The sequence below is a fragment of the Phyllobates terribilis genome, unplaced genomic scaffold, assembly GCF_046119375.1.
Source record: "Phyllobates terribilis strain yellow unplaced genomic scaffold, ASM4611937v1 Scaffold_12__6_contigs__length_324123572, whole genome shotgun sequence".
NCBI classification, from domain to species: domain Eukaryota; kingdom Metazoa; phylum Chordata; class Amphibia; order Anura; family Dendrobatidae; genus Phyllobates; species Phyllobates terribilis.
Window position 1 is genome coordinate 280,618,771 of NW_027362772.1, and position 410,973 is coordinate 281,029,743.

At 45.3% G+C, this 410,973-nt stretch overlaps 1 protein-coding gene across 2 annotated transcripts; it reads left to right on the forward strand.

Moving 5' to 3' along the window:
* The first annotated feature begins 73,165 nt into the window (after nucleotides 1-73,165).
* DSCAML1 (DS cell adhesion molecule like 1) lies at nucleotides 73,166-313,102 on the forward strand. Of its 2 annotated transcripts, none has more exons than XM_073657068.1 (33): nucleotides 73,166-73,318; nucleotides 119,528-119,845; nucleotides 131,260-131,406; nucleotides 230,770-230,916; nucleotides 231,010-231,288; nucleotides 235,008-235,283; nucleotides 236,391-236,687; nucleotides 245,204-245,476; nucleotides 251,136-251,414; nucleotides 272,931-273,050; nucleotides 273,350-273,526; nucleotides 285,875-286,074; nucleotides 286,180-286,276; nucleotides 286,373-286,501; nucleotides 288,583-288,750; nucleotides 290,092-290,162; nucleotides 290,327-290,567; nucleotides 291,973-292,119; nucleotides 293,841-293,996; nucleotides 294,130-294,269; nucleotides 295,838-295,991; nucleotides 296,083-296,200; nucleotides 297,599-297,762; nucleotides 297,874-297,972; nucleotides 299,752-299,940; nucleotides 300,029-300,316; nucleotides 302,052-302,207; nucleotides 303,224-303,254; nucleotides 303,538-303,656; nucleotides 304,855-305,010; nucleotides 306,986-307,180; nucleotides 311,912-312,220; nucleotides 312,415-313,102. In XM_073657068.1, the coding sequence occupies exons 1-33, from the start codon at nucleotides 73,276-73,278 to the stop codon at nucleotides 312,861-312,863; spliced, it is 6,132 nt and encodes a 2,043-aa protein (XP_073513169.1). In that variant the 5' UTR covers nucleotides 73,166-73,275; the 3' UTR covers nucleotides 312,864-313,102. The 2 variants fall into 2 exon arrangements, with proteins under 2 accessions (XP_073513169.1, XP_073513170.1); XM_073657069.1 differs by having other exon boundaries at nucleotides 304,858-305,010.
* The last annotated feature ends 97,871 nt before the right edge of the window (nucleotides 313,103-410,973 follow it).

Genomic DNA, 410,973 nt, shown 5'->3' on the forward strand with positions numbered 1-410,973 from the left:
AGGGGATTAGGTTTGGCAGGACTGTATGAATAGTGGGTATATCTTTCGTCTTACATATTTAGTCTTCTTTATTATATTCCCCAATATATTCTTCCGTTCGCAGTAGGGGTGCATTCAGATGACCGTACAAATCAGACCACAATGCATGGAGTGGCCATCGGGTCTCCCGACACGAGCGTTTCGGCTTTATAGAAATATATGAAGCTATCACGCTCGTGTCGGGAGACCTGCCAGCCAGTCCGTACTTTGCAGTCCGATTTATACGGTCGTCTGGATGCACCCTATTAGGCAGCCATATATCAGAATTTTCCCCAGGTTTTCCTCCCTTTCCTGTCTCCTTCTGTTGCCTTGTTCACACACTGCATTTTTTGCCGTGTTTTTTTCCCTTGTGTTTTTCAAGAGTAAAAAACTATGCAGTTTACAATATCAGCAAATTGAATGAGATTTCTGAAATCTCCTGCAAATGCTTATTTCTGCCTTGTCGATTTGAAACATCAAAGCGTTTTTTTTAAAATCTGCAGCGTGTCAATTATTTCAATGTATTTCACACAAGTAAAAATGCATCAAAAGTGCAAATAAAAACGCATTAAAAACGCATTAAAAAGCAAGTGTATTATGCAGCATTTTTCCTGCCAACACTCTGAAATCTGCTGCAAATACTCCATGTTTGCACATAGCCGTAGGCCAGGGTCACACCACCGATTTTCTCTCGTTGGAGAAAATCGGGCCGATTATGCTAATCACACTCTGATCAGACTCTCATAAGAGTTTGATCAGAGTGATCCGATTTTCTCAGATGTGAAGAATTTAAGAAAAAATTCTCCATCTTCTCCATTCTGTCCGTTCGTGAAAATTAAACCGCACTCATATGCCACAGAGTGTGATCCGAGTGTGATCCGACTTGGATGCAACTCGAGCATACCGCATATTTTACCTTTGAGCGACTCAATCCAAGGAAAAAATCAGGCATGTGCATGGCCCCATAGAATAACGTGGAGACGAGTGTGAAAAGACGACTAGCACTTGTCCGATTCTTACAGTCATCTGCATGAACCCTTAGGCTATGATCACACTTTGCGTTTTTGCTGCTTTTTTTTTCCGCAGGCAAAACCTGCTCTCTTGGCAAAAACTCATCAAAACCTGCTTTTTTCACATTGCTTCTTTACTGCCAAGAGAGCAGGTTTTGCCTGCGGAAAAAAGCAGCAAAAACGGCCCAAAAAACACTGCAAAAACTCATCAAAAAAGTTTAGTGCATACAAAAAGAACCTGATTCAACCTCCTCAGGTTTTGGCACCAAAAACGCAGCGAAACCTGATGCCTGCTTTTTTTGCTTGCGTTTTTGCTGTGTTTTTGCACTACCCATTGCTTTCTACTGGTGAAAAACGCTGTAAAAACGCAGAAAAAACTCTGAAAGAAGTGACATGCTGCATTTTGCAAAAATGACAAAACAGGAAAATAAACCAAGCTGTGTGCATGAGATTTCTGAAATCTCAAAGACTTCGCTGGTACTATAAAAAGCAGCTGCAGATTTGCATAAAAAAGCAGCAAAAAAAAACGCAGCATGTGAACATAGCCTTACACAGTTATTTGCTGTCAGAGCAAGGAAAGGAGAAGACAAGGAAGCAGAGGTTGATACATTGTTTATTGTTATATTAATACCTTTTGTTCTGTTTGTTTTATAAACTTTACATTCTATTTGTAAATAAAACTAATGGAGAGGAGCTGACTTTTGTACAGTCACACAACTCTTTGGTGACTTCTAATCGCCCCTATGCAATGTAGTGATCTCCTAGGGGGTCTAGGGAGTGGGAGTGTAGACCATTAAGCTGGTATAAGGAATAAGCTGGTATAAGGAAACTTATGCTAGATTCACATGTTCTGTATTTGGTGCAGATTTTATGCACGGATTTGTGAACTGAAATCTGCGCTTGTTTTTTGTACTTATTTATGCATTTTTTAACTTCATTTTTTTTTCATTATAGAAACGTTATACAAACTGCAACAAAACAATAGCAGACTAGTGACGTAACCTTCTGATTTACGGTTCCCAGTGAAAAGAATGAGTAAAATTTTTTATTTTTTTTTTAAAAAGGCAATTTTCAGCAAAAAAAAGAAATGCAGCAAGTAATTGAGATTAAGTTAAATCTCAATCGCATTGCTGGTACTGTACAATTCTGCAAATCCGTGCATAAAATCAGTACAAAATGTGAACCCAGCCTTAAAGGTCAGCCCGACAATGCTACCTTACGCCTCATTCAGACTTCCATGTAACACGTCCTCTGTACAAACTGTGATGCACAGACTGGCCGCGGGTCTCCTAACCTCAATTTAATGATTTCATAGAAATACAGTACATGAGGCTGTCAAGTCAGGAGACCCGTGGACAGTCCGTGCTTCGCAGGCGTCTCAATGAAACTTTAGAATAAGATAAAGAAATCTTACAACAAAACTGAGGCTATTTAGCCAAATACTAGTGTTCTTCAAAATTAAAAGACTCCCATCTGTATAGTCAGTTTTTTGAGGTATGCAGAGTTTTTGGGGAGTTTCTCTTTTCCTGAAGCAGTTTTGAACAGTTTTGGAAGAGGTTTTTTTTCTGAAGCTTTCCTTTGCAGCCTTTAGATTTGAGATTGCCTAGTTTGGTGTGAGTTCTATTAGGATCCGCTTCAAAGAAGTGATATGCACTTTTTTTTTCCACTAGAGGTTTTTCAAAACTTCTTTCAGAAAAAAATTAAAAAAAATAAAAAGAAAACCTCCACAAATGAAACACAAAGTGGATTTCCCATTGAGATGAGTAGGAAGGGTTTTCCAAATGCTTTTGAAGCAATTTTTCAAGAGGATTTTGGAGCCGATCAGAAGCTCCATGTGAACATACAAACTTTGGGGTTCTTGAACCTTGTAAGTACAGAAGCTCCATGTGAGCATAACTTTTGGGTTCTTGACACTCGTAAATACAGCTTGATCCTCGTAACTATAAACTTTGGGGTTCTTAACCTTCGTAAGTACAGTTTGACCCTCGTAAGTACAAACTTTGAAGTTCTTGACCCTCGAAAGTACAAACTTTGGGGTTCTTGACCATCGTAAATACAGAAGCTCCATGTGAACGTAACTTTTGGGTTCTTGACCCTGGTAAGTACAGTTTGACCCTCGTAAGTACAAACTTTGGTGTTCTTGACCCTCGGAAGTACAAACTTTGGGGCTCTTGCCCCTCATAAGTACAGTTTAACCCTCGTAAGTACAAACTTTGGGGTTCTTGACCCTCGTATGTACAGAAGCTCCATATGAACATGACTTTGGGGTTCTTGAACCTCATAAGTACAAACTTTGGGGATCTTGACTTCGTAAGTACAGTTTGACCTTCATAAGTACAAACTTTGGGGTTCTTGACCCTCGTAAGTCCAGTTTAACCATCGTAAGTACATACTTTGGGGTTCTTGACCCTCATAAGTACATACTTTGGGGTTCTTGACCCTCGTAAGTACAGTTTAACCATCGTAAGTACATACTTTGGGGTTCTTGACCCTCGTAAGTACATATTTTGGGGTTCTTGACCCTCGTAAGTACAGTTTAACCATCGTAAGTACATACTTTGGGGTTCTTGATCCTTGTAAGTACAGAAGCTCCATGTGAACACAACTTTGGGGTTCTTGAAATACAGTTTGATCCTCGTAAGTACAAACCTTGAGGTTCTTAAGCTTTGTAAGTACAAGGGCACGTCTGTGTGCATTAACTTTTAGGTAAAGTTTACATGTGGCATTTTCAAAGCAGCATAAAAAAAACAAAACTATATAAAACAAAAGAGTTTTTGTATCAATGATATCTATGCAAATTGCCTCTTCATCGAGGAAGAAGACTAGAACTCTACAGTGCCACCTGTTGGAATTTTGCAAAGTTGTTTCTTTGCAGAAGAACTAGGAAATATCTATTGACTGCTCTGCATATTCAAGTGCATCTTATTGCAATGATTATAATGAAGCACAAAATCCTAAATCCAGCTCTGCTCCATTTTACCCCAGGAAGCCTGGATGTCTGGAGGTTGTGGTGGTTTATAGGTCACCAGGGTTTTTCCGCTTAGTTAGCCTATAACCGGTCTGTAATGCACTAATTAACCCATGGCCTGACCTGCGCCCCTCTGTATGATCCTCCTGTCTCTGGATGTAAATGGCAAACGCTGAACAAACAGAAATAAAGCACAGCTGCGACCAAACATAAAGGATAAGGACACAATGTGTCACGTTTATATATTATGAAGGCAATGATCTGCAGCAGATGGCAGAGCCTGTACTTAGCGGATGGTAAACAGGCATTATCTCTGCGGTCAGTGCATTAGTTCCCTCTCGGACCGGCACCGAGACACCATAGCAGCAGATGATGGTGCCGCGCTCTTTTCTCCTTTGTAATTATCATCACGCTTATTTTTCTCTTTATTTTCAGATCTGGCAGGAGATACGTCAGAAAGATTCTTCTACGGTAAGTAGTTCTGAGGGTCAATAGTGACTGTATACAGGAGACCCGATAGTGACCGTATACAGGAGACCGGATAGTGACCGTATACAGGAGACCAGATAGTAACCATATACAGGAGACCGGATAGTGACCGCATACAGGAGACCCGATAGTGGCCGTACACAGGAGACCGGATAGTGACCGCATACAGGAGACGGGATAGTGACCGTATACAGGAGACCCGATAGTGACCGTATACAGGAGACCGGATAGTGACCGTATACAGGAGACCGGATAGTGACCGTATACAGGAGACCAGATAGTGACCATATACAGGAGACCCGATAGTGACCGTATACAGGAGACCCAATAGTGACCGTACACAGGAGACCGGATAGTGACCGTATACAGGAGACCCGATAGTGACCGTATACAGGAGACCCGATAGTGACCGTATACAGGAGACCGGATAGTGTCCGTATACAGGACACCAGATAGTGATGGTATGCAGTAGACCCGATAGTGACCATACACAGGAGACCGGATAGTGACCGTATACAGGAGACCCGATAGTGACCGTACACAGGAGACCCGATAGTGACCGTACACAGGAGACCGGATAGTGACCGTACACAAGAGACCCGATAGTGACCGTATACAGAAGACCCGATAGTGACCGTACACAGGAGTCCGGATAGTGACCGTACACAGGAGACCCGATAGTGACCGTATACAGAAGACCCGATAGTGACCGTACACAGGAGTCCGGATAGTGACCGTACACAGGAGACCCGATAGTGACCATATACAGAACACCCGATAGTGACCGTATACAGGAGACCGGATAGTGACCGTATACAGGAGACCGGATAGTGACCGTATACAGGAGACCCGATAGTGACCATATACAGGAGACCCGATAGTGACCGTATGCAGGAGACCCGATAGTGACCGTACACAAGAGACCCGATAGTGACCGTACACAGGAGACCCGATAGTGACTATACACAGGAGACCCAATAGTGACCGTGCACAGGAGACCCGAGGGTGACCATACACAGGAGACCCGATAGTGACTATACACAGGAGACCCGATAGTGACCGTATACTAGAGACCGGATAGTGACCGCATACAGGAGACTGGATAGTGAACGTAAACAGGAGACCGGATAGTGACCGTATAAAGGAGACCCGATAGTGACCGTACACAGGAGACTGGATAGTGACCATATACAGGAGACCCGATAGTGACCATATACAGGAGACTGGATAGTGACCGCATACAGGAGACCGGATAGTGACCGTATACAGGAGACCGGATTGTGACCGTATACAGGAGACCCAATAGTGACCGTACACAGGAGACCGGATAGTGACCATATACAGGAGACCCGATAGTGACCGTACACAGGAGACCCGGTAGTGAACGTATACAGAAGACCCGATAGTGACCGTATACAGGAGACCGGATAGTGACCGTATACAGGAGACCCGATAGTGACCGTACACAGGAGACCCGATAGTGACCGTACACAGGAGATCCAATAGTGACCGTACACAGGAGACCCGATAGTGACCGTACACAGGAGACCGGATAGTGACCGCATACGGGAGACCGGATAGTGACCGTATACAGAAGACCCGATAGTGACCGTATACAGGAGACCCGATAGTGACTGTCCACAGGAGACCCTATAGTGACCGTATACAGGAGACCCTATAGTGACCGTATACAGGAGACCGGATAGTCACCGTATGCAGGAGACCCTATAGTGACCGTATACAGGAGACCGGATAGTCACCGTATGCAGGAGACCCGATAGTGACCATACACAGGAGACCGGATAGTGACCGTATACAGGAGACCCGATAGTGACCGTATACAGGAGACCCAATAGTGACCGTACACAGGAGACCGGATAGTGACCGTATACAGGAGACCCGATAGTGACCGTATACAGGAGACCCGATAGTGACCGTATACAGGAGACCGGATAGTGTCCGTATACAGGACACCAGATAGTGATGGTATGCAGTAGACCCGATAGTGACCATACACAGGAGACCGGATAGTGACCGTATACAGGAGACCCGATAGTGACCGTACACAGGAGACCCGATAGTGACCGTACACAGGAGACCGGATAGTGACCGTACACAAGAGACCCGATAGTGACCGTATACAGAAGACCCGATAGTGACCGTACACAGGAGTCCGGATAGTGACCGTACACAGGAGACCCGATAGTGACCGTATACAGAAGACCCGATAGTGACCGTACACAGGAGTCCGGATAGTGACCGTACACAGGAGACCCGATAGTGACCATATACAGAACACCCGATAGTGACCGTATACAGGAGACCGGATAGTGACCGTATACAGGAGACCGGATAGTGACCGTATACAGGAGACCCGATAGTGACCATATACAGGAGACCCGATAGTGACCGTATGCAGGAGACCCGATAGTGACCGTACACAAGAGACCCGATAGTGACCGTACACAGGAGACCCGATAGTGACTATACACAGGAGACCCAATAGTGACCGTGCACAGGAGACCCGAGGGTGACCATACACAGGAGACCCGATAGTGACTATACACAGGAGACCCGATAGTGACCGTATACTAGAGACCGGATAGTGACCGCATACAGGAGACTGGATAGTGAACGTAAACAGGAGACCGGATAGTGACCGTATAAAGGAGACCCGATAGTGACCGTACACAGGAGACTGGATAGTGACCATATACAGGAGACCCGATAGTGACCATATACAGGAGACTGGATAGTGACCGCATACAGGAGACCGGATAGTGACCGTATACAGGAGACCGGATTGTGACCGTATACAGGAGACCCAATAGTGACCGTACACAGGAGACCGGATAGTGACCATATACAGGAGACCCGATAGTGACCGTACACAGGAGACCCGGTAGTGAACGTTTACAGAATACCCGATAGTGACCGTATACAGGAGACCGGATAGTGACCGTATACAGGAGACCCGATAGTGACCGTACACAGGAGACCCGATAGTGACCGTACACAGGAGATCCAATAGTGACCGTACACAGGAGACCCGATAGTGACCGTACACAGGAGACCGGATAGTGACCGCATACGGGAGACCGGATAGTGACCGTATACAGAAGACCCGATAGTGACCGTATACAGGAGACCCGATAGTGACTGTCCACAGGAGACCCTATAGTGACCGTATACAGGAGACCCTATAGTGACCGTATACAGGAGACCGGATAGTCACCGTATGCAGGAGACCCTATAGTGACCGTATACAGGAGACCGGATAGTCACCGTATGCAGGAGACCCGATAGTGACCATACACAGGAGACCGGATAGTGACCGTATACAGGAGACCCGATAGTGACCGTACACAGGAGACCCGATAGTGACCGTATACAGGAGACCCGATAGTGACCGTATACAGGAGACCGGATGGTGACCGTATACAGGAGACCGGATAGTGACCATATACAGGAGACCCGATAGTGACCGTACACAAGAGACCCGATAGTGACCGTACACAGGAGACCCGATAGTGACTATACACAGGACACCCAATAGTGACCGCATACAGGAGACCGGATAGTGACCGTATACAGGAGACCAGATAGTGAACATATACAGGAAACCAGATAGTGACCGTATACAGGAGACCGGATAGTGACCGTATACAGGAGATCAGATAGTGACCGTATACAGGAGACCAGATAGTGACCGTATACAGGAGACCTGATAGTGACCGCATACAGGAGACCGGATAGTGACCGTATACAGGAGACCAGATAGTGAACATATACAGGAGACCAGATAGTGACCGTATACAGGAGACCGGATAGTGACCGTATACAGGAGATCAGATAGTGACCGTATACAGGAGACCAGATAGTGACCGTATACAGGAGACCCGATAGTGACCGTATACAGAAGACCCGATAATGACCGTATACAGAAGACCCGATAATGACCGTATACAGGAGACCCGATAGTGACCGTATACAGGAGACCCGATAGTGACCGTATACAGGAGACCCGATAGTGACCGTATACAGGAGACCCGATAGTGACCGTATACAGGAGAGCCGATAGTGACCGTATACTGGAGACCCGATAGTGACCGTATACTGGAGACCCGATAGTGACCGTATACAGGAGACCGGATAGTGACCGTATACAGGAGACCGGATAGTGACCAGTTTCTGGACCTGTTCACACCTGTTACTTGTGTTTCTTGCACTTTTACTCTTGTAAACTTTGGTTATTTTCTACCCAACATAAAGCTTTTTGGGCTTTTTCTTCTTTCCGCAGATTATGAGTATGTCCGGCGCGGGGGTCTCATCTTTGCCGCCATAGCGTTTGTGGTGGGGCTGCTGGTCATCTTCAGTGAGTGTCTGTCTGTATAATATATTACATCCTCCATAATCAGAGAACAATCCCCGGAATCTGATGTTACGATTCAGAAGAAGGATTGATATAATTGTCTCCACGTCGCTCATCGCACCGATGATGTCACTGGTCTCATCTCCATTATTTCTCCACTGTTGAACTTAATTTTGAGTCTTGAGCTGCGGTCTCAGGTCCCAGCCGATACTTCTCTCATTTCCTTTACCTACGTGTGACTTCATCCCTGTGTGAAGGGGACTGACACATTTTTTGTAGAGAAATCTAGAATAGAAGCCATATACATATACAGTGACATGTAAAAGTTTGTGCCCCCTGGTCAAAATTACTGTTATTGAGAACAGTTGAGTAGAAGAATGAAAGTAGACGATGAAATGTTCTTTAAAAGGTCTAAAGTTACAGATGACACATTTCCTTTATTTTCATCTTTTACATTTAATATAGGCAGATGCAAAACTTTGGGTGCCCTGTATGGTTAGTACCTGGTAGCACCCCCTTTTGAAAGTATCACAGGTAGTAAACACTTTTCGTAGTCAGACAAGAGTCTTTCAATTCTTGTTTGAGGGATTTTCATCCATCTACCTTGGAAACTTCTTCCTATTCTGTGAGATTCCTGGGTTATTCTTCATGCACTGCTCTTTTGAGGTCTAGCCACAGATTTTCAATGATGTTCAGATCAGGGGACTGTGAGGGCCATTGTAAAACCTTCAGCTTGCGCCTTTTGAGGTTGTCTATTGTGGATTTTGACATGTGTTTAGGGTCAGTATCCATTTTTAGAATCATCCTCTTTCCGTCTTCAGCTTTTTTACAGATGGTGTTATGTTTGCATCAAGAATTTGTTGAAATTTCATTGAATCCATTCTTCCCTCTACCAGTGAAATAGTCCTCGTGTGATTGACTGCAACACAACCCCAAAGCATGATTGACCCACCCCCGTGCTTAATGGTTGGTGAGATGTTCTTTTCCTGAAGTTCTGAGTCTCCACACATACCTTTGACCATTGTGGCCACAGAGTTCTATTTTACCCTCATCGGTCCACAGGACTTGTTTCCAAAGTGCACCAGGCTTGTTTAGCTGTTCTTCTGCACTTCTGACACTGAATTTTATGGTGAAGATGCAGGAGAGGTTTTCTTCTGATGACTCTTCCATGAAGGCCATGCTTGTGCAGGTGTCTCTGAACAGTAGGACAATGTACCACAACTCCAGAGTCTGCTGAATCTTTCTGAAGGTCTTTTGCAGTCAAGCATGGGTTCTGATTTGACCAGGGGTGTCCAAACTTTTACATGTCACTGTAAGACTGGAAGTGCATTGGGGGCGTGTCATCACTGCTTCTTCCATGTGCAGTAACACGCCCCAGTTCACTTTTAGTCTGATTTGCATATGGCTTCTATGTTAGATTCCTCATGTCTGGCTCATCGAATAAGCTGCAAAATAGGTATGATTTTTATCGTGGGGCATTTTATTAACTACTTCCATATGTAAAAATGTCCTGGTTTCCTTTAACAAAAAGCACAGGTAACCTAGTTGAATATCTGTTGTATATATGAGCATATAAACACATCTACACTTTTCCAATTTCAACTTTTTGTCTCTTGTAGGTGGCAGATTCCGCTGTGGAAGGAAAAAGCAGCTTGGGTAGGCGTAAACGTCCCCTCTATTATTTGGCATATTGCAGTGTACAAATATGACCAGCAGGTGGCAGCCTTTTCACATCATTTTCCCTTTTGCTCCCAGTAGAGCCATGACTGATGATTTGTGATTATAAGGACTGTATAGGACATCCATTCTCAAGAGAAGGTAAGTGAGCACTTTACAAGCCAGGAATAATAATAATAATAATTGTATTTATATAGCGCCAACATATTCTGCAGCACTTTACAATTAAAGTGTAAATGTAAGAAGAATTCCTTTGCTGTTGCTCATTACTCTTGTAGCCGTTTAAGCCTTGTAATAACTTTTATCAAAGTTTTTAAAAGTTATACAGTCAGTTGGCACAATGAGAAGCTCCGCACAGCCCCTTTAAAGAGAATCGGTCACTTGCCAGAAATATATATATTTTTGGGGTGTAAATGCCGCTGTTCTCCTGAATCCGGTGATGTATTTCTTTTGTTCCTGCGCCTCTCTGTTCCTGAGATATGACCCCTTTCTATAAAACTAGTCTTCTTGGTCAAGTGGGCGTGGTACTCATTTTTTTTCTTGGAGATAACACCCACTTGACTAACAAGACATATTTAGATACAGGGAAGAAGGGTCCATATCTCAGGAACGGAGAGGCGCAGGAACAAAAGAAAAACTGCACCGGATTCAGGAGAACAGCGCCGGATTCAGGAGAACAGCGGCATTTACATCAGGTAACAAATTACATATTTCCGTTAAGTGACAGGTTCTCTTTAAATCATATTAAAAGCTGGAAATATGGATTAAACATTAACTCATCTATGTATTATCTCTCATAGGGAGCCAGATCTGAACCAAGAACACCACCCAACTGTACAGACGTCTTCTGAACTGTACTGCCCCCACCCATTGCGGTGATATCATAGGATACATATGTAAAATGTACTCAAATATAAGAAGACTCATTCCACTTCAAAACTAAACAAAAGATTTCAATATTCATCTTGATGTGTACCTGAGGGGTTAAAGAAAAGATGATTTAAAGGGGTTCGATGAGATTAGAAAAACATGTATGCTTTTTTTTTTTTTTCTCCAGAAACAGCGCCTCTCTAGTTTATGGATATGTCCGGTACTGCAGTCAAAGTGAGCTACAATACCGTGTAGATAAATCTTGTATTATATCTAGACAGGAAGCCGCCATGTTTTTCAAATCTCATACAATCCCTTTAAGGACTTGTCTGATAGGGACATAGACAAGATAGGGAGAGCAGTATATGCACACCGGGGTGATACTTACAATGCCCCCAAAACAGACATAAATAAGAAATGACTGGTGACAATAAATTTGATGAACAACAGGTGATTTTTGCAATTTTTCGAGGGAATGCTTTAATAATTGAATGTAACCCCTTCAGTATTATTCTATCATCACATTATAGTATTTCCTTCTTTTATCTCCGCACATGGCAGCTCCCATCTATATGGATGTACGTCCCCAAAAGAGCGGCATCACAATGTAAAATATACATTATATATGTTATGGTGTACAGCACAGCCTTCATTCCTCCTGCTTCTATGGATGGATCCAACTCCACGCAGAATTATCCTTAATTTATGTTGTGTTTATTGTATTATTAAAGTTGTATACATTGTTCCTCCGCTGCACGCGCCCCATTGATGGGAGCTAGAATATGCCCTTTGTTATGGACACTTGCTGATCATTTATCATTTATGTATCACTTGTGTTATATATTGATTGGGTTTTATATAATATTATTATATTCTGCAACACTGCACAGATCTCAATCACTCGACAATCTGATTTACTTATCTTACATGTGGCAATACACAGAGCATAGCCAACAGATATCATCCCATAAAAACGCACACGGGGTAAGTGGTCGCTCAGGGGATATCTGCTGAACCTTGTAACCACTAGGAACCTTAAGATTAAAGGCTATGTTCACATTTGCAGAAAATTTGGCATCCTAAATGCAAAGTTATGTAACTTTCCAAATAGTTTTAATTAAAACTTTACTACCATCAAAATCCAAAATCCAAATCCATCAAAGGTCCTGCTCCTGGTTCTGACCTTTGATTCCTTACCATTCTCTTTCTTCCTTCTATTAGTATTAGAGATAGCAGCAAGGAGGGGGTTGTACACATATCTACAGTGGAAAGAGAGGTAAGTATCTAGAGTCTCAGGGAGGGCAGAGTAAACAAGCTGTAGATAAGGAAGAAAACATGTGAAGAGGAAGTGAGTTCAGGATAGAAGCTGTGCTGATAAATGAGCTAATGATATCCAGCAGCGACCTGAGCTCATGTCCAGCCTATATTACTGGGAAAAACACTCCCACAACAGAAAAATCTGAAAATTAGATCAGGCTACAAACTGGGGGTAGGAGAGTAAATGAAGACTGGAGAGTGAAACTTAGTGTAACTAAACATAACCACTATATTTCTTCTTTAGAAATAAATATTTCTTCTTTAGAAGTTACACGTAAACTACCAGTAATACTGATTTACCATTTTTGTGAGAGGTTTCATCTGGTGTAAATGCCGCTGTTCTCCTGAATCCGGCGCCGTTTTTCTTTTCTTCCTGCGCCTCTCCATCCCTGAGATATGGCCTCCTCTTCCTTGTGTATAAATGTAGTCATTTTAGCCAAGAAAGTGTGGTTTTTAAGAAAACTGAGCTGAGCATCACGCCCACTTGGCTAAAAAAAGGCTAACTTTCTATACAGTGAAGAGGAGGCCATATCTCTGGAACGGAGAGGCGCAGGAAGAAAAGAAAAACATCGCCGGATTCAGGAGAACAGTGGTGTTCACACCAGGTAAAAAAAAGACATATTTCTGATAAGTGACAAGTCCTGTTCAAACTCTTGTAATGTTTTCCAATCCTGGTAGACAGGACGGAATTAGCAACACAATAATCACAGATTTCTTTGAATATTACATGGGTTTTGGATCTAATACAGTGGAGCTCATGGTGATGTGCACAGGATCTATTCCACACATCGCTCTGAGCTGGGTTTAACATTTAGTGAATGCAGCTGTATCAGCAATGAATACAAGGTTCACTGAACCCTGCAAGAAATAAATCAGCTGCTCGTGTTTACAGTGAACGCTCAGCGGAAATAACATGGCCGTGTATGAACATAGGTCAATGCAAATATGCCTGACATGAAGGAGGTCGCCGCCGTGTGTACAGGCCCTTCAATGGGAAGTCACGATAGCAGAGTTTGGAACCTGTATGGACCCAGAAAAAAAGATTAATGACCGCTGCCCAGATAGGACAGGAAAAATATGGTGAATGACAAGTGGAGGGAGTAAATAAGGAAAATGTAATGAAAGTCATAGTCAGGCTGGAGGACATTGTGCGTTATATAAGACCCCACTAAGTGGAAACAAGTAATGGAGAATTACCTGATAAAATGACTTACAATGATGAACAAGCCATAGACTGGATCAGGGCTGGATTATAAGGATGCATGCATTACTTATTCCACTGCCTTTAAGAACTCTGGAAATCCCTTTTAAAAGGTCACTGTCATTTCTAGAAACTTAGCTTCATGCAATGACCAAAGTGCAAAGTACTTTATTTATCCAAAATGAGAGGTGGTCTTTTAGTTTAGGGCAGACAACCCATTGGACAATGCAAGAACAATGCATGCTGGTAAATAGGGGTAAGCAAGTTGCAGCACATATAGTGCTGGTAGAATGCTGATAGTTTATGGACACATTAGACTTGGGGAATGAAGACAACTAGATCATACTTTTAGCCACACAAGTATCGCACTGTAACAAAGGAAAGACACCACCAATTTTTTCCACAAGCTGGAGTAATCCTCAACAAATCACCAAGATGATCTAAGGCATTGTTGGTATTGCAAAGCTGTCCTAGATGAGTAGAGAAGACTTGCTTTCTATTGATATTTGCAGCAGTACTAATTGGAATATGGTAATATGGCAGCATTAATAATCACTGTCTCTGGTGACAAAGGATCGTATTAGACTCAGCAGAGCAAAGAATATTTATGTTGGTATACAGAGACTGCGATGTGGACATTATTAACCACCCCCTGCCACATTGCTGTCAATGCCATCCTCAGGTCTCTGACTGTAAATGCCATCATCAGGACTCTGACTGTCAGTGCCATCATCAGGACTCTGACTGTCAATGCCATCATTAGGACTCTGACTGTCAATGCCATCATCAGGACTCTGACTGTCAATGCCATCATCAGGACTCTGACTGTCAATGCCATCATCAGGACTCTGACTGTAAATGCCATCATCAGGACTCTGACTGTCAGTGCCATCATCAGGACTCTGACTGTCAATGCCATCATTAGGACTCTGACTGTCAATGCCATCATCAGGACTCTGACTGTCAATGCCATCATTAGGACTCTGGCTGTCAATGCCATCATCAGGACTCTGGCTGTCAATGCCATCATCGGGATTCTGACTGTCAATGCCATCATCAGGACTCTGGCTGTCAATGCCATCTTCAGGACTCTGACTGTCAATGCCATCATCTAGGCTCTGACTGTCAATGCCATCATCAGGACTCTGACTGTCAATGCCATCATCAGGACTCTGACTGTCAATGCCATCTTCAGGACTCTGACTGTCAATGCCATCATCAGGACTCTGACTGTCAATGCCATCATCAGGACTCCAAAAGAGAGTTTCACCGAGACCTTCTCCTTGGTAAATGGTCAGATATGTAAAAATAGGAGGAAGCCTTCAACGGTTCATTTTGAAGCATTAACGTTCCCATATACCTCCAATATTAGGCAAATATTGGTTAAATGCTCTCTGTGCTGACAGCTATTCCTCCTTCCACCTCCATACACAGCCTGACAGGTATTCATCCTGGCTTCCCCATGCACATGCACGTTCAGTTCAGTTGACAACTATTCCTTCAGATTTCCTCATATACATGCGCGCTTGTTTGGGCCAACAACCATTCATCCTGATTCAGCAATACACATTCACGCTCGATTCAGCAGATTATTCAGCAGCTATTACACATGTACGCTTGGTTAGGTCAACATTTATTCCTTTTAACTCCCTCGATAAACATGTGCACTCCGTTCAGATGAAGAGTGGTTCCTCCCGAACCCCCCAATGCACAGACTGGCCGGGGGTCTCCCAACCCAAGCATGACAGCTTTATAGAAATACAGTGCATTGTGAAAGTATTTGGCCCCTTGAACTTTTCTACCTTTTGCCACATTTCTGGCTTCAAACATAAAGATATAAAATTCTAATTTTTTTGGGAAGAATCAACAACAAGTGGGACACAATCGTGAAGTGGAACGAAATTTATTGGATATTTTAAACTTTTTTACCAATTTAAAAACTGAAAAGTGGGGCGTGCAGTATTATTCAGCCCCTTTTCTTTCAGTGCAGAAGTTCAGTGAGGATCTCCGAATGATCCAATGTTGTCCTAAATGACTGGTAATGAGAAATAGAATCCACCTGTGTGTAATCAAGTCTCTGTATAAATGCACCTGCTCTGTGATAGTCTCAGGGTTCTGTTTCAAGTGCAGAGAGCATCATGAAGACCAAGGAACACACCAGGCAGGTCCGAGATACTGTTGTGGCGAAGTTTAAAGCCGGATTTGGATACAAAAAGATTTCCCAAGTTTTAAATATCTCAAGGAGCACTGTGCAAGCGATCATATTGAAATGGAAGGAGTATCAGACCACTGCAAATCTACCAAGACCCGGCCTTCCCTCTAAACTTTCATCTCGAACAAGGAGAAGACTGATCAGAGATGCAGCCAAAAGGCCCATGATCACTCTGGATGATCTGCAGAGATCTACAGCTGAGGAGAGAGAGTCTGTCCATAGGACAACAATCAGTCGTACACTGCACAAATCTGGCCTTTATGGAAGAGTGGCAAGAAGGAAGCCATTTCTCAAAGATATCCACAAAAAGTCTTGTTTGAAGTTTGCCACAAGCCACCTGGGAGACACACCAAACATGTGGAATAAGGTGCTGTGGTCAGATGAAACCAAAATCAAACTTTTTGGCCACAGTGCAGAACGATATGTTTGGCGTAAAAGCAACACAGCTCATCACTGTTATGATCTGCAACATGCACTAAGGAAAGATAGGGGAAACTTGTCCCTACAGTAAGACTAAGCTGAATCCCTACGATGTAGCGGGCTGTCTGTTCCTAGTGAACAGACCCGCCTTCGTCCTCGGCTAGTTTGAACGAAGACCTATAGCATTAAGGGAGGGGTCCCTAAAAGAACTAAGGACTGGGACAAAAAATGGGACACCTCCTAAACAGAGAAGTTGTTGCAGAACACAAAAAGACAAACTGACAAAAGGTACTAGCGGTCTCAGAAGGACCAAGCGAACTGACAGAGAAAGGCACAGAAGCACCATACTAGAGAAACAGTCAAACACTGAAGTCCAGCACAGCCAGAAGGGCGGAGCTGGAATATAAAGGCAGATGGTCACGTGACCGTAAAACACAAGATGGAAAAAACAAACAGGAGGGTTCTAACAGTACCCCCTCTTTTATGAGGATCCTCCAGATCCTCCAGGCCCAGGCCTATCTGGAAACCTCCTGTGGAAAGCTTTAACAAGCCTAGGAGCAGAGACATCATCCGTCCTTACCCAGGAGTTGTCTTCGGGACCGAAACCCTTCCAGGAGACAAGATACTGTAATTTCCCTCTATGCCATCTAGAATTCAAGATACGTGAAATTTCATATTCGCCGTCTTCCACCACAGGAGGAACTGTGACAGTGGCATCCCTATCAGATACATCAGCCTTTTCCAACAAGGAAACATGAAACACAGGATTAATCTTAGAGGAAGTAGGGACATCCAACCTAACAGCAGATGGGTTAACAACCTGAAGCACTTTAAATGGACCCACAAACTTAGGACCCAATTTTTTAGAGGGAATCCTCAACCGCAGGTTCTTTGAGGACAACCAAACCATGTCACCCACAGTAAACAAAACCTCCTTACGTTTCCTGTTAAAATACTTCTTGGACTTCTTGTTAGCCTCTTGAAGGTTGCAACGTACATTAGTCCAAACTCTCTCCAAATCACCAGAAAAATTCTCCTCCTCCGGCACCGCCGACCCCAATTTGGAGAACGAACCAAAAGGAGGATGTCTCCCAGTACAACAAAAAAAAGGAGAACACCCAGCAGAGGAGGATGTATGATTGTTAAGAGCAAATTCTACGAGAGGTAGAAACTCAGACCACACCTCTTGATTGTCCGCCACAAAACAACGCAAAAACTGTTCAACATCCAGGTTCTTTCTTTCTGTCTGTCCATTAGACTCAGGATGATAACCAGACGAAAATGACAAATGGACTCCCAACCTGTCACAAAAAGCACGCCAAAAGCGAGCCACAAACTGAGGTCCTCTATCAGAAACAATATCCGTGGGAACGCCATGGAGCTTGACAATCTCCTTAACAAACGCCTTAGCGAGTGTCTTGGCGCAGGGCAAATTAATGAATGGAACCAAATGACACATCTTACTAAAACGGTCCACGACCACCCAGATGACAGTAAAACCCTCGGACACAGGAAGATCAGTAATAAAATCCATTGTGAGATGCGTCCAAGGTGCACTAGGAACCTCCAGAGGGCAAAGCAACCCCGCAGCAGGAGTATGTGAAGCCTTTGACCTAGCGCACACAGTACATTGACGCACCCACTTGATGACTTCCTTCTGCCATCCAGGTCACCAAAAATTGCGACTGATAAGTCTCTTAGTCTCCGAAATTCCTGGATGACCTGCCAACCGAGACTCATGACACTCCACAAACAAATCTCTGCTAAAGGCTCTAGGCACGAACAACCTCCCATGGGGAGTGTTAGATGGAGCATCATCTTGAGCTTTCAGAATCCCATTCTCCAAAACGGAGTCCAATGCCGCCACCACAACTCCTTTCTGTAAAATGCTCTCCTCCTCCTCAGCACCAACCGTAGGAGAGACGCTGCAAGATAAAGCATCGGTTTAACATTCTTAGTACCAGGGATATAGGTAACAGAAAAATGAAACCGAGAAAAAAAAGTGCCCACCTAGCTTGACGGGCATTCAAGCGCTTGGCAGCATCCAGATAGATCAAATTCTTATGATCTGTGAAAACCTGAATAGGAAATCTAGCGCCTTACAAAAAATGCCGCCAATGTTCAAACGCGAGTTTAATAGCCAGCAACTCCCGATTTCCAACGTCATAATTCAGTTCGGTTTGCGAAAAAATTTTTGAAAAGAAGGCGCAAGGATGTACTCCATCCCTGTTCTCCTGAGACAAAACTGCTCCAACCCCCACCGATGAAGCATCGACCTCGACCAAAAAAGGCTTGGTCTCATCATGCTGCATAAGGATAGGGGCAGAACTGAACCTCTCTTTGAGATACTCAAACACTTCAATGGCCTCAGTAGTCCACTGGGCCGTATTCGCACCTTTCCTGGTGATATCGTTTAGAGGATTAACAATTACAGAAAAATTCTTAATGAATTTCCTGTAATAATTGGCAAAACCCCAAAATCTCTGTATAGATTTCAAACCAATAGGCCTAGGCCATTCCTGCACAGCCTGAACCTTCACAGGGTCCATCTCAAAGACCTCGCTGGAGACAATGTAGCCCAAAAAACTAATTTTCTGCACAGCGAACTCACATTTCTCCAGCTTAGCAAAGAGTGAATTATCACTCAATAACTGCAAAACTTCACGTACACTCTGCCAATGGGACTCCAGATCTGGTGAATAAATCAAAATGTCATCCAAATACACAACCATATTCTTACCAATCAAAGGTCTCAGGATGTCATTAATAAGGTTCTGAAAAAATGCAGGTGCATTGGTAAGACCGAAAGGCATCACCAGATTCTCAAAATGACCTACCGGAGTGTTAAAAGCAGTTTTCCATTCATCACCCTCCTTCACACGTAACAAATTGTATGCCCCCCCGGAGATCAATCTTAGAGAACCACTTGGCCCCCACTAACTGGTTAAACAAGTCAGGAATTAATGGTAATGGGTAGGAATTGCGTACGGTAATCTTATTAATTTCACGAAAATCCAGACATGGACGTAAACCGCCGTCCTTTTTTTTAACAAAGAAAAATCCAACTGCCACAGGCGACTTAGAAGGTCTAATGTGACCGGCGGCCAAGCTAGTCTCTATGTACACCTCCAAGGCCTTTCTTTCAGGGATAGCTAGATGAAACAAGCGACTCTTGGGAAGAGTTGCTCCCGTAACAAACTCAATGGCGCAATCATAATCCCTATGAGGAGGTAAAACTTGCGACTCCTCCTCCGAAAAAAACCTACAAAAATCTTGAATAGGTACAGGTAATTCCCCTTTTTCCACAGCCGCAATGCGACCATTACAACATTTATCATAGCACTTCGGACTCCAAGACTTAATCACATTAGTAGACCAGTCCAGTAAAGGATTGTGCAGTTTTAACCAAGGCAATCCTAGAATGACCGGAGAGGGTAAATTATCTAATACAACCAAGTCCAAAATTTCTTGGTGAACTCCATTGATAGTGAGGGGAAATACAGCAACCTTGTGAGTAATACATTTCAAGGGAGTGTTATCAATTGCAATCACAGAAATAGGTGATGACAAAGGTTTGGATTTCAATTTAAGTTTTTCCAAAAACCCTTTATCAATCACATTAAGTGTTGAGCCACAATCCACAAATACCTGAAATTCAATCAAATTTTCCTGCAAAGTAGTACTCCCTGAAAGAGATACTCCTGCAGAGCGTAAACAAGCTATACGGGCGTAACTGATCTTTTTTTTTTCTTTACTTAAACGACGCTCACAATACTTAATCAAATGGTCAGCTTTACCACAATAAAGACACAATCCATTGCCGAACCTCCGGTCTCTTTCCTGAGAGCGGAGTGACATCGCCCCAACCTCCATCGGTTCTCCGCTGTCTGAGCAGATTTCTGGGGACTAGGAACTGACATTACCGGAGTCTTTACCTCATTCAGCCTGCACCTCAGCCTCCTGTCCACACGAACAGTTAATTGCATGGTACCCTGCAGAGTCTCAGGTGCAGGGAATGCAATTAGCAGATCCTTAACCCTTTCACTCAGACCAGCAAGAAACAAACATTTCAGCGCAGGATTATTCCATTTAACTTCTCAGGCCCATCTCCTGAAGTGTGTGCAATAATTTTCAACATCACCTGACCCCTGATTCAAACGCCTGAGTTCTGCCTCAGCAGATGAGATTTGATCAGGATCGTCATATAATAGCCCCATAGCAGAAAACAATTCTTCAACAGACCTTAAGCATGGATCATTAGGTTGGAGAGAAAAGGCCCACCCCTGTGGTTCATTGCGCAAAAGTGACATAACAAAATCAATGCGCTGTGATTCATTCCCAGAGGACCTTGGTCTCAAACGAAAATATAACAAACAAGCATTTTTAAAGGAAAAAAAATCTTGCTATCTACCATAAAAAACATCAGGCAGTCCTACCTTGGGTTCGACAAAATGTGCTCCAGAACAGCTACTCACGTGTTGCTGAAGCTCGGCCACCTCCTGAGACAATCCCTGCAGGCGTTGAGCCAAATCCTGGATGGAAACCATACTGATCCCCGAATTTCTTTCCTTTTATGTTTTTGGGCTGGACTTACTGTTATGATCTGCAACATGAATTAAGGAAAGATAGGGGAAAGCTGTCCCTACAGTAAGACTAAGCTGAATCCCTACGATGTAGCAGGCTGCCTGTTTCTAATGAACAGACCCGCCTTAGTCCTCGGCTAGTCTGAACGAAGACCTATAGCATTAAGGGAGGGGTCCCTAAAAGAACTAAGGACTGGGACAAAAAATGGGACACCTCCTAAACAGAGAAGTTGTTGCAGAACACAAAAAGACAAACTGACAAAAGGTAGTAGAGGTCCCAGAAGGACCAAGCGAACTGACAGAGAAAGGCACCGAAGCACCAGGCTAGAGAAACAGTCAAACACTGAAGTACAGCACAGCCTTAAGGGCGGAGCTGGTATATAAAGGCAGATGGTCACGTGACCGCAAAACACAAGATGGAAAAAACAAACAGGAGTGTTCTAACAATCACCCTCAAAACACCATCCCCACTGTCAAACATGGTGGTGGCAGCATCATGGTTTGGGCCTGGTTTTCTTCAGCAGGGACACGGAAGATGGTTAAAATTAATGGGAAGATGGACGGAGCCAATTACAGGACCATTCTGGAAGAAAACCTGTTGGAGTCTGCAAAAGACCTGAGACTGGGATGGAGATTTATCTTCCAACAAGACAATGATCCCAAACATAAAGCAAAATCTACAATGGAATGGTTCAAAAATAAACGTATCCAGGTGTTAGAATGGCCAAGTCAAAGTCCAGACCTGAATCCAATCGAGAATCTGTGGAAAGAGCTGAAAACTGCTGTTCACAAACGCCCTCCATCCAACCTCAATGTGCTGAGCTGTTTTGCAAGGAAGAATGGGCAAGAATTTCAGCCTCTTGATGTGCAAAACTAATAGAGACATACCCCAAGTGACTTGCAGCTGTAATCGCAGCAAAAGGTGGCGCTACAAAGTATTAACTCAAGGGGGCCGAATAATATTACACGACCCACTTTTCAGTTTTTAACTTGTTAAAAAAGTTTAAAATATCCAATAAATTTCGTTCCACTTCACGATTGTGTCCCACTTGTTGTTGATTCTTCCCAAAAAAATTTGAATTTTATATCTTTATGTTTGAAGCCAGAAATGTGGCAAAAGGTAGAAAAGATCAAGAGGGCCAAATGCTTTCACAATGCACTGTGTATGAAGCTGTCACAATCAGACTGGGAAAATCGCGGCCAGTCCATGCATTGCGTTCCGATCTCGGACCAATTTGTACGTAAATGAATGCGCTCATTTACATACTCATGTGGTTCTACTAAGAATTATTCCTCCTGACTCCCCCATACAAGTGCACGCGCAGTCTGACCACCTGTTATTCTTCCTAACTCCTCCATACACGTGCACAAAGTCGGACTGGGGTGTCTGGGGCCCACAGGGGGAATTGACTCTAGGTGCCCACCCTACAACTACATGCAAATACCTGTTAGCCGTTATCACGTGAGGCCATGGCCCCACTATCGGTATTTGGTCAGTATTCGGTCAGTATTTTTTCTCAGGAGTGGGAGACAAAATCAGGTGAGGAACAATCAGAGAAAAGGTATAATAGAAACAAGTCACCAATTCTGAATTTATCACCCACTCCTGGTTTTGGCTCCCACTCCTGAGAAAAAATACTGATAGTGGAGCTGTGGCCTTATAGTGGAGTGTCGACTGTAGACACAGGCGGCTCCTGCACATCTACTGTGCACACACCATAACTGATGTACAATTACAGTATGTTACAATACAGGGGTTCTTTGATGAAAACAAGTTATCACCGATCCACAGATTAGATAGGTGATAGATAAGTGATAACTTATTGATATCTGACCATTGGAAACTGCACCGATCGGAAGAATGGGCAACTTTTAGCCCTGACAGGACACTTTTATCCCCATTTTAAAATGCAGCGGCAGATGGGATGTCTGACCCCAGCTCCATTCATTCTCTTTGGGGGCTTCCAGAAAAAAACAAGAGCAGCGCTCGCAGCCAATGAGGGAGTGAATGGATCAGTGGTCAAGTCGCACGTGCTGCTCCAGTCTAATTGGGATAAAAGCTCCACATTTTGCCAATTGGGTCCCAGCAGTCAGACCCCCACCAATCAATAACTTATCCTTAGGCCATGATCACACGTTCAGTATTTGATCAGTATATTACATCAGTATTTGTAAGCCAAATCCAGAAGAGGAACAATCGGAGGAAAAGTATAATAGAAACACGTCACCACTTCTCTATTTATTACCCACTCCTGGCTTTGGCTTATAAATACTGATTGTGTGATCCTGACCAAATGCTATGTGAATGTGGCCTTAGGATAGGCGATGACTTGTTTTCACCGGAGAACCTCTCTAAGTGTATATTTGCTATTGTGTAATAGAAACAGGACAGCGAGGGGTTAAACGTCAAAGTAATTAATCTCTATTGTAAATAAAGAATCTTCCCCTTATTGATATCAGACAGAACAAGTGACCTCCGTACATAGCACAATCCACTATACCAAGACCAATACCACCACATACAAGGGAGAAATACCGTCACACTATGACCAGACCACATATTACCACCACATAGTGACCGAATAATACCACATACAAGGGACAAATACCAACACACCAGTGCCCAACCGCATATTACCATCACATAGTAACCGAATAATACCACATACAAGGGACAAATACCACCACACCATGGCCAGACCACATATTACCATCACATAGTAACCGAATCATACCATATACAAGGAACAAATACCACCACATTATGGCCAGACCACATATTACCATCACATAGTAACCGAATAATACCACACACAAGGGACAAATACCACCACACCATGGCCAGACAACATATTACCATCACATAGTAACCGAATAATACCACATACAAGGGACAAATACCACCACACCATGGCCAGATCACATATTACCATCACATAGTAACCGAATAATACCACATACAAGGGACAAATACCACCACACCATGGCCAGACACATATTACCATCACATAGTAACCGAATAATACCACCTACAAGGGACAAATACCGCCACATCGTGACCACTTCACATATTTAACATTACATAGTCTCCGAATAATAATAATACAATAAGGATCATGAATAAAACCCACAATACTAATAACACAAATATTACCACTGGTGGCATTATACACAGGAGCTCTGTATATAGTGTCAGTGTACAGGTAATACAGTGATCACCAGTGACATTATGTACAGGAGCTCTGTATATAGTGTCAGTGTACAGCTCATACAGTGAACACCAGTGACATTATACACAGGAGCTCTGTATATAGTGTCAGTGTACAGGTAATACAGTGATCACCTGTGACATTATACACAGGAGCTATGTATATAGTGTCAGTATACAGATAATACAGCAATCACCAGTGACATTACACTATGTACATATGGTCAGTGCTGATCCCTGTACACTAGACATCATATACAGAGTTCCTGTGTATAATGTCACTGGTGATCATTGTATTACCTGTACACTGACAGTATATACAGAGCTCCTGTGTATAATGTCACTGGTGATCCCTGTATTACCTGTACACTATATAGAGAGCTCCTGTGTATAATATCACTGGTGATCACTGTATTACCTCTACACTGATACTATATACAGAGCTCCAGTGTATAATGTCACCGGTGATCACTGTACATTGACATTATATACAGAGCTCCTATGTATAATTTTACTGGTGATCACTGTATTACCTGTACACTATACACTATATACAGAGCTCCTATGTATAATGTCACTGGTGATCACTGCATTACCTGTACATTATATACAGAGCTCCTGTGTATAATGTCACCGGTGATCACTGTATTACCTATACACACACACTGACACTATATACAGAGCTCCTGTGTATAATGTCACTGGTGATCACTGAATTACCTGTACATTGACACTATATACAGAGCTCCTGTGTATAATATCACTGGTGATCACTGTATTACCTGTACACTGACACTATATACAGAGCTCCTGTGTATAATGTCACTGGTGATCCCTGTATTACCTGTACACTGACACTATATACAGAGCTCCTGTGTATAATGTCACCGATGATCACTGTATTACCTGTACACTGACACTATAAACAGAGCTCCTGTGTATAATGTCACTGGTGATCACTGTATTGCCTGTACACTATACACTATATACAGAGCTCCTGTGTATAATGTCACTGATAATCTCTACATTATCTGTACACTGACACTATATACAGAGTTCCTGTGTATAATGTCACTGGTGATCACTGTATTACCTGTACACTGACACTATATACAGAGCTCCTGCGTATAATGTCACTGGTGATCACTGTATTACCTGTACACTGACACTATACACAGAACTCCTGCGTATAATGTCACTGGTGATCACTGTATTACCTGTACAATGACACTATATACAGAGCTCCTGTGTATAATGTCACTGGTGATCACTGTATTATCTCTACACTGACACTATACACAGAACTCCTGCGTATAATGTCACTGGTGATCACTGTATTACCAATACACACACACTGACACTATATACAGAGCTCCAGTGTATAATGTCACCGGAGATCACTGTATTACCTGTACACTATACACTATATACAGAGCTCCTGTGTATAATGTCACCGGTGATCACTGTATTACCTGTACACTATACACTATATACAGAGCTCCTGTGTATAATGTCACTGTTGATCACTGTATTACCTGTGCACTGACACTATATACAGAGCTCCTGTGTATAATGTCACTGGTGATCACTGTATTACCTATACACACACACTGACACTATATACAGAGCTCCTGTGTATAATGTCACCGGTGATCACTGTACACTGACATTATATACAGAGCTCCTATGTATAATGTCACCGGTGATCACTGTATTACCTGTACACTATACACTATATACAGAGCTCCTGTGTATAATGTCACCGGTGATCACTGCATTACCTGTACACTATATACAGAGCTCCTGTGTATAATGTCACTGGTGATCCCTGTATTACCTGTACACTATATACAGAGCTCCTGTGTATAATGTCACCGGTGATCACTGTATTACCTGTACACTGACACTATATACAGAGCTCCTGTGTATAATGTCACTGGTGATCACTGTATTACCTGTGCACTGACACTATATACATAGCTCCTGTGTATAATGTCACCGGTGATCACTGTACACTGACATTATATACAGAGCTCCTATGTATAATGTCACCGGTGATCACTGTATTACCTGTACACTATACACTATATACAGAGCTCCTGTGTATAATGTCACCGGTGATCACTGTATGACCTCTACACTGACACTATATACAGAGCTCCTGTGTATAATGTCACCGGTGATCACTGTATTACCTGTACACTATACACTATATGCAGAGCTCCTGTGCATAATGTCACTGGTGATCACTGTATTACCTGTATATTATACAGTATATACAGAGCTCCTGTGCATAATGTCACTGGTGATCACTGTATTACCTGTATACTATACAGTATATACAGAGCTCCTGTGTATAATGTCACTGGTGATCACTGTATTACCTGTACACTGACACTATACACAGAGCTTCTGTGTATAATGTCACCTGTTATCACTGTACACTGACATTATATACAGAGCTCCTGTGTATAATGTCACCGGTGATCACTGTATTACCAGTACACTGATACTATATACAGAGCTCCTGTGTATAATGTCACTGGTGATCACTGTATTACCTCTACACTGACACTATACACAGAGCTCCTGTGTATAATGTCACTGGTGATCCCTGTATTACCTGTACACTGACACTATACACAGAGCTCCTGTGTATAATGTCACTGGTGATCACTGTATTACCTCTACACTGACACTATATAAAGAGCTCCTGTGTATAATGTCACTGGTGATCCCTGTATTACCTGTACACTGACACGATATACAGAGCTCCTGTGTATAATGTCACTGGTGATCACTGTATTACCTGTACTCTGACACTATACACAGAGCTCCTGTGTATAATGTCACCGGTGATCACTGTACACTGACATTATATACAGAGCTCCTGTGTATAATGTCACCGGTGATCACTGTATTACCAGTACACTGGCACTATATACAGAGCTCCTGTGTATAATGTCACTGGTGATCACTGTATTACCTGTACACTGACACTATATACAGAGCTCCTGTGTATAATGTCACTGGTGATGACTGTATAACCTGTGCACTGACACTATATACAGAGCTCCTGTGTATAATGTCACTGGTGATCTCTGTATTACCTGTACACTGACACTATATACAGAGGTCCTGTGTATAATTTCACTGGTAATCCCTGTATTACCTGTACACTGACACTATATACAAAGCTCCTGTGTATAATGTCACTGGTGATCCCTGTATTACCTGTACACTATACACTATATACAGAGCTCCTGTGTATAATGTCACTGGTGATCCCTGTATTACCTGTATGCTGACACTATATACAGAGCTCCTGTGTATAATGTCACTGGTGATCACTATATTACCTGTACACTGACACTATATACAGAGCTCCTGTGTATAATGTCACTGGTGATCACTGTATTACCTCTACACTGACACTATATACAGAGCTCCTGTGTATAATGTCACTGGTGATCACTGTATTACCTCTACACTGACACTATATACAGAGCTCCTGTGTATAATGTCACTGGTGATCACTGTATTACCTCTACACTGACACTATATACAGAGCTCCTGTGTATAATGTCACTGGTGATCACTGTATTACCTCTACACTGACACTATATACAGAGCTCCTGTGTATAATGTCACTGGTGATCACTGTATTACCTGTACACTGACACTATATACAGAGCTCCTGTGTATAATGTCACTGGTGATCACTGTATTACCTGTACACTGTACACTATATACAGAGCTCCTGTGTATAATGTCACTGGTGATCCCTGTATTACCTGTACACTGACACTATATACAGAGCTCCTGTGTATAATGTCACTGGTGATCACTGTATTACCTGTACACTGAAACTATATACAGAGCCCTTGAGTATAATGTCACTGGTGATCCCTGTATTACCTGTACACTATACACTATATACAGAGCTCCTGTGTATAATGTCACTGGTGATCCCTGTATTACCTGTACACTGACACTATATACAGAGCTCCTGTGTATAATGTCACTGGTGATCCCTGTATTACCTGTACACTGACACTATATATAGAACTCCTGTGTATAATGTCACTGGTGATCAATGTATTACCTGTACACTGACACTATATACAGAGCCCTTGAGTATAATGTCACTGGTGATCCCTGTATTACCTGTACACTATACACTATATACAGAGCTCCTGTGTATAATGTCACTGGTGATCCCTGTTTTACCTGTATACTTATACTATACACTATATAGTATATACAGAGCTCTTGTGTATAATGTCACTGGTGATCCCTGTTTTACCTGTATACTTATACTATACACTATATAGTATATACAGAGCTCTTGTGTATAATGTCACTGGTGATCACTGTTTTACCTGTATACCGTACAATGTCATTGGTTGTCACAAAAATTAATTCTAAAAAATACTGATTGAATACTGACCAAATACTGATAGTGGGGCTGTGGCCTTTTGAAAACGAAAAGATCAGACTTTGAAATTCAACACTCCTGATGCTTCCTAGTAGATTCGGAGCACAGTGGATCATGCTTTCTTAAAAAAACCCTCATTACAGAAAATGCTTTTTTAGGCTACGGCCCCACTATCAGTATTTGATCAGTATTTGGTCAGTATTTTTTTCAGGAGTGGGAGCCAAAACCAGGTGAGGAGCAATCAGAGAAAAGGTATAATAGAAGCAAGTCACCAATTCTGCATTTATCACTCACTGCTGGTTTTGGCTCCCACTCCTGAGAAAAAATACTGACTGAAAACTGACCAAATACTGATAGTGGGGCCGTGGCCTTATTATGTTTTCTGAAGGTTCAACTCGGCCATGAATCTTGTGGATCTTGTGACAGCATCCTAGGCACATCTGAAGCTGTTGTGTTCGGCTCAGGAGACCCACAGCCGTTCGTGCACCGTGGCCCAGAGTCGAACCATGGAGCACGGATGTGTGAATTGGGGCTTAGGAACAATCTTATAGGGAGGTAAAGTTTAGAGGAGACATTTGGTGCTATGGGCCCTGTGCTGCACCCTGCATGGTGGAATAGTTCCACTAATCTGTTAAAAAGGTCTCATCTTGATTGTTCTGCTAAGTTGTTATTATACATAATTGGGAGCCTCACAATTTAATCCATCTGGCTTTTTTTGTGCAGTTGTACTATTTTGTTCCGAGGCCACCTGGTGTTCTGGGAGTCACACCTGCCAGTAGCCATCTGGCTGTATCTCCGAGTACCGGACTGATGGTTCAATGAAAAGTTACAGAAGAACGTTGTATAATTCAGTCTGTATATGTGTTCACCTGGTGAGGTGGATCCTAGAAGCCCTGGGTCCGGATGAGCACTAATCCAGTACGGACAAAGGGCGCTGGTGCAGCAGACTATCTAGTTGGAACTATGGTTGCATAAGTGGCAGAGCTGAAAAAATGGGAAGTGGAACAATGGCAGCGGAGCTGGAACAGCAATGTAGCAGAATTGACTCAGAGATGAGGAACAGGTGTAGCAGAGCTGAGTTTGCAACTCAGACTCGATGCATCAGATCTGGCACAGGTTGATTCAGCAATGTGGAACTGATATAGCAGAGGTGAATTTACAACTGAGGCAGCAAATATTTACCCCGGAGTTTGATGCACAAAAACACAAAAAAGCAGAGCTGTACATCAGAGCTTGATGTAGCAGTGCTGAAAGCACGGAATAGCAGAGTTATACAGCAGAGCTTGATGTAGCAGTCCTGGAACCACAAAAAGCAGACTTTTTCAGTTTTAAAGTAGCAGCGCTGGAATCGTAAAATAGCAGAGTTAACCAGCGGAGCATGATGTAGCAGTGCTGAAACCATGAGACAGTAGAGTTATACAGCAAAGTAGCAAATTTGAGGCAAAAAAAACTCCAGACACCTGCAGTGGCAGAACACTAACTACATCCTCCTGCCTGCGCCGGGCTATTCGGCTCTGGAGTGTAACATCACAGGATCGCATCAGGTTGCCGCGGCATCCCAACGCAAAAGCAAATTCTTTTATTAACTTTCCCACTTTTAGAATTTTTTTTTTTAAATCCCAGATAAACACTTTATCAGGGGTTTTAAATGGTCTTTTAGATCGAGAAGCTCGTTTTGCAGCAGTCCCTTTTTTTCTTCCCTTTTTAGGAGGGCTAATTTGCATATTTTTTTCCCATGGATCATTGCCTTTGAGTCTTTTCAATGAGAATCGATATTTTCCCATGTCTCGTCTTTAAAAATATCATTAAGATTTTTTTTTACTTTTTTTGGGTTTTTTTACATATAAATCCCTTTTTCTTAGCATTGCACATCGCGGAGCTGCGTAACACACCGGCACTGCCAGACTTAAGCACAAATCTCCTCTAATGCTGTTTTACAAGTAGATGCTGATGGAATCGGCACGTAAAAGACGCAGGCACCTGATAAATCTGGATAGCACTTTACAGAACACCGACTAGCACTCAGCACCGGAGACAAGATGGAAAATGGCACATATTACAATGTAGTACAGCGCTACATAGTCTCCAGCAGCAAGACTGACAGAAGAACAACTCAGTGACATCCCCACAGGGACCTCCCAAAAGATCAGTGTCAGGGGTTGGGGTAGTACCGAGCATCCGCCACTAGAGGGAGACAAAGAATAGAATTCGCAGGCTAATGTGGCGAGCGCGGTGCTATAAAAATGCGATTACGCTTCCTAACATCTGTCCTGGAGAATGAAAAATATCATTTATCAGAGAAAAATCCAGAAGTTGCAGTAGATTACTCAGTAGTCCCAACAACCATTTTTCCCAAAGCGTTTTGGAAGCAAATGCCATCGAGATCGATGTTTTTTTTTTCATGCAAATCAGTTACGCCGCGAGCTTACGAGCGAGCGGTTTGTAGTCAGTTGCTAAGTAGCAACCAGGAGGATTTTACAAAATAGTCCAAGGAACCTCCCAAGAAAAAAAAGAGACTTTCCCTTTAAAAAAAAAAAAACTCTCAAGAATTTTTTTTGTAAATATAATGCATATTAATCATCAATATTCTCACTGATTAATTTATTCAATCTCAATCCTCTTCATTATAGTAAGTTGGGTCATGTAGTCTGATACATGTGCTAATGTGTAGACAGGAAGGCAGTCTTTGAAGACTTTGCCATTCACTTCAATGGGATCTGTGCTGTAGTACCAGGAGCGGCCACTACAAAGTTTACGGCGCTGTGAAGACTAATTCTGCACACTTTGTACACTGCTCAAAAAAAAATAAAGGGAACACTCACATAACACATCCTAGATCTGAAGGAATGAAATATTCTCATTGAATACTTTGTTCTGTACAAAGTTGAATGTGCTGACAACAAAATCACACAAAAATCATGAATGGAAATCAAATTTATTAACCAATGGAGTCCTGGATTTGGAGCCACCCCCAAAATTAAAGTGGAAAAACACACTACAGGCTGATCCAACTTTGATGTAATGTCCTTAAAACAAGTCAAAATGAGGCTCAGTATTGTGTGTGGCCCCCACGTGCCTGTATGACCTCCCTACACCGCCTGGGCATGCTACTGATGAGGTTGCGGATGGTCTCCTGTGGGATCTCCTCCCAGACCTGGACTAAAGCATCGGCCAACTCCTGGACAGTCTGTGGTGCAACATGACGTTGGTGGATGGAGCGAGACATGATGTCCCAGATGTGCTCAATCGGATTCAGGTCTGGGGAACGGGCGGGCCAGTCCATAGCTTCAATGCCTTCATCTTGCAGGAACTGCTGACACACTCCAGCCACATGAGGTCTGGCATTGTCCTGCATTAGGAGGAACCCAGGGTCAACCGCACCAGCATATGGTTTCACAAGGGGTCTGAGGATCTCATCTCGGTACCTAATGGCAGTCAGGCTACCTCTGGCGAGCACATGGAGGGCTGTGCGGCCCTCCAAAGAAATGCCACTCTACACCATTACTGAGCCACTGTCAAACCGGTCATGCTGAAGGATGTTGCAGGCAGCAGATCGCTCTCCACGGCATCTACAGACTCTGTCACGTCTGTCACATGTGCTCAGTGTGAACCTGCTTTCATCTGTGAAGAGCACAGGGCGCCAGTGGCGACTTTGCCAATCCTGGTGTTCTGTGGCAAATGCCAAGTGTCCTGCACGGTGTTGGGCTGTGAGCACAACCCCCATCTGTGGACGTCGGGCCCTCATACCACCCTCATGGAGTCGGTTTCTAACCATTTGTGCAGACACATGCACATTTGTGGCCTGCTGGAGGTCATTTTGCAGGGCTCTAGCAGTGCTCCTCCTGCTCCTCCTTGCATAGAGGTGGAGGTAAAGGTCCTGCTGCTGGGTTGTTGCTCTCCTATGGCTCCCTCCACTTCTCCTGGTATGTGCTCCATGCTCTGGACACTACGCTGACAGACACAGCTACCCTTCTTGCCACAGCTCGCACTGATGTGCCATCCTGGATGAACTGCACTACCTGAGCAACTTCTGTGGGTTGTACTGTAGACACCGCCTCATGCTACTGTACCTCTAGGGGTGAGAGCAAAGGCAAAATGAAAAAGTGACCAAAACAACAGCCAAAAAGGATGAGAACAGAGAAATGGTCTGTGGTCACCACCTGCAGAACCGCTCCTTTATAGGGGGTATCTTCCTAATTGCTGATCATTTCTACCAGTTGTCTGTTCCAGTTGCACAACAGCAGGAGAAATTGATTCACAATCAGTGTTACTTCATAACTGGACAGGTAGATTTCACAGAAGTGTTATTGACTTGGAATTACATTGTGTTGTTTAAGTGTTCGCTTTATTTTTTTGAGCAGTGTACATACAGTCGCATCGGAACTGCAAATAGCTGATCAGTGGTGGTGTCGGGTGTCGGACCCCACCAATCTGATAATGATGACTTATCCGAAAGATAAGCCATCAATGTATAAATTCTGGACAACCCCTTTAAACTGATTATTTCCATAGCACACACTCAGAGTTGGATTAAAAGTAGCAAGGGCCCCGGGCAGTTTAGAAGGAGCGGGCCCCCCCACACACACACACACACACACCTGATGTATCATGTGACATGTCACATGATCCCCCTTTGATAGATCATGTGATAGTTCATGTGAAATTAATTCTGCACAATATTAATATATTAATTATAATTATTTTTTTACATTAATTGTATGACTTAATATTGAGCACAATTAAGTATGCTGACATCCCCCTATATACAGTATGAGCACCCACATAATTCTCCTATACACAGCTGGAAGCCGCACAGCGCCATCGCCACGCAGCCAGAGGCCGCATGGCGCCATCTCCACGCAGCCAGAGGCCACACGGCACTAACTCCACGCAGCTGGAGGCCGCACGGCACCCCCAGATGCAGCAGGAGGCCGCACGGTGCCCCCCAGATGCAGCAGGAGGCCGCAAGGCACCCCCAGATGCAACAGGAGGCCGCACGGCGCCCCCCAGATGCAGCAGGAGGCTGCAGCACCATCTCCATGCAGCCGGAGGCTGCACGGTGCACGCCAGATGCAGCAGGAGGCCGTACGGAGCCCCCCAGCTACAGCAGGAAGCGTCACGCATATACACACACACAAATATATACAAAGACATATACATACACGCATAAACACATCTGAAACACAAAAATACATATAAACAGATATCACACAATGATATCTGCCTGCACATCCACACACACACAGACAGACACACTGTGCCACACACACCACTCACCATCACCCGGCTCGGCTCCCATCGTCCAGCTCCTCTCCGGTGGTAAGTAGCAGTGCAGGGCGCACTGCCTGACATCACGCTAGCAGACACTGCAGCGCACAGGGCCGTGACTCTTAGCTGTGATGCGGCCCGGCCAGCACACAAGCAAGTTTACAGGTGCAGTGCTGGCCCAGCTGAAAAAGAAGCAGGGGCCCTGAGCAGCTACTGGGGAAGCGGATCGGGGGCCCTCCACCTGCTGGGATATGTGCACCGCATTGGCGCTGCACACATTATTATGAGGGCAATCTGACCATGGGCCGCCCCAGAACCATGGGCCCCGGGCAGTAGCCCAGATTGCCCTCATTATAATCCGCCTATGCACACACTTAGGCTGCATGCCCACTACGCGTTTTTCAAGCGTTTTTGCTGTGGAATTTCTGCAGCGAAAACGCTTAAAAAACGCTTGGTAATACGTGCCCCATGGTCCCGAATGATAATCCGCTGCAGATTATCATTGCGGAAAAATACGCAGCATGTCCATTAATTTTACGGACACGCAGCGTAATTGCCGCCATTGACTTGCATTGAAACGCTTAATATCCGCATCACTGCATGTGCACACGCGGATATGAAGCGATTGAATGTACGGATGGTACCCAAGCCTGGAGAAGAGGAGACTCTCCTCCAGACCCGGATACCATAGTACCTGTAAAAGAAAGAATTTAAAATAAAAAATAAAGATTATACTTACCTTCCGATGTCCCCCGGTCTCCTCAGCAATGCGTGCGGTGTGTTGGGAGGCCCGCGGTGGTGTGAGGACCTGACATGACGTCATTGAGTCATGTGACAGGTCACGTGACCGCTGACATCGGCGGTCGCGTGACCTGTCACATGACTCAATGACGTCATCGCAGGTCCTTCACACCACCGCAAGATCGGACGCATCGGAGAAGGAGACCGGGGGCCATCGGAAGGTAAGTATAATCTTTATTTTTTATTTTTCTCCATTCTTATTCTTTTTTTTTTAACTATTACTTGGTCACACTATATATGCCGGTTGGATGGATTTATATAGTGTGACCAAGTTGTCAAGCACTTTCCAAGTGATGCTAAAATCGCTTGGAAAAGCGCTTGATAACCCGCATGCAGAAATGCAAGTGAAGAACGCTTCACATCCGCTTCTACCTGGCGGGAAAAACGCATGTAAAATCCGCATGCGTTTTTCCTGCCAGGGAGAAGCGGAAAAAATATGCAGCATTTCTGCATCGTGGGCACTTATGGGTGGATTATTAAAGAGACATAAAGGTGAAATGCTCTATAATGGGCTATGGGAGATTAAGGGGTCTGCATAATTTTTGCACATGGACCCTCGACTGTGAATGTTCATCTCATGAAAATGACAGCGACATGAGAAAGTGGTATTTGTAAGTGAGCATGGCGGATCAGGTAAGACCTGATGAAAGTGATAGACTTCTGCGCAAGTGCAGAATCGGACAGTGTAAAAGGGGAACTTGGTTTTGCATTAAGTGACTCTTTAATAAATTATCACGGACAGGTGCACTCATTATCTGTGAATGTACACAGAACACATATAACAAAAAAATCTGTAAAGAAAAAAACATTGTAAGGCAGTAAAATTTCAGACACAAAGGCGACTTCATTATAGGGAGATGGAAGAGGCAGGTCATTATCCAAAGATCTCCATAACAAGTAATGAGTCAGTCTGAGAGATGTAAGAAAGTAAAAAAAAAAAACAACCAGGTACATAAAAATGGAATTTTCACCATACTGATAACAAAAAGTGAAATAAAAATTTTTGTAAAAAAATAGATTTCAGTATGTAAAAGTTGCAATTCAGAAAACTGCTATATAAATCTGGTATCAACGTGTGTTGAACTGAAAAATAAAGTTTTACTTATAGAGCAAAATATACATTTATAAAAAAATATTCCTATATTGCTGCTTTTTTCTGTGTCTGAAAAATCTGTATAAATGTGGCCGAGAAATGTTATGCATCTCAAAATGGTACAAAAGTGGTCAAGTATCATTTTGTGCATGCTTAAAATGATGGAACAGAGGCCAGGGTCCGTCAGGGGTTCTGTGTGAATCCTGGGTTTTGGGGAATTACATGGAAACCATGATGTAAGAGCTCAGCGTACAGCATGGGATAAACGTGAACCGAGCCTTAAAAGTGGTAAAAAGTTAAGTTCCCCAAAATGGTATAAAAAAAATCCTTCAACTCATCCAACAAGGAAACAAGTCCCCATTTAAGTTTGTCATCTATCAACAGAAAACTTGTCACGGGTTTACCGCGACAGAGAGGGGCCAGAAGACCGCAGTGTCTGATTTCACGTACTCCTGCACTGATTAGAAGCACTTCAACATCATATTAAACAGTGCAAGTTTCTGCTAGCAGTGCAGGGGTTAATATATTCAGTTGAGAGCTCCTAGAGCTTTCCTGCTTTGATGCTCTCAGCTGTTCAGTGTTGGCTACTCCCCTCTGCTATATATACGACTCTGGCAATCATGGATCGCCAGTGGTAGTTTCATACTGCCTGGTTCTGGAGTTAGAGGTGTTGGATGTTTGAGGAGGCGTTTTGTAGTGTTGTTCTTGTGGCACCCCAGGGGTCCGGTTGCCATAGTGGCATTGCCTCCCTCACAAGGGTTGATGCCATGCCTGGAAGCAAGCAGGGGTCCCCTAATCAGGTTTACCAGCATACAACACTTTCCTGGCTCCAGACCAGAAAGGGGAGCTCCTCCCCTTAGCAACTGGAATCTGGAGGCAGGGATAGTGAGAGTGAGTTGTGAGGAGTTGAAGCCAGGACAGTGATGAGGAAGGACCTGGGGAAGGGAGCTGTGTACAAGCTCACCCCAGAGGAGAGAAGCACAGAAAAACCGGACACCGGAGTCCGAGGTTGTGGGGCACTGAAGGCCCAGCAGCAGAATCCGGAGGGCAGGAGACTGCAGGTCTCCAGGCCCCATCAGACACCCGGAGGCTCAGCAGCACATAGGGCCCAGCACCGCCACGTGGGAGCGACACCCCAGGAAGGCCCGAGCTGCCTGCCATACGGGTGAGGAACAGATGTTTTACTCAGGGACGAGGGCCGCAGCACAGCTACAAGCAGCAGGGCCAAAGAGGTAGTGCAAAGGGAAGGCCTACAACTCCACCTGGCGAGGTGGATCCCCAACTTGTTCCAGGCCGCCCGGACCTCTACTACCAGCTAATACCCGTGCCCTGGTCTGCTTAACAAACCGCAAGTAAAGATAAGAGGAAACCGCCATTATCTGTGGACTGGTCATTATCTGAGCCATCACCTGCATTATACCGCACCAACAACATCTACCTCCACAATTCTTCATATACTGCCCTGGAAATTAGCTCTGCCTGTGGAGAGCTGAACCAACTCTGCTGCGTCACCATCAGCTCCAGAGGATCTGCACTGCAGCGGCGGCCCCATATAGCTGCATACCACAGGTGGCGTCACGAACATTATTTCTATAAAAACTTTATTCCCTTTTTACCTTTTCCTTTAATTGACCGCCCTGGGTCACAGACCAGGTCATTGCCACCGTGACATCCCCCAGCATCGACCGGCCCGGCTACTGAGTACCCCACGGCCCAGGGGGCGTGTCATTCTGAAGACCGTTACTTGGTGATTTGCCTGTGTACACATCCTCACCTGTTTGGTTTTTCCTTCCTTTACTTCCCAGTGTTCCTCTTTGTTGTCTGTGAGTGCATATCTGTATGATTGGTATTTTCATTTATCCCTGTACGTCTTCCTTTGTTAGTCTGGTTCATGTATTCTTATACACTACAACTCCCCACTTGCCTGGGTGGGATAGGGGACAGATAAGGGATGATTCAGGAGCTAAGCAAGGCACGTGGCCTCGGCGTCTTCACCATCAGAAGTAATCTGGGGAGCAGGCATAGCTAGGGCGCCCCTAGCTTTAGGGATAGGGAAGGAGTCCCTAGCCCCGGGATATCCTGCAACAGAGCCGTGACAAAACTATGGTGCTTCCATTATACTCGTAGCACAAAGGCTCTGGAAAATGGACATGCTCCCTCTATAAACAACAAAATCTGTGCTCCGAAATCTAAATGTCCAAATGGCTCCTCCCTTCTGAGCCCCAGATTGCACCTAGAACACAGTTAGAGTCCGCATGCTTGGCATCACTCTAGTGGGAGCACGACACATTACCGGGTCTGTGTCTTTAAAAACACAAACTGGGCACATTGTACGGGCACTAGTTTTTGCTCCACAATGTCCACTACGTGCTTGTTTCTGGAAAACACCTGCGGGGCCAAAACAGTCGCTCCATCCATAGTTGAACTCATCAAAATGGAATCACTTTTGGGGTTTCGCTGCTGTTCTGACACTTCAGGGGTTCTAAAAATGGCAGTTACAAGCAACTCCATAAAAGTCTGAGCTGCAGTATTAGCTCTTATTATAATCTCATCAAACTTTTTGCTAGCTCATTTTTTATATGTTCTTATATCACATTTAGCACAAACAATGTTGGACTTTTTTTTTCTTTTGCTCCCAAGTTTCAGAAGTCTAATTCCTTTAAGATTAGGCTTTAATGTGTAAAACATTTCTTCACCTCACACTTAGTGCTGGTTAATGCTCTTATAACCTTATGTCTCCAAAGTGTCCTGACCTCAGAGAACATACAACCTCTAAATCCACTGACCATCTGCATCTCCAGTACTGTCGTCCTTGTTCACTCACTGGAGGGCACTTTGCTCCTAACCCCATTAATTAGTGACGCAGAAAGTGTGGTTATGTTCTTGTATGCAGATTTCACAGTCATTGAAAGGCAATTACAATATATATTTCCATACCAAACTCCCCCTCCGTGTCTGTATGGAGCTTGTTCACTGGGCGCAGTCATGGGGAACAGAAAAGGGTGAACCCCAAACTGTTCCCACAAAGCTGGAAGCTACAATTGTCCACAATGTCTTGTGCTAAGCTATAAGATTTCCCTTCACTGGAGCTGAGGGTCCGAGGCCGCCCCCTGATAACAGCCCATAGAATTATCCTCCTCCATCATCTGTACAGCGCACAATGCAGTCAGGAGGTAACGTCCTCCTGGAATCACCAAACCCAGACTCCTCCATCAGACGCAGATAGAGAAGTGCGATCCGTCACTGTGTAACAGGGCGGGTGGTGGAACCACTGTGACTAGGGACCTCACCAAGTTCGACCTCAGATGCACGGTGGCTTGACGATACCGTGATCCGAGGAAAGATGAGGGAGGAGTACCGGGTGCTACTCTTGGACTGACCTCAGGTGGATGGCAGCTGACCCCCAAGGGACAGGAAGCAGGTACCGCCAGGGATGGTAGAGTTGGCAAGCACAGACAAGCACGGCTAATGGACAGGCAGGCTGGCATGGCTGATAAATAAGCAGGCAGGCATGACTGACAGACAGGCAGAAGGGCACGGCTGATGGACAAGAAGACGGGCATGACTGATAGACAGGCAGGCGGGCACAGCTGATAGAGAGGCAGGTATATAGGAATACACGCACTGGGACCTGAGAACTAACAAGAGTGTTATGAAAAAACTTACAGTGTTGCTCAGGCACCTCCATGTTGGAGGAGGTGCCTTAAATAGTAAGTGTCCTCCAGCAATTGGCTGGGGACACTTTAGGATGGCATTAGCAGCCACTTTAAGAGGCAGGGAGCATGTGCGTGCCGTGTGTGTACCCTGGTCAGCATCAGTGCCAGAAGAGGAAAGAGGAGCAGGACATTCCATTCAGGGGCCATGGGTGTAAGAGCCGGCGTCTCTGCCGGAGGAGCGGAGAGAAGGCAGAGGCACTGGCGTTACTACTGCACAGAACATGTCTCCTCCAGAGTCCAGTGGTGGCGGCTTTACACCACTCCATCCGACGTTCGGCATTGTGCTTGGTGATGTACGGCTGCATGCAGCTGCTCAGCCATAAGCTCCCGGCAGGGACCCAGTGTATGTGCTGATGTTATACCAGAGGAGGTCAGGACTCTGCAGTTATGGGGTCAGCAGAGCCTTCTGTTCTTCAGCACTCGGCCCCCCACTCTGGATCGTTATGGGGTCTCCACTTCGTGGCTGAGTTGCTGCGATTCCTTCCACTTCTCAATAATATCACTCACAGGTGATGGGGGAAGATTTAGAAGGAAGAAATGTTATGGACGGACTTGTTACCTATTATAGGACTGCGCTGGTATCAGTGATCAGGCAGGGTGGGGGGTCAGAGGCGATGCATCGGGGGGGGGGGGGGGCAAGGGGCCAGATGTTATACACCGAGGGCAATGTTGGATCCGAAGGAAGAGCTGTCTGGTATAGAAGCGTTCTAGCATTGTAACACATATGCACCGTATGACATATTCATGAAGAGACCATAAGGATGGCACCGTAATAGGGTTGTCAGGTTTAGAAAATTCAATTTCAAATATATATTGAGTTAATAGAAAGAATCCCAAGTTTATGATGATTGTTCTGCTGAGAAAGCAGTTCTAAAGACTGTCTTACCATGGAGCCCCGGTACGTCCAAGCTTTACGCCAATAGCTTACTGATTCAATAAGAACTGTGCAATTCTATTTTTCCCCTGTGGTGGCGCTGCAGGAAAATAAGACTTGTTGCAGGGATTTCTGGAAACCTTCAGATTGGCTTTTGGACTATGACTTTAACTATCCCAATGACAGCCGTTATTTCCAACTGAATAGTTTATAGAGGGTGTCTTTCTACAATGTGTTACTTGAATAGACCTATAATGGCCGATAAATCCGTATTGTCATGAATTATACTTCTCTGTCCTTCTCCGGCTTTGTGACCTCGTTATGTTTCACTATTTCCTAGAGGTCTAGACAAACTACTCATAGATTCCCTGGTTGGAATAGGAAAAATCTTTACTAATGTCTTTAAAAGAAATATTCCTCGGAAGGAGGACAGAAATGCACAAACCACCATTAGCCGTAGTTTCCTTTGATAACGGATAGCTATATGGCTTTGCAATAATCAGGGTGGTTGACGGCTTGATTGGTCACTATCATTATACATAAACTATGCAATGGCATACCTTATTTTTGGGAGTACATAGGCCTGTTGGATAACCTTCAGTCATGGGAACCTACAGACATGGGAACCTATGAACATGGGAACCTTCAGTCATGGGAACCTACGGGCATGGGAACCTACAGACATGGAAACCTACAGACGGGAACCTACACATATGGGAACCTACAGACATGGGAACCTACAGACATGGAAACATACAGACATGGGAACCTACAGACATGGGAACCTACAGACATGGGAGCCTATGAACATGGGAACCTATGAACATGGTAACCTTCAGTCATGGGAACCTTCAGTCATGGGAATCTACAGACATGGGAGCCTACAGACATGGGAGGCTACAGACATGGGAGCCTACAGACATGGAAACCTACAGACATGGAAACCTACAGACATGGAAACCTACAGACATAGAAACCTACAGACATGGCAACCTCTAGTCATGGGAACCTACGGGCATGGGAACCTACAGACATGGAAACCTACAGACATGGGAACCTACAGACATGGGAACCTATGAACATGGGAACCTACGAAACATGGGAACCTACAGACATGGGAACCTACAAACATGGGAACCTTCAGTCATGGGAACCTACAGACATAGAAACCTACAGACATGGGAACCTAAGGACATAGAAACCTACGAACAAGGGAATCTAACAGCATGAGAACCTACACATATGGGAATCGAACAGCATGGAAACATACAGACATAGGAACCTACGGACATGGGAACTTACAGACATAAGAATCTAACGGCATGGGAACCTACAGACATGGGAAACTAACAGCATGGAAACCTACAGTCATGGGAACCTACAGACATAGGACCCTATGGACATGGGAACCTAAGGACATAGGAACCTACAGACATGTGAACGTAAGGATAGGGGAACCTACAAACACAGGAACGTGCAGACATGGGAATCTAACGGCATGGAAACCTACATACATGGGAACCTACAGTCATGGGAACCTAGAGGCAAGGGAACCTACAGGCATAGGACCCTATGGACATGAGAACCTAAGGACATGAGAACATACAGACATGGGAACCTAAGGACAGGGGAACCTACAGACATGGGAACATACAGACATGGGAACCTACAGACATGGGAATCTAACGGCATGGGAACCTACAGACATGCTAACCTACAGTCATGGGAACCTAGAGGCAAGGGTACTTACAGGCATAGGACCCTATGGACATGAGAACCTAAGGACATAGGAGCCTACAGACATGGAAATCTAAGGACAGGGGAACCTACAGACATAGGAATCTAACGGTATGGGAACCTAAAGATAAGGGAACCTACAGGCATAGAACATACAGACATGGGAACCAACGAACATGGGAACCTACAGACATGGGAACCTTCTGTCATGGGAATCTACAGACATGGGAGCCTACAGACAAGGGAGCCTACAGACATGGGAGCCTACAGACATGGAAACCTACAGACATGGAAACCTCTAGTCATGGGAACCTACGGGCATGGGAACCTACAGACATGGAAACCTACAGACATGGGAACCTACATACATGGGAACCTACGAACATGGGAACCTACAGACATGGGAACCTACAAACATGGGAACCTTCAGTCATGGGAACCTACAGACATGGAAACCTACATGCATGGAAACCTACAGACATGGGAACCTACAGACATTGGAACCTACAGACATGGGAACCTAAGGACGTAGAAACCTATGAACATAGAAACCTACAGATGTGGGAACCTAAGGACATAGAAACATACAGACATGGGAACCTAAGGACATAGAAACCTACGGACATGGAAATCTAACAGCATGAGAACCTACACATATGGGAATCGAACGGCATGGAAACATACAGACCTAGGAACCTACGGACAGGGGAACTTACAGATATGAGAATCTAACAGCATGGAAACCTACAGTCATGGCAACCTATAGACATAGGACCCTATGGACATGGGAACCTACAGACATGGGAACCTAAGGATAGGGGAACCTACGAACATGGGAACGTACAGACATGGGAATCTAACGGCATGGGAACCTACAGACAGGCTAACCTACAGTCATGGGAACCTAGAGGCAAGGGAACTTACAGGCATAGGACCCTATGGACATGAGAACCTAAGGACATAGGAGCCTACAGACATAGAAACCTAAGGACAGGGGAACCTACAGACATAGGAATCTAACGGCATGGGAACCTACAGACATAGGAATCTAACGGCATGGGAACCTACAGACATAGGAATCTAACGGCATGGGAACCTACAGACATGCTCAGCATTGGGATACCTTAGACATAAAGTCATGGAATCGAGGAAATATCCAGCATCTTCTCCATTCTTTAAAGCCACCACATTTTATTCCTATTTATTCCATCAAATTAAAAAGATGTAAGTAAAAACTTCCACAATGTTTGTTTATAAACTTTTTGGTTTAAAGAATCTGCTTTCTGGGAGGCTGTGGAGAGATTTACCAACGCTTCTAGACGTCTGAGAAGTCTCTCCTTTTTCTGATAGCTTCCAGAACGTTTTGGGAGAGGTGGAAAGTATACACTTGTGAGGATTAATGGTGGAGGCTCCAAGGTGGAAGAGCCACTCATCAACTGCCTCTTCTACCCCTCCTATAATCTGATCTTGACTCCAGGACTGAGACCTATGACAAACTACATCCCAGATCTGCTATCATGTGAAGTGTGTTTTTCATTAGATGTAATGGGATACCCATCTTAGCAAGTTAACCCCTATCAAAATAACTTGCCACTTGCTTGGGGCCCCACCGATCCCAAGAATGGGGCTCTGAAATGCTCCGTTTAAATAATGTGGTGGCCGTGTCATTCATTCTCTATGGGACTGCCGGGGAGGACAGCTGCCATCTTCTTTCGTCAGTCCCTTTTGCCTCGCTCTAAGATGCCCAAACAGAATGAGAATGGTGACCACGCCCGCTTGACCTCTGCTCCATTCACTGTCTATAGGACTACCGGAAATAGATGTGTACAAGCTTGGAAGTCCTATAGTCAATGGATGGATCGGTGGTACGCAGTCTAACAAGGCTTTTCAGAGCGCCATTCTCGGGATCAGTTTCAGACTCATCTCCAGTAGATAGAGAAACCTTGCAAACATGGGAACATCCATTTAACATTCACCAAATAGGAAGTGATTAAAACTCAGGTCAGCATTAAGAGATAAAGGTCTGACATGTTTCTAGAATCAGTGCCAGTCTTGTTTCAACTGCAATTCCACACATAGCCTATGGACAAGAGTGGCGCTGTTTCTGCAATCACACCTTTCTTTCTAACTTCACAACCCATCACTTCTGTCCATACCTTCCCTGCTACACTTTCCCTTCCACCGTGGGAACCAGCTGAACCAAGTATGTACAGAGTTGTCTGTTTCCGGATGGAGCCTTCGTAACCACAATATTGACTTTTGCTTGAGTAAAGCTGCAGCATTAGTGAGAGGGTCAGAGGTCTCTGCTGCGTCGGCCACAATATTTTATTTGCATTTTCTTTCTAAATCTAAAAATAATGAAGTCTGTGAACCGCCTGTATGATTCCTCCCGTGCTGTCCGAGTCCTCTGCTTTGCATTAGAAACTTCCTCCAGAAGAGGTAACGTGGAACTTCTAGGACACTATGCAAAATTTGCAAAACAGCCTTCGACTACTACTGACATTCTCCAGGGACTAGGTGTGACTGCAACCTCTACACCCCTTTTAGTTACAGTCCTGCCCCCTAAGAGCAAATTTTGGGACTGCGGCTTGCACTGTGTGAATGTCTAAGCAGCTCCCCATGGGCTTCCGAGAACCGCAGAAAAACAGAAAGCTTTACAATGAAGTGGCGGTCCAGGTTAGGGACTTCAATGTTGCCGGATGTCCCACCAAGTCTGCCGGCACACAACGGGTCCTACTGTGCCGTTATGGATCTCTCAGAGTCTACTCTCTACAAATGATGACCGTATCTTGAGTAATTGCACCAGAAGACACATTTAGCAGTAAAACACTGTCCTTACTTCAGAGCTGAAGCTAATATCAAGCTCTTTCTTCTGCGAATTGTCAGCCTTAAAACCATGTTTCACTGTGACCAGGATACAGAGCAACGTATCTCCATGTGGAGAGCACCAAATCTGCGTAGGCAGTCTTATAAAGATGGCAATGCCCCCAAGATATGCAAATTCATCTTTTTGCAGAAGGAAGAAAACTTTTTCTCCAGTGACACCTATTGGATGTAGCCACCCTCCAATTTGACCCTACAGCGAGCTTTTCCCATACAGCTTAGGGTATTCAGCCAAATAAAAGACCTCCATCTATAGTCAGCTGTTTCTGGGTTCTTCCTCCCAGAGCAGATTACTGGTTGGCTGGGTGAGAGCCCTTTCTTTTTCCTTTTGGGAGAGGGTAAATTTGCATACCAGTACACCGGCAGTGTTTGGAGTTGTCGCCGGATAAAGCAGCCTGCTGGCCATTTCCAGCACAAGAGGCAAACAGGCATATATAGTAAGAAGAGGGCAGCCACACTAAAATATCAAGTAGGGGACACATCATTACAGACAAATAGAAAAGGGAAACCCTACAAGTCGCATAAGGGAAAAAAATTAGAGTGACCCTCTTGATAAAGTTACTCCTACAGTCCAAAAAAGTCTATGTAAAAAAAAAACCAGACTATTAAAAAATTGGATCATCTTTCTAACACTATTGTCGGCTCCCCTGCAGGGTTCACCTTCCCCTCCATGCAGGGACGTCGGCACACTAACCGCCCCGGCCGTGCGGCGTTGTCTCCGGCGTGCTCCCTGTCTCCCAGCTGTGTGCGCTCCGCTCTTACCGACAGCACGCCTAGTACTCGCGTGTTCTCCCCTGCTCTTAAAGGAGTAGCATGTGCACATAGTTAAATGCCCCCAATCGAAAGGCTAGAAGGCATTTAGTGTTAGAGTGCAGCTGCAAGATGACTTTGAGTCCCAGCCAAAAACTGGGAGGCATCTTGTTTAAAAGGCGCCTTCCCCAATAGGGAGGGGTCAAGCAACTATGAATCATTAGGTAGTGTAGTAGTCTACTAATGAGTTGTGAGGTCTTGCTGTGGCCAGTGCCCTGAACCTGTAGTCCCTGGTCCTGGTGTAGCCAGTCCTAAACCCGTAGTCTCTGGTCCTAGTGCGGCCAGTCCTGAACCTGTAGTCCTTGGTCCTTGTGCGGCCAGTCTTGAACCCAAAATCCCTGGTCCTAGTGCGGTCAATGCCTGAACCTCATCCCCTGGTCCTTGTGCGGCCACTCCTGAACCCGAATTCCCTGAGTCGGTATCCAAGACCTGTGTGTCTGAACGTGTGTCTATCCGAGTACCCCGCATATCCGGACTGCTACAACCAGTCTCCGAATCAGCCCTGTCTGAGACTCCATGACAGTAACCATTCTGCAGAGTATCCAGAACTTAGTAGTCTGCACAGAGCCACAGTCCTACATACCTGACCCCTGGGGTCAGTGTGGCGCCCCTGAGGGTTAAGTCGCCACAGAGGTACTGCATCTCATCCAGAAGTGTGGTATCCCACTCTCAGGTAAGGATAGAGTGCTGCCCGGGACCCTAACACCTGCATCCAACACATCCACTTCAGTAGGGCAGGGCGAGATTGCTCCTAAGGGAGAGCACAGTCCCTGGCTGGAGTGGCGGGGAACCTAGTGAGGGGGAACCATGTAGTGGGTGTGGGTAGAGGACGTATATCAGGGGAGCACATGAAAGAAGCTGTATAAAAAGGGGAGCCATCTTTGAAAGACAAGCCAGTCAGAGGAGGAGAAGTGAAAGGAGCAGAGGCTCTGCAGGAGCTCTGCTCTGGAGGCGTGCCTAGTGAGAGGCCCAGGAGAAGGAGAGAAGAGAGCAGAGGAGCAGGAGAAAGGCTCCAGGAACAGAAGGGATCCCAGGGGTACGGGAAGTGCTGGAGGCCACCCGTACGCCCGAATCTGCCAGGCGGTGGAGGGATCGAGCCGCAGAGGGGACCGGCCCCTAAACTAGTGGAGAACTACAAGGAACCGGAGGCTGCTGTACTTGTAAGGTGCAGTGGCCGCAACCGCAATTATATTGCCGAGAAGGTGGCCACAGAGGGTCCAGGGGACTGCAGGTCGCCCAACAAGACCCGAGGCTACCGGATTGGGACACTGATTGCGAGGCGCAGGGCAGGAGGGCAAGAGCCAGCTCAGGAAGAAGACTGAGGAAGGCACATAGAAAGGGGTCCTGTCAGGCACTCTAGAACCACCTGAGTGATTGCTGAACCCCTGCCTGGTGAACGCAGCGCGATGTGGGAGGCTGTAGTCCGGAACCTGTAACCTGAGGAACTTAATAACTGTGAGTAAACTCGGAAGACTGCACCCCAATGTCTCTGTGATTATTATCTGCGCCATCACCACAGCACTACAACGCCCAGCATCACCTATAACATCTACAACATCTAAACTGCCCTGGAGCTAAGCTCTACCTGTGGAGAGCCACACCAGCTTTGCTGCATTAACATCAGCTCCAGAGGACTGCTCCGCAGCGGCGGCTCCCTTTAGCCGCATACCACAGGTGGCGTCACAAACTTTATGTATATAAACTATAATCCCCTGTAAATAATCCCCTTTTGATTGACCGCCCTGGTTCACGGACCAGGTCACCGCCACTGTGACATCTCCCCTAACGACGACCAGCCCGGCACGAGTACCCCACGGCCCAGGGGACGCGTCATCTTTGGAGTCACGAACAGGATATGAACCCACCCGTTATCACCGGGTATTGTGCGCCTAGACACTGTGTTCTATACTGAATGTGGCGCCCGCCCCAGAAGAATGGGCGCCATTATGTGCGTTATCAAGGACAACAAAGAATCTCCCATCATGGGCCGGTTTCCAGAATGGCGCCAAAAGCAGGGCCCGCCCCAAGCAGCAGTGGCCATGTATATAGATGTGTCCATCAAAGTGGGGGGACCGCCCATAGGAGTGACCGACAGCAAGCTGCAATGGAACCACCCCCGGAAGGGGAGAGGAGGAGGAGAGTAACAGTGGAGACAGTGTGTGGTCTCCAGCCGAACAACCAGACCGCACCCGGAAGCCGACATGGACGGAGGTCAGGACCGAGATCCCGCCCATGGCCTGCAGCAGCCAGAGACACCCCTCACCCTGGAGGGGGTGATCTCTAAACTGTCCCTGGAGGATACAGAGTTCTTCCAGGCGGAGGTGCACGAGCTGAGCCGCAAAGTGGAAGAGGCCCAGCAGGCAGCGGTCGCAAGATGGAAGAAGGAGTCGCTAGAGAAGATCGCTGCTCGGCAGCAGAGAGCGTTATGTGACACCAGCAGCGTTCCAGCCCCGGCGGAGTCTGATGAGCGCCAGGAGGCAACGTGCAGCACAGGAGCGGCCGCGGGAGCAGGTAAGAGGATTCTCCCTGTCCCGGGCGCTGAAAGCGCTGACCTGCTCCTGGGCCTCCTGCAGAATTCTCCGTTCCCGGGCACTTTCGCCCTAGAGCAGCTCCTGGGCCCGGAACCTGAAACTCCGGGCGCCCATGCCGCGGACCTGCTGCTCGGCCCCCTTCCAGAGCCACATGCCCCTGCAACCGAGTGGGTATACGGACGTACCACCTATGACTGGTCCGAAAAAAGTCGAGGACCAGCAGGGACCCCCTCTACTACCTGCACCAACGCCCCCGGTTGCCTGCCAAAAAGGAGAAGAATATCGGTGGGACAACCGGGAGGGGAACCTCATGGGGTTCCCGCAGGAGACCCAGGCCCAAGCCCTCAGTAGAGAGGAATACTGCCGGCAAGAACTCCTGAAGCTAGAAAGGGAGCGGCACACCCGGCGGGTGCGCTGGGAGCAAATGGAGACCCAGAATATGGCAGCCAAAGCTCAAGCCCGCAAGGCAGAATCGGTCGCGCCCAGTCCCCTTGTGGAGGGGCTTATAGTCAAGTTTGACCTGGAAGCCGGATGGGGCTTCATAAGAGATCCACAAATAGCCCGGGATGTATTTGTGAACCGGCGGGATGTTGAGTCCCTTCTTGACCAAGAACATCCCGACAGGAACCTCTACCCCGGTGATCGTGTCACTTACACCCGACACAAAGGGGAGCGCGGGTGGTATGCCCTCCAGGTGTACAGAGTGGTCGAGGAGGAGGAGGACCTGCCCCCGCAGTCTAGGGCTGATGACCCGGCTGGGTCAGCCTGCAAAAATTAGGTGTTTCCCCGGTGGGGACACCACTACTAAAGCATAGTAGATGGAACTGAACTGTATATAAGTTACCCGGAGGGTTATAGAGATAATCATTTTGTGTGTTTGAAGAGTATTTGCTTATTTGTTTAGTGTACCCGGTAAAGGTGCAAGGACATTTAGCCTGTGCTCGATGAGCAGCTAAAAACTTTCCATTGTAAATAGTTGCACTTCTTAAAGGGCCCCTTATTGGTTTTATGTAACAACGAATGACCTCAGAACAGAAACCTGTTTGGCGTGGCCGAAGACGTGGTCCAAAACCTGGATCACCTATGCCCTGCAGCCACGCCCAGGGCCTACGTTGAGGGTTTTCGGACGGGTCCCTCAAGCTCATGTTTGCTAGTTTGCACCTTGATAACGAAAATGGACACCCGGTTGCAGATCGTACTGTAACCTGTTGGAAAATGTTTTACGTATATGTTTTTCGTATATGTGAAGAAAAATGTTATTTAAAAATTCTTAGAATGTTGTGATAAAAACGTAGCCAGTAACATTCAAGAAAAAGTGCCTCCCATAAAGGGAAGAAAAGTTGTGTTTATGATCTTATATGTGAATGCATTCTAAAAATTTGCATGTCTGTAATATACCCTGTTTTTACTCTGTTCCAGCCCGCGGACGTGCTGTGTTTTACCAAGGGGGTACGTGGCGCCCCTGAGGGTTCAGTCGCCACAGAGGTACTGCATCTCATCCAGAGGTGTGGTATCCCACTCTCAGGTAAGGATAGAGTGCTGCCCGGGACCCTAACACCTGCATCCAACACATCCACTTCAGTAGGGCAGGGCGAGATTGCTCCTAAGAGAGAGCACAGTTCCTGGTCCCTGGCTGGAGTGGAGGGGAACCAAGTGAGGGGGAACCATGTAGTGGGTGTGGGTGGAGGACGTATATCAGGGGAGCACATGAAAGAAGCTGTATAAAAAAGGGAGCCATCTTTGAAAGACAAGCCAGTCAGAGGAGGAGAAGTGAAAGGAGCATAGGCTCTGCAGGAGCTCTGCTGCGGAGGCGGGCCTAGTGAGAGGCCCAGGAGAAGGAGAGAAGAGAGGAGAGGGAGCAGGAGAAAGGCTCCAGGAGCAGAAGGGATCCCAGGGGTACGGGAAGTGCTGGAGGAGACCCGTACGCCTGAATCTGCCAGGCGATGGAGGGATCGAGCCTCAGAGGGTACTGACGTGCTCCCTGGGCCGTGGGGTACTCGGCAGCCGGGCCTCTGGTTGCCGGGGGATATCACGGTGGCTGGCCCGGTCCGTGACCCAGGGCGGTCAGTAAAAAGGGGGAGCTTTATAGGGGATTTGGGAAAGTGTTCGTGGCACCACCTGTGGAATGCGGCTGGAGGGAGCCGCCGCTGCAGAGCAGTCCTCTGGAGCTGGTGTTACGGCAGCAGGGATGGTGTGGCTCTCCACAGGTAGAGCTAGCTCCAGGGCAGCGTAGGGAGTAATGGATGGTGCTGCAGGGGAGAGATGGCAGGACGGTCCCGGAGGAAAGACGGACACCCACACGCGGGTAAGCTTCAGTACCTTTACTGGTGATGCTGCAGGCATGGTCCAGGGTACTCCAGGCAAAGGGCGTACTTTTGGACTCTCCCCAGTGAGCGGGTATAGGGCCTCCTGATCCGTTGCTTTATTCTCTAAGCTTCTGACCTGCCTGGAGCTAGGCCTACCTTGGTTACTGTCTCTCTTTGCACCTGCTGACCTGGTGGTAGGGCCTTCTCTTTGGAGATCACTCTCCCTGGACGCTGGGACCTCCGTGACTCCTAGCCCTGGTACTGTAATCAGCGTTTGGTGACCTGGGGCTTGTAGTCCTCCAGGGGTTCACGTGGTTCCTACTGGGTATAAAGGGTCCCTGTAGGCGCGGACCCGGTGTCCGGTATATATATCGGGGTGAGCCTGGTATGCTCCTCTGCCCCCTTGCTACTTCTTCCTTCTCCTCTCGCCTTCGGCCCACTCAAGGCCCTCACTAGGCCTTCACACATGCTGTAGGCCTTGGCTCTCCTAAGCACTGCAGCCAGCTTGCTGCCTCTTCGCTGCTCTCTGAGCGTCAGCACGCTCTCTGCTCAACTCTGAGCTCTGTCCCTCTCTGTGTCTGAGAGACTAACTAACTGAGCTGCCTGTCTCCACCCTCCCTATATATATCCCTAACGGGCTCCCTCTGCTGGTCTGAGGTGGTAGGGTGGAGGTGTGTGAATATGTGAGGGCCTCTTGTGGAGAAGTCCATCCATGCACCCTTCTGGGTTCTGTGGCACTAATGCGCAGCAGGGCGCCACATTCCCCCCTAGTAAAACTCAGTACTCCTGAAATTAAGCATTTTTTTCAAAACAGGTTAAACAATAACATTAACATTTCTTCCCTTTATGGGAGGCACTTTTCTTGAGTGTTACAGGTAACATTATAATACAATAATTACAACTATAAATAACATTAAAGATACAGCAAGTTGCGGAACTTGGTGTCCATTTCACCGATGAAGGAACATGAGGGACCCGCCTGAAAACCCTCAATGTAGGCCCTGGGCGTGGCTACAGGGAATAGGTGATCCAGGTGCTGGACCACGTCTTCGGCCACGCCAAACGGGTTTTTGTTCCGTGGTCACTTAAGGGGCACTCCAGGGAGTGCAACTATGTACATGACAGTTTTTGGGCTGCTCACAGTCCTCAGCCACCGAGTCCTTTATATATACCCTGACGGGTAATTAAATAAACACATATAGTTAATTTCAGTTTATACAATAAACAATATGCAATACCCTACTGGGTAACTATTTATACTACAGGTATTTTTAACCTACTCCTTATACCTGACAGGGGTCTGGCCTTTTGTGCTACGCAATGACCTACGTAGTACTGGAATGCGTGTCGTGTGGATTCTTGCGCTATTTTCCGCTCTATGTGTTAGTGGACTGCAAGACTGCCTTGACCTCTCTACGGGACTGGCAAGTACACTGGTTACTGGGCCTACTGGCTCTGCTTCTACCGGTGATCCTTCTTCTGGGGATTCTTCCTGAGCAGGCTCTTCTGGGGCACTTACAGGTCTTACTTGCAGTGGAGAGTCTTCTGGCTGTTGGTAGAAGTGTAGCACAGGTATTATTACCGCTCCATCCAGTTGAGGCCAATCTGCCGGGAAATCTCCTAAGACAGTATGGAGTACTTCTTCTTTAGGCTCCTCCGGTACGGTGAGAGGCACTTCCTCCTGGGGCTTCAGCGGACTTGGGCACAACTTCAGATGGTCTCTTGATACCGTTGCAGTTGTTCTTCCTCCGTCTTTGCTAATTAGACAGGTTTTCCTATTGTCGAATCTGGAATTCAACACAGTGCAAGGTTCCCTTTCCCACTGGTCGTCAAGCTTGTGGCTTCTTCTCTTTCGTTTCAGCACAACTTCTCCAGGTGTCAAGGGTTCGGCTGGTGCACTCTTGTTGTACTGTGCTTCCTGCTTATCTCTCACCCTATTTAGACTGTCTTCGACACAGGCCTGTACTCTCTTGTACTGCTCCTGTTGGGTTACATCCCAATCTTCAGTGGACATATCTGCTTCTGGCTCTACCACTCCAAGCTCCAGGTCCATGGGCAACTTTCCGGGTCTTGCTCTCATGAGGTACGCTGGAGTACAATTGGTGGAACTCACAGGTATGTGATTGTACAGATCTACCAGGTCAGGTAGTTTGTCTGGCCACTGGTTTCTTTCTTCTAGAGGTAAGGTCTTCAACAGGTCGATGACTATGTTATTTATCTTTTCACATAACCCATTGGTTTGGGGGTGGTATGGTGTAGTCCGGATCTTCTTACACCCGTACGAGATGGCAAAACTCTTTGAACAGCTCGGCTTCAAAGGCAGGGCCCTGATCCGTCAGCACCTTATCTGGGTATCCATGGGGCCTGCAGAAGTAGGCTTGGAATGTCCTTGCTGTAGTTTCTGCCGTCAGATCCTTGACGGGGGCAACCACCAGGAACCAGGAGTAGTAATCCACCATGGTCAGGGCATACGAGTAGCCTGACCTGCTGGGTGACAGCTTGACGTGGTCCAGGGCGACGATCTCCAGGGGCTGGGTTGTCTTGATGGACTGCAGGGGTGCCTTCTGGCTGCTGTAGTCTTTTCTTCTGAGACAGCAGGGTCCACAATCCCGGCACCACCTCTCTATGGAGCTCCGCATTCCAACCCTATAAAACCGACTCTTCAGAAGGGTTTCCAGCTTCTTCCAGCCAAAGTGCCCTGCTTGATCGTGGTAGGCCTCCAACACCATCTGGATGTCCGTCCTGGGCACTACGATCTGCCATACCATCTCATGGGTCTTTGGGTTGACATACCTTCGGCACAGCTTCTCTCTATAGATGAACCGTCGGCTTCTCTCATTCCACAGTTGCTTGGCTTGTGGAGACGCGTCCTTCTCCAGGGAGGAACCTTCCTGGGCTATCAGTTCTTTGATACGGCTGACAACCGGGTCGCTGTCCTGGGTCTCCTTCCAACTGTGGTGAGGCAAAGGGTTTAGTGTCTTACCACGATACCTCCTGAAGGTGCACTGTTCGTGGACCATCCCATTTCTGTGGAAGGCAGGTAGCTCAATCTCTTCCAGGTCATCCACTTCTTCTTCAGTGTCCGACTGGTGAGGCATTCTGGATAGGGCATCAGCGTTGGCGTTCTTGTGGCCTGCCCGGTACTTTATGGTGAACTGATAGTTTGACAGCCGGGCCATCCACCGTTGTTCCATGGCTCCCAACTTGGCTGTCTCTAGATTTGTCAAGGGGTTGTTGTCAGTGTAAGCCGTGAACTTACTGGAGGCCAAGTAGTGCTTGAATCGTTCAGTGATGGCCCAGACCAAGGCCAGGAGCTCCAACTTGAAGGAGATATAATTTTCTGGATTCCTCTCGGTCGGGCGAAGCTTCCTGCTGGCATAGGCAATCACTTTCTCTTTGCCATACTGCTTCTGACTCAACACAGCTCCTAGTCCCTCGTTGCAGGCATCAGTGTACAGCAGGAAAGGTTGGCTGTAGTCAGGGTAGGCCAGGATTTCTTCGCTGGTCAGGATCTCTTTCTTCACTGCAAAGGACTCAGCCTGCTCCTTACCCCATTGGAAGGGGGGGTTCTTGCCTCTGTTGGACTGTCCTACCAGGAGATCTTGCAAAAGTGCTGCCTTCTTGGTGTAGTCCTTCACAAATCTCCGGTAATACCCGACCAGTCCCAGGAACTGACGTACCTCCTTGAGATTCTTCGGTTCCGGACATTTCTGGATGGCAGTGACCTTCTCCGGATCTGGTGCTACTCCTTCTGGACTGATGATGTGCCCCAGATACTGGACCTTCCGTTTGAGCAGGTGGCATTGGAAGGCTTCAATTTCATCCCATACCGGGACAACGATTCAAATACCTCCGCCAGGTGCTTCAAATGGTCCTCATACGTCTTGGAGTACACTATCACGTCATCCAGGTATAGCAGCACGGTCTTGAAGTTACGGTGTCCCAAACAGCACTCCATCAATCTCTGGAATGTTCCAGGGGCGTTGCAGAGTCCTAACGGCTTACTGTTGAACTCGCAGAGTCCCATCGGGGTAGTGAAGGCCGTCTTCTCCCAGTCCTCTTCAGCAACCGCTACTTGTCAGTACCCACTAGTGAAGTCAAGGGTAGAGAAGTAATTTGCAGACTTTAATGCAGCCAGGGATTCCTCTATACGGGGCAAAGGGTATGCATCTCTATGTGTTATGCGATGTACCTGTCTGTAATCTACACACATCCTCATGCTTCCATCCTTTTTCCTGACCAGGACTAGGAGAGCTGCCCAGCGGCTACAGCTATCTCTTACTACCCCTGCCTTCTTCATGTCATGCAACATTTCCTTCGTTTTCTGGTAGTGTGCTGGTGGGATTGGCCTGTAACGTTCTTTGATGGATGGATGGTCACCTGTGGGTATATGGTGTTGTACCCCTTTAATCCTCCCAAAATCAAGTGGGTGTTTGCTGAATACCTGCTCGTATTCCTGGACCACCCTGTATACACTTTGTTTTTGATGGACAGGAGTGGCGTCAGTCCCAACATGGAGCTGTTGACACTAATCCCCCACCTGGGTTTCTGAGTCATTACCCTCCACTGTGTCTGATGAGGTTAAGGACTCTACTGTGTGTATGGCCTCATCATTCACAGTGTACAACTTGGCAACCGTGGCGTATCTTGGTAACTTAACTTCATCCTCCCCACAATTTAGGAGACGTACGAGTACCCTCCCATTGCGTACATCAACCACCCCCCTGGCAGTTAAGAGTGTAGGTCTGTGCTCTGAGCTAATGGGCTCCACTACCGCCTCGTAGTTCTGTCCCTTGAGACCTATTGCTGCCCTACACCAAATCAGCATTTCACTCATCGGGGGAATCACAATGGGTATCGGGTCTGTCACCCGTACATTACCAATTTCACCACCTGTTAGCTTTACCTGTTGTTGGTATATAAGGGCTCGGATCTCTTTCTGGAGCACCCTCCTCTGCCCTGGCTTGGCAGTGTCAGCCATCTGTTGGAGCAAGAATAACACTTCTCCAAAACAGATACCAACAACATTAGTACCAAGTATCATGTACAAGTCTGTATCATCAGGATTAGTCTCTACTACAATTAGTCCCTGGTCCTTCAGTTCCACTCTTCCCACCTTTACTGCCACATCCTTAACCCCGACTAGGTTAAGAGGAAGGCCATTGGAGGCATACACGGAAAGGTTTGGGGCCGGCGGGTGAAGTTCATCTATGGACCAGAACCTTTTGTAGAGGACATCTGGCATGATGGTTACCTGAGATCCAGTGTCCAGCAGGGCAGGGTCTTCCTCCCACGAACCGATGGTACCAGTTTGATGGGCCTGCTTGATTTACTCCTGCGTGTCGGCCCTCGGCCCCAGGGTTTGCTCATTTAAGGGACAGTTCCACGCTGTGTGGCCTGCCTTCTGGCAGCGATAGCAGATGAACTCTCCTGGAGGGCGACGTTGGTCGTTGGTCCTCCCACGGGGTGGCGTTGTCCTCCTACAGGGTGGCGTTGTCCTCCTTCTTCTTCTCATCCAGGGGACATCCTCAGGGCTGTCGGCGAGTAGTATCTTTCCTTCCGGCTCGGGCTCCTCCTGTAGCTGCAGAGTAATCAGGACAGTGGCCAGGGTTTTACTTAACTGGCGCACTTCAGAGCGTAGGCTGTCCAGCTCGCTAGGAGGCAGTGGGTGCTGCGGGCACTGGGGTGGCCCCACCCTGGTAACGCTGGATAGCAGTATCTGATGTTTCCAGGGGTTGCAGACCCTTTATAGCCATGTCCTTAAGGGTGGCGAAGGTGGCATCTGGATGATCTAAGGCCCACCACCGTACAGTTCTGCTCTCCTCCTAGGACCTCAACCCCCGGATGAACTGTTCCGTCAGCATTTTATTATCATTCTGTATGATGGCTGGACTAACCTGTTTCCTGTACGCGCCAGGCGTAGTCCCGGACACTGTCCTCAGGTTTCTGGACACAGTGGTAGAACCTCATCCGGAGATCTGTCTCAGTGCGGTTTTCAAACATGGTTTGCAGTCTCTTAAAGATGATGGATACTGATTCCTTGTCTGCGGCTGGCCAGGTTTCAACTTCCCGCTCTGCGGCACCAGTCAATTGTCCCAACACGACAGCGGCTCTCTGCTTACCAGTCATAGAATACATGTCTAGCACACCGCATATTTTTCTCTTGAATCCGGACAGGGTGTCTGGTTTGCCATTATACTGGGGAAGCCATTTTGCTCCAGGGATATACGGCAGGGCCATGGGTATCAACGTAGTCACGACCCCTGCTGGTGGAACGGCCGCTCCGGCCTGTGCAGCGCCGGGCGCAGGCTGGGCATCTCGAGCGTTAACCGGTGTTCCGGCGGCTTGCTGGTCGTCGACCATTGTTGTGCCCCCCTAGTGAACTGGAGCCTACCTTCTTCACTTTCTTTTTCAGGTAGGCCGCAGCTCCGCGGGCGACGGTCTTCTTCCAGGACCTGACGCTTCCTGGTTTGACGTCAGGGGCGGGGCGTGTCCTCGGCTTTGCGCGCTTCCAGCGGTTACGCCTCTCCGATTCCCGCGGTTACACCCCTCTTCTTCCCACGCGGTGACAGGAAGATGGCGGACAATGGCGGGAAATCTCGGGAATGGCGGGAAAACTTCATCACAGTGAGTAATACAGTCTTTTAAGGCGTACAGTACCCGGTGGCAACGGGCACGGAATCCTGTTCATGACGCCAAAGCTGACGCACCCCCAGGGCCGTGGGGTACTCGGCAGCCGGGCCTCTGGTTGCCGGGGGATATCACAGTGGCTGGCCGGTCAGTAAAAAGGGGGAGCTTTATAGGGGATTTGGTTAAGTGTTCGTGACGCCACCTGTGGATTGCAGCTAGAGGGAGCCGCCACTGCGGAGCAGTCCTCTGGAGCTGGTGTTACGGCAGCAGGGATGGTGTGGCTCTCCACAGGTAGAGCTAGCTCCAGGGCAGCATGGGGAGTAATGGATAGTGGTGCAGGGGAGAGACGGCAGGACGGTTCCGGAGGAAGACGGACACTCACACGGGGGTAAGCTTCAGTACCTTTACTGGTGATGCTGCAGGCACAGTCCAGGGTACTCCAGGCGAAGGGCACACTTTTGGACTCTCCCCAGTGAGCGGGTATAGGGCCTCCTGATCCGTTGCTTTATTCTCTAAGCTTCTGACCTGCCTGGAGCTAGGCCTAGCTTGGTTACTGCCTCTCTTTGCACCTGCTGACCTGGTGGTAGGGCCTTCTCTTTGGAGATCACTCTCCCTGGACGCTGGGACCTCCGTGACTCCTAGCCCTGGTACTGTAATCAGCGTTTGGTGAACCTGGGGCTTGTAGTCCTCCAGGGGTTCTGGTGGTTCCTACTGGGTATAAAGGGTCCCTGTAGGCGCGGACCCGGTGTCCGGTATATATATCGGGGTGAGCCTGGTATGCTCCTCTGCCCCTTTGCTACTTCTTCCTTCTCCTCTCGCCTTCGGTCCACTGAAGGCCCTCACTAGGCCTTCACACGTGCTGTAGGCCTTGGCTCGCCTAAGCACTGCAGCCAGCTTGCTGCCTCTTCGCTGCTCTCTGAGCGTCAGCACGCTCTCTGCTCAACTCTGAGCTCTGTCCCTCTCTGTGTCTGAGAGACTAACTAACTGAGCTGTCTGGCTCCACCCTCCCTATATATATCCCTAACGGGCTCCCTCTGCTGTTCTGAGGTGGTGGGGTGGAGGTGTGTGAATGTGTGAGGGCCTCTTGTGGAGAAGTCCATCCATGCACCCTTCTGGATTCTGTGGCACCAATGCGCAGCAGGGCGCCACAGTACCGGCCCCTAAACTAGTGGAGAACTACAAGGTTCAGCTAGGAACCGGAGGCTGCTGTACTTGTAAGGTGCAGTGGCCGCAACCGCAATTATATTGCCGAGAAGGTGGCCACAGAGGGTCCTGTCAGGCACTCTTGAACTACCTGAGGGATTGCTGAACCCCTGTCTGTTGAACGCAGCACGACGTGGGAGGTTGTAGTACGGAACCTGTAACCTGAGGAACTTAAGATGGTGAGTAAACTCGGAAGACTGCACCCCACTTTCTCTGTGATTATTATCTGCGACATCACCACAGCACTACAACGCCCAGCTTCACCTATAACATCTACAACATCTACACTTCCCTGGAGCTAAGCTCTACCTGTGGAGAGCCACACCAGCTTTGCTGCACTAACATCTGCTCCAGAGGACCTGCTCCGCAGCGGCGGCTACCTTTAGCCGCATACCACAGGTGGCGTCACGAACTTTATGTATATAAACTATAATCTGCTGTAAATAATCCCCTTTTGATTGACCGCCCTGGGTCACGGACCGGGTCACCGACACTGTGACATCTCCCCTAACAACGACCGACGCGGCACCGAGTACCCCACGGCCCAGGAGGCGCGTTATCAGTAGCTGCAGTACCGAAGACTGCCTAGGAGTGTTAACCGGCGGCTACCTGCAGCCGAGCCTGACTCCACCATCAGAAGCTTCAGAACACCTCGTAGCTGCTTAGCAATGCCCCTCCTAGTCAAGCCCTGCTTCGTGGCACGGTGGGTCCGTGAAACCACGCGTGCCACCGGCGTGCGTAACATTCTTTATATGTACGACTAAGTCACTGAAGGAAGTACATTACGACCTAAGCTCTAGACCTCAGAGATTCCTAGCCCCTAAAATGCCCTTGTGCACACAGGATTTTAGCCACAACAACTCATTGTCCTTCTCCTTTTTATTTCCCAGCTATAAATCTCCAAAACTTCCCCTTAGCAGATTACGTAAGATGGACCTTGTCAGTATGGAAGCTCTATGAAAGGAAGTTATAAACCATAGGAGCAGCATGAATAAGTTATTATAGACCAGACGGCTCATAAAGTTACCTTGTCAATAACTGATATCATAATTTACTGAATATAACTCTTTGTTAGGGCTCACCTGGTGAAGTGGGTGCTCTAAGCCGCAGGTCAGGGTGAAACGGACTGAAGGCAATAACACTGCGGGCAGGACTTTTCCAGATAACACGTGGAAAAGTGAAGGCCAGGGTCACAGGGGGTAAGCTGGATGTTAGGCAGGCAAGTGGTGCAGAACACTCCAGAAGACACAAACACAAGAACTAAAGAAGCATAGCCAGTCGAGGTATTGCAGCAACGTAATGTGCTTACAGCAGGTGAAACGTTAACCAGCAAAGATGAAGAGGTAAACTTATTTATAGAGAAGATATACTCTGATGTAGGAGAGTTTGGAGTGTGAACAAGTCCAAACAATCTTTCGTTATGCTTACAGCAGACAAAGGGTAATCAGCAGGTCCAAGCCAGAAAGTAGATGCAGGTTGTAAAAACTACAGGAGCTTGCAGAGATGATTGCAGCTGAGAAAACCAGATGGTGGCAAACTCCAAATCACAGGGTAGCTGAACACAATGCTTACTCAATACTCAGACACAAATGGAGTGTATAAGTCGGCCTTGAAAGGCTTTGAGTGATTATGTCACTGGAATTTTGTTGTGTCTGGTATTGCAACACCATTCTAATAAAATGTAGCGGAGCTGCAATGCCAGACACAATGTGTTTTTCTAATCCTGGACAATTTCTTTCAGAAGTTGTTCACACTTACACTGTCAATTTTTTATGTATTTTTTACCTATTTTACGCAGAAGTTTTAGAAACAAATAATGTGATATTTGCATTGTAGAAAAATATGCACCAGACAGCATGTATGGAGATTTTTATATCTTCCCTTTCTCTTTACAAATTGTCCCATTTGATCCCACTTCTTAACCCTCTCAAGACCAGGCAATTTAACCCCCATTTCTGACCAGGTCCATTTTCATTAGTTTTTTTTTACATGCGGCACTGTCAAAAATTTTCATTAACGGATATTCAAATAATTTTTGCATCTTTTTTTCATGATACATGGGGCTTATTGTTTTTTTTTGTTATTTTTAGAATCTCCTTTTTTATTTTTTTTGCTGTTATCAGTGGGAAAATAGAGGAAATACGTGTCTGTTTTTCACAAATTGTTTATGACCACAATTTGTTCCCTTTTCCATAATATTTATTTTTATATATCGGATACTTTTTTTCGATGGTAGTAACAGCGATTTGGATTGGCAGCAGCTTTTTTTGCTTTTCTTTATTTTTTTCCATGCTGTTTATTTATTTATTTATACATTTATTTATTTTTCATTTATTTCCCACAGTGTGCCTTCCCATAAGGTCATCAAAGACATTTGGGGGGAATTTAAGCATTTAAGTACTTTTTTTTACCTCCTTTCTCCTGTAACTGAGGCTGGTACATAAGCCCCAGTTACAGGAGAAGTCGAGCCACCTGGCTGCATAGCAGAGCTGACTGTCTTTTCTGATCTGCCCATGAAGGGGGGAATTATTTCTATGTGGTGCAGTAAGATGAGCATCGTCACAGCAGGTCCAGTAATATCGAAAAATATGGCAGCAATGGCCTCAGCATTGGGGAGTAGCAGCAGGATGGAGAGTTTGTGTATGCTAGGAATAGTTGGTGATGCTGATAGAAATGTGAGAAGTGAAATGTGTCGGTGTTACAAACTCTGCAGCTAAAACAAGTCATCATGGTGGTCTGGGCCAGAAGAAGTGACTGTTATGATCTGCAACATGAACTAAGGAAAGATAGGGGAAAGCTATCCCTACAGTAAGACTAAGCTGAATCCCTACGATGTAGCGGGATGCCTGTTCCTAGTGAACAGACCCGCGTTAGTCCTCGGCTAGTCTGAACGAAGACCTATAGCATAAAGGGAGGGGTACCTAAAAGAACTAAGGACTGGGACAAAAAATGGGACACCTCCTAAACAGAGAAGTAGTTGCAGAACACAAAAAGACAAACTGACAATAAAGGTACTAGAGGTCCCAGAAGGACCAAGCGAACTGACAGAGAAAGGCACAGAAGCACCTGGCTAGAGAAACAGACAAACACTGGAGTCCAGCACAGCCAAAAGGGCGGAGCTGGAATATAAAGGCAGATGGTCACGTGACCGCAAAACACAAGATGGAAAAAAACAAACAGGAGGGTTCTAACAGTGACGGCAAAGACTGGAAAGTGAATGACTCTGAGTTGCACCTTAGAGAGTAAGCAACAGCCAGTTTGCAAAGGCAAATGATGACTCGATGATCACTTTTCCAAGTACCAGGACATCTACGAAGAATATGTTATGTGCAAGGGAAGAAAAATAATAGTAGGAGGCTGATAGAAGGTTCCCTGTATTTACCAAGTATATACCATCCTGCCCATTTGAGCCCCAAATACAGAGTGGGCCACAAAAAAAAAACAGAAGTCGGTTTGGCACTGTATGGTTGACCTGCAGACATCCCCCAGCTGAGATCACTTTCATGTTGATCTCCGGGGGCTTCTCATAATCCTCTCCTGGACGTCTACATCAACGAGTGTCTGAACAGTTGTATGACTATGGACAACGGAGTCAGTTTTTTTTACTGTAAATTCTGAAGAATGAGGCCTAAAAAGCGTCATCCAAACCACAAAAGGAAAATGGACAGTTTTTTTGCATAACTGACTCCTTATTTCTGATAATTTATGGTCCTCTCCTACTTTACATAGCAGTACCATAAATTGAATGGCTTTCCATGGCGGCGCTGACGGTACATTTCTGCAGTGTTTTTGGATAAGCCTCCAGCGAAGCAGCCAGAAATATAAAATAAAAGTGTTGCTGGAACAAATTTACAATATGATTTAGAGTATTTGATGTACTATTCTTTTTTAATAAAATGTTTAACCGTAGTGATAAGTAAAATTTATGAACTTGTTCTGTGCGTTTGATCATCTCTCCTCTCTATAGAATAAGTCATTTCATTCAATTATTTCAGCAGAAGCTTAATGTTATTAACCCTGGAAATGCAGATGATCCAAAAACTGCTGAACCAGGCCCAATACTATTAAATTAGGGAACTGCATTCACAGCAATTCCCTTTTATATATGGAAAGCTCAAACGACTTCCTTTTATAGGGTAGAGAAGCAATGGGGGAGATACTGTAAGAACAGATTTTGGGGATAGTACAGAAAAAAGACAGACTTAAAAACAGACAGAAAGGAGTGTCGTCGTTTTTAAACACAGTGTAAAAGGAAACACTGTCCTTGTTGCCCCTAGCAACCAATTACAGCTCAGCTTTCATATTTTTAAAATGTAACTGTCATTTCAGAGCTTACAGTAGAATGTCTGTGTGTTCCTGTAGCTCCTCCCCTTCCATAGAAAGTTATGACTTGTGACTGTAATTTCAGAAGAACTTGCAGTAGAATGTCTGCATGTTCTTCTAGCTCCTCCCCCTGCATAGAATGTTATGACTTGTAACTGTTATTTCAGAAAAACTTGCAGTAGAATGTCTGCGTGTTCCTCTAGCTCCTCCCCCTGCATAGAATGTTATGACTTGTAACTGTTATTTCAGAAAAACTTGCAGTAGAATGTCTGCATGTTCCTCTAGCTCCTCCCCCTGCATAGAATGTTATGACTTGTAACTGTTATTTCAGAAAAACTTGCAGTAGAATGTCTGCGTGTTCCTCTAGCTCCTCCCCCTGCATAGAATGCTATGACTTATAAATGTAATTTCAGGAGAACTTGCATAGAATGTCTGCATCTTCCTCTAGCTCCTCCCCTTTCTTAGAATGTTATGACTTGTTATGAGTTGTAACTGCCATCTCCTATCTCAGTAATCTAAATAATCTGTCTTCACTGAATACAGATTTTACCCATGAATTCAGAGTGAAAGGAGGAGAAAGAAGTGGATTTCTACAATAAGATATATTACAAAATTCTTTTTTTTTCATGTGTACTATTTATTTATGGAATAAAACTTGAACTTGACCAATAGAATGATGGAAACAATCCAAAAACTATATACAAAGACCAGCAACACCTCCTTAACGCCTACATTCACAGGCCAGGGTCTACCTATAAGCTCTTCGTCTCCTAACATCCTCCACTAGCCTTATATCACTATTGCTGGTCAACGTCAATAATGTCACCCTAGCACCCGACCCCTCTGTCCTCTTTGTGACACTCTTTCTGGAACCATTACTCAGGTTGTCACTAGATGGAAGATACACAGGACAGGGCATACAGTCACCTCATTCAGGGGCCAGCTTACTCTCCTCAGAGGGTCGTCTCTGTGGTACCAGGTGAGGAGCATCGCTTTCCCACCTATTAGGTCTCTTCTCTGTCACAGCTCCTGACTCACTGGGGGTTATTCCTGGGGTCTGACAACTCTTCCTTTGGACACTCGTAGGAAACTTTGGTTTACATTTCTTCCTAGCTTTTCTTACAGGGCAACTCTGCCTTACCTTTTTCAGAGAACCCATTGCAAACCCCAAGCACAGGCATGCACACAATTTAGCGCAGGTGATGTAAACCCCTAAATGGCATTGACCCTGGCACCTATATCTCTCTTTATTGGTTGACCATCATGTTAGCCACATGTCCGCTCTCACGAGTTACGTATCAGCATGTCTTCCTACTAATTGTTGCTCTTGTCAAGTGTGGCCTCCAATGCTCAGCACCTTCCATGGGGTGTACTTGCCTTGGTCCCTTTTTGGTGCTATTTCGGGGTGCACCTGTCCTCCTGGTCATCTTTGTCATCTTCATGTCACGAAAGGTGCAGGAAAGACCAAATGAAACACAAAGGGAAGGGGGAAAAAGGAGGCCCAGACTCTAGGGAAAGGAGGTAGTGGAGACCTCCTAGGCTGACCTTATACCACCCTGTCTCCCCTAACGTCCCTATTTTGGTTCCGCACCAATCGCCGCACTGGAACCTCGCCCTGTCTTTCCCTGGCATTTGGCCCGGGCTAGGGAAGGGAGGGGATGAGCGCTAGTCGACCCCCACTGACAATTAAATACAACAGGGGGGAATAAACAAGGGAAGATAGCTTAGCTTAAGTTGACTTTAGAGAGATGAACACACGTCCTCTTGGCACCAGAGAAGAAGTAGTAATGCACTAGCTCCAAGCCTTCACAAGGGGTCATGTGAGTATCGCCGGCACCTCCCTCTGGCAAACAGCATGTATTTATACACCCAGGCCAGGATGTTAATTAGCCAGAGGAAAATAGCCGCTAGGTCCTAGAGAGACAGCTTCTAAGAAGGTCTCTGTAATGCCAAATGAAGAGATCTCCTGCAACCAACTGCCGGGCGACTGTCTGTCACTTCTGATACACCCGAAACACTTCATCCATTTTGCAGCGCTCCAATCATGGACTCTAGGGAAGAGAATAATCATGATTGAGCTCTGGCCACAAATCTACAAAATAGCCTCAGAGGTCACGAGAGACCAATGGCAGCCATTCAACTGACTGTCCATCCATGTAATACATGGGTCCACCAGAACGGCTCACCACTCTGGATTCAGAGCTAAGGACCCCTGTCCATATTACATTTTAGGACATTTGGACAGGGATTGTCGTAGTGAAACAAACTCCTTTAACAATTGCCTCTCGTTCTTATATGTGAAAATTTGCAATGTGCAAGTCCAGTAATTACCATGAACTGCACATTAATGTATTTTTCTCACGGTATAATCAGAAAATACGACGGCTCAAGTCACAAGCAAAACCACAATGGAAATGTGATAAAAATGTCACATGGAAGCACATGATAATTAGTCTAGAAAGTGCAGTGAATTCCGTAAAACCCAACGTAGATGGCGACATAAGATCTAATCAACCCACAAACACATCTGGACTCCATGGCTTGTGATTAGGGGTCCTTGATCATGTGCGGACATGTCCATCAGCCCCCCGGGGCTCTTCCTTTAAGATAGCGCTCTCTAATTAATTGCAAAATTTTCACCTCCTCGTTTCTAATTTGCATGATCTGCACTGAATGATGTGGGGATGTTTGGTGTAATCCTCAATAGAAGGGGTTTATGTGATGTATCCTAGTACAGTAACATTCCTATAATCCAGCATTTATTGGATTGATGAATGGCAGATTATCAGATGTGGCTGCATTATGCTCACCACGCATTCCTCTTTTACATTGACTGATTTCTACCCATGCCAAGCTCCTGTTGACAATATAACAAGTCGATTGCTGCTGATTTTAGACCCTTTGAGTTATTTCACGAGGATTTTAAGGCGGAAATCTGGATCAAAGATTGTTTGAAGTGGTTATTGATGTGGATTTTGGAGCAGATCTGCTTCAAAATCCTCGTTAATAGACTCTATGTGAATATACCCTCAAGGTGTGTGCAGACAAAGTTTACTAAGCAGTTTTTTTTTTGGAGTGAGTCTTATCCAAAAGATGCCTGGAAAAAAATCACTCAAAAAGTTCATCGTTCATTTCTATTTTAAAACTACTTTGCTCTCCACATGTTCAGTCTTTTGAGCGTTTTTTCTTCCGCTTCAGGTTCTGGAAAACGTGTGGTGGGAAGAAAGGAAGAGAAGGTAATTTGTTTGAAACATGTTCTGATGAAAAATGTTCCAAAATAGGAACAAGTCCAATCAGAAGGCTGCAAGAAACAAAGCTCTTATGAAATAAAAACTCTTCAAAACCAATTCAGGAAAAGTTTTAGTAAATGAAAAACTCCTCAAAGAAGAAAGTGATGTCCACTAGAAAACTCGTGTTTTTTGACTGCTTTAAAAAAACTCTGTGTGCACATACCCTTAACCTGGCCCCATACAGTTTCATACTGTTCATAGCACACACCCTGTTTACAAGATGAGATATGCAGGTGAGGATGATGTTTTGGCCTCATAGATGATCTAATTAGCCGAGGAACGAGAGTTTTACATGTTGACATGTTCACAGGGTAAGGATTGTTCTTACAAATGCTCGTCCCATGTAAAGGGGCGAACATTGGACGGCTTCTTATCTCAAGAGAACGCAAATCAGATCTTACAATTTATCTTGCCCAATCCTTCTTTCACTAATATCATAAATCAAGGGAAAGCCAGAAGACCCCCAAAGACAATGGATGGTCAACCAGTCCCACCGAAATCAGCAGGGTTCAGCCAACATTTATGGAATGTTTATGGACTCCATTTCGTTGAACGCCAGTGGGCCACAATGCAAAATTTCCACCAGGGCCCCCAACTGTCTCAGGTCTTTAACAGTATGGGCCATAGGGAGTTTTTGGGCTCTCTTAGGCTCAAGTGTGTGGTTGCAAACCATTGTAGTTATGTCTCTGTCGACTGGTCATTTGCCGATAGATATTCCTTCAAGTCAGGGTTGGACTGGCCCACCAGAGAACCGGGCAACCCTCCAGTGGGCCCTGGCTTCTCCTTCAGGAGAGTTCATAGTGCAAACCTTGCAGCTGCTATGGGGCTCTTGAGTGGGGGAGAAAGGTGGGCCCTCAGAATCAAATCCTCTGGTGGGCCCAATGTTCTTCAGTCTGACACTGCTTCAAGTCCACCCTATACACAGGTTCTGAATGGGGGCATAGGGACATAACCCACTTCCAGACCCTTTCAGTGACAACCAGAAGAAAAGAATTGGCATGTTAAAATCCAACATCTCGATTTTCTATCCACCAACATCTGCCAAGGGGGAAAGTCAAGACACACATCAGTGGGTCAGCGGGTCCCGCCAAACTGGCAGATTCGACCAACATTTCTTCTCATTTGAGTGGTCACCTTTAGAAAAGATCCAGTTGAATATTTAGAATTACGAGATGGTTGTTGTAGGAGTAATGATTATTGATTGGGAATGACATGCATCTGTCATCGTTATAAGACAGCTCCTATGAGACGCTCCATCTTAATCACAGCAGCAAGTGCTCATGGTTGCACTCACGGCGCTTTAAGGGTTTATTCACATGTTCCAGTTCCTTACAATTTTTGTTATCATATTTTAAAAAATCACATAAAAACTGCTGCAGGTGCCGTGGGTTTGGTCCTATTGGACGCTAGATACCTCCACTTTCATATGGGAAAATCAGGAGTTTTTAATCCAGCCCAAAAAAGTGTTGACATGCTCCATCGGTCACCGTAGTACAGAACTGTTCTCTACTAGTACAACTACTTTTATGGAGTCAAAGAGGATACTTAGTGCTGCTGTATATCCCCCATCACATGGATCTGCCATGTGCAGGAGGAGTCATTTTTCAAGGGTTTTCTTGCTGCGTTTTTATAGACAATTTCCACATTTCATTTCCCAGACGATCATTGCGTGGCTTATAAGTCTCCTTACACTGGGATGCCAAAAATACATAAACTATATAAACGTTTTTCTCCATTAATTTCCATGAGAGGCATATCGAAACATAAAGCAGTACTTCCCTATACGTCTAAAGTGTGTACTTTTTTAATTATGCTAATTGCTCTTTCACGTACACCGACCAGGCATGTAACATTGTTGATAAGTCCCCATATAGTCCCCATACAGTTTGCAGATTGTCTGCAGAGATGTGCTGCCAACAATTAATTTTTAGGCTACGTAAAAGATACGATTAGCCAACGAACAAGCGATTCCCTGTTGGTTGGCTGACTGCTGCCATTTCCCCGTTGGTCGGCTGACCGCTGCCAATTCCCTGTTGGTCGGCTGGTCGGTTGGCTGACCGCTGCCAATTCCCTGTTGGTTGGCTGGTCGGTTGGCTGACCGCTGCCAATTCCCTGTTGGTCGGCTGGTCGGTTGGCTGACCGCTGCCAATTCCCTGTTGGTCGGCTGGTCGGTTGGCTGACCGCTGACAATTCCCTGTTGGTCGGCTGGTCGGTTGGCTGACCGCTGACAATTCCCTGTTGGTCGGCTGGTCAGTTGGTCGGTTGGCTGACTGCTGCCAATTCCCCATTGGTCGGTTGACCGCTGCCATGTTTATAAGGGCTGATGATCAGAAATGATTACTAGTCCATGTAAAAGGACCTTACAGATGTCCCTCTGACATGTCCAGTAGCAGGTCCAGGCATGTCCATGTCACGTCCTGCCCTGAATCTGAGGATAATTATTCCCATTTTGTCACTTACACTTAAAAGCATAAGTCCTGGGCTGACGACTGCTGTTTTTACTAACAATAAACATTTATTGGTTGTTCTCAGCTAAAATGCTATTATGTTTTGGCAATTGTCTTCAAGTGTGAAAGTTCCATCTTCACCTGGTATGAGGATATTCCCTTCCATACAGAATCATTGTCTTTAATGCTTCAGCACAAGACATTGTGGACAATTGTAGTATCAGGTTTGTGGGAACAGTTTGGGATTCGCCCTTTTCTGTTCCCCATGACTGCGCCCAGTGCACAACATCCATACAGACATGGAGGGGAGAACATGAGCCCATAACTAGACCATAGAATATGAGCCCGGCCTCCCCCCAACATCAGGGTCTGACCTCACAATGTTCTTCTGGATGAAGGGGCAAAAATTCCGACACAACCTCCACAATTTTGCTTACAGGAATAAACAGAAAACTTTTGGCCTCGAGAGGAGAAATAAAGAGTCCAGGTAATTGCTATATAAACCCCAGGTATTTGATTACCTGCAGCAAGTTTTATAGCTCAGTCCCAATGTGTAATAGACTGAGGTATCATAGCAAACGTTTATGGTGTACCATACAAAGTGAGCGTGTGGTTTACACAACGAGCCGCGTATTTACTGTATACATGGGAAGGAATGTGGGGGTAGAAGTGTGTGAAGGTCTCACCCAAACTAATACCTTGTATAAGAAAGATCAGGACATGTAGCTTACACATAGGACATGTAGAGCAGAAATCAGCTTTAGGGCTCGTGCACATGGCTGTACTTTCAGTTCGAGGGCGATCCGACAAAACATCGGACCAATGTTATTCTATGGGGCAGTGCACGTGGACTGAGCCAGTCCGAGGAAAAAAATCACAGCATGCACGAGTTTGATATACTTGGACATGGAAGTCAATGAGTCCACGGAGGAAAAAATCAGACTGCACTCGGATGATATCTGAGTGCAGTCTGATTTCAGTGCACTGACACCACAATGGAGAAGATGGAGAATTTTTTTTTTTTTCATCTTCTTATCCGAGAGAATCGGAGCTCACTATGATCACACACAGGTCAGAGTGTGATTAGCATAATCCACCGATGGCATAGAGCAATCTGTGACCGCACAACCTGTGTCTTGGCCAAAGTCGCTGTGTAGCCCCAGCCTTACAGCCAAACACTTCCACATCTTATAGATGGATCCCATATGACTATCCATCCCCACGGTATAAAACATATACAGTACCTGACAGGTATGAAGGATGCAGATCTCTTTGTGAGGTTCGGATAAAGGGCGCTCCGATAAATCTGGTGCCACTTATCTCATAGACAAAAAAAAATTGCACTTGACAAAACTAAATCTGATTGATCTCTCTTAGGCTATGTTCACACATCATGTTTTTTTCAGCGTTTTTTGATGCAAATTTTCAGCTGCCTTTTGCAGTATCAGCAATGTCTACGAGAAACCAGAATTCTCTGTTCACACATCATGGTATTTTTTTGTTCAGAATTTTGTGCCTTGCAGTTTTTTTTGGAAAATAGAGCATGTCACTTCTTTCAGGGTTTTTTTCTGTGTTTTTTTCCATCCATAGGAAGTAATGGGTGGTGAAAAAACGCATCAAAATTTGTATCGGCGTTTTTTATGCCAAAATAGAATGGGGGTTCTTTTTTTTTTCACAGAACTTTATGTACATGCATAAAAAGAGACGGAAGGACAGTGAAAAAAAAACGCTGAAAAAACGCATCGAAAAAGCACCAAAACTGCAAGAAAAATCCTGAACAAAATGCTCTTGAAGATCAGGTTTTGCTGCAGAAAATTGACGCCAAAAAACCATGATGTGTGAACATAGCCTTAGGCTCCGCTCAGATTAATGCATTTTTGGTCCGTTCTATTTTTCACACAAACCTCAGGTCTGTGCAAAAATAAATAATAAATTGGCAGCCTTCACTATTCTGGTCCAACTTATAGATGTATGTAAATAGCAAGCGGCTCTTATGATGGTTCGCAATGCAAACCGCACATTTTTAGATTGGTTGAATAAATTCAGCAGCAACTGGATAAAAAAAATAATGCAGATTTCTAATTGGAAGTATCCCCCCCTTATCTAGTTAACCCTTCTGCAACTGTACAGGTATACATATGGTATTTTTTCCCCCTAAATAGTCCTATATATAGAGTGAAGCTGGGAGCAGGAGGGAACATTGCATATAAAAACCACACACTAGCTCCATACCGTATGGCGCCTCCGCACTTATGCACGGCTGTATTAATAAAACTATAAGGAATGTCAACTGTTTTCTGAGGAATGACAGCTGTTTTTTTTTTTTTAAGGAACGGTCGTACAGAAGAAGTGCCCGAGGAGACATCAAAAGGCAGCTGCTTTTTAATGCATTTCCCAAAACCCACAAACTCGATCCCATTGCATTTTACTGTATTTAATAATAAACCAACGCTAGAATATAATGATGGCGCTCATTCACATTAAGTTCCAATTAGTGTATACTAAAATAATAGCCATCTCTGAACTTTAAGGCTGGATTCACACAGCATTTTCTAGTGTTTTTTTTTGTGTGTGTGTTTTTGGGCAGCATGCGTTTTCTATTTTTCACGTACACAAAAAACGGATCTTTGCTCTTTGGTGTTTTGGATCAGAGTATCATCATTAGGGGATGTGCACATAAAGTTTTTACGAAGTGGTCAAAAATGACAAGTTTTCTAGAGGAAGCCACTAGTTTTTCAAGTACCTTACGGTATGGGTACACAGTCTATTTCAAGCGGCCCCACTCACTAAATAATCACTAAAAAGAATGAACACTTGCACTGCAACATAAAAACACCTTGCTACTCATATGTTCAGTCTTTTGAGCATTTCAGGTTTCCAAAGCTACTAAAATAAGTGACCCGACCATTCCTCAGGTGTTAGGTTATTCCACACAAGTTTAAAATAAAAACAGCTGCCAAAGACGTCGCAAAAAGCGACCAAAAAGACTTCAAAAAAGACCTTTCAGGACAAGACACCGGCGTCTTCTTCCTGAAAAATAGCGTTTACATTACATTATGTCAGCTGCACAATCCCTTCTAGAGAGTTTATTTCCTGGAGCATTTTTTGCAGCCTGGACAGTACTTAGTTTGGAGCATCTTTCATAGGGAGAAACTTTCCAAAAGTGACATCCACTTTCTCTTCTCCCCCCAGGTGTTTTTCGAAACCTGATGTGAAAGAAAAACACTGAAGAGACTGAATATATGACCAGCAAGTTATTTTATAATAGAAAAGAATAGGAAAAGTCTTTCAAGTGTTTTTTTTTTTCTGACGTTTTTCAGAAAGGACCCACTCCAAAACACTTCTCAAAATACTCCAAGTACACATACAATAAGGCCTCAATCAGATATCTGATTTTTTTGGGGGATACATGAAAATCGGACCGATTATTCTGATCAGAGTGTGGTATGAATGACATCTGATTTTCTTGTACGTGGAGAAATTTTTAAAAAAATCTCCACCTTCTCCATTCTGACAGTTCATGAAAATCGAACCGTACTCAGATGTCATCCGAGTGCAGTTTGATTTTTTCACACACCCATTGACTTGCATTGACAATTTTGATCCGACACTTGGCGTGACAGAAAGTTGCACACGCACATCTCCAATCGACTTGGGGAGTGGGAGAACAAAATTGCAGTCAGGTGCAACTTTTTTGCAATCAGAAGTCATTAAATTGGACACATCTGGCAACTAATTGCTTCTTTTTTCTTTTTTGCCCTACGGAAGTGTCTGCTTCATGGCTAGCACCAAAGTCCCTGGTCAGCCTTTTGCCACCATGTCATAAGGAAGGGTCCAGTGCTGAAGATTATATCACATACTGGTGGTTATACGACATTAACATGTTTTCTGTTTTTACTATGTATTTAGTTATTTCATACATATATAAAATGTCACTCCAATATAAGAAACACTCCTCAGTGTCAGATAATTCCTCCCCAGGCTCCATGTTCAGAGGTATGGGGGAATCTGTGTGTGTGGCTCATAGCCACTGCTTCACTTTCCATGTGCAGCGCTATGGGGGAATCTGTGTGTGGCTCATAGCCACTGCTCCACTTTCCATGTGCAGGGGTATGGGGGGGGGGGAATCTGTGTGTGGCTCATAGCCACTGCTCCACTTTCCATGTGCAGGGGTATGGGGGGGGGGGAATCTGTGTGTGGCTCATAGCCACTGCTCCACTTTCCATGTGCAGGGGTATGGGGGGCTTCTGTGTGTGGTTTGCTGATCCTGAATTCACCAACTTTCTCTGCCCAGTGGTCCCTGCTCTTGTAACCTGTGAGAGCTTCCAAACAAGTCAGACTGTGTCTGCAGCAGGTGTACTGGATGGAGGATGAGGCTTTTTTTGCATTCTGCCCAGATCTTCATTATGGTGTGTTTTGCATGCCTTTTATTATCAGACTGGAAGTGTCACTCCTCCCCACCCTAGTGATGACAGGAGACAGAGGAGGAGCTGCTGCTGCACGGGAGCAGTGCGGGCTGTGAGCACTGAGCTCGCATCTGATGAGGGATTCACACCCGGCATTTCCCCTCTCTGGATGGAATGTTGCTGGTAACTCTCTTCCTGCTGTGTTCAGTGCAGACAGGTGAGTGCAGGACACTTGGCGGCCACTGACCACTTCCTACAGTTGGAGCAGAGTTTATTTGATGCTTTGCACCTGGGATGCGATGTGTTTGCAAGTTCGCCCCTTAGTTGTGCCATTGGTGTGTGCAGTAATGGCATTAATAAGGGATCTGGGTAGTGCATGCCCTGGCTCAGCTGCCATATGCCCGCTCTGATTGTTTCTCTATTTATTTATCTTACTTTCCTTCTGTTTACTTATCACATACATTGTATCCTGTCGGTCGGTGAATGGAAGTTCACAATGCAGCCAGGGCTGATACTTTACATAAGCTTCCTGGGAAGATTTCTGCATGTATATATTTTTTTCTGCTTTCATATGTATATTTGTGGCTTGTATGTGCATTATGTAGACATGTTTGCACTCTGTGTGTTTATGGCACCAAGACATATGTCTGCTGTTGATGATTTTGGAGGAAGGGAGGGGGAAGTTGATTGTCACAAATGCATAAGCAGGAGGAGCAATTCCAAATTATATTCCATTGGAGGTGAGCGTCCTCAATGTAATACTTTGTGGTTGGTCTTGGAGGCTGTGTATAGAGTTAGATAATAAAGGGTTAATCATTATTTTTATTGTATTTTTTTTTTTTACCCCTTGCTCTCAACACTCCATCCACTTTAAACAGCACTGTGACCAATACTGGAAGTACCATGTTGGTTATTATGGTCATTATTGGCATTATTATTATTATTGGCATTATTAGGCTGAGTTCACACTTTATGAACCTCTGAATTGTAAAGCGCTGCGGAATAAGTTGGCGCTATATAAATAAAGATTATTATTTGCTATTTTTGCAAAAAAAAAAAAAAAAAAAAGCAATGTGTAGCCTAAGTTATACCATTAGTTATTACCAGAATATATGGCTCCTGCCAAATACTGATACATAGTGTTACATTGTATCTATGAATTGTCTGCATCTGGTCTACTTGTTTCTAGTAGATACTTTTGTTGCTCTGGTGTTTTAGCAAGACCCCTTGAGGGACTATATGTTCCAGGACTTGCACTGAGCAGGCAAAGTTGTGCATTTCATGTCCACATTAAGAGTCAATAATGCATTTGATAGTGCAGCGCGCAGGATGTGCATCTTTATTATGCTGCAGAGCAATTAGATGGGAAAGTGATTGTGCTCTGCCTCCTGCACACACAATCTGGCTGCCCCAGTCATCCTGTACCACCATTGCCTGTTGCAGAGTGGAGCCAGAGACCCTACAATGTAGCAGTTGCCTCTATAGCCTAATTTACTCCAGTGCATGCACTTGTAAAGAGAATGCATTTCTTTCTGACATGTCTTGCAGAGCTGCGGTTGCATTGCATGCAGATTTCTTTGCCTCTATGTATCACTGGGCTTGCAGAACACTATTCATTGTTCTAAATTGCTGACTGTGGCTCACATGATACTGATGGATATTTGTTCCTCTAAATTGTGGCTGATGACTCCAGGGTTTATTTCTGATATTTGCAAGCAGGTGGTCAGTGAGTAAAGTTTGCAGAGCATTGTACAGCTGGCCATAGACGTAGCAATTATATAACCTGTAAGATTTTTCCTTTTGCAAGTTGCATAACCAAATGTCCCCAGCCTGTATGTTAACATGGAGGATAAATTGTGTAATATGTATCACCATTACACCCTAATGGCAAATCAATATTAAAACAGATGTGATAAATAATCCAAGGATTTGCATTGCATCCGATTGATCATATTGCGTGAAAATTGTGCAGTGATTTTGGAAGTGATCCTGGATTTCATATTTCCCATTGAATATGATTTTGCTGATTTCGTTGATCTTCAGCATGAAGCAGACCTGACCTAATGAGGCTGATCCTCATCTTCTAGGATTCCCCTCTTTTCTTGTGGCTTTTATTCATACTCCGTCCTCTGCACCTGAGTTTACATGTCGTCGATTACCTGCCAGTTCTCAACGCCCTTTGTTTGCCTTCTTTTAACAAAAGGGACACACGTTTGTTTCTGTTGCCAGGAGTGAGGCGAAAACACAGGATGTCATAAAACAGAAGGGATACTGTGTGTCTGACCTGGGACAAGTCTGGACCTGTAGGAAAACTCGAGGAAATTGCTGGGACCGTTCACCTAAAGGGTTAAAGTCTCTTTCCTAATTGCCCTTTTAAGGGCTAATTCTCTAGGGAGCCCCCTAGTGCCCTGTCCCCAGTACTGGTGGAGTCACCCAAATTCTTCAGATATAAACTAATACTTTGCCAATTCTAAAATGCAATGGTGTCCGTGCCATTTCTGTAGAAACAGCAGCGTCGTCGCCGACTATACGGTGCAGGCTCAGAATATAATGCAGCCACCTACTAAACTGGAGCTGGATGCACCGCTGACTTCCATTGCAGATTATACGCTTTGCTCTCTAGCTAAATCCACCATTCTTGGGTTGGATGCAAAGGGCCCAGCAACCAATGTGACTGTAAAGCTATATGGGATCTATATGTACCAAAAATGTGCCAGTACATTATGTGGCAGAGGAGCTCATGGACTCCCCTGTTACTAAATCATCGGCTCGGTGTCCTACAAAGAATATTAATGTCCAAAAATTCTACTGCAATTCCATATGTTGATAAAATGCCAAGCCATGTCTCCCTCATGCCACCGCCATGCCCGTGTATTGCACCAGAGTCACTGATCCTTCATGAGTTTGGCCTTCTGCGTTGTAACGACGATCTCTTCTCCTCTTCCATCACCGCTGGAAAACTATTCAGCAGGGCAGTCATGTCCTTAATGGTTTTCCTAGAAAGTGCTTGATTCGTTTTGTACCTCTGACAAGGAGCTATGAAAACTTCCAGGGTTTCTTAAGAAAAAAAAAAATCCACCTTTATTTTTCTCCTTCTAGTCCCTTATATTAAGCAATCTAACGCCAGCACGGCACGGAATAAACCTAAATCCTGGCGCAGACTTTAGTAAATACATATATATGGCCGTCTATAGACACAGGGCTTATTACATGGCAATGCATTGGTACAGCGCTCTGGAATATGTCTGTGACATTGAGACAGGATAATGTTTTCCTCTTGGGTTTCTCTGGTTGTGCATGTCTGATTGCGGTGCTAGCAGGCAATTATCATTGGTGGAGCTGCGTTATCTATGGAGTATTTTTTTTTTATATTGTTGTAACAAGTTTTTGTGTCTCCATAGTAAATATGTTTTGTATCTTTTCTCAGTCTGATGGATTTCTCTTCACACCAGTTATTCTACATAAGCTCGTCCGAGAATAATGAGCTGTCAGTAATATCTGCAGTGCACATAATGGCAGCCGGGCCACTCTGCTTGTTTATTCTTGTATGTAGAACGATCTCGCTCCATTTACATACACAAATACATACAAGGCCCTGGACCTATATACACATGTATACATACATAAAGAAACGTACATACATCAGCATACATGGATCACACATGCATATTCAGTTATTTGCATACATATATACATTTTCATACATGTACATACACTTATATGCATAATCATATATATTAAATATACATATACCATATAAATATATACACACCATATATGCACGAACATACACAGACTGATATATTCAAACACACACGTATGTGTGTAATGTGTACACAAACACACATTAAATATACACGCAAATACATGTAATCTATACAAGTCTCTCTCTCTCTCTCTCTCTCTCTCTCTCTATATTATGCAAACATATACATCAATGCACACGTGTATATATATTTACACATACACGCATTTATATACACACAAATACATATAACACGCAAATCCATACCTATGCATGCAAACATGTACATAGATGCACACACGTGTATATGTATGCATGTAGTTGTGTATATGCAAAATTTACTGATACACGTGTATGTGTGTAATATATATCTTACGCATACACATATGCAAACATATAGATGCATACATTCACATGTATAAATATATGCACACATACTGATACACGCAAGCGTGTGTGTATATATATATATATATATATATATATATATATATATATATATCACACACGTCTCATAAACATGCGCACTTGTGTATGTAAGTGTGTGTATATAAATACATACACATATGCTCATATATATCATACATACACACATACCGATACACGTGTGGGTATATATAGTTAGATCTCATAAAGCTCATGTATGTATATATTATGCACATTCCTAATTAATCGTACACTACTTTTGTGTGTTCCAGTTGTCGTCTTTGTGCATCTTTTGTCTTCCATCCACTACTTGGATTAATAGATTTTATTGCCTACTTGAATATTTGCCTTTGAGCCATTTTCTGCATTTCCTCGTCATTGATCTTCCTTCTCTCTGGATTCGGATTTGTTGGGTCAGTGGACTTGTGATTTTAGGTGTTTCCGTATGGAGCTGCCATACATATGTATGTTACCTTTCTGTCTCTTTGTGGTTGGCTTTCATCAAGCTGCTTGTTTGTTTCGTTCTGCTTGGGGTAATTTTCTGCTCTTGGTCGCTCCCTCCTTCCTCTTACTGTAACTTGTGCCCTCTGGGATGGACCCTGAGCTCCCCATTAATCAGTAGGTCAGACCTCTAGGGCTCTAGGAGACTCTTTATCTGTCCAGACTAACATCCCACTGCCAGGGAATACCATTCATTGTCTCCTAATTAGCTCAATTAACCCTATTCTTTGCCCTTCCATATGCTGAAGATATAGGGAAAAAAATAGGGTCAGTTTTGGAATAAAGTCTCTTTCTGCCCCTTTCAGTAGGAAACATTGCAAGCAGGCTGTGTGCTGTGCTAATTATTCCTCTACCTACAGCTCATTAACTCTTCCAAGGCTGCAAGATGTCTATGGGAAAGGGGGGAGGCAGCCATTTGTCTTGATTTGCCTTGCGATGCATTTTATCATAAGAAGCCATCGCGGATTTGAGATGCTCGTGCCTGATCACATCCAGATGTAGCGGAGCGTGGACAAATTCGCCAGATATTCTCTGCTCTTTAGAATAGAAAGAGAGCCACATTTTAGGTGGGACGAAGGGGGGATGTAACCTCCCTTCTGTCTCCCACTCCTCGTTATTAAAAGATGCAGAATTACATTTTCAATTCCCAGCACTTCATTCCTCCATATAGGGCACTGTTAAACCCACAGTGAAAATCCCTCACGCCCGTCGTCTCCCCTTTTGTGTTTCTCATCTTTTTTTTTTTTTCCCATGTTCATTTTTTATTTTCGACTTGCAAATGAGAAGCTCGTCTACCGAGCCATTAAGCAGATTTGCTAGCCGAAGCGGGAAAAAATGTTCTCAAGTGCAATGAAGCACTTTGTCCTGTGCTGCTTTGGATAAAGGGGTACCCAAAATCCACCCCTCTTTACGAGATTTACCCCCCTCCCCTCCCACTGATAAGAATATTTCCATCGCCCTTCGCCAATTTCGGGCCCCATTCCTCCTTTCTACTTTTATCATGGCTCTCGGAAAATCGTAATAAGGCGCAGGAGGCGGGAGAGGGTTAAGCCCGGCGGAGACTCGGCTATGCCACGCAGGGGTCGCTTTTTTTGCACTTCATTTGTTTATGTTAATGTTTGCGACAGAAATAAGATGCGGGAAGGTGGGGGGATGGATGCCGGAGGGTGGGAGTTGGGGTGTATCATCTGACTGAACTGTAAGGTTTATCTCGTGCTTGTGCAGAGAGATTTTTCAGAATCTTTTACTTTATGGCAACAGAATTCTAGAAAAAACAAGATTTTTTTTTTTTTTTTTTTATAATTTATTTGGATCTGAATTTAGAAATTATATTTGTGTCTTCGGCGTAAGGAAAGATTGTGAGAAGTGGATGAGGGATGGGATTTTTTTGGAGATTGGTGTAGGGTGATCTTGGAAAAAGGAGATGGACAATATAGGAAGGTGATCGGTGGTCATTTATAGACCCTTTTACACTGGCCGATGCCAACTGTATGGGGACTGTTGCCCATTCGTCCCCATACAGTTACGTTATTGTTGGCAGCACTTCTCCTCGTGTAAGCGGTCATTTTTTTAGGCCACCATGAAAGATGGGAACAAAAACAACCAAGCGTTGGATCGGCTGACGTGACCATGGGAAGTGATGATCGCGAATATCCAGGTGTCGGCCAAACTTCTTTTTGGATGGAGCGCGTCACATCTGTAGATAAGTGTAAAGTGTTCCTGCCAAATAGATGAACGATTCGAGAAGTACTTGACTGCAGAATCTGGGGACGACCACTACACAATGTATGGACCGCTGCAGTCACTGATCGGTGGAGGTCCAGAGTGTCTGATCTGTAAAAATCTGATATTCATAACCCATCCTACGAGTAGGTCATCAATATCACAGTCCTGGACAACCCCTTTGAAGCCTCCCATATGTATTAATTTAAACCTTTACATTTTTTTCTGGACGCCAATCCTTCTGTTATTCCAGATTATAAACTGATATTAGTTGTGCCGGGCAACGGCTTACTCTCCTCTCCCCATACAGAACACATGCTCGCTTGGCCGAGCCTGCATACGTAGAGATGACTATCGGACGAACAAGCATTGATGTGAACAGCCAGCTTTAGGGTCCTCATACCCTACAGTCATCCGGAACTGCAGCCATATAAATTGGTCCAAGTATGGTCCACAATTGACGGCGTGGCTGATGGCTCCCCTGATCCGAGCGTGACAGCTGCATAGAAACATGTGAAGCTGTCACGCTGGAGTTGGGAGAGCCGCCGGCCAGTCCGAGCTCCGTCCGATTTATATGGCTCTCTGACTGCGCCCAAACGGTGGGATCAGCTGACAGTCTAATGTGCATTGTGTCCTCCTGACAGATGATGTTTGTGGAGAGAAGGAACAAGCAGAATTTTAAAGCCATATCCTTTCAGCGTTCAGGCGATAGGCCTCTGCCACAGCTGCTTGGCAGCAGCTTTCTCTGTTCTTCCTTTTGGCAGCATATGAATGCTCCGCCAAGCCAAATGTTCCTATGTATGGGGTTTGGTTGGGGAAACTCATTCGTATGTATATGGCCAGGTTTAAGCTTCACCTGTAAAAATCAAGATCAGATCCTTAACGTTCTCTTCACATCTGTGGCCACCCTTAAGGTTCTACATACATTGGGTTGGGTGTTTGCTTGTGACCCTTTCTTAAGCCCCGTACTTGACGTAAGGTTGGATAGAAGTCTATTTGGATCGCTGAGCAAAACTTTGCACTCAGGGCGCAGTCATACAGCCTATAGCACAGTGCACGGACTGGCCGGCGGCTCTACTGACTCCAGCGTGACCGCTTCATATATTTCTATGCAGCTGTCACGCTTGGGTCTGGAGTGCCGCCGGCCAGTCTCGAGCATTGCGATGCGATTGTCTCTTATATGGTCGTCTGACTGCGACCTGATTCATCAAGCCGTTTTTCTGGCTTGAAATTTTGCAAAATGTTTGCACAACTCTTATTTGCTCAAAAGTTTTATGACTTTTCGCAGTTTTACACCAAACTTGTACAACTGTCAACTTCTTTGAAAGTCGTCAGAGCTTAACCGGGTGAAGCTTAGTCGCCCATGTACATCTTACTCCATCACACCGTTCATAAAGAAAGGTGTACAAAACACCTAGTTCAGACATCTTTAGGATCGGCGTTTACTGGCCAAAACGGTATTTTATTTTTTAGCTGATTCCATGAACGGGCGTTGATCCTTGTGGCTCATGACTTGTCTCTAGAGTCAGCCATACAGGCAATCTCTAAGTGCCTTCTGCCGTGTGACCTTAAAGGGAATCTGTCAGCAGGTTTTACTATGGAATCTGAGAACAGCATAATATAGGGACAGAGAGCTTGATTCCAGTGTTGTCACTTACTGGGCTGCTTGCTGCAGTTTGGATAGAATCCCTAGAATGCTGAGCACTGTATAACCCTGCCCCCACCACTGATTGGCAGCTTGCTCACAGTGTACACAGGCATCTGCCAACCAGTGGTAGGGGCGGGGTTATACAGATTATCTGGACTGCCTAGCATGACACCTAATCCTGCAGTGATAATCTCCTGCTGATAAAACACTGATTGTATTGAAACTAGAGCAAGCTGCTGAGCAAGTGACACCTCGCTGGAATCAGGTTCTCTGCCCCTAGATTATACCGCTCTTCTCAGATTAAATAACAAAAACCTACTGACCAATTCCCTTTAAAGGTTTGTCCAGTATTAGAAAACGTGGCTGCTTTCTTCCAAAAATATCGCCACACTTGTATACAGGTTGTATGTGGTATTGCACCTTAGACCTATTGGGCTACAATACAAGACCTAATCCATGAACAAATTTTGGGGGAAAAAACTACTTTAATGTCTATTGCAGTTTTCTCTAAATCAGTGTTCCCCAACTCCAGTCCTCAAGACCCTCCAACAGGTCATGCTTTTAGGATTTCCTTAGTATTACACAGGTGATGGAATTATTGCCTGTGCAGGTGATGGAATTATCACCTGGGCAATACTAAGGAAATCCTGAAAACATGACCTGCTGGTGGGCCTGGAGGACTGGAGTTGGGGAACCCTGCTCTAAATGATACAAGAGGGCCCCTGTTAAAGGGATGTTACCACCTCATCAATGATCATAAAGGTCATAAAGTGCCATTCTCATTTTTTGTTCTCTTATGTGGTATATTGCTAGGATATGACAGCACTTTGATTGGCAGGGGTATGACCTAGAGGACATAGTAAAAATAAAGGGGCTGCAGCACTTCAGACTTTTCCTCACCTGCAGCGCTCCCGGCACCTGCTATGTAGGGGAGCTGCATTCAGGGAAATGTGGCCAGCTGCAGTTCCTTCCAGAGCTGGGTTGTAATACTATGGGGGAGCTGTCTGATGCACTGAGAGAAAGGGGTCTGGCTTAGCTATTGAAATAAGCTGGTCAGGCAGCAGGCAGGCCCCTACGCACAGAGTAAAGCCACGGCCCCACTATCAGTATTTGGTCAGTATTCGGTCAGTATTTTTTCTCAGGAGTGGGAGCCAAAATCAGGTGAGGAACAGAGAAAAGGTATAATAGAAACAAATGCACCAATTCTGTATTTATTACCCACTCCTGGTGTGGCTCCCACTTCTGAGAAAAAATACTGACCGAATACTGATAGTGGGGCCGTGGCCTAAAGGTCAGGATCACACGATCAGTATTTGTAAGCCAAAGCCAGGAGTGGGTGATAAATACAGAAGTAGTGACTTGTTTCCAATATACTTTTCCTCTGATTGTTCCTCACCTGGATTTGGCTTACTGATGTAAAATACTGACCAAATACTGATCGTGGATCCAAGGTCAGGTTCTCAGACCAAAAAGCCGGGACTGGGACCAGCTCTCATATCTTGCGATTAGTCATCTTTTTCTAATTCCATTTTATTAGTAGGTTTAAAATAAGTACATACAACTTATCAGAATATATCATACTTCCCCCTATTTAACATCATCCAGTTTTCTCCCAATTTTCCAAAAGTAATGAGAAAAGAACAAAAAGTTTGTGCAACTGTGGCGTGCACTTAAATTTATGATTTTTATACCAAAATACTGCTGCAAAACCTTTAATAAATCTCCCAACCCACCTCTATTGATGGAATTTATTGGTTATAGTAGTTGCAGAAAGTCTTCAATTACGCCATACACCTGGTGGTCCTTGCCAACTCTTCCCCCGGAGATGACTTTCAGGGGAAAGAAGGATCCGCCATGGTGAATTACATCGCCCACTCCTTTTTATCGCTTGCTGTATTCGGCTTTCTCCGGTACTTCTATAGAGAATGAATGAAGCATTAGTAGACCTATTTGGCCACTGCTTCATTCAGATGAGACCTTGTCCTGGTCTTGGAATCCAAATGGTTTGACCACAAATGATCAGCAAGTTATTGCCCAACCTGCTTCTAAAAGTGGCAGTAACCCTTTATCTATTCCATACTTTGGAAACCTTACCACAGTATCCAGTCTGAGAACCGCTTCTGCCACGAGATCTGGAAAGGTTTGTGCCGGGCTGACGAGATCCCATCATGTAGGACACATAGCGAACGCTCCATATGCATAGAGTTTAGCTTTAATTACTGTACAATGTATCTATAGAAGGGCTATAGAGATGCCTTCATTATTTTTTGTAACAATGCTCCAACCCTGGATATAACCATATTGAACAACAGCCATTGTTACCACTGTCGTTCCGGATCTCTGCTTCAGTGTTCACAACTTTCACTGTACCTCCGGCTATACAATTCATATTTTGTATAGAAATGAAAGATGAAGAATAGAAAGGAAACAGAAAGGATGAGTCTACCTACACGGTGTATAACAGAACTCCTGGCTGTGTTAACCAGAAATATCTTTATACAGAGGTAGAAGACAGATACAATGTAGCCGTCCGGCATTTACAACACAATGGCGACAGAGACAAAACCACTGAAATTAGTCACATTCCACATATCTGTTATACAATGTAATTGTTCATATACTCTCCAGTATGTACAGATATACTGCAGCATAGAGAAGATGAAGGCGGCAGAGGGTTTGGGGATTTTATAAGGTAGAAGGATGGAATTATTTCCATTTTTATTTGTACTATGCATATTCTGTTCCTGAAGCTATACTCTTTTTTTTATACACATACAAATATATGTAAGAAACAGATTGAAGAAAGTTTGACTACAGAGTTTGATTGTAGTCTCTTACTATGGTGATACGTTATAGACAAAGAACAATAGGAAATGTTACATTTATTTTAGATGCATTGGTGCAAAGTTAATATGGCCTTTAAAGACGACCTGTCACTTGCTTAATTCAGTTAATTACCACGTGAAAAATCCCCGAGCTCCCCTGATTCTGCCACTCTTTTCCGTTTTGCGCTGCGTCGCTCCATTGCTGAGATATTCACATTTGTTTCTTCTTGGGGCACAATATGTGAAATTTCTGTTTCCAGTCCAACTTGGCGTTTCTTCAGTCTTCTCTCAGGGCATGTGCTTTCACCCCTCCCTTCCAATCACAATTTAGCAGCTAATGTAGCAGTCTCAGACGCTGTTAAGCTGTGATTAGCAGCATCTGGGAGGGAGAGGTAAAAGCGCATGGCCTAAGAAAAGACTCTGAAGAAACACCCAGTTGGCATGGAAGCAGAGATTTCACATAGTGTGCTTGTGAAGAAACAAATGTGAATATCTCTACAATGGAGCAACGCAGCGCAAAACTGAAAAAAACGCTAGAATCAGTGGAGTTTGGGGATTTTACATTGGCCAATAATCGGCAAACAAGTGTTTATTGGCCCATGGTAAGAGTGTCAGCATAAGGTACTCTGATTCTTTTGGATGAGGAGATGATGAAAAAACATTTCTCCATCTTCTCCATTCTGTCACCGCACAGAAATTGGAGTGAACGGAGATGTCATCTGAATATCAGATCAAACTTGGAGATCTGCACGGGCCCATCGAATGACATTGGACTGAGTGCAATCTGATGTTTTGTCGGGTCGCACTTGGACCGAAAATACGCTCGTCTGCACCTGCCCTAAACGTGTTCCTCACCAGCCAACGAATGAGCAATACGCTCTTGTTCACGTGGGCCAGTATATCATCATTGTGGGCAGCATATAACCCCATGTGATTGTGCACTGTGCATGCTGTACAGGGGTGGATTAAGAGTAGCACAATATTATAATAATTTTTTTTAGGCTGTGTGACCACTATGCGTTTTTTAAGCGTTTACGCGTGGTAGAAGGTCTGCTATGTTCCCCATTTGATAATCCGCATGTGCTGTGCACATGCTGCGGAAATTTCCGCTGCGGATTATCATTGCGGAAAAATCCGCAGCATTAGCAATTATTTTGCGGAAGCGCAACGTTTTCGCCGCCATTGACTTGCATTGGAACGCATGGAATCCGCATCACTGCATCTGTACATGCGGATTACATGCTTTTCAATGTGCGGCTTGTACCCGGTTTTGGAGAAGAGGAGACTCTCCTCCAGACCCGGGTACCACAGTACCTGTAAAAAAAGAATAAAATAAAGAAATAAATATTATACTTGCCTTCTGATGGCCCCCGGTGTCTTTATCCGATGTGTCCTGGCTTGCCGGCAGCTCGTGATGGTCTGAAAAGGACCTGCCGTGACGTCATTTAGTCATGTGACTGGTCACGCGACCGCTGACGTTGGCAGGCCATCAGAAAGTAAGTATATATTTATTTTTTACCATTCTTTTACAGTCACACTATATAAATCCATGCTGGTTGCATGGATTTATATAGTGTGACCAAGTTGTCAAGCACTTTCCAAGTGATAAAATCGCTTGGAAAGAGCTTGTCAATCCGCTTGTCCCTGGCAGGAAAAACGCATGTACAATCCGCATGTACAATCCGCATGCGTTTTTTCTGCCAGGGAGATTCAGAAACGCTCAAAAAAAAATCCGGAGCATTTCTGCATCGTGGGCACATAGCCTTACATTAATTGTATGACTCAATATTGAGCACACGGCGCCGTCTATACACAGCGGGAGGCCGCACGGCGCCGTCTATACACAGCGGGAGGCCGCACGGCGCCGTCTATACACAGCAGGAGGCCGCACGGCGCCGTCTATACTCAGCAGGAGGCCGCACGCAGTCACACCCACAAACATATAAATACATGCATAAACACATTTGAAACACAAAAATACATATAAACAGACATCACACAATGATATCTGCCCACACACACACACACACACACACACACACACACACACACACTCTCGCCATCCCCTGGCTCGGCTCCAGTCCTCCTGCTCTTCTCCGGTGCAGCACTTCAGGCCGGGCGCGCACAGCGTGACGTCACAGCTAGGAGACACGGCCGAAGAAGTAGTAGCGGCCGTGCGCCGCTGCTGTGGGAGCGGTCCGGGCCCCCCCCGCCACTGTCTGCTGGTATGTGCCGCGGCGCCGCACATATGAGGGCAATCTGGCCATAGACACCCCGGAGCCCTGGGCGGTAGCCCAGATTGCCCTCATTACAATCTGCCTATGATGCTGTATAGGGACATTAATGACTGACCTCATACAGTTTGTGCCGGCCAATCTGAATGCACTATTAAAGGAGAGCTGATCTTCTATTTAGTTGATCGATGTAAAATTATAGTCAAAACTCGCCCAGTGTAAATAGGGCTCTAACTGCCCATAGACAATGAGTTGATCATGTGCCTTACACGTAGCTTTTAAAATAAAGCACACCTTTAAGCGGGCGACACACGTCACATCGTTGTCCGCCAAATACTTGTTCAGCCAGCATTCATCCCTCCACGCCCATATGGCTAGGTTGTTCACAGTGGGCATGTGTTTTGAATTTGAGAGGCGTAAGCCTCTGGAGGCAGTATATTTCTCTAGAGAACAAAAGGATTGGGCATATTGAAGTCAATCAGCCCGATCCTTCCCTCCCCCCACCACCATCTGCCCTCAGGGTGAGTAGGGACATCTCTGGTTGGCCGAACCTCCCAGTCTACTTCTCAGTACTTGGTCACTAATGTCACAATGAGAACCATATCGTATATGCCACAGCCGAAGCAAATATGGTGAGGATTGGTCAACCGTGACCAACAAAATTGTTCTTCTGGATGGCATGCTGTCATTGATTTTTGTTGAATTCGAACTTATTAGAAGGGCTACCTTTGTTTGGAAATCCCTCCTTATTAGAAGATCTTACCCTTGGGATTCTGGAATCTGTAGAAGGACTTAGAATCTTGTGTTTAATTCCCCTCCAGCGCCTCTACAGGGGAAATAAAGTATTGCACAGTTCTATCCATGTATTGCACAGACATGGCGAAATGTTTGTTGAAGCCGGTCTTCACTCATGACTCTAAATGGGTGACCACCCCCCCCCCATCACTCCCACATGCACATCTTCATTAAAGTGGTTGTCTACCGATGTTCTTTTTTTTCCAGAATCAGCCCAGAATGCTTAAAAGTAAAATTGTGAAATATATCCACCTTACAGATTTATCGTCGCTCAACAGTCTCCACCCAATCTCAGTGCTTCCTCTTCTGGTCATATAGGCATGTAATGGCTTTAGCCAAGCACTATCCTCAGTAGGTCCCAGTGAGATCGCCTGCAGTGGTCACACACTTGTCTGGCCAGGAGGACCACTGAGACTGGGAGGAGATCACTGGGCAATACTAGAAGAGTAGCAGGCAGGGATCAGTATGTACTTTATATTTTATTTTTACGTTCTTTTTTTTTTTTTTTACTATCAATGTCTTTAACTCAGATTTTCCAAAGAGATTTGGACATGGGATTTGTAAACCAGACAACCCCTTTAAAGATGACTTGTCATAAATATGTAATTCCATCCCTGGTGTAAATGCCGCTGTTCTCCTGAATCCGGCGCTGTATTTCTTTTGTTCCTGCTCCTCTCCATTCCTTAGATATGGCCCCTTCTTACCTCTTCATCTATATATATATTTTTTTTTTTGCAACTGGGCGTGGTCCTCAAGACAACTCCCAAGTTATTGAGGACCACACCCACTTGTCTAACCAGACTAGATTTTTATGCAGGGAAAAAGGAACCATATCTCTGGAGCGGAGAGGCGCAGGAACAAAAGAAAAACATTGCCGGATTCAGGAGAACAGCGGCATTTGTAACAGATTAAAAAATTACATATTTATGGCAAGTGACATGGTCATCTTGATGTGAAGTATTCAACTTGATCTTCTTAAAATAAACATGGTCAATAGAGGTAATGACTAGTAATGAGCGACCCTGCTCGCCACTGCTCGGTACTCACCAGAGCATCACGGTGCTCGACATGCTCGGCACTCAGCGATTATTTCTGGGTTGCTTGGGTGGGAGGGATTGCTTGCCACAAACTGTAAGGCTGTAGCCATGTTGGTTGTGGCATTACAGTGATTGGCTGGCTGCACAGCGTCATCAGGTCTATATAACATGCTCGTCACAGTCTAACCCAGAAACTGGCAGAGTAGGGAGAGGTGCTGCTGCGTCAGGGAGAGATTTGCTTGTTTAGAGTTAGTATAGGCATTCCACAATGTGTATGTATGTATATCAATCTGAACTATCAGTCCTTCTGAGGAATAATCCAGCTCCATACATTCAGTGGTGAAGGTGACAGCAGGAGGCAGGCAGGGTTTGTGCCAGTATATACAGCACATGAGGGTCCATTGCATGTTCTGTCTGCTCCTGCTGTTACAGATATCCATAGACATTGCCCCAGATATCAGGGGCCAGGGCTAATTTTTTTTTTTTTAAATCTTAATGCTGATTATTTGCTTAAAAAGCAATCCAGAGTACAACATTTTACTGCTCCATTTGCTTGTTAGCACTGCAGAATACAGCCAGATATTTTCCATCATCACACGTGATCCCATATTACAGCGCTAAAAATCCAGAAATTTGTAGTGATCGTGGAAAATATTGTCCTCCATTTAGAGTTTGTAGCAGCGTGTTAGTGAAGCTATTCACACGTGGTCATTGTGAAGAATAGTAAACTACAAGCCTGCATGCAGAGGCCGTGGGCAAGCTGAAATTGAGCCACAACAAACACCCACATCATGTTGCTCGACCTTCCTGTCCCAATTGCTAGGGGACTGCAGCACACCACTATTGAACCCAGAGCAGTGTCAAAACGTTGATGGTTGGATAGCAGATAATGCTTCCAGTCACTTTGCCGCCACCTCCACCACCCTGTCTTCCACTTGGTCAAGTCTCAGTAGCCGTGAGTTTGGACTGCATATTCCTCACCCTGATCCTCCTTCCTCCCACCATGCTGAGTGCTCGGAGACAACTGATCCCACACTTGGACACTCCGAAGAGCTGTTCACTTCTCCATTTATAGATTCGGGCCTCCCGCCCGGCCAGCTTCAAGCAGGGCAAGAAGAGAATGAGTGGAGCGATGCCCAAATATTTGAGCTGCCACGGTCACACGAAGGCGACGGTGGGAAAGGGCAATTACTGTTGCAAGAGGTGGATGATGATGAGACACAATTGCCAGTCAGGAGGAGGACCAGGGAGCAGAAGTGGAAGACTAGGTGGTGGATGATACAGTAACTGACCCAACCTGGCAGGGAAACATGCAGAGTGAGGACAGCAGCATACAGGGAGATGGAGGCATAACATCACAACAGGCAGGAACAAGCAGTGTGATGGCCATAGACTCAAGGCGGGCAACCTCTCCCCGGAACACCACCATGGCTGAAGTTATCAGTACAACTGTTAGGTCTTCCCGAGTCTGATTATTTTTTAAAGACTCTGCAGATAACCCCAAAAAAGGCCATTTGCACCATCTGCCAGGTCAGCATCAGCAGGGGTATCAAAAATAGCAGCCTGACCACCACCAACATGATCAGGCACATGACAGCAAAGCAACCGACAAGGTGGGCCGAACGCCAGGGTCCAGAAACAGTGTCTGCGGGTGACACCACTGCTTGTTCCGCTGTTGTGCAAGCACGCCAATCCCCTGTGCATGGCACATGCGAAAATGTCTCCCGCCTTCACCTGTTGCACACTGTCAACTAGCACCATCAGCAAGCATGTCCATGTCCTTGTCCCAGCACAGTGTTCAGTTGTCCCTACCCCAGTCCTTGGAACGCAAGCGCAAATATGCAGCCAACGCCCCACAGGCCATACTACTAAACTCACACATTTCGCGAACGCTTGCGCTTGAAATGTTGCCTTTTATTCTCGTGGAGACAGAAGCTTTCAACAACCTGCTGGAGCCGGTCGTCCCTCGGTACTCGGTCCCCAGCCGCCACTATTTCTCCCAGTGTGCCATCCCTGCATTACACAAGCACGTGTCCCAGAACATTAGCCGTGCCCTCAACAATGCAGTTACTGGGAAGGTCCACCTAACCACGGACATGTGGACAAGTGCTTGTGGGAAGGGACGGTACATCTCGCTGACTGTACACTGAGTTAATATAGTGGAAGCCCGGGACACAGTTGGACCTTGGGACGGAACACGTCCACCTGACGCCGAGGATTGTGGGCCCTGGGTCACTCAGGGTTGCCCCCACTTTCTACAGCTCCTGAACCTCCTCCTCCTCATCCACCTCCATGTCCGAAATGACCACATCAGTCACAAGCTGGAAACACTGCTGCACTGCCTCTGCCAAGAGGCAACAGGCTGTGCTGAAGCTAATATGCTTAAGTGATAAACCGCACACCGCTGAAGAGTGGTGCACTTCTCTGAAAGAGCAGGCAGATCTGTGGCTGACACCGCTGAACCTATAGCCAGCGTGGTCGTGTGTGACAATGGGCAGAACATGGTGGTGGCTCTGAAGCGAGGTGAGCTCACACACGTACCATGCCTGGCCCATGTGCTTAACTTCGTGGTTCAGCTGTTTCTCAAAACCTACCCGGATCTGCTTGTCAAAGTACACCGCGTGTGTGCCCATTTTAGCAAGTCTGCTACAGCTTCCACTGCCCTTGCCGTGTTTCAGCAGCATCTGCAGCTTCCAGCTCACCGACTGGTGTGCGATATCCCCACACTTTGGAACGCAACGTTGCAGATGTTGGGAAGGATTTGTGAGCACTAGAGGGCAGTTACTGACTACAAGCATCAACACGTCCGTCTATATTCAGGTCAGCCTCCACACAGAAGACCTTAGGAGTGGGCATGGATGTCAGACATCTGTGGCATCCTCCAAAACTTTGAGGACTCCACCAAGATGGTGAGCGGTGATGGTGCCATAATTAGCGTCACCATCCCGCTTCTCTGTCTTCTAAAACGCTTACTGCTCACAATCAAAGAGGATGCATTGCAGGCGGAGATGATGAGATGGAGCAAGGAACAATACAAGGTGATTTCATACATCCCAGCCTCATCTCATCCCAACGTGGATTGGGTGACAATGAGGAAGAAGAGTAGGAGGAGGAAGAACAGGAGCTAGTTTCCTGCACTATAGACGGTACTACCTGCACAGCTGTCATACCGTCTGTTCAGTGTGTATGGCCAGAGGACAGAGATGAGGAGGAGAGCATGGTCAGTCATCCTCTTGTTGAGGACACGGAAGTCTTGCCTGTTCGCAGTCTGGCATGCATGGCTGAGTTTGTTACGCTGCCTTTCCCGTGACCCTTGCGTTCTCCAAATTTTGGGTCATTACTGGTTGGTGACACTTCTAGACCCACGCTAAAGGAAAACTTTCTATCTCTTATTACCACGGCGGACAGGTCTGCTAAAATGGGGCAGTGCCAGAAGACCCTTGTTGCGGAATTGTTAAAAATATTCCCATCTGAAACCGCTGGCGGCAGAGGTCGCTGTTCGTTGGACAACCAAGGAGTACAGGCGAGAGAGACACAAATCCAGTCCAGCAGGGGAACACTGTCAAAGTTCTGGGACAGTTTTCTCAGACCCTTCCATCGCACAGGCCCTGATGCGCAGGGTAGTCTCACAAGGAGGGAAAAGTTTGGGAAGATGCTGAAGGAGTACCTTACCAACCGTACCAATTTGATTCCTCTGTGCCTTATAATTATTGAGTATCCAAGCTGGACATGTGGCATGAACTGGCTCTCTATGCCTTGGAGGTCCTGGCCTGCCCTGCAGCTAGTGTTTTGTCAGAGCGGGTTGTTATTGCCGCTGGGGGAATTATAACTGAGAAGCGCATCCACCTGTCAACTGATCATGCTGACAGGCTGACTCTTATAAAAATGAACAAAGGCTGGATTGTGCCAGACTTCTCAACACCACCTAATGATAGCAGTGTAACATGAACTCAAATCCAGTGTCTTTTTTTTTTGGGAGGTCCATTCCCATGCACCTCTTCACACCCAGACATTAAACAAAATCAGGAAGCATATATCTATTTGCTCTTGTCCTCGTTCTCCTCATCCTCCACCGCCATATCTACCATATCACCACATCTACGTCTCTTGTAAGGGGCATTGGAGTTCCTCCAAACTTTTGGCAGCCGTTGCATTCACTGCATAGGCAATAACAATATGGGAGACCCACTTCCTAATAATGGGAAAAAATGTTCATAAGGCCCTCCTCTACGTCTCTCTTCCAAACGGCATTGGAGTGTGTCCAAATTTTTGGCAGCCGTTGCAGTCACTGCATACTCAAGAACAGTATGGGAGACCCGCTCCTTTATAATGGGAACATTTTGTTATGGAGGCCCTCCTCTATGTGTCTTAAAATTGGTATTGGGGTATTTCCAAAATTTAGGCAGCCATTGTACTCACTGCATACGCAATAACTATATAGCAGAACCTCTCCTTTCTAATGGGAACATGTCATTACTGAGGGCCACCTCTGTGTCTTTAAATTGGTATTGGGGTTTTTCCCAAATTTAGGCAGCCATTGTACTCACTGCATGGGCATTACCACTATAGAAGACCCACTCCTTTATAATGGGAACAACAAAGCATAGCCGGCTGATGGGTCTCTAACAATTGTGAGGGCCGACTGCTGGCCCTTTAAGAATAGTAAAGGCTGCCTGATGGCTCTATAAAAGTAGGCTTTGTGACTTTCAGAGTCCCTCCTTCATAAATGAAACACAATGTGTCTGATGATGTGTCACACACCACATGGCCAGATGAGGTAGTAAAATGTTAAAATGACATTTCCTGGTGAATGCATTTGTCTTGGTTGAAAGCAATGCAAAAGTGCAAAAACGCATCAAAAATGCTACGTGTGAACATAGCCCGAGGTGTGGAGGAACATTTTTGTTTTTGGTTATTTATTTTGTCTTATATACAAGTCATTACCCTGGAAAGGATGTTACTTAACATTTTTCCCAGGAAAATCCATTTTGGTTTTGTTTTTGTATGTTTTATTGTGAGTCCGTAAAAGTGGCGTAATACTCTGACAACGTTGAGAGAAGTGACCTGGGAGTCAGAAATGCTTCCAGGGGTCTTCCCCATGCTGTTCCCATGTCATTTTAGCACTGTTCCCATCGATTTCGGTCATTTTTAGGCCCTCTGCAGACCGCAGGGTGGGGGTGGGGGGCTGCCGGAAATGCTCGGGTTTTCCATAGACTTACATTGGGCTCATTACTCAGACCGAGCTCTGAAGTATTCCAATTTTCTTGACCCGAGCAACGAGTACCCGAGCATTTTAGTGCTCGCTCATCACTAGTAATGACCCTTATAACACAGTACCTGACTAAAATTACGATTTTATCTGTTTGGATCTAATTGTCTTCCTTTTTGACAACTTATTGAAAATAAAAAGCTCCAAAATATTTGTGTGTATGTCTATGGTATAATACATGCAGGAATGGCTATCTTTTAGTATGCGCCTTGTGACTCTCCCGACGTTTATCCGAGCTGCTCAATATACATTAACAGCCTATGGGCTAAATTTAATCAGAACCGTAAATTGGAATTCACACTCTTTAATTTTTGTCTTTTCTCACTTCCCACCGTCAGGCTCACTGTTCATTTACATCATTGTGCTCCTTAAAGAACAGCTCACGTCTTGTATTTTTCACCGAGCAGTAGATGCATTGGTCATTTATTTTTAGATTTTAATGATGTCCAATTCTTTAATAGGAATGCCGCAACATACAGTACAGACCAAAAGTTTGGACACACCTTCTCATTTAAAGATTTTTCTGTATTTTCATGACTATGAAAATTGTACATTCACACTGAAGGCATCAAAACTATGAATTAACACATGTGGAATTATATACTTAACAAAAAAGTGTGAAACAACTGAAAATGTCTTATATTCTAGGTTCTTCAAAGTAGCCACCTTTTGCTTTGATGACTGATTTGCACACTCTTGGCATTCTCTTGATGAGCTTCAAGAGGTAGTCACCGGAAATGGTCTTCCAACAATCTTGAAGGAGTTCCCAGAGATGCTTAGCACTTGTTGGCCCTTTTGCCTTCACTCTGCGGTCCAGCTCACCCCAAACCATCTCGATTGGGTTTAGGTCTGGTGACTGTGGAGGCCAGATCATCTGGCGTAGCACCCCATCACTCTCCTTCTTGGTCAAATAGCCCTTACACAGCCTGGAGGTGTGTTTGGGATCATTGTCCTGTTGAAAAATAAATGATGGTCCAACTAAACGCAAACTGGATGGAATAGCATGCCGCTGCAAGATGTTGTGGTAGCCATGCTGGTTCAGTATGCCTTCAGTTTAGAATAAATCCCCAACAGTGTCACCAGCAAAGCACCCCCACACCATCACACCTCCTCCTCCATGCTTCACGGTGGGAACCAGGCATGTAGAGTCCATCCGTTCACCTTTTCTGCGTCACACAAAGACACGGTGGTTGGAACCAAAGATCTCAAATTTGGACTCGTCAGACCAAAGCACAGATTTCCACTGGTCTAATGTCCATTCCTTGTGTTCTTTAGCCCAAACAAGTCTCTTCTGCTTGTTGCCTGTCCTTAGCAGTGGTTTCCTAGCAGCTATTTTACCATGAAGGCCTGCTGCACAAAGTCTCCTCTTAACAGTTGTTGTAAAGATGTGTCTGCTGCTACAACTCTGTGTGGCATTGACCAGGTCTCTAATCTGAGCTGCTGTTAACCTGCGATTTCTGAGGCTGGTGTCTTGGATAAACTTATCCTCAGAAGCAGAGGTGACTCTTGGTCTTCCTTTCCTGTGGCGGTCCTCATGTGAGCCAGTTTCTTTGTAGCGCTTGATGGTTTTTGCAACTACACTTGGGGACACTTTCAAAGTTTTCCCAGTTTATCGCACTGACTGACCTTCATTTCTTAAAGTAATGATGGCCACTCGTTTTTCTTTACTTAGCTGCTTTTTTCGTGCCATAATACAAATTCTAATAGTCTATTCAGTAGGACTATCAGCTGTGTATCCACCAGACTTCTGCACAACACAACTGATGGTCCCAACCCCATTTCTAAGGCAAGAAATCCCACTTATTAAACCTGACAGGGCACACCTGTGAAGTGAAAACCATTTCCGGTGACTAGAAGCTCATCAAGAGAATGCCAAGAGTGTGCAAAGCAGTCATCAAAGCAAAAGGTGGCTACTTTGAAGAACCTAGAATATAAGACATATTTTCAGTTGTTTCACACTTTTTTAAGTATATAATTCCACATGTGTTAATTCATAGTTTTGATGCCTTCAGTGTGAATGTACAATTTTCATAGTCATGAAAATACAGAAAAATCTTTAAATGAGAAGGTGTGTCCAAACTTTTGGTCTGTACTGTATACGGCAGATTACAGGCTTCTTTTATGTCCTATAACTTAATAAGCAAATACCGTATAGGAAGCCACATTTACCAATTCAACCAGTGTTACTGTTCCTTTTGGACAAATACTCCACCCTATTATTTTCCAAAAAATGGCATTCATCACCAAAGATGAATCATGTAGGTTGCCATTGTGCCACCAGTTCTGCCCCATCCCATCGAGTCATGGACTCCACAAGACCTCAGAAGGTTTCCTGTAATATCCAGCACCAAGACTTTAGCAACAGATCCTGTGCGTTGCTCGGTGCGGTCTCCATGGATCGGACTTGTTGTCCCAGCACGTTCCACAAATGATCAATCAGATTGCAGTCTGGGAATTTGGAGACACGTCATCATCTTGAACCCTGTTAACTTCCATAAATGATTCCTGGCCGTTTGACCATTATCCTGAGAAAAGAGACGCCGCCATTAGCGAATACAAGATTGGCACAAAAATGGGCCTTGGGCATCTAAGGTTTTTGCATCACTCTCGCTTTGCACGATAGCCTCTATGGTTTGTACGCCATTATCTATAATATGCTCTTAAAGGCCCCCTAAATAATGTTGGCTGAACCTGCCGATATTGACTGGTTCCCCCAACGGTCTAGTGTCTATGGTGTCACTGGCCGATTGATAGTTGAGGGAGATGGCGATCGCACTTCTGTCCAATTTCGGACTGCTGATCACATTGTTCTCCCAGAGATTAACCGCTGGAAGATATGTCAGTCGGTGGCTTTCTCATGGAGAACATAGAAGCAGTCAGTTGAGCAAGCGCTCCTGTGTATGGGAGTCTTGACTGGGATGGCCATAGGTCAAATGATCGGCCAAAGCATTGTTTGGTCAACAGCCATATAATATGTATGGCCAGGCTTAGAATGGCTCCAATGTAGGGCGCCTCCTTTTCCCGTTACAAAAATGTAAGTAACCAAAGTTATGTTTTTCATTTTTACACCTTACTGTTCCCTACTTAATACAGAAGGCTTCCATGGAATTTAGGGTACATCCACACAGGACCTCTATTTTGTGGATTTCCACTGTAGTAGCAATCTTTGATAATTTGGTCATATGAATGCTATTGTTAGGAACTGACCTGGGTTGGAGTAGTGGTATTACAACAACTAGGGCAGCACCAGCAGGTAGCGTACTTGGGAAAAGCCAGGAATCGGTACACAGGAAAAGCAGTATAGCCTTGTATGAAGCAGCAGGTGAAGGGAGAGCTTGACTAGAGGCTGGGACTCCATTATCACGCAAGGAAGGAGGTTCCAAGCCAGGTTTAAATATGGTGTTCAATCAGGAACTACACAGTTACTAGAATCGAGGTTAGCCATTATCTGTACAGCGAGTTGAATAGCTCAGAGGGAAGAGCTACTGCCTGGTGCACAAGAGCTACTTGGTTCGAGTCCTGACAGCTATAGATTCCCTTCCATGGAATATAGGAAATATAGGGTACGTCCACTGATTTATTGTGGATTTTCCGCCCCGGATTGGGAGGCATCCAATCTGCAGCATTGACATTTTTATCAACCTTATTAAAATCGTGCAGTTTACTCTTCAGAAATGTTGCAGATTTACGACTATAGAATATAAGTTCGTCAATATGTGGTTGATACACAATGGAGTTTCCGCTGCAGGTTTGCAGTTCCGCAGCATATTACTGTATTAACATTGTGGTTGAAATGTTCCCAAATCTCATGCACAAACTTCAAAATAAAAAAAAATTCACACCAAACCGCATGGATTTCACTGCAAATTGTTCTGTAGATTTCCAAACTGACCAGCGCTTTGGATTTGCAAAATTGGGAAAGTCTGCAACACAGAAAGAAAACTTTGTAAAATGTCGTTCACATTGCTACTTCTATAATCCGCAGCAAATTTTTTACTTTGTGCACAAACGCCCCTAAATCTTATTGTATTGTAGAATGCAAAATTCTTCTAAGGTGAGTTGATTTGCAAAATGTGTGCGCGGCGTCCTACATCTACAGGCCTATTGTTGAGCGCACTTTGGAGTACATCCTATAGCTGGAAGGCTTGTGCAGCGAAGGTGTTAATGTATGGCACAGTGCAGAGACAAAGCCTCAGCGTCAGTCAGCGCCTGTGAGAGGGGTAATTACTGTCAGCCTGGTAATGAGAGAGGAGGGGGTCAGATTGTAACCTTCCCCCATCTCTATTACCGGTTTCACTTCCTTCAGCCTCTTGTTTCCTCAACAACGTCCTATCAGCTGTAATAACTGCAACATAGGAGGTTAGTCCTGGAAGTAGGCGAGTCGGAGCAATGAATGCAAGTCAGATTCTGGAAGTATGTGACATGCATAAGAATCCCATTAAAGACAATGAGACTTAACCCTCACCTTTGGTCGGAAATGGCTGAAAAAAGATAACAATAGATTGCATGACCAAGTCGTGATCACATGTCTACAAGACAGAACAGTGCTCCGTCCAATGTACGTGTTGGTTGGGGAGTCCATGTACGGCCTGCAATGTTTATGCCATGGGCTCAGCCGGCGTCTCTCTGACCACCCAAACCGTTAAAACCACCTGCCTAAGATCGGAAAGATCGCCATTTTGCCACCAGCTCTGACCAACTGAGGTCCACAAGGAACCGCACCAAACTCCACAATAAGAATCAAAGCTTTTCTGTACTGTTAAAAAGCATTAAAAACTCTGCTTCATAGCTTCCCCAAAATAGTATCAAACAAAATCTCTTAGGGTATGTGCACACGATCCAGAGCCGCTGCGTGTTATGCAGCGTCAAACCCGCAGCGGCCAGAGGTTACAGCATAGTGGATGGATTTCTGTTGCGGGTCCGCATGTGGGCTTTCCCCATAGACCTAACCTTTGTGATGAAATTCCGCAGGTGGAAAAAAAATATGGCGCCGCTCATTTGCATATTGAGCGGAAGCCGCCGGTGGCTATTCCGGAGCGTCTGGCCCGCAGGATGGTAGGCATCGTGCACGCATACCCAGATTCTCCCTGTAGAATAAAAATACATACGTTGTACACAGCAGGTTGTCTGCCTTGTGGGGCGTGCCCAGTATACGTTGAGTCTTGTGTGGTGTCCCCGGTACGTGATGGGTCTTGAGGAGTATTCCCAATATATATATATATTGGGTCTTGTGGGGTGTTCCCAGTATACAAAAGATCTTGTGTTGTTTCCCCAATACATGTCGGGTCTTGTATAGTGTTGGCAATACACAATATGTCTTGTGGGGTGTTTCTGGTATACGGTGGGTCTTGTGGGGTGCTTCCGGTATACAGAGGGTCCCGTGGAGCGTTCCCAGTACACAACAGGACTCATGGGGTATTCCCAGTATATGCTGAGTCTTGTGTAATGTTGCAGGTAGACTAAGAGTGTGGGGTGTTGCTGGCATACAGCAGGTTCCCGATACACAGCGGGTTATGTGGGGGGTGGGGATCCGGTATACAGTGGTAAGTATCTACTAAAAGTGGTTTAATGAAAGCCAATCAGTGAACTGGTTGGGTGTCTGAGGCTCATATGTGACCACCTTGTATTCCATAATGGCAGCGCTTCTTTTTGCAGGATAATGCTTGGTCAGGAAATAGTTGGGGAATATGACAGACTTCAAGGTGATGACTTGTCTCTAAATTCCCAGATCTCAATCAGATCAATCATCTGTGGGATGTGCTGGAAAGACCATTCTGATCCATGGAGACCACACCGAGCAATGCCAAAGTCTTTATGCCAAATAATACAGGAGACCTTTTGAGGTCTGCAGAAAACAAAAACTACAGTATTTTTGCACTGTGTGAACACGGCCTTACAGACACAAAAAAGCCAGATGTTGTATACTGAAGCTACATAAAGGTGAGAAAGTTCTGGCGGCTCCAACTGTGAATGAAGAGCAAAAAATAATCCACAACTAGAGATGAGCAGGACGCACAGATGACATTGCTCTGCCCTGGGTGATCAAAAGCTGCCGGGGACGCTGGAAGGTTAGAGATTCACGACCTCTCATCCAGCCGCCAGGTAGCACGGACCTGGACGCTGGACCAGAGACCCTGGAATCCATCCACTCATCTCTAGTCCCAACTGTCCCGGATACAGCGGACAGTCCTGAATTTGGGTCTACGCCCTGCAGTCTCGGGCGTCTGCTGAATGCCCCTCATTACCAGCCCCTTTGACAACTCCTCCTGGTGTGGGAGAAAGAAATAGAAATAGTAAATGGGCGTGGATTGGGGTGTGGCCAAAAGTTGCTGCGTCTTTCTGGTCTTGAAAAGTTGGGAGGTATGCGTATACCGGGCACGCCCCACAAGGCCCGCCGTATACCGGGCACGCCCCACAAGGCCCGCCGTATACCGGGCACGCCCCACAAGGCCCGCCGTATACCGGGCACGCCCCACAAGGCCCGCCGTATACCGGGCACGCCCCACAAGACCCGCCGTATACCGGGCACGCCCCACAAGGCCCGCCGTATACCGGGCACGCCCCACAAGGCCCGCCGTATACCGGGCACGCCCCACAAGGCCCTCCGTATACCGGGCACGCCCCACAAGGCCCGCTGTATACCGGGCACGCCCCACAAGGCCCGCCGTATACTGGGCCCGCCGTATACCGGGCACGCCCCACAAAGGCCCGCCGTATACCGGGCATGCCCCACAAGGCCTGCCGCATGCCGGCAACATACCACAAGACCCATCAGATACCGGGAACCCCCAAGAGACACCCTGTATATAGAACATGCGATGAGAACTTTTCATATACCAGGAACACCTCACGTCCCATATACCAGGAGACTTTCTATTTTGGAGATGCTTTTAGCCGGTCGGCTAGCCATCACAATGTGCCCTTGTTACATATCCCTGATTTCTCCGACCCCTGGCAGTCGCTATACTCACGACATACTGTTTTCACTGCTCCCTGGTTTTAATGTAATGGGTGCATTTCACGAATGTATTTATATTATCGGGAACATTTTCCTATTTTTTGTAGTATGATCTATCGTCTGTCCATCCATGGGGTCTCCGCTCGCTGTGAGGACGGCTGATCTCCCTGGTCCCGTTCTGCTAGCAGGTGGCCGCATCCACAGATGTCTCCTGTGATTTAGGAATATTACAGTCTTAGTTTGATGTTTTTCTTTTTAATCTGCATGATTGGGACCCGATTTTATATGAAAAGGCGGCATTAGGATAGTGCTGTCCCTGTTATATTTCAAAGCAGATTATGTGGTTTTAAGGTCATGTTTCCCCCACACCCCCTGTCCATATCTCACCCCCCCCACCCACTCCCATTATTAAAAATCCACCCCCCTCTATGGCTGGAACAATCCTCTGTTATAATCCCCAGGATTTCTCTTCATATCTGTCCCTATTTCAATTTGCAAGGCTGAGATAGAAGTGTGCCAGCCGCCTAGCGAACCCTTTCGTTCACCTTTTTGCCCTCCTTTATTATCATCTTTGCTTTTCTTTTGTGCATTTCTTAGCCAAGATAGCTCAGCCTTCTGCGGATCACCGGACCCTTTAAGATGGGTTATTAAATTATCCAAATGTGTAATGCAAATCGTAGGACCCAACTTCTCTTTTCTCAAAGATCAAAAGTTAATAAATAACTTTTTGGATATTCGGGTTTTCTGAAAACATCTGAGTAGCCAAGAGCTGCCCTCAGGTGTCTCCACCAGTCCCCTACAGAGTGAATGGAGCAGTAGAGCGCATGTGCGACCTGGGGACTCGGGACCTCCGATCTAATGATCATGGGGGTCTCAGCAGTCACATTGTCACAGGAAATTACAGTATGTCAAGTTTTGGTTTTGGGAGGACCCCTTCATAGGTGATCTTTTCAACATATGGTCACCCACAAAGGCATCCTGGACATGGGGGACTGTGTATACGTCACATTCATAGGGTAGATGTGTGTTAAAATGGCAGGGTCTCTCCACTGAAGGGCATTTTTATGCTGTTACTTTTAGTTACTATTGACAATTTAGTCTTTAAGACTCTAAAATCTCTCCTGATTCAGCGCAGCATATGTTCTCCCTAAACTGCCTGCCGGTGTCCTCACCTGCCCGTGTGTCTGGGTCGGCGCTGACCTGTCTGTCTGACACTACTTAGACAGGACTCCCCTGTCATTAAGGGGTTTCAATCTGTTGTTAATCCCTTTTGAGAGCACTTAAAAATCACATGGACTCCCATGTCTGGTAGATGCCTTATTAGACCTGTATTGTCCACACCCATCAGCATATGTTACATTACAAGCCCTATCTGCAGGATTTTCTTTTTTTTTTAAATCATATTTCACAATCCTCTTTCTCACTAAATTTTAAATCCATATTGTATAGGAACATGACTGTCATGTGCCCAGTGGTCATGGTCGATCAGTGGATAGTCTCCCCGGACAGATGCCTGCTCAACCAACTGATTCCGACGGTTGCCTGCTCAGCCCACCAATGCCCGGACGGCTGCCTGCCTGACCAACCGTTGCCTGACTTGCTAGGCCAATTGGTGTATGTCTGCCCGGTGGCCGACCGGTGCCCCCCGCGGACGCCTGCCCGGCCTACCGGTGCCCCCCGCGGACGCCTGCCCGGTCGATGGCTGCACCGACGGTCGCCTGCCCCACCGACGGATTTTGAGAGCTGTGGTCATCTCAGCTCTCGTGGAACCAGAGTGAATGGAGCGATGTTCATGCACATGCAATACGTCTCTTTTAGCCCCATAGAAGTAGATGGAGCGGTGGTGACTCATTTACACTACAGCTTCCGCAGATCCAAAGAAGTGAACTGTGCAGTGGTCACATGTGCACTACCCTTCACCCAGGACCTCCACTTTCCAGATTGGTGGTCTAATTCCCTCCCAGCAATCATTTATCGCATGGGAGCACAGCTGTAGAATCAGACAGTGCTCCTATATACACCCAGGATAAAAACAATATAAAACTATTCTGAATTGCGATGATGTATTGTATAACATTGCATACATGAGCAAAACAGACTCCAGACCCTAGGAAAATGTCAGAATTATTTCCTCACTACTTTGTAGCAGTCATTAAAATAATAGTAAGAATGTGTCAGACAGATTGTGAGCCGTGTGACCAGCACTGTTTGCTGATGCAATAGCTCAGTATCTCTCATGTATCAGGTCTGACATATGTTATTTACTATGTTTACACAGAGAAACCATATGAAAAATGTACACATGCGGAATACAACCTTTTACAACAAAAACATACTTTTCTCCATATAGTGTGTATATAGGTGTACGTGCCCCCTCCACATTCACCAACAGGAGCTCTTCCGTCCTACATCCATAGACATCAATATGGAGTCGCTCCTCTGCAGATATAACGGCTGCCGCTCTTCTGGGAACTATTTGTACAAGATTTCAGAGGAGTCTGGGGGAATTTTTGCTCCTTTATCCAGAAGAACATTTGTGGGGTCAGACCCTGATGTTGGGAGGGGTGGGGGGGGGGGCGGGCTCACAATCTCCATTATAGGATGCGGCTGAGGTCCGGGCTCTGCGCGGCCGCATGCTCCCCCCCCCCCATGTTCCCCTGTGTCCACAGTCATGGGGAACAGAAAAGGGCGAACTCCAAACTGTTTACAGGACCGCACTGGTTCAGTGAGCTCTGCACCACCAGCTGTTGTCACCTGATTTAGGGCAATTGGAGGATTTTCAATATCACAAGGACGTATATGGCTGGCAGTCAGTGTTTGCACGTTTCTATCCCATGAAAAAAAATTACAAAAGGCCAAGTGTATATTTGAATAAAACACAGTAATTAATAAATATTTTAAAAAACATAATAAAGACACACATTAAAAATGTGAGACAAAATACACCTAAGGCACAAAGTGCGTGTACCCGGATGAACATACAGTATAGGTATGTGCTAAATAGTCAATTTGCAAAATATCAATAGCAATCACTACTACATATAGCTAGTCTACCTGTTGTCAAAAGGAATAGACATAACAAAAGATATCGCATATTGCCATCCATATATTAAGTATAGAGCAAACATAGGCAATAAATAAAGGCTAAGTAGACATAAGTAAAAGTGTAGCACCCATTACCTGAGTTATTGTTTCCGGGGACCCTTCACACACGATGCGCGTTCGCATTGGAATGATTCGTGGACGAAGCATTTCAATGCAAAACGCGCGTCGGGTGTGGTGGGTCCCCGGAAACAATAACTAAGGTAATGTGTGCTACACAAATTGGCTAGTTAGCACATACCTGTACTGTACTTTCATCCGGGTACACCCACCTTGTGCCTTATGTGTATTTTGTCTCACATTTTTAGATGTCTTTATTATGTTTTTTTTAAATATTTACTAATAAAATATTGTGTTTTATTCAAATATACCTGGCCTTTTTGTAAAGTTTTTGTGCTGGAGGTACTTATGCTGTTTATACTTCATGGCCTTATACTGTGGATAGCTTTTGGTGTCTTTTTCTATCCCATAAGCTGAAGGCAGATAGTTTGGAGCAGAAGCCACTAAGAGCGCAAACATTTAGCACAAAGAGGGATTCCGGATCACGGACAAGTTTTAATTTTTTGTTCGGAGGCGCACAATATGAGTAAAAATTTAATGGGGCTGTCTGGACCTGGTATAAAACTAGGGAGGGAGTGTAATTTGCTGATTTTTGTCTCTTTCTTGCTTCTCACAGTTGAGACCATTAAGAGAAGTGAAAGAGAAAGTGATGACCGCCAGGAGTGTGAAATGGCAGAATCCTAAATCAGACCGAGATCGAAACGCAGTTCTCGGACTGGCTGGTGGCTCTCCTGACTTGAACATGACAGCTTCATGTATTTCTATGCAACTGTTGGGAGAGCCGCCAGCCAGTCAGTGCTCTGTGTTTCGATCTCGGTCTGATTTATACGGCTGTCTGATTGCGCCCTAACAGTGAATATATTACACTCTATTGGGCTGGGCGTAAACTGACCGTGACACATGTCACACGATCAAAGTTTGCTAGTTGTCACTGCTACATCGCAACACAAAACGAGCTAATGGGGTTGCAACAAGCAAGTCGCAAAGTGCCCGACATGTTGAACTTCTTGTGACTTCTTTGACGCTGTCACAATGCGACCCCCCCATGTTCACTTACATTGCGCTGTGATGTAGCAGCGACCCCTAGCGAACTTTGTGCAACTTGTTTGCGACTTGCTGTAGCGCGTCTATTAAAGAGCTCTGATTTTGCGGTAAATGAAACAGCCAGGTTGCAGACGAGTCGCATGGAAGTCACCTGTCGCATGCTGCTTGCATTGAAGTCTATGGCAAGTGACCAGCCAAAGAATATCCAACACTTTTGGAAACACATGCGACACGTTAGGAAATCGTTCCATCCACTGTTGCAATGTTGCACTGTGATTTCAGTCTCTCGTGACACGTAGCCTTACATTCATGGTTCGCCACAATCTGAATTTTTCTGTTTTGATTTAATTGATTGTAGTAAAATGTTTCCTGAATTTATCTTTTTTTTTTTTTTTTTTTTTTAAGGCTGAAAAAGTAAAAAAATTACAAAATAATTATTCCCTCTTAGCCTCTCGCCTCTCCGGCCGTTACAGCTTCCTCCGTCCAGCTGCGGTCTTCTTCTGTTCAGTCTCCACTCTCCAGCGCCTCCGGCACTGACTAGGTATACGGGGCACATTCAGTTCACATCAAATACATTTGTATCTCCTGAATTTGAATTTCAGCAGATTCGCTAATCTTTACACGCACCTTGGCAGCTCGTAAACTGAGAGAACCAAATGGGTTTTCATAGAGTAGGAAAACAAGCCTGATTATTTACAAAAATCGGTGCCACTCCTTTTTATAGGGTTGTGACTGGAATTGCAAGTGAGCTTCATGGAAGTGAATGGGGCTGAGCTGAAATTCCACATATAATCTGTGGTCAGGTGTGGGGCTGTTTTTGGAAGTAAGCAGCCAGTTGCAATTGCTTGTCGCAGTATAAATCAGCCAGAAATCCAGGAAAAGCAAAGTGAACCGTCCTCTGGCAAGTTCAGCATGCAGCTGTTATTTTCACAAGCCTTAAAGGAAACCTCTGTCTGTTCATGTTACCTGAGTCGTGGGCAACATGAATAAGATACTGGTTGCACGATTTCAGCTGGGTTTATTTGTCTGGGTAGATTCACACGCCCAATGTCTCCACATTTGAGAAAAACGTTCCGATTATCCTTATCAGCCTTTATCAGAGTATCATTAGTTTTTCCTCAGGCGTGGAGAGGAAAAAAAGTTTCTCCACTTTCTCCATTATGCCAGTCCATGAAAATCTGACTGCTCTCTGATGTTATCTGAGTGCGGTCTGATTTTTTCATGGACCCATAGACTTGCATGGAGCGGTGCCGGGAGAGACCTGTCGGTCCCCTGGAGCGGTGGCGGGAGAGACCTGTCGGTCCCCTGGAGCGGTGGCGGGAGAGACCTGTCGGTCCCCTGGAGCGGTGGCGGGAGAGACCTGTCGGTCCCCTGGAGCGGTGGCGGGAGAGACCTGTCGGTCCCCTGGAGCGGTGGCGGGAGAGAGCTGTCGGTCCCCTGGAGCGGTGGCGGGAGAGAGCTGTCGGTCCCCTGGAGCGGTGGCGGGAGAGAGCTGTCGGTCCCCTGGAGCGGTGGGGGGAGAGACCTGTCGGTCCCCTGGAGCGGTGCCGGGAGAGGCCTATCGGTCACCTGGAGTGGTGCAGGGAGAAGCCGGCCAAGGGCGGCATCGGACTAGACTCCTCCCTGGCTATGATCCCCAGCTGGATCCTCAAAGTCTATTTTCTCTGAAACTCCAATTGAGTGGCCAATCTCTGCTTCATTCTGCTCGTGATTTGGGCAGCATGAACAGATTGACAGGTTCCCTTGAAGATTTCTCCACTATGAAGTAAAAGCAATTTTAATCTGCATAATATTAAGTTAGAACGGTTACACCCCAGCAGTATACAAAGTTACAACATGGCTCATTACTAGCAAACGTCACTTCCTAATCCACGATTACACGAGAGCTGACGGATGTAGCAGCGAAGCATCGCACCTCATCACTTCTGTATATTAGACATGAGAAAAGCCGTCCATGAAAGAGGAAATGTTCAATATTTGTAAACAGAGGTGAAAACAGATACTTCTATCTGTAAATAATGTGCATGGATCCAGCCTGCTGCATTACAACAGCCGGACCTTTTGTTTTGCGCAGAAATAAACTGCTGCCCCCCTAGATGGGGCACACAGGAGCACTCAGCCAGGTCTAGCGTTCCTGTGTATGGGGGAATCGGGGAAGAGAACTTTCGGCCATCAGCTATCTAATGTGTATGGGGCCTTTAAATGGGATGTCTGGTGTGGATGAGCTCAGTATTATAGAGGAGGCCAGCCGATGGTACGCTCCTTACGGATTCCTAGTGGTGCCGCAACAGGGGAAATAAGTCCTTATTCAATGATCATTGAACTGGGGTCAATGTATTTACGCGCCGGGTACACCAGATGGAGAGGTGCTCTCCTACATGGGGGTCACGAATATGGAACTCCCCTAATTTTCTAACGGTCGGACATATCGTTGGTGCAACCAGGGGCCCAAAAGGTAAAGGGGCCCATGTCCACTGTCTAACAATGTATTTTAAACAGGTTTTCTGAGCCAGAATGAAGGATCGGGCATGTTGAGTTTCACTGCCTGATCCTTTTATACCCATGAGAAATAATCTAATTTTCAAAGCTATCTCTTCATATTGAAAAATCATGCAGATTCAGACAAACTGAGCGTTCATGTATATGAAGGCGGGGGGGGGGGGACAGGAGAGCAAAATGTCAAACTAAGTGATAGTATAGTTTTTAACAACTGTGCTAAATTACATGGGGTCTTACACGTAAGCCCTCATTCATACGTCCAATTTTCACATGTGAGTGCCATCACTGATAACACTCTTACCTCTCACAGTCTATAGGACCATTCACATATGAGATTTTTTTTCCTCGGACCGAGCGATCCACAGAAAAAAATCTAAGACCTGTCCGATAATGATCCGAGGGTCAGCTCAAAATCTGCACTCGGATGACATCTGAGTGCGGTCCAATTTTCACAGACTGGCAAAATGGAGAAGGTGGAGAATTTCATTTTTATTCATTTACGAGAAAATCTGATGACACTTGTACCGCACACTGATCAGAATAATCGTTTCGATATTTTCTCGTACATGAAAAAATTAGATGTCTGAATGAGACCCGAAAGAGAAGGACTGACTAAAAAAGAAAAAAAAAAAGGTATCCTCTGCTGATTGTGGCTCATGTCATCACACAGCCCTTTCTGGGACATGAGCTGTTGCCTCTTTGACACCTCTTCACATCTCTACCAAAAGGCCAAGATGACCCTCAAGCCAGTTCATGTGTAGTTTACATCATATATATGAATGAAAATTGCAGCTGACAGTATAAATGACTATCACAGTAATGCACATATAAAATAACTACACAGCTTCCATCACCCTGGTGCACTCAGTATATGGGAAGACTGCTCAGCGGCACGGCACTGCACAATATACACAAGGGCTGCTGCATTCATTACCACAGACGACCACTCTGTAGTCAGTGACCTGTAAGTATCCGAAGATCACTTATCAGCACATTGCAGATCGCTGCTCTGTGACACATGTCTCTTATGCTCTGCTACATAGTATGCTAGCAGTGCACTGTGCACTACAGGAAGGCACTGTACTAGAGGAGAACACTGTGCTACACTACAGGAGGGCACTGCGCTACACTACAGGAAGGCACTGTACTAGAGGAGAACACTGTGCTACACTACAGGAGGGCACTGCGCTACACTACAGGAAGGCACTGTACTAGAGGAGAACACTGTGCTACACTACAGGAGGGCACTGCGCTACACTACAGGAGGGCACTGGGCTACACTACAGGAGAGCACTGCGCTATACTACAGGAGAGTACTGCGCTACACTACAGGAGGGCACTGGGCTACACTACAGGAGAGCACTGTGTTATACTACAGGAGGGCACTGGGCTACACTACAGGAGAGCACTGCACTATACTACAGGAGGGCACTGGGCTACACTACAGGAGGGCACTGTGCTACACTACAGGAGGGCACTGTGCTACACTACAGGAGGGCACTGGGCTACACTACAGGAGAGCACTGTGTTATACTACAGGAGGGCACTGTGCTACACTACAGGAGAGTACTGTGCTACACTACAGGAGGGCACTGGGCTACACTACAGGAGGGCACTGGGCTACACTACAGGAGGGCACTGGGCTACACTACAGGAGGGCACTGGGCTACACTACAGGAGAGCACTGTGTTATACTACAGGAGAGCACTGTGTTATACTACAGGAGGGCACTGGGCTAGACTGCAGGAGAGCACTGTGTTATACTACAGGAGGGCACTGTGTTACACTACAGCAGGGCACTGCGCTACACTACAGGAGGGCACTGTACTACAGGAAGGCACTGTGGTACAGGAAGGCACAGGCCTACGCTACATCAGGGCACTGCGCTACACTACAGGAAGGCACTGTGCTACAGGAAGGCACTGTGCTACACTACAGGAGGGCACTGCGCTACAGGAGGGCACTGTACTACACTACAGGAGGGCACTGTGCTACACTACAGGAGGGCACTGTGCTACACTACAGGAGGGCACTGTACTACAGGAAGGCACTGTGCTACAGGAAGGCACTGGCCTACGCTACATCAGGGCACTGCGCTACACTACAGGAAGGCACTGTGCTACACTACAGGAGGGCACTGCGCTACAGGAGGGCACTGTACTACACTACAGGAGGGCACTGTGCTACACTACAGGAGGGCACTGCGCTACACTACAGGAGGGCACTGTACTACAGGAAGGCACTGGGCTACACTACAGGAGGGCACTGTGCTACACTACAGGAGGGCACTGCACTACGCTACAGGAGGGCACTGCACTACGCTACAGGAGGGCAGTGTGCTACGCTACAGGAGGGCACTGTGCTACACTACAGCAGGGCACTGTGCTACACTACAGCAGGGCACTGGGCTACACTACAACAGAGCACTGGGCTACACTACAGCAAGGCACTGTGCTACACTACAGCAGGGCACTGTTCTACAGGAGGGCACTGTAGTACAGCAGGGCACTGTGCTACACTACAGCAGGGCACTGGGCTACACTACAGCAGGGCACTGCGCTACACTACACGAGGGCACTACTACAAGAGGGCACCGCACTGTACTACAGGAGGGCACCGCACTGTACTACAGGAGGGCACTACTACAGGAGGGCACTGCGCTACACTACAGGAGAGCACTGCACTGTACTACAGGAGGGCACTGTACTACAAGAGGGCACTGCACTACACGAGGGCACTACTACAAGAGGGCACTGCGCTATACTACAGGAGGGCGCTGCACTGTACTACAGGAGGGCTCTGCGCTGCACTACAGGAGGGCACTGCACTGTACTACAGGAGGGCACTACTACAGGAGGGCACTGCGCTACACTACAGGAGGGCACTGTACTACAGGAGGGCACTAGTACAGGAGGGCAATGCACTACACTGCAGAAGGGCACTACAAGAGGGCACTGCACTGTACTACAGGAGGGCACTGTGCTACACTATAGGAGGGCACTGCACTGTACTACAGGAGGGCACTGCACTGTACTACAGGAGGGCACTACTACAGGATGGCACTGCGCTGCACTACAGGAGGGCACTGCACTGCACTGTACTACATGAGGGCACTACTACAGGAGGGCACTGCGCTACACTACAGGAGGGCACTGCACTGTACTACAGGAGGTCACTGCACTGTACTACAAGAGGGCACTACTACAGGAGGGCACTGAGCTACACTACAGGAGGGCACTGCACTGTACTACAGGAGGGCACTGTACTACAAGAGGGCACTGCACTACACTACACGAGGGCACTACTACAAGAGGGCACTGCGCTATACTACAGGAGGGCGCTGCACTGTACTACAGGAGGGCACTGCACTACAGGAGGGCTCTGAGCTGCACTACATGAGGGCACTGCACTGTACTACAGGAGGGCACTACTACAGGAGGGCACTGCGCTACACTACAGGAGGGCACTGCACTGTACTACAGGAGGGCACTAGTACAGGAGGGCAATGCACTACACTGCAGGAGGGCACTACAAGAGGGCACTGCACTGTACTACAGGAGGGCACTGCGCTACACTATAGGAGGGCACTGCACTGTACTACAGGAGGGCACTGCGCTACACTATAGGAGGGCACTGCACTGTACTACGGGAGGGCACTACTACAGGAGGGCACTGCACTGTACTACAGGAGGGCACTACTACAGGATGGCACTGCTCTGCACTACAGGAGGGCACTGCACTGCACTGTACTACAGGAGGGCACTACTACAGGAGGGCACTGCGCTACACTACAGAAGGTCACTGCACTGTACTACAGGAGGGCACTAGTACAGGAGGGCACTGCACTACACTGCAGGAGGGCACTACAAGAGGGCACTGCGCTACACTATAGGAGGGCACTGTACTACAGGACACTGCTCTACACTACGGGGAGGCACTGTTCTACACTGCTGGAGGGCACTGTGCTACGCGGGAGGGTACTGTGCTACAGTAGGCAACACTTCACAGAATTACTGTGTTTATTAATGGCAGTGATGTCCGATCATAGAAAGTATTGCTTTACAGCAGTATCATGCAATATCATACTGATACTGCCCTGCATGCTGCAGTAAACGTATCAATTATTGACCTGTTTGTGCAAGAAATTATACTGAACCTTCTGTATGTAAATTCACATAATTAATGCAGATTGCATTTAATGGTATGCAAATAGCACACATGAATATGCAGCATAAATTAAGAGTCAGCAGACCTGGAGGGAACAGTTTGTTTCCTTAGTCATTAAGCATAGGACAAGTTCACCAGGACAGTGAAGGACTAGCATATCCAGTAGATGAGTTTTCCAGATATATATCCACTAGAGATGGGTGAATAAAATTGCAGGACCCCAGACCACCAGATGTGAACTGCCCCCTACTTGTTGGCATCCCCAGCGCCTCCTCTGATTTGTAATCCCAGCGAGCGGTAATCCTATACATCATGCCAGGCCTACTAATCAGAAGAGGCATTGGGATGCCGGCCGGTAGTAGTCGGTTCACATGGCTCCCATGCGGCTGCCACAGACTACTGACGCCCTAGCCAAAAACATTTGGTGGTCAGTTCAAAGACGACTCAATCAACGTGTTCTCCTAGTAACTCTCTTTAATCCCTTTTTACATTTTGTTCCCATTTTCTCCACAATTGACCAATCTTCCATTTTTCTTTTGACTTCCGGACTCCAAAGTTCTTGATGTTACAAGATAAAGTGTGTGTTTGCCCCATTCAGAAAAACATAAAATTAATTTTACCATGACTTTACATCATTCAACAAACTCTCATTACGGATCGATAATGACTTTTTCCTCCGCCCCACTGGCACAATATTTGGTGAAGCTGAAGGCAATATATTCCCATGAGTTTATAGTACCCAAGAACTGGGAGACCGGGCGAATAATCTGTAATAATTAACCCTTCTTATCTTATTACACCTGACAGATGTTCAGAGCAAACACAACGTAGACCAAGGGTGTGTAGACATAAACGCAAAACATGTCCGACAACTTCCTTCTTGGTCCCGATGAGTAAAGGTTGCGCATTTCGAGTCTACACATTGCAGATGTCCTCCTTTTATGACAATATTTTGGTGCATCTTGTAGATTGATTGCTCATTAGGTCAAGCCATTAGCCTTGGACCTTCACCAAGCAACAAAACATAGGGTGAAGGGTTAAGAGCACTATTGTTATGCTAAATGGCATAGTTACCAATATTGCTGGTGGCAATTTAGAGACGTATTAGCCCCAACGGAGGTTCTACCACCCATTTGTGGTTGGGATTTATGTAACCCCCAAACCCTTCTTGGTCCAGGACATCTCTGAATTTGCCAGGACTGTTTCCAAAATATTAATACAGTCCTGGCAAATCCGGAACTGCTGGCAAGTAGTATGTATTGGTCGGACCCCATGAATCCTACATGAATACTAAGGATCAGTGGAGGATATGCCATATGTTACCTGTGCATCTGCTCAATGGCCCAGAAGGTGAATGAGGGCCATTGTCTGCTTAAAAATAGTTTTTTTTTTTCATTTTTATTAGATTGCACCCTCACAATTACTGGTGGATTGTTAGAGAGACACAAGTTGGTACTCCATGATGAACCATTGAAGAGCATGGGTCTCGTATACTATTTTGCACAGGGGTCCTATTGAATCCATGTCCACTTCTACTAAGGATAAAGCTTGGAAAAACCCATTACTACAAGGTTGATCTCTGCCAGCAAGCACCTCAGATATCCAAGTCGCTGGCTGATAAAACTAGGGCAGCTCAGATGTCTGTGATCCGCAGTATTCAATGTCCCGGTCTGTTTGCTGATTCTAGGACGGTAACTTCATGCCGTGCAGGTACGGTGTCTACTGTGTCGGTGATCTCAACAGTTCTTCCTCTAATTACAAAGAAGCAATATACTAATTAAAGGCACAATTAATAATAAAATAATACCGCCCATGCAGCAATAGTACTTATGGCACAAACTTTACATTGACCTTTCTGATGTTTGCAAATAGGCTTCCTTCAAGCGAGCGTCCCAGCGCGGCGCCCTGACATCCTTGTGCTTGACTGAATCCTTAATCTGAAATTCTCCCGCCACATGAATATTTAGTCCAGGGCTCCGAAGTTCAAGACCGTTTCTATATTTACACCAAAAATATATTTTATCAGCAGTATGTGATTTCTGTATAACCGGAGCGATGTACTGGATCCCTCCAGGGAGCTCAGGGCGAACAAACTTAAAGTGGAACTAAACTTTGAAAAGTTTTTCTTTTTTCTTTTGCATATGTTCAAGATGTTCTGTAGATTGGTATGAATCCAGGTACTGAGACCCCCACCGATTGCACAGAGGTGCTCAACTCCTGCATGAGCCTGGGTGGAGTGATGTATGGACCCATAGATTTCTCAGGAGCCCGTACAATGGGGACATTTTTGGGATCTCAGGACCCAGTTTACATGATGTGTAGGGGGAGGCAACATATAGAAGTTTATGCAGAGGGAAGAGAGAAACCGGGAATGGGATAAAAAAAAAAAAAAAGAAAAAGGAAGCTACTGAGAGAGAGAGATTCTGTTGCTTTTTTCCAGGAATTGTTTTATCTCATCTTCGTGCTGGATTCACAGGTACATTGCTCAGTACTGCTGTTTTATGTCCTCCATGCTGCTACTTTTGATCATGTACTACATATGGAGAGGGAATGGAGAAATAGGAAAGGAGGTGAAAAAGAAGGAAGCTACCGAGAGAGAGAGAAAGATGCTGCTGTTTTCTAGGAAGCGTTATTTCATCTCAGTGCTGGATTCACAGCTACATTGCTAAGTACTGCTGTATTATGTTCTCCATGCTGCTGCTCTTGATCATGTGCTACGAATGGAGAGAGAAGGGAGAAATAGGAAAGGGGATAAAAAAAAGAAGGAAGCTACAGAGAGAGAGAAATAAGCTGCTGTTTTCTAGAAAGCGTTATCTCATCTCCGTGCTGGATTCACAGCTTCTTTGCTCAGTATAGCTGTATAATGTTTTACATGCTGCTGCTACTTCTGATCATGTGCTACATATGGAGAGGAAAGGGAGAAATAAGAAAGGGGGTAGAAAAGAAGGAAGCTACTAAGAAAGAGGGTTCTTTAATCTCATTGCTAGATTCACAGCTACACTGCTCAGTACTGCTGTATAATGTTTTCCATGCTGCTGCTTTTTCTGATCATGTGCTATATAGAGACAGGAGAGCAGGAATCTCTCATGGCTCTGAGTGCTGCGTTTGGGAAAAGTAGCAGGTAGACTTCACCTACTAGATAAGAGAGAACTGAAAATTAGAGCCTGCCGACAGGAATAGTCTGCACAGTATACTAGAAAAATTAATACAAAAAAAAAAAAATCAGCTTCGACACAAAACTTAGCTGCAGTTCATTGAATATACATCTACAGCTGCTTAAGGGACATAACAATAGGCTCGCTTTAATTTTGCATTGTTGTCCCGAGTTCTACAATTATTCAGTTGCCGTAGAAACCTGATGTCCAGGGTCTTACGAGCCCCGCATACACAAAAAATAATTTGTATGGTTTCATATTACAGCATCTTAAAATAAGTTTTCTCAATAATGGCTCATTAACCAGGACACTTTCCCTATGTTGTACATGCACGGGTGAGCACAAACGCCCACGTACGGAGACGCATGTGGCCAGTGATCCAGAGATCCCTTCTTTGTCTTATCCTTACAGAATACAAGAAAACCTCACACAAGGTGCAAAAGTGCGCGTGGCCTCCACACTTACATCCAATTAAAGTCAGTTCCACCGAGTCAGCGGCAAGTAGCCCCTTGAGCACATTAATGGAGGAAGCAGAGCATTTTATTTCTTACCTAGTTAATTTATATATTGGTTCATGGAAGGTGAATATTATATCAATCTTCAGCTCTTCAGCTTATGTGGACAGACTGACATTGTAACATTCTGTTTTCCACATATTGTGTGAATTATGTATCTCATAGTGCTCTGGTCTATGAAATTGGATAGTTGAGTGTACTTAAAGGGTTATTCCACCGCTTACCGCTGGGACTTCTTCCAAGCGTGAGAAAAGGGTTATGAACTGTCCGGTTGGAATTGAACAATGGCCACACATACAGTGCCTACAAGTAGTATTCAACCCCCTGCAGATTTAGCTGGTTGACACATGCGGAATTAACTTGGCATTGTGACATTTGTACTGTAGATCAGCCTGGAAGTGGGAAATGCACTGCAGCAAATTTTGTTTTTGTTTTTGTTTTGTTTTTTAAAACGTAAAAAGTTAATTCAGAGTGTCATTTATTATTCAACCCCTCAAACCACAAGAATTCTGTTTGGTCCCCCTAAAGTATTAAGAAGTAGTTCAGGCACCAAGAATAATGAGCTTCACATGTGTGGATTAAAGATCTCTTTTGCCAGCCTTTTCTGACTATTTAAGACCCTCCCCAAACTTGTGAACAGCACTCAGACATGGTCAACATGGGAAAGACAAAGGAGCATTCCAAGGCCATCAGAGACAAGATCGTGGAGGGTCACAAGGCTGGCAAGGGGTACAAAACCCTTTCCAAGGAGTTGGGCCTACCTGTCTCCACTGTTGGGAGCATCATCCGTAAGTGGAAGGCTTATGGAACTACTGTTAGCCTTCCACGGCCAGGACAGCCTTTGAAAGTGTCCTCCCATGCCGAGGCCAGGCTTGTCCGAAGAGTCAAGGCTAACCCAAGGACAACAAGGAAGGAGCTCCGGGAAGATCTCATGGCAGTGGGGACATTGGTTTCAGTCAATACCATAAGTAACGTACTCCACCGCAATGGTCTCCGTTCCAGACGAGCCCGTAAGGTACCTTTACTTTCAAAGCGTCATGTCAAGGCTCGTCTACAGTTTGCTCATGATCACTTGGAGGACTCTGAGACAGACTGGTTCAAGGTTCTATGGTCTGATGAGACCAAGATCGAGATCTTTGGTGCCAACCACACACGTGACGTTTGGAGACTGGATGGCACTGCATACGACCCCAAGAATACCATCCCTACAGTCAAGCATGGTGGTGGCAGCATCATGCTGTGGGGCTGTTTCTTTGCCAAGGGGCCTGGCCATCTGGTCCGCATCCATGGGAAGATGGATAGCACGACCTACCTGGAGATTTTGGCCAAGAACCTCCGCTCCTCCATCAAGGGTCTTAAGATGGGTCGTAATTTCATCTTCCAACAAGACAACGACCCAAAGCACACAGCCAAGAAAACCAAGGCCTGGTTCAAGAGGGAAAAAGTCAAGGTGTTGGAGTGGCCTAGTCAGTCTCCTGACCTTAACCCAATTGAAAACTAGTGGAAGGAGCTCAAGAATAAAGTCCACATGAGACACCCAAAGAACCTAGATAACTTGGAGAAGATCTGCATGGAGGAGTGGGCCAAGATAACTCCACAGACCTGTGCCGGCCTGATCAGGTCTTATAAAAGACGATTATTAGCTGTAATTGCAAACAAGGGTTATTCCACAAAATATTAAACATAGGGGTTGTATAATAATTGACCCACACTTTTATGTTTAAAATTTAATAAAATTCAACTGAGCAACATAACTTTTTGGTTTGTAAGATTTATGCTTCTGTTCATAAAACCTACTCTCGTTTGCAGTTTGAAGGCTCTAACTTATTTGCATCTTATCAAACCAGCTAAATCTGCAGGGGGTTGAATACTACTTGTAGGCACTGTAAGTGTTTCTGCTCCTTTCATTCTCTAAAGAGCTGCTGGACTGACAAAGTACAGTGCTCAGCAACCTCCAGCAGTCCAATAGTTAATAGCAGGGCTGTGGAGTCGGTGTCCATTTTGGTGGAGTTGGAATAAAATGGATCGACTCCAACTCCTAAAATATATAATAAATTGGGTACAGTAATTCAATGCAGTTTGTGGGGAATATTTTTTTCATAAGAATGTGTGAAAGCTATGAAATGTCCTATAAATGTCTGATCTAAGGGTTTAGACTTTTAGCTGAGATGAATCTGTGCTACAGTAAATTTATCACTTAAACATGAGCCGGAGTCGGTCTCGTGGAAATTGAGGAGTCGGAGGTTTGGCTTACTGACTCCACAGCCCTGGTTAATAGATGGAGCAGGGACATACACATGCACGGCCAACGCCTATTTTAACAAGGTCCCAGTGGTTAAACCCTCATCTCATCATCAAGTTATCACTTCTTCTATGGAAAGATGATAACTCACACTTAGGCTGCGTGCCCACGTTGCGGATTACAAGCTTTTTTGCTGCGGATTTTCCGCAGCGGAAACGCTTGTAAAACGCTTGGTAATCCGCATCCCATTGTCCCCAATGAGAATCCGCAAGTTCTATGCCCATGCTGCGGATTTTTCCGCAGCGTTTATGCTGCGTTCAAAAATCTGCAGCATGTCCATTAATTTTGCGTTTCCGCATGCGGAATTGCCTTGTGCAATGCATTAAAAACGCAAGGCAATTCCGCATGTGGAAAACGCGCAATAAACGCGTGCGGAATTCCGCATGCGTTTTTCCGGGAGAGGACATGCGGAAATGAAGCAGAAATTTTCTGCTTCATTTCCGCAACGTGGGCACATAGCCTTAATGTTGGCTAGAACACTGTAACTCAAATTAAAATCCATGTATAACCAAAGCAGCACTTAGTGTGTGTGTGTGTGTGTATATATATATATATATATATATATATATATATATATATATATATATATATATATATATATATATATATATATATATATATATATATATATATATACAGTACTGATACTGCTGATGGAAATACTGTAACTTTTGCCTGTTTTTTAACAACTGATGGTGGTGAGGATATAGCAGTAGATAATAGTCCGCTAAACTTGCTGATTTTGATGGGATCTGTCACCCATCTGATGTCCTGTAGAATAAGGACCATGACAATCGTTCAGTTTTCTGCAAGTTCTTTCATTCACTTCTATGGGACTGTTAATCAAGTGAAACTTAAAGACTAATTTATTTTTTCTAATTATTGATCAACCTTTGCAAAGTTATTCATTTTTATAATATACTTCATTGCCTTATTTGGCTTCCTTCTCTCCCAAACTCCCTGCTGAAAGTGCTGTTTTATCTGCCTAGTTCATGCGCTAATAGAAGCTTCTTGGAACAGCGGGACTGTGAAGAGCACTATTCAAAAACACTTTCCTGTTGGATGTTCCACTCATTGATCTCCCTCACTGTCAAAAAAGTTTTTTCTAATTTGTATCGTCTCCCTTTCAGTTTTATCCCATAGCTTCTCGTGTTTCCATGTGCAAATGAGAATAAGGATGATCCCTCTACAGTGTGACATCCCTTCAGATATTTGTAGACAGCTATTAAGTCTCCTCTCAGTCTTCTCTTTTGTAAGCTAAACATTCCCAGATCCTCTAACCGTTCCTCGTAGGACATAGTTTGCAGTCCACTCACCATCCTGGTAGCTCTTCTCTGAATTTGCTCCACTTTTTCGATGTTTTTTTTATAGAACTGGACAGAGTATTCCAGATGAAGTCTGACCAAGGAGGAGTAGAAGGAGATAGTTACTTCACGTGGTCTAGACACTGTGCTTCTCTTAATACATCCCAGAACTTATATAAATTGACAGCTGTATTACTAGTTGAGCGTATGCACAGCCTGCCATTGTCCAGTCGAGTCGTGTCGTGAAGAATATCACCCAGATGTTACATTTATTAAACATTTCTAAGAGCAATAATGGAGGAACATCACAACACAGAGTTCTGAGAAAAAAAAGCTCCAGACTTATTTCATGAGAAGTGATAGTAATTGCTAAATCGGACCTTTATCCTTGCAATAAATGAGTCTCGTGCACCACTCTGATGTCTGTGAACACTTGGTGCAACCCTCCACAAGGTTGTATCAGTACAGAGAAATCCAGGAAGTAGGACACCAGACGTTCTCCATTTGGCATCTTTATTAGTACAGAAAAATCACAACTTTTCGGCCGTACAGGGTCTTTATCCAGTCATGCAGATCTCTTTTTTTATGGCTTGATAAAGGCCCTGAACTGCCGAAGCATTGTAATATTTCTGTACTAATAAAGTTGCCAAAAGGAGGATGTTTGGTGCCTTGTTTCCTGGATTTCTCTGCTAAATCGGACATGTCGGTAAAGGTGACAGATCCTTTAGAGTTCAGCCATTATCACGGTCAATATTATTGTATGTTCAGCCCTTGTATTTAGTTGTTATATGGCTTTTTATAGGGTAACCCTTCTGATATATCATAAGTTTAGATTGGTGGGGGTCCAAGTAATGGAACATCCCCTGATCGCTAAAACAAAGTGGCAGAACACCCAACTGAGCTCGACTTTTCTGTTTTGCTCTCTGAGGGAGCCCAAGCTCTTCCTCTTTGTTTTAGTGATCATGGGGTTCTCCGACACCCCCCAATCAAATCTTATCAAATGTTAGAAGTTTTTTAAAATGACAGGTACCCTCTAGTGCAATTATTGCTATGTTCAATACATCTAATGGCCATAAAAGAACCTTATTTCTGACTGCTCTTCTTCTTTCTCTCTGCAGCTTGCTCTGAGGATGCCAGCACCAGTTTATACTTTGTGAACACTTCTTTGCTGCAGATCACATTCTCCAGCACAGTGGGGGTGTTCATCCCCTGCCCTGCAGCTGGATCTCCCAGCGCCACCCTCCGATGGTACCTGGGGACAGGAGATGACATTTATGACGTGCCTCACATTAGGCACGTCCACGCCAATGGCACACTCCAGCTCTACCCCTTTTCACAGTCCGCTTTTAATAGCTTTATACATGACAATGACTATTTCTGTACAGCAGAGAACTCCGCTGGAAAAATCCGGAGTCCAAACATCCGTGTCAAAGCTGGTAAGTGGCAATGATATTTGTGGAGGTGGAAAAAGTTATAGATATGTGCAAAGTTTTAACATATGTGGATTTCAAAGGGACATTTCATGTCCAGGAGGATCATTGGATCCGACGACTGAGACCTCACAACTTTGTGTACAGACCTCCTGAAATGCCCAATCAGAATGGAATAGAGGCCGCACATTCACACCATCCCTCCATTTATTATCTATGGAACTGTCGGAAGAAAGGGAGTCCCATAAGAAATGAACCAAGTGCTCGACTCCCCCAAGACTAAATAGGAACCTCTAGACCTCCTCCTGAGTCTAGACGGGAGACCACGCTTAACTGAGCATTTCTGTTCTCTCATTTTAGCAATCCGTGAATATTTTGGCACCTGGACTATGAACGATCTGAACTTCTGACATGCCAAAAGTCTTTTCCTCACACTATAAGGGCTCATTCACACCTTAATTTTTCTCGTATGAGTTCTGTCTGTTTTTTTTTCACAGATATAAGTCATAACTGTTAGACCTCATTCAGACAGTCACGCACAGTGTGGGAAAGATTAAGTGCAACACGAAGGGATGAGGGGAAGGAAGCCCAGACACTAGGGAAAGGGGAAGTGGACACCCCTAGGCTGATCTAATAACACCCTGCCTACCCTACCGTCCCTATATTGATTCCACACCAATCGCCGAGCAGGAAACCTAAGCCCTGTATATCCCTAGAACTAGGCCGTTGATAGGGAGGGGGGATGAGTACTGGTCAGTTCCCACTATAAACTAAAGGCAACAAGGTAGACAAACCAAGGGGGAAAACTTAGCTTGAGCAGACACCAGAGAGATAACACCAAACGTCCCCCAAGGGCACCAGAGAGGAAGCTAGCCGACTGCTATGGCTCCAAGCCTTCACAAGGGAAAATGTGAATATCACCGGCGACTCTCTGAAGCAGACAGAGTTTATAAACACCCAGACCAGGGTATGTCAATCAGAGCAGGAGGGAGGTTGCCACTGGGTCCAAAAATGAGAAGGATTAAGAAGACGGCTGCTATGCCAAACGCAGTGACATTCTGCAGCCAGATTCAGAGCGACTGTCTGTTACATCTGACACACCTGTGACACAGACATCTAATTTTCACGAGTGCCATCTGTGTTTTTTTACGGATAGCACTTGTACCGAGAGGTCCACGGAAAATCAAGGAAACCTGACCGATTTGGATCCGAGGCTCAGATCAAAATCGGCAATGCAAGTCGGGTGGGTTCATGAAAAAATCAGACTGCACTCGGATGCCATCTTTTTGCTGTTCGTTTTTCATGGACTGATCAAAATGAGACGCTTGAGAAACCTCAATCAGTTTTTTTGTTTTTTTTCATCCGAGAAAAACGGCTGAAACTCTGATGATAAAAGCTGATGCACTGACCAAACACTGATGACAACATAATGAAAACCGCTGATGAATCTCGGACTGTTTAAGTTCCAATGAGAAAAAATTACTGATATCTGAATGAGCCCTTAGGAGCATCTGTCTCTAAAATACTTACAGTATATTTTGTGTTTTTAATTTCTGAATTATATAAATTCTGAAATATGTTAGGTGGTCGTCTTCATTATACCACTAACACCGCAACACTCCTGAATTTCATTCTAAATACATTTGCATTCAAAATTATTCAACATCAATTGCAAATTTTATTTGTTACCAGAGCTTGGAAACTTTCTGCTGTTTGCAATAAACCAATAAAACAAGAAGAACGTAAATCGCTCAACACAAATAATATAACAAGGGATCTTACCCATTGACCTCCAGGTGACTAATATTCTTGGGTCGTTCAGAGAGCGGTCCAGAAAGTGTCGAGAAGAGATCATTGCGGTGCAGAAACAATGAAAAGGACACGAAAAGATACAAAGTCATTGAATGTTCCTAGAGATACAGTTGGATACATAGTTGGCAAGTTTATGAGTTTTTCTAGTAAACCTAATCTGCAATTGGGGTTGAATAATTTTGATTGCAACTATAAATTTCTCAGTGTTGATGCTCTTGAATATTCATCGGGGGTCCCATCCTTATACATCCCCTTTGGCATACATGGCCGTTCACGCCTAGTAACAATGAATAGGATTGGTAAAATCCCTCACAGGAATTTCCGTCTTTATGTTCATCCAACCCTTAGTAAAATTTCCAAAAAACCACCAGAATATATTGCACTATATATCACATGTGACAAGGGCCCTTTAAATGAAAAAACAAAATTGTGCTTGGAAACATAATTTATTGCATGACATATTAACAAATATTTGCATTAATTCTTATCTAACCTTTTAGTAATTAAATGTGTTCAGTAATACAGTTATATCCCAATGTTAATTACATTTCAATGTTTCATTAGTATTAATGTGCCCTGTGAAATTCTACTGCTGTACACGTTACACCTTGTATATTATTATATATGTTCTGTGGTGTGCGAAGATGAATTGTCATTCCTGGGATCGAAGGAGTTGTCTCAAATTCTTAAATGTTGAAGATTTGCAAAGTGCTTCTTTTTAAATATTCTTTCCATTCTCAAGAAAGGAGGGATTTTTTTTTATTCAATAGTGTACAGCTCATTGCCTAGGTTACCGGCCACCACTGCAGTCTCAAAGTGGCCAGATACCTAGTAAGGAGCGTGCGACGATTGCAGGCTGGATGCTTTTTGCTGGTGATACTCTGAAGCTCTGTGCAACCAATCTCAGTCTCCCCTCTCTTCCCCCATGCTGCAGAGGCAATCTTGTCTCTACTTGCAGAGCTTGGTTAAAAAAAAACCCTCCTCCTCCCATCAAAGTTGTTATCTTCTTAATATATTGCAGTCATCATATAATATAGCACTCTGCACTTGCAATTGCTCATTTTGCCCTTCTACCCAGTTAATTCTCTTTTCCATTAGGTCTATGACATCACGTGATTAAAAACAGACTAGCTGAATCCTTCTAAGCTCCATGTAGAAACTGGAGGTCCATTTTCCCTCCACGAATCACCATTAGAACTACAATTCTACATCACTGCGAAGTCCCTGGAAGGGGGGAGATGCGGAGCAGCTGGGTCAGGATTTGAAGAGGGAAATGATAAATTCAGGGACAAGAGACTTCCTGTTTCTACATAGAGCCGAGAAAAGAGAATAATTAACTGGGTAGAAAGACCAAATGAGTAATTGTAAGTACACAGTGCTATATAATATTAAGAGGATAAAAACTTTCATGGGTGGGCAGCAGTGGGACCATCCCACTGCTGCCAGAATCATTTATTGTGGGCTGTGGCTCATTGCTAGAGCACCAGCCTGCGATCACTGAGCTGTGAGTTTGGGTCTCGGGAGAAGATGTGAATATTTAATTTAATTTTCAGACATCTGTCTGAGACAGTTTAGTGAATCCTGCACTGAGCAGGGGGTTGGACCAGATGACCCTGGAGGTCCCTTCCAACTCTAACATTCTAGGATCTAGGATCTATGACCCAGCAGCTGATCCAAACTGTGACGCTTCAATGGCGAGTGGTGCGCGCCCAAAGAAAAAATGAGATCAACCCTTTAAGGATGCATTCGTGAGAACATATTTTTGGGAGCAGATTTCGAGTCTGTATTTTTAGTGCCAAAAACTGTACCACTGTAGCTGCAGTGTCCCCATTACATAAGGCATCCCTCTACAGCACAAGGCTCTCTCTGGAATGAGTGGTGGGTGGTCAAGCATGCACATTGATGCTTTTTCCAAGGTCTACGGGGCTAATGGAAGTTGCTGCTTGCTGCACTTGGCCATATCTGGCAGCAGTAAGTGGTGGTTGACAACTAAGCTCTTCAGCTTGACCTCCCACCCTAATAGGAACATAACATGGGTCTTCATAGGGCTGTGACTTCAGTTCAGCTTCCGAATGTTGCATCCACAATACAGGATCATTGGATCGGATGTCCAATGTGGGAATTGGTGCTCAATCATGATTATTAAAGGGGAATGAAAATGGATGACTTTCACCAGTGCTTCCCAAGAGCGGAAAAGTCAACAATTGTCAAGATGACTCTTCTGCTCCTTGAGAAGACATAGATAAAATCCAACATTTTTCACTCCCATTCAGGCCTCCGGGGAGAAAAAAAAACAGGCTGCGACCCACCCAAAAACAAACTACTTCAAGACCAGTGCCAGAGTTGTGCCCTAAGCACTACCCCAATAGATGAGTGTATCGTAACCTACCTAACACTCTACCATTGCAGTTTCCCTGCGGTCTCCAGAATATTGATGGTTATGCAGGAGCATAGCACAGGATATATGGCTGCATAATATCACACAATAAATTATAACCCTTCCTTATGAATAGATTCCAGTTATCGCACTATAATCAGGACCATGGAGAGCTCCAGCCCCAAAAAAAAAAAAATCCAGGCTCTTTCCCCGGCTACGGAACAAGGAAACAAAGCGCTGAACATGTGTATACAGTCTATAATATTGCGCTTGGTGACTGTGGAGATACATTCCCCATTGTTTCCAGAAATTGAAACTGCAATCTTTGAATTGATCATAAGGAGATTGAGCACACGATCGAGCTGGTTATTCTTTTCAAGGTCTTTAGTGCTGCTCGCCAGTAATTGTTTTTCAATAAGCTTGCAGCCAGAAGAATGGATCTATTATTGCTTGAATGGCAGGTCATATTTTCAATATTGGAGTTTGCAGAGCGAGGTGTATTGATCATGTGATAAGTTTTATGTGTATTTGTATTATGGAAAGAGGGAAAGCAAAGCTCGGAAATTGGAGGAAATAGTGCAATATCCAAATACACATATAACAAATGGATTGAGTTATAAATGAGGGTATATCTTTAGATGTTTACAAACATTAAGACAGAATAACATTACTGGAGGTCCATGATCTGGAATCTTTATGATCAGTAGCCTTAGAGGGCTACATTACTTTTCAGAGTACCATGCCAAATTTCTTAGGTGCTGATATATATTATATTTACAGTGTGAAAAAGTATTTGCCCCCTTTTCCCGATTTCTTCTTCTTTTGCATGTTTGTCACTTAAATGTTTTAGATCACAAAACAAATGGAAATATTAGACAAAGTTAACACAAGTAAACACAAAATGCAGTTTTTAAATGAAGGCCTTTAGTATTGAGGGAAAAATAAATCCAAACCTACAGGGCCCTGTGTGAAAAAGTGATTGCTCCTCCTTTAAAACATAAATGAACTGTGGTTTATCACATCGTTGGTAAGCTGAGTTCAATTTTCCTAGCCAAACACAGGCCTGATTACTGTCACACCTGTTCTCAATCAAAAAATCACTGATATAAGACCTGCCTGACATAGTGAAGTAGACCAAACGATCCTCAAAAGCTAGACATCATGCAGTGATCCAAAGGAATTCAGGAACAAATCCAAAACAAAGTAATTGAGATCTATCAATCTGGAAAAGGTTATAAAGCAATTTCTAAAGCTTTGGGAATCCAGCGAACCACAGTGAGAGCCATTATACACAAATGGTGAAAACATGGAACAGTGTTAACCTTCCCAGGAGTGGCCGGCCGACCAAAATTACCCTAAGAGCCCAGCGAAGATTCATCTAAGAGGTCACAAAAGACCCGACAACAACATACAAAGAACTGCAGGCCTCACTTGCCTCAGTTAAGGTCAGTGTTCATGACTCCACCATAAGAAAGAGACTGGGCAAAAATGGAATGCATGCAGTTCCAAGACGAAGAACACTGCTGAGCAAAAAGAACATAAAGGCTCATCTCATTTTGCCAGAAAACATCTAGATAATCGCCAAGACTTTTGGGAGAATTCTCTGTGGACTGACGGGACAAAAGTTGAACTTTTTAGAAGGTGTATATGCCATTGCATCTGGTGTAGAAGTAACACAGTATTTCAGAAAAGGAATATCATACAAACAGTAAAATATGGTGGTGGTAGTGTGATGGTCTGGGGCTGTTTTGCTGATTCAGGACCTGGAATACTTGCTGTGGTAAATGGAACCATGAATTATTATTATTATTATTATTTATTATTATAGCGCCATTTATTCCATGGCGCTTTACATGTGATAGGGATATACATAGCAAAAACATTTACATAGTCTTAACAAAACGAGTCAGCTACTGGTACAGGAGGAGCGAGGACCCTGCCCGCGAGGGCTCACATTCTACAAGGGATGGGTGGGGATACAGTAGGTGGGGGTAGAGGAGGTCATGCAGTAATGTGGTGGAGCGGTGGTTACTGCAGGTTGTAGGCTTGTCAGAAGAGGTAGGTCTTCAGGTTTCTTTTGAAGGCTTCCATGGTAGGCGCGAGTCTGATGTGTTGGGGTACAGAGTTCCAGAGCAGGGGGGATGCACTGGAGAAATCTTGTATGCGATTGTGGGAAGAGGAGATAAGAGGGGGGTAGAGAAGGAGATCTTGTGAGGATCGGAGGTTGCGTGCAGGTAAGTACCGGGAGACTAGGTCAGAGATATAAGGAGGAGACAGTTTGTGGATGGCTTTGTATGCCATGGTTAGGGTTTTGAACTGGAGTCTCTGGGCAATGGGGAGCCAGTGAAGGGATTGACAGAGGGGGGAGGCTGGGGAATAGCAGGGGGACAGGTGGATTAGTCGAGCAGCAGAGTTTAGCATAGATTGGAGGGGCGCAAGAGTGCTGGAAGGGAGGCCACAGAGCAGGAGGTTGCAGTAGTCGAGGCGGGAGATGATGAGGGCATGTACTAGTGTTTTTGCAGAGTCTTTGCTGAGGAATGCACGGATCCGGGAGATATTTTTGAGTTGGAGTCGGCAGGAAGTGGAAAGGGCTTGGATATGTGGTTTGAAGGAGAGATCAGAGTCCAACTTTACCCCAAGGCAGCGAGCTTGTGGGACTGGGGAGAGTGAACAGCCATTGACGTTGATGGATAGGTCAGATGGGAGATATGAATGAGAGGGTGGAAAGATGATGAACTCTGTTTTATCCATGTTGAGTTTTAGAAATCTGGCAGAGAAGAAGGATGAGATGGCGGACAGACATTGTGGGATTTTGGTTAGTAGGGAGGAGATATCGGGTCCAGAGAGGTAGATCTGTGTGTCATCAGCATAGAGGTGATACTGAAAGCCATGAGACTCTATGAGCTGTCCCAGGCCAAAGGTGTAGATGGAGAAGAGCAGAGGTCCTAGAACTGAACCTTGGGGGACACCGACAGATAGGGGGCGAGATGAGGAGGTGGTGCGTGAGTGGGAGACGCTAAATGTCCTGTCTGTTAAGTATGAGGAGATCCAAGATAGGGCCAAGTACATGATGCCAAGAGATGAGAGAATCTGTAGTAAGAGGGAATGGTCCACTGTGTCGAAGGCAGATGACAGGTCCAGAAGGAGGAGGATGGAGTAGTGTCGCTTGGATTTGGCGTTTAGTAGGTCATTGGTGACTTTGGTCAGGGCAGTTTCAGTCGAGTGATGCAGTCGGAAGCCAGATTGCAGGCAGTCGAAGAGGGAACAGGAGGAGAGGTGGGAGGACAGTTCAAGGTGGACATGTTGTTCTAGTAGTTTTGAGGCAAAGGGGAGAAGTGATATGGGGCTGTAGCTAGTCAGAGAGGATGGGTCAAGGGAGGGCTTTTTGAGGATGGGTGTGATTGCAGCGTGTTTGAAACATGAGGGGAAGACACCGGTTGTTAGTGACAGGTTGAAGAGGTGGGTTAGGGTTGGGATGAAGACTGTGGTAAGGTTAGGGATGAGGTGGGATGGGATTGGGTCAAGTTTGCAGGTGGTGAGGTGTGATTTGGAGAGTAAAGAGGAGACTTGACCTTCTGTAATGGTGGAAAAGTGGGGTTTGGAGGAGGAGGGTTGAGTAGATATGAGGAGGGGTTGTGCGGACTTTAGGCAAAAGCTTTGTCTGATGGTGTCAATCTACTGCTTGAAGAATGAGGCAAAGTCTTCGGCTGAGATGAGAGAAGAGGGAGGAGGTGCTGGGGGATGAAGGAGAGAATTGAAAGTGTTAAATAGCTGTTTAGGGTTGTGAGACAGAGAGGATATGCGAGATGAGAAGTAGGTTTGTTTTGCTGTAGTGAGTGCGGACTTGAAAATAGTGAGGGATTGTTTGAATGCGATGAAGTGCTCGATGGAGTGAGACCTTTTCCATCTCCGCTCCGCAACCCTGGAGGCCCGTCGCAGTTCTTTAGTAAGTTTGGTGTGCCAGGGTTGCCTGTTGATTGTGCGAGATTTGGTATGTGTGAGAGGGGCGATCGAGTAGAGAGCTGCAGCTATTGTGGTGTTATATGAAGCGGCAGCAGCATCTGCATTGTGTAAGGAATTTATATCTGTAAGAGGGAGGAGGGATTCAGAGAGTGAGTGTAGGTCAAGGTGTTTGAGGTTTCTGCGAGTGTGTGTAAGTTTGTGGAGTGAGGATTGTGCAACTGGAGAGGAGAGGGTAGAGAATGTGAGGAGGTTATGGTCAGAGAGAGGGAGGGGTGAGTTAGAGAGGTTAGATAGGGAACAGAGGCGGGTGAAGATGAGGTCCAGTGTGTGGCCATCTTTATGAGTAGCTGCCGAAGACGGGATAGGAGCTTAGAGACAGATGATTGGGAAGTGTCAATGGGGATGTTGAAGTCACCCATTATGATAGTGGGGATGTCAGTGGAAAGGAAGTGAAGCAGCCAGGTGGTGAAGTGGTCTAAGAAAATGGTGGCTAGCCCTGGGGGTCAGTAAATAATGGCCAGTTAGAGGTCAGAGGGGGAATAGATGCGCACACAGTGCACCTCAAAAGAGGGGAGTGTAACAGAGGGTGGCAGTGATATTTGGGTGAAAGCGCAGGTATCTGAAAGGAGAAAACCTACGCCTCCACCATGTTTGCCCTTGGGGCGGGGGGTGTGGGAAAGGTGGAATCCACCATATGAGAGTGCAGCTGGGGAGGCTGTGTCAGAGGGGATGAGCCATGTTTCGGTGATGGCAAGGAAGGAAAGTTTGTTAGTAATGAAAAGGACGTGGATGTAGGAAAGTTTGTTGCAGACGGAGCGAGCGTTTCATAGAGCTCCTGTTAGAGCAACTGAGGAAGTGGGGATTAGTTGGATGGGTATGAGGTTAGAAGGGTTGCGACTGTTTGTGGAAGGTCGTGGATAGGAGGTAGAAGTAACTGTGGGAATATGGCGAGGAGGACCAGGATTTGGAGAGATATCTCCAGCAGTGAGGAGGAGCAGAGAAAGTGTTAGCAGGTGGGAGCAAGAGAGAGCATGAGGTGGCTGTCTGTATTTGGAATTCAGGATTGATTGTTGAGGAATAATTCGGAGGAGGAGGTGAGATGAATGGGGAGGATGGAGGGAGAGATGAAGAGTTTCTTACTAGGTGTAGGGATTTGAGGGGTTACTAGAAAGTGGAGGACAATAGAGGAAAAAGTGAGAGCTAACAGAAACATAGTTAAAAGAGAGTAAGTGGTCAAAGTGTTGGTTACCTGACTCCTGCCCTGACTAACTGCCTCTGAAATAACTGCCACTTATCTCCGAAGCCACTTTGCACAAGAAGACTCGAAGAAGATGCTTTCTATCAAAAAATCCTGAAGGAGAATGTCCGGCCATCTGTTCGGGACCTCAAGATGAAGCGCACTTGGATTATGCAGCAGGATAATGATCCAAAACACACCAGCAAGTCCACCTGTGATTGGCTTAAGAAAAACAAAATTAAGACTTTGGAGTGGCCTAGTTAAAGTCCTGACCTTTATCCAATTGAGATGCTGCGGCCTGACCTTAAAAAGGTGGTTCATGCTCGGAAACCCTCCAATGTGGCTGAATTACAAATATTTTGCAAAGATGAGTGGCTAAAATTCCTCCAGAGCTTTGTAAAAGACTCATTGGCAGTTATCGCAAACTCTTAATTGCAGTTGTGGCTGCTAAGGGCCCAACCAGTTATGAGGTTCAGGGGGCAATCACTTTTTCACACAGGGCACTGTAGGTTTGGATTTTTTTTTCCCTTAATAATAAAGACCTTCATTTAAAAACTCAATTTTGTGTTTACTTGTGTTATCTTTGTCTGACACTTAAATGAGAATAAGAATTAGAAAAGAATAAGACATCAGGCAAACACTTTTTCACAACACTGTAGATATGTATAGATATATATATATATATATATATATCTACCTTTTACCTTGCCGGTTTTTACTTTTTTTTAGATTGGACAACTTTCTAAATTGTTTTCAGTTTCCTTCCACTTTGCTGCTGCAGTGTCTGTATAACCACTTTATATAGCTGGCATTCAGGACTTTGCATTGTGAGGAATAACACTCTTTTTGGCATCCATGTCTATAGACACAGAGGAAAGGACATTCTTCGTGATCTGAAGAAGGAATCTTCAGTACAGGAATGAAGCTGTGCAGATGAGAGCTGAGGAAGTCAACAACTTCCTGGACAATACAGGCTTTAGACCCATCATGTATTACTGAGAGTAACACATCCACATGATGTCCACAATTACAAAAAGTTTGCAAACTGCAAAATTACAGCAGGAGTGGAGTTTACTGTCTTAATAATAGTGCAATGTTCAATTAGCCACTTAAATATGTAAAAATAAAGTTTTCTATGTCCAGGGTTCACATTGCCTTTAGTCCAATGAAAGGAGTATTCTCATTTCATATAGTGATGGCATACCACTATAATTGGGGAACGTCTGACCTCTGGGACCATGCTTTTCTAAGAACTGAGTTGTGGCAGTGCTGATTCACTGCTGTGGCCCCTTTACAAATTTTTCATGCACAGCAGTACTGCCAGTCACCCAGCTGAGTAGAAAATTGCTGCCAGCCTCATTCATTTAAAGGGAACCTGCCAGGAGATTCATGCTGTCCCAACCCTGTGATTCATAAATCAGACACTGGCTGCATTATTTCAGGTATATATGTTTTATTCTGAAACGCTACAACGCTCAGTCCATTAAAGGGGTTGTCAGGCCTAAGGCTACAAGTCTGCAGTCACTCTGTGATTGCAGACTTGTGAATCCTCACAGGATTCTCTGGTGGCGGCGTTGGGAGCAGCGAGTGTGTGATTTGCATACATGCGGTCACTTGCCAACTAGACGTGCACCACCTCACTCAATGAAATGCAAGTTGGGTTGGAATGTGTCTAGCATTTGAAACTAGCTGCAATGTTTCAGGGCAGCATGAAACATCCTATAGATTCTCTTTAAATGGAGCGGTCCTGTAATTGGCCTGCTCACTGGGTGGCGGCGGCTCTGTTGTTTATAGATTAGGCATGGAGAGTTCTTCATTCTCTGCATGACGGGAGGGAGACTCTGACATGGACTCCCACTAATCATGAAGTGATGGCATAGCCTGCCAATTTGTCATCACTTTGGGATGGAAATACCCCTTCGATCCTACTATATATAGGTCTGCGTAGACCGTGAAGTCACATAATTGCCCAATCTATTTAAAAAGCTCCACCTACAGTTCAAATCAAGTGACAAAATGCCTGTACCTTAGTTTTCAGGGAGCCGTACACAGTCCGTGTGGAGGACCAGAGCGCCATGCGTGGAAGTGCGGCTGTATTCAAGTGCCTCACTCAACCCTCCGTGCAGGAGTATGTCAGTGTTGTGTCCTGGGAGAAGGATACTGTATCCCTCATATCAGGTATGTCGATCACTTGTGTGCAATATAAAAGCCTACTGTAATTATTTGCTTGGACTTAATGGTTCCTTCCAACTCCTACCAAGGAGGGTCAAGCCAGAAAAAGTTTAAAAAAAAATAAAAAAAATTGTCCAGAATATAATTTTTTGCATGCTACCAAAACTGCAGTAGAAGTCACATTAAGTATTATGTGTGATTTCTGTTGAAATGTAATGCAGAATTTTCAGTCAAGTGTAAGGTATTTTTGACTTTTGCTGCGTGGACACATTGAGTTGCTCGATGAGCGTGACCATAACATAACTTCAGATGACTTTGGTCATGCAGCTCTAGCTCCGGTGCATGAATTGTAATTGCCAATTCTTATTCAAAATGTTCAATATTTTATGTTGAATATATCTTGGATTCAATTGCTGCTCATTTGCCAATATGTGAAATTATTGTCATTTATTTGCTGCATTGATGCCTGTTTAAAAAAAAAAATGGGGGGAAAAATTTGTTGTGGAATGTGATTATATTATTATTATTATTATTTATTATTATTATCATTATTTCATAAACTGCTTATTGTCTGGATTTTCATGTACAACAGTGATGCCAAGTAGACCCTTTCTCTGTTAACTTTGGGTATGAAAAAATGTCTTTGAGAGAGGTCGGAGAATCGCCAGACCGGCTTATGCTCATAGGAAGGTGACTGTAGTGCAAATAATCACATTTTGACCTTGAAATGGATGAACTCTGGTACCATTGGACACTTTATGGCAGCAAAGAAAGGAAACTGAGGTTTCAGTTCTTTGACGTAGTTGCACCTTTACAAAACTTTTTGACCTGTGAGAAGTTTTCATCATTGGTGTCCTGGGGTTGAGACCTTCATCAATCTCTAAAATAAAGGGGCAGAGAAGCTCAGCCAAGCGCTGCTCTTCTCCAAGACTATAGGCTTTCTATTGGGTACTGACTTCAGCCTCAGAGGAGAGTGGAGCTCGGCTAAGAATGTCAACAATCAGTGGGGTGACAATGATCGGATCCCTACAATTATTGGAACAAAAGACGGAAGTACTAAGCCAAGCACTGGTCTACTCCAAGACTGAAGACAAACGCCCCCCATATACATTAGAGTTATGATGGTTGAACCTCAACAGGTTTGGCTGACTGTCTTATGTGTATGGGGGTCACAAACAACTGATTGTCAGCAAAGATGTCTATCGGGCGTGTCCAACTTCGGACTGCCGATCAATTTGTTCTCCACGACATGTCTGTCAACATCTCAACGTCTCTCTTGGCCGAACTAGCACCAAGGTGACTGCCAGCTGGACAAATGGCCAAGCCATCGTTCAGCCAACAATCATCTAATATGTATGGTGGCATTTAACTGATAGATTCTTTGAGGAAAGCTGCTCTTCTCTAAATTCTTGTACCTCTTTGTCTTGGCAATCGGGGCGGGGGGGGGGGGGGTCCTGGCAGTCAAATCTCCAAAAATCAAAGCTTCTGAAATGTCTCTTTGACATAAGTCTGTGAAAGTTGAAAGTACAGTTACTTTTTATTGGGTCCCACTGATTAGTTTTAGAATAATGGTGTGAGGAATCATGTGCAGTATTTTTGCTGACCACGAGGACCACTATATGGCCATAGTTTACCTATCCTCTAATACTTTTACCATCTTAAGATCATTCTATCGGCATGAAAATGGGATGTGCGTACTATAATGGCTGCACAGTTACCAAGACTGGGAGATTAATGGTGATGTTACATAAATGCCAGAAAAAAATTAGGTAGACCCAATGCGCAATGGGATTAAATATAGAGGTCTAGTTTCCTAAGGTGAGTCCTACTTGATGGAGTTGGCCTGCACCACCAAGAATCCATGTGGTTCTAATAGATGGGACTTTACGATGGAGCTCTATAGTTTTCTTGTTTTTACATGATGGTAGCTGATTCCCTTGACATTAAATATAGGGAGATCTATTACACCTGTGTGAATGCAGCTTTAGCCAGTGAGATAAAAAACTGTTGCATAATTGCATTTGCCATAATCCCTTTTTTTAATAGATATACAACAAATTACTGGAGAACACTCCACTGTGCAAATTAAATTCATTTTATTTGACCCAGATTGAAAAAATAAAGTAGCAATTGACTTTTCAATTATGCTCGAGGATCATAAAAATGGAAATATATCGTTCCATCGCTCCGGCCTGCCACTGATGGGACGTGACATCCTCATTGCTGTTGGATAATTGTAGACCCAGCTTTCTATACTTTTTATAGCTACCTGGTTTATGTTCCTTGATATCCATCGATAATCCACTTGTCTGAACAATACTGTTCCATCTTAATCAATGATTATATGCAAAGAGTAAACTGTAGCAGAACACTGTAAGATTATTTCAGACCACCACACACATTAGATTAATGTCAGTCGAACCCTCCAATTTCGGTGGGACCAGCTGACCATCTAATTGGGGCCTCATGACTCTCTTCCTGCAGATGATGTTGGGTGGAAAGAAGAATCATGTTGGATTTACCACCCGATCTTGGCAGAGTCCTACCATGTGCTTCCCATTGGAAATACATGCATACTTGGCTGAATTGAATACGCAAACGTCGGTTGCATCATGGCCACATTAGTAGATTCAATGTCTCAATGGGACATTTTGATCTTTGTCGCCGTGTAGCCTAAAGGATCCTTTACACATTAAGTCCTCCAAATTCGTTTATGGGGTCCTCCAGACACAAAATGGCTGTTCACACCAAGCAACCTTGGCATGGACAAACAGGTTTTGTAGTTTTTAACCCGCTTTCGGCTCTATCTGGAGCCATGGCGACTTGATAGATGAACGATCTGTAGGAAGATCAGTCTTGTGCAAGCCTAGATTGGTCCACCAGGGTCTTGAAAGTATCAAGCCATCGGGTTTCTGGTCTTCCTCTTCACCTTGTTCCTGCTATTCTTCCGACCATGACATACTTTTCCATTGATTTGCTCTCTTTGTATAATGTGTCCGAAGTAGGCAAGTCGTAGCTTGGTGATCCTCGCTTCGAGTGACATGTCTCGCTTGATTTGTTCCAAAATTGATTTGTTGGTTCTTCTTGCCATCCATGGTATTGATAATGTCCTTCTCCAGCACCACATTTCGAACATGTCAGTTCTTCTTCTGTCTTGTTTCTTTATCGTCCTGGTTTCGCATCCGTATTACCACAGAAAATACCAAATTATATATACGTCTTCGTTGCCAGTGAAATGTTCCTCGATGTGAAGACCTTGTCCAGTGACTTCACTGTTGATTTGCCCATAGCTATTCTCCTATTGACTTCCAGTGTTGTCACCTCATCTTGAGTGATCATTGATCCGAGTAGGTCGAAGTCCTTTACTATTTCCAGTTCGACGCTGTCCATCTCAAATGTGTCCTGGTCATACTTGGCAGTAATCAATATCTTTTGTCTTCTTCGTTTTGAGTAGCAGTGCCATGTTCGAGCTTTCCATCTTGACACTCCGTAAGAAGTCCTACAGTGAACTTTTCCACCTACTTGTTTTGCATCTTTTTTCCACTCTCCTCTTTCTTGATTGACAGCTGTACAGGAGCCCGAGGAGGGCAGAGATGGCTTGGAAGGTGTACTGACCTGTTTGGTGAAACATTTTAGGTGCAGGTACCTTTTAAACCTTCACTGTCTTAATTATAGGCAGCTGTCCTGGTATCATTTGAGCCACTTACTCCTTTCACCATGATACTGTATGTACGGTAAAGGTTACATGTATTAATGCCATGTACATTTTTCTACAAAGTCGTTTCATTATTCCTAACCTTACCTCTCATGGCACCAGACTCCTCTTTAGTACAGCGTGGAGTTAATTTGATGTTTCTTCCATTTGCTTATGCTTGTGCATCTTGAAATAGATCATTATCTTTGTAAGTTTTCCATGAACCTTCGACTTAAGATGCACCATTGGTCAGCAGAAACCCATCGAGTCATTACTCAACTGCTGCTAGTTGTTAACGAATTAAGCAAACGTACTGCAGGACCCTGAGTAATCCCATAGATCCATCAGACGCCCAGATGGGACACCTTCCCTATTCGATATACAGGTGCACAGCTAATTATAAGGCTATTACAGACAAATACTATTACTGGTAATGCTAACGATAAGGCTATAATTAGTGCCGAACCTGCGCAGGTGCACAAACGCGTCTCTGAGACGGGGGGGAAGAATGCCGTCCGGTTTTGGTGTATAGCAATATATGTATTGTGACCCTCGAGAGAACTAAGGATATAACACCTGTGACCATTTCGCCTTTACTATGCTAATGATTTGTACTCATTATTGTAGCAAAAGGGTCTATCACTGGATAGAAAAGAAGTAACTAAAGTAATATTGTTTTATAGTCCTTGTATACTCATTATACAGCGATTAATGACTACCTATACCTTAAAAAAAACCTGCTTTTGGTGCACATACTGATATATGTCCAGGAACTGTCCCAATTCTCATTCTTTGTAACTTGACAACCTCTTATTTTACTTGGGCATTTCCCCTTTATCAGCATTCTGCCAGCACGGTAGGTGTTGGAACTTCCTTTCCTCTCAATTCCCAGTATGCATTGCTTTTGTCATTGTCCAATTGCTTCCTTGCCCAGAACTGAAAGCTTGTTTGTTTCTGGTGCCGGAATACGGACAGGAGAGCAGGAGCAGACAGAGGCAAAGACCCGCACCTTTGTGCCGTAGCGAGGCAAAGACTTGCCCCTTTGTGCCATAGCAAGGCAAAGACCCGCCTGCCGCAGCGAGGCGGAGACCCGCCCCCGCCTGCCGCTGCGAGGCAGAGACCCGCCCCCGCCTGCCGCTGCGAGGCAGAGACCCGCCCCCGCCTGCCGCTGCGAGGCAGAGACCCGCCCCCGCCTGCCGCTGCGAGGCAGAGACCCGCCCCCGCCTGCCGCTGCGAGGCAGAGACCCGCCCCCGCCTGCCGCTGCGAGGCAGAGACCCGCCCCCGCCTGCCGCTGCGAGGCAGAGACCCGCCCCCGCCTGCCGCAGCGAGGCAGAGACCCGCCCCCGCCTGCCGCAGCGAGGCAGAGACCCGCCGCCGCCTGCCGCAGCGAGGCAGAGACCCGCCCCCGCCTGCCGCAGCGAGGCAGAGACCCGCCCCCGCCTGCCGCAGCGAGGCAGAGACCCGCCCCCGCCTGCCGCAGCGAGGCAGAGACCCGCCCCCGCCTGCCGCAGCGAGGCAGAGACCCGCCCCCGCCTGCCGCAGCGAGGCAGAGACCCGCCCCCGCCTGCCGCAGCGAGGCAGAGACCCGCCCCCGCCTGCCGCAGCGAGGCAGAGACCCGCCCCCGCCTGCCGCAGCGAGGCAGAGACCCGCCCCCGCCTGCCGCAGCGAGGCAGAGACCCGCCTGCCGCAGCGAGGCAGAGACCCGCCTGCCGCAGCGAGGCAGAGACCCGCCCGCCGCAGCGAGGCAGAGACCCGCCCGCCCCAGCGAGGCAGAGACCCGCCCCAGCGAGGCAGAGACCCGCTCCACGCCTGCCTCATGCTGCATCATATGGCAGCATGTATAGTGACTATGGCTTTACCATGAAGCCTAAGTGTACATCCACATGAGTTGAGCTTGTTTCCAGTATCACAGCAAATTTGACCCAGGGTTCGCTGAGAAATTTGATCAGAAAATCTGCACCAAATCTTTTTGATTTTAGCGTTGATTTATTGTCTTGGCCTCCAGTATTGATCTTGGCCTCCAGTATTGATCTTGGCCTCCAGTGTTGACGGCATGAAAGTTTACTTGGCCTCATTTATCAACACTGTCTTTGTTGTCCATAGCAACCAATCAGAGCTCAGCTTTCATTTTTTAAACAGTTCTGGTAAAATGAAAGCTGCTCTGTGATTGGTTCCTATGGGCAACCAGGTCGATTTTTCCTTTCACACAGTTTTTCATAAATCTTAGGAAACAGAAAGGAAACAAAATGGGTTATTTCCAGTGTTTTGGGGTAAGATAGGGTTCGTATATTTATGTCCGGATATTATTGACCTCAGGATTATAATCCGGCTATGGATATGATTAATATACGTGGTTAATATTTTACCACTTTGTCTCCATAATAGCGCTGATAAATTTTATATGCTGACCCTTTGTAACCCCGTTGTTTATAGGATGTTGAATTAGGGTTTGGGGTATATTGGGGCTGATTTGGGGATGGGGGGGGGAGGATATGAAGCGCTCCGCGATCTTCCCTGTGAGGCCTGGCGTGATTCTTATCTCGTTACTATGGTAACGGGAAGAGAAGGTGCGAGATGTTTTCATTTTCTGTGTTAATTCAGATATTCAGATGAAGTTGTGAGCCGTGCATAGAAAGGAGAGAGAGAGAGGGGAGACGAGAACAGGGGAGGAGGGAACAAAGGAAGGAACGGGGGGCTCGGGGACCGAGGGCTGTGACTGATGGAGGGATGTGAGAGAATATTAGAAGTAGGGAAGAAATCAGGAAAAAGAAGCAGTTAGAGGAAAATGGAGATCAGATAAAGAGGAAATGGGAAACTAGTGCTGGCGAAGCCATGTTCTATCCATGTCAAATTGATTAGAAGGTCCATGTGGCTAATAACATGACCTGGGTGGCACATTAGACGTTCAGACTTCTATTCTAGGTGCCCAAAAGCCGAGCGATCAATCTATTCCTTATGCCCCCCCATACACATGCATCCGATGTTACCCAACTCCCAATGGACTTGCATGCTCAGTGTTATGATTGTGTAGCAACTCACTCAGGAAAATGGGTAACACACTAAAAACTGCAACTGACCCTGCCGGTTCCTGTACAGACTAGAGATACTGACCCCGTAGTCCCTAATGGTTCCTGCGCGACCTGAGATAGCCCTAACCACAGACTAGACGAAGGCCAGAGCAGGGTGCAAATCACCTACAGAAGGGAAAGTGTGCTGAAATAGAAAGATCCCAGAGTGAGTAAAACAAACCATGAAATACAAAAAAAAGGATTAAGTATGTACTGTTAGAGAATATGCCACCTATTTCCTAAAAAGAAACAGAAGATAGGTGCAGGGTAAGAAACATACAGCAGAGAGATAAACCCTAGCTGGTGTTTCACTGACTGGCTTAAACTACAGTACGGCTGGATATCCAAATGAGACTATCACCAGCAGGAAATACCAGCAAGGGAAAGTCTATGAAGCCGCACCCGAAAGGTGATAATGCAGACAAATGAGTAAATGAAAACACCTGTTACCCTAAAAAATACTGAAGTAATGAAAACAGAAACTAAAAAAAAGGTGTATCTGCTGTAGCACAGCAAACAGAGAAGTCAACCACAAAGCACAGGCTAAGGGGTTCGAACCCAGACACACGACACTCAGTTTGGGCATATGCTCACAATTGGGAGACAATTCCCAGAAAAACAAGAGGATGGAGCATTAAAATCAACCTGTCCAATCATTTTTGTATCCTTATTACGCCTTAACTAGCTTGTTTAGCTGAGTGTATATGGCCACTTTAAAGGTGTTATTCACATTCACGGGCAAATTCTTTTTTCCTTAAATGAATGCATTTTGGACTAAAAATCGTTTTTGCAATTGGACTTCGGTACATATGTTGCACCGTTCGTCTTTTAACAGGCTCTTTGTTTCCCTGTATATTTTACTTTGGTCCTCGGTCATTAATCAGAATAAGCTTGCCGTCGGATCCTCAGTTAACTCATTCTGCAGCCAGCAATACATAGTGCAACATACAAAAGCCAAATGGTGCAACATTTTTAATGCAAAAGTGCACTTGCAAAAGTGATTATTTGTTAGCTCCAAATGCATGCATTTAAATAAAAAAAAAAAAGATTGAACCTAAAGGTAGAAAGCCCCCTTAAAGAGTTATTCCCAGCTTGGCAACTTGTCACCTATCCACCAGATAAGTCACAACTTTCTGATCACTGAGAGTCCGGCAATCTTGAGAATGGAGCCCTAAATGACCCCGTTTGAATTGGGTAATTGCCAGACTACGTTCATTGTCGGTTGGATTGATAGAGACAGCCAAGTACAGCGGTCGGCAGTCCTAAAGACAATGAAATGAGCAGTGGTGTGCATCTGCGGTCATCCATTGATTCTAATAGGGAATTTCAGAGCCCCATTCTCTGGAGAGGTGGGAGTCCCAGTAGCCGGACCTCAGTATCTATCAATAGGTGATAAGTAACTTGTTAACCTTGTATTGGGACATCTACAGGAAATGTCACTTGCAGCAAAAAAAAATTGTTGCAAATTCATTGGGGGAATTGCAGAAAAAGATACATGCCGATTTTGTTGTAAATTTGCAGCAAATTTCACCTTATGATGCACTGCACATTTGCAGTAAAAATCTGCAGCATAAATTGACATACAGAGGAAGTTACATTTGTTGCTAAAATCTCATCCACTTTGCTGCTACTGTAACATGCTGCAGTTTTATTTGCCACCACAGCTATGCTTCTCACTATGATGAATATTTCAGTACGGATGCCAGTTTTTTCCTCGTCTTTTCTTTATTATGTAAATGATTTGGCCTCATTATTGGTTGGGAATTGATGGCACACGAGCTGCGTACATGAGATCAGCAGTAGCAGCTGTCAACTATACCAAGTATCTGAGCTGCCTATCTGTATACCTTCTGTCAGTGATACATATACATACATGTGCCCATACCTCCGTTATCACAGGCTGGCATGTTACAGTAGAATAGGGCATGTCGCTTTGTCTCAGGATTTGGGGGCTCTTCCACATCGGGAGGTGATAGGTGGTGATATAGCGTCTGTTAGCCCCATGCCAGGTCTCGTGTACACCTAGCGGGTATCATGCACCTGTCTTTAATAATTAGGATCTGCCAATACTTTGCAAGCAGCCGTCAGTTCTCTCATCTGGAGCTCTTTTAACCACTCAATGTGGAACTGGACCCCCAGCGATCAGTAAGTTTTCATCTACATGTAATGACTTTCAAACTTAATATAAACTGTTTAAAGGGATCTGTCACTAAGATTTCAGTCTCCATACAATTTATATGAGCATGTGCATGTAGCTCTTTAAAAAATAAGCCCAGCAATAGCTTTACTCAGACAGTCTGTTCCTCCGTTACTGAGAAATCAGCGTTTGAATTGATATGGAATTGGCTATGGTAGCTCTGAAGCCTCGTGTCACTCCAGCTCTATTCCCCGTCCAGAGGCACCTCCTCCTCCTTGATGTTTTATGACACTCAGCCCTGTCAACATTTTGGAAATTATTCTTGTGTTCAGTAAGATATTGATTAAAATCTTACTTTTCAAAGGAGATGTACTCATTTAAGCTGATCACTGTATATATACTTTGTGTAAGAAATATATATGCATGTGTGTTTGTGTCCATGTACATAGATATATTTATAGCGTGTGTGTATATTTAGAATCTTATATACTATAGATAGATAGAGGGCTATGCATTCGCGCGCACATATATTTTATATATTTTGTAAGGATACAGCCGAAGAAGTCCTGGATGGGAGGTATGTGTCACCAAGGTGTCTAGCCTCAGTGATGTATGGCCAGGAGAATCGGGCTCCATGGATAGTGCTGAGAGTTTTTTCAATGGGTCCGGGTTCTGAGAACTACTAGAAGAGCAGGGTGGGACTGGTCGTTTCCATACCTCCAGTTCCAGGCCTTGGGATGGCCTATTTAAGGCAGTTCAGCTGCATCATTCAGGGTCTGTGAGTGAAGGTGTAAAGACCTATGATCCTATGCAGATTTGTGTGTGGAGACCTTTTGTAAACAGATGAAGCTCGTACATCCATGGGACTGTTTATTTTATGTGATACCGGTTTGCTGGAAAATGGCTATTTCTTTTTGCTTTGGGTGAAGATTTATGTACTGCAATAAATTCACCTCTTTTGAACCAAACAACTTTGTGCCTGTGCCTACCTCAAACCGCTGCCAGAGTAGGTGAACCCCTTACAAAATATACATATATAGTGTGCATATATATGCGCCAATCACATTGATAAAAGTTAGTCTCTCCACACTCTGTAATAAATCTATGACCCTTGCGGCTGTGAGGCTGGAGATCTTATGTCTTCTGTCTGGAAAACTAAATACCTTTTCTACTCCCTGTCAGACATAGTGAATGTTTGTGTATGCCTCCTTGTCAGCATTACTAAGAATCTGTGTACTCCTTCTGTCAGAAATATTGAGTATCTGTATACACATGCAGTCAGTAATACTATGCATTTTATTCCCAGCATGTATCTTTGATACTACGGGGCTGAATTGCTCTGAAATGAGACTGTTTACCTGCAGCTTTACACGAGTTTCTCCATTTTAGTCCACTTTATTATTGCTAAATGAAATGCATCTCTCTCATCTGTTCGGTTTATACACATTTTATGTGCCCTGAGTAGCAGCAGTATTGTCCGTGTGTATGCTGAAGTATGAGCAATGCCTTGGGTTGCAAAAGCTGCAACTAGGCAGCGCCACCACACCGATCTGCCCTATAAGTCACGCCATTGTCGTAATTTGTACTGTGTATGAATGGGTAGTATATTTAGCACTTGATATGTATGGCGCTGTCATTGGTGCTGTATAAGGTAGTAGGATTTTCCTGTTTCTGGTTGTCAGTGGTACTGTGAGCGTTTGGGACCACATGGCCAATGATACTGCTCCAGTCCCATTCACTGGGAAAGGTGGACATTACTTAGTCAACCAATTAAAAAGTTTTTGCAGGACTACCTATTACTCGTCTATCGACTCTATCCTAAAGGCCAACCACATTACAACCACATTACATGACTGTCGGTCAAATTCTCTGATTTCGGCAGCACATTCGGACTAGCAAATGTATATGGTAGTGTGGAGAATTGCCCAGGTGGCAGATGTTTGGAAGGAAGAAGGCCAGGTTGGGCTTGGTCTATGGGCATTATCAACAATCCACAGTGTAATCTCTGGGGGGTCTTACTGCTAGGATCCCACTGAGCACAGAAACAGGAGTCCTTTGTTTGAATGGAGCGGCGGTTACTGCTAGGATCCCACAAAATAGAAAAACAGGGGTCCCATGTTAGAATAGAGTGGCGGTCACTGTTAGGATCCCACCAAAATCAAGAACAGGGGTCCTGTGTTTGAATCAAGTGGCGGTCACTGCTAGGGTCTCACCAAAATCAAGAACAGGGGTCCTGTGTTTGAATGGAGTGGCGGTCACTTCTAGGGTCCCACCAAAATCAAGAACAGGGGTCCTGTGTTTGAATCAAGTGGCAGTCACTGTTAGGATCCCACCAAAATCAAGAACAGGGGTCCTGTGTTTGAATGGAGCGGCACAGTGTCGATTCCTTCAAAGTACTGACGGAGCTAGCTGACACTTCTATGGAGCACGGAATCCGAATCCTCACAAACAGTAGGATCCCTAGTGATCATACATTACATAACTTTTGGCTGAACTTTCAGATTTTGACAGGACCTACAGACTATCTAAAGTCTATGGTAGTGCCCCAAATTGCCCAGGTGCCATATGTTGGGTAGAAGATGGGGGGCAAGTTGAGGTTGGACTATAGACATGATTTACCACCTATCCAGTGGGGGTCCTATTGCTGGAATGCAACCAAACACCAGAAAAGGGGTTCTGTGCAGGGTTGTACATAGAAATCATGGGGCCCCATAGCAGAAGTTCTAATTCCTCCCCCACCCAGCAAGAAAAAAAATGGTTGGCCAGGTCACAGAAGAGCATATCACAACTTTGCAGCCTTTACAAAGTAATTTTCCTCCTACAGGAGCCCTAAATTCCCCTTGTATTGCCCCCAAAAGTATGATGCTAACAAAAGTGCCTCACAAATGCTGTATGATACTCCCACAGTGAATTCCTCCACAGTATCCTGCACATGCACAGTATGATAGCCCATTGTACCCCACCTCAACTCCCCCGGCAAAGAATGATGACCCCCAAGCCAACTCACTATGATTCCCCAACTGAGACCCCCACACAGCCCTCCATGCAGTATAATGGCCCCCACACTGTACAGTGACCTGCACTATCTCTCCAAACAGTATAATGGCTCCCACACAACCCTGCACACTGTACGATGGACTCCACAAAAACCTTCACACTGTTGAATTGCTTGTATACAGTATAATGGCCCCCAAATAGCCCTCCAAATATTAAAATGGCACCCACATAGCCTTCCATATAGTATAATGGGCCTCACATACCCTCCATATAGTATAATGCACTCCCTATAGTCCTCCATATAGTATAATGCACTCCTCAGTCCTCCATATAGTATAATGCACCCCATAACCCTCCATATAATATAATGTACCCCTATAGTCATCCATATAGTATAATGCACCCCCCATATTCCTCCATATAGTATAATGCACCTTATAGTCCTCCATATAATGTCCTACCTATAGTTCTCCATATAGTATAATGCACTCCCCATAGTCTTCCATATTGTATAATGCACCCTATAGTCCTCCATGTAGTATAATGCACCCAATAATCTTCCATATTGTATAATGAACCCCCATAGTACTCCATACAGTATAATGCACCCCCATAGTCCTTCTGCAGTATACTGCACTTCCCATAGTCCTCCATACAGTTTTCTGGCCACCACAATGTATTCACTGATTAAAAAAAAAAAATACAATACTCCCCTCTCCTCATTGTTCCCCATTGCTCCGGTCTCTGCAGTGAGCGTTCTGAAGAACACATCTCAGCGCAGCAGGCGCCATGTAGTGACGTGATCACGCCAGCTGCGCTGAGACGTCAGACACACAGGAATCATGATGGGGGAGAAGTGTCATCTGCCACTCCACTCCCTCATCCATCATTGATTTTGACTGTATCGGCATCACATGATGACTGACCCCATAGCATCTGCTTGGCCTGCCGCCATTGGTGGTACACCACCGGTTCCGTGCCCCCTGTTTTGAAGGGAGAGGTACTGTGCAAAAGTGACCACCACTCCATTCAAATTCTATAGAACTGACAGAGATAGATGAGACTTCAACTGGTGCAGATGTGCGCCTGTCTCACCACTGCTCCATGCAAACTGGGAATATGGGACCCCCCATTCTTGTTTACGTTGGAGTAACATTATAATGAACCCCAGTGATCATATATGTGTCGCCTTTCTTATGTCCGTTGGCCAAGCCCTTTAAGGAAATTAACCTCCGCTAGAGTTGTCTGACAGCAACTTCTCTGACCCTATTGTATGTCCATATTTGTGGTTATGTCTGGGGCTGCCGCTCAAGTGAAAAGCCACGGGGGGATGGGGTCAGATCCCAACCGATCATGAATGTATAGCGCTCCTCGACAAGTCATTGGCATTTTTTGGTTGCACTACAAATATTGTACAGATACACCTATTGCTTATTAATGAATGGTCGTCTATTGCCAGAATTGGATATTTATAAAATATTATGTATCTGGTAATGGTAGGACTGGTTATAAATACACCTTCAGTGAATAGAGTTTCTCACTATGTAGCAATCCCTGTATAATTAGCTGTGCCGTGCAGCACAATCACGCTGCTGTATTTCTCTGCTGTCTTTTCATGCAGACTTCCTTAGCGATGCCACTAATGAGAATCTGTCACTATTTCTTCTCTGTTATTTTATTATATGTTCTCATCGGACTATTTATGTGCAATTGAGCCATTTTTTTAACCGTTAACTACAGTATGTATAGATGAGTCCAAGGGGTTTCCCTATGTCTGTAATTGGGTCCAGCGGTCGGAGTTCTCACCAGTCATGTAGTGGGAGGGGGGAAAAACAATAAAGAATTCAGAATTTCTCCAGTTCTTATTGAAATTTATTTCTCTCCCATTAATCTTGCAGATTTTCTTCTATGTTTCTGGATACGACCTGTCAGACCGAACTATAGTCATGAAAACTAATATTGCTTAACTATAATGGAGGCCGTTTGGTTTCAATTAAGGTGTCCATCATTTGGCGGATACCCTAATGACAACTAAACAGACGCCATTATAGATATAGTTATGTCTGAAGGTTTTTGCAAATACAGCTTGGAACAAAGCTGATGGTGGTTCTGGTGCTGTATTCCTGTTTTGATCGTGGTTCTAGTGATGAATTTTTATTCGGATAGCAGTTCTGGTGACGAATTCATGTAGTGATGGTTGTTTTAGGGCTGTATTCATGTACTACTGATGGTTCTGATGATGTATTCATGTACTACTGATGGTCCTGGTGATGTATTCATGTAGTCATGGTTGTTTGCTGATGTATTCATCACCAAAGCCATCATCAGTATATGAATACGAAACCAAACTCCTCATCAGTACATAAATAGAACACCAGAGCCATCAATAGTACATAAATACAGAACCATCATCAGAAAATAAATAGGTCAGTAGAACTACCATCAGTACATGAATACAGCACCTACCACTGAAACTCAGGATACGGCTGTGTTTGTACTACAGAGAAGGGCAAATTGATTTTAAAAGAATTTAGATTGCCACACATTTCTCAAAATCGTAATCGAGCAAATTCTGCATTTTTTTGGAATTTTGTTCATTCAATGTGGCTGGATTCTAAGGGCCGGGAAGAGGTTAAACAAAATAAAAGCAATAAAATATACTTGCCTCTCTTTAGCCCTCATGTCATTTATCCCGCCAAGGATCTACCCTCCTTGTCCTCCATTGGTTCCTCTTCATGTGAATGAGAGTTCAGATATCTCATTTATTTTGCAGGTACAGCAAAATGCTGCATTTTTTTCTGCAAAAACGCAACGTGTGAACATACCCAAAGGCCAAGTGAATTTCACGGTCCATATACGGACTGCAATGCCTGGACTCGTGGCGCGTCTCCTGACCCGAACCTACAGCCTAATATGTATCAATGAGACTGTAATTTCTCGGCAGGAGACCCGCTGCCAGTCCAGGCATTGTAGTCCGTATACGGACCGTGAAATACACTCCTAAAGAGGAGAAAACGGAGGACCAGGCACATGAGCTTCGATGGTACGACAAATGAAGGAAGGGTGAGTTTTTCAATCCCTTCAATTTGCACTGAATTTATTTGGAGGGAATCTCGTCGCTGAAATTTTAGAAGATCCACTTGCCTCTAGTCTTAGTGCAAGAGCAAAAAAATGATAGCAGCGTTGTCGGAATCTGATGAAATCAAGCTTTGCAATCACATGCAAATTAACTTGCAAGTGCATTGGGGGCTTGTCGGTGCACTTGGAAAACATGCGCGCACACACACCCCCAATGCACTTCCAGACTAATTTGCATGTAGCTCCAAAGTTTAATTTTGCAGCACCGACACATTAGATTACTACAAGACCGGAATCATTTTTATACTAGGACTTAGACAGTTGTACTACTAGTTTCAGTAGCAATATCAACATGTCTGGTTCCCTTTAAGTGTTAAATATCCATGAGGCCAGACTGAGACCTAGATGAAGAACTGCCAGTTCATTCCTGTCCCCTCCAAATGTCTTGAAGGCTTCTTCCTGCAGCTTGTTAGGGCAAATAAATGAATCATTGAGAGGCAGAGAGAGAGAGCCGCTGTGTCACACCGGATGATTTCCGTACACTGACACAAATCTCTGTGTCATTATCACTGCCAACGCAAACAATGGCCAGTGTCCGCCGATCAATCGGGAGCATTTAGTCTTTTGACCGGTGGAAATCAATGTTCCTGCAGCAGCTAATGCTCATAAATAAGGAGAAGCCAACAGCGCACCCATTATGAAAATTAAAAATGGAAATTTAGCGCTCGACTGCTACTTATCAGCTCATTTCTAGATGATGTTCCAATTTGTAGACCAAGAAATAGCATCAAGCGTTGGGCGGACTCAGCAGGAAAATTGGTCCGGCATGCAATATATGAATACGACCCAAATGAAAGATACCCTATATTAGCCTATGTCATAGAGAGAGGCTGCAACCAGGGACCCCCCTGACCTCTGTAATATCCTGCAATGGGGTATAAGGACTCCAAAAATTGCAAATATATAGGAAAATTTGCACCAAACTGTGCTGATTTTTGCCACACATTTAAAGGAAACCCTATTTTTATCTCTCCTGGAGACCCCATGGCAAAACCTTTTTTGTCCCTTATTATACACGTGACCTCCAGTAATGACATGTCACATGTGACCGAGACCGGCGGGGCACCAGGAGAGCATTGTCACAAGAGTGCAAGTGGAGGTGAGTGAGTTTTGTTTTTGTTTTTTTTTCTTATTTTAAACCTCTCTAGATTTGAAAGTTGTTGTTTTTTTTTGCAGATTTTGACCCATTGAACTTAATCTGAAAATTTTGCCGAGCATTTAATAACTGCACACAGCTTCCAAACTTATTTTTGCTGCTACTGTATTCCACTGCTGACTTTCATGCACAAATTTGGACAGAAAATCTGCAGCATTTCCATCCCATGAGCGCAGAATAAAAATTATTTTCTCAATACAGTTTTATTATACATGTTTGTCTTATTGACTTCTACAACCTCTATGGATCATAGTACATATCAGACTGTAGAATGAGCTACCGGTGAATCCATTAGTAAAAAGGGTCTGTATTTGTTATCTCTCTTCTCCTATAGAGAGAAGGATTACAGAACTCACTGATGGAGTCATTGGTAACTCATTCAGTAGTCTATGTACTGTGATGCATAGAGGCTGTAGAAGCCAAATTTACTATTAAACCCTATAGCAAAAATGTTTTTTTTTTTTTTTGCCAAAAATATCCTTTATAAATGTTTGTTTTACAATGTTTATTAAATTGGGGGCTATAATAATGGAATATGTCATCCTTGTCTGAAGATAAAAGGAATTTTTTTTTATTATATTTTCTCAAGGCCAAAGCTGATTATTTCAGTGTCTTTTGTAGATGTGTTTATTTAGTTTGCTCGTAATGCACTTGTATAATGTACAGTACAGACCAAAAGTTTGGACACACCTTCTCATTTAAAGAATTTTCTGTATTTTCTTGACTATGAAAATTGTACATTCACACTGAAGGCATCAAAACTATGAATTAACACATGTGGAATTATATACTTAACAAAAAAAGTGTGAAACAACTGAAATATGTCTTATATTCTAGGTTCTTCAAAGTAGCCACCTTTTGCTTTGATGACTGCTTTGCACACTCTTGGCATTCTCTTGATGAGCTTCAAGAGGTAGTCACCAGAAATGGTTTTCACTTCACAGGTGTGCCCTGTCAGGTTTAATAAGTGGGATTTCTTGCCTTATAAATGGGGTTGGGACCATCAGTTGTGTTGTGCAGAAGTCAGGTAGATACACAGCTGATAGTCCTACTGAATAGACTGTTAGAATTTGTATTATGGCAAGAAAAAAGCAGCTAAGTAAAGAAAAACGAGTGGCCATCATTACTTTAAGAAATGAAGGTCAGTCAGTCCGAAAAATTTTGAAAACTTTGAAAGTGTCCCCAAGTGCAGTTGCAAAAACCATCAAGGGCTACAAAGAAACTGGCTCACATGAGGACCGCCCCAGGAAAGGAAGACCAAGAGTCACCTCAGCTTCTGAGGATAAGTTATCCGAGTCACCAGCCTCAGAAATCGCAGGTTAACAGCAGCTCAGATTAGAGACTAGGTCAATGCCACACAGAGTTCTACCAGTAGACACATCTCTTCAACAACTGTTAAGAGGAGACTTTGTGCAGCAGGCCTTCATGGTAAAATAGCTGCTAGGAAACCACTGCTAAGGACAGGCAACAAGCAGAAGAGACTTGTTTGGGCTAAAGAACACAAGGAATGGACATTAGACCAGTGGAAATCTGTGCTTTGGTCTGATGAGTCCAAATTTGAGATCTTTGGTTCCAACCACCGTGTCTTTGTGCGACGCAGAAAAGGTGAACGGGTGGACTCTACATGCCTGGTTCCCACCGTGAAGCATGGAGGAGGAGGTGTGATGGTGTGGGGGTGCTTTGCTGGTGACACTGTTGGGGATTTATTCAAAATTGAAAACATACTGAACCAGCATAGCTACCACAGCATCTTGCAGCAGCATGCTATTACATCCGGTTTGCGTTTAGTTGAAATATCATTTATTTTTCAACAGGACAATGACCCCAAACACACCTCCAGGCTGTGTAAGGGCTATTTGACCAAGAAGGAGAGTGATGGGGTGCTACGCCAGATGACCTGGCCTCCACAGTCACCAGACCTGTACTCAATCGAGATGGTTTGGGGTGAGCTGGACCGCAGAGTGAAGGCAAAAGGGCCAACAAGTGCTAAGCATCTCTGGTAACTCCTTCAAGATTGTTGGAAGACCATTTCCGGTGACTACCTCTTGATACTCATCAAGAGAATGCCAAGAGTGCGCAAAGCAGTCATCAAAGCAAAAGGTGGCTCCTTTGAAGAACCTAGAATATAAGACATATTTTCAGTTGTTTCACACTTTTTTGTTAAGTATATAATTCCACATGTGTTAATTCATAGTTTTGATGCCTTCAGTGTGAATGTACAATTTTCATAGTCAAGAAAATACAGAAATTCTTTAAATGAGGAGGTGTGTCCAAACTTTTGGTCTGTACTGTATATAGAGGCTTTTGTTCAATGGAATAAACCACTTGTAAAGCTTAGTGTGTATCCGAATGCACAAAAGATATTAGATGTAAAAGTATAAACTGAACTCTGCTTAATGGATAAATGTCTAAAAATCTTCTAGTCCTCATTAAGCCGACGGCCTGAAGGTTGTTTTGCATCAAGACACGACAAGGTGTCACCAGAGTGTTGCTTCATACTGGTCTAAGGTGGGCTGGCTGAGTAAGTGTAAGGGTGTGACAGGGGCTGTCGTGTACCTTCCCCTGAAGACAGCAATTGTAGTGTGAATACCATACTATAATACACTGCGGTTGTATTGTATTTTTATGGTATAATGTAAAATGCATAGAGTGTTATAGGTACTGATGCTGCTGTGTGGGTGCTGTATTGGTAACACTTAAGGTAACCTGGTACACTTAGTTCAGGGGTAGGGAAAGTATAGAACATAGTTTTAGTATTTAGTTAGTGATATATATGAGTATTAGGGCAGATAGGCAGTGCTTGGTCTTATTAGTGTACATCATAGGAACACAATAGAAAACGGTTAAATGTTTGGGACCGGATCAGCATGGGAGGGGGGAAGCAAAAATTACTTCCTGTTTTAGTCAGACAGTGTTAGTATGTGAGGTTCGTGTCAAGTTCAGGCTAAAGAATCATGTGGCGCACATAGCGTTCTGACAGCATGAGGCTGTACCGAATTTCTTTTGGACATTACTGTAACGTCTGGGGCCTACGGCCCGAACTAGTCACTGGGAAGTGTGCCTTATTTCCTTCCACACACAGGAAGCCAGACGGGGAAACGCGTGAGGGAATCCTAGTGGATCTCAGGAGTGCTGTGGGGCCGGACAGGAAATCCCTGGAGCTGACAGGAGGATCAAGCGTAGGGATTGAAAGTGAGTGCATTGCATTGTACACAGCACAACATTGATGGACTGGGACTCTGTATATTTGTGGGGTGCCAGGGTGTGGAAAAGCAGCAGCTTGCCCGTGCCTACCGCCCTGGGCATCTTACATGTGATCACAGCTGACTGCAGAATGCTCCGAAGACCAAGAGCTATTCCTAATGAATTGCCGGGCATATGCATGCTCATTTCGGCAAAACATGCATGTGTTCACAATAAAGGGAGGAGAGTAAGCCGCTGCCTGCATGTCAGGATCAGGTGTTGAAATTCAACATGTCCAGTCCTTCTTTATGTCCAGAGAGAGTCGGGAAACCACCATATGCAACAAAAGGTTGTCCGGTCCCACCAAAATTAGCAGGCTCTGCCAAAATGTTTCCAGTGTAAATAGCGGCCTGTTCGGGGGAAGTGTTGGTGCTTTAAAAAGCATCTTGACATTGACTCAATTGGCTGTAATGGTCATTTACTAAATCTTCCGAATAAAAGCAAATGTAATTATTTGTTTTGGACGCATCGGATATTCGGGTTCGTTCCGGCCACTGAAGAATAGTTTGCATCTACCACCCAGAACAATGTGCAAGTAAGGTAAGCAGGGTCCAAATTCTCCTTTAGGTTGTGATCGCATATTCTCTCTTCTGGGCATATAAAAGGTAACTAAACTTTTCCAATAAATTTTTATAGTGTTCTAGCCCCTTGTTCAGTAGTTTTGATCGGCGGGGTTGTGGGTCCTGAGACCTCATTTGATCACTCAAAGGAAAAGGCTGAAATGTTCAGCTTGTCCACGGAAAGTGAGCAGAGACTGATAGACTTTATATAGAGCCAATACACCGTGCTCCTGGCACTGAAGATAAGTTGAGTGTTTCTTCCTTTTTCCTTTAATTGATCGGAAGAGGTATGAGGACTCGGACATCTCCCCTGCCAAACACGACCACCAATCAGCTTTTGCAACTATTAGCACAAAATTCCGCATGTTCCACTAAAATGTCGCTGGGAGGGGGGTTGACTTGATGGATGAACATTCTGTAGGAATATCAATCTTGTACAAGCCTAGATAGGTCCACTAGGGTCTTCTCCGCCGTTATCTTGATAGTATCAAGCCATCGGGTTGCTGGTCTTCCTCTTCGCCTTGTTCCTTCTATTCTTCTGACCATGATGTCCTTCTCCAATAATCGTTCTCTTCGTATGATGTGTCTTCCAAAGTAGGGAAGTCGTAGCTTGGTGATCCTTGCTTTGAGTGACATGTCTGGCTTGATTTGTTCCAAGATTGATTTGTTTGTTCTTCTTGCCATCCATGGTATTGATAACATCCTTTTCCAGCACCACATTTCGAAGGCGACAATTCTTCTCGTTTCTTTATCATCCAGGTTTTGCATTCGTATATTACCACAGAAAAGACCGGACTATGTACGAGGTGTGACTTCGTCACTAGTGAAATGTTCCTCGATTTTGAAGTCCTTTTCACAAAAATCTTGCAACTTTTTAAAAAGTCACAATTGATGAATCAGGAGAAATCTGGAAACATCAAATCCCGCGCACAATGATGGAAAAACAAAACAAAACACTAGTCTAAAAACTAGACTAATCGGCCCTAAAACTTTTTAAAAAGTTTATTTAACAATCTGACAGTTCCTCAACAGCAATAAGTTGCAAATTGTCTCTGGTCAGCTCTTAAATTAAAATTTTGTTTAGCTGACAGGTACCTCGTTTTTTAAGGACAGAGCCATGTTAATGAAGCTTGTACAGGTGATTATTTAAAAAAATTATTTTGTCTTAACCCTCCGAAAAAATAACTTTATTTTTGTCTAATGCCTGTTGTCAAGTGCAATCCACATCTAGAAGCAGAAACTCCCAGACGGATTACAGAAGATGGTGCAAGTCTTTGTCTCACCTGGAAAACCACCTAAGGTGTAAAGACATGTATGTATTTTCTTGGCGAGTTTATCTTCTCATGTTTCCTGAATTATCCCTTTATTTTTCAGCTAATGCACATTGTACGTGCTTGAGAAAATGGGAACAGATCGGGGTACGAGGAACACATTCTTCTGCAAATCAACTTGACTGACAGCCTCGAAAAGACACTTTGTACAGACACAACTGTTCAGAGTGGGTTTTTCTATAAGAATTACCATATATAAGCACCGATGATAACATAGCAACGGCTGCGCTCAAATGTAAATTTCTTTAATATTCTACTTGTCCTTGATCGTTCCCACATGAAGTTCTTATTTCCTGACATTGTGGGTTGAAATAAGGCATGAAAGTGGAATTATTAAAATCTGAGCTACACCCCAAGACTGGTTACATGGAGGTGTTAAGAACGGGAAAAATTCTGATTGCAGAACCGTTGACTAAAACTTTTAGGATTCATATTTTTCTGAAGTTTTGTTTTATTTTTAAAAACAGATCTAAGGTGCACGTAAACTAGATTGAGGTTTTAAGATTTGCAGCTATTTTTTTTTCTTTATATAATTACCAACCCCAAAATTTGGACTGTTAAGCCAGGAACATCACAGCATTTCCCCAAAATGGACATGGAAATGGGCGTGGTGCTCCTAAGCTTCATTTGTTGTCCAGACTGTCCTGGCAAAATTGGGACGGTTGACGAGTATTTATTAGCGCCATCATATCACAGCAGGTATCATCATCTCTGTCCCCATTGGGGCTAACAATCTACATTCCCTATCAGTATGTCTTTGGTGTGTGGGAGGAAACCGGAGAACCCGGAGGAAACTCAAGCAAACACGGGGAGAACATACAAACTCCTGGCAGATGCTGTCCTTGGTGGGATTTGACCCCGGGACCCCAGCGTGGCAAAGCAACAGTGCTAACCACTGAGCCACCGTGTTGCGCTCCTACTTGAATCCATATTAAAAGAGAAATTAAACATATCTTATTTAGAAACAAGATATCCTAGCAAGATAATGTAGTCTAATGGACCGGTAGGAATGAACGCTTCTCGTGCAAGAAAAGTTGCCTACAGGCCTAGAAGGAGACCATGGCGCAAACGGAATAAATAATAAAAATTGAGAGTCCTCACTGGTTTTTCTTGTGCAAACTGTAGATACTGTGAGCGACAGGGGAAGAGTTGGGCCTCGGAGGATGTAGATAAACTTAAGGACCCACCTAGGCCAATGTTTCCCACCTAGAATGAGACCCAAGGAGGTACATCCAATGGGATAGGAACGGCATCTGCAAGAGGGAGAATGCAGAAAAGACACGTGGTACAACATCCGGCACAGTTGTTATTTTTTTTTCACCTCCATATTACCTTGCAGCTGCTTTTGGAAAATTGAGAAAGCTGGTAAATTTTGTGCCATTTTCTTCCAAAAAAAAAAAAATAAATCTTTCGAAACAAGCGCAGCATTTATGCATGTGTCTCATGTCTGTGAGGCCATGTTACCATATAGCATGAATGCAGAATATCCGTTATGTTTAACAGTTCAAGCAAAGTGGATGTGGTTTTCTGAAAACTCCTGCTCACTGTGTGCTTTAAGGCAGGGTTCCCCAACTCCAGTCCTCAAGGCCCACCAACAGGTCATGTTTTCAGGATTTCCTTAGTATTACACAGGTGATAATTGCATCACCTGCACAGACAATAATTCCATCACCTGTGCAATACTAAGGAAATCCTGAAAACATGACCTGTTGGTGGGCCTTGAGGACTGGAGTTGGGGAACCCTGCTTTAAGGCACATGTAAACTGTGTATTTTTTTTGGTGCACTTTTTCCTCTACGGGGAGCCTGAAAAAAAATGCATGCAGAATCCCAGCATTTCTGGGGAAAAAAAAGAATTTAAAGGTTGCATCAAAAAAGAGGAAAATGCATTAAAAAAAAAAACGATCGCAATCGGAGCAGACGGATTTTGCGTATTTGGGTGCAGAAAAAACGCAGAGGGAAAAAAAGCTAGGATTTTGCAAATGGGAATGTAGCCTGAGAGCGTGCCTGGAATAAGACATGTTCCCCTTTATCACATTACATTGGCTAATATCCGATATTCTGATTAATTTCTGTTACATCTGAATTATTCAGTAGATTTTAGCTTGGTCCTTTCATCGTCGCTGTAGAGAATGGCTGACTCGGTGGTGATCATGAACATTTTGATGTAACGCGATCATTGCCGGCGTCGTCTGTCAGCTCGGAATAAAGCGCGTCGATCTCAGCCGTCTCGGTAGTGCGGGTGTTAACACGAGATTTCCAGGGTCCATGTAGTATTCAATGAAGCATCAGGGAACATTCTCCATGTGGGATGAGTGACGGCTCTGGCGCTCTGTCTTTCTCCCCCTTCGTGCATCATCTATTCCAGCTCCAGCCTTTATTATCATATCATCCTCATACAAAGTACTCTGAGAATACACAAATCCCCTCATTACAAGAAAGTAAACTCTAACCTTTACTCTTCCCTTAAGAAAATAAGAGAACGCGCCTGCATTGTTCAGCGAGCGCCCTGATCAGGTGTTTAAGAGCCATAGGGTTGCAATCAAATGGAACCAGCGAGAATCTTGATTTCTGGGACAGAAATCCCTGCTGATTTAGTAGCAGTCGGTGTTTTTTTTTTTTTTGTACTAAAAGTGGTTCCAGAGCCCCCGGAGCAAGGAACAGCGCGTTTACATCTAATCTGCAATAAATAATTCAGGTTGAAACCAAGCGAGGTGTTGGAAATCAGCATCTCTCCTCCTCTCTGCCTCAGCATTTACTAATCACCGCACATAGCGGATTGTGCACCCCCAAATATCCAGCTGGAATTATATGGACTTCTGAGTCACTAAATCAGGCACAGTAGATGGCAAAAAAAGACATAAATGGGATTTTATTTCTGGTCAGCAAACCAGGTTAATGCAGAACAAGACTGATTGCACGAAAGCAAAATGTTGCAGAAATGAGGTTTTCTGGCTTGACGCCTCTCCGACATGACGCCCTGAGTCTCTACATAGGATTGGACCCTGATCGGCCTCGTCGTTGATTCACTGTTGCTGGATCCTGTAATTTCTATGAACATGGATTAATTACATGACTTTATATAGTCTCTTACTGGCTCCAACTCAAAGATATTTCTCCATCTGTTCCTTCTTGAACCTTAGGTAAAAAAAATGCTAATACTTGTAGTTGTCATCTCCCGCCTAAACAGCAGCAACGTCCTCCTCTGTGGTCACCACTCTAAACTCTGCTGGCCTGATAAACCACCTCTCCCCTCATTACTCGTATGCTGATTCCTTCACTGGCTATACAATGCTGTCCATAACCTGTCCCATCGGTATGTTTCTGACCTGATACCTCCCGACACGTAATCACCAGTCTATAACCTGTCCCCCCATACATCTCTGCCCTAATCTCCTGATACCTCCCCACACGTAATCTCCAGTCCATAACCTGTCCCCCCATACATCTCTGCCCTAATCTCCCAATACCTCCATACACGTAATCTCCAGTCTATAACCTGTCCCCCCATACATCTCTGTTCTAATCTCTTAATACCTCCCCACACGTAATATCCAGTTCATAACCTGTCCCCTCTATACATATCTGTCCTAATCTCTTAATACCTCCCCACACGTAATCTCCAGTCTATAACCTGTCCCCCCATACATCTCTGATCTAATCTCCTGATACCTCCCCACACGTAATCTCCAGTCCATAACCTGTCCGCTCCATACATCTCTGAATTAATCTCCTGATACTTCCCCACATAATCTCCAGCCCATAACCTGTCCTCTCCATACATCTCTGAAGTAATCTTCTGATACTTCCATACATAATCTCCAGTCCATAACCTGTCCCCTCTATACATCTGTTCTAATCTCTTAATACCTCCCCACATGTAATCTCCGGCCCATAACCTGTCCCCTCCATACATCTCTGCCCTAATCTGCTGATACCTCCCCACATGTAATCTTCTGCTATCTCTCTATCTCTTTTATTGGCCTTCACATTCACCAGAGTTGATTCCAATTGAGAACCTCTGGGTCATTATGTATCAGTGCATCTAATGCCGCCAAGCAGTGCCACAGATTGTCCAGGAGCCACTGACTGATATCCTGATCCAGGTCTGGGAGGAGATCCTGTAAGGGAATGTGCAGACGAGAATTCCAGCCTGCGGCCCCGATGCTGCGGAGGAGCTGCGCACGGATATGTAAATGAGCTCTGCCTTTTTTTTTTCTTTTTTTTTTAACCTATGGACTTTCCCCATAGAGATTAGGTCCATGAGGAAAGTCCGCATGCGGACCCGCAGGAGAAATTGACATGCTGTTGTCCGGAAAAACATGCCGCATGTCAGTTTCTGTGGGTTCACAGAGACGCATAGTGGACATGGGATTTGTACAAATCCCATCCACTATGCTGTAACAGCTGGCCGCTGCTGGTTTGACGCTGCATAAGTCCGCAGCGTCAAATCTGCAGTGGCTGCGGATCGTCTGCACACACCCTTAGGAGATGGACATACTGCCCACATTCCCCCTTGAAGAAACAAGCTTAATGTTATGTGGTGTAATGTAAAATGTGATATAAAGGTGTTAGTAATATTGATAGTGTGTGTAGTTTGATAGTAGGGATAGTGAGAGTTAATGTTTGGGACTAGTCCAGAGTGGGAGGGTATGAATTGAAGGGAAAATGACAATTTCCTATCATCAAGTCAGATGGTGCCTGGAGTGCATAGAAAGAGAAGCTAAGGTCCATTGTGAGCAGTGCAAATTCTGGGTTGTCCCTAAAGTGAGAAGAGACTGAAAGGAAGAGATAACGAGACCAAGTGATCTACCAGAGAGACTGCCTAGCAGTACGGCCCTGAGTTTATAACTCCAAGAGGTAATGGGCCTAGACAGGACTGCATGGAAAATCCTTCAATTTGTAAAGGAAATGTTCATAAGACTGCGTACCTGCTATCTCTTGTATATATTCCCTACCAAATTACTATTCAGTAAAAAGTTTATTTTTAAATGGTGATCTCCTTCATTGAGCTGTGAAACACCTAGTCCTGGTAAACCAGCAACATTGGTTAGATGTGGCCTGCATGGGCTAGGCGCCCTCACAGCTCAAGTCCACACACCCAACCAGGACCCCCATTTTCATATAGTGTGCTGGGGCGTTATAGACGAATACCTCGCCCACAGCTACCGCCCAGCACCACGTTACAATTCTGCAGGACGTAGCTGCCTCATGAGGAGCATGACCGGATATTGTCAAGAATGCACACAGGCATGCAGGGGCCATCCACACTAATGATCACATTATGGGTTTTTATGATGAAATTTATGCCTGTGATTTCAACTTTTTATTTCTGGAATCCAGCTTTCAATTGGACGCGATTTTGGTTTCCATTGGCCGTTGATGCATCAGTTTTGTTCTCAACGAATTACACAATTTATATCTGTACAATGTACAGCTAAAATCTTCATACATGGAGCTCTAACGTGTGATTTATATATATATATATATATGTAATGATATATATATAATGCGATAAATAATTTTTGTTCTTTACAGACGACATGATGCCCATTTCTGCCATTTCCTCTCGTCCTCTTCCTTCACCGTCCTCTACCTCGCCTTCCTCCTTCGCCGTCCTCTACCTCGCCTTCCTCCCTCTCCCCTTCTCCCAGTATATCCTGGTAGTTGGGATGATGAATGATGTGGAAGGCCTCTGTGTGCCGGAGATAAAACTCAGGCTGTTTGTTTTCAGAGAGCAAAATAAACGTTCCTGGTTGAAGGGGAAGAGCGGAGACTCATCTGTAACTTATAGCCTTATTAATGACGGCTGCTCAGACAGTAAAATTGCCAGCCTAGGAATAGACTGATAGGTTAATATCACTAGTATAAATTTCCCAGACTCTTGTGTTCTGTCTTTGGAGTAAATGGTGAAATCTGTAAACGCGCGGAGAATCGCTGCTGCCCTTTAAGGCTTGCAATTCAGTGCGGGCGACAAAGTAACAGAAATCCAGGAGAGGCGATAACAAATTATCAGTCGTCTTCGAAACAATAGATAACATGTAGCAAAATATTTCTCTGCTTTTCCAGAAGACTCGTGGCATGCAGAGCGGCAGAGATAGAAGGGGCTCGGGGAATGGTGGTCTCTGGCTGGCTGCCAGCTTCCAGAGCTTGGCACACACTAATCAGGCTCTCAGGCACGTACTCTGCACACATCCTGCCAATCAGCAGCCCCCCTCCATGCTCAGCTGTGTAAGCGTGCCAGATGGCAGGGCTGGGCACTGACAGGGGGGGCCGATGGCAGGTATGCCCGCCTGTGTCACCGTGACAACCAGCATGGCACTGCCAGGGAGGGAGGATGCAAAAAAAAGAGGGAATAGCAGGTTATAATGGAAACATATCAGAAATAACCGAATAATATTAAATCATGCATGACGATAACGAGGGATTTTATCTCCTATTGTTCCAGTCCGTCCTCCCCGCACATTTCTGATTCTTTAAATCTGCTATTTACAACCCCTCTCACTTTATTGCACCCCCCCCCCCCATATAAAGACATGGAGGCATGGATGTCCCCTGGCACAATGCGGGATTTTGACAATCTGCATAAATCATAATCTGCCTGTAATGTGATTTATGCAGGAGAGATACAGATAGAGAACGATGGGTGTGGAAGCAGATAGAGAGGAGATAATGGTGGAAGCGGCAGAGGAATGGGGGCGGCACGGGGACGACACACCACCTGTTAGGGGCAAACCTGTGTGTTCCTGGGTTACAGTCTGGCGTGCAAATATTAACCATTAAATCCCTGATTAAGCGATGGTAAATTTGAGTGTTCATATAAATCGAATAGTTTCCCAGTTAGAGGGGAGCAATGCTTCGTGCCACGAGGGGTCTCCAACAAGCCACTTTGCCTTGGCCATGGTATATAGATACAGGACTGGAGCAGTAAACTCAACCTGTGCCTCAGATGGGGAAAAAAGGGCTAGCGACAGCTCTGACTTTCCAAATGTTGCAAAATGACAACTCCTAGCATGGAACAAAAGCTGGGAGTTGTAGTTTTGCAAGAGATGGAGAGCTATTTTGTATTGACAGGTACTGCGCATACGGCCAATCCAGGTGCCATGAACCACATTGGGAGATTACCCGTCCAAAATGCACAGCGAATATAGAACACCAAAATCCAAACTAAATTGTACAGATTCCGCTGCGGAGTTTGCTCCACCCTTCGAAAAAATCTGCAGCACCGGGTGATTTACTCTGCAGACTTTCTTTACGGCACGTAAATGAAATTTTGCAAAACCGGACCGACTCCATTTCATTCCATTGGATCCCTCAGGAATTTTTTGGATCTACTTTTATGCAGATCAGTCATTATTTTCCTTTACGAACAGAAGCCATGAAGCTAAATGATCCCTGATTGCAAGTGCCTCCCGGGGCACACTGATCTCGCCCTATAGCTAAATTCCCTTTTAATTGGCGGCTTTTTGGTGCCCCCCTTGTACCCACACCCAAGGAACCCATTTGTTTCTTCCTAGCTACACCGCTACCTTCTCCTGCTGACGGAAATGCAATTAATTAGTGTGCCATCTTATTTAAAACGATGCAAAAGATTGTCATACTAGCGGGCACCCATTTCCATCTTGCACCTTCCGCGCCTCGTTTTTCCTCTTTTTGCCTCATTTACCATCCTTCCGCTTCTGTTCTCTCCATCCTTTGCACTATTTTTATTTTCCTTCGTCCCCTCCCACTCGTCTTGCTTCAGACCCCTCTGTCTCGTTCCCCATTTCTGCGATCCCCCTGCACCGCCCTCCTGTGCACGCTCAGACAGGGGGAAGGATCTTTCTCTGGTTTGCTCTATTAATATTCACGCCGCGTTGTGGGTAAATAATTAATATAATTTGTTGCTAGAACAGCTGGCCCTGATGGGGAGAAACTTCACCCCCCGCTCTCCCCATCTCTCTAGATCCCTGACGCTCGCAGACGATACGATTCAGCAGACGGGTGTAGATCACTCGCTGCCGGTACTTTGTGCCACGTACGGTAGAAATGTGTCACCGCTATATACTGTATCAATGAGATAAACACAATGTGACAAGCTCATGACCAGCAGGATCTATACCTCTCATAGGGAGCTCACCTGTACGGCTGAAATATCAGCAATGGGCAGCGTCTGTCTGGGTGTCACTGGATAATAGAGAAATCTGTGTTCCGAAATAGACCGGAGAATAATGGAGCATGCGAGAGAAAACACTAATAATGCGGGTTAGTTAGGGATGTCTACATTTCATGTGGTTTAGAGGAGGGCATTGCTTGTCCTGGATTCTATGGGAATCTACACCGAAAGGAACATATTAATCATACCAGGCTGAGATGTAGGCAACGTGACTTTTATCAGAGTTCAAAGAGTTCTCCTGTTTACATTTCCCATTTATTGAGGCCACGTAGATTAGGATACTGCAATAATGTAATGCTGAGTAATACCGCCTGCACTAGAGTCTCTGTATAGGAGAGCTGTATTAATAAGGTTCTCCGGGAGTGCAAGAGAGGTATTGCTACAACCCCTTACAAGATGATGTATCCTTTGGCTGTTTAAAGCTAATAAACTAACTGGTTTAATTGCTTTATATTCCCCTTGTTGTAAAACAATGTGACCATTGGCCCTTTAAAAAAACAACAACTGGCCCTTTTAAAAAAGTAGTCTTGGCACTGGCCCTTTAAGAAAAACAGTGTGGGCACTGGCCCTATAAGAAAAGTTGTATGGGCACTGGCCATTTTAAGAAAAGTAGTATAGGCACTGGCCCTTTTAAGAAAAGTATTGTGGGGACTGACCCTTTTAAGAAAAGTAGCATGGACACTGGCCCATTTAAGAAAAGTAGTATGGGCACTGGCCCTTTTTAAGAAAAGTAGTGTGGGCACTGGTCCCTTTAAGAAAAGTAGCATGGGCACTGGCCAATTTAAGAAAAGTAGTATGGGCACTGGGCCCTTTAAGAAAATTAGTGTGGGCACTGGCCTTTTTACGAAAAGGTGAACACATATTTAATAAGGATCCATTTGGGATCCAAAAGAGCCGATTCTCTTTGGTAAGATGAAGCCAAGTTATCTAGATCACCAAAAAGAGCCGGACTGGACCACCCATTACGACCCTAAATAAATACAGAAGCACAGACAAGACCACCTAAAAATACACGTGCTTCTCACTAAATTAGAATATCATCAAAAAGGTACTTTATTTCAGTTCTTCAATACAAAAAGTGAAACTCATATATTATATAGAGTCATTACACACAGAGTGATCTATTTCAAGTCTTTATTTCTGTTATGCACTTGTATATACAGGCACCCTTAATGAGCAGATCCCTAAATAAAATCAGACCCCTTAAACAAATACTAACCCAACCGCAGGCCCCTAAACAGCTACAGATCCCAGACTAGACCCCCGAAATAAACAGAGCCACCTGGGCCTCGCTGCTAACAACATCCTGACTGCGAACCCAGAGTCAGAACATTGTCAGTGATGGTGCTCGGGGTGCAGAGGACTGTAGGACGCAGATGAGTATATGGTCAGGGCAAGGGGCACATGGGGGTCTTGCTGACACATTTGGGTGTCTGGGAGCTCTTCCCTCTTCCATCGACTTCCTGGACTTTCCTTGCAAATTGAGAAGTAAAACTACTGAGACTTCACTTCCATCAACAAAATATTGAATGAAGAATGAGTATTCTGTGAATGAAGAGAGCGAGTGGCTGCCACCTGGCACTCAGCACATGGTGAGATCACCGCTGCTGACAGTCACGGCTGCTGGCAGTCGTCTTGATGAGTGGACTGACCCTCCCCTGCTGTCCTGTGTGACTACAATCAGCCCAGCCTGACATGAAGAATTGGGAGCAATGGCCAAATAGACTGGACAATTGCCTAATATATGATGCGGGGTGACTTCTGAGGCCGATCCTCTCCATATACTTGTGGACCTTTTTCTTACTCTACCCCATTTTCTTCCTCTCTTGTTCTTTCCTCAGACCTTACTACAGTTTCCCTCTCTCTCTCTCCCATTCTCTCTACCCTCTCTCACTCCCTCTTGATCTCCTGCCCTCCTTTTGTCTCTCTTCCAATCCCTCTATATCTCTCTCCCAGTTCTGTTTTGTCTTTCACTTTCTTCCTCTCTACTTCCCCATCCTAGTCTCTCTTTTTTTTTTTTCTTTCTTCATCTCTCTCCATGATTACCTCCTCTTACACTTACACTCCTCTTACCTCCTCATTTCTTTCTCTGACTCCATTCCACTCTTTGACCTCTCCAACACTTCTTTTCCTCTCCATTTTTATTATTTTCCCTCTTCTTTCTATCACTTCCTATTCTTTGTTGCTTTGTTTTTCTCTTTTTCATACGCTTTGCCCGCTCTTTCACCTTTTTTTCTCCTCGCTTTTCTTTCTTTCTTTCTTTCTTTTTCTTTCTTTCTTTCTCGCTCCTTTCTTTTCTCTTCTTTCTCTTTTCTCTTCCTCCTCTTTCTGTTTTCTATCTCCTTTCTTTCTCGCCCTCTTTCTCGCCCTCTTTCTCGCCCTCTCTCTCACCCTCCCAACCTCTTTTTCTCTGGCTTTCTCACTTTCTTTCCTTCTCTCTCTCCTTTTTCTTTCTCTCTCTCCTTTCTCTTTATCCTCTTTCTCTCCTTTCCCTTTCCTTTCATTCTCTTATTTCTCTCTCTTCCTCTTCTTTCTGTTCTTTCTCTCCCTCTTTCTTTCCTTTCTCTCACTCTTTATCTTTCCTTTCTCTCTTATGTCTCTCTCTCTCCCTTTCTCTTTTTCTCTGTCTTTCTCTCTCTTTCTCCCTCTCTTCCCTCTTTCTCTCTCTCTCTCTTCATTCTCTCCTTTCTCTTCTCTCTTCATTCTCTCCTTTCTCCTTTCTTTCCCCCCTCTCTTTCTCTATTTCTTTCTCTTCTTTTTTTTCTCTTTCTCTGTCTCTTCTTTCTTTCGCCTTTCTCTTCCCTCTTTCTTTTTCTCTTACTCTTTCCTTTCTTTTCCTTTCTCCCCTTTTCTTTCTCTCTCCTTTCTGTTCCCACTCTATTTCTTTCTTTCTCTTTTTTTCTCTCTTATTCCTTCACTCCCTTCCTCCAGTCTATAGGCAGCCAATTAACCTGTCTGTATATCTTTAGACAATGTGCGGAAGCTCATACCCTCGGAGGAACTCCAGACAAACATAAGGGGATCATAGAGACTCCATGCAGATGGCGGCTTGATCCTAGTCTGCCTCATGCCAACATCTGTGCCCGTGTGGTGCAGGGAGGGCATCTCACGCTTTACATTCTTTCTAAGTCTAGAAACTTGCTGAATATGGGATATTATTCAGGTAATTGGGGAGTTTTCAGTTACTCTTATGTTTTAGAGACGGTCTGGATATTCTTCCCCTAGTGTCTCTGTCTGTTAACAGTAGTATTATTGCCAGGCTGCTCAGACAGGCCGTGTCCCATAGGGCAGCCTTGGCATCTTTTCATTGTGTCATGCCCTGGTACATAATTACAAGTGCTGACTTGTACTGAGCGGCACTGGCCACATTTGTTCACTTTTTGCTGCATTTGTCAAGAAATGTAAAATGATTTAGAATTTCCTAGATTCACATTTGTAACCATTTATTGGTAAGAAGAGTTTTCTTCATCATCTGGGACAATTTTATCTCAATTTTATCACATTTTAGGTTGTTTTTTTATTGCACTTTCCACTTGCCTTGTTGCAGCAGACCACCACTTTCCAGTACTTAGTACTTTCTGCAGACATCAGTGCTTAAATTTTATGGTCATACAGCATACCAACACCCATACCTTACAGTGCTCAGCTGTGCCTTACTGTGGCTAAGATTTGCCTAACTAACCTTGTTAATTACCGTAATACAGTATTTATATAATACCAACATACACTGACCATAATACCAAGATACTGCCATATAGAGGCTTATTCAATGCTACCACATTCCGTAGAGCTCACAGAATATTGACATATAGTGCCACAAATTGATATGTATTATCCAAAAAAAAAATCCTAATGAGCTCATATAATACTGCCATATAGTTCCCACATAGTACTGCCATATAGTTCCCACATAGTACTGCCATATAGTTCTCAAATTATACTGCCATATTGTTCCTACATAATACTGCCATGTAGCTCCCACATATTACTGCCATATAGTTCCCACATAGTACTGCCATGTAGTTCTCACATAATACTGCCATATAGAGCCCACAAAGTACTGTCATATGTGGCCCACATAGTGCCCACATAATACTGACATATAGTTCTCACATAATTATGTCATAGTGTCCACATTATATTGCCATATAACTCCCACATAATACTGCCATAGAGTGCCCACATAATACTGCCATATAGTTCTTGCATAATACTGCCATATAGAGCCCACATAGTACTGTCATATAGTGCCCACATAATACTGCCATATAGAGCCCACATAGTACTGTCGTATAGTACCCACATAATGCTGCCATATAGTGCCCACATAGTACTGCCATATAGTGCCCACATAATACTGCCATATAGTGCCCACATAATACTGCCATATAGAGCCTACATAGTACTCTCATATAGAGCCACATAGTGTTCACATAGTACTGTCATATAGGGCCCACATAATATTGGCATATAGTTCCCGCATAATATTACCATATGGAACCCACATAGTACTGTCATATAGAGCCTGCATAATATTGCCATATAGTTCCCACATAATATTGCCTTATTATGCCAAATAGTGCATGCGTAATATTTCCATGTAGTTCCCACACAGTACTTTGTAGTGATGAACTATATGGCAGTGTTGAGTGACCTATTAATTCTCTAGTTTCCAAATAAAACTCTTGTAAATAGCTCACATAATACTGCCCACACAGAGGTAGATAAAATACTGCCATATACTGTTTAGCTAACATAATAGTATCTCAGAGTACCCTAATATGTAGTATCCAAACAAAACCTACATAATACTGCCATATAATGATATACTCCCCTTATAATACTGCCATACAGTTCCCACATATAGTGCTATATATTGCAGTTTCCAAATAATATCACCATCCATCTTAGCAATGTCCGGTGCTATTATTTGGGAGCTACATTATATAGCACTGTTGTGGGAAGTGTATGGCAATATTACATGGGGAGTATATCCTATATGGCAGTATTATGTGGGCTTTAAGAGTTTTTTTTTTCATACTGCATATTGTTAGTAATATCTGTAATAGCGGCCTAATAATACTGAGTGTTTCTGGCTTACTTTTGTGACCTGAAATCCCCAGGCAATTGCCCATTTTTCCACCCCCTAAATCTAGCACTGCATCATATGTTGATCTGATATGTTGTGATACATTGTATTTACTATGTCCTGAAAATTGTAGCATTTCTTGTGTTTTTTGCATGGTTTCCATTTTTCATATGTAAAACCCAATGACTGGCTCCGTTGTGCCCCATATCTATGATGTCATCATGGTGACATCATCCCTTGTTTTCTACGTTGGTGCTGACCTGGCCCGTAGACCTGATCCTGCTTTATCGGACCGTCCCGGGCTCTTTATAGAGTGCTGCTTACTGACTGTGCCCTTTAATGGTGTAAGTGACTAAGAGTGACTGTGCCCAGGGGGGTGGTTACATCGGCTAATTATTCCTCCACCTCTAATATCTGTGAATAACGAGATCCCCTATCCTCCGCCTGTTAATTACATTTTGTGCTTCCGTAAAACCTTTATTATATAGTTAGCAAACCTACAATAATTATTATTAATACATAAGGGGATCCAGGTCCCAGCGACATCGTTATAGCGGGAGGCTGTGTCTGCGGAGCGTGAGTGATGGTGTGAACATCGGGATAAGGGGGCAGAATATACAGATATACTTATATAGCGGTGCTGGATCCTCATTTAAAGGAACACTAGACATAGAAATAAAAAAGGGGGCACAAAATGGCAAAATAATCCAATTAAATCCAATCTGGGGCAAAGGCTTGATTCTGTGTAACCAACTTGCTTACAGACCACATAACCCCCATCCCTTTTTATTTCCCACCATTTCCATACAAAAAAAAGTCCACAGTGTGTCTCTGAGATTTAAAAATTTCTGCTTAGCTGCTACTGTATGATGCTGAAAATCTGCTAGGTGTGCATACAACCCTAGGCAATATATTTAGACTTCTAGCTAGGTTTTGGCATGACAATTCCCTCCTCATGTGTAATCTTTTCCTTCAGTAAACTTTTATAAGGCCACGGCCCCACTATCAGTATTCGGTCAGTATTTTTTTCTCAGGAGTGTAAGCCAAAACCAGGAGTGGGTGATAAATACAGAATTGGTGACTTGTTTCTATTATACCTTTTCTCTGATTGTTCCTCACCTGGTTTTGGCTCCCACTCCTGAGAAAAAATACGGACCGAATATTGACAGTGGGGCTGAGTTATTCTCATCTTCTAAAATGAGTTAAATTGCAAAGTGCTTGAAAGAAGCTTGCAGGAAGCCCCTCGGAAGCTTGCAGGCGGCCCCTCAGAAGCTTGCAGACGGCCCCTCGGAAGCTTGCAGGCGGCCCCTCGGAAGCTTGCAGGCGGCCCCTCGGAAGCTAGCAGGCGGCCCCTCGGAAGCTTGCAGGTTGTAGATGGTACCTCAGAAGCCTGCAGGCAGCTGCAAATAAGCTTAGAAGTAGCTGCTCTGGCGTTTGCAGGAAGCTCCTCGGAAGCTTGCAGTGCTAAGAAGCTTGCAAGCAACTGCTTGGAAGCTTGCTAGTGGTTCCTCGGAAGCTTGCAGTGCTAAGAAGCTTGCTAGTGGTTCCTCGGAAGCTTACAGTCGGCTCCTCGGAAGCTTGCAGTGCTAAGAAGCTTGCTAGTGGCTCCTCTGAAGCTTGCAGTCGTCTCCTCGGAAGCTTGCAGTCGTCTCCTCGGAAGCTTGCAGTCGGCTCCTCGGAAGCTTGCAGTGCTAAGAAGCTTGCAAGCAACTCCTCGGAAGCTTGCCAGTGGCTCGTCGGAAGCTTGCCAGTGGCTCGTCGGAAGCTTGCCAGTGGCTCGTCGGAAGCTTGCCAGTGGCTCCTCGGAAGCTTGCTAGTGGCTCCTCGGAAGCTTGCAGACGGCTGCTCGGAAGCTTGCAGGCTGGTCCAAACTGTCAGTCATCAGGGCACACAGCCCCACAGTAGGCTGGGAGGCTAGGGAGCACTGCGCTCCTGAGGAGAGCACATGAATGAGACAACCGGTTTTTAAACTATAAATTGGTTCTAGAAAACACCCAAAAGTGAAGAAGTAAAAAAAAAACAAAAATTTTTTCCATAAACCTCCTGGTAAGAAAGACTCCAATAATCGTCTAATTTTGCTTCTCAGTGACCATTTTCTTGCACATTAACGCCAAATTCCTTGAATCCTGTATCTACGAGGGGTGAGGATTGGATTACGGGATTGTCGCTCGGCTGCGGTTTGCAGTAACATTTCAGGCTATATTTGGGGGGAGGTAAAATACCTTCCATATAACACATTGTGTGGCGGTGTGCAGAAAGCTCATGGCTCCATCTTTCTACACAATGTAGGCAGCGGCGGCGGCGGCGGCATGGAAGGATGTGTGTGATTTCTGTATAAATCACTGCCTGGGCTCTGCTGCGGCTGCGGACGCTGTGTGTTTAGTCTGTATGTGTGGCGGGTTCATTGCGTGTGCAATGCCCAGGGCTGCAGCCTCTCACATCAGCTGAGTGCTCTGCATGGATCTGACAGGGAACATGTGGGTTCTGGGGGGGAGTCCTCAGGCTGCATCCTTCATGGATCATGGGAATCACTCCACCCCCTGCTTTCTACTATCTCACTACTTATGTGTCTGACTTTCTTCGTACCCCAGTCCTCTCCCCCAACCTTCTCTGCTGCTCTTTTTTTAATTGTACCTTGCCAAAAGCGACTCCGAAGCACTGACCATCTGTAAAATTTTGCACTAGGTAGCGTTACTACATTTTCTGTGTTTATTTTTGTCACTTTGTATCATAACAGAAGATTCTGATTATTTGCATTTGTTCATTGCAGCTTTAGCTGATTACTATGATACAGAACAACTGCTCGATATATAATGAGCCATGTCTGGTGCAACCATGTTGCATGGCCATGAGGCACAAAGTTCAACTTTTGAGAGGTTGCCCTGCCCAAAATTTGGGGCTCAATTAGTAAGTTATTCGGTTTATTAATAATATTTGCTTGCATCCGAATGGTACCAAGATCTTCAGCTACAAGCTCTGGTCCCTGGTCTCGACAGGTTCTCCTCCGGTCTGTGTCCGACACAGTACAGTATTTCCTGTACTAGTGCTGTGCATGAAGGGGGCTGGCTAACTATTCATTTCAATGCCTAAAACAGCTCCATTCTCTGTTTTATACATCGACAGGGCATCTTGTCTGGGACCGTGACCGTGTTGGCGTGATGCCAGTCACTGCTCATGGACAAGCCGTGAGGCTGGGCAGTCAAGAGGTCCGGGGTCAGATACTAAGAGGGCTCATCATAAACAAAGGGATAAGGCAAAGGCATAGTCAGGATTTCAGGAAGGCAGTTGATAAAGATAAAGGGGCTAGGCAAACGGATGGTCAAAGGCAAGGTCCAAGATCCGGCAACAAAGATCAAATACAGGAACACAGAGAAAGGAGCAAGCGCACATCATTTGAGTAAAGCTACAACTGACACTAATGGAGGCAGAGAGCCAGCTAAATAGCCAGGTAATCACTCGAAAAACAGGCACTTGGAGGAAGCCACTGCACGTCCCAGCCCTGTTTGAACGGCTGAACTATCACTCAACACACTGACAGCTCAGCACTCCCCCGCCTCCGATTGGACGGCTGAGCTGTCCATCACCATACTGACAGTTCAGCACTCCCCTGTCCTAGATTGGATGGCTGAACGGTCACTCACTGCTTTTAGACAATCCTATAGGCGGAATCGTGCCAGTTAGCACGTAATCACAGCTCTCTGTGAAGGAGGCTGGCTGACTACTCATGTAGTAGCAAAGCCAGCCCCCTTCTCCGGTACAGTCATTGTATAGACAGAGGAGGGGGGTGGCTTAGCCATTGAAATGAGCAGATAGCCAGCCTCCTTTACACACCACTTTGGTCATGTGAGAACACAGGAAACTTTCTCTCCTTTGTTCCACAAACCAGACGTTGAGTTGGGACCCGAGACCCATGCTTGTGACAGAAGACCGGAGCACCTTTTAGGCACAAAGAATATTAGTAAATTGCGTAACTTGCTAAGTTAAAGTAATTTCACTAAACTAGCTGGACAACCCCTTAAAGGAAATTTCCACCCAACACATAACATCGATAATTTTATTAGCCCTTTTCTTTCTTTTTTTTTTTTTTTTTTTAATGCAAAAGTGACAAATGCAAGTGTCAAATGTAAAATGACCATTTTACCTTCAGTTCCTGAAAGGGCCACATATATGGAACACCAATAATGGCGGCAGTTCTTGTACTGAGCGGAAAACTGATGAAACCGTTACTGTACGGTTGGCGTCTATATTATTTAGATGACGTTGTTGCCATATTGTGCACCTTGATTTCATAGGCTCCAATGGAACGCAACGTTCAAGCAATGGCTCCTTGTATCAGGATGTGCCAGAAGAAGCCATCTGGCCTCAAACCATAGAACAAAAGTTTTTCATCTTATGATGAACTTTAAGGAAAGGTTGATTTACACAGAGGCAGAAACATTTTGTAGTTAAGATCCAGAATACCATTCTCTCTCTGTATCAGATCTTGGATTTTTCGGTTTATTTCACCCCATTTCAGATGTTCCCCCACCATTTGCTGATTGAGGAGGGAGGTCCGCCCTGCTGAGAACAATTGACCAACAGTTTATACTCATTCTCTGTACGGCGCTCCTGAAGGGAAAACACAGCAAAACAGTCCGTCAATAGCGGATCAATAGAGCGCTGCGCACAGACTGTAGATGAACATCTAGAGCCCGAGCGCTGCTGATACTGTACAGCTCGGTGATGATGGATGCAATCAGCTCTGTGCCCTCTGCTGTTACATGACTCGTCTGTCTACAGTTTTATATTAAGGAGGATTTCTGAGACTAAAGTTTCTTTTAAAGCCACTTTATATCCTATTGTTATTCATATTATGGATCCGCTGTTCACACTGCGAGTCTCGTGACGCTCGATTCATCTTGCAGCATCACGCCTCGTGACTTGCACATCATGCCTTCTACAAATATATGTGACATCACATACATGGACAGGTTGGGGCACAGGACCTCACGGCACATGCACATCAAACATTGCGCATGCTCGGTGAGAAAGAGCGCTTAAGACTACCGTTGTACGTACCTCCAGACTATGAAGGACAGAAAAGAGGGACACCTACTTAGCCACGCTGCTAACCCCACCAAGTCCTTTGTGTGCCCCCACACAGAAATAGTGCCCCTAGCGAACCCACTTATTGTTCTCAATCAGTTAAATACCCCTTTTATGGCCCCCACCACAGTGTGACACCCCCATAATGCCCCTTTGCACATTATGATGTCCCAAGAGTGCTCCCTCACAGTATAATTCCCACATCCTTACATACTGATGCCCCCCATAATGCACCTCCCATTCAATAAGGTGCCCCCATAGTATATCCCCCACACAATCAATATGATGCCCTTCACACCTCAAATAGACCTTATGAAGCCCCCACATTGCCCCCTCACAGTATGATGCTTCACACAATATTATGCCCCCACAGTGCCCCACACAATATTATGCCCCCACAGTGCCCCCTAACAGTATGATTCTCCACTATACACCTTATGATTCCCCATTCAATGCACCTCCCATGCAATAAGGTGCCCCTATAGTATATCGCCCACACAATATGATGCCCTTCGCACCTCCAATAAACCTTATGAAGACCCCACAGTTACCCCTTATGTAATGATGAGCCCCCTCACAGTATGATGACCCCTCAGAGTATAATGCCCAACAGTGTCCCACACAATATGATGCCCTCACAGTGCCCCCCTGACAGTATGATTCACCCACTGTACACATTATGATGTCCCACACAATGCACCTCTCAAGCAATATTATGCCTTCACACAATATGATACCACCACATTGTCCTCCATATTTCCAATACACATTGTGAAGCCCCCACATAATGATGCCCTTCCAGTGGCAAACAAGTATATTAAGATGCCCCACAACACCTCACACACAGTATGATGCCCTGACAGTTTTCACACACACAGTATGATGCCCCGACAGTCTTCACACACACAGTATGATGCCCCGACTGTCCTCACACACACACGGTATGATGCCCCGACTGTCCTCACACACACACGGTATGATGCCCCGACAGTCCTCACATACACAGTATGATGCGCCGACAGTTCTCACACACACACGGTATGATGACCCGACAGCCCTCACACACACACGGTATGATGCCCCGACAGTCCTCACACACACACGGTATGATGCCCCAACAGTCCTCACACACACACGGTATGATGCCCCGACAGTCCTCACACACACGGTATGATGCCCCGACAGTCCTCACACACACGGTATGATGCCCCGACAGTCCTCACACACACGGTATGATGCCCCGACAGTCCTCACACACACACACGGTATGATGCCCCGACAGTCCTCACACACACACACGGTATGATGCCCCGACAGTCCTCACACACACACACGGTATGATGCCCCGACAGTCCTCACACACACACGGTATGATGCCCCGACAGTCCTCACACACACACGGTATGATGCCCCAACAGTCCTCACACACACACACGGTATGATGCCCCGACAGTCCTCACACACACACGGTATGATGCCCCGACAGTCCTCACACACACGGTATGATGTCCCGACAGTCCTCACACACACACGGTATGATGCCCCGACAGTCCTCACACACACACGGTATGATGCCCCGACAGTCCTCACACACACACACGGTATGATGCCCCGACAGTCCTCACACACACACACACGGTATGATGCCCCGACAGTCCTCACACACACACGGTATGATGCCCCGACAGTCCTCACACACACACACAACGGTATGATGCCCCGACAGTCCTCACACACACACGGTATGATGCCCCGACAGTCCTCACACACACACGGTATGATGCCCCGACAGTCCTCACACACACACGGTATGATGCCCCGACAGTCCTCACACACACGGTATGACGCCCCGACAGTCCTCACACACACGGTATGGCGCCCCGACAGTCCTCACACACACGGTCTGACGCCCCGACAGTCCTCACACACACGGTCTGACGCCCCGACAGTCCTCACACACACGGTCTGATGCTCCCACAGTCCTCACACACACGGTCTGATGCTCCCACAGTCCTCACACACACGGTATGACGCCCCGACAGTCCTCACACACACGGTATGACGCCCCGACAGTCCTCACACACACGGTATGACGCCCCGACAGTCCTCACACACACGGTATGACGCCCCGACAGTCCTCACACACACGGTATGACGCCCCGACAGTCCTCACACACACGGTATGACGCCCCGACAGTCCTCATACACACGGTATGACTCACCGACAGTCCTCACACACACAGTATGATGCTCCCACAGTTTTCCCTTCCTTCCCCAAGTTTGGTGTTTTTCCCACTCCACCCCAGTGGCAAAAAAGAAAAAACCTTGCCTAGCCCTGCTCCTGTGATGAGTGTAGCAGATCTCTACTCTGGGCAATGTGTGGCCCACTGCAGCAGGAGTGATGTAGTGATGTCCTCTTGAATCCTGTGCCGATAATCAGACATCAGATCATTATATGAACTGTATGTGCTGCCGACCTCCCGGGACAGCTGCCCAAATCTGATACTGTCCTGCTGGATCCAGGACTATTATGTTGCATGATGTCACATATGATAACATGTGGATCTTAGCAGTGAATACCATGTGCATGATGTATGGCGTGTGATCAGGCATATCACCAGAAGAGGAGACAGATCTATGAGTATATGGTTCGTAAGGTATTTGACAATAATACACAACATTAGTCTAGAGAGGGCTGTTATTCCGTTGGTATGCTGAGCGTCCCATTGGCGACAGACAGTCATCTGGCCATAGACATTAGATATTTATCTGCAGACCAGTTGAGTTTGGTGGGATTTGATGAGAATCTGTAAGCTAGAAGGTTTCCATACTCCTTCGCTCTTGCCCAAACACTCATTTGGACCATAGATATTACTCCGCACCCCCATACACATGCACTCTCAGTTTGGCTAAGCGTGCATATTAGAGATAAGCACAACTCTGGTACTTTGTGGCAGCCGGACCAGAACAATGAGAATTTCTTCTGCCGACACTTGTATGCTGGGCTCCTCTCTTAGGTCCCCACGTCTTACATTATCAGGTCACATGAAGCCTATTGACTAATCCATGCATGACCTTGCTTTGCTGGGGTCCAGAAATTGCAAGAAGCGTCCAACATTCAAGTGCCGGAATAGGAAATTCTCACAGTTTTTGAAGGTGGGCGCCAGACCAGGATTGTGCAAATTTTTTTGCCTTCAATAGATAGAGGATAACTTGTAATGACAAACGTTGACCATTGTGCTTCTCTCCTTCCATGTAAGAAATCTAGTCCGGCACTTTTCAGTTTCCTTGCCATGAATGATTAATTCCCATTACCATATTAATGAATGCTAATGTTAATTATTAATAATATTGCACTAACTTGATAATAATTGTGGCCTAGTAAATGCGCTTAAAAAAAATATATATATATATATTGCATTGAGAAGATAAGTATCTGGAGAGTTTATAACCAGGAGACTGTATGGTGTCGGTAGGGATGGGCCGGTAGACCGCCCTCCTTGATGCCATGCGCTGACGAGACCTTCGCGGGTATCAAGAGAGCGTCGTTCTCCTACATTACCAACGTAATCAACGTGCATGGGGATAGAAGAAAGCACTCCAGTGTAGAAGTACCAACTTGTTTCATATTCTCAAGTGCGCCGCTCCACTTTAGCCCCAGTCCGGGTGCCGCTTCCAATTACCATTATTATCATTTATTAAAAACTTGACCGCGTATTCAAGAAAAGCCGTACAGAAAACGTACATTAAAACCCTGTTCTTAGCGTCTCGTTAACCCTGAACTGCCACGTGTCCTAATCCTAAGCGGACGCAGGAGTAGAGTGATACAATTATATAGTACACCATTTTATTACCCAGGATTTGAATTATTCCATTTTAGCTCCGCGTTATATATCTCCACAGGATTCAGCGAACCAACCAATTTCTGCAAAAAAAAAGGTCTGTAAAGTCCGCTCGGTGTTACCTGCCTCCATTGTTTGCCCGTAGTCTCACGGCACCCGACTCCGAGCTGTGATTTTCACAGTAAGTGTTTGTGCTTCTGGAGACACAAATGATATATCCTTCACTAATGTTTAGGGAGGGACGCTCTGTGGAATAATGGAAAGAGTAGCGGCCACTTAGTGAGGTCATGGAAGAAAGTCAGACCTTGTTCTTTTGTATCCGCTCCATTCATGACGGAGCTGGGAAAGAAGCTGAATTAAGGAGCTTTGATAAAGTAATGAATGTAGATACGGTCACATCTAAAGGAATATAATCCGGTACGACTGGCACTTTCGCGGGGAAACTTTGTTGTCATTGGACATCTTGCAGGTGCACAGATGACCCGCCAAGTATTCTCATTTCTTGCAGGAAACTTGATTTTTTTTCCTACTATGAAGACAAAAAACCCAATCGGATATTTTATTATCATCCGGCACAAAAACGGACCATCTCCGAGGGACTTACTGTCACGCAAGGTGAGAGAAGGAACAAGTGTACAACAACAGGAAGAGGGGGAAGGGAGCCCAACAACTAGGGAAAGGGGGAGTGGAGACCCCTAGTCAGATCTAATATCACCCTGCCTTCCCTATCGTCCCTATATAGGTTCTGCACCTATTGCCGAGCAGGAAACCTAATTCCTGAATGTCCCTAGAGCTTGGCCCTAGGTAGGGAGGGGACAGGGTGAACACTAGTCAGCCCCACTGCAAACTAAAGATGACAAGGTAAACAAACAAAGGGGATACACTTAGCTTGAGAAGACTCCAGAGAGATAACGCCAACTGTTCTCCAAGGGAAGTTCAAGAAGAAACTAACCGACTACTAGCACTCCAGACATTTACAGAGGAACATAGAACTATCACCGGCAACTCTCTGGAGACACTGAGAGTCTTTAACTACCAAGCAAGGATGTGTCAATTAGCAGCAGAAGGTGGAGGTCGCTGCTGGGTCCTAAAGGAAGAAGGATATCACTACACTACAGAGATGAGAAGATCAAGAAGGCGTCTGCAATGCCAAGCGCAGTGACCTTCTACAGGCGGATCCAGAGTGACTGTCTGTCACACTTGATGCACCGATGACACTTACCTGCAGCGTAAAATCTCCAGATTTCATTGATTGGTTGCACATTTCACATCCGCCATTGCAAAAGGTGAAACCCACAGCATACGTTGACATTACAGGTTTCCAAAGCCTCTGCAAGACTCATTTTCCACTTTGGATTTTCTCTGCAGAGCGTAGAGGAGTTGTAAAATCTCATCCACAGTCTATACTGATGATTTACTGACTGGAAAATCTGCTGTCGATATGACTTGTGAGCATGTACTTTTTGTAAAGTGACCGAGGGCGGTAGCCGTGGACGAGCTGCTGCACCATGACGCCCTGGCACTTTACAGGAAAATTGTGTCCCAGTCCCAATGTGGTGTCAGGTGTGGGGTGCATCACACTCAGTTGTAGGCCGCCAGCCTCCGCTGTCTCAAGGCCTCCATCTTCCGGAGCCGCCGCACGTAACTCGGTTCATTTCAACGCACAGATGTTTACTGAACAGTTAAAGTTCATCACATTGTAACACGCAGTACCCAAGCACAATATTTCTTATTTCCTTAACACAGCACATTTTCAGTATTCCTATCAGTTCCTCCTGGACTATCCCCACGTTTACTGACTCTTGTCAGCCCCAGGGATTTCCCGCCAGTTTCGCAGTACACCCGGGATCCGTTACCTTCCCTTCACATGGTTCCACGTCCATCATCCTCTGTACGCCAGAGGATAAGGCACTCTTTGTAGTACCTGTATCGAGCCTTAAGCTCCGGACGTTTCAAGAATGTCCGCAAGGGATTCCAGTAAGGCCTCCCACTGCCCCGAACGATAGATTCTTGCTTTCCCTTTCAGCCCACTGCAACTTGAGCTTGACATTGGTTAACAAGCTTTCCTATCTGACTGGAAGCTGTCCCTTTTTCGCTTGACCCTATCACTATGGGCAAGTCCCAAACTTTAACTATGTCTGTCCCTACGTTTGTAGCTGACAGATATACTTCACAAACGTTATACATCACATTTACATACCTTACCAATGTCTATCTTACCCTATGGTCACTGCGTTATGGACTAAAACCTAACCTGTGTCTTACTCTATACTTTATACATTGCCATATCACAGTGTATATCACAATACACACTAAAAACGGCAGGACATAATTCACACTTCACGACACAATATATGTATACAAACGCACAATATCATTTACATAACGCGACTGTACAGACCACCGCTCTTACACCTTATAAAGCTCATCATTAGAACCGAGCATTACTTGTGGTCCCACCACCTAGGTTAGGACAGGGTTGAATTGTCCCACCAGAGCTCCCTTGCATCCACCATTGGGCTTGGGTTCGGAAAAAATAATGGGCTCAAAGGTCTTGCATTCGAAAGTGACTTTGGACTCAATCCATGGCCACTCGGGTCTATTTCTTATGAGATGATTCAGAAATAACCAAGTAGATGTTCCCCTCGCATCACTTCTGGTCCTGAGTGCATCGGAGCAGCAGGGGATTCTAGTTGTAGGTATTGCCTTCTATTTCTATAGGCACCTTTTAGCCTTTGTAAATGTGGCGCCCCTGAGGGTTCGGTCACCACAGGGGTACTGCATCTCTTTAATGAGGTGTGGTATCTCTCCTTCGAGGTAAGGATGGTGCAGCTGTCAGGACCCCACCTCTGCATTCATCACTACATCTCTCCCACCTGTTGGGGGGCTTATATGCACCAGAGTGCTGCCCCAGCCGGGATAAGTGGAGATGGGGGAACCAAAGATGGGGGAACCTAGTAGTGGGTGAGGGTGGAGGACACAGTTAGAGGTTACACCACAAAATTCATATTTAATAGTCAGCCATCTTAAGTTCAAGGTCTTTTGATTGTGATCTTCATCGCTGAACGTGGCTTTCTGTGTGAACCTGCAGTTGATGGGGACACGGTCCTCGTACTCTGGCCTTGAGTCGAGGAGCGGGCAAGAGTTAACGGCTGTCTCTACCCTGTCAAGGTCCTTACTTAAGAAGGCCTGGAGGGGGAGCGGAGGAGTAGAGCTCCGCAGGCAAAAGGATCCCGGAGAATACGGACGGAGCGGCATACGCCACCTGTCCTCACTATTCTGGCCTAGTCAGAGGGACTCCTGCTGCAAAAGGGGAACCGGCCCCCGATACCTGACTTTTTTACTTCACGTCCTAGTCAGGAAAGCCCGGAAAGCTCAGTGGATCCCACCGGGTAACGGACTTAGCGGAGTCGCCACCCGTACCCTTGTTCTGTGCATAGACCAGAGGGAGACCCGGCCTTACCACACGTAGTACACCCGGACAGGAGAGGACTTAGTTCGAAGTCTAGGAACACTCTGGTACGGGGTCCTGACCAAAGCACCTGAACTACCCGGAGGTTGTCGGACCCCCCAGTCCTGGTGGCCGCAGAGCGCCGTGAGGAGCAGGGAGAAGCCTTGCAGCTGCATGCTCTATCGTGAGTAAAACCTGGAAGACTACCCCTATGGCCTCCGGTCCTTTATTCCCGCGCCGCACGGCACTGCACCAGAATTCACTACTACTCCCTCCATGCGCGTCTCTGCCCTGAGGCCCTGCTCCGCCTGTGGGGAGTAGCACCATCCAAAGCTGCCACTACATCCCGCCTCAGAGGACTGCCGCAGCGCTGGTGGCCATCACCAGACACCACAGGTGGCGTAGTCTTTCACACCACTCGAAGCACTGTCACCGTCCCTCCTAGCCCTTAACTTTTTATGTGACAACCGTGGGCACGGACCGGGCCTAGGCCGCGACTACATCCACCTTGCACAGTGGCCCGGCTCCGAGTACCCCAACTCTCAGGGTGGGCTAGCGAGCGGGGAAGGAGAGAGGCGTCCCCTAGTCCAACCAACTCGGACGTATTATTATCATGTCATCTCTCTCTCCTCCACCCGGGCGTCACATAAACTTTTTAGAAGGAGCATAAAGATAAGGATAAGCCATGAGTATTAAAGTCCTGGAAAACCCCTTTAAATTCTACCAATGGACCAATACAAAACCGGAAATTGGTAAAAGCTTACTTCTGAAAAACAAATAAAAGATCCCCGAATGGAAATGTGACCATGACCTAAATCTACTTTGGATCAGACACCGCGACATTAATAACCACGACCGGTTCCATAAAGTCGGCACTTTACAAATAACGCGGCTCTGAAGGGGAGAACATTGGATGTCGCTGAATTATAGACCGTGCCATAAATATGGAGTCAGAAGAAACAAGTCTCACATCACGTCCTTACAGAAAATAGCCAACTCATCCCGCTGCTCCGGGTTCTCCTTTGTTTCCTAGGATAATGGGGGGATCCAGAATCAGACAGTGGTTTATAGAATTCTTTTTTTTTTTTTTTTTTTTCTGAATATTCCAAATTCTACAGCATTAAGAAATGATGGCTCATATTTATTAATCATTTTAAAAAGCCCCCAAAAAGTGAAAAATTGCAGAAAAGTCTCAAAAAGAGCAACTGAGCACATGTTTCACCCATCAATTAAGGAAGTTTTCTGATTTTTGGAAACCCTCTTTTCCTGCCTGCAGTTTGCTTTTAAAAACAAACTTTACTCCCCTTCCCCGGGTCCAGCGATGAGTTTCCACCACTACTCCCAGTGTCTGTTATCGTCTTCAGCGCTGATGTCACGTTGACAGCACTGCAGCCAATCAGGGAGCTCAGCTGCTCTGCGCAAGTTGACATCATGAGCTACTTGATTGGCTGCAGCGCTGTAGGCGTGACATTGGTGCTGTAGACAATAACAGACAGGGGGGCAGCAGCGGAGACTCATCGCTGGACCTGGGGAGGGGGATTAAATCCTTTTGTTCTTTTTTTTAAGTAAACTGTAGATTCGGATGGGTGCTTTCCAAAACTGATAAATCCCTTTAAGTATACTAGTAGAAAATGTTGGTACCTAGCAGGAGCACATTTCATTTTCTGATTTTAGAATAAGGCTTTTTTTATGCAGCGTATTTTTGGGAAAAAAATGCAAATAAAATAAATTACTTAATAGGTACAGAAAATCTGCAATATCACAAGTGGGAATGTAGCCTAAGGGGCTTGCTCCTTTTTAATAAATTTGTTGCAATTTTTACTTTTTTTATTTTTTAAGTGTAACTTATGAATACAAGCATCTGTTCATTCTAGGCTTAGGAGTCCAGTGGGCGGTCCTAATCATTGACTGACTGTGGTCATACATTGAGTCGCTGCACACCAAATCCTGGGGAAGATCTGATGGCCCCTGCACCATATCCACAGCAGAAATACACGTCGGACTTGATGCTGATGTGTGAACAGTCCCTGACACTTTTAGGACTTAGTAATTGCAGTTGAGAATTTTTTTTTTTTTTCATTGTTTGATTTTTGCTTTTGTCGATTCCTCCAATTGTTTTTCATAGCCGCTATATAGAGTGCGGATACAATCCACTGAAAATCGCTGTGTGCTGCACAAGGACACATGAAATCCATTTTGTGTTCGCTGCTAAATACTAAATCTGTCTCAAAAGATTTAGATGAATACCAAATCCTAATGCAGCCATACAATGAGAATGAATAAATGAAAGATTAGTAGTCACGGTATTTTCGCTAATGGTTTAGAAATCGTGGCAGATAACCGTATAGCATCCATAATGGTCATACTAATGGCTGCAGTGTGAACACCCGTACTTGGCTCATACAACTCAGTTTCTTGACCCAGCGTGGACCTCAAACCTTATTATCCAACCTTCATTCAGTTCTTAAGAGATGTCGGAAACTGTCATTCACTTTTCTGGGGAAAAATAATTTGTATAAGATTGGAAACAGCGCCACTCCTGCCTACAGGCTGTCTCTGGTATTGCAGCGTGAGAAGATTTAGATAGGGCAATACCGTAAGGAACAAGATGAAGGTGATGGTAGTGCTCGCCCATAAGGGTTGTGTAAGGAAACAACACCTGTAGATGCCTGATGTTCCATAACAGCAGCCACTTGGCTGGAGGAGAGTATCGTCCTGATAACAGATAACAAAGCGGAGATTATAACGATGTGTGGGCTACGCTCACAAAAAAGGATGAGATCCAGTTTTTATACACTAACGCGTTTCGGTGTAAAAAGAAAAACACTTGGTTCGGCACCGAAACACGTCGGTGTGAATGAAAGAATCTTGTTTATACTTTCCTTAAGCGCAGCCCGCACATCATCACATCATGATGATCTCCACTTTGCCAAACTGGTATTGCAGCTCATTTCTAGGCATTGTCCCATCTCTAACATCGATGGTATATCCATAGGCTATGCCATAAATGATGATGGGTTCCCGGACATAGGACCCACGTGTATCTAAAAACCAGGACTCCATCACATTCTCTATCAATACCAAGGTGTTGCGCCTGCGCAGGTTTCTTCATTCGTGTCGATGGGCGTTTGCCTTTTTTCGGAACTTCCATATAAGTCAATTTTTCTGCCTTTCCTTAAAGAGGACCGGTGCCGTGAAACGCTGCAGTTGGATTTGATGACGTCCTTTTGGTTTGCAGACATTTCCTCTCTTTATTGCCTATATGTCCCTTACAGGTGGAGAATCCAGATGTTAGACGTACCCTTGAGAGTAAAAAAAATAAATGTTTCACCGAAACTGAGCAGGAAAAAACTAAAAAGGATAAAAAAATGTATCAAAACGACAACACGTTTCGCCTGTGAGCAGCCTTCCTCAGGTGTCTGGAGAACAATGGATACAGTAAGCTTATACGACCCTTGCGGCATCTTATTCAGCTCCAACTACAGGCATTCTGTATCCCTACTAATTAGCAAAGTCTCTTCGCGCAGACGCATTGGAGTCGCAGTAATGATGAGGAGTCAATCACACCAAGTCTGAGCCTTTCCACCAGCCATTATGTCACTGATGACAATGCATACACTGAGAGAAACATGAGCAGTAGAATGGAAGGGCATCACAGAAAGCCAAGAAAACGAGGGATGGCATGATGTGACCCATGGCGCTATTGTAAAAAAAAATAGGAGTCCAGGGAGAGGTTCTAATTAGTGACTGACAGCCTTCCCTGCATCAGTGTGCATCTGGAAAAGTGATCCCTGTCCATCAATAATCCCTGACAAGCAATAAGATTGCAAATTCCTGTTAATCGCTAATCCCTGTTGATCATTGCTTAGGACCGCCCACCGGACTCCAAACCCCAGAAGTAGCAGAAAGTTCCATGCATAAAAGACAAGTTATACATGTATAGAACACGCTGCTGGCAGATCAGACTGCTTGTATCAAATGACAGGTTCCCTTTAAAAAGCCCCCTGCATCCAATTTTCTCTAGGATTGTCCTGTTTGTAGCTTTTTATACCAAAAATTGAAGTTTTTTGAGAGTTTACTGTGATTTTGATAGATGTGTTACCAGTAGTGGTGCAGAAGAGAATCAGTGTCACAAATGTCTCCACTTTACTGTGATCAGTGACAATGTCGTCCGGCTCAATAGTGCTGAGGTTATGACCAATTTGATAGAATTTGGTCGCTTTATTTTTCAGTAGGAGCGATCGGCTCAGGCTTTAGTCAATGATCCGTCAACCTGGAAAAATGAAGGTGCAATTGTAATTTGCTAATATTGGGAGTGCGGAGAAACTTCCTATCAGTAATATGGAATAGCTTGTTCCCGCAGTCATGATGAATGGGGGGTTTTCTGAATCAGCACGCTTTGCACTCTTACCTAATCAGAATTCCTTGGATGAAGTGTGTAATTCCATTATTACATCAGAGTTGCAGTAAAATGTGATTACAGTATATAAATCATAAGCCACGATGGACAGACGATAGACAGAAAAATGATGCATGCTTCTCTGCGCCGGCACGTGATTTATTACAGATTATTTACAAATTGCAAGCATGCAAAAAAAATAACCGCTCACGTCTAGTTGTCCATCAAGCTGTAGAAATCTGCTGACTAAGATGGTGGAGAGTGATCATTAGATTGTCATATACAGCGAGCCTTGTAACTTGACCAGCACTCCCTCCGTGGTCTGCAGAAGTGCCCAGAGCACCTTTCTATTAGACCTCAAATACAAGGTTTTCCTGGACTATTTATAGGGGGTATGTGCTACCCTAATTTAAGGGCTGTATAAAGTATGGGCAGGAACATTGATTCTTGTGCTGGGTCACTTACTGAGCTTCTTGCTATAGTTTTGATAAAATCACTATTTTATCTGCTGCAGCTCTGCTAGTCCTCTCAGTAATGAGCTCCTCCTATGTAGTCCTCAACATTCATGAGCTTTGGCTATCCCCACCCCTTCCATAGACTGGTAGCTTTATGCCTATGCACAGCGAACACAGAAAGCTGTCAATTATTTATGTGGGTGTGGTAATACAAAGCTCAGTTTCGAGAAGACTTGCAGAGCTGCAGCAGATAAAACAGTGATTTGAAGCTTAGTAAGTGATACATCACCAGAATCAAGGTCTCTCTCACTATTTTTGCTGCTGCAGATTGCGAAGCGTAAACCTGGAATTAGAATCTTTTAAAATGAAAAAATAAACCTTTGGGTAAAACTGATGCTATGTCTAGTGCAGTGCTCGAGGTGGATGGGACATGACATAGGGATTTAAGTCTAGATTCCACCGTTTTTTTTCTTGTACAAAACTTTGTTCTAACAGAATGAAAACTTTTCTCTCAAGTATCTTTTATAGGAGTCCGTGAATAGTGAACGAAGTAGTGGTTGCGCATGCCCACTACCACTCCATTCGCACAAGGAATTTTGGGACCCCCATTTTCCTGGTCATTGACTTCCTGATATAAGTAAAATCCCCGAGCTCCTCTGATTCTGCCGCTCTTTTCCTTTTTTGCTCTGCATTGCTCCATTGCAGAGAAATTCACAATTGTATCTCCCAGAGCACAGTATGTGAAATCTCTACTTGAAGTCCAACTGGGCATTTGTTCAGTCTTTTCACTCTTCTCTCCCAGATGCTGCCAATCACAGCTCAGCAGGTGATCTAGCTGACCTGAGAGAAGACTCTGAAGAAATGCCCAGTTGGAGTACGAGCAGAGATTTCACATACTGCGCTCCAGAAGAAATTAATGTGAATATCTCCACAATGGAGTGACGCAGCATAAAATAAAAAAAAGCGGCAGAATCGGGGGAGTTCTGGGATTTTTATAAAGTATTTGACTCAATTTTTATTTTGCTTGATATTGATGACAGATTTTTGGCTCCTTCAATGATCCTATCTGTGGGAGCGCCAGGAGTTTGACCTCCACCAATCTAATATTGATATGCTCCTGGAAAACACCTATAATTTAATTGTTAGAATGTGCTAAAATTTACCCAATTGACATTGTGGTGTCGATAGTTTTGCATTGTACGCTATTGCTCCCATCAAAACTGATCAAAATTGTAACAAATGTGCACATAGACATACACATACATGAGATGTAAGTTGGTCAAACTCAGCCAACCTGCCTATCCAATGTGGGTAGAAGTAAAATATGAAAGAAGGATTGGGCATGTTGCAGTTCAACATGCCCAATCTTTGGTTTTCTAGGAAGAAAAACCAATGTCAGGGATGTCTAAGAGCAGCATACTCCATTCTGAAAACACATGTATGCTCAACCAAGTTGTGTGTGCATGTGTACTGGGTCGGGGGGAATAACTGTCTGGCCAAATGAGCCAACATGGCATGACCACCATTAGTGATGATACATTTTGTGGCTTTGTAAGAATATGTTTCTTATAGACTTCCTTCCATCCCGTCTTCCAGTATCTTGGCTTTGTCCCATCTCCTCCCTCCAGGCACGTCCTGTCTTGATCTCCCCCTCTCCCTGGTGCTCCGCCGTGTCTCCCTGTAATGTAATCATCAGTCAGGGTAGTGAACCCTATCTCACACTCTTCTCTCCCCACCATGAAGAGCAGAGTTAACCAGAGGTAGATCTGCACATCCATCCTCATTACCTCCAGCTTTCTGCTTCTGTGTCCCCTTTCTTTCTCTCTCCTTCCTTCCTTCCTTCCTTCCTTCCTTCCAATCATTAGGATTTTAGTCATTTTCTTGCGGACTCCAAACTGACAACTTGTCATCTTGCCGTTGACCTCCTTTACTGTAATTTTAGGCACTTATTGCATTTTTTTCTGTGCAGTTCTGTTCCCCTTTGTGCAGGCACATTGGGGGGTTCACAGTGACGCCCCGGTGCTCTGTCAAGCTATCTTTTTTTATTGCAATCTCCATCCACAATCTTACATTTTGCACTGCTGATTTCCCCCCCATTGCTCTGCACGCACTGCTGTCCCATTCATCGCTTTCCATTTTCCCTTTTTTTTTAGTGTAACTTTTTATTTTCTATTTTTCATTTAGTATTTGGAAGGCTGAACATGATTCCTATAATAGAAAATAAAGTCTGTGATCGAAAACTTTAAGAGGCCATTAGGGAGTATTTGCTGACACAGCGGATATTGTATTGGTTTTCTAAGATAGGGGCTGAGCGCCAGGAATGACCCCCCGCCACACTCTGTGTGATTTCCTCCATGCCACATCGCTGCACACAGACCCCTCTCCCCTCCATAATTCGCCTTGGCTCATTCAGGTACACTGAGGACAGGTTCAGAGATTGTAAATCTGTAATGAGCTTATCTGGCGCGCCCCCTCTCTGGACCACCTGCTCTCGTAGGGGCTGCAGATGCCGTTACGTAGTGTGCAGAAGGTCACTGATATTGGGTTCTGGCTAGTCTTTTCCTTTAAAAAATGGTGCATGTTATGTGTTTATGATGACATCAGTCCACAGCCAACCCAGCGGTTCTGCTCTGTTGTTCCCCCCCCCCCAATCTGGCTACAGTGGGCTTTGAAAGTCCGTGATCGGTGGCAACATTCACAAGACTAGTTGTGGATGTCATCACTAAACAAGACCGGCGCTACATCGATGACCTTCCCCTCTATCCACGTAACCTCTGCAGTGATTATTCCCCTCTAAGCCAAATTTTTGAAGAGGCCAGCAAACTCCATTAATGTGCCAATGTCAGAATTCGAAAGGCTGTTCTCCTCCTCAATCTTGAGGAGCGCGCTGTTCCCCAGCCTCCAGGCTTCCTGCTTTGCAGGTGGCGGTATGCTCCTGATTGATCTACCGTTTGGATCAGCAGCATGGATGTCCCGCTGGTCCGAACTGTGTGCTCTTTGATGCGATTTACCTCTGCTGCATTGAAGGAGCACAGTGACACCAAAGCTACCTGGATCCTGAGATCTGGCCATCTTCAAAGCAGCGCTAACAAAGTTGAGCTCTTGACTAGGAGACCAGCCACCACTGATAGACTGCAAAAGTGGCCGGTGACCTTGAAAAGTGAGCAGTGATCTTGAGAATGGAGACATTTTTAATAACACGTAAATAGCAAAGTTGTTTGTTTTTGCCAACATTTTTGCAATTGTATTTATGATGATGAGTCAATCTCCCTAAAAGCTATAGACATGATGTTCTTCCAATGGTTGGGCAACCTCACGCTTTCCCCATGCCATTCCTGTCATCAACAAGAATAAGAAAAGAAGGGGCCACTGAGAGAGGAAACAGAGGCAGTGGCAACATAAGGTGGCACCAGCCATGGTGACTATACATCAGAAGTAGGTTGAAGGTCCTCCATGATCAAAGATGATGTTAAAGATTAGTTAAAAGTGCCATTGGTCCCACTCTGAGTACTTTTTTCACCAGAGTGTTTGATAACATTGTATAACTGAGCTTTTGCCCACTTGACCGGACCCCGAATACTTGTGTGGTTAGAAATGCAAAGTTTTGTTACTTCTAGGTCTGGGGATCCTTTAGGGATAGACCACCAGTGATCAGGATTACAAGTCCTATTGTCATAAAAGCTCTCATCTTTTCCTTTCTTTTTTCTATATAGCGCCTATATATTCCGCAGCACTTTACAATCCAGACAATTTACAGACATTACCATCACTGTCCCCATTGGGGCTCACAATCTACATTCCCTATCAGGATGTCTCTGGAGTGTGGGAGGAAACCGTAAAATTCGGAGGAAACCCACACAAACATGAGGAGAACATACAAACTCCTTGCAGATGTCTTCCTTGCTGGGATTTGAACCCAGGACCCCAGGACCACTGAGCCACCGTGCTGCCGTCTCATGTTAAGTTTGCATTATACAGACTGTGCAACCCCCAAAGAGTTAAACCACAAACCTCCATTTAGTTTATTACCTTGAGAAAGAGGCCGAAACAGGTTGGTGTGAATAAAAAACCTTACTTGTACTCTCTGCATCTCATTTCTTCCATGATAATCTCCGCTTTGCCAAACTGCTATTTGGGCGTTACTCTCCTCCAGCCACAGAGTTACAGCTATGGCACATCAGGCTTCTACAAGTGTTGTTTCCTTACACAACCCCTACAGGATTTGTTTCCTTACACAACCCCCACAGATGAGCTCTACCATCACCCCCACCTCCCATTTGATTACTTATGGCACTGACCTATATTGTCCCATCCAAGTGTTCCCAAGCCACTAACATTAGCTCTGCTACAGATTATATATATATATATATATATATATATATATGTGTATATATATATGTATGTATGTATTAAGGCAAGAGAGAATAAATGTCAGACGGATCTGGGGTTATAGGTGTCTGCAAAGACGATGAGTGTCATACATCTGACTCTTCTTCATGCTGTCGGGCCATGTCTCGTCATGCCGTAGAGGGTGATGGTGCTGTCAGGCACAGGGATGTCTCATGTCTGTCTCAATGACCCATCACATGTGTGACATGAATCTAAACGAACATGAGCTCACACAATAAATCATGTTCATGGTAGGCGGCAGCGCTGTGGTACATGGACACTACGACCTTACAACCTGCACTTCCGCAGATTTTTTTTCAACCTGCTCTTACATTTTTACACCATTCACTCACGTATTGTGACTATTTTGCTCACTTCATTACATTATTACACATTTTTCCCACAGCTAAAAGGATTAATTCTTCATAAACGTCGCTTTTTTGTATGCATGGACCCATACAGTGGTGCAAGGACTGAACTAAGGGTCTGAAATATGGACCCATTTGTAGCCTTTATGTCAGCTCTAATACAGTGGGTACAGAAAGTATTTAGACCCCTTTAAATTTTTCACTCTTTGTTTCATTGCAGCCATTTGGTAAATTCTAAAAAGTTCATATTTTTTTCTCATTAAAGTACACTCTGCACCCCATCTTGACTGAAAAAAACAATGTAGAATTTTTTGCAAATTTATTAAAAAAGAAAAACTGAAATATCACCTCGTCATAAGTATTCAGACCCTTTGCTCAGACACTCATATTTAAGTCACATACTGTCCATTTCCTTGTGATCCTCCTTGAGGTGATTCTACTCCTTCATTGGAGTCCAGCTGTGTTTAATTAAACTGATAGGACTTGATTTGGAAAGGCACACACCTGTCTATATAAGATCTCACATCTCACAGTGCATGTTAGACCAAATGAGAATCATGAGCTCAAAGGAACTGCCCAAGGAGCTAAGAGACAGAATTGTGGCAAGGCACAGATCTGGCCCAGGTTACAAAAGAATTTCTGCATTACTCAAGGTTCCTAAGAGCACAGTGGCCTCCATAATCCTTAAATGGAAAAAGTTTGGGACCACCAGAAGTCTTCTTGGACCTGGCCGTCCAGCCAAACTGAGCAATCGTGGGAGAAGAGCCTTGGTGAGAGAGGTAAAGAAGAACCCCAAGATCACTGTGGCTGAGCTCCAGAGATGCAGTAGGGAGATGGAAGAAAGTTCCACAAAGTCACTGCAGCTCTCCACCAGTCGGGCCTTTATGGCAGAGTGGCTCGACGGAAGCCTCTCCTCAGTGCAAGACATATGAAAGCCTGCATAGAGTTTGCTCAAAAACACATGAATAACTCCCAGACTATGAGAAATAAGATTCTCTGGGCTGATGAGACGAAGATAGAACTTTTTGGTGATAATTCTAAGCGGTATGTGTGGAGAAAACCAGGCACTGCTCATCACCTGCCCAATACAATCCCAACAGTTAAACATGGTGGTGGTGGCATCATGGTATGGGGGTGTTTTTCAGCTGCAGTGACAGGACGATTGTTTGCAATTGAAGGAAACATGAATGCGGCCAAGTACCGAGATATCCTGGATGAAAACCTCTTCCAGAGTGCTCTGGACCTCAGACTTGGCCGAAGGTTCACCTTCCAACAAGACAACGACCCTAAGCACACAGCTAAAATAACAATGGAGTGGTTTCAGAACAACTGTGACCATTCTTGACTGGCCCAGCCAGAGCCTGACCTAAACCCAATTGAGCATCTTTGGAGAGACCTGAAAATGGCTGTCCACCAACGTTCACCATCCAACCTGACGGAAGAATGGCAGAGGATCTGCAAGGAAGAATGGCAGAGGATCCCCAAATCCAGGTGTGACAAACTTGTGTCATTCCCAAGAAGACTCATGGCTATACTAGCTCAAAAGGGGGCTTCTACTCAATACTGAGCAAAGGGTCTGAATAATTATGACCATATGATATTTCAGTTTTTCTTTTTTAATAAATTAGCAAAAATTTCTACATTTCTGTTTTTTTTTCAGTCAACATGGAGTGCAGAGTGTACTTTAATGAGAAAAAAATGAACTTTTCAGAATTTACCAAATGGCTGCAATGAAACAAAGAGTGAAAAATGTAAAGGGGTCTGAATACTTTCCGTACCCACTGTAAGATGTCTCCATAGTTCTCCACGCTCAGTACTCGGGATATTATATCCCATGATTCCCGGAACAATCCCCGTATTATGCATTTATATATCCCTTCATCCTCTAAGTACATATCCAGAAATTTCCATGCAGCATAATCCTCTTCTCGCCCCAAAGGTGGGGGGATGTAGAGGGAATTCATGCCAAGCAATGGTGGGGGCTTCACTAAAACGGATTACTAAAGAGAGTGTCGGAGACCTGTGCATTTTCATGTTAAAGTGTCTCTTTTTGGGTCTTGAAGAAGAACAAAAATGTATATGCTAAGAGCTCACGTCACTCTTGTTGTGGCTGCAATTATTTAATGGATCCCCGGCTATATTGGTTGTCAGTTGTCACCGAATTCCGCTTTCAACAATTGACATTAATTCTTTACTTTCTACAGATTTGGACCATATTGGACGGCTCTACATCTCCTCCCTCATCTTAGTTTACCACCCGAGTTGTCATTTATGTTCAGCTAATCCAAGACTAATATCTTCCATTATCCAAATCTCGCACTCCCATCTCCTGGACTTCTCCAGTGCTGCACCAGTTCTCTGGAATACATTACCCTGGGCAATTGGAATAAATGTCAACCTCCACAGTTTTAAGCATGCCCCCAAAAATGTATCTTTTTAGGCAAACCTATGACTTTACCTGATCTGACACCTTTCTTTTTACTCCCACTTCTAGATTATTCCTTAAACGTGATCTCTTCCCCTAATGATATCGCCCACACTCCTAATACCGCAATGCTTTTCACATCTGGGCATACACAAACACTGGGTATTCACCGGTTCATTCAGTTGTATGTGTATCATTATATACAGTGCCTTGTGAAAGTATTTGGCCCCCTTGAACTTTTCTACCTTTTGCCACATTTCTGGCTTCAAACATAAAGATATAAAATTCTATTTTTTTGGGGAAGAATCAACAACAAGTGGGACACAATCGTGAAGTGGAACGAAATTTATTGGATAAACTTTTTTAAGAAATTAAAAACTGAAAAGTGGGGCGTGCAATGTTATTTGGCCCCCTTGAGTTAATACTTTGTAGCGCCACCTTTTGCTGCGATTACAGCTGCAAGTCTCTTGGGGTATGTCTATCAGTTTTGCACATCGAGAGGCTGAAATTCTTGCCCATTCTTCCTTGCAAAACAGCTCGAGCTCATTGAGGTTGGATGGAGGGCGTTTGTGAACAGCAGTTTTCAGCTATTTCCACAGATTCTCGATTGGATTCAGGTCTGGACTTTGACTTGGCCATTCTAACACCTGGATACGTTTATTTTTGAACCATTCCATTGTAGATTTTGCTTTATGTTTGGGATCATTGTCTTGTTGGAAGATAAATTTCCGTCTCAGTCTCAGGTCTTTTGCAGACTCCAACAGGTTTTCTTCCAGAATGGTCCTGTATTTGGCTCTGTCCATCTTCCCATTAATTTTAACCATCTTCCCTGTCCCTGCTGAAGAAAAGCAGGCCCAAACCATGATGCTGCCACCACCATGTTTGACAGTGGGGATGGTGTTTTGAGGGTGATGAGCTGTGTTGCCTTTACGCCAAACATATCGTTTTGCATTGTGGCCAAAAAGTTTGATTTTGGTTTTATCTGACCAGAGCACCTTATTCCACATGTTTGGTGTGTCTCCCAGGTGGCTTGTGGCAAACTTCAAATTAGACTTTTTATGGATATCTTTGAGAAATGGCTTCCTTCTTGCCACTCTTCCATAAAGGCCAGATTTGTGCAGTGTACGACTGATTGTTGTCCTATGGACAGACTCTCTCTCCTCAGCTGTAGATCTCTGCAGATCATCCAGAGTGATCATGGGCCTTTTGGCTGCATCTCTGATCAGTCTTCTCCTTGTTCGAGATGAAAGTTTAGAGGGACGGCCGGGTCTTGGTAGATTTGCAGTGGTCTGATTCTCCTTCCATTTCAATATGATCGCTTGCACAGTGCTCCTTGAGATGTTTAAAACTTGGGAAATCTTTTTGTATCCAAATCCAGCTTTAAACTTCGCCACAACAGTATCTCAGACCTGCCTGGTGTGTTCCTTGGTGTTCATTATGCTCTCTGCACTTGAAACAGAACCCTGAGACTATCACACAGCAGGTGCATTTATACAGAGTAGACAGATATAAATGTGAAGTTTAAAAATAAAACAAGTAGTCCTCCAATCCAATAAAACAAAAATTGAGACAGCACTACAAGAAGTAAAAGTGAAAAAAAGAGGATTTATTTACCAAAAAAAATGTCAGCGCTTTTGTTATATGTACATGATACACGCAGATAGATTAGATTAGATAGGGTATTATGTATATGGCCAGTTCCATTAAAGCAAACAAGCGCTTTCTACCTTTTGTGTCACCCTTATAAACCAATAGATTGTAAGCTCTTCTGATCAGGGCCCTCGTTCCACTAGTTACCATGTAACGTTGAAGTGCTGCAGAACTTCTTGGCATTGTAGAATAAAGATTAGGAATAATATAACAATGATTTATCCGCACGGTAAACCTATGGTGGTATTCTCATCTATTTCGCTCACTTCCCATCCAGGTGAAACAGAATGTAATTATAAAATCATGGAATCTGACAGATTTAGGGTGACTATACAAGGACAGTCGTCTCACCAAGGATGTTGGGCAGAGAGACATCTGCTTGTCTCTGAGCCCCTCGGGGACCTGGCACACGCACTGTTAACAATTTCTTGTCCTTTTCTGTAAAAAAAACAAACAAACATTGTGTGGTCAGAAAAAAGAGCAATTCAGTATTTCAGAAGCCCCCTCTCTCTAGAGCCCTTAGGGAAGCCCTAAACAAAGTTGATGGCTGCATTGGCCCATAGAAGTGTTCAGGATTGTCATGCATGGACAGCCATGGTTGGCAGTGGGCTGCTGATACATTTGTTGATACATTTCCTTTTTTATTTACAAAATATGAATACATTGAATCCTTCTATGAAATGAGCTTGCAGAAATGACTTGTACATAATTCTGCAGGTTTATCTGCCTGGATAGTGTCAGGCACTGGTCAGGAGCCGCTCTCCGTCCTGCTTGGCAGCCCTTGTCCTGTGCATCTGTGTCTGAACAGATGGCATCCTCTGAACATGGGCATCAGAGTGATAGAGAGGGATTGGGAGGGGGCGACTACAGAAAGAGATCGCTGTAGGGATATAGAGGTGCATAGGGGGGGGGACATTGAGAAAGTGTAATATACACTCCCTGTATTTGCTGCAGAGGGAGGTCCCTGTAGATAAATGTTTATCTGGATGGATAATAAAGTGGGTGACCGAGTCCTCTCGCTGCATAATTCAGCTCTTGGTGACAGGTGGTCCATACCTGTCACAGCGATACTCTGGTTACACCGTGTCATTGATCCTCTTGACGCACAAGTCTTCTATCATTTATGTGAAACCTGAAGCTCATTTTACAGACTTTGCTCAGCCAAGTCATGTGGCACTGCACTTGGCACAGACGATTTTGGGCAAAAAGGACCTTTTTACAAAAAAAAAATTCTGATTAAATCATCTAACAAATAGTTTTACTTCTGCCCCATACAATCAGATTTTTGCATGGTAGGGTATGTGTTATTAGTGTGGGCATGCCTGCGGTATTTTAGTTATTTATTTTATATTCTATATTTCTATGTTTATATTTATTTTTATTATAGATGTATATTTATGTAGTTATATTATTTCTTTATAGTTCTCTGCATTTTTAAGTATCTATTAACCCCTTCCTGCGACTACTAATTTTCAGATTTCTTTTTAGTTTTACTGTTTATCCCTTTTTTTTTCTTCTCCTGGAGCCATAACTTTTTTATTTTATGTCAATAATGCCGTATTTGTTTTACCTGTAGCCCTGAATGACACCATTCACTTTACCAAAATTCAAAGTAGGGTGAAATCGTGAAAAAAAAAAAAAAAAATTACATCTTTTGTTTTTGAGCTTTGTTTTTACGGCTTTTCTTGTGTTATACAAGAGACCTGGTAACCCCATTTTTTTTAGGGTCCCCCTCAATTTTTAATAATCAGCAAAGGCAAAGCAGACAGCTGGAGCTGTTATTAGTAGGCTGGGAAGGTCCATGGATATTTTCACTTCGCAGCGTAATAAGACCTGCTCACAGCTTTCTGCTTTCCCTTGGCTGGATACTTAAAAATAGGGGAGACCCCGGGTCGTTTTTTTTAATTATTTATATCTTTACACTGTTCCTTCGCTGCAACCTTCAACAAACTTTATATGGCACTGAACTCTAACAGTAGAGCAGACTTCCGGAAAAAAGTCTGTGTTTGGACTTTGACACCGCACACCAGATGTCCTGTACGAACCCCGAACTTTACAGTTCCACTTCACTCATCCCTATTAAAGGGGTGTTACAGTATTTTAAAAAAAGGCTGCTTTCTTCCAGAAACAGCGCCTCGCAAGGCCATGGGTTGTGTCTGGTATTGCAGCTCAGCTCTACTAAAGTGAATAGGGCTGATCAGCAGTACCCCGCACAACCTGTGGACTAGCATGGTGTTGTTTTTGGAAGAAACCAGTCCTGGATAACTTACCCTTTGGAGCTCAGCTGCCATTGAAGATATAGATTTCCGTGTGCATCTGATGCAGGTTGAATGATCACAGTCACTCAAAAGTGTTTTAAATCCTCTCATTTTCCTTCCGTCTGCAGCGAGAACAAAAAATAGTCTCTTTTTTTGTTCGACTGAAAAAATAGCCAGCAAATAAATCTGTTGCCTTTGATTTATTTATTTTTTTAACATTGGAGTATCTAGGAAACAGATCATAACGGATGGTCCATTGTTATGTCATCCATTAGTGGATCTGATTTTTACCACTGCGCATGCGCAGAACACTAGGGGTGAGCAGAGACACCTCCAGTAACAATGGATCCCTTCCAAAAGGAACAAAAATGGATACAAAGGAAACCAAACTATCTTTTTAAATGGATCCGTCTTTTTTTTTTTTTTTAAAGACAGATCTGTTCAAAATGGAATCTCTGGTTTCCATCTTGCATCCCGTTTTGGTAAGTTTTTGTAATGGATCGAATCTCTGGTTTCCATCTTGCATTCCGTTTTGGTAAGTTTTTGTAATGGATCGAATCTCTGGTTTCCATCTTGCATTCCGTTTTGGTAAGTTTTTGTAATGGATCTTTTTATTTTCTTTGTAGAGGTTATTCCCTTTACATCACTGCACAGGCTCCCTGCTTCCTTGTGACAACTTCCCACCAAGTTACCAGCAAATCCAGGGAATGAAAGGAATGAAATTACTACTCTGGTCCCTGGATCTTTTTCAATACTGGATTTGTTACATACGGATGACAGCTAGATGTGTGAACAGAGGCTTAGCTGGTTATAGGGGTCATCTTTGATGCAATAACATTAGAACATCCTTGATACATTGTATCTATTTATCTATTTTTTTAACCTATCTTGTCCCTGACTTCCGTTCTGTTATTTTGTGCCTTCTGCTTATGACCAAATTATTATCCCAGTGACCAGAGTCTCAGGTCCCATTTCATAAATCCATTGTCTGTTTTAATTATTTTGCTGGCCCAGCTTTCATGCCGCGTCCGTTAATTGGATTCCATCTTGTGGAAGGGAGGAGGAGAGACTTGAGCGAGTGATTTAAGCGAGGGACCCTTTGTAAATTCCGTCCATATCAATCTCTTTTATTTACCATTCTGCTTAGATGGACGATGCTTTGGGTCAGCTCATTTCCACGTGCTTAGCCCCTGATATATTGGCAGGCGCCGATGATGTCCTTTTATGTTCTTTGCATAGTGTCGCATCTTTTATTTTAGATTTTCATACAAGATCTACAGCAAGAAAACACATGGAGACCCGACCGGGATATTGATCTGGTAATGCCGGTGATCTATCATGTCCTCTCAATTCTGCTCCACATTTGGACTCTTCATTAGTCTCACATAATACCCCTTGAGGGAAACCCTTTAACTTTCATTACAAAAGAGTGAAGGATTCGTAACGTGGCGTGGGTATGGACCGGGGTAGTCAAATAATTGGGTAAATTAGGGACTTCATTATATATCCAGATATCCAAGTGCTGATCGGCAAAGCCAACTAGCCAATATTCCTAGGCGGGTATTGATGGGTGCGATACATTGCAAAAGCTAAACTCTTATAGAGCCATGCACCATGTAGCAAAAGAAATAGGAACAGTTTAGATAATGCAATTATATCAACTACTATATAACTGTAAATCTGGGGATCTATAAACGCTCCCATTGATGCCAATCCACAATGGTGCCATCATCATTGGTGGACTTTTAAGGTGCCCGAACCCCCAAACATATGAATGCTCTTTGGGGTAAGTGTTCTTTTTTTTTCCAATGGGGAGAGAGGAGGATTTCACTGTCCGACACCTTTCTTGGTGGCTTATTTCAGGTGGAAGTGAAAGGATTGGGTGAATGGATTCAAACTGCCGGATCCTTCTCTCCCTCAAAATCATCAATCAGGGGAGAGTATTTTTCATGAAGACTAATAGGTTTATAAGGAGTCATACAGTCCTGGATTGATTGACATCACACAGGTAGCTACAGTGGTGGCCAAAAGTATTGGCACCCCTGCAATTCTGTCAGATAATACTCAGTTTCTTCCTGAAAATGATTGCAATCACAAATTCTTTGGTATTATTATCTTCATTTAATTTGCTTGCAGGGAAAAAACACAAAAGAGAATGAAGCAAAAATCAAATCATTGATCATTTCACACAAAACTCCAAAAATGGGCCGAACAAAAGTATTGGCACCCCTGCAATTCTGTCAGATAATACTCCGTTTCTTCCTGAAAATGATTGCAATCACAAATTCTTTGGTATTATTATCTTCATTTAATTTGCTTGCAAGGAAAAAACACAAAAGAGAATGAAGCAAAAATCAAATCATTGATCATTTCACACAAAACTCCAAAAATGGGCCGAACAAAAGTATTGGCACCCTCAGCCTAATACTTGGTTGCACAACCTTTAGCCAAAATAACTGCAAACAACCGCTTCCGGTAACCATCAATGAGTTTCTTACAATGCTCTGCTGGAATTGTAGACCATTCTTCTTTGGCAAACTGCTCCAGGTCCCTGATATTTGAAGGGTGCCTTCTCCAAACTGCCACTTTGAGATCTCTCCACAGGTGTTCTATGGGATTCAGGTCTGGACTCATTGCTGGCCACCTTAGAAGTCTCCAGTGCTTTCTCTCAAACCATTTTATAGTGCTTTTGGAAGTGTGTTTTGGGTCATTGTCCTGCCGGAAGACCCATGACCTCTGAGGGAGACCCAGCTTTCTCACACTGGGCCCTACATTATGCTGCAAAATTTGTTAGTAGTCTTCAGACTTCATAATGCCATGCACACGGTCAAGCAGTCCAGTGCCAGAGGCAGCAAAGCAACCCCAAACATCTGGGAACCTCCGCCATGTTTGACTGTAGGGACCGTGTTCTTTTCTTTGAATGCCTCTTTTTTTTTCCTGTACACTCTATGTTGATGCTTTTTCCCAAAAAGCTCTACTTTTGTCTCATCTGACCAGATAACATTCTTCCAAAACGTTTTAGGCTTTCTCAGGTAAGTTTTGACAAACTCCAGCCTGGCTTTTTTATGTCTCGGGGTAAGAAGTGGGGTCTTCCTGGGTATCCTACCATACAGTCCCTTTTCATTCAGACGCCAACGGATAGTACGGGTTGACACTGTTGTACCCTCGGACTGCAGGGCAGCTTGAACTTGTTTGGACGTTAGTCGAGGTTCTTTATCCACCATCCACACAATCTTGCGTTGAAATCTCTCGTCAATTTTTCTTTTCCGTCCACATCTAGGGAGGTTAGCCACAGTGCCATGGGCTTTAAACTTCTTGATGACACTGCGCACGGAAGACATAGGAACATTCAGGTCTTTAGAGATGGACTTGTAGACTTGAGATTGCTCATGCTTCCTCACAATTTGGTTTCTCAAGTCCTCAGACAGTTCTTTGGTCTTCTTTCTTTTCTCCATGCTCAATGTGGTACACACAAGGACACAGGACAGAGGTTGAGTCAACTTTAATCCATGTTAACTGGCTGCTAGTGTGATTTAGTTATTGCCAACACCTGTTAGGTGCCACAGGTAAGTTACAGGTGCTGTTAATTACACGAATTAGAGAAGCATCACATGATTTTTCAAACAGTGCCAATACTTTTGTCCACCCCCTTTTTTAGGTTTGGTGTGGAATTATATCCAATTTGGCTTTAGGACAATTCTTTTTGTGTTTTTTCATTGAAGACAAATTAAATGAAGATAATACCAAAGAATTTGTGATTGCAAACATTTTCAGGAAGAAACTGAGTATTATCTGACTGAATTGCAGGGGTGCCAATACTTTTGACCACCACTGTATTAATCAAAGAGCCAGATGCAGCACTATCTGGCAAATGGGAAGTAGCGTTAAAGAAGCACTCCTCCTCCTCCTCTTCTTCCTCCTTCTCCTCCTCCCTTCAAAGTTTTATCCTCTTAATATATTGCAGTCATCATATTATATAGCACTGTGTACTTACAATTGCTCATTTTGCCTTTCTACCCTGTTAATTCTTCTCTTTTCTCTGCTCTATGTAGAAACAGGAAGTCTCTTTTCCCTGCATAAATCATTCCCTTCTTCAACTCCAAACCCAGCTGCTACTTACTCCCACCTGCCAGGAACTTTTGCAGTGATGACTGTTACGGGTCCGGGTGGTGGAACCTCTGTGCCGAGGTGCAAGAAGGGAAACAGAGGGGTGTGACTAAGTATCCACCCGAACCGACCCTGGTCATACGGCAGCTAACGACACCATGACCAGGGAGGATCCGGTCTGAGGGACCAGGTGCTACTCTGGGGACGACCTTGTAAGAGAGCAGGTGGCTCCCACGGGTCAGATGGCTGGGACTGACCGGTATGGCGGATGGACACGGCAAGCAGGCGGAAGTCTCTGGTAGCAGACAGGTGGTCACAGTTCGAGAAAGCAGGGCAAGTAGCAGTCTTTAGGTTTACCAGGAAGGTGGTCACAGCAAGTGACGGCAGGGTCTCCAGGCAGGCTGGCAGGAAACAGGCAGGTGCTCCCAGGTAAGCAGGCAGACAGACGAGGCAGGTAACTGGCAGGTAACTGGTGGGTGCTCCCAGGTGAGCCGGCAGACAGACGAGGCAGGTAACTGGCAGGTGCTCCCAGGTGAGCGGCCAGACAGACGAGGCAGGGAACTGGCAGGTAACTGGTGGGCCTCCCGGGTGAGCGGTCTGACAGACAAGGCAGGCGGATGTTCCCAGGTGAGCGGACAGATAGCCAAGGCAGGTAACCGGCAGGTAACAGGTGAGCGCTCCAGGTGAGCAGGCTGGCAGGTAACGGGCAGGCAGGACGAGAAGTCAGGCTAGCAGCGGGACCTGAGGGCTGAAGCACAGATCAGACACAGTGCAAACAACTTTGCTCGGGCACCTCCATTTTGGAGGAGGTGCCTTATATATGGGAGGTCCTCCGGCAATTGGCCGGGGACTCCTTAGGACGGCGCGCACGGTCCCTTTAAGAGAGGGGGAGCGCGCGCGCGCCCTAAGCACACAGCCGGGGAGGGAGCGCGTGCCGGAAGCAGCGGGGACAGAAGCGCTAGAGGACGCCGCGCCAGGAGCGGGAAGGTTAGAGGGACGGCGTCTCTGCCTAGCAAGGGGCAGAGACGCCGATGCTACAATGACTAATGCAGGGAAGAGAGACTTCTTGTTTCTACATACATTAGATCTTAGAAGGATTCAGCTAGTCTGTTTTTAATCACATGATTTCATAAACCTAGTGGAAAAGAGAAGAATTAACTGGGTAGAAGGGCAAAATGAGCAATTGTAAGTACACAGCGCTATATAATATGATGACTGCAATATATTAATAGGATAAAAATTTTGACGGGAGGAGGAGGAGTGCGTTTAAGCAAATCTAATATTCGATTTGGAAGAGATTTGCTCAATTTTGGGGGAGGTACAAGTTACATTGCATAAATTCAGTGCAAATTGATTCTTCTGAGGATTAGAAATTAATCAATTCCCAGGACCCTGGTCAATTGGCCACATCAGTAGTCCGTGGCTGCTAGACAAGAGCCCTGCGAACCACCTCCAGTCTGCCGACATTCTTGGAGTCTCGTCTGATCAATAGGCTCGGCGTGACTTCATGCTGTAACGATGACGATGCATCGGGCCAACAAATGAGAAGAGAGGCTAGGGATTCCAGCAGGTGGAAAGCAGATTGCGGAGCTCCCATCCAGTGGCCACAAAACTTATTTGCTCATCTGTTCTGGAAAGGAGGTTAAAAAATAAATAAACTTTTGAAGTCAATGAGGGGCATCACTACTGAGTAGTGTTGAGCCACCCCCATAGTGTTCGGGTTCGGTTCGGTTCGTCGAACACCGGGATGTTCGAGGAACTGTTCGTCGAACTGTTCGTCGAACACCTTAGAACACCGTCGAACACCGTTAAAACCAATGGCAGGCAAACAAAAACACATAGAAACACATAGAAAACACCTGCAAAGGTGTCCAAAAGCTGACAAACTGCTCAGAAGACACTCTCTTTAAAAAAGCCGGCCGGCAAATTCAGCAGCGGCATACACCGGTACCCGACAATTTAGACAAGAAGGAATAGAGCATCACACATAGATTAGATAGATAGGAACATGTCAGTCACACATATAAGAAGCACAGTGACAGTGTTGGTTACTGCACTTGTCATTTAGTGTAAAGGATTTATTAAAAAAAATATTAGTGTTTTCATGCACCGTCTCTTTAAAAAAGCCGGCCGGCAATTCAGCATCTGTACCCGACAATTTAGAACAGAAAGATAGAGCATCACACATAGATTAGATAGATAGAAACATGTCAGTCACATATATAATAAGTACAGTGATAGTGTTGCTTACTGTACTTGTCATTTAGTGTAAAGGATTTATTTAAAAAAATAATAGTGTTTTCATGCACTGTCTCTTTAAAAAAAGCCGGCCGGCAATTCAGCAGCGGTACCCGACAATTTAGAACAGAAAGATAGAGCATCACACATAGATTAGATAGATAGAAACATGTCAGTCACATATATATGAAGTACAGTGATAGTGTTGGTTACTGTACTTGTCATTTAGTATTAAAATAAAGGATTTATTATTAAAAAAATTGGCGTGGGGTTCCCCTTAATTTTAGGCTCTAGCGGAGGTTAAGCAGACGGCTGGGGCAGATGTTTGAAGCCTGGGAAGGGGGTAATACCCACGGAGCTTCCCAGGCTACTAATATCAGCCCCCAGCTGAATACATAGCCTTTACTAGCTATTAAAATGGGGGACCCCCCAAAAAAAATGACGTGGGGTCCCCCCTAATTTAATAGCTAGCAAAGGCTAGGCAGACAGCTGGGGGCTGATATTAATAGCCCAGGAAGGGAGCCATGAATATTGGCCCCCTCCCAGGCTAGAAACACCAGCCGTCAGCCGCCCCAGAAATGGCGCATTCATAGGATGCGCCAATTCTGGCACTTAGCCTCGCTCTTCCACGCTGCCCTGGTGCGGTGGCAGGGGGTAATAGGGTTGGGGTTGATGTCAGCTTATAATGCCAGCTGACATCAAGCCCAGGTTAGTAATGGAGAGGCGTCTATAAGACACCCCCATTACTAACCCCATAGTCAAAGTTAAAAAAAACACAAACACCCAGAATAAAGTCCTTTAATTGAAATAAAGACACAATCCTTTATTGTTCTAAATTAAACCATACTTACCATCACGCCCATTCCAGCTGAAGCCAACGATCTCCTGCAATAAAAGAAAAATAATAAAGCAACATCATCCTTACCTTTCCATGGTTCCCATGACAGCTTCAGCTCTGCTACATCGAGATGACAGGCTGGACCGCAGCAGAACGCCGCCATCCAGCCTGTCATCCCGCAGACACTGAGAAGCGCAGGCTTGCTTGCGCTCCACAGTGTCTCTCTGTGAGGGCATCCAGATGAGCCGAGTTAATGTCCAATGAACTCGGCTCACCTCATGCACGTCACTGACAGCGTGGGAAAATTCTCCTGCACTCAGCGCTTCAGCGTGGGAGAATTCTCACACTGAAGCGCTGAGTGCAGGAGAATTCTCCCACGCTGTCAGTGACGTGCAGGAGGTGAGCTGAGTTCATTGGACATGAGCTCACCTTATGCACGTCACTGACAGCGTGGGAAAATTCTCCTGCACTCAGCGCTTCAGCGGGAGAATTCTCACGCTGAAGCGCTGAGTGCAGGAGAATTCTCCCACGCTGTCAGTGACGTGCAGGAGGTGAGCTGAGTTCATTGGACATGAGCTCACCTTATGCACGTCACTGACAGCGTGGGAGAATTCTCCTGCACTCACCGCTTCAGCTTGAGAATTTTCCCACGCTGTCAGTGACGTGCATGAGGTGAGCCGAGTTCATTGGACATGAACTCGGCTCATCTGGATGTCGTCACAGAGAGACGCTGAGCAGCGCAAGCAAGCCTGCGCTTCTCAGTGTCTGCGGGATGAGAGGCTGGATGGCAGCGTTCTGCTGCGGTCCAGCCTGTCATCTCGATGTAGCAGAGCTGAAGCTGTCGTGGGAACCATGGAAAGGTAAGGATGAGGTTGCTTTATTATTTTTCTTTTATTGCAGGAGATCGTTGGCTTCAGCTGGAATGGGCGTGACGGTAAGTATGGTTTAATTTAGAACAATAAAGGATTGTGTCTTTATTTCAATTAAAGGACTTTATTCTGGGTGTTTGTGTTTTTTTTAACTTTGACTATGGGGTTAGTAATAGGGGTGTCTTATAGACGCCTCTCCATTACTAACCTGGGCTTGATGTCAGCTGGCATTATAAGCTGACATCAACCCCAACCCTATTACCCCCTGCCACCGCACCAGGGCAGCGTGGAAGAGCGAGGCTAAGTGCCAGAATTGGCGCATCCTATGAATGCGCCATTTCTGGGGCGGCTGACGGCTGGTGTTTCTAGCCTGGGAGGGGGCCAATATTCATGGCTCCCTTCCTGGGCTATTAATATCAGCCCCCAGCTGTCTGCCTAGCCTTTGCTAGCTATTAAATTAGGGGGGACCCCACGTCATTTTTTTTGGGGGGTCCCCCATTTTAATAGCTAGTAAAGGCTAGGTATTCAGCTGGGGGCTGATATTAGTAGCCTGGGAAGCTCCGTGGGTATTACCCCCTTCCCAGGCTTCAAACATCTGCCCCAGCCATCTGCTTAACCTCCGCTAGAGCCTAAAATTAAGGGGACCCCCACGCCAATTTTTTTAATAATAAATCCTTTATTTTAATACTAAATGACAAGTACAGTAACCAACACTATCACTGTACTTCATATATATGTGACTGACATGTTTCTATCTATCTAATCTATGTGTGAAGCTCTATTCTGTCTGTTATAAATTGTCGGGTACCGCTGCTGAATTGCCGGCCGGCTTTTTTAAAGAGACGGTGCATGAAAACACTATTATTTTTTTTGATAAATCCTTTACGCTAAATGACAAGTACAGTAAGCAGCACTTTCACTGTACTTCGTATATATGTGACTGACATGTTTCTATCTATCTAATCTATGTGTGAAGCTCTATTCTTTCGGTTCTAAATTGTCGGGTACCGGTGTATGCCGCTGCTGAATTGCCGGCTTTTCATGTTTCACTGTTGGCACTGTTCCCATCGATTTGGGCAATCACTGTAATGCCACAACCACCATGGCTGTGGCATTACAGTGAGTGGCAGACAATCCCTGCATGATTGGTGCTCTAAATAGCGCCAGACATGCAGGACACGCTTTTGGTGCACGAACAGTTATCGAACATAACCTCGAACAGCCGAATTTTTTGCAAATCGTTCGGGTTCGTCGAACAACTCGAACACCGCCCAAAACAGCTCGAATTTGAGATTGGCGAACAGTTCTAGTCGAACACCGCTCATCTCTACTACTGAGTGACCAGGTGGGGTGTAGTCAATGACAGCACCAGAATAGAGAAGTCATTATGTGGTTGAAAGGAGAAGAAAGCCAAGGAGGAGCTGATCGGAGGGCCAGGCGGCGACCGGGTTGGACAGATATGTGGAGGGTTGGGGAGAGGTAAGTATAAGAGTTTATTGACTTTCTTTAAAACACTACAGAATTTGGCAAAATGGAGATGTAATGAAATTTGTAGATAAATGACATTGTTCTCTGGCAAATCCAGAACAAACCGCTACACTTCACCCAAATGCTGCCATGCCCTGGGCTGGGGAATGTCAGATAAGCTAGAAGGGGCGTATGACTTCATGATTCCTAATGTAGCCAGGACCTCCCACCGGACTCTTCACGTGGCCAAGACCTCCCACCGGACTCTTCACTGGCAATTACCTTATATCCTCATACTGTAAGGGAAGTTTTATAGAGTGACATTTTTAAAAATCTATTGCCATCCTACATAGCTTAATGGCGGCAGTATGGGGGGGCTTTGTATGTGAAAACAAGTTCCTTTCAACTTTTTCAGCTCAATTAACCAACGGATCCAGCAGAAAAGAGACATAGGTTGAGTTTTATTTCAGTTGCTTTTAAGTTGTCTTTTTTTTACCGGGTGCCAGAGCGAATCTCTGCTTCGGTCATTGAATTGCACAAAAGTAAAAAAGCTGACCAGCACTTCCAAACAGAATAAGACAAGTGTGAACAGGTGGAAGCCCTCAAAGTGTAATGATTAAGGACATACATGTGAAATGCGTTTGCCTTATATTTGAATACATTTTTAGTGGTGATGGTGTTTGGTTGCAGTCTGTTACTTTTTTGGAATTTCTTTTGGAATTTTTTCATGATAACAATTTGGATTTTTATGAACCCTGATGCTGGATTGTTCTGCCGAGCCATCAAACGTATACACCATGTGGCGGCTGGTGGGCTCTCAGGAATTAGCCAATTTGTAGGCATTTTTTAACATATTTTCTATAGCGGTAATGCCGTTCCAATTTCATATATTCAGTGTTTGCATATTATAACATTTCAGAGTGCAGCTGTATTGAATTGCACCATCTTCTCCCACCATCAGGGACATAAACATGCAAGCTTGGGCAATCCAAACATGCATGAGTGACGACACAGTATTTAATCTTAATTATGCCAGATGTATATTTTCAAAAGGCCAGGATACATAGACTATTGACCATATGCGTCTGAATGTTGACTCTTGAATTGATGTTTTTTTCTACGATGGGTCAAGAAAAATAGACTATTGTCTGAATGTTGACTCTTGAATTGATGTTTGTGTATTGTTGAATGGCTTCTGTTTACCTATTATATCAGCTCCTACACAAACATGCATGTCTAAAGAACTGGCTCAAACAGAGGATACATATGACCAACAATACCAGGGATCTTCATATATGGTAAAACTACAACTCCTAACGTACATGTAGTTGTGCATCAATTGAATTTTGCAGACCACCTATGCACAGCGCCCTTCACATAGTATGACTTGCTATGAGAATGCATTTCTCTTCTATGCCAAAATGTCCAAAGAAAGCAGCGTCCTATGTCTGAGTGATCGCCGGCCAACTCTTAGGTGCATTTTCTGCCTCAATAAAGAAGTGTTAAATTCTCCTTATTGACCAGTGATGTGCAAACATGCAAGAAAGTCCAGACTCCGTTCCATCATTTATCTTCGGGGCTATTGATATTGATGGCAGCGAGCTTCCATAGATTGTGCTTGACATAAGGAGCAGCTAGACGTTTTTTCGTTAATCGCTCTGTAGGTGTTTATATTCTGCAGGTTATTTGCGGTGCACGCATTGATTCCTGTGTATCCTTCACAAAAGGTAATAATTTAGGAACACTAATTACATTGAGAATCTGGATCAATGAAGAGGCAGATTATTACCAGACCGGCGTCACTTCCACACCTAGGAAAACAGGTTGGAGAATTTTACAAACAAGCTAATAAAATAAAGACCAAGTCGTGAAGTCAGACCCTTAGGACATTAAAAAGTCTTTCCAAGGGGCCAACACAACTATGTAGCATTGCTTACTGACATTAATTACATACTTTTTACTAATCACCCCCTGATTGCATAAGATCACACTTCTGTTGGGTGGCACCTATAGAAGGGTTCACCCTAATAATCACCCTACTTCACGAACGGAATGCGAGGGTGACAGTGAAGACTGTCATCAGTCTAGCAGTACAAGCTGACACCAAATGAATGGCTTACCGTGTAATTTATGGATGGCTCAATTCTGCCAGAGCCGCTCTCTGTTTAGGGTTATAATTTGGGACTCCTTTCTATGAAATCCATATGCTGGAGAATCTGTTAAAGGGTTTGTCCTCACTGCTGCGGATGTTTGGATTTACAAAGAGAAAAAGGAAAAGAGGATGAGACTTGAGCAGTCAAACACTTTTTTGCACAAAAATTGGTTATCCAGAGACGCTCACTTCCAGGAACAGGACACGTGCACGATAGCTGCTGATCTTGTACATGATCGTAACGTCATTGGTTCTGAAAGCCGGTGAATAACTCCTTTTAAATCCGCAGCATGCCAGTTTCTACAATGAAACGTGCAGAAATTTTTTTGCCCATGACCCCTGCAGCTAATCATAAGCTGCAGTGGTCACATGTGACTACACCTCATCAATGAAGGCTTGGTTTACAGAGTGAAAAAAAAACACCTACATGAATATAAGGAGCTATATAAAAGGGGGCCAAAATGCATCAATAAATTCAAGAATACCTATATAGAAGTGTGCAAGGCTCAAAATATATTCATTATTGGATAAGAAAATTAAAAGTCAGACATAAAGTGCTAAAGGTAGGTAGATGATAATAACAAAACTCTACAAATCAATACAGAGTTATATTGTGTGCAATCACAGTATTGAAGACAAACTCAAAGGGTACAAGCCAAAATAGCCAGCGCTGGCACTTTAAGGTACAGTAAGGTGGCAGCTGGACAGGTACTGGACGGGAGGTATGTATAACAGAGGTGCCAATGGCCTTGGTGATGTAGGACCCGCCTAAGCAGGGCCCAGCACATATAGTTCTGAGAGGTGTTTTTTTAATGGACCCGGATTTTTGGGTCAGGGTTTTAGGAAGGGCCACAGAGCTGGGTGGGACTGGCCGTTACCTTCCCTCCAGTTCCAGGGTTTGGAACAAGCTATATAAGGCATTTCACCTGCCTCATTTAGGGTTGGGAGTAGAGGTGGAAACAGCTCTGCTGTACGGCTCCGCTCTACATGTGGACTGTTTTTTTTGTTTATTTTGTTCCTTTTTTTCTGAGACAAGGCTATTTCCTGAAATGTCGGAGAAATTTATAAGCTAAAATAAATATAACGTATTTAATACCAAGAGACTTTGTGCTTGTACCTACCTGAAACCGCTGCCAAAAAGTGGAATCCCTACAGTACATACAGGTAAATAGGGAGCGTGTGATCTTGCATGAAAGTTCACTTAATGATAGTAATGCACAGTGGCATGGAGTACACTTTACCGATGAAAGAAAATGCACCTAACGCGCGTTTCGCATCAAGCTTCATCAGAGGGTATACAGAGACCTGCAGGCGACCAGGCAAATAGAAGCCATGGAAAATTACAAAAGTGGATATATTGCTTTATATATTTTTTTTTTTATTTGGTGCAAGAAAATCTGTGCAATTTGGTGCAGATTTGTCTGCACTTTCTCATGATTTGGTTCATTTCAACAAACTCCTGCAGAAACCGTAAAGAGGAACCTCAAATGTGTTTTCTGGTTTATGTGCATCATTTGTATCATGCAATCCTGTAACCGAAGGAGAATAAACAGATGCAGAGACAATGCACTGTGCATTTTTATGCTCTTCTAAATTCACTTATATTCCACTTGAGCGCCAGAAATTGAGTTACACAGCTGCAAATGTAGGCACTGTATGCGCTGGGAATGTACGCTGTCCAAGGTGCTGAAACAGCTCAGTCATCTCTGCCCTCTCCACGGCTAATATTCCCTGGCATCCCGCGTACAAGTTTGAACCTCTTTCACCTCTTTTGCATCGCTCTGCGGCTCATTGTTTTCCCTCCTGCCGCCTTTCCTTTTCTTTCCGCTTCCACATTCACCCACCACCCTGCAGATTGTGTACTCAGTCTCATCTGCATGAAGCCGTGTTTAGTTATTGCCATCAATCCCACGCGCTGGATGACAGGGTTATGTCATTATTTGCAAACGTACAGATTGGAGTTTCTACCTGGCGCTGTATGCCAGACCATAGTGCACACGTAGACTGACACTCCAATACAAATAATGCAACATGAGAAAATGTCTGTAAGAATGTTGTGTAGCACAAATATATATTATACGTTGCATTAAATGACATTGGATCTGTCGAACGCGACCACGTCAGGACTGATAAACTACTCTGCTACATTTGTATCGGAGAGAATGACCACAGCTTTGTGTAAATCATCGCAAAGGTGCAGACGCTTCATTACAATTCGTAAACAAGGAGCGAAACGTGCAACTTGTTCACAGCGCCATTCATAATGAGGTGCGAAAATGGCACAGATCGCCCATAACCTAGAGACGCGGACACCCTCATACCCGTGCCCTGCTGGGCGTTTAGCTGTCAGATTCGGATAAATTAGAATATTAAGGAGGACATAAAAATAGAAGAATAATGGTAATGTTACATATGAAACAGAGAAGGACCCTGTTATAAGGAGGTAGTCAGGTTTGCAGAGGGGAAGGTGCCATATTGACCATGATAGAGGCATCGCATGGGTGTGATGATGGTTCATCTTCTTGGTCATCATAACATATATTTTAGGATATGATATAGCAAAGAAGTACAGCAATGGTTGGTGTTGAATAGGATGCCAACCTATAAATATATAGAAAATAATCTATTGAGTTTCGGATCTTTTCTACATATTTAGGATAGTCAGACACCACATGTTGTGCCTAGGGAGAACAATGTTGCAAATATATCTCCAAATATTACGCGATTAGTGCATGAATCCTATGTGCCGGGTGGGGAACCAGTAAGCCACTTAGTCTCCAGGGTATTTAGATACACCATGATTGAGAACAACTCTGTGACCGAAATGCCGTTTTTGATTGAAAAAGCATAAAAGCCATTTCACCAGCGCCAAGGTGAACCCAAATTCGGGATGGTCCTAACTTCTAGTATTAAAAGCTTTCAAGGTTTTTGGGTTCACCTTGACGCTGGTGGGATGACTTTTATGCTTTTTTTTTTCTATCAAAAATAATTTTTGCAAAGTACCCAATGTTATTTATATGCACTATTGCTTTTACTTATTTACTTACAGCCGGAGATATGTTTATTTTGTTTCTGTCTTGAGTTTTGTCTAATGTACTAATAAATTGACAAAGTAATATAATAATATAATAATAATAATAGTTTATTTTTATAGCGCCAACATATTCCGCAGCACTTTACAAATTTTAGGGGGGACTTATACAGACAATACAGAATAAGCATATCTGATATCGAAAGGAGTGAGGGCCCTGCTCGCGAGCTTACAGTCTATGAGGAAGTGGGGGAGACACAAAAGGTGAAAAGTACATATATTGTATAATGCAGCCTTGATATACTGAATAGGATAAATAATAATACATGGACTGGTCGCCAGCCAGTATGTGTGCAGTCCTGACAGAGGCTTTTATGTGCATGGTTGGTTTGAACCCGAAGTTGAAGAAGATTTTAATATGGGGGAAAGCTGGGATGGACAGAGTGTGTTTAGGTGATACGCCAGTCTAAAGAAATGTGTTTTTAGGGTTCGCTTGAAACTGTGGGTATTGGGAATTAATCGAACTGTCCTGGGTAGTGCATTCCAGAGAATTGGCGCAGCACGCGAGAAATCTTGGAGACGGCAGTGGGAAGTTCGGATTATGGAGGATTTTAGTTTCAAGTCATTTGCAGAACGGAGGGCACGTGTAGGGTGGTAGACTGAGCTGAGACGAGGGAGGAGATGTAGGGGGGTACTGAAGCATGGAGCGCTTTGTGGGTAAGCGTGATAAGTTTAAAATGAACTCTATATTGAATGGGCAACCAATGCAATGACTGGCACAGGGAAGAGGCATCTGAGTAGCGGTTGGCGAGGAATATGATCCTGGCTGCTGCTTTAAGGACGGATTGGAGAGGGGAGAGTTTAGTAAGAGGGAGACCGATTAGTAGAGCGTTGCAATAGTCAAGACGAGAATGAATAAGAGCTACAGTAAGAGTTTTTGCCGAGTCAAAGGTGAGAAAAGTCCTGATTCTTGAGATGTTTTTGAGGTGTAGATGACATGAACGAGCGAGTGATTTGATGTGAGGAGTGAAAGAAAGATCTGAATCAAAAATGACCCCAAGACAGCGGGCTTGTTGCTGGGGAGTAATGGTGGAGCCACAAACAGAAATGGCAATATCGGGCACAGGTAGGTTAGTGGAGGGAGGAAAGACGAGTAGTTCAGTTTTTGACAGATTCAGTTTTAGGTAGATGGAGGACATAGTGTTAGACACAGCAGAAAGACAATCACTGGTCTTTTGTAGTAATGCAGGGGTGATGTCCGGAGCAGAGGTGTATAATTGGGTGTCATCAGCGTATCATCAGCATAGAGATGGTACTGAAAACCGAATCTACTGATTGTTTGTCCAATAGGAGCGGTGTATAAGGAGAAAAGAAGGGGGCCTAGGACTGATCCTTGAGGAACCCCGACAGTAAGAGGAAGTAGGGAGGAGGAGGAGCCGGCAAAAGACACAGAGAAGGAGCGGTCAGAGAGATAGGAGGAGAACCAGGAGAGAACAGTGTCCTTGAGGCCAATAGTGCGGAGCATAGTGAGGAGGAGCTGGTGATCCACAGTGTCGAATGCTGCAGAGAGATCCAGGAGAATCAGCAGGGAGTAGTGACCATTAGATTTAGCTGTTAGTAAATCATTAGAGACTTTAGTGAGGGCAGTTTCAGTAGAATGTAAAGAGCGGAAACCAGATTGTAAAGGGTCAAGAAGAGAGTTGTCTGAGAGATAGCGGATTAGACGGGAATGGACCAGACGTTCCAGGAGTTTAGAGATAAAGGGAAGATTGGAAACAGGTCTGTAGTTGGCCGTGCAGTTCTGGTCGAGGGATGGTTTTTTAAGTAATGGTTGTATGCTGGCGTGTTTAAAAGAAGAGGGAAAGATACCAAATGAGAGGGAAAGGTTGAAAATTTTAGTTAGGTGAGTAGTGACAGCTGGAGCAAGGGACTGAAGGAGATGTGAGGGAATAGGGTCACTGGTGCAGGTGGTAGGGCGAGAAGATGCAAGGAGCCTGATCACTTCATCTTCCGTGACTGGTTCGAAGTCAGAAAATGAGCAAGATACAATGTGGCGGGGGGGAGCATGCATAACATTTGGGGATTGGGAGAAAATTTGCTGTCGGATATGGTCAATTTTTTCTTTGAAATAATTGGCCAGATCGTCAGCGATGAGGTCGGTGGTCGGGGCCTGTGCTGTTTGATTGAGGAGAGAATGAAACGTGTCAAAGAGTCGTTTAGGATTATTGGAAAGTGAGATTATGAGGTTGTTAAAGTAGGTTTGTTTGGAGAGGTGAAGGGCAGAGTTATATGTTTTCAGCATAAATTTATAGTGGAGGAAATCTTCGGGCAGATTTGATTTTCTCCACAGCCGTTCAGCGCACCTGGAGAACCTCTGGAGAAGACGTGTTTGAGGCGTGTGCCAGGGTTGTCGCCGTCTATGCCGAATTCTTCTTTGTGTAGGAGGTGCGGCTTCATCCAGGACGCATAGCATTATTTTGTTATAATGCTTCAATGCAGAGTCGGGACATGAGAGGGAGGAGATTGGGGCCAATGATGATTGCAACCTTTTTATAAATTTCTGGGTGTTAATGGCGCGTAAATTTCTATAAGTGTGGACGGTGGGAGTGTCTTGAGTAGAGTCACAGTTCTTGACAGAGAATGAAAGAAGATTATGGTCAGAGAGTGGAAGGGGAGAGTTAGTAAAGTCATGTACTGAGCAAAGCCGGGAGAAGATCAGGTCCAATGTGTTCCCGTCTTCATGTGTAGGAGAATTAGCAAGCTGTGAAAGGCCGAAGGAGGAGGTTAGTGATAAAAGATGCGTGGCAGATGGGGAAAGGGGATCGCCAATTGGGATGTTAAAGTCTCCCATGATTATCGTGGGGATGTCGCAGGATAGAAAATTTGGAAGCCAGGCAGCAAAGTTTTCTATCCAATTCATTTGATCCCTTTGTTTAGATGAGGGCAGAGAAATGAACCTTAAAGTTAAAGCCTACTGGTTTCCTAGATGTACTATTATGTCAGGATAAACATGTGGGCACTGCTCGCCTGTCCGGTTAATTCTTGTGGTTACCACGTTTATTGCCCAGTAAAAGTTAGTCATGGTACTGTCCAAGAAGGGACCTAATTACCTAATTTTGTTAACTGGTGCACAAGTAAGCCTGGGATCCAACATAGATATCCAGGATTTTCTCAATTAAATGGCACCAGTTCCTGCACATGTGTGTAGACCAATATATTGGAAAAGGAAATGGGGAAAATGTTATTTTAAAGTGGACCTGTCTCTTTCTACAAATATATAATTATTTCTACCTGATGTAAATGCCGCTGTTCTCCTGAATCCGGCGATGTTTTTCTTGTGTTCCTGCGCCTCTCTATTCCTGAGATATGGCCCTGTCTTCCCTGTATCTAAATCTGATGTATTAGCCAAATGGGCGTGCCCTCATTGAAGAGATTAGGACTATGCCCACTTGGCTAACAAGGATAGATTTGGACACAGAGAAGAGGAGGCCATATCTCCGGAACGGAGAGTTGCAGAAACAAAAGAAAAACCTCTCCGGATTCAGGAGAACAGCAGCATTTACACCAGATAAAAATAATTATGTATTTATGGCAAATGACAGATCCTATTAGGTTTTTTTAATTCTTTAGAAGTAAACTTTAAAATTTACAAATTTGTTTTCTTGGTGTCCCCTCCGCCCAGCAGAAAACCTCGACATTTCTGTGTTACTGCTTTCACGTGGTCTCCGTCAGCCTCTTTCTACACTTATCAGATTGCATCTTTTAGAAGACCCTTTATTTCTCCCAGCATGCTCTGCTTCCTGTGATTTCGACAGTGCTGCTTTTTAACAGTAATAATAATTATGCCCCCCGGACAGACTGCTAGGAATCACTAACGAGCTTCCACACTGCGTGAATGGAAATGAAGGAGGAGGTGGGTGCAGCTGGAGAAGTGTAAGGGTAGAGAGAAGGGTGGGATCAGGACACTCTGCAGACTTGGGAATACTCATTATTCAGCCATCTCTCTCCATGTATCCTGTATATATACCCTGTGCATTCATAAGTCAAGTAAAACAATAAGAGAGATTCCCGGATGTGGGGAAAATAAAACGTTTGGCCAAGACAATTCAACACATTTCCCCACAGGATGCATCAATGACTCCTCCAATATCCAAATAGTCATTGCTAAAACTCCTTCTACCCCTTTTCATCTGTTACCACAACAATTCTGGTTCCTGCCATTACCAGTCATCCATACTACCTTCTACTTATCTTCTTCTTCTCACTTTACTTCTCTCTCTTTATCAAGCTATCTCCAGCTGCTACTTGGCATTCAGAAAGACATGGTGGACAGCAGTGTGAGCAGTCTCTTACCTCAGCACCCTTGGTATCTTCAATATTAGATCAGATAGGGTGGACAGCAGTATGAGCAGCCTCTTCTTACCTCAGCACGCCTTGTATCTCCAGTATTAGATCAGATAGACAGAGTGGGCAGCAGTGTGAGCAACCTCTTCTTATCTCAGCACCCCTAGTATCTCCAGTATTAGATCAGATAGACAGGGTGGACAGCAGTGTGAGCAACCTCTTCTTATCTCAGCACCCCTGGTATCTCCAGTATTAGATCAGATAGACAGGGTGGGCAGCAGTATGAGCAGCCTCTTCATACCTCAGCACCCCTTTTGTCTCTAGTAGTAGATCAGGTAGACTTGGTGGACAGCAGTGTGAGCAGCCTCTTCTTACCTCAGCACCCCTGGTATCTCCAGTATTAGATCAGATAAACAGGATGGACAGCAGTGTGAGCAGCCTCTTCTTACCTCAGCACCCCTTGTATCTCCAGTATTAGATCAGATAAACAGGATGGACAGCAGTGTGAGCAGCCTCTTCTTACCTCAGCACCCCTTGTATCTCCAGTATTAGATCAGATAAACAGGATGGACAGCAGTGTGAGCAGCCTCTTCTTACCTCAGCACCCCTTGTATCTCCAGTATTAGATCAGATAGACAGAGTGGACAGCAGTGTGAGCAACCTCTTCTTATCTCAGCACCCCTAGTATCTCCAGTATTAGATGAGATAGACAAGGTGGACAGCAGTGTCACTGTGAGCAGTCTCTTCTTACCTCAGCTCCCCTTCATCTCCAGTATTAAATCAGATAGGGTGGACAGCAGTGTGAGCAGCCTCTTTTTACAAAGCAAAGGTAATATGTTAATTTAAGACTTTTTTTCTGCATCTTCTGTTTTTAACTGATGTGAACAGATATTAGTTTTAAGTCAGTAGCAAATCTAAAACACATTGCAATCCAGTAGTATTTTTAATTATTTGGTCAGCGTTTTTGATGTGTTTTTCCACAGACTTTCCTTTACGTAAATATGAAAAATGTCTGAATAAAAACTCCACTTAAAAAATACATACAATCTTTTACAAACCACAAAAAACCCTATGTGGGAAGGAAGCATACACTATTTTTGTATTTTGATATCTCTCATAGGGATCATTCAAATGTCAGTTTTTTTCAGGTACGAGGAAAATTGACAGAGTTTCATCACTGATTTCAGTCTGAGTTTTATCAGAGTTTGGTCCAAGTTTTATCAGTTTTTCTCGCACTTGGAAAAAAATAATAATAAAAAAAAAGCTTCTCCACCTTCTCTTATCTAACAGTCCATGATGGCATTCGAGTGAAGTCCGATTTTTTTTTTTTCATAGACACGTGGATCAAGATCAGACTTGTCTCTGTGATTTTACCGAGACCACACGAGCGTGAAAAATCATGGACATGAATGACCACATTCACTATTAAAGATACGAGGGCTCTCCATGAGAACCACGGTTAGCACTCGTATGCAAAAAAACAGGCGTCTGGATGAGCCCTTCGTTAAGATTATGTTGCGGATTTCCTGCAGTCCTATGTAAAAAAACAAAGTTAACTTTCTAAAATTCACTGAGTTGTGCCATATTGGTGCTCATCTTTGCTACATTTTGCTACTTTGTTACTTTTGCCTATTTACCCTTTCATCCATTATTTTGTAACCATTCTCTATTTATTTGAAGCATCTCCCCTTTCTCGGCGCTCTCCTCCCACACGTTCCCTTCTTTCACGTTGCCCGTCTATCCTTCATAATGGAGATATACATATCCACACATATACATATCTCCCTCCTGCTCGCTCTCCCCCCTCGCTTTCGCTCATCTCCATCGCTCTCTCACGTATTCTCCCTCATCAGTGATTGGTGAAGCTTCTCCAGGCGCTGTTCATTTTGCAGAGGATGTAAATATGTCTATAAACTCATTAACTGCCTCAGTGCCGGATCGGCCATGTTAGGCTCCATGCGGCAGTGTTCGGAAAATTCTTAGACAAAGCGACAGAAATTCCCTGTCCCGATTCTTTGCTCGGATCTTTCTTCTTTTTTTTTTTGTATCACAATCCTGATTCTTAGTTCTGGTTGTTGTTGTTTTTATTTATTTTTTTTAAATTTCTTGATTCTTATGTTGCATTTGGAAGTGCAGATTTTATGCCATCAAAGCACCTTAAGAAGCGCCAATTTTTACGTGATTTTGGAGCGGTTTCTGCTCCAAAAAGCATATCAAATAGTCTTTGAATAAGCTTCCTATCCATCTAATTGAGGAAATGGGTAGTGTGGGGTTTTGGTTTTTTTTTTCCCATGTGTAACCAGAAGCAACATATAAACCCTTGAGGAGTTTCTGCTTGAAACAACACTCCAAACTTGACTTCTGAATCAATTGAAACAGAAAAAAAGCCCATATATAGAAACCACATAAAAAAAATTCACCAAAATACCCACCTGAAGAACTTCGGGGATTTTTTTTAAAAGAGAGGAAGAGGACTTGCACTCTAGCACCAACTATTGGAAGTAGCAATTCTAAAAGTCAATATTGACCTTAATTTGACTTAAGATAAAACCAGAATCTCAATTTGCAGACGTGTTTCAGGGTGTTGACCCTCTTCAGTGCAAAGCAAGAGAAACTGATTTGGCTGTGTAAGAGGCTACTTCAAATAGGTGGCACTAGAGTTCATGTCCTCTTGCTCTCTGAAGAGACAATTTGCATATTTCATTTCCCAGTGGAGCATTGTATGGCCTATAAGTCTCCTTACACTGGCATGCCAGCCATGTCACTCTCCACATGGAGAAACGTTGCCCCTTAGATTCCATGGATAGAACATATACTTATTATAATCTACTGGGCTGTTCACATGTGCATGTTTTTTTGCAGACCGCATGTCCACAAAATAATCCCACAGAAATGCCCGTTTTTAATCTGCGTCATGGATCAAACCTACCCATACAAGTCTGAGTCAGTGAAAATCCTAGATAGACGGCACACAGATGCCATCCAAGTGCTGTCCGTGATTAACATTGCAATGTATAGGAGAAACTTTACAATTATTTATACATATGTGAAACTCTGATGGTAAAAACTGACACACGGACCAAACACTGATAAAACTGATCCAAAACACTGATGACACTCACACTGCTTTTGCATACTTGAAAAATCACAGACGTCTGAACGAGGCCCTAGTTCAGGTCTTTCTTTGTTTCAGTTCTGATTCTTAGGTCTCCACTATCTTTCCCCATCTTTTTACCTTCCACCTCTCATGCCTCTATCACTCACGCTCTTTCTTCCATTCGTTTCCCTTTTCCACACTTCTCATTAACCCCTTATTTTTCACTCCACTTCCAGTTCTTTCCTAGCTTTACCCCTATATTCAATTCCCATTTTCATCATTCCCTTTCTCATCTTTTATTTCATCCCTGTCTTCTATAACCACCCCCACCCCTTACATCCTACCAAACCTTGTCCCAAATGTTGCCACCTTCCTAGTATGCTAATTTTACCACCACGGCATCTCTCCTTTCCTTTTTCTCTGCGCCACAGCAATCCTAATTGTTCTGATCAGATAGTAGCTGGTTGATGGGATTAGCAGCCTCCCTCCCTGTTCTTTAATACCCTGCCCTCCCAGGCTGTCGTCTTCTGGTATTAGCCCATGTTTTCTCTCTCTCCTTTTCTTTTTCGGCCTCCTTGGGAAGACTAATTAATTTATACCCGTAGCAGCTGATCTTATGAACAAGTTGCAGCTGCTCGGCTGGGATTATATTCCTAGGGAGGTGGGCACACATGGGCAGCTACCAGTAATGCCACCCTGGAAGCTTCCATCTTGGTGCCAACTGCAATGAATTGGTTAACCAAGGAGTCCAGATTTGTTCCCTCCACATTGCTGCTGTTCCTCTGCCATTCTTCATCTTCTTTCCGCTGTCTCACACTTTACACCCCCTCTTCTGCTGTCTCTGTTTCTCGCTAACAGCACTTCCTATCATCCCTCCTCCGTTTGCCTTCATTGCCACTTCATGACTCTTTATCTATTTTTTTTATTTAACCCTATGTCCACGGAGAACTTTCTGCCCCAACATCTCTGTCCGCATGCACGCCATGGCCAACTGATGCTGTTGGCATTGGGTCTTGCTCTACCCTTTCTCTTCTCCCTCTTTCTCTATCCCTCTTTTTGCTTCTCTTCCTCCTACACACTCTGCCCCTTCCTCCCTCCCCCTCCTCCGCTGCTCTCTCTTCTCTCAGAAAATCCATTTAAATGCAATTCTATTCATAAGGCCCCTCTCATGCATGTCTAATGAATTTCAGGGAGAATGCTCTTGCAGTGTGGCCGAGTAGGGACCCAATCTGCAGAGTGTGTACAAGTCATTTGGTGCAAACCCTGGGTGTCTTCCCTCTCTGATTACAGCTTAATTAGAAATAAAACCTTGTAGCCGGAGTAGTGAAAAGAGCCCGTAGAGATGTTTAACCCCTTACCTTAGTGATTAGGATCATGCCAGGTGTTGGGCATCCGGCACTCTGAACTTATGGGACAAGCTATAGCAATGGTCGGTGCATTGCCCGCATTACTCTATGCAGACAAGTTTACTCGGTGCATTGCCCGCATTATTCTATGCAGACAAGTTTACTCGGTGCATTGCCCGCATTATTCTATGCAGACAAGTTTACTCGGTGCATTGCCCGCATTATTCTATGCAGACAAGTTTACTCGGTGCATTGCCCGCATTATTCTATACAGACAAGTTTACTCGGTGCATTGCCCGCATTATTCTATGCAGACAAGTTTACTCTGTGCATTGCCCGCATTATTCCATGCAGACAAGTTTGCTCGGTGCATCGCCCGCATTATTCGATGCAGACAAGTTTACTCTGTGCATTGCCCGCATTATTCTATGCAGACAAGTTTACTCGGTGCATTGCATGCATTATTCTATGCAGACAAGTTTACTTGGTGCATTGCCCGCATTATTCTATGCAGACAAGTTTACTCTGTGCATTGCCCGCATTATTCTATGCAGACAAGTTTACTCGGTGCATCGCCCGCATTATTCGATGCAGACAAGTTTACTCTGTGCATTGCCCGCATTATTCCATGCAGACAAGTTTGCTCGGTGCATCGCCCGCATTATTCGATGCAGACAAGTTTACTCTGTGCATTGCCCGCATTATTCTATGCAGACAAGTTTGCTCGGTGCATCGCCCGCATTATTCGATGCAGACAAGTTTACTCTGTGCATTGCCCGCATTATTCTATGCAAAGAAGTTTACTTGGTGCAACGTCCTGCCAAATGGGTTAAAAATCTTTCTTTTTTTTAGAATTGGAAACCTTTGCAAAAATGTATATTTGTTCTGGCTGATCTGCCGAGTGTAATGCTGCATTTTTCTAAATAACGGAGCTTACACCCAAAAACGACCCCCACAATACAAAAAACTTCAGCCAATGAGTTGATCTCTTGGAGTTCATTCAGTAATTTCCCAGCAAACTGCATAAAACTACTCAAAATACTTGAAGAAATAATAATCCTTATACCTATCCTCCATTGCTCCATGTCAACAATTCCCAGGTCTTCCACTGATCTCTCCTGCTCCATCTGGATTGATATATGGACCACTGTGTTCACTGATTGGCTGCAGCAGTCACATGTCTGTCCAGATGGAGATACATAGTGAGGGGACCAACATGTCACCGTTGAGGCCAATTATTGGCTGTAGCAGTCACCTATCTCTCCAGACTGAACAAGAAGTATAAAGACTGGTGGACCCTGGAAGTGGCGTAATTGGGGAGGCAGGGGTTCAGATTACTTCTTTAATTATTTTACACCATACCCTTTAATACTGTTTAAGAAGACTGGATGCACATACAACCACGACCATTAGAGCTCCCATATGTGAAGTTCCAAGAGTTTGCCTTATCATATATCACTCCATACTGAGGCACATTTTGCTTTTCTAGAGCTCGGGAAAGTTTACTTGGGAAAGTGCATTAAGAAAAGTATCAATTTCTTCTTTGATATAATTGTTTAAAGTTCCTCTCTCAAATCCTGAGGCTGCAGATTACTCTACAGTTTAACTAGAAGGAAAAGTGTTCAACAGCCAGTGTAGATGGTGTCCTGTCGACACGTGAGCCGGTGTCCTGTCGACACGTGAGCCACCGCCAGGACTGTATGAATTATATTACGCTTATTTGTGGACATCGTTTAGTATCTAAGTGGAAAATCCACAAAGGCAAAAATTGTTGCAGATCTTGATTAAGAAATGCTTTGAATTCGCCACAGATTTCATCATTTGCGTTGTCAAAAATCTGCAGCACATGTCACTGCTTTAGAAAGCGTAAAAATAATAATCAAAGGCTGCACATGGGACATATATAAGGTCAATAGGTTTGGATCCTCTGAAAGTAAAGAACGTTTTTAGGATACTTTTTGTTTCAACTATTGGTTATGTTTTGCAATCAGTGAAAGTTTCCATTCACTGATGGCACAAAACACAACCAATAGCTAAAATGAAAAGTATCTTACAAACTTGCAAAACTTTTCTAACAAACTTTTTAAATTGGCTTCAAAATATTCTGGAGACTGCAGCTGTCTCTCTCCTAAAGTAACCATCGCAGCGCTGGTTATATCATATATGCCATATGCATCACTATATGTATTTCCTCTCGCAGTGACTTGAATGAGCGCCACCTGGGGACGATATATTTCTGAAGTGCTACTCATTTAGTTGGATATTTGCAAAGTAAAATGGATGTATCATGCAGAGCGTTGCACTTACTAATGCGGAGTTAGCTTTGGTTTTATGGATTAATACGTCATGGTTGATGTATTGTATCTGTGCCATGAGTAGTATCATATAGGTGATGTATCTTCTTGTCTTTAGTTCCTCCTCTTGGCACCTCTCTCTTCTCCGTTCAGCCTTTCCCTTCAAACCTTCTAGCTCTTCTCTCCTCCCTTCCCCTTCCTTGGAGAACGCTCGTGCTGAGAGCTGCTCGGGGACTCCCCAATTCAGTTTTGACAAATGTCGATCGATCCAGATTGGCCGCCAGGGCTCCATCCAGCGCACATTAATCTGAACGATGGGGTGGCCTCCTCCCCCTCCTGCTTCTCCTCTTGCTCACTTCTTCCAAAGCAATGAGACGATGCCCTCCTCCCGCCTCCGCCGCCCTCACCTTGCACTTTATTTTAACTGCTGCTGATCGATCAGCCGTGTTTGTTTCGGTATGGATTAGCTGCTACAATAATATCACTTACACCTCTCGGAAAGAAGTGCGAACGTTGGCTTTAATGTGCCGGCTAGAAATACTATGACACTAATATTACTTGATCTTAGAATCAAGAGGCTGGCAGCGAGTCATAATTTTCCGTCATCTCGTCTTCTTGATAAGGTCGGGGAAGGGCCGGAGACTTATATATGTATTAGAGAATCGTATCCAAAAAATGCTGAATGTAAGAAGTTCCCAGGGATCGGGTACAAGAATGAAGCATGTAACGGTTCCCTAGAAATGGGGGAATTTAGAACGTTTGGAGAGGAGTTGGAAGCGTGTACTGGAATTCAATTCAGCCAAAAAATTCATTTTGGATCAAATTGGTTCAGTGCGAATTTAAATTTAGGCAAAGGGGTGAAAAAATAATAAAACTTTTTACTCACCTGTTCACGGCGCATCCCTCATGTGTCCTGCTGCCGCTGCTCCCCATCTTGTCCTCCAGTCTTCACTTTGGGTCTTCTTCTGGCCTTTGGTCTTCTCTACACGTCCTATGTGGTCACATTCATTGCATTCCACGTAAGCGCAGGAAACCCCAAAAAGTAAGCAGGAAAAAAATCTAAAGCGAGGTCTGGAGCACCGGGAGGAAAGCTGCGGCAGCCGGACAGGTCTAAGACTGGTGAGTATAATGTTTTATTATTTTGAAACCCCATTCCCAGCCCTCGAAAGAATCCAGCTACATAGAGACCAGCTGTCCTCCATTTTGCTGGCTTTGTTCTAATGGAAGCAGAAAAGTCAGGTTCTGGCTAGTCTGAATATTTCATGAAATTGGTGAGAAATTCCATTTGTTTGGAATCGATTTGCGTATCTGGGGCATAAATATGTGTATAATGTCATAACCAAAGACTAAACGAGGTATTCTTATTTCAGGAAGTGAAGGCAGATCTCTCGAATATGCCATAAGTCAATGGGGGTCTGACCTCTAGGACCTCCACCAATCCTGAGAGTAAAGTGTTCGCAGGAACATTCCCAGCCAACCCGATGCAGTGTGGCTCCTTCGAAGAGTATGGGGCCTGATTGCACTTCCGTTGGCCGGAAATGTGCAGGAAAGACTCAGTTCTGAACACTGTAATCCAGTGCCATGTGGAGGGGATCGTGCAATGGACCATCTAGTTCTAGTGCTGGTGGTTGTGTAGTACTGAGCCGCACGGTCTCCGTGCCACAATTCGGACCACCAGAACTTGGCTCTACTATATGCATGGTCCCTACTCAGGTCAGTCAGTTTTAGATAGATTTAGCACAAACTTTAGGATTACAAACTTTTTAACAGTCTCTCTCACACAGTTACCATTGATGTCAGCAATGTCAGGATGTATTAGTTCCACCCAGGGCATATTTTTCTGTGGGTTGTTCTGTGTATACCACTCCTGTTTTTGGCCCAGGAGGTTCCCGTATTTTCCAAAACCTCTGGACACTCCCTGAAAATCTGGATCTGCTTTTTGCTTTTTTGGGCATCCGAGGACATATTTGCAGACCATGTACTCTGACACAACTAGTCCCTACAGGGCCATGTTATATAGAGTGGCAGAGAGCAGATGCCTCCAGTCTTAAATTTCTGCGAATTTCATTAAGGACTCAAAATTCAATATTTTATCGTGACACGCTAGGGAAACCCTTGATAGGCTGCAATTCACATCACAACCACTGGGAGGCTACGTGTAGACACATACAGCATAAATATCTCCTGACAGAATATCACAAAATGTTGTTTTTAGTTTTGTTTTTTTGTTTTTTTAAACCTAATCATCTCTTGTCAATTATCTTAGGATAAGGTGGAGTTGGGGTCCCATCAAATTGTGGGGGTCTGTTATAGATCAGTACAAGACCTAACTGTAAATTGTATGTGCCTATAATAATACTTCCTGGGAATAACTCCTACACGGACATGTGTGCTTATTAATATATAGGCTGAGAAGGGCGAACGCTCAGTGGTGCCCCCGGGCAGCCAAATGGCGTGGTGCGTCAGGTGTGAGGATCACCTTGCAGGACCCAAGTCTCTGTTGTTTGCTTTGGATGTCATATATTGTTAGAATTAGCACTAAGTGGCACATGGGGAAGCAGTTACAGCTGATTTCTAGGTGGCCAAAGGATAAGCGGCTTTACCAAAGCTGGAGCTATGACTTGTCTGCCTAATCTTTGCAGCCTAATGAGTTGCTCTCTCGTTCTCCGTGTAATCTCCCTTCTGTAAAAGAAGCAATTTTCCCACCTATAACTGTTTGATTACGGTGCTGAATAGTCCCTTCGGGATGGGAAATGTACAGTTTACACATAAAGGGATTGCAGTTTGTAATGTCCAGTCACTTATTGACTACATCAGGTTTAGTTACAACAAGCAAACAACAATGTAGATAATATGTCGGAGTCTGACCTGAGTCTCTTTTCCAGTATGACGGGTGAAGTATGTAATGGCGTCTCTTGCTCTGGCCAAAGTAGAAAGTCTCCAACACCTAGGTCCACAGTGGAGACCTTCTGAATGTTCTGTGATGTTTCCGCTAGGTAAAAGGAGAAACTTCTACAAAAACTAGAAAACTACAGGACATGGGGACTCCTTTTTCAGATGGCACTATCTATATTGCAACATGATGCTCCATTCTTTTTGCCCTATTGTTTTGCAGTGGCCCCGATTCACCAAGATTGGCATTTTGTGTGGTAGTGTTGATGAAGGATACACTGGAGTATGATTCACCAGATTCGTTAATGGGTCTCTTGAGCATCTCAGAGCTATGCAGTCTCCTTTACCTTGAGGTTTCATGTGGCTCGAGCTCTCCTCCTCCTTGAGTGACCGTTCTGGTGAATAGCAGAGCTGCTATATTAGTAGAACTGTAAAGCTCAGCACAAGTTCTGCTGTAACACATTCCACTCTCAGTGGTTTTGTTCTGAGTCTACATCATTGCTGTATTTACACAGAGATAACTGGGCATTTGAACAAGCACACAGCTCGGGACAGTGAAAGCCGATGGTGTAGGCTGGTGATTTCTCAAGATTTATAACAGCAGCTCATCAGGAGCTGATGGGGAGGGAAGTGAGCAGCCAACTGCTTTATAGAAATTAATTAGCTGGAAGAAGCTGACATTGAGGTTAGTAGATAACCCCTTTTTTAGAATATAAAAGCTGTGCACTCTCAGCAAGGTTCTGTTCTGGCACTTGTGGCCGATCTCCATGGAAACCAGCTGTACACTATGTAAGATAAAAGCTGTCATTACAGGAGAATGACAGCACATAGAAAAAGCAAGTCAATTGAAAACTTGCTTATTTTTATGCTGCCTAACTAATTAAAGTGATTTAATAACTTGAGAACACCCCTTAAGGTATTTGGTGCATTTTTTAGCTATTGCGTGGCACTGCAAGAAATGTGCTCCAGCCAGGGACATTTCTGTTGTAATTTCTGCCACTTTTTGGCATAAATTATGATGAATGTATCAGGCATGCCAGGCTACAGGCACTCTTGGCCATGCTCCGCTCTCACTTTGTGGTCCCCACATGATCTGATATTCTGCTGTATGGTGTGGACCTGCGCTCCTACCTTCTGATCTGTTGAGGAAATTGGTAGACTGGTTCTTGATGTGGGGAAACCTTGTATCTCCAAGTTAGGATATGTGCACATGGAATGGACAAACAGCGGCTTTTTTGACCAGATCCACACATATTGTGGATGAGCTGTTTCGCTTGGATTATTCATGTATGCATGGCCACTGCTTCATTCTGATGGGGAATTTCAGAGCCCCATTTTCGGGATTGCTGATCGTCGGCTGGCTCAATGAAATGAACGATTGTTCACATCGACAAATCATTTTGTAATCCTTTAAAACACCAGTTAGGCGTGATGGATCCCATGCCAACCAATTCTGATCGTAGTCTGAAAAAAAAATACAATATTGACCAATCTAGTCTGTATTTTGGGCCATTGATAAACGATCATTGATTTGAATGAATGTTCGTTGGATCATTTTCAGCTATTATGGATGGGGGCCTTTAGGCTCTGTTCACAGTTGCTTTTTTTGAGTTCAGTTTGTTTCTCTGTTCTTAGAATGGAACAGTAAGAATTCAGGTAGAACACCGATCTGTTATTGACTGGGTGCAAACAGAAGTGGAAGGGCCATATTGACCAGGAGGATCCATAATCTACAAGAAGTCTGTATTTCCGCTTGTAGGACAGGATAAAGAAATGGAACGAACAGAGTCTTAGTATGCACTGCAGAACGGCGCTCTCGAGTGATGAAGGGATGGAGAGATTGATAGAGAGATGGGGGGATAAGCGGATAGGGAGATGGACGGATAGATGGATGGGGTTGGAAAGATGGATGGGGTTCATAGATTAATGTTGATATTGATGGATGGATGGACAGGGAGATGGATGGGGATGGGAAGATGGATTGGGTTAATGCATTAATGGGGAGATTGATGGATGGGGATGGATGGGTAGAAGGATGGATGGACGGGGAGATGGCTAGAGACATGGGTGGCATAATAGATGGATAGATGGGGAGATGGATGGATGTGAAGATGGAGGGATGGATTGGGGAGATGGATGAATGGACAGGGAAATGGATGGCTAGGGAGATGGATGGACAGGGAGATGGATGGGGATGGGAAGATGTATTGGGTTAATGGATTAATGGGGAGATTGATGGATGGGGGATGGATGGGTAGAAGGATGGATGGACAGGGAGATGGATGTACGGGGAGATGGCTAGAGACATGGGTGGCATGATAGATGGATAGATGGGGAGATGGATGGATGTGAAGATGGAGGGATGGATTGGGGAGATTGATGAATAGACAGGGAAATGGATGGATAGGGAGATAGAGACATTAGTGCCATGTAAATGGATGGATTGGGGACATGGATTGATGGATTGGGGGGGATGAGTGATAGATGGATAGACAGGGAGATTGCAATTAATGGGGAGATGGAGGGATGGATTGGGGAGATGAATGGACAGGAAGATGGATGAATGTGGAGATAGTCATGGGTGGCATGATAGATGGATAGGGAGATGGAGGGATGGATTGGGGAGATGGAGGGATGAGGGGGTGGATTTGGGAGAGGGAGCAATAAAGAGATGGATGATAGACAGATAGATAGGGACATGGGTGGAGTGATAGATGGATAGACAGGGAGATGGAGATAGATGAATAGACAGACCGTTCACACAGTCTCATTATTGTGCACTTCCCGATTCTCTTCTCGCTACAAAAATCCAAATGACAGCATGAGACATTGTTGACCCTCCATCATCTCTCCTCATTAATCTTTCTCTCCACAAGTTTCCAGCCTGTGACAAGCATAAAACGAAGAAATGATTATCATTATATGATCAGGCTGAAGCTGTAAAGTGTAGAATACATGGTAACCCATCATTTACACATATAAGGCTCCATTCACATCGGCGTTTTGGGCTTGACCTTTACTCTCCGCCGTCCCGTGACTACAGGCGGCCCCAGGTTTCCATTTGGAAAATCTGCTGTTGGAATGTCTAAGCTGAGGACGAGTCCTGGAGACCCTCCTTGTCCTCCTTGAAAGACACGGGTCTCTTCTGCCTTTGGGTTGTGTGTTCGGATTTTCCCCACAGATATTTCACTAATTGCAGAATTTGGCTCCGATTTTAACCGTTTCACTACTGCAAAGCTTGAATAAATTAATTGCTCCATACTTATCTCTGACAATCTCATGTCTAGTCATGGTTGTCAGGCTCACCTATGCTTGTGCAGAATAATGGAGGAGACGTGTTGGATTTTTCTTGGTCGGTTTCTATTATCGGATAAGCAGATGTTTGACAGTTCTTCATCCTACCAACACCACATGTGGATATTTTAAGCCAAAACATAAATCTTATTGGACTACCAATGGTATTTATATCCTTTATAATAAATTCTGCCTGAACAGTTGAGTTAATACATTTTCTACTGAGTTATATAGCCTGAAGTATACTCCAGAGCTGCATTCATAATTCTGAAGTCCAGAGCTCAAATCTCCCAATATTTGTTAGTAATTAAAGAAATGTAGTCTTAATACCAGGCATTATAAACTCTGCTGTGTGTTATAGGACCTCAGCTAAGATGTCCGAGGTCTGACAACATGCTTGACTACAATGTAGGTCATGTTCACATGTGGAGACCACCAGTTGGCATAGGGAGACTTACAAGTCGGGCAATGCTACCTGGGAAACAGATATGCAAATAAGCTCTCCTCCAGGGGGAAGAAAGCTGGCTCTCTAGTGCCACATATTGGAGATAGCTATCCTAGAAGTATGACCCTATAACAAGCCTTGCCACCATGAAACCAAACTTATAGGGTAGCAAACTCCAATGGGTGGCATGAGGAAACTAAGACAACCCTTTTAAAAATGCAAGTGTAGTGGCGATCAGATGATCACTGCAGGGTCCCATTCATAGCAAACCACTGATTTTTGCCAAATGAGGCTTTCAAGTCCAGCAATGCAGGGCTCGATTCGATTCCTCTTTTACCTTTTTTTTTTTTGCTTGTATTATTTTACTTTTTTTGCTCCAAATTCTTCAAAATGCCGCACGCGGTTCATGAATTTGGTGCAAGATCCAAAACGCTCTTTAACCTTTTTATTGTGACTTTTGCAGCTGTAAAAAAGTCGCATATTGCTTCAAAAAGCACCTCCCATTGAGAAAGTTTGGGTGGAACGCGCGTCGGGGTGGCGCAGGTTACACCTGGTTTGTGTACACCATGGGTAGGTCTGAATAGATCACCGCTCCTTACTCACTCCTTGTCCATTACGTTTGGGCATTATTATAGGCAAGGTCTGAGCCATACTATACGTCTTTTTCCTCCCTATACACCGTTTTGATAGGATCTGATTGACCTGACAGGCCACTTTGAGATAATATAGGACTGTTTGTTTCTGTTGAGTTGGTTATCTCATAATGGATGAAATATTGCAATTTGTGTAATTATTTAAACCAACCTTCAATATTAATTGACTTTTCTCTCCTATGGGACATATATTATATAGACACTCAGGTGTTCCCCTTTTTTCCTCCTGTATGAGACCTCATACTAACATGTTATTCACTTTTTAACTTAAATTATTAATAAAATTTGTTTTTATTTCACCTGGTGGTTTATGGCTGTCCATGTTTTTTTCTTTTGTACATAGTATTGGTGTATTGGTATTTAGTATTTCCACCTCCTAATGACTTGTTCTATAAATGTGGGGGAACGTAATGGTTCTCATGGTTCCAAGCCACGGCCATATATGATGTACTATTTTAATATTTGTCTAATATATGGAATATGTTGCAAAAATTGCACAAAAATTCCATACGCATGTGTAGCACCCCGAGGACTCGGCTGCTACAGGGGTATTGCACCTCAGACCAGAGGTGTGGTATTCCACTCCCGGGTAAGGATGGAGTGTGGAACTGGGCTCAGTTAGCTGCATGCACTACACTCACCCCATTTCCGGGGGACAGATCAACGGTACTCCCACCAGATAGATGTGCAGGTACGACAGCTTCTGTCCCTGGCTGGAGTGGGGGGGGGAGGAACATCCCAGTGGTGTAGGAGCAGACAGGGGAGGGACTCTGGGCATAGGTAGGAGCCCATTGGGTGCTGGTCACCTGGGCTCGGGTGTCAGAAGGGAGTATATAAGGTGGGCACCATCTTAGATCAGGGTCTGTCTGTTCAGAGAGGAGCTCAGCCAGAGAGGGCTGACAGGGAGCTGTGGCTCAGTCTGGGCCCAGCTCCAGAGCCAGGCCTGGAGTGGAGGCCTGAAGCAGAGAGAGAGAGAAGTAAGAGGAAGAAGGAACAGAAACACCAGGAAAGGCCCAGAGACGCAGGAAAAGAGGGAACCCTAAGATCCCACGGAATAACGGGTGAAGGGTTGGCAGAACAGGGTGCCGGATCCCAAACTGGTGGAGGCCAATTATCCTTAGCCAGGAACCGGAGGTCGTGGACAAGTTTTGGCGCGACCCCTCGCCATATCTATCAGGAAGGCATACCATATAGGGTCAGGGAAACCGGGGAAGTTTTCACCACTAGAAGGCCCGAGGGAGCTGGACAAAGGTGGATCCCTGGTGGGGACGGCCAGTAGGAAGGAAGAGAGGGGAGCTCAGGACCACGCTCTGGAACTGCCTGGGAGTTGGCCGAGTCCCGCACCTGGTGGACGCAGCACGGCTCGGGTGGTCCTAACTGTGCACAAGGGACCTGATAAAGAACTGTGAGTAAAGCTGTGAAAACTGCAATTGCAAGTCTCAGTGATTCCTTGTCGCACCGGTACCATCAGTGCTGGGACATACACACCATCTCTCCCAACATCATTCTCATCCATCCTCTGCCCTGAGGCCATACCCCTCCCGTTGGGGGTTATACCATCCACGCTGCACATCCGTACCACCGGCCTCAGCGGACTGCCCTGCAGCGGCGGCTTCATAGCCGCCTTCAACGGGTGGCGTAGTCGGACACTAATACCATCATACCAATAACTGCCACTTAGTTTGACACCCTGGGCACGGACCGGGTCAACGCCACGAGGACTACTACCCCTATCGGATCCGGCTCCGGGTATTCCCCGCGTGCGCAACGCTACACAACATGGCCCAGGGGGCGCGTCACATGCAAAAAAAAAATCACTCCACAACTGGAGAACACTTGCACCAAAATGTTGCAACTTTTTAAAAAGTCGCAATTGATGAACATCTCGAGACCTCAAACGCTGTCCACAATGGAGAACATAGAAGAAAAAAACAAAAAGGGAGAACATATCTAAAATAGACTTTTAAATAAAACGTGTAAATTGAAAGAAGAAAGCGCAAATGGAAAAAAAAAAGTTTCAAATGCAATTATGAATGGGACCCGTAGTCTTACGTGGCGGCCATCGAGCTGAGCAGGGGACCCCGCTGATGTTGATAGGCCATAATAGGCAGGAATGGAGGGGGTGAGTAATTAATATACGGTAACTAGCCAATTACACATGTGGCGGGTGCGGACGGTAGTTTTTCTTGTACAGTATGCATTGTACTTTAAATGTCGATATGAAATATTAAATAATATTAAGCTTTTCTGAAATGTAATAGAAGCGCATTAATCCATGGTAATTGCAATGCATAGAGCAGTGATAATAGATATATATATACCCGGTGCCATAAGTAGCAGTCAGGCAATGCTCTATATATAGTGTCTGGCAGATTGAGCTCCGCACATTGCATAACACTAGGAAGCATGCGGAGCAGCACAGGGGGGCTGTGTGACGGGAAGCGGCGTAGGTGACGGCTTTGGCACCTGCCGTGCTGACATTGGCTGAAGGTGGGAATGAATGACACATTGACTAATGAGCAGCAACTGAAATCTGCTTCTTTCTGACACAATGTAACGGATTATACAGCACGGAAGAAATGTCTGAACTTCTAGGACGAATGCACACGCAGCGTATTTGCAACGTAATAATGGATTTTATCATCTCGTCTGCATTGTATACATTTTCTGAATTTTTTCTGCCTGTGCATGGCTCCTCTGTGTCCCTGGCACAGCGGTGTGCTCCTGATCTGAACTGTCGATCAATCAGGAGCCGGGGGCACAGAGGAGCCATGCAGCTGTAGAAGTTTACTGATCCTTCCCTAGGTTACCATCCATCTCAGCACTCTTTCAAGCAGTGGCTGGTTGAGCAAGGAGTGCAGCGCTTACAAGCTCTTTAGATTTGGCCAGATTCGATCCCCCTGCACTCTTTCGATACCACATCTGCTTGCAGCAGCAGAGGCAGCAGCTGTTTGATTGACAGTTACAAACTGTCAATCAATCAAACAGGATGCTGCTTGCACAAAAAATAGTGAATGTTGAGAGATGCTCATGTACGGCCAACTCGTCAGTCACAGCAAGTTAAGAGCGGGCTTTGTTCTTGAGATAGGTGGGACCCTCATCTATCTTTTCTGGCCCATCCTATAAATAAGCCAAAAAGTCAGATATTTTCTGCAGAAGTGAATGGAGAGAGCTGCGCTGCCACCGCTCCACTCACAGCGCCGCAAGACCAGGCCCTGTGCTTGAGATGGTAGGTCCCTGATCTACTGGATAGTTATGACATATCCTATGTGTCTGAAATGAGAATCCCCCTTTAGGTCTAGATTTGTGCTATATGGATGTATGAGCCCCGTCCCATGTGCGGTGTGGTTCTCTGGGATTCCGACCTGCGGTCGTATACGACCACTAATATTCGTAATGTTATTTGTTTCAGAGGGGAGATTTGTCACCTCGCCATCAGGTGCACTTTACATCCTGGATGTCCAGAAGGAGGACGCCCTGTCTACATACCGGTGCATCACCAGACATCGATATAGTGGAGAGACGCGACAAAGCAACGGAGCGCGCCTCATAGTGTCCGGTGAGTCCGCTGAGCCTCGTAGAGAAAGATTGGTGAAAAATGGCACAGTAATTTCACAATTTACTAGACTCCTCTCCTTCATTTTCTCCATAGAACCCGCAGAGTCCGTCCCAATTCTCCTGGACGGCTTCCAATCCCACGAGGTGTTTGTGGGGGAAAAAGTGGAGCTGCCATGCATTGCCTCAGGATACCCAAACCTGGCTTCTCGCTGGATAAAAGATGGCCGCCCTGTTCCATCCGACAGTCGTTGGAATAAACGTAACACGGGTCTGAGTATGACGGACCTACGTCTAGAAGACAGCGGGACCTACATCTGTGAGATCACCAACAGCTTCGGTTCTGCGGAGGTCACCGGCACATTGACCGTCATAGGTAAGATAACATGGCACCCAGTGCGTGCTCCTGTCTGCTGCTTTAAAGGGAACGTGTCATCTGGACCTTTATTGCCATTTTAAAATCAGATGAGATAAATATTTTTTTTCCATAATATATTTAATAATATGTATTTTCTAATATATGTTTTTTTGTAGATTTATAGATTTTTTAATTCTATTTTTGTATATTATTATGGGGGTTTCCAGTTTCCATTTTACATGTGCACCCCCATAATCATGTAGTTTACGACATCCACATGGATCATAGAGAGTAAGAGGCTGGAAATGTTCATTGATTTCTCTTTGAGGATGTTGTGGGCATGCTCTGTTATCTGTGCAGAGGTCATTGTGCAGGGAGGAGGGAGGTGAGCTGTGACATCAACTGTTGTGAATGGTGGATCCTGTGTTATACTGTATATAGAGGTGTTATCAGTCATTGTACAGGAGGAGGAGGTGAGCTGTGACATCAACTATTGTGAATGGTGGATCCTGTGTTATCTACTGTATATAGAGGTGTTATCAGTCATTGTACAGGAGGAGGTGAGCTGTGACATCACCTATTGTGAATGGTGGATCCTGTGTTATCTACTGTATATAGAGGTGTTATCAGTCATTGTACAGGAGGAGGTGAGCTGTGACATCACCTATTGTGAATGGTGGATCCTGTATTATATCTTGAATATATAGAGGTGTTATCAGTCATTGTACAGGAGGAGGTGAGCTGTGACATCATGTATTGTGAATGGTGGATCCTGTGTTATCTACTATATATAGAGGTGTTATCAGTCATTGTACAGGAGGAGGTGAGCTGTGACATCACCTATTGTGAATGGTGGATCCTGTGTTATCTACTGTATATAGAGGTGTTATCAGTCATTGTACAGCAGGGGGAGGTGAACTGTGACATGACCTATTGTGAATGGTGGATCCTGTGTTATGTACTGTATATAGAGGTTTTATCAGTTATTGTACAGGAGGATGAGGTGAGCGGTGACATGACCTATTGTGAATGGTGGATCCTTTATGTACTGTATATAGAGGTGTCATCAGTCATTTTACAGGAGGAGGAGGAGGTGAGCTGTGACATCACCTATTTGGTGGATCATGTGTTATCTGCTGTATATAGAGGTGTTATCAGTCATTGTACAGGAGGAGGAGGTGGTGAGCTGTGACATCACCTATTGTGAATGATCCTGTGTTATCTATATATAGGTGTTACCTGTCATTGTAATCCTTCTTGTGATGATAATGAGATGACTGATGAAGTTATCATAACAGAATAAGAAGTATCAGCCTAATATTAGGCTCAAAGTGAAAACTGCAAGATTTCAAGATACTTTTTTAAAGTGACAGTTTAAAAAAATCACCAACCAATCCCCCGCCCCTGAAAAAATACAGCTGTGGGTCATTTTCTGATGACAAATTCCCTTATAATGGAAACCAGTATCTACTGGATATTTTATCTCTGGATATAGTAAATGATGCCACCTGTCCAAGTGACGTTCTACATGTAACATCGCGTTTAGCCGCTTTACTGTAGGGCACATGACTGTGTCATTGCGTGTGACTCAGAAGACTCAGGACTAGAAAACACAGAGAAATAGACAAGTGTGATATTGCTCAGTGGCATTTCCACAGAGTCGGGCAGATACTGTGCTAGTAAGGGCAGGGGCTGCTGCAAGAGGAGCTCACAGGCCGGGTTAAATAGAAATGTCCTTTAAAGGTTAAATGTGGGGAGATAAGATGATGAGAGTTCTTAGAAGAAGGGATGTATTTGGATTTTCATAGTTTTTTTTAAAACGGGTTTTCCAGTTGGCAAATTTTTTCTGGAAAATGGCTGAGACAGGTTAAAAATAATACAAGAGCTCAGCCGCTCCTTGATGGTCTGTGCCTTCTGGTCCTGTCCTCTACATTCAGCCAATCACCATCTGATATTGGTCACCACTGCTGCCAGTGATTGGCTGAACCGGTATTTTTGGCCAGTTCTAGGGTGTTCAAACAAGCACTACAATCCAAATTTGTATCCTCTTATTATATTGCAATCATCATATTATATATCACTGTGTACTTACAATTGCTCATTTTGCCATTCAACCAGGTTAATTCTTCTCTTTTCCATTAGGTCTATGACATCACATGATGAAAAACTGACTAGCTAAATCCTTCTAAGCTCTACGTAAAAACAGGAGGTCAATTTTCCCTGCATGAGTCATCGTTATAACTACAATTCTACTTCACTGTAAAGTCCCTGGCAGCCTGGCTCCACTCTCTCTTGAACTCCTGTTCCAGCTGCTCCACTCCGCCCCTTGATAGGGATTTTACACTGGTGTAGAATTGTGGTTCTAATGATGACTCATGTGGGGGAAAAGAGACTTCCTGTTTCTACATGGAGCTTAAAAGGATTCAGGTAGTCTGTTTTTAATCACATGATGTCATAGACCTAATGGAAAAGAGAAGAATTAACTGGGTAGAAAGGCAAAAGTAGCAATTGTAAGTACACAGTGCTATATAATATGATTACAATATATTAAGAGGATACAAACTTTGATGTGAGGAGAAGGAGTGCTTCTTTAAGAAAGGTACCAGAAAACACAGACCAGCGGGGACCAGGTAAGGGCTGGAACAGGAGCTTTGGGGGATCATTTGGGTTGAGTATCATTCCTCTTAGGAATCATTTTCATTGGTTGGAAAACTTTCTGAAATTAATTTCATTTTGTAGGGTTAAAAAGGAAAAATCAACTTTTGTAAATTTAGTTTTTTTTTTCATTTGATAGTTAGAGATTTTCCCGTTTAGAAAACTCATTACTTGGCAATTCTGAATTAATGGAAGGTAGTTCCCTGTTTGGGATTTGCCATTGTGAGAGGTTTCAAAAATCGTCTCTCTCTGGAGGACCTGCTCCATCCTACGATATACAGGCTACCCAATTATGTGAATGGACATTGTGTAATGCTTCATTTCTCCTGCGGGGGTACTGCAGGTAAACTGAACACTTACTTCCAGATTTTCCCCTCCAGATGTCACGCAAGGTGTGGGAAAGACTAAGTGCAACACAAAGGGAAGAGGGAAAGGGAGCCCAGACTCTAGGGAAAGGGGGGAGTGGAGACCTCCTAGGCTGATCTAGTGTCACCCTGTCTCCACTAACGTCCCTATGTTGGTTCTTAACCAATCGCCGCACGCGTACCTCGCCCTGTCTTTCCCTGGCGTAGGTTCAGGCTAGGGAAGGGAGGGGATGAGCACTAGTCGTTCCCCACTGAACACTAAAGACAGCAAGGGGGGACAAACAAGGGAAAATTGCTTAGCTTTAGTCGACTCCAAACAAATGCGCACACGTCCTCAGCACCAGAGAGGAAGAAGTACTGCTCTTGCTCAAGCCTTCACAACTAGTAATGAATATCGCCGGCAGCTCCCTCTGGCACACAGCAGGCATTTATACACCCAGGCCAGGGTGTTAATTAGCCAGAGGAAGGTAGCCGCTTGATCCTAGAGATACAGCTTCTAAGAAGTTGTCTGTAATGCCAAACCAACTGCAGGGCGACGGTCTGTCACTTCTGACACACCAGTGACACCAGATTGCTGCCGATTGCTAAAGGTTCCAGCAGAAAAAGCCTTTGAGATCTGCTTATTATCTAAAGCAGAAAACCCCTTTAAGGAGGACTGGTGACTCTCCTTACAAGTCTGTTTTAGTAAATACTTCATTTTGTTTCTTCCTGTCACAGAAAAGCTACGCGTGACTTTATCACCCAAGAAATTAAAAACTGGGATCGGCAGCACAGTTATCCTATCCTGTTCCATCAGCGGATCACCGGGCTACACTGTGAGATGGTACCGGAACACAGAACCCATCGAAGCTGACGAGTTCATCTCTATACGAGGGACAGATAACGAAACACTTGTTATCAGCAGCGCTCAAAAAATACACTCTGGAGCGTATCAATGTTTTGGGAGCCGGAAAATGCAAATTGTGCAAGACTTCGCCATTGTGGTGCTAGAAGGTAAGTGAGACCTCTGTCTATACGACAAGACCCAAGAATAATGTCAATAATTGATATATTGCATATATTATCTGCTCTTAAAGGGGAGTCTCCTAATCAGAACACATCCTCTATCAATATGATTGGTGATAAGTGTCTGAACACCCATCATCCAAGTGCTGGAACCTTCACCACTCACAAGAATGGAGATCCTTGATCCCATCTGTACATGTGGAGCAGGAGCACGACCCTCACTTTATTCACTTTATGAGACCTCCCAATGTTGTGGAATGCAACATCAGTTCCATAGAAGTTACTGGAGAGGTGGACGCACATGCCCACTACCACTCCAGCAACGAAATACCAACCCTTCCAACATCTCATTTATTTTGTTGATAGGTGATCCGTTAATCCCTTTAAATTCATTGGTTGGAGATTACAATTTCTTGTAATCACTGAATTCTATTGGTCGATCACTGATCTAAGAAGTCATTGTACTTTTGGAAGTGCCATGTGCATATGGCATGTATGGAGACCCACTCCGCAAAAACTGAATGTGTATTGAGACCTAATAGCTCTCTCTCGATGGTAGATGTTTAGAGTAAGGAGAATCAGGCTGTTGGATTTCAGCATGACTGATCCTTTTGCTCTCGGGAGTGTGGGAAATTTGGATCCATTTTGTCTTCTCAGTCCCCATTTTATGCTCCAAATCTATCACGTAGCACCTTTACACATTCCAAGTGCCTGAGAAACTGAATAAAATCAAACACCTAGACCCATCTATCTGTAAATCCCACACAACAGTTGCTTCCTTTTTGGCATAAAGCCCTTTCTGTCAGGGGTATATATAAACCCCACCCGCATTTCATTAAAGTGGAATCTTTTGCTTTACACAGTGTGTACTGTCTATTGATTCTCTGAGCTCGTTCATCACAACACCTCTAATCTGGTCTTGCACATCAACTCTGGTGGGCCTGTTGCGCCCACAGTAAATTTTGGCACCCAATCAGGGACCAGACAAGTCGTCGACAGAGTTGTCTGGCAGCAGCTTTTTCCCCTCTCCATCACATGCATGATTTATGGGGGAAGTCCGGAGAGATCGCTGATGTCATCCTCTTGTTTTCACAGATGGGACACCTCGCATAATTTCTTCATTCAGCGAAAAAGTCATGAACCCCGGGGAGCCCTTTTCGCTCATGTGTTCTGCAAAAGGAGCTCCTCCACCCACCATAAGTTGGACCCTGGACGATGAAGCCATCCAACGGGACTCAGGCCGCCGCTCCAATCAATACACCGCTACGGATGGCAGCACCATAAGCTACATGAACGTGAGCAGTCCACAGATTTTGGACGGGGGTGTGTACAGATGTTCCGCTCGCAACTCTGTGGGGACTGCAGAATATCAAGCTCGAATAAACGTAAGAGGTGCCTGTCCTACTTCTACATATCAGAATAGGGTCTGTGATGCCTCCTTGGGCGTGTTACCTGGGCACCCTCTGTCTTCTCACTTCTTTTTCACTCTTTTCTTCCAACATCCCATCTCGTATACTCTACCTTCGTCTTAGGGCTCATGCACATGGCAGAAGCTTACATGGCAGTGGGCAGAGACTCACAGCCACAGCGGGCGTCTGTACAGGTGATGCACATATGGAGATAATCTCCCCAAGAGACCATGCTTCCAAGGCAGAAAAACAACCTGTCCAGCTAAACATACAAATGTGTAACAATGGAGGCACACAGTGGTAAAGCAGAAGTCCATGTACCTTTTGGAGGACTATGCCAGTTACTATCCACGACATGACTGTGTGCATGAGCCTTTAAGCTGTGTTTCTTTTTTTTTTTTCAATCCCAATTATTTTATTCATTTTTTTCCTATTCTTAAAATATATTTGTTTGACATCTAACACACAAATTAACTTATTAAGAAAAGTTAATGCACCCCATAACTACTCAAAGCAGCCAATTACCCAAACCCAATATTTTAAGAGTAACTAAACTTTTCTATATTTATTGATCTGTTATATCTGGTTAGTAGTGATGATCGTTATGGCTTAGTCCTGAAACTCCCACCGATTCCTCAAATTTAAGGTGCCCATTTATCTAAGATAACTGTCGGCCAACAGCTATCTCTCCCAACTGTCTCATTGTAGTGGTGTAACTAGAGTCTGATGGGCCCCAGTGCAAAATTTGGGCCTGGGCCCACACCTGCACATTTGTCAGATGTATGGGCCCTTATCGCGTTTCAGATTCTGTAAAGACATACGTGTTTTCCCTCTCATGTAACAATGTCTTCCATCCTGTAATAATGTCTCAGATCCTGGCCCCTTCCTGTAATAATGTCCTTCATCCAAGCCCCTTCCTGTAATTATTTCCCTCATCCTGTGCCACTTCCTGTAATAATGTCCACGATCCTGGTCCCTTCCTGTAATATTACTGGAAGATCCTAGCCTCTTCCAGTAATATATGTCCCCCATTCTGTGCCCAATCCAGGTATAATGTTCCCAATCTTCTGCCCCCTCAAGGTATTATGTCCTCCATCATGGGCCCTTTCCTGGCATAATGCCCCCCATCCTGAGCTCCTTCCAATAATATATGTCCGCTATCCTGGTATAATGTCCTCCATCTTGTGCCCCTTCCTGGTATAATGTCTCCCATCCTGAGCCACTTCCAGTAATATATGCCCCCCATCCTGTTATAATGTGCCCCATCCTGTGTCCGTTCCAGTAGTATATGTCCCCAATCCTGGTGTAATATTCCCCATTATGAGTCTTTTCCAGTAATATATGTCCCCCATCCTGTTATAATGTGCCCCATCCTGGGTCCCTTCCAGTAGTATATGTCCCCCCTCCTGGTATAATGTCCTCCATCCTGGGCCCCCTCCTGGTATAATGCTCCCCATCCTGAGCCCCTTTCAGTAATATATGTCTCCCATTCTGGTATAAAGTGCCCCTGTCCAGTAATATATGTCCCCCATCCTGGCATAATGCGCCCCACTCTGGTCCCCTTCTAGTAATAATATCCCTGTTCTGCGGCTCTTTATCAACGAATAAACAATTCTACTCACCTTCCCCTGCTTCCAAGGGGTGCGTCATCCTCTTCCATACCTGGGGCAGAAGTCGGCAGCTGACTTCAGCGTGCACGCGATGGGCAGCGCATGATGTCACTGTCATACGCCACCAGTGACTTGCACTCTGAAGTCAGCTGCCTCCTTTGATTGGCCGGCAGCGTGTATTGCCATGCGGGGTGTCATCCGTCGGGCCTCTGCGCTGCAATACATTTCATCCTTGAACGCACATCCAGCTGGAATAGCTGTTGCCGTCGGTGTGCCCTCTTCCTGCACGGTCCCAGTCGTGGTCGCACTCTGTGCCACCGCGATCATTACACTCCTGCCCATATACATGAACTCTCAGTTGGCCATTTATGTATTCTCCATGGGGACAGCAGAGTAATCCTCTGCCAGACTCTGCTCTTCTGCCTACAGATCAAAACGATCAGGGAAAATAAATTCAAATCTGTTGATTCTGATTTTCGACCAACATCATCTGTTGGGGAAGGGGGGGAGAATCGGGAGACCCCCACAAACATCCATTCCATGTGGCTTTAAAGTGTAACCGTCACTTTAATTTTTATTTCAGAAATCAATATTTCACATGAAAATCGGCAACTTTGTAATATATCTCATCAGAGAAATCCTGCTTCTTTCTCTTCCTGAACTCAAGGGATAAAATCTGTATTCAGTGAAGACAGATTGTTACATTACTGAGAAAACACCAACTGTCATTTCCTCTTCTGGAGAGGGAAGGAGCTAGAGGCAGAAACAGACATTCTGTTACAGTTCTCCATAGAACTCTATGAGCACCAACTGTCATTTCCTATCTCAGTAATGGGAAAACCTGAATTCCCTGAAGACCCATTCTACCTGTGAATTAAGAATTTTGAGAATGAATGAGCAGTCCAGGAGGAAAAAGAAGCAGATTTCTCTGATAAGATATATTATAAAATTTCTTACTTTCATATCTACTAATGATTTATGAAATAAAAAATAAGTATAGACGGTTACTCTTTAAGGGGTAGAAGCACTCAGTTCATCCTTGAGAAGAGCAGTGAAAGTCTCTTGGTCCATTTACCACTCAAAAATAAGCTGAGCCCCTTTATCTCTTGATTTGAGCAGTCATTGGGGTCTCAGGACTCGGACCCCCACCCATAAACACTACTAAACAAAAATATTTAAATGTTAACTTGCCCTTTAATTACTGCCAAGCTTTCTTGCTGTTGGCCTCCTGCCTTGTAAGAGTCCCACAGCTGGTCAGGGGAAATTAGTACGGCCATTGTATCAGTACTTTTATCCCCCCGGTATCGGTACTATTTCCCCCCGGTATCACTTCTGAATTTGTTATTACCGCTTTATTACGTACCGGAGATTTATAATTTACCGTTTGCAATCAATCGCTCCTTCTAATCTGCAAGCAATTATCCTCCTTAGAGTTTCTGTTTTTAAAAGGCCGCGTCTGCTTGCGCTTTCCTGGGAATCGCGTGATTGATGGTACTGATGTGTTGCCCGTGAGGACGCCAGATTTGAATATTTATACATATTTTATAAGTAAATGAATTAAATAGCGGTCTGGTGCACAGGTCATATAAAGTAAGAAAAAAACTCTCCGATAATTGGGAGTTCGTGCCGTGCCTGTGTATTGTTCAGGCGCCGGAGAGGAAGAAATGGCCCCGGGCTATTAATTTGAGAGGTCTCCAGTAATTTCATTGTGTCCATGTTCCTTCAATTTGGATGTGATCTTTGGTCATAAATCAGCTGAGAGACGCTAAATAAAAAAAAGATAAAAGTTAGAAATTCCTCCATTTGAACATTAGAACGAGCTCACTGAAGGATTTTCAGTTAACTCATTCTAAAGCCAGCAATTGACAATGTAACCCACAAGCTATAGAAAGCAGGCGGTACAAGATTTTTAATGAAACCCTATAATGATTTTTAACAAGAAACGCATTCATTTAAGGAAGTAAAAAATCCCCTAACGTCACCTGTAGAAGAGTCAGGAAGCCCCCAACACATCAGAACTAGTGGCCTCAGCCAACTTAGTTACAATAATATGTATGGGGCTGCGTCTTTATCTCAATTTTGCTATTAGATTGGCAGCTCTCCACCAGAAGGAAGAAAACAGTTCCTACTGCCACCTATTGGGTAGTTTCTTTGTTTTGGGGTACTCCCCCCCCCCCCCCCCCCCCTCCCCTGCATCAGTACAGAGACAGTTTTATCCATTTCTGAAGGGGAGCTAATTTGCATACTTTTTTCCCATGGAGCATTGCCTGTAAGACTCAATACTTCTGCTGATTCTCCTTTAATGAGAAGCGATATCCCCCAGAGCTAATTTTTGAAAGAAGCCGTTCTAGAAAATATTCTGCTTCTATGGAAAAATTGCTTCACAGCTGGGTGAACAGACAGACGACGCAATGTTCTGTGGTTTATACTTCATCAACATTTGATTCCTTAATACATTCAGTGGAGACCGAGCACAACCACGGCCAGGCCGATAAAAAGGAACTGTACAAGGTCCTCGTCAGCTCCATAGTATGTGAAAGGAATGGCACGCCACTGACTATGTATAGAAAGGACGGTCAATTCAATGAAAATCAGATCCCGAGAAGCGTGTTTTACTTAATATAATAATGCTAAAAATCATCTTTGCATTACAGATTTATAAAAAATTTGGAATTGTTCTACATCCTCTATGTATCACAGTGCACCGCAGAATGACAACTGTAATCCTTGCAGGCGACGGCTGTAATCCTTGCAGGCGACGGCTGTAATTTTTGCAGGCGACGGCTGTAATCTTTGCAGGCGACGGCTGTAATCTTTGCAGGCGACGGCTGTAATCTTTGCAGGCGACGGCTGTAATCTTTGCAGGCGACGGCTGTAATCTTTGCAGGCGACGGCTGTAATCTTTGCAGGCGACGGCTGTAATCTTTGCAGGCGACGGCTGTAATCTTTGCAGGCGACGGCTGTAATCTTTGCAGGCGACGGCTGTAATCTTTGCTGGTGATGATTGTAATCCTTGCAAATGACAGCTGAAATCTTTAAGTCTTCTCCTGAACTATCATTGCAGATGATTTATGGCCAGATAAAAATTTAATTTTGATCTTTGCAGGTGATTCGATGTGGTCATAAATCATCTTAGAAGATGGTTCGGGAGAAGGGAGATAAGGGTTACATATCCTGTGGTCAGAACCAGCTCCTTCTGCAGTTAGCTATGTACTGTCACACATAGAGTCTGTAGAAACCAAACGATTTAAATTCAGAATAGGCTCCCATTGCAAAATTATATATCCATAACCTTTATAGGGAATGACTGCTCACCCCAACTCCAGGCGCTCAGTGCACCAAACATTTAAGTGCACTTTCCCACCTGCTTATTTTCCCCTCTACCCCCCTGCCCTCTTCTCTGATTGACAGCTCAGGCTTTATAGAGCAGAGATAGATGACTACTGGCCATACTTTTGTGTTAAGTTGATCACTACCCTGAGAAATAAAAGTATTGCTCTGATTTATACCTTCTAGCTTGAGACCCATAAGATCCTCCAAGGCTATGTATTAGCTAATTTGCAGCCTGTAATCAGATCTCGGGGCGATTCACGTTTCTGCTCCTTCACATCACATTTTCATTAGCGGCCATAAATCTGCCGCTCGCCGACAATCATAAATATCTCATTGTTTACCAGGCGTCGGCCCCCCGCGCTCATCGGCTTTCATCGATCTCCAAATTAATATGTTGCAAATCGATTTGTCAGCATTTCTTTTTACTCCTAAAAAATGAACGAGTTAACTCCGTCCTCCGGATGGTCTTTATTCCCCCATTTAGAAGCCTTTTTGACCTCTATTAATTAACCACCCGGATCCCTTTAAGAGGCAGGTATCTGGTTGCCATAGAGTTAATTATTGCAGCGGTGATACATTCATGAAGTCACATTGTTTCCTTTGCTGCAGATCTCACCTTTTTCTTAGTATTGTTACATTTGTATGGCATTATACAGCCCCAGGTATACACCAGCCAGTGTTTTTTGGGCAGATTTACCCCTCCCTTGCAGAAAAACACTGAATTAACAAAATATGAAGCCTGTAAACCCCACAGTTTTGCAGGAAGAAAGCCTCCTGTTTTGACAAAATCGCCTTCGTTGGCCGTTTGTTATGCAAATTGTGCAGATGCTTTGAAACGGCGCCAGCAAAACCGAGCTTTTGATAAATATCCCTTCAGTCCCCCCATCTAGGATTGGTGGTGGACTCCCGGCAGCACTGTGCACGCTGTTACTGTTAGGTGGTCCCAAAAGTCAAGAGATAAAGAGCCACGCTTAGACTTGTAGCGAAATAACGGATTATGGCTGCCCGTGAACCTTTGCCGGTCATTACTTTACCTATCTGACATTATGGAGATGTATGGCCTCCAACCTGCCATGTGCGCAGGACGGAGTATCCAAAAATTGCAAGGTGGCTGTTATTTCCAGTGTAGTTGAGCCGTCGGGTGTCTGGGAGAGCAGGCGAAGAGGTTTTATCCATCATCGGTCTGATTACTGCATCCATAGACTAAGAGCTTAAAGGGGTTGAAAACAAATTATCGCCTATCAGCAGGACAGTTGATAATTTATTGATCGGTGGGGGTCCGACTGCTGGGATCCGTGCTGAACGGGATGCTTTTAGAATCAAGCAGCAGCATACCTGCCCAATTGCTGCTCCATTGATTCTCAGAAAAACCCAAACTCAGTTCTCTGTAGCCCCATAGGAAACAAGTGGAGCATGCCTAATGCTGCGCCTGTCTAGCAGGGATAAAAGTGCCCCGTTCTTCCTATCCGTGCAGGTCCCAGTAGTAAGACCCACACCGATCAATAAGTTTTCCTTCACATTGCTGGCTGCGTAACGAGTTAACTGAGAATCCGTCAGTGAGCTTGTAGTAACTTGAGTTTGTAACTCTCTTGTCTGTCTTCTTTATGGACTCCTCTCAGCTCATTTGTGACCACATCAAAGTTCAGCTCAGCTTTCTATAAAATAACAGACAGTAGATGTTGATTGACTGTTATACAAGAGTGTTGTCAGCATGCTCTGTAATCTGTGCAGAGGTCATTGTGCAAGAAAGGGGAGGAGGTGAGCTGTGACCATCATCAAATGTACATGGAGGATACTGTTATCTCCTATATAGAGATGTTATCAGTCATGGTATAGGAGGAGGAGGAGGTGAGCTGTGACATCATCTATTGTGAGTGATGGATCCTGTGTTATCTACTGTATATAGAAGTGTTATCAGTCATTGTACAGGAGGAGGAGGTGAGCTGTGACATCACTTATTGTGAATGTTGGATCCTGTGTTATCTACTATATGTAGAGATGTTATCAGACATTGTACAGGAGGAGGAGGTGAGCTGTGAAATCACCTATTGTGAATGGTGGATCCTGTGTTATTTACTGTATATAGAGGTGTTATCAGTCATTGTACTGGAGGAGGAGAAGGTGAGCTGTGACATCACCTATTGTGAATGGTGGATCCTGTGTTATCTGTATATAGAGGTGTTATCAGTCATTGTACAGGAGGAGGAGGAGGTGAGCTGTGACATCACCTATTGTGAATGGTGGATCCTGTGTTATCTACTGTATATAGAGGTGTTATCAGACATTGTACAGGAGGAGGAGAAGGTGAGCTGTGACATCACCTATTGTGAATGGTGGATCCTGTGTTATCTACTGTATATAGAGGTGTTATCAGTCATTGTATAGGAGGAGGAGGTGAGCTGTGACATCACCTATTGTGAATGGTGGATCCTGTGTTGTCTACAATATATAGAGGTGTTATCAGTCATTGTATAGGAGGAGGAGGTGAGCTGTGACAGCACCTATTGTGAATGGTGGATCCTGTGTTATCTACTGTATATAGAGGCGTTATCAGTCATTGTACAGGAGGAGGAGGTGAGCTGTGAAATCACCTATTGTGAATGGTGGATCCTGTGTTATTTACTGTATATAGAGGTGTTATCAGTCATTGTACTGGAGGAGGAGAAGGTGAGCTGTGACATCACCTATTGTGAATGGTGGATCCTGTGTTATCTACTGTATATAATGGTGTTATCAGTCACTGTACAGGAGGAGGAGGGGGTGAGCTGTGACATCACCTATTGTGAATGGTGGATCCTGTGTTATCTACTGTATATAATGGTGTTATCAGTCATTGTACAGGAGGAGGTGAGCTGTGACATCATCTATTGTGAGTGATGGATCCTGTGTTATCTCCTGTATATTGTACAGCAGGAGGAGGTGAGCTGTGACATCTGCTGTGTGAATGGTGGATCCTGTATTATCTCTGGTATATAGAGGTCATTGTAATCCTGTCTGTTATGATGAGATAATTGCTGAGAAGTGATCTGTACAGAACAGAAAGTCTCAGCCTATTATGAGGCTCAAAGTGCAAACTGCAAGATTTCAGTTTACAAAAAATAAAATTTAAAAAATGTAAAAAATAAATAATTCTATTTAAACATAAAAACACAGGCCATTTTCCGATAATACATTCCCTTTAATATTTAGCGCTAATAAATGGATATCGAATAGTAGATTCTTCCGTAATGCAAAACATTTCTAAATATCTGTCGGCTTTAGTCTCCTGCTGTAATCCTTCATTTATGTGAAATCTTTCATTTCTCTCCATCCTCTAATCCGCCGGTTATCCTTCATATGCCATATTCCTCCCTTTCACCTTCCCTTTTGGTTCATCTTTCTCTCTTTTCTGCACTTTTTCTCACTTTTTAATAATTTCCGTATGAGTTTTTCACTGCTCCCCGGGGGAGGGGGTCGTCTTCTCTTATTTCTTTGTCTTTAACGTTCTTGCCCCCAACTCTTCCGTATCTCCTTGATTTGTGTCCACCTAATGTACTTTCCCTGCACCTCACTTCAGGACCGCCTAGTATCCGACCTATGAAGAACCTGACGGCAGTGGCTGGAAGGGATAGCTTCATTCATTGCCGGGTAATTGGGTATCCCTACTACTTCATCAGTTGGTACAAGGATTCGCTGCTGCTGCCCGATAACCACAGGCAGGTGGTGTTCGAGAACGGGACCCTGATGCTGAGCGACGTCCAGAAGGGAATGGATGAAGGCGAATACCTGTGCAGCGTCCTCATACAACCCCAGCTTTCCATCAGCCAGAGCGTCCACATCACCGTGAAAGGTCAGAGGGCAAATAAGAGATGAACCCATTGTGCACACAACAACCCGGACATTGACGTACAATGCTGTGACTTCACGACAGCTCCTTAACCTGCACACTCATGATATTGAAGCTATTGCACATACATCCCCATATGCATAACCCAGATACAGAGGGTATTGCTGCATCTCCCACCAAAAACTGCAAATAATCTTTATAATTTATGCATATTATTCTTACCTAAAAGGGATGTCCTCAACTATAAAGTGTGGCAGCTATTTTTCCAAGTTTGTGCACAGTGCTATAACCAATGTACTCATAACATTGAAGCTTTTGCACATACATACACATATCCCAGATACAGAGGGTATTACTGCATCTCTCACCAAAAGCTGCAAATAATAGTTGAGATTTATGCATATTATACTTAAAGGGGATGTCTGCAGCTGTAAAAGTGTGACAGATTTTTCCGATTTGTTCTCAGATTGTGCACAGTATTGCAACCTAGTCCCATTCACTGCAAAGTCCTCTGAATGAATGGAGCATTGACCACCAGTCAGGGAATTGCTTGTGCAAGACAACTGCTCCATTCACTTCTATGGGTCTTTAGGAGCTTTTGTGCGCATGCATCATGCTCACGCACTAATATGAGTCCTTAGGAGCTGTAGTGTACATGCATCATGCTCATTCATTTATATGGTTCCTTAGGAGCTTTTGTGCACATGCGTCATGCTCACGCACTTCTCTGGGTCTTTAGGAGTTGTAGTGCACATGTGTTATGCTCAAACACTTCTATGGGTCTTTAGGAGCTGTAGTGCACGCGTCATGCTCATTCACTTCTATGAGTACTTAGGAGCTGTAGTGCACATGTGTTATGCTCATTCACTTCTATGAGTACTTAGGAGCTGTAGTGCGCATGCGTCATGCTCATTCACTTCTATGGTTCCTTAGGAGCTGTAGTGTGCATTCGTCATGCTCATTCACTTCTATGAGTACTTAGGAGCTGTAGTGCGCATGCGTCATGCTCATTCACTTCTCTGAGTCTTTAGGAGCTGTAGTGCACATGTGTCATGCTCAATCACTTCTAGGGGTCCTTAGGAGCTGTAGTGCGCATGCGTCATGCTCAATCACTTCTATGAGTACTTAGGAGCTGTAGTGCACGTGTCATGCTCATTCATTTCTATGGTTCCTTAGGAGCTGTAGTGCGCATTCGTCATGCTCATTCACTTCTATGAGTACTTAGGAGATGTAGTGCACGTGTCATGCTCATTCACTTCTATGAGTACTTAGGAGCTGTAGTGCGCATGCGTCATGCTCATACACTTCTATGAGTACTTAGGAGCTGTAGTGCACATGCGTTATGCTCATTCACTTCTTTGGGTCTTTAGGAACTGTAGTGCGTATGCTCATTCACTTCTATGGGTTTTCAGGAGCTGTAGTGTGCATTTGTCATGCTCATTCACTTCTATGGTTCCTTAGGAGCTGTACTGTGCATGCATTATGCTCATTCACTTCTATGGGTTTTCAGGAGCTGTAGTGTGCATGTGCCATGCTCATTCACTTCTATGGGTCTGTGGCAGTGGTGGTTCATATGTGTGACCATCTGGACTACTCACTTTTGTGTGTCTGAGAGTGGTAATATAACCCCAAAATCATTCATTTCTATGGGTCTATAGGAGCCCTGCAGCCATAATACATCTTTCTAGAGGACAGGCGATAAATGCTGTTAACAGGACAATCCTTTTAAGACTAATAGCTGCCATATGTCCCAACTATAGGTAAAACTCTTATGCACCATCTGTGGTTTTTCATAGGTAAAAGCAAGCCCCTCCTGACCTAGTCCTGCTCACAGCTGCGGGTTTTGTTACAATGTATTAGCAGTACAATCTCTTTCCCATCCTAGACTTTATCCTGATACATTGAAACAAAATCGTTCACATGTAGTCCAAGAGCATAACATCGGATCTCTCACCACTCCTGACATTGTCTGTCCTACTAAATCCGCAAATTCTTATAAGGGTATGTGCACACAATGCAGAAATGCTCAGGATTTTTTCCTGAGCATTTCTGCATCTCTCTGGCAGGAAAAAACGCATGTGGATTGTACATGCGGATTGTACATGCGGATTGTACATGCGGTTTCCTGCCAGGGACATGCGGAAATGAAGCGGTCTTCACTTTCATTTCCGCATGCGGGTTGACAAGCGCTTCCCAAGCGATTTTAGCATCACTTGGAAAGTGCTTGTCAACTTCACACTATATAAATCCATGCAACCGGCATGGATTTATATAGTGTGTGAATGTCAAAAAATAAAAAATAAATATATACTTTACCCTCTGATGGCCCCCGGTGTCCTGCTTCGCTCGGTCCCGGCTGCCGGCAGTGAAGACTTTAGGACCTTCCGACGTCAGCGTCACGTGACCCGTCACATGACTCTGACGTCAGCGAAGGTCCTTCTTCATTCAACCGCGAAGTGCGGTGAATCAAACAGGAGCGCTGCGTGGGCCGTCAGAAGGTGAGAATATATATATTTTTTATTTTATTCTTTTTTTTGTTAATGGTACCTGGGTCTGGATGAGAGTCCTCTCCTCCACACCCGGGTACCATCCGCACATTAGACCGCATGAAAAGCGCATCAACATATACAGTGATGCGGATTCCATGCGGTCTAATGCAAGTCAATGGCGGCAAAAGAGCAGCGTTTCCGCAAAATTAATTGACATGCTGCGGATTTTTGACCGCAGCGTTTACGCTGCGGAAAAATCCGCATCATGGGCACAGCACATGCGGATTTCTATTGGGGAACATTGCTGCCCTTCTACCATGCGTTTTTCATGCGTTTCCGCGGCGTTTACGCAACTGCAAAAACGCAGCGGAAACGCATGAAAAACGCATCGTGTGAACTCAGCCTAAAATAGCATCTGATCTTACACTTTGCATTATACCATCCCTCTGTTATTCCTCCTGAAAATTGCTTGAATATATTGATTACTGCGAGCAACAAGTCCAATGTGTCAAAAGGGGCTTGTCCCTGATCAATTTCAGAGAGGGCAAGGATCGGCCCACAACTGATAACACCTACTTGTCAGTTTACTCATACATTTCCAGGAGGTGTAACAGAGGGACGGAACTGTGAAGTACTTTAAAGAAAAAATAAAACTTGCCTCTTCATGAAAAATGCACGTATTTAGGCAGGAGAGGTGACAGGTCCTTATTAAGGCACACAAAGCACAACTGCTGCATAGGCGTTTAGGAGTTACCACATTTGGATACTTATAGGGGTTGTCCAGACTTGGGGCTCTAGTCTGAGGTCACTCTATGTGGCTGCATATTTGGGAATCCTCACAGTGCACTGTCAAGATTCTCCAGTGCCTGCTCTAGGCGGTCATGTGATTTTCAAACTTCCGGTCACACTTCAACTAGACGTGTTCGGCCTCGCTCAGTTCACTTACATTGAGCAAGGCCACACACGTCTAGTCGGCATGTGACTGCATGTGTGCAAATCTCAGACATGCGGTCACACGCCCAGTCACAAGTATGCAGTCACATAGAATGACTGCAGACTTGATCCCCAAGCCTGGACAAACCCCTTTAGCATGTATTTGGGTCTATAAAAAAATTCTTGCAAAATTTTGCACACTTTGGCTTTTACAAGTTGTGTCCCGGCTTATTCAACTTTGATGTCGTCTGTGGTCATCAATTAGAAAAAATGTAGTAGAAGAGTATAGTGGGCACACCGGCTACTGCGAGGTGGTGCACATGGAGGGATAGTATCCAAAGGAAGCAAAAAGATCCCGGCACTCACGTGTTGAAGATCAATTCATTTATTTCACAAGTCAATGAACAACAAGACGTTTCAGCCCTTCCAAGGACTTTCTGCTTCTATTTTGCTTCCATCAATTAGAAAAAATTCCAGATAAATGTTACAAAATCACCACCAGCCTGTCACTGACTGATTCTCAGTTGACTCATTCTGCAACAGAGGCTACAGAAGACAAACGGTGCAAATTTTTAAATGAAACCTAATTGTAAAAATTATTATTTTTTTTTTTTTAGCCCCGATGACATGCATTTTATAAAAAGAAAATAAAAATAAAGTGTCTCCAATGGGGACCCCTTTTCTTCATTTTATCATCCCTATGTCGACTGAATTGGGGTGATATCCATCCGTCTTGCGGAGAGTTAACCCCTCATACGCCAAAGTCTTTGCTCCGTTCTACGTAGCGCTGTGGCTCGCTGCTGCACGACGCGGCCCCCTCCTCACCCCTGATCTGTTTCTCCGACAAGCCCCAGCACAGGGACCTGCTGTGTAAACACAGCGTATTAATGCCCTGCCCTTTACTCCCAGCCCCTGCTCGCTGTTCTCCGTAGTGTTTGTTGGCTTTTAAAAAATAATGTGTCCGTCGCGGTCTCCTAGATCTGCCGGAGACTTAAAAGCTTCTCCAGCGCATCAATTATTCAGGAGCACCCGGGGAGAGATCCTTCCTAATGAATAGACTGAGATTGTGCACGGCTTCCCTGCGTTACTTTACACCGCCGCTGTGGCCGGGCACATCTACTGCGCTCACTTCCAGCTGCTACAAGTCCTATATATTCTGCATCATGTCCTCACATAACAGTCTGGATCCTCCGGCATAGCGCCGTCACTCTTTTTTTTGTTTGATGCCTATGAAAGTTCTTATTGTCAGGCTTCTAAAATGTTCAAGTGGCCCCTAAAGTTCTACAGACTACATTTATTTCTGACGCCAGTCAAATAAATTATATATTTAGAATCATTGGTTACAGATATGTTAAAGGCACCCAACACGTAAAGGGGTTGACCATATTTTTTTTTTTTACTTAAATGCATGTATTTAGGGCTAAAAATTATTTTTGCAATTGGGTTTCATTAATAATTTTGCACCGTTTGGCTTTTACAGGCTGTTTCAACATTGCTGTGGTCATAAATCAGTTTAAAAAAAAAAAAAAAGACAGATAAGAGTTAGAACATCATGATGAGCTCACTGACATAGGGCTCAGTTAACTCATTCTGCAGCCATAGAAGGCAAACGGTGCAACATTTTTAATGCAACCCAATCAAATATTTATGTATATTCAATTATTTATAAATTTATTTGTAAATTATACATTTTATATAATTTATATAATCTTATATAAATTATATGATTATATAATTTTTTAGACTTTCTAGTTAAAGGGGTTGCTGGAAAATTTTGCACCTATTGACCAAATATGCCATAAATGTCAGATAAATCCCGTGTAAATGTCAAGAACGGGGGTTGCACGATGTTTGGATCTGCCATAGAGATGAATGTAAAGCGATTCCTGATGTGTGGGACTCTCCTCTATCGGAAATTTATGGCATATCCTTTAAATGTGTCATGAGTGGAACATCCCTTTAATAAACTTGTCTTAAAATTTAGGTCAATTATTCTTCTTTTCAATCAAAAAAAAAAAAAATTAGAAACTTACACAGTTTTGGTGCAGAAAATGATGCCTAAACATGAGCTCCAGATTGTACAGTGTCAGGCAGCACAATGACAAGGGAATGGTAAGTTCTAGCTGTCAATATATACTTTTCCAGGAGGAATTACAGAGGGACAGACGGCACAAATTCTAAGCAATGCAGCTTCTATGTTTTTCTTTTTAATGACTGCTTATGTCTCTGTCTACCCGCAGTGCCGCCACTTATTCAGCCCTTTGAGTTCCCTCCTGCCTCCATTGGACAGCTACTTTACATCCCATGCGTGGTTTCCTCCGGAGATATGCCCATTCGGATCACGTGGCGCAAGGATGGGCAGGTTATAGTCTCCAGCTCGGGCATCACTATTGAGACCAAGGAATTCATGAGCTCCCTGCAGATCTCCAGCGTGTCCCTCAAGCATAATGGCAACTACACCTGCATAGCAAGTAATGACGCGGCTACGGTGAGCCGGGAGAGGCAGCTCATAGTGCGCGGTAAGAGAAGATGAGAATACGCCTTTAACTGTGACTTTTCCATTCTCTGTGAAGTTAGTGGTTGTCCTACCACCTGTCCACAAGTATATGATTGGTTGGGTTCCAAGTGATCCTGTTAGAATGGATTAGTAGTGCGCATGCGCCACCAGTGTTCCATTCTGTTGGTAACACATGCGCTTGCATCTTCCGTAGACTTCATAGAATGCCACTTGACAAGGAGGACCCCCTCTCTTATGATCAGTTGGGGTTCAAGAACAGGGATTCTGTGCCCACCATGTGAATGGATCGGTAATGCGCATGCGCAACCAGCATTCCGTTTTGGTGGCATTAACACATGCGTGTGCATCTTCCATAGACTCCATGGAATGCCATTTGACAAGGAGGACACCCTCTCTCGTGACAGTTGGGGTCCAAGAACAGGGATCCGGTGCCCACCATGTGAATGGATCGGTAGTGTACATGCGCGACCAGCTCTCCATTCTGGTGGTAACTCAAGCGCATCCATAGACTTCATAGAATGCCACTTGACAAGGAGGACCCCCTCTCTTATGATCAGTTGGGGTCCAAGAACAGGGATCCTGTGCCCACCATGTGAATGGATCAGTAGTGCGCGTGCGCAACCAGCGTTCCGTTCTGGTGGTAATACATGCGCGTCCATCTGCCATAGACTCCATGGAATGCCACTTGACAAGGAGGACCCCCTCTCTTGTGATCAGATAGATGAGAAAGTTAAGGTCCAAGAACAGGGATCTGGTGCCCACCATGTCAATGGATCGGTAGTGCTCATGCGTGTCCATCGCTCTATCCACTGAGTATAGAAGTGGTGGTAATGCATGTGCAGCTGACGTAGACCCCATAGAAGTGAATGGAGGAGTGTTGATGCCTACGCACTACCACTTCATTCACAAGGAGGGACACTGGACCTCATTTATTCCCCCAATCAGATAGAGAAATGAACATTTGGGGTCCAAACAATCCGAAGCTCCGGGGGTCTCCGTGCTTGCAATCTAAATGGCTCAGCATGCTCGGCCAACGCTGAATTCAATATCTATAGAAGTGATGGTAACACATGCATGCCTCTTTTCTCTAGTCTTGATCAGCGATGATCCGACCCTTGGGGTTATAAATTCATCACCAATCCTAATACATTTAGGCGTTTTTCGATTTTGGAAAAAATCTCATTTCCCGGTCAAACTTTATTGTTATAAAACAAATCCGTGCTTTATTCACCCTTCTCAGGTCCAGCACTGAGTTTTTATCACTGCTTCCAGTGTCTTTGACGTGCTGCAGCCAATCACTGAGCTCAGTGGCTCTGAGTGCTCATGCCGTCAACTTGGGCAGAGACGCTAAGCTCAGTAATTGGCTGCAGACAATACCAGACACCGGGATCGGGGGCAGAGACTCAACACTGGATCTGGGGAGGGTGAGTAAAGCACAGTTGTTTTTTTTTAAGTGGTGTTATCAGGAGAACTCCCTAAACAATGGGGTCTACTTTTGAGGGAATGATTGAGGGACCCTTTCTTGAACATGTATGGTCAGTAACCCTGGTGTGGTGGCTTCGGACATTTAGCAGGACTCGTACGTTCCCACCAACTTGTCCATGGTGTAATCCTGGTATTCAGTGACATCGTTCCATTTCTCACCCATATTGGGAGCGGGAAACATCTTGTAATGGCCATCCCGAAATCCGTCACCGACCAAAAATGAAGATTTTCCTGGACCTCAACCAAATCAAATTAAGGGAAGATCGGTCATCTGGAGCCCAATGGACCTCCTAGAATAAACGTTCTACAAGAACCTCATTTTCCATATGTTGGCCACGGCGCGTCCTTATTTTACGTGGCTACTTTACCTTTATTGGTTCTTTATTTCCTCCACTAGTCGAGTAGAGATGTTCCCATCTGAATACAAATGGTTGAATTCTATGAAATTTCTCTATCAAAACCCAACGGTGAAGATCGGTGGGGGAAACGCGGGGAAATGAGGACATCACTGCAGAAATAAGGATAAAAAATTCTAAACTTAAAGGGGTTGCCCATCTCTTGGAACATTTTTTTTCTTGCTGAAATGCATGTATTTGAGGCTAAAAATCATTTTTGCAATTGGGTTTCACAAAAAGTTTTGCACCATTTAGTTTTTACAGACTCTGTTTCTAGACACTTTAAACTTTGATGTGGCCATAAATCAGCTGAGAGGAGCTTAGAAAGGAGCTTAGAGGATCAACTGATGGATTCTCAGTTAACTCATTCTGCAGCCAGTGAAAGACCGTGCACCACGGAGGCTATAAAAGGCCACCGGTGCAAAATTTTTAATGAAACCCAATTGCAAAAATTATTTTTAGCACAAATTACATGTGTTTATGTAAGAAGAAAAACAAAAAATTGTCCGAAAAGATGAACAACCCCTTTAACTTTTGTCTTGTTTTTAGGATGGGGTCAGTGGGGCTTCTTACCTGTTACCGCAGAAACAAATGCCAAGTTTGATGCCATAGTAACGTTTTTAGGACAGAGTAATATTGGGGTCAGACACCAATCAACTGTGGTTTTCCGGCTCTGCACATACTTTACAACCAACCACTGCCGGAGCTGGTAAAAGCAGATAGTAGTTGTGCTAAGTGTCGGACCCCCACCAATCTGATATTGATGACCTACCCCAGGTCTGTTTACATAAAAGCTATCTATACGGACAGGATACACGATCTATAGCCGAGACATGCCTATAACTATCCCTAGATGATAAAAGGATCGGGCTGATTTATTCCAACATGTCTGATCTTTTTGTTCTTATGTCTGAAAGAAGCTTAATCTTCTCTCCCCATTGAGGATACATGCACGCTCTGTGGAATTGAGCATGCATATGTATATTTCAAGGATAGGTCATCAATATCCTCGTAGTGGACAACCCCTTTAATTGAGAATTTACTAATTTCTATAGACGAGATGTGTCTATAACTATCTCTGGGTGATAAAAGGATCGGGGTGATTGATTCCAACATGCCTGATCTTTTTGTTCTCTTGTCTAAGAGAAGCTTACTCTTCTCTCTCCATTAAAATACTGTAGAATTGAGCATGCATGTGTATATTCCCAGGTAGTTCATCAATATCCTTGTAGTGGACAACCCCTTTAATTGAGAATTCACTAATTTCTATAGACTAGATGTGACTATAATTATCCCTTGGTGATAAAGGGATCGGACTGATTGATTCCAACATGCCTGATCTTTTTGTGTTCATGTCTGAGCACCTGTAGGCCAAGCGCTCGTTCACTCTATGCACAAGCATGCGCAATACATCCGAGCGTGCATGTGTTCTCAATGCAAAGAGGGGAGAAAGCTGCATTCAGACACATCAAGGATAAAATGATGGGGCATGTTGGAATCCACCAGCCCGATCCTTGTTGCTTCCATGTATAGTCATATATTGACCGTTTCCATCCTGTATCCTGGCCATATAGGTGCGGTATATGTAAGTAGACATACTCCTACTTCAGTACAGAGCCCTTTAATTACACCTCCCCTTTAACGCAAAGACTATGGCGCTCGTCTTCTAGAAATAAGCCGTACCAGAGGAGGAGAGCGCAGTTGTCAGAAATGGCGAGATGTCTCTCGGACGGCTTCCTCCTGAGTGACGGCTTCTAGAGGGTTAATGGGCCCTGTGGATTTAACGAGTTTTTAATGCGCGGTGTTAATGTAAGCATGAATATGTAATGAGCTTGTGATTCAGGGCCGCATGTTGATATAATCATGAATATATAATGAGCAGAGACACATACAGATAAATATTCAGTGGTCTGCGCTGCCCGGAATAAATATGGCAGGCTGATCCAGGGAAGGTGCGACGAGCTGCAGAGCGGCATGTGTGCTGTATGTGCAGTATGATGTGTGGGAGGTGCGATGCTCTGCATACATTAGAAATGCTGTGTCGTTATCTGAGAGGCGAATAAAGGTGCGCTGGGTCCTGGATGTGTCATGATTTGCTCCATCGTACAGTAATAGGCTGCAGCTGTCTCCAGCATCCTGTGTATGGGGTGAATGCAGACCATAAAACCATCTATGCTGCACTGATTAACATGCCAGGCTTTGTAAGTAAGGTGCAATGCTCTGCATGGTTCTAGGAGGAAGGTGTCATGCCTTGTGTGGCTCGGGGACAGGTGCCGTGCTCCTCATGAGTGAGTGCAAGGTGCAAGGCTCTGCTGGCTCTGGTGTAATAACAGTACTCTGCTCTATGGAAGAAAGATGGCGTTCACCGTGTGTCTGTGGATAGAAGGTGCAATGCTCTGTGTGATCTGGGGTACAAGGTGCAATGCTCTGTGTGATCTGGGGTACAAGGTGCAATGCTCTGTCATCTGGGGTACAAGGTGCAATGCCCTGTCATCTGGGGTACAAGGTGCAATGCTCTGTGTGATCTGGGGTATAAGATGCAGTTCTCTGTGTGGTCTGGGGTACAAGGTGCAATGCTCTGTGTGATCTGGGGTACAAGGTGCAATGCTCTGTCATCTGGGGTACAAGGTGCAATGCTCTGTCATCTGGGGTACAAGGTGCAATGCTCTGTGTGATCTGGGGTATAAGATGCAGTTCTCTGTGTGGTCTGGGGTACAAGGTGCAATGCTCTGTGTGATCTGGGGTACAAGGTGCAATGCTCTGTCATCTGGGGTACAAGGTGCAATGCTCTGTGTGATCTGGGGTATAAGATGCAGTTCTCTGTGTGGTCTGGGGTACAAGGTGCAATGCTCTGTGTGGTCTGGGGTACAAGGTGCAATGCTCTGTGTGATCTGGGGTATAAGATGCAGTTCTCTGTGTGATCTGGGGTACAAGCTACAATGCTCTGTGTGATCTGGGGTACAAGGTGCAATGCTCTGTGTGATCTGGGGTACAAGGTGCAATGCTCTGTGTGATCTGGGGTACAAGGTGCAATGCTCTGTGTGATCTGGGGTATAAGGTTCAATTCTCTGTGTGATCTGGGGTATAAGGTGCAATGCTCTGTCATCTGGGGTACAAGGTGCAATGCTCTGTCATGTGGGGTACAAGGTGCAATGCTCTGTGTGATCTGGGGTATAAGATGCAGTTCTCTGTGTGGTCTGGGGTACAAGGTGCAATGCTCTGTGTGATCTGGGGTACAAGGTGCAATGCTCTGTCATCTGGGGTACAAGGTGCAATGCTCTGTCATCTGGGGTGCAAGGTACAATGCTCTGTGTGATCTGGGGTACAAGGTGCAATGCTCTGTGTGATCTGGGGTACAAGTTGCAATGCTCTGTCATCTGGGGTACAAGGTGCAATGCTCTGTCATCTGGGGTACAAGGTGCAATGCTCTGTGTGATCTGGGGTATAAGATGCAGTTCTCTGTGTGGTCTGGGGTACAAGGTGCAATGCTCTGTGTGGTCTGGGGTACAAGGTGCAATGCTCTGTGTGATCTGGAGTACAAGCTACAATGCTCTGTGTGATCTGGGGTACAAGGTGCAATGCTCTGTGTGATCTGGGGTACAAGGTGCAATGCTCTGTGTGATCTGGGGTACAAGGTGCAATGCTCTGTGTGATCTGGGGTACAAGGTGCAATGCTCTGTGTGATCTGGGGTACAAGGTGCAGTGCTCTGTGTGATCTGGGGTACAAGGTGCAATGCTCTGTGTGATCTGGGGTACAAGGTGCAGTGCTCTGTGTGATCTGGGGTACAAGGTGCAATGCTCTGTGTGATCTGGGGTACAAGGTGCAATGCTCTGTGTGATCTGGGGTACAAGGTGCAATTCTCTGTGTGATCTGGGGTACAAGGTGCAATGCTCTGTGTGATCTGGGGTACAAGGTGCAATGCTCTGTGTGATCTGGGGTACAAGGTGCAATGCTCTGTGTGATCTGGGGTATAAGGTGCAATTCTCTGTGTGATCTGGGGTATAAGGTGCAATGCTCTGTGTGATCTGGGGTACAAGGTGCAATGCTCTGTGTGATCTGGGGTACAAGGTACAATGCTCTGTCATCTGGGGTACAAGGTGCAATGCTCTGTGTGATCTGGGGTACAAGGTGCAGTGCTCTGTTGGATCTGGGGTACAAGGTGCAGTGCTCTGGGAGTCTTTAGCGACAAGGTGCAGTGCTCTCAGTCTCTGGGTACAAAGAGCAGTGCTATGTGAGTCTTTGGGTATAAGGTGCAGTGCTCTGTGAGTGTTTGGGTACAAGGTGTATGCAGTGCTCTGTGAGTCTCTGGGTATAAGGTGCAGTGCTCTATGTGATCTGGGGTATAAGATGCAGTTCTCTGTGTGATCTGGGGCACAAGGTGCAGTGCTTTGTGAGTCTTGGGGTACAAGGTGCAGTGCTTTGTGAGTCTTTGGGTATAAGGTGCAGTGCTCTGCGAGTCTTTGGATGCAAGGGGCAGTGCTCTGCGATTCTTTGGATACAAGGTGCAGTGCTCTGCGATTCTTTGGATACAAGGTGCTGTGCTCTGTGAGTCTTTGGATACAATGTGCAGTGCTCTGTGATTCTTTGGGTACAAGATGCAGTGCTCTGTGAGTCTCTGGATACAAGGTGCAGTGCTCTGTGACTCTTTGGGTACAAGGTGCAGTACTCTGTGAGTCTCTGGGTACAAGGTGCAGTGCTCTGTGAGTCTTTGGGCACAAGGTGCAGTGCTTTGAGTCGTTGGACACAAGGTGCAGTGCTCTGTGAGTCTTTGGGTACAAGGTGCTGTGCTATGTGAGTCTTTGGGTACAAGGTGCAGTGCTCTGTGAGTGTATGGGTACAAGGTGCAGTGCTCTGGGAGTCTTTAGATACAAGGTGCAGTGCTCTGTGAGTCTTTGGGTACAAATTGCAATGCTCCTTGAGTCTTTGGGTACAAGGTGCAGTGCTCTGTGAGTGTTTGGGTGCAAGGTGCAGTGCTCTGGGAGTCTTTAGCGACAAGGTGCAGTGCTCTGTGAATCTTTAGATACAAGATGCAGTGCTCTGTGAGTCTTTGGGTACAAATTGCAATGCTCCTTGAGTCTTTGGGTACAAGGTGCTGTGCTATGTGAGTCTTTGGGTACAAGGTGCAGTGCTCTGTGAGTGTTTGGGTACAAGGTGCAGTGCTCTGGGAGTCTTTAGCGACAAGGTGCAGTGCTCTCAGTCTCTGGGTACAAAGTGCAGTGCTATGTGAGTCTTTGGGTATAAGGTGCAGTGCTCTGTGAGTGTTTGGGTACAAGGTGTATGCAGTGCTCTGTGAGTCTCTGGGTATAAGGTGCAGTGCTCTATGTGATCTGGGGTATAAGATGCAGTTCTCTGTGTGATCTTGGGCACAAGGTGCAGTGCTTTGTGAGTCTCTGGGTATAAGGTGCAGTGCTCTATGTGATCTGGGGTATAAGATGCAGTTCTCTGTGTGATCTTGGGTACAAGGTGTAGTGCTCTGTAAGTCTTTGGGTATAAGGTGCAGTGCTCTGCGAGTCTTTGGATACAAGGTGCAGTGCTCCGCGAGTCTTTGGATACAAGGTGCAGTGCTCTGTGATTCTTTGGGTACAAGGTGCAGTGCTCTGTGAGTCTCTGGATACAAGGTGCAGTGCTCTGTGACTCTTTGGGTACAAGGTGCAGTGCTCTGTGAGTCTCTGGGTACAAGGTGCAGTGCTCTGTCAGTCTTTGGGCACAAGGTGCAGTGCTCTGTGAGTCTTTGGGTACAAGGTGCTGTGCTATGTGAGTCTTTGGGTACAAGGTGCAGTGCTCTGTGAGTGTTTGTGTACAAGGTGCAGTGCTCTGGGAGTCTTTAGCGACAAGGTGCAGTGCTCTGTGAGTCTTTAGATACAAGGTGCAGTGCTCTGTGAGTCTTTGGGTACAAAGTGCAGTGCTATGTGAGTCTTTGGGTACAAAGTTCAGTGCTCTGTGAGTCTTTGGGTATAAGGTGCAGTGCTCTGTGAGTGTTTGGGTACAAGGTGTATGCAGTGCTCTATGAGTCTCTGGGCACAAGGTGCAGTGCTTTGTGAGTCTCTGGGTATAAGGTGCAGTGCTCTATGTGATCTGGGGTATAAGATGCAGTTCTCTGTGTGATCTGGGACACAAGGTGCAGTGCTTTGTGAGTCTTGGAGTACCAGGTGCAGTGCTATGTGAGTCTCTGGGTACAAGGTGCAGTGCTCCGTGAGTCTTAGGGTACAAGGTGCAGTGCTCCGTGAGTCTTTGGGCACAAGGTGCAGTGCTCTGTGATTGTTTGGTTACAAGGCGCATGCAGTGCTCTGTCAGTGTTTGGATACAAGGTGCAGTGCTCTGTGAGTCTTTAGATACAAGGTGCAGTGCTCTGTGGGTCTTTGGGTACAAGGTGCAGTGCTCTGTGGGTCTTTGGGTACAAAGTGCAGTGCTCTGTGAGCCTTTGGGTAGAAGATGCAGTGCTCGGTGAGTCTTTGGGCACAAGCTGCAGTGCTCTGTGAGTCTTTGGATACAAGGTGCAGTGCTCTGTGAGTCTTTGGATACAAGGTGCAGTGCTCTGTGAGTCTTTAGATACAAGGTGCAGTGCTCTGTGAGTCTTTCGGTACAAGGTACAGTGCTCTGTGAGTCTTTGGGTACAAGGTACAGTGCTCTGTGAGTCTTTGGGTTCAAGGTACAGTGCTCTGTGAGTCTTTAGATACAAGGTGCAGTGCTCGGTGAGTCTTTGGGTACAAATTGCAATGCTCCTTGAGTCTTTGGGTACAAGGTGCAGTGCTCTTTGAGTGTTTGGGTACAAGGTGCAGTGCTCTGTGACTCTTTGGGTATAAGGTGCAGTGCTCTGTGACTCTTTGGGTACAAGGTGCATGCAGTGCTCTGTGAGTGTTTGGGTTCAAGGTGCATGCAGTACTCTTTGAGTGTTTGGGTACAAGGTGCAGTGCTCTGTGAGTCTTTAGCGACAAGTTGCAGTGCTCTCAGTCTCTGGGTACAAAGTGCAGTGCTCTGTGAGTCTTTGGGTACAAAGTTCAGTGCTCTGTGAGTCTTTGGGTATAAGGTGCAGTGCTCTGTGAGTGTTTGGATACAAGGTGTATGCAGTGCTCTGTGAGTCTCTGGGTACAAGGTGCAGTGCTCTGTGAGTGTTTGGGTACAAGGTGCAGTGCTCTGTGAGTCTTTAGCGACAAGGTTCAGTGCTCTCAGTCTCTGGGTACAAAGTGCAGTGCTATGTGAGTCTTTGGGTACAAAGTTCAGTGCTCTGTGAGTCTTTGGGTATAAGGTGCAGTGCTCTGTCAGTGTTTGGGTACAAGGTGTATGCAGTGCTCTGTGAGTCTCTGGGTGCAAGGTGCAGTGCTCTGTGAGTCCTTGGGTATAAGGTGCTGTGCTCTATGTGATCTGGGGTATAAGATGCAGTTCTCTGTGTGATCTGGGGCACAAGGTGCAGTGCTTTGTGAGTCTTGGGGTACAAGGTACAGTGCTATGTGAGTCTCTGGGTACAAGGTGCAGTGCTCCGTGAGTCTTAGGGTACAAGGTGCAGTACTCCGTGAGTCTTTGGGCACAAGGTGCAGTGCTCTGTGATTGTTTGGTTACAAGGCGCATGCAGTGCTCTGTGAGTGTTTGGATACAAGGTGCAGTGCTCTGTGAGTCTTTAGATACAAGGTGCAGTGCTCTGTGAGTCTTTAGATACAAGGTGCAGTGCTCTGTGGGTCTTTGGGTACAAGGTGCAGTGCTCTGTGGGTCTTTGGGTACAAAGTGCAGTGCTCTGTGAGTCTTTGGGTAGAAGATGCAGTGCTCTGTGAGTCTTTGGGTAGAAGATGCAGTGCTCTGTGAGTCTTTGGGCACAAGGTGTAGTGCTCTGTGAGTCTTTGGATACAAGGTGCAGTGCTCTGTGAGTCTTTGGATACAAGGTGCAGTGCTCTGTGAGTCTTTAGATACAAGGTGCAGTGCTCTGTGAGTCTTTCGGTACAAGGTGCAGTGCTCTGTGAGTCTTTGGGTACAAGGTACAGTGCTCTGTGAGTCTTTGGGTACAAAGTGCAGTGCTCTGTGAGTCTTTGGGTACAAGGTACAGTGCTCTTTGAGTCTTTGGGTACAAAGTGCAGTGCTGAGTCTTTGGGTATAAGGTGCAGTGCTCTGTGAGTGTTTGGGTACAAGGTGCAGGCAGTGCTCTTTGAGTGTTTGGGTACAAGGTGCAGTGCTCTGGGAGTCTCTGTGTACAAGATGCAGTGCTCTTTTACTCTTTGGGTACAAGGTGCAGTGCTTTGTGAGTCTTTGGATACAAGGTGTAGTGCTCTGTGAGTCTTTGAGTACAAGGTGTAGTGCTCTGTGAGTCTTTGGGTACAAGGTGCAGTGCTCTGCGAGTCTTTGGGTACAAGGTGCAGTGCTCTGTGACTCTTTGGGTATAAAGTGCAGTGCTCTGTGACTCTTTGGGTACAAGGTGCAGTGCTCTGGGAGTCTCTGTGTACAAGGTGCAGTGCTCTGTGAGTCTTTAGCGACAAGGTGCAGTGCTCTCAGTCTCTGGGTACAAAGTGCAGTGCTATGTGAGTCTTTGGGTACAAAGTGCAGTGCTCTGTGAGTCTTTGGGTATAAGGTGCAATGCTTTGTGAGTGTTTGGGTACAAGGTGCATGCAGTGATCTGTGAATCTCTGGGTACAAGGTGCAGTGCTATGTGAGTCTTTGGGCACAAGGTGCAGTGCTTTGTGAGTCTTGGGGTACAAGGTGCAGTGCTCTGTGAGTCTTTGGGCACAAGGTGCCGTGCCCCTTGAGTCTTAGGGTACAAGGTGCAGTGCTCCGTGAGTCTTTGGGCACAAGGTGCAGTACTCTGTGATTGTTTGGTTACAAGGCGCATGCAGTGCTCTGTGAGTGTTTGGATACAAGGTGCAGTGCTCTGTGAGTCTTTAGATACAAGGTGCAGTGCTCTGTGGGTCTTTGGGTACAAGGTGCAGTGCTCTGTGGGTCTTTGGGTACAAAGTGCAGTGCTCTGTGAGTCTTTGGGTAGAAGATGCAGTGCTCTGTGAGTCTCTGGGTACAAGATGCAGTGCTCTGCGAGTCTCTGCGTACAAGGTGCAGTGCTCTGTGAGTCTTTGGGCACAAGGTGCAGTGCTCTGTGAGTCTTTGGGCACAAGGTGCAGTGCTCTGTGAGTCTTTGGATACAAGGTGCAGTGCTCTGTGACTCTTTGGGTACAAGGTGCAGTGCTCTGTGATTCTTACAGAGCACTGCACCTTGTACCGAAAGAATCACAGAGCACTGCACCTTGTACCAAGAGTCTTTGGGTACAAGGTGCAGTGCTCTTATAGTCTTTGGGTACAAGGTGCAGTGCTCTGTGAGTCTTTGGGTACAAGGTGCAGTGCTCTGTGAGTCTTTGGGTACAAGGTGCAGTTCTCTGCGAGTCTTTGGGTACAAGGTGCAGTGCTCTGTGATTCTTTCGGTAGAAGGTGCAGTGCTCTGTGACTATTTGGGTACAAAGTGCAGTGCTCTGAGTCTTTGGGTATAAGGTCCAGTGCTCTGTGAGTGTTTGGGTACAAGGTGCATGCAGTGCTCTGTGAGTCTCCGGGTACAAGGTGCAGTGCTCTGTGAGTCTCTGGGTACAAGGTGCACTGCTCTGTGAGTCTTTGGGTACAAGGTGCAGTGCTCTGTGAGTCTTTGGGCACAAGGTGCAGTGCTCTGTGACTCTTTGGGTACAAGGTGCAGTGCTCTGTGACTCTTTGGGTACAAGGTGCAGTGCTCTGTGAGTCTTTGGGTACAAGGTGCCGTGCTCTGTGAGTGTTTGGATACAAGGTGCAGTGCTCTGTGACTCTTTGGGTACAAGGTGCAGTGCTCTGTGACTCTTTGGGTACAAGGTGCAGTGCTCTTTTACTCTTTGGGTACAAAGTGCAGTGCTTTGTGAGTTTTTGGGTACAAAGTGCAGTGCTCTGTGAGTCTTTGGGTACAAGTTGCAGTGCTTTGCGAATCTTTGGGTACAAGGTGCAGTGCTTTGCGAGTCTTTTGGTACAAGGTGTAGTGCTCTGTGAGTCTTTGGGTACAAGGTGTAGTGCTCTGTGAGTCTTTGGGTACAAGGTGCAGTGCTCTGCGAGTCTTTGGGTACAAGGTGCAGTGCTCTGCGAGTCTTTGGGTACAAGGTGCAGTGCTCTGTGACTCTTTGGGTATAAGGTGCAGTGCTCTGTGACTCTTTGGGTACAAGGTGCATGCAGTGCTCTGTGAGTGTTTGGGTACAAGGTGCATGCAGTGCTCTGTGAGTGTTTGGGTACAAGGTGCAGTGCTCTGGGAGTCTCTGTGTACAAGGTGCAGTGCTCTGTGAGTCTTTAGCGACAAGGTGCAGTGCTCTCAGTCTCTGGGTACAAAGTGCAGTGCTATGTGAGTCTTTGGGTACAAAGTGCAGTGCTCTGTGAGTCTTTGGGTATAAGGTGCAATGCTTTGTGAGTGTTTGGGTACAAGGTGCATGCAGTGATCTGTGAGTCTCTGGGTACAAGGTGCAGTGCTCTGTGAGTCCTTGGGTATAAGGTGCTGTGCTCTATGTGATCTGGGGTATAAGATGCAGTTCTCTGTGTGATCTGGGGTATAAGGTGCAGTGCTCTGTGAGTCTTTGGGCACAAGGTGCAGTGCTTTGTGAGTCTTGGGATACAAGGTGCAGTGCTCTGTGAGTCTTTGGGCACAAGGTGCCGTGCCCCGTGAGTCTTAGGGTACATGGTGCAGTGCTCTGTGAGTCTTTGGGCACAAGGTGCTGTACTCTGTGATTGTTTGGTTACAAGGCGCATGCAGTGCTCTGTGAGTGTTTGGATACAAGGTGCAGTGCTCTGTGAGTCTTTAGATACAAGGTGCAGTGCTCTGTGGGTCTTTGGGTACAAGGTGCAGTGCTCTGTGGGTCTTTGGGTACAAAGTGCAGTGCTCTGTGAGTCTTTGGGTAGAAGATGCAGTGCTCTGTGAGTCTCTGGGTACAAGATGCAGTGCTCTGCGAGTCTCTGCGTACAAGGTGCAGTGCTCTGTGAGTCTTTGGGCACAAGGTGCAGTGCTCTGTGAGTCTTTGGATACAAGGTGCAGTGCTCTGTGACTCTTTGGGTTCAAGGTGCAGTGCTCTGTGATTCTTACAGAGCACTGCACCTTGTACCGAAAGAATCACAGAGCACTGCACCTTGTACCGAGAGTCTTTGGGTACAAGGTGCAGTGCTCTTATAGTCTTTGGGTACAAGGTGCAGTGCTCTGTGAGTCTTTGGGTACAAGGTGCAGTGCTCTGTGAGTCTTTGGGTACAAGGTGCAGTTCTCTGCGAGTCTTTGGGTACAAGGTGCAGTGCTCTGTGATTCTTTCGGTAGAAGGTGCAGTGCTCTGTGACTATTTGGGTACAAAGTGCACTGCTCTGAGTCTTTGGGTATAAGGTGCAGTGCTCTGTGAGTGTTTGGGTACAAGGTGCATGCAGTGCTCTGTGAGTCTCTGGGTACAAGGTGCAGTGCTCTGTGAGTCTCTGGGTACAAGGTGCAGTGCTCTGTGAGTCTTTGGGTACAAGGTGCAGTGCTTTGCGAATCTTTGGGTACAAGGTGCAGTGCTTTGCGAGTCTTTTGGTACAAGGTGTAGTGCTCTGTGAGTCTTTGGGTACAAGGTGTAGTGCTCTGTGAGTCTTTGGGTACAAGGTGCAGTGCTCTGCGAGTCTTTGGGTACAAGGTGCAGTGCTCTGTGACTCTTTGGGTACAAGGTGCATGCAGTGCTCTGTGAGTGTTTGGGTACAAGGTGCATGCAGTGCTCTGTGAGTGTTTGGGTACAACGTGCAGTGCTCTGGGAGTCTCTGTGTACAAGGTGCAGTGCTCTGTGAGTCTTTAGCGACAAGGTGCAGTGCTCTCAGTCTCTGGGTACAAAGTGCAGTGCTATGTGAGTCTTTGGGTACAAAGTGCAGTGCTCTGTGAGTCTTTGGGTATAAGGTGCAATGCTTTGTGAGTGTTTGGGTACAAGGTGCATGCAGTGATCTGTGAGTCTCTGGGTACAAGGTGCAGTGCTCTGTGAGTCCTTGGGTATAAGGTGCTGTGCTCTATGTGATCTGGGGTATAAGATGCAGTTCTCTGTGTGATCTGGGGTATAAGGTGCAGTGCTCTGTGAGTCTTTGGGCACAAGGTGCAGTGCTTTGTGAGTCTTGGGGTACAAGGTGCAGTGCTCTGTGAGTCTTTGGGCACATGGTGCAGTGCTCTGTGAGTCTTTGGGCACAAGGTGCTGTACTCTGTGATTGTTTGGTTACAAGGCGCATGCAGTGCTCTGTGAGTGTTTGGATACAAGGTGCAGTGCTCTGTGAGTCTTTAGATACAAGGTGCAGTGCTCTGTGGGTCTTTGGGTACAAGGTGCAGTGCTCTGTGGGTCTTTGGGTACAAAGTGCAGTGCTCTGTGAGTCTTTGGGTAGAAGATGCAGTGCTCTGTGAGTCTCTGGGTACAAGGTGCAGTGCTCTGTGAGTCTTTGGGCACAAGGTGCAGTGCTCTGTGAGTCTTTGGATACAAGGTGCAGTGCTCTGTGACTCTTTGGGTTCAAGGTGCAGTGCTCTGTGATTCTTACAGAGCACTGAACCTTGTACCGAAAGAATCACAGAGCACTGCACCTTGTACCGAGAGTCTTTGGGTACAAGGTGCAGTGCTCTTATAGTCTTTGGGTACAAGGTGCAGTGCTCTGTGAGTCTTTGGGTACAAGGTGCAGTGCTCTGTGAGTCTTTGGGTACAAGGTGCAGTGCTCTGCGAGTCTTTGGGTACAAGGTGCAGTGCTCTGTGATTCTTTTGGTAGAAGGTGCAGTGCTCTGTGACTATTTGGGTACAAAGTGCACTGCTCTGAGTCTTTGGGTATAAGGTGCAGTGCTCTGTGAGTGTTTGGGTACAAGGTGCATGCAGTGCTCTGTGAGTCTCTGGGTACAAGGTGCAGTGCTCTGTGAGTCTCTGGGTACAAGGTGCAGTGCTCTGTGAGTCTTTGGGTACAAGGTGCAGTGCTCTGTGAGTCTTTGGGTACAAGGTGCAGTGCTCTGTGATACTTTCGGTACAAGGTGCAGTGCTCTATGATTCTTTGGGTACAAGGTGCCGTGCTCTGTGAGTGTTTGGATACAAGGTGCAGTGCTCTGTGACTATTTGGGTACAAGGTGCAGTGCTCTGTGACTCTTTGGGTACAAGGTGCAGTGCTCTTTTACTCTTTGGGTACAAAGTGCAGTGCTTTGTGAGTCTTTGGGTACAAAGTGCAGTGCTCTGTGAGTCTTTGGGTACAAGTTGCAGTGCTCTGTGAGTCTCTGGGTACAAGGTGCAGTGCTTTTCGAGTCTTTTGGTACAAGGTGCAGTGCTCTGTGAGTCTTTGGGTAAAAGGTGTAGTGCTCTGCGATTCTTTGGGTACAAGGTGCAGTGTTCTGTGATTCTTTGGGTACAAGGTGCAGTGCTCTGTGACTCTTTGGATACAAGGTGCAGTGCTCTGTGAGTCTTTAGATACAAGGTGCAGTGCTCTGTGGGTCTTTGGGTACAAGGTGCAGTGCTTTGTGAGTCTTTGGATACAAGGTGCAGTGCTCTGTGAGTCTTTGGGTACAAGGTGCAGTGCTCTGTGATTCTTTCGGTACAAGGTGCAGTGCTCTGCGAGTCTTTGGGGACAAGGTGTAGTGCTCTGCGATTCTTTGGGTACAAGGTGCAGTGCTCTGCGAGTCTTTGGGTACAAGGTGCAGTGCTCTGTGACTCTTTGGGTATAAGGTGCAGTGCTCTGTGACTCTTTGGGTACAAGGTGCATGCAGTGCTCTGTGACTCTTTGGGTACAAGGTGCATGCAGTGCTCTGTGAGTGTTTGGGTACAAGGTGCAGTGCTCTGGGAGTCTCTGTGTACAAGGTGCAGTGCTCTGTGAGTCTTTAGCGACAAGGTGCAGTGCTCTTAGTCTCTGGGTACAAAGTGCAGTGCTATGTGAGTCTTTGGGTACAAAGTGCAGTGCTCTGTGAGTCTTTGGGTATAAGGTGCAATGCTTTGTGAGTGTTTGGGTACAAGGTGCATGCAGTGATCTGTGAATCTCTGGGTACAAGGTGCAGTGCTCTGTGAGTCCTTGGGTATAAGGTGCTGTGCTCTATGTGATCTGGGGTATAAGATGCAGTTCTCTGTGTGATCTGGGGTATAAGGTGCAGTGCTATGTGAGTCTTTGGGCACAAGGTGCAGTGCTTTGTGAGTCTTGGGGTACAAGGTGCAGTGCTCTGTGAGTCTTTGGGCACAAGGTGCCGTGCCCCTTGAGTCTTAGGGTACAAGGTGCAGTGCTCCGTGAGTCTTTGGGCACAAGGTGCAGTACTCTGTGATTGTTTGGTTACAAGGCGCATGCAGTGCTCTGTGAGTGTTTGGATACAAGGTGCAGTGCTCTGTGAGTCTTTAGATACAAGGTGCAGTGCTCTGTGGGTCTTTGGGTACAAGGTGCAGTGCTCTGTGGGTCTTTGGGTACAAAGTGCAGTGCTCTGTGAGTCTTTGGGTAGAAGATGCAGTGCTCTGTGAGTCTCTGGGTACAAGATGCAGTGCTCTGCGAGTCTCTGCGTACAAGGTGCAGTGCTCTGTGAGTCTTTGGGCACAAGGTGCAGTGCTCTGTGAGTCTTTGGGCACAAGGTGCAGTGCTCTGTGAGTCTTTGGATACAAGGTGCAGTGCTCTGTGACTCTTTGGGTACAAGGTGCAGTGCTCTGTGATTCTTACAGAGCACTGCACCTTGTACCGAAAGAATCACAGAGCACTGCACCTTGTACCGAGAGTCTTTGGGTACAAGGTGCAGTGCTCTTATAGTCTTTGGGTACAAGGTGCAGTGCTCTGTGAGTCTTTGGGTACAAGGTGCAGTGCTCTGTGAGTCTTTGGGTACAAGGTGCAGTTCTCTGCGAGTCTTTGGGTACAAGGTGCAGTGCTCTGTGATTCTTTCGGTAGAAGGTGCAGTGCTCTGTGACTGTTTGGGTACAAAGTGCAGTGCTCTGAGTCTTTGGGTATAAGGTCCAGTGCTCTGTGAGTGTTTGGGTACAAGGTGCATGCAGTGCTCTGTGAGTCTCCGGGTACAAGGTGCAGTGCTCTGTGAGTCTCTGGGTACAAGGTGCACTGCTCTGTGAGTCTTTGGGTACAAGGTGCAGTGCTCTGTGAGTCTTTGGGCACAAGGTGCAGTGCTCTGTGACTCTTTGGGTACAAGGTGCAGTGCTCTGTGACTCTTTGGGTACAAGGTGCAGTGCTCTGTGAGTCTTTGGGTACAAAGTGCAGTGCTCTGTGAGTCTTTGGGTACAAGTTGCAGTGCTTTGCGAATCTTTGGGTACAAGGTGCAGTGCTTTGCGAGTCTTTTGGTACAAGGTGTAGTGCTCTGTGAGTCTTTGGGTACAAGGTTTAGTGCTCTGTGAGTCTTTGGGTACAAGGTGCAGTGCTCTGCGAGTCTTTGGGTACAAGGTGCAGTGCTCTGTGAGTCTTTGGGTACAAGGTGCAGTGCTCTGTGACTCTTTGGGTATAAGGTGCAGTGCTCTGTGACTCTTTGGGTACAAGGTGCATGCAGTGCTCTGTGAGTGTTTGGGTACAAGGTGCATGCAGTGCTCTGTGAGTGTTTGGGTACAAGGTGCAGTGCTCTGGGAGTCTCTGTGTACAAGGTGCAGTGCTCTGTGAGTCTTTAGCGACAAGGTGCAGTGCTCTCAGTCTCTGGGTACAAAGTGCAGTGCTATGTGAGTCTTTGGGTACAAAGTGCAGTGCTCTGTGAGTCTTTGGGTATAAGATGCAATGCTTTGTGAGTGTTTGGGTACAAGGTGCATGCAGTGATCTGTGAGTCTCTGGGTACAAGGTGCAGTGCTCTGTGAGTCCTTCGGTATAAGGTGCTGTGCTCTATGTGATCTGGGGTATAAGATGCAGTTCTCTGTGTGATCTGGGGTATAAGGTGTAGTGCTCTGTGAGTCTTTGGGCACAAGGTGCAGTGCTTTGTGAGTCTTGGGATACAAGGTGCAGTGCTCTGTGAGTCTTTGGGCACAAGGTGCCGTGCCCCGTGAGTCTTAGGGTACATGGTGCAGTGCTCTGTGAGTCTTTGGGCACAAGGTGCTGTACTCTGTGATTGTTTGGTTACAAGGCGCATGCAGTGCTCTGTGAGTCTTTAGCGACAAGGTGCAGTGCTCTCAGTCTCTGGGTACAAAGTGCAGTGCTATGTGAGTCTTTGGGTACAAAGTGCAGTGCTCTGTGAGTCTTTGGGTATAAGGTGCAATGCTTTGTGAGTGTTTGGGTACAAGGTGCATGCAGTGATCTGTGAGTCTCTGGGTACAAGGTGCAGTGCTCTGTGAGTCCTTGGGTATAAGGTGCTGTGCTCTATGTGATCTGGGGTATAAGATGCAGTTCTCTGTGTGATCTGGGGTATAAGGTGCAGTGCTCTGTGAGTCTTTGGGCACAAGGTGCAGTGCTTTGTGAGTCTTGGGGTACAAGGTGCAGTGCTCTGTGAGTCTTTGGGCACAAGGTGCCGTGCCCCGTGAGTCTTAGGGTACATGGTGCAGTGCTCTGTGAGTCTTTGGGCACAAGGTGCTGTACTCTGTGATTGTTTGGTTACAAGGCGCATGCAGTGCTCTGTGAGTGTTTGGATACAAGGTGCAGTGCTCTGTGAGTCTTTAGATACAAGGTGCAGTGCTCTGTGGGTCTTTGGGTACAAGGTGCAGTGCTCTGTGGGTCTTTGGGTGCAAAGTGCAGTGCTCTGTGAGTCTTTGGGTAGAAGATGCAGTGCTCTGTGAGTCTCTGGGTACAAGGTGCAGTGCTCTGTGAGTCTTTGGGCACAAGGTGCAGTGCTCTGTGAGTCTTTGGGTACAAGGTGCAGTGCTCTGTGATTCTTACAGAGCACTGCACCTTGTACCGAAAGAATCACAGAGCACTGCACCTTGTACCGAGAGTCTTTGGGTACAAGGTGCAGTGCTCTTATAGTCTTTGGGTACAAGGTGCAGTGCTCTGTGAGTCTTTGGGTACAAGGTGCAGTTCTCTGCGAGTCTTTGGGTACAAGGTGCAGTGATCTGTGATTCTTTTGGTAGAAGGTGCAGTGCTCTGTGACTATTTGGGTACAAAGTGCACTGCTCTGAGTCTTTGGGTATAAGGTGCAGTGCTCTGTGAGTGTTTGGGTACAAGGTGCATGCAGTGCTCTGTGAGTCTCTGGGTACAAGGTGCAGTGCTCTGTGAGTCTCTGGGTACAAGGTGCAGTGCTCTGTGAGTCTTTGGGTACAAGGTGCAGTGCTCTGTGAGTCTTTGGGTACAAGGTGCAGTGCTCTGTGATTCTTTCGGTACAAGGTGCAGTGCTCTGTGACTCTTTGGGTACAAGGTGCAGTGCTCTATGAGTCTTTGGGTACAAGGTGCCGTGCTCTGTGAGTGTTTGGATACAAGGTGCAGTGCTCTGTGACTATTTGGGTACAAGGTGCAGTGCTCTGTGACTCTTTGGGTACAAGGTGCAGTGCTCTTTTACTCTTTGGGTACAAAGTGCAGTGCTTTGTGAGTCTTTGGGTACAAAGTGCAGTGCTCTGTGAGTCTTTGGGTACAAGTTGCAGTGCTCTGTGAGTCTCTGGGTACAAGGTGCAGTGCTTTGCGAGTCTTTTGGTACAAGGTGTAGTGCTCTGTGAGTCTTTGGGTACAAGGTGCAGTGCTCTGTGATTCTTTGGGTACAAGGTGCAGTGCTCTGTGACTCTTTGGGTACAAGGTGTAGTGCTCTATGAGTCTTTGGGTACAAGGTGCAGTGCTCTGCGAGTCTTTGGGTACAAGGTGTAGTGCTCTGTGAGTCTTTGGGTACAAGGTGCAGTTCTCTGCGAGTCTTTGGGTACAAGGTGCAGTGATCTGTGATTCTTTTGGTAGAAGGTGCAGTGCTCTGTGACTATTTGGGTACAAAGTGCACTGCTCTGAGTCTTTGGGTATAAGGTGCAGTGCTCTGTGAGTGTTTGGGTACAAGGTGCATGCAGTGCTCTGTGAGTCTCTGGGTACAAGGTGCAGTGCTCTGTGAGTCTCTGGGTACAAGGTGCAGTGCTCTGTGAGTCTTTGGGTACAAGGTGCAGTGCTCTGTGAGTCTTTGGGTACAAGGTGCAGTGCTCTGTGATTCTTTCGGTACAAGGTGCAGTGCTCTGTGACTCTTTGGGTACAAGGTGCAGTGCTCTATGAGTCTTTGGGTACAAGGTGCCGTGCTCTGTGAGTGTTTGGATACAAGGTGCAGTGCTCTGTGACTATTTGGGTACAAGGTGCAGTGCTCTGTGACTCTTTGGGTACAAGGTGCAGTGCTCTTTTACTCTTTGGGTACAAAGTGCAGTGCTTTGTGAGTCTTTGGGTACAAAGTGCAGTGCTCTGTGAGTCTTTGGGTACAAGTTGCAGTGCTCTGTGAGTCTCTGGGTACAAGGTGCAGTGCTTTGCGAGTCTTTTGGTACAAGGTGTAGTGCTCTGTGAGTCTTTGGGTACAAGGTGCAGTGCTCTGTGATTCTTTGGGTACAAGGTGCAGTGCTCTGTGACTCTTTGGGTACAAGGTGTAGTGCTCTATGAGTCTTTGGGTACAAGGTGCAGTGCTCTGCGAGTCTTTGGGTACAAGGTGTAGTGCTCTGCGATTCTTTGGGTACAAGGTGCAGTGCTCTGTGATTCTTTGGGTACAAGGTGCAGTGCTCTGTGACTCTTTGGGTACAAGGTGCAGTGCTCTGTGAGTCTTTGGGTACAAGGTGTAGTGCTCTGCGATTCTTTGGGTACAAGGTGCAGTGTTCTGTGATTCTTTGGGTACAAGGTGCAGTGCTCTGTGACTCTTTGGATACAAGGTGCAGTGCTCTGTGAGTCTTTAGATACAAGGTGCAGTGCTCTGTGGGTCTTTGGGTACAAGGTGCAGTGCTTTGTGAGTCTTTGGATAGAAGGTGCAGTGCTCTGTGACTCTTTGGGTACAAGGTGCAGTGCTCTGTGATTCTTTCGGTACAAGGTGCAGTGCTCTGCGAGTCTTTGGGGACAAGGTGTAGTGCTCTGCGATTCTTTGGGTACAAGGTGCAGTGCTCTGTGATTCTTTGGGTACAAGGTGCAGTGCTCTGTGACTCTTTGGGTACAAGGTGCAGTGCTTTGTGGGTCTTTGGATACAAGGTGCAGTGCTCTGTGACTCTTTGGGTACAAGGTGCAGTGCTCTGTGATTCTTTCGGTACAAGGTGCAGTGCTCTGTGATTCTTTCGGTACAAGGTGCAGTGCTCTGTGAGTCTTTGGGTACAAGGTGCAGTGCTCTGTGACTCTTTGGGTACAAGGTGCAGTGCTCTGTGATTCTTTCGTTACAAGGTGCAGTGCTCTGTGACTCTTTGGGTACAAGGTGCATTGCTCTGTGACTCTTTGGTTACAAGGTGTAGTGCTCTGTGAGTCTTTGGGTACAAGGTGCAGTGCTCTGCGAGTCTTTGGGTACAAGGTGCAGTGCTCTGTGACTCTTTGGGTACAAGGTGCCGTGGTCTGCATGATTATAGGAAGGATAAACTTCAAATCTATAATCCCCTAAGAATCTCACATGTTGGTGCAGCTCAGCGTAAAATCTGAAGTGTTCTGCAGTCTTCTCCAAGAGGATCAGCGCGATACAGGATTCGAAGAAGAAGGGGAAAAAAAAAAAAGTGCCGTCTTTTCTTAGTGATTCAAAGAAAACTGCTCTGCATTGTGCACGCGCCGCAGTAATGACATGCATTATAAACACCCTGTTGTTGTATTATGATCCGCAGTGACACGGAGCTTTATTTCTTCCCTTTTGTCTCAGTGCCCCCCAGATTTGTTGTTCAGCCTAACAACCAGGACGGTATCTACGGTAAAGCCGGGGTCCTGAATTGTTCCGTCGATGGCTATCCACCTCCTAAGGTGGTCTGGAAACATGCCAAAGGTGAGAGCGGGGCTCCTGAGGGCGTGGTATAGACACATACTGTACCCCTCATATTACCAGGACGCTCTGTCGCTGATGCACTATTTAGCGGTGACAGATCGCCATTATGCCGCACTACACTGACATATAGGCATCAAACAGATGCGGCATCTTCCTCCCATCATGTGTTGTGATGCGACACTATGGGCTACAGCTCTTCCTGTCACACATCATTAAGTCTCCACTCCGCACATGCGGCAGAAGAAGTGTCAGATTCTCTTTTATATTCATCAATTGTCTTTTCTCTTGTCTCAATCTAGGCAGTGGGAACCCTCAACAATACCACCCTGTGCCGCTCACCGGGCGCATCCAGATTCTGCCAAACAGCTCCTTACTCATCCGCCATGTGCTCGAAGAGGATATCGGCTATTACCTGTGCCAAGCCAGCAATGGCGTGGGCACAGACATCAGCAAGTCAATGTTTCTTACTGTCAAAAGTAAGTTCTAAATAAATGTATAAGGGTCTGTTCACGTTTGGAGGATTCCCCCACATACAGCGCCAACATATCCCTGTGTGTACACACATAGCGGCAAACATCAGCCAGTGGCCATAATGTGCAACAAAGGTACAGCCAAGGGGTCAGCCTGGGGGGCAAGAGATTGTGACCTGCAAATTTCAGAGTTTAAATATGTTTCTATAGACAGACATGACTTCTTTTCAGATTATCATTCTTCTACCGCACCCCTACACTCTTCTACCACGCCCCTCCACTCTTCTACCACGCCCCTCCACTCTTCTACCATGCCCCTCCATTCTACTACAGCGCCCTTCCACTCTTCTACCACGCCCCTCCACTCTTCTACCGCGCCCCTCCATTCTACTACTTCACCCCTCCATTCTACTACTTCGGCCCTCTACTCTTCTACCGCGCCCCTCTACTCTTCTACCGCGCCCCTGCACTCTTCTAGCGCGCCTCTCCACTCTTCTACCTTGCTCCTCCACTCTTCTACCTTGCCCCTCCACTCTTCTACCTTGCCTCTCCACTCTTCTACCTTGCCTCTCCACTCTTCTACCTTGCCTCTCCACTCTTCTACCTTGCCTCTCCACTCTTCTACGACACCCCTCCACAACTCTACCTCGCCCCTCCACTCTTCTACCGTGCCATTTCACTCTTCTACCTTTCCCCTCCATTCTACTACAGCGCCCCTCCTCTCTTCTCCCACATCCCTCCACTCTTCTACCGCGCCCCTCCACTCTTCTACCGCGCCCCTCCAGTCTTCTACCACGCCCCTCCACACTTTTACCGCGCCCGTCCACTCTTCTAGCGTGCCCCTCCATTCTACTAGCGCACTCCTCCATTCTACTAGCGCGCCCCTCCACTCTTCTCCCGCGCTCCTCCACTCTTCTCCCACACCCCTCCACAACTGTCTCGCCCCTCCTCTCTTCTACCGTGCCACTCCACTCTTCTCTCACACCTCTTCACAATTCTACCTCTCCCCTCCACTCTTCTACCACGCCTGTCCACTCTTCTACCACGCCTGTCCACTCTTCTACCACGCCTGTCCACTCTTCTACCGCGCCCGTCCACTCTTCTCCCACACCCCTCCACAACTCTGCCTCGCCCCTCCTCTCTTCTACCGTGCCACTCCACTCTTCTCCCACACCTCTTCACAATTCTACCTCGCCCCTGCACTCTACTACAGCGCCCCTCAACTCTTGTACCTCGCCCGTCCACTCTTCTCCCTTGCCCCTACACTCTTCTCCCACACCCCTCCACAACTCTACTTCGCCCCTCCACTCTTCTACCGCGCAACTCCACTCTTCTCCCATACCCCTCCACAATTCTACCTCGCCACTGCAATCTATTACAGCGCCCCTCCACTGCACTACCTCGCCCTCCACTCTTCTACCGCGCCCCTCCACTCTTCTCCCGTTCCCCTCCACTCTTCTTCCACGCCCCTCCACAATTCTACCTCGCCCCTCCACTCTTCTACCACGCCACTCCACAACTCTACCTCGCCCCTCCACTCTTCTACCGCGCCCGTCCACTGTTCTACCGTGCCCGTCCACTCTTCTACCACGCCCCTCCACTCTACTACCGCGCCCCTCCACTCTTCTACCTCGCTCCTCCAATCTTCTACCTTGCACCTCCACTATTCTAGCGCGCCCGTCCATTCTTCTACCGTGCCCCTACATTCTACTACCGCGCCCCTCCGCCTCTTCTCCCGCGCCCCTCCGCCTCTTCTCCCGCGCCCCTCCGCCTCTTCTGCCGCGCCTCTTCTCCCGCGCCCGTCCGCCTCTTCTCCCGCGCCCCTCCGCCTCTTCTCCCGCGCCCCTCCGCCTCTTCTCCCGCACCCCTCCGCCTCTTCTTCCGCGCCCCTCCTCCTCTTCTCCCGCGCCCCTTCTCCCATGCCCCTCCGCCTCTTCTCCCGCGCCCCTCCGCCTCTTCTCCCGCGCCCGTCCGCCTCTTCTCCCGCGCCCGTCCGCCTCTTCTCCCGCGCCCGTCCGCCTCTTCTCCCGCGCCCCTCCGCCTCTTCTCCCGCGCCCCTCCGCCTCTTCTCCCGCACCCCTCCGCCTCTTCTTCCGCGCTCCCGCGCCCCTTCTCCCATGCCCCTCCGCCTCTTCTCCCGTGCCCCTCCACTTTTTCTCCTGCGCCCCTCCGCCTCTTCTCCCGCGCCCCTTCTCCCATGCCCCTCCGCCTCTTCTCCCGCGCCCCTCCACTTTTTCTCCCGCGCCCCTCCGCCTCTTCTCACGCGCACCTCCGCCTCTTCTCCCGCGCCCCTCCGCCTCTTCTCCCGCGCACCTCCGCCTCTTCTCCCGCGCCCCTCCGCCTCTTCTCCCGCGCCCCTCCGCCTCTTCTCCCGCGCCCCTCCGCCTCTTCTCCCGCGCCCCTCCGCCTCTTCTCACGCGCCCCTCCGCCTCTTCTCCTGTGCCCCTCCGCCTCTTCTCCCGTGCCCCTCCGCCTCTTCTCCCGTGCCCCTCCGCCTCTTCTCCCGCGCCCCTCCGCCTCTTCTCCCGCGCCCCTCCACTCTTCTCCCGCGCCGCTTCACTCTTATCCCGCGCCCCTCCACTCTTTTACCGCGCCTGTTCACTCTTATACCGCGCCCCTCCATTTTACTACCGGGCCCCTCCGCCTCTCCTCCCGCTCCCCTCCATCTCTTCTCCTGCGCCTCTCCGCCTCTTCTCCCGCGCCCCTCCGTCTCTTCTCCCGCGCACCTCCGTCTCTTCTCCCGCGCCCCTCCGTCTCTTCTCCCGCGCCCCTCTGTCTCTTCTCCCGCGCCCCTCCACTCTTCTCCCGTGCCCCTCCACTCTTCTCCTGCGTCCATCCACTCTTCTCCTGCGCGCCTTCACTCTTCTCCTGCGTCCATCCACTCTTCTCCTGCGCCCCTCCACTCTTCTCCCATGCCCCTCCACAATTCTACCTTGCCCTTCCACTCTTCTACCTTCTACCTCTCCCCTCCACTCTCCTACCTTTCCCCTCCACTCTTCTACCTCGCCCCTCCACTCTTCTACCTCGCCCCTCCACTCTTCTACCTCGCCCCTCCACTCTTCTACCTCGCCCCTCCACTCTTCTACCCCGCCCTTCCACAACTCTACCGGGCCCCTCCATTCTTCTACTGCGCCCGTCCACTCTTCTACCTCGCCCGTTCACTCTTATACCGCACCCCTCCATTCTACTACCGCGCCCCTTCATTTTACTACTGGGCCCCTCCCGCGCCCCTCCGCCTCTTCTCCCGCGCCCCTCCGCCTCTTCTCGCACGCCCCTCCACCTCTTCTCCCGTGCTCCCGCGCCCCTCCACTCTTCTCCCACGCCACTTCACTCTTCTACCGCGCCCGTCCACTCTACTACCGCACCCCTCCAATACACCCTCCGCCTCTTCTTCCACGCCCCTCCGCCTCTTCTCCTGCGCCCCTTCACTCTTCTCCTGCGCCCCTTCACTCTTCTCCTGCGTCCATCCACTCTTCTCCTGCGCCCCTCCACTCTTCTCCCATGCCCCTCCACAATTCTACCTTGCCCTTCCACTCTTCTACCTTCTACCTCTCCCCTCCACTCTCCTACCTTTCCCCTCCACTCGTCTACCTCGCCCCTCCACTCTTCTACCTCGCCCTTCCACTCTTCTACCTCGCCCCTCCACTCTTCTACCCCGCCCCTCCACAACTCTACCGGGCCCCTCCACAACTCTACCGGGCCCCTCCATTCTTCTACTGCGCCCGTCCACTCTTCTACCTCGCCCGTTCGCTCTTATACCGCACCCCTCCATTCTACTACCGCGCCCCTTCATTTTACTACTGGGCCCCTCCGCCTCTTCTCCCGCGCCCCTCCACTTTTTCTCCTGCGCCCCTACGCCTCTTCTCCCGCTCCCCTCCTCTCTTCATCCACGTCCCTCTACAATTCTACCTCGCCCCTCCACTCTTCTACATGTCTCCTCCACTTTTCTACCTCGCCCCTCCACTCTTCTACCGCGCCCCTCCACAACTCTACCGCGCCCCTCCTTTCCTCTACTGTGCCCGTCCACTCTTCTACCACGCCCCTCCACTCTACTACCACACCCCTCCACTCTTCTAATTCGCTCCTCCACTATTCTAGCGCGCCCGTCCACTATTCTAGCGCGCTCGTCCACTATTCTAGCGCGCCCGTCCACTATTCTAGCGCGCCCGTCCACTATTCTAGCGCGCCCGTCCACTATTCTAGCGCGCCCGTCATCTATTCTAGCGCGCCCGTCATCTATTCTAGCGCGCCCATCCACTCTTCTACCACGCCCCTACATTCAACTACCGGGCCCCTCCGCCTCTTCTCCCGGGCCCCTCCGCCTTTTCTCCCGGGCCCCTCCGCCTTTTCTCCCGCGCCCCTCCGCCTTTTCTCCCGCGCCCCTCCGCCTTTTCTCCCGCGCCCCTCCGCCTCTTCTCCCGCGCCCCTCCGCCTCTTCTCCCGCGCCCCTTCTCCCGCGCCCCTTCTCCCACGCCCCTCTGCCCCTTCTCCCGTGCCCCTCTGCCCCTTCTCCCGCGCCCCTCTGCCCCTTCTCCCGCGCCCCTCTGCCTCTTCTCCCGCGCCCCTCTGCCTCTTCTCCCGCGCCCCTCTGCCTCTTCTCCCGCGCCCCTCTGCCTCTTCTCCCGCGCCCCTCTGCCTCTTCTCCCGCACCCCTCTGCCTCTTCTCCCGCGCCCCTCTGCCTCTTCTCCCACGCCCCTCCGCCTCTTCTCCCGTGCCCCTCCACTCTTGTACCGTACCCCTCCATTCTACTACCGCACCCCTCCACTCTACTCCCACACCCTCCACAACTCTACCTCGCCCCTCCGCCTCTTCTTCCACGCCCCTGCATTCTTCTCCTGTGCCCCTTCACTCTTCTCCCGTGCCCCTTCACTCTTCTCCCATGCCCCTCCACTCTTCTCCCGTGCCTCTCCACAATTCTACCTTGCCCCTCCACTCTTCTACCTCTCCCTTCCACTCTTTTACCTCGCCCCTCCACTCTTCTACCGCGCCCCTACATTCTACTACCGCGCCCCTCCGCCTCTTCTCCCGCGCCCCTCCGCCTCTTCTCCCGCGCCCCTCCGCCTCTTCTCCTGCGCCCCTCCACCTCTTCTCCCGCGCCCCTCCACTCTTCTACCACGCCCCTCCACAACTCTACCGGGCCCCTCTATTCTTCTACTGCGCCGGTCCACTCTTGTACCGCGCCCATTCACTCTTATACCTCACCCCTCCATTCTACTACCGCGCCCCTCCATTTTACTACCGGGCCCCTCCACTCTTCTCCCGCACCCCTCCGCCTCTTCTCCCGCGCCTCTTCTCCCGCGCTCCTCCGCCTCTTCTCCCGCTCCCCTCCACTTTTTCTCCTGCGCCCCTCCGCCTCTTCTCCCGCGCCCCTCCACAATTCTACCTCGCCCCTCCACTCTTCTACTGCGCCCCTCCACTCGTCTACCGCGCCCCTCCACAACTCTACTGCGCCCCTCCACAACTCTACTGCGCCCCTCCATTCTTCTACTGCGCCCCTCCATTCTTCTCCCACGCCCCTCCACTCTTCTACCACGCCCCTCCACTCTACTACCACGCCCCTCCACTCTTCTACCTTGCTCCTCCACTCTTCTACCTTGCCCCTCCACTATTCTAGCGCGCCCGTCCACTCTTCCACCGCTCCCCTACATTCTACTACCGGGTCCCTCCGCCTCTTCTCGCGCGCCCCTCCGCCTCTTCTCGCGCGCCCCTCCGCCTCTTCTCGCGCGCCCCTCCGCCTCTTCTCCCGCGCCCCTCCGCCTCTTCTCCCGCACCCCTCCGCCTCTTCTCCCGCGCCTCTTCTCCCGCGCCCCTCCACTCTTCTACCACGCCCCTCCACAACTCTACCGGGCCCCTCCATTCTTCTACTGCGCCGGTCCACTCTTGTACCGCGCCCATTCACTCTTATACCTCACCCCTCCATTCTACTACCGCGCCCCTCCATTTTACTACCGGGCCCCTCCACTCTTCTCCCGCACCCCTCCGCCTCTTCTCCCGCGCCTCTTCTCCCGCGCTCCTCCGCCTCTTCTCCCGCTCCCCTCCACTTTTTCTCCTGCGCCCCTCTGCCTCTTCTCCCGCGCCCCTCCACCCTTCTACTGCGCCCCTCCACTCGTCTACCGCGCCCCTCCACAACTCTACTGCGCCCCTCCACAACTCTACTGCGCCCCTCCATTCTTCTACTGCGCCCCTCCATTCTTCTACTGCGCCCCTCCATTCTTCTACTGCGCCCCTCCATTCTTCTACTGCGCCCCTCCATTCTTCTACCACGCCCCTCCACTCTTCTACCACGCCCCTCCACTCTTCTACCACGCCCCTCCACTCTACTACCATGCCCCTCCACTCTTCTACCTTGCTCCTCCACTCTTCTACCTTGCCCCTCCACTATTCTAGCGCACCCGCCCACTATTCTAGCGTGCCCGTCCACTCTTCCACCGCTCCCCTACATTCTACTACCGGGCCCCTCCGCCTCTTCTCCCGCTCCCCTCCGCCTCTTCTCCCGCTCCCCTCCGCCTCTTCTCCCGCTCCCCTCCGCCTCTTCTCCCGCACCCCTCTGCCTCTTCTCCCGCACCCCTCTGCCTCTTCTCCCGCGCCCGTCCACTCTTCTACCGTGCCCTTCCACTCTTCTCCCACGCCCCTCCGTCACTTCTCCCGCACCCCTCCGCCTCTTCTCCTGTGCCTCTTCTCCTGCGCCCCTCCGCCTCTTCTCCCGTGCCTCTTCTACCGCGCCCCTCCGCCTCTTCTCCCGCGCCCCTCCGCCTCTTCTCCCGTGCCCCTCCACTCTTCTCCCGTGCCCTTCCACAATTCTACCTTGCCCCTCCACTCTTCTACCTCTCCCCTCTACTCTTCTACCGCGCCCATCCACTCTTCTACTGCGCCCCTCCACTCTTCTCCCGTGCCCTTCCACAATTCTACCTTGCCCCTCCACTCTTCTACCTTCTACCTCTCCCCTCTACTCTTCTACCGCGCCCGCCCACTCTTCTACCGCGCCCGCCCACTCTTCTACAGCGCCTGCCCACTCTTATACCGCGCCCGTCCACTCTTCTACCGCGCCCGTCCACCTCTTGTGCCGCGCCCGTCCAGCTCTTGTCCCACGCCTCTCCACCTCTTGTCCCGCACCCCTCCATTCTACTACAGTGTCCCTCCACCTCTTGTCCCGCGCCCCTCCATTCTACTACAGCGCCCCGCCACCTCTTTTGCCGTGCCCCTTAACTCTTCTGCCGCGCCTCTCCACTTGCCTTGCATCCCTTCAACACCCCTGACAGGCCTTCTCCACACCGCCACTACTTCCCCTACACACCACTAGTACTCACCTTCCATACCTCTATCAAATCCCTTCCACACCGGTATCGCACCCCCACCTGCATGGCATCCTTTCCACACCTGTACTGTGTCCCATCTACGCCTGTAGCACATCCCCTCTACGCCTCCTCTTTCACCCCTCGACTGCACCTTTTTGACCTCAATACTGTGCCCCCTCAATCCCAGTACCACACCGCCTCTACCTCAGTATCACACCCATTCAACACCCCATCCCGTCCACGCCTGTACCATTCCCCGTCCATGCCTGTTTTAGGCCTCCTCCATGCCGCCCCTCCACTCTTCTACCGTGCCCGTCCACCCTTCTACCGTGCCCGTCCACTCTTCTTCCGTGCCCGTCCACTGTTCTTCCGCGCCCGCCCACTCTTGTCCCGCGCCCGTCCACCTCTTGTCCCTCGCCCGTCCACCTCTTGTCCCTCGCCCGTCCACCTCTTGTCCCTCGCCCGTCCACCTCTTGTCCCCCGCCCGTCCACCTCTTGTCCCCCGCCCGTCCACCTCTTGTCCCCCGCCCGTCCACCTCTTGTCCCCCGCCCGTCCACCTCTTGTCCCGCGCCCCTCCACCTCTTGTCCCGCGCCCCTCCACCTCTTGTCCTGCACCCCTCCATTCTACTACAGTGTCCCTCCACCTCTTGTCCCGCGCCCCTCCATTCTACTACAGCGCCCCTCCACCTCTTTTGCTGCGCCCCTGCACTCTTCTGCCGCGCCTCTCCACTTGCCTTGCATCCCTTCAACACCCCTGACAGGCCTTCTCCACACCGCCACTACTTCCCCTACACACCACTAGTACGCACCTTCCATACCTCTATCAAATCCCTTCCACACCAGTATCGCACCCCCACCTGCATGGCGTCCTTTCCACACCTGTACTGTGTCCCATCTACGCCTGTAGCGCATCCCCTCTACGCCTCCTCTTTCACCCCTCGACTGCACCTTTTTGACCTCAATACTGTGCCCCCTCAATCCCAGTACCACACCGCCTCTACCTCAGTATCACACCCATTCAACACCCCATCCCGTCCACGCCTGTATCATTCCCCCTCCACGCCTGTATTGGGCCTTCCATGCCGCCCCTTTCACGTCTATTGCGCCCCGGTTCATGCCAGTATCACGCCCCCGTCATGCCACCTACCACCCCAGTATCGTGCCTCCTCCACCGTGTCCTCCATGCCACCATTTATATTTCTACCATTCTCCCTACCTCCTGTACCAGGACTTGCCATTTCTACAGGGAGTCTAGGAGGTTTTTTATTGGAGCCTCTAATACGTTAAGTTGGGCACATACCATGCAATATACCTCTTATGTGGCCCACTGTCTGCTACACTCTGTACGAGTTCTGTAGCCTGATGGGAAATGGGGCGATGTTTGGAATCTGAAAAAAAACGATTTCAACACATGGCAGCACGTAATCGGAGACATATGGAACTGCAGTAAAGAGTTAATATGCACCACTACAGTTATGTCTACTATGACTGTGCACGACCAGGGAGTCATATCTGTCATTCCATGGTAATCACGAGACTCCAATGTGGGTTTCACATGGATCGGATCCAAAAAATCAGATGTGATCTGATCTGAGCTGGATCCCGCCCGTTTCCAGGGGCGGGAGAAGGTGACACGGCTGAGGTTCAGTTCTGGGATATTGATGAAGTATTAATGATGACATTCTGGAATATCAATGGAAAGCTGCCGGTTGGAGGCTGGAGGAGGGGGTAAATCTGTTCCCCCGCAGAGACCCCTGCTATAGTCTGGTCTTAATTAACTGCAGTCACACATAGGTCGGAGCGTCTTCTCGCTGTCATATGTGCATTGCAGAAACTTGACTAATATCTGTCAGAAAACGGCAAAAATTATTATTATTTTAAATTTCTTTATATATATATATATATATATATATATATATATATATATATATATATATATATATATATATATATATATATATATATATATATATATATATAATTTTTTTTTTTTTTTTTTTTTTTTTTTTTCATATATTCATATATTTAAAGGCGAAATCACTTTTACCATCCAGGTCCTATAAGGCTGAATTATTTAAAGTTTACCATATTAAAAGGGTTTAAAAAAATGACTGCTTTCTTCAAGAAAACAGCGCCACTCCTGTTAATGGACTGAATCTGGTATTGCAGGTTTACCTATTCAAGTGAAAAAGCTGCAATACCAGACAGTGCCACATAAAAAGTAGCAGTGCTGTTTTGGGAAAGGAAGCAGATTTTTTTTTACAATTTTTTAATCTTATATTACCCCTATAAGAAACCCAGACTCAATCCCAGGAATGCAGCTTTATCCGGGTGAACTGGATGCAAAGAAATCCATAGAGGATGCAAAATATATATTTAGGTGAACCCTACTAAAAAAAAGGCAAAAAACATAAGATGCAAAAAGCCACAAAATTCTGACCATGGGATACACGGAGAACGTCGGAGAAGATTGGGGGGAAGCCAACAGCGTGGCGTAGGATGTAACCAACATCTTGCAGGACTTAATTGCTATGTAGCAGCACAATGCCCCGATACCACACCAAAGACTTTTTTTTTTTTTTTTTTTTTTTACTGCTGCACTCCGCCATCTATGAATCCACAGGACGGAGGAGAGCTGCACTTTTTACAAAAGTATTATTTATTTATTTATACATTAATATTCTGCTCGGCTTTTCATTAGAGTTTCCAGGCCAGCGATGTAAAACGCACATATAAAATATACATCACTGAACATAAAATTAAAGCCGCTAATATACATATTAGTTACTATGCAGGCGAATTGCACAAAGCTCCGCTAACACCATATCGCAAAAAAGTGTTCTGTACTAGAAATTGCATTAAATCAGGTTTTTTTTGTTGTTGAAAAGTACACTGAATATATGAAAAAAAAGGGATTAAAGGGAATCGGTTGCAAAATTTTAGGGCACGAGTCGTTATCAAATTGCTGGAATGTGGTGCTTAAGACTTTCAATTTTGCCCCCGCTCCCCCCCAAAATAAAACAAAAACAAAACTTATAATACAGGAGAAGAGTTAAAGGGGCTGTCCAGTTAAAAGACGTTATCACCAATTCATCCATTCTTCTCCATGGGGCCTCCGAAAAAAAGCAGTGCTCATCAGCCCTACAAGGAATGAATGGAGCAGTGGTTGTACATGTGCACTGCTGATCCATTCTAATGGGGATTCAAGTGCCTCGTTCTGCCAGTGCGAGTACCAGAAGTCGGACCACAACATATTAAGTAAAACTTTAAAGGGGTTGACCACTACCCAGACAGCCCCTTCTCAATAGCCATTTTCCCCAGGTAAAAAAATAACGCCTATATTCACCTCTGGTGCTGGCGCCGTTCCAGGGGTGCCGGTGCCATTCCAGTGGTGCTGGCACTGGCTTTTCCGGGGATTTCATGACATTATGTCATGTGATTCCTTGGGGAGCCGGTGCCAACACCGCTGGATCGGTGCCGACACTGAAGGTGAGGATAGGTGTTATTATTTTACTAGGAGAAACCAGTGATTGTGAAGAGGTTGTCTGAGCAGTGGACAGCCCCTTTAAGTTGAATTGGGTGAATACATGGATTAGCAGAAGTCAGCGCAACTCATTTCTCTGCGCCAGATGTCTAAGACATTATTTTATGTGTCGCTCTACTACCAAAATTGGATGAAATATCTATTGCCTTATAATAACTGGGTCAGAACTATGTGTTTGTAAATTGTAAGAAGACTTTGTGTATAGATAGCACAACGGGGGGCAAAAGTAAAGTTGTCGCAATTCTGTATACATCTGATCCTCTATTTGTGTAGTCATCGTAGATAGTGTTGAGGTACGTCCACACATGACTGCAAAAATCCATTGCGGATTTTCTGTAGCTTTCACCCCATGCACAGTGAAAATCCGCAGAATTAAATCGCAGATATGATCAGTCGAATCTGCGTAGGATTTTTGAAATCTCATTCATTTTGCTGCTACTTTTTAATCCGCCATGGATTTTCAATGGATGTGAAAAATCTGCAACATTTGAACAAGCCCTAAATGTGAGTTCCTTTAGTTCAGACCGTTGTATTTGCTCCATGTGCCGCCATATCGTGTCTCCATACACCAAAAATCATAATAAAGGAGCTTCAATACGAAGACACATTGCTATAGTGTATGTCGTGAACTGGAGAATAAGGCTGGGGGTACGTGGCAACTTTGGCCACGACATGGGCCATGCAGGAAAAGATCGCTTAATGCCACTACTATTAACTGAATTGAGGGTCAAATAAAAAAAGTCAGAACTGGGTGGCTTTTTTTTTTTTTTAAGGAACTTGCTTGCTGCGGATGCAGTACCTTGCTTGCAAAGTCGCCGTTTAGCCCCAGCCTAATTAATTTTTTTTCGTTATGAATTCCATTCCGCCACATAAATTCGGACCCAACGTTTGGGTTTGTAGATTTCTACAGGTGCCGTATTACAGCTCCGTAAAACTTGTGCTTGCGAGACGTATTCTTCGTTACCGTCTTTCTTAATTCCTGGCTCTCTTCTCCTGCCCGTTTTCTTTTGCGTGCCTCTGTCACTCCACTCTTTCCTTTTTCTTTCTCTCCCTTTGCTCTCTCCCTCTCCACCCTACTCTTTCCATCCTTCTCCCCCTCTTTTCGGCCGTACTACAAATTGAAATGATGTGGAGCGTGTCTCTCTGCCACTTCACTGGAGACGGCTTTACAGGCGCAGCGAGAGATAGCTCAGCTGCCCGCGGCCTCCGTCTGCTTCTGCAGCGCGATCCGAGTCTGTAATATCACTGACGGGAGGGGGCCAGTGCCCCCAGGTGGAGAGATCTCAGAATGCTTGCATTACAAGAGCGTGCGGACCACCGTACGCTCTCGCTGTGTGTCAGTGGCCCGTGTAGGGTCAGACGTGTTTTTCTGCAGTGCCCTTCATAAAACATTGTCTGGGAGTTTGGCAGCATACGAGCGCAGTGTGCAGTATTCCAATAAACCAATCTGTTTCCCTCTTGGCACTCCCCCTAATCCTTCCATGCTTTTATTTTTTTTTTATTCGTCCCTTAGTTCCTGCCACCATCACCTCTCATCCCAACACAACCATTGCAATCAAAGGTCAGACCAAGGGGTTAAACTGCACGGCACGAGGAGAGCGCCCTATCATTATCCGCTGGGAAAAAGGGGACACGGTCATAGATCCGGACCGGAACCTGCGCTATGTGATCGCCACCAAAGACAGCGGTGACGAAGTTATCTCCACTCTGACGGTGAGAATGGCGGATTCATTGGAGTTTGTAAAAATAATTAGATCAATAATAATAAAATAAAAATGTAGCATTGTCTCCTCCTAACGGTTATTTTTGGGCTTTCAGCTTAAGCCGGCGGAGCGCGGAGATTCTGTGTTTTTTTCATGTCATGCCATAAATTCCTATGGAGAGAATAGGGGCCTCATCCAGCTCACTGTGCAAGGTACGGACCATATTAAATGCATATATATATATATATTTTTTTTTTTCATTAGACGTTGACCTTTTTGACCTTTTCCGAAATTAATAATGCTTCCAGAACCTCCGGACCCACCTGAACTGGAAATTCGAGAAGTGAAAGCTCGCAGCATGAATTTGCGCTGGACACAGAGGTTTGATGGAAACAGCATTATTACTGCGTTTGATATCGAATACAAAAACAAATCAGGTGAGGTTCATTCTCATCTATGTAATGAAGAGATTGCAGTCAAATCTGAGCCCCTCCGACCTAAGATGTCTACAGGACCATTGTACTTGTATTTCTTATCAAGGTTCTATGACATCACTGTGGTCCTTAACGTTTCACTGTGACATCATTGTGGTCCTTAACATTTCACTGTGACATCACTGTGGTCCTTAACGTTTCACTGTGACATCACTGTGGTCCTTAGCGTTTCACTGTGACATCACTGTGGTCCTTAGCGTTTCACTGTGACATCACTGTGGTCCTTAGCGTTTCACTGTGACATTACTGTGGTCCTTAACGTTTCACTGTGACACCACTGTGGTCCTTAACGTTTCACTGTGACATCACTGTGGTCCTTAACGTTTCACTGTGACATCACTGTGGTCCTCCTTAGCGTTTCACTGTGACATCACTGTGGTCCTTAGCATTTCAATGTGACATCACTGTGGTCCTTAGCGTTTCAATGTGACATCCGTATGTTTATTTTTCCTGTTATATGACATCACTGTGGTCCTTAGCGTTTCATTGTGACATCACTGTGGCCCTTAGTGTTTCATTGTGACATCACTATGTTTATTTTTCCTGTTCCTTCACATTTTTCCTGTTTCCTGTGGTCCTTAGCGTTTCATTGTGACATCACTGTGGTCCTTAGCTTTTCAATGTGACATCACTGTGGTCCTTAGCGTTTCAATTTGATATCACTGTGGTCCTTAGCGTTTCAATGTGACATCCGTATGTTTATTTTTCCTGTTATATGACATCACTGTGGTCCTTAGCGTTTCATTGTGACATCACTGTGGTCCTTAGTGTTTCATTGTGACATCACTGTGGTCCTTAGCGTTTCATTGTGACATCACTGTGGTCCTTAGCATTTCATTGTGACATCACTATGTTTATTTTTCCTGTTCCTTTCCATTTTTCCTGTTTCCTGTGGTCCTTAGCGTTTCATTGTGACATCACTGTGGTCCTTAGCGCTTCAATGTGACATCACTATGGTCTTTAGCGTTTCATTGTGACATCACTATGTTTATTTTTCCTGTTCCTTCACATTTTTCCTGTTTCCTGTGGTCCTTAGCGTTTCATTGTGACATCACTGTGGTCCTTAGCGTTTCATTGTGACATCACTGTGGTCCTTAGCGTTTCAATGTGACATCACTATGGTCCTTAGCGTTTCATTGTGACATCACTGTGGTCCTTAGCGTTTCATTGTGATATCACTAGGTTTATTTTTCCCGTTTGTGACATCACTCTGGTCCTTAGTTTTGAGATGTGACATCACTATGTTTTTTTTCCTGTTCTGTAACATCACTTTCCTTATCCTTTAGCTGTGACATCACAATGTTTATCTTTCCTATTGAGTGACATCACTTCATTGATTAGCTGTGACATCATCATGTTCATTTTTACTGTTCTGTGAAAAGATCACTGTTCTATGACATCACTGTGGTCCTTAGTTTTTGGCTGTGACATCACAACGTTCATTTTTCCACATCCTCAACCTTTAGCTAAGACATCACTGTATTTTTCCTGTTCTATAATATCAAATTGGTCCTTGACTTTTAGCTATAATGTCACTATTTTTCCTGCTCTGTGACATCACTGTGTCCATTATTCCCATGCAGTTACATCACTGTGTGCATTATCGCTGTACATAAATGTGATTTTTATCCCCATAATGCAATTTCACTGTGTGCATTATATGTATAGTTGCCAACAGTCCTGAATTTGCCAGAACTGTCCATATTTTTGGGATTCAATCCCAGCAAATTCAGGACTCTCCCAGGATTAGGGATAGCCCAGCTTGGGGACATTCCTGGTTGGGTTAGGGATTTCCTGGGGTGGGTTGGATGTGGAACCCTGTTGTGGCTACATATGGGGGTGCAAAGGTAGGATCGTTTGGTCTGTATAAAGTTTGCATATTGTTGGCAGAACATGGAAGTGGGATTCGAGAGCCCTCCTTGTGGTGAAGGTCGCAGGGGACTCACAGTACCACTACATATTGCCATATACACAAATTTTAGCACTAAAGGAACGTTTCTAACAATCTTTCCTGTTTCCTCTAGACACTTGGGATTTTAAACAATCCACTCGGAACATCTCCCCGATCATCAACCAGGCGAACATTGTGGATCTGCACCCGGCCTCTGTGTACAGCATCCGAATGTATTCCTTCAATAAGATTGGTCGAAGCGAGCCAAGTAAGGAGCTCACTATCAGCACTGAAGAAGCCGGTGAGTGATCGTTGACGGGGAATGGACAAGGAGAATATGATGATTTTTGGAAACCAAAAATAAAAAGTGATTGATGTGGGCAAAAATGTGGCATGATGGTTTCCATGTAGCCACCACAGTACAGGCCTTTGTTCCCTAGCGGTTCATCTCCTTGTGGTGCCCATACATGAGGTGTCAGACGGTTAGCTATCTCTTTTGACTTTTCATACACGTGAACATTGGACTCTTGGCCAAGGGAAGAGGTGAGAAAGCTGCTTCGAGACACCTCTGGTGGAGGCTTATCTCCCAGGAGGTGTTGATCTTCACTGCGCCCAATTTTTCCTTCCCTCAAACATAATCAGTCGATTAAGAGTAGGGAGGTCCCCATACACATTAGGTGGTTGGCCAGTCTTGAATACCCATTCCAAAATAAATGGGATCTCATATACATCAAATTGGGGATATGTTCCCTCAGCACAAGATAGAAGGGTACACATACCCTAACATTTCGGTGGAGCTCTTCTAAAAATAAAAGGGACTTGATGTCTTTGAGAAATAAAAAGTGTCTGTTCAGAATGTAGGGTACCCTTAGGCTTAGTCTCAACATTATAAATTGGTCAAATTGCACTAGCAAATTTGCAATTTTTACCAATTTTTAATTTACCTCCCCGTTAAAATTCCTCCCCGTTCTCAAGAACAAAGGGATTTTTAATTCTTTAGTTTACTTCTCCTTGCCTAGGTGGACGGCCTAGTGGGTAAGTTCTTTAGAGTTTTCAAGCACTAATCTGAAGCCTTCCAGATTGATAGATCCAGACAGCTTCAGTGCTCCAGCACTCTTTTCGATGCCATAGAGGCAGAGCTCCCTCTTCTTGCAGCACGGGAGCTGCCAATCATCAGGAGCGCCCCGCCCCTGGCAAGCAGAAAGCTGAGAGGCTGAGGAACGATGCGCTCCTGATCAAAGATCTTAAGACAAGATTACACATTACTGAAAAGTTGGTCAAAGTTGCAGTTGGGCAACCTGACGGACTATCTTATGAGTACTGAGACTTCCTGATGCCCAGATGATGTTGGGAGAGAGAAGGATCTGGCTTGTTGAGTTCCAGCACTGGATCCTTTTTTGGTGTCCATGGATAAAAAGTGTGAGAAGTGTCTAAATTTGACTTACTCTCCTCTACCCATTGAAAACGCATCCATGTTTGTCCATGCCGTGTGTTCTTATGTATAGAGGTGTTGGAAGGAATAGGTTTTCATCCAGTAGTCTGTTGAAGATCCATGGCCACCTTGCATGTCAGAGAACAAAGTATTGAAGTGACCTTTATGCTAAATGTGATGATGACATTGATACGTTCCTGATTTTCGCAGCTCCCGATGGACCACCCATGGATGTTACACTTCAGCCTTTGACATCCCAGAGTATCCAAGTGACCTGGAAGGTAGGGAGGATGGGGGGGGGGGATGGGGCTTCTCAAGATTTAGCTCTTTGGTGCTAAGCATCGCCCTTCGTTGCTGCGTTCTCTGTATCCATTGTTTGTGTTGTTCAGTTTCTCTGCTCAGACTTTGCTTTCTGATGCATGTTTAAATAAATATAACTCTCTAGGCACCAAGAAAAGAATTACAGAACGGCGTGATCCGAGGGTACCAGATTGGATATAGAGAGAATGGGCCGGGTAGTAACGGCCAGTATAGCATTGTGGAAATGAAAGCCACAGGCGATGGCGAGGTCTATACTTTGGACAACATGAAGAAGTTTGCCCAGTATGGAGTGGTTGTCCAAGCATTCAACCGAGCGGGAACGGGACCTTCTTCCACCGAGATCAATGCTACTACATTAGAGGACGGTGAGTGCAGTATTTTATAGCCTAAATTGTGCTGATTCTTTGTTTTGTAATATTTGGAAAATTGATCCTCGAAATAATTTTCTGTAGTGGGCCAAGAAACTCCAGTCTCACCCTGCAAGATATAACGATCTACCAGCTCATCTGGAGGCCAGCATCCTAAGCCCCAGTGTAGATCACTCAGTCTATGGGTTACGTGTTTGGTCTTAAAGGGTCAACACACACCATAAGCGATAGATCTGTTTTGATCCTGCAGTCTACGATGCTGTGTTGTTCTGTTTTTGTTTCGTACCAGTATATTTGACCACATCTACTTGTTTGCCGCCCACCCTGACCTTTGCCTCTTCATCAGTTGTGAACAAACTCTACGTGCCTTGATCTTTGCTTGCCCAAATACGAGCCTAGTCTGCTGCCCAGTACTACGTATTGGTGTCGTAAGCCCATCCACACGGCTGTCGTGAATATTTCTCAGGGGGGGGGGCAATTGACCTTAGGAATTCCCTATAGGAGACTCCAAACATCTGTATTGGGGTTAAGGGTGAAGAATTCAAAATTGCTTCGACTTCACTCCTTGATGTAGCCCAAAACTAATTAGTGATTCCACATTCCCATAAAGTCCTTACTTACTGCCCATCCTACCTCTTTACCTGGTTGTTTACTCTCAAGAGTAAATCTACTCCTCTTCAACAGATTGTATGCACGTACACAAAATTCAGCTTAAAGAGCGGGTATTCTCAATTTGTCTCTTGAGCAACTCACAGTTCTCCAATCACCTTACTTTCTGGCTGCTTGGGTGAGGGTGATCCTCCTTGTGTGACAGTTCTGGTCAGGAGCTTCATCCTGTCACAATGTATTAACAATCTGTCAGTGGTTTGTTCTGAAGTTTACATTGTTATTACTATACGGATATATAAAGTTAATAGAGCATTTGAACAAGCACACAGCTTAGGAAAGTGAGAGCCCTGGTTAGTAAAACTGTTGTAGAAGCTGCCGATGCTGGGAGCTGGGGGAATTGTGATTCTACAAGCCTGATAACAGCAGCTTGTCAGGAGCTAAAAGGGAGAGGGCAAGAAGTGAACAGATAACTGCTGTATATAAATCAATGGGCTAGAGAGAGGTGGCTGGGATCTTAGGAGTTAACTCCTATCCTGGAATGTAACTACTGTGCTGTACACTATGCAAAATAAAAGCTCTCATTGCAGGAGAATAAAATAAATTAGAAAAAGCAAGTCAATTGCAAACTTGCTTATTTTCATTATGACTAACTAGCTAAACAATTTAATAACCTGAGAATACCCCTTTTAGGTATCGGTGACTGTATGAACCATCATACTCAGTTTATTGAGAATATAATTTTTTCAGTATATGCATAGATCATAATGTGCATTCCACGGTATATCGCCCACAGTGCCTAGCCAGCCTCCAGAGAACGTACGAGCTCTTTCCATCACATCTGACGTGGCAGTCATTTCTTGGTCTGAGCCACCTCGAAGTTCGCTCAATGGGGTTCTTAAGGGTTACCGAGTCATCTACTGGTCACTCTACCCGGACGGAGGTAAGTTTTAACCACGGGGATAAGTTATGTTATTAACGAAATCAGATGAGTCTTTTTTTTTATTTTTGCCTTAGAAGAGGGTAGTTCAGTTTAGAAAACCCTTTCTTTACATACTTTTTTGGGGCCTCTGTTCAGGATCCGCATCGGTGGCCAAAGTGAAGAGCAGTTATCAAGAGCATTCCTCGCTCTGGAGGACCCGTCTTGTCCGGCATCACACAGATAATCTGTTGATATGAACGGACACTATGCAATGCTTACTTTATCCTCTGGGAGTGCTGCAGGAAAATTGAATGGTTAATGCCAGATTTCCCTACAGTCTAAAACTGGTCACTGAGCGTCCCCGCAAGCAGGCACTTTCTGACCAGTTAATTAGGAACCGTTCTAACGAGTAGAGATTGCCCGAAGGGGAGAATTGGCTTAATAAAAACTCAAATTGAATTTTGATTTGGAGAAGAAGCTTTTTTTTTTTTTTTTAAATCCTTGTTAGATGTCCCGATTCCTACAATGGAGGTTGTTTGCAGGTTCAGTGAATTGTTTTCCCATTGTCCCCATCTGTGGTGCCAGTCAATGTGCACGATGCGCGCTCTGACTGCACGGTAAACAGCAGGTGCATCGACTATAGGCTGCACAGACACACGGCTGCACGCAACGCACAGTGTCACTGTATAGCCCTAGTCTCCAAGAATATCTTGCTAGTTGCAAAATTTAAAGGGGTGAGATTAAAGTGTAAATAGGATCATTTAAAGGGGTAACTGACTGCTCCATTGCCCCAATTGCAGAACTCCCTATTGTGGTCCTGGCATCTCACTTTTTGTTACGGCACATGTTCCCATGTCTCAGCAAGTTATAAAGGGGGCTGGATATCTAGTTCAGTGCATTAGCTCAGCCCTCCCCTGTCTTTATGCTAGCCATGGTAAAGAAGGGGGCTCGCTGAACAAAATAACCAGCCCCCTTCACTTTCTCTGCATTAGCCATGATTGAGAAGGGGGCTGACTTGGCTACCTAACTGAGCCAGACAATCCGTACCCTTCTTTGTCAATGCATTTGATGTGATGGAGAAGGGGGTACTGGCTAAGCTAATTAAATGAGTAAGACATCCAAGCCCCCTTTTTTGCATTAAAATTGATAGAGAACAGGGCTGACTTGGCTAATGAACAGAGCCAGATTACCAGTCCCCTTCTATTTCTCTGCATTAGCCGTGACAAAAATGGGTGCTGATCCAGACAACCAGCCACCTTTTCTGTCTCTGCATTAGCCATGATGGAGAAGGGGGCTGGCTTAGCTAATGAACTGATCAAGATGACCAGCCCCCTTCCCTTTCCCTTAATTAGCCATGAGGAAGAAGGGTGCTTATCCAGACAACCAGCCACCTTTTCTGTCTCTACATTAGCAATGATGATGAAGGGGGCTGGTTTAGCAGAAGAACTAATCCAGACATCCAGCCCCCTCCATCATACCAGTAACGCACAGAAAAGAGATTGAAGCTCCTTGCCAGTGCCAGTAGAAACATGGAAGTGAGGCCTCTTGGGCCACAAAAGAGGGTCTGAGATTGAGCGATCGGCACTGATTTCATAATTAAAGTGTATTATTACGTTTAATTAATTTCTATTAGCAAAAGATCCGGATAACTTTTTAGGTCTCTGGACAACCCCAGTACTACGCGTCGTTCTCCTGTGCACACATTTTCCATCGATTTAACTCCAAACTATTTTTGTCCTTAGAATGGGGAGAGATGCAGAATATAACCACCCCTCGAGAGCGCGTGGAGCTGAAATCACTGGAGAAGTTCACCAATTATAGCGTGCAAGTCCTGGCATACACGCAAGCTGGGGATGGAGTGCGCAGCAGCGTGCTGTACCTGCAGACCAAGGAGGACAGTGAGTAATGTGACGCCCGAGGATGCAGACTCACCATTACTGTAGGAGAGCTTTACTTGCTGTAACAAGACAGTATATAGGTGTATATAACCTGTATACTCCGCTAATCACCTCTGCATTCTGCTCCGTTCAGTCCCAGGTCCCCCTGCAGGAATTAAAGCCGTGCCCGCCTCGTCCAGCAGCGTCGTGGTGTCCTGGCTTCCTCCAACTAAACCAAACGGCATCATCCGGAAATATACCATATTCTGCTCCGTGCCCGGATCCGGTCAGCCTGTAAGTCGCAGTTATAAAGATAGATATATATATATATATATATATATATATATATATATATATATATATATATATATATATACTCGGATGCTGTGTATTAACCCCTTCCCTCTGCAGCCTATTTCAGTTTGTGCACTTTTGTTTTTTCCTTCTGCCAAGAGCCATCGCTTGTTTTTATTTTTCCGCCGTGTGAGTTCTTGTTTTTTTTCCAGGACGAGTTGAAATTTTGAATGATCGCATTTATTTTACCAAATAGGTTGGAATTGTAAAAAAAACTGTAATTCTACCATAGTTTTGGGGCTTTTGGTTCTACAATACGATTCAGTACAATCACAGTGTTTTTGTTTTTTTTGTTTTACTATTTTGGGAAAAAAAAATACTAAAAATATTTGCAAAAAAAAAACCTCTTCAGTTTCCAAATTCCGAGAGCAATAACTTTTAATATTTGATTTTCAGATTTTTTTTTCTGCCCTATGATCTGTAGCTTTTAATGGTGCCATACAACTTTCTGAACTCTTTGTCCATTTTTTTCCGAAGTGACGAACTTGCAGCCTTGTAAATGACTGTGTCGCACTTGATGACGGCATTTAATGGCAGCAGTGACTCTCCGATACCAGCTGTGTTACGCAGCCAGCGACAGCGCTGTATAGAGTGGGCTCAGTTCCAGAGTCCTCTCCATAAATCCAATGCACACACCTGCCATATGTTGTACGGCAGATGTCACCAAGGATTAAAGGGGTGTTCCAGTCTGCCTAAATATTTACTGGATGGGTGGTCGTTGTTGGATCAGAGTGGTTGCCAGCGCTGGGAGCCCTAGCCATCACCAGTAGTAGGGCCTTAGTTTTCGCCTTGGTTCTTCACAACTGCGGCCATGAGGAGTTGAGTGGCCACTCGTGAAAGTCTACAGAGAAGAGTCCATTGGTTCCGTTCTGCACTCAAGTGAATCCAGCGGAGCTGGATGACTGGACACCACCCGTGCCCGAGAGCGACACTTCCTAGAAAGGAGCCACCATATTTTTCTAACCTCAAACGACCCCTCCAGATCTCACTCTTCTACAGGCGTCTTAAATAACCAATGGTTTCGATCCATTCCTCTAATAAATCTTGTCCCCTCCGTCCTCTCATCACCCACTACTACTCTTCCCAGCGCGCTCCTTTTTCTCTGCCACCCCCCATCCTCCATTTCTCTCTCTAAGGGAGAAAGATTCATCTGAATAAAATGGAAATAGTTTGAAGTTTTTGCTCTTTTGAAGTCGTCCCCCCCCCTCAGTCTCTAGATGGAAAAGATGATGCCGCTGGCTAGAAGCGCTGGATAATTAGGCTTAATTATGTTCGAGGTAAATTAATTTGCTTATATGCGATTCTTAAAGCCACATTGTGTGGTTGTGTGTTCGGTTTTGCTGCTTTTTTTGCTTCTTGCTGCTCAACTGATTTTCATTTTTTAGTGGCAGGCACGACGTTGCCATCTTGGCCAACAATATGGGGTTTCCAGTTGCATGGAACAATCTTGTCGGAGTTTCTTGTTTTGCGACTGAGTTGATTTACATTTTCTTTTTTGTTTTTCCAAGGCCCCTAGTGAATATGAGACCAGTCCTGAATTCCTGCATTACCGCATTATGCACCTTCTCCGAGGGCAGCAGTACATGCTGTGGGTAGCGGCGGTGACCTCCGCTGGACGAGGCAATGTGAGTGAGCGGGTGATGATTGAGCCGGCAGGCAAAGGTAAGGACTGATTTTTCTCTAGATTTGCGTTAATAATCGCATGAAATATGGAATCAATCCATCATATTCCTCTATGTAAATTCTGTCTCAGCTCCCGCCAAAATCATATCATTTGGAGGAACTGTGAGCACTCCATGGATGAAGGACGTCCGCCTGCCCTGCAGCTCCGTAGGGGAACCAGCTCCAGCCATGAAATGGACTAAAGACAGGTCATTTTTAGTTTTTGTCATTTTTTACCCTCTAAGACAAAGGTTAGAATATCACGTCACTCTGCATCAGACAGGTCATCTTTTGGCTGGGTCTAAACTGAAGATTCGTGCATAATGCAAATGAACAAGAGGTAGCGTTGCAACCCCAAGGTACTGCAACAAGCAAGTCGGAACCATTTGAGTTTGTTTGCGACTTTCTTGGAGCATCTCCGGTTCCTAGCGTGTTGCAATGTGATCCCGTACATTTGCGTTACACTGATACGATATTTAGCCATGCAAAGGGGTGATCTTATTACTATGTACAAGTATATGAGGGGACAGTACAAAGACCTTTCTACTGATCTTTTTACTCTGAGGCCTGAGACGGGGACAAGGGGGCATCTTCTACTTCTGGAGGAAAGAAGGTTTAAACATAATCACAGACGGGGATTCTTTACTGTAAGAGCAGTGAGACTATGGAACTCTCTGCCGCATGATGTTGTAATGAGTGATTCACTTCTAACATTTAAGAAGGGCATGGGTGCCTTTCTTGAAAAGTATAATATTACAGGTTATATATACTAGATTCCTTGATAGGGCGTTGATCCAGGGAACTAGTCTGATTGTCGTATGGAGTCGGGAAGGAATTTTTTTCCCCAATGTGGAGCTTAGTGTTTGCCACATGGGTTTTTTTTACCTTCCTCTGGATCAACAAGTTAGGCTATGGGTTGAACTAGATGGACTTAGTCTTCCTTCAACCTTAAAAACTATGTTACCTGTCTCCTCTTGTCCAAAGTCGTCATATAACCCCGGCCTTATTACTATGCATGCCGATTTCCATCAATGTCATGTCTTTCCACGCTACTGCCATCTTAGTCAACATATCTTTGTAGCTTCCACTTGGCCAAGGGCGATCAAGATCTTCCACGCTATTGCCATCTTAGTCAACGTGACTTGATGGAGCTCCCAGTTGGCCAAGAGTGATCAAGATCTTCCACGCTATTGCCATCTTAATCAACGTGACTTTATGGAGCTTCCACTTGGCCAAGAATGATCAAGATCTACCTTATTAGAATGTTTTTATGTAAAGGCCCCCATACAGATAGGAGCAGAGTTGGCTGAGCCTGTGGATTTTGGTGGGACCGGCTGACTACCTTATGAGTCAGCTATCTCCTGACAGATAATATAAGGCAAAGAAGCATCAACGCCCAATGCATTAATTCCTCTGGAGATAGGCTGCCGCCAAAGGCAGTGGCCCCTCTCTCCATTGAGATCACTTGCACTCTAGGCCGCACTGATCACAAATGTGCGAAGGTCATCTAGTTGACCTTCACTTGTTGACCATCTATAACGATAAAGAAACATGGAATTTGTTTGAGGCATGATGGCATAATGCAATATCTGTCTCTTCTACCCTAGTGAGGACTCTGCCATTCCAGTGGCACTAGATGGGCATAGAGCAATTTACCCAAATGGCACGCTCACTCTACGGTCCGTCAAAGCAGAAGACTCTGGATACTACACCTGCACGGCCACCAACACTTTGGGTTTTGATACGATAATTGTGAATCTCCTTGTGCAAGGTAAGAAGCACGGAAGGTGTGGAAGAAATACTTTCAGGGCTGTAGAATAAACATTGTACTCCAGCAAATGTCTGATAAATCCACCAATGTTGTGTCTCATTTCTTCTGAAGTCCCTCCTGACCAGCCTCGCCTCACCGTGTCGAAATCCTCAGCCTCTTCCATAACGTTGGCCTGGATCCCGGGAGACAACGGTGGAAGCTCTATTAGAGGTACATTTATGTTTCCTTCAAGCAGTGCTGTTTTTGTGTTTTGGTTACTTGTCTATATTTGAAGGCCTTTTAAGGCTATGTGCACACAGAAGGAGTTTTTTTTGGACCTGATCCTTTCAAAAGTTCTTCTGAAAAAAAAAACTCTTGGAAAACTCTTTCTATTCATTTCTATGGGAAATCCTCTTTGCTTCTCATATGAGGAGTTTTTGTTTTTTTTCTGAAGATATTTTGAAAAACGGCTGGTGGAAAATAAGAAAGCGCATGTCACTTTTTTGAAGCTGGATCCTAAAGGAAACCTCTCCAAACCTAGGCAGTGTGCAATCAAAAAGCTGCAACGATCCAGGAAAAAACTCATCCAAAACTTTTTAAAACCCTTTTAGTAAAAATGTCAGGAAAAGGAAAAATTGCTGAAATTTTTTCTCAGTGAGGCTATGTGCCCACGATGCAGAAATGAAGCAGAAAATTTCTGCATCATTTCTGCATCTCCCTGGCAGAAAAAAACGCATGCAGATTGTGCATGCCTTTTTCCTGCAGAATACATGCGGAATACATGCGGATTCACATGCATATCCACATGCGTTTCTGCATGCAGATTGACAAGCGCTTTCCAGGCGATAGCATCACTTGGAAAGTGCTTGACAACTAGGTCACACTGTATAAATCCATGCAAACAGCATAGATTTATATAGTGTGACCGTAAAAATAAAACAAATAAAGCTATACTCACCCCCGATTCCCCGGCGTGTGCTGCAGCGCTGCTTCCTGGCTGGTTCCCGGCTGCCGGCATATCGCGAGACACAGGGCGGGCCTGCGGTCACATGACTGTGACGTCACCGAAGGTCCTTCAGCGCTGCTGGCATGCAGAGAGAGCCGTCGGAAAGGTGAGTATAAACTTTATTTATTATTTTATTCTTTTTTTTACAGGTACAATGGTACCCAGGTCTGGATGAGAGTCTTCTCTCCTCCAGAACTGGGTACCATCCGCACATAGAGACGCATAGAATCCGCTTGTACAAATGTACAGACGCGCATTCTATGCGTCTCAATGCAAGTCAATGGCGGCTCTTCCGCAAAATTAATGAACATGCTGCGGATTTATGAGCGCTGCAGAAATGCTGCGGAAAAATCCGCAGCATGTGCATTGACATTGCGGAATACCATTGGGGACCATGGGGTGTGGATTACCATGCATTTTTTATGCGTTTCCGCTGCGGAAATTCCGCAGCATAAACGCATGAAAAACGCATCGTGTGCACGCAGCCTAAGGAGCGTTTCCTGAAGATGGTTCAGCTTGAAAAACTCATGCTTCAAAAAAATCCTCTATGTGAACATAACCTAAAGATATAACGGGTAGACAATGGGCAAGAATCCACAGAAAGTTTCCACAGCAAATCTGCAGGAATCTGCAGGGAAAACCAAATTGTGTTGAAAATATTCACTTTCCCCGACACTTTGGATGCTTAATTGGTTCCTTGTCGGTCTCAGTACAAGTCTCAGTGCAATCCAGCCTCTGATAAGCTGCAGCGGTCACATAGGATAGGGGGTTGTTGTAGAAGGCCATGAGACAGGCTAGTGACCCCGGAAGTGCTACGGAAAGGGGGGATGGTGCTTTTTTCTATACATTTTAAAATTTCTAGAAAGTTTTGTTTTTCTTTTTTAGAACATGTAGATGTTTTTGTAAATCCCTTTGTCGAAAAATACCGGGTATAGTCAATGTTGCCTTATCTTCTACGTGTCCCTTGTTGGTCACCATATAACTGCGTCCTGTGTCCTCCTCAGGCTTCGTCCTGCAGTACTCTGTGGATAATGGTGAGGAGTGGAGGGATGTCTTTATCAGTTCCTCGGAGCGATCTTTCCGTCTGGAGAATTTACGATGCGGAACTTGGTACAAAGTGAAGCTGGCAGCCAAGAATAGCGTCGGGGCCGGAAGAATCAGCGAAATCATTGAGGCCAAGACTCACGGGAGAGGTGAGAACTTCCTTACCGTGGAATTTCCGTGACTGATGCTCGGCCTCCGCGGTCACCTTGTGGTCACCATTATTTGGGTTTCTTACAGAACCATCTTTTAACAAAGACCAGCCTCTCTTTACTCATGTCAACTCAACTCACGCCCGGCTGAACCTTCATGGATGGAACAGTGGCGGATGTCCCATTACTTCTGTGATCCTAGAGTATCGTCCGCGAAACAGCTGGCAATGGCAGAGTCTGAGGGCCAACGTTACCAGCGACGTCTTCCTGACCGACCTCCGGGAGGCCACCTGGTATGAGCTGAAGATGAGGGCTTGTAACAGCGCCGGATGTGGGAACGAGACTGCACAGTTTGCAACCTTGGATTATGACGGGAGTGAGTATGTCGTCTGTATTAAAGATGGTTCTCCAGGATTATAAAAGCAAGGGTTTAAGGGTTAGAAAAACATGGCTGCCTTCTTCCATGAACAGCAGCGCACCGTCCATGTCTGCACTTATATTATCAATATGATGAAAGGGGCTGTCCGGCACTAAACTATTGATGACCTGTCCTTACAATAGTTATCAGTATGAGATTGGGGGATCCACACCCCGGCACACGCACTGATCAGCTGATTCTTCTACGCATGCGGCCCATCCTTTCATGCATGTGGGCCACCCCTCCACGCATGCGGGCCACCCCTCCACGCATGCGGGCCACCCCTCCATGCATGCGGGCCACCCCTCCATGCATGCGGGCCACTCCACCACGCATATGGGCCATTCCTCCACGTAAAGGTTCCATCCCTCCACGCATGCTGCCTATCCTTCCACTTATGTGGGCCATCCCTCCATGCATGTGGGCCATTCTTCCACTTATGCGGGCCACCCCTCCACGCATGCGGGCCATTCCTTCACGTAAAGGTTCCATCCCTCCACGAATTCTGCCCATTCCTCCATGCATGCGGACCACCTTCCACACATGCATGCTACCCCTCCATTCTCTCCTGCATGGAGCTGAGGTGCAGACTTTGCTCCATTCATTATCTATGGGACGGTCGAGTTCATTGCTCAGCTATTCCCAACAGACCCATAGACAATGAGTGGAGATTCGGCAGAGCATGTGCACCCCTCCTCCATTCAGGACAGAGCTGCAGAAACCCCTTTTTGGGAGTTCAAAGCCCATTTTCTTGATCCCAGCAGCAGTCGGACCCCCACTGATCAGGGAGTTATCCTCTATCCCATTTTACCCTTTAACGCTCTTTATGCAGTTAGAAGCTCTGGGGGCGTCCTTCCATGTAAACACTGCCGTGTTTGATGTAGAAGCCATTTCTATTCATTTTCTAAACCTCACACCTTACATTTTCACACTTAACAAGCCTTTGATCTCTAGAAATAGTTTTATAGAAATGGTTTATGGAAACTTTTTTTTTTTTTGACAGGTTTAAATTTACTGGGAAAACATATTCTAAAAGGTTTCCGCACATGTGAACTATTTTCTTTGATTTACTGCTCTAAAGAAATGCACCCGTTCGGCTTTTACAGGCTCTTTGTTCTCCTTCACATTCAACCTTGATGTGGTCTGTGGTCATAACTCAGCTGAGAGGTGCTCAGAAAAAGAGGGAAAAGAGTTAGAAACTCTTATTGGACCATGAGAATGAGCTTACTGACTGATTCTCAGTTAACCTATTCTGCTGCCAGCAATAGCCAATGTAATACAGAGGCTAGAGAAAGGAAACAGTGCAAAATTTTTAGTGAAACCCAATTGCAAAAATGATTTTTAGCCAAAAATACATGTAGTTAATAATCATTAAAAAAAATGAAGATTTTCATTCATTTCATTGGTTGCCCCTTAGAATAGGTCATCAATATTCAATTTATCACATCAATCAGCTGATACCTACAGCTCAGCTCCTGTTCACTTCAATGTCCACCACACAGTGCACAGAGCAGTTGTGTCCTGACTTTGTACACTATGCACTTCCGGCGGCCACAACACCCTCCAGGTATCCGCTGAGACCACCCACTGATTTAAGGATAAGTCATCAATATCTGAGTCCCGGATAACCCCATTAATTATTTTTTCCTACATATTGTTTTTGAATGAGCTAATTTCTGTGCTCTCTCCACAGGTACTATCCCCCCAATAAAGTCTGCACAAGGTGAGGGAGATGATGTGAAGAAGCTGTTTTCTATCGCTTGTCCGGTGATCTTGGCCACACTGGGGGTCGCCCTTTTATTTATAATACGCAAGAAAAGGAAAGAGAAGAGACTAAAGAGATTGAGAGGTGAGTGGAGTTTCTGGATTCACAACTACACTGCTCTATACTAGTGTATGATATATTTCATGCTTTAGCTGTTTTATTGCTTTCTAGTTATTTTTTTTTCTGGATTTACAACTACACTGCTCAGTAATAGTGTATGATGTCTTTCCTGCTTTGTATGCTGTTGCGTTCTAGTTAGTTTTTTTCTCATCCCAGAGCTGGATTCACGACTGCACTGCTCAGTACTTGTGTATGATGTCTTTCATGCTGTAGCTGCTGTTGCTTTCTAGTTAGGTTTTTTCTTATCCTAGAGCTGTATTCACAACTACACACTGCTCAGTACTAATGTTTGATGTCATTCATGCTGTTACTGCAGTTACGTTTTAGTTCGTTTTTTCTCCTCCCAGAGCTGGACTCACAACTGCACTGCTCAGTACTGGTGTATGATGTCTTTCATGCTGTGGCTGCTGTTATTTTCTAGATAGTGTTTTATATCGCCCCCAGAGTTGGATTCCCAGCTACACCGCTCAGTACTGCTGTATAATGTCCTCCATGCTGCTGCTTCTGCTTTTGAACATGTGATTTGTAGAGCAGGAATCCCTCATGTCTGTGTGTGCAGTATATGAGAGACACTATAGCAGCTAGTCAGCACCCACTAGCTCAGAGACAACTGAAAATTAGAAATAGCGGAAAACTAGTGAAAATGCAGAATACTAGTCATATAATGACCAGATATTATGTTGTTCATCAAGTGCACACACACAATAGCTTATTCTGAAGTCATCTGATTTCCAGGTATGATTTATAGGTGTAAGATACTATTCAGAGCTGATGGTGAGTCCATTCTTAAGGCAATTTAGAATAAAAACATACGATCTTATTGTCCTTCATTTTATGTATTCTCTAGACCCTAGATGCTTATTTTTTTATTATGGCTTTATTATTTCTTCCTTTCTGGAATCTCCATGTTCTATCAATATAAGATTCTCCATTATAAAAAATTTATGGGGGGAAAAAAAAATGTTATATTTCTTTTACAGATGCAAAAAGTTTGGCCGAGATGCTGATCAGGTAAGAGTTAAACATTGTATTTGATCGCTATAAATATTTACCTGTGCTATTAGCGCTGCTGTAAATGCTTCATTTCGATATTATTGTTGTAGATTGTGGGGATTTATTGTGTGTGTGATGATTATTTTACCACCGCCACATTGCGTTTTCTAACTGTGTGGGAAGTGTGAAATCATTCCTGCATGATCGATGTGAATGGACGAGCGTCTACAGAAAGCGTCCCGGTGATACATCATTAGTCTTCATTAGTCTCTGAACTTTTGATCTTTTCTTTTAATACCAGCAAAAACAATCGCAGCTTTGATACACCTGTGAAGGGTCCGCCTGCTGGACCCCGATTACACATTGATATTCCCAGGGTACAGCTCCTCATCGAAGATAAAGAGGGCGTCAAGCAGCTTGGTAAGAATATGCTTATACCCAGAGGACTGAGAGTTAGAGCAAAAATTAGCCCCCCTTCTAGGCATGACACCACCTCCACAACGATGCTGAGCTAGGGCTTCCGAATCCTACTGATGCCTTCCTTGTCTTGGGAGTTTGAGCAAATGATATATTCTTTTATATTTTGAAATCGGGAAGGAATATATTCCCTAATATGGAGGAATTGGGGTCCTCTTAAAGGGTATGAATATAGTTTGGAATTGAGGGAGGAAGAAGATGGGTTGGACTTGATGGAGGAGAAAGGTGGGTTGGAATTGAGGGAGGAAGAAGATGGGTTGGAATTGAGGGAGGAAGAAGATGGGTTGGACTTGATGGAGGAAGATGGGTTTAACTTGATGGAGGAGAAAGGTGGGTTGGACTTGATGGGGGAGGAAGGTGGGTTGGACTTGATGGAGGAGGAAGGTGGGTTGGACTTGATGGGGGAGGAAAGTGGGTTGGACTTGATGGGCGAGGAAGGTGGGTTGGACTTGATGGAGGAGGAAGGTGGGTTGGACTTCATGGAGGAGGAAGGTGGGTTGGACTTGATGGAGGAGGAAGGTGGGTTGGACATGATGGAGGAGGAAGGTGGGTTGGACTTGATGGAGGAGGAAGGTGGGTTTGACTTGATGGAGGAGGAAGGTGGGTTGGACTTGATGGAGGAGGAAGGTGGGTTGGACTTGATGGAGGAGGAAGGTGGGTTGGACTTGATGGAGGAGGAAGGTGAGTTGGACTTGATGGAGGAGGAAGGTGAGTTGGCCTTTCGTAAAATGTTTTGTAAGATGTTTAGTGCATACATCAGGGGCTTTCTTGGCGTACGTGTTAAACATATAGAAAAACGCATTACAAACTGGAACTTCTACAGCTGCTTATTGCACTTCCCCAAACTGATACAAGCTGTATTATTCTGTATGCAGTGCGCTCCCCCTAGTGGTGGTTACAACCAGAAAGCATTTCATCGCTTAGCTTTCTGGCTACTCACCTCTGCTGCTGTAGTGGTCCTATGAAACCCACCCTATGTATTTCTTGATAGAATATATTGATAATATCTAGGCGTAAAGCATTGCCCTTTGTATCAGAATCCAGAATGTTTAAAGTGCCCAGTTCTTACAATATTAGGATATAATTAGTCTAAGTACATTATAATAACATTCGTATGGTTTTTTTTTTATTATCTCTTGAGCAGGTGACGATAAAGCAACATTGCCCGTGACCGATCCTGAATTCAGCCCGACTGTAAATCCACAAAGTTTCTGCACTGGCGTTTCCTTGCATCATCCTGCCCTCATCCAAAACACCGGACCGCTCATTGACATGTCTGACATTAGGCCAGGAACAAGTAGGTGGCCGATGCATATTAATGTGTTACCGGAAGCTGCAGGAAATGTGCCATCTGCTATAATATAATGTGCAAAGCACAGTGCACGGAGCGCGGAGCCTCGTAATAGGAGCAATGATACAAAAGAGCGTGTTCTGTGGGCAGATAATTATGGAGTAGAGCTGCATGCCGACACCACCGCTGCTTTATTGTGGAGCTGCTGAAATCTGGGATAATTAGGAGCAACTTGCATGTTTTCACTGCAGTGATCATATTTATTGGGAACAGTATAAATTATACTTTACAGCATGTGTATAGACTTAAGAGATGATGGGTAGATTAAATATTGTACTCTTGCCGAGTTACAGACTGCGTTCTACTTCAGAGCTGCGTTAACAATTTTGCAGGTTTCAGAGCTGAAATCTCCCAGCATTCTTTGCAGGGTCACTCTCTATACATTGCTTGCTTTGGTGATTAATTTGCATTCTTGGAAATGTAAGTAAGCACGACACTAGACTTTCTGTGTTCATTAGGGGCATGTTTGTCTACAAAAACTAGCCAGATGCAGATCTGGATTATCTGTGGTTACTATGTAAATCATTTACTTGATTTAAAATTATGTTTTAAAGGTGGACAAAGCCTCAAAAAGAGAATTTAAAATAACTCATCAATTTCTCCATTCTTCTCCTCTCCTGCTGCTCCTATTTTGTCTCCTATTAAAACGTAAAAATATATAAAGAATCCTTCTCTGTGTGTTCCAGGAGATCAGTCATGTCCCCTCTCCCTGTTCTCATTATCCTGTGTCTGGCTGTAAGACCACTGTCTGCAGCAGGAGCCTCCCCCCCTCTGCTCTGTCTGCAGCAGGAGCCTCCCCCCCTCTGCTCTGTCTGCAGCAGGAGCCTCCCCCCCTCTGCTCTGTCTGCAGCAGAAGCCTCCCCACTCTGGCCTGTCTGCAGCAGGAGTCTCCCCTCCTCTGGCCTGTCTGCAGCAGGAGCCTCCCCTCCTCTGGCCTGTCTGCAGCAGGAGCCTCCCCTCCTCTGGCCTGTCTGCAGCAGGAGCCTCCCCTCCTCTGGCCTGTCTGCAGCAGGAGCCTCCCCTCCTCTGACCTGTCTGCAGCAGGAGCCTCCCCTCCTCTGGCCTGTCTGCAGCAGGAGCCTCCCCTCCTCTGGCCTGTCTGCAGCAGGAGCCTCCCCCCTCTGACCTGTCTGCAGCAGGAGCCTCCCCCCTCTGACCTGTCTGCAGCAGGAGCCTCCCCCCTCTGACCTGTCTGCAGCAGGAGCCTCCCCTCCTCTGACCTGTCTGCAGCAGGAGCCTCCCCCCTCTGACCTGTCTGCAGCAGGAGCCTCCCCCCTCTGACCTGTCTGCAGCAGGAGCCTCCCCCCTCTGACCTGTCTGCAGCAGGAGCCTCCCCCCTCTGACCTGTCTGCAGCAGGAGCCTCCCCCCTCTGACCTGTCTGCAGCAGGAGCCTCCCCCCTCTGACCTGTCTGCAGCAGGAGCCTCCCCCCTCTGACCTGTCTGCAGCAGGAGCCTCCCCCCTCTGACCTGTCTGCAGCAGGAGCCTCCCCCCTCTGACCTGTCTGCAGCAATAGCCTCCCCCCTCTGGCCTGTCTGCAGCAGGAGCCTCCCCCTCTGGCCTGTCTGCAGCAGGAGCCTCCCCCTCTGGCCTGTCTGCAGCAGGAGCCTCCCCCTCTGGCCTGTCTGCAGCAGGAGCCTCCCCCTCTGGCCTGTCTGCAGCAGGAGCCTCCCCCTCTGGCCTGTCTGCAGCAGGAGCTCCCCCTCTGCACTGTCTGCAGCAGGATCCTCCCCCCTCTGACATCTATGCTTGTGTTATCTTTTATGTAACAATTTTAACTTGAAATATTTGATACTAAAATTCAGAATACCTTTGCATCTGACAAACCATATGATGCGCTCCTTCCCTATGCAGGGGTAAAGTAAACTAATCTAGGGTGACATAGGCTTTTTGAGTTCTAACTTGATTTGCTTTAACTCTAGATCCAGTTTCTCGGAAAAGTGTAAAGTCTGCTCACAGTACCAGGAACAGATATTCAAGCCAGTGGACCCTCACCAAGTGCCAGAGTTCTACGCCTGCACGAACTCTGACCTCTGACTGGAGGACTGTTGGTTCTCAGCATGGCATTACTGTGACTGAGAGCGATAGTTACAGTGCCAGCCTTTCTCAGGACACAGGTATGTTCAATCATTTATGCCCATGTGCATTAGTGGGGTGGAGAATGACCTATGATCAGTAATGGTCCTCCAAGAGATAAACAAAGTTCAACTTTCAACTGGTCATGAAATTAGATTAGAATATATGGTTTGTGAGAAAAGAGATAAAGGTTACAGAAACATCAGACTGCAGAATGAGTTACCAGTGAATCCATCCATGAGCTCATCTTGACAGCAGCCTTTGTAACTCTTATCTCTCTTCTCCTGAACCATCTTCTAAACTAATTTAAGATCAGTTCAAAGTTGAACTTAAGATTTGGTCATCAACCAACTTAGAAGACAGTTCAAGAGAAGACCGATATGGGTTCATAGAATCATAGAATGGTAGAGTTGGAGGGGACATCCTGGGTCATCTGGTCCAACCCCCTGCTCAAAGCAGGATTCACTAAATCATCTCAGACAGATGTCTGTCCAGCCTCTGTTTGAAGACGTCCATTGAAGGGGAATTCACCACCTCTCGTGGCCGCCTCTTCCACTCATTGATCACCCTCACTGTCAAAAAGTTTCTTCTAATATCTAATCTGTGTCTCCTCCCATTTAGTTTCATCCCATTGCTTCTAGTCTTTCCTTGTGCAAATGAGAATAAAGATGATCCTTCTACAATGTGACAGCCCTTGAGATATTTGTAGACAGCTATTAAGTCTCCTCTCAGCCTTCTTTTTTGCAAGCTAAACATTCCCAGATCCTGTAACCGTTCCTCATAGGACATGGTTTGCAGACCGGTCACCATTCTGGTCGCTCTTCTCTGAACTTGCTCCAGTTTATCAATGTCTTTTTTAAAATGTGGACGCAATATTCCAGATGAGGTCTGACCAAAGAGGAGTAAAGTCCGATAATGACTTCACGTGATCTAGACTGTATGCTTCTGTTAATACATCCCAGAATTGTATTTGCCATTTTTGCTGCTGCATCACACTGTTGACTCATGTTCAGTCTATGATCTATTAGTATACCTAAGTCTTTTTCACATGTACTGTTGCTTAGCTCTATTCCTCCCATTCTGTATATGCTTTTTTCATTTTTATTGCCCAGATGTACAGTGTTGGCTGAAAGTATTGGCACCCCTGCAATTCTGTCAGATAATACTCAGTTTCTTCCTGAAAATTATTGCAATCACAAATTCTTTGGTATTATTCTCTTCATTTAATTTGTATTCAATGAAAAAAACACAAAAAGAATTGTCCTAAAGCCAAATTGGATATAATTCCACACCAAACCTAAAAAAGGGGGTGGACAAAAGTATTGGCACCCTTTGAAAAATCATGTGATGCTTCTCTAATTCGTGTAATTAACAGCACCTGTAACTTACCTGTGGCACCTAACAGGTGTTGGCAATAACTAAATCACACCTGCAGCTAGTTAACATGGATTAAAGTTGACTCAACCTCTGTCCTGTGTCCTTGTGTATACCACATTGAGCATGGAGAAAAGAAAGAAGACCAAAGAACTGTCTGAGGACTTGAGAAACCAAATTGTGAGGAAGCATGAGCAATCTCAAGGCTACAAGTCCATCTCCAAAGACCTGAATGTTCCTGTGTCTTCTGTGCGCAGTGTCATCAAGAAGTTTGAAGCCCATGGCACTGTGGCTAACCTCCCTAGATGTGGACGGAAAAGAAAAATTGACGAGAGATTTCAACGCAAGATTGTGCGGATGGTGGATAAAGAACCTCGACTAACACCCAAACAAGTTCAAGCTGCCCTGCAGTCCGAGGGTACAACAGTGTCAACCCGTACTATCCGTCGGCATCTGAATGAAAAGGGACTGTATGGTAGGATACCCAGGAAGACCCCACTTCTTACCCCGAGACATAAAAAAGCCAGGCTGGAGTTTGCCAAAACTTACCTGAGAAAGCCTAAAACGTTTTGGAAGAATGTTCTCTGGTCAGATGAGACAAAAGTAGAGCTTTTTGGGAAAAAGCATCAACATAGAGTGTAAAGGAAAAAAAAGAGGCATTCAAAGAAAAGAACACGGTCCCTACAGTCAAACATGGCGGAGGTTCCCTGATGTTTTGGGGTTGCTTTGCTGCCTCTGGCACTGGACTGCTTGACCGTGTGCATGGCATTATGAAGTCTGAAGACTACCAACAAATTTTGCAGCATAATGTAGGGCCCAGTGTGAGAAAGCTGGGTCTCCCCCAGAGGTCATGAGTCTTCCAGCAGGACAATGACCCAAAACACACTTCCAAAAGCACTATAAAATGGTTTGAGAGAAAGCACTGGAGACTTCTAAGGTGACCAGCAATGAGTCCAGACCTGAATCCCATAGAACACCTGTGCAGAGATCTCAAAATGGCAGTTTGGAGAAGGCACCCTTCAAATATCAGGGACCTGGAGCAGTTTGCCAAAGAAGAATGGTCTACAATTCCAGCAGAGCATTGTAAGAAACTCATTGATGGTTACCGGAAGCGGTTGTTCGCAGTTATTTTGGCTAAAGGTTGTGCAACCAAGTATTAGGCTGAGGGTGCCAATACTTTTGTCTGGCCCATTTTTGGAGTTTTGTGTGAAATGATCAATGATTTGATTTTTGCTTCATTCTCTTTTGTGTTTTTTCCTTGCAAGCAAATTAAATGAAGAGAATAATACCAAAGAATTTGTGATTGCAATCATTTTCAGGAAGAAACTGAGTATTATCTGACAGAATTGCAGGGGTGCCAATACTTTCGGCCAACACTGTAGTACTTTGCATTTTTCCCTGTGAAAAACTATTCTGTTAGTTGCTGCCCACTGCTCCACTTTATTTAGGTCTTTTTGAATCCTCTCTCTCTTCTCTAGTATTAGCTATCCCTCCTAGCTTTGTGCCATCAGCAAATTTAATCAGTTTACCCTCAATTCCTTCATCTAAATAATTGATAAAGATGTTGAACAATACAGGTCCCAGGACAGAGCCCTGCGGTACCCCACTTGAGACATTCATCCAGCTGGATGTGAAGCCATTTACAACCACCCTTTGAGTCCGATCACTAAGCCAGTTATGAATCCACCTAACAGTTGCCTGGTCCATTCCATACTTGGTAATTTTTTCAATAAGGATGGTGTGAGATGCTTTGTCAAATGCTTTGCTGAAGTCAAGATATACTATATCTACAGCATTTCCCTGATCCACCCAGTCAGTGATTCTGTCATAGAAGGAAATTAAGTTAGTCTGACATGACTTGTTAATTACAAACCCATGCTGACTCTGGTTAATCACTTCATTCTTATCCAGGTACTTACATACACGGTGTTTAATAATTTGTTCAAAGATCTTTCCTGGTATAGAAGTCAGACCCACCGGCCTATAGTTCCCTGGGTCCACCTTCTTCCCCTTTTTGAAGATAGGAACAACATTTGCTCTTCTCCAATCTTCTGGGACTTCTCCTGTTCTCCAAGAATTTTCAAAGATTATGGAGAGTGGTTCTAAAATTTCTTCTACGATCTCCTTCAGTACTCTGGGGTGTAATTCATCTGGACCTGGAGACTTGAACTCATTTATTTTAGCTAAATATTCCCTCACAATCTCTCTGTTTACAGATAACTTGGATTCTTCTATTCCTTTAATAGGACAGTGAAGACCAGTTGATGTTACATTTTCTTTCTGAGAGAAAACAGATGCAAAATAGGAATTAAAAAGTTCGGCCTTCTCAACATCCTTTCTTACCATTTCACCATTTTCATCCTGTAAAAATCCTATAGCATCTTTGACTTTTCTTTTACTTTTGACATACCCTTTTTTATTGCTTTTGACATCTCTTGCAAGCCTTAATTCATTGTCAGCTTTAGCTAACCTGATACATGCCCTGCAGGTTCTGCAGACTGCATTATAATCTTCTTTAGATATGCCTCCCTCTTTCCATTTGATAAACATTTCTTTCTTCTGCCATCAGAATGAGCTCACTGATGAATTCGCTGGTAACTCATTCTGCAGTCTACTGTTTCTGTAACCTATATCTCTATTTTCCTGAACCATCTTCTAAATTAATTTATGACCAACTCAAAGTTGAACTTCTAAGTGGGTTGATGACCAAATCTAAGTTCAACTTTGAGTTGGTCATAAATTAGATTAGCAAATGGTTCGGGAGAGATGAGATAAAGATTACAGAAGCAGCAGACTGCAGAAAGGAGATACCAGTGAATCCATCGGTGAACTCATTCTGACAGCAGAAGTCTGTAACCCTGATCTCTCTTCACTTGAACTGTCTTCTAAGTGCGTTGATGACCAAATCTAAGACAGTTCAACAGAAGACAGATAAGTGTCACAGACTTCTGCTGTCAGAATGAGTTCACTGATGGATTCACTGGTATCTCCTTTCTGTACTCTGCAGCTTCTGTAATCTTTATCTCTTCTCTCCCGAACCATCTTCTAAACTAATATATGACCAGTTGAAATTTGAACTTCAATTTGGTCTCCAACCAACATAGAGGACAGTTCAAGAGAAGAGAGATAAGGGTTACAGACTATACGGTCAAAATGAGCTCACTTACTGATTCATTTGTATTTTATTTTACAGTCTGCAGAGTCTGTGACCCTTATCTATCTTCTCCTGATCTTTCGCCTAAGGTTATTGATGACCAATTCTTAGTTCATTTTTTGACTTGGTCATGAACTAGCTTAGAAGATTCAGGAGAAGAGAGATAAGGAGCAGCTTCTCAGAAAGTAGATATGATTTCTATGGCCGGTTGCGGTGAAGTTACTTTGTAAATTTTTTTTTGTAGATAAGGGTCGCAACAGTATGGTCTCCACCGAAAGTGCTTCTTCCACGTACGAAGAACTGGCCCGGGCCTACGAGCATGCCAAGCTGGAAGAGCAGTTACAGCATGCCAAGTTTGAGATTACGGAGTGCTTTATCTCAGACAGTTCCTCCGATCAAATGACAACTGGAACCAATGACAATGGAGATAGCATGACCTCCATGAGCACTCCGTCTGAACCAGGCATCTGCCGCTTCACTGCTTCCCCTCCCAAACCACAGGACAGTGATCCAACCAAGAATGTGGCTGTGCCCATCCCCCACAGAGCAAAAAGTAAGCTGCACTCTACAAAAATATTGTTTTATACCCTTATACAGTCCAAAAATGCCTTATGTTTCTTACATGTCACATCAGTGGTCTTCACGTCAGTGGTCTTCTATGCGAGACCTGTTTACACTTCTGTAGTACAAGCCGCTTCCTAAAATGGACTTGATCACTCAGCGTTGTTTTCTTTTTCTCTATTTCAGGTGAATATTGCAACCTCCCAATGTACATGAAGTCTGATCCCCACTTTCGTAAACCAGACCCCCATGACTCTTGTCCAGTGGTGCCGCCAAGAGAGGCATCCATGCGCAATCTATCTCGGGGTTATCACTCGCGCCATCTTACCTTGGAGCCAGGCGCCAAGCCCCCGCCTGGTCTATCACACCAAGCCCCGTCTAGTGTGAACTTACCTCAACGGACTCTACACATGGCCGGGGCATCAGCCTCTGCCCCATCAGCCCCAGCAGCTACAGCACCCTCCGCCCCCGCTGACCCTGCTGCTTCCGCTGGACCTTTAGAAAATCGCCTGCCTACCCAACACAGCAAGATGGGGGGCTCCCGGGACTCTTTGCTGGAAATGAGCAGCTCCGGAGCAAGTCGGGCACAAAAACAAGGAGCCGGAGCATACTCCAAATCTTACACTTTGGTCTGACACCTACCCATGCAAACACAACCCCTCCCCACTTATTCACAGACTTGCAAAGACCCTTCCCCTCTCCGCAGTGTCTTGGCTGTATTTCTATATTTTGAAAAACATTTAAAACAGAAAAAAAAAAGGACGAACGAAGAATTTAACAAAAACTTGGTGATAAAAGACACATTTTTGTATGAAAAATAGCTATTTTCTTCTTCGGGATAAAAAAAAAATAATAATAATAATAAGAAAAGAAAGCTGTATTTTATCTGTAGAGGTCGAAGTAAGAGCGGGTGTGAGAATACGATGAGTGCAAAGTCTTCTGAATGAGTGTGGCGAATGTAAGCGAAGGTGGCCAGAGGGTTAAACAGGAGCAGTCACATGGTCATATTAATCTCGAGACACCTACGTCTATAATTTAACCTTTAAAGTGAACCTGTCACCCACTTCTAAAGCCATATCTGGTGTTTACAATCCAATAAAGAATTTCTAGAAATTGCTTTGCGCTGTTGACTCGCGGTGAGGGATAGGTGCACTTTAAGGAAGATTGAACTGGACTTGGTGAAAAAATGAGCTTGCAGTGTGTTTGGTGGTGATTCCAGGGCATTTAACAAAACTAATCCTACATATAGAGGTATACATATCACTTAAAGTGGGCTTGATCTTATTCCCACTGTTCCCCTGAGTATTCCATTTTTTGTTTTTTTAATTTCTGTCGTACGGTTCCGGAGATATAGACCTTTTTATTTAGTGCTAATTTTTATGGTCTTTACTAAGGGGGCGTGGCTCATAGAGTAATTATGCAGATCAGCCTAGAGACACGCCCCTGAGGATCCTGTGAGCCACGCCCCTTTGTGAAGTCTTTCAAAAATTAGCCATACCTGTGGAACCTTATGGCGGATTTGAAAAAAATAAAAAATGAAATACTCAGGGGATCAGCGAGAACAAAATAAAAGCAAAAACTGGACACTTGAACTGGAGATAGGTCGTCTTTGAATAGGGGACCCAACATTGTTATTTTCCTATACTACACAAAATGATGAAAGTCTTTTGGATCATCACAAATATAGTAGGCTTTCATTTTGGAAATCCGAGGTGGTCCTAAATCCAGACATTAATGTTTATGGGTCCATAACATTCTGAAATTGAAAATCGTGACATGACCCCAGTAGCAGTGGTAAATTCATGTTTTGGTTATCTGAAATGTATTTCTATCCTGCAAAAAAAAGTAAAGGGAAATGGATAATGTCACTGGTTTAAAAAAAAAAAAAAACAATATGGAAGCCAGCTACTATGGTCAACATGTTATCTTAAAGTGAAACTGTCGTGGTATAAGTTTAGTTATGGAGCAGGAGGAGCTGGACATGTAGTCTTGGGAGGAAAAAAGCTGTATAAGGTTTAATGTAGCAATGAAAATCCCAGCTTCACTAGGAATTAGGGGTCCAGTGGGCGGTCCTGAATAGTGATCAATGGTTTTCTCTGTATGCCCAGTCATACAAGGAAGGCTGTCAGTCACTGGGTAGGACCACCCACTGGACTCCCAACACCAGAATGAGCAGGAATTTTAAGTATATAAATTACAAGTTATATTGGATCTTTTACTACAAAACTATATGAATCTGTTCAGGTCCTCCTGCTGTGTAATATGGGACAGCATGTAAAATGCAACAGGTTCCCTTTAGAAAGCCTGGTCTCCTTTTGTGCCCGTGTAAAGTCAATTTGCTAATATGAGGTGCGTCTAAATTCTAATTATTTTTTTCTGGATCATAATGTTCTCGGATCATGTAAAAAGTACATGAAGTCAAATATAACTAACATAAAGGGGTACTATGGTAATAGAAAAAAATATATATTAAGAAAGAAAAGGTCATTATAAATAAATGACTAATAATTCCCAATCACACTTGTTTTGTATAGGGAGGTAGTCAGTATACTACATTAAAATGGCCACCGTCTTGTTACACTTCGAGAAACCTGTCCTGTAATGTTGATGGGACTGGTGCCTGTAATAACGTGCAGTAGGAGGCTCAGCCCCTCCATGTGTAGGAAAAGGTGCTCCCAATAGATACTATGAACTAATACTGGAGATACTAGTGGAGTTGAGGTAAGAAGAGGGTGCAGACACTGCTGTGCACCCTGTTTTTATGATCTTATACTGGAGATACAAGGGGTGCTGAGATAAGAAGAGGCTGCTCACACTGCTGTCCATCTTGTTTATCTGATCTAATACTGAAGATACCAGAAGTGCTGAGGTAAGAAGAGGCTGCTCACACTGCTGTCCATCCTGTATATCTGATCTAATACTGGGGAAACCAGGGGTGCGGAGGTAAGAAGAGGCTGTTCACGCTGATGTCCACCCTGTCTATCTAATCTATTACTGGAATCTCCAGTGTTAGATCAGATAGACAGGGTGGACATCAGTGTGAGCAGCCTCTTCTTACCTCAGCACTCCTGGTATCTCCAGTCTGGAGATACCAGGAGTGCCGAGGTAAGAAGAGGCTACTCATACTGCTGTCCACCCTGTCTATCTGATCTAACACTGGAGATGCCAGGCGTGCAGAGGTAAGAAGAGGCTGCTCACATTGCTGTCCATCCTGTCTATCTGATCTAATACTGGTAATACTAGGGGTGCTGAGGTAACAAGAGGCTGCTCACATTGCTGTCCATCCTGTCTATCTGATCTAATACTGGAGATGACAGTTAGTGCTCATAAGATTTTTTTGAAGAGAGAAAGTGGGAGTTAAAGGCAGACACAGACATTCTGCTGCAAGTTCTCCTGAATCGACAGTTTAATTTTTTTAAAAACATAGATTTAAAGGGTAACTGTCATTTCAGGAGAACTTGCAGCAGAATGCCTGTGTCTGCCTTTAACTCTCCTCTTCTCTCTTCATAGAATCTTATGAGCACCAACTGTCATCTTCTATGAAGAGAGAAGGGGAGAGTTAAAGGCAGACACATGCATTCTGCTGCAAGTTCTCCTGAAATGACAGTTACCCTTTAAATCTGTTTTAAAAAAAAATTAAACTGTCGATTCAGGAGAACTTGCAGCAGAATGCCTGTGTCTGCCTTTATCTCTCCCCTTCTCTCTTCAAAGAATGTTATGAGCACCAACTGACATCTGCTATCTCAGTAATGTGAACATCTGTCTTCACTGAATACAGATTTTACCGATGAATTGAGAATAATTGATCAGTCCAGGAGGAGAAAAAAGCTGGAGGTCTCTGAACTGAAGATACATAAAGGTTCACTAGTGATTATGGGGACAAATGTTTTTCTGGACTCCCTATTTGTAATCCCACTGAAGAATCCATCATTCAACGTCTTCCAGTGCTGAAATTTTTGCTTAGAGCTGACGATCATTTTTATTTCATTGCCCGGCAATCCTCGATTGGAGCTGCAGGTTTTGTATCTAACGTTTGTTCTGCATCGTATATCGTATACGGTTGGCAACAGCTTTAAGGTGAACAAAGCCCATAAATTAAAATGCCTCCAGTAGTAATTAATATTACAGGAAAACGAATCAAAGGAGACCTTCCACCTCCTGATGATGCTGTTGGATTCGTGCCCTGGCGGCATTAATTTTAATCATCCGGGACGGAATTCTATTCTTATATGAATTTATTTTATCTTGGCTTGTAACGTACTAAACGTCCTTGCTGGCTATAGAAGTGAGATGGCGCCCGTGGAACTTCTGCTGCTTTGAAGTTGTAGAATTTTTGTTAGAACCTTTTTGAAAAATATCTACGCAGAAATAGAAAAAAAAATAGCCTGATCAAATGCTGGTTTAAAGGGAATCTGTCAGCAGGTTTTTGCTATTTAATCTGAGAGGAGCATAATATAAGGGCAGAGAGTCTGATTCCAGTGATGTGTCACTTGATGTAGTTTCAGTACAATCAGTGTTTCATCGGCAGGAGATTATCACTGTAGGACTAGGTCTCACGTGCACAGCAGTCAGGCTAATCTTTGTACAAAGAATTGGAACCCATGTGATCTGCTCGTTGCCAGCGGAGATGCTCCAGCAAGCGGGAAAAGTGGCAGCGGCGAATCCACACCAAATCATTCAAATTTTGGAGCATGTTTCACCCACTGTTCAGACTGTCCAGAGACCCACTGGGATCCTGGCTACCATAGAAGAAATAAAAATTGCAGGACGAATCATCAACAATCTTAAATACGCAGACGATACAACATTGATAGCAACAAGCGAAGATGGAATGAAGGACTACTTATGAAGTGTCAAGATGAAAAGCTCGAGGATGGGACGGTTACTCAACACACAGAAGACAAAGACATTGACTACTGCCAGGTACAACCGGGACACATCTGAGATGGACGGCGACAAACTGGAAGTTGTAAAGGACTTCAACCTACTCGAATCGATGATCACTCAAGATGCAGCGTCGACACCGGACGTCAATAGGAGAATAGCTATGGGAAAATCAACAATGAAGTCATTGGACAAGGTCTTCAAATCGAGGAACACTTCACTGTGACCAAGACACGGCTCGTACATAGTCTGGTCTTTTCTGTGGATGCGAAACCTGGTTGATAAAGAAACTAAATGGAAGAATTGAAGCCTTTGAAATGTGGTGCTGGAGAAGGATGTTATCAATACCAGGGATGGCAAGAACAAACAAATCAATCCAGACATGTCACTGGAAGCAAGGATCACCAAGCTACGACTTGTCTACTTTGGACACATGATACGAAGACCACAATCACTGGAGAAGGACATCATGGTCAGAAAGGAACAAGGCGAAGAGGAAGACCAGCAATCCGATAGCTTGATACTATCAAGATAACATTGGGCAAGACCCTGGTTGACCTATCTAGGCTTACACAAGATCGATCTTCCTATAGAGCGTTCATCCATCAAATCGTCATTGTTCAAGATCGAGCCCAAGGCTGCTAAATAATAATTTCCATCCAAAAAATTCAGACAGAAAATTTGGGATGTGTTCCGTTGCTTGTGAATGTATCATTAGTCTCTGTTAGAACAAGAAATGAGGCAATTTTTTGCATGAAGTTATCAAATATTTCTATAGCTCAACTATGGTTTGTGCTTTATTTCATCAATCCTGATACAATTAAATCTATGTATACTGCGGTTGCTCCATGTGTCTTCTCCAGAAGCAATGTCCATCGCGGAGAATTCCTCTGTAATGTGGCATGTAATGTAGCATATACAACCCCTGGCAAAATTATGGAATCACCGGGCTCGGAGGATGTTCATTCAGTTGTTTAATGTTGTTGAAAAAAAGCAGATCACAGACATGGCACAAAACTAAAGTCATTTCAAATGGCAACTTTATGGCTTTAAGAAACACTAAAAGAAATCAAGATTAAAAATGTGGTACTCAGTAAGGGTAATTTTTTTCAGACCAAGCAGAGGAAAAAAATTATGGAATCACTCAATTCTGAGGAAAAAATTATGGAATCACCCTGTAAATTTTCATTTCCAAAACGAACACCTGAATCAAATTAGATCTGCTTGTTAGTTGCATCTAAAAGGGAGTGATCACACCTTGGAGAGCTGTTGCACCAAGTGGACTGACATGAATCATGGCTCCAACACCAGAGATGTCAATTGAAACAAAGGAGAGGATTATCAAACTCTTTAAAAAAAAAAAAGGTAAATCATCACGCAATGTTGCAAAAGAAGTTGGTTGTTCACAGTCAGCTGTGTCTAAAATCTGGACGAAATACAAACAACATGAGAAGGTTGTTAACCCCTTAAGCCCCGAGGGTGGTTTGCACGTTAATGACCAGGCCAATTTTTACAATTCTGACCACTGTCACTTTATGAGGTAATTACTCTGGAACGCTTCAACGGATCCCCCTGATTCTGAGATTGTTTTTTCGTGACATATTGTACTTCATGAATGTGGTAAAATTTCTTCGATATCACTTGCGTTTATTTGTGAAAAAAACGGAAATTTGGCGAAAATTTTTAAAATTTTGCAATTTTCAAAATTTGAATTTTTATGCCCTTAAATCAGAGAGATATGTCACACAAAAGAGTTAATAAATAACATTTCCCACATGTCTACTTTACATCACCACAATTTTGGAATCAAAATTTTTTTTTGTTAGGGAGCTAAAAGGGTTAAAAGTTGACCAGCGATTTCTCATTTTTCCAACAAAATTTACAAAACCATTTTTTTAGGGACCACATCACATTTGAAGTCACTTTGAGAGGTCTTTATGACAGAAAATACCCAAAAGTGACACCATTCTAAAAACTGCACCCCTCAAGGTGCTCAAAACCACATTCAAGAACTTTATTAACCCTTCAGGTGCTTCGCAGGAATTTTTTGAATGTGGAAGAAAAAAATGAACATTTAACTTTTTTCACAAAAATGTTACTTTAGACCCAATTTTTTTTATTTTCACAGAGGTAACAAGAAAAAATGGACCCCAAAATTTGTTGTGCAATTTCCCCTGGGCACGCAGATACCCAATATGTGGGGAAAAAACACTGTTTGGGCGCACGGCAGGGCTCGGAAGGGAAGGAGCGCCATTTGACTTTTTGATTGTAAAATTTGCTTGAATAATTAGCGGACGCCATGTTGTGTTTGGAGAGCCCCTGTGTGCCAAAACATTGGAGCTCCCCCACAAGTGACCCCATTTTGGAAACTAGACCCCCCAAGGCACCTATCTAGATGCATAGTAAGCACTTGGAACCCCCAGGTGCTTCACAAATTGATTCGTAAAAATGAAAAAGTGAAAAAAAAAAACACTTTTTCATTTTTATGAATCAATTTGTGAAGCACCTGGGGGTTCCAAGTGCTCACTATGCATCTAGATAGGTGCCTTGGGGGGTCTAGTTTCCAAAATGGGGTCACTTGTGGGAGAGCTCTAATGTTTGGGCACACAGGGACTCTCCAAATGCAACATGTTATCCGCTAACAAATTGAATGGAAAATCGGCTCAAATTGTTAGCGGACACCAAGTTGCATTTGGAGAGCCCCTGTGTGCCCAAACTTTGGAGCTCCCCCACAAGTGACCCCATTTTGGAAACTAGACCCCCAAAGGCACCTATCTAGATGCATAGTGAGCACTTGGAACCCCCAGGTGCTTCACAAATTGATTCGTAAAAATGAAAAAGTGAAAAAAAAAAAACTTTCATATTTATGAATCAATTTGTGAAACACCTGGGGGTTCCAAGTGCTCACTATGCATCTAGATAGGTGCCTTGGGGGGTCTAGTTTCCAAAATGGGGTCACTTGTGGGGGAGCTCCAATGTTTGGGCACACAGTAGCTCTCCAAACGCAACATGGCGTCCGCTAACAATTTGAGCCGATTTTCCATTCAATTTGTTAGCGGACACCATGTCGCGTTTGGAGAGCCCGTGTTGTGCCTAAACAGTGGAGCTCCCCCACAAGTGACCCCATTTTGGAAACTATACCCCTCAAGGATTTTATTAAGGTGTATAGTAAACATTTTGAACCAAGAGGTACGATACAGAATTTGTTTACATTAGGTCATCATATTGAATAAGTTGTCATTAGTCTTGAGCGCAAGTGCTCGCTACTTGAGTTTGCATCGGGTACTCAGGTATGCACCATGTGCAGCGTGTGCTCGAGTGACATGCTCGAGTCCCTGCTCCGCATGTTTCACGGTTATTAGACACCCAAAAAAAAACATGCGGGGATCGCTCGTGCATGGCAGGCAATCCCCGTAAAGTTTTTTTGGCCGCGAAGCATATGGGGCAGAGACTCGAGCATGTCACTCAAATACCCACGATACTCAATGCATACCAGAGCACCTGATGCAAACTCAAGTAGCGAGCACTTGCGCTCAACACTAGTCGCCATATCGTCATCTTTTTTCTTACTTTTGAAAAAAATCCCAACCCCATCACAACCCTAACCCCAACCCCAGCCCTAACCGTAGCACAACCCTAACCGTAGCACAACCCTAGCCCTAGCACAACCCTAGCCCCAGCACAACCCTAGCCCTAGCACAACCCTAACCCTAGCACAACCCTAACCCTAGCACAACCCTAACCCTAGCACAACCCTAACCCCAAACCCAGCCCTAACCCTAGCCCAATCCTAACCCAAGAGTTTATTTTTTACGCCGTTCCTCGTGCGGTATAAGTGATTAGACGACTTTATTCTTCGGGTCGGTGTGATTACAGCGATACCAGTATCATATGGGGTTTTTATGACTGACAGCTGTCACACACTAAAAGACACATTTTTTGTAAAATCTAGTTTTTGCATCGCCATATTTTGAGAGCTATAATTTTTCCAGATTTTGGCAGACAGTCATGTGACGGCTCGTTTTTTGCGGGATGAGTTGACGTTGTTATTGGTGCCATTTTCAGGCACGTGACATTTTTTGATCGCTTTCTATTCCGATTTTTGGGAGGCAGAATAAACAAAAACCAACAATTCAGGAATTGTTTTTTTTTTTTTTTATTCTGTTCCGCGTGTGGTAAAAGTGATAAGGCAGCTTTATTCTTCGGGTCAGTACGTTTACAGCGGTACCACATTTATATTGTTTTTCTATGTTTTGCACTTTTACATAATAAAAGCAATTTTATAGAAAAAAATATTTTTTAGCATAGCTTTATTCTGAGAGCTATAACTTTTTTATTTTTCGGCTGATGGAGCTGTATGTCAGCTTGTTTTTTTGCGGGACGAGATGACATTTTCAGCGGTACCATTTTTATTTATATTCGTCTTTTTGATCGCGTGTTATTCAATTTTTTATTTGGCGGTATGGTGATAAAGCATTGTTTTTTGCTTCATTTTTTTTTTTTTTTTTACCGTGTTCACTGAAGGGGTTAACTAGTGGGACAGTTTTATAGGTCAGGTTGTTCCGGACGCGGCGATACCAAATATGTGTACTTTTATTGTTTTTTTTTGTTTTTTTTTATAATAATATTTATTGATGGGTACATTATATTTTTATTTTTGGTGGATTATTTTATTTTATTTTTTTTATATTTTTGCAATTTTTTTTTTTCACTTACTGACAGTTTATACACTTTATTACTTTGTCCCACTCTGGGACTTTCACTTTTTTTTCTCTGATCGCCTGCATGGCACAGGAATGCAGCACCATCCCTATGCCATGAAGGCAGTCAGCGCTGCACAGTGAGAAGATTGTTTGGAGATGCACTGCACATGTCCAAACAATCTTCCTGCTGTCTGGTGACCCGGATGTTGTCATGACGACATCGGGTCGTCATGGCAACACCCGGGAAGCCTTTGCAGACAGCGCTGGAAGCCGGAAGAGGAGGTGAGTATCTGCGATCACCTCCCCTTGCCCCCGCAATGCTGCGATCGGCTGCGATCGACTTCGATCGCAGCATCGCAGGGGTTAATGTGCTGGGAGCAGTGCAGGACCGCTCCCTGCACATAGTACCGGGTGTCAGCTGTGACAATCAGCTGACACCCGGCGGCGATCGCGCCCGCACAGCCTGTGTGCGCGCGCGATCGCGATGACGTACTAATACGGGTCTGGCTCTTAAGTCCCAGGGCACAGACGCGTATTAGTACGTCAGATGTTATTAAGGGGTTAAAGGCAACCATACTGGTAGACCAAGGAAGACATCAAAGCGTCAAGACCGGAAACTTAAAGCAATATGTCTCCAAAACAGGAAATGCACAACAAAACAAATGAGGAACGAATGGGAGGAAACTGGAGTCAATGTCTGTGACCGAACTGTAAGAAACCGCCTAAAGGAAATGGGATTTACATGCAGAAAAGCTAAACAAAAGCCATCATTAACACCTAAACAGAAAAAAACAAGGTTACAATGGGCTAAGGAAAAGCAATCGTGGACTGTGGATGACTGGATGAAAGTCATATTCAGTGATGAATCGCGAATCTGCATTGGGCAAGGTGATGATGCTGGAACTTTTGTTTGGTGCCGTTCCAATGATATTTATAAAGATGACTGCATGAAGAGAACATGCAAATTTCCCCAGTCATTGATGATATGGGGCTGCATGTCAGGTAAAGGCACTGGGGAGATGGCTGTCATTACATCTTCAATAAATGCACAAGTTTACATTGATATTTTGGACAGTTTTCTTATCCCATCAATTGAAAGGATGTTTGGGGATGATGACATAATTTTTCAAAATGATAATGCATCCTGCTATAGAGCAAAAACTGTGAAAACATTCCTTGAAAGAAGACACATAAGGTCAATGTCATGGCCTGCAAATAGTCTGGATCTCAATCCAATTGAAAATCTTTGGTGGAAGTTGAAGAAAATGGTCCATAACAAGGCTCCAACCTGCAAAGCTGATCTGGCAACAGCAATCAGAGAAAGTTGGAGCCAGATTGATGAAGAGTACTGTTTGTCACTCATTAAGTCCATGCCTCAGAGACTGCAAGCTGTTATTAAAGCCAGAGGTGGTGCAACAAAATACTAGTGATGTATTGGAGTGTTCTTTTGTGTGTTTGTTTTTCATGATTCCATAATTTTTTCCTCAGAATTGAGTGATTCCATAATTTTTTCCCTCTGCTTGGTCTGAAAAAAATTACCCTTACTGAGTACCACATTTTTAATCTTGATTTCTTTTAGTGTTTCTTAAAGCCCTAAAGTTGCCATTTGAAATGACTTTAGTTTTGTGCCATGTCTGTGATCTGCTTTTTTTCAACAACATTAAACAACTGAATGAACATCCTCCGAGCCCGGTGATTCCATAATTTTTGCCAGGGGTTGTAGAATCTCATCTGTATAACATTGGAGATATATGAGGGACCCATAGAAAAGTGCAGAGGTTTGTGGAGCTGTAATATGGCATCACAAATGCTCTGTCTCTAACTTTCAATTGTCTCTGAGCTAGTGGGGGAGACTTACTACCATGGTGTTTCCCATACACAGTTGTTCTATGGTATGAAGAAAAAAACATCTTGAGGGTGCTGCTGGATACTCCGCATTGCAGAGAAGACGGAAGATTCATTGAGGAGACGGCTGAGCAGTGAAATATATTCAGTGATGCGTTTCAGGTAATAGTCCCCCTTCATCTGACAGTACCGAATAATCTGTATAGCCTGATAAAGAGGAACCACTCTCTGAAATGCGTCACTGAAACTGCACATATAGGAAAATATTTTGCAACACAGCACTGGTAGATATACCATTAGTGTATGCAGTGTATTTGTGAATCCTGCACTGGGGGAGGGAAATAAAACACTTACTAGAGAATTACAGTTGGGCATTATATGCCTGTGCCCCTCTAGACTTCAATAGGTAGCTGTAATCTGATCTCTCAGTGAGCTGGCAGCCTATATTGGTTTGACCAAGATAGATTTTAGCACTAATTCATAGTGAAAGATGAGTTCAGGAAGAAAAGTGGCTCATAAGTAGAGAAAGAAGCCTATTTCTTTGATAATATATATTACAAAGTTTTTACATTCTCTTGTATTATTCATTTATGCAACTTTTCTTGAAACGCCAGTGACTATTCAATATTTCACAGTGCGGACGTTCAGAGGGATACGAGAGAATATTACAGAAATCCGGTAATTCTTTTTCTGATCCAATCACATGTAATGTTTGTACAAGTACAGATTCTGCTCTGCTTGATAATCCATGTAATCTATGTTGTAGTACCAGTTGGGTGGGTATAAATATTAATGCCTGCTGGGTATTTTCTGCATTATTTAGACACCAGTGGATCTGTTAACCGAAAAGCTAGTATCCAAACTTGAAGGTTCAGAAAACAGAGCGCGTTATTATTTAATGTGTGTGCATATGTTTTACAAGACAAATAGTAATGCTTCTACAATGTAACCTAACTCAGCCTGGAGATTTAATCAAAGGGGTTGTCTATAGTTAGAAAAACATAACTATCTTCCAAAAAAATAGCGCCACCCCTGTCTACAGGTTATGCCATACTTTGCGGCTCAGCTCCATTTACCTTGTAAAGTTTTTTTTTTATTACATATTTTAAAATGCTAGAAAAATATCTCTGAAATTTGAAAGAAAAGTTGGTTTGTGTCGCCACTTTTTGGGACTTGTAACGTTTTGATTTTTCTGTCGTTGGTGCGGGGTGAGAGCTTGTTTTTTGCATGGCATACTGATGTTTTTATTGGTAATGTTTTGATAGCTTCTTATGGTATTTTGATCACCATTCAGATTAAGAAATACTATATTTTGATAGAAAGGACTCTTATGAACATGATGATACCAAATTATATATTAATTATATATAATTATTTTTTTTTTTTTTTAACACAGGGGGAAAAAAGTCGGAGACTTGAATTACTGATCATCTGATCACTCGTTCTATACACTGCAATACTCTGATAGAGCAGCCTATAACTAAAATCATGGTCTGGGCTTCACAGGGGTACCGCCATGGGGGCCTTTGACAGGCCAAGCACCACACACTCTGGGTAGGAGGGAAAAAGGAGGTTGATAGAATACCATGCACCCTGAATCACGTGAATGAAAAGCTTCTGTCGGTCTCTCATAGAGGTATTTAAGGTGTTAACAGCAGCTAAACGGCCTGTCGTTGTAGGCATGCCAATAGGCTTCCTTAAAAACATGTCTTATTTCTTCCAATAAGGGAGCAACATCTGTCCACGTTTTGTCTGCCATTTTGACTACGTTCCATTGAAGCTAATGAATGGGTTTGGACATACCAGTAAACCAGCTAAATAAAACCATAAAGGGCTACAACATAAGACATGTATATTAAAACAAATATAAAAGTGCCACTATTTATTCAGGTGACAATTCAGAATAAGCGGTTATGTGTATTGATGGGGAATAACACGATCACAGGCCATTATATGACTTCTATCCTGCTTTTTCACCTCTGTGTAGGCTTCCTATTAGAGATGAGCGAACCCGAACTTTAAAGTTTGACGTTCATACCGGACAGTTAGTGTCCAGTGCTAAACGCCGAATACAGACTTTCCTTGGAAGTCCACTGCAATGTTCGGCATTCCGGTAGAGGTCCGTTGCAGAGAGTTTTTTTATTCCCAAATCCAAAATTCGGGTCTCCATTGTTTTCACTGGGTTTTGGGATCTGGTTCAAGTTCTGGTACCTGAACCGAACTTTGGACTAAAGTTCGGGTTCTGGTACTCAACCCAACCCGAACTTCCACGGGTCCGCTCGCCCTACTCCCTATCTAATTTTTAGTTTTGCCTTACGGCTACAATATCTCCCAAATACAGAACAAAGAAGAAAAAAAAAATGTAGCACTCACCTCACCGGTCATAAAAAATTCTCCGTTTTTATTTCAAAAGATTTAAAAGCAGTGAGGAGGCATGTGAAACACTGGAGAGTATGGACTACAGGTCACGCAAAGTGTGGGAAAGACTTAGTGCAACACAAAGGGAAGAGGGAAAGGAAGCCTAGACTCTAGGGAAAGGGGGGAAGTGGAGACCTCCTGGCTGATAGAATATCACCCTTCACCAATCGCCACACGCGTTCCTCGCCCTGACTTTCCCTGCCGTTGGCTAAGGCTAGGGAAGGGAGGAGATTAGCACTAGTCGATCCCCACTGAACACTAAATACAACAAGGGTAGACAAACAGGGGGAAATAGCTTAGCTTTAGACGACTCTAGACAAATGCGCACACGTCCTCAGTCTCCAGAGAGGATGAAGTACTGCTCTTGCTAAAGCCTTCACAAGGAGTAAAGAATATCGCCGCCACCTCCCTCTGGAACACAGCAGGTATTTATACACCCAGGCCAGGGTATTAATTGGCCAGAGGAAGGTAGCCGCTGGGTCCTGGAGACAGCCTCTAAGAAGATGCCAAACGTAAAGATCTCCTGCAACCCACTGCAGGACGACTGTCTGTCACTACTGACACACCTGTGACCAGGGTCGGACTGGCCCACCGGGAAACCGGAGAATCTTTCGGTGGGCCCTTTCCCTGCCCAGCACAGCAGCTACTGCCTTCATCACATTAGTCTGCTCTGCCCCGTATTCCGATCGCTTGCACATGTTATTCTAGATCCTGCGGGTCCGGGTGTCCTGCAAGATGTGAACTGAGTGCCTCCTCATCACCTGCTGCTGCCGGCTTCTATTGATCTCATCACCGGCACTGCTCTCTCAGCTGCGGTGCGCGACGAGATCAATAGGAGTCAGCAGCAGCAGGTGATGAGGAGGCACTCACCTCACATCTCGCAGGACAGCCAGCCCGCAGTCGCAGGATATAGAATAACGCACACGCACAGTCACAGCTGATTGTGTGCACACACTGCTGACTAACTTCACCTGTTCCCTGCAGCCTCAGCCAGGCATCCGGCTCCTCTCCATTGGGTTAAAGTCCTGGACAGTGGTGGTTTAGCCTAACACTGATTGGTTGCAGAGCAGCCAATCAATGTTAGTTTAGTTTGTGTGACGCCACAGCGCAGCTCTGGCCAGGAGCTGTGCTGTGATTGGTCAAGCACTTGCCTCAGCAGCATCGCCCCTGAACAGTACAGAGGAGCAGGGGGAGATGGATGGAGCACTGAGAGCTGCAGTGTAACAAAGTGAGTAAAGAAAATCTATGCTGACTAGTCGTGATGAGCGAGTATGTTCGGTTAACCCTTTCGCCGAGTATACTCGGCCAGCACCGAGTATTTATAGAATGCTCGGGCTTTAAGTTTTCATCGCTCCGTGTGCATGATTTGCGACAGTTTGACAGATTAATACATGTGAGGGGTGCCTGCTTTTCCAGCATTCCTCACATGTATTAAATCTGTAAAACAGTTGCAAATCATGCACACGGAGCGATGAAAACTTAAAGCCCGAGCATTCTATAAATACTCGGTGCTGGCCAAGTATACTCGGCGAAAGGGTTAACCGAACATACTCGCTCATCACTACTGACTAGATCTCCAGCCACTGCTGGGGAGGGGGGCCCTCCTGCAATTTAAAGGTGACTCAGGAGGAAGTGTCACACAGTAAATTTCCTCCACTGTGTCGCAATTAATTTCCTATTGGCCCTTCAAATTGGGAGTGGGGGCCCACAGGAAATTAGAGGTGGGACACTGGAGATGAAGGCCCTCAGATAATAGGTGATATGAGTAGATCAACTAATCGAGGCGCCCCCAGCCCTATCACTGTCTGTAAGTGCCCCCCAGACAGTCATGGGGGATTTTGTTCTTGCCGTAATTGCGTATGTGTCTGGTGTGTATGTGTCATGTGTCTCGTGTGTGACTGGTGTGTCATGTGTCTAGTGTGTGACTGGTGTGTATGTATCATGTGTCTAGTGTGTGACTGGTGTGTATGTGTCTAATGTGTGACTGGTGTGTATGTATCATGTGTCTAGTGTGTGACTGGTGTGTCTGGTGTCTAGTGTGTGAATGGTGTGTATGTATCATGTGTCTAGTGTGTGACTGGTGTGTATGTGTCTAGTGTGTGACTGGTGTGTATGTATCATGTGTCTAGTGTGTGACTGGTGTGTATGTGTCTAGTGTGTGACTGGTGTGTATGTGTCATGAGTCTAGTGTGCGACTGGTGTGTCTGGTGTCTAGTGTGTGACTGGTGTGTAGGTGTCTAGTGTGTGACTGGTGTGTAGGTGTCTAGTGTGTGACTGGTGTGTCATGTGTCTCGTGTGTGACTGGTGTGTCATGTGTCTCGTGTGTGACTGGTGTGTATGTATCATGTGTCTAGTGTGTGACTGGTGTGTATGTGTCATGAGTCTAGTGTGTGACTGGTGTGTATGTGTCATGAGTCTAGTGTGTGACTGGTGTGTATGTATCATGTGTCTAGTGTGTGACTAGTGTGTATGTGTCTAGTGTGTGACTGCTGTGTATGTGTCATGTGTCTAGTGTGTGACTGGTGTGTATGTGTCCAGTGTGTGACTGGTGTGTATGTATCATGTGTCTAGTGTGTGACTGGTGTGTAGGTGTCTAGTGTGTGACTGGTGTGTATGTATCATGTGTCTAGTGTGTGACTGGTGTGTATGTGTCTAGTGTGTGACTGGTGTGTATGTATCATGTGTCTAGTGTGTGACTGGTGTGTATGTGTCTAGTGTGTGACTGGTGTGTATGTGTCATGAGTCTAGTGTGTGACTGGTGTGTATGTATCATGTGTCTAGTGTGTGACTAGTGTGTATGTGTCTAGTGTGTGACTGCTGTGTATGTGTCATGTGTCTATTGTGTGACTGCTGTGTATGTGTCATGTGTCTATTGTCTGACTGGTGTGTATGTATCATGTGTCTAGTGTGTGACTGGTGTGTATGTGTCTAGTGTGTGACTGGTGTGTATGTATCATGTGTCTAGTGTGTGACTGGTGTGTATGTGTCTAGTGTGTGACTGGTGTGTATGTGTCTAGTGTGTGACTGGTGTGTAAGTGTCTAGTGTGTGACTGGTGTGTATGTATCATGTGTCTAGTGTGTGACTGGTGTGTATGTGTCTAGTGTGTGACTGGTGTGTATGTATCATGTGTCTAGTGTGTGACTGGTGTGTATGTGTCTAGTGTGTGACTGGTGTGTATGTGTCTAGTGTGTGACTGGTGTGTAAGTGTCTAGCGTGTGACTGGTGTGTATGTGTCTAGTGTGTGACTGGTGTGTATGTATCATGTGTCTAGTGTGTGACTGGTGTGTATGTATCATGTGTCTAGTGTGTGACTAGTGTGTATGTGTCTAATGTGTGACTGGTGTGTATGTATCATGTGTCTAGTGTGTGACTGGTGTGTATGTGTCATGAGTCTAGTGTGTGACTGGTGTGTATGTGTCATGAGTCTAGTGTGTGACTGGTGTGTATGTATCATGTGTCTAGTGTGTGACTAGTGTGTATGTGTCTAGTGTGTGACTGCTGTGTATGTGTCATGTGTCTAGTGTGTGACTGGTGTGTATGTGTCCAGTGTGTGACTGGTGTGTATGTATCATGTGTCTAGTGTGTGACTAGTGTGTATGTGTCTAATGTGTGACTGCTGTGTATGTGTCATGTGTCTAGTGTGTGACTGGTGTGAATGTGTCTAGTGTGTGACTGGTGTGTAGGTGTCTAGCGTGTGACTGGTGTGTAGGTGTCTAGTGTGTGACTGGTGTGTATGTGTCTAGTGTGTGACTGGTGTGTATGTATCATGTGTCTAGTGTGTGACTGGTGTGTAGGTGTCTAGTGTGTGACTGGTGTGTAGGTGTCTAGTGTGTGACTGGTGTGTAGGTGTCTAGTGTGTGACTGGTGTGTCATGTGTCTCGTGTGTGACTGGTGTGTCATGTGTCTCGTGTGTGACTGGTGTGTATGTATCATGTGTCTAGTGTGTGACTGGTGTGTATGTGTCATGAGTCTAGTGTGTGACTGGTGTGTATGTATCATGTGTCTAGTGTGTGATTAGTGTGTATGTGTCTAGTGTGTGACTGCTGTGTATGTCATGTGTCTAGTGTGTGACTGGTGTGTATGTGTCTAGTGTGTGACTGGTGTGTAGGTGTCTAGCGTGTGACTGGTGTGTAGGTGTCTAGCGTGTGACTGGTGTGTAGGTGTCTAGTGTGTGACTGGTGTGTATGTGTCTAGTGTGTGACTGGTGTGTATGTATCATGTGTCTAGTGTGTGACTAGTGTGTATGCGTCTAGTGTGTGACTGCTGTGTATGTGTCATGTGTCTAGTGTGTGACTGGTGTGTATGTGTCTAGTGTGTGACTGGTGTGTATGTATCATGTGTCTAGTGTGTGACTAGTGTGTATGTGTCTAATGTGTGACTGCTGTGTATGTGTCATGTGTCTAGTGTGTGACTGGTGTGTAGGTGTCTAGCGTGTGACTGGTGTGTATGTGTCTAGTGTGTGACTGGTGTGTATGTATCATGTGTCTAGTGTGTGACTGGTGTGTATGTATCATGTGTCTAGTGTGTGACTGGTGTGTATGTATCATGTGTCTAGTGTGTGACTGGTGTGTATGTGTCATGAGTCTAGTGTGTGACTGGTGTGTATGTATCATGTGTCTAGTGTGTGACTAGTGTGTATGTGTCTAGTGTGTGACTGCTGTGTATGTATCATGTGTCTAGTGTGTGACTGGTGTGTAGGTGTCTAGTATGTGACTGGTGTGTAGGTGTCTAGTGTGTGACTGGTGTGTATGTATCATGTGTCTAGTGTGTGACTGGTGTGTATGTATCATGTGTCTAGTGTGTGACTGGTGTGTATGTATCATGTGTCTAGTGTGTGACTGGTGTGTAGGTGTCTAGTGTGTGACTGGTGTGTAGGTGTCTAGTGTGTGACTGGTGTGTATGTATCATGTGTCTAGTGTGCGACTGGTGTGTCTGGTGTCTAGTGTGTGACTGGTGTGTAGGTGTCTAGTGTGTGACTGGTGTGTAGGTGTCTAGTGTGTGACTGGTGTGTCATGTGTCTCGTGTGTGACTGGTGTGTCATGTGTCTCGTGTGTGACTGGTGTGTATGTATCATGTGTCTAGTGTGTGACTGGTGTGTATGTGTCATGAGTCTAGTGTGTGACTGGTGTGTATGTATCATGTGTCTAGTGTGTGATTAGTGTGTATGTGTCTAGTGTGTGACTGCTGTGTATGTCATGTGTCTAGTGTGTGACTGGTGTGTATGTGTCTAGTGTGTGACTGGTGTGTAGGTGTCTAGCGTGTGACTGGTGTGTAGGTGTCTAGCGTGTGACTGGTGTGTAGGTGTCTAGTGTGTGACTGGTGTGTATGTGTCTAGTGTGTGACTGGTGTGTATGTATCATGTGTCTAGTGTGTGACTAGTGTGTATGCGTCTAGTGTGTGACTGCTGTGTATGTGTCATGTGTCTAGTGTGTGACTGGTGTGTATGTGTCTAGTGTGTGACTGGTGTGTATGTATCATGTGTCTAGTGTGTGACTAGTGTGTATGTGTCTAATGTGTGACTGCTGTGTATGTGTCATGTGTCTAGTGTGTGACTGGTGTGTAGGTGTCTAGCGTGTGACTGGTGTGTATGTGTCTAGTGTGTGACTGGTGTGTATGTATCATGTGTCTAGTGTGTGACTGGTGTGTATGTATCATGTGTCTAGTGTGTGACTGGTGTGTATGTATCATGTGTCTAGTGTGTGACTGGTGTGTATGTGTCATGAGTCTAGTGTGTGACTGGTGTGTATGTATCATGTGTCTAGTGTGTGACTAGTGTGTATGTGTCTAGTGTGTGACTGGTGTGTATGTATCATGTGTCTAGTGTGTGACTGGTGTGTAGGTGTCTAGTATGTGACTGGTGTGTAGGTGTCTAGTGTGTGACTGGTGTGTATGTATCATGTGTCTAGTGTGTGACTGGTGTGTAGGTGTCTAGCGTGTGACTGGTGTGTAGGTGCCTAGCGTGTGACTGGTGTGTCATGTGTCTAGTGTGTGACTGGTGTGTAGGTGTCTAGTGTGTGACTGGTGTGTATGTATCATGTGTCTAGTGTGTGACTGGTGTGTAGGTGTCTAGTGTGTGACTGGTGTGTATGTATCATGTGTCTAGTGTGTGACTGGTGTGTAGGTGTCTAGTGTGTGACTGGTGTGTAGGTGTCTAGTGTGTGACTGGTGTGTGGGTGTCTAGTGTGTGACTGGTGTGTAGGTGTCTAGTGTGTGACTGGTGTGTAGGTGTCTAGTGTGTGACTGGTGTGTCATGTGTCTCGTGTGTGACTGGTGTGTCATGTGTCTCGTGTGTGACTGGTGTGTATGTATCATGTGTCTAGTGTGTGACTGGTGTGTATGTATCATGTGTCTAGTGTGTGACTAGTGTGTATGTGTCTAGTGTGTGACTGCTGTGTATGTGTCATGTGTCTAGTGTGTGACTGGTGTGTAGGTGTCTAGTGTGTGACTGGTGTGTATGTATCATGTGTCTAGTGTGTGACTGGTGTGTATGTGTCTAGTGTGTGACTGGTGTGTATGTATCATGTGTCTAGTGTGTGACTGGTGTGTAGGTGTCTAGCGTGTGACTGGTGTGTATGTGTCTAGTGTGTGACTGGTGTGTATGTATCATGTGTCTAGTGTGTGACTAGTGTGTATATGTCTAGTGTGTGACTGCTGTGTATGTGTCATGTGTCTAGTGTGTGACTGGTGTGTAGGTGTCTAGCGTGTGACTGGTGTGTAGGTGCCTAGTGTGTGACTGGTGTGTCATGTGTCTAGTGTGTGACTGGTGTGTATGTATCATGTGTCTAGTGTGTGACTGGTGTGTATGTATCATGTGTCTAGTGTGTGACTGGTGTGTATGTATCATGTGTCTAGTGTGTGACTGGTGTGTATGTGTCTAGTGTGTGACTGGTGTGTATGTATCATGTGTCTAGTGTGTGACTGGTGTGTATGTATCATGTGTCTAGTGTGTGACTGGTGTGTATGTATCATGTGTCTAGTGTGTGACTGGTGTGTAGGTGTCTAGTGTGTGACTGGTGTGTAGGTGTCTAGTGTGTGACTGGTGTGTAGGTGTCTAGTGTGTGACTGGTGTGTATGTATCATGTGTCTAGTGTGCGACTGGTGTGTCTGGTGTCTAGTGTGTGACTGGTGTGTAGGTGTCTAGTGTGTGACTGGTGTGTAGGTGTCTAGTGTGTGACTGGTGTGTCATGTGTCTCGTGTGTGACTGGTGTGTCATGTGTCTCGTGTGTGACTGGTGTGTATGTATCATGTGTCTAGTGTGTGACTGGTGTGTATGTGTCATGAGTCTAGTGTGTGACTGGTGTGTATGTATCATGTGTCTAGTGTGTGATTAGTGTGTATGTGTCTAGTGTGTGACTGCTGTGTATGTCATGTGTCTAGTGTGTGACTGGTGTGTATGTGTCTAGTGTGTGACTGGTGTGTAGGTGTCTAGCGTGTGACTGGTGTGTAGGTGTCTAGCGTGTGACTGGTGTGTAGGTGTCTAGTGTGTGACTGGTGTGTATGTGTCTAGTGTGTGACTGGTGTGTATGTATCATGTGTCTAGTGTGTGACTAGTGTGTATGCGTCTAGTGTGTGACTGGTGTGTATGTATCATGTGTCTAGTGTGTGACTAGTGTGTATGTGTCTAATGTGTGACTGCTGTGTATGTGTCATGTGTCTAGTGTGTGACTGGTGTGTAGGTGTCTAGCGTGTGACTGGTGTGTATGTGTCTAGTGTGTGACTGGTGTGTATGTATCATGTGTCTAGTGTGTGACTGGTGTGTATGTATCATGTGTCTAGTGTGTGACTGGTGTGAATGTATCATGTGTCTAGTGTGTGACTGGTGTGTATGTGTCATGAGTCTAGTGTGTGACTGGTGTGTATGTATCATGTGTCTAGTGTGTGACTAGTGTGTATGTGTCTAGTGTGTGACTGCTGTGTATGTATCATGTGTCTAGTGTGTGACTGGTGTGTAGGTGTCTAGTATGTGACTGGTGTGTAGGTGTCTAGTGTGTGACTGGTGTGTATGTATCATGTGTCTAGTGTGTGACTGGTGTGTAGGTGTCTAGCGTGTGACTGGTGTGTAGGTGCCTAGCGTGTGACTGGTGTGTCATGTGTCTAGTGTGTGACTGGTGTGTAGGTGTCTAGTGTGTGACTGGTGTGTATGTATCATGTGTCTAGTGTGTGACTGGTGTGTAGGTGTCTAGTGTGTGACTGGTGTGTATGTATCATGTGTCTAGTGTGCGACTGGTGTGTCTGGTGTCTAGTGTGTGACTGGTGTGTAGGTGTCTAGTGTGTGACTGGTGTGTAGGTGTCTAGTGTGTGACTGGTGTGTGGGTGTCTAGTGTGTGACTGGTGTGTAGGTGTCTAGTGTGTGACTGGTGTGTAGGTGTCTAGTGTGTGACTGGTGTGTCATGTGTCTCGTGTGTGACTGGTGTGTCATGTGTCTCGTGTGTGACTGGTGTGTATGTATCATGTGTCTAGTGTGTGACTGGTGTGTATGTATCATGTGTCTAGTGTGTGACTAGTGTGTATGTGTCTAGTGTGTGACTGCTGTGTATGTGTCATGTGTCTAGTGTGTGACTGGTGTGTAGGTGTCTAGTGTGTGACTGGTGTGTATGTATCATGTGTCTAGTGTGTGACTGGTGTGTATGTGTCTAGTGTGTGACTGGTGTGTATGTATCATGTGTCCAGTGTGTGACTGGTGTGTAGGTGTCTAGCGTGTGACTGGTGTGTATGTGTCTAGTGTGTGACTGGTGTGTATGTATCATGTGTCTAGTGTGTGACTAGTGTGTATGTGTCTAGTGTGTGACTGCTGTGTATGTGTCGTGTGACTGGTGTGTAGGTGTCTAGCGTGTGACTGGTGTGTAGGTGTCTAGTGTGTGACTGGTGTGTAGGTGTCTAGTGTGTGACTGGTGTGTATGTATCATGTGTCTAGTGTGTGACTGGTGTGTATGTATCATGTGTCTAGTGTGTGACTGGTGTGTATGTGTCTAGTGTGTGACTGGTGTGTATGTGTCATGAGTCTAGTGTGTGACTGGTGTGTATGTATCATGTGTCTAGTGTGTGACTAGTGTGTATGTGTCTAGTGTGTGACTGCTGTGTATGTGTCATGTGTCTAGTGTGTGACTGGTGTGTATGTGTCTAGTGTGTGACTGGTGTGTATGTATCATGTGTCTAGTGTGTGACTAGTGTGTATGTGTCTAATGTGTGACTGCTGTGTATGTGTCATGTGTCTAGTGTGTGACTGGTGTGTATGTGTCTAGCGTGTGACTGGTGTGTATGTGTCTAGTGTGTGACTGGTGTGTATGTATCATGTGTCTAGTGTGTGACTGGTGTGTATGTGTCTAGTGTGTGACTGGTGTGTATGTGTCATGAGTCTAGTGTGTGACTGGTGTGTATGTATCATGTGTCTAGTGTGTGACTAGTGTGTATGTGTCTAGTGTGTGACTGCTGTGTATGTGTCATGTGTCTAGTGTGTGACTGGTGTGTATGTGTCTAGTGTGTAACTGGTGTGTATGTATCATGTGTCTAGTGTGTGACTGGTGTGTAGGTGTCTAGCGTGTGACTGGTGTGTATGTGTCTAGTGTGTGACTGGTGTGTATGTATCATGTGTCTAGTGTGTGACTGGTGTGTCTGGTGTCTAGTGTGTGACTGGTTTGTAGGTGTCTAGTGTGTGACTGGTGTGTAGGTGTCTAGTGTGTGACTGGTGTGTATGTATCATGTGTCTAGTGTGTGACTGGTGTGTAGGTGTCTAGTGTGTGACTGGTGTGTATGTATCATGTGTCTAGTGTGTGACTGGTGTGTAGGTGTCTAGTATGTGACTGGTGTGTAGGTGTCTAGTGTGTGACTGGTGTGTATGTGTCTAGTGTTTGACTGGTGTGTATGTATCATGTGTCTAGTGTGTGACTGGTGTGTAGGTGTCTAGCGTGTGACTGGTGTGTAGGTGCCTAGTGTGTGACTGGTGTGTCATGTGTCTAGTGTGTGACTGGTGTGTAGGTGTCTAGTGTGTGACTGGTGTGTAGGTGTCTAGTGTGTGACTGGTGTGTATGTATCATGTGTCTAGTGTGTGACTGGTGTGTATGTGTCTAGTGTGTGACTGGTGTGTATGTATCATGTGTCTAGTGTGTGACTGGTGTGTATGTGTCTAGTGTGTGACTGGTGTGTATGTGTCATGAGTCTAGTGTGTGACTGGTGTGTATGTATCATGTGTCTAGTGTGTGACTAGTGTGTATGTGTCTAGTGTGTGACTGCTGTGTATGTGTCATGTGTCTATTGTCTGACTGGTGTGTATGTATCATGTGTCTAGTGTGTGACTGGTGTGTATGTGACTGGTGTGTATGTATCATGTGTCTAGTGTGTGACTGGTGTGTATGTGTCTAGTGTGTGACTGGTGTGTATGTGTCTAGTGTGTGACTGGTGTGTAAGTGTCTAGCGTGTGACTGGTGTGTATGTGTCTAGTGTGTGACTGGTGTGTATGTATCATGTGTCTAGTGTGTGACTGGTGTGTATGTATCATGTGTCTAGTGTGTGACTAGTGTGTATGTGTCTAGTGTGTGACTGCTGTGTATGTGTCATGTGTCTAGTGTGTGACTGGTGTGTATGTGTCTAGTGTGTGACTGGTGTGTATGTATCATGTGTCTAGTGTGTGACTAGTGTGTATGTGTCTAGTGTGTGACTGCTGTGTATGTGTCATGTGTCTAGTGTGTGACTGGTGTGTAGGTGTCTAGTGTGTGACTGGTGTGTATGTATCATGTGTCTAGTGTGTGACTGGTGTGTATGTGTCTAGTGTGTGACTGGTGTGTATGTATCATGTGTCTAGTGTGTGACTGGTGTGTAGGTGTCTAGCGTGTGACTGGTGTGTATGTGTCTAGTGTGTGACTGGTGTGTATGTATCATGTGTCTAGTGTGTGACTAGTGTGTATATGTCTAGTGTGTGACTGCTGTGTATGTGTCATGTGTCTAGTGTGTGACTGGTGTGTAGGTGTCTAGCGTGTGACTGGTGTGTAGGTGCCTAGTGTGTGACTGGTGTGTCATGTGTCTAGTGTGTGACTGGTGTGTATGTATCATGTGTCTAGTGTGTGACTGGTGTGTATGTATCATGTGTCTAGTGTGTGACTGGTGTGTATGTATCATGTGTCTAGTGTGTGACTGGTGTGTATGTGTCTAGTGTGTGACTGGTGTGTATGTATCATGTGTCTAGTGTGTGACTGGTGTGTATGTATCATGTGTCTAGTGTGTGACTGGTGTGTATGTATCATGTGTCTAGTGTGTGACTGGTGTGTAGGTGTCTAGTGTGTGACTGGTGTGTAGGTGTCTAGTGTGTGACTGGTGTGTAGGTGTCTAGTGTGTGACTGGTGTGTATGTATCATGTGTCTAGTGTGCGACTGGTGTGTCTGGTGTCTAGTGTGTGACTGGTGTGTAGGTGTCTAGTGTGTGACTGGTGTGTAGGTGTCTAGTGTGTGACTGGTGTGTCATGTGTCTCGTGTGTGACTGGTGTGTCATGTGTCTCGTGTGTGACTGGTGTGTATGTATCATGTGTCTAGTGTGTGACTGGTGTGTATGTGTCATGAGTCTAGTGTGTGACTGGTGTGTATGTATCATGTGTCTAGTGTGTGATTAGTGTGTATGTGTCTAGTGTGTGACTGCTGTGTATGTCATGTGTCTAGTGTGTGACTGGTGTGTATGTGTCTAGTGTGTGACTGGTGTGTAGGTGTCTAGCGTGTGACTGGTGTGTAGGTGTCTAGCGTGTGACTGGTGTGTAGGTGTCTAGTGTGTGACTGGTGTGTATGTGTCTAGTGTGTGACTGGTGTGTATGTATCATGTGTCTAGTGTGTGACTAGTGTGTATGCGTCTAGTGTGTGACTGGTGTGTATGTATCATGTGTCTAGTGTGTGACTAGTGTGTATGTGTCTAATGTGTGACTGCTGTGTATGTGTCATGTGTCTAGTGTGTGACTGGTGTGTAGGTGTCTAGCGTGTGACTGGTGTGTATGTGTCTAGTGTGTGACTGGTGTGTATGTATCATGTGTCTAGTGTGTGACTGGTGTGTATGTATCATGTGTCTAGTGTGTGACTGGTGTGTATGTATCATGTGTCTAGTGTGTGACTGGTGTGTATGTGTCATGAGTCTAGTGTGTGACTGGTGTGTATGTATCATGTGTCTAGTGTGTGACTAGTGTGTATGTGTCTAGTGTGTGACTGCTGTGTATGTATCATGTGTCTAGTGTGTGACTGGTGTGTAGGTGTCTAGTATGTGACTGGTGTGTAGGTGTCTAGTGTGTGACTGGTGTGTATGTATCATGTGTCTAGTGTGTGACTGGTGTGTAGGTGTCTAGCGTGTGACTGGTGTGTAGGTGCCTAGCGTGTGACTGGTGTGTCATGTGTCTAGTGTGTGACTGGTGTGTAGGTGTCTAGTGTGTGACTGGTGTGTATGTATCATGTGTCTAGTGTGTGACTGGTGTGTAGGTGTCTAGTGTGTGACTGGTGTGTATGTATCATGTGTCTAGTGTGCGACTGGTGTGTCTGGTGTCTAGTGTGTGACTGGTGTGTAGGTGTCTAGTGTGTGACTGGTGTGTAGGTGTCTAGTGTGTGACTGGTGTGTGGGTGTCTAGTGTGTGACTGGTGTGTAGGTGTCTAGTGTGTGACTGGTGTGTAGGTGTCTAGTGTGTGACTGGTGTGTCATGTGTCTCGTGTGTGACTGGTGTGTCATGTGTCTCGTGTGTGACTGGTGTGTATGTATCATGTGTCTAGTGTGTGACTGGTGTGTATGTATCATGTGTCTAGTGTGTGACTAGTGTGTATGTGTCTAGTGTGTGACTGCTGTGTATGTGTCATGTGTCTAGTGTGTGACTGGTGTGTAGGTGTCTAGTGTGTGACTGGTGTGTATGTATCATGTGTCTAGTGTGTGACTGGTGTGTATGTGTCTAGTGTGTGACTGGTGTGTATGTATCATGTGTCCAGTGTGTGACTGGTGTGTAGGTGTCTAGCGTGTGACTGGTGTGTATGTGTCTAGTGTGTGACTGGTGTGTATGTATCATGTGTCTAGTGTGTGACTAGTGTGTATGTGTCTAGTGTGTGACTGCTGTGTATGTGTCGTGTGACTGGTGTGTAGGTGTCTAGCGTGTGACTGGTGTGTAGGTGTCTAGTGTGTGACTGGTGTGTAGGTGTCTAGTGTGTGACTGGTGTGTATGTATCATGTGTCTAGTGTGTGACTGGTGTGTATGTATCATGTGTCTAGTGTGTGACTGGTGTGTATGTGTCTAGTGTGTGACTGGTGTGTATGTGTCATGAGTCTAGTGTGTGACTGGTGTGTATGTATCATGTGTCTAGTGTGTGACTAGTGTGTATGTGTCTAGTGTGTGACTGCTGTGTATGTGTCATGTGTCTAGTGTGTGACTGGTGTGTATGTGTCTAGTGTGTGACTGGTGTGTATGTATCATGTGTCTAGTGTGTGACTAGTGTGTATGTGTCTAATGTGTGACTGCTGTGTATGTGTCATGTGTCTAGTGTGTGACTGGTGTGTATGTGTCTAGCGTGTGACTGGTGTGTATGTGTCTAGTGTGTGACTGGTGTGTATGTATCATGTGTCTAGTGTGTGACTGGTGTGTATGTGTCTAGTGTGTGACTGGTGTGTATGTGTCATGAGTCTAGTGTGTGACTGGTGTGTATGTATCATGTGTCTAGTGTGTGACTAGTGTGTATGTGTCTAGTGTGTGACTGCTGTGTATGTGTCATGTGTCTAGTGTGTGACTGGTGTGTATGTGTCTAGTGTGTAACTGGTGTGTATGTATCATGTGTCTAGTGTGTGACTGGTGTGTAGGTGTCTAGCGTGTGACTGGTGTGTATGTGTCTAGTGTGTGACTGGTGTGTATGTATCATGTGTCTAGTGTGTGACTGGTGTGTCTGGTGTCTAGTGTGTGACTGGTTTGTAGGTGTCTAGTGTGTGACTGGTGTGTAGGTGTCTAGTGTGTGACTGGTGTGTATGTATCATGTGTCTAGTGTGTGACTGGTGTGTAGGTGTCTAGTGTGTGACTGGTGTGTATGTATCATGTGTCTAGTGTGTGACTGGTGTGTAGGTGTCTAGTATGTGACTGGTGTGTAGGTGTCTAGTGTGTGACTGGTGTGTATGTGTCTAGTGTTTGACTGGTGTGTATGTATCATGTGTCTAGTGTGTGACTGGTGTGTAGGTGTCTAGCGTGTGACTGGTGTGTAGGTGCCTAGTGTGTGACTGGTGTGTCATGTGTCTAGTGTGTGACTGGTGTGTAGGTGTCTAGTGTGTGACTGGTGTGTAGGTGTCTAGTGTGTGACTGGTGTGTATGTATCATGTGTCTAGTGTGTGACTGGTGTGTATGTGTCTAGTGTGTGACTGGTGTGTATGTATCATGTGTCTAGTGTGTGACTGGTGTGTATGTGTCTAGTGTGTGACTGGTGTGTATGTGTCATGAGTCTAGTGTGTGACTGGTGTGTATGTATCATGTGTCTAGTGTGTGACTAGTGTGTATGTGTCTAGTGTGTGACTGCTGTGTATGTGTCATGTGTCTATTGTCTGACTGGTGTGTATGTATCATGTGTCTAGTGTGTGACTGGTGTGTATGTGACTGGTGTGTATGTATCATGTGTCTAGTGTGTGACTGGTGTGTATGTGTCTAGTGTGTGACTGGTGTGTATGTGTCTAGTGTGTGACTGGTGTGTAAGTGTCTAGCGTGTGACTGGTGTGTATGTGTCTAGTGTGTGACTGGTGTGTATGTATCATGTGTCTAGTGTGTGACTGGTGTGTATGTATCATGTGTCTAGTGTGTGACTAGTGTGTATGTGTCTAGTGTGTGACTGCTGTGTATGTGTCATGTGTCTAGTGTGTGACTGGTGTGTATGTGTCTAGTGTGTGACTGGTGTGTATGTATCATGTGTCTAGTGTGTGACTAGTGTGTATGTGTCTAATGTGTGACTGCTGTGTATGTGTCATGTGTCTAGTGTGTGACTGGTGTGTATGTGTCTAGTGTGTGACTGGTGTGTAGGTGTCTAGCGTGTGACTGGTGTGTAGGTGTCTAGTGTGTGACTGGTGTGTATGTGTCTAGTGTGTGACTGGTGTGTATGTATCATGTGTCTAGTGTGTGACTGGTGTGTATGTATCATGTGTCTAGTGTGTGACTGGTGTGTATGTGTCTAGTGTGTGACTGGTGTGTATGTGTCATGAGTCTAGTGTGTGACTGGTGTGTATGTATCATGTGTCTAGTGTGTGACTAGTGTGTATGTGTCTAGTGTGTGACTGCTGTGTATGTGTCATGTGTCTAGTGTGTGACTGGTGTGTATGTGTCTAGTGTGTGACTGGTGTGTATGTATCATGTGTCTAGTGTGTGACTAGTGTGTATGTGTCTAATGTGTGACTGCTGTGTATGTGTCATGTGTCTAGTGTGTGACTGGTGTGTATGTGTCTAGCGTGTGACTGGTGTGTATGTGTCTAGTGTTTGACTGGTGTGTATGTATCATGTGTCTAGTGTGTGACTGGTGTGTATGTGTCTAGTGTGTGACTGGTGTGTATGTGTCATGAGTCTAGTGTGTGACTGGTGTGTATGTATCATGTGTCTAGTGTGTGACTAGTGTGTATGTGTCTAGTGTGTGACTGCTGTGTATGTGTCATGTGTCTAGTGTGTGACTGGTGTGTATGTGTCTAGTGTGTAACTGGTGTGTATGTATCATGTGTCTAGTGTGTGACTGGTGTGTAGGTGTCTAGCGTGTGACTGGTGTGTATGTGTCTAGTGTGTGACTGGTGTGTATGTATCATGTGTCTAGCGTGTGACTGGTGTGTATGTATCATGTGTCTAGTGTGTGACTGGTGTGTCTGGTGTCTAGTGTGTGACTGGTTTGTAGGTGTCTAGTGTGTGACTGGTTTGTAGGTGTCTAGTGTGTGACTGGTGTGTAGGTGTCTAGTGTGTGACTGGTGTGTATGTATCATGTGTCTAGTGTGTGACTGGTGTGTAGGTGTCTAGTGTGTGACTGGTGTGTATGTATCATGTGTCTAGTGTGTGACTGGTGTGTAGGTGTCTAGTATGTGACTGGTGTGTAGGTGTCTAGTGTGTGACTGGTGTGTATGTGTCTAGTGTGTGACTGGTGTGTATGTATCATGTGTCTAGTGTGTGACTGGTGTGTAGGTGTCTAGCGTGTGACTGGTGTGTAGGTGCCTAGTGTGTGACTGGTGTGTCATGTGTCTAGTGTGTGACTGGTGTGTAGGTGTCTAGTGTGTGACTGGTGTGTAGGTGTCTAGTGTGTGACTGGTGTGTATGTATCATGTGTCTAGTGTGTGACTGGTGTGTATGTGTCTAGTGTGTGACTGGTGTGTATGTATCATGTGTCTAGTGTGTGACTGGTGTGTATGTGTCTAGTGTGTGACTGGTGTGTATGTGTCATGAGTCTAGTGTGTGACTGGTGTGTATGTATCATGTGTCTAGTGTGTGACTAGTGTGTATGTGTCTAGTGTGTGACTGCTGTGTATGTGTCATGTGTCTAGTGTGTGACTGGTGTGTATGTGTCTAGTGTGTGACTGGTGTGTATGTATCATGTGTCTAGTGTGTGACTCGTGTGTATGTGTCTAATGTGTGACTGCTGTGTATGTGTCATGTGTCTAGCGTGTGACTGGTGTGTATGTGTCTAGCGTGTGACTGGTGTGTAGGTGTCTAGTGTGTGACTGGTGTGTATGTGTCTAGTGTGTGACTGGTGTGTATGTATCATGTGTCTAGTGTGTGACTGGTGTGTATGTATCATGTGTCTAGTGTGTGACTGGTGTGTATGTGTCTAGTGTGTAACTGGTGTGTATGTGTCATGAGTCTAGTGTGTGACTGGTGTGTATGTATCATGTGTCTAGTGTGTGACTAGTGTGTATGTGTCTAGTGTGTGACTGGTGTGTATGTATCATGTGTCTAGTGTGTGACTGGTGTGTAGGTGTCTAGTGTGTGACTGGTGTGTATGTGTCTAGTGTGTGACTGGTGTGTATGTATCATGTGTCTAGTGTGTGACTGGTGTGTATGTATCATGTGTCTAGTGTGTGACTGGTGTGTATGTGTCTAGTGTGTGACTGGTGTGTATGTGTCATGAGTCTAGTGTGTGACTGGTGTGTATGTGTCATGTGTCTAGTGTGTGACTGGTGTGTATGTGTCTAGTGTGTAACTGGTGTGTATGTATCATGTGTCTAGTGTGTGACTGGTGTGTAGGTGTCTAGCGTGTGACTGGTGTGTATGTGTCTAGTGTGTGACTGGTGTGTATGTATCATGTGTCTAGTGTGTGACTGGTGTGTCTGGTGTCTAGTGTGTGACTGGTTTGTAGGTGTCTAGTGTGTGACTGGTTTGTAGGTGTCTAGTGTGTGACTGGTGTGTAGGTGTCTAGTGTGTGACTGGTGTGTATGTATCATGTGTCTAGTGTGTGACTGGTGTGTATGTGTCTAGTGTGTGACTGGTGTGTATGTATCATGTGTCTAGTGTGTGACTGGTGTGTAGGTGTCTAGTATGTGACTGGTGTGTAGGTGTCTAGTGTGTGACTGGTGTGTATGTGTCTAGTGTGTGACTGGTGTGTATGTATCATGTGTCTAGTGTGTGACTGGTGTGTATGTGTCTAATGTGTGACTGGTGTGTATGTGTCATGAGTCTAGTGTGTGACTGGTGTGTATGTATCATGTGTCTAGTGTGTGACTAGTGTGTATGTGTCTAGTGTGTGACTGCTGTGTATGTGTCATGTGTCTAGTGTGTGACTGGTGTGTATGTGTCTAGTGTGTAACTGGTGTGTATGTATCATGTGTCTAGTGTGTGACTGGTGTGTAGGTGTCTAGCGTGTGACTGGTGTGTATGTGTCTAGTGTGTGACTGGTGTGTATGTATCATGTGTCTAGTGTGTGACTGGTGTGTCTGGTGTCTAGTGTGTGACTGGTTTGTAGGTGTCTAGTGTGTGACTGGTTTGTAGGTGTCTAGTGTGTGACTGGTGTGTAGGTGTCTAGTGTGTGACTGGTGTGTATGTATCATGTGTCTAGTGTGTGACTGGTGTGTATGTGTCTAGTGTGTGACTGGTGTGTATGTATCATGTGTCTAGTGTGTGACTGGTGTGTAGGTGTCTAGTATGTGACTGGTGTGTAGGTGTCTAGTGTGTGACTGGTGTGTATGTGTCTAGTGTGTGACTGGTGTGTATGTATCATGTGTCTAGTTTGTGACTGGTGTGTAGGTGTCTAGCGTGTGACTGGTGTGTAGGTGCCTAGTGTGTGACTGGTGTGTCATGTGTCTAGTGTGTGACTGGTGTGTAGGTGTCTAGTGTGTGACTGGTGTGTATGTATCATGTGTCTAGTGTGTGACTGGTGTGTAGGTGTCTAGTTTGTGACTGGTGTGTAGGTGTCTAGTGTGTGACTGGTGTGTATGTATCATGTGTCTAGTGTGCGACTGGTGTGTCTGGTGTCTATTGTGTGACTGGTGTGTAGGTGTCTAGTGTGTGACTGGTGTGTAGGTGTCTAGTGTGTGACTGGTGTGTCATGTGTCTCGTGTGTGACTGGTGTGTCATGTGTCTCGTGTGTGACTGGTGTGTATGTATCATGTGTCTAGTGTGTGACTGGTGTGTATGTGTCTTGAGTCTAGTGTGTGACTGGTGTGTATGTATCATGTGTCTAGTGTGTGACTAGTGTGTATGTCATGTGTCTAGTGTGTGACTGGTGTGTATGTGTCTAGTGTGTGACTGGTGTGTAGGTGTCTAGCGTGTGACTGGTGTGTAGGTGTCTAGCGTGTGACTGGTGTGTAGGTGTCTAGTGTGTGACTGGTGTGTATGTGTCTAGTGTGTGACTGGTGTGTATGTATCATGTGTCTAGTGTGTGACTAGTGTGTATGCGTCTAGTGTGTGACTGCTGTGTATGTGTCATGTGTCTAGTGTGTGACTGGTGTGTATGTGTCTAGTGTGTGACTGGTGTGTATGTATCATGTGTCTAGTGTGTGACTAGTGTGTATGTGTCTAATGTGTGACTGCTGTGTATGTGTCATGTGTCTAGTGTGTGACTGGTGTGTATGTGTCTAGTGTGTGACTGGTGTGTAGGTGTCTAGCGTGTGACTGGTGTGTAGGTGTCTAGCGTGTGACTGGTGTGTATGTGTCTAGTGTGTGACTGGTGTGTATGTATCATGTGTCTAGTGTGTGACTGGTGTGTATGTATCATGTGTCTAGTGTGTGACTGGTGTGTATGTATCATGTGTCTAGTGTGTGACTGGTGTGTATGTGTCATGAGTCTAGTGTGTGACTGGTGTGTATGTATCATGTGTCTAGTGTGTGACTAGTGTGTATGTGTCTAGTGTGTGACTGCTGTGTATGTATCATGTGTCTAGTGTGTGACTGGTGTGTAGGTGTCTAGTATGTGACTGGTGTGTAGGTGTCTAGTGTGTGACTGGTGTGTATGTATCATGTGTCTAGTGTGTGACTGGTGTGTAGGTGTCTAGCGTGTGACTGGTGTGTAGGTGCCTAGCGTGTGACTGGTGTGTCATGTGTCTAGTGTGTGACTGGTGTGTAGGTGTCTAGTGTGTGACTGGTGTGTATGTATCATGTGTCTAGTGTGTGACTGGTGTGTAGGTGTCTAGTGTGTGACTGGTGTGTATGTATCATGTGTCTAGTGTGCGACTGGTGTGTCTGGTGTCTAGTGTGTGACTGGTGTGTAGGTGTCTAGTGTGTGACTGGTGTGTAGGTGTCTAGTGTGTGACTGGTGTGTGGGTGTCTAGTGTGTGACTGGTGTGTCATGTGTCTCGTGTGTGACTGGTGTGTATGTGTCTAGTGTGTGACTGGTGTGTATGTATCATGTGTCTAGTGTGTGACTGGTGTGTATGTATCATGTGTCTAGTGTGTGACTAGTGTGTATGTGTCTAGTGTGTGACTGCTGTGTATGTGTCATGTGTCTAGTGTGTGACTGGTGTGTAGGTGTCTAGTGTGTGACTGGTGTGTATGTATCATGTGTCTAGTGTGTGACTGGTGTGTATGTGTCTAGTGTGTGACTGGTGTGTATGTATCATGTGTCTAGTGTGTGACTGGTGTGTAGGTGTCTCGCGTGTGACTGGTGTGTATGTGTCTAGTGTGTGACTGGTGTGTATGTATCATGTGTCTAGTGTGTGACTTGTGTGTATGTGTCTAGTGTGTGACTGCTGTGTATGTATCATGTGTCTAGTGTGTGACTGGTGTGTATGTATCATGTGTCTAGTGTGTGACTGGTGTGTAGGTGTCTAGCGTGTGACTGGTGTGTATGTGTCTAGTGTGTGACTGGTGTGTATGTATCATGTGTCTAGTGTGTGACTGGTGTGTCTGGTGTCTAGAGTGTGACTGGTTTGTAGGTGTCTAGTGTGTGACTAGTGTGTAGGTGTCTAGTGTGTGACTGGTGTGTATGTATCATGTGTCTAGTGTGTGACTGGTGTGTATGTGTCTAGTGTGTGACTGGTGTGTATGTATCATGTGTCTAGTGTGTGACTGGTGTGTAGGTGTCTAGTGTGTGACTGGTGTGTAGGTGTCTAGTGTGTGACTGGTGTGTATGTATCATGTATCTAGTGTGTGACTGGTGTGTAGGTGTCTAGTATGTGACTGGTGTGTAGGTGTCTAGTGTGTGACTGGTGTGTATGTGTCTAGTGTGTGACTGGTGTGTATGTATCATGTGTCTAGTGTGTGACTGGTGTGTCTGGTGTCTAGTGTGTGACTGGTTTGTAGGTGTCTAGTGTGTGACTGGTGTGTAGGTGTCTAGTGTGTGACTGGTGTGTATGTATCATGTGTCTAGTGTGTGACTGGTGTGTATGTGTCATGAGTCTAGTGTGTGACTGGTGTGTATGTATCATGTGTCTAGTGTGTGACTAGTGTGTATGTGTCTAGTGTGTGACTGCTGTGTATGTATCATGTGTCTAGTGTGTGACTGGTGTGTATGTGTCTAGTGTGTGACTGGTGTGTATGTATCATGTGTCTAGTGTGTGACTGGTGTGTAGGTGTCTAGTGTGTGACTGGTGTGTATGTATCATGTGTCTAGTGTGTGACTGGTGTGTATGTATCATGTGTCTAGTGTGTGACTGGTGTGTATGTATCATGTGTCTAGTGTGTGACTGGTGTGTATGTGTCATGAGTCTAGTGTGTGACTGGTGTGTATGTATCATGTGTCTAGTGTGTGACTAGTGTGTATGTGTCTAGTGTGTGACTGCTGTGTATGTATCATGTGTCTAGTGTGTGACTGGTGTGTATGTATCATGTGTCTAGTGTGTGACTGGTGTGTATGTATCATGTGTCTAGTGTGTGACTGGTGTGTATGTGTCATGAGTCTAGTGTGTGACTGGTGTGTATGTATCATGTGTCTAGTGTGTGACTAGTGTGTATGTGTCTAGTGTATGACTGCTGTGTATGTATCATGTGTCTAGTGTGTGACTGGTGTGTAGGTGTCTAGTATGTGACTGGTGTGTAGGTGTCTAGTGTGTGACTGGTGTGTATGTATCATGTGTCTAGTGTGTGACTGGTGTGTATGTGTCATGAGTCTAGTGTGTGACTGGTGTGTATGTATCATGTGTCTAGTGTGTGACTAGTGTGTATGTGTCTAGTGTGTGACTGCTGTGTATGTCATGTGTCTAGTGTGTGACTGGTGTGTATGTGTCTAGTGTGTGACTGGTGTGTAGGTGTCTAGCGTGTGACTGGTGTGTAGGTGCCTAGTGTGTGACTGGTGTGTCATGTGTCTAGTGTGTGACTGGTGTGTAGGTGTCTAGTGTGTGACTGGTGTGTATGTATCATGTGTCTAGTGTGTGACTGGTGTGTAGGTGTCTAGTGTGTGACTGGTGTGTATGTATCATGTGTCTAGTGTGCGACTGGTGTGTCTGGTGTCTATTGTGTGACTGGTGTGTAGGTGTCTAGTGTGTGACTGGTGTGTAGGTGTCTAGTGTGTGACTGGTGTGTATGTATCATGTGTCTAGTGTGTGACTGGTGTGTAGGTGTCTAGTTTGTGACTGGTGTGTAGGTGTCTAGTGTGTGACTGGTGTGTATGTATCATGTGTCTAGTGTGTGACTGGTGTGTATGTGTCTAGTGTGTGACTGGTGTGTATGTGTCTAGTGTGTGACTGGTGTGTATGTATCATGTGTCTAGTGTGTGACTGCTGTGTATGTGTCATGTGTCTAGTGTGTGACTGGTGTGTAGGTGTCTAGCGTGTGACTGGTGTGTAGGTGCCTAGTGTGTGACTGGTGTGTCATGTGTCTAGTGTGTGACTGGTGTGTAGGTGTCTAGTGTGTGACTGGTGTGTAGGTGTCTAGTGTGTGACTGGTGTGTATGTATCATGTGTCTAGTGTGTGACTGGTGTGTAGGTGTCTAGTGTGTAACTGGTGTGTATGTATCATGTGTCTAGTGTGCGACTGGTGTGTCTGGTGTCTAGTGTGTGACTGGTGTGTATGTGTCTAGTGTGTGACTGGTGTGTATGTATCATGTGTCTAATGTGTGACTGGTGTGTAGGTGTCTAGCGTGTGACTGGTGTGTAGGTGCCTAGTGTGTGACTGGTGTGTCATGTGTCTAGTGTGTGACTGGTGTGTAGGTGTCTAGTGTGTGACTGGTGTGTATGTATCATGTGTCTAGTGTGTGACTGGTGTGTAGGTGTCTAGTGTGTGACTGGTGTGTATGTATCATGTGTCTAGTGTGCGACTGGTGTGTCTGGTGTCTATTGTGTGACTGGTGTGTAGGTGTCTAGTGTGTGACTGGTGTGTAGGTGTCTAGTGTGTGACTGGTGTGTCATGTGTCTCGTGTGTGACTGGTGTGTCATGTGTCTCGTGTGTGACTGGTGTGTATGTATCATGTGTCTAGTGTGTGACTGGTGTGTATGTGTCATGAGTCTAGTGTGTGACTGGTGTGTATGTATCATGTGTCTAGTGTGTGACTAGTGTGTATGTGTCTAGTGTGTGACTGCTGTGTATGTCATGTGTCTAGTGTGTGACTGGTGTGTATGTGTCTAGTGTGTGACTGGTGTGTAGGTGTCTAGCGTGTGACTGGTGTGTAGGTGTCTAGCGTGTGACTGGTGTGTAGGTGTCTAGTGTGTGACTGGTGTGTATGTATCATGTGTCTAGTGTGTGACTAGTGTGTATGCGTCTAGTGTGTGACTGCTGTGTATGTGTCATGTGTCTAGTGTGTGACTGTGACTGGTGTGTATGTATCATGTGTCTAGTGTGTGACTAGAGTGTATGTGTCTAATGTGTGACTGCTGTGTATGTGTCATGTGTCTAGTGTGTGACTGGTGTGTATGTGTCTAGTGTGTGACTGGTGTGTAGGTGTCTAGCGTGTGACTGGTGTGTAGGTGTCTAGCGTGTGACTGGTGTGTATGTGTCTAGTGTGTGACTGGTGTGTATGTATCATGTGTCTAGTGTGTGACTGGTGTGTATGTATCATGTGTCTAGTGTGTGACTGGTGTGTATGTATCATGTGTCTAGTGTGTGACTGGTGTGTATGTGTCATGAGTCTAGTGTGTGACTGGTGTGTATGTATCATGTGTCTAGTGTGTGACTAGTGTGTATGTGTCTAGTGTGTGACTGCTGTGTATGTATCATGTGTCTAGTGTGTGACTGGTGTGTAGGTGTCTAGTATGTGACTGGTGTGTAGGTGTCTAGTGTGTGACTGGTGTGTATGTATCATGTGTCTAGTGTGTGACTGGTGTGTAGGTGTCTAGCGTGTGACTGGTGTGTAGGTGCCTAGCGTGTGACTGGTGTGTCATGTGTCTAGTGTGTGACTGGTGTGTAGGTGTCTAGTGTGTGACTGGTGTGTATGTATCATGTGTCTAGTGTGTGACTGGTGTGTAGGTGTCTTGTGTGTGACTGGTGTGTATGTATCATGTGTCTAGTATGCGACTGGTGTGTCTGGTGTCTAGTGTGTGACTGGTGTGTGGGTGTCTAGTGTGTGACTGGTGTGTCATGTGTCTCGTGTGTGACTGGTGTGTATGTGTCTAGTGTGTGACTGGTGTGTATGTATCATGTGTCTAGTGTGTGACTGGTGTGTATGTATCATGTGTCTAGTGTGTGACTAGTGTGTATGTGTCTAGTGTGTGACTGCTGTGTATGTGTCATGTGTCTAGTGTGTGACTGGTGTGTAGGTGTCTAGTGTGTGACTGGTGTGTATGTATCATGTGTCTAGTGTGTGACTGGTGTGTATGTGTCTAGTGTGTGACTGGTGTGTATGTGTCTAGTGTGTGACTGGTGTGTATGTATCATGTGTCTAGTGTGTGACTGCTGTGTATGTGTCATGTGTCTAGTGTGTGACTGGTGTGTAGGTGTCTAGTGTGTGACTGGTGTGTATGTGTCTAGTGTGTGACTGGTGTGTATGTGTCTAGTGTGTGACTGGTGTGTATGTATCATGTGTCTAGTGTGTGACTGGTGTGTAGGTGTCTAGCGTGTGACTGGTGTGTATGTGTCTAGTGTGTGACTGGTGTGTATGTATCATGTGTCTAGTGTGTGACTGGTGTGTCTGGTGTCTAGAGTGTGACTGGTTTGTAGGTGTCTAGTGTGTGACTAGTGTGTAGGTGTCTAGTGTGTGACTGGTGTGTATGTATCATGTGTCTAGTGTGTGACTGGTGTGTATGTGTCTAGTGTGTGACTGGTGTGTATGTATCATGTGTCTAGTGTGTGACTGGTGTGTAGGTGTCTAGTGTGTGACTGGTGTGTAGGTGTCTAGTGTGTGACTGGTGTGTATGTATCATGTATCTAGTGTGTGACTGGTGTGTAGGTGTCTAGTATGTGACTGGTGTGTAGGTGTCTAGTGTGTGACTGGTGTGTATGTGTCTAGTGTGTGACTGGTGTGTATGTATCATGTGTCTAGTGTGTGACTGGTGTGTAGGTGTCTAGCGTGTGACTGGTGTGTAGGTGCCTAGTGTGTGACTGGTGTGTCATGTGTCTAGTGTGTGACTGGTGTGTAGGTGTCTAGTGTGTGACTGGTGTGTAGGTGTCTAGTGTGTGACTGGTGTGTATGTATCATGTGTCTAGTGTGTGACTGGTGTGTAGGTGTCTAGTGTGTGACTGGTGTGTATGTATCATGTGTCTAGTGTGCGACTGGTGTGTCTGGTGTCTAGTGTGTGACTGGTGTGTAGGTGTCTAGTGTGTGACTGGTGTGTAGGTGTCTAGTGTGTGACTGGTGTGTGGGTGTCTAGTGTGTGACTGGTGTGTCATGTGTCTCGTGTGTGACTGGTGTGTATGTGTCTAGTGTGTGACTGGTGTGTATGTATGATGTGTCTAGTGTGTGACTGGTGTGTATGTATCATGTGTCTAGTGTGTGACTAGTGTGTATGTGTCTAGTGTGTGACTGCTGTGTATGTGTCATGTGTCTAGTGTGTAACTGGTGTGTAGGTGTCTAGTGTGTGACTGGTGTGTATGTATCATGTGTCTAGTGTGTGACTGGTGTGTATGTATCATGTGTCTAGTGTGTGACTGGTGTGTATGTGTCTAGTGTGTGACTGGTGTGTATGTATCATGTGTCTAGTGTGTGACTGGTGTGTAGGTGTCTAGCGTGAGACTGGTGTGTATGTGTCTAGTGTGTGACTGGTGTGTATGTATCATGTGTCTAGTGTGTGACTGGTGTGTCTGGTGCCTAGAGTGTGACTGGTTTGTAGGTGTCTAGTGTGTGACTGGTGTGTAGGTGTCTAGTGTGTGACTGTTGTGTATGTATCATGTGTCTAGTGTGTGACTGGTGTGTATGTGTCTAGTGTGTGACTGGTGTGTATGTATCATGTGTCTAGTGTGTGACTGGTGTGTAGGTGTCTAGCGTGTGACTGGTTTGTATGTGTCTAGTGTGTGACTGGTGTGTATGTACCATGTGTCTAGTGTGTGACTGGTGTGTCTGGTGTCTAGAGTGTGACTGGTTTGTAGGTGTCTAGTGTGTGACTGGTGTGTATGTATCATGTGTCTAGTGTGTGACTGGTGTGTATGTGTCTAGTGTGTGACTGGTGTGTATGTATCATGTGTCTAGTGTGTGACTGGTGTGTAGGTGTCTAGCGTGTGACTGGTGTGTAGGTGCCTAGTGTGTGACTGGTGTGTCATGTGTCTAGTGTGTGACTGGTGTGTAGGTGTCTAGTGTGTGACTGGTGTGTATGTGTCTAGTGTGTGACTGGTGTGTATGTATCATGTGTCTAGTGTGTGACTGGTGTGTAGGTGTCTAGTGTGTGACTGGTGTGTAGGTGTCTAGTGTGTGACTGGTGTGTAGGTGTCTAGTGTGTGACTGGTGTGTAGGTGTCATGTGTCTAGTGTGCGACTGGTGTGTCTGGTGTCTAGTGTGTGACTGGTGTGTAGGTGTCTAGTGTGTGACTGGTGTGTATGTATCATGTGTCTAGTGTGTGACTGGTGTGTATGTGTCTAGTGTGTGACTGGTGTGTATGTATCATGTGTCTAGTGTGTGACTGGTGTGTCATGTGTCTAGTGTGTGACTGGTGTGTATGTGTCTAGTGTGTGACTGGTGTGTATGTATCATGTGTCTAGTGTGTGACTGGTGTGTATGTGTCTAGTGTGTGACTGGTGTGTATGTATCATGTGTCTAGTGTGTGACTGGTGTGTATGTGTCTAGTGTGTGACTACTGTGTATGTGTCATGTGTCTAGTGTGTGACTGGTGTGTATGTATCATGTGTCTAGTGTGTGACTGGTATGTATGTGTCTAGTGTGTGACTGGTGTGTATGTATCATGTGTCTAGTGTGTGACTGGTGTGTAGGTGTCTAGTGTGTGACTGGTGTGTAGGTGTCTAGTGTGTGACTGGTGTGTAGGTGTCTAGTGTGTGACTGGTGTGTATGTATCATGTGTCTAGTGTGTGACTGTTGTGTAGGTGTCTAGTGTGTGACTGGTGTGTAGGTGTCTAGTGTGTGACTGGTGTGTAGGTGACTAGTATGTGACTGGTGTGTGTGTGTCATGTGTCTAGTGTGTGACTGGTGTGTGAGTGTCTAGTGTGTGACTGGTGTGTATGTGTCTAGTGTGTGACTGGTGTGTATGTATCATGTGTTTAGTGTGTGACTGGTGTGTAGGTGTCTAGTGTGTGACTGGTGTGTATGTATCATGTGTCTAGTGTGTGACTGGTGTGTAGGTGTCTAGTGTGTGACTGGTGTGTATGTATCATGTGTCTAGTGTGTGACTGGTGTGTAGGTGTCTAGTGTGTGACTGGTGTGTATGTATCATGTGTCTAGTGTGTGACTGGTGTGTAGGTGTCTAGTGTGTGACTGGTGTGTAGGTGTCTAGTGTGTGACTGGTGTGTATGTATCATGTGTCTAGTGTGTGACTGGTGTGTATGTGTCTGGTGTGTGACTGGTGTGTATGTATCATGTGTCTAGTGTGTGACTGGTGTATCATGTGTCTAGTGTGTGACTGGTGTGTCATGTGTCTAGTGTGTGACTGGTGTGTATGTGTCTAGTGTGTGACTGGTGTGTAAGTGTCTAGTGTGTGACTGGTGTGTAGGTGTCTAGTGTGTGACTGGTGTGTATGTATCATGTGTCTAGTGTGTGACTGGTGTGTGTGTGTGTCATGTGTCTAGTGTGTGACTGGTGTGTATGTGTCTAGTGTGTGACTGGTGTGTATGTGTCATGTGTCTAGTGTGTGACTGGTGTGTATGTATCATGTGTCTAGTGTGTGACTGGTGTGTATGTATCATGTGTCTAGTGTGTGACTGGTGTGTATGTATCATGTGTCTAGTGTGTGACTGGTGTGTAGGTGTCTAGTGTGTGACTGGTGTGTATGTATCATGTGTCTAGTGTGTGACTGGTGTGTATGTATCATGTGTCTAGTGTGTGACTGGTGTGTATGTATCATGTGTCTAGTGTGTGACTGGTGTGTCATGTGTCTAGTGTGTGACTGGTGTGTATGTGTCTACTGTGTGACTGGTGTGTATGTATCATGTGTCTAGTGTGTGACTGGTGTGTATGTATCATGTGTCTAGTGTGTGACTAGTGTGTATGTGTCTAGTGTGTGACTGCTGTGTATGTGTCATGTGTCTAGTGTGTGACTGGTGTGTATGTGTCTAGTGTGTGACTGGTGTGTATGTATCATGTGTCTAGTGTGTGACTGGTGTGTCTGGTGTCTAGTGTGTGACTGGTGTGTAGGTGTCTAGTGTGTGACTGGTGTGTAGGTGTCTAGTGTGTGACTGGTGTGTAGGTGTCTAGTGTGTGACTGGTGTGTAGGTGTCTAGTGTGTGACTGGTGTGTATGTATCATGTGTCTAGTTTGTGACTGGTGTGTATGTGTCTAGTGTGTGACTGGTGTGTATGTATCATGTGTCTAGTGTGTGACTGGTGTGTAGGTGTCTAGTGTGTGACTGGTGTGTAGGTGTCTAGTGTGTGACTGGTGTGTAGGTGTCTAGTGTGTGACTGGTGTGTAGGTGTCTAGTGTGTGACTGGTGTGTATGTATCATGTGTGTGACTGGTGTGTAGGTGTCTAGTGTGTGACTGGTGTGTAGGTGTCTAGTGTGTGACTGGTGTGTAGGTGTCTAGTGTGTGACTGGTGTGTAGGTGTCTAGTGTGTGACTGGTGTGTAGGTGTCTAGTGTGTGACTGGTGTGTAGGTGTCTAGTGTGTGACTGGTGTGTAGGTGTCTAGTATGTGACTGGTGTGTGTGTGTCATGTGTCTAGTGTGTGACTGGTGTGTGAGTGTCTAGTGTGTGACTAGTGTGTATCTGTCTAGTGTGTGACTGCTGTGTATGTGTCATGTGTCTAGTGTGTGACTGGTGTGTAGGTGTCTAGTGTGTGACTGGTGTGTATGTATCATGTGTCTAGTGTGTGACTGGTGTGTAGGTGTCTAGTGTGTGACTGGTGTGTATGTATCATGTGTCTAGTGTGTGACTGGTGTGTATGTGTCTGGTGTGTGACTGGTGTGTATGTATCATGTGTCTAGTGTGTGACTGGTGTATCATGTGTCTAGTGTGTGACTGGTGTGTCATGTGTCTAGTGTGTGACTGGTGTGTATGTGTCTAGTGTGTGACTGGTGTGTATGTGTCTAGTGTGTGACTGGTGTGTAGGTGTCTAGTGTGTGACTGGTGTGTAGGTGTCTAGTGTGTGACTGGTGTGTATGTATCATGTGTCTAATGTGTGACTGGTGTGTAGGTGTCTAGTGTGTGACTGGTGTGTAGGTGTCTAGTGTGTGACTGGTGTGTGTGTGTCATGTGTCTAGTGTGTGACTGGTGTGTGAGTGTCTAGTGTGTGACTGGTGTGTATGTGTCTAGTGTGTGACTGGTGTGTATGTATCATGTGTTTAGTGTGTGACTGGTGTGTAGGTGTCTAGTGTGTGACTGGTGTGTATGTATCGTGTGACTGGTGTGTAGGTGTCTAGTGTGTGACTGGTGTGTATGTATCATGTGTCTAGTGTGTGACTGGTGTGTAGGTGTCTAGTGTGTGACTGGTGTGTAGGTGTCTAGTGTGTGACTGGTGTGTATGTATCATGTGTCTAGTGTGTGACTGGTGTGTATGTGTCTGGTGTGTGACTGGTGTATCATGTGTCTAGTGTGTGACTGGTGTGTCATGTGTCTAGTGTGTGACTGGTGTGTCATGTGTCTAGTGTGTGACTGGTGTGTCATGTGTCTAGTGTGTGACTGGTGTGTATGTATCATGTGTCTAGTGTGTGACTGGTGTGTAGGTGTCTAGTGTGTGACTGGTGTGTAGGTGTCTAGTGTGTGACTGGTGTGTATGTATCATGTGTCTAGTGTGTGACTGGTGTGTATGTGTCTGGTGTGTATGTGTCTGGTGTGTGACTGGTGTGTATGTATCATGTGTCTAGTGTGTGACTGGTGTATCATGTGTCTAGTGTGTGACTGGTGTGTCATGTGTCTAGTGTGTGACTGGTGTGTATGTGTCTAGTGTGTGACTGGTGTGTAGGTGTCTAGTGTGTGACTGGTGTGTAGGTGTCTAGTGTGTGACTGGTGTGTATGTATCATGTGTCTAGTGTGTGACTGGTGTGTGTGTGTCATGTGTCTAGTTTGTGACTGGTGTGTATGTGTCTAGTGTGTGACTGGTGTGTATGTGTCATGTGTCTAGTGTGTGACTGGTGTGTATGTATCATGTGTCTAGTGTGTGACTGGTGTGTATGTATCATGTGTCTAGTGTGTGACTGGTGTGTAGGTGTCTAGTGTGTGACTGGTGTGTATGTATCATGTGTCTAGTGTGTGACTGGTGTGTATGTATCATGTGTCTAGTGTGTGACTGGTGTGTATGTATCATGTGTCTAGTGTGTGACTGGTGTGTATGTATCATGTGTCTAGTGTGTGACTGGTGTGTATGTATCATGTGTCTAGTGTGTGACTGGTGTGTAGGTGTCTAGTGTGTGACTGGTGTGTATATATCATGTGTCTAGTGTGTGACTGGTGTGTAGGTGTCTAGTGTGTGACTGGTGTGTATGTGTCTAGTGTGTGACTGGTGTGTATGTGTCATGTGTCTAGTGTGTGACTGGTGTGTATGTGTCTACTGTGTGACTGGTGTGTATGTATCATGTGTCTAGTGTGTGACTGGTGTGTATGTATCATGTGTCTAGTGTGTGACTGGTGTGTATGTATCATGTGTCTAGTGTGTGACTGGTGTGTATGTGTCTAGTGTGTGACTGGTGTGTATGTATCATGTGTCTAGTGTGTGACTGGTGTGTCTGGTGTCTAGTGTGTGACTGCTGTGTAGGTGTCTAGTGTGTGACTGGTGTGTAGGTGTCTAGTGTGTGACTGGTGTGTAGGTGTCTAGTGTGTGACTGGTGTGTATGTATCATGTGTCTAGTTTGTGACTGGTGTGTATGTGTCTAGTGTGTGACTGGTTTGTATGTATCATGTGTCTAGTGTGTGACTGGTGTGTAGGTGTCTAGTGTGTGACTGGTGTGTAGGTGTCTAGTGTGTGACTGGTGTGTATGTATCATGTGTCTAGTGTGTGACTGGTGTGTATGTGTCTGGTGTGTATGTGTCTGGTGTGTGACTGGTGTGTATGTATCATGTGTCTAGTGTGTGACTGGTGTATCATGTGTCTAGTGTGTGACTGGTGTGTCATGTGTCTAGTGTGTGACTGGTGTGTATGTGTCTAGTGTGTGACTGGTGTGTAGGTGTCTAGTGTGTGACTGGTGTGTAGGTGTCTAGTGTGTGACTGGTGTGTATGTATCATGTGTCTAGTGTGTGACTGGTGTGTGTGTGTGTCATGTGTCTAGTGTGTGACTGGTGTGTATGTGTCTAGTGTGTGACTGGTGTGTATGTGTCATGTGTCTAGTGTGTGACTGGTGTGTATGTATCATGTGTCTAGTGTGTGACTGGTGTGTATGTATCATGTGTCTAGTGTGTGACTGGTGTGTAGGTGTCTAGTGTGTGACTGGTGTGTATGTATCATGTGTCTAGTGTGTGACTGGTGTGTATGTATCATGTGTCTAGTGTGTGACTGGTGTGTATGTATCATGTGTCTAGTGTGTGACTGGTGTGTATGTATCATGTGTCTAGTGTGTGACTGGTGTGTATGTATCATGTGTCTAGTGTGTGACTGGTGTGTAGGTGTCTAGTGTGTGACTGGTGTGTATATATCATGTGTCTAGTGTGTGACTGGTGTGTAGGTGTCTAGTGTGTGACTGGTGTGTATGTGTCTAGTGTGTGACTGGTGTGTATGTGTCATGTGTCTAGTGTGTGACTGGTGTGTATGTGTCTACTGTGTGACTGGTGTGTATGTATCATGTGTCTAGTGTGTGACTGGTGTGTATGTATCATGTGTCTAGTGTGTGACTGGTGTGTATGTATCATGTGTCTAGTGTGTGACTGGTGTGTATGTGTCTAGTGTGTGACTGGTGTGTATGTATCATGTGTCTAGTGTGTGACTGGTGTGTCTGGTGTCTAGTGTGTGACTGGTGTGTAGGTGTCTAGTGTGTGACTGGTGTGTAGGTGTCTAGTGTGTGACTGGTGTGTAGGTGTCTAGTGTGTGACTGGTGTGTATGTATCATGTGTCTAGTTTGTGACTGGTGTGTATGTGTCTAGTGTGTGACTGGTGTGTATGTATCATGTGTCTAGTGTGTGACTGGTGTGTAGGTGTCTAGTGTGTGACTGGTGTGTAGGTGTCTAGTGTGTGACTGGTGTGTAGGTGTCTAGTGTGTGACTGGTGTGTAGGTGTCTAGTGTGTGACTGGTGTGTATGTATCATGTGTCTAGTGTGTGACTGGTGTGTAGGTGTCTAGTGTGTGACTGGTGTGTAGGTGTCTAGTGTGTGACTGGTGTGTAGGTGTCTAGTGTGTGACTGGTGTGTAGGTGTCTAGTATGTGACTGGTGTGTGTGTGTCATGTGTCTAGTGTGTGACTAGTGTGTATGTGTCTAGTGTGTGACTGCTGTGTATGTGTCATGTGTCTAGTGTGTGACTGGTGTGTAGGTGTCTAGTGTGTGACTGGTGTGTATGTATCATGTGTCTAGTGTGTGACTGGTGTGTAGGTGTCTAGTGTGTGACTGGTGTGTATGTATCATGTGTCTAGTGTGTGACTGGTGTGTATGTGTCTGGTGTGTGACTGGTGTGTATGTATCATGTGTCTAGTGTGTGACTGGTGTATCATGTGTCTAGTGTGTGACTGGTGTGTCATGTGTCTAGTGTGTGACTGGTGTGTATGTGTCTAGTGTGTGACTGGTGTGTATGTGTCTAGTGTGTGACTGGTGTGTAGGTGTCTAGTGTGTGACTGGTGTGTAGGTGTCTAGTGTGTGACTGGTGTGTATGTATCATGTGTCTAGTGTGTGACTGGTGTGTAGGTGTCTAGTGTGTGACTGGTGTGTAGGTGTCTAGTGTGTGACTGGTGTGTAGGTGTCTAGTATGTGACTGGTGTGTGTGTGTCATGTGTCTAGTATGTGACTGGTGTGTGAGTGTCTAGTGTGTGACTGGTGTGTATGTGTCTAGTGTGTGACTGGTGTGTATGTATCATGTGTTTAGTGTGTGACTGGTGTGTAGGTGTCTAGTGTGTGACTGGTGTGTATGTATCGTGTGACTGGTGTGTAGGTGTCTAGTGTGTGACTGGTGTGTATGTATCATGTGTCTAGTGTGTGACTGGTGTGTAGGTGTCTAGTGTGTGACTGGTGTGTAGGTGTCTAGTGTGTGACTGGTGTGTATGTATCATGTGTCTAGTGTGTGACTGGTGTGTATGTGTCTGGTGTGTGACTGGTGTATCATGTGTCTAGTGTGTGACTGGTGTGTCATGTGTCTAGTGTGTGACTGGTGTGTCATGTGTCTAGTGTGTGACTGGTGTGTCATGTGTCTAGTGTGTGACTGGTGTGTATGTATCATGTGTGTAGTGTGTGACTGGTGTGTATGTGTCTGGTGTGTGACTGGTGTGTATGTATCATGTGTCTAGTGTGTGACTGGTGTATCATGTGTCTAGTGTGTGACTGGTGTGTATGTGTCATGTGTCTAGTGTGTGACTGGTGTGCATGTGTCTAGTGTGTGACTGGTGTGTATGTATCATGTGTCTAGTGTGTGACTGGTGTGTAGGTGTCTAGTGTGTGACTGGTGTGTATGTATCATGTGTCTAGTGTGTGACTGGTGTGTATGTGTCTAGTGTGTGACTGGTGTGTATGTATCATGTGTCTAGTGTGTGACTGGTGTGTATGTATCATGTGTCTAGTGTGTGACTGGTGTGTATGTATCATGTGTCTAGTGTGTGACTGGTGTGTATGTATCATGTCTCTAGTGTGTGACTGGTGTGTAGGTGTCTAGTGTGTGACAGGTGTGTATATATCATGTGTCTAGTGTGTGACTGGTGTGTAGGTGTCTAGTGTGTGACTGGTGTGTATGTGTCTAGTGTGTGACTGGTGTGTATGTGTCATGTGTCTAGTGTGTGACTGGTGTGTATGTGTCTAGTGTGTGACTGGTGTGTATGTATCATGTGTCTACTGTGTGACTGGTGTGTATGTATCATGTGTCTAGTGTGTGACTAGTGTGTATGTGTCTAGTGTGTGACTAGTGTGTATGTGTCTAGTGCGTGACTGCTGTGTATGTGTCATGTGTCTAGTGTGTGACTGGTGTGTATGTGTCTAGTGTGTGATTGGTGTGTATGTATCATGTGTCTAGTGTGTGACTGGTGTGTCTGGTGTCTTGTGTGTGACTGGTGTGTAGGTGTCTAGTGTGTGACTGGTGTGTAGGTGTCTAGTGTGTGACTGGTGTGTAGGTGTCTAGTGTGTGACTGGTGTGTAGGTGTCTAGTGTGTGACTGGTGTGTATGTATCATGTGTCTAGTGTGTGACTGGTGTGTATGTGTCTAGTGTGTGACTGGTGTGTATGTGTCTAGTGTGTGACTGGTGTGTATGTATCATGTGTCTAGTGTGTGACTGGTTTGTGACTGGTGTGTAGGTGTCTAGTGTGTGACTGGTGTGTATGTATCATGTGTCTAGTGTGTGACTGGTGTGTAGGTGTCTAGTATGTGACTGGTGTGTAGGTGTCTAGTGTGTGACTGGTGTGTAGGTGTCTAGTGTGTGACTGGTGTGTATGTATCATGTGTCTAGTGTGTGACTGGTGTGTATGTGTCTAGTGTGTGACTGGTGTGTATGTATCATGTGTCTAGTGTGTGACTGGTGTGTCATGTGTCTAGTGTGTGACTGGTGTGTCATGTGTCTAGTGTGTGACTGGTGTGTATGTGTCTAGTGTGTGACTGGTGTGTATGTGTCTAGTGTGAGACTGGTGTGTAGGTGTCTAGTGTGTGACTGGTGTGTATGTGTCTAGTGTGTGACTGGTGTGTAGGTGTCTAGTGTGTGACTGGTGTATCATGTGTCTAGTGTGTGACTGGTGTGTCATGTGTCTAGTGTGTGACTGGTGTGTATGTGTCTAGTGTGTGACTGGTGTGTAGGTGTCTAGTGTGTGACTGGTGTGTATGTATCATGTGTCTAGTGTGTGACTGGTGTGTGTGTGTGTCATGTGTCTAGTGTGTGACTGGTGTGTATGTGTCTAGTGTGTGACTGGTGTGTATGTGTCATGTGTCTAGTGTGTGACTGGTGTGTATGTATCATGTGTCTAGTGTGTGACTGGTGTGTCATGTGTCTAGTGTGTGACTGGTGTGTCATGTGTCTAGTGTGTGACTGGTGTGTAGGTGTCTAGTGTGTGACTGGTGTGTAGGTGTCTAGTGTGTGACTGGTGTGTATGTATCATGTGTCTAGTGTGTGACTGGTGTGTAGGTGTCTAGTGTGTGACTGGTGTGTAGGTGTCTAGTATGTGACTGGTGTGTAGGTGTCTAGTGTGTGACTGGTGTGTAGGTGTCTAGTGTGTGACTGGTGTGTATGTATCATGTGTCTAGTGTGTGACTGGTGTGTAGGTGTCTAGTGTGTGACTGGTGTGTAGGTGTCTAGTGTGTGACTGGTGTGTAGGTGTCTAGTGTGTGACTGGTGTGTAGGTGTCTAGTGTGTGACTGGTGTGTAGGTGTCTAGTGTGTGACTGGTGTGTAGGTGTCTAGTGTGTGACTGGTGTGTAGGTGTCTAGTATGTGACTGGTGTGTGTGTGTCATGTGTCTAGTGTGTGACTGGTGTGTGAGTGTCTAGTGTGTGACTAGTGTGTATGTGTCTAGTGTGTGACTGCTGTGTATGTGTCATGTGTCTAGTGTGTGACTGGTGTGTAGGTGTCTAGTGTGTGACTGGTGTGTATGTATCATGTGTCTAGTGTGTGACTGGTGTGTAGGTGTCTAGTGTGTGACTGGTGTGTATGTATCATGTGTCTAGTGTGTGACTGGTGTGTATGTGTCTGGTGTGTGACTGGTGTGTATGTATCATGTGTCTAGTGTGTGACTGGTGTATCATGTGTCTAGTGTGTGACTGGTGTGTCATGTGTCTAGTGTGTGACTGGTGTGTATGTGTCTAGTGTGTGACTGGTGTGTATGTGTCTAGTGTGTGACTGGTGTGTATGTATCATGTGTCTAGTGTGTGACTGGTGTGTATGTATCATGTGTCTAGTGTGTGACTGGTGTGTATGTGTCTAGTGTGTGACTGGTGTGTAGGTGTCTAGTGTGTGACTGGTGTGTATGTATCATGTGTCTGGTGTGTGACTGGTGTGTATGTATCATGTCTCTAGTGTGTGACTGGTGTGTCATGTGTCTAGTGTGTGACTGGTGTGTAGGTGTCTAGTGTGTGACTGGTGTGTAGGTGTCTAGTGTGTGACTGGTGTGTATGTATCATGTGTCTAGTGTGTGACTGGTGTGTATGTGTCTAGTGTGTGACTGGTGTGTATGTATCATGTGTCTAGTGTGTGACTGGTGTGTAGGTGTCTAGTGTGTGACTGGTGTGTAGGTGTCTAGTGTGTGACTGGTGTGTAGGTGTCTAGTGTGTGACTGGTGTGTATGTATCATGTGTCTAGTGTGTGACTGGTGTGTAGGTGTCTAGTGTGTGACTGGTGTGTAGGTGTCTAGTATGGGACTGGTGTGTGTGTGTCGTGTGACTGGTGTGTGAGTGTCTAGTGTGTGACTGGTGTGTATGTGTCTAGTGTGTGACTGGTGTGTATGTATCATGTGTTTAGTGTGTGACTGGTGTGTAGGTTTCTAGTGTGTGACTGGTGTGTATGTATCATGTGTCTAGTGTGTGACTGGTGTGTGAGTGTCTAGTGTGTGACTGGTGTGTATGTGTCTAGTGTGTGACTGGTGTGTATGTATCATGTGTCTAGTGTGTGACTGGTGTGTATGTATCATGTGTCTAGTGTGTGACTGGTGTGTATGTGTCTAGTGTGTGTCTGGTGTGTATGTGTCTGGTGTCTAGTGTGTGACTGGTTTGTAGGTGTCTAGTGTGTGACTGGTGTGTATGTGTCTAGTGTGTGACTGGTGTGTCATGTGTCTAGTATGTGACTGGTGTGTATGTATCATGTGTCTAGTGTGTGACTGGTGTGTCATGTGTCTAGTATGTGACTGGTGTGTATGTATCATGTGTCTAGTGTGTCACTGGTGTGTAGGTGTCTAGTGTGTGACTGGTGTGTCATGTGTCTAGTGTGTGACTGGTGTGTATGTGTCTAGTGTGTGACTGGTGTGTATGTGTCTAGTGTGTGACTGGTGTGTATGTATCATGTGTCTAGTGTGTGACTGGTGTGTATGTGTCTAGTGTGTGACTGGTGTGTATGTATCATGTGTCTAGTGTGTGACTGGTGTGTATGTGTCTAGTGTGTGACTGGTGTGTATGTATCATGTGTCTAGTGTGTGACTGGTGTGTAGGTGTTTAGTGTGTGACTGGTGTGTATGTGTCTAGTGTGTGACTGGTGTGTATGTATCATGTGTCTAGTGTGTGACTGGTGTGTATGTATCATGTGTCTAGTGTGTGACTGGTGTGTATATGTCTAGTATGTGACTGGTGTGTCATGTGTCTAGTGTGTGACTGGTGTGTATGTTTCTAGTGTGTGTCTGGTGTGTATGTGTCTGGTGTCTAGTGTGTGACTGGTGTGTATGTATCATGTGTCTAGTGTGTGACTGGTGTGTAGGTGTCTAGTGTGTGACTGGTGTGTAGGTGTCTAGTGTGTGACTGGTGTGTAGGTGTCTAGTATGTGACTGGTGTGTGTGTGTGAGTGTCTAGTGTGTGACTAGTGTGTATGTGTCTAGTGTGTGACTGCTGTGTATGTGTCATGTGTCTAGTGTGTGACTGGTGTGTAGGTGTCTAGTGTGTGACTGGTGTGTATGTATCATGTGTCTAGTGTGTGACTGGTGTGTAGGTGTCTAGTGTGTGACTGGTGTGTATGTATCATGTGTCTAGTGTGTGACTGGTGTGTATGTGTCTGGTGTGTGACTGGTGTGTATGTATCATGTGTCTAGTGTGTGACTGGTGTATCATGTGTCTTGTGTGTGACTGGTGTGTCATGTGTCTAGTTTGTGACTGGTGTGTATGTGTCTAGTGTGTGACTGGTGTGTATGTGTCTAGTGTGTGACTGGTGTGTAGGTGTCTAGTGTGTGACTGGTGTGTAGGTGTCTAGTGTGTGACTGGTGTGTATGTATCATGTGTCTAGTGTGTGACTGGTGTGTAGGTGTCTAGTGTGTGACTGGTGTGTAGGTGTCTAGTGTGTGACTGGTGTGTGTGTGTCATGTGTCTAGTGTGTGACTGGTGTGTGAGTGTCTAGTGTGTGACTGGTGTGTATGTGTCTAGTGTGTGACTGGTGTGTATGTATCATGTGTTTAGTGTGTGACTGGTGTGTAGGTGTCTAGTGTGTGACTGGTGTGTATGTATCGTGTGACTGGTGTGTAGGTGTCTAGTGTGTGACTGGTGTGTATGTATCATGTGTCTAGTGTGTGACTGGTGTGTAGGTGTCTAGTGTGTGACTGGTGTGTAGGTGTCTAGTGTGTGACTGGTGTGTATGTATCATGTGTCTAGTGTGTGACTGGTGTGTATGTGTCTGGTGTGTGACTGGTGTATCATGTGTCTAGTGTGTGACTGGTGTGTCATGTGTCTAGTGTGTGACTGGTGTGTGTGTGTGTCATGTGTCTAGTGTGTGACTGGTGTGTAGGTGTCTAGTGTGTTACTGGTGTGTAGGTGTCTAGTGTGTGACTGGTGTGTATGTGTCTAGTGTGTGACTGGTGTATCATGTGTCTAGTGTGTGACTGGTGTGTCATGTGTCTAGTGTGTGACTGGTGTGTATGTGTCTAGTGTGTGACTGGTGTGTAGGTGTCTAGTGTGTGACTGGTGTGTATGTATCATGTGTCTAGTGTGTGACTGGTGTGTGTGTGTGTCATGTGTCTAGTGTGTGACTGGTGTGTATGTGTCTAGTGTGTGACTGGTGTGTATGTGTCATGTGTCTAGTGTGTGACTGGTGTGTATGTATCATGTGTCTAGTGTGTGACTGGTGTGTATGTATCATGTGTCTAGTGTGTGACTGGTGTGTAGGTGTCTAGTGTGTGACTGGTGTGTATGTATCATGTGTCTAGTGTGTGACTGGTGTGTATGTATCATGTGTCTAGTGTGTGACTGGTGTGTATGTGTCTAGTGTGTGACTGGTGTGTATGTATCATGTGTCTAGTGTGTGACTGGTGTGTATGTATCATGTGTCTAGTGTGTGACTGGTGTGTAGGTGTCTAGTGTGTGACTGGTGTGTATATATCATGTGTCTAGTGTGTGACTGGTGTGTAGGTGTCTAGTGTGTGACTGGTGTGTATGTGTCATGTGTCTAGTGTGTGACTGGTGTGTATGTGTCTACTGTGTGACTGGTGTGTATGTATCATGTGTCTAGTGTGTGACTGGTGTGTGTGTGTCATGTGTCTAGTGTGTGACTGGTGTGTGAGTGTCTAGTGTGTGACTGGTGTGTATGTGTCTAGTGTGTGACTGGTGTGTAGGTGTCTAGTGTGTGACTGGTGTGTAGGTGTCTAGTGTGTGACTGGTGTGTAGGTGTCTAGTGTGTGACTGGTGTGTAGGTGTCTAGTGTGTGACTGGTGTGTAGGTGTCTAGTGTGTGACTGGTGTGTAGGTGTCTAGTGTGTGACTGGTGTGTATGTATCATGTGTCTAGTGTGTGACTGGTGTGTAGGTGTCTAGTGTGTGACTGGTGTGTATGTATCATGTGTCTAGTGTGTGACTGGTGTGTAGGTGTCTAGTGTGTGACTGGTGTGTATGTATCATGTGTCTAGTGTGTGACTGGTGTGTATGTATCATGTGTCTAGTGTGTGACTGGTGTGTATGTATCATGTGTCTAGTGTGTGACTGGTGTGTAGGTGTCTAGCGTGTGACTGGTGTGTATGTGTCATGTGTCTAGTGTGTGACTGGTGTGTATGTATCTAGTGTGTGACTGGTGTGTATGTATCATGTGTCTAGTGTGTGACTGGTGTGTCTGGTGTCTAGTGTGTGACTGGTGTGTAGGTGTCTAGTGTGTGACTGGTGTGTAGGTGTCTAGTGTGTGACTGGTGTGTATGTATCATGTGTCTAGTTTGTGACTGGTGTGTATGTGTCTAGTGTGTGACTGGTGTGTATGTATCATGTGTCTAGTGTGTGACTGGTGTGTATTTGTCTGGTGTGTGACTGGTGTGTAGGTGTCTAGTGTGTGACTGGTGTGTATGTATCATGTGTCTAGTGTGTGACTAGTGTGTATGTGTCTAGTGTGTGACTGCTGTGTATGTGTCATGTGTCTAGTGTGTGACTGGTGTGTATGTGTCTAGTGTGTGACTGGTGTGTATGTATCATGTGTCTAGTGTGTGACTGGTGTGTCTGGTGTCTAGTGTGTGACTGGTGTGTAGGTGTCTAGTGTGTGACTGGTGTGTAGGTGTCTAGTGTGTGACTGGTGTGTATGTATCATGTGTCTAGTTTGTGACTGGTGTGTATGTGTCTAGTGTGTGACTGGTGTGTATGTATCATGTGTCTAGTGTGTGACTGGTGTGTAGGTGTCTAGTGTGTGACTGGTGTGTAGGTGTCTAGTGTGTGACTGGTGTGTAGGTGTCTAGTGTGTGACTGGTGTGTAGGTGTCTAGTGTGTGACTGGTGTGTATGTATCATGTGTCTAGTGTGTGACTGGTGTGTAGGTGTCTAGTGTGTGACTGGTGTGTAGGTGTCTAGTGTGTGACTGGTGTGTAGGTGTCTAGTGTGTGACTGGTGTGTAGGTGTCTAGTGTGTGACTGGTGTGTAGGTGTCTAGTATGTGACTGGTGTGTGTGTGTCATGTGTCTAGTGTGTGACTGGTGTGTGAGTGTCTAGTGTGTGAGTAGTGTGTATGTGTCTAGTGTGTGACTGCTGTGTATGTGTCATGTGTCTAGTGTGTGACTGGTGTGTAGGTGTCTAGTGTGTGACTGGTGTGTATGTATCATGTGTCTAGTGTGTGACTGGTGTGTAGGTGTCCAGTGTGTGACTGGTGTGTATGTATCATGTGTCTAGTGTGTGACTGGTGTGTATGTGTCTGGTGTGTGACTGGTGTGTATGTATCATGTGTCTAGTGTGTGACTGGTGTATCATGTGTCTAGTGTGTGACTGGTGTGTCATGTGTCTAGTGTGTGACTGGTGTGTATGTGTCTAGTGTGTGACTGGTGTGTATGTGTCTAGTGTGTGACGGGTGTGTAGGTGTCTAGTGTGTGACTGGTGTGTAGGTGTCTAGTGTGTGACTGGTGTGTATGTATCATGTGTCTAGTGTGTGACTGGTGTGTAGGTGTCTAGTGTGTGACTGGTGTGTAGGTGTCTAGTGTGTGACTGGTGTGTAGGTGTCTAGTATGTGACTGGTGTGTGTGTGTCATGTGTCTAGTGTGTGACTGGTGTGTGAGTGTCTAGTGTGTGACTGGTGTGTATGTGTCTAGTGTGTGACTGGTGTGTATGTATCATGTGTTTAGTGTGTGACTGGTGTGTAGGTGTCTAGTGTGTGACTGGTGTGTATGTATCGTGTGACTGGTGTGTAGGTGTCTAGTGTGTGACTGGTGTGTATGTATCATGTGTCTAGTGTGTGACTGGTGTGTAGGTGTCTAGTGTGTGACTGGTGTGTAGGTGTCTAGTGTGTGACTGGTGTGTATGTATCATGTGTCTAGTGTGTGACTGGTGTGTATGTGTCTGGTGTGTGACTGGTGTGTATGTATCATGTGTCTAGTGTGTGACTGGTGTGTATGTGTCTGGTGTGTGACTGGTGTGTATGTATCATGTGTCTAGTGTGTGACTGGTGTGTGTGTGTCTAGTGTGTGACTGGTTTGTAGGTGTCTAGTGTGTGACTGGTGTGTATATGTCTAGTGTGTGACTGGTGTGTATGTGTCTAGTGTGTGACTGGTGTGTCATGTGTCTAGTGTGTGACTGGTGTGTATGTATCATGTGTCTAGTGTGTGACTGGTGTGTCATGTGTCTAGTGTGTGACTGGTGTGTAGGTGTCTAGTATGTGACTGGTGTGTAGGTGTCTAGTGTGTAACTGGTGTGTAGGTGTCTAGTGTGTGACTGGTGTGTATGTATCATGTGTCTAGTGTGTGACTGGTGTGTAGGTGTCTAGTGTGTGACTGGTGTGTAGGTGTCTAGTGTGTGACTGGTGTGTAGGTGTCTAGTATGTGACTGGTGTGTAGGTGTCATGTGTCTAGTGTGTGACTGGTGTGTGAGTGTCTAGTGTGTGACTGGTGTGTATGTGTCTAGTGTGTGACTGGTGTGTATGTGTCTAGTGTGTGACTGGTGTGTATGTATCATGTGTCTAGTGTGTGACTGGTGTGTATGTATCATGTGTCTAGTGTGTGACTGGTGTGTAGGTGTCTTGTGTGTGACTGGTGTGTAGGTGTCTAGTGTGTGACTGCTGTGTATGTATCATGTGTCTAGTGTGTGACTGGTGTGTATGTGTCTGGTGTGTGACTGGTGTGTATGTATCATGTGTCTAGTGTGTGACTGGTGTGTCATGTGTCTAGTGTGTGACTGGTGTGTAGGTGTCTAGTGTGTGACTGGTGTGTAGGTGTCTAGTGTGTGACTGGTGTGTAGGTGTCTAGTGTGTGACTGGTGTGTATGTATCATGTGTCTAGTGTGTGACTGGTGTGTATGTGTCTAGTGTGTGACTGGTGTGTATGTATCATGTGTCTAGTGTGTGACTGGTGTATCATGTGTCTAGTGTGTGACTGGTGTATCATGTGTCTAGTGTGTGACTGGTGTGTAGGTGTCTAGTGTGTGACTGGTGTGTAGGTGTCTAGTGTGTGACTGGTGTGTAGGTGTCTAGTGTGTGACTGGTGTGTAGGTGTCTAGTGTGTGACTGGTGTGTAGGTGTCTAGTGTGTGACTGGTGTGTAGGTGTCTAGTGTGTGACTGGTGTGTAGGTGTCTAGTGTGTGACTGGTGTGTATGTATCATGTGTCTAGTGTGTGACTGGTGTGTAGGTGTCTAGTGTGTGACTGGTGTGTAGGTGTCTAGTGTGTGACTGGTGTGTAGGTGACTAGTGTGTGACTGGTGTGTAGGTGTCTAGTGTGTGACTGGTGTGTGTGTGTCATGTGTCTAGTGTGTGACTGGTGTGTGAGTGTCTAGTGTGTGACTGGTGTGTATGTGTCTAGTGTGTGACTGGTGTGTATGTATCATGTGTTTAGTGTGTGACTGGTGTGTAGGTTTCTAGTGTGTGACTGGTGTGTATGTATCATGTGTCTAGTGTGTGACTGGTGTGTGAGTGTCTAGTGTGTGACTGGTGTGTATGTGTCTAGTGTGTGACTGGTGTGTATGTATCATGTGTCTAGTGTGTGACTGGTGTGTATGTATCATGTGTCTAGTGTGTGACTGGTGTGTATGTGTCTAGTGTGTGTCTGGTGTGTATGTGTCTGGTGTCTAGTGTGTGACTGGTTTGTAGGTGTCTAGTGTGTGACTGGTGTGTATATGTCTAGTGTGTAACTGGTGTGTATGTGTCTAGTGTGTGACTGGTGTGTCATGTGTCTAGTATGTGACTGGTGTGTATGTATCATGTGTCTAGTGTGTGACTGGTGTGTCATGTGTCTAGTATGTGACTGGTGTGTATGTATCATGTGTCTAGTGTGTGACTGGTGTGTAGGTGTCTAGTGTGTGACTGGTGTGTAGGTGTCTAGTGTGTGACTGGTGTGTATGTATCATGTGTCTAGTGTGTGACTGGTGTGTATGTGTCTGGTGTGTGACTGGTGTGTATGTATCATGTGTCTAGTGTGTGACTGGTGTGTCATGTGTCTAGTGTGTGACTGGTGTGTAGGTGTCTAGTGTGTGACTGGTGTGTAGGTGTCTAGTGTGTGACTGGTGTGTATGTATCATGTGTCTAGTGTGTGACTGGTGTGTATGTGTCTAGTGTGTGACTGGTGTGTATGTATCATGTGTCTAGTGTGTGACTGGTGTGTAGGTGTCTAGTGTGTGACTGGTGTGTAGGTGTCTAGTGTGTGACTGGTGTGTAGGTGTCTAGTGTGTGACTGGTGTGTAGGTGTCTAGTGTGTGACTGGTGTGTATGTATCATGTGTCTAGTGTGTGACTGGTGTGTAGGTGTCTAGTGTGTGACTGGTGTGTAGGTGTCTAGTGTGTGACTGGTGTGTAGGTGTCTAGTGTGTGACTGGTGTGTGTGTGTCATGTGTCTAGTGTGTGACTGGTGTGTGAGTGTCTAGTGCGTGACTGGTGTGTATGTGTCTAGTGTGTGACTGGTGTGTGACTGGTGTGTATGTATCATGTGTTTAGTGTGTGACTGGTGTGTAGGTTTCTAGTGTGTGACTGGTGTGTATGTATCATGTGTCTAGTATGTGACTGGTGTGTGAGTGTCTAGTGTGTGACTGGTGTGTATGTGTCTAGTGTGTGACTGGTGTGTATGTATCATGTGTCTAGTGTGTGACTGGTGTGTATGTATCATGTGTCTAGTGTGTGACTGGTGTGTATGTGTCTAGTGTGTGTCTGGTGTGTATGTGTCTGGTGTCTAGTGTGTGACTGGTGTGTAGGTGTCTAGTGTGTGACTGGTGTGTCATGTGTCTAGTATGTGACTGGTGTGTATGTATCATGTGTCTAGTGTGTGACTGGTGTGTCATGTGTCTAGTATGTGACTGGTGTGTATGTATCATGTGTCTAGTGTGTGACTGGTGTGTATGTATCATGTGTCTAGTGTGTGACTGGTGTGTATGTGTCTAGTGTGTGACTGGTGTGTATGTATCATGTGTCTAGTGTGTGACTGGTGTGTAGGTGTTTAGTGTGTGACTGGTGTGTATGTGTCTAGTGTGTGACTGGTGTGTATGTATCATGTGTCTAGTGTGTGACTGGTGTGTATGTATCATGTGTCTAGTGTGTGACTGGTGTGTATGTGTCTAGTGTGTGTCTGGTGTGTATGTGTCTGGTGTCTAGTGTGTGTCTGGTTTGTAGGTGTCTAGTGTGTGACTGGTGTGTATATGTCTAGTGTGTTACTGGTGTGTATGTGTCTAGTGTGTGACTGGTGTGTCATGTGTCTAGTATGTGACTGGTGTGTATGTATCATGTGTCTAGTGTGTGACTGGTGTGTAGGTGTCTAGTATGTGACTGGTGTGTATGTATCATGTGTCTAGTGTGTGACTGGTGTGTATGTATCATGTGTCTAGTGTGTGACTGGTGTGTATGTGTCTAGTGTGTGACTGGTGTGTATGTATCATGTGTCTAGTGTGTGACTGGTGTGTATGTGTCTAGTGTGTGACTGGTGTGTATGTATCATGTGTCTAGTGTGTGACTGGTGTGTAGGTGTCTAGTGTGTGACTGGTGTGTATGTATCATGTGTCTAGTGTGTGACTGGTGTGTATTTGTCTGGTGTGTGACTGGTGTGTAGGTGTCTAGTGTGTGACTGGTGTGTATGTATCATGTGTCTAGTGTGTGACTGGTGTGTATGTATCATGTGTCTAGTGTGTGACTGGTGTGTATGTGTCTAGTGTGTGTCTGGTGTGTATGTGTCTGGTGTCTAGTGTGTGACTGGTGTGTATATGTCTAGTGTGTGACTGGTGTGTATGTGTCTAGTGTGTGACTGGTGTGTCATGTGTCTAGTATGTGACTGGTGTGTATGTATCATGTGTCTAGTGTGTGACTGGTGTGTCATGTGTCTAGTATGTGACTGGTGTGTATGTATCATGTGTCTAGTGTGTGACTGGTGTGTATGTATCATGTGTCTAGTGTGTGACTGGTGTGTATGTATCATGTGTCTAGTGTGTGACTGGTGTGTATGTATCATGTGTCTAGTGTGTGACTGGTGTGTATGTGTCTGGTGTCTAGTGTGTGACTGGTGTGTGTGTGTCTAGTGTGTGACTGGTGTGTATGTATCATGTGTCTAGTGTGTGACTGGTGTGTATGTATCATGTGTCTAGTGTGTGACTGGTGTGTGTGTGTCTAGTGTGTGACTGGTGTGTATGTATCATGTGTCTAGTGTGTGACTGGTGTGTGTGTGTCTAGTGTGTGACTGGTTTGTAGGTGTCTAGTGTGTGACTGGTGTGTATATGTCTAGTATGTGACTGGTGTGTCATGTGTCTAGTGTGTGACTGGTGTGTATGTATCATGTGTCTAGTGTGTGACTGGTGTGTCATGTGTCTAGTGTGTGACTGGTGTGTATGTATCATGTGTCTAGTGTGTGACTGGTGTGTATGTATCATGTGTCTAGTGTGTGACTGGTGTGTGTGTGTCTAGTGTGTGACTGGTGTGTATGTATCATGTGTCTAGTGTGTGACTGGTGTGTAGGTGTCTAGTGTGTGACTGGTGTGTATGTATCATGTGTCTAGTGTGTGACTGGTGTGTATGTATCATGTGTCTAGTGTGTGACTGGTGTGTGTGTGTGTCTAGTGTGTGACTGGTGTGTATGTATCATGTGTCTAGTGTGTGACTGGTGTGTGTGTGTCTAGTGTGTGACTGGTGTGTGTGTGTCTAGTGTGTGACTGGTGTGTGTGTGTCTAGTGTGTGACTGGTGTGTATGTATCATGTGTCTAGTGTGTGACTGGTGTGTATGTATCATGTGTCTAGTGTGTGACTGGTGTGTGTGTGTCTAGTGTGTGACTGGTGTGTATGTATCATGTGTCTAGTGTGTGACTGGTGTGTGTGTGTCTAGTGTGTGACTGGTTTGTAGGTGTCTAGTGTGTGACTGGTGTGTATATGTCTAGTGTGTGACTGGTGTGTATGTGTCTAGTGTGTGACTGGTGTGTCATGTGTCTAGTGTGTGACTGGTGTGTATGTATCATGTGTCTAGTGTGTGACTGGTGTGTCATGTGTCTAGTGTGTGACTGGTGTGTATGTATCATGTGTCTAGTGTGTGACTGGTGTGTATGTATCATGTGTCTAGTGTGTGACTGGTGTGTGTGTGTCTAGTGTGTGACTGGTGTGTATGTATCATGTGTCTAGTGTGTGACTGGTGTGTAGGTGTCTAGTGTGTGACTGGTGTGTATGTATCATGTGTCTAGTGTGTGACTGGTGTGTAGGTGTCTAGTGTGTGACTGGTGTGTATGTATCATGTGTCTAGTATGTGACTGGTGTGTAGGTGTCTAGTGTGTGACTGGTGTGTATGTATCATGTATCTAGTGTGTGACTGGTGTTTAGGTGTCTAGTGTGTGACTGGTGTGTATGTATCATGTGTCTAGTGTGTGACTGGTGTGTATGTGTCTGGTGTCTAGTGTGTGACTGGTGTATGTGTGTCTAGTGTGTAACTGGTGTGTATGTGTCTAGTGTGTGACTGGTGTGTGTGTGTCTAGTGTGTGACTGGTGTGTATGTATCATGTGTCTAGTGTGTGACTGGTGTGTGTGTGTCTAGTGTGTGACTGGTTTGTAGGTGTCTAGTGTGTGACTGGTGTGTATATGTCTAGTATGTGACTGGTGTGTCATGTGTCTAGTGTGTGACTGGTGTGTATGTATCATGTGTCTAGTGTGTGACTGGTGTGTATGTGTCTAGTGTGTGACTGGTGTGTATGTATCATGTGTCTAGTGTGTGACTGGTGTGTAGGTGTCTAGTGTGTGACTGGTGTGTAGGTGTCTAGTGTGTGACTGGTGTGTAGGTGTCTAGTGTGTGACTGGTGTGTAGGTGTCTAGTGTGTGACTGGTGTGTATGTATCATGTGTCTAGTGTGTGACTGGTGTGTAGGTGTCTAGTGTGTGACTGGTGTGTAGGTGTCTAGTGTGTGACTGGTGTGTAGGTGTCTAGTGTGTGACTGGTGTGTAGGTGTCTAGTGTGTGACTGGTGTGTGTGTGTCATGTGTCTAGTGTGTGACTGGTGTGTGAGTGTCTAGTGTGTGACTGGTGTGTATGTGTCTAGTGTGTGACTGGTGTGTATGTATCATGTGTTTAGTGTGTGACTGGTGTGTAGGTTTCTAGTGTGTGACTGGTGTGTATGTGTCTAGTGTGTGACTGGTGTGTATGTATCATGTGTCTAGTGTGTGACTGGTGTGTATGTGTCTAGTGTGTGACTGGTGTGTATGTATCATGTGTCTAGTGTGTGACTGGTGTGTATGTGTCTAGTGTGTGACTGGTGTGTATGTATCATGTGTCTAGTGTGTGACTGGTGTGTATGTGTCTAGTGTGTGACTGGTGTGTATGTATCATGTGTTTAGTGTGTGACTGGTGTGTAGGTGTCTAGTGTGTGACTGGTGTGTATGTGTCTAGTGTGTGACTGGTGTGTATGTATCATGTGTCTAGTGTGTGACTGGTGTGTGAGTGTCTAGTGTGTGACTGGTGTGTATGTGTCTAGTGTGTGACTGGTGTGTATGTATCATGTGTCTAGTGTGTGACTGGTGTGTATGTATCATGTGTCTAGTGTGTGACTGGTGTGTATGTGTCTAGTGTGTGTCTGGTGTGTATGTGTCTGGTGTCTAGTGTGTGACTGGTTTGTAGGTGTCTAGTGTGTGACTGGTGTGTATATGTCTAGTGTGTGACTGGTGTGTATGTGTCTAGTGTGTGACTGGTGTGTCATGTGTCTAGTATGTGACTGGTGTGTATGTATCATGTGTCTAGTGTGTGACTGGTGTGTCATGTGTCTAGTATGTGACTGGTGTGTATGTATCATGTGTCTAGTGTGTGACTGGTGTGTATGTATCATGTGTCTAGTGTGTCACTGGTGTGTAGGTGTCTAGTGTGTGACTGGTGTGTCATGTGTCTAGTGTGTGACTGGTGTGTATGTGTCTAGTGTGTGACTGGTGTGTATGTATCATGTGTCTAGTGTGTGACTGGTGTGTATGTATCATGTGTCTAGTGTGTGACTGGTGTGTATGTGTCTAGTGTGTGACTGGTGTGTATGTATCATGTGTCTAGTGTGTGACTGGTGTGTATGTGTCTAGTGTGTGACTGGTGTGTATGTATCATGTGTCTAGTGTGTGACTGGTGTGTAGGTGTTTAGTGTGTGACTGGTGTGTATGTGTCTAGTGTGTGACTGGTGTGTATGTATCATGTGTCTAGTGTGTGACTGGTGTGTATGTATCATGTGTCTAGTGTGTGACTGGTGTGTATGTATCATGTGTCTAGTGTGTGACTGGTGTGTATGTATCATGTGTCTAGTGTGTGACTGGTGTGTATGTATCATGTGTCTAGTGTGTGACTGGTGTGTATGTGTCTAGTGTGTGACTGGTGTGTATGTATCATGTGTCTAGTGTGTGACTGGTGTGTATGTGTCTAGTGTGTGACTGGTGTGTATGTATCATGTGTCTAGTGTGTGACTGGTGTGTAGGTGTCTAGTGTGTGACTGGTGTGTATGTATCATGTGTCTAGTGTGTGACTGGTGTGTATTTGTCTGGTGTGTGACTGGTGTGTAGGTGTCTAGTGTGTGACTGGTGTGTATGTATCATGTGTCTAGTGTGTGACTGGTGTGTATGTATCATGTGTCTAGTGTGTGACTGGTGTGTATGTATCATGTGTCTAGTGTGTGACTGGTGTGTATGTGTCTAGTGTGTGTCTGGTGTGTATGTGTCTGGTGTCTAGTGTGTGACTGGTGTGTATATGTCTAGTGTGTGACTGGTGTGTATGTGTCTAGTGTGTGACTGACTGGTGTGTCATGTGTCTAGTATGTGACTGGTGTGTATGTATCATGTGTCTAGTGTGTGACTGGTGTGTATGTATCATGTGTCTAGTGTGTGACTGGTGTGTGTGTGTCTAGTGTGTGACTGGTGTGTGTGTGTCTAGTGTGTGACTGGTGTGTATGTATCATGTGTCTAGTGTGTGACTGGTGTGTATGTATCATGTGTCTAGTGTGTGACTGGTGTGTGTGTGTCTAGTGTGTGACTGGTGTGTATGTATCATGTGTCTAGTGTGTGACTGGTGTGTGTGTGTCTAGTGTGTGACTGGTTTGTAGGTGTCTAGTGTGTGACTGGTGTGTATATGTCTAGTATGTGACTGGTGTGTCATGTGTCTAGTGTGTGACTGGTGTGTATGTATCATGTGTCTAGTGTGTGACTGGTGTGTCATGTGTCTAGTGTGTGACTGGTGTGTATGTATCATGTGTCTAGTGTGTGACTGGTGTGTATGTATCATGTGTCTAGTGTGTGACTGGTGTGTGTGTGTCTAGTGTGTGACTGGTGTGTATGTATCATGTGTCTAGTGTGTGACTGGTGTGTAGGTGTCTAGTGTGTGACTGGTGTGTATGTATCATGTGTCTAGTGTGTGACTGGTGTGTAGGTGTCTAGTGTGTGACTGGTGTGTATGTATCATGTGTCTAGTGTGTGACTGGTGTGTATGTATCATGTGTCTAGTGTGTGACTGGTGTGTGTGTGTCTAGTGTGTGACTGGTGTGTATGTATCATGTGTCTAGTGTGTGACTGGTGTGTGTGTGTCTAGTGTGTGACTGGTTTGTAGGTGTCTAGTGTGTGACTGGTGTGTATATGTCTAGTGTGTGACTGGTGTGTATGTGTCTAGTGTGTGACTGGTGTGTCATGTGTCTAGTATGTGACTGGTGTGTATGTATCATGTGTCTAGTGTGTGACTGGTGTGTCATGTGTCTAGTGTGTGACTGGTGTGTATGTATCATGTGTCTAGTGTGTGACTGGTGTGTATGTATCATGTGTCTAGTGTGTGACTGGTGTGTGTGTGTCTAGTGTGTGACTGGTGTGTATGTATCATGTGTCTAGTGTGTGACTGGTGTGTAGGTGTCTAGTGTGTGACTGGTGTGTATGTATCATGTGTCTAGTGTGTGACTGGTGTGTAGGTGTCTAGTGTGTGACTGGTGTGTATGTATCATGTGTCTAGTGTGTGACTGGTGTATGTGTGTCTAGTGTGTGACTGGTGTGTATGTATCATGTGTCTAGTGTGTGACTGGTGTGTATGTGTCTAGTGTGTGTCTGGTGTGTATGTGTCTGGTGTCTAGTGTGTGACTGGTGTGTATATGTCTAGTGTGTGACTGGTGTGTATGTGTCTAGTGTGTGACTGACTGGTGTGTCATGTGTCTAGTATGTGACTGGTGTGTATGTATCATGTGTCTAGTGTGTGACTGGTGTGTATGTATCATGTGTCTAGTGTGTGACTGGTGTGTATGTATCATGTGTCTAGTGTGTGACTGGTGTGTATTTGTCTGGTGTGTGACTGGTGTGTAGGTGTCTAGTGTGTGACTGGTGTGTATGTATCATGTGTCTAGTGTGTGACTGGTGTGTATGTATCATGTGTCTAGTGTGTGACTGGTGTGTATGTGTCTAGTGTGTGACTGGTGTGTATGTGTCTGGTGTCTAGTGTGTGACTGGTGTGTATATGTCTAGTGTGTGACTGGTGTGTATGTGTCTAGTGTGTGACTGGTGTGTATGTATCATGTGTCTAGTGTGTGACTGGTGTGTATGTGTCTAGTGTGTGACTGGTGTGTATGTATCATGTGTCTAGTGTGTGACTGGTGTGTATGTGTCTAGTGTGTGACTGGTGTGTATGTATCATGTGTTTAGTGTGTGACTGGTGTGTAGGTGTCTAGTGTGTGACTGGTGTGTATGTGTCTAGTGTGTGACTGGTGTGTATGTATCATGTGTCTAGTGTGTGACTGGTGTGTGAGTGTCTAGTGTGTGACTGGTGTGTATGTGTCTAGTGTGTGACTGGTGTGTATGTATCATGTGTCTAGTGTGTGACTGGTGTGTATGTATCATGTGTCTAGTGTGTGACTGGTGTGTATGTGTCTAGTGTGTGACTGGTGTGTATGTATCATGTGTCTAGTGTGTGACTGGTGTGTATGTATCATGTGTCTAGTGTGTGACTGGTGTGTATGTATCATGTGTCTAGTGTGTGACTGGTGTGTATTTGTCTGGTGTGTGACTGGTGTGTAGGTGTCTAGTGTGTGACTGGTGTGTATGTATCATGTGTCTAGTGTGTGACTGGTGTGTATGTGTCTAGTGTGTGTCTGGTGTGTATGTGTCTGGTGTCTAGTGTGTGACTGGTGTGTATATGTCTAGTGTGTGACTGGTGTGTATGTGTCTAGTGTGTGACTGACTGGTGTGTCATGTGTCTAGTATGTGACTGGTGTGTATGTATCATGTGTCTAGTGTGTGACTGGTGTGTATGTATCATGTGTCTAGTGTGTGACTGGTGTGTATGTATCATGTGTCTAGTGTGTGACTGGTGTGTATGTATCATGTGTCTAGTGTGTGACTGGTGTGTGTGTGTCTAGTGTGTGACTGGTTTGTAGGTGTCTAGTGTGTGACTGGTTTGTAGGTGTCTAGTGTGTGACTGGTGTGTATATGTCTAGTGTGTGACTGGTGTGTATGTGTCTAGTGTGTGACTGGTGTGTCATGTGTCTAGTATGTGACTGGTGTGTATGTATCATGTGTCTAGTGTGTGACTGGTGTGTCATGTGTCTAGTGTGTGACTGGTGTGTATGTATCATGTGTCTAGTGTGTGACTGGTGTGTATGTATCATGTGTCTAGTGTGTGACTGGTGTGTGTGTGTCTAGTGTGTGACTGGTGTGTATGTATCATGTGTCTAGTGTGTGACTGGTGTGTGTGTGTCTAGTGTGTGACTGGTTTGTAGGTGTCTAGTGTGTGACTGGTGTGTATATGTCTAGTATGTGACTGGTGTGTCATGTGTCTAGTGTGTGACTGGTGTGTATGTATCATGTGTCTAGTGTGTGACTGGTGTGTCATGTGTCTAGTGTGTGACTGGTGTGTATGTATCATGTGTCTAGTGTGTGACTGGTGTGTATGTATCATGTGTCTAGTGTGTGACTGGTGTGTGTGTGTCTAGTGTGTGACTGGTGTGTATGTATCATGTGTCTAGTGTGTGACTGGTGTGTAGGTGTCTAGTGTGTGACTGGTGTGTATGTATCATGTGTCTAGTGTGTGACTGGTGTGTAGGTGTCTAGTGTGTGACTGGTGTGTATGTATCATGTGTCTAGTGTGTGACTGGTGTCTATGTATCATGTGTCTAGTGTGTGACTGGTGTGTGTGTGTCTAGTGTGTGACTGGTGTGTATGTATCATGTGTCTAGTGTGTGACTGGTGTGTGTGTGTCTAGTGTGTGACTGGTTTGTAGGTGTCTAGTGTGTGACTGGTGTGTATATGTCTAGTGTGTGACTGGTGTGTATGTGTCTAGTGTGTGACTGGTGTGTCATGTGTCTAGTATGTGACTGGTGTGTATGTATCATGTGTCTAGTGTGTGACTGGTGTGTCATGTGTCTAGTGTGTGACTGGTGTGTATGTATCATGTGTCTAGTGTGTGACTGGTGTGTATGTATCATGTGTCTAGTGTGTGACTGGTGTGTATGTGTCTAGTGTGTGACTGGTGTGTATGTATCATGTGTCTAGTGTGTGACTGGTGTGTATGTATCATGTGTCTAGTGTGTGACTGGTGTGTATGTATCATGTGTCTAGTGTGTGACTGGTGTGTATTTGTCTGGTGTGTGACTGGTGTGTAGGTGTCTAGTGTGTGACTGGTGTGTGTGTGTCATGTGTCTAGTGTGTGACTGGTGTGTGAGTGTCTAGTGTGTGACTGGTGTGTATGTGTCTAGTGTGTGACTGGTGTGTATGTATCATGTGTTTAGTGTGTGACTGGTGTGTAGGTTTCTAGTGTGTGACTGGTGTGTGTGTGTCTAGTGTGTGACTGGTTTGTAGGTGTCTAGTGTGTGACTGGTGTGTATATGTCTAGTATGTGACTGGTGTGTCATGTGTCTAGTGTGTGACTGGTGTGTATGTATCATGTGTCTAGTGTGTGACTGGTGTGTATGTGTCTAGTGTGTGACTGGTGTGTATGTATCATGTGTCTAGTGTGTGACTGGTGTGTAGGTGTCTAGTGTGTGACTGGTGTGTAGGTGTCTAGTGTGTGACTGGTGTGTAGGTGTCTAGTGTGTGACTGGTGTGTGTGTGTCATGTGTCTAGTGTGTGACTGGTGTGTGAGTGTCTAGTGTGTGACTGGTGTGTATGTGTCTAGTGTGTGACTGGTGTGTATGTATCATGTGTTTAGTGTGTGACTGGTGTGTAGGTTTCTAGTGTGTGACTGGTGTGTATGTGTCTAGTGTGTGACTGGTGTGTATGTATCATGTGTCTAGTGTGTGACTGGTGTGTAGGTGTCTAGTGTGTGACTGGTGTGTATGTATCATGTGTCTAGTGTGTGACTGGTGTGTAGGTGTCTAGTGTGTGACTGGTGTGTATGTATCATGTGTCTAGTGTGTGACTGGTGTGTCATGTGTCTAGTGTGTGACTGGTGTGTATGTATCATGTGTCTAGTGTGTGACTGGTGTGTATGTGTCTGGTGTCTAGTGTGTGACTGGTGTATGTGTGTCTAGTGTGTGACTGGTGTGTATGTGTCTAGTGTGTGACTGGTGTGTATGTGTCTAGTGTGTGACTGGTGTGTATGTATCATGTGTCTAGTGTGTGACTGGTGTGTATGTGTCTAGTGTGTGACTGGTGTGTATGTATCATGTGTCTAGTGTGTGACTGGTGTGTATGTGTCATGAGTCTAGTGTGTGACTGGTGTGTATGTATCATGTGTCTAGTGTGTGACTGGTGTGTGAGTGTCTAGTGTGTGACTGGTGTGTATGTGTCTAGTGTGTGACTGGTGTGTGTGTGTCTAGTGTGTGACTGGTTTGTAGGTGTCTAGTGTGTGACTGGTGTGTATATGTCTAGTATGTGACTGGTGTGTCATGTGTCTAGTGTGTGACTGGTGTGTATGTATCATGTGTCTAGTGTGTGACTGGTGTGTATGTGTCTAGTGTGTGACTGGTGTGTATGTATCATGTGTCTAGTGTGTGACTGGTGTGTAGGTGTCTAGTGTGTGACTGGTGTGTAGGTGTCTAGTGTGTGACTGGTGTGTAGGTGTCTAGTGTGTGACTGGTGTGTGTGTGTCATGTGTCTAGTGTGTGACTGGTGTGTGAGTGTCTAGTGTGTGACTGGTGTGTATGTGTCTAGTGTGTGACTGGTGTGTATGTATCATGTGTTTAGTGTGTGACTGGTGTGTAGGTTTCTAGTGTGTGACTGGTGTGTATGTGTCTAGTGTGTGACTGGTGTGTATGTATCATGTGTCTAGTGTGTGACTGGTGTGTGAGTGTCTAGTGTGTGACTGGTGTGTATGTGTCTAGTGTGTGACTGGTGTGTATGTGTCTAGTGTGTGACTGGTGTGTGTGTGTCTAGTGTGTGACTGGTTTGTAGGTGTCTAGTGTGTGACTGGTGTGTATATGTCTAGTGTGTGACTGGTGTGTATGTGTCTAGTGTGTGACTGGTGTGTCATGTGTCTAGTATGTGACTGGTGTGTATGTATCATGTGTCTAGTGTGTGACTGGTGTGTCATGTGTCTAGTGTGTGACTGGTGTGTATGTATCATGTGTCTAGTGTGTGACTGGTGTGTATGTATCATGTGTCTAGTGTGTGACTGGTGTGTGTGTGTCTAGTGTGTGACTGGTGTGTATGTATCATGTGTCTAGTGTGTGACTGGTGTGTATGTGTCTAGTGTGTGACTGGTGTGTATGTGTCATGAGTCTAGTGTGTGACTGGTGTGTATGTATCATGTGTCTAGTGTGTGACTAGTGTGTAGGTGTCTAGTGTGTGACTGGTGTGTATGTATCATGTGTCTAGTGTGTGACTGGTGTGTAGGTGTCTAGTGTGTGACTGGTGTGTATGTATCATGTGTCTAGTGTGTGACTGGTGTGTAGGTGTCTAGTGTGTGACTGGTGTGTATGTATCATGTGTCTAGTGTGTGACTGGTGTGTAGGTGTCTAGTGTGTGACTGGTGTGTATGTATCATGTGTCTAGTGTGTGACTGGTGTGTCATGTGTCTAGTGTGTGACTGGTGTGTATGTATCATGTGTCTAGTGTGTGACTGGTGTGTATGTGTCTGGTGTCTAGTGTGTGACTGGTGTATGTGTGTCTAGTGTGTGACTGGTGTGTATGTGTCTAGTGTGTGACTGGTGTGTATGTGTCTAGTGTGTGACTGGTGTGTATGTATCATGTGTCTAGTGTGTGACTGGTGTGTAGGTGTCTAGTGTGTGACTGGTGTGTATGTGTCTAGTGTGTGACTGGTGTGTATGTATCATGTGTCTAGTGTGTGACTGGTGTGTATGTGTCTGGTGTCTAGTGTGTGACTGGTGTGTATGTGTCTAGTGTGTGACTGGTGTGTGTGTGTCTAGTGTGTGACTGGTGTGTATGTATCATGTGTCTAGTGTGACTGGTGTGTGTGTGTCTAGTGTGTGACTGGTTTGTAGGTGTCTAGTGTGTGACTGGTGTGTATATGTCTAGTATGTGACTGGTGTGTCATGTGTCTAGTGTGTGACTGGTGTGTATGTATCATGTGTCTAGTGTGTGACTGGTGTGTATGTGTCTAGTGTGTGACTGGTGTGTATGTATCATGTGTCTAGTGTGTGACTGGTGTGTAGGTGTCTAGTGTGTGACTGGTGTGTAGGTGTCTAGTGTGTGACTGGTGTGTAGGTGTCTAGTGTGTGACTGGTGTGTGTGTGTCATGTGTCTAGTGTGTGACTGGTGTGTGAGTGTCTAGTGTGTGACTGGTGTGTATGTGTCTAGTGTGTGACTGGTGTGTATGTATCATGTGTTTAGTGTGTGACTGGTGTGTAGGTTTCTAGTGTGTGACTGGTGTGTATGTGTCTAGTGTGTGACTGGTGTGTATGTATCATGTGTCTAGTGTGTGACTGGTGTGTGAGTGTCTAGTGTGTGACTGGTGTGTATGTGTCTAGTGTGTGACTGGTGTGTATGTATCATGTGTCTAGTGTGTGACTGGTGTGTATGTGTCTAGTGTGTGACTGGTGTGTATGTATCATGTGTCTAGTGTGTGACTGGTGTGTATGTGTCTAGTGTGTGACTGGTGTGTATGTATCATGTGTTTAGTGTGTGACTGGTGTGTAGGTGTCTAGTGTGTGACTGGTGTGTAGGTGTCTAGTGTGTGACTGGTGTGTATGTATCATGTGTCTAGTGTGTGACTGGTGTGTGAGTGTCTAGTGTGTGACTGGTGTGTATGTGTCTAGTGTGTGACTGGTGTGTATGTATCATCTGTCTAGTGTGTGACTGGTGTGTATGTGTCTAGTGTGTGTCTGGTGTGTATGTGTCTGGTGTCTAGTGTGTGACTGGTGTGTATGTGTCTAGTGTGTGACTGGTGTGTATGTATCATGTGTCTAGTGTGTGACTGGTGTGTATGTATCATGTGTCTAGTGTGTGACTGGTGTGTATGTGTCTAGTGTGTGTCTGGTGTGTATGTGTCTGGTGTCTAGTGTGTGACTGGTTTGTAGGTGTCTAGTGTGTGACTGGTGTGTATATGTCTAGTGTGTGACTGGTGTGTATGTGTCTAGTGTGTGACTGGTGTGTCATGTGTCTAGTATGTGACTGGTGTGTATGTATCATGTGTCTAGTGTGTGACTGGTGTGTCATGTGTCTAGTATGTGACTGGTGTGTATGTATCATGTGTCTAGTGGGTGACTGGTGTGTATGTATCATGTGTCTAGTGTGTCACTGGTGTGTAGGTGTCTAGTGTGTGACTGGTGTGTCATGTGTCTAGTGTGTGACTGGTGTGTATGTGTCTAGTGTGTGACTGGTGTGTATGTATCATGTGTCTAGTGTGTGACTGGTGTGTATGTATCATGTGTCTAGTGTGTGACTGGTGTGTATGTGTCTAGTGTGTGACTGGTGTGTATGTATCATGTGTCTAGTGTGTGACTGGTGTGTATGTGTCTAGTGTGTGACTGGTGTGTATGTATCATGTGTCTAGTGTGTGACTGGTGTGTAGGTGTTTAGTGTGTGACTGGTGTGTATGTGTCTAGTGTGTGACTGGTGTGTATGTATCATGTGTCTAGTGTGTGACTGGTGTGTATGTATCATGTGTCTAGTGTGTGACTGGTGTGTATGTATCATGTGTCTAGTGTGTGACTGGTGTGTATGTATCATGTGTCTAGTGTGTGACTGGTGTGTATGTATCTAGTGTGTGACTGGTGTGTATGTGTCTGGTGTCTAGTGTGTGACTGGTTTGTAGGTGTCTAGTGTGTGACTGGTGTGTATATGTCTAGTGTGTGACTGGTGTGTGTGTGTCTAGTGTGTGACTGGTGTGTATGTATCATGTGTCTAGTGTGTGACTGGTGTGTATGTATCATGTGTCTAGTGTGTGACTGGTGTGTATGTGTCTAGTGTGTGACTGGTGTGTATGTATCATGTGTCTAGTGTGTGACTGGTGTGTAGGTGTTTAGTGTGTGACTGGTGTGTATGTGTCTAGTGTGTGACTGGTGTGTATGTATCATGTGTCTAGTGTGTGACTGGTGTGTATGTATCATGTGTCTAGTGTGTGACTGGTGTGTATGTGTCTAGTGTGTGACTGGTGTGTATGTATCATGTGTTTAGTGTGTGACTGGTGTGTAGGTTTCTAGTGTGTGACTGGTGTGTATGTGTCTAGTGTGTGACTGGTGTGTATGTATCATGTGTCTAGTGTGTGACTGGTGTGTGAGTGTCTAGTGTGTGACTGGTGTGTATGTGTCTAGTGTGTGACTGGTGTGTATGTATCATGTGTCTAGTGTGTGACTGGTGTGTATGTATCATGTGTCTAGTGTGTGACTGGTGTGTATGTGTCTAGTGTGTGTCTGGTGTGTATGTGTCTGGTGTCTAGTGTGTGACTGGTTTGTAGGTGTCTAGTGTGTGACTGGTGTGTATATGTCTAGTGTGTGACTGGTGTGTATGTGTCTAGTGTGTGACTGGTGTGTCATGTGTCTAGTATGTGACTGGTGTGTATGTATCATGTGTCTAGTGTGTGACTGGTGTGTCATGTGTCTAGTATGTGACTGGTGTGTATGTATCATGTGTCTAGTGTGTGACTGGTGTGTATGTATCATGTGTCTAGTGTGTCACTGGTGTGTAGGTGTCTAGTGTGTGACTGGTGTGTCATGTGTCTAGTGTGTGACTGGTGTGTATGTATCATGTGTCTAGTGTGTGACTGGTGTGTATGTATCATGTGTCTAGTGTGTGACTGGTGTGTCATGTGTCTAGTGTGTGACTGGTGTGTATGTATCATGTGTCTAGTGTGTGACTGGTGTGTATGTATCATGTGTCTAGTGTGTGACTGGTGTGTATGTGTCTAGTGTGTGACTGGTGTGTATGTATCATGTGTCTAGTGTGTGACTGGTGTGTATGTGTCTAGTGTGTGACTGGTGTGTATGTATCATGTGTCTAGTGTGTGACTGGTGTGTATGTGTCTAGTGTGTGACTGGTGTGTATGTATCATGTGTCTAGTGTGTGACTGGTGTGTATGTGTCTAGTGTGTGACTGGTGTGTATGTATCATGTGTCTAGTGTGTGACTGGTGTGTAGGTGTCTAGTGTGTGACTGGTGTGTATATGTCTAGTATGTGACTGGTGTGTCATGTGTCTAGTGTGTGACTGGTGTGTATGTATCATGTGTCTAGTGTGTGACTGGTGTGTCATGTGTCTAGTATGTGACTGGTGTGTATGTATCATGTGTCTAGTGTGTGACTGGTGTGTATGTATCATGTGTCTAGTGTGTGACTGGTGTGTATGTATCATGTGTCTAGTGTGTGACTGGTGTGTATGTATCATGTGTCTAGTGTGTGACTGGTGTGTATGTATCATGTGTCTAGTGTGTGACTGGTGTGTGTGTGTCTAGTGTGTGACTGGTGTGTATGTATCATGTGTCTAGTGTGTGACTGGTGTGTGTGTGTCTAGTGTGTGACTGGTTTGTAGGTGTCTAGTGTGTGACTGGTGTGTATATGTCTAGTGTGTGACTGGTGTGTATGTGTCTAGTGTGTGACTGGTGTGTCATGTGTCTAGTATGTGACTGGTGTGTATGTATCATGTGTCTAGTGTGTGACTGGTGTGTCATGTGTCTAGTGTGTGACTGGTGTGTATGTATCATGTGTCTAGTGTGTGACTGGTGTGTATGTATCATGTGTCTAGTGTGTGACTGGTGTCTGTGTGTCTAGTGTGTGACTGGTGTGTATGTATCATGTGTCTAGTGTGTGACTGGTGTGTGTGTGTCTAGTGTGTGACTGGTGTGTATGTATCATGTGTCTAGTGTGTGACTGGTGTGTATGTATCATGTGTCTAGTGTGTGACTGGTGTGTGTGTGTCTAGTGTGTGACTGGTTTGTAGGTGTCTAGTGTGTGACTGGTGTGTATGTGTCTAGTGTGTGACTGGTGTGTATGTATCATGTGTCTAGTGTGTGACTGGTGTGTATGTGTCTAGTGTGTGACTGGTGTGTATGTATCATGTGTCTAGTGTGTGACTGGTGTGTAGGTGTCTAGTGTGTGACTGGTGTGTATTTGTCTGGTGTGTGACTGGTGTGTTGGTGTCTAGTGTGTGACTGGTGTGTATGTATCATGTGTCTAGTGTGTGACTGGTGTGTATGTATCATGTGTCTAGTGTGTGACTGGTGTGTATGTATCATGTGTCTAGTGTGTGACTGGTGTGTATGTATCATGTGTCTAGTGTGTGACTGGTGTGTATGTGTCTAGTGTGTGACTGGTGTGTATGTATCATGTGTCTAGTGTGTGACTGGTGTGTATGTGTCTAGTGTGTGACTGGTGTGTATGTATCATGTGTTTAGTGTGTGACTGGTGTGTAGGTGTCTAGTGTGTGACTGGTGTGTATTTGTCTGGTGTGTGACTGGTGTGTAGGTGTCTAGTGTGTGACTGGTGTGTATGTATCATGTGTCTAGTGTGTGACTGGTGTGTATGTATCATGTGTCTAGTGTGTGACTGGTGTGTATGTGTCTAGTGTGTGTCTGGTGTGTATGTGTCTGGTGTCTAGTGTGTGACTGGTTTGTAGGTGTCTAGTGTGTGACTGGTGTGTATATGTCTAGTATGTGACTGGTGTGTCATGTGTAGTGTGTGACTGGTGTGTATGTATCATGTGTCTAGTGTGTGACTGGTGTGTCATGTGTCTAGTGTGTGACTGGTGTGTATGTATCATGTGTCTAGTGTGTGACTGGTGTGTATGTATCATGTGTCTAGTGTGTGACTGGTGTGTCATGTGTCTAGTATGTGACTGGTGTGTATGTATCATGTGTCTAGTGTGTGACTGGTGTGTCATGTGTCTAGTGTGTGACTGGTGTGTATGTATCATGTGTCTAGTGTGTGACTGGTGTGTATGTGTCTAGTGTGTGACTGGTGTGTATGTATCATGTGTCTAGTGTGTGACTGGTGTGTGTGTGTCTAGTGTGTGACTGGTTTGTAGGTGTCTAGTGTGTGACTGGTGTGTATATGTCTAGTGTGTGACTGGTGTGTATGTGTCTAGTGTGTGACTGGTGTGTCATGTGTCTAGTATGTGACTGGTGTGTATGTATCATGTGTCTAGTGTGTGACTGGTGTGTATGTATCATGTGTCTAGTGTGTGACTGGTGTGTATGTGTCTAGTGTGTGTCTGGTGTGTATGTGTCTGGTGTCTAGTGTGTGACTGGTTTGTAGGTGTCTAGTGTGTGACTGGTGTGTATATGTCTAGTATGTGACTGGTGTGTCATGTGTAGTGTGTGACTGGTGTGTATGTATCATGTGTCTAGTGTGTGACTGGTGTGTCATGTGTCTAGTGTGTGACTGGTGTGTATGTATCATGTGTCTAGTGTGTGACTGGTGTGTATGTATCATGTGTCTAGTGTGTGACTGGTGTGTGTGTGTCTAGTGTGTGACTGGTGTGTATGTGTCTAGTGTGTGACTGGTGTGTATGTGTCTAGTGTGTGACTGGTGTGTATGTATCATGTGTCTAGTGTGTGACTGGTGTGTGTGTGTCTAGTGTGTGACTGGTGTGTGTGTGTCTAGTGTGTGACTGGTGTGTATGTATCATGTGTCTAGTGTGTGACTGGTGTGTATGTATCATGTGTCTAGTGTGTGACTGGTGTATGTGTGTCTAGTGTGTGACTGGTGTGTATGTGTCTAGTGTGTGACTGACTGGTGTGTCATGTGTCTAGTATGTGACTGGTGTGTATGTATCATGTGTCTAGTGTGTGACTGGTGTGTATGTATCATGTGTCTAGTGTGTGACTGGTGTGTATGTATCATGTGTCTAGTGTGTGACTGGTGTGTATGTATCATGTGTCTAGTGTGTGACTGGTGTGTATGTGTCTGGTGTCTAGTGTGTGACTGGTGTGTGTGTGTCTAGTGTGTGACTGGTGTGTGTGTGTCTAGTGTGTGACTGGTGTGTATGTATCATGTGTCTAGTGTGTGACTGGTGTGTATGTATCATGTGTCTAGTGTGTGACTGGTGTGTGTGTGTCTAGTGTGTGACTGGTTTGTAGGTGTCTAGTGTGTGACTGGTGTGTATATGTCTAGTGTGTGACTGGTGTGTCATGTGTCTAGTGTGTGACTGGTGTGTATGTATCATGTGTCTAGTGTGTGACTGGTGTGTATGTATCATGTGTCTAGTGTGTGACTGGTGTGTGTGTGTCTAGTGTGTGACTGGTGTGTATGTATCATGTGTCTAGTGTGTGACTGGTGTGTAGGTGTCTAGTGTGTGACTGGTGTGTATGTATCATGTGTCTAGTGTGTGACTGGTGTGTAGGTGTCTAGTGTGTGACTGGTGTGTATGTATCATGTGTCTAGTGTGTGACTGGTGTGTATGTATCATGTGTCTAGTGTGTGACTGGTGTGTGTGTGTCTAGTGTGTGACTGGTGTGTATGTATCATGTGTCTAGTGTGTGACTGGTGTGTGTGTGTCTAGTGTGTGACTGGTTTGTAGGTGTCTAGTGTGTGACTGGTGTGTATATGTCTAGTGTGTGACTGGTGTGTATGTGTCTAGTGTGTGACTGGTGTGTCATGTGTCTAGTATGTGACTGGTGTGTATGTATCATGTGTCTAGTGTGTGACTGGTGTGTCATGTGTCTAGTGTGTGACTGGTGTGTATGTATCATGTGTCTAGTGTGTGACTGGTGTGTATGTATCATGTGTCTAGTGTGTGACTGGTGTGTGTGTGTCTAGTGTGTGACTGGTGTGTATGTATCATGTGTCTAGTGTGTGACTGGTGTGTAGGTGTCTAGTGTGTGACTGGTGTGTATTTGTCTGGTGTGTGACTGGTGTGTAGGTGTCTAGTGTGTGACTGGTGTGTATGTATCATGTGTCTAGTGTGTGACTGGTGTGTATGTATCATGTGTCTAGTGTGTGACTGGTGTGTATGTATCATGTGTCTAGTGTGTGACTGGTGTGTGAGTGTCTAGTGTGTGACTGGTGTATGTGTGTCTAGTGTGTGACTGGTGTGTATGTGTCTAGTGTGTGACTGGTGTGTATGTATCATGTGTCTAGTGTGTGACTGGTGTGTATGTATCATGTGTCTAGTGTGTGACTGGTGTGTATGTATCATGTGTCTAGTGTGTGACTGGTGTGTGTGTGTCTAGTGTGTGACTGGTGTGTATGTATCATGTGTCTAGTGTGTGACTGGTGTGTAGGTGTCTAGTGTGTGACTGGTGTGTATGTATCATGTGTCTAGTGTGTGACTGGTGTGTAGGTGTCTAGTGTGTGACTGGTGTGTATGTATCATGTGTCTAGTGTGTGACTGGTGTGTATGTATCATGTGTCTAGTGTGTGACTGGTGTGTGTGTGTCTAGTGTGTGACTGGTGTGTGTGTGTCTAGTGTGTGACTGGTGTGTATGTATCATGTGTCTAGTGTGTGACTGGTGTGTATGTATCATGTGTCTAGTGTGTGACTGGTGTATGTGTGTCTAGTGTGTGACTGGTGTGTATGTGTCTAGTGTGTGACTGGTGTGTGTGTGTCTAGTGTGTGACTGGTGTGTATGTATCATGTGTCTCGTGTGTGACTGGTGTGTGTGTGTCTAGTGTGTGACTGGTTTGTAGGTGTCTAGTGTGTGACTGGTGTGTAGGTGTCTAGTGTGTGACTGGTGTGTATTTGTCTGGTGTGTGACTGGTGTGTAGGTGTCTAGTGTGTGACTGGTGTGTATGTATCATGTGTCTAGTGTGTGACTGGTGTGTATGTATCATGTGTCTAGTGTGTGACTGGTGTGTATGTATCATGTGTCTAGTGTGTGACTGGTGTGTATGTATCATGTGTCTAGTGTGTGACTGGTGTGTATGTGTCTAGTGTGTGACTGGTGTGTATGTATCATGTGTCTAGTGTGTGACTGGTGTGTATGTGTCTAGTGTGTGACTGGTGTGTATGTATCATGTGTCTAGTGTGTGACTGGTGTGTAGGTGTCTAGTGTGTGACTGGTGTGTATTTGTCTGGTGTGTGACTGGTGTGTAGGTGTCTAGTGTGTGACTGGTGTGTATGTATCATGTGTCTTGTGTGTTACTGGTGTGTATGTATCATGTGTCTAGTGTGTGACTGGTGTGTATGTGTCTAGTGTGTGTCTGGTGTGTATGTGTCTGGTGTCTAGTGTGTGACTGGTGTGTATGTGTCTAGTGTGTGACTGACTGGTGTGTCATGTGTCTAGTATGTGACTGGTGTGTATGTATCATGTGTCTAGTGTGTGACTGGTGTGTATGTATCATGTGTCTAGTGTGTGACTGGTGTGTATGTATCATGTGTCTAGTGTGTGACTGGTGTGTATGTATCATGTGTCTAGTGTGTGACTGGTGTGTATGTGTCTGGTGTCTAGTGTGTGACTGGTGTGTGTGTGTCTAGTGTGTGACTGGTGTGTGTGTGTCTAGTGTGTGACTGGTGTGTATGTATCATGTGTCTAGTGTGTGACTGGTGTGTATGTATCATGTGTCTAGTGTGTGACTGGTGTGTGTGTGTCTAGTGTGTGACTGGTGTGTATGTATCATGTGTCTAGTGTGTGACTGGTGTGTGTGTGTCTAGTGTGTGACTGGTTTGTAGGTGTCTAGTGTGTGACTGGTGTGTATATGTCTAGTATGTGACTGGTGTGTCATGTGTCTAGTGTGTGACTGGTGTGTATGTATCATGTGTCTAGTGTGTGACTGGTGTGTCATGTGTCTAGTGTGTGACTGGTGTGTATGTATCATGTGTCTAGTGTGTGACTGGTGTGTATGTATCATGTGTCTAGTGTGTGACTGGTGTGTGTGTGTCTAGTGTGTGACTGGTGTGTATGTATCATGTGTCTGGTGTGTGACTGGTGTGTAGGTGTCTAGTGTGTGACTGGTGTGTATGTATCATGTGTCTAGTGTGTGACTGGTGTGTAGGTGTCTAGTGTGTGACTGGTGTGTATGTATCATGTGTCTAGTGTGTGACTGGTGTGTATGTATCATGTGTCTAGTGTGTGACTGGTGTGTGTGTGTCTAGTGTGTGACTGGTGTGTATGTATCATGTGTCTAGTGTGTGACTGGTGTGTGTGTGTCTAGTGTGTGACTGGTTTGTAGGTGTCTAGTGTGTGACTGGTGTGTATATGTCTAGTGTGTGACTGGTGTGTATGTGTCTAGTGTGTGACTGGTGTGTCATGTGTCTAGTATGTGACTGGTGTGTATGTATCATGTGTCTAGTGTGTGACTGGTGTGTCATGTGTCTAGTGTGTGACTGGTGTGTATGTATCATGTGTCTAGTGTGTGACTGGTGTGTATGTATCATGTGTCTAGTGTGTGACTGGTGTGTGTGTGTCTAGTGTGTGACTGGTGTGTATGTATCATGTGTCTAGTGTGTGACTGGTGTGTAGGTGTCTAGTGTGTGACTGGTGTGTATGTATCATGTGTCTAGTGTGTGACTGGTGTGTAGGTGTCTAGTGTGTGACTGGTGTGTATGTATCATGTGTCTAGTGTGTGACTGGTGTATGTGTGTCTAGTGTGTGACTGGTGTGTATGTGTCTAGTGTGTGACTGGTGTGTGTGTGTCTAGTGTGTGACTGGTGTGTATGTATCATGTGTCTCGTGTGTGACTGGTGTGTGTGTGTCTAGTGTGTGACTGGTTTGTAGGTGTCTAGTGTGTGACTGGTGTGTATATGTCTAGTATGTGACTGGTGTGTCATGTGTCTAGTGTGTGACTGGTGTGTATGTATCATGTGTCTAGTGTGTGACTGGTGTGTCATGTGTCTAGTGTGTGACTGGTGTGTATGTATCATGTGTCTAGTGTGTGACTGGTGTGTATGTATCATGTGTCTAGTGTGTGACTGGTGTGTATGTATCATGTGTCTAGTGTGTGACTGGTGTGTATGTATCATGTGTCTAGTGTGTGACTGGTGTGTGTGTGTCTAGTGTGTGACTGGTGTGTATGTATCATGTGTCTAGTGTGTGACTGGTGTGTGTGTGTCTAGTGTGTGACTGGTTTGTAGGTGTCTAGTGTGTGACTGGTGTGTATATGTCTAGTGTGTGACTGGTGTGTATGTGTCTAGTGTGTGACTGGTGTGTCATGTGTCTAGTGTGTGACTGGTGTGTATGTATCATGTGTCTAGTGTGTGACTGGTGTGTATGTATCATGTGTCTAGTGTGTGACTGGTGTGTATGTATCATGTGTCTAGTGTGTGACTGGTGTGTATGTATCATGTGTCTAGTGTGTGACTGGTGTGTATGTGTCTGGTGTCTAGTGTGTGACTGGTGTGTGTGTGTCTAGTGTGTGACTGGTGTGTGTGTGTCTAGTGTGTGACTGGTGTGTATGTATCATGTGTCTAGTGTGTGACTGGTGTGTATGTATCATGTGTCTAGTGTGTGACTGGTGTGTGTGTGTCTAGTGTGTGACTGGTTTGTAGGTGTCTAGTGTGTGACTGGTGTGTATATGTCTAGTGTGTGACTGGTGTGTCATGTGTCTAGTGTGTGACTGGTGTGTATGTATCATGTGTCTAGTGTGTGACTGGTGTGTATGTATCATGTGTCTAGTGTGTGACTGGTGTGTGTGTGTCTAGTGTGTGACTGGTGTGTATGTATCATGTGTCTAGTGTGTGACTGGTGTGTAGGTGTCTAGTGTGTGACTGGTGTGTATGTATCATGTGTCTAGTGTGTGACTGGTGTGTAGGTGTCTAGTGTGTGACTGGTGTGTATGTATCATGTGTCTAGTGTGTGACTGGTGTGTATGTATCATGTGTCTAGTGTGTGACTGGTGTGTGTGTGTCTAGTGTGTGACTGGTGTGTATGTATCATGTGTCTAGTGTGTGACTGGTGTGTGTGTGTCTAGTGTGTGACTGGTTTGTAGGTGTCTAGTGTGTGACTGGTGTGTATATGTCTAGTGTGTGACTGGTGTGTATGTGTCTAGTGTGTGACTGGTGTGTCATGTGTCTAGTATGTGACTGGTGTGTATGTATCATGTGTCTAGTGTGTGACTGGTGTGTCATGTGTCTAGTGTGTGACTGGTGTGTATGTATCATGTGTCTAGTGTGTGACTGGTGTGTATGTATCATGTGTCTAGTGTGTGACTGGTGTGTGTGTGTCTAGTGTGTGACTGGTGTGTATGTATCATGTGTCTAGTGTGTGACTGGTGTGTAGGTGTCTAGTGTGTGACTGGTGTGTATTTGTCTGGTGTGTGACTGGTGTGTAGGTGTCTAGTGTGTGACTGGTGTGTATGTATCATGTGTCTAGTGTGTGACTGGTGTGTATGTATCATGTGTCTAGTGTGTGACTGGTGTGTATGTATCATGTGTCTAGTGTGTGACTGGTGTGTGAGTGTCTAGTGTGTGACTGGTGTATGTGTGTCTAGTGTGTGACTGGTGTGTATGTGTCTAGTGTGTGACTGGTGTGTATGTATCATGTGTCTAGTGTGTGACTGGTGTGTATGTATCATGTGTCTAGTGTGTGACTGGTGTGTATGTATCATGTGTCTAGTGTGTGACTGGTGTGTGTGTGTCTAGTGTGTGACTGGTGTGTATGTATCATGTGTCTAGTGTGTGACTGGTGTGTAGGTGTCTAGTGTGTGACTGGTGTGTATGTATCATGTGTCTAGTGTGTGACTGGTGTGTAGGTGTCTAGTGTGTGACTGGTGTGTATGTATCATGTGTCTAGTGTGTGACTGGTGTGTATGTATCATGTGTCTAGTGTGTGACTGGTGTGTGTGTGTCTAGTGTGTGACTGGTGTGTGTGTGTCTAGTGTGTGACTGGTGTGTATGTATCATGTGTCTAGTGTGTGACTGGTGTGTATGTATCATGTGTCTAGTGTGTGACTGGTGTATGTGTGTCTAGTGTGTGACTGGTGTGTATGTGTCTAGTGTGTGACTGGTGTGTGTGTGTCTAGTGTGTGACTGGTGTGTATGTATCATGTGTCTCGTGTGTGACTGGTGTGTGTGTGTCTAGTGTGTGACTGGTTTGTAGGTGTCTAGTGTGTGACTGGTGTGTAGGTGTCTAGTGTGTGACTGGTGTGTATTTGTCTGGTGTGTGACTGGTGTGTAGGTGTCTAGTGTGTGACTGGTGTGTATGTATCATGTGTCTAGTGTGTGACTGGTGTGTATGTATCATGTGTCTAGTGTGTGACTGGTGTGTATGTATCATGTGTCTAGTGTGTGACTGGTGTGTATGTATCATGTGTCTAGTGTGTGACTGGTGTGTATGTGTCTAGTGTGTGACTGGTGTGTATGTATCATGTGTCTAGTGTGTGACTGGTGTGTATGTGTCTAGTGTGTGACTGGTGTGTATGTATCATGTGTCTAGTGTGTGACTGGTGTGTAGGTGTCTAGTGTGTGACTGGTGTGTATTTGTCTGGTGTGTGACTGGTGTGTAGGTGTCTAGTGTGTGACTGGTGTGTATGTATCATGTGTCTTGTGTGTTACTGGTGTGTATGTATCATGTGTCTAGTGTGTGACTGGTGTGTATGTGTCTAGTGTGTGTCTGGTGTGTATGTGTCTGGTGTCTAGTGTGTGACTGGTGTGTATGTGTCTAGTGTGTGACTGACTGGTGTGTCATGTGTCTAGTATGTGACTGGTGTGTATGTATCATGTGTCTAGTGTGTGACTGGTGTGTATGTATCATGTGTCTAGTGTGTGACTGGTGTGTATGTATCATGTGTCTAGTGTGTGACTGGTGTGTATGTATCATGTGTCTAGTGTGTGACTGGTGTGTATGTGTCTGGTGTCTAGTGTGTGACTGGTGTGTGTGTGTCTAGTGTGTGACTGGTGTGTGTGTGTCTAGTGTGTGACTGGTGTGTATGTATCATGTGTCTAGTGTGTGACTGGTGTGTATGTATCATGTGTCTAGTGTGTGACTGGTGTGTGTGTGTCTAGTGTGTGACTGGTGTGTATGTATCATGTGTCTAGTGTGTGACTGGTGTGTGTGTGTCTAGTGTGTGACTGGTTTGTAGGTGTCTAGTGTGTGACTGGTGTGTATATGTCTAGTATGTGACTGGTGTGTCATGTGTCTAGTGTGTGACTGGTGTGTATGTATCATGTGTCTAGTGTGTGACTGGTGTGTCATGTGTCTAGTGTGTGACTGGTGTGTATGTATCATGTGTCTAGTGTGTGACTGGTGTGTATGTATCATGTGTCTAGTGTGTGACTGGTGTGTGTGTGTCTAGTGTGTGACTGGTGTGTATGTATCATGTGTCTGGTGTGTGACTGGTGTGTAGGTGTCTAGTGTGTGACTGGTGTGTATGTATCATGTGTCTAGTGTGTGACTGGTGTGTAGGTGTCTAGTGTGTGACTGGTGTGTATGTATCATGTGTCTAGTGTGTGACTGGTGTGTATGTATCATGTGTCTAGTGTGTGACTGGTGTGTGTGTGTCTAGTGTGTGACTGGTGTGTATGTATCATGTGTCTAGTGTGTGACTGGTGTGTGTGTGTCTAGTGTGTGACTGGTTTGTAGGTGTCTAGTGTGTGACTGGTGTGTATATGTCTAGTGTGTGACTGGTGTGTATGTGTCTAGTGTGTGACTGGTGTGTCATGTGTCTAGTATGTGACTGGTGTGTATGTATCATGTGTCTAGTGTGTGACTGGTGTGTCATGTGTCTAGTGTGTGACTGGTGTGTATGTATCATGTGTCTAGTGTGTGACTGGTGTGTATGTATCATGTGTCTAGTGTGTGACTGGTGTGTGTGTGTCTAGTGTGTGACTGGTGTGTATGTATCATGTGTCTAGTGTGTGACTGGTGTGTAGGTGTCTAGTGTGTGACTGGTGTGTATGTATCATGTGTCTAGTGTGTGACTGGTGTGTAGGTGTCTAGTGTGTGACTGGTGTGTATGTATCATGTGTCTAGTGTGTGACTGGTGTATGTGTGTCTAGTGTGTGACTGGTGTGTATGTGTCTAGTGTGTGACTGGTGTGTGTGTGTCTAGTGTGTGACTGGTGTGTATGTATCATGTGTCTCGTGTGTGACTGGTGTGTGTGTGTCTAGTGTGTGACTGGTTTGTAGGTGTCTAGTGTGTGACTGGTGTGTATATGTCTAGTATGTGACTGGTGTGTCATGTGTCTAGTGTGTGACTGGTGTGTATGTATCATGTGTCTAGTGTGTGACTGGTGTGTCATGTGTCTAGTGTGTGACTGGTGTGTATGTATCATGTGTCTAGTGTGTGACTGGTGTGTATGTATCATGTGTCTAGTGTGTGACTGGTGTGTATGTATCATGTGTCTAGTGTGTGACTGGTGTGTATGTATCATGTGTCTAGTGTGTGACTGGTGTGTGTGTGTCTAGTGTGTGACTGGTGTGTATGTATCATGTGTCTAGTGTGTGACTGGTGTGTGTGTGTCTAGTGTGTGACTGGTTTGTAGGTGTCTAGTGTGTGACTGGTGTGTATATGTCTAGTGTGTGACTGGTGTGTATGTGTCTAGTGTGTGACTGGTGTGTCATGTGTCTAGTGTGTGACTGGTGTGTATGTATCATGTGTCTAGTGTGTGACTGGTGTGTATGTATCATGTGTCTAGTGTGTGACTGGTGTGTATGTATCATGTGTCTAGTGTGTGACTGGTGTGTATGTGTCTAGTGTGTGACTGGTGTGTATGTATCATGTGTCTAGTGTGTGACTGGTGTGTATGTGTCTAGTGTGTGACTGGTGTGTATGTATCATGTGTCTAGTGTGTGACTGGTGTGTAGGTGTCTAGTGTGTGACTGGTGTGTATGTATCATGTGTCTAGTGTGTGACTGGTGTATGTGTGTCTAGTGTGTGACTGGTGTGTATGTGTCTAGTGTGTGACTGGTGTGTATGTGTCTAGTGTGTGACTGGTGTGTATGTATCATGTGTCTAGTGTGTGACTGGTGTGTATGTATCATGTGTCTAGTGTGTGACTGGTGTGTATGTATCATGTGTCTAGTGTGTGACTGGTGTGTATGTATCATGTGTCTAGTGTGTGACTGGTGTGTGTGTGTCTAGTGTGTGACTGGTGTGTATGTGTCTAGTGTGTGACTGGTGTGTATGTGTCTAGTGTGTGACTGGTGTGTATGTATCATGTGTCTAGTGTGTGACTGGTGTGTAGGTGTCTAGTGTGTGACTGGTGTGTATGTATCATGTGTCTAGTGTGTGACTGGTGTGTAGGTGTCTAGTGTGTGACTGGTGTGTATGTATCATGTGTCTAGTGTGTGACTGGTGTGTATGTATCATGTGTCTAGTGTGTGACTGGTGTGTGTGTGTCTAGTGTGTGACTGGTGTGTGTGTGTCTAGTGTGTGACTGGTGTGTATGTATCATGTGTCTAGTGTGTGACTGGTGTGTATGTATCATGTGTCTAGTGTGTGACTGGTGTGTGTGTGTCTAGTGTGTGACTGGTGTGTATGTATCATGTGTCTAGTGTGTGACTGGTGTGTGTGTGTCTAGTGTGTGACTGGTTTGTAGGTGTCTAGTGTGTGACTGGTGTGTATATGTCTAGTGTGTGACTGGTGTGTATGTGTCTAGTGTGTGACTGGTGTGTCATGTGTCTAGTGTGTGACTGGTGTGTATGTGTCTAGTGTGTGACTGGTGTGTATGTATCATGTGTCTAGTGTGTGACTGGTGTGTAGGTGTCTAGTGTGTGACTGGTGTGTATGTATCATGTGTCTAGTGTGTGACTGGTGTGTGTGTGTCTAGTGTGTGACTGGTGTGTATGTATCATGTGTCTAGTGTGTGACTGGTGTGTGTGTGTCTAGTGTGTGACTGGTTTGTAGGTGTCTAGTGTGTGACTGGTGTGTATATGTCTAGTATGTGACTGGTGTGTATGTGTCTAGTGTGTGACTGGTGTGTATGTATCATGTGTCTAGTGTGTGACTGGTGTGTCATGTGTCTAGTGTGTGACTGGTGTGTATGTATCATGTGTCTAGTGTGTGACTGGTGTGTATGTATCATGTGTCTAGTGTGTGACTGGTGTGTGTGTGTCTAGTGTGTGACTGGTGTGTATGTATCATGTGTCTAGTGTGTGACTGGTGTGTAGGTGTCTAGTGTGTGACTGGTGTGTATGTATCATGTGTCTAGTGTGTGACTGGTGTGTAGGTGTCTAGTGTGTGACTGGTGTGTATGTATCATGTGTCTAGTGTGTGACTGGTGTGTATGTATCATGTGTCTAGTGTGTGACTGGTGTGTGTGTGTCTAGTGTGTGACTGGTGTGTATGTATCATGTGTCTAGTGTGTGACTGGTGTGTGTGTGTCTAGTGTGTGACTGGTTTGTAGGTGTCTAGTGTGTGACTGGTGTGTATATGTCTAGTGTGTGACTGGTGTGTATGTGTCTAGTGTGTGACTGGTGTGTCATGTGTCTAGTATGTGACTGGTGTGTATGTATCATGTGTCTAGTGTGTGACTGGTGTGTCATGTGTGTAGTGTGTGACTGGTGTGTATGTATCATGTGTCTAGTGTGTGACTGGTGTGTATGTATCATGTGTCTAGTGTGTGACTGGTGTGTGTGTGTCTAGTGTGTGACTGGTGTGTATGTATCATGTGTCTAGTGTGTGACTGGTTTGTAGGTGTCTAGTGTGTGACTGGTGTGTATATGTCTAGTGTGTGACTGGTGTGTATGTGTCTAGTGTGTGACTGGTGTGTCATGTGTCTAGTATGTGACTGGTGTGTATGTATCATGTGTCTAGTGTGTGACTGGTGTGTCATGTGTCTAGTGTGTGACTGGTGTGTATGTATCATGTGTCTAGTGTGTGACTGGTGTGTATGTATCATGTGTCTAGTGTGTGACTGGTGTGTGTGTGTCTAGTGTGTGACTGGTGTGTATGTATCATGTGTCTAGTGTGTGACTGGTGTGTAGGTGTCTAGTGTGTGACTGGTGTGTATGTATCATGTGTCTAGTGTGTGACTGGTGTGTAGGTGTCTAGTGTGTGACTGGTGTGTATGTATCATGTGTCTAGTGTGTGACTGGTGTATGTGTGTCTAGTGTGTGACTGGTGTGTATGTGTCTAGTGTGTGACTGGTGTGTGTGTGTCTAGTGTGTGACTGGTGTGTATGTATCATGTGTCTCGTGTGTGACTGGTGTGTGTGTGTCTAGTGTGTGACTGGTTTGTAGGTGTCTAGTGTGTGACTGGTGTGTATATGTCTAGTATGTGACTGGTGTGTCATGTGTCTAGTGTGTGACTGGTGTGTATGTATCATGTGTCTAGTGTGTGACTGGTGTGTCATGTGTCTAGTGTGTGACTGGTGTGTATGTATCATGTGTCTAGTGTGTGACTGGTGTGTATGTATCATGTGTCTAGTGTGTGACTGGTGTGTATGTATCATGTGTCTAGTGTGTGACTGGTGTGTATGTATCATGTGTCTAGTGTGTGACTGGTGTGTGTGTGTCTAGTGTGTGACTGGTGTGTATGTATCATGTGTCTAGTGTGTGACTGGTGTGTGTGTGTCTAGTGTGTGACTGGTTTGTAGGTGTCTAGTGTGTGACTGGTGTGTATATGTCTAGTGTGTGACTGGTGTGTATGTGTCTAGTGTGTGACTGGTGTGTCATGTGTCTAGTGTGTGACTGGTGTGTATGTATCATGTGTCTAGTGTGTGACTGGTGTGTATGTATCATGTGTCTAGTGTGTGACTGGTGTGTATGTATCATGTGTCTAGTGTGTGACTGGTGTGTATGTGTCTAGTGTGTGACTGGTGTGTATGTATCATGTGTCTAGTGTGTGACTGGTGTGTATGTGTCTAGTGTGTGACTGGTGTGTATGTATCATGTGTCTAGTGTGTGACTGGTGTGTAGGTGTCTAGTGTGTGACTGGTGTGTATGTATCATGTGTCTAGTGTGTGACTGGTGTATGTGTGTCTAGTGTGTGACTGGTGTGTATGTGTCTAGTGTGTGACTGGTGTGTATGTATCATGTGTCTAGTGTGTGACTGGTGTGTATGTATCATGTGTCTAGTGTGTGACTGGTGTGTATGTATCATGTGTCTAGTGTGTGACTGGTGTGTGTGTGTCTAGTGTGTGACTGGTGTGTATGTATCATGTGTCTAGTGTGTGACTGGTGTGTAGGTGTCTAGTGTGTGACTGGTGTGTATGTATCATGTGTCTAGTGTGTGACTGGTGTGTAGGTGTCTAGTGTGTGACTGGTGTGTATGTATCATGTGTCTAGTGTGTGACTGGTGTGTATGTATCATGTGTCTAGTGTGTGACTGGTGTGTGTGTGTCTAGTGTGTGACTGGTGTGTGTGTGTCTAGTGTGTGACTGGTGTGTATGTATCATGTGTCTAGTGTGTGACTGGTGTGTATGTATCATGTGTCTAGTGTGTGACTGGTGTGTGTGTGTCTAGTGTGTGACTGGTGTGTATGTATCATGTGTCTAGTGTGTGACTGGTGTGTGTGTGTCTAGTGTGTGACTGGTTTGTAGGTGTCTAGTGTGTGACTGGTGTGTATATGTCTAGTGTGTGACTGGTGTGTATGTGTCTAGTGTGTGACTGGTGTGTCATGTGTCTAGTGTGTGACTGGTGTGTATGTGTCTAGTGTGTGACTGGTGTGTATGTATCATGTGTCTAGTGTGTGACTGGTGTGTAGGTGTCTAGTGTGTGACTGGTGTGTATGTATCATGTGTCTAGTGTGTGACTGGTGTGTGTGTGTCTAGTGTGTGACTGGTGTGTATGTATCATGTGTCTAGTGTGTGACTGGTGTGTGTGTGTCTAGTGTGTGACTGGTTTGTAGGTGTCTAGTGTGTGACTGGTGTGTATATGTCTAGTATGTGACTGGTGTGTCATGTGTCTAGTGTGTGACTGGTGTGTATGTATCATGTGTCTAGTGTGTGACTGGTGTGTCATGTGTCTAGTGTGTGACTGGTGTGTATGTATCATGTGTCTAGTGTGTGACTGGTGTGTATGTATCATGTGTCTAGTGTGTGACTGGTGTGTGTGTGTCTAGTGTGTGACTGGTGTGTATGTATCATGTGTCTAGTGTGTGACTGGTGTGTAGGTGTCTAGTGTGTGACTGGTGTGTATGTATCATGTGTCTAGTGTGTGACTGGTGTGTAGGTGTCTAGTGTGTGACTGGTGTGTATGTATCATGTGTGTAGTGTGTGACTGGTGTGTATGTATCATGTGTCTAGTGTGTGACTGGTGTGTGTGTGTCTAGTGTGTGACTGGTGTGTATGTATCATGTGTCTAGTGTGTGACTGGTGTGTGTGTGTCTAGTGTGTGACTGGTTTGTAGGTGTCTAGTGTGTGACTGGTGTGTATATGTCTAGTGTGTGACTGGTGTGTATGTGTCTAGTGTGTGACTGGTGTGTCATGTGTCTAGTATGTGACTGGTGTGTATGTATCATGTGTCTAGTGTGTGACTGGTGTGTCATGTGTGTAGTGTGTGACTGGTGTGTATGTATCATGTGTCTAGTGTGTGACTGGTGTGTATGTATCATGTGTCTAGTGTGTGACTGGTGTGTGTGTGTCTAGTGTGTGACTGGTGTGTATGTATCATGTGTCTAGTGTGTGACTGGTGTGTAGGTGTCTAGTGTGTGACTGGTGTGTATGTATCATGTGTCTAGTGTGTGACTGGTGTGTAGGTGTCTAGTGTGTGACTGGTGTGTATGTATCATGTGTCTAGTGTGTGACTGGTGTGTGTGTGTCTAGTGTGTGACTGGTTTGTAGGTGTCTAGTGTGTGACTGGTGTGTATATGTCTAGTGTGTGACTGGTGTGTATGTGTCTAGTGTGTGACTGGTGTGTCATGTGTCTAGTGTGTGACTGGTGTGTATGTATCATGTGTCTAGTGTGTGACTGGTGTGTATGTATCATGTGTCTAGTGTGTGACTGGTGTGTGTGTGTCTAGTGTGTGACTGGTGTGTATGTATCATGTGTCTAGTGTGTGACTGGTGTGTGTGTGTCTAGTGTGTGACTGGTGTGTATGTATCATGTGTCTAGTGTGTGACTGGTGTGTAGGTGTCTAGTGTGTGACTGGTGTGTATGTATCATGTGTCTAGTGTGTGACTGGTGTGTATGTATCATGTGTCTAGTGTGTGACTGGTGTGTGTGTGTCTAGTGTGTGACTGGTGTGTATGTATCATGTGTCTAGTGTGTGACTGGTGTGTAGGTGTCTAGTGTGTGACTGGTGTGTATGTATCATGTGTCTAGTGTGTGACTGGTGTGTAGGTGTCTAGTGTGTGACTGGTGTGTATGTATCATGTGTCTAGTGTGTGACTGGTGTGTATGTATCATGTGTCTAGTGTGTGACTGGTGTGTGTGTGTCTAGTGTGTGACTGGTGTGTATGTATCATGTGTCTAGTGTGTGACTGGTGTGTGTGTGTCTAGTGTGTGACTGGTTTGTAGGTGTCTAGTGTGTGACTGGTGTGTATACGTCTAGTGTGTGACTGGTGTGTATGTGTCTAGTGTGTGACTGGTGTGTCATGTGTCTAGTATGTGACTGGTGTGTATGTATCATGTGTCTAGTGTGTGACTGGTGTGTCATGTGTCTAGTGTGTGACTGGTGTGTATGTATCATGTGTCTAGTGTGTGACTGGTGTGTATGTATCATGTGTCTAGTGTGTGACTGGTGTGTGTGTGTCTAGTGTGTGACTGGTGTGTATGTATCATGTGTCTAGTGTGTGACTGGTGTGTAGGTGTCTAGTGTGTGACTGGTGTGTATGTATCATGTGTCTAGTGTGTGACTGGTGTGTAGGTGTCTAGTGTGTGACTGGTGTGTATGTATCATGTGTCTAGTGTGTGACTGGTGTGTATGTGTCTAGTGTGTGACTGGTGTGTATGTGTCATGAGTCTAGTGTGTGACTGGTGTGTATGTATCATGTGTCTAGTGTGTGACTGGTGTGTAGGTGTCTAGTGTGTGACTGGTGTGTATGTATCATGTGTCTAGTGTGTGACTGGTGTATGTGTATCTAGTGTGTGACTGGTGTGTATGTGTCTAGTGTGTGACTGGTGTGTGTGTGTCTAGTGTGTGACTGGTGTGTATGTATCATGTGTCTAGTGTGTGACTGGTGTGTGTGTGTCTAGTGTGTGACTGGTTTGTAGGTGTCTAGTGTGTGACTGGTGTGTATATGTCTAGTATGTGACTGGTGTGTCATGTGTCTAGTGTGTGACTGGTGTGTATGTATCATGTGTCTAGTGTGTGACTGGTGTGTCATGTGTCTAGTGTCTGACTGGTGTGTATGTATCATGTGTCTAGTGTGTGACTGGTGTGTATGTATCATGTGTCTAGTGTGTGACTGGTGTGTGTGTGTCTAGTGTGTGACTGGTGTGTATGTATCATGTGTCTAGTGTGTGACTGGTGTGTAGGTGTCTAGTGTGTGACTGGTGTGTATGTATCATGTGTCTAGTGTGTGACTGGTGTGTAGGTGTCTAGTGTGTGACTGGTGTGTATGTATCATGTGTCTAGTGTGTGACTGGTGTGTATGTATCATGTGTCTAGTGTGTGACTGGTGTGTGTGTGACTGGTGTGTGTGTGTCTAGTGTGTGACTGGTTTGTAGGTGTCTAGTGTGTGACTGGTGTGTATGTGTCTAGTGTGTGACTGGTGTGTCATGTGTCTAGTATGTGACTGGTGTGTATTTATCATGTGTCTAGTGTGTGACTGGTGTGTCATGTGTCTAGTGTGTGACTGGTGTGTATGTATCATGTGTCTAGTGTGTGACTGGTGTGTATGTATCATGTGTCTAGTGTGTGACTGGTGTGTGTGTGTCTAGTGTGTGACTGGTGTGTATGTATCATGTGTCTAGTGTGTGACTGGTGTGTAGGTGTCTAGTGTGTGACTGGTGTGTATGTATCATGTGTCTAGTGTGTGACTGGTGTGTAGGTGTCTAGTGTGTGACTGGTGTGTATGTATCATGTGTCTAGTGTGTGACTGGTGTGTAGGTGTCTAGTGTGTGACTGGTGTGTATGTATCATGAGTCTAGTGTGTGACTGGTGTGTATGTATCATGTGTCTAGTGTGTGACTAGTGTGTAGGTGTCTAGTGTGTGACTGGTGTGTATGTGTCTAGTGTGTGACTGGTGTGTCATGTGTCTAGTATGTGACTGGTGTGTATGTATCATGTGTCTAGTGTGTGACTGGTGTGTCATGTGTCTAGTGTGTGACTGGTGTGTATGTATCATGTGTCTAGTGTGTGACTGGTGTGTATGTATCATGTGTCTAGTGTGTGACTGGTGTGTGTGTGTCTAGTGTGTGACTGGTGTGTATGTATCATGTGTCTAGTGTGTGACTGGTGTGTAGGTGTCTAGTGTGTGACTGGTGTGTATGTATCATGTGTCTAGTGTGTGACTGGTGTGTAGGTGTCTAGTGTGTGACTGGTGTGTATGTATCATGTGTCTAGTGTGTGACTGGTGTGTATGTGTCTAGTGTGTGACTGGTGTGTATGTGTCATGAGTCTAGTGTGTGACTGGTGTGTATGTATCATGTGTCTAGTGTGTGACTGGTGTGTAGGTGTCTAGTGTGTGACTGGTGTGTATGTATCATGTGTCTAGTGTGTGACTGGTGTATGTGTGTCTAGTGTGTGACTGGTGTGTGTGTGTCTAGTGTGTGACTGGTGTGTATGTATCATGTGTCTAGTGTGTGACTGGTGTGTGTGTGTCTAGTGTGTGACTGGTTTGTAGGTGTCTAGTGTGTGACTGGTGTGTATATGTCTAGTATGTGACTGGTGTGTCATGTGTCTAGTGTGTGACTGGTGTGTATGTGTCATGTGTCTAGTGTGTGACTGGTGTGTCATGTGTCTAGTGTGTGACTGGTGTGTATGTATCATGTGTCTAGTGTGTGACTGGTGTGTATGTATCATGTGTCTAGTGTGTGACTGGTGTGTGTGTGTCTAGTGTGTGACTGGTGTGTATGTATCATGTGTCTAGTGTGTGACTGGTGTGTAGGTGTCTAGTGTGTGACTGGTGTGTATGTATCATGTGTCTAGTGTGTGACTGGTGTGTAGGTGTCTAGTGTGTGACTGGTGTGTATGTATCATGTGTCTAGTGTGTGACTGGTGTGTATGTATCATGTGTCTAGTGTGTGACTGGTGTGTGTGTGTCTAGTGTGTGACTGGTGTGTATGTATCATGTGTCTAGTGTGTGACTGGTGTGTGTGTGTCTAGTGTGTGACTGGTTTGTAGGTGTCTAGTGTGTGACTGGTGTGTATATGTCTAGTGTGTGACTGGTGTGTATGTGTCTAGTGTGTGACTGGTGTGTCATGTGTCTAGTATGTGACTGGTGTGTATGTATCATGTGTCTAGTGTGTGACTGGTGTGTCATGTGTCTAGTGTGTGACTGGTGTGTATGTATCATGTGTCTAGTGTGTGACTGGTGTGTATGTATCATGTGTCTAGTGTGTGACTGGTGTGTGTGTGTCTAGTGTGTGACTGGTGTGTATGTATCATGTGTCTAGTGTGTGACTGGTGTGTAGGTGTCTAGTGTGTGACTGGTGTGTATGTATCATGTGTCTAGTGTGTGACTGGTGTGTAGGTGTCTAGTGTGTGACTGGTGTGTATGTGTCTGGTGTCTAGTGTGTGACTGGTGTGTAGGTGTCTAGTGTGTGACTGGTGTGTATGTATCATGTGTCTAGTGTGTGACTGGTGTGTATGTGTCTGGTGTCTAGTGTGTGACTGGTGTATGTGTGTCTAGTGTGTGACTGGTGTGTATGTGTCTAGTGTGTGACTGGTGTGTATGTATCATGTGTCTAGTGTGTGACTGGTGTGTAGGTGTCTAGTGTGTGACTGGTGTGTATGTATCATGTGTCTAGTGTGTGACTGGTGTGTAGGTGTCTAGTGTGTGACTGGTGTGTATGTATCATGTGTCTAGTGTGTGACTGGTGTGTAGGTGTCTAGTGTGTGACTGGTGTGTATGTATCATGTGTCTAGTGTGTGACTGGTGTGTGTGTGTCTAGTGTGTGACTGGTGTGTATGTATCATGTGTCTAGTGTGTGACTGGTGTGTGTGTGTCTAGTGTGTGACTGGTTTGTAGGTGTCTAGTGTGTGACTGGTGTGTATATGTCTAGTGTGTGACTGGTGTGTCATGTGTCTAGTATGTGACTGGTGTGTATGTGTCATGTGTCTAGTATGTGACTGGTGTGTATGTATCATGTGTCTAGTGTGTGACTGGTGTGTATGTGTCTAGTGTGTGACTGGTGTGTCATGTGTCTAGTATGTGACTGGTGTGTATGTGTCATGTGTCTAGTATGTGACTGGTGTGTATGTATCATGTGTCTAGTGTGTGACTGGTGTGTGTGTGTCTAGTGTGTGACTGGTTTGTAGGTGTCTAGTGTGTGACTGGTGTGTATATGTCTAGTGTGTGACTGGTGTGTCATGTGTCTAGTATGTGACTGGTGTGTATGTATCATGTGTCTAGTGTGTGACTGGTGTGTATGTATCATGTGTCTAGTGTGTGACTGGTGTGTATGTGTCTAGTGTGTGACTGGTGTGTCATGTGTCTAGTATGTGACTGGTGTGTATGTATCATGTGTCTAGTGTGTGACTGGTGTGTATGTATCATGTGTCTAGTGTGTGACTGGTGTGTATGTGTCTAGTGTGTGACTGGTGTGTATGTATCATGTGTCTAGTGTGTGACTGGTGTGTATGTATCATGTGTCTAGTGTGTGACTGGTGTGTGTGTGTCTAGTGTGTGACTGGTGTGTATGTATCATGTGTCTAGTGTGTGACTGGTGTGTAGGTGTCTAGTGTGTGACTGGTGTGTATGTATCATGTGTCTAGTGTGTGACTGGTGTGTAGGTGTCTAGTGTGTGACTGGTGTGTATGTATCATGTGTCTAGTGTGTGACTGGTGTGTAGGTGTCTAGTGTGTGACTGGTGTGTATGTGTCTGGTGTCTAGTGTGTGACTGGTGTGTAGGTGTCTAGTGTGTGACTGGTGTGTATGTATCATGTGTCTAGTGTGTGACTGGTGTGTATGTGTCTGGTGTCTAGTGTGTGACTGGTGTATGTGTGTCTAGTGTGTGACTGGTGTGTATGTGTCTAGTGTGTGACTGGTGTGTATGTATCATGTGTCTAGTGTGTGACTGCTGTGTATGTATCATGTGTCTAGTGTGTGACTGGTGTGTCTGGTGTCTAGTGTGTGACTGGTTTGTAGGTGTCTAGTGTGTGACTGGTGTGTATGTGTCTAGTGTGTGACTGGTGTGTATGTATCATGTGTCTAGTGTGTGACTGGTGTGTGACTGGTGTGTAGGTGTCTAGTGTGTGACTGGTGTGTATGTATCATGTGTCTAGTGTGTGACTGGTGTGTAGGTGTCTAGTGTGTGACTGGTGTGTCATGTGTCTAGTATGTGACTGGTGTGTATGTGTCATGTGTCTAGTATGTGACTGGTGTGTATGTATCATGTGTCTAGTGTGTGACTGGTGTGTATGTATCATGTGTCTAGTGTGTGACTGGTGTGTATGTGTCTAGTGTGTGACTGGTGTGTCATGTGTCTAGTATGTGACTGGTGTGTATGTATCATGTGTCTAGTGTGTGACTGGTGTGTATGTATCATGTGTCTAGTGTGTGACTGGTGTGTATGTGTCTAGTGTGTGACTGGTGTGTATGTATCATGTGTCTAGTGTGTGACTGGTGTGTATGTATCATGTGTCTAGTGTGTGACTGGTGTGTGTGTGTCTAGTGTGTGACTGGTGTGTATGTATCATGTGTCTAGTGTGTGACTGGTGTGTAGGTGTCTAGTGTGTGACTGGTGTGTATGTATCATGTGTCTAGTGTGTGACTGGTGTGTAGGTGTCTAGTGTGTGACTGGTGTGTATGTATCATGTGTCTAGTGTGTGACTGGTGTGTAGGTGTCTAGTGTGTGACTGGTGTGTATGTGTCTGGTGTCTAGTGTGTGACTGGTGTGTAGGTGTCTAGTGTGTGACTGGTGTGTATGTATCATGTGTCTAGTGTGTGACTGGTGTGTATGTGTCTGGTGTCTAGTGTGTGACTGGTGTATGTGTGTCTAGTGTGTGACTGGTGTGTATGTGTCTAGTGTGTGACTGGTGTGTATGTATCATGTGTCTAGTGTGTGACTGCTGTGTATGTATCATGTGTCTAGTGTGTGACTGGTGTGTCTGGTGTCTAGTGTGTGACTGGTTTGTAGGTGTCTAGTGTGTGACTGGTGTGTATGTGTCTAGTGTGTGACTGGTGTGTATGTATCATGTGTCTAGTGTGTGACTGGTGTGTGACTGGTGTGTAGGTGTCTAGTGTGTGACTGGTGTGTATGTATCATGTGTCTAGTGTGTGACTGGTGTGTAGGTGTCTAGTGTGTGACTGGTGTGTCATGTGTCTAGTATGTGACTGGTGTGTATGTGTCATGTGTCTAGTATGTGACTGGTGTGTATGTATCATGTGTCTAGTGTGTGACTGGTGTGTATGTATCATGTGTCTAGTGTGTGACTGGTGTGTATGTGTCTAGTGTGTGACTGGTGTGTCATGTGTCTAGTATGTGACTGGTGTGTATGTATCATGTGTCTAGTGTGTGACTGGTGTGTATGTATCATGTGTCTAGTGTGTGACTGGTGTGTATGTGTCTAGTGTGTGACTGGTGTGTATGTATCATGTGTCTAGTGTGTGACTGGTGTGTATGTATCATGTGTCTAGTGTGTGACTGGTGTGTGTGTGTCTAGTGTGTGACTGGTGTGTATGTATCATGTGTCTAGTGTGTGACTGGTGTGTAGGTGTCTAGTGTGTGACTGGTGTGTATGTATCATGTGTCTAGTGTGTGACTGGTGTGTAGGTGTCTAGTGTGTGACTGGTGTGTATGTATCATGTGTCTAGTGTGTGACTGGTGTGTAGGTGTCTAGTGTGTGACTGGTGTGTATGTGTCTGGTGTCTAGTGTGTGACTGGTGTGTAGGTGTCTAGTGTGTGACTGGTGTGTATGTATCATGTGTCTAGTGTGTGACTGGTGTGTATGTGTCTGGTGTCTAGTGTGTGACTGGTGTATGTGTGTCTAGTGTGTGACTGGTGTGTATGTGTCTAGTGTGTGACTGGTGTGTATGTATCATGTGTCTAGTGTGTGACTGGTGTGTATGTATCATGAGTCTAGTGTGTGACTGGTGTGTCTGGTGTCTAGTGTGTGACTGGTTTGTAGGTGTCTAGTGTGTGACTGGTGTGTATGTGTCTAGTGTGTGACTGGTGTGTATGTATCATGTGTCTAGTGTGTGACTGGTGTGTGACTGGTGTGTAGGTGTCTAGTGTGTGACTGGTGTGTATGTATCATGTGTCTAGTGTGTGACTGGTGTGTAGGTGTCTAGTGTGTGACTGGTGTGTCATGTGTCTAGTATGTGACTGGTGTGTATGTGTCATGTGTCTAGTATGTGACTGGTGTGTATGTATCATGTGTCTAGTGTGTGACTGGTGTGTATGTATCATGTGTCTAGTGTGTGACTGGTGTGTATGTGTCTAGTGTGTGACTGGTGTGTCATGTGTCTAGTATGTGACTGGTGTGTATGTATCATGTGTCTAGTGTGTGACTGGTGTGTATGTATCATGTGTCTAGTGTGTGACTGGTGTGTATGTGTCTAGTGTGTGACTGGTGTGTATGTATCATGTGTCTAGTGTGTGACTGGTGTGTATGTATCATGTGTCTAGTGTGTGACTGGTGTGTGTGTGTCTAGTGTGTGACTGGTGTGTATGTATCATGTGTCTAGTGTGTGACTGGTGTGTAGGTGTCTAGTGTGTGACTGGTGTGTATGTATCATGTGTCTAGTGTGTGACTGGTGTGTAGGTGTCTAGTGTGTGACTGGTGTGTATGTATCATGTGTCTAGTGTGTGACTGGTGTGTAGGTGTCTAGTGTGTGACTGGTGTGTATGTGTCTGGTGTCTAGTGTGTGACTGGTGTGTAGGTGTCTAGTGTGCGACTGGTGTGTATGTATCATGTGTCTAGTGTGTGACTGGTGTGTATGTGTCTGGTGTCTAGTGTGTGACTGGTGTGTATGTGTCTAGTGTGTGACTGGTGTGTATGTATCATGTGTCTAGTGTGTGACTGCTGTGTATGTATCATGTGTCTAGTGTGTGACTGGTGTGTCTGGTGTCTAGTGTGTGACTGGTTTGTAGGTGTCTAGTGTGTGACTGCTGTGTATGTGTCTGGTGTCTAGTGTGTGACTGGTGTGTCTGGTGTCTAGTGTGTGACTGGTGTATGTGTGTCTAGTGTGTGACTGCTGTGTATGTGTCTAGTGTGTGAATACGTCAAACCCGCAGCGGCTTCTGATTGTGGGCTCATAGTCTTAAGCATGGTGGGCCCCAAGAATGATTTTCTCTGGTGGGCCCAATCTAATCAAGTCCGACGCTGCCTGTGACAACAGGCATTTCTCGTTGGGCAAGTGCTTCTTCCTGGTCCTGAGGATCAAGAAGCACTTACCTAGCACACAATGTCCATCCATACTTTCCTATGTTTCACATTCCTCCTCACTGCTTTTTTTAATCTTTTGAAGTAAATTAGTGGAATTTTTAATGACCGGTAAGTGCTGCAGTATTCTTCTTCTCCGTATGGTTTATACATTGTGCAATAGCAGCGAAGAGTAGTGCAAACAGCACTGCTGAAATCTTTAGGGATAACTATACTGAGAGTGCGGTATTCATTCTAAAGAAGAAAAAAAAAAAAAGAGAAAACCTTGTTTCCTAATCTTGGAGCAGCATGGTGGAAATTATGCAATAGTGCTGAGCAGTGTAGCTGTGAATCTAGCAATGAGGTGAGATACAACACTTACTAGAAGCTGCATTAGAGTATACAATAGTGCTTACCAGTGTAGCTGTGAATCCAGCAATGAGGTGAGATACAACACCTACTGGAAGCTGCAGGAGAATATACAATAGTGCTGAGCAGTGTAGCTGTGAATCCAGCAATGAGGTGAGATACAACACTTACTAGAAGCTACAGGAGAATATAGAATAGTACTGAGCAGTGTAGCGGTTATGTAGATTGGGAAGACCGTAAAACATCTAATTGAAGAAGTATCTCTCTCTGTCTCTCTGTATTTCTCCACCAACTCCCTCCCATCTCCATAGATTTCTATAAGCAGCAGCTGTAACCTGATCTCTCAGTGACGCTGTCAATCTGTCTCCTCTCTCCCTTCCTGATATTACCATTGAACTGCACAAAGCAGAGAGACGGCTGATCAGTGATGAGAGAAGCATTTTTTTTTCTGAAATTGGATATATTAAAGTTTGTTTTTAAGTTTCACTTGTACTAAAAAGTTGTTTACAATTGGATATACTTTTATTATTTTCTATT

Coding starts and splice junctions, on each gene's coding strand:
- DSCAML1 (XM_073657068.1), top strand. CDS start 73,276: ATGTTGCTGGTAACTCTCTTCCTGCTGTGTTCAGTGCAGACAG. Junction 235,284..236,390: donor CGCCATTGTGGTGCTAGAAG/GTAAGTGAGACC, acceptor TTGTTTTCACAG/ATGGGACACCTCGCATAATT. Junction 245,477..251,135: donor CGTCCACATCACCGTGAAAG/GTCAGAGGGCAA, acceptor GTCTACCCGCAG/TGCCGCCACTTATTCAGCCC.